Genomic DNA, 524170 nt, shown 5'->3' on the forward strand with positions numbered 1-524170 from the left:
AGGGGACTGTGTTTGCTCAGCAAATGTTAAAAATGTTATTTTTTACTAACTGCAATTTGGCTGAGATGCTAACATTGCTGTCAATAGACTGTCAATGTTCAACTAAGTATTAATATGGCAAAAAGAAGGAAATATTCAGAATGGTCATTCCCTCTAGCAATGAATGGCATCTTTTGTTTGTCAGATTTTTTTTTGTAATATCTACAAGAAAACTTTTCATTTCTTTCAACATACCTTGATGGAAGCTTTGCAGTATATGTATTTAAATGCAATCAATCAGTTCATTCATCAGTTAAAAGCCAAATCGTTAATCAACTAAAACTTTAACTTAATTTATAGCCTTAATTTAAAAATACCCTGAAACCAAGACAAGCAAGAAGCATTTGTATTAAGACAAACAAAAGCACCTTCATCTGATGAATACAAGAAAGCAAACAGTGCCTCATTAATAATCCTTTCAAGGTGATGACTCTACAGCTCATCAGCTAGAGAGAGATGAATAATGCGGCTTTAGCAGAGATGGAACAAAAAATAAATCAAGGTGGAATAAGCAAAATGAGTGAAGTATTATACAAAATTCTGTGTTGTCCTCTTGATAGCCTCTGCGGGAATCACTGAAAGCCCACAGGAGGGCTTCATGCTCTCTAGCATAAATAGATTTTTTAAAGAAAGGATTAAATGAGGCTGAAACACTTCCAGAAAGTACATGTTGGAAGGAGGAAAAGGGGAGATATCTTCACCTATGATGGTTGTGTCCAGAGATGAGCAAACCTATTTGGAAACAATAACAAAAAATTAGAAATTTCCCAAATAGTGGGAAAATTCAAAAGGCATCGTGAACTGATGATGCACTCAATAACACAGGCCCAGCAAAGGTTTGGAGAGGAAGGAGTTTCCACGGATACAGACTACAGTGTTTCTTGAAGGTATTGGACCTGAAAGTAATGAGAACATATCCCAGTAGATATGGGTAGCATCACACCCTTCTGCATGTGCAGAGGCCATGTGCGTGCCGGCACCACGTAGGAGGAGCTGGGAGATATCCCACCTGCGTGTGGCATAACTGGGGGGAGCGTCGGGATGGTGGCAATGGCACCAAGCAGAGGAGGAGCAGGTATGGACCTGCTCTCCTCTGCTTTAAAGGGGCTGCGTAAGCCCTCAATTTTTTTAAATTTAATGTTTTTTAACATTTTATATTTTGCAATAACATGCCCAATTCCCCCCCCCACCCTACTCCAACCCCCCACCCCAAAAGGCCAGCAGAATCGTGTTTCACCACATCCCTAATATCTGCCTACACTGAGAACATCCCTGAAGCATCTAGTTGATCAATAGACAGAATGGTTGTAGTGCATTAGTCAAGTGTATTTATCTCAGCGAAAAGCTGTAACAAAACTTAGAATGCAAGAACAACTGCAATATATATAGAACTGTGAAGTTGCATAAGAAATGGAAAAATAATTGATTTTTTTTTTAAAGAAGGAGAATCTTAACTATTGATCTGTTTTGCAAACAACCTATTACATGAGTAGCTAGAAAATTCTGGTGAGATTGTACTGTCAGCTACCAAAGCAAAACCTTCTACATTTACCATAACTTCTTTGTTGCTATTTGTCAATAAATATTCCTTTTTGTGAAATACTCCAGACGGTGTGAACAAAACTTCTACAAAAGGTTCTCTAAAACAGATCTTGGAACATGTAGTGGCAGATAGGCTACCACCATAACTATACATAAAATTTTTTTAAAATAAAGAATATATTTTGATACATTAATCAAAAGCCTTCAATGGCATTGCAATCAAAGTGTAAAGGCTCGATGAGAACTTTTCCAAAAGGTTTCTTGTTTATTTGTATGTTTAAACCTGACATATCATGGTGCTAGAATGATCCTGGGGGGGAGGGAAGGAAATAAATCATGTACTTTCACTTTAAATTCTTTCTCTGTAGTATAAGCCTGGCAACCTATGATGTACCCCAAGGGAAAGTTGTATGCAGCAAGAAACTAATTTAAACTGATGGCACAAGAAATTTTTTGAACTGTGCTCCACAGCTGCTGGTCACCCCAGCACATCCTCAGCAATCCAGGGTTTTAGAGATTCAGATGAATATCACCCTCACACATCTTAGAGATGCTCCAACAGCACATGGGGACATCCTCAGTGACCTCAAGGGTGTGTGTGTGTGTGTGTGTGTGTGTGTGTGTGTGTGTGTGTGTGTGTGTGTGTCCATCCCAATTGCATGTTTTGGCCAGCATCTCATCCAAACTTTCCCTAAACAAACAAACAAACAAACAAACAAACATTCATACATACATGTTTTGTTCTCCTCCTCTTTGTACTTCAGGACATAGAAACCTACTTACTTAGGTGACCATAGACTTGATGAAGTGAGCTGGCTCACAAAAACCTATGCCACCATAAATCTGTTTTTACAGTGCCACGGGGCTCTTAGTTGCTTTCCCCCCCTGCAATAGACTAATTCAGCTACCATTTCTAGAGTCTGACAATTTGTTATGTCAGTAATTTCTAGGAAATTAATCCATTTGGAGTCCCAACATTTTTCATACCCAGTATTTGGCAAATAAATTATTTCCTGGCATGCATGTATTTGGGTATATTTATAATAAAGGCACTGTTTAAAAATCTAACAAATTAATTCAGTGTACTTCAAAAATGTTAGATTCATCCCATTGAACAATCCTGTATTATCTGGAGATTTTCAAATCAGGCCAATGTTTCCCAGGTGTATAAATAATGTATGTACCATATGTTTGATGAAAGAGTCAGTAAATGAATGTGAATAATGTTTTCTGCCCCTCCTCCAACTGAAATTTGCTATGAGCACAACAGGTCAACTTTTTAAATTAATATAATTGTCACAGGAAGTTGAATTACCTTAGATTAAAAGGCAAAGTACCTGATAATAAATTTTGTGGGTTACATTCACCTTCTACACCTTCTAAGAAAAGAATTGAATGACCACAGCTCTCTCTTAGTTAATTGAGCGCTTGTTGAGCTTTGGGGAGGAAGAAGAAAGATGGAGTATCTTTAAAACAACAGGAACAAAAATCTGAACTGTGAACATATGAAGCTGCCATATACTGAATTACACCATCTAGTCCATCAATCCATCTAGCTCAGTGTTGTTTACACTAACTGGCAGCAGCTCTCCAGGGTTTCATACAGAGGCCTGTGTGTCAAGGTGGCTGTCGTAGCCAGGATCACCTTTGCCCAACTCAGATTAGTTCACCAGATCCTAGATACGAGTACAAATGTAATGAATATTTATATACCACTTTTCAACAATTGTTCCCAAAGCAGGGTGTGTGTGTGTGTGTGTGTGTATTTGTATAATATATATGAATGATGGTCCCCTGTCCCCAAAGGGCTTACATTCTAAAAAAGAAACATAAGAGAGACACCAGCAAAAGCCCCTGGAGGAATGCTGTGCTGGGGACAGACAGGGTCAGTTGCTCTCCCTCTGCTAAATAAAGAGAATCGCCACTTGTGAAAGGTGCCCCTTTGCTCAGTTAGCAGGGGATAACACAGCTCTAGCCATAGTGACACATGCTTTGTTTACATCATGATTGGATTATGGTTATATGCTCCACTTTGTTCAGGCATTTCAGCTGGTCCAGGTACTGTGGCCACTGGCCAAGCTGTTGACTGGAGCTTGTTAATGGGAGCATGTGATGTGACTCTCTTATTATAACAGCACCACCAGCTTCTAATCAATTTCCGGACCCAATTCAAAGTGCTAGTCATGACCTTTAGAGGCCTAAATGTTTTTTTTTTAAAATTATATACCGCCTTTCCAAAATGGCTCAGGGCGGTTTACAGTTAAAACAAACCACCAAAACAGCAAAGAGCTAAACAAAAACAACATAACAACTAACAATTTAAAAACATTTTAAAACAACAATTAAACCATTACAGTAATTAAAACCCCCGAAATCAGGTTTTAAATTTTAAAATAAACCAGATTTTAAAACCCCCAAAATTTAGGATGCTGAGTAAGCTTGGATGAAGAGATGGATTTTCAGGTGTTTTTTGAAAATTGCCAGAGATGGGGAGGATCGTATCTCAGCAGGGAGCACATTCCACAATCTTGGGGCAGCAGCCGAGGAGGCCCGTCTCTGTGTAGCCACCCAATGAGTTGGCGGTAACTGGAGACGGATCTCCTCAGATGACCTCAATGGGCGGTGGGGCTTATAATGAAGAAGACGCTCTCTTAGATACCCAGGGCCTAAGCCGTTTAGGGCATTGTAAGTTATAACTAGCATTTTGTATTTCATCCGGAAACCTATTGGCAGCCAGTGTAACTCCCTCAGTAAAGGAGTAACATGGTCTCTCCGAGATGACCCAGAGACCAATCTGGCTGCCGCATTCTGAACCAGCTGAAGTTTCTGGACTACATACAAAGGCAGCCCCAGATAGAGCACATTACAAAAGTCAAGTCTGGAGGTTACCAACAGATGTACCACAGTTTTGAGGTCATTGATCTCAAGAAACGGGTGCAGCTGGTGTATCAGCTGGAGCTGATAGAAAGCACCCCTGGCCACTGCCTCAACCTGAGAAACCAGGGAGAGGTGTGAATCCAGAAGTACTCCCAGACTGAGAACCTGTTCCTTTTGGGGAAGTGTGATCCCATCTAGAACAGGCAGATCAAAATCGTCTCTGGAGTTCTGACCCTGCACAATAAGTACCTCCGTCTTATCTGGATTCAGCTTCAGTTTATTCTCCCTCATCCAGCCCATTACTGCTTCCAGGAAGGCATTTAGAGAGGATATGCCAGCTCCTGAAGAAGTTGACATGGAGAAGTAGATCCAAGTGTCATCAGCGTACTGGTAACACCTAGCTCCAAATCCCCTGATGATCTCTCTCAGCAGTTTCATGTAGCAAAGCACTGGAGAAAGTACGGAGCCTTGAGGAACGCCATACTTAAGCTCAGATCTTGAAGAGCAACAGTCTCCAATCGACACCATCTGGAATCTATCCGAGAAGTAGGAGCGGAACCACTGTAGAACAGTGCCTCCCACCCCCAACACTCCCAGATGTTCCAGAAGGATACTATGGTCAATAGTATCGAAAGCCGCCAAGAGATCCAAAAGGACCAACAGAGTCACACTTCCTCTGTCAATTGCCAATTGGAGATCATCCATCCATATATATGAGACCAAGATACCTAAAGGATTATCTTCTCCCATACAAACCTACTTGCCCTTTGTTTTGCATCTGGCTGGAATGCAGAACAGTACCTTTACTATAGCTACACCTATACTTTAGAACTCCCTGTCAAGGGAAGCCCATCTTACCCCTTCTTTGATGGCCTTCCATCACCAACACTATTTTTAGCAGGCATTCAGTTTGCCTATTTGTTAATCTTAATCTCCCTGAGTTGTTCATTTTAATCTTCTTGATATATTTTGAAATGTATCTTTGTGTTGTACCTTCTCTATTGTTGTTTTGTGTTTCACCATTGTTTTAATTTATTTTTGTCATTATAAGTGATATTAAACATTTTTTAAATGGAAAAATGGATAGAAATATTTTAAATAAAATAATAGAAAAGGGAACAAAATCTTATAAAACAAACACGTTTATTCCAAATATAACAATACATTATAAAATTCCATAACATGAACTATAAAGCTGTTCCTGAACATGGTGTCATAAGTTTTTGTACATTAATGGCCATTTACTCACATTTTGAATAATTTGTAATACTATATTCAGGACAGGGCCTTCTCTGTTGCTGCCCCCAGACTCTGGAATGCTCTCCCAGTGGCTATTCGCTCCTTGGTCTCCATCACAGCTTTTAGAAAAAGTGTAAAATCTTGGCTTTTTGCCCAGGCATTTATTTGATTCTCTGCTGCTGCTCTTTATAGTTTTTATTGCTTTTATGCTTTTGTTTTAAATTTTTTAATCAGATTTGTTTAATTCCCCCCCCCCCCCCACACACACACTTAATATTTTAATTCTGGCTTTTTTACCATCTTGTGTTAATTTTTTTTTTTTTTTTTTTGCTGTAAACCGCCTTGGGATTGCCTTAATGAAAGGCGGTATATAAATTTAACAATAAATAAATAAATAAATAAATAAATTTTATGGATGCTTTTTACATTGTGATATTTCGAGCAAATTAGCTCACCTGATACAGTCTTGCACCCCAAGCACGTTGTCTGGCCTATTGGATGCCTCTGCCCATTCCATTTGATTAACATAAATCTTCAGTCAATTTGACTTCCAATTAATTCCACTTGGAAAAGATTTTCATTGTGCTTATATATTTGCTTACTGTTTTATTTTTTAGCAAAATATTGTAACAAAGACAGAATACGTGCCTTCTCTTATGAGTGCTTTAGATGCGTTTCTTTGTTCATTACTTGCTTATCTGGAATCATAAATAATCCATGATCTGAGAAATGTCATGAAAATAATTTTCAAGTTAATTAAAGGCTGGGGGAGGAACAATCAGTTGTATGATTCTCTGGAGGCTGCATGAGTCCTGGTGGGATTGCAAATGCGAATGTGTTTGGATAGGATTGCAAGTGCAGGCCATCCATATAAATTTACCTCATCTCATGCCAGCTGACATCTGTCCTAGTTAAGAATTCAGACCATGTTAATAGAAAATTCTCATCTTTTCTCAAGTACAAGCCATCAGGAAATAATCTTTTTGGGACATTCATAGGAGCAATTGATCACATAATTCTCTGAAGCTGTTGTAGCATGGTATATATAAGACCGTGAGCTGTGAGCTAGGAATTTCTCCGTTCAAACATCTCTTCAGTCGTGAACTCAGTATGCTGGAGACAGTGGCAGTCTAAGGGTGTCAGTCCAAAAGCCCCAGCTGTGAAATATGAACCAGTGAATGGTCATATGCATGCCATAGACACTCATGTCCTCCACCAATATGCAGATAATAATACCCATCTTACAGTGTTGTAAACTTACTGAGATAATGTATATGGTGTGCTTTGAACACTTAAAAGTGCTATTTAAATGCTCAGCAGTAGTTTTAAATTGAGCTGTAGATATAAAGGGTATTACATTGTGCATTTTAATCTAATGTATCCATCAGACCTACTGGAGGCATATAGACTAGACTTCCGCTTAATATAAATAAGCATGTGCAGTAATAACTATTGTATTGTGAATTTTGACTGAGGATTCAGTTATGTTTATTAATATTATGATCTGCGACGATCCAGTAGTCAATGCTGGATAAGGAGTTGAGCAGGAATAGTTCAAATCCTTACTCAGTCATTGATAGTAAATATCCTACTTATCTGAATCCAAGACTAGTTTCTCCCCAAGTTCTCTGATGTTAGAAATCAGTGGGATGTCTTAAAATGATTCCTCTTCTTTTGGGGTCAATACAGGTATAGCCTTTTAATAAAGAGGGATAGTCTTAAGTTCAGTGTGGTCTTCAGTTCATGGCCTTGGGGCAAATCAGTATCATTCACCATCAGTTTATCCATCTGGGGATCAAGTGATTTACCTGGCAGGCAAATAATGTTGCCAGGTCCCCACTCAAGAATCCTGCCAGTGCTTTTGCATGTTCTAAGACAGGATGCAGCTCTTCTGCTTACCACTTCATTTCTCTGTTGGTTATCCTTTCCACCTTTCTTCTGTGGAAGGAGGGCAGGAGAGGGTATTGATGAAGGAAGATAGGGAGAAACAGAGGCTGCATCCTAGCTCAGCACCTTGGAGGTGCCATCTGTGGGTGAGGGCCTGACAATCTCAGATGTGAGACTGAGTGAAATATGAGAGGGGGCGGGGAGCAAAACCTGCAATATGTTTCTGAGACTTAGGGACAGGCATTGGCAGTGCTAGCACTGGGCACAAAGGGTATGTGCTCCAAATATCTGGCCAGGTATCTCAGACTTTGTGCCTGCCTCCCCGCTCTGGGCAGGAGGCCGTCCCTCTTCCTCTCTTCACCTTTTCATTTGCAAATGAAGGGAAGGGGAAGGTGGTTGCACTGGGGACCCAACTCTTTAGGTGTGCTCAGCCCTTGGCCTTGTGCCCAGCAGCAACACAGCTGTGTTGGGCTCAGTGAAGAAGAGGATGGTGGAGGCAGCTCAGTAGGAGCAGGAGGTGGGCTCTACCCAAAGCCCTCCAAAACACTGCTTAGAAAAATTGTCACTTTTTAAAAAAAGGTCAATGGGCGGGATACCAAGGCACAGTTAAACAAAAACAAAAATATCCCAAGATGGCAAAGTCGCCACAAGAAGTAATTGCAAAGGATAGGGAAATTTGAAAATAAAGCCAGGGACTTGATCCTAATGGGACTCTAGCAATACCCTCGTGCATTGACCTCTAAATCTTAATAGAAACGATGAAATATTTCCTCCTGTGTGGTTGCCACTCCCACCCCCAATATCTATGCCTTTAATAGCTGCACAATAAGAAAGTCAACAAATGAAACTCCCAGACATGCAGCACTGATTAGGAACGTTTCACCTGCTGAATTTTTACCTCTTGAGCAGCACTGTGGGCAGTCTTGCCTTAAGACAAAACAACATGACTCACATTTCTCCGAGCCTTTTACTTATTTATTAAAGTACGTGTGTGTAAGATTTGACATCTTCACAAATCCCGCCCCACCCTCAAGATTTTTACTAAAAACAAAATCTAAACCGATAACTAAAAGGGGTATAATTTCTGTATTATGGCAGCATTTAAATATCCAAAACAAAAATTATGCTCTTGATGTATGAGTGCAAGTCGCTGTCTAGTCTTTCAAAGCAGCCAGCAAAATCAACCCGTTGGAGTAGGAGTCAGCCATGCAGAGAGCGAGTGGGAAGCAGGGACGTGGGAGTGGGAAGCTTGCGTCGTGTAGCCTTAAATTCACGGCAACATGTCCACCGGCGCTGGCCCGGTCGCGGCTTCTTCTCCTGCAGGTGTCGCTCTCAATCTAATCCGCGCGGCGTGTGGGCGAGCAGCAGTCGAGGCTCACCGCGCGATGTGTGATTGATGTTGTGTGGTAATATGGAGGCGGGGCTAAGCCTAGGCTCGTTTTCTTATGGTAAAGAAGACGCATGTTGTGCGGGGTGCTGATCTCTGGCTTGTCAATTTCTGGCGGTGGTTCTTGGGGGACCCTCAGGATGTGACTGTGTCTTTCGCCTGGCTGGCGGTGCGGATTGTTACTCTTCGTCCGGGTAATACTCTCTGGACCAAGCGACCCTTGCTGAAGGCGGAACATGCTTTAAGCCTGTAAGTTGCTTTTGGTGTGTATATTTATTTCTTTCGTCCTACTTCTTTCCCGGCCAGTATGTCTCTTTCTCCAGTCAGGTGCAGCCCTATGGTCTCTCTAGTTTATCCTCGGCTGTGGTAGCTGTTGCAGGAACTACTTTGAGGGGGGCTCCCTTCCAGAATCACTGGGGGTCACAATGCATAGGGGAATCGCTTGGCGTCTGGGGAGTGTGTCCCTCCCAAGGCTTCAATCAGTGGCATCAAACCGCTGAAATCAGTGGGACTCCTTACTGCTGAGTAAACATAATCACGGTTGGGTGCTCATCTTGTAACTCTAAAAGTCAACGCTAAAGCTAGGAAGGAAAGAGTTGGCATAAATGAAGAAGGATAAACAGCAACATCTGTCGTGGAGTGTGATTTGGTAGAGACGAAACCACTTCCTGTTTGTTGGTAGCCGTAAGAATAGGAGCTTGAGCACCCTGTAACTTGTAAATGTGTCCTGGCATTTCTTTGTTTAAAGCTTCTTTATGGGCTGGGCTAGGGAATACTGCAGAAATTGCTCACGTGTGTTTAAACCTTTCTAGCAAATAGCTAACGTTGGTTGGGTTTAGGGTTTTCTTGTTGGTTGCGTTTAGGGGGCGTGGGAGTGGAAGTAGTCAAAGATATACAGAAGGACCCCACAAAGAAACAGAAACTGTAGGTAGTGAAGTGGCATCCTCACGCATGTATGTATGGAAATGTTTCTGAATACATATTGTGTATTCTTTTTCTCTCTTCCCCGCCACCGCCATGCACTGATTGTGTTGTGAAGCACTGAAGGGGTATTCCTAATTGTGCAAAGAAGTGTGTAAATAGCTTGGTGCAGGGAGAGAGGGATTCCTTTGTTTCTTTGTTCTCTCACTGAACGTTGATAAGAACAACAGAATTGCTATACAAAGAGACATGTGCAGTGTCTTACTACTTCCTACAAAGGAAGGGAAAAGCCCCTAACCTGAATATTAATACCTTTGCTGATTGGACTGTGTCTCTCTGTAGAATGCTTAAGAATTCAGGTCTGGTGTGTTAATTTTCCTCTCCCTTGCCCGAGAGCTTAAGTGGGTTCTTCTCTCATTTTGTGAGCTGCTTTTGAATGTCCTCATGCAAAGTTTCCCTCAGCATCAAGTGAGGGAGACGATGCCTTTTGTTGCTGGGTCTAAGGCGGCTGGGTGGGGTAAGCAAGTGCAGCCCATGTAGGTAGGGCTTGGTATGTATTGTGCTTGCCACATTTTCCTGTATTCAAGCTAGCCTTTTTGGCTCAGTCAGTTGGTTCAACATTCATCTCTGTCTGGTGATGAATGTGCTTAGTTCAGTGAGCAGTGGAGTCTTTGTAGATGTGAAGCTTGAAGCACCCTTCAAGCTTTGGGGCTAGGGCCAGAAGATCATGAGGAAACAGTGTGGCATACTAAGAGAAGCCTCTGGAAACTGGTGCCACTCTGATCTGGGTTATGAACTCAGTAGGTGGTCTTCAGCAAACCTGTCTCAGGCACTAAAACTGCTAGTTTTATTTTGTTGTACCACTTTTCTCACCCAAGGTGGCTCATAAAAATTTATTTAAAATATTTCTATAACATCTTTGAATTAAAATATTCAAGGTAATTCACAGGTCACCAAATAATGGTGGAAGAAAATGTTTTTAACCTGCCCCCAGACTTCTTGGAAGAGCACATTGTATAATTCTGGTGCCACTACAGAAAAAGTCCTATCAGGTAGCAATATTACTTCCAAAAGCAGAATTGGAATAGGGCTTCATTGGCAGATTCTAAAACCTTGAAATGGAGAATCAGGTGAGAGAAGGAACTCCTACCTTCTCCCATGAGCCATTTTTGGAAGGGCGGTATAGAAATCGAATAAATAAATAAATAAATTTTCCTCCTTGGGTACTTGAGGGCCCAGATAGTGGAGGGCTTTAGAGCACTTTGAACTGGACTTGGAAATAAACTGGTAACCAGTGCTGATATTTCAGCTCACACCCACCAATAGAAGAGCAATGCCATTCTGTACCAGCTACAGTTTTTGAACTACCTTAAAGGGCACCTCCATGTAAAGCATATTAATAGTAGTCTAATCTGAAAATCACTAGGGCATGCATGGCAGTAGCCCACATCTGAAACAGACTTGATTTAAAACAGATCTCCTCTTAATTTGTATTTTCAATACTCACTACAGCATGCAGAAGTTAAGAGTAAAGGAGCTTTTAATATTTTATATGAGGATGCCTACAGAACTTGACTACAGTCTGGAGATGTAAAAGGAAAGGTAGAAAACTCATTGCAAACCCCCCAAAAGGAACTGTTGAACATAAGAAGGATGAAACTAATGCTTTTTCCGGCATTGTAAGAAGTAAAATGTTTTATTAAATAGAAGGCTGTGAGTACACTGTGGCATAATACAGTGTCTCCAATTTTAAAAGTGATGAGAAGAAATTGTGCCTAGTCCTGCAAGGTGATAGGAGCAGCCTAGTACTACAGAGTTGTTTGATGAAGAACAGATAATGCAGAAACCTAGTACATATGGGATCGAGACCTATGTGGCCACAGGTGACAGGCTCACTTCCAATTGTTTGTATTTAGATAACTTTAGGGGGCCTGCCTACCATATGTTTTGTCTCATATACTGCATATTTTGTACCAGTGCATTTTCACTGGATGAAAAATCCTAGGCAATACTTCAGATTCCTGTTTTTTGTGCTTTTCACTAGAGGTGTGACTTGGAATGGAACACAAAATGCTTGGGATGTTCTGTTGGAGCGAACGGGGAGCCAGTTGCTCTGATGGAACAACCCCTGTTCCGACGAACGTCCCGGTTGACGTTTTGGAATCCAAAATGGTGGCCAGAATGGGTCAGGACATTCCGGCCAGAATGGGGTCATTCCATTCAGAGATCAGAACTGTCAATGTCCCAAATCAGGACATGCTGCACACCCCTATTTTTCACTGCCATTTTTTTCCACAGCCAGAAAAAAAGCTGCACCAGTTTTAGAGTTCCTCCAGTGAGCAGCTGAATTTATTTTAACAGCAATATTTCAAAATCAGTTAAAACCCTGATCACGATTTGCTATGGTGTTTTGCATAATAAACACAAAGTCCTTTTAAAGTGCCATATAATGTAAAAAGATTGCATCAAGTAACAGAGAAAAGAAACCACTTTATTTTGTGTGAGCTTGTGTGGTACTTGTTGTGTCTCCTTAGTGTTTGTTGGATTGTCTCAGTTCAGCTGTTGTCTTCAACTAGTGTCATGGAACTGATAGGAGGAAAGTGGATGTGGAACAGAAGAGTGTCGGATGATAGGAAAAGCTGGGTGGAGAAGAATGAGTGCTTTGGAGTAAGTGATTGATTGATTAAGTGCCGTCAAGTCAGTGCCAACTCTTCGTGACCACATAGATAGATTCTCTCCAGGATGATCTATCTTCTAACTTGGCCTTTAAAGAATCTCAGTGGTGCATTTATTGCTGTCGTAATCGAGTCCATCCACCTTGCTGCTGGTCATCCTCTTCTTCTTTTTCCTTGAACTTTCCCCACCATTATGGACTTCTCAAGGGAGCTGGATCTTCGCATATTGTGTCTGAAGTATGATAGTTTGAGCCTCGTCATTTGTGCCTCGAGTGAAAATTCTGGATTGATTTGTTCTATGATCCATTTGTTTGTTTTCCTGGCTGTCCATGGTATCCTCAAAAGGCTTCTCTAGCATCAAATTTCCAAAGCATCAATACTTTTTTGTCTTGCTTCTTCAAAGTCCAGCTTTCGCATACAGAGTATAATGGGAAAAACCATTGTCCAAACGATTCTAATCTTTGTAGGTATACATCACAGCATCTAAATATCCTTTCCAAGGCCTTCATTGCAACCCTATCAAGTGCTAGTCTGCGGCGTATTTCTTGACTGCTGGATCCTTTACTGTTGATGGTCGATCCTAAAAGGCAGAAGCTATCCACCAACAGCAACTAAGTAGAAAACCAGAAATAGAAAAATGTAGGAAATTTGATTACAGGGGCAACAGTAGAACTGTATGCAAAAGAACAAGAACACCCCTACTTTTGAGCAAGTCTCTTGGGATAGAATGACATGTTGGGTGTGATACAGCGTCGCTGCTGCACTTCCATGTCAAGTTCTCTTTCTTTTCCCCTCCCCCACCATGCCTGTGATAACTTTAATACTACATGTCATGTCATCCCATTTGGTATTCCCCTGTCTGCCAGCAGTAGCAGATGATGTGTAGGGAATGTACAGCATGACATCCTGATGAGAGGTAAGTGGCCCTACATGTTACAGAAGAGAAGGGGAGCACACAACATGGATGAGCTGTGGAGTTCCCCCCAGGAGAGCACGAAGTGGGTTTAGGACAGCCTATAGGAACAGGAAGATGTACAAATGAGCGATGAAGTAAAATAGTATGGTTAGGATGGGAGTGCTGTAGAAGAAAAAGCAAAAATGGATTTTTGGATACCATGTACAGTAATAAAAACACATTAGCTGCCCAAATATGATAGAAACTCAGAATACATATGAAGTAGAATGGGGTGGTAGAAGCCTGCGGTGACTGGCTGCAGAGTAGGCCTTCAGACTGCAGGTGGGTCATATTTCTCATTGGCCCTCTCAACAGTGGGGTAAAAACTTCCAACAAGTAAAAAAAATTAACACAAGGAGCTGGACTGGGCTCATGTCTTTTTCTCTGATACAGTAGAGTGTTGCTTTTAAGCAGTACTTGATGTGGGAGAGCATTTTAAAATTATTATTATTATTATTATTATTATTATTATTAATTCAGTTTCTATACCGCCCTTCCAAATATAGCTCAGGGCGGTTTACACAGAGAAATAACAAATAAATAAGATAAATAAAATGGATCCTTGTCCCCAAAGGGCTCACAATCTAAAAAGAAACATTAGATAGATACCAGCAACAGTCACTGGAAGTACTGTGCTGGGGGTAGATGACACTTTTTGCTTGCTGTCTGAACTAGGGCTGTCTGTTCCCTCACTTCATTCTGCCATATGCATAGTACAGGCCCAATGTTTGGACTTGCCACATGTGGACCAGGAATGGAAGAGGATCCTGGAGCAATCTGTAGGATTGCACTGTCTACAGAAGGAAGAATTAAGGCAAACACATTAAGTCTATGCTTTATTTACATAGCAGCAGAACACACTACAAATACCTTTTTTCAGGACGTTACTGAATTATAGAGGAAAAGGTAAGGGGTTCCTTAATGAAATATGCAGATCCACCCAATTTTGGTAAAATTATATCCTCCTGCAGCCATCTAAATACTAAGAAGGCTACTGCGCACACACAAACCCTCACACCCCTGTAATTTGGGCATTGCATCCAACACACAGTGCAATCGCATTCCCTGCATGAAGTTACAAAGAAAGGATGTAGATTCCACCTGAGGCTTCCAATAAAGGCAGGTGGTGATTTTGAAGTTTAGAACATTTATTGTGGAGCTTCCTATACTTCTTCGGGGCTCCAAAATTGGAAGTACGTTGTACATCATTTCCCCCACCCCACCCATGGACTCTATCTTGAGCTGAACCCCTGAGTTGAGGGTCAACTCGGAGCCGGTCCAGCATTCATATAGTTTTTAAAAAAAATTCTAACAACTCACTGTCAGGCCCAGGGTAATTTTGTTGCCTCTAGTAAAAAAGGTAAAGTGTGCCATCAAGTTGATTTTGACTCCTGGAGCCCACAGAGCCCTGTGGTTGTCTTTGGTAGAATATAGGAGGGGTTTACCATTGCCGCCTCCTGTGCTATATGAGAGTATGCCTTTCAGCATCGTCCTATATCACTGTTGCCCAATATAGTACCAGCGTGGATTTGAATCAGCAACCTTCTGCTTGTTAGTCGAGCATTTCTCTGCTGTGCCATTAGGTGGCTTGTTGCCCCGGGGGCGGGGAGGTTTACGCAAATAGTCCATGCACGGCGGCCTTCAAAAAGGCTGCTGGGAGAGGGCCAGAATGGCCCAGAAGTGGACCAAAACGACTGGGGGGGGGATGCTGGCAGGGGGAGAGGGAAGCTTCAGAGTCCCCATGCAACTGCGGCAGCACACACACACACCACCACCACCCTGGAGGTGGCAAAATTACCCTCTGCCCACGGTAAGATATATATATATATATATATATATATATATATATATATATATATATATATATAAATAAAACCCTTTTCGAACCCCAGCCCAGCCCAAACTTGAGCTGAATCAGGGAGGGTGGTTTGGGGGTGCACAAAATCAAACATGCCCAGTCCGGTTTGAATCTGGTATAGACTGTTTTGTGCCCACCCCTACCTACATATAGAGACAGAATGGCTAGAAAAGATAAGCCTTGTGGAAGAGGTGGATAATGTTGCATGCATCACCTGGTCAGCCCACCATACAGCACAGAGAAAGAATAAACAGTTTGAAATTGGCATAGTATCACTAATTCCTCTGCTAAGTGAGCAGGCCCATTCAGTAGCTACTGTAAAACATGCTTTGAACAATATATGAGAGACATTTGAACTCTTAAGCCCAGGGTAAATTCCCATCATGGCTGCTGTGCTGACCAACTGTTCTTTGCTGTTGCCAAACAAATCCAGTGGCAACCAGAATCATATGGAGAGGACAACTTTATCACAATGTTTGGAAGGTTACATATTGAAATGGTTGCATTGAGATGAACTGGAAACTTGCTACAAGACAGTGGTTGCGTTGCAGACCTTTTTGAAGCAGGCATAGCAGCATCTGGTACTGCAGATTCATTTTTGACAGCTCATATGTAGCAAAAACACAACAAGTGCATCAGATCACAGCATGCAGTTTGTATAAACTTCTGAACAGAGCACACAGCCAGCATTGTACTGAAGGAACAGACTTTTCCAAAGGCTGTGTCATAGCCTTTGAAACATGGTGTAAGAAACGTAAATGTGAAGGTCCACGATTTCAGTTCTGGAATCTGGTACTTTGTATGGAACTAACAATTCTTGCCCTTATTCACTCATTTAGAGAAGCAAACTTTGTTCTGTACCATGAAGCACTATCTGAATTAATACCATATATTTTTTGCTAACAATATCAACTATCCCCGTTGGCTCCCCATCCACTTGAGAGACATGAATAACCTATGGGTAACTGAGCAATCTCACAAAAGCAACTTTATGGTTCACAAATCTGAGAGAGAATACTCAGTTCTGCCACTTGATCAAGCACACAAGCAGGCAAATAATTATTAAGTGTGATGGAGGAGTAACTGGGATTACTGAGCAGCCATCGGCGATTAGGCAGTGGATGGCTGGATCTGAGGTGAACTGTCTAGTGAATGAACATGAGTTTCAGGTATCAGAGGTTTAAGGAAAAGCAGCAGTCACCCTGAACAGTGTGAACAAGCTCAACAAGTATTCTTTGATTTAGTGAGCTTGCACATTCTTTGTGCAAGCTCACTAATGTGATCCTGGAAATGGGGCAACCTTTTATAGAATCATCAGCAGACCTATTTGTTCTCCATACCAGAGATACTGCAGATCACAGTTGCGCTGACATGATTTTTACACAATATGACAGAGGTACAGAACAGTTCAAGTAATTCATGGTAGTACTAGACAATGAAGATGGAAACTTCTTCTATATTAAGAAAAACTAGTTGTGTTACTTCAAACAGCAGGTTGCTCCACAGGCTGCAATGAAGGAAGATCACAACCTTTTCTCAGATTTCTTTATCTCCTGTCAGTTGGATTTGCAATAACTTTATTATGAAAACCAATCATTTCCAGCTTTACTCTGACAATGGAAAGCTTCATCTTTCCATGAATGGAATGCAATCTCAATAGAAATCATTGAAGCAGATAGAACAGTATTGCAGGATGAACCACCAGCTGATATCATAGTAGATGGGTCAGCACTGGTGAATACCCTGCCAGCACAAACAGGTATAGCTATGCAAAGGATGGGTTGTGTCTTGTCTTCCTTCCACCCAAGGAAGACAAGACACAATATGTATCTGTTAACTAAGGCCACACTTTATTAACTATTTACAGGAAATGCAACCGAGCAGTTACAAATTAACTGGGTGTGCAGGCAACTCCTCCCTTTGTCCAAAGCACCTCTTATGGAGAGCAACTTTAACTCTGCAGGGTGAAACAACCAGGTCAGCCAGAGGCAATCTTTGCTTTGGACCTTGGGGATCTTTTTACTTCCCTTCATTGTGAAAACTGTCCATTTATTCCTGCACTCTGTAGCTGTCCTTCAACCAGTTACTGATCCACACATGAGTCTGTCCCCTTATCCTATGACTGCTAGTTTACTCAAGAGCCTTTGGTGGGGAACTTTATCAAAAGCTTCATAGACTTTATCAAAAGTCTATGAACACTATGTCAATTGGATCACCTTTATCCATATGCCTGTTGACACTCTCAAAGAACTACAAAAGGTTAGCGAGGCAAGACTTGCCCTTGCAGAAGCCATACTGGTTCTCTTTCAGCAAGCCTTTTTCTTCTATATGTTTAACAATTTTGTCCTTAACTATGCTTTCCATCAATTTACCCACCACCGAAGTTAAGTGGATGGGCCTGTAGTTTCCCAGATCCCACCTGGATCCCTTTTTGAAAATTGGAGTTGCACTGGCATTACATATTTTTGCTAGGAAATCAGAAATTTCACATTTGAGTTCCTTCAGAACTCTTAGATGCTATCTGGTCCTGGCGATTTAATTTTTTGTTTTTCAAGACGCTTTAGAACATCTTCCCTTGTCACCTCAAATTGGCCCAGTTCTTCAGCCGCTAAACCTGAAAAACTCAATTCTGGAGAGATTATATGATCAGTATTCTCCACCATGAAGACAGATGCAAAGAACCTATTCAGCTTCTCTGCAATCTCCTTGTTCTCCTCAATAATCCCTTTCACACCCTCATCATCTGAGGGGGCCAACTGCTTCCCTGGCAGGTTTTCTGCTTCTGAAATATTCTGAAATAAATTCTTTTAAAGAAGTTTTGACACTTCTAGCGATATGCTTCTCAAACTCTCCTTTTGCATCGTTTATCGTCTCCTTGCATTTCTTTTGCCAGAGTATGTTCCTTTCTCTTCATTTGGGCAGGACTTCCATTTTCTGAAGGATTGGCATAATGGGCAGGAATAGTATGGGGCCAAACAACTCCATGCAAACCAAACATAGCAAGTCCTGCTGATTGGGGGTGGACAAAACACCAAGGCACATGGAAACTCCTTTGAACAACACTTCCACCTGCTACAGGATGCTGAAAATAACTAACTAAATGTGCCTGCAAAGCTGACTTTAAAGGAAGGTGTAAATGTTTCAAAACTAGTCCCAACTGCACTGGACTGCGTAGCTGCACATGCTTGGATTAAAAAGCTATCCAATGTCTTTCATTTATTTCATGAAACCATATTCATTCTCCCCACCCCTTCTATTACTGTACTTTGTCATGCTCATAAGAAAAGTTGAATTGTATAGTAATATAATCACTAGTATGTAATACTATGATTCAGAGATATTAATTTCATTTCACAAAAAAGTGTTCTGTTGCAAATGATGCTTAGTTCCATAAAATATATTCCATACAATTTTAATGCAATTTGTCTGTAATTAATATTAAAATAATACAATTTTGTATAGGCAATTGCCTATGAATAGGTGCAATTTTTTATTTTTACACGCCCTTCTATTTATTATTTATTATTTAGTCAACATTTATGCCAATTGTCATGCTAGTAAGAAAAAGTAAATGATACCATCCACTATCTGCTCCACTACTCATTCTGACTTCCCAGAGCACTCTCAAATTATGCAGACCACTGGAAGACCAGGCTATACAGAGACGTAGTGTGCCTTGTAAGAACTGAATGTGCTGGATGAGCACATTGGGGTGCTCCCTCTCCCATGACCCTTGGACTTGTGCCCTAGAAAAACTTTATATGGGCTGATCCATTCTCATTTTAAAAAAAAATCATAATTAAAGCTGTTCTTTTGGAATTACAGTTTTGATTTTCATTACTTTTCGTGTATGTGTTTTTAGAATTGCATAAGAACTATAGGGGGGCATTCCAGTTCTTCCCACTATGTCAGCAGTTCTCACTAAACATGAAAGTCCTGAAAGCAAGTGACTTGCAAGAATACAGTGCAGTGTTATAGCCTGCTTTTCTGTATAAAATACTCATGACAGAAACCAAAGGCCTGTGAAAATGAAGGCTGTATTTGACCATCAAATATCAAGCAAGGATGGAACCCTAGTTATGGAACCCAAAGTGTGCCACAGTCTAGGTGCCTGTACAGAAAAGACCCTATCTTTGATGCTTGTCCACTTTACCTCTTAATGGGGACAGGGTAAATGGAGCAGGATTACTAATTAAGTGTTAATCTTAACACTTGAACATATGAAGTTGCCTGATCCTGAGTAAGACCATCTAGCTCACCGCTATCTACTCTGGCTGGTAGTGACCTTCAAAGGTAATGGGCAGAAGATCTTCCAAGCCCTGATACCACATTTTTTTAAAAAAACTAGGGATTCTGTTGACCAGACCTGAGATGTTTGGCATGCAGTCTATATGTTTTGCCACTGATTTGTGGTGCCCATATAGTAATGGTGACCAGATTACTCAATGTGCTGTGCCTTGTGTCTCAATACTTATCCAAGTGAACTTATGAAGAGATCCTATCTGTGCTTCATTGTTCTGGAAAGTAGGATGAAGGGAAGTTAAGAAGACCTCATCTCCTGAGTTACCACAAATGCAAAGGAAGACAAGAATGCCACTTGTAGCTAATTGTCCTCTGTCAACTAAGAGGGAAGCAGTTTCTTCAGTTTGTTTCATGTCCCCCCTAAAATATTCGGGAAGACTATCTCTGTGGCTCTTCTGAGGACATAGGCTGTGCTACCAAATCATTGACTTATGAGAGCCTGCTCTCTAGAGATCTTCTTGAGCATTGCAATTTAGTATTTTTAATTACAGTTATATCTTCCTTTCAGCTGTAAAGACAATAGAGGAAAACTGTTTTTAAGAGGCTAAATGTTAATGCTACTAATGGGTTAAATGCTGCTTTTCTCATCTTCTCCCTCCGTGCTCCTATTAATTTTGAAGCCTTGCTGCTGTGTCTGTCTGCCAGGGACTTTTACACACAGCTGGTTTTACCACAAATTTACTGGGAGGCTGTACTGCGGATGCAAAGTTGTCCCCAAAAAAGACTAATAGTGGAGGTTTTTTTGCCACGGATATAAATCAGGTGACTGTCTGATGCACAGTGAAAACCCCAAATTGTGTGTGAGCAGGGATTTCGGGGTAAATTTAGCTGATATGCATCCTCTCCATTCTGGAGGCGATGCGAGATAAAGGGCTTTCAAAGCCCCGTGTGAAAAACTTCCAGACACAGAAGAAGAAGTGGATATGTTGAGGTTTTCAAGTTTGTCAAACCTAATTGGAAAGCATCACCTTGCAACAATACATCGGTGCATCAAATGGATGCTTTACTTTGTAAATTCTTTTTCACACTAAAGGGGAGCTGAATGATATTGTGCCTGTCTCCAGAGGTAATTTGAGGGATTCTCTTTGTCCCCACGCAATATGATTTTCCTCTTCTTTGCACTCCAATTTGAAGCTTCTGTTCCTGCTCCCCGCACTCAACCTCCCCTCATTGTGAATAATAGATGCTAGTGGGGTAACACGCATCTCAGGGGAAAACCTCTTTTTCCAGGCACTTTTTAAAGAGATGGTTTCTTGGTCTGGCTTTTGCTACCATCTTAAGCACACAAACCTTAAGCAGGGAACAAGGAGTTCCATTTAGAAAAGTGGGGAGGTCTTTGACCATCCGTATTTCAGATCACTTATGATTAGTTTGCACAAGGAACACTTTTGGACAATCCAGTCTTTCTCCATACAAAATAAATAGATCTGTATATAGTGCATATTCCTGACAATGGCACAAACATATTTTCTCTGAAAAAGTAGGGTGTTGCCTCAACTGGGTTGATAAATGTGCTATAGTTGTCATGAGTTATAAATGCTCATGTTCTTAACTGATGCCTCTCTTGCAGTTGACTTTAGATATATCTCAGAGAAGGGCTTGAAACCTCATTGAAGGCACTCTTGCATTTCACAGATGAAAATAGAAGCCTTCTAATCTCTCAACATGGATTCCTGCCTGTATACCTACACTGTGTGTTCTTGGAGACTCTTCTGTGCTATTGTGCTGGTTAACTGGTCATTTTCTTTTTAAACTTTAGAGTGTTTGACCTCACAGTGGTGCTGGTTGCAATTATAAAATTGGTGCAACTCATCAGTGCCTCAACAACTTTGCTCATGCAGTTATTGGAGAATGGAAGGGAATCCTGGGATCAGACTGTAGCTCAGTGCAAGAACATCTTCTTTGTGTGCAGAAGGTTCTAAGTTCACTCCCTGGGATCTCCAGATAGGACTAGGAAAGACCCCTATCTAAAACCCCAAAGAGCCAATGCCAATCAGTAGATGATACACTGTTAGATGGACCAGTGGTTTGACTTTATATAAGGCAGCTTCCTATGTACCTATGGAAACAATTAACCAATATTGTGTGTGGACACAGCAATGATGAAATGCAAGTTTTTTGATTTAAAAATGCAAAAACGATTTGGCATTCTATCTATCAAAACTTCTATTTTAAGTTTTGTCTCATAGATTATTTGTTAAACTTCCAATCCTAGTGGAAAGTGTCTCCTTTTTCAGGCACTTTATGTGCAACTCGATCCTCTCTTGGAGCAATTTCTATTTCTCCTTGTTCTTCACAACCCATATCTCACATATGTAACAAGGGAGCCCTGTCTGAGTTAGCATCTCTCTAGCTAAAGCTTTGGGTGGGTGATTTAGATAAGCAGATCCTAAGGGAGTTCTAGACCTCGCTCACTTTAAAGCCTATTAGCTCTGAGAAGCTCTAAGGCAAAAAACACAAAAACAAAAAACCCACCATCAAAGTAATGCTTCAGGGTGCTCACCACTGTATCTTACTTAATCGTACCATCTCTTAACCTGCACATACCTTGCCAGCTGTGATCTATTTAAAGGACACTTCAGCCATATTAACATACACTCTAATGTCTTAAAAATAAAGAATAGGAATACATTTAAAACAATTTTTATACCAGTAATTGCTGCCCAAGCCACCCCACCCACCGCTATTAATATTAAGACTGGATTCCACCTACTGCTATATGCTGAGCACTGCACAGTGCTGCCTTAGTGTTTGCATGCAGGCACAATAGAGGCACAATCCACCCACCCACTTGGAGATGTATTTTTTAGAGACCCTGGGAGGGAGGGAGCTGAATCCTAAAGAATGACTACTCTCACAACTTGTGTTTAAAGACAGTGATTTACCAGGGACAGACAAAATAGGTGCAGTTGGAACCTATGTATTAAAAGGCAGCTATACTCAAATCCCCACTGGTGCTACATCAGGCAGCAGCGATATAGCAAGATGCTGAAAGGCATCCTCTCATACTGCGTGGGAGGAGGCAATGGTAAACCCCTCCTACCAAAGAAAACCACAAGATTCTGTGGGTGCCGGGGGTCACATTCAACTTGATGGCACACTTTACTTTATACTCAAACACAAAGATAGCTCTGCCATCATATTGCATGGGCAGGAGGGGGGGAGAGGAGAAACTTTGGCCTGGATTGGCTATAACAACAAGGAAGGAGAATCCCATGTGACGAATCTCAATCTACAATAACTGGAAAGCCTGGGGGTATGCCGACTAAGAACTTTCCAGGGAGTCAGACCTTAAATAACTAGCTGGACTGACTGGACTGAATGAGGCAGGCACTTTGGCAAAGCCATAATATTTCCCCTTCCAATGGCCATGTACATGGTTGCCCCTCCATCTTGATGAGGGTGGGGGAATGAAAGGGCAATGAATGATATTTGGATTATCCAGGAAGAATAAACTTAGCTACAGTGTGGGCCTGGTCTCACAGTTTAAAAACAGCTTTTGCTGTTTTGTTTGAAGACGTACCAGAAAACACAGTTGTTTAAATACCACACTTGTTCTGTACTGTTTTCTGTTGAACCGTTTACTTGTTCTCCAGTATTTGCAATAGCAGGCAGTAAAATAGATGGTGCCTGTACACATTTCCATACATATACACTAGAGTTGAGGTGATCTGCCCGTCCCTCTCAGATTTGACATCTAGAGACTTCTGAAGAGGCATATCATGTGTAGTCATTTACACAACATCTGTACACCCATAAAATATTGTGTGGAGAGCCCTAGGACCTCTGACTTATCTGACATAAGACTTGCAAAATATTATGAACTATCCCTGGTAAAGAAGACAATTAAGGGTATACTCTTTCTTTACCAAGAAACACACTAAAACCTGTCCCACCTCATATACCTTAAATGGCATTGGAGTCCTTATGCTCATGGCAAGCTGATTCTGTGTCAATCTGGACTCAAACCCCTGTAGTGAAACTGGTCATATGAGTAGCTTGTCAAAGTTACAGTACAGATGGAATTTTTTTTTTGCAAAAACGTTCTTGAGGTATATTGAGCAGCTGTGTCGAAAAAGACTATGCTTGCAGCAAACGACACAAGATTCATTAATCACAAGTACAACTTGATTCTCCAAACAGACTTGCTTTACAGCACAAGGGTCATGTGAACCAGACCCTCAGTCTACCCTCTATAACTGCTGCTGTTTTGGAACCATTCATTATAGCGATGATGGCAGCACTAGCAGACAGCGGGCTCCAAAAAGGCAATATTTTTTTCCATTGGCTTGCCTGAAGCTGTGTTAGAGCAGATTTATATGCCACAGTACTTAAAACACCATTGCCAGTGCTCTGCCAACACTAGAGCTATCAGCACTGCAAAAGAGCCAGTGTTAATGAGAGTGAGAAATTGCAGAACTCAGACAAGGAGACACTATTCTTGATTTGTATTCGGATGCATCTGTTCTTGAGCTCTTCTCCCCGGATCCCCACTGCTTCTTGTTGTGGTTTGAATCTTGAGGTCTCTTCATACATTACTGGAGCCATGTGGAAGCAGTACATTTTGGCAATATATCAATTGATTTTTGGAGATTTGGTTTCAAATCCATGCTGACTCCACTAGGGATGTGCACAGAACCGCTCGGTGCTCCATTCTAGGAGCACTGAACCGGTTCCATCAACTGGCAATCAAGCTGGTTCGGAGGGTAGTGGGGTTCTTTAAGGGCCAGGGGAGACTCTGCCTATCTCCCAGTCCCTGCCCCACTGCTTTCCCCCCAGTGGCGCTCTCACAAAAAGGAGGTGCATGGGGCTACAGTGTGCCTCTTTGCAGCCCTGGTCATTGTCGCCACACAAATGCTTGGCTAAAGAGATGTGTCTTCAGTTGTTTCCTAAATGTCAACAGGCATGGAGCAGCTCTGATCTCAGCTGGAAATGTGTTCCCCAGCTCTGGGGCAACTACAGAGAAGGCTTACCTCTGAGTTGTCACCAGACGAGCTGGTGGCACTCTCAAATGAACCTCCCCTGAAGATCTTAATAGGTGGTGGGGTTCATAATAAAGAAGGCATTCTCTTAAATACCCTACACCCAAGCCGTTAAGGGCTTTATAGATAATAACCTGCAATTTGTATTTTGCCCAGAAACCTATTGGTAGCCAGTGTAGTTCTCTTTATATGGTCTCTTCAGAATGACTTGGAGACCAATCTGGCAGCAGCACTCTGCACCAATTGCAGTTTCTGGACTAGGTACAAAGGCAGCCCCATGTAGAGTGCATTGCAGTAGTCAAGTCTGGAGGTAATCAATGCATGTGCACCACTGTCTTAAGGTCACTCACTTCCAGGAAAGGGTGCAGTTGGTGGACCAGCTGTAGCTGATGGAATGTACTCCTGGCCACTGCCTCACCTGAGATATCAGAGAGAGGGTTGGGTCCAGAAGTAATCCCAAACTGTGCAGACTTGTTCTTTCCAGGTCAGTGTAACCACATTTAGAACCGGCAGATCTATCCCATTTCCCAGACTGCGGCTTCCTACAATGAGCACCTCTGTCTTGTTTGGATTCAGTCTCTGTTAGTTATCCCTCATCCAGCCCATTACTGCCCCGAGTAATGGAAAGTTATGCCATCACCTGATGAAGCTGACATGGAGAAATAGATTTGGGTGTCATCAATGAACTGATAACACCCTGCACCAAATCCCCTGATGATCTCTCCCAGCAATTTCATGTAGGTATTAAAAAGCATTGGAGACAGAATGGAGCCCTGAGGGACAAACATACAAAAGCTCTCTCTCTTTATAGAGCAACAGACTCCTTCTGGAATCTGCTTGAGAGGTATGAGCAGAACCACTGAAAAGCAATGCCCCCTTTACCCAGTTACCCCAGGCAATCCAGAAGGATACCATGGTTGATGCTATCGAAAGCTGCTGAGAGATCCAAAAGGACCATCAGAGTCACACTCCCTTTGTCAATTCCCTTTTTGGAGATCATCCATCAGGCCAACCAAGGCAGCCTCCACCCCAAAGCCAGTTTGAAATTGGTCTAGATAATCTGTTTCAGTCAAGACTGCCTGGAGTTGAGAAGCCACCACATTCTCAATCACCTTGGCCAACCATGAGAGATTGGAAACAGGCCTATAAATGTTCAGCTCTGTGTGATCAAGAGTGTAGGCTTCTTCAAGAGAGGTCAAATAATTATCTTCTTTAAACAAGGAGGCATCCTACCTTCCCTCAGAGAGGCATTTATGGTCTCAACCAGGTCCTCTCCAACAATATCCCTTCTTGATAATATAAGCCATGTCAGACAAGGGTCAAGAGAGCAGGTGGTAGGATGCACAGTTCCAAGCAGCTTGTTCACATCCTCAGGAATCACAAATGGAAACTTATCCAATTTAACCACACAAGAAGAGTTACTGGATACCCATGCTAAAGACTGCACCAGTTGTAGAATCCAGATCTTGAATCGAGAGATTTTGTCCACAAAAACCCATTAAAAGCAGCTTCACAGCAGCTCCAAAGCCGGAGTGGAAGGGGCACATATAGGTTCCCTCTCCACCCTCAACAATTCCGCTGGGTGCAAACCTGCAGACTCAATACTTGCAGCAAAGAATCACTTCTTTGCCACACGTATTGCCAGAGCATAGATCTTCAATTGTGCTCTGTGCTGTAATCTGTCAGATTTGAGTTGAGTCTTGCTCCATTTATGTTCTAGTCATCTACCTAGCAGCTTCAGCTCCTGTAGTAGTTCTCCTATATACCATGGAGCTACTTTAGAAGTGAGTCGGAGAGGACATTCAGGAGCGATCAAGTCTATCACCCTAGTGAGCTCGTTATGGCTCTCCTTGTAGCATTCAGAGTAATTTCCTAGATGTATATTGTGATGCCCACTGCTACAGTTTTCAAAGTGAAATTTACTAATATATCTTTGAACTCTTGCCTTGCACAGATAATTCCTCCTCAAAAAAACAGAGATGGGAAAAACCCAACATTTGACTGAGTATTTACATTATACTTGGGGCTTAAAGCCAACAGGAAATGGTCTGCGACTGTCATATCTTTGAATGGTTATTTTAGAAATGGATTTTTTCTTTCCATTTTTAAACAGAGCTATAATCTGCAACTTTCTGAAACAGTATGAAAGTTAAGCAGTAACGAAAGGGTTGACTTTCCAGCTTTCTTTCAGAACTTTTTTTTTAAAGCTTATTTCTTAGCAACTGCTCTGATCTTAGCCCCAAACTATAGTTTTAATTTTGCACACATTGAATTGAATTAAGGAAACATCATTGACCTGGGACTATTTATGGTCTCTGAACCTAGTATAACCCAGGCTTCAAAGTAAATGTTGAGCGAAGCCACTTCGAAGTACGCTCATGGCATTGAGGGAAGTGGCCCCTCCCTTCTGGATTCGGCTTTCATTTTTGTAAGTCCACATGGCAGGTGTCAGTGTTTTCTTTCCTAGCCAATGGGAGCAGGCGAGGGGAGAGTTCTCTGCAGAGGTAGATCTGCATTTCTGAAGAGACCATGCCTCTTCTCATGCTAATGATTCTATGTCAATGTCTCTTCCTGTTTGCCCTTGGTGATTTCAGAAAAAGCTTGAAACCAGCATTTTAAAAATCCAGAAATACCTCGAGATAAGCTAGAATTCGCATCACAAAGCCCAACTTGTGTGGAGTGGGTCCAAGGATCTCGTTGCAAGTTTGGGGTAAGTTTGGCTGGTGTGTGAACACACTCTCTCCCAAAGGAGATTTGGGGTGGAAGACCAGTGTGTGAAGCCTCCTTGGGGAAGAAGGGAGGACGCTCCACCTTTTAGCTTGCTCGGCCACAACCCCCTACAGTTTGATATGTCATAGGCTGTGATGGTCCCTGGGCAGATTGAGTTCCACTCAAAAACAAAGAGGGGAAAAACTTGCAATTAGAGATTCCCCTCCCTGCCCCCTCAGTTTTTGTTGGATTGGGACTGAAAACAAGCAGACTCATTTCCTAAAGCATGGGAAATGGCTCCACATATTTCAGATATAACTTTAGAATGTTGGTAGTCCATGGGGGCGGGGGGGTTCATATTTCCCAAGAGCCACTGGGTCATCTTGGGGTAGCTGGATGAGAGGGAAAGACCTCTCTCCTTCCCACATTTGGAGGAGTGCTGCTGCACTGAATGGGTGAATATTGCTTAAAAGGTTTGCGGGAGAGAGTGTTGAGAGGGAATGGGTATTCCTGGGTTTTTGATCTGACTTTAATGCAAGCTGGAGAAGGATTGTGGGCTTCCAGTGCTCTGCTCTTCACTTAGAAGCGGGTCATTACTAGCCCCTTAAGCTATTGTCTTGGCCCAAACCCCAGACACAGTAGGTTTAGCCAGTATCTCGGAATGCAAATTGCAATAATGCTTTTAAAATATTTTTCACAGTTTAAATGAGTGGAACCACACCTTTTTCCAGGCAGTGCAAAATGCAGAGTTGCATAGTACTTCTGCACTTTTCAGTACCTATCTGTTCTCCCCGCCCTTTACTCCATCATTGTGCAGAAATTGCTTCATACATTGTTGGGCACGAGTTGACTGAACTAAGAAGCATGAGAGTGTTTTGGAGGGAAACTCAGTCTTTTTCTTGGAGAGACGTTTGTCTATGGCTGTTTGTGTTTACGTTTCACTTTTTCATGCCCCTCCTGCCATTCAGCCTCTCAAACTACTAAGCAGTTTATACATATTGGCCTGCAGTACAAGTTTGTCAGTGGAGTCCAGTGTCTGAAGGTTTGGTTAACTTGAGGTGCTAGAATGATAAGCGTGAGGAACAGGGTGCATTTTCCTTCACAACCACCCTGTTTTGCTAAACATAAAGAACTCTTTTCTCCTCCTCCTGAAGAGAGAAGTGTTTTGAACCTTGTGACCCCAGAGCACTGGTGGGAAGGTGCTATGCAAGTAGTCAGCAGTGTTACAGTGACTGTCAGGGCAATAGTTGCTCTTTGCAATCAACCATTTTCTGTTGTAAAGCTGTCAAGTTTTACAGGCACAACATAACGACACGAGGCCAGCTTTAGAAAAGGGGATCCAAGGCGATTCACAAGTTTCCAGGCAGTTGTATTTGTTTCTCTGCTGCTGACAGCATTGGCCTTCAAGCAAGAACTGGGTCAATGAACCATCGTAGCCCTAAGGGGTGCTGTGTTGCTGGAACTGCCATTCTATGGCTGCATCAGCACAAACGTGCTTGTCATTTTGTTTCACTGTATTTTTGGGCCAGTGAGAGACTAATCTCCTTTGTGCTGGAGTTCCATGGTATGGATGTGGGAAGCTGGGGTACATACAGGTATATGAAGGGGGCAGGGGGTGTTAACCTCACCTAGAATGTCCTAAAAGAACCTTAGAAAAGTGCACTCCAAATGGAAACAAAGACTTGCATTTTTAAAACTAATACTTCTCTAGCTTCCTTGAGGCATTGTGGAGGTGCCTCAATATCCCCAGAGAGATCCATTTGCCAGTGGGGTAGGCAGAGCATTTATGTATAGGGAGGTGCTCAAACACGATTTAGTGTCCAAATCACAGCACAGTCCCTTTAAATCCAAGGGCTTACATGGCCCCTTTAACATTGAGTACAGCAGGCCCATACCGGCTTCTCTTCCACTCGCTGATAATTCTATTATGACAGCTCTCCCCCAGCTATGATTGCATGCTGGTGGGGCATCTCCCAGCTGCCCCTGCATGATGCTGGCACACAGGGGCATCTGGGAGATGCCCTGCCGGCACACAGTCATAGTAGGGGGAGTGCCATGATTACAGAGGTGGCTGTGAGCAGAGGAGGAGCAGGTATGAGCTTGCTCTCCTCCACGCTAAAGGAGCTGCGTAAGCCCTTGGTTTTAAAGGGATTGTGCTGTGATTCGAACACTGGGTTGCATTTTGAGCACATCCCTTGGTTGGTACATTGGAAGATTTAAATCCACTGGTGTAGGAAAACAGGGAAGCAGAAGTGCATGACACTCCCACATAAAGGACACAAAAGCACTTCAAAGTCTGGCTTAAAACTAGACTTCATTGGTTTTATTTACATATTTTTTCCCCCCAGGATGGTAAAAAATATTGTTTGGTTATCTTCTAAAATCCGTTCAAGTCTACTGTCTAAAGCTATGTTCAGGCCAAGAAGGTTGCCACAGCCTTCATTATGGCCGAGAACTACGGAATGAAAGGATAAAAGAAAAACTAACAAGAAAGCTTATCCTATCACAACTCCTCCCACATGGAACTGACTTTGTATATCTGAATCTGCTTGACACCAGAGTTCTACTTTTAAAATAGAGAAAGCCTGTTCAATTTAGACACAGTTCTGCGCTCTCACTCCCCCTGAGGACATGTACAATAATGATTAATGAATAATCACTGGAACAAGTGGGCAAGAGGCAAGCCAGTCAGGGCAGGTTAGTTTCCATTGACAACTTGAAGCAAGCTTTCCAGTGCTGAGTGATTTAGGTAGAACTAGGAAGGACACAGTAGCTATAACAACTCCCTGGGGTACTCTGACAAGAATGGGGGTGGGTGTGCAGAATCCGAAGGCACTTACAGGACCAGCTGAGCAACAGATAAAGGGATGGGCGAAAGATGTCTTGTTGTCTGAGCAAATGGACTACACAAAGTAATTGGTAAAATGTGTGGCCAATATGTTACACTGTTTTTAATTGCAACAGATGTGGAATTTGTGCATTTTCATGTATGCCTCGCAATAAACTTTAGTGTGCTCAAAAAGTGGAAGGCTAGAAACAAGTTAGCAAAGCAACAGTTTCCTGGAATACTGATTACTCACCCTTTCAACTTTCCCACCTTGACAAAAAATGCAGTATTGCGTGTCACTAATGATTATACTAGCACTAGCCAATAGGTGGCGGTTATAGGTGACAACTATGTTCCACCAACAGCATTATGGGTAGCCGGAGATGTGCTATTCTGGGGTCATGGGGAAGAGTACATTCTCTCAGTAGTAACATATTGTGGCTTGAGTGCAAGTAAACCAGGATACCACAAATCGGAGGCAAGAACTATAAGGTTCAACCATAACAAACTATTAACCGCAATGAATTTATTGGTGGGTGGGGGACATGATATGGAAAGCTCACCTATTTCATAGAACTAGATACCTGGAAAAGCCATTTGTTCATATGAATTGCATTATACAGAGTCTGACTAGTACTTATTTGGTTCATCGAGCTCAGTATTGTCTACTTGCAACTTGAGCTGAATGAACACTGAGCCCTCCAGCTGTTGTCGGAATACAGGTCCCGTCATCTCTGACTATTGCCACTGGGCATGATGGGAGTTGTAGTCCAACAACAGCTAGAAGGTCAGAGTTGTGCAGCTCTAGTCTACATGGTCTATCAAGCTCTTCAGGGTTTCCGATGGGGATCTTCTGGGCGCAAAGCATGTCTTCTGCCATTAAGCTATAGTCCCTCCACTTGTGCTCTGCTACTGAATTATGGCTGTTCTGCCATTAAAAGACAGTCATTCCCAGCACTTCTTGATAAGGGGCAGGCATGTTTAACCTCTCTTCCCCCAACCATTTATTTTGCTGTGTAAACCACACTAAACTTTTTGTTGAAAGGACAAATATAAATAATATCAATGATGATACATTTAAATATGCAAACAAATGTAATGCAAGTCCAGGCAATTAATGGAGATGATGTTAAGGACACTTCAGAGTTTTTACTCACCCTCAAGTATCTTTGAACATACAAAGCTGCATTCTACTGAGTCTATCTCAAAGTATTGTCTACTTTGCAGCAGAACTCCAGGTATTAGATATAGACTTTTGCAGGCCTTCATGGAGATGCCAGGGATTGAACCTGGGACTTCCTGCTTGAAAAGCATGTGCTTTGCCACTGAGCTACAGCCTTCTTTCTGTGACAGGCTAGTAGACCGAAACGGAGTTCAAACAGGGATATGTTTCTAAAAACTGAGTTTGTGGTTTGCAGTTGCTGTTACACCCTTCCTTAATTCTGAGGGCGATGGTGGTATAGTTTTTAAATAACAGGTGCTGACAATGAGTGTCCAATAGCATGATGGAAGTATTCACTTGAATGTATGTGGTGACATACATGCACCATCTGTTTGGGTGCTGCACCCAGATAGTGACGGGAGACTTGGCATTAACTGGAAGCTGCACCTGTCTGCTCTGTGCTGTGACAGTTTCTTCGTTTAAAACTGCAGAATGTGCACTTACTGGCTAACATCTAGACTAACAAAGCACCAGTGCTTCTGAAGAATTAAATAATTCAGGTTCACTGCTTGCGCAGCAGAGAACCTCTCCATCATGGTATTCCATAGTATGGATGTATAGATTCTACATGTTTAAAGTTACAATACCAAGCACACTGGCTGACTAAATTACTCAGTAGTACTATGCAGAGAGTAGTCTAACGAGCTACTAAATCACAATGGACTTCCTTTAGAAAATTTAGTCAGGATGTCAGCCACTTACTTTAGAAGCAAATCTGGTTAGGCCTAGGTTCTAACAATGTGATCTGAGGTATGTTACTTGGAAGTAACCGAGTTCAGTGGGACTTGCGTTCATGTAGGTGTGGATAGGTTCGTGTCTAAATCTGTCTTCTGCTAAAAAAGAGGACATGACATTCTATTTTAATTAAGGCTGAACTCTATAAGCTAAACAGCTGCTACTTTTTTAGCCTTCTTTTCAGTAGGCTTATGAGGTTACTTGGCAATCCGTCCATTTGTCTGTCTGTGTGCATGTCCCCCCTGTCAACTTCACAATGCCTGGAGCAATATGAACCAAATTGGATACAGTTGCAGGGACACATAAGGTTGCCCCAGTGGTGTAGTTTGTGATGATGTCATCTACCCCAATCCGAGATGGTGGATGCATGACTATTTGAAGTTCAAGTGAGTTAACTTGTGGACTGTCTAGCCCATTTGAACCAAATTAGGGACAGTTGTAGTGACAGATAAGGAGACCTCAAATGTGTAATTTGTAATGTCATCCACTCCGATCCAAGATGGTGGATGTGTGAACATTTGAGGCATAAGAGGACTAATTTGTGGATCATCTAAACTATTGGAACCAAATTTAGTCCAGTTAAGAACATAAGAACAGCTCTGCTTGATCAGGCCTAAGCCCCATCTAGTCCAGCATCCTGTTTCATACAGTGGGCTACCAGATACCACTCAAAGCCTACAGGCAGGAGTTGAGGGCATGCCCTCTCTCCTGCTGTTACTCCCCTGCAACTGGTATTCAGAGGCATCCTGCCTTTCAGGCTGGACTATAGCCCTATGACTAGTAGCCATTGATAGACCTCTCCTCCAAGAAGTTATCCAAACCCTCTTAAAGCCACCCAGGTTTTTGGCTATTACCACATCTTGTGGCAGAGAATTCCACAAGTTGATTATGCATTGTATGAAAAAGTACTTCTGTGTTCGTCATAAAATTCCTGGCAATCAGTTTCATGGGATGACCCCTGGTTCTAGTGTTATGTGAGAGGGAGAAGAATTTCTCTCTATCCACCTTCTCCATACCATGCATGATTTTATAGACCTCTATTATGTTTCCCCAGCCCTGCAGTCATCTTTTTTCTGAACTCAATAGCCCCAGGTGTTGTAGCCTTGTCTCCTAAGAAAGGTGCTCTAGGCCCCTGTTCCTCATGGTTGCCCTCTTCTGCACCTTTTCCAGTTCTACAATGTCCTTTTTTAGATGTGGTGACCAGAATTGTATGCAGTACTCCAAGTGTGGCTGCACCACAGTTATGTATAAGGGCATTAGAATATTGTTTTATTTTCAATCCCCTTCCTAATGATCCCTAGCATGGAATTGGCCTTTTCCACAACTGCTGCACATTGAGTCGACAGTAGTAGGGATAGTGAAAGGAAAGTAGGCAGATTAGTTCTTACTATAACTTTTTTTAAACTACACAACTGCCATGTTTTCAAGGCTGGAGAACTAAAAAGGGGCTTTCTTATATTGAAATGACACATTGAGGAGCAGACATAGGCAGTATAGTATCCGAGCAGCAGAGATAAGACCAAGCAACCCTTCCCACCATCTTCTGCTGCACTCTGAAAAAAGAGAAAATGACCTAATACAGGGCCATAGCAAGATTGGAGTGGACCTTGGGATAAAAAGTGAATATGGGTCCCCGGTCCACCTTTTTTGTGGGGGGGGAGGTGGGGGAGAGCAAAGAAAAAACTATCATTCAGTTGATGGGGCCCCTCTCCCTTGGGGGCACGGGGACATTTCCCCCCTGTCCTGCTCAGTTGTAGCTATGCCACTGATATAATGGACAAGTTTACTCTCCATCCTGGTGTGAACATATAGCCAGGACAGAGTGTTCCACTGCTGCTTCCCCAACATATGTGATGCTTGCCAGGAAAGGTAAAAACACTAGTAGAAAAACCATGTCCCATGTTACTATGAGAAAGATTTCTTAGTAACAGAAGTTATATTGAGAAACAACGAAGAGGGCACCCAAACTTTGCCCCTGATGTCTGCTTAGATATTAGCCCATTAGCTCAAGGTCAGCAGTACATATGGCAGAAGAATTTGATTACAATCTATGAGCATTGAGTTGAGTCCATGGTTTCCCAAGAACTATCTACTTTGTATGTTTGACCACAAAAGCTTGGGTAGAGAAGGGTGCAGATGGTGACAAAGTTCTAGGCTTACTGCTTTAAAAGATTTTCTAACTGGGTTTTGCTGCCCTTCTCCCCACCCTAAAGCAAATCAATAACCTGATTTTAACTTACTACTGTCCCTTGGAAAGGACTTTAATCTAGAAAAGAATAATAAATGTAGCTAATAGTCTCTGTAACACTAAAATTACAGTAAATAAAACTGTATGATCATGGAAATCTTGTGACATTCTAAAGATTAAAAAAAGAATGGACATGACACCAGTCCATTTCAGTTCTGTCTGAATTCTACACTAACTAGAAATATGTTGCAAGTTATTGCAGTACAAAGGGCTTGAAGGTCTGTTTTCCTATCTGTGGTCTTGGCACACCATGTGGATTGTTTTGGCTTTGGTGACATGGGGTTCATTCAAAATGAAACTTTGGAAAACATCACTGGTACTATCTTTTGGATATGCACAATTTATGATGATTCACAATGCTATGCTCCCTATTTTGGCAAAAGCTGGACAATATCAAATACTAAGTTGCAACTGGTTTTATATTGGTTTAGCTTTCTTGGCTTTTACTTAAGGAATTCTGGGAGTTGTAGTTAGATTGCTAGTCCTAGAATGTCAGTTCTCAGGATTCTCTGAGCAGATAGAATGATTTGTAAACTAGGTTGTCTGTTTTGTGTGTGCATACAACTTCAATTGTGTTTTGGCAGAAAATGTTTATAGAAAATGTGGGAAAACATTACAAGCTACATTTGACTTCCCCTCTGACCTTTTTCAGCTGGCACTGTGTTTACAGGGCATTATAATTTTCTTCATGCTTAGCATTTCTCTGTTTCTAGCCCTCATATTTGTTTAATAAAACTTGTAACATTTTGGAATTACTGGCACTTCTTGAGGAACCTTCAATCTCCCTCTAACATGCTTGACTTCAAGTCTTTCTAGTGTGTTGGAATTTTGTACGCCTTCAGATATGGGGAGATATTTCTAAAAGCATAGGCAGGTGTGTGTGTGCACACACAAGCTTTTATATTAAACTGTGTTCAAAACAACTCCACGAGACATGTGTCTTTAACATATATACACAGTGTTGGGGGGGTGCATGTGTGTCTTGTTTAGCAATGCAAATAGAAGCAAAATCTGTTCTGTAAGAAATGCTGAATGGACATTATTGTGGACTTTAATTGTACAGGTTTCTCTAACTGAACAGGGATAAAAATTAGAACTTAAACTTCCAACAATATTAATTAGCAGTCCTCTCCTTGCCTGTGCACCACTGCTGCAGCTAGGGTGGATAAACAAATCTTCCTTCCAAGCTCTCTAACATAGGGAGGAACATAGGAAGTTGCCATATACTGAGTCAGGCCATCGGTCTATCTAGAATTGACAGAGGAAGTGTGACTCTGTTGGTCCTTTTGGACCTCTTGGTCCCTTTCGATACTATCGACTATAGCATCATTCTGTAGTGTGTGAGGGGGTTGAGAGTGAGAGACACTGTTCTGCAGGGGTTCCTCTCCTACCTCTCGGGCAGGTTCAAGATGGTGTCTCTTGGAGACTGTTGTTCTTCAAAATCTCATCTTTTGTGTGGTGTCCCTCAGGGCTCCGTATTGTCTCCGACGTTGTTTAACATCTACATGAAACCACTGGGAGAGATCATCAGGAGATTTGGTGCAGGGTGTTATCAGTATGCTGATGGCACCCAAATTGATTTCTCCATGTCAGCATCATCAGGAGAGGGCATAACCTCCCTAAATGCCTGCCTGGAGGCAGTAATGGGGTGGATGAGGGATAACAAACTGAGAGTGAATCCAGATAAGACAGAGGTTCTCATTGTGCGGGGTAGGAACTTGAGAGATGATTTTGAACTGCCTGTTCTGGATGGAGTCACACTTCCCCAGAAGGAACAGGTTCACAGTCTGGGGGTGCTTCTAGATCCAAGTCTCTCTCTGGTGCCCCAGGTTGAGGCAGTGGCCAGAGGTGCCTTCTATCAGCTTCGGCTGATACACCAGCTGCGTCCATTTCTTGAGATAGATGACCTCAAAACAGTGGTACATCTTCTAGTAACCTCCAGACTAGATTACTGTAATGTGCTCTATGTGAGGCTGTCCTTGTTTGTAGTCTGGAAACTACAATTGGTTCAGAATGCGGCAGCCAGGCTGGTCTCTGGGTCATCTCGGAGAGACCATATTACTCCTGTATTGAAGGAGTTACACTGGCTGCTGATATGTTTCTGGACAAAATACAAGGTGTTAGTCATAACCTATAAAGCCCTAAACAGCTTGGGCCCTGGGTATTTAAGAGAACGTCATCTTCATTGTGAACCCCACCACCCACTGAGATAGTCAGGAGAGGTCCCGTCTGCATTTGCCACTGGCTTATCTGGCGGCTACTCAGGGATGGGCCCTCTCCGTTGCTGCCCCGAGGCTTTGGAATGCGCTCCCTAGTGAAATAAGAGCCTCCCCATCTCTGATAATTTTTTAAAAGTCTTTAAAGACGCATCTGTTCACCCAAGCTTTTAAATGATACTGTTTTGATTGTTTTTAATGTTGTTTTAGGATATTGTTTTAAAATTTTTAAATTGTTTTAAATTTCTTGTTTTTGTTTTTAACTAACATTTTGATGTTGTTTTTATCTTGTTGTAAACAGCCCAGAGACGTAAGTTTGGGGTAGTATAAAAATGTGTTAAATAAATAAATATTGTCTACACAGACTGGCAGCAGCTTCTCCAAGGTTGCAGGCAGTAATCCCTCTCAGCCCTATCTCTTCATAACCTTGTGGGTTTCCAAATCCTTGTGTGTAAATCTTTGTAGATATATGATGTACAAACAACCACTTTGTATATAATTGTGCTTTGGCAACGTACTGTATACTTTGGTAGTTTGTTGGTTCAATTAAAAAAATCTTGTCATATCAAAAATAAAATAAAATCTTGTCCTATCTTGGAGAAGCCAGGGTGGGAACTTGGAACCTAGATACTGTTCCCAGAGCGGGTCCATCCCCTGAGGGGAATATCTTACAGGGCTCACACTTCTAGTCTCCCCTTCATATGCAACCAGGCTGGACCCTGCTTACCTAAGGGGACAATTCATGCTTTCCACCACAAGGCCAGCTCTCCTCTCCAGACATACTGTTTTTTTATCTTCCCCAAACCCTACTCCTTATGTTAACAAGGTGGACATATGGAAAAGGTTGCCTGCCACTGACACATCTGCTTTGTCCCCAACAATAAGCATGAAATAGAGCCCTTTCCTGGCATTATCAAGGCTTCTAATGAATGTGTGTGGGGGAGTATTATGGTCTGCTGCTATAAAGTTGCTCACCCTCCAAAGCTGCCTTTCGTGTCCTTGAAAACATACCTGAAAGCATCAAAGTGGTGCTTGGTCTCCTATCAGAAGAGCATTGCTGTGTGTCATTTCTTACTTAGCTTGGGAATACTTAGCGTTGTGTTGGTTTGGTTAGCTTAAAAACGTTCCTCTACACTGAATGTGACCCAGTTAATGGCTGAGTAGGAATACATTTTGCAACAATTCAGTGAAACAATTCTATTTTTACTTGTCTGCCATCAGAATTGACATCTGCTTCCATTCATGCCCTCCCCTGCCAGATCTGCATTGCCTCCCATTTGTGTCCTTCCTCCCCCCACATACCTCTTTTGCTAATGCAAAAAGGGAATTCTACACTTATAACTAATAATTGCTTGGAACAGGATTGTTACCATAGAAACCAGGATGGTGTCTAACTTGGTGACCACTCTACAATTTAAGGATGGGGGGCACATAACTCGATTGTGGATTGCATGTTATCTCTGGAGATGATGAAAGTTGACTTAAACATTTTGAGTTCCAGAGCTGAAGCAGTGCTGTGTTTGAGCCATACAGCGGGACTGTAAAACATGTCAACTTCCAGTAAAACATGTCATCCAGTGATAGGCTTCTAGGCTGCAAATTAGAGTGGGGGATCATATTTGACACACTTGAGCAGTCTAGTAGTGATAGTTACTGTACCTAAGACTCTGTAATTGTTGTGACTCTCCCACTCCACCCCCCAGTCTGGGATAGCATACTTTCTTAGCTTGGCCACTGTTAGGCAATAGAATATTTGAGTGTGATATGCATATAATAATGGGCACTAACACACCTACAGAAAAATAATATACAAATAATATATATGTGGGCTTCCAGTAGCATCTGGTGGGCCACTGTGTGAAACAAGATGCTGGACTTAATGGGCCTTGGGCCTGATCCAGCAGGGCTGCTCTTATGTTCTTAACTGAATTGTTATCAAAGAATACTAATTCAGTCAGCTGCATCGGTTGAATAAGTTGTTATGCATGATATCTCTTGCAAGTCTTTTTAAAATGTGGGGTTATGACTATTGGAAGGATATGTAGGGTTGTCTTGCTGAATTATTTGTACTGTTGACCCTAATGTTAGGTATTGGTTTTGTATTTTGGACTCTTCTGGCAGCTTTGAACTCTCTCTTTGCAATCTCTTATGCTCTGTGCCCGAGACCAACTGTTTGGTCACCCTTGTTCAAAACTGGGTATGGATTCTGCCTTAGTGACTGGGTAATCTTTGGAACTTCTGTGCATTTTGGTTTTTTATAATTATAAATGTAGTTCATTCCTCTGGTCCAGATATTCCCTTTTAACTTGACTGAATGAGTATTCTAAGGTTCTCCCACCTGAAGTGCATCTTGCCAGTGCCTTATTTTCATTCATACAAATATTCTGGCTGTATCCTAAGTTGTTGTTCCATGAACGGAAGGCACCCCATTCATGCAAAGGGAGCCAGGAAGGAGTGACCCTTTCTCAGTCTTTGTGTCTGTCCCCCCTAAAAACTTACTGCTCAGGGATGGAAGGATGCTCCAGAACAGAATGGCTAGCATGTGGCAGAAAGGCACAATGAGGGACTAGAACAGGAAAGGGCAATCACAAAAATACCCCCTCCCCGGCAAATGGAAACACTTCCATTTGCAGAATAGTTTGGAATACAACCCAATAGATTGATCATAGACAAAAGATGTAGTTTGGGGGGGGTGGTGTTTGTGTGTAGGGGTGGCAATAGGGTATAGGAAGTATGACTCAGTATAGTAGTATGACTCAGTATAATAGTATGACTCAGGCCTACTGAGTCAGACCATAGGTCCATCTAGCTCAGTATTGTCTACACAGACTGGCAGCAGCTTTTCCAAGGTTGCAGGCAGGAAACTCTCTCAGCCCTATCTTGGAGATGCCAGGGAGGGAACTTGGAACCTTCTGCTCTTCCAAGAGCTGCTCCATCCCTTGAGGAGAATATTTTACAGTGCTCGCACATCAAGTCTCCCATTCATATTTAACCAGGGTGAACCCTGCTTAGCTAAGGGGACAAGTCATGCTTGCTACCACAAGACCAGCACTCCAAGACATGCAAGAAAATTGTGTTGTAGCTCCCAAATCATTAGCTGGGTAAAGCACATTCAAGGGGTCACCACCACCAACCCATATGTATAATAATTGAATGAATGTTATGATTTTGTTTCAAGTTCAGCTGCTACATAAAATGGTCGCTTTGAGTGGCTGCTTTTTATATTAAAGGTACTAACATTGTGTCAAGTTATCACTACTGTATGTGCTGTGCTATTGTGTAGAGATGTGCACAAAACTGGCTTGGCCTGTTTGCTCCCCCCCCCCCCCAGTTCAGTTTGAATTCAATGCCAATTCAAACCGCTTCTAAAAGGTTCTACATAGGGTATAATGGGAACTTGAACTAGCCCATTATTCCCTAGGTGGAGCTCCTAGGGGTGCAAAACTGGGGTGGGTGGTAGGCACCCAGGGGTGCCTACTACCCACCAAATCCCAAAGCAACCAGACACTCCTGTGATTATTAATGGATTTTTGAAGATTGTTTCAGTCTTTGCACTCCTCCATAGGGAATAGTGGGGATTTGAGGATGCCCCATTCCCCCCTTTGGGGGGTGCCTCGACACCCCAAATTGGGTCTGGGGCACGGCAGGTTGTGCCAGAACTCCCTCGAGACAGCCCTAAGTTGGTGGGGTTCATGGAGTTTTCCAGAAATTTTTCAGTTCTGGCCTCTCTTAACAGGCTATCTCAGAGTGGATTCTCTGGTTTGTATATAATATTATGAAAAGCTCTTCAGAACAGCTGCCTGGGGAGAGTTCTGTCACAATCTGCTGTGCCACCAGACACACTTTGTGGTGCCTAGGCATCCCCCAAAGTGGAGGAATGGGCCAGATGGGCCACCTCAAACCCCTATTGTTCCCTATGGGAGAAATGGGGGGGGGATGCATTTTTAAAAAATCACATAAAATTGCAGGAGTACCCATTGCTTGGGGGTTCAGTGGGTGGTGGGCACACATCCCGGGGTTTGTGCCCCTAGCAGGCCGCAGTACCAACATACAGTGACACAACTAAAAAGACACCCAGCTAAGAACCAAAAAACAACCACAGAAACTGACCTGCTGCTGCTGTGCGTGCACAACTGCAAAGCCAAGGGAAACAAACCAAACAGCACAGACTACACAACAGCCACGCAAACCAACAAGAGACCCATCAAGGTGGCAGTGCAAGGCAGTAAAACCAACCCAGCATCACGCAAACTGCAAAGAAAGAGGGGCAAGGCAAAAACACACCATGGTGAAGGAGAAGAACTTAAGAACATAAGAACAGCCCTGCTGGATCAGGCCCAAGGCCCATCTAGTCCAGCATCTCGTTTCGCACAGTGGCCCACCAGATGTTGCTGGTAGCCACAGGCAGGAGTTGAGGGCATGCCCTCTCTCCTGCTGTTACTCCCCCGCAACTGGTACCCAGAGGCACCCTGCCCCCGAGGCTGGAGGTGGCCTACAGTAGCTGTCAATAGAGCTCTCCTCCATGAAGTTATCCAAACCCCTCTTAAAGCCATCCAGGTTGTTGGCTGTCTCCACATCTCGTGGCAGAGAATTCCACAAGTTGATTATGTGTTGTGTGAAAAAGTACTTCTGTTTGCTGGTCCTAGATTTCCTAGCAATCAATTTCATGGGATGACCCCTAGTTCTAGTGTTATGGGAGAGGGAGAAGAATTTCTCCACACCATGCATGATTTTATAGACGTCTATCATATATCCCTGCAGTCGTCTTTTTTCTAAACTAAATAGCCCCAGGTGTTGTAGCCTAGCCTCATAAGAAAGGTGCTCTAGGCCCTTGATCATCTTGGTTGCCCTCTTCTGCACCTTTTCCAGTTCTACAATGTCCTTTTTTAGATGTGGTGACCAGAATTGTATGCAGTACTCCAGGTGTGGCCGCACCATAGTTTTGTATAAGGGCATTATAATATTAGCAGTTTTATTTTCAGTCCCTTTCCTAATGATCCCTAGCATGGAATTGGCCTTTCTTACAGCTCCCGCACATTGAGTCGACACTTTCAACAAGCTGTCCATCCCAAGATCCCTCTCCTGGTCAATCACCGACAGCTCAGATCCCATCAGCATATACTTGAAATTGGGGTTCTTCGTCCCAATGTGCATCACTTTACACTTGTCAACATTGAACCGCATTTGCCACTTTGTCGCCCACTCACCCAGTTTGGAGAGATCCTTTTGGAGCTCTTCACAATCTGTTATGGATTTCACTACCCGAAAGAGTTTGGACAGGCATTCCAATTTTGGAAGGAAGTCTTCTTCCCTTTTATAGCTTCCTTGACAGTACCCGTTAGCCATGCTGGCATTTTTCTGGACTTAGTGGTACCTTTCCTCTTTTGGGGTATACAGTCTAACTGGGCTTCTAGTATTGTGGTTTTGAAACCCCATGCACTCAGGAGTGAATTGAATCTCCTGATTTTCCCTTTCAGCTTCCTTTTCACCATACTCCTCATTTTAGAGAAGTTTCCTCTTCTGAAATTCAAAATGTCTGTGTTAGACGTCCTTGGTGATTCTCTCCCCACATGTATGCTGAATTTGATGGCACTGTGGCCACTGTTCCCTAAAGGCTTGATAACACTGACATCCCACACCAGATCCTGGGTGCCACTCAGAATTAGGTCCAAGTTCGCCTTCTCTCTGGTTGGTTCCAAGACCAACTCTTCTAGGGCACAGTCATTTAGTGTATCTAGAAATCTGACCTCTTTGTCCTGACCTGACTGTGAATTTACCCAGTCTGTGTGTGGGTAATTGAAGTCACCCATGATTACAGCCCTGCCTCTCCTTGACGCCTCCCTGATTTCCTGCTGCAACTCCAGTCACTGTCTGCATTTTGATCAAGAGGGCAATAGCACGTCCCCAGTAGCATGTTCCCTTTTAGGCCTTGTATAGTCACCCACAGGGTTTCTGTGGAGGACTCCAGTCCACCCAGGTTTTCTAGCTTGTTAGATTCTATGTTAGATTCTAGTATATAGTTCTACTCCACCTCCAAGGTGCTCCTCCCTGTCCTTTCTATAGAGTTTATATCCAGGGATAACAGTGTCCCACTGGTTCTCACTGTTCCACCATGTTTCTGCTATGCCCACTATATCTATTTATGCATTAACTTAAATTAACATCCACAAACCCTTTTTTCCTGCTCTTCTCTTCGGGCATGTGTTTTGCAAAAATACAGCCAGGTCTGCAAAGTAGACTCTCACCACCACAAGCAGCAGACCAGAAGGAAGCCAAGGAAGACTGCAATCAGAGTGATTTTGCTAGGCCAGAGGCTTGGCATTAAGTAGGATTTGAAACTCCCTCTTTTGGGAACCCCCACCTTTGCACTCTCCCTTCCAATATGGTGCCAGTTCTCAAGGACTGGCACCACTCCAGAGCCTTCCAGCGAGCAGACTCATCTGGCCAATCAGGAAAGCATGAGCTCAGCAAAGAAAAATCAAACAAAGCAAGTGACACAAAATGGAGGATAGGACCTAAAATGGCCTCTAGAACCTTCATACTGGCTCAAACAGGTTCAAATTCAACCTAGCTCTGAAAGGTTCTAATTAGGGTATAATGGGGATTCGAATCAGCCCATTATTCCCTATGTGGAGTACTTGGGGGCACAAAACTGGGGTTGGTAGTGGACAGGTATAACCCCCAAATAGCTCCGGGGTACCACAGGTATGGCCTCAACTCCCCCCAGGCAGCCCCATGTTTGTAGGGTTTACTGGGGTTTTTAAAAAATATTTTTAAAAAGAATGTTTCCTTTCATTGCAATGCCTAGGAGTCTCTCTCCATTCATAAGTAGACCTGTGTGTGGCCTTAATTGCTGTGAACTCTGAGTTCTGAGTTCACAGCAATTAGGGTCACTCTCACTGTTGTACTTACAGGTGAAACTTGGAAAATTAGAATATCGTGCAAAAGTCCATTAATTTCAGTAATGCAAATTAAAAGGTGAAACTGATATATGAGACAGACGCATTACATGCGAAGCGAGATAAGTCAAGCCTTAATTTGTTATAATTGTGATGATCATGGCGTACAGCTCATGAAAACCCCAAATCCACAATCCCAGAAAATTAGAATATTACATGGAACCAAGAAGACAAGGATTGTAGAATAGAACAATATCGGACCTCTGAAAAGTATAAGCATGCATATGTATTCAGTACTTGGTTTGGGCCCCTTTTGCAGCAATTACTGCCTCAATGCGGCGTGGCATGGATGCTATCAGCCTGTGGCACTGATGAGGTATTATGGAAGACCAGGATGCTTCATTAGCGGCCTTCAGCAATTCTGCATTGTTTGGTCTCATGTCTCTCATCCTTCTCTTGGCAATGCCCCATAGATTCTCTATGGGGTCAGGTCAGGCGAGTTTGCTGGCCAATCAAGCACAGTACACTGTATACTTTACAGAGGTCCAATATTGTTCTATTCTTCAATCCTTGTCTACTTGGTTCCATATAATATTCTAATTTTCTGAGATTGTGGATTTGGGGTTTTCATGAGCTGTACGCCATGATCATCACAATTATAACAAATTAAGGCTTGGCTTATCTTGCTTTGCATGTAATGCGTCTGTCTCATATATCAGTTTCACCTTTTAATTTGCATTACTGAAATTAATGGACTTTTGCACGATATTCTAATTTTCCAAGTTTCATCTGTATATGAATGGGGAGAGACTCCTGTGCACCAGTGTTTCATCCTACTGTGTGCGTGTAATGTCTACCAATGGAGAGTGAGAGTGACGCCACTGCAGCAGTGGAAGAAGTACAGAATTTAAATTACTTTGATTCTTGTTGCTGAATCTTATGATGAGATCAGGAGGTGAGAGCTGTTCAGCATTTATGTACCAAGCTTATCTTGTGTTGGCTATAGAAACTTTATTAAATTTATTTATTTATTTTATTATTAAAACTTTTATACCGCCCTTCTAAAAGGCTCAGTTTCTTATTTCTAATTTCTTATTCCACATTGAAACAGTGCAGAAGGAGCCAAGTGTATACACTTAACAAAAGTTCAATATTGCTCTTGTCCGAAATGCCCCTGAAAAAAGATTGATATCCCATGATAATCAACATGGAAGAATAGGTCTTGTACCTCATCTGTGCATATGAAAATCACAAGCCCTTTCTATAAACTCTTTCCCTGTGATAGCTTGCCTCTTTCCCTGTCCTGGTACACAAATTTTAAATTGATTAACATATGCCCATCCTATATCAAAGTGTGGAGCTGCTTTTTGATGGAATTGCATGCCTGTGTTGCTAGAAATTGCCACTTTGGGATTTTGCCTGTATGTGTGGTGGTGTTGTACACATTTGAGCAAAACAGGCTTGGCATGATACAGCTATGAATTCATTTTGAGATAAGAATTGGCCTTGACTTTTCCTGCATAATTATTTGGTGGTTCCATGTAGCAGCTGGCATAATGAGGTTCTTGGCATCCCTTTTCTTTTAAAAAGGAATTCAAGCCTATTTTCACCACTAAAGAGGCTGCAAAGCTGTAACGGATTTAGCGCAGCCTTTGTCTCAAAGCAAGCCCATGTGAGGGGAAGAAAAATGCTGACTCATCCTCTCTCATGCTTTCACCCACAAAGACTGCTCCCAAAAGATTTCCTGATAGATAATACGCTGCCACCACACCCACTTATCAAGAGCTTATTCCTGCTCCCCCTGGCTTGGGTGAATGGAAACTCAACTTCTGTTTACTATAGGAAAAGTACACAAAACCTTCACGTGCAGGCTTACACGTGGTGAGAAAACTTGGTAGAGTGGCTGAACAATCAAATTGAGGCGCGTTTGCACCAGAGTAAACTCCTTTCCAGCCCCATTTTCCTGAGTTAAAAATCCACACAAAGAGGCTGGTTAAAATTGCAAAGAACAAAAAAGAAAAATAAACTTTATTCAAAATACTACAAAGTGTTTCCATCTGAGACTTTCCCAGCTTTTAGTTACAGGTAAAAGGAACACTCAGTAGCTGCAATAATACTTCAAAAAGCACCCTCACATGATATTAGGGCAGCACACTTTAAAAATCGTGGTTACCCACTTGCAAAATACATAGATGTAAGAAATTACAAAAAGCACCTTTAAGAGTTTACAGAGACTTTTGCAATGCCCTGTTGGAATGGCTAAGGCTCAACGTTTCTTAGCTTATTTGCATTACAGATAAAACTCCATAGAACAGTTGTAAGGATAGGCAAGGCAAGGCACACAAAAGCAAAAGTAAATTTCTGATGTGAGCTGACTAGCAAATGGTTCCCTAGACTAAATTTCCAGAAGCCAGGAGCCCTGGCTTCCTTCCCCCTTAAACTCACCCCAAACTCCAGGAGAGAATTCAAGGTTCCTGCAATCCTGTCTTCCAAGGATCTGCAGATGTCCTTCCATGAGATAATTTTCCAGGCTAGCTTTTGACTATGAGGCAGCAAAACTCCATTGCTACTCCTCACTAAGCCTTCCACCCGTCCTCTCTCCTCCAGCATAGCTTCTTCTCAACAAAGACACACTTGTCTTCCTGTCACAAGGCCCTCTAGTTCCTGCCCACCATGTGCTAAGTGGCTGATCCATAGAGGTACTGCCTGTCAGTCAGGACAGGGTTCACTTCCAGTTCACTCTTTAGAGGAAAGGAAAGGCTGTTACTGCCTGATCGTTACAGAAGCATATGGACATATGGCTAAATCCAACACCAAGGCAGAGTTTAGCAGGAATTGCAGTGCCATAAGATCTGGAATGTTGGCATCTTGTGCATCTCTTTGCTTTTCCCCACAATGCGCAGAAGAACATATGATGCAAAACAGAACAGAAATACACATTCTTATAGTTGTATATTGGGTATTGGATATAGAACTTAAGTGGTCTTGGCTTCAGGCATGTGCCTTCACATACAAAATCTATGCTTTTTGGAGTAACAAATGATCACCATCAATGGTGAAATTGAGGAGTCTTGTTCTGACTCTCCCAAGCATGTATGTTGTGTTAATAACTTTCAGCTGTAAGTAAGCTGCATCAGTTGAAAGTTGGAAAGCTGTGTCTGTTTCCTGTCTATTATGCACAAGTAAGCACCAGGTGACAAAGTGCATGGGTGAGGTCACTGGTTCTGTTAGTGTTGGGGGGAAAGGGCAATAAACTGTATTTAAGAGTCTTCAGCAAGAGAGAATTATTTCAGACTTTGCATTGTCAGCCAGTAACGAGATGCCATAAAACTGGACCTGAGGGTTTCTGTGGGCCTTCAGGCTGGTCCGGTCTTGTCTTTCTTAGTATCTTGGCCAATATTTATCAGAAGTACTCTTTATTCTGATGTGCAGTGATTAATAGCGTTGACACAACTTAATATACATTTTCCATGTCTGTCTTCTGTTTTAAGCTAGTTATTCATCAACAATACCATAAAATCTGATTCTGAAAAAAGGCTGAGTTCTCTTTGCTCGAAATAAGTGCAGTACTGAAAGCATGTAGCCCTTTTTTAGTCACCACCCCAACGCCTGCTTGGTTATTACCTCTTACAGGCCCAAACGCTAGAGCTACAGTAGCATTGCCCTTTCTATGCAGACAACCTAAATGGGTTAAAATAGTGGCTTGTCTTGAAACGGCCTGGGCTCAGTGTAGAATCTCTTCTTTCCCTATTCAGTGGGGCAGGAGTAAGTGGCTTATCTTGCCCGATCACTGTGTGAATATGGGGAGGGGGAGGTGATCATTGCAGGAGTACCCTGCTTGCCTGCCTGTCCCTTCTCTCCCCTCCCCAGCTGATTGTTGCTGCCTTAAGACCAGGATTCTTGGATATTCTGGATCCAGGTTCCAGATGTACCTCCCTAGTTATGAATCATTGTTAGGGTGCCATCTTTTTTGGAGGTTAGACTATGCTTGCCAATTAGAACATTCTGTGTCCAGCCTGTGTTTATAAAATTAACTGCCACTTGAGAAGTGAACTATTACTAAGACTTTTTTTTTGTAAGCAGATGTTAAACCTTCAAGTGTGATGTAGAGTAGTCTAGTTTGCATTATTCACTGTACTTTTGAGATAATGCCACTGAATTTAGTTTGCTTCAGGGTGGATTTGATTTAAATCAAACTGATTTAATTCACGATTTAAATCACGATTTAAATCACTAGTCAGTAAGGCTTGATTTAAATCATAGTTTTCTACATAAAGACTACTTCTTGCTGGTATAACTTTAATATGCAAGTAGATGAAGATTTTTAGAATAACAACTTTTCATATTAGTTTTTTTATCCCCAGTTTAATAGGTTAATCATTCATATTTGGACAACTTTTCTGTTGTACTTAGGAAGGAGAAAAATAATCATTACCTTAATAATAACAATTTAAATAGATTTATTCAACTGAAACAATAACATTACAGCATATGTTATTTGCTTAAACAAACATCCATGTTTGTTAACTAATTTGGCTAAACAAAATATATATATTTTAAGAAACTTAGACTGTCAGCCCAGCCTACACATGAAAAACTTAAATACTGTCCTCTGTAGCTCACTCGTCATCTTTTTCTTCTTTGTTCATAATCTGGAAAAGAAAAACAAGCTTTCCTGCTTTATCGGGTCCCAAACAATTTCTCAATTTAGAATGAATGAGTCCAAAGGAAGAGAATATTCTTTCAACGCCTGCAGAAAAAGCTACTGCTGTTAAAAGTGAAATCATTACTTGAACAGTCTCTAAATCCAAGTGCTTAAGTGACTTCCACCATTTCACTGGTGTGACTTTCTTTAAAATATCTTCAGCAAACATATATTTCTTGAATGGTTCCCCCTTAGCTTTGAAGTTTATTATAGTTGGCATTACAGATGGATGATTGCTGGATACCCATGTCATACTAACTCCTCTTCCTCAGCACTTAAGTTTTGACCCTGGTACTGGATATTGACAATATTTGCCAAAAAATGAGCTGGAGACAGTACTTGTCCCATTCGTTTTTTAAATGCTTGTAATTTAATTCTGTCCATGTGTAGTTCTGTTTTTAAGTGTTCACTCAGTTCCTTCCAAATTTCAACAGCATCAGCAATAAAACAGCTATTTTTCTGTATTTTGTTTAAAGATTCAGAGATGGGTTTCAGGATGCTCAGCATATGTTCAACATTTCTCTTAAGCCCAATGTTGAGGATTTTGGCCGTGACAGTGCCATCTATTTTATTCCAATTTTGTTCACAAACTGTCATCAGAATAGGCCAGTTCTTGATATACTGCTCAAAACAGTCCACCACAGAGTTCCATCTAACATCTTGTGGGAGCGTTAGCTTGGTTCCACCCATCCTTTTCAGAGCTGCTGCAGCAAAGTGATTGTTACGGAAGTATTTAGCAATTTCAACATTAGTCTTTATTTCTGGAACACTTAAGTCTTTGGCTAAGAGGTGCAGCAAATGAGCACTGCAACCATATGTTATTAGCTTTGTATTCCCTTCCTGCTCTTCTAAATTTCTTCTCATCTTGGATACATTTGCAGCATTGTCTGTGACCAAACTGCGTACTAGACATTTGAATTTTTGTTCACGTGTTATTATAGCTTTTACTGCCACTTCTTGTAAGTATTCTGCTGTGTGTGCATTTCCTGACGTATCAATTGTTTGTGCAAGGAAGACTTTCCCTTCTTCTGTTGTTATACAAGCACATACAATAGGATCATTATGGACATTACTCCACCCATCAATACTTAGGTTAACAATTCTACCCTCCAGAGCTGTTGCACATTGCTCCATTTCTCTGTCATACACTTTATCCAGCAGTTTCCCTGCAACATCTGCTCTGCTGGGTGGACTGTATCCTGGTCTCAGTGACTGAACCATATTAATGAAATGTGGGTTCTCAGTCAGACGGAAAGAAGAGTTCGTTGCATAAACAAACTGGGCAATTTTTTCATCAATTAACTCTTTTTCTAATCTGCTAGTTTTTATCACAAACTTATCTATGGTGGTTCCAGGAGGGAAGGATTTTTTCTTTCTTTTAGGTGATAGTGATATGTGGCTGTGGGTGTCTGATGATGATGCTAATGAAGCACTATCCTGGATGGATAACTCTGAAACTGTAGAACAGGAGGATGGTGATCTTGAAGGTGGATAGTTTCCAGAATCCATGAATTCCCCTAAACAAAAAAGTCAATGCTGTTATTTTATTGTTTATACAATTTCTGCTTATTGTACACAGCACTGCCCCAAAAGGAATATTTGCTTTTCTTCATAACTGTACCAAATGACAGTAACATGCAGTAATAATAAGAAATATAATTTTGCTCAAACATGACAGTTCAAGGCAGTCTTTAGAAATATTATATGATTCAATAAAAATGTTTACCAACCTGAAGATCCTGCCTGTTCAAATGTGTTTCTTTGGTCATCTTCATCACAGCACTTCTCATGATGTTGCCTCATTCGGGCCACCAGGCCTTGCATTTCTTTGTTGCAGCGTTTGCATTTTGCACGTATGCCTGCCTTACCGATAGGTAAAGGAATTTCATTAAAATATTGCCAAACTGGGTCTCTTTTACGGCCTGCTGCCATTATAGGTTTTTTCCTCCAAGGAAAGAATGTGATAAACCTCAGGTCATACACACAAAAAGATCCAAAGACTTGTCTGTCTGTGGCTATGCAGTATTGTGCTCAGAAAGTTTCACTTTCATTTTGTACTGCTTGTCTGCTTGCCCCTCCCTCCTCACAGTTTCACTTTCTTCTTGTGCAGATCTATTCCACTCCAAACAATCAGAAAAATATTGTTTCTATTCTATTTCACTGAACTTCTTGAAACTTAGCACTGAAGGGGTTGATTCTGTATTCATAGGCTTGTAGAACAATAGGATTAAGGTCTTTTTCTCAACTCTGTTCATGTCATAACATTTTTGCTGTGAAGAAGAGGCATGTGATCTCTGCTGAGTCAAATTCAGTTTTGAGAACTGCAAAAGTAAACCAAGCATCTGTGATAATATCTTGTAGGCAGAGAAACTGCCCAATAATCTTACAAAAACCTCTGGAAGAGCATGACATTGTGAATGGATTAATGGAATTTATTTACCAAAAAAATTAAACATATACAGCCTTATTCTACATAATTAAAAAACTAATCTTTATTTCATGATGGAATAACCTTTGGATGGTAATATATTTTCCTCAAAAAGCATTTTATTTAAAAAAAATCCGATTTAAATAAAAAAAATCCGATTTAAATAAAAAAAATCCAATTTTTTTAATTTATTTTTTTTAAATCATTGATTTTTATCCACCCTGGTTTGCTTTTTTCTTTTTTGGACATGATAATGTATTTTGTTCTGTCTTATATTATTTTCCACTTTGACAACTCATTATTTCAGTTGAAAAGCTGCTTATAAACCTTCCAAGTCTATTGGGGGAATGTGTATGTTGTCTCGTAATGGAATAGATCATGTGGAATGCAGGCTTTGTTTGTAACATTGCTTTGAATGCCTTTGAGCAATCAGCGAGCACATAACTTTCTAGTTATGATTATTGTGACATATGAATCATAATTCACAATTTATCAATAAGCAAAGGTAACTGTATAGCAGTGGAGACTTTTGTACCATCTATGTGTGAGAAACCCATCCCAGCCTGATGAAGCAACTGAGGCAGTTATCCAAGAGATGTTTAGCATGACAGCTCAATCAATTATTAAGGTTATCCACTGGATTCTAGTGGAGCTTTGAGAATGGAAAGTGCAGTTCTTGGAGTCATTGCTGCAGTGGCTTGGCACTGATAGATTGAAGCAGTCAGCTTGAAGCAACAAATTACTACATTACCAGAGAGTGAAATGGAAGGAAATTGAGCTTTTTTGTAAATAAAACTTTGACATTGAAGGTGCCAAAGTAGGCGGCATATTGGACTTTTTGATATTGCATTCTACAATAGCATGGTGTTGGTGGCCTGTAGAAAATTAGCTGGTGGTGCAGCGTGTGCGCACACACACTGCCACATTTCCCCCACACAATGATCTTGTGAAGGAAAACCTGTCTGAGAGAATAAATTGTCTGGGGACCGGGGAAGAAAGTAGCTTCTGGGCTGTATATAGTAGGTATAAGGAAATTATGGGAATGTGGAAACACTGGCCTCATAGGGATAATTGAAGGTCTTTCCAAACTGTGAACTTTCATTTAAAAAAAATATTCTAACCCTGAACATCTAATTGTAAAAATGCTTAAAATATATACAAGGTGCTGCACAGAAGATGTATACCCCATCTAATGATCTAAAGACTCATCGTAGGCAGTTTACAATATATTATGTGATCCAATACAAAACTAAGGAAGATGCTGGTAGAGGGGAAATGGTCAAAGTCAGACCCCTAGTTCTCTCTGGTTGCTGCTTTCCTTAGGGTCTCAAGGGTCTCAAGAACCCTCGTTTCATGAAGGGTGATGCCAAGCAGCATCAGATGTAATCAAAAGTCCCTGCCTGTAGACTTACAATCTTTAGAGAGAGAGAGAGAGAGAGAGAGAGAGAGAGAGAGAGAGAGAGAGAGAGAGAAGTAAATTGTATTCTAAGCACACAGTTGTTATGAATGAAACCTGGTCCTACCTTTCAGTCTTTTGGTCAATAAGTGGGATCATCCCTAAGCAATGGGGCAACTTGACAAACCTGGCATTCTAAATATTAATAGAATTAAAATAATATTTTGTTACTTCTATTTGAGCCCATGATAGTCTCCACTGATTTATGTTGATGCATTCTATTTACAGTCTGGTGAATAGGGATGAGAATTGGGTGTTACACAAATGCTATCTTTGTTCAGAATGTCTCTAACATTTGTAATCCCTTGGTTTGGATCCTGTTGACTTGTAATAATACTAACACTTCCCTTGAATACAAGGTGAGCTTAGATTAACATGATCTGAGCCAGAGAAGAACTTCTGCTTTCTACCCACATACCTAGTTGCTGTGTTGGGGATGGAAGTCCCCCACCCTACCTCTGTGCCCTATCTCTGTGGCCACCAGAAAAAGCGCTCTCTTTTCTCCCCACCCCAGTTCTATGGGTCTGACACCTAACAATGTTCTGTATAGCAGGGGCAAGAGAGGGGATGGAGACCCCTCCCACTTTAAGCCTTTCAAGGGGGGCGAAGGGAACTACCACAGCAGTAACACAGTAAGACAATGGGGGGAGGGGAGGGCAGATGTTATGACTGAATTTAGATATCTGGGGGAGCAGCTCTTTGTTTCTTCCTCCTCCAGGATCTCTGCTTCTTCTTATAATTGTCTCATTGAGCCTAGAATAATTAATCCTTGGCTAAAATAGATGCACTGTGTAGTAAAGTGGAGTTTGTATAAACTGGCATGTTGGTGTACAGTTTACACAGATTCCATGCATTTTACTGTACAGTTTACACAAATTCCATGTTGACCATTTGGAATGCATGAGTCTGTTGTAGGCAATTGCTAACATCTGGCACTGCAGGAAACTTGACCCATCAGCTGAATTATATCAAAGTGTTTGTTTCCCCCTCTTCTTTTTCTAGACAGAACACAGACGCCTTCAGTACATTTGGAAGGCTTGTCGCTTCCTTGCAGGGTGCAATTACCAGCCATGTAACAGTGTGGGTGTTTTGTTTAATTATAGCTGAAACCTAGGGAATCTAATAAAATAATTGAGATGTTTCATTTTTCCATGAAGAGAGTAACCAATTTTTATTTAAAAGTTGAGAACTCTTAATATGAAAAGACTTTGAAGGAGACTGTCAGTATCCACCCCATCACATGGACTGTTGACTTGCTTCATTGTGCCTCCCAACCTTCTGTCCTACATAAGTGGGAGGCATAGGTCTCCTCACAGGCAACACAGGTCCTATAGGCAGCACAGGTCGCATCCAAATGATGTCATGCAGCTGTATCTCCAGGAGCTTTTCCAAACTGAGATGGAACACAGTTTTGCAACACTTAGGCTGGTGGGCATGGGGTGGGGGGAGATCATACTAGGGAACCATTTACAGCAACATCAGGATGGCGACAGAAGGTGCTGTTTATACAGCCAATGGCATTATTCAGCTTTGCTTTTGACAATTTGCAGTTACTGCACATTATGTGTCCTTAAAAAGTAGCACTTTGGTGCAGTGCTCAAAACGACTTAACTTTAGGCACCTCCTGCTACAGTAAATCCACCTGTCTGGGAAAGCTCCAGATCACAAGTCCAGCTCAGAACAGTGATGGAACCATGGAAGCACAACATCTGAGAAAGGTGAAAGGTAGCAGCAGCAGAGGGTGGGGTGGATCTGGCAGTGCTCTGGTGTGAATATGCCAGGTTGGGAAAGGCATTTGGAACAAGCTTCTACCTTGCTCCTCTTGGGAGGAGGGATTTATCTCAAGAACCTATGCAATATCTGTCGCTCTGCTTAGGCCAATTGTCATGGCTTGATCAAAAGAAACTGAAAGCCTATGAGGAACAGAACTAGATCTGCTGAAACATAGTGCAGTTCACTAGCTAATATGTTCAGGGTTTCCTTTTTTAATGCCTTGCTGAACTTTGATTATTTATTATTTACTTATTTATTACATTTCTAGACCCAAAGGCTCTGGGCAGTGCGCAACAAGTTTAAAAAACATAAAAACAAACATTTAAAGTACATGGCTTAAAACACTATAAAAACAATTTTATTTATTTATTTATTTGTTACATTTATAAACCACCCCATCCAGAGGCTCTGGGCGGTGTACAACAACTTTTAAAAGACATAAACCCCACAATTAAAACAATGCTAAAAACAATATAAAAGCAATTCAAAATGATTAAAACTATTTAAAACCAATTAAAATACATTTAAAAACAACAACACTTTACAAGCCTTGGAAGGCCAGGCCAAATAAATAGGTTTTTAGGGCTCTCTTAAAGGCCGACAGCGAGCCTAAACTGCGGATATCTGCCGGGAATGCATTCCATAGACCAGGAGCAGCTACAGAAAAGGCCCTGTTCCAAGTCACCACCAGACGTACTGGTGGCAGCTGAAGACGGACCTCTCCAGATGACCTCAACGAGCGATGGGGATCATACAGAAGAAGGCGCTCTCTCAGGTAACCCGGACCGAGGCCGATCAGAGCTTTAAAGGTAATAATCAGCACTTTGTATTTCGCCTGGAAACATATTGGCAGCCAGTGCAGCTGTTTGAAGACAGGCATAATATGGTCTCTCCGGGTTACCCCAGATACCAATCTGGCATCCACATTTTGAACTAACTGAAGTTTCCGAACTACGTACAAAGGCAGCCACTGCAGTACAGCCTCTACTACTGTAGAGTGCATTGCAGTAGTTGAGCCTGGAGGTTACCAGCTGATGCACCACTGTTTTGAGATGGTTCATTTCAAGGAATGGATGCAGCTGTTGAATCAGCCGAAGCTGATAAAAAGCGCTCCTGGCCATAGCCTCCACCTGAGATACCATGGTGAGGTCTGGATCCAAGAGCACTCCCAAGCTGCGTACCTGTTCCTTCTGGGGGAGTGTAACCCCATCCAGCACAGGAAGATCTAACTCATCCCTTAAATGCCAACCCCCCACAATGAGCACCTCCGTCTTGCTTGGATTCAGCTTCAATTTGTTGTCCCTCATCCAGCCCATTACTGCCTGTAGGCAGGCATTTAGGGAGTGAATGCCATTTCCTGATGATGAAGATGAGGAGGATAAGGAGAAATAGATTTGGGTGTCATCAGCATACTGATAACACCCTGCACCAAATCTCCTGATGACCTCACCCAGCAGTTTCATGTAAATATTAAAAATCACCAAGCTCCACCCTCTGAAATCTACTCAAGAGATAGGAGTGGAACCACTGCAAAGCAGTGCCTCCTATCCCCAATTACCCCAGGCGATCCAGAAGGATACCATGGTCAATGGTATCAAACGCCGCCGAGAGATCCAAAAGAACCAACAGAGTCACACTCCCTCTGTCGATTCCCCAGTAAAGGTCATCCATCAGGCTGACCAAGGTAGACTCAACCCCATAGCCCGCTCTAAGTTCCCTATTCCAGGTTCCCACCAGGGCATTGACGGAATCGCTGGCAGGACCAACATCAAAACCCTCAAAGGCCTTTTGGAATCCTACTGGATCCAACAGCCTTCTCGGGCGGACCATCTTAATAGGTCCTCGACCACTGCAGGGCTGGCTTGTTGCTGTGAAACCAACCTTACATAGGAACACATGAAGCTGCCATATACTGAGTCAGACCATTGGTCTATCTAGCTCAGTATTGTCTTCACAGACTGGCAGTGGCTTCTTCAAGGTTGCAGGCAGGAATCTCTCTCAGCCCTATCTTGGAGAAGCCAGGGAGGGAACTTGAAACCTTCTGCCCTTCCCAGAGCAGCTCCATCCCCTGAGGGAATCTCTTACAGTGCTCACACTTCTAGTCTCCCTTTCATATGCAACCAGGGCAGACCTTGCTTAGCTAAGGGTCATGCTTGCTACCACAAGACCAGCTCTCAACCAGGTAGTGGTCCGTCCATGACAATGGGGAAACCACAGGATCCCGCACCCACAGAACGCCCCCCTGATCTGAACAAAAGACCAAATCGAGTGTGTGGCCGGCAACCTGAGTTGGTCCTGAAACTAGTTTGGATAGGCCCATAGTTGTCATGGCCGCTATAAACTCCTGAGCTGCACCAGACAAGTCAGCCTCACAATGGATATTGAAGTCACCCAGAACCAAAAGTCTGGGTGACTCCAACACCAACTCTGAGACCAGCTCCGTCAGCTCAGTGAGGGAGTCGGTTGGGCAGCGGGGTGGACGGTACTTCAACAGAATCTCCAATCTATCCCTAGTTGCCAGCCTTAGAAAGACACACTCAATGCAAGTCAACTGTCGCACAGGGGCCCTGGTAAGTGAAACGGTATCCTTATGGACCACAGCCACCCCACCACCACCACCCTAGCTTGCTTACAACAGAGTAACCTGGTGGAAGAAGCTGACCCCAAACTGGGCCACTAGCCTCCCCCATCCAGGTCTCAGTTATACAAGCCAGGTCGGCTCCCTCATCCATGATCCAGTCATGGATGATTTCAGTCTTATTCTGAACCGACCTGGCATTGCAAAGGAGCAAGACTAGGTTCTGTTGCAAGTTGGAACTGCTCTCCGAGGCCAGAGAGCTGACAGGGCAGCTGGAAGTGGAAACAGTAACTAAATTACTGGTTTCCCTTCCCCTGTAACGGCCAGCTGCTCTGCCAATGCCAATTCTTCTATTCCCCACCACAACAGTAATAGCTGCCCCAGAGCCACTGGACATTTTAAAATAATTCAGAACCATTTAAAACTAATTAAAATACTTCAAAACAATTTTAAAACCTTGGAAGGCCAGGATGAACAAGTAAAACAATGTTTTACTTTGTTTTTATCCTGTTGTAAACCGCCCAGAGACGTAAGTTTTGGGTGCTATAAAAATGTTTGAATGAATGAATAAACAAAAACAAACAAACAAACAAATAAGCAACTGCTTCTTCTAGAGCAGCAAGACCCTGGCTATTATTAATGTATGTTAATAATTTACTAGTAAATGAAGCTTGTATTCTGCAAGCATAGACCAGTGTTTCAAATTCCAGCTGCAAATGGAAGTATACTTTTTGCCAGATCCAAGCCTGACTATAAACACTAGAACTTCCAACATCCTGATTTGTGTTGTGCTGGAATATTAGCTGCTTATACAGTAGACTTTGTTACCCCAAGTTTTCACCGGTGCTAATTGGTTACAATCCATGATCATAGACACTCCTCCGAATCCCAAGAGAAATTTCTGAAATGTTTTCACTTAAGAAACAAACATACATGCTGTAATTTAAAGAAACAAAAAAGTGTGTATTCCAAGCTCAAGCATAGTCTGAGGAGCAAGACAGAAAGTTAACCCAGTGTTGCATGACAGGCATTCACTACCTCCGCCTCCAAGGCGTACTGTGACTTTTCCGTCTGTCCACATCTCTGGCAACCTTCTCCAGGCTCACTGTCTTCCTCCTCTGGTGTTGAAAATACATGAACCATTTCCTCATTCAGTTGGATTGGAGTGATATGTTCCAGCAACTTGGAATAGCCACTGCTCCTAGAGTCAATTAATCAGGGCTGTCATCTACCATGTAGTAAACTTCATATAGCAATAGCAATAGCACTTACATTTATATACCGCTTTATAGCCAGAGCTCTCTAAGCGGTTTACAATGATTTAGCATATTACCCCCAACATTCTGGGTACTCATTTTACCGACCTCGGAAGGATGGAAGGCTGAGTCAACCTTGAGCCCCTGGTCAGGATCGAACTTGTAACCTTCTGGTTACAGGGCAGCAGTTTTACCACTGTGCCACCAGGGGCTCTGGAGTTGCATACTAGGATTATATAAACCTAGAGTGAGGGAACCATAGTGCATAACAGCAATTCTATAATGCTATTAACCAGAGCCAAGCAGAAATGGTGCAGGGAAGGGTTGGGATATTGTTTTGCAAAATCAGTCCAACAAAATGTCTTCCATTTAGCCTGTTGTTTGGAAGAACTGCAAAAGGGGTAAAAGGTCCACCCATTCAAAGTTGGGATAGGAAATAATGTTCCCAATCTGATCTGGATTTGAGATATTGTCATGAAGTCAAATTTGGCTGCATGACATCATTATGTTGCCTATGTGTTTCATTATTAGCTGGGATTATCTTGGAAAGAAGCTCAAATTAAGAACAAATCGGAGAACAGCTGTGAAATTATCACATGTGTGAAAAGGGTAAGCAAAGAGGGATTTAATGAGTGCTCCGCCCTCTTTCTTGTTGCCTTTCCTGTTATGAGTAAAAATTGAGCACAGTCCTATTATCAATCCTTATAATTGATAATACTTGAGACATGTGTTGGGGAAGAGGTTCTCCTGGCAGGTTTCTGTGGGATCTTTCAGTGAATGTCATTATGGTTCAAAGATCTCAAGTGTTGTTTTCTGACCTGGAGTTGCATACTAGGATTATATCAGTCTAATCTAGATCATCAGGTCTTGCAAGAGCACTTGAGATGTTGGTGATGCCATTACTTTTCTGTTTGCAAAAGATTGGCTTCTCATTCTACTGGATTCATTTCTTATGATCTTCATGTTGGGAATTCTCTCTGATAAGAGAAACCCTTTTTCATTATAGCAGAGTGCACAGAGGCACAACACAGAGGAATTTAGTTAGGCATGCATGTATGCTGAGATTAAAGTAACTTGAAGCCAGTTCATAGTTTCAAATCAATATAAGTGGTATTTATTAGAGAATTCCATTCTATATAGGAAAGTGAGGAGATGGGATCTCTAATCTAGCTAGCTAGCTGGATGCAGATGGATTCTGCATCTCTGCACACATGGTGCAGGGGAGAGGAACTTGCATGTTGCAAGGTAGAAGGAAGGAAGAGAAGGGAAGAGGAAGTGCAAAGCATGAGGGAAGGAAGAGTCCCTGAGAGTAGTAATCTACATTCCAAAGGGATAGTGTCAGAGGAGTAGAGAAGGGATGACCAGTGCCTTGATCCTTTAATCCTCTGACTCACTAGTCTGTCCTCCTATGTCATTGAGACAAGTGACAGTGCATAGTCCTTCACTTCCAACACTTCAAAACTTCCAGGCACAGTTAATGGAAAAGAGGAAATATGAGGAGAGTCTTCTTCTCATACATTGGCATAATATCATTCAGTTAGAGCTTAGAAAATGTCACTGTGGTTGTGTGGGTTCCTTGTACAAAAGCAAAGCACTGTGTGAGAATAGAGGAGCCACCTGCTCCTTCTAACTCTTAAACATTATGACCTTGTGATTAAATAGTAATGCCTCTCAGGACATTTCTGGAACCAAACATGAAACCCAAAGCATTCCCTACCTTGAGACTAGCTCAGTGTTGATTACTAGAGTGCAGCCTACCCTCAAGCAGGGTATTTATTTATTTTAGATAGATAAGCATACCGCTTTCTCATCTAGCCATAACGTTTTCCGAGGTGTTGTGCCTAAGATGTGTGTCAAGTGTGACTATAGCAATGATGTGTACGGTAGTGAGGAAGCCAGGGTTGACTGTGGCTGGCTCCTGATCAAATGTACTCTCTGGGTCCTAATTTGCTTCTGTGTAATACCTAAAACAGTTGCTATTGCAGGGCTTGTTCTCCTAGATTATCTTCAAAAGAGTAAGAAAGGGAAATTAAAAAGCTGGGAATGCTGCTTTATTATTATTATTTTTAAAAATAAAAAATAAAAATCTGTATTAGATGGAGCTCTGGACCAGAAGTAGACTGCAGGATGCAGGAAGTGGAATTGAGAGGGGTGGCAGGTGGAGCTGACACTCCCCAAAGTCACTCCCAGACAGGCAGCCACACCTCCATCTCACATTTTATGTCAGTGGTCTCCATATACGGCTCCACAAAAATGACAGAAGGGAACTGTACAAAACACCACTCTAGTTCCAGCCTGATATATGTCTTCTGAATTTTAATATTTTTAATTCACTTTCCACTGCAAAAAGTCCAAGGCAGCTTATAACCAGCATTGATAAGCATTGAGCATCCTAATGCTAACGATAGTAAAATAATAGAGCCATTCAAAATAAAACCTTGCAGATCAGGAGAAAATGAAAGCCTCAGGTGACAGGTAGAAACTTGGGTAAATAGAATGGACTTGAGGAAGATGTTTATATGTGAAATGGCAAAATCAAAGGTTACAAAACAGGTATGTGTTCAAAAACAAAAATAATAAATTTTCAAAAATGATACCATAAAATAATTTACAAATATATTTGAGTAATTGAATATGGAATTGTCATATATAGGCTGGATTCAGATGTAACACCTAACCACAGTTAAAGATGGCCAGGGTATCAATTAGAAACTCCAGATCATGCCACAGACGTTCACCAAACTGCGGCCAGCCAAACTCCAGTTGTGGAAGAGGAGAGCCCTACCCTGCTGCTTGGCCTCTGAGGCCGATCAGGGCACCTTGCCTGCAAGTGCCACAGGTGCAGATGGCCAGGCAGGGGGCTTGTTTTTGCGGCACCTTGGCCATGGTCCCTGGGATCAGGAAAGCAGTCTCTGGAATACCCCTGCTTCCCAGCTTACAACACAGCTCTACCATGGCCTGACACTTGTGAACGGGCATAGTCCACATGGGCTCGGTAGTCATCCTCATTGCAGAGGAAGAATTGCTCCAAAACCTGAAATGATTCTTACCCAACTGGCCCTGCTGATGAGTAAGCTTGAATTGTGTTAAAAACAATCCCCCACTCCCCAGGGGAAGTGGCTGGGCCACCCTTTCTTTGTAAATCCCCCTTAATCCTCCCAGCCCTCTTCCCCTGGGCCAACGTTCATTGCTCCAAAGGCCATCTAGATGTTCCCTTTGTCCTTGCCCAGTGACCCTTCTAGGATGCTGTCAGGTGCACATGTATACGTGGGCAGCTGGGCTGGCAGGGGGCATGGCTTTGTAGCAGCCTGCCCGCAGTCACCAAGACAAGGAAAGCAGTCTTGAGGATAGCCCTCCCCACGGCTCGCCTGCACACAGCAACCTGCCTCTCTTTTGAGTCCCCATGGTATGAGGGAGGTATTAGTGGGAGAAGGGGATGTTTTGCCATCTGTAGTCATATCAGATTTGTCCAGGCAATTCTTCCCTCTCCCCTCTGATTGTTCATCTCATTAGTTGTCTAGGGGTGCTCCCATGGACTTTTCCTCTCATGCCTGGCCAGTGAGACCTGGGTCAGGTGTCTGGATCCTTGAAAAAAGATCTCAGTTTACCCAAGACTGACCCTGTTGACCAGCCTTGATCATGAGAACCACATTTTGTGAGTTTGTAACCCACAGGCTAAGAGGCTGGCCGCCCCTTCCCTAACCTCTCTGTGAAAAAGATAGAACTTGGCTGCTAGGGAATCCCTGCCAGGGGGCTGCCTTTCAAAGTCTGCCAATAGTGCACCCCGCCCCCCCAAGCATTTGCATGGACGGTGCAGACAAGAGGCTGCGGTATGGACACTTAAACCCATTCAAAATTCTGGGTCCAGCCCAGCGTGGCACCATATGCGGATCTCCAGGTACAGGGATTCCTGGGAGTAGAGAGCTCCGGTTTCCAGCTTTCCTGGGATGGCGGTGACACCCATGGGGGACAAGGGCAGGGGTGCACATCTCCACATGGGCTGGCTGGCAGGGGGCACATTTTTGCAGCAGCTTGGCTGTGGTGCCCAAGACATGGAGAGTAGTCTTCAGGGCACCTCTCCTGATGGCTGCCATCCAAAAATCAACCTTGCTCTAGAGCCCCAATGGTCTGACACTCTTGTGAGAGGGCTGTCCATGATCTTAACTTTGATCTTAAGTCCTCTCGTCTGGGCTGATTATTGGGCTCCATCCGCCCAGGAACGAATCTCCCCTATTGGGGTCAGGGGTGCCCCAATATACATCAGTAGGAGGGAATGTTTTGCTGTCAGGCAACAGTAGAGTTCTCGCTTGGCAATTCTCTGCACTCACCTCTGATGGTCCTCTTCATGAGTTGTTTGGGGGTGTCCCTACGACCTGGGACTCTCTTGAGCCATGGCTTTTGGTGCAGGCTCCGATGGTAGAGCATTGCCAGTCCAGCTGCCCAGCCCTGCTCACGAGTGAGCCTCCCAAAAGAGCAGGGGCTGGGCTCCCATTTCCCCAATCTATATATGTAAAAAAAATTAGAACGTTGCTGCTCCTGCTTGTAGCAGCCCCTCAAAGCTGCACAGGAGTACCCCCGCCCTTGAAATATCTGCTCCTGGCCAGAAAGGGAATGCTCTGTGCATGCGGGCTATCCCTGCCATGAGGGGGCTATTTGCCAGGGCATACCTGCTTGCATGGATGGTGTAGGCGCAAGGGTCAGGCTCTGACCTTTAAATCCGTTCAAAGTTCCTGGGCTGCATCCGATGTGGCCCTGTATGCAGATCTCCCAGCATGTGGGTTCCTGGGAGAGGAGAGCCCCCGGACAGTGGGCTTGCCCTTCAGGGCTGTGGGCAATGGCGCGCATCCCCCACATGGGCAAGTGGGTTGGGCACCCTTACAAAGATTTACGGTTCAGGGCTGTTGAAAAGATTAATTTTGGCCATGATAGTCTTACTTAGGAGGGAGGCTTGGTGAATTCTTGAATTAAAAACCTTGATTCCAGGTGGTTTAAATGAGGAGTTAGATCTTGGGGCAATGCTTAAGTGAAGATTATTCTCCTTTAAGTAGCATGACTTCAGGAGTTGGTTAGGCAATGCAGTACAGCTGGGACATTATCAAAGGGGATAAATATGCAGGTGAATGAGCTTACAGTAGGAAGATATTGACAAATGTGCTTCATTAGCTTTGGCTAATCTAAGATGAAAGTATTGGCATGTTTTTCAGTGTTATTTTTGGTCAAGTTCTTTTTAGAAAAATACTGAGCTTCTATTTTAATTTTTCTAGATGATTACCTATTTTTTGAAGAAGTGTTTTTGTAACAGGATTACATTGGATAATATCTAAGTGTACAATGATTACAGTTTTCATAACAGGCTATTTTAATATCATTATTTTTAATAGTCTAATGATTGTATATTTTAACATTTTCCATGTTATTATGTGTCCTAGTTTGCTCTCCGAAGAAAGCTTCAGCCGACATGTGTTGGGCTCCAATAAACCTTTTTACAGCACTGTGGGACTTTTGTCTCTTCATTTGCCAGGGCACAGAGTTTGACACCAGCTTGGTGGCAGTCACCAGGACCGGGACAGCACTCGCCCAAGTGCCCGTCCCTGCAGCTTTTCTGCACAGAGTATCCTCCCTTGGTCCCCTTGGTCTGCCACTCTTGTGAGAGAGAGTTTCATGGGGTAATGGGCTAAGTCTCCAGCGTGATGACGTCCGAGATGAGAAATTATAGGCAGCTTTTCTCATAAGCAAGACTTAGAGAGCAAATATCTCTACCCGGGGAAGGCCCTGGCTGCCCCTTTGCCAACCTATATGTGCAAAAAGTAGAATGTTGCTGCTCTGCCTCTTATACCTGACCCTGGAGCTTCCTCCCACAACAGGCATTTGCTCCCCTCCTGGTGCTGCGATGGGGTGCCCTGCTCATGTGGCCACTTGGAGTGTTTGTGCTTGTGAGCATACATGACTGTTCCTCTTTTCCCAGGGAGCAAAGCACTTAGTGCCCGTCCTGTCATCCCGTGCCCTTGTCCTACCACTTGCCAGGTGGGGGGAGCAAGGGACGGAGTGGGAATCGGAGCTGCCCCCGAGCAACTGCACGGCATGACAGGCTGGCCAGTCCAGGATGGGGCATGGCGACGTTCTGTAGCCTGGCAATGCCCTAGCCACAGAGCTGACAGGAGGGGCATGGCTGATTTTCCTGAGAGGCTTCCAGTGAGAAGTGCCAAAAGCATGGAGCAGCCATGTCCTCAGGCAGGTCTGCACCACCGCCTCTATGATTGCAGTTTGAAAGTCGGCATAAAACCATGGCTATCGCTGCGTCAGAAGATGGATGTAATGCCTTGGTGGCAAGTGGTTGGTGGTGAACCTTGGAGATAACCAAAGGTTCCATTGGAGTTTGGCGAGGGAAACCGGAGTTAGCTTTTGGGCCGTAACCTTGGCAAGGTTTTACTGCAGTTAGCCATTAAGTCTGAATGCAGGCAGAGAGGATGTATTGAAGCTGTGTCTTTTAAAAAAACATGTTCTACAGTATATTGTAATATGGCTAAAACTAAGCTTGATGCAGGCTTAGCCCTGAATAAAAGGCTGAAATTTTCATCACAACTGTCTGTTTTAATTGCAATGGATTTATAGTGCATGCCCATGCACATGCAGAATATGCACATGATTGTCAAAACCAAATATTTGAGTTCCTTCTCCTTAAACTATCCAGGGATGCCTGAATAAGTGGTAAACTGTGATAGTGTTAGATGTAGATCCATTATTCCTGCTTTAATCCTGGTCCTAATACATACAGTAAATCAGAACTACTGCTGCTGCTACCACCCACTGAGCAGAGCAATAGAAACTCTAACCATGAGGAGTAGTTTAAAAGTAAAGGGTGCCGTCAAGTTGATTTCAACTCCTGGCACCTATGGAGCCCTGTGGTTGTCTTTGGTAGAATACAGGAGGAGTTTACCATTGCCTCCTCCCATGCAGTATGAGTAGTTTACTTGGGTTTAAACTGTTTAGAGATCTTCCTGGGTTACCAAGTTCTAACTCTGCCAGTTTCTGACAATCCAGCTTGTGCTTGATTGTTTTTAGACTGCCTGTTACTGGTAAACTTGTACTCAAGTACACAACATTAAAAATAATAATGATATGCAGCATAAAAGCAGAATTAGCAAAGCACATCAAGAGGATAGACAGCATCATAGTTAACTAATATGCAAACATGGATTTGAACATACTTATCTGAAAGAAGAGACCAACTTAGTTGATCTCAGTGTTCTGGCAGGTTTGTAAGAAAGTAGTTAGTCTTCAAGTTACCTTGGTTTTTGTAGTCTTTTAGTAAACTTAGCCAAAAGGACAAATAACGTGTGTGTGTGTGTGTGTGTGTGTGTGCGCGCGCGCGCGCATATGTGCATGCATGCACACACGTAAAATGGCTTCCAGTTTGCAAGCATGTGTCATGCACCACAAAGTCTGTACTTCCTGTGTATAAAAGCACCTGAGAAAAATGCCAAAGTTTGTTCGCTTCATGCTAACCCTAAGCCCTCACACCAAGCTATTCTTTTCCAATGCGAGAGTTTGCCTGCATTTTCCAGGAATGTAATGCATTTTAGGGCTTTGCAAACTGGTTTGAGCTCGAACTGGGTTTGAGTCCAACCAGGCTGGCCCTCTAAAAAGGGGAGCTGGTCTGAGCTCGTGCCCAACTGGGCCCAGTTTGGATCGAACCAGTTCTAGTGATTAAAACCCAGTAAGGATTCCTCTTTACAAACACTGCGGGAACCCTGTGGGGTTGAAAAGGGTGGGTGGGGGGATCGGTGGGTGGTAACCTCACATGTTACAGCGTTACTGGATCCCCCTTTGCAAGCACTAGAACTGGGGTTGAACCAGTTAGGCCCCAGTTTTAGCATGAACCAAACCACCAGCCAGTTCATTAGAACTGGTATGTAGACTGGGCAGTTTGGTTAGAGTTCAGTTTGAACTTGAACCAAGCAGCCCAGAGTGGTACCGTGCATACCCATCATGCATTTTTCTGGGCTTTCCATGTGTGTGCTTTTCCGTGTGTGGCTTTTCCTGTGTGCTTTGAGCAAGGCCTGGAACCCACTTGTGGAAATGGCATATTTCTATCTTTTGTGGTTTCGTCTAAGAGTATCATGTTGGTGAGTGGGGCTCAAGATACATGTATTTGTTGAGGTCTTCCCTCTTCCCCTGCCACCTAATCCAAACTTGTATCTCTTTAACCAAGAAGCATGACTTCTTATTTAACATGCATACAGGATATTTAGTAATGTTGCACTTAAAGAAATAGAAAGCAAAACATTGATACACTTAGGGTAGTACTTCCACTAGATGATACTAGCAGGCATATCTGGTTTACCAGATGAGATTCATAGCAAGAAATGGTAATTCTTGAGTTAAAAATTAAAGTTGCAACCCAGTCCTATTCATCTTTACTTGTGTCACTTTGTTCAACTGAACTTGCTTCCAAGTAACAATGCATGGCCTTAAATTCTCTGTTACATTTGTGTTAAGTAGGTAAAGCATATCTCTTCATGCAATTTAGCAAAATAACTGCACACACGGAAGGAATTAATGTGATGAGAAAAATTGCTATAACTCCAATATTTTCCAATACATTTCTGGGTTCTCTTTTTCATAAACTCTTGTTAGATTCCAAAATTTATTTGGAAATAGTACTACTAGTACTACTACCAATGTTTTAGCCACCTTATGACACAGCGGGGAAATGACTAGTAGGCCAGAGGTTGCCAGTTCGAATCCCCGCTGGTATGTTATCCAGACAATAGGAAACACCTATGTCAGGCAGCAGTGATATAGGAAGATGCTGAAAAGCATCATCTCATACTGTGCAGGAGATGGTTAATGGTAAACTCCTCCTGTATTCTATCAAAGACAACCACAGGGCTCTGTGGTTGCCAGGAGTCGACACTGACTCGACGTCACACTTTACCTTTACCAATGTTTTGTCCAAAGGATGACCATCTATTGTGAGTCTTAGATTCTGATTTATTTTGACATGGCTGACTTTCAACTGCATGTAAAGATGGGGATGAACGGAAATAAAGGCTTAGCAACCCGAGTGGATGCATTATATATTTGGACTAAAGGACAGAGAGAATTGCCATGCATCAGTCTTGTAGAAAACCTGTAAAAATTACAAGTATGTAAGTTCTCACAAATGGATAATTTGTGAGAATTCTGCCTGGATGTATCCCTCCCCAGCCCAGTCTCAAGCTGCAAGACCAAAGCAAAGTGTGAGTGCATTGAGCCTCATTTGTAAAACCAGCACAATATAATAGACTGTACCATATAAGCTTTAAAAGACAACACTTCATGGGCTATTTAGAACACAAGTGAAAACTTAAAGCACTTTAACTCATCTTATACCAGAGGTTTTTGGATAACTGAATAGAGGTATATGCTTGTGACACACACAACAGATTTTTCCTGCTATTTGATAGAATTGATAGAATTGTGAGAGTCTGGCTTTAAAGTGCTGTCTCACAACCTTGTATGATCCCTTTAACATACCTAAAGGATAAGAGGATAGCTTAAGGAACAGAGCTGTGAATGAAACTTAAATTTACTGACTCATAACCAGAGAAGCTCTAGAAGCCTGTACTTGCTAACTAAAAACAGGTTTAAATGGCAAGCAGGGCAAAAGGAAGGCAGCTCTTGCTCCTTCATTTCAGCAGACTTTGCTGCAGCTGTTGTTGTTGTTGTTGTTGTTGTCTTTGCACCAAGCACTGCTTAACTCAATTGCTCTACAATCCTAAGGAACCTTCCCTATCAGTGAACCCCACTGAATAAAATGGGACTCTTTGCATAGGTTGAGCTGTAGTCTGCCAAGTGTAAAGTGATGTGTGCCATAAAATCAATTTTGACTCCTGGTGCCCAGAGAGCCCTGTGGTTTTCTTTGGTAGAATACAGGAGGGGTTTACCATTGCCGCCTCCTGTGCAGTGTGAGATGATGCCTTTCAGCATCTTCCTATATTGCTGCTGCCCGATATAGTACCAGCGGGGATTTGAACTGGCAACCTTCTGCTTGTTCTCCCTATTTCAGTCTGTGGACTAGGGCATTTCCACAGGGGTGTTGCTTAAAAGATTCAGGCCTGGACCCACAGCACCCGTTTGATAATTAAACTCAATCAGCCCCCACTCCCGCTAATAATTACCTATGGTTTTTTTAAGTCTCTAATATTAAAATCCAGAACCTATGAAGTTGGAAAAAGATGAAGCCAGAAGCTGTCTTCCATGCTCTGTGCAGACACTTCCACTGCTACACTTCCTTTTTGGAGGTGGCTGATGAGATCAGGGGCTCTGAACAACTCATTGGGGCCCTGTGCCCCATGGGCCAGCCCCAGTGAGTCCTCGGCTTTTTCATCACAGTCACCATCTTCTTTCTCTCTTGCCCTTGGATTTTTGTTTCTGCCGCCCTTGATACCCAGCCTGAAGAAGAGTTTTAGAACTCAAAATGTTGCTGACTATTCTGTGACCTTTCAGACAAGGGTGGTTCCGGGATGGGGTAAGGGCCTCCTCAGCACACACACACTCCATTTCTGTTTGAGAAATTTAACATGGGACACAGCTTGCCCACCCAGAAATGCAGTTTGCCCCTTCTGTGTCCCCCTCAATTTTTTTTCTGGTGCCACTACTGATTTCAGTTGGTACAAATAACTATATAAGCTCCCTGCACCCACTCTACCTGGCCACCTGCAATGCATTTGAAAAACTTCATACAGTTAAAGAAAATTTACCACTTGTGTTGTGCCAGGATGATAAATGCAGATTTAGATCATGGCATTTTCTGCTTGCTCAGGTTTGCTGGGTCAATCTATTTTAATCCATCTCTCTCTTTATACGGAAGATCAATAAAATGTCAAAAAGACCATTTGCTGGGCCTACTAGCAGCATTTTGGCTGCTAGTTGGTATGGCAGACATGTCTGAGATTATATTAATTATCTTTAGAAAAAGGGAAATATTGGGTAGATTTATTATCTCCTATTTCTCCCATCAGTTTATTGGATAAATTGCTTTCTAGGTCCTTACTGTCCTAGTTTACTGCACTGTATCTAATTTCAAAATGCCTGAGGGGAGTTGGGCTGTGTTGAACAGTGCAAAAAAAAAAAAAAAAAAAAATCCTACCAGTACAATCAGAAAATGGTACCCGGGAGGTAATGAGCTATAGAATGGCTTTTATAGAAACCAATGAGATGTTCCTTTTAACCCTTTGAGTGCAAAAATTGGACATTGTATCTATCCCAGATTAGTTGGTTGTTATGTTAGAGAGGCACATCACACATTTGTTAACTTTTGAGAGAAATAATAATAATAAATAAATAAATAATTCAATTTCTATACCGCCCTTCCAGAAATAGCTCAGGGCGGTTTACACAGAGAAATAACAAACAAACAAATAAGATGGAAATGCTATTTCCAGCATTTATAGCCTTCATGTCAAAATTGTGCTGCGTGTTCGCTAAACTGGTTCTGAAGAGTACATTTTGGATGCTTTAAACAAAAGCAAGGGGAATGTTGGAAAGCACACAACAATCTTATACGAGGTGAGATGATGACAGGTTTCATTTGGGTTCTGGTGTCTTCTTTAAGTGTTTTGGAAATTGCCTCCTTATCGCCACTTCTAATTTATACACACTCTCTTAGCTCATGGTCACACTGGTGACTAAATGATATCATTTGTTGCCTTTTAAAGAGAGCTTACAAAACAGGCTAGCCTAGTATAACTCTCTTGGATACTTAAGCCTCCCCAGTTTTTGTGAGCTGGAGGGAAGACAAGAACAAAGCTCTCCCTCCCACTATAATTAGTAAGATAAAAGCACACTGAGAAGAAGTTTAATTGGAGTGGTTGTGAGAAGAAGGTTTATACTGCTGCTTCCTTAAATGGATTTCCACTCTAATTGTATTTTTGGCTTTGAAACTTCAAGAAACTACAAATGCTGAAAATATTGATCCACAGGGGGAGGATCTGGTTAGATTCAGGGTTTCTACTTATTTAACTGATTGGAGCTCTCAGATCGAGGTGGTCCTTGGAGGCTGCTAAATTAGCTGGGATAATTTATGGGTACAAAGATGTTATTGGGTATGAAGAACAAACTGTTGAGGCATGAGTGCACAGCTTCACTCCTGGTGATCTGCTCCAGATAAGCCAAGGGAGGCATTCAGTTGAACATGGGAAAAATTCTGAAGTGGGTCTGGAGCTTCATCCTGGCATGCCACTGATCTCCATTTCCCTCATCGCACTGCTCATGGAAATGGCAGTGTTTGTGTGAAGAGTGGCAATCCAGGCTGCCGGTCATGAAAGTGCATGCCATCATGGTTATGGTGCTTCTTTCTTCAAACAAATGCCACCATTTCTGTAAGCAGCATGATGGGGGAAACCAGAGATGTGCTGGCCGGGACTTCTGACCTGCTTTGGCGTTAGCTAGCACCAGTGTCCAGCTGAACATCTGAACAGGGCTAACGACACAGAATGAACTCTTTCCTCCTCCAGTAAGGTATAATTTGTGATAACGATCCCATGCCAGGACCTAATATGGATTTTTGCTGGTTATCTTGGAACTAAAAGACAAGAAAAGTTGGGAATAACATAAGAACAACTGTTTTCCAAGGCAAAATGTAGAATTATGGCAGCCATTTTAGTGTTGCCATTGCTCCACTTTTGTTTTGAAAAGTTCCAGGTCTAGTTGTGACCTTGAGGGAAAAGCTGCTATTTCCAAATTCCTGTCTATTAATCCTCAAATGGAACAAGGAGGTAAGAATACTTCACCTTAAAAAAAAAAAAGAGAGGAAAAAAAAGGTATCTTGACTTGCACTGTAAACCTACAAGTCAACTGCGGCCCACTCTTCTTGGTTTGAAGAAAATAAATGGGATGAGAAACTGTATTGGTCAGAATTTATTCAGAGTTAGAATATTGTTATGTTTTCTGAAGCATTGCACTCTGTCCTTCTTGCTAGATTTGTTTCTTTCTATGGAATGTTTTGTGCTGGTACATCTAACCTCCCGTGACTGTCTCACTTCAGCTTCTGCCCAAGCCAGCGACTGCCCGTGAGTCACCATGGCAACCAAACAGCCTCCCCCTCTGATGAAGAAGCACAGCCAAACAGACCTCGTGAGCCGCCTGAAGACACGGAAAATCTTAGGGGTTGGTGGGGAGGATGATGATGGAGAAGTTCATAGGTCAAAGGTAAGAAATACTTTGGAGTGCTCTGGTTATCTTGGCGTTGGGAGTTTGGTATTAAGCCATGGTGGTAAGATGGCAAGATGATTAGGAGACCTTTGCAGAGATGCGTCTCCCACTGGTAGGGATGGTGGTGATAAAGTAGAAGGTTGGCTAGATATCTTTTAGGTTCCACTCCAGTCCTAAGGCAGGTCCCTCCAAGCTGCCTCACCCAAGTGCCTCCATACAGCAAGCACTCTACAGAGTAACCCCAAGTGTGGATATCCTAGTGTGGTGTGCACTATGCAGCCAACAAGAACAAACAAGGCAAATAATGCCAGGAGTGCCTGCAGGTACAAATGTTTTAAAATTTATTCCATGGAAGTAGCCAAATCTGCCTCTCAACGCACTATTGCTAGATGGCTTGAACTGGGAGACAGATTCATTCTTTGCCCCAAATAGATTAATCAGTTAAAACAGCTTTGTAATAAAACTTGAGAGAGAGAGAGAGAGAGAGAGAGAGAGAGAGAGAGAGAGAGAGAGAGAACCTCCGTACAAAGCTTCTTTCGTATTTCAGAGGGTTTCCTCTTGGTGGCAGTGGTGCTGAGTTTATCGTTGTTGCACTTCTGGGGTCAGTGATGGTTTCAGCAGCACTTGAAGAGCTGATAACATTCCCAGCAGGAAGAGGGAGAGGAATGCTCCCAGGTTCCTGCTGGCCACAATTTCTTCCCTTCTAGAATGCACCAGGAAATGACTCTCTGACACTTCTGAAGCTGCTTTTGTGTGCGGGGGTGGGTGGAGTGGGGTTAAAGCCTGCTGCCATTACTCACCTAGACGTAATTCCTTGCTCAGCTCTAACGGAGCTTTTCACACAAGTAAAAAGGATGATGAGGCTGAGTGGACCATATGGGAGGCAAGGCAATGGAAACATACAATTTTGCATGTCTAGTTTTGCTCATTGTTTGGGAGCACTCCAGTTTTATTTCTCTGTTGAACTCAAACCTGCTTTCTAGTTCATTGCACTAGTTTCTCCTCTTCATCCCTGCCCCCCACCATTTCACCAAGAGCTGTTGTGCATCTGAATTAATTGCAAAATCTAGTGAGTACGATGATAAATTCACAACCGTGGGTGGAATTACTAGGCCTATGGGGGTGGCTGGTTAAAGCTGCTGTTCTCACCTCATTAGAGACAAGTCTTTGTAGGTGTAAATGTTTCTGTTCCCTCTAAGAACAGAGAAGCTTGGCTCCTGTGCACTTTCATACATGCTCCTCTTCTTTCAGTAATGCTGCCACACACTATTGCATCTTATTCCCTGTCTTCTGATGTTCTCTCTCTGTAAAACTCTCTCTTTCTCTGGCTATTTCCACATGGGCTGCTTCATTCCACTCTGAAATGTAGAATGTTTTAAGACTATTTGGCAATTTGTAATGTACTTGAATCGTCAGCTAACATATTCCCTAAAGCTGTTGAGGCCTCCATGTGTTGGAATCCAGGGTTTGTTCTTTCACAAGGAATTCCTCTTTTTTTTTTTCCTTTTTTTTTTTTTTTGGTAGTTTGACCCTAAGGATCGGCTGTAAAGGGAAAGGACCACAAAATTGAAGGAAACAAATGGCATAGAACTCAGACATTGCTGATGTTGATTCATTCTTTAATTATTGTGCTCTAACAGGGTCCCAGAGGAAAACTTCTAAGCCAGTGTTCCTTTTTTACTTGTTCTCCTTATTTTTAAAAAATATTTAGAGCATGACATTTTGGTTATAGGAAAACTCAAAATACAGATGACATTTTTGTGTTAAACCCAGTTTTGGGATCTGCCAGAAAAACAGGAAGATACTTGCACCAATGTGTTGGCATGCTTGCGCCTACAGTACATTTTTGAGAGAGCTGCCACAGTTGAGGAAGATGAGTATGGTCCCAAATCTTTTGTTTTCTAATGCAGGTTTCATCACAAGAGGATCACAACATGCAATGTTGTTCTTATACTCTTGCCTCTAGTCATCTTTACTATGAAGGTGGCTGTTTGGTTTTTTATGACTTGGATAAAGCAGGTGTATGGGGACTCTTGGTTCCACATGACTGTAATGTCAATGACTGTGCATGAACATTGCTTGTTAAGCTGTTTTTTTATTAATGGATTTGACCTTTTGTTGTTGAACCCAAGTAGTTGCCTAGCAACTTAATTGTATAATGGTACCAGTTGTTGAGTGACTTTCAAGCTGGTATCTTTTATATGTAGGATATAATTATATGTAGGATACAATCACGATTGTTGGTAGATATGCTGCACTTATTCTGAAATTGGCTCTACCAGTTAGCATGTAAGTGTAGAATCAGGCTTTTATTTATTGTTAATTTTTAATACCGCCTTTCATAATGCATCTCAAGGTGGTTTACAAAAGTTAAAATACAATAAAATGTCATAAAAGTTACATTTAAAATCAATCAAACATTAAAACCATAAAACACCAAGAAATGATTAGAAACAAATGCAAGAAAGCCGAGAAACCTGGCACTCCTAGGAAGTAAAAGTCTGAGCAGGGGCATACCTAGGTCCAAAAGCAGCCCAGACCTGAAGGGCTTCGGAGGCCACACACACAAACAACCCCCGTGAGGCCCATCTTAATTTTAAAAAATTCCTTCTGCCACCTTGCCGCTGTCCCTGTCCCCAGGGAAGGGGCTCCCCAAAGGCCCACTGCTGCCATGCCACTGCCCCATGCTGATATTTGCCAGCTTCACTGCCAGGTGTGGGGGTGAGTGGCGAGTGGAGCAGGTCTTTACCCGTGTGGCGGCAGCAGCAGCCTGTCCGACGGGTGCACCTGCACCGTGTGAATAGGGAACGTCGCATGCTGGTGTGGCAATGGCAGCACCTGTCCAGCGCGCATGCCTGCATACTGTGAATAGGAAACATAGCATGCTGTGACATCACCAGCATGCAACGTTCCCTATTCACACTGTGCAGGTGCACCTGCCAGACAGGCCACTGCTGTGGGGAAGGGGCTCCAAATGATCAGGAGCCTGCTCCGCTTGCTTCTCACCCCACCCCACCCCACCCCACCCCACCCCACCCCCTGGCGGTGGAGATGGTGAATATTGTCACGGGGTAGCAGCATGGAGGTGGGGCAGCGGCGGCCGTGGGGCAGCAAGGCTCTGGGAGACCCCTGATCATTTGGAGTCTCCCCAGGAGGCCATGGACCTAGTCCCCAAGGTCCATGGCTAAATCTGCCTTTGAGCCTGAGTAAGTAAATAAAGTATTTAGTTGTGTTTTAAAAGCAGTCACAATGATCACAGAGCAAATGTTTACTAGGAGAGCATTCCAGAGTCTGGGGGCAACAGCAGTGAAGGCCTTGTCCCGTTTGCACGGCAACCTAATTTCTTTCAACGTAGGCAGATGGAGCAAAAGCCCACCTGGTGATCTTGTTGGGCAGGCAGAAACCCTTGGAAACAGGCAGTCCTTCAGGTATCCAGGGTGCAAGTCATTCAGGGCTTTAAAGGTAATAACTAGCACCTTGAATTAGATCCAGAAACATATTGGTAGCCAGTGCAGCTGTTTCAGAATAGGTGTAATATGCTTTGAGCGAGCGGTTCCAGAGAAAACCCTGGCAGCTATATTCTGCATCAACTGAAGTTTCCGAATATTTTTCAAGGGCAGCCCGACACAGAGCGCATTTCAGTAATCCAGCCACGATGTGACTAAGGCATGGGTAACCGTGGCCAGATCTGTCTTCTTGAGAAAGGGCTGCAACTGGTGCACTAGCTGAAGCTGTGCAAAGGCACCCCTGGCCACTGCCTCCACCTGAGCACCCAAAAGCAGAGCCAGCAACACCCCCAAGCTGTGCACTTGCTCTTTCAAGGGGAGTGCAATCCTATCCAGAGCTGGTTGAATCACCCTAAGCCAATTGGCTTTTTCTCCTGACCAACAGCACCACATGCAGCCATCATTGCCTCCAGCCCCTGGTTCAGGACATCCACTGCTTCCCTAGGAACTGATATCAAGGAAAGGTAGAGTTGAGTGTCATCTGCGTACTGATGATACTTCTGCCGAAACCTCCTGATGACCTCTCCCAGCGGTTTAATGTAGATGTTAAACAGCATGGGAGTCAGTACTGAACCTTGTGGGACCCCAGAGGCCAAGGAGTCGAGCAGAAGTCCCCCAGCACCAGCTTCTGGAACCTTTCCCCAAGAAAGGACTTGAACCATTCCAATGCACTATCCCTGATCCCTATACCTGAGAGGCAGTCCAGAAGGATACCAAGGTTGATGGTATCAAATGCCATTGAGAGGTCCAGCAGAACCTAAAGGCACACACTCCCCCTGTCTAGTTCCTGGTGTAGGTCATCCACCATGGCAACCAATGCAGTTTGTCCCAAACCCAGAGCAAAAGCCAGATTGAAAGGGTCTAGCTCATCGGTATCATCCAAGACCCTTTGCAGCTGCGTAGAAACACACGCTCTATCACCTTGCTTAAAAAGGGAAGGTTAGAAGCAGGCCAATAGTTATCAAATTTGGTAGAATCAAGGGAGGGCTTTTTTCAGTAGTGGTCTTACTACTAAAGGAGGAGCCTGCTTGAGGCTCGATAGCATCTTGCCCTCCCTTTGTGAAGCATTAATTGGCTCCAACCACCTGCCTGCCCCTTCCCTGGCAGATTTTACTAGTCATGAAGGGCAAGGGTCCAGAGCGCATGATGTTGCTCACACATCGCCTGGGATCTTGTCCACTTCCTCAGGCTGCACCAACTGAAAAGAATCCATCACAATCAGACCAGATGGTTGCCGAGTCACATCTCCTGGAAATGCCCAAATGTTGGAGTCCAGATTGGAATGGAAGTGAGCGATTTTATATGTGAAAAGTGACATGCAAACTGGTCACAGCAGGCTGCTGATGGTTCTTCCCCCATCACCTGGGGGCCTGTGTGAAGCAATGATTTTGCCACATGAAACAGCTCCACTGACCTACACTGTGCAGAAGCAATGGAGGCAGAGAGAAAATATGTTTCTTCGCTGCCCCCACCGCCACAAAGTAGTTCCTAAAATGGGCTCTAGCATGTGTTCGGTCAGATTCATTATGAGCCTTCCTCCAGTGTTGATCTAGCTGTTGTCTGAATTGTTTCACCCTAAGCTCCAAAAAGCAGAACTGGCTCCACCAATCCAAAGGGCATTTAGGAGCAACCATGTCAATAGCCCAGGCTATTCCAGAGATTCAATAGAGATTCAATTCCAGAGATTCAATAGTTCTGGACACTGGAAATTCCACATTCCAGAGATTCAATAGTTCTGGACACTGGAAACTCCCCAAGGGCTGTCTGGAAACCGAGAGGATCCATAAGCCTTCAGGGGCAGACCATTCTAATTGGTCCACCACCCTTGCACTGTTCCTTCTAACAGGGATTCCCAGATGTTGTTGACTACAACTCCCAGCATTCCCAGCTGCAGTGGCCTTTGGTTGGGGATGCTGGAGTTGTAGTCAGTAACATCTGGGAATCCCTCTAAGAGGGAACACTGCACCCCTGTAGAGGTTGGTCGAAGCAGTCAAACTAAACCCCACCAGATGATGATCTGTCCATGACAAAGAAGTTATGTCAAACTACCCCACCTGCAGATCTTTCAGTTCCTCGTTGGCAAAAACCAGGTCCAGCATATGTCCCACCTCGTGAGTAGGACCCGATATTAGTTGAGATAGGCCCATCGTTGACATGGTGGCCATGAAGTCTTGAGCCACTCCAACTATGGTGGCCTTAGCGTGGACATAAAAGTCCCCCAAGACAATAAGCCTAGGGGAACCCAACGCCTCCTCCGAAACCACCCCCGCCGGCTCAGGAAGGGAGACTGAGGTGCAGCAGGGTGGTCGGTACACCAACAGAATCCCTATCCTATCTCGTTGACCCTGCTCTCCCAGGCACATGCTAGAACACCACAGATGGATAGAATTAAAAGGCAAGTACAATTAAGAGTACAGGCTCTGTACTAAGAGCAAAGTCCTCTTCACCCCCCAGGCCACTGGGAAGTGGGTTCCTGCATGAATCGGCTGTGTTGCTTGATGAGCAGGGCAGCTTGCAGAGGCACATTGTTATCACCATTCTTGCAGACCACAGGTGTTCCCCAGCAATGCTACCACTTCTCAACCTCAGTCCCTCAGGCTGCAAGCCCCAGGCCAAGAGCCCTTTGGCTCGAGCCCTCCCTTAAGTAGTGTTACCTGCAGTGGGGAGGGGTAGAAGGAGCTCACTGCAGCTTCTAGGTGTCAACAAGCCCAAATAACATGCCAGCCCCTCCCAGCTCAGCTTTCCCCCTTGGAAATAATCCCTGAGAGATGTAACCCTCATGAACGTTTGAAAACAGATTTAGCTATCTTAACTTTTATTACATGTTCCCTAGCAACTTTTTGCCATGACACTTCTAAACAACTCTCTCAAACCATGAAGATTAGGAATGTTTTTGTTTTTTTTAAACACACCCTAGGAGTTGCAGAATTGGAAAATTGCAAAAGCAGCTTTTTGCAAGAAGGTGGGATCACTTTGTTCACTCTGATTTAGAATGTATCCCTAGTTAGAGCTGAATTAAATTTGGCAAAACATTAAACATGGGGAAATAAGCTTGTAATGTGAGGGAGGCTACTTGAGTGGACTTTACTGCACCCATTGTTGTGCACTGAAAGAAACGTCTCCAGAGAGCAACCCTTCCAAGAAGCTGATAGGTAAGACACACTGAATTGAATTGGACTGCCATGTCTGTGTTGGACTGAGTCCACCACATCAAAAAACATTTTCATGTATGAGCCTGAAGAAGAGGCTCACATCACGTCGGATTATGGTTTTGGAGAAAACCCACCTGCACCTAATTCTACTCAGAGAATAACTAATGTTTTTCTAAACCCACCGTGATCACCACAATAACACGATATTAGCCTTGGCCCTCCCTGCAGTCCCCAGAGATAAGCCAAAGAGGAAACTACATTAAGCTTCCCCTGCCAGCATAGGCCTCCTCTGTGTCATTTGCACGTGCCATTCTTTGTTGTTTCCTGCACTTAGCAAACGCTCTTTCTCTCCCCAGCTGGCAGTGTTCCGTTCGAGATGGGCAGGAAGCCACCAAAGACTGTTTAAATCCCTTTTGTTCTCGTTTCCTTAGTCAAGGCTCTCTTTCCTGTTACTTGCACACCCTTACAGTGATGTACCTTGAGAAAGAGACTTAGTTGCTGCTGTAAATCATTTTTAGTATGATCAGTTGCTGAGTTACTGTACATCCTTTCAGTAGGATACAGAATAATTTGCCTTTAACCTTATGATTGCATTTCCTAATTTATTTTTTCTGACAAAGGAAAACATCTTGTCTTTTCCCATAACAAAGACCTAACTGGAGCAATGGGGAAAGTGCTCAGTTGTGTTCTTCCAGTTCCCCACATGTAGGGATAAGCTTTTTCGATCATGCTAATACTATTAAGCCTTCTTGTGAATGCTGTTAGATATAATCCATAATTAACATGAATATTCTAAATTCACAGCAGGGAGTAGCCTATTCATCAAACTCCTTTATTCTGCTAGTTCAAAAACAAAACAAAAACAAAAACCACCTCCTCCTGTGGTCTTTGGTACTGTATCTCCTTGTTTTTTGCACACAAGACTGTAGGACCAAAGTCTGAGTGCTGTTAAATAATCCAGTTGTGGACTGGGTATTCTTCAGGCCCCCTGAGTGGCTTGGCTCACTTGAGTCATCTGCAGCTGTCTGTTCTTCAGTCCTTTGGTGTAGTTCACCCTGCTTGCTCCTGCTCTCTGTTGAACTTCTACAACTCCTTCCATGATGTTTATCTGTAGGGTAGTGTGTGAAGTGTTCTACTCCAAGTGTACAAGGGTACTGCTTGGAGTAGAAAATATGGATCCCCTCCCCTTTTGATTCCTGTTCCCCTAAATGGAATTGTATGCCTATTTTTCCACATCATAACTTCTTTGAATACTGCTGTGTAGCAGTTCTATGAGGAGAGCTTGCAGTCTGCAACCATCAGCTATGCGGTGAGTCAAACATTTCCATGTTTTTTACTTTCTCAGACTTCTGAGAAGCAGCAGAAGCATAGTAGTACTTGCTGTGTATAGTAGGTGGCTATAGCCCGTATTCCACAAGCTTAGAGTCACACAGACAGTGGCTGACATACTGCACAAAGTTATGCGTGTGTTGTAAAGCAGTGTGCATGCAGTTATGCAACTGTGCTCTTGCACAAATGCAGAAATTGTGCAATGGTATGGCCATTATTTATTTTCAGTGTTTCTACAATGTTTGTGTTTGTGCAAGAGCACGGTTCTGCAACAGTATGCACATTACATTACAGTGTAAACAGAGCTTTGCACTGTATGCCTGCCAACCAGTAAGTATTTGAAGTGCCACAATTTCACCCCTGGTTCTTGTAGGCAGGTAATACACTCTCTGCAAATGGAGGGTTGTGTAGCAAGGTGCACCATGTTCTGACTGGGGAGGAGACCTCGCTCATGTGTAAATGCAGGAATCTCTTGCTGTCTCGGTTTCTCTAGAGCAGGCTTCCCCAAACTGCGGCCCTCCAGATGTTGCTGAACCACAACTTCCAGCATACCCAGCCACAAAAAAATGTGTCTAGGGATGCTGGGAGTTGTAGTTCAGCAACATCTGGAGGGCCGCAGTTTGGGGAAGCCTGCTCTAGAGTGTTTCTAGAGGGCCTGCTGAATTGGTCACTTCATTCTTCCATTTGAATTTCAGATTAGTCAAGTCTTGGGCAATGAAATAAAGTTTGCTGTGAGGGAACCATTGGGTCTCAGGTAAGTTTCCAAGCAGAGCCTCTAATTTGGGGTGGGGTGTGTGTGTGGGGGGGGAATAAAACTTGCTGGTGTGGCTTGTGTGTCTAGGAGCCTTACTGCAGCAGATGTTTGTGCTTCCCAGAAAGCCTGGGCAGTCTCTGGATGTGTGCATTTTCTTCCTGTGCAGTGGGAACATCCCTTTCTGTTTGTATCTAAACAGAATAGTTGATACAAACTGTAGGCAGCTATGAGCATTTTTAAAGAACCTTCGCTTGGAGGACCTCCAGGGAGGGTAAGCATCCTGTTTGCCATAAGCAGAGTGACATTTTTGCAGAGCAAACAAAGCTGTGAAGAATAAGGCAAGGCAAAAGGGCATCTGTTAATAGGATGCCTGCTGCCACCTACTGTATGGGTACCTGCTAGCAGCATTCTGCTCTTGCATTAGGAGGCAGCTTTCTACAGTGTCATGATGGTGTCATCCTGGCCGTTTCCACTTGAAGTAGGTGAGCTGGATAGAGAAACTTTGCTAACTAGAAAGCTGCCATGCAAAATATATGTTTAAACAACTCCTCTTCACTTAAGCTGGCTTGTGGCTCCCTTCAAAGAGCTCTCCTAGCTGCCAGCGACCTAACCATGGTCTTCAGTTCTTGTATAGGCAACGTAGGAAGCCTTCATTTTTAGATGAGAGAACCTCTGCTGCTTCCCACCTCCTTTTCCTTCAGAATAATTTATAGCTGGATGATTTTGAGAATGCGGTGAAACTTTAAGAAAAGTCCAGTCATGTCTCTCCGCCCGCACGCCGCTATTTCCCCCTACATCCTTTTTGTTACTAATTTCAAGCAATAGGGATTATTTTATTGGCCAGCCTTGTGGAGACAAAGCTGTAGACAGCTACCTTTTAGATGAAATTGGGGAGAAATTGTTTTTAGGCAATGAAAATATTTTGCATTTTATCTGTCTTGCAGGGTTTGGCAGTTTGTGTCAGCCATCATCTTTTCTGGGGTTGCCATCATGGTAAGTGAGGAAAACCTTCTTGTGCGGAGGCTGGGCTTCTCTGGATTTCAATGTCTCTCTCCCCACATTCCTACTTGACAAACATGCTCATCTCCCCACTGCATTTGTATGCAGCAGCATACAAATGTGTCAGATCGGGAGGAGGTCTTCCTGCCAGAGCCCCACATGCTTCCATTTCTCATAGGAACATAGGAAGCTGCCATATTCTGAGTCAGACCATTAAGTCATCTAGCTCAGTATTGCCTACACTGACTGGCAGCAGCTCTCCAGAGTTTCAGGAGGGAGTCTTTTGAAGCCACACCTGGACATGGCAGGGATTGAACCTGGGGCTTTCTGCATACAAGTGATGCTGTACCACTGAGCTACGGCCCCATCCCCTAAGGGGAATATCTTACAGCAGGCAGTGCTCACGTATAGTCACCCATCCAAATGCAAACCAAGATGAACCCTGCTTAGCAAAGGGGACAGTTCATGCTTGCTGCCGCAAGACGGGCTCTCCACGCCAAAGCTGCATTTGTCACAGCCATACGTGTGCATGCTCTTGTTCTGTCTGGAACCCGGCTCAAACAGTTTATCTCCTGTTTGTTTCTTACTCTTAGGCTCTCACCTTTCCTGATCAGCTCTACGATGCTGTATTTGAAGAAGAGTCCGTCAACAGTAAGACACCCATTCGCCTGTATGGAGGAGCCTTGCTCAGTGAGTAATCTTCTGCAGCCAAGAGGCAGCACAGGCTAGTGGGAATAACTGGGCAAATATGTAGGAGTGGGACTAGATTTACTGGGAGCGAAGGCTGCAAAGCCATGACGCGTCTAGAGAGTAATTTCTGTTGCATGGCACTGAGGGGTACAAATGAAGTGCAAATCTGACATTTGGCATATTTAGGAAAGATGGTGACGGGGGCCAGGGTTTGATGCCTCTAGAAGTGAATGTGGATGGAAGTTGTGGTAAGTGATGTTGGATGAAGCCGCAATCCTGTGACTTTGTGGGTGAAAGCAACTGGTCACTCAAATACTGTACCAAAAGTGTGGGGTAGAGATGGTGGCTAAGGCAAACCTCGGGGGGTGTCACTGTCTGTGCTGAGCGGTGGTCTTGCTGTATGTCTCCGACTAGTTGGAGCAGTCAAATGACGATTTACCCTGCCAGTAAAACTGCCTCATGGAGGCCTTGCCACTTCACTGGCTACTGAAGGCCTGGTTCACGAAACATCAGCATCAGTTCTTAAATGATTCCTGGATTCTAGCGTAGGGATTATTAGTGCCACTCAAATTTCTGTTGAAGCTGGGCACCTAGAAGTCTAGATACCAGGGGGGAGAAGAGTTCTGCACATACAAAACATACGCAGTTTTGTATGTTCAGGGAATCGGGTCTTAAACCATTCAATTCTAGTGGGAAGAAGCCTGGCTCACTGCCTACAACTTATCAGCTATGGGGACAAGCATATATATTCAAAGTAAACAGCACTTGCTACCTCAAAGAGTGCTGTTTGTGCCATGTTCCCACTCCTTTTTCTGGAATGGATTTTGGGCAAAATCAGAGAAAGGAGGCTGTCGGTGTGAGGCCCAGACATAAGCAGTGAGGCAAGGCAATGAATTCTTAAGGCTGGAGAGGATACCAACAGGCTTGAGAATGACTGACTGTGGAGACAATTACAGTTCCATGGGAAAAAATCTGTGTCCTGTAAGCCTGCAGCAGCACTAATGGTGCATACTGGAGGTGCAGCAGTCTGTGGGCCTGTATTCTTGGAAGCCTTGCAAATGGCCCACATGGGCGAGTTGTGTGCTGTAAACTTGGTTTGCTTGCCAGCCGGCCAGCCTACACTCCCCCCCCCCATGTCCTGGCTGCTTCCCCCACTTTCCCTCTCTACACCAATCACTTTTGGAATTTCCCCTCATGCCTCTGGCTGGACAAACAAGTGCCCGTGTATTGTACCCAGGACAGTGTGGCTAATACACAACCACTGCAAGAGGCAGAGACCGTGTGGATGACAGAACAGGCTCTCCTTCCCCAAGAGGGTACTGCAAGATAATGTTGGCTCTACCTCAAGCCTCTTACTCTGGAAATACACAAACAGGCTGCAGCTGCTAGAAGAACGCTAGTGCTGTGCTATGCTGACTTCTCTTATCACTTTGGCTTAGTGATAAGTGACTTCTCTTATCACTAGGGCTACACTTGGTTATTTTGAACCTTTCCCCCTTGATTGCTAGAAAACAAGAATACAGCCTAGGCAAGGTGAGAGGTGGTGGGGTGGGAGAAGTACTGCGCACTTTGGGATGGCAAGCGTTCATTCTGACTGTAGGAACCTGCCTTCCAAGGAGCCGTAAGGCACACGCTAGCATTATTCAGATGCTATACTTTTTGAAGATTGCAGGGCAAGGGGGAAGAAGGATCCTATCGGTAGAGAACTGTGTATCTGTGCATGTGCATATATCTGTGTTATTACAACCTGTATCTTTTGAAAGGCATCTCTTTCTGCCCGACATAGTCTGCATTTATCGTTTTGACTGCAGCCTGGATCTCTCATGCCGCTGCAGCAGCTCTGGTGGGAAAGAGGTCCTGGCATGGCAATGTTTGCTGGGGCTTGTGATGGCTAGATAAGCTAACAGTGGCAAAGTGGGTAGATGCAGACTAGACAGGACCGCCTTGGAGACAGATTGCCTGTCTACAGCAGCAGTCATTGGGCCGCATGATCCCTGAATGGAGGCTGCCACTTTTGACAGATTGGAGGGCTACAAGAAGAATGAGAATTTGCTTTTGGCAACGAATGAGGAATGATTTCCCTGCCCTACTGAAGCAACTGTTCTACCCTCTTTCTCTCTCTCTCTTTCTCCACCTGCCCACCACGCCTCTCCTAAGGTATCTCCCTCATCATGTGGAATGCCCTGTACACAGTGGAGAAGATCATCATCCGCTGGACCCTGCTGACAGAAGCATGTTACTTTGGGGTGCAGTTCTTGGGTAAGGAGGCCTCTTTAGAGAGGTGTAAACAAAAGGAAATGCATGTACCTATTGCTGAAATCTCTTCAGAGAAGGGAGAAAACATATACTTAGGAGAGCGGAGTAATACTGGATCTGGAGTTTTCCCAGGAATGTGAATATTACATAGTGACTGACTGTATTAGGAAGAAGAAAAGGAAACAGAGGGTAGGTATAAATGGAGAGTTTTTACAATGGAGGGAATTAAGAAGTGAGGTCCCCCAGGGATCTGTACTTGGACTGGTGCTTTTTAATTCATTCATAAATGATCTAGAAGTTGGGGTAAGCAGCGAGGTGGCCAAATTTGCAGATGATACCAAACTCTTTTGGGTAGTGAAATCCAAAAGAGACTGTGAGGAGCTCCAAAAGGATATCTTCAAACTGGGTGAGTGGGCGACAAAATGGCAAATGTGGTTCAATGTTGGCAAGTGTAAAGTGATGCATATTGGGATGAAAAAACCCAACCATGAAAAAAGACAACTGTGGGGAGACATTGTAGAGGCCTATAAAATCATGCATGGTATGGAGAAAGTTGACAGAGAGAAATTTTTCTCCCTCTCACATGACACTAGAACCAGGGGTCATCCCATGAAATTGATTGCCAGAAAATTTAGGACCAACAAACGGAAGTTCTTTTTCACACAACACATAATCAACTTGTGGAATTCTCTGCCACAAGATGTGGTGTTGGCTACTAGTTTGGATGGCTTTAAGAGGGGTTTGGATAACTTCATGGAGGAGAGGTCTATCAACGACTATTAGTCGGAGGGCTATAGGCCACCTCCAGCCTCAAAGGCAGGATGCCTCCGAGTACCAGTTGCAGGGGAGTAACAGCAGGAGGGGGGGCATGCCCTCAACTCCTGCTTGTAGGCTTCCAGCGGCATCTGGTGGGCCACTGTGTGAAACAGGATGCTGGACTAGATGGGCCTTGGGCCTAATCCAGCAGGGCTGTTGTTATGTTCTTGTGTGAACATAATGCAGAAGGGGGCTTGACGAGTAGAAAGCTATATAAGAGGCTGGGTACCCCACAGGCTACCTCCAAGTGCCAGACATAACTGGCACTTGTAGAAGGCCCTCACTAATGTGTGTACATGTGTACAGTGTCCATGAACACTTTGCGTTTAACATCTGTTCTGTGCCTCAGAAGAGCTTGAGGCTTCTGTATCATACTCTGTTTTGGTCTTCCAAGCCCCCTTCCTATCTTTCAGCAATTCCAGGCAGCCAGCATTTCTCTCTGGCAGCTTGGGCTAATAGCGTGTGAAGTTCCAGCCATACAACATTGTGTTTACTCACAACAATGTCACAAGGAAATTGTTTTTGATGCATGAAACATATAATGTTCCTGAGAAGGAGTTCCTAAATTTGGAGAATGTTTGTTTCTGAGAATAGTGGAGTGTAGTTCATTCCTTGGCACCTCTTGTCAGAATTTCTTTCTGGAAGAATCCTCTGGGAATCATTGCAATCCCTCACAGGGGGAAAATGATTTTGTCAGTCATTCCCCAAGGGCCACCATCAGATAAAACTATAGGGAGTGCATTTGAGAAATATTTTAGGACTTGCACAGAAGTAATATCTTCCAAGACTTTATTTGCAACCAGAGCAGAGCAAAAAGTGTTGTTGTTAAATCTTAGGTTTCAGCCAAGTGTTGAAAAGCCCATCTGGTGTTTTGTGGTGTTCGGCTGCCCCCGCAAACTTGTTTCTTTCTTTATTCTAAGTCCTGTATGATAAAAGAAAGAGTGCAAAATATGGAAAAACAAAAACACCCTGGCTTTTAAAGTTCAGTCCCTGAGCTAAGCCACAGGATACAAGCAATGGGAGCAAATGATTTGTCAGTCTCTGGACTTCTTTAACTGAAGCTGGCAAAGATTCCTGAGCAGCGTTGATATATAATATAAATATTCCTCCTCTAAAGCCCCTTCCGCCCATGTGATTGGCAACAGCCTTGCCCTAGCCCCACCTCCATCCACAATCTCATGGGCTGGGGCAAACAGATGACCTACAAAGAGACTCTGTCCAAATGCTATTTGCTTATCTGTTCAAAAGGTTCACTCTCATGCATATTTTAAACTCAAAAATAAAACTCAGGAAAATTCAGGTTGACTCTCAACCCATCTTTATTTAAGTAAATTGAAAACCAAAATGCTTTATATAGTCTAGCAAAATACCATAGGTCAGAGCAAAATCTTCAAGTCCTCTGGATATTTTTTCTTTTTAGTTCAGGCATGCACACATTATTCTTGCTAACTATGCAGAGCTACTTGTGTGAAGTGGTGCTGGTGGCCTAATTGTAACCACCCCAGGCCTACCTCCCACCCACAAAGGAGGCGTTTCTCTGCTGCAGTCAGAAGTTGATCAAAACCATGTGGACCCGGCTTTATACAAGCAAATAACTGCGCAGCAGGTGCTGCATGGTTCAGATTCTGCTCAACCGTGTACTGCTTTGTGTTCTTCATTGGAGTTCTACAAGGCAGCATATGCTTTTATTTGATTTTGGAAAATGTATTTTATTTTGCTTCTAGCCTGCTTGCCTTTCTCTTTCAGTTACCACCATCACGCTGGTTGAGAATGGCCAGGTATCGACTGGAGCCACCCTCCTCCTCACCAGCCGGGTCCTCTTTGTACTGATCAGCATTTACTATTATTACCAAGTTGGACGCCGACCCAAGAAAGTTTAATCTCCATGGCTTCTGAAGGGTGGGGGCACAGGGGCTTTTGTCATAAATTTTGCATTCCTTCTGTTAGTTTCTTTTTTTTGTCTTAAAAACAAGCTCCCTCCTCTCTTATGGCATGCATCAATGTATAAATCCAGAGCTGGGGCCACTGCCGGATGAGGCATGGAAGAAGAAGAGAGATCAAAGGCAGCCTATCTGGAGAGGGCAAGAAAACAGAGGCTAGAGATAAGAAAGGCTGTTCGCACTGAGGGAGGTGGGTGGGAGAAGATTACTTTCTTGTAGCTATTTTCCTCTGTAAAATGAGACTGTGGCACACTCTCACACACATACACAATGAATTCAAAAGGGAAAGACTGTGAAGGATCACCGGTGAGGAACATCCCTTTCCTCAGATCATCTTGGCAGTACCATTCTGCCTGATATGGGGCACAGGAAGTGGCAGTACAAAGGTAATATTGCCAATTTTCTGGGATGTTTAGGAGTTGGCACCCTTAATATCTAAGTAGCAATGTCACATACGGAAGTAAGTGGTGGCTCTTTTAATGTTAAGAACTAATTCTGGCTGATTGGTGAAAATATGTGAACTAGCTACAGCTGCCATATTGGGGTTTGGTTTACATTTGGCTTTAAAAGGGGGGGAGGAAGCAACCCCCCCAAAAAAAATCCAGATCTTAACTGTCATCCTTTGCCTCCTCCAAAATAAGATTGTGGATATCACAAGTATTTCATATGTGTAGGTCGACATTCATAAATCTGCTTCCATGTTCTGTCTTATCTGGGGAGGCAGGCACCATGGCTCTAACCTTAGGGCCAGAAGCTATGTGTGCAAATGGGGTATGGGTAGCTTCATGCAGGGAGTTATGTGCTGTTAACCTATATGTTATTGCCTCCCTAGTGTATGGCAGGAGAAAAGCAGAGTGAAGGGCATGAGGGCATCAGAATGTAAGCTAATAAAGAGCTCCCCATTTAACACAGTCCAGTGTGCTGTGACTCATGGAAGGTAGAACAGCGACACATTTATGTAACCTGCTGCAGTATGAGAAATTTCAGGATAATGTTGTGCGTATGTTTAAGCATAACACTGTACCTATTGCCCTAAACCTCCCTACATGATATGAGGGGCTACACAAACACTTAGACTGGCATTATCACTTAACTAGAATAGATCGTATTGAGATCAGTGTATGAGTAAGCTTTGTTTGATTCCTACTGCCTCAAACTTGGTGGTATGATGTAAAAAAGGTTAGTATAGTGTAGAGTAGAATACAGGGATTATTCCTGATGTATAAGGCTGATGCTCCAGGTGGGTCAATGAGTCTTCCCCAACTTCAGTAGGCAAATAGACCAAAGCTTGTGTGGGTCACCCCCCACCCCCAGCTGGGATTCTGTGTAGATGAGTGCAAATATATGGGGGAGGGATTGCTATTGCCAACAAGACCACAAACAGCCTAGGTTGACTGCTTTGCTCCATCTCTCATTCCCCTTCTTCTTTTGCCAAAGGTTATCAGGCTTTGTTCTGTCATTTTCTCTCTTGACAAGGCCATTGAAGAAGAAGTGCTTTGCATCTCCTCCTCCCATAATATCCTAACAGTAGATTTTGTTTCCAGCCATGGAACTGGGACCAAGGGGGTTGTAGATTTGACACATACTTCAGCCCACAAGCCAAGACAAAGACCTGCTGAGATGGACCAGACAGTCGGGTGTGGATGCAACTACTTTGGAGTAAGTGTATATGGCCTCCATTGTGCTGGGATGGAGCAAATCCGTGGAAATCACAATTGCATCAACTAGCTGTGATCACCTTTTCAAATTTGAAGCAAACTCACTGCACCTTGAACAATAAAAATAAATCTTTGGAAAGTTGCAGAAACCTCTTGTGGATGGCTGGAAACATGTATTGGCTCCTGCCTGCAACTGTCCCCCAAAGACTGCCTCCTTTCCCTTATTTTGGCATTTATCAAACATGTGCATGAACCTGGCAATCTGTGTAAGGTGCACAAATGGCTGTGAAGACAACACAACAGATTATTTGAACTGATAAATGTGTTTTTAAAAGTGTAGCCTTTAGCTGCCAAGGATAGTGCCTAGTAGTCCAGTGTGAGACTAAAACCCTCCACAAGAGCAATTTTGGTAATGCTACTTTCAAGTGTCACAGACAGTCCTTGGCCTGTGGAAAAGATGACTTGTACACCATGTGAAATAAAAATGGTTTTCAGCAATTACTGTCTCTGAGCATTTTGTTCTAAGAATGGGAGCTATGGTTAGCAACTCTGAAAGAACCTAAAGCCTAGTTATTGCTTTAAAAGAAACAAAAAAACCCTGCCATCTAGTGACCAAAGCATGAATTATGTCTGTCTGTGGGTTGACTACTAATTCATGACCTTCATGATCTTCAGCATTTCATCTCAACTTTTGCTTCAGTTTCTATTCCAACAAGTCAACAAATTTGCATCCGCCTTCACTGCACTTATGGCAAATAATTTTGACATTCAGCTAACAGAGTGCAACCTGACCTCTTAACTGGGTTATTGCTGAAGGCCTGCTCAGGCTTGCTTTTTGCATTTGTAATTGCAAGATGCATAGGGTAGGTCCATGCAGTAGAAGAGAGGCTATATAGCTCTTTGGCCGACTATATTCTTTAAATAAGTAGGGCCCCTGGTTCATGCTGTGTGTCATCTCTCATTGAAAGGATTGCGTATAGCAGTGCTGTGAGAGGCTGGAGACCTGCAGCTCCTCAAGACAGACAACTCATTGGCCATTGGTGTGAATGGTAATATAGCCCCATGTCTCATGTCTGAGTAATGCTGTCTTTGAAGTGACTGTGTGGTGATCTAACAAATATTTTCTCCACTTTTCTCTGAAATTGAGCAGAGACTGTCGTATGAATTCAGCATTAGAACCATATCTAATTTTATTTGATGCAGAAGGGACTCTGTAGTTTGGTGACCAGGGTTTTTTGTTTTCTTAAACATGCAAAATTCAAACATGAGGGCTTATAGGCAGTTCTCCCTAGAAATGTGCATGGAACCGGCAGGGAGTGGCATGAGGAAGATGCCTTTAAGGGCGAGGAAGGGTGCTCTTATCCCTCCCATTGCATTTCCCCCACCAACACTGCACTTTAAAAGGGTCCAGCAGGGCGGCAGCATACCTCCCTGCTACCCCATTGCCTTGTTGGACCAGAAGTGACCAGCACGTGTGCACACATTGGGTGCATGCACACATCAGCCGCATGCATGCACAAGTCACACACAGGCCTGATGTGCACATGCATGCCCAACATGCGCACAGGGTCTGGGTGCTTCTGGTCACTTATGGTCCGAGGCAATTGGGTAGCAGGGAGGTATGCTGCCGCCCTGCTGGACCCTTTTAAAGTGCAGTGTTGGTGGGGGAAATGCAATGGGAGGGATAAGAGCACCCTTCCTCGCCCTTAAAGGCATCTTCCTCATGCCACTCCCTGCCGGTTCCATGCTGCCCTTAAAAGGCTGGACCCTTTTAAAGTGCAGTGCCGGTGGGGGAAATGTGGTGGGAGGGGTAATAGCACCCTCCCCCGCCCTTAAAGGTATCCCCCCACCTTCGAACCGGCTGAGCCCCCAGTCTTTCGAACCTATTCAGAGGCCTGTAAAAGGGCCTCCAAACAGGTTTGTGCACATCCCTAGTTCTCCCTCTTTAGAAATTAGTTTATAGTAGTATTTATTTCTCACAGCAAATCTGCCAAACTTTACCACTTCACTTCTATTGAAAGGCTAAACCTCGTAATGGTTCTCAAAGATGATCAAACGTTCAGCATCTACAAGACCTGCTGAACTGTAGAGAAGCCACCGAGAACACTGTCATAACTTCTAGTTATGCCCTTTGGCTTAAAATCAAAAGTTCACATTAAAGACAGCTTACAGATGTGTAGTAAAAAGTAAAGCATTTCACATGAGCAGCCCAACTCAGGCTAGGGCTGCCCAGCCTGAGTTGGGCTGCTCATATGGAGTGCCAGGATCGCACCGGATCCTGCGGCTTCCGCCCCTGCTAGCCTGGCTTTAGAGGTGTGAACGTGCCCTCAACTCCAGGTTCAGGATTGTGTGTGTGCTTGGGCTGCAGGCATCCCGAGCACACACAGTTGGGCACCTAGAGCACCCGACTCACAGGGGGATCCACCAATGCACCATGTTCATCACACAGTGCATTATGGCATTCCTGGAGAGTGGGACTAGTTTTCCTGGCCTCCAGCAATCCCTGCTGGCAGGAGCAGCATGGATTGTGGCCGCATCATGTGCTGCTGGTGCACTGAAGAGCTTTTTGCTCATCTGGGGGGAAGGTAGGTTCAACCCTGCCTTCCCCCTGCCTCCCCCCCCCCGTTATGGTCATGAGAAAGACCTTAGTATGTGTCTTTACTGTATAGCTATAAATGGTTCTTACTCTGCTGCCTGTAGGTTCCAAACTTATATTTCAATATGATGGATTCTGCTTATATAGCTGGCTTGGCTTCAATTAAGAATATTAAGGTTGTTTCTAGATCTTTCTCGGTTGTTGAAATCAGTTGATTCTAGCCTTTTCTCCATCAGGATGTTACATCATTCTGTGAAGTTTGATTCTTGCTTTAGAGACATACAAGAAGTTGTGGTGGAGAGAAGTACCTGTCTGCAGCCACTGGGTGGATAACCTGTTTTAGTGGTTGTGTGTGTGGTTTCTTAAAAATCTGAAATGGCCTCATCAGGGCATATCAGCCAGTCAAAGATCATATAGAACAACATGCCAGCAGTGAGGCAAATAACACCCTCTCTTGCTCGGAAGTGGGATGGATGGCTAAGAGAGGGGAAACACTACCCTGTAGCCCATCAACTGAACCAATGCTCACTCACTGCCTGCCATAAATGGCTGGTAGCTTCATTGTCCACAAACACTGTGCAGCATGACTTTTGCCCTGTTCCAGCTCAGCTAGTTGCACATGACTAGCTGTGGTACAATATGGTTCAGTAATATCTGCTGGATGCACAGCCAAATGCTGTCATTCAGACACACCAGTGTGATAGTCAGCTGTGTATCTCCATACTGATTTGTTGTCCAAGAACTAAGTTCAAATCAAACAATCATCTATGTTTTGCTCACCAACAGGAATATTTCCCTTCTTCATCATCTCGTTGCAAAGCTTTCACACCTTTTTTTGCAAAAATGTGGGGGGGGAAGTCATCGGGGGGTGGGGGTCTGTGTGTGAGGGTGAGATCGGCAAGCTAAACCTCTAGTATTTTCCCCACCCTTGCAGCCTTTAGTAATGTCTTCTGTGGTGCATCTGATAGCAGTTTTTGACACCATAACAATCCAGGTCTCTGGCTGTCCCAATGTCTTAGACTGGCAAGGGTTGCTTCTGACAGTGGGCTGATTATGGGGTAGAGACTGCCTTGGTTGGCCTGATGGATGATCTCCAATTGGTAACGGACAGAGAAAGTGTGACTCTGTTGGTCCTTTTGGACCTCTCAGTGGCTTTCGATACTATCAACCATAGTATCCTTCTGGAGCGTCTGAGGGGGTTGAGAGTGGGAAGCACTGCCTTGTGGTGGTTCCACTCCTACCTCTCAGGCAGGTTCCAGATGGTGTCCCTTGGAGACTGCTTTTCTTTAAAATCTGAACTTTTTTATGGTGTGCCTCGGGGCTCCATATTGTCTCTGATGTTGTTTTAACATCTACATGAAACCGCTGGGAGAGATCATCAGGAGATTTGGTGCAGGGTGCTGTCAGTATTCTGACAACACCCAAATCTATTTCTCCATGTCAACCTCATTGGGAGAGGGCATAACCTCCTTAAATGCCTGCCTGGATTCGGTGATGGGCTGGATGAGGGATAACAAACTGAGACTGAATCTGGCTAAGACAGAGGTACTCATTGTGCGGGGTCGGAACTCCAGAGATGATTTTGATCTGCCTGTTCTGGATGGGGTCACACTTCCCCAGAAGGAACAGGTACGCAGTCTAGGGGTGCTTCTGGATCTGAGCTTCTCCCTGATGTCCCAGGTTGAGGCGGTGGCCAGAAGCTTTGATAGAAGCTTCTATCAGCTTCGGCTGATATGCCAGCTATGTCCATTTCTTGAGGTGAATGACCTCAAAACAGTGGTACATCTGCTGGTAACCTCCAGACTGGATTACTGTAATGCGCTCTATGTGGGACTGCCCTTGTATGTAGTCCGGAAACTGCAACTGGTCCAGAATGCAGCAGCCAGGTTGGTCTCTGGGTCATCTCGGAGAGACCATATAACTCCTGTATTGAAGGAGCTACACTGGCTGCCAATATGTTTCCGGGCAAAATACAAGGTGTTGGTTATAACCTATAAAGCCCTAAACAGCTTGGGTCCTGGGTATTTAAGAGGACGTCTTCTTCGTCATGAACCCCACTGCCCAATTAGATTATCTGGAGAGGTCTGTCTGCATTTGCCACCGGCTCGTCTGGTGGCCACTCAAGGATGGGCCTTCTCTGTTCCTGCCCCGAGGCTTTGGAATGTGCTCCCTGTTGAAATAAGAGCCTCGCCAACTCTGACAGCTTTTAAAAGGTCTTTAAAGATGCATCTGTTCACCCAGCCTTTTAATTAATATTGTTTTAATGGTTTTAATGTTGTTTTGTTTTAAAATTTTTAAATTGTGTTTTAAAGTTCTTGTTTATGTTTTCAACTAATGTTTTACTTTGTGCTTTTATTTTGTTGTAAACTGCCCAGAGACGTGAGTTTTGGGTGGTGTTAAAATATGTTAAATAAATAGATAATAAAATAATAAATAAATAAATAAATAAAATAAAGCTGTCCTAAATAATTAATTGCTACCACAGTCATTCATAGGATTGGCAGGGGTGGATTAATCTTTTTGCCGCCCATAGGCAGCCAAAGATTTGCCACCCCAGGGACAAGAGTAGGGGGGCTGGGGGTGGGGTGGGGGTGTGCAGAGGCCCGAAGTCGCTTGCTCTGTGTCATTTGCGAGTTAGCCAGGCTTGAGTGTGGAGCTCTTTCACTGCCCAACCTCAGCTCCTGTAATGATTTAGGAGGCAGGCAGAGCCTCTGCCACTACACAGTGGTATTTTTAAAGGTTTTTTAAAAAAGTTTCCCTCTATCCCAAGATGCTGCTTCCCAAGATTTGCCGCCATAGGCAGTTGCCTATGTGGTAACCCACCATTGAGGATTGGGCTGGAAGAGCTCATTGTAGAGCGTGCTGTCATTCTATTTCTGTGACCATGAGTGAATTTCTGTGACCATGAGTGAACTGTTGGTTGTGTGTTACTCTGAAGGCAAGCAGCAGCTGAGATCACATAGTTCAACAAAAACAGCCCAGCAGTAACCAGGTCTGGTGCTCAAGGGGGCACTGAAAAGCAGCACGGCTACTTGCTTTTTTGCAAACGTGTTCATTCTAGCTTTCCCAGAAGTAGGACTACTCAGCTTCTCTTATTGCTATGCACAGATGTTCAGCACTTTGAATAATCGCAGGTCTGAATATCAATGGCTTATTTCAAAGCCCTTATTACACTTGTACCTGGACCCTCAGACACCTTTTATTTGTTTATATGACTTGAAGCCTAGGGCTGTAACTCAGTGGTAGAGCAGATGCTTTGAATGCAGAAGGTCCAAGCAAGGTTCAATCCCTGGAATCTCCAAGGCTGGCTGGAAAAGACTGAAAGCCTGGAGAACCACTACCAGTCATTATAGACAATATTGACTGCGGAAGAACAATGATTGCCCTCAGTAGTAGGGTAAGGTACTGATACATCAGCATATAGCATTTGAATGTCTGTCTTGGGCGCTTTCCAGATTAGACCCTGCAACGGGGTCACAGCGGATCTCGGAAGTGTGCTTCCACACTTCCTGCATTGTGACACCGCAGGCCCTACGCAGACAGCAGGGTGCCATTCAGATTTCCAATGCCTTGTTTCAAATTTAATCACTGCGATATAGAGCTAGGATGCCGTATATCTGGTGTAAGAAAGTTGCTGTTGGAGGGGGGTTGTTAGTTTCTGTGAGATTGCTTCCTCTGCTGTTTACGTTTCAAATGCAATATGCCTGAAGGGAGGCATTTTGCTGCTGTTGAGCAGCTAGTCTGGAAAGCGCCTAGAAGTAACTTACCCACACTCCTGTTTAATCTGCTTGAATTCCTATTCCACACTCCTCAACATGTTAGCAAGAAGAGAAACTTTAAAATAGGCATAAGCATCCATATGCTTACCATAACTGTGTTAACTTTGATTTTAAGAAAAACTTGGTAGAACTAGCCTCACTGAACGCTCTGATTATGCCGGGTAAAAACAGTTTTGAAATGCTTTTTTAAAATACAGTATTCTTGTGTGGATAACATCCCCTAGTCCTTGTATGCAAGTGCCATTGCAAGAAATGGATGTTGACCATACAAACCAATGCCTGTATGAAGAATGAAAATAGGAAAAGCCACACCATGATATTGTATCCTGTTTTCAATTCTAGACAGAAGACTCTATATGTTTTTGCTTTAAAGTTCACTGTTGCTGTAGGAACACAATTAATCTCTCCTTCAAAGAAATTACTGTTATTCTTCAGAGTGTTTTTTTAAAAAGCACAACCCATGACCAATGTAAAGTACAGCCACTCTACTGTCACAGTATCTTTATTTTTTGTCTTTAAAAAAGAAAAGAAATGCACACACTGTGCAAAATGCTTCAGGTTACTGTTTTGTTTTATATTACAAAAACCCCTTTCAATATAAAAGGCATTACAATAGGAAATACAAGATAAATTAGTTCTAGCTTTCTAATAAAGGGACTTTTAAAATAGATTTAACATTTATTTCAAGAGGCCTGTTTCCCAGGCACTTGCAACAGTGATGAGAACAGACAATGGAAACGACTGGGGAGATGCGGCTTCACAAAAACAATCAGAACTTGGGCACAAATCCAGCCTGAAGTTTCCCTACACGTGAGCCAGTGAAATGCATCTGATGCACTCAGCCACTTGCATCCATTTCAATGGGGCTTGTGCAGGACAATTTCATACTAGATGTTATCCCTCCCCTCTAACTTGTTTGACAAAAGGTGCATCGGTTCTGGCATCATTATTGCAGCACTATAGACTAAGAATCCAAGACTGCCAAATTTGATCCTCAGTCCTGTACTTGGAAGTTCCATTACTCTAACTTGCTCCAAGCAATTGTAGTCAGGACTGTCATCTAAAACCCCAATCCTAAACTCATTGGACGGAAGTAAAATCCTTTGGAATTAATGGATATTCTTCCAAGTATGGTTAGGACTGGAGTAGGAGATTCCGCAGCTCCAACAGCAACTAGAACTTGCAAGGGCCACTATGCTTATCCTGCCCGAAACTCCTGAAAGAACCTGATGCAGAATTGTTCCTTTTACACTATGAGCATGGTACTGAAGTGTGCATGTGCCTGCGCATGCGCATAGACATGCATGTCCTGGGGAGAGCAAGTTTCATTTTGGGAGCCTCGTGTTCAAGAAAATCACATTAAACAACTTCATTACTTCTCTCTTTGTGGTCCCTTCCCCCTGTTTGTCAGATGATTGGACTTTGCAGTTGTCAACTGATGTTTCTATGTTTGCTCCCTTCTCACTCAACCAAGACCTCTGAGGCACTAGCTTCCAACAGGAAGTGTTTAGGTTTCAGCAATAATGCCTTCCAATTTTCTGTGCTGCCAAATAATGCAGTAACCTGCCCTTGGAATTATTACATGTGACTGTTATAAAGAAGCAAGGGTATAGGTGCAAAAGGAGAGGTGAAAACAGAAACGTAACTGACAAAAAGCGCTGAGAGACTGCTAAAGAGAGGATATACATTAGGCAAAGTCATAGTTCATAGGAATGGAGGTTTTTGAAAGAGCAAGATGATACCTGGAACCTGAACTGAAATCCTCTGCAGATGTTTTAAAAACTGGTGATGCTATACTTGTGTACCATATCCATGAGCGTGCACTTTGAATCCCTGCTCCCATGCTGATAATCTAGTGTGGTGGGGGTGGGTGGGTAGGGCTTAACAGTGTTTGTCTGCAGAGGGAGATACTGTAACCATGGCCTGGGGAGGGGACTTTAGAGCATGCTCTCAGGGACACAAGTACAGCACCTCTCTTTTTAAAACGCATGAAGAGGGCTACATATCCCACCACCACCCCCGTTGTCTGCTAGGATTGTCAGCGGAGTTATGCCTAGTTTTCAGAGAAACTCCCATCTCCCTCTCTCCAGGCAGAGGTCCTGCCTGAGATCAATTGCTGAAAGTATTTTGGCAAGCTGTTGTCAGAGTAGATAGTCCTGGGCTAGTATATGGTCTGAGTCAATTTAAGCCAGCTTCACCTGGCCTGTCTCACACTAGCCTATTAGGGAGGTGTGTCACACATTAAACAGCAACAAACCTGGGTTTTCCACAAAGTGTACACTCAGAGAACCACAATGCCTTCCAGGTCTCTGATGAGTATACCTGTATGTAACATTTACATTTTTATGTAATATGAGACAAGGTCCTTTAGCCATACTGGTTTCAGGACACAATAATTATCAGCAGGCATGTGTTGACATCTGTGGCATATGCTCTGCCAGTGCTGTTGCATCTCTCTCTTTTCTGTTTTGTTGCATAACTATGCAGACTCAACTTTAAATGCATCATTAAAAACATACCTTTCTATTGGGAGAGATTGGAAAGCACTACATCAAGATCTTGCATTTGAAGTCATTCATGATGGGTTTTATAAAATTTCCTCACTGCTTGCCTCATCTGCATGTGGAGGTTAACCTCCACACCATTCTTTCCATGATGAACAGTTATCAGTGTGCTTCCTGTATACCTCACCAACTGGCTTTCACAGAGTCATGGCACATGATGTCACCATGTCTTTGTCTTCGGTCAGTAGCTTGCCACTTCTGGCACATCACATTAGGTTCCTTTGTAAATTTGCACCATTGTCTGCCACTTGTTCAAAGTATTACTTTCATTATGGTTTATGGACCCATCAGAATCTCTGGCAAGATGTTATTTTTGCTCTGGAATTTCCTGCTCATCTTGGAGCCTCAGTTCTGCCCTTTATTCCTGTTGATTGAGGTCCATTTTCTCAAGTTGGCTTTGGGCAGTTGAATAGATCACAGATCACAAAGCACTGATAAGTTGCATTTTCAATTAAGAAAAAAGAGATTCTTGGCTGGGTATGTTTCATTTTATTCCACTTTTTTTCTGAGATCTGGAGAAGTGCTAAGTGGAAATTAACAGAAGCAATGGCACAAGGTTCACAACTGAAATTGTGCAAAGGACAACTGCACATGTCTCTCATTGCTTTCACCACCATTTGAGGGATTTCTCCACACAGCTGAAAGGCACACTGAGACATGAAGATAACAAGCTCAACAACTGCTACAAAAGGCCAAACTAGGCCACATAGTTTGCACATAATATGGTGATGACAAAACATTCAGAAGCTTAAAAACCTTTCTCCCTAAGGGACACAGCACCAGCTATTCTAGATGATCACTCTTCTTTTTTTCTTCTTCTTAACATGAGGGAATCAGCAGCAGAACTGCCTTGGTCTTTCCCCTTCTCACAGACTACTAAACAGAAAACCTATGGTGACAAAGTAAGAAAAAGTATGCACTAAATTGCTGCTTTAATCTTGCCCCTCTTCCAGACTTGAAAAGAATGCCCCTCCCCGTTTTCCAACATGGTAGCCTCAGCCGCTTCTGTGGAACTCCAGCAAAGGTATTATTCATTCCCAAGTGATCCAACAAGTGATGGTCAACTGCATATCTTGGACGACTGGTAAATGAGTCAGCACAAAACCCATAAATGTCTCCCTAGTTGCTTAAAACTGACCTGACCTGTATATGTCACAATGCTTTGGACAAATAGTTCCTTAAGATGCTGAATCCAGACCTAGTTTGTAGAATGGGTGATCCTCCTCTCCAAGTTGTGGATCGCTACTGTGATAGAGATGTGAATTCCACACAACATCCTGCTTCAGTGAGGACAATTAACTTATTTTTGCCTTACAGGCTCATTGAGTCTCTAGTGCAACTCACTGTGTGTGGCTTCTGATGAATGACTGCCTTGGGAGAAGGCATCGTAGTGCACAGCACCTCAAAGTTCCAGCCCCTGAAGTACAATCCTTTTGGTCATTCATATATTACAAACCATTTTCCCCACTTTAACCAAAAATAAAGATTATCTTCTGTATTTCCTTTCTTGAAAGCATGTGGTCAGAAAATTCTCAGCTACTCATGGAAACTTTCTATTGGATTCCCCGAAAGAGGCACATGGCAAAGATCATGGCAAATAGCTGTGAAGAAGTCAGAAATAAGACAAGGGTCAGCCATGGTTCTGACAAAATGAAGGAAGCTCTCAAATTATTACAGGCCAAAATTTGTGTCCAAGGTTGCAACAACTACTCTGTTCAACAAAAAAAGCCAATGCAGTTTGTTCCCAAAGTAATCCTCCTTCATGACGTCCATTTTGGATGTTCTCTTCTCTCTCCTGTTACAAGTTTATATGCTTCTAAATGTTTTTTTAAAAAACCCTGATGAAGGGCTACTTTGGTCCAAAGAGTTCTTTATTGAATAAATCTGTCTTTGTACCCTTCCGTGGCCTTACTACATAAAACATTATCTGCAAGACCAGAAAATTACACAAACACAGTTACACAACAGAGGACCATTACCCTTGATTGCGAAACTTTATTTGTGGAATTCTTCAGCCTTGCACAACTGAGCAAATGTTCCATTGCAAGGCAGAATGAGTGCTGCATTGTATGTCAGCCACTATTTAGTACACAGTTTCTTGTATTTCCCATAGTGGCCACAGAAAAACTGTCATGGCTTCTGGGTGAAAAAGAGAACCTATTTGCAAAAAGTCTGAAGGAATCCCTTCCCTGGATAAAAATGGAAAATGTGTTAAGTGTAGGCCTAGTTGCAAGGATGAAACTTGGTAATTAAAAATAGGGGTGTGCACGGAACCGCCAACTGCGGTCCGGCACTGGGTGGGGGGTATCTTTAAGAGTGGCGGGAGGGTTTACTTACCCCTCCCGACGCTTTCCCATTTGGCGCCCGTAATTCTATGAGTAATTGGGGTGGCAGGACACCAGCCGACATCGCCGCCCCCACACGACCGGATTACGGGCCAAATCGGCCCAAACCACTGCCGCCGCCGCCACTGACCACCCACCCAGCCGCCCAACACAAGGCCCGATTTTGGGCCAAAGAAGCCACCCCCACACGGCCAGATCACGGGCCAAATCGGCCCGAACTACAGCCGCGGCCGCCGCCGACCGCCCACCCAGCCACCCGAGTCCCAACCCCAACAAGGCCCGCGTCAGTCGGGCCGATCAGGGCCCTACAACTTGAAGGGAAAGGGGCGGCCTCGCAAACACCTCCCTGCCGCCCCTTTCCCGACATTGCTCTTCAAAACTCCCAGGCGTCCTTTGTGCCCAAAGGCCCAGTTTGGCCCGAGACTTTGCAGAGAGAGGAACTCTGTTTGCGAGCTCCTCTCCTTTGAGTTGTAGGGCCCTGATCGGCCCGACTGACGTGGGCCTTGTTGGGGTTGGGACTTGGGTGGGTGGTTGGCGGCAGCGGCCATGGCTGTAGTTTGGGCCGATTTGGCCCGTGATCCGGCCGTGTGGGGGTGGCTTCTTTGGCCCGAAATCGGGCCTTATGTTGGGCGGCTGGGTGGGTAGTCGTCGTCGGCTGCAGCAGTAGTTTGGGCCGATTTGGCCCATAATCCAGTCACGTGGGGGCGGTGACGTCGGCTGGTGTCCTGCTGCCCCAATTACTCGTAGAATTACGGGCGCTGATCAGGAAAGAGGCGGGAGGGGTAAGTAAACCCTCCCGCGGCTCTTAAAGATACCCCCCCACCCGAACCGGACCGCCCAGGTCCGGACCAGTCTGGAGGCTTTTTAAATGTCCTCCGAACCGGTCCGGGCCCATCCCTAATTACAAATCTTGCTGATTGGATAAAATGCTGTGGATGAAGATATGAAAGTGTCTGAATAATAATGTGGACCTGCAGCTTTATACAGGCAATGAGTAAAGGTATTACATTAAAACACAGATATGTGCTGCTTCCTAAATAAGTAAAAATCAAGTTATCTAAAAAATTACACAAAGTATAACTGCCTAGATGTTGCAAATGCTCTTATCGAGTTTAACACACTTTATATCAGATTTGCACCATTATTTAAGAAATATGTGAAAAAGTATCAGTGAGAAATTTGACTGAAATCAACCCCTCCTTGATATAATCTCTCTTGGTTCCATATCTTAGCTGCCACAACGTGCATTCTAACAGAGCCGCAAGGCTTTGTGTGGGACTGCAGTGATGCTGCAAGATAAGCCCGAACACTTTTAGAACCCGGCAACTGGGGAATCGGCATCACCATATTTATCCCCATTGTCACGAATGGGGATAAATACAGTCATGCTGCTTCTGCAACAGGACCGTTCTGTTAGATATTGTGGTAGCCACTGCCTCCTTGTTACACCAAGGTCAGCTTCAAGCATGTAGCTCTATGCTTAAAGCACCACACCTCTTCACCTCACTTTATCTGTGCCTTTGTTTCCTAGAATACCCCAATTTCTCACCCTGCTCTACTCAGAGTATACTTATGTATTATCTGACTCAGCTGTGTCTTTCTTTCACTTTAGCCTCTGCACCTTTTATCCTTTGACAAAAGCAATTCAATTGGTTATACTTGGAATCTGTTCAGTATTTGATAATCTAGGTGGACACTCTCGTACAATATGGTATCAGTTAATATTGGAAACAAAAATTCAAACAGACTCTACCCTAGTTACTGAACATTTAATTTTCAAAATGAACACATATTTTAAAAGAAAACCATCTGCTCGGATTTCATAATGTCAAATCAACTTCACTCGCAGTCTGATGCATTTATTGCTTATGTCACACCTAACAGCAGAGGGCACTGCAGGATTGTTCTCCCCCTCATCCAGATATAAATACTTTGCAACTTCTGTGGATAATGTATAAAAATTCAGACAGCAGCATGTGTGGGGACCTACCAAAGGCAACTGCGCTTCTTCAATATATGTAATTAGCATACCAACTCATACTTTACCTCGATAGCTAATACACCAATGGCAAGAGCTCCTGCAAGGTACACATACGTCTCAAAGGAGTTCAGTATCACAGTGTAGCAACCCTAGAAAGAAAAACTGTGGTGAAACAATCTTTAATTCAAAGTGTTTTAGGGCTTCCCCACCCCACCCATGACTTAGGAAGACCACAAGTGACAGAGGCCTAGTCAACCATGCCTTTAAGAAGTAGAACCGATTAAAAAGTTCACCGTTGGCAGCATAGGGATACAGAGTTGAACAGCTAAGCAAGAATCCAGAAGCTATGGCAAGGCAGGCAGCACGGGTGTAGCTATAATTGAGTGGATGGGTTCAAAGAACCTGGGCCCCCAGCTCCTGAGGAGCCCCCCAGTTAAACCCTTCTCTATTTTCTTCATTATCTCCCTCACACAGGCCCCCTGTCTCCGAGCTATGCCCTTGGCAGGCAGGAATAGTACTAGAGTCTTTATAGGATGGATGGATGGATGGATGGGAGAAATGGGTGGACAAACACTGCTACAACAAACACCACAAAGGAAGAGGGCTTAGAGGGTTTATTTTATTTCATTTTCAATCCAGCTCAGAAGACGTCACAGTTCTTGAGTTCTAGAACAAGCAGAATCAAACTGGAACAAGTCACGGTCAATTCACAGATGCATTTCTGAGGCAAGACTACACAGATTCATTTTCACATGAGGAGGCATTTTTATGACACTGCTTTCATGTGAATTTCATGACATTCCCCACATTTGAAAGAATATTGTTTTTCAAGTAGTCTCTCTGACATAGAAAAATCTATCCCTTTCAAACTTCGACTACAATTTGCTTATGGATCTAGTATTTAATATCAAGACAGTCTAGAAATCTTGCCACTCATCATAAAATACTGAAATTACAGCCAAATATAAACCCTCAATCCAATGGCCTCTCTTCACCAATTCACCCTAGTTTGGTGGCTTGCCCAACTGCACCAACCAGCTCACTGTCATTTCCCTCCATAATTCCTGGCAGCTCACTCCAAAAGAGCTTTGCTTCACACACTCACAGCCACATCTGCCCACATGATTACTCACTCATCAGTCCTCCTTTCTTCCTTTTCTTGTGGTGGCCCAGAGCAGCAGGATCTTGTACCAACATGGCATTAGGAAGGAACTTTCCCTTCTAGCAACTACTAGCCATTTTGTGGCTCTGATGAACAAAATGGTGGCCAGAAATGACCTCTGTGGTCATTTCCAGCCACCCCACAACCCATGGATACATGAGGTCAATGTGTGTGTTTTCCCCCCTCCCCCAGTGTATATTGAAGTCGGGTGTCTTCTACCTGACCTCTGCGGATACCAAATCTGTGTATAATGAGGTTTCCCTGTATATACATTTCTAAGTCACTTTCCCACCCTAAGGGCACCCGAGGAGGCCAGGAGTAAGAGTAGCCTTGCCTCCAATTATATTTTCACCTATTGTGAGAAAAGCAAAATGTTGCATTCATGCATGGTTTGCATTTGCAAGAGCCATAATATTGACTTGAACCTTAGGTTAATTCTTTCCTGTCCTATGGACCTCTTGGATGGCCTTGGACAAGTCTCCATTCTCTCAGTCTCAATTTTCTATCTGAAAAATGCTAGCAACAATGAATTGTGTTGCAGGATTGCTGAGAGAACAAACATCACAAAGAATGCTGAACATTTTGTCTCATAAACCAGTGCAGGGTAATCCAAAGAAAACATTAACAACAATAAAATATGGAAAGACAGAAGGTCTAGAGAAGGGATGGGACAAATTCTGTATTAGTTTAGGTACATAAATGCGTTTATAAAATAAGGCCCTCCAAGGCAGAAGCATGTGAACTTGCCATCAGTTTAATTTTCACCAGATATGATGAAAATGCAAATGTTGTTTTTTTTTAATGGGGTAACTCTGTATCCCACATTGGCCAGCCTTGACAACCATAACAGAGAGGTACACAGAAGTATTTACTGTTGACGGATCATCAATTAACTCAGGGGTACGTTTGTACCACAGCAGTTTTTTTTATCATGGAGGCAAAACCACTTATGGTAATGACTTGCACTTTGCAAGTTGTTTACTAGTTTGTCTCTGACGATGTCCTAAATGGATAAAATTTTAGAATTAAGAACCAACAATTAATTAATGTTTTGCACTTCTAGGGGTACAGAAATATCCCATGACAGCCAGTAAGGGTTAAATTATACTGTGAAGTCTTATTCAGATTTCATACCTGTTGGTACATGTCCTTTCCCATGAGACAGTCTTCCTCATTGACAAATGCTCCTTTGCGAGACTGGGGATTCCGTTGGCAACATGCTTCAGGAACTTGTTGGAAATGAGGGGCAGATTCAAAATCATCTGGACCATTGACACCACAGCAGCCAAACTAGCATATATGAAAGGCAACCACATGGTTAACACTGTTTTATTGCAGTATAGGAGGCAACAGAGAGAAATGTTTAAAAGGAGGGCAAGAAGATCTATGGGAACCAACTAGGCAATCAGAATTGCTGTAGCAGCTACGTGCATTCTGCAAATGGACACAGATCACACAATTTGGTATTACTGTAAAATTCTGCATCCTTTTAAAAAATAAATGTGTTTTTAGTTTTTCTAGCTGTGTAGGTCAGCTTGAAACTCAGCAGGAATTTCAGCAGGCTCCTAAAGCTGAAAAACTCCTAAAGTTGAAAAGGGGTTCAGTAAACTCCCTGGAGCTAAGAGGGCTGGGTTTAGTTCACTATATAGCTCCTTGCCATGATTAGGAAACAAAATAATTACACAAAATAAGCAGTCATTCACAAATATGTCTAATTAGCATAATTTATATAGATCACATAATTTAGCTTTTTGGGTACAATATTGGGGTTATCTTGGCACAGAGTATACAAAGCCCTGAATATAGGTCCTTATTGAAGATGTGTTTCAATAATAAAAATTGAAGGTAACTCCTATTAAAATGGATCAATTTCCAGGGTAAGTGTGTGTGTGTGTGGGGGGGGGAGACAATGCCTAGATTAAAACATAATGAGAAATATTTGATTGTCTTCATTAGTCTTTCGGATAAAATCCAAAGTGATTTACTTGGCCTCAACCATCAAGCCTGCAGCAGAACTAGGAATAAAGCCTAGATCTCCTGATGCCAATGAAAGCTTCCTTTCTAGGGCTAATAGCAACTTTGGGGAAACAATTTTTAATAGGACCATGGTGCAGTGAGGAAGCATTTTTGCATGTTGCAGTTTTGAACCTGATTGTGCCCCAGCAACCAAACCTTATGTTTAATATAACATATATGATCATATAAATGGCCTCTGCACATGCACCAAGGCCAGGTGAGTGCTGGAACCATACCACTAACACTGCACAGGATGCCAGGTGGAGCATCGCTGCTTGAGGCAGCATGTAGGTGTGGTGGTACTGCTGGTAAGCACCTTCTAATTTACTTTTAAAGGTGCCACTTGCACCTTTAAAAGTGCCACCCTTAGCAGCCACCACTGCCTTCAGACATGGAAAGTTTTATAGAAACGGTCAATGATATGCTGGCTGTTTCCAGTAGCAAGTTGTCCTGAAATGATTAGCTCAGATACTAAATGGGTTTCAGCCAGGTTGGACTCCATGGTATAATCTGTTGGACTCCATGGAATATTTTGTTTTCTACTCCGATCTCTGTTGCCTTATAAAGTCATGTTGGGTAAATACTTCTCTTTACATGACTGCACAAGGCAAACTGTCATCTAGAGATGCTAATACTCACTGTGATCATGACTGAGTTCCAGGTGGAAGAGAAGACATCGGACTCATTGTTCCGCTGATAATGCTTCTTCAGCTCCTTGGTAAAGAACTCTCGGGTCAACTATAACAGAATGAAACCAAAAGCTAAAGGATTCCAGTCAGCACTTCCTATCCAACACACAGACACATGATGGCAAGCAGTGTTTATATACTGCCAACACTATTAGCACTTGATAGATTAATCTTACAAGATAATCTAACATTTGTTGAGTCAGGCACTCCCTGATTAACTATTTTGACATTTTATATCCTTCATAGCTGAATTAGGAAAAAAAGGCAGTGGCACTTGGCATATCCTTGAAGTGTACTACACACAATCCCTCTCTAAAATAGCTTTAGGGAGAAAATTCCAGGAGACTCTCACCACCGTAATGGATTAGGCTGTAATACTACTACTACTACTAGTAGTAGTAGTAGCAGTAGCAGCAGCTGAGCAGCAGCAAAATTGCTTTTCAGTTCAGAGAACTCCACTGTAAGAATTTAATAAGGGGCGTAGCAAGGTTGGAGTGGGCCCAGAGACAAGATTTTAAAATGCCCCCCCCCCCGAAGCTCAGCTCATGAAGTAAAGAAATCTTAAACAAGGCTGAATAGTGGTAACAAAAAGCATAGTGTTTACACACACACACACACACACACACACACACACACACACACACACCCCTATGTGCCACAATAGAACATCATCCTAAATTATTTTTTTAAAGGTTTTGTAAGTTGTGGATGATGCAAGTCATTTAATGGCACTAGTGAAAGACATGCTGTTCTGGTAGCTCCAGGTCTTAACACTCACATCAATTTCGGGCGGTGAATACAACTGAAGGAAGCCTGGGCGGGTGCACGGCTGGGGGAGTAAGTCATGTGACTTGCCTCTGGGGGGACCCCAAAGCAGTGGGCCCCCAGACAACTGTCTCCCCTTGCCCTATTATAGTTATGCCCCTTAAATACCTTAAAGATATTTAAGGTATCTTTGGATAAATAGATTATTATGGACTCTGCACCTCTCTGTTTAAACCCTCTGATGAATTTTCACATATCACCACAAAAAAGAAGATCCTTCTAGATCATGATATGTAAGGCAATTTCCCCCTTGGAACCTTCCAAGTCTTGAATTTTCCCCAAGATCCCAAGTATTAAACAATTAAAAGATTAAGGGAGCACCCAGTGGACTCTGTTGATACTCTCTGTTGACTTCATTGGAGAGGTTCAGATTCTAAAGGAGTTGGTACTCTCATACATTTCATGTCTAACACACAAAAATCACTTTGCCTATTAGATATAAATAGATAGATAAATAGCAAGGGATCTAATTCCAACCTAATTTTAAAAAGTGTTGCTTGCTTGGATTAAATGCGGGAACATGGAAAGGCAGCTACAGAATTATAAATCACCTTCTCTCCCTCCCTGTGTTTTAAAGAGCAAAAAACAAAACCACTACTTAATAAAACCTGATACCATATATTTATTGCATTGCATCTCCAGAGTTAAGATTAACAGTGATTCTTTTACCAAGCTTATGTGTCGCACTGAATGACACAAGCAACTACCTATTAACTCTATATTGTGAATGTCAGTTGCATATAAATATAAAATGGAACTTGATGAAATATCTATACATTGGGTAGTATCTAGTCTTGCTCTTGCGTAAATGCTGTTGTGTTAGCTTAAGGACACAATGTGGTCATTGCGCAAAGAAATTCTGAAAGTTCAGCACACACACACACGCAGACCCAGCAGCAAACACACTTTGGAACAGGAGAGGCTTTTAGACTGGATGGGGGACCACAACCTGCTCCAGACTAGTAGGTGTGCTACTGCAACATTTGCAACCTCTTGCACAAGCCCCTATATGTCCAAATGAGGAACTCCTCACATAATATGTGAGAGGAGAGCTGGTCTTGTGGTAGCAAGCATGACTTGTTCCCTTAGCTAAGCAGGGTCTGCCCTGGTTGCATATGAAAGGGAGACCACATGTGAGCCTTGTAAGATATTCCCCTCAGGGGATGGAGCCGCTCTGGGAAAAGCAGAAGGATCCAAGTTCCCTCCCTGGCTTCTCCAAGATAGGGCTGAGAGAGATTCCTGCCTGCAACCTTGGAGAAGCCGCTGCCAGTCTGTGAAGACAATACTGAGCGAGATAGACCAATGGCCTGACTCAGTGAGGTGAGTCTCACGATCGGTGAGACTCGCCGGAGGGGGTTCTGTAGGGAGAGTGGGTTTGGCCCGCTCTCCCTGCAGACAATCCAGGCTGTAGCCCTGGGTAGCCAGATTGGTCACCCACATGACTGCCAGCTCTGTCACGTAGCTGGCGGGGGCTGTGGGGATTGGTGACCGCATGGTCCCCGGAAGTTCCATGATGTCCCACGCGAGTGAAACCCTCAGGGCCAAGAGGCTTGATTCAGCCTCCTGGCGGGGGTCTCCTTGTGTGTTGCTGCCATGTGGAGCTAAGCTGCGGCAACACACTATCGAAAAGACAGGGTTAGCAGAGCACTCATTCCACTAACCAAAGGGAGGGCTAGTTAAGCAGGTTACCCACTTTGAGGACACTGGGCTCGCCTGTGAGCCCAGTGGTTCTCATGCTCGCCAAAAAGCAGGCTAGGCTCCCTTAGCCCGCTTTTTGGTGACCGTGTGAATGGCAGCTTCCTATGTTCCCATATGTATTCTGATGGGTCTTCTTCCACTAGCCACAGTGCCAGTTTGCAGAGTATGGCAAGTGCAATAAGTCCTTCTGTGAGTGCCAAACCATTGGACCAAGGAGCATTTTGTTTGGCAAGTATCATCTCTATTTAGGTCAATTAGTTCTCTTGTCTCTTGAATGTTTTACATAGTTGTGGTTCCCCCATTCAATCTAAAAGCCTCTGCTGTTCCAAAGTGTGTGTTGCAGGGTGTGCATGTGTGCTGACCTTTCAGAAAACAAGCAACTTTTTCTGAATGCTTGTTGAGAAAATACCGAGTCTGAATTCAGCTGAGTTTGCCCATCAGTAGTTCCCATAAGTGTACTCTCTGCAGCAACTGCCAGAACAAGCCTTCCAGATCCCTCTCATTCATATCAGAAGTACTGCATAATAGCACAACACATTTTAACTCTCTTTCAAAAACACAGCATGCTATTTCTGTAGCGTGAATGGACCTCACAGGTCCACAAAAAGCCTTTTTGCAGAGGGCTTATTAAAGCTACACCTTGAGCAACTTCAGCCTGAAAAGGCTGTGTTACCTTTAAATGGAAATGCTTATTAGTCAGACAGGATGAGGATGTTCCTTGGGGAAATAAAGCAGAACCTTCAGGGACCTCCAGGTTAGGAGGTGCTCCCACATATGCTCAAGCATTGTGTTTCCCTTCCCTTCTTTTGCATAATTTACCCGCCTGGTTCCCATCCTGCGGAGACAGCCGCTCAGACATTTTATTGATGCTTGTCTGTTTCCTAAATGCAGACTTTGAAACTAATATTACAGTTGGTAATAGTCCCAATTGGCTCTTCCTTTGACCAGTTCTGGAACAAAAGAGTCATTTGAATATAAAGTGAAACCTTTATTTTGACAGGCATGATCCCAAAGGAAATGTTGAGGTTTGTATGTGTGAGTTTTATGAGATTTGACCTAAAACAAAGCCCAGTGCAGGGACTGTGCTTATTTAACAGAAAAATAACCTATTGCATTTCACTGGTCTAACATTTTATTTTGTTACAAACATCTGAATGTTAAGGGGGGGAGGAGTTAACAACTTAGCTACACAGTTCACTTTCAGCTTAAAAAGAAATCAATAAAATAAAGCAAGCTAAGATCAGCCAGAGTGTACTACTGACCAAGCATGGTTTGGGCTATGGAGGTCTCTTTGGTGCTGTATCTCCGATGCACAAGCTACCTGGCTCAACAGATGTAGTATTCTGCAGTGGCATCACAAACTCCACATTTACCTGTTTCCGTATACAAATTTGGCATGCTCAAAAAGTGTGCCTGTGAGCTGGAGAAGAACTACTGGGGGCATGGGCCCCTTTTGCTGACTTACCTGGCTCTGGCTGTGGTTATGGCAGGGGGAGAGGTTTCCTCCCTCTCTCCCTTCTTGCGCTTGGTATGCTGCACAGAAACTTCCCAAGTATGAGGGAGTGAGAGGAGCAGAGGAGGAAGAGGAGGAGGAGGAGGGCAGAGAAATAGAGGCCTCCCTCACTGCACTTGCCAAAACCCAGCTGCCTGCCAGTGAAACTCAGCAGCTGAAGCCCCCATGAAAGGGGCTTGGACATTTAAAAAAGGGGGAGGGGATTATTTGTACATTGCTAAATCTCAACGAGACTATGGAGAAGTCTATGGAGAGGAGAGCTGGTCTTGTGGTAGCAAGCATGACTTGTCCCCTTAGCTAAGCAGGGTCTGCCCTGGTTGCATATAAATAGGAGACTAGAAGTGTGAGCCCTGTAAGATATTCCCCTCAGGGGATGGAGCCGCTCTGGGAAGAGCAGAAGGTTCCAAGTTCCCTCCCTGGCTTCTCCAAGATAGGGCTGAAAGAGATTCCTGCCTACAACCTTGGAGAAGCCGCTGCCAGTCTGTGAAGACAATACTGAGCTAGATAGACCAATGGTCTGACTCAGCATATGGCAGCTTCCTATGTTCCTATGAGGAGGGAAATGCAGAGCTTTGGCCAGTCCTAATACAAATTAAATACTGGAGGTTTTGAATACTGATGTACTGTATTTTATTCATGATATTTTCCTATCATAGAGATGCAACTGCTTTTAAAGAGAATGAAATGTCTTCCTTGACATTTGGACAACCAGAGGCACATAGTAGCAAAACTCAGACTAGGGATTCCAACCTCAAACAAACTGCAGGATCTAATTGCTGAAGAAGGGAACCTAGAGTCTGGGGTAGATTATTTGCATGCTGTAGTCCATATTTTCCTCCTGGAGCCTCTTTTGTTTCCATTGAACTGGAAGGCACCAAACATTCAAATTGCTAGGCTTCTCTAGCTCCCACTCCATGTCTTGGAATCACCCTCTCAAAACAGATCTTAAAGAGTTCGAAGTTCTAGGCTTTAAAAGTTGTCTCTGTGCCTACACTTCTTACACAGCAATAAGCTTCCCTCCATCAGTGCAGCTGTGTGATGGTAGAAGGCATCTTGCTGCAATGTAGCTATTACTAGCTTTCTATAAGACAGGAGATGGCACAGTTATGGATCACCTACATGGGGAGAGAGGTTTCTCCCACCAAGAGCTAGCTTGATCTGAGCTAGGAGGAACAGATGCTTCTGTAGCTACAACTTGTACTTTTTGCCGTCTCCTAAGAACTGGATAAGCCACCTAACAGCGCAGAGGGGAAGTAAGTTGCCTAGGGAGCAAGAGGTTGTCAGTTCGAATCCCCGCTGATATGTTTCCCAGACTATGGGAAAAACCTATATTGGGTAGCAGTGATATAGGAAGATGCTGAAAGGCATCATCTCATAATGTGCGGGAGATGTCAATGGTAAACCCCTTCTATATTCTACCAAAGAAAACCACAGGGCTCTGTGGGCATCAGGAGTCAAAACACTGACTCGACGGCACAACTTTACCTTTAAGAACTGTATAAGCATCTATCACTTTCATGGTGCTGTTCGTCCTAATAAAAGACTAATGTGAGCTGGTCGAATACGGCAGTTCCAAAACTCTTGATGCAAATAAGCCTCCAGCTGCTCCTGGATGAGGATGAGCTTAAGTTATGCATCTCTCCCTTCTAAAGAAAAACATGACAACTTGCTAGAGAGAATTGTGCCCACACGGCCCAAGAGAAAGTGGGTTAAACTTGGGCCATAACTAGAGATATGCAACACGATAAATTCAGCTATAGTGTGGGCACAACTCTAGGGTTGAGGCAGCTTCTTTGACAGGCTCCTGCCAACCCCTTTTCTCAAGTGAATATATCCGAGTCAGCATACTATTTCAGGCTCCTCCTCATCACAGCAAGCTGCAACAAGGGAGGTTTCATCTGACCCCCCAACCCCAACCCCGGTACCATGACTTCTAGTTGGCGAAGCAGGCAATGCTCTAAGGATTACCAGCCATTCCCAGCCGACTTTGGTCCCTCTTAGAAGCTCCACCATAGAAATCCCCTTTCCATCTGATTAGTGCCTCTGAATGCACATCAACAAAGTTTCTACATTAAGGCCTCTGTGCCTGCCAGGGGGCTGGACTATCGACAAGCATGGTCTACTAAGCTTAAAACAAAACATCACCAGTGGTACAGTGCAGAGTAAGGTATTTTTTTTGAAAAACACCCTCCAGCCTTGGCCAACCTGAGGTGGCTACTTGGTCTCATGTAACAGCCAGCTAACCTTGCACTGAAATCTGGATGGGTGATGCCACTGCAATAAAGAGGGCATTTGGCAGGCAGGAGTTACTGAAATAGCCAGCGGCTTCTGCCTTCCAACTGGCCCACAGGCCTGAGGCTACATCTGGTCCTGTACTGGCAATATGCTATGTCCTGCCTCTGGGCATTGCCACCTCTGACACCACAATATGAGCCAGAGGGAAATAAGTGGTAATTCAGCAAGCACAGTTCTGCCTCAGCATCCATTTTTCATTTTATTCAGATACAAGGAATATCAATTCTCTTACTTTGAAAACCTCTTTGCTTTTAACACTGCCTTTCACGGCTCCAACTAGACTGTCAGCAATTGTCTGTAGTGGACTCTTCCCCCCACCCGGACTTTCTCCACTCCTAGTCCCACAACACATCCCCCCTGTATTCAAAGGAAGGATTTTCTCTTCTACAACTCCAGTCACTTGAAACCGTATCCTCGCCTCTCTGGTTCACCAGCTATCCATCTCATATCAAACCTCAGCAGAAAACATCTCTTTTCTTCCATGTTGTTCATTCTTAATTTTTTCTTTTCCCTTTGCTATTAATTATTTAACTCCAACTATATTATTTAACCCCGTATAGTGCTGAGAGAGCTCTGGATGCAAGATATTGTGCAAGATAAAGTTGTGCTGCATCATAAGGCAGGCACTAAAGTGTCTTATCAATTACTTCTGTCTCAGAGGATGACAGGCTATGTGGAGAAGAGCATTAGCCATAACACTACCTTTGCAAGCCAAGAAGCTATTAAAAATGTGAGAAGGCAGCATCTACATAGAATAGTGTAGTATTCAAGAGAAAGCATTTTGCAACTTATAAGAATAATATTTTAACCTCCTCTATTACTTCAGCACAACTAATAACCTCATCTTTCAAGCTCTGGCTGCCACTTGCCTCAGTAAGAGTGGACAAAAGCATATTTCATTACAGCCTCACAACCACTCCAACCATTTTTCTCTCATAGCATATTTACTCATCCGTTTCATTCATTTAGCAACAACATGTACCTGACACCAATCCAAGAAAATTGTTTACATGACACAGGGATACTGAGGCTGCTAATTAGGGGCAGACCCTCCTAAATTAGACATTTCACCTCAACCTGGTTTAATCAGCCACAAAATTCCAGGATATTATTGCTATAGCTACAGCCCTTTACTACAGCAGAACACTGCGAGGGCATGCCACTGAAACAACCCTACAATGTGGCCATGGTATAATATGGCACATGGTTCATGACTCCAAGTTGAAAATATAAAAATAGATTAGAAAAAGCTTGTGATTACTCAAAGGGTCTTTTCTTTGTATTACAATACACTTCTGCTTTTAGTTATCTCTAGATTGTGACAGCAATTTAAGGTACATAGGAGGGGAAGACTGAGCATGTAAAGAAATATCAGGGCAGGGCAGTATTTAAAGAGTAATTAAGCATCCTGGTTGATGCGCATTTTGTTGGCCTTAGTTTACACACATTGATGGCAAATAAATAAAAATTCAAAGTATGCTACAACACTGGCACCACATCTAACTATTGTAAATTTAGGTTTTGTTCAAGTACCAGCCAGTAAGGACCTCACAACTTAAAATCAGCAACTGTCAGGGCTGTTTCTACATTTTTACTTGATAATAGAGTACAAAGTTTCTTCATTTTTGGTCAAACTGATCAGAGTTTAAATTAAGGAAATTCCTTTTTCTGAGGTGTGCTTTCAAGAAAAGGAAAGTACCATATGACTGAATACTTCCAAACCAACACTACACTTGCAGTTGTGCAAATTGTGCAACAGCTGCTGGCTGTGCTATTGTCTTCTTCTACCATGATAGCAGACAGAGAGCAGAAAGAAGTTTTCTGAGGCCACTGATGCCCTAATATCAATAAGGTTCTCCTCTAACTTGATCAGTAGTTCAGTGCCAAGTCAGAAATCTGGAAGAATGCAGACCCCCACAACAACAAATAAATCATGACACCAAACAACCTAAGGCAATATCACACTCTGAGGCTGTTCTCACAAGCAGCCTAGCCTGGGCCAGGCTGCTCGTGTGGAACGCTGGGATCCATGTGAGCTTGCACCCAGCCGGGAGTGCTGGGATCCCACTCCTAAGCCTGGCTCTTAGCCGAGGTTAAGGGAGCAAGTGCTCCCTTAACCCAGCTCATATGTCTCCTCGGGAGCCCGAGGAGACACAGAAACAGGTGCCTAGAACACCCATCTGATAGGAGAATCCCCCAAAGGCACTGCACTCATCACACAGTGCCTTGTGGGTACCCAGAGCCCAGGAAATGAGTCCCGCCTTCTGTTGATTCATGCTGCTCCAGGCAGCATGGGTCTTATGTGTGCACGGCTTGCGCAGGCACAAAGAGCAATTGTCTGGGAGAAGGTAGATTGAACCCTGCCTTCCCCCGCATCCGCCTGCCTGGTGGTGTGACTAGCTACTCTGAATTGTGTGGACAGCATATGGCCTATATTTTCTGCTAGTATTTTCAAGAGCACTGCGGAGTATGCTAACTGAACTGCCCCAAACAACAAAAGCAGTTGCTTAGGCAGTCATTTATTTAAGAGAGTCAGTGAAGCACTTCACAGTCTGAGAGGCATGGTCCTACAATCTCTTGCAGTTCTGTGGAAAATGCTTGGCCTCGACATTTAAGAACTATTCCCCAGCCACCACTGTAATATTGAAAAGATCCTGGGTTATACTTCTCAGGTTACTCAGTACAGCTGCTTGGTTGTGGCAGTAAAGTATCACGTCCAACCCTGAATGGAGATATGTGGAAGATCAGAACACAGTTGAAAATGTTGTGGTTCTGAGGTCAGCAGCTGTTAATTGTACTGAATGAGTGCACTGAGTACTTGATGAAAGCTCTATACACATACCTTTAGCCTATCATCTGATTCTCCAGTATAGTCTGCTGAAACTTGCTTAGCAGTACTGTGCAGTGGGTAGTGGATGCAGTACAGGAAAACATATCATGCTTGTATATATAAGTGGGCATTAGGAAAATGGGCATCCCAGAATATCTCATTGTTCTCATGAGAAACCAATACACAGGACTGGAAGCCACAGTCCAGACAGAACATGGTGAAACAGAGTGGTTCCAGATTGGTAAAGGAGTAAGACAAGGCTGTATACTTTCTTCCTCTTTATTCAGTTTATATGCTGAACATATACTGAGAGAAGCTGGATTGGAAGAAGATGAGCGTGGTTTTAAAGTTGGAGGAAGAAACATCAATAACCTGCACTACACTGATGACACCATTCTGATAGCTGAGAATGCGGATGATCTTCAAGCTCTTGTAATGAAAGTCAACGTGCACAGTGAAAAAATGGGACTACAATTAAATGTAAAGAAGACTAAACTAATGACAATGGGTACAGCAACCAAGCCTCAGAATTGACAATGAAGACACTGAAGTGGTGGATAGCTTCTGCCTTTTAGGATCGACTGTCAACAGTAAAGGATCCAACAGTCAAGAAATACACTGCAGACTAGCACTTGGTAGGCTTGCAATGAAGGCCTTGGAAAGGATATTTAGATGCCATGATGTGTCTATACCTACTAAGATTAGAATCGTTTGGACGATGGTTTTCCTCTTTACACTCTATGGATATGAAAGCTGGACTTTGAAGAAGCAAGACGGAAAAAGCATTGATGTTTTTGAACTCTGATGCGGGAGAAGACTTTTGAGGATAGCATGGACAGCCAGGAAAACAAACAAATGGATCCTAGAACAAATCAATCCAGAATTTTCACTCAAGGCACAAATGACCAGGTTCAAACTATCATACTTCGGAAACATTATGTGAAGACCCAGCTCCCTTGAGAAGTCTACAATGCTGGGGAAAGTTGAAGGTAAGAGAGGAAGAGGACGACCAGCAGCAAGGTGGACAGACTCAATTACGACAGCAATGAATGTACCACTGAGAGACCTTAAAGGCCAAGTTGAAGATAGATCATCCTGGAGAGAATCTATATATGTGGTCGCTAAGAGTCAACACTGACTTGACAGTACTTAATCAATCATCAATCAATATACAAGTTGGGGGCATACACACAAGTATAATACAGGGGGCTGTGCATGTGTGTGGTTTTCCTTTGCTGTCTGTGAGGTCTTCTCTTTTGCTATCCTGAAATAATTTAAGGAAGTCAGAAAACAAGGACTGTATTGACCCAACCACAATAAATGCCTAGGAAGCAATCACTATTTATAGAGCAATCGCTGTCACCACAAAGGCACAATTACTCTCTCTCCCTGTCTCTGTTATTTGGAAGGGGGCATCTAAGCTGTTTACAAAGCACTGTTCTTTTCTTTCTGTTCCGTTGTGACCACCAGCTGACAAAGGAGACATTCTTTCTTTCTGACTTTTACACACATATATAGTCATTTTACCATTGATTTTGTAAACCTCTCTTCTTTATTTTACAGCCCTTTTAAAGGGAAACACATCGAAGCTCTTTGGGATAAATTAAAATCACGTTAAATCTTTGTTAACTCTGTTGCAAGGCCTTTCTTTACGTGTTCTCTCATTAATTTCTTATGAATAAAACACGCACTGGAATTAGGGTTGTCAAACTATTAAAAGGCTTATTTTAGTTGATTGGTCTGTTTTCAACAGATTAATTAACTAACTAACCAACTGAAATATTACAGTGTTTCAATACAAGTGATGTTTTATTTGTTTATCATATTTTTATACCTCCTGATATGTACATCTCAAGGCGGTGTACAAAATTTAAAGCACAATACAAAGACCTGAAGATGTATAAGGAAGAGTATGTCTCTTTCTCTAAGTCACAAAAGCAAAACACATATTAAGGGAGGAAAACACAAGAAACAAGGATAGATGTCATTTGTTCCATCTGTATCATACAAGCTTTATAGAAGATCATTTCATCCGGCTGCAATTGCAAAAATGTTTTTACTTCCATTTAGATTAACAGCATTAATCAATAAATTGGCATGATTAAGCAATTACATGATCACAGATTTAAGATATGCTTTAAGATACTGCTTTATCATACTAATTAACTGATTGATGTTTTCAACCCAGATAGTTCTGAATCTATTAAGCCCATAATTAACATTTGTGCTCCAGCATCATCTCAACAGCTTGACCATAATAACTGGTACTTTATTGCCAGAATGCTCAGAATTAGGTGGACTGCCCTTCTTCCCCATGCAGTCCTGAGTCCTGTTGGTGGACTCAGGACTTCTACTTTGCCTTCTACTGATGCCGAGTTCAAGATAGTGACCTTGCACTATCCACTGGCCACTTCCCCACCATGGAGCCAGAGATGCCAGTGCAACTATAAATCCAGCTTTTTCAGCAGGAAGAGTGCAGACCTACACTGTTGAGGGTAAAGAACATGGCAATCAACTTCAAACCACCTGATTTCAGAGTGGACATCACTGTAAGAAAATGTAACAAGATTGTAACAAATATTTGTGGACAAATGATACATTTGGCACAGTGTGCTGAAAAAAGATTTTGAGTGGGCCTCAAGACAAAACACAATACAAATAACCAAGTTTTGGTTTTGCTAATTAGAAGATAAACTTAGCAAGCATGAATGGTTACACAGTTGCAATGTGAGGCCACCCCCAAAGAAAACAAATTGTACTAGTAAGAACGAATCTGCCTACTTTCCTATCACTATCTCTGCAATTGGACTAAATTTGGTCCAAATCAGTAGGCAGTTCACAAGTTAGCCCACTTACATCTCAAATGTTCATATGTCTGCCATCTTGAATTGGGTTGAATGACATCATCACAAACTATGCCGTTGAGGTCTCCCCATGTGTCCCTACAACTGTACCAAATCTGGTTCAAATTGGTCCATTGCAAAGTTGATGGGGGACTCACACACATGGACACACAGACAGAAACACACACGGAATGCCAGGTGATCCCATAAGCCTACTGGAAAGTAGGTTAAAAATGGTTCATCACAGTAAAAAGAAATCTTGGGCTTCCCTTGGAAGTCCTCAGTTGTTTTACTTGAGGAACCACTATATTTGCCTCAAATTTAGTTTTAGGCAAATTTTGGTTACAATCCAATAATGGATGGGAAGAAGCCTCCACTCTTCTCACAACAAATTTTACTAATTTATGGAAACTCTTACTTTCCATAAAGAATTCATCTAAGGAAAAACCTGAAAACTCATTTCAATCTTCACTCTAGGTGGAAATTCCAGCTGCAATTCCAGCTGCAATTGCCAAATTCTAGGTGGCAACTCTAGTCCAGACATTTTCTATCTCTTTCATGAGATTTGAACTGAACAATTCACCCAAAACTGAGTGCAATCAATGACTGTTTACAAACTTGCACTGAGGACCACATCACTTTTTCGTATTAATTTTCTTACTGGGTCAACTCAAGTAACAGCCAGTCTGGAAACACCCTTGCATAGTAAAGGACTTCTGTGATGTTAGCTAAGAGGTTCTAAAAGTCAACACCAGTAGAGTGCTCAGATGAAATCCTCCACAATACCAGTATAATTCTACTCCATGGGTAGAAAGATAGGCAAAGAAATAAATTGCCTCCCCTCTCAAAAATTCTGCTTTTAGAAATGCTGTACAATCAATACTAACCAGCATTTTAAAATTCCTTTTCCCACGAGATCACCAAAGGTTCTCAAACATGGACATAGTAAATTCCCCTAATCTACATTGTAAAGATGGTCACCTTAAGTGGCGCAGTGGGGAAATGCTTGACTAACAAGCAGAAGGCTGCCAGTTTGGATCCCTGCTGGGAAACACCTATATCGGGCAGCAGTGATATAGGAAGATGCTGAAAGGCATCATCTTATACTGTGCAGGAGGAGGCAATGGTAAACCCCTCCTGTATTCTACTAAAGATAACCACAGGGCTCTGTGGGCGCCAGGAGTCAAAATCAACTTGATGACACACTTTACCTTACATTGTAAAGATATCTCAGTACACAATTTCACATCATGATTTAGAAACATGCTGAATCCATTCTTTCAAAATACTTTGTCTAGGACAGAGTGTGAAAAATAATCTCATTTTAATTTCTACATGCAAAATAAAAATAGGTGTGTGTGTGAATTGGTTCACAGCAAAGACAGGAAACATGGCTGATGTCACTCATTCATGATCAAAGAAGGAATTCAAAGCAAAGGGGTAAAATTAAAGACTGTTGAGCCTATAGTGGTGAAGAGTATCCATGCTAGCCCTAAACCTCTGACACATACATACTCCATCTCCAATATGTATAGAATAATAATAATGCCCTACTGTACAGCGACTTGATGGCACTTAATCAATCAATCAGTCACTGTACAGGATTGTTGTAAGGTATACTGCAACAGTGTATGTGAAGGAAAAGTGATAAACACATAATATACTACAAATTATATTATACACTATAAATACACAATATTATGACATCCTCTGAAAACAGAGACATAAGAAGAGCCTTGCTCGATCAGAGCAAAGATGATCAAGTCCAATATTCTGTTTCCAACAGAAGCCAGCCAAATGCCTCTCAGTAGATTACACTACAGCTGACTGCAGCACAAACGCATGCTGGATGGGCTTTCAAGCTTTGCAAGTAGCGCCATTGCATCTGACCATCTACTGCACTTCCTAACTGATGAATAAAAAGCAAGCCCTGTGTTTAAAGCACTGAGTTACACCGTGCAAAAATTCATGTCCACGGCTCATCTTGTAAGGTTCTCTTGCTCAGCCTTCTAGTGCCCGCTTTGTTTTTTGTTCTTTACATGCTATTCTTTTACAGCTCACACAGAAATACTCCAAGATGCAACACTGAGGCTACTGATTTGTGCCAGGAAAACCCAAAGTAAATACAAAGGAAAATATAAAAACAAACTTAAAAAATAAACAGAACACCCCTTTCCCCCTACCAATGGCACAATGAACAAAGGGCAAAGGCAAGAGGGGCCACACAAGGACATGCTATCTTACACAGGCCATGTAAATTGTAAACATGAGCTTTCAGTGATTCCGTCTGCAACAATGGAACGAGCAAAACCAAATATTTGCTGGTGTCCCCCCCTTCTTTTGTTCTTCTGTGCATAGAATTCATGAGAACAACCGCACTCCATAGTTGACCAAGTACCATTTCGAACTACACAAGTGCACATATGCAGCTGAGTTACTTTGGCTGATCAGCTGGTCTTATTTTTCCTTTAACTGGGATTTTTCCTTTAAGGACTACTGAGCTTGCCACCATCCTAACTCCTTCTCAAGGAAACAGAATAAATGAACAAAACCAAAAAACCAATCTTGGCTACTATTTTCTGCTTTTTTCCAGTTCTCCTCCTGTAGTCTTCTGTCCCCTGCTACAATATAATCCTTTTGGTATTGTGATTTGGGTTAAGGCCCTGGGTGGGAGGAGACAATGGTAAACCCCTCCTGTATTCTACCAAAGACAACCACAGGGCTCTGTGGTCACCAGGAGTCTACACCAACTTGATGGCACACTTTACTTTACTGGGGTTTACAAACCCGAACTCTATACAGTTTGAACAGATAACCGGATGTTACTGTTTTGCACTGTTAGCAAATAGGTTAACCACTATTTACTGTACTGAAATGTAATAAGCAGTTGAAATCATGAAATAGGAGAAAAACGCAGCAAGACCTAGTTCCTATGCCCAGAAACCTATTGGCAACCAATGTAGATCTTTTAAGATAGGATTGATATGATCTCTCTGAGATGACCCAGAGACCAACCTGGCTGCCACATTCTGGACCAACTGCAGTTTCCAGACTACATACAAAGGCAGCCTGACATAGAGCACATTGCAGTAATCCAGTCTGGAGATTATCAGCATAATTTTTTTTAAAGTATGTTCCTGCATAAGATGTTAACTCTGCAAACCTCTGGAAGCATGCTATCTCTTTTACACATAAACTATCAACTTGACACAAGTTGTTTTGTTTACATTCAATGGGTGGCTGCACATTCTTCAGACCAGGAATAATTATGGCAATGGTTCAGTGACACCTGAAACAACTGTCTGCTCAGCAGACACATAAACTACGAACTAAAAGACCACCTGAACCAAAATCTGCAGGATCTTAGAGAGCTCCAAACATGTCAACATCATAATACTTACATTTTCTCTAAAGATAAATGCCAGGATTGCAGCTGAGAGCTCTGCCAGGAAGATTAGCAAAATAAACATGAAGAACTGAAAGAGAAAGAGAGAAAGATGGAGGAATCACTTGTATGTACAGCAAAACAGCTGGGTCAGAATTTTTCTAAATAATCAAAAAAAGATAAAAACAAGCTGAGTGAAGCATGTTTCCTCTCCACTCGTACTGAAAATCTACAACTATAGCAGAACAAATTTGCTAAATCCTTAGATCAGAAAAACAACCAAGAGGTGTCAGACTGCAAGAATTAGTGCTTTATGTTATGAACCATGCACACTATTGGTTGCATGGGATATACACTGCTTCACACTTGGCACTAATTCGCTGCTTCCCCCATAAGCCCGATCCCAGTTAGGTGATATTTATGCAGATAGGTGAATTTCAACTATTTCGAGATTCACGGATAACAAGCCCGATCTTGGTGTTGCCTCCCCCACAAGCCCAGGTTCTGTACCTGGGCTTATATCTGGGGTCAAGGGCACGAGCCCTTGAGGTACGGGACCGTGTATATCCTCACAATGACCTCAGAGACAGATGCAGAGATGGATGCCTAGAGTGCCTGTCTCACGGGGGTAGCCCTCAATGTACCACACTTGCGGCACGGTGCATTGTGGGATATCCAGAGGCTGTGACTCATCATCTCAGCCTCTGGAGATCTGTGCAGATTGTCTGGGAACGCTCCCGGTAGCATTTCTTAGATCATCTGGGGGTGGGGGACGTAAATTGGACCCCGCCTTCCCCTCTGCCTGCCCGCCACCCTGTTGTGTGAATAGGCTTATAATACACATTTTTAATATATAAAATAAATAGAGGTGGCCCTCATTACATGTGACTCTGTGTGTACATGTGCCAAAGATAGATTGCCCTCGTTATCTGTGGTCCTGGCACCCCTGGTTTTATGTATCCACAGTTGGCCCATGTATATCCAGCCTTGTTATCCGTGAATCTAAACATAGTTGAAATTCACCTATCCACAGTTCCTAGGTGGCCAGAAATGACCTCCGAGGTCATTTCCAGCCACCATTTTGCTGAGCAAAGCCATTTTGTGGCTCTTAAAAAAAATTGTGATTATTTTCCCCAAGGAAAATCAGCGGAATTGGGGTTTGGGGAACATTGCTGGATAGTTGGAGACCTGGAGAGAAAGGTATGTTACTTTATTGCTCTTATCTATGCCTTAAAAAAGACTTTTTGGCCTTTTTTTTAAGCTTCAGAAACCTAACAACCCCAACCCCACATTCCCATTCACTCAAGATCTCATTAACCGCTATTTTGTTATCCACAGCTGTAGGTGAGAACAGAACCCCCTTGGATAACAACAGCCACCTGTAGTAACAAAGAATATGACACAAATCATAGTAAAATCTATAAACAATGCAAGAAGTTGAGGTCCCAAAATCTTACTGAGCACTAGAAAACAAAAGGTGCAGTTCTGATGTGATTCTAGTCAGTCACAGATTTTGGACTAAGAGTTCACTTTTTTTGCCCTGGGTAAGAATTTTAAGAACATTTAAGAAAAGAAACAAGGCCTTCACACTGCTGATCCATTAATGTTGAATGATCTCTCCTCTGAGGTGTGTAGTTTCCTCCTACCCTTGATGGCTTGAGATGGTGTAAAATGTATCTCTTCCATTTAGCTTTGGGCATGGTTGGGTATCTCTCTTTGTTCTGGGACTTTTAGCCCCACCCCCCACTTTTTAAATCAGCTTTTATACATGTGTGCCACCTTGAGCTTTGAAAAAGCAGCTGGCAATTGTTTTAAATAAAACAATAAATTTTATTATCACTGTGTGATATGTTCCTATTCTTGCATGGGTGTGTGGGTACACATGAGCATGCACACACACACACACACACGTTTTCACAATCCCCCCTGTTTTTTCCATACTTCGACTTCTCTGTTTTCATGTTCCTTAATCACCGGCGGTACTCCTTCCTTCACTTTGGTATCAAGATTTTCTGCCACTCATTGGGTGTCCTTTGGCAAATTACTTTCTCAAACTCATTTTCCTATCTATATAGAGGAATCGTACAGTGAGTGGCCTATCAGGGGTGCTTTGAAGGCAAACTCAGTGAAAATTAGAGCAGGCACTCCCCCCCACCAACTCTTATCTCTTTAGAAACAGGAAGAAGCAGGAAATAGGAATGGAATATAATGGAATTTCTTACGACTGCAGCACACCAGGACTCAATTTAGCCTATAAAATTGCTCTGTAGGCTTGCAAAATGCAAATAACCAACGTGGGCTTTGTTTTCTCAAGTAGCTATTAAAATGGCTTCAGGTTATTCCATAGGCTAGCTTTTTTCCTAAGTTTTACAGGCAGCCTGCAGGGTTTTTGTTTTTGTTTTTAAATGTGAAGTCCAACTGCTAGAACAGCTTTAGGGACTGTGAAGCACAAGACAGACTGATGCTTGATGGAACAGATCAGATTCAACAGCAACATTTCTTATAAAAATATAACATGAAAAATAATCCCTACACAGAAAAACTTGATTTGAGAACCTCCCTTGGGATGTGTCTTTCTCTCTCATCTCTCATCCACACTGTACGCTTGCCTTGCGTTTACACTTGAGCTAAAAGCTTCAGGCATTCATTGTGTATCACTGAGAAAGCTCTCGCAGGAAGCCTCTGGCTCATCTATTTTTGAAAACTTTGTATGAGGACTTGGATTTTAATCAGTCCATAAAAATAACACCTTCTCTCTAACCCAATTACAGTTAACCACCAATCTGTCCAACTTCTTAGAGAAATATGAATAACTTGTCAGTCTTTCCATGACCCACATGATTATATTGCTTTGCATGTTCTCTGCCATAAAATTCCTTTTCTGGAAGAAAATCCCATTCTGGAAGTACTTGTTCATGAGGAGAAAAAAATCTTACATAGCTTTTTTCACCCCAGATATATAGAATAAAATGAGATGAACCTCATTTAGCAAGTAAAGGGTTTAGCATTCACACACACACCCAGGTGCACAGAAAGCAGGCAAATCACTTAGTACAAAGGAATAACGCACATACACAGAGGGAGGGCACAGCAACATTATGCTATTCCATTTCACCCATAGTCCCTTGTTTAATTATATTATAAGGGGGCTCTGCGGTGAACATTATAATAAACCTCAAACCTTCTTGAACCGGATGATACACTTTCACCTCAGGTTCTGATTCCACATGTACTGAGATGCATTATGAGAAAATATGTGGACCTTTACTGTATTGGAGTATTGGTCCTCCAAGGACCTCTTGGAGCCCGATTTATTACCCTGTGGGAGTCATCTTGCCATTGGCTGACAAAAGAGCGTTGCATTATCTGATGCTATTATGAAAAACCGTGAGCCGGGTCTCACGATCCGTGAGACCCGGTTTTGACAAAACTGCGGGCTAAGCCCACTCTCCCCACAGAAGAGCGTGCAGGGAGCCCTGGGCAGCCGGATCGGCCGCCCACACGATGGCCGGCTCCTAGATGGAGCCAGCGGGGGGTGGGGGGAGTGGGGGCCAAGTGGCCCCCGGAAGCCCCAGTATGCCCTGCGCAAGTGCACAGGGCATACTGGGGAGACCCCCGAGCTGGGAGGCTGCTTTTAAGCCTCCCAGCTGGGGGTCTACTCATGAGTAGGCGCAGCATGAAGGCACGCCACAGCTACTCACGATCGTAAAAAGCAGATTTGCAGGAGTGCTCGCTCCACAAACCTACTTTTTACGACGGATTCTCAAGCGGGTTTGCCGCTCCAGAACCACCAGGCTCAGCTGCAAGCCCGGTGGTTCTGACAGTCAACAAAAATCGGGCTAGCCTCTGCTAGCCCAATTTTTGTTGATCGTGAGAAGCACCCCATTGTGAGGCTGTCTGTACACATGAGCACACAAGCCCAGGCTTAAGCAGCCACGCCCGTGATAACTGCCAGGATCCATGTGGATCCTTGCAGTGCTGCAGCACTAAACATAGCACCACAGCCCAACCGTTAGCTGAGGTTAAGGGTGCAAACATGCCCTTAACCCTGCTTTGGGGATTGTACGTAGCTGACACAGAGATGGCAGCCTAGAGCGCCCGTCTCCTGGGTGAATCCAGTAGTGCATTGTAATCGGCATGTGGTGCATTATGGGATTCATGGAGGCTGGGACAATGTGTCCCCGCCTCAAAGTGATCTGCCCTGCTCTGCGCTGCACAGAGCAGGGCTGATCCTCTGAGAAAGCACTCCGCACTCCCACCAGTCAACGAACAATTGGGGGGAAGGCAAGGTTTGGAAAGCTTTCCCCCTGCCTGCCCGGTAGGCTGTGTGAATGGCCCCCGTATGTAAGATTATTGTCAACTGTCCCTACTTGTTGCAGAATGTGATGTGCAAAATAGATGAAGTAGTAAAGGAAATGTGCCCATGCTAAGGCTGTACATAAGATATGGAGTTCTCAAAGAAGCACTGGTGTACCAGGCCTTGAGTGAAGGCACTTTAGAAATAAGGCACATGCATGCACAGTTTCTTCCTGGATTTGTGATAGCATGCTGTATGTTAATTAGTCCACATGTAACAGCTGAACTCTAGAACTTATTTTCTACAAGAGTTCTGTGTTACCCTACATCACATACACATACACACACACACACACACACACACACACAACACACACAGAGCAAGAGATCTCAGAATTTCTAGGTCCTGACAACTTAGTTAAAACACATCTTTCTGGAAAGCAGATTGTCTTCACGGTGACATACATCCAATATATGTTGTTATGGACTGTGTCAGGCCTCTTCTGTTTTTTCTGCTGCTTCTTAATCTGCCTCAGTGTTTTACTTTGAATTGCTGACAGAAAAATCTAATCTAAAAGCCACCTATGGATCCAGTAAGATGGCTACCAATCTCAAAATGTTTAAATGGGCACATTACATCTTACCTCTTTGTTGCTTTACCTAGAAAACTGCTAGGGGTGTGTCCGAACCGGTCCGGAGGCCATTGTAAAGGCCTCCGGACTGTCCAGACCGGTTCGGATCTGGCTGGTTCGGGTCCGGGTGGGTGGGTTCCTTTGAGGGCGGGGAGGGTTTACTTACCCCCCCGCCGCTTGCCCCCGTCCAGCGCGCGTATTTAATGTAATAATTGGGGCAGCAGGATACTTCCCTGCTGCCCCTTGTCCCTCTGCAATGCTGCCAGCCGCTTTGACTCACAGTTTTGAAAAGTTATTACTGCTGCCCAGTGCCAATAATGAAGTCGAAGAAGCCGGCCTCTCCGCCCGCCGCCTCCCAGCAGCCACTGAGAACGGCTCTGCCATGGAGGACGCGCCGCGGCAACCCTCACTTCCGGCTACCATGTGACTTTCCCCTACATACAGAGTGGCTGCATTCTGCCACTCTGTATGCGGGGGAAAGTCGCATGGAATCCGGAAGTGAGGGTTGAATCACTTCCGGATTCCATGCAACTTCCCCCCGCATACAGAGTGGCAGAATGCAGCCACTCTGTATGTGGGGGAAAGTCGCATGGTAGCCAGAAGTGAGGGTTGCCGCGGTGCGTCGGCGCGTCCTCCATGGCAGAGCCGTTCTCAGTGGCTGCTGGGAGGCGGCGGCGGCTCCTGGGGGAGCCGCCGGGCGGAGAGGCCGGCTTCTTCGACTTCATTATTGGCACTGGGCAGCAGTAATAACTTTTCAAAACTGTGAGTCAAAGCGGCTGGCAGCATTGCAGAGGGACAAGGGGCAGCAGGGAAGTATCCTGCTGCCCCAATTATTACATTAAATACGCGCGCTGGACGGGGGCAAGCGGCGGGGGGGTAAGTAAACCCTCCCCGCCCTTAAAGGAACCCACCCCACAGTGCCGGACCACAGCTCTGCAGTTCCGTGCACACCCCTAAAAACTGCAGCATTTACTTCTAGTTAGCCAGAAGTACTACCTATAAACAAGGGTTGAAGGTAATTTATTAGAGGTAGATCAGAGTTTGCCTGAGGTTTAGAATGAATTGTTCTTAGTTCTCAACTGTGCCAAAAAGTAGTTTGCACAGCTCAACAAATCATCACCTGTACTAGTATCATCCAGTCACCCATTCTAACTATGAAGGTGTGTACTAAAGAAAACCAAATACCAGTGTGAGGAAAGGCAGCAATACTTACAAAGAGAAGGAGGCATTTGTTCTCACGGATGGCCCCACAGCAGCCTAGGAAGCCCAGCAGGAAGAGCATTGCTCCCATGGCCAGCACAATGTATGCTCCCATGAAGAGCAGAGGATTAGTTGCCACAATCTCTCGAAATCCTGTGGGGTCCACTATGACCCAAATTCCTACTCCTAGTAGACATGTGCCACCCAGCTGCCATGAACAGGAGAAAAAAAGTGTTAGAATTATGTCTACTTCCCCTTCTTTCCAGAGTTCATCCCCAGCTATAGTTCTAATTAAATGTAATTGCTGCATTTAACTCTCCACAATGCACACTTATTCAAACAGAATAAGTGTGCATAGTGGAGAGTTAAATGCATTTTCCACAAATTTTCCCCACTGGGTTTTAATACTGGGGCTATTTATAGCAGGAAGCTCCCACTGTTTTTAATAGCTGAACTATTCCAGATATTTATTGCCCTTCTCATTTATTGCACAGCCCCGCTCCTTGGTTCTTTGTAAACTTAATCCACTAGCTTACATTCAAAGAGCTGCAAGGAATCGGGGCGGAGGAGACATTACTCGGGAGGGAGCACTGGGACAACACCACAATGGTCAGCCACGAAAATCTCATCTTCTCAAAGCACATTTCATGTTAAGGTGTGAAGAGGGTAGATGTCCCTTAATGTTATGAGGCATTCCATTTTCAATGTTGTCACTTCTCAAAGGATAAACACCTATTTCCAGAATGCTCAGGAGTACTGAATCGCACAAATACATATTAATGGATGCTTTCAGTCAGTTGCTTATTCAAATAGTGATGTCAAAGGAAGCTGAGCTTCAGACATGATGTACTTCCTAGCACAGGGCTTCAACCCTTTACGGTGCTTGTTTGGACTTATTATTGGTATGTTGCCTAAGTTAATAGTACTAGTTTGTTTGAACTCGTAGTGAAAAGCACAGGGAATGATATGTTCTTTGTGTATGTTGCATGTTGGAATAGAATCATCAGCTGCCAGTGACTGGATAAATCCCACACTAGGTCTAGAACCAGATTGCTCAGAGCTACATTCATGAGCCCTGTTAGCTGCTATAGCAACAGTATTCTCCCCCCACACCTCATCATCAGAGCCACACTCCCTGCTGAGTTCAACATTCTGGCATTTTCTGAGAAGTATACTGTATGTTTCAGATACAGTACTGTTCTATATGAACCTTAACAGCTTTTCTATATTTGAGCAGCTCTGACCACTCATAAGCAAAAATATGAAAGACAAAAGTATGTGGGGGGAAATTAGATAATACTTACAAATATGAAGAAATTAAAGACAAACATCAGATACTTCATGCAGCTTAGGCAATCCCCTTCCATGGTTGTAGAAGTTGCACAATCCGATTAATCCTGAAAAACACCAACAGTCTTTATCACACCTTCCTTTCACCTGTGAAGACTCTCTTTTTGAAGACCCTGCGGAATTCATTAAGAACAAAGAGCAAATTTCCAACCTGAATGAGGTAGCATGACATAGGTTAATTGGCGGTAATATCAGTTCTAATTCCCATCCTGTTCGCTCCCTAGTGTGTCAGACCAGAATGAAAAGTTGAGAAAAGGCTATACGACTCACCATCTTCTTTAAATGTTAAGAGCCAGTTTTATTCTTTAATGAATGCATACTCCCTCATCAGAAGGCTCTCCAGTAATAACTAATATCGGCATAGACGATGTAAGAAATTGGAATTGTCCTAAGGAGTTATGCTCACTTCATTTTGACAGATATACATTATCAGAACCATGGTAAAGTGTAAAGTGATGCTGTTTTTAAAAAGTATTTTAGTTGGTTTTAAATAGTTTTAATCATTTTTGAATTGTTTTAATATTGTTTTTAGCATTGTGTTTGAATTGTGGGTTTTATGTCTTTTTAAAAAGTTGTTGTACACCACCCAGAGCCTCTGGATGGAGAGGTTTATAAATGTAACAAACAAACAAACAAACAAACAAACAAACAAACAAACAAATGTGAGGTAAAGGGTTCTTAAGTGATCCCTAGTATTCTCCCTAGGATATCCTCACTGAAATGTTGCTGCTTTAGTGTTAGGTGCAATGTTAGGCCCAGGCAGAAGCAATAACAAATCTAGGTAAGACCTTTCAAAGTAAGAACTTCCCTTCACCATGCTTCAAACCCTGGTTGTCATCTTAAGGCCAAAGAGATCCTTGTGCCACAGGGATCATGCATACATGCTTTCCATTCTAATTCCAAGTATTGTGCAGCAAATGCAAACAGAAATTAGGGACAGCAGCAACTGGAGGAGGATTGGCAAAAAGGTTGGTAAACCTACAACCTTCAAGTTTAGCAGGGATTACACAAGAATGCAAGCTCACAAAACTGCTGCTTTCTAACCTAGAATCTAGTTCTCTCTTTCCTATACTGTACTGATAGGATTAGTTGGGATGGGATAAAGGATTCGATCTCTAGCTCATATGATAATGCTTGCTTGACAGTCTATGGCAGTGTGATTCACTGTAAGGCCAGTGGCAGTCCCCTAGTTGTTTACTGGGTCTGTGCAAACATTTGGGCAAAGCTGAAATATCCTGCCCAGTCCCCTGACACATGTGGAGATGACCATTCCCACCATGCAGTGTTGCATAATGTCCAGTGCCAGTGAGGCTCCTTTAAGGGAAACAGAGCCCTCTTGGGTCTCTGCACCATCTTGGAAGGCATTCATGGAATGCTGGGAAGTGTAGCCCTTCCTAGTGCTTTCCTCCAAGAGCTCAAGTGAGGGCTTGGTCTCTCTTAAAGGGCCCTCCCAACCCTGAGAAAAGAGCAATATTGTGCAGAGGTCAGCACAGTGCGAAATGACTCTCACATTGAAGGTTTAGTGATGATCACTTGTCTACTGTGTTATGATTCAGGCAACGTTAATTAAGGGAGAAGCAGTGTATGTTTGTCATCAAGAATAAATGCAGAGGTATAGCTGTATTTTCGTTCTCTGGCACCTAAAACCCTGGTTCAGAGTAAAAGTATCCTCTGCAAAATACAAAAGAAGTCACAGTTGGTAGCCTAAAGAAAAAACTGCAGTGCAAGTGTTGATTCCAATATAAAACTCTATGCTCACACAAAGGAATCCTGATTGTACACAGGAAAGAACAGAATGTCCAGTCTTCTCCATAGGATGACCATCCCAGAAAAACCACTATGGATAAACCACTATGGTGTATTTGTTGTCCTTATACATTCATCAGTTCAACATACATGGGATTACTGAAAACAGATATAGAGGAATCTTATGACACAAATTCTTCATGGCAATTTCCTGCAGTGAACTTCATATACAGTAATGTAGTAATCTTTCCAACAAGTCAGTCAGTATTGCACTCTCATGTTACAGACAAATGCTAAATTACTTGTCAGTAGTCCCATTAAAATTAATAAGATAAGTTTTTCATGAACAAATTAATTAATTTATTTAATTAATTAATTTCAAAGGGTCTACTAGTGGCTTATGTGTGCACAAAATGGGTTTGCCCAGTTTGGTTTGAGTCTGGACTGGACTGGACATGTTCAGTTTTGTGCCCCTCAACTAGAACCCCAGCTCGGCTCATGTTCGAGCCGGTTTGTGGTTCTAAACAGCAGCCTCTGGGGGGTGCAGCTATGGCCACGGGTGTCTGTCTTCCCCGTCCCCCCGCTGGCCTCCCCCCAGTCTTCTATGGGCCTCTTCAGCACATTTTGGGGAAATTTGAGCCCTCTCCATCGTTGCGGCAGCCATTTTGGAGGCTGCCATGCATGCACCCTGGCCATTTGATTGGCCTAGGTTCAGCCATGAAAATGGCCGGGGCGCATGTGCAGCATCCTCCAAAATGGCCACCATGATGATAGAGAGGGCCGAAACTGCCCAAACCAGCTCATAGAACATTTAGAATCCCAGACTGGCCCTAAACCAGTCGGGGGCGGATTCAGCTTGAGATCAAGCCGAACTAGGCTTGGCATGGCTCAAGGGTGAACCTCAAGCTGGCCCAGTTCAATGGAGAACCAGCTCAACTTGGTACCAGTTCGCACATCCCTAGAAACCAGTTTGCCAAGCCCACCTACTGAATGTGTGGATTAAGTCCAAACTAGGTGCTGAGTGGTAGTTCTATGATTAGAGATTCTCACTTCATTTTCTTTTTCAAAAAGTAGCCATGGCCAAGGGGTGGGGTCTGATTTGGATTGGGACCATGGTGCACGGTTAGGGTGTTCAATCCAATGCCCCTATGCTGATTCTCTGATGCAAATTGTCTCTCTATGCTGTTTGTTAGTGCAGAGGAGAAAATATACAGAAGTACATATGGGTATGTTTGCCCCCTAAGAAAGGCAGCAACCTGTGGGGGTGGCAAACTTCATTGAAAAACTGGCATGGGGCAGATGATCAAACTACTATTACAGTATGTATATGCTACTTTTCAACGAAGTTATGAAAATGGTCTACAAAGAAAAATAAGTAAGTAAATCACTACTATGAATATTTATATACCACTCTTCAACCCAAATTCTCAAAGCGGTTTACATAGGAAAACAAATAATACATAAATAAGACAGCCCCCTGTCCCCAAAGGGCTTAAAGGTAAAGTGTGCCATCAAGTCGATTTTGACTCCTAGCGCCCACAGAGCCCTGTGGTTTTCTTTGGTAGGATACAGGAGGGGTTTACCATTGCCTCCTCCTTCACAGTATGAGATGATGCTTTTCAGCATCTTCCTATATCGTTGCTCCCTGATATAGTACCAGCAGGGATTTGAACTGGCAACCTTCTGCTGGTCAGTCAAGCATTTCCCTGTTGCAACACTTAAGGTGACCTCCCCAAAGGACTTACGGAGGCTCTTCTCATGATTGGTGAGAAGAAGCTGGGGAGGGTTTGCGAGGAGAGGGGCTAAGCCCACTCTCCCTGCAGAAGAGCAGCAAGTCCTGCCTGGGTGGCTACTGCGGCTCCCCACACGACAGCCGGTGGGGGCTGGGGAGTTCAGGGGCTGCGTGGCCCCCAGTAGTTCCAGCATGCCCAGTGCGAGTGTGCAGGACATGCTGGAGAGACCCCCGAACCGGGAGGCTGCTTTTCAGACTCCCAGTCAGGGGTCTCCTTGTGAGTTGCTGCGGCGCGGAGCCGCGCTGTGGCAACTCACGATCCGTCAATCCCAGTTAGCGGAGCGCTCGCTCCACTAACCTGGGCTAAGGGGTGGGCTACTCAAGCGGGCTAGGCGTTTGTATGCCACCAGGCTTGCCTGTGAGCCTGGTGGTTTACACAAGCAGCAAAAATCGGGCTAGGCTCTCCTAGCCCAATTTTTGCTGCTCGTGGGAACAGCCTCACTGTCTAAAAATGAACATAAGGCAGATACCAGCAACAACCACTGGAGGGATGCTGTGCTGGGTTTGGATAGGGCCAATTGCTCTCCCCCTGCTAAATACAATATAAGAGAATCACCTCATTCAAAAGTGTCTCTTTGCTCAGTTAGCAGGGGTACAAGAGGTTCCCTGTTGCAAAAGGGCTCACAATTAAAAACAAAGTAGACCCCAACAACAGCCAGTGGTGGGATGGGTTTGGCTAGAGAGAGCTGCTCTACCCCTGATACATATAACAGAATCACCACTTTGAAAGGTACCTCTTTGCTCATGATACCACCTCAGCGCCTCACCACACACACACACACACACACACACACACACACACCTGCTTTTTGAAAAAGATGTCAGGTATAACATTTGATTTGACCATGAGTTGATATATGAACGAGGGACCTCCAACTCCAGGTCATAGCTCATACTCTTAACCATATTATACCAGCTTTCTGAAGTGCAGGGTTCTTAGAAGTGGTACTGAAAAGACATACAGCACAGGCAATTATTAATCAAATAATGCTTTAGGACAAAATGCATTACAAATATTCAATTCAGACTAATGTGCACACTTGTCTAAGGCAAGGGTATATGCAGATCTGAGCCTCTGAAAATAGGAAACTTCCATAGGGTGGGCTCTTCTCTATGTGTACACACAACATGAGGCAAGGTTATCTGGGTCAAGCAGCAGGCAACTCTCCTGAAGTTGCCAATCATGAGTCAAACAGTACGGCGGTAATTTTTTTTTATTTTTATTTTTGAGAGAGAGAGAGTATGGGGAGAGAGTATACTTTTTTGGAGAGTAAATGCCTAGCCCAAGAGAGGTTGCGCATGAGAACTGCTGGGATCGGGACCGATCCTGGTGGGCTGGTGCCACCTAACCCAATTGTGAAACCCACCTCCTAAACTGCAGCAATCACCACAATGCACCGCACATTCGCATGGTGCACTGTGGGATTTCTGGGAGCCGGGATGACCCGTCCCATCCTTCAACCCTCCATGCTGCCTGGGGCAGCAGAGGATTGACTGGGTGCGCAGTGGAGGAGCGGCCATCTGTGGGGAAGGTAAGTTTAAGCAGCTTTCCCCGCCGCCCGTCTGGTAAACCTCTCACTCAGTCATGATAAAGGGCTCACAATATGAACTATAATTGTTGTGAACTATTTCTGGTCAAGTACCATAATAAAGATTTATCTATCGGTTCAACAGGTGTTTGTGGTTTTGCAGCACTGTTGCTACAAAGTGTATCAGTTTTAGTCAGGACATTGTTTCTTAAAGCTTCGGTTTTTTGTTTTTTTATTTCACCACAAACCTCAGAGATGAGAGAATTCATTTTTAAAATAGATGTGTGTCCATTTGACTTTGTGAAGTATGCTCGTAGCTGGAATCATGAACACAGGCGGCTCACTCCCCTCTAATTCAAGAACTCTGCATTCAATTACATGGTGTATTAGGGGGAAAATACATTTGATCCTGTTCAAAGCAAAACCACAAATTATTTAAGGGTTTGGCTGAGCATTTTTCACAGACTGGGTGATAAATCCTTTCCTTTCACTCTTTCATTGTTTTTCCTAATCCAAAGAACTTGGGGCTGCTGTACATCAGCTCTTCCCTGCGTGACCATGGTAACTGATCTGCTTTAGCCACACTCCTTGATGAAGCCTTTGGCAGGCAGAAGTGTTCCCTGAGGGGGAGGCAGCCTGGTGGTAGGTGGATGATGCCTCAGGTAATCAACCCAGTTCTCTGGATCCTTTTCTTTGCTGCATATCTTCTAACAAGTTTGAAAAACAGATTTGGCTCTTTTGTGGGTGTGTGGGTATGGGGGGGTGGATGTATAATAATAGGGGGAGAACCAGATAAGTAAGGGGGAGTGAGGAGTAGTGGGGACTACAGAGCCAGATAAGTAAGCAAAGAACCACAGATATTCACAACACAAGCATGCCGTTTTGTCTCCGGAAAAAAATCTCTCTTTACTGGAACATAGGAAACTGCCATATACTGAGTCAGACCAGTGGTCTATCTAGCTCAGTATTGTCTTCACAGACTGGCAGCAGCTTCTCCAAGGTTGCAGGCAGGAATCTCTCTCAGCCCTATCTTGGAGAAGCCAGGGAGGGAACTTGGAACCTTCTGCTCTTCCCAGAGTGACTCCATCCCTTGAAGGGAATATCTTACAGTGCTCACAGGTCACGTCTCCCATTCAGATGCAACGAGGGTGGACCCTGCTTAGCTAAGGGGACAAGTCATGCTTGCTACCACAAGACCAGCTCTCCTCTCCTGAAGAATACTGGGAAGAACATGGCAGAGAAGTATAACTGACTGACTCTACAGCACTTTCATATTCCCTGCATGCTGCAGGGGAAAGGCAGGGAAATATAGCTTGCATTTTTCTGCTCCATAAGAGGATTCTTCTCCTCAGTGGTATTCACAGCTTTCCTTATGCTATTATAGAGGTAAGAAACCTTTCCAGTTGTTGAACTACAACACCCATGGAGCTCCTGGCTGCAGCAAGCCCCCTAAAGTAGCCCACCACTTAACCCAGATTTTAGGCGCGAGTACGCCCCAAAACTGGGCTAAGTGATAGTGTGCATGCCGCGGCTGCTTGCAGCTGCAGTGGGCACACAAAGGGGGGAGGGGGCTGCCAGTAATGCACCAAGCAATTTGCGGTGCATTACTGGAGCTCCGGGGACGGGGCGCCACATGGCAGTACTTCCCTGAACCCGACCCCCGGAGCGCCTGAGTGAGGCATGGGAGTGCTGCAGGGAAGCCGGCGCTCATCTGGGTGGGCAGAGCCCACCCAGGGAAGAGTGAGTGCTCATCTGCAGGAAGGGTTGGACAAACCCGCTCTCCCCACAGACCTCCTTTCGGCACTTCTCACTGCTCGTGTGAAGCACCTCACTATGTTCAGCAGAGCCTTTCAGAAATTCTTCCTGATAGTGGGAGACAAAAGCCCCAGATCCCAGACAAATACATATAAGGCATTACATTATCATTACCATGACTGAGAAATGTTTCCATACACAGAGTTCCCAAACGTGTGGCTTGTGAGTCCCACTGGAATGGGCAGTTAGAGTCTTGAAAGAACAGAGAGTTTCAAAGTGTGGAGAGAATGAAGCAGGACAGGAGGTATTTTCAAGTATTATTGGAAGAAGGAAAAAATGAAATTGAGGACAATCATCTTTAGTTGTTCTATTGGTTATATTGAAATTTATTAATCAATTTACTAAAGAGGTGCTTGCAATTAATTGGACAGCATACTTTTAAAAAGTTAATTACTTTTAATACAAGTAATAATATAATTCTAATCAGAGAACAGAAATAGCTCTGTATCTCAGATATGGCGCAAAATACCTCTTCTTTTCTAAGATGGTGCCTGCCACAACACATTTTCTTCAGAATTACTTTATTCATATGCAAACATATGCAGATTTGATTGATCTAACACTCATCTGATTAATTAACTAAGGTTCTTTAATCAGGTGGCAGTCCTATTAAAATTCCTTTAATGCATGCAGTTAGGATACCGTAGTGATGGGGCAATGTAAACAATAGACCAGTTAAACAGATTCACCACCCAGCTGCAGAAAACAAATGGTAATTCAGCAGCTGCCAGACCTAGTGGTGTGTCAGACAATTACATGTGAAGTACTGATGCAGTGACATTTCTCATATTACTTTCTCCTACAATGTGAGCTGCATGTGCACTAAATTTGGGATGTCCATATAGCAATCTTCTTTTGTAAAAAAAGAAAGAGAAGCATGAAGGTTAATAAACTGTGGCCACTGTATACCTTATTTTGTGTTCAGCATTTCTTAATGACTTTCTATCACTGATACATATTGTGTATGTTGTGGGATGCACTCTAGCTCTATTGAGTGCTAAGACTAGTAAAAACAAGATTGCAACACCTTAAAGACTAAAGCTTTATTGGGGATAAACCTTTGTGAACCATAATCCACTTCTCTAGAAGCATGAGATGAACTGGACTCTAGTCAATGAAAGATTATGCTACAATAAATGTGTTAGTCTTTAGGGTGGCATGAGATTCTTTGGTTTTGCTGCAACAGACTGACATGGCTGACCCCTTTGGAAGTTATTCATACTAGCATCACTATCTGGCATCACTAAGTGGAACAAGTAATTGCCTAGGGCATGCTGACGGAGCTGCTGATGGAGCTTCAACAGGTGGATGCTTTCTAGGTTGCCTAAGACATCAGTCACCCCAAGTACTAGTGCTGATATGTGGCTCTCAATGAACTGCCACTGGAGGGTCTGAGGACTACCTGGCTTTATTCATAAAACAACTCTGCAAACCAAGCTAGCAGGAAAATCCTGAGGCTATTCACACGATGGTAGAAAATCGGGCTAGCCATCGTATGAACCACCAGGCTCAGCAGCGATCCCGGTGGTTCTTAAGTGGGTTACCAGCTTAAGTAGCCCAGTGCTTAAACTGGGTTTGCGGAGTGAGTGCTCCGCAAACTTGGTTTTTGCTATTGTGAGTTGCCGTGGTGCAGCTCCGTGCTGCGACAACTCATGAGTAAACCCCCAACCGGGAGGCTCAAAATCAGCTTCCCGGCTCGGGGGTCTCTCCAGCATGCCCTGCATGCTTGCGCAGGGCATGCTGGAACTTCTGGGGGCCGCATGGCCCCCAAACTCCCCAGCCCCTGCCGGCTCCATGACGAAGCCAGCAGTTGTGTGGGCAATCACTGTGGCCGCCCAGAGCAGACTGACTGCTCGCCTGCGGGGAGAGTGGGCTAAGCCTGCTCTCCCCACAAACCCTCCCCAGGCAGCTCCCACTGACCACTCCCACTGCCTCCCTGTATTGCTAAGAAAAGGAAGATACACATGGGTTAGTGTATTTAAATTTCCACACATTCGAAAATAACCCTGTATGTTCAAAACTTCAAATCCGTGACAGTAAGCAACAGTGGTGCAAAGATCCTATTGATGAAGCTAATATACAGAAAGACCTGCTGTCTGTAACAAGCTTACTGCCAAAATAATATGCAAGGATGTGCAATGCATGTGCACACACACACACAAACACACATACACACCACACACACACTTCAAATCTGTTACAGTACCACTGAGTTATTTCCTATAAACCCCAGGCCCAGTCTCACCAATATGTTCCAGAACCTTTGCACATTTAAAGCCTAGGTTCATAGTTGCTTTACATAATGGATGCAAACTAATTAAACAGAGTATAAATAACAAATTTGGCATTCAGCCTTTTGCTAGCCGAGTTTCAGCTCAGCAGACCTGAACTATGGCAGTATTACTCATTACAAAGACTCATTACCAGAGAAATAGCCATGTGTGTTGCCTTTTCTGGCACAGATTGTCTTGTGACACTGTAGAAGCACAGAGTAATAGAATTTTAGAGATGGAAGGGAGGTTTGAAGTCTTTGTTCAATTTCTTGCTCTTTGCAGGAATTTGCTAGAGCATCTCTGACAGATGCTGTCTGACCTCTGCTTGAAAACCCACCGCCTTAATGACCTTGATTGCAGACCTTAATTGCAGACTTTTAAGGCCTTGATTGCAGCATAGGTGGACTGTAGCACACAAAAGCTTATCAATGTGTTAGTCATTTAAAGTGCCATGACTCTTGTTTTTATAAAGGCTTGTGTGGTCTCTCAATTGGAAAAGAAGCCCCTGATATGGCAAAATGTCCTGTCTCCTTCATCCACTGCTATGAGTGCAAGCTGTAATTGTGCTGGATATGATGAAAGTTGTGACTTTTAGTGGAAAAGCATAGAAGATAATTTAAAGAAATTTGGTAAACAACAGTGAGCACTGAAAGAAAGTAAAAGTTGCAAAAGTAATCACTTTCATCTTAACAACTAAAAGCTTTCACTTCACTGAGGACTCTCAGCACATTGCTTTCAATTCTAGGGGTGTGCAAAAAGGTTCAAATCCAAAGCAGTTCGATACTGAACCAGTTTGGTTCGAAGTTCCGGGGTTGAGCCGAACCACCTCCAATTTGGCTCAACCCTGGACCAAACCACCACCATCTCCAGTTTGGGGGTTCATTGAGCCATTTTTTCCAAAAAACACTTCTTCTTCTTTTAACTTGTCCCCTCTGGGGGACTTCTCCGAGGTGGTGGTGTGGTTTTTGCATAAAGGAAGGCCAGCCGGGGGAGGAGGAACCTAATAATTTCATTCTTGCCTTCTATGGGATTTGGCCTTTGGGGGCTTGCCTTCCTCAGAGATATTCCAGACCGATACCCTGGATTTTCAGTTTTGTAAAATGGGGCATTCAATTGGCAAATTCTGGCTAATTGCTCACTAAACCTGCTGCTGCATTCCAGTGATCTGGGCAATGATGATAAAGGCACTGGAATAACTGGCAAATTCAGTCTTTAAAGACACATCTGTTCACCCAGGCTTTAAACTGATACTGTTTTGATTGTATTTAATGTTGTTTTAGAATATTGCTCTAAAATTTTAAAGTTGTTTTTATCTTCTTGTAAACCACCCAGGGACGTAAGTTTTGGGCGGTATAAAATATGTTAAATAAACAAACAAACAAACAAACCATGAAATTTTATTATTTTAGAATTAATATTGAATATAATCAGTAAAATTTAAACATATTTCGCTACCTGTATTTAATTCTGGTTCTACCACACAGATTCCTTCCCCTTCCCCCGTATGCTACGGCTATGGCCCTGCATGAGAAAAAAATGAGAATAAATGTTCTCTAACCCACTAGAGGGGAACACCTTGATGTTTGCTAACTATAATGGCAAAACAATGTATTTATAATTTTCCCCCATGATGCTTCATGTAGAATCACAACACAAGCATGCAACACAAGAGCACTTCAGTGCTCTTGCTGCTGGCTGTTTGTTAGCCCCACCTCTTCTCCAGGACTGGAATATAAGTAACTAAAGGACCATTCAAAAGCTGGCCTGGTTCAATGAATGGATTAACCATTCATCCCTCCTTTCCTCCTAAACAAAATACCAGTCTCATCAAAATATTAACAAAATTTGGAAACAAAACTATGCACATAAAACAAGAACACATATCAAAGTTGGTCCACAGATTTATAACCATCTACTGCCATGTAGGATAGTCCTGCAAATAGCTTGGAGCTTGACGATTCATCCTTTGTGGGTAATGTGAATGACACTGCTCAGGATTACACGGGGCTGCAGATATTGGTGGATCAGGATTGCTGGATGGGATGACATTGTCACTGGGTATGGAGTCTTCATCTGAGCTTGAAGCCTGATGTGTGCTCTGCACTGGTTTGAAGTGAGATACATTTCTTGTGACTGTATGATTACCCCGCTGGGCTGTGATCATGGTACCTTTTATCTACGTTATTTGATACGGTGCAGGATAAAAGAGCAGTGACAGTTTGTTCCAAGGCTGAAGGTTTTTCACTAGAATGAATCAATTAACCTCAAATATCACACTTTCTAGGGAATTTTGTTGGAATATTTGCTAAAGCAGAGACAGTAAAGTTATTGAAAAGGAAGGGAGAAACAAAAGCCACTCTCTGAATTGTAGGAAAGAGTAATTCTCAGTCTCACCTACGCAGCTCTTGAGATGTCTCTTTTGACCTCTAATGGTTTATATGCCCCATGTATCTTTTATTGGCCAAGATAGTCCTATAAGAAAAAGATATTCAATTACTGAGCAAGTCAATAAAACACGATCACATTAGATAAACCATTTATTAACATACACCACCCTGATGAATACACTTAGTCTAATTGCTTGCTTAATTCGGTGTACATTAGCACTAATGAAAAGCTTTTAGCACCTACTGAAGCATCCATTTCCTCATAACCCAGCTCATCAAGCTTTGGGTTAGTTCACATACCTTCAGAGTATAGACCCCAAACCACATTTTGGTATTTTCTGAAGAGTCTCATACAAACCTTAAATCAAAATAGATCTACAAAGACAGCTCAGCTACATACAGTGTATAGTAGTTAGAAAAAGGAGTGTGAGGAATCTTTGATTATGCTGATAATTCACCAACTTGGATAGTTACCAACAAGTCACACAAGGTATGGAGTGGGTAGGAAGTGTCTGGACACAGAGGTTTAGGGGTCAGGGGTAAAAGAAAAAACAAGAAAGATAATGGATACAAGTAAGACATAAAATGGTAAGTGGGTAACTGTGAGAGTGGAGCAGGGACAAGGACTAAAGATTTTTAAGGGGTAAGGTGGGCCCTAGGGTTGGGGTGCTACAGCCAGGAGACAGCTTAGGACAATAGCAACTATATTGACTGCATTGCAATACATGGTAAAGAGAATGGATTGATTTGATTTTCTAGTCAGCTGCTAATCATTTTTCATCCAGTTTCTCAGCTGCACTCAACGTCAGCCTTCACAAAGTAGTACTATACAGTTTCCAAGCCCTAAATGAAAGATTATTTAAATACAATGGTGTGATCATGGATAAGCATACACAGACCCAGTCAATTAAGCTGAGCAACATATATATTTATAACTGCAGAGTGCTTCCTTTGACATGGATTCTAATCCACCACAGGTTCCCTAAGTGGCAATGTCCAAGTTAAGCAGGACTGCCCTTGAAGACTACTGGAAACTTCAGTTGACCCAAAATGCAGCTGTCAGGTTTGATACAGTTGGAACCTGAAGAATCACCTTCCCTCACATGAATCTGCCCAACCTTTTAGAAATATGCATGGGACATTGCTCCCATGGGAGAAGCTCTGGGAGGAACCACAGTCCCCAGGCATCCCCATGCTTGTTCCCACCTCCCCATGCTCACTCTGAGTCTCTCTTGTGTGACTCCCCACCACCCACTTGCATGTTCCTGGTATTATCCTCACTGCCCAGTCTCTCTGTGTCAGTGCTGGGTTGGGATTTAAAGAAAGCGCCCTTCCTCCCACAACTATGCTGAGGCAATTGCCCCATGGTGGGGGGAGGGAATGATAGTACCAGGGCTTCTGGTAGCTCCAACAGTCCAGCCCCAAGATACACTATGTAAACAGCAAATAATATAAAATGTGCATAATCCACCAAAAATGAGTGGGAATGACACAAGAGTAGAGCAACACACGGGCTTGCATATTTCCTTATTAATTTCTCACTCTCATTTGTTTCATCCAGTTTATTAGTAAATTTAATGTGATTGCTCTAAATTAGCACTGCTTCCATGTATTTCTGTTAGGGATGTGCACAAATTGATTTTTTCAATTCGATTTGTGCCCAAATCAAATTACCCCATTTGTATTGTGTCTGAATCTGTTCCTCCAAATCACCTCAGATTCGATTTGGATTTTATTTGGATCAGCTCGGATCACTTATCAAGGTCTGAGGGGAACCAAATTTGGGAGGTGGGTAGGTCCCCATGGGTGCTACCTACCACCCAAATTTCAGGGTAGTGGAGCATTTGGTTGATTTTTAATGATTTTCTTTAGTTTTTACTGATTTTTTATATTTCCACCATAGGAAATAATGGGGATTCGAAGTTGCCCTATCCTAACCCTAACATGGATCTCCAACTTTTTTTTTTTTAAAGTTAAGCTCTAGCCCTTGTAGAAGTGGAGTTATGGAGTGAAATGTGTGGTCATTATTTTTCAAGTGTTTGGTGAATAATAACTTTTCCTCAATGAATCTCTATGAGGGATTTTTTTTTAACATGGACCTGGAAATCTGGGGAAATTAGTAGGAGGAATCCGAATCTTAAATCAATTCAAATCTAATCTGGCACAATTCAATTTGTAACCGAATCTAGCCAATGGATCACAGGGGCAATTTGTTCTGTCTCCAAATCACCCTAGCCAGCTAGTCTGGTACAAATCAATTTGTACCCGAATCTAATTTCTGTTCTAGATCTAAGTAAACATTCAAGTATTTCTGTTCTAGATATTGGAACATACAAGCTTAAAACTTTTCCAGATATTTGAACATAAATGCTTAGAAGGGAAAGCTCATATTCACATTTAGAATGTAGCAATGTTTGTGGATTTTTGAAAAACAGAGTGCATGTGCATTTGTGTGGGTGAGTGACTGAATCCAATTATTTGATGTTTGGGTGAAAAGTGACCACAAAGAGGGTGGTTCGTTCATTTTAAGCATCAAAGGATATCTAAAGTCTTCCAGCAAAGGCATCAGGAATTTATTCTGTGAAAGCCCCATTGAAATGAAAGAAGATTCAAAAGAGTATGCAAATATGTATGCAAAACCCAGCATCTTTTGTTCCCGTTATTTATGTCTTGAAGGTCTGTCCTTGCATTGCTCTTTCACATTTTCCACTCCCTCATTTCATGACTATTGGCTCTTTTCAAGGTTGAAGTATTACTATTATAGAAAAACATTATACACAGACACAATCAGCTGGGTAAATGATTTTACTCTGTTTTTTAAAAGCTGAAAAATAGGGAGAAGTGGTACTGAGGTATTTGAAGTGAAGGTACTGGTGGTGGGTTAAGTTGGAAATAAGCCACAGGTGGAGACTATCAGTGTGCATGAAAAAACATCACACAGTCATATGAAAGGACCCAAAGCTCTTCTGTTGGAAGAAAGGTGAGAACCCAACAGGCAGGACAAGGTGCATTCTGAAATGCTTCTCCAAACAAAGACACTGATTTACTGCTTATTTATTGAACCACTGACCTGAATGTAAAGAGAATGCACTAACTCCTACCATTGATGTGGAGTACTGATTCAGGCATAAAATGGGATGAAGCTGAGACTATGCAAACTACTTGTAGTACAACACTGAAGCATGTATCATCCAATAAATAACCCAGAAAATAACTGGCACAAACAAGCCCTGACTCCGGTCTTCCACAACTTCCCACCAATTTCAATAAGGTTTGTTAAAGAGATGTCCTTTGTACTCTTGTAGAAGTAGGAGCGTGCACACACCTTAGCCTGCCATGTGTTTCTTATGTTGCCTGACCCACTTCTCTCATCTCCTGTTGTTTACACAGCCCAATCTTTATGTTGCAATGTGTAAGTGGCTTAATCTCCTTTCATTTACCACTACATGTCACACCAAGCACAGAAGCAGTTGCTGCTTAAAAGCAGATTTAAATTTTACTTTAGAGATCTAAGTGTTCCATATAAACCTATCATTAGGGAAATAAAGAGACTGATAGGATTCTTGCTCCTGCTGTGCGTGTGTGTGAGAGTGCATATAATTATATTGCTACCAGTCCTCAGAGGCTTGCGTGGGAGGAGAATTTTTGTTTTCTCTTAACTCACAATATTTTGAAGGATTCACTGCACTCCTGAGAGGAAGAAATTTCAATACTTCACCAAGCAGCAGCAGGTGCTGCTTCAGCAGAGAAAATAGGTGTTGTTTGATGATACTGGACAATATCAATGAGTTACTCTTCCTCTGAGACCTCATCTAAGGAGAAGCATTCGCCAAACAGACTTTTTTTGAAATGAAGAACTATGATTTAGTCATTAAGGGAATTAGAGTGAGCACACAACTACTGTGCCTAATTGCGGCTCAATAAGGATGCTTTTCTTAATTACAATTTCAAGTGGAAACACACGATATGACAGGAACTGCCAACGAGGCCTGGCCTCATCCATCTATAACAATTAACCCCAATGCCATTCTCTTTGTTCTAAACCACCATTTGACCCCACTCTTATTCAGACTGTCCCTCAACCCTCCTATTTAATGACAGAAATTCTTGTTTTACCGAGAAAACAAATCTTTCTTTGCTTACTAAACTTCTTTATAATTAATACCTTTGGAAGATTCTAAAGACAATCTCTAGCCTTTCTTAACGGTTAGTGTTTTTTATAATATTGTTATCTGTTATTTTGATTATAGCCAGCTTACTGAAAATAGTGTTTAATTTGTATGTCAAAAACCTCCTTCTTTGTCACTTGTAAAGCTCAATATAAGACTGTAACAATTACAAAGTTGTGTGTATTTCCACAGTGAAAAACCTTTGCTTTAAGATGACCATGCACCATAATGCATGGAAATGGTAAATTAAGGGGCACACTTTATGTTCTGCACCATAAAGCTGTACATACTTTCTACAGTTTTGAATATTATGCACATTTACAAATTAGGTTCTATGGACCTATATTTTGCTTTGGTCTTTCAGCTCAACTGGGAAGCTGCATTCAGGCAGAAATTCTATAGGTGCCGCTTCAACACAAAGGGACATGATGCCCGGGCAAAAACAGCTGTAATCAGGAGAAATTTGCCCCCAATTAAAACAATTTTAAATTTCTGTATCTCAGTCATTTTTCAACAGATGTGCCTGGACATTTAGCCGGATTATGGAACTCCACACATAGATGCTTCATGCAAATTTCAAATACTTTGGACTAATGATCTTTAGAGTATTGGCATTTTGAATTATAAGGGCTAATAATCTGACACATATATCCATTACAAATAATTGAACTGTAATAACTGAATTGTAACTGTGGAACTGTGTCGATTACAACAGCAATGAATGCACCACTGAGAGACCTTAAAGGCTAGGTTGAAGACAGATCATCCTGGAGAGGATCTTTCTATGAGGTCTCTAAGAGTTGACACCAACCTGACAGCACTTAATCAATCAATCATAAACTGTGGAATACTAAACTTTCCATTTGTGAAGCAGCAGGCAAGCCACATTGCCAGTCCACCCCCATTTTCTTTAAAAAGATATGTAAAACTGATTAATAAAAATCTTTTTTATCAACACCCAATGTGTAGAAAGGGATTTTGCTGAGAAGGGAGACTTTGTTGACTGTGACAGTTTGCCCAAATTGTCAAACCCTCTAAATAGTTTCAGAAAAAGATGGAGCTACCAAAGGACCAACCTTATAAGTCATATTGTGGCTGGCGTATAAATAGCTAACTGAGCAGGAACTTTGCAGTATAGAAAAGTCACTGATGTGACAAGACTACATCACTGCATGTAAATCCAATCAGATTGTGAAGTGAACTGTGTAACTACAACTGGTCCTTACAGAGCCCTGGCAAAAGGATAGCATAAGACCAGAGATCTAGATATTACAGTCAATGCAGCTTTTCCTTAGTTGCATTAATGTTAATGCTACTGCAACAGAGGACCCATGGGCCAGTAGGTACAACATTGGCTTCCCTTGGTTCTGTAATGCAAAAGCCAAGGGAACTTATTGCACTGCCTGATGCTATATGTAGGGCTGTCTTTGTATGTAGTTTGGAAACTTCAGTTAGTTCATAATGCAGCAGCCAGTTTGGTCTCTGGGGTATCCTGGAGAGACCACATTATGCCTGTTCTTAAACAGTTGCACTGGCTGCCAATATGTTTGTGGGCAAAGTATAAAGTGCTGAATGGCTTCAAAGCCCTGAATGGCTTCAGTCCGGGTTACCTGAGAGAGTGCCTTTCTCTACAAGATCCCCACTGCTCATTATGATAATCAGGAGGGATCTGTCTTCGAGTGCCACCAGTTCATCTGGTGGTGACATGAGAATGGGCCTTCTCAGTTCTTGCCTCTAGGTTGTGGAATGCACTCTCTATGGATATTTATTTTATTTTGACATATTTGTATACTGCCCATTACCTAAGTCTGTAGGTGGTTTACAGCAATAAACAATATGAGAGGATTATTTTTAAAACATAGGAAAAGTCCTGCTGGACCAGGCCCAAGGCCTATCTAGTCCAGCATCCTGTTTCACAGGCAAGAGCAGGGGCGTAGCAAGGTTGCAGTGGGCCCAGAGATGAGATTTTAAAATGCCCCCCCCTCAAAGTCCAGGGCCTCTGCAAACCCCAGGTCCCCAAGGATTTAAGTCTGATATTTCAAAATAAGTATGCTGCCTGGAAATACATTTCACTGAATACACACACGCACACATCACAATATATAGTGATATACATTGAGTACTATACATCTGTGCTACTTTTAATGCCTAGAACATACTAGAAAGACAAATTATTAAAATGGCCCCCTCGCTGCAGATTAGCAAAGGAGACTTTCAACCATGCAGGGTGAGCCTATGTTTGTTTTCTCAGAATTCTGAACAAATTCAGTCAAGTTTGATTCCAGGAGGTTTTTCACAGGAGGCTTTTAAAGCCCTTTAAGACACATCTCCTCTGGAATGGAGGTGCTGCATTCACATGTTGGCCAGATTTACCCTGAAGTCCCTGCAAGTTATTGGGGAGCAGTTCACACACAAGAAAAATAAAATAAAAGCACCACACATGCTTCACAGTTCTCACTCAGACCTTCTGGGTTGCAAAACAACTTGAACATAAGTGTATTTATAAATGAATGAATGAATAAAATAAATATAATACTGTTTGTTCCAATAGTTTTTGTAATTTTCTGCCATGAAACAAGCCACTTATAGGACTTTTTAGATAGTTTTTTTTTTTTAAGCCAGCAAATTTTCCAAGCTGTTTTAAAATAAATATTCAGAGACTTCTCAGTCCCACCCCCCATATCAAAGCCCTATGGTAAGCAGATCCCTATATATCTGGGGGGGGGGGAAGTAACCACAAAAAGGAGTTCACACTCTACCTGCCAAATGCTGGGCTGGGTTGGACAGGGCAGCAAGGGGTCTTCTGCTGCAGAGAACAGTGGTGGCCACTCTGGCTGCCTCCTCCTTCCTTAGCTTGCTTCCGGCCCTACTGGAGTTCAGGCTTCACAGAGGCCTACACGGAGGCCTCCGTGGAAGCCCCGCCCACCTGCCGATCAGCTGAGAGGCGGGAGAAAAGGAGCTCTTTGCAGCTTGTCTGCTGCTCAATTGCCGGCCAGGAGAACAAGCAGGAGAGACGGCGAACAGGGCAAGTGGCTGAGGGGCCTTGGGGCTGGGCAGGGGGCAATGGGGAGTCACGTGAGGTGCCTCTGGGGGGTCCCTCCAGGCAGTGGGGCCCCTAGACAACTGTCTCGCCTTGCCCAATCGTTGTTACGCGTGTGGGCAAGAGGTATGTGTGTGCCCACTCTCCTACTGTTGCAACTGGTATTTAGAGGCATCTTACCTCTGAGGCTGGAGGTGGCCCACAGCCATCAGACTAGTAGCCATTGATAGACCTCCATGAATCTGTCTAAGTTCCTTTCAAAGCCATCTAAGCTGGTGGCTATCACCACATCCCATGGCAAAGAATTCCACAGATCAATTATGTGCTGTGTGAAAAAGTACTTCCTCTTGTAAGTCCTATATTTCCTGCTTCTCAGTTTCATGGGGTGACCCCTGGTTTTAGTGTTGTGAGAAAAGGAGATAAATTTATCTGTCCACCCTCTCCACTCCATGCATAATTTTATACACCTCGGTCATGTCTCCCTTTAGTAGCTTCTTTTCCAAGTTAACGAGCCCCAGATGCTGTAGCCTAGCCACATAAGGAAGGTGTTCCAGGCCCCTGATCATCTTGGTTGCCCTCTTCTGCTCCTTTTCCAGCTCTACAATATCCTTCTTAAGATATGGTGACCAAAGCTGTGCACAGTACTCCAGATGTGGCCGCACCATAGATTTATACAATCTATACAAATAATATACAAATAAGGGCATTATAATATTAGCAATTTTATTTTCAATCCCCTTCCTAATGATTCCTAGCATGAAATCAGCCTTTTTCACAGCTGCCATGCACTGAGTCAACACTTTCAATGAGCTGTCCACCACGGCCCCAGTGTCTCTCTCCTGATCAGTTACCGACAGCTCAGATCCCATCAGCATATATGTGAAATTGGGTTTTTTTTTGCCCCAATGTGCATCACTTTACACATGCTTACATTGAACCACATTTGCCATTTTGTTGCCCACTCCACCAGTTTGGAAAGAACTTTTTGGAGCTCCTCACAATCTGTTGTGGATTTCACTACCCTAAACAGTTTAGTGTCATCTTCCTTGGAGGACTTCAGGAGAGGCTTAAAGACTCATCTTTTCAGTCTGGCTTTTAATTATATCTAGTTTTAATTTTAAAGATTTTTAATCTGGTTTAAATATTTTAATTTATTTCAATTGTTTTATTATGAGTTTTTGATTTTAATATAAACTGCCTTGAGCCACTTTAGGAAGGGTGGTATGAATCAAATAAATAAATAAAATTTAACTGGCCAACACAGCTTTCTTTGCAAGGTTTCTGGGAGCACATTGAAACCTTGAAATATTAACCTTTCCGTGTTAAAACAGCCCACCAATTAAACAGCGCACCAATCTTCCAGATCTTTCAAAACAACATTAACTTGCATCTACGGTTCTGTCCAGTGCACTCCTCTAAGTGGGGTTTCTGCTCAGCATGTTTTAACCTTGGATGGTTCTTTTCTTGTTATTATTATAAAATGAAGAATTCTGTAAGAAAGAGATCTGTAAAGGCTTGTGTAAAAGAACACTTGGAATTTGCCATCATTTGGAATGAGAGCACTGGAACATATCATTCTGCACAATAAGGGAACACTTAAAGATCTGTAATAAATTATAGCAGTTCTGTAATGGGATGTACCATCTTGGCACTGAGAAAATGCTTTTGCATCTCCAAACCCCTATGGAAACATTAACAATTTTTTTTTGACACGTTGGACTTCTTAGCTTGGTGCAGTTTCTTTCATGAAGAATAGATCTATCAACAGTCGCCACTATAATGGCTAAATGAACTTCAAGCAGGATTCCACAAATACACACACCAGGTCACTAGCAGTTATCATGAATTTAATTTTGGCAACCAGAACTCTCATCATTATAAAGAAGAAGCAAAGCTCAGTGACAATTTTTATTTTGGTCATGTGTGCCATGTGCAAAAGCACTTCCTGAAATTTTGGAGGCAAGCATGGGAAGCCATTTTGTATGAAGTGGTACTAGGTGGAGAACTCAGCCCTTGACCACCTGGGGGGAACTCACTGGCACAGGAAGGAAAGGCAATGAAATTTTATTCTTTTCAGCAGGCAGCCTTAAAGGTTTTCCTAGACTGCTCTTTTGTCTCCCTTCCCCTTCCTACAAATTGTGCACCTCTTTCCACTGAAAGAGTAAGTCAAAGTGTTTCCACTGAAGAGAGAAGTAAATACCTCTGCGTATTTAGAAAGGAGACCAACAAGGAATTATAATGGGTAATCACCTGCAGGAATGATGACTTCACCTTCTGTTTAACTCCTCTCTTCTTTCCTATCTCAAAATCTAGCTTCAGAGCTTCCCATACCATCTTATAAACTGTCCGGCAGTCTTTCAGACATTCCTGAAGTGTCTTTGGGAAGAGCTGTTCTCAGGGAAAATAGTCACAAAGAATATTGTCTGTGTGCTTCTTTTAGACAGGAAGATATAAGACTGTGGTACAAACCAGCTGTATAACTGTTATCAGCCATAAATGTAGCTGCTGACAGGTCTGTCCTTTGGGTGGGGTGAGTAGGGAGATTGACCCCAGCCCCATGCTCCCCCAGGCCCCACAGCCAGGCCCAACCACCCTGCAGTCCCCGTCAACCACCACTCTTCACCCACCCTCCCCGCTCAGTATCCAACGTGCATAGTGCTAAAGAGTTCAATTGCCTCCCTCTCCTTCCAACAAAAAGAGAGGCAACCAAACTTCCCTATACCATACGAGCTGGATACTTAATTAGAGACACACATGCACTTTGATGCTTAATCACAGAGCACGTGGGTCTCTCATTTAGTACCCAGCTTCTGCAGCACTGGGAAATCGGCTTCTCTCCTTGCAGGAAAGAGGTAAACTTCCTAGGGCTGCAGGAGCTGGATACTAAATGAGAGGTGCACATGTGCCCTGTATCAAAGCACATGCAGGCTCTTTAGTATCCCACTCGCACAGAGCTAGCCGCCCCTCTCCATGCTCGAGGAAAGAGGCAAACTTCCCAGCACATTGTGCAAATTAAAGGCCCATGTGCACCCCGATTAGGCATCAGAGCACATGTGCAGCTCTTATTTGGTATCCAGCTCATGTGGCGCTCAGAGGTTTGGTCACCTCTCTTCACTGAATGAGGAGTGAGACAAATTCCTTAGTGCTGGGCTGCTGGATACTCAGCGGGGAAGTGGGGAGGAGTAGCACGTTGGTGGAGTGTGGCTGAGGGGGAATGCTGCTTGCCCCCAGCCCCACCCCCTTCCAGGGATGGCCCTGGTTGCTGAAGTAGCTAGACTGTAAGGGATCAGAAGGGATTTGGCAGGAAGAGCTTACCCTGCACATTTGGCAGGAAGAGCTTACCCTGCTTACCCTGCACATGAGCATCCAGCCTTCCCTTGGTGGCTGGATCAGTTGCCCACATGATTACTGGCTCTGTCACAGAGCTGGTTAGGGTGGAGGGGATCGGGGCCGCCCAGCCCCCGGAAGTCCCAGCATGCCCCACACGGTCGGTGGTCTCCTCGTGTGTCGCCACAGTGCAGCGCTGCACTGTGGTAAATGGGGTCAGCGGAGTGCTCGCTCTGCTAACCTTGTTTAAGGGGAAGGACATTTAGGGAGGTTTGCGGCCGGAAACCACATGGCCCCCATTGCAGCACACAATCAGGAGAAACCAGGCTAGGCTCCCTTAGCCTGGTTTCTCCTGGTTGTGAGAATAGCCTCTGCGGCTTCTTTTAATGTCATATGAAAAAGTCTCACCCAAAGGTTCTGTGCTCATATTTTGCACAGGATGTTCCTATTCAGAACTTTGTCTTCACATTGCCTCTGATAACATGTACTACAGTTAGACAAAAAGGGATGAGTGATTCCTATTCTGCTTATTGTTGATGACATAAAATACCAGATACTGGGGACAAACAGTGGCTGCTTGTGAACTTCCCAGCACACCCACTGTTAGAAGCAAGTACAAGATTGATCCTTGGACTGATAAAGCTTGCCTCTTCTTGGTTTATATAAATTTAAAAAGTATGAGAGACAGACAACTTTGTGTTTTTAAAAAATCTGTTCATAAGGACAAGTTGCATAAAAAATGGAGGAGCTTGTTTTCTCCTCAAAAAGAGAAACCTAGGAGAAATCACCCAGTCTCTATCGTTAGAACAAGGCTATCAGTATTAAAATTACCAGAACAAAAATTACCAAATTATCCTTATATGTTTTGCTGCCTTGAAAAAATCAGCACTCCACAACTAAACTGCACACTAACCAATAACTGATGAGTTCTGCTCTTAATATGCTGAACATTCCTTGGAGTCATTCATGAGGTTGTGAATTGGAATTACAAAAAGCAGTTTTGCAGCCCATCAAGAATTGTCAAGTAAAATGTGGGAAAGTCAAAAGCTATGAATGTTCTTTTCCTATGCCTTTGGAATGTGCTGTGAGAGGTCCTATACAATAGTAAGATGCTAATTTTTATATGTGTACAATGATTATTAATAGCAGTTCATGTCTCCAAATCCAAATTAATTCCATAGATGAAAAGTGATGCTCTTGCCAGGCTAACCAATGTTCTTGGCTTTGATTTTGTTGTCAGAGGCCAGGGATCTGTTATATATCTATGTGGAAGACACTGCATGTTGACTAGAAATACCACATTACCATATAACTTCAAACAGTTACTAATGTATTCCTGGAAATGCCAGAATAAGTTTTCCATTAATGAGAATCAGGGCCTGAATAATATATACATTCTGAACTTCGGAGGCCTGAAGTCAGGATTGAAAATTGAAGATTATTCTACAAATCCCTTTATTGTTCATTTGGAAACTATTTCAGAACATCAGTTTTCCCTCCCCTGCATTTCCCCCCAAGTGTCAGGATTTTTAAAAATTACTATTTTCTCAAGGTAGCAGTAGCAGTAACCATGGCTCTCATCCAGACTAATGTTACATGTGCTGAAAAACGTTTCGTGTGTCCTACGAGGGAGATTTTGCCAACCTCCCATTCCACAATGAGCATGCAAAAATGTTTTTGGTACAAACTATGTTAGTCTGGATTTCAGTCAATATTTATAAGTTGTGCAATTAAAATTAACATCACCATTCATTGTTGATTCACACTTTTAAATAGCTGGGATGTGGACTGAATGAATGAAAAGACAGTTTGATCATTTCCCCTTCTGTGGAAACTGAATGGTTCACCAGACACTCAGCATTGGAAGCCCCATTTCCTCCCAAAATCTTATAGAAGCTATGGTCCAGTCTCCCATCCATGCACTGATCTGAGCCAGATCCAGTTCCACTGGCCTCCAATGTGGAATTGTGTTGTGTGCTTTTAGAACATTCTCTGGGACTCTGATTCACCATTAAAAAAAGTAGATAAAGTGGCATGCAAGATTTAGCTAAGAATTTAAAATTGTGACCTAGGCACATGATGAAGGCCATTCTAATACTTTCCCCACATGACCAGAGAATAAGAAATTCAAATCGCATTAATATAACTCGCAGCATACCTTCTAAAAATAAATAGTGCAAATCAGTCCTGTGGAACACTAGCATCAGGGCCAATAGTGGAGGTAGATGCTTTATAACACAAAAAACAAAATAGATGTAGGGCTCACAGCCCACTCCTCAGCATGCTACCACCTATGCTGACTTATGACAATGTGCATTCTCATGTAGACCTGAAAAGACTGTAGCTTCCTGGCATGCCCCTGCAGAAGGAGGCACCTCTTTAGTTAAATTGAAGGTCCTGGTTCATTAGGAGGAGAGTAGGCTCTCTTAGATTTATTTTTAAAAGTAGATTTAAAACATACCAGGCATTCAGAGTACTGCATACAGTTCTGTTCACCATATCTTAAGAATGACATTGTAGAACTGGAAAGGGTGCAGAAGAGGGCAACCAAGATGATCAGGGGCCTGGAGCACCTTCCTTATGAGGCTAGGCTACAGGATCTGAGGCTCTTTACCTTGGAAAAGAGGCAACTACAGGGAGATATGATAGAGGTATATAAAATTATGCATGGAGCAGAGAGAGTGGACAGAGAGACATTTTTTGTCCTCTCTCACAACACTAGAACCAGGGGTCGTCCCATGAAACTGAAGGCAAGGAAATTCAAGACCAACAAAAGCAAGTACTTTTCCACACAGAACATAATTAATCTATGCAACTCTCTGCCATGGGATGCGGTGATGGTCATCAGCTTGGATGGCTTTAAAAGGGGCTTAGACAAATTAATGGAGGATAGGTCTATCAGTGGCTACAGCCCACCTCCAGCCTCATAGGCAAGATGCCTCTAAATACCAATTTTAGGGGAGCAACAGCAAGAGAGAGTGCATGCCCTCACCTCTTGCCAGTGGGCTTCTCAGAGGCATCTGATGACCACTCTGTGAAATAGGATGCTGGACTAGATAGGCCTTGGGCCTGATCCAGCAGGGCTGTGCTTATGTAGGCTCAGTTCAAATGTTCTGCCAGACCTCAGAATGGATTTCCAAACTTAAAGATCAGGCATGGTTGATCTTACCATGTGAGATTGGGTTGAGAAACGTGTGGCTATTGGACAGAGTAATGAACCATTAATGAGAGTTGAGCATGTATTTCCCCAAACCCCAGCACCCTCTAAGGGCCAGGTTAAAAAGCTGAGCTAGTGGGGATGGAAGCACCGGGATCAGGAGTGATCCCAGAGGGCCACATGAGCAGCCCAACCCAGGTTTAGCTGTCCTAGCCTGGATTGGACTGCTTGTGTGAACAGCCTCAGTCAGTTGGAGAAGAGTAGGGATGTGCACGGAACCGGCTGGCCCGGTTTGGTTCAAGTCCGGACCAGACTTGAACCTAACCAGACCAGTTCAGTCTGGCACCCCTTAGAACCACCACCCCCACCCGGTTCGGTCTGCGGGGGGGGGGGGGTTGTTTGTGATTTATTATTTTAACCTTTAGCCCCTTTGCGGGGCTTCCTCTAGCCCGCGGCGGTGGGGCGGTCAGGAAAGGTTTCCCCTCCCCCTGCCAGCCTCTCTCATCACCGCCGCAGCCCATTTTGCCTGTTTTTTCAGCCTGTTTGGGCCTCCGTATTTTTGCGTGGTGGCCATTTTGCCCACAGCCTTGCATACACAAATGGCCTCTGTGAGGCCTGGTTTTAAAAAATGGCCACCGCGCATGCACAAATGGCAACTACAAGGCCCTGGGCCATGGCAGGCCTCACAGAGGCCATTTGCGCATGCACGGCGGCGGGCAGAATGGCTGGTGCACAAAAATACGGAGGCCCGAATGGGCCAAAAAACCAGGCAAAACAGGCCGTGGAGGAGATGAGCAAAGCCAGTGGGGGGAGGGGGAACCCTCACGGACCCCCCCCCCGCAGCCTAGAGGAAGCCCCCCAAAGAGGCTAAAGGTTAAATTAAAACAAAAAACAAAAACATGGACCCCCCGAACCGTCGGGGGTGGTGGTGGTTTTCCAGTTCAGCCCTGGAATTGTCGAATCAAACTGGTTCGACATAGAACCGAATGCCCCTCAAACTGTCCGCACATCCCTAGAGAAGAGCCAAAGAGGTGCCAGGTGCAACAAGAAAGGACTGTGCAGAGGACCAAGGGTTGTGTGAACAGTGGAATGATACAAATGAACCATCCTGGATGCAGGAAGGATCTCCAGACAATGACCAGGCCTGACCCTGACCAGCAGGGCTATGAGAGACTTCCATGTGTGAACTGAAGGTACTTTCCACCCATCCACCTATATGTGATGGAGGAGGCCTGAACCAGGAAAGATAATCTCATCTTGACCAATATAAAACTAATTGCCAAAGTTGTATCGGGAGGAGAACTTTACCATTGATTGTGCACAGCCTCTCCTTTGTCCTGCTAACACTTGGGCACTACTTGTTCTACTAAGCTGATCACTTAGTTAGACAGGTAGATAAGTATTGCAACTGTGGGGTTGTGAGATGTGAGTGAGTGAATGTATAACCCCTGTGTTATAATTATGTGGCTTTTTGCCTGAGGTTGTTTATTGCTGTTTTTTACTTTGATTATTATCACATGTCATATTTACCAATGCTGAATAAAAGGTACACGAAGAGTGAAACAAACTAAACTTAGGTCTCCACTGTCCATTTCTCTCTATCCCCTTCTGCGATAACAATCCCACTCCTGGGGGGCCCTAGGGAAACACCTCATTGGGTATAACACTATCTGTGGGCATGCCAGGTTTGCCAATTGTATATAGGCTTTTTTGGACTCCACACAAACTGAGTGACACTAGAACCATTAAAAAGCACTGCACATAAAATCAATGTGTTCTTTTTTCTGAAATTGGTATCATCATTGTGAATGCCAAGAAAATTAGTAATGATGGAACACTTAAAAATAAATAAGGTTGATATGCATTTGTAATTGTGATCTAAAGAGAAACAGAGATTGCCAAGAAAGATGGAGACAGAGCTTTGGTATCGGGTTTGTTAATTGTTGGGCTAATAGTTTTAAGTCTTTTAAAATGAAAAATAAATAGCTCTCAATGCATCAAGTATTTACAAAAGCGAAGGATTCTCTGTGTCGTCTTTCTGGCAACTGGTTGTGTTGACAAAAAGGCACACTAGAAAGGCCTGCAATGTTAAAGGCTGGAGCCCATTCTGAATCCTTTCAACAGATGAAAATGCTGCATCCTTGTTAGTTCTAATCGTTGGCAGAGCAAATTCAGTCCCCCAAAGAACAGAAAACTGAAGGCAACCCAAATATTTTCACTGAATTCAATTGCAATAAAAGGTTTTGGACCCTATAGTAAAGGCAAAATGTCTGTTGTGACATATTCTGTGACAGCTGAAATACATCACATCAGCTATGATTAAAGGACAAGAACAGGACAGAATTCTAGTAGTAATATTAGGAATTATATGGAATTGGTATAGTAATCATACATTAAAGCAATGGAAGAACTATCACTTTTATTATCTGATGTATCAAAATTATGGCATTTTAAGACTTACTAAGAGTAAGTCTAAGTAGGAGACAGTAGGGACTTATGCACAACCATTTTGGGTTTGTTAGGAGGGTAGGCAGGTATGTAGCTCATGAGGGCCAAATGAGCGCAGGTGCAGTGAGGGTTAATGAATCCAATGAGCAGACGATCAATACTGGTGCATTGGCCATAGCCGGAATCAGGAGCGGCAAGCCTTGTCCTACCATGTAATGTCCTCTAGCCACTCCCCTGCTATCCTGACATGCAACATGCTGCCAGTAAACTGGAAATTACATCAGCAGCCTCATCATGAGGGGTCAGGAAGGGTCACTTGAGCCACACAACCATGCCATGTATCCTTGGGCAGAACCATAACATCTTGGGATGCCTCAGCCCTACCCTGCAGCATTCTGATTGGTGCTGCCCATAGACGCAGCCCTTAATCCTTTACGTGCACCCTTTGCAGACAAAGAGGTTGTGAACTTCACTCTTAACTCGAACCACCGCTGCTCACAGTGGGAGAGTGGCTGGGATAGTCGACAGCCCTGTTACTGGACAGGCTGTCCACCAGCCCAATCAAAATCCATGCATGCACAATGGCTGGGTGGTAATCAAGAGCCTTTGGTGGGGACCTTTGTCAAAAGCTTGTTGGAAGTCCAAGTATACTATGTCAACCAGAACACCTTTATCCACATGCCTGTTGACACTCTCAAAGAACTCCAAAAGGTTTGTGAGAGAAGACTTGTCCTTGCAGAAGCCATGCTGATTCTCCTTCAACAAGGCCTGTTCTTTTATATTTACTGACTAGGAGGCGGCCCCAAAAGGGAGCAGTACCCACACTCTGGTTAGTTAGGTACCTCGTTGCAAGTCTGATTCACTGTACATCAATAAAGTAGCCCTATTTTACTCCAACCAAACATGTCCTGTCTTCATTCGGATTTGTGGGTGCAGTTTCTTTATCCTCCTTAATAATCCCTTTCATGCCCTCTTCATCTAAGGGTCCAACCGCCTCCCTGGCAGGTTTTCTGCTTCTGATATATTTAAAGACGTTTTATTATTCCCCTTGAAACTTCTAGCTATATACTCTTCAAACTCTCTCTCTGCATCCCTTATTGTATCCTTGAATTACTTTTGCTAAAGTTTATGTTCCTTTCTGTTCTCTTCATTTGGGCAAGACTTTAATTTTCTGAAGGAAGTCTTCTTCCTTTTGATAGCTTCCCTAGCCAACTTGGTGGTACCTTTCCTCCTCCTCGGAATAAATTACAACTGAGCTTCTATTATTCTAGTTTTAAATAAGTTCCATGCTTCCTGGAAAGATTTGACCCTCCTGACTTTCCCTTTCAGCTTCCTGTTAACCAGTCTCATAATTTTTGAGAAGTTTCTTCTTCTGAAGTCCAGCGCATCTGTGTTAGACTTCTTTGGCAATGCTCTACTTGCATATAAGCTGAACTGGATCACACTATGGTCACTGTTCTCCAATAGTTCTACAAGTCTGACATCTGACACCAGGTCCTGGGCACTACTCAGGATTAAGTCCAAGGTCGCTTTCTCTCTGGTTGGTTTCTTTTCTCTAAAGCACATGTCTCGAAATGGATCTATAACATGTCTAGAAATTTCACCTCTCTCCCTCTGGCTCGTAGGCACCACCCATTTGATGTGAGAACCATTAATGGTGCTGTAGACATCAGATAAGCCCAGAGTCACAAACACATGTCCCACTGGAGTGGCATCCCCAATGTTTGTTGAGCAGGATCTCATTAAGGTGAGAATGCCCTCATGGAAAATCAGACATCCGGTGGTCTTCCCAATGGCAAAGAGGCTACTCAGGCCAAGGCAGCTCTCTTTCATGGTCAGCTTGTAAAACATGACAGCAAGGCACTTCTCCACCAGGATGGCCAACCACATGATTGTGTCAAGGCATTGGAGGAATAGTGCAAGCTCCTCCACAAGGTAGTTGTAAGTACCACAGGACACCCTAAAGCTCTTCTGGAAATGGCCATCCACCCATTCTTGGACATTCATGATGTCTAGGAACAGACATTCATGGGAACAAAGCCACATTACCTCCTTCCATGTGGGCACCCACCTCCAACTGGACAGGTATGGTAGCACCAATAGAAGATGGGCAATGCACAGCTGACAGAGCCGACAGCAAAGCTCCTCCAGCTGGTAGGTGCAGAAGTGACAAAACACAAGATGCAGTACTGCTGTGGAGGAGAGGAGGGATGTGACAGCTACCTGTAGGGCCAGCTGCACGTCCATGGCCACATGGTGGCTAATTAAGTTGCTCTTGCAAGTGCATTGACCACATTTATGATCTAAATTTGCATGAGAGCAAATAGAGGGGTGGGGACAGAAGGAAGAGAGACACCTTGTGCTTCAAAACCGCTATCCTGCAGATATAAATACCAGAGACTGTAGGAGAACATGCATACATGTGTATGCAGCTCAGGATTTCAACTGACTGAAAGCGAACACTCAAATGAGTTATTCATTACCATGGCTTGTGAGAGGCCTTGTAATGAGATTAATTTTGCAATGGATACAAAAGATGTCTGGGTAAAAGATTTACAAACAGCCCTTGGAAGCATGATGGATTGGACAGATACCATATAGAATTAAATCAATAGTGGCTGAATGAAACACAAGGCACAGCTATATCTGTTTACATCCAAGCATGGAAGAATCAATGTCACTGTAAACCAAATCCTTAACCTTCTCCACAACTGAAAGAAGAAAACTGTAGTCTTAAAGTAAGCTAATATTGATTCTACTCACCTGGGAAGAATTAGTAAAGTGTGAAATCTTAATCAGCAACAAGATTTGTTGCAGGTAGCCCTAACACTACTCAAAAAGAGTAAGAGGCCTTTCTCAGGAACAGCCAAGACTGGGCTTGGCTACCTGTGATAACCTGTGGGAGCCAACCAGCTGCCGGCAAAATGGCAAAGGCACCCCCCCCCCCCCCCGCAGAGCCCAAGTGCACCCTTAACCATGTTTTTTAAAAAAAAAAAAAAAAATTGTGTGTGTGAGTGTGAGTGCTGTCTGCTTGCAACTAGCGCTGAAGCACTGATGGGCACCCGCCTGTCCCTGGAGAGAACCCCACAATGCACCATGCACTCACACGGTGCATTGTAGGATTTCAGGGGGCCAAGATGGTGCATTCCAGCCTCCTCATTCCCTGGGCCAGCAGTGGACTGTCTGGGCATGCGAATCACATGCCCAGACAGTAGGGATGTGCCCAACTCATTTCAGTGCCTCTTTGAAGAGGCGCCGAAATGATCCGGCTCCTTGCAGCTGAAACGTTTCGGCACGGGTTGCGGGGTCCCTCTAAAAGGAGGCAGGCAGGTCCCACCTGCCCCTTCCTGTGAGCCTCTGCTGCCCCACACCCCACACCTCTGCTGCCCCACACCCCACAGCAGCACTCTGCTGCCCCACACTCTGCTGCCCCACACACTCTGCTGCCCCACACCATGATGGGGCCATCATGGCGCTGTTCTAAGAGAAACATCCCAGTGAAAGCAGCAGCCTGTGCCGCAGTCTCCTTTAAAATGCCCCTCCACAGCGACAGGATGCTTCCCCCAGCATCCCTTGCATGGCGTCAGCCCACATGCTTGGGAAAGCATCCCATCGCCATGGCAGGGTGTTTTAAAGGAGACTGTAGTATGGGGGATGTTTCTTTTAGAACGGCACCATGATGGGGCGGAGGAGGCTTGCAGGAGGGTCAGGTAGGACCTGCCTGCCTCCCTTTAAGGGAATCCTTCCCCACCCCCTGGGATGTGCCTGAAGTATTTTGTGCACATACCTACCAGACAGTCCTCAGTGATCATCTGTGGGGAAGGCTACCCTGGATATATCAGTATATAGAGAAAATATGTAAATAGCTGTGCTGATCTATTGTGGGGGTGGGAATCCAAAAGTCAAATGAAAAGTAATATTGTATTAGGACCAACTAACTTACCATGAAATCGTGAGCATGTTTTCAAGTTATTCAGAAGCCTTCTTCAGGGTAGATGTTAAGTTAAAACAAAGCCAGATCTGAGTAATTGCTAGGTTTTATATTTTATTACATTTTACAGGGGTAATATGCAATTTTGTTTCTTTGTCCTGGGAGCCCTCGCTGAAATGGAAAAAAGTCTCATTCTCTCTCTCCCATTTTGCTTAATAGAGTTTTGGAAAACTCTAATGCTTGCTCACTACTTTGTGATATCTTAGAATACCCTAAGAAATATATTGTCCTACTTTACCTCATCGATACAGATGACTTCCATTATTATACACTTCCATCTCCTCAATTTTGAAAGAGACAATGCAAAAAACTACTTAGACTACAGGAAAAAGATGTGTTCGAAAGCCAACTCAACATGCAAGCCCTTGGTATATAACAAAATGAAAACTTGAAGTCAGTGCTTCCAGTCCGCACCTTGTGTGCTTAGATGTTCCTTGATGGTGACATGAGTTATTAGGACAGAATAGAGATTAGCCTTGATTAATTTAATTTGCTGTCTTCAAGGTATGTCATTTTTTTGCCTCCCCTCCACTCTGCCTAATTTTTAAACTTCCTTCTTTTTTATTTTCAATTTGGTTTTGTTCTAGCTTCATTTGCATCAACTGTAGTAGTAAAGCAAATATGACTTTTCTTTGAAATGTGTGTGTGTGTGTGCGCGCACAAACACAACTGAATGCTCCTGAAAAGACACACAAATGAGGGAGAAAAGAGGGCTTATTCTGGAATGTGTCCGAGTTTCCTCTGTTATTTTCACAGACACCTAATGATCAGCCTAATAGCTTATCTCACTGAAGTCACAATAAGCTTACAAATGAACTTGCTCAGTGCATATTAAAAAGCAAGGGATGCTTCTATTGATTATAGTCTTTGTGGAAAAATCTGTGATCATTGTTTTGTTGCTGCACAATGGCAATTAGGATGTGCTGCTGGGAGCCCATTCAACTGACAGGGGCTGTAGATTTTGGAGCCATTTCGGAATGCCATGGTAACAAATCCGCCTCCACTTTTTGGAGCACAAATCAGCGGGGATCTTTGTGAGCATCAAGGCCAGTTGAGCACACTTCTGTGCTTCTAGGAATTAAGAAATAAAAAGAGGGAGTAATTAAGTTGTTCCTGCCAGACCCTTGACCACATTAATGAAGTAGAATGATGAGCTGTGTACCACAGCTCCATGAATTCAATGCTGAATGTCAAAATGAACATAGGGCTGCTGCTTAGACTCCTCAGGGCTCAGAGAGCCATCTGCTTAATCTGTTGTTTTTTAGCATTATTTTGAATTTTGAAGTGTTTGGGGGATCTGGCAGCAACTTAGGAATCCTTAGGAAGGGGATTGAAAACTAAAATGCTAATATTATTATGGCCTTATAACAATCTATGGTGCAGCCACATTTGGAGTACTGGGTACATTTCCGGTCACCGTATCTTAAGAAGGACATTGTAGAACTGGGAAAAGTGCAGAAGAGGGCAACCAAGATGATCAGGGGCCTGGAACACTTTCCTTACGAGGCAAGGCTACAGCAACTGGGACTTTTTAGTTTGGAAAAGAAGCAACTACGGGAAGACATGATAGAGGTGTATAAAATTATTTATTCATCATTATTTATTTATTCATTCAATTTCAAAGGCTCTAGGTGGTTCACAAAAATAATCACAACAGAAACAGAATAAAACCAACTATTAAACAATTAAAAAGTTTAAAACATTCAAAGATGACAGCAATTTAAAAAATTTAAAACATTATCCATGGAGTAGAGAGAGTGAAATTTTTCTCCCTCTCTCACAGCACTAGAACCAGGGGTCCTCCTGTAAAACTGAAGGCTGGGAAATTTAGGACCGAAAAAAGAAAATACTTTTTCACACAGCACACAATCTATGGAATTCCTTGCCACAGGATGTGGTGACAGCCACTAACTTGGATGGATTTAAATGGGGTTTAGACACATTCATGGAGAACAGGTCTATTATTGGTTACTAGTCTGGTGGCTATAAGCCACTTCATGCCTCAGAGGCAAGATGCTTTGACATACCAGTTGCAGGGGAGCAAGAGCAAGAGAGAGGGCATGCCCTCACCTCTTGACTGTGGGCTTCCCAGAGGAACCTGGTGGGTCACTGTGTGAAACAGGATGCTGGACTGGATGGACCTTGGGCCTTATCCAGCAAAGCTGTTCATATGGGGATGGAGATAGATAGATAGATCTTCTGTAGCTTCTAGCTTTTTACGTGTAACCTTTTAAAAATGTAACTTTTAAATGTGGTTTTAGCTTGCTCTTTAATCTTATTAATTTTATCATTTATTTATATTGTGTCTATTTTATTAATTTTGCGAGCTACCCTGAGCAATTGTGTTCAGGAAGGTGTGGTATAAATATGTAGAATAAATATATAAATAAAATTGGGTTGCGCAGTAGGGCATGATGGGTGCTACCTACCAGCCAACCCAGAAAAGAAATGGACAAGCAATTTAAAAAAGTAACCCTCCTCCCAACACCCCATAGGATTTAGAGGAAGGTTGAAAATTTCTTTAAAAACCACCTAATTGCTCATTTCTTTTGTGGGTTGGGTGGTAGGTATCATGCCCTACCAACGAACCCACTTTGGTGTCCCTAGGAGCTAACCCATGGGGAACAATGGGGTATTTTGAGTTTCCTCCACTCTATGGCTGAATCACTCAAAATGTTTCAAGTTTTGTTCCATCGAAACAACTGTTACGATTGCTGTTTGAACAAAATGTTTTGGCTGTTGGTGTTTTGAGCTCAAAAGAAAATGCAAACTCCTTTTCATGTACATCCCTAGACCTTTTTGCATATTTGGATACATCCCCTTGTGACCGACCAGTTTCTGGATTCTGTGCAAATAAAAACTGCTCTGACAGATATTCTGAAAAGTTCAAAACTAGAAAGGTTAATACATCTATCTGCACATAAAAACACCTAAGTATTCCACAGAAACTGCAAATGGAAAACTGTAAGACTTGTGCTTGAAAACTTACTGGTTTATAAGTTCCAAGCAATCAAGTAGAGTTTACACAGAGCACACTGTGGAAAGTTCTCTCCACAGAATTTCATGGTTGTTCTGATGAGGCTGTGGCACAATGGCAGAGCATCTGCTTTTCATGCAGAAGGTCCCAGGTACAATCTCTGGCATCTCTGGGTACTACTGAGACAGATTCCTGCTTGAAACCTTGGAGATCTGCTGCCAGTCAGTGTAGACAATACTGAACTAGAGGGACAGATGGTCTGACTTGCTATAAGGCAGCTTCCTGTGTTCCTATGGTGTGTCTATTATTTTACTATTATAATCCACCACTAAATCTACTATAAAAGAGGGTGCCAGTAGCTTGGGCCATGTGAAATCTTTTGATAATTTGACCAGTATCTTTGGCAAACCACACAATAACACAGCAGTAGATATATTGTTGCACAGTATCAATGGTTGTTGTGTCTATATATACATATATTGACACAGAGAGAATGGGAAATAAGATGAGTTTGAACTTGTAGTACAAGAAGGTAAATAGAAGTTGATAAAAATAGCTGAGACTTGGACGACTGACTCCCAAGACTGAAATGAAGGAATTGGACAAATCTATTCTTGTCCAAAAAGAAGAGATGTGACAAAAGGGAGGGAAAGTAGAATTATATGTAAAAAATGTGTATATCTGCACAGAAATCCAAGAGAATGAGCATGGTAGCCCAGTGGAGAGCATCTGGGTAAAAATAGAAAAGGAAATAAATACAACATTGTAGCTAGAATCTACTTATTGAGTAGCTCACGAGAGGGAAAGAAGTGCTGAATCATCCCTGCTGAGCTTTCTGGCAAAGGCTACTGCTAAACTCTTCTATATTTCTGGTAGGTTCAAAAATGGCTGCCGCCGCCACCCCTCCTTTCAATAGAGCTTGACCCTCCCTGGGCATGGGGTGGAATACCAGGGAAACTCTCTTTCTCTTGCTAGTGGAAAAGTACACAAAAATCCTCCATGTGCAAGCCTTCATGTGGTGAGAAAACTGGTAGTTTGCTGAACGTCTGAGGATGTGCTTGCACCAGAGTAAGACCCCCTTCCAGCCCCCACTTTCTCCCGAGTTGAAAATCCACTCAGAGAGGCTTGTAAAGGAAATAACAAAAATAAAAACAGTTTTATTCAAATGCTATAGACTGCTTCCGACTGAGGCTCTCAGCTTTTAGTTACAAGGAAAAATACTCAGTAGGTTACAAGAATACTTCAAAAAGCACCCCGAATGGTTTTGGGGAGGCACACTTTAAAAATCAAGGTTACCCATTTGCAAGGAACAGGTATGCAGAAGAATACAAAAGCACCTTTAAAAGCTTACAGAGTCTTTTTCAATGCCCTGACTGGATGGGTGAAGGCTAGTGTTTCTTATTAGTTATGTTACAGGTAATCATTCATAGAACAGTTTCAGGGATATACAAAGCACATACAAAAGAAACAGAAAGTCTAACACAAAATATGACTAAACAAACTTTCCCTAGGCAACTTTCCGAAGCCAAAGCGCTGGCTTCCTTGTCTTGAACTCAGCAAATCCTGGATGAGATTTAAGCCCCTGCAGTTCTATCTTCCAAGAGCTGCAGTCATCTTCCTGCAACTGTCCTCCATGGCAGCATGTGTTCTTTTCTGCACCCCCAGCCAGCTTCTTCTCACAAAGCCTGCTAAGAGGCATATAAGGGGTGAGTCAGGGATGAGAGGCTGCCTTCTGGGGAGTGTCTGGGGCTTCTGGAGAGAGGCGGACAGGGAAACTGACCAACCTGGAAAGGAGGGATAGGGAGATGCTCAACCCCCTCCCTTTTCCTGAGGCCGAAACCACTCAGCTCTTCCAGGTCAGCCTGCAGGTTGAAAGGGGAGTCTGGCTGGACTATATTTTTACTCTGTTTTATATTTGTCATGTTTTGTATTTGTCATGTCACGCTGAACCAGAAGTGAACCCTGTTCTGACTGACAGGCTGGTGAACTCCAAGGGTCAGCCAATCAGCATGCCAGGTGTGTGGGACCTAGATAGCCATTGGGAGGGAGGAGAGGCTCTTTGTGAGAAGAAGCTGGCTGGGGGTGCAGAGAAGAACATATGTGGCTATGTCATGCTTTAAATTGTGTACAAAGCCTAGAGATACACATATGAGGCAGTATATATCTATGATAGATAGATGAATTATTGTTTGATGGAGGTAAAAAATAATAGTAATGGGGGACTTCAATTACCTTGATATCTGCTGGGAGACAACTCCACTAAGCATTGAATACCCAATGATTTTCTGACATGCCTTACTGACAACTTCCCTTTTCCCCTTTGGTGGGGGAAGGAACAAGGGGATCAGTATCCTTAACTTGCTCTTTAGCAATAGAGAAGAGTTGGTAAGTGAGACTGAAGTACTACTACTTCTGCACTTAGGGGAGAAAACTCAAATGCACAGGCATATCATGGAAGGTACCTGGCTTGGCAGTAGCAAATGTGGGGAGGATCTTCAAATTGCAGTTGATCACAAGTTGAACGTGAGTCAGCAATAGTAGGGGTGTGCACAGAACCAGCATGGGCAGTTCGGTTAAAGTTCAAACTCAACTGCCTGGTCTGTGAGCTGGTTCATTAGAACTAGTAGCAGTTTGATTCGAGCTGTTGAGCCGGGTTGAACTAGTTCGACCTGGTTCAATTGCCCTGCTAGTAAAGGGGAATCTGGTAAGTATTCCCCTTTACAAGCAAAGGGGGAATGCCTATTTAAAACTGGGTGTGGGTGGATGGGCAATAAGGCACCTCTCCTGCCCCCCCACAAGTGTCAACTTAGTGTGTGCCAGCTATGAAAAAGGCAAATTCCATGCTAAGGATCATTAGGAAGGGGATTGGAAATAAAAATGCTATTATTATAATGCCCAATTTTGCATAATTTTGGCCCCCTCAACTGTTTTTGGACTACAACTCCCATAATCCCCAGTCACAGTGCCCAATAGCCAGGAATTATGGGAGTTGTAGGCCAACATGATTAACTGTTTTAAATTGTTTTAAATTGTTGCCCTGATTTCCAGGGTTTTTAGCTGTTTAATTGGTTTTATTGTGTTTTAATGGTTTGATTTTAATTGTTAATTTGTTTTTATTGTTTTTATTATGCTGTAAACTGCCCTGAGCCATTTTGGAAGGGTGGTATACAAATCAAATCAATCAATCAATCAATCAATCAATCAATCAATCAAATAAAACATCTGCAGGAGGGCTGAAGTTGAGCAGCCCTGCCTTATACAAATCTATGGTACAGCCACATTTGGAGTATTGCATGCAGTACAAAGGCAGGATGAAGGCATCTCCCAAAGAACCCTCAACCTCCCCTCCCCTGGAGCAATAGAGGGCACACTGAGCATTGGATGCAGAAAGGTCAGAACTGGAACACTCCACTTTGTGAATATGTTCCTAAGAACACTCTGGTCCAAGGTCCATTCATGGGAGACTGACATCATCCGGCTCAACGTGTCCCCCTGGACATTCAGGACACCCTGAATGTAGACTGCTTGAGGTGACACCGCATGCACCACGCACCAGTGCCAAAGATCCATCGACAGGATCAAAAGGCTCCTCGAAGATGTGCTGCCCTGTCGATTGACATAGGTCTTCGCCGTAATTACTGGCAAGAACCCCTTGAGTGCATTGAATATGGTCAGCAACTCTAAGCTGCTGATGTGTTGATGTGTCAAATCCTTTCCCTGGGGGACCAGTGTCTGCTCAGGTGAAACCCAACCCAACCAAGCTCTGATGCGTCTGTAGTAATCACCCAATGAGACCGGGGAGTCCTGAAAGGGGTGCCAAGGCCGCAGTTTCCTGAACCCACTGAGGGGGTGTTTGTTCCAAATGAGCTGGATCCCGAAGGGGGTCGAATATGTCCAAGACCCAGGGCTGGGTCATCCACATCCAAAGGCATGCCAGAGGAAGCACATAAGTAGTGGCTGTCATATGTCTCAACAAACACTGCACCAAGTGCATAGTCTGGGGACCTCTGGCTAGGAACACGGCAGTCAGCCTCGACAGGGTACATATGCGTGCTTCTGGCAGGAAGGCCATCTCCAAGACCATGTCAAAGATCAGCCCAATGACTTGAATTCTGCAGGTCAGTTCCAGCTGGGATTTTGTGAAATTGATCTGGAAACCCAAGCCCTGCAGGGTATCTATGACCATCTCGAGGGCATCCAGAACCACCTGCCTACTGTTTGCCAGGATTACCCAATCATCCAAGTATGGCAGTACTTGTAGGCCATATTCTTACAGGAAAGCCACCACTGGGGCTAGACAAAAATTCTGGGAGCCATCATGAGCCCAAACGGCAGGGCTTTGAACTGGTAGGGGGTCCCCCCTATCTGGAAGCACAGGAAGTGCCGATGCTGAGGGTGTATTGACACATGATAATATGTGTCCATCCACATGTCCTTTTCTAGGATGATCATGATGATTGGTACTGACAGCATCCCGAAACATTTGTACACCAGATGCCGATTCAGAGCCCTGAGGTCTAGGATAGGACGCCGACCTCCGTCTCATTTCGGCACGATGAAGTATCAGGAATAGAAACCAGGACTCTCCGGATTGACGACTCGTTCTACTGCATCTTTGGACAGTAGAGCAGTGACCTCCTGGTCTAACTCTGGAGTGTACTGACCCTGGAAATGGGTGACATCCGACAGAACTCGGGCATAACCTAAGAGTATGATCGTGAGGACCCACTGGTCTGTGGTCACCTCGTCCCATTTTGCCGAAAATGGGGCCAGGCGAGTCCGAAAACTCTCCGAGTCATTGCTTTTTTGGAAAGGGGTTCGGTTGATTCTTTTGAAAAGCTGGTTTGCTAGGTTGTAAGGCTTGATTTGTATCTAGGCTGGAACTTGTTCTTACAAAAGGAACGATCAGACGAAGATCGCTGCTGGAAGGGAGCCTTATGTTGTTGATAAGGCGAACAAGACTTTTGTGGTTTAGGAGCTGGAGAGGAATAGGACATGGGCCTTACCATGCTGCACAGCTTCTGGACCTTTTGAAGCGTGTCATCGGTTTGCTCTGTGAAAAGGCTAGAGCCCTCAAAGGGAAGATCTTCTACACTAGCACGTGCCTCGTAGGTCAGTTAGAGGAACGCAGCCAGGCATGCTGCCTGAGGACCACTTTAGGGTCACTTTAGCTGCACACTCCACCGAATCACTTTAGCCGCACACTCCACTGAGTGTCTGGCCAAATAGAGTTCTTGTTTTGCCACTTGTATAGCTTCCCAAAGGAAAGCCTTGGCTGGATCACGCTTATCCTGCGGAAGCATATCGAAAAAAGGGGCCACCTTCTCCCACAAAAAGTGATTATAATGGGCATTGTAGGCATGATAGTTTGCTACCCTTAAGCGAAGCGCTGAGGCCAAATAGAGCTTTCTCCCAAAGGAGTCCAACTTTCTGCCCTCTATATCACCTGATGCCAACTGGCTATCACCCCTGGTCTTTTGCAAAGACACTTCCACAACAATAGAATTAGGGTTAGGATGATTCTTCAAGAAAGCAGTATCATCCTGCAATTGCACCCTATAAAAGGTTTTCAAGCACCTATTAGGTTGTGAAAGGGTTGCAGGCTTTTTCCAGTGACCCCGTGTGACCCCCCCAAAAAAGCCGAGTTAAGGGGCAAAGCAGTCGCTATCTTGGCCTCTGCATTGATAAGACTGAACAAAGGATCTAACTCTCCTTTATGTTGCATGCCAAGGCTCACCTCTAGGGCAAAAGCCATACGGGTCACATACGCAGAGTACTGTTTATAGTCCTCCGACAGTGAGATGGGTTTTGAGTCTGATTGTATGTCCAATAGAGATGATCCCAGAGAGACATCTTCTGATCCCAGAGAACTAGGATCGCTTTCACAATCTGATTTGGGCGGAGGCAAAGCATCCTGGGCCAGAGCAGTTGATATAGCAGGGGAAGCTGGCTTGCTTCCCACAACTTCCAGTAAAACTATAGAATCGTCGTTTTCAAGTCACAAGAAGTAATACTATCATTAAGTATTACTGTATTACTAAGTATTATTAAGTATTACAGTATTACTAAGTATTACTGCATCTAACAGTAGTCAGACCTCATCTTGAGTACTGTATCCAGTTCTAGATACAGCCCAACTTGTCACACTTTATGACAGCTGTAGATAAGCTGGACTGGTTCAGAGGAGGGTAACAGAGATGGTCAAAGATCTGGGAAACAAGCTCTATGAGAGATGAAAAGACTGAGGAGGGGACATAATAGCATTCTTCAGTTGTTTGAATGACTGTCACATGAATAAGCCAAATACTTGTTCTCTATATCCTAACATGGCATAGCTATGTCTAATGAAATGTTAAAGGAAGATAGATTCAAGATGAACATTAGCCGATATGTCTTAATGGTAAGAACAATTCAACAATGGGACCAGTTACCTAAGATGGTGGTGTAGCCCCTCCAGTGGTACAGCCATCCGTAGGGGATGCTCTAGCTCTAGATTTCCTGCATCAAGCAATGGGTTAGACTAGGTGGTTTACAAGACCCTCCTCCAACTTCATGATTCTATGAGAAACATTGAGAGTAAAGAGAAAATAACAGAATTGTTTTAGAAATAATGGAGGTTGCAGCTGCCCCCTTGAGAAACAGCAGTCTTGATTCTTTCACTCAACAACTAACTAAGCAAATAGTGATTCCTCTTATAGATAAGAATTCTTTGTTTTAAGTTTTGATCCGGAAGCAGCAGGTTCTGAAAGCATAAACGTTATCTGACGTAAAACATCAGAACTTTCCTTTCCTGTTCTGACCATAACAGTATAGATACAATTTACTTCAGCACAAGAAACACATATTCTGATTCACTGTATTATTTGGCCTCAGTATATATGGTTTTCTTCTGTTTCTGACTTGTAGCAGAATCTTTGTTACACATTTGAAGTTCATTACATTCCACAGAAACAATGGAAGGAGTGGTGACTAAATGACAGAATGGTATTTAAGAGAATGCCTTCTTCCATATGAACGCCACACCCTGTTAAGATTTTCAGGGGAGGTTCGTCTGAGGGTGCCGCCAGCTTGTCTGGTGGTGACTCAAAAGAGAGCCTTCTCTGTAGTTGCCCCAGGACTGTGGAATGCACTTCCTGCTGAGATTAGAGCTGCTCCACCCCTATTGGCTTTTAGGAAACAACTAAAGACAAATCTCTTCAGCAAGCTTTTTAGTTAGTTGGTGTGTTTTTAGTGATATTTTAATCTGATTTTTATATGTTCCAACTGATAAATTCTTGCTTTGTTTTATTCTTGGTTAGTTTTATGCTGTAAACCTCTAGAGACTTTGGTAGTGGGCAGCATACACATTTAATAGATAGATAGGTAGATAGATAGATAGATAGATAGATAGATAGATAGATAGATAGATAGAATGGCGATTTGAACTTGGGTCTCCCCGGTCCAAGTCCAGTACTCTAACCACTACACCATGCTGGCTCTCCAGTTGGATTTCTATAGAATCTATAGAAACTATAGATTTCTTCCTGATTTTTGAAGATCCCAATATCTGAACTGATAACTGATCACCATTTTGGCACGGCCATCCTCAGCTGTATTGCAAAACTGGGCCACATGTCACTGAGAAGCATTTCGACTTCTAAGTGCTTCTCCTCACTGCAGCTGAACATGTGTAGGTGACAAAGTTAACTTCCCTTCTGTCAGTATGATGAGACTTGAGTGCACTGGAGAATGAAAAGATGCAATGTTTCTAAGGGGAACCGCACAGCTGGCGAAAGTGGAGCATATTTTTCACTGAGGCTTTCCTGAGTTACAGAAGGTTGGTCATGAGCTTTTCTATCTTTCTAACACGCCAAAGCTTTGGATCTCAACTGATGAAACTCTTGACTTTCCTGCCGACATAATCCATCCTTTTGCTTCCTACTTTTAACAGTACAGTAATTAAATCTATGATATAATAATAGATTCTGTATACTATATTAATTCATATTACTTCTTTTGGGAATACAAACTGCAGCATGTAAAATGTTCTTAATATTTTGTTCTAGGGGAACAATATAACCTCTGCTTTGAGTCTGTAGCAAAGTCAATAAAATACAAGCGAGTCCTAAAAGCTAAGATTAAGAAAATCTATTTTCTTAATTGTTTATAGAGAATGATTCAAAATGCAATCATGACAAGGTTTTACATTTTATACAGGTTAAAAACATTTTAAGTGTTATGCTATAATTTACAGGTAATACAATTTAATTGTACCAAAAATGCTAAGCTATGTGTAATATGAAGCCAAGCCCACTATCCCAACCTACTTAGGAACATCTCTCAAAAGAATAGCAATATTTACCTCTAAGTTATTTTATTCAAATGCATTGATTGTACTTGGAAAAGTACAAATACTGGAGCAAATACCTCCCACATGATCTCACAAAAAGTCTTTGAATCAACCAAACAAACAAAAAGCTGAAGAAAACATATTCATTGATGAGTGTTTATCACCTATAAAGCAGGCCTTGACTTTTTTAAAAAATCTAGGAGTGCGCCCAAAATTTAGGAGCCAGACAATGGACACTTGACAAAATTATCAGACATAGTCACAGACGCTGTGGAAGGGGAGGGTAAATGTGCTTCTCTTTATCCCCTTTACAAGTAACAGAACAGGACTGTCTGGGGTAGATAAAGATTTTAATAATTAATTCTGCCTCTGAATATCCTAGTCTAAATTACACTGTTACATTTCTAGGGACCATGGCTCCCCAGCAGCTGGAATTTGTCAAGCCTTGCCATAAAGTACATTAAAAAAAAAAAAGAGCTCCAGTTTCAAGAAGTACAGCTTGCTTCATTTCTGGTAGACTACCTTGCTTGGATGGGTCATTTGATTCAACTATGAATACACTGGGGGCGGGGGGTGAATTTGGGTTTTCAGACCTTTAGAATTAGTCTTCTAATCATAGTTGTACATGTGGTAATCCGCATATTTGACCTGCACTGGCTCACAATTCATTTCCAGGCCCAGTTCAAAGTACCAGTTAATGCCCTTAAAGCACTTTATCACTTGGGCCAAAGGCAGTTTAGTAATCCCATCCTCTGATGTGAAACTGCCCTCATGTTATTCACATGGTCAAAAACTGTATTCTATCCAGGTTTAGGAGCTGTGTGTGCTCTCAATTTTTGGTTGTGTGGAAGCAAGGTAGGAGGAAAAGCTAAGTAGCTTTTCCTCCTACCTTGCTTCCACACAATCACTTCTACCCAAGTTTTCCTCTTACCTTGCTCCTACACAAGCAAAAATTGGGAGCACACACAGCTCCCAAACCTGGGTAGAACACAGTTTTTGACTGAGTGAATGACCTCGTTAAGTTCTCCAACAGAGGGCTTACTCTGCATCCCAGTACCTGCACAATTGCAGTTTATTTATTTATCATATTTTTCTATCACTTGATATATACTTCTCTAGGTGGTATACAAAATTTAAAAACAATATAAGAATCACAGATTAAAATTTTAAAAACACACAATAAAAGCAATAGCACAAAAGTTATTAAAACAGATTATTAAAATTAATTCCAATTAAAAGTCTGCAAAAATTAAAAGTCTGCAACCTCAAGGTGAGCCTTGAGGGTCTTCCTGAAAACAAACAGAGGAGAAGATGCTCTCATTTTAGCAGGGAGCATATTCCAAAGCCCCAGGGCAGCCACAGAAAAAGCCCGGTCCAGACAAGCCAGCAGCAACCATAACTGGACCTCTCCAGAAGATCATAAAAGGCAGCAGGATTCATGACAAAGAAGGCGCTCTCTTAAAAACCCTGGGTACTAGCCATTAAGGGCTTTATAGGTTATAACCAACACAATGTATTTCACCTGGAAATATACTGGCAGCCAGTGCAGGTCAAGGGGACCAGGGCCTTTTCAGTAACAGTGACTCTTTGGCCCCCACACTTGCTACCTTCTGTCAGGACATGAAGACATTTCTCTTTAAGCAGACATTTGACCTGTCCTGATATTTTGCTGATTTAAAATTCATATTGTGCTGCTGTGTTTTTAAAGATTTTAGTCTTACTGACACTATTTTATTGCTCTTATTGATGGTTGCTTTTATGTTGTCAGCCACTTTTGACACTTCTGTTTACATAGATTTTTATAGATTTTGTAAACAAAATCTATAAAAGTAATTTATTCATTACTAAACTGTCTGGTTGAAATATGTAGAACACAACCTATGTTGTTGTATTATATGCTGGGATTTCTTGCATGATATGCTATCTGTCCAGAGATGTATGTTTAGGACAGACAAAGCAAGAACCACAACGGAAGGCATACATCTTATGTGCCATAATTTCCATGCCTACGCCTATATCTTCCCAGAACTTTTTCAATTAGTGCTAGAAATAACTACTATTACTCAACTTGAAAACTGGCACTCTATGATAATAAACGATTGGTATGAATTAAGTGTCGTCCCAAGTCTCCATATGTTGTCAGTGTTCTGTCCTTCTCAAAGTTTGCTCACATCTTCTCTGAATATTCAATTCCAAGCATCCAACTAAGTTGAGTTTGTGTATCAAGTACAAAGAGCTAGGTTTTAGCAACTTTTGGTTTTGATATAGAGGCTGCTGGTGTAGAAACAAAGCAAAATAAAAATCACACTGTGCACTGCTGATAGTTAATGTTCTGGAATATATAAGGCACAGTTACAGACAAGAGCTACACCTGTATGTCCCACTGCTGGTTTTTTGCACTCAGACAGCAACTGCTCTAGTGTCAAGGGAACTCACTATTTTGTCAAAGGACCAAACTAAACATTACTGAACATCCAGATACCTTTTGTTTTCCAAAAACACCCTTCAGGGGCTCTTAGTTTAGATTGGGGATGCAATGTCGGGGGAAAGGAGGATTAACCCTTTATCTCTCCACCAGGGATTAGTTTATTTATTTTGCTTTTAAAAATATTCATTCATTCATTCATTCATTCATTCATTTATTCATTCATTTGATTTATATACTGCCCTTCCAAAAATGGCTCAGGGTGGTTAGTTGGCTGAGGATGGTTAGGCCAGAGGCACCTATGAAAACTTTCTGAGCAAAATTTGGCGAGGCCACAACATGGAGCGAAGTGCTCAAATACTCCCTATTTGTGTGCCATGGTACCAATCCTGACCAGATGTCTTGTAGTTGCTATTTACATTTAGAGAAGAAAGAAAGAAAGAAAGAAAGAAAGAAAGAAGGAAAGAAGGAAAGAAGGAAAGAAAGAGAGTGAGTGAGTGAGTGAGTTTGTTATTCTGTGTGGTCTGGCCTATTTGCATATTCTAGAATGAATGTAAGTTTTTACACTACCCTATAATCCATATACCATCAAAAGTTATACAGAATTACCAGATGCCATTTTGTCTAAGTGCCTTTGTATTTCTTTCTTTTTACTATAAATATTATCAAAATTTGATTTCTTTAAATGTTCAATTCTGCTGTTTTAAACTATAAACCCATGACAGGTCTTTTCACAGTCTGCTCACCTATGATTGCTCTGTCCATGCACTACTAGAATTTTGCTTTTTGTGCATTACTGGAGTTCTTCTGGTTAATTTTATATGAGAATTATAAGGTGTCCCAATGGACCCATTGAAACAACTGGGTTGGTGGCAAATAACTGAGGTTTATATAGTTTGGGGTCTGTAGAGCTCTAGAAAAGTTTAAAAATAACTCTGTGCCTCCTCATGTTTCCCAAAGCATACACATAGGTTAATATGAGTAATATTAAGAATATTTAAAGACTACTTTACTACCAAAAATGGTTATCAAAGAGCTTACATAATAAAAGATAAGTGGTATCGATCCCCAAAGGGCTCACAATAGAAAAAGAAACAAAAGACAGCTGCAACAGCCACTGGAAGGGACACTGTGTTGGGATTAATATAGGCAGTTTTTCTCCCCACTGCTGATTATGAAAGCCCTACTTTAAAAGGCGATTCTTTGCCCATTTAGCAGAAATGAGGGAATGCTGTCCATACTTTATACATATTTGCTCTAAGAAACACTGGGCTAAAAGGGTGTAATCACAGTAGTGCACGTGCCAAGTGTTCAAGCAGTTGTCAGGCTTGCTGTAAAAAGTGTTTACATAAGGGCAACTTAGTGAATGGTCAGTTCCCACAGAATACCATTTTAAAAACTGAGCAAGTGCAGAAAATAAATTATAGTGCAGAAAGATCATTGTTTTGGTTGGAGAAATTCTAATGTCATTGATTCAAGGAGTGAACGTGAGAATGTAATGGAAGCTGATGTTGGTTTTGCATTGATCAACTAGTACCCAGATTATACAAGCTACAGCCTGAGAGCCTACTAGCTTTGTTTGTACATGCATTTCCAAACATGGAGGTCCCATGTAATTACAACTGACAGTACTGACAACCTAGAATGAAAATTGTGTCCTGCCTCAATTAGACCATGTGCAATGGAAGCACACACACATATTCTCAAGTGCATCAGTTTACATCTCAGGCTAAAGGCATATACAATAGTGTTCTATCATCCTACATAGGTCAAATACTTGTCAGCTCAGTTATCAACAAGCTAACATAACAGTTTTAGATGGATTTTCCTTTCAGTTAATGTGCTTTTTAATTTCAGAAATATATCAGAAAAACAAATTAACCATATTTAAAAGACAGAAATAAAGCACTCTTTCAGTGAATAGGTTGAAATACCACATAAGAAAATACAAATATTTGTTGTATTAAAAGTATCCAACAAATATTTTTCATTGAATAAGCTGACAAGTGCAATAGGCCTCATATAGTGTGCGAGGAAGCAAATACCTGAATCACTGCATGCTTAAATTTAGACACTTAGACTCTCCACACGAGCAGTGTGGAGAGCTGTAAGGGGTTTTTGACTCACATCCTGTGTCTCAGTTGGAAGGCTACTCTGTGAAGAGCAGACACATCTGAGAAGGTGAAACATCTGAGAAGGTGAAACTTTCTAAACATCTAGCCTTTCCCCCTTCAAATAAACTAACAGGAAGAGGGGAGATTTTCAGGGGCTCTTTCTCTTTAAGGGGTAGGTCTCTCTCTCTCTCTCTCTCTCTCTCTCTCTCTCTCTCTCTGTGTGTGTGTTATTTGCTAGGGTTAGAATTTCCCAGGGCTAGGATTTGCTAGGGCTACCACACTCCAGTGTTTACTTTGTCCCTGCCTAGAGCGGGTGGAGTCAGCTAGAGCTGGGAGAGGCCCCACATTCCTTTGACTCACATCCTGTGTCTCAGTTGGAAGGCTATTCTACATAAGAGTTGAAGGCCCGAGAACATAGAGAACAGAGCATAGCAAACAGGGATAGCAAACAGGACGTAGGAGTTTTGCAGGAGTTTAGCGGGAAGTGTGTGAGGGAGCTCCTTCACAAGGAGCCTGGTGGAGAAGAGAATGTAAGTACAAATCCCTCCCTCATATCCCTCATATTCTTGGGAAAGGCTGTTTGGGCAGATAAATAGCTGACCATTACAGCTGAGACCTATCCTTCTAATAAACTATCTAATAAACAGATAATAAACTACTTCTAATAAACTATCTCTAAATACTGTGAACAGCCAACAAAAACAGTATGAAGATAGAAAGTAAGCAGGGGAAGGGGCACTTCCCAGTGTAATGCACAGAGTGCCACACGTATGACTATTTGCCCCATGGGCAGAAGTCATGGGTGTGTGCTCGGTGCAAGGAGCTCCTGGTCCTCAAGGAACAAATTCTTTCCCTTGAGAGCAAGGTGGCAGATCTGGAGAAGCTCAGAGAGACAGAGAGGCATGTGGACGAAACCTTCAGGAATGTGATAGAGGCATCCCACTCCAGGGCTGGTAGCTCCTATGCTGTCAGGGAGAATGAAGGTCTTGGGCAAGAAGGACATTGTTCTGAGGAACAGGAAAATGCTCCTTTAGAAGGGACTCCTTCCATGGATGATGAGCCCATATCCTCTTGCACAGGGGATACTCCTCTGGGGGGTTGGGGCCTCCTTGTGGTGGGTGATTCGATCATTAGAGCTATAGCGAGATGGGTTTGAGACCTGCGCGATGACCGCACAGTGACTTGCCTGCCTGGTGCGAAGGTTGTGGACATCACGCAGCGTCTAGATAAGCTCCTAGGCAGTGCTGGGAAGCAGACAGCTGTCATGGTGCACGTTGACACCAACGATGTGGGGAAATGTAGTCGGGAGGTCCTGGAAGCCAAATTTAGGCTGATGGGTAGTGTATTGAAGTCCAGGACCCCCAAGGTAGCATTCTCAGAAATGCTACCTATTCCACACGCAGGTACAGTGAGACAGGCAGAGCTGAGGGGTTTCAATGCGTGGATGAGACCTTGGTGCCAGGAGAAGGGGTTTAGATTTGTTAGGCACTGGGATACATTATGGGGCCAGCAAGGCCTGTACAAAAGGGATGGGCTGCACTTGGAATCAAGATGGAACCAGACTGCTGGCGCTTAAAATCAAAAAGGTTGCAGAGCAGCTTTTAAAATGACACCTGGGGAACAGCCAATGGGAGCTGGGCAGTATCCCATTTGGCAAAATCCATCCTTTAAAGTGTGAGGGTGTAAAGAATTCAGATAAAACAGAAGGGGACAGAGCAGAGCCACATAAAGAGTAGATGGGAGCATGTGCCAGCAGGTCAAGGAGTCAAAAGAATAGCATAAATCAGGTGAGAGATTCAGCATATAGCTGCTTATCTGCCAATGACAGAAGCCTCCGAACCAAGATGGGTGAGCTGGAGTGCTTGGTTGCTAACACAGAAATAGATATAGTGGGCATAACAGCAACATGGTGGAACAGTGAGAACCAGTGGGACACTGTTATCCCTGGGTATAAACTCTATAGAAAGGACAGGGAGGGGCGCCTTGGAGGAGGGGTAGCACTGTATGTTAAAGAAGGTACAGTATCTAATAAGCTAGAAAACCTAGGTGGACTGGAGTCCTCCACAGAAACCCTGTGGGTGACAATACAAGGCCTGAAAGGGAACATGCTACTGGGGACATGCTATTGCCCTCCGGATCAAAACGCAGACAGTGACTGGGAGTTGCAGCAGGAAAGCAGGGAGGTGTCTAGGAGAGGCAGGGCTGTAATTATGGGTGACTTCAATTACCCACACATAGACTGGGTAAATTCACATTCAGGTCAGGACAAAGAGGTCAAATTTCTAGATACGCTAAATGACTATGCCCTAGAACAGTTGGTCTTGGAACCAACCAGAGAGAAGGTGAACTTGGACCTAATTCTGAGAGGCACCCAGGACCTGGTGCATGATGTCAGTGTCATCGACCCTTTAGGGAACAGTGACCATAGTGCCATCAAATTCAGCATACATGCGGGGAGAGAATCACCAAGGACATCTAACACAGGCATTTTGAATTTCAGAAGAGGAAACTTCTCTAAAATGAGGAGTATGGTGAAAAGAAAGCTGAAAGGGAAAATCAGGAAAGTCACTTCACTCCAGAGTGCATGGAGTTAACACCACAATACGAGAAGCCGAGTTAGATTGTATACCCAAAAGGAGGAAAGGTACCACTAAGTCTAGGAGGATGCCAGCATGGCTAACGGGTACCGTCAAGGAAGCCATAAAAGGGAAGAAGACGTCCTTCCGAAATTTGAAGGCCTGTCCAAATGAAGAGAACAGAAAGGAACACAAACTCTGGCAAAAGAAATGCAAGGCAACAATAAGGGAGGCAAAAAGAGAGTTTGAGGAACATTTAGCCAAAAGTATCAAGGGGAATTAAAAAAACTTCTTTAAATACATCAGAAGCAGGAAACCTGCCAGGGAGACAGTTGGACCATTAGACAATGAGGGAGTGAAAGGGATTATTAAGGAGGATACGGAGGTGGAAGAGAAGCTGAATGAGTTCTTTGCGTCAGTCTTCACAGCAGAGGATACTGAGCATATACCTGTTCCTGAACCAGGCTTTTTAGGATGGAGGCTAGAGAGCTGAGTGAGATAGAAGTGACAAGAGATGATGTTCTAAACTGTCTGGAAAAATTGAAAGCTAACAAATCACCAGGTCCGGATGGCATCCATCCAAGAGTCCTCAAAGAACTCAAATGTGAAATTGCTGACCTCCTTGCTAAAATATATAACTTATTCCTGAAGTCAGGCTCAGTACTAGAGGACTGGAGAGTAGCAAATGTAACACCGATTTTCAAGAAGGGATCCAGGGGTGATCCGGGAAATTACAGGCCGGTTAGACTAATGTCCGTTCCAGGCAAATTGATGGAAAGCATCTTCAAGGATAAAATTGTAAAGCACATAGAAGAACAGGCCCTTCTGGGAGTGAACCAGCATGGCTTCTGCAAAGGTAAATCTTGCCTCACCAACCTTTTGGACTTCTTTGAGAGTGTCAACAAGTGTGTGGATCAAGGTGATCCAGTTGACATAGTATACCCGGACTTCCAAAAGGCTTTTGACAAAGTTCCTTATCAAAGATTCCTGAGGAAACTTATCAGTCATGGGATAAGGGGACAAGTACATGTGTGGATTGCTAACTTGTTGAAAGACAGGAAACAGAGGGTAGGTATAAATGGAGAGTTTTCACAATGGAGAGAAGTGGGGTCCCCCAGGGATCTGTACTGGGACTGGTGCTTTTTAATTTATTCATAAATTATCTAGAAGCAGGGGTAAACAGCAAGGTATCCAAATTTGCAGATGATACCAAACTCTTCCGGGTAGTGAAATCCAAAACAGATTGTGAGGATCTCCAAAAGGATATCTCTGGACTGGGGGAGTGGGCGACAAAATGGCAAATGTGGTTCATTGTTAGCAAGTGTAAGGTGATGCACATTGGGACAAAAAAACCCAACTTCAAGTATATGCTGATGGGATCTGAGCTGTCGGTGACTGACCAGGAAAGAGATCTTGGGGTTGTGGTGGACAGCTCATTGAAAGTGTCGACTCAATGTGCGGCAGCTGTGAAAAAGACCAATTCCATGCTACGGATCATTAGGAAGGGGATTGAAAATAAAATGGCTAATATTATAATGCCCTTATAAAAAACTATGATGCGACCACACTTGGAGTACTGTGTACAATTCTGGCCACCACATCTAAAAAAGGACATTGTAGAACTGGAAAAGGTACAGAAGAGAGCAACCAAGATGATCAGGGGCCTAGAGCACCTTTCTTAAGAGGAAAAACTACAACACCTGGGGCTTTTTAGTTTAGAAAAAAGACGACTGCGGGGAGACATGATAGAGGTCTATAAATTCATGCATGGTGTGGAGAAAGTGGAGAGAGAGAGAAATTCTTTTCCCACTCACACAACACTAGAACCAGGGGTCACTCCATGAAATTGATTGCCAGGAGGTCTAGGACCAACAAACAGAAGTACTTTTTCTCACAACGCGTGATCGACTTGTGGAACTCTCTGCCACAGGATGTGGTGACAGCCAACAATCTGGATGGTTTTAAGAGGGGTTTGGATAACTTCATGGAGGAGAGGTCTATCAATGGCTACTAGTCGGAGGGCTGTGGGCCACCTCCAGCCTCAAAGGCAGGATGCCTCTGAGTACCAGTTGCAGGGGAGTAATGGCAGGATAGAGGGTACCCTCAACTCCTGCCTGTGGCTTCCAGTGGCACCTGGTGAGCCACTGTGTGAAACAGGATGCTGGACTAGATGGGCCTTGCGCCTGATCCAGCAGGGCTGCTCTTTTGTTCTTATGGGTTTCGCGTGGAGAGAGGGCTTGACCCGCTCTCCCCTGGGATAAGCAGGCGGCTAGCCCTGGGCAATTGGATCAGCCACCCAATGATTACCGACTGCATCACAGAGCTGGTTGGGGTGGTGAGGATTAAGGACTTCCTGGCCCCTGGAAGTCCCAGAATGCCCCACATGAGTGTGCGGAGCATTCTGGGGAGCCCCCTGTTGCAGGGAGGCTTGTTGTTGCCTCCCTGTTGGGGGTCTCCTCATGAGTCACCATGCCGCGGAGCCGCGCTGCAGTGACACACGACCATGTATACGGGGTTTGCAGAGCGGGTGCTCCACTAACCTCGTTTAACGGGGGGGGGGATTTAGGAGGGCTGGCTGCTGGGAGCTGCGTGGCTCCTGTTGCAGCACACAACCCGCAGAAACCGGGCTGGGCTCCCTTAGCCCGGTTTCTGTAGGTCCTGAGAATAGCCTCACTATATTTAATATAGACACTATCCACCTAGCTACTTCTTGCAATGGCCTACAAGGAAAACTGCTGTTTGATGTAGACAGTGTCCAATTCATAAACAAAGCAATGTTACACTGAAATGGATGATGAGAAATACTAATATATCTACAAGACTGATTTATAATTAGTCCTGTAGATACTAGCAAACTAAATATTTTTGCTAGGATGGGTTTCAAATAGGCTTCAAAAGAAACACAGTAATACAATGGCCATAAAAAGCATGCATCGTTCTCAGATATATTCATATGGCCAATGCAAGTTCCAGATCAGCCCATCAAAACACCAATCTTCTGTTTTGTGCAATTTCCGGAAAGCAACTGTGTATAACTGAATATATTTTTTCTAACAATGTATAGTGTTACCTCTCCAAGTGCTCAAGGTGGCTAACAGTGGAGAAGAAGAACCATATTTCTAAAGAACACAGAGCAAATATCACCCTCCCTGCCAGGACGTACCACCCAATTATCATATGAACACCTGTTTGCTACAGCATAAGACAATGCGGTTCCACAGTGTGGCTATGAAGAAAGAAGTCAGTCTAGTTTTACTTAACTATTTATTTTGCTAGTAAGCAACTATCCATGCCATATGGCTGGCTACTTTTTAAATTTAGGCTTGGTTTTTGTTTGTTTTTTAAGTTTGCAAAGGCATAGGGAGCTCCTGTTCAAATAAAAGGCATAGGGAGCTCCTTTTCCCCTAGACATCATGTTATATCTGCTCTCATTCTTAGAAAAAGCTACACCTAGATAAATCCTAAAACTATTTCATGTTTCACTTCTGTCTGAAGGTTCTCCCACCCCCACCCCCTTGATCGATTGATTGATTGATTAAGCACCGTCAAATGGGTGTCAACTCTTAGCGACCACATATTCTCTCCAGGATGATCTGTCTTCAACTTGGCCTGTAAGGTCTCTCAGTGGTGCATTCATCGTTGTCATAACTGAGTCCATCCTCCTTGCTGCTGGTCAACCTCTTCTTCTCTTTCCTTTAACCATTCCCAGCATTATGGACTTCTCAAGGGAGCTAGGTTTTTGCATAATGTGTCCAAAGTATGATAGTTTGAGCCTAGTCATGTGTGCCTCGAGTGGAAATTCTGGATTGAATTGTTCTATGATCCATTTGTTTGTTTTCCTGGCTGTCCATGGTATCCTCAAAAGTCTTCTCCAGTACCAAAATGAAAAAGCATCAATACTTCTTCTGTCCTGCTTCTCCAAAGTCCAGCTTTCGCATCCATAGAGTGTCACGGGAAAAACCATTGTCCGAAAGCTAAATATCCTTTCCAAGGCCTTCATTGCAACCCTACCAAGTGCTAGTTTGTGGTGTATTTCTTGACTGCTGGGTCCTTTACTGTTGAAGGTTGATCCTAAAAGGCAGAAGCTATCCACCACTACAACGTCTTCATTATCAATTCTGAGGCTGGTTGCTGTACCTGTTGTCATTAAGTTAATTCTTTTTTACATTTAATCATAGTCCCATTTTTTCACTGTGCTCCTTGATAAGGTTGTGCGTTTTGTTTTGTTTTCTGTTTTGTTTTTGGCCTGAATCTGAAACACCCCCATTTTGTTCTTTGTTCGAAACCAGCCAATCCGAAACACCCCAATTTTGTTCTTTGTTCGAAATGGCAAAATCTGAATCCAAAATGTTTTGTATTTTAAAAAATGGCCCTGGGGCAAAACTAGCGGGTGTGGGTGGTAGTGTCCAGTGGGTGGAAGCTACCATCCAAATTTCAGAGGAATTGGGCAAAGGGTTGATTTTTGGTGAATTTTTGAATTTAAAGATTGTTCACATAGGGAATAATGGAGGTTTCAGCAAAAGTATAGCTTCACATCAGGGTGAAAGGGGTGACCCAGAGCAGTGTAGGGTGGGTGGTAGTGCCCAGTGGGGGCAAGGAAGGAAGCTGCCAGAATTATTTCAAAGGAATCGGGCAGAGGGCTGATTTTAAAGCTTTGATTGAGTTTACGTGTCTTTAAGGTTCTTCCCCATAGGCAATGATGGAGGTTTCAGCAGCCCCATAACTGTACTTGGGGGGCACCGGGGTGGCCCAGAGTGAGTGGTAGTATAGAGCACATACAGTGCCAACCACCCCCATGGGTTACTAACCCATGGGGTACTGGGTTCTGTTGTTTCTGAGATGTTTTGAGTGTAGATTCTCTGGTAGCATATGAAAATGGATTCATGGCTTGCCGTTGAAAATCTCATTTTCTACCAGAGGATCTACACTCAGGACACCTCAGAAACAACAGAACCCAGCACCTCATGGGTTAGCAACCTATGTGCACTACAACACCAGTTTCTCTGGGCCACCCCAGTGCCCCCCAAGTGGAGTTATTGGCTGCTGAAACCTCTGTTATTTCCTATGGTGAAAAATCTTAAAAACGCACAAACTTCAACAAATGACAAATAATCAGCCTTTTGCCCAATTCCTTTGGAATCTGGGTTGTGGCAGCCTGGCAGGCACCCATTGGGGCACTACCACCCAACCCTTCTGCCCTGAATCCATTCCCAGGCTGGCATGCAGTAGCCATAGCAGGCTGGCAGGCTGGGCTCAGGCTGGCAACAAGGCAGGCATAGGCAGTGGCATGGCATCATGGCAATTTGAGGCATGCAATGCTGCAAACTAGTTTTCTCTCTCTCTCTCTCTCTTTTCAATGAGGTAGAAAGTGAAGCCTGCATTCTTCCACAAGGGCATGAGTGGGCTTAGTCTGTGATTGATGACACCCATATTTTATTTTATTGAGGCTATGCTCGGTTGGTTTTTTTTGCAACCTGGAACTTTCACTCCTGCACAGATGATATTGAGCCTTGCCCACTGTATCCAGCAGCCGCATTTTTGCCCTGTTCAGTTATATCTCGACATGTGAAGCTTGCATTCTCCCACAAGGGCATGGGTGGGCTTAGTCTGTGATTGATGACATTCACACTCCATTGAGGCTACGCTTGGTTTGGTTTTAAAAAAAATAAATCTGGAACTTTCACACCTGCATGGACGACATTGAGCCTTGCCTACTTTATCCAGCAGCCCTATTTTTGCCCTGTTCAGTTATATCTCCTCTGGATGTCTTTGATCATCATTGTACATGTTATTATTCATGTTTCATTTTGAATGTCTTTGATTATCATTGTACATGTTATTATTCATGTTCCATTTTGAATTGTTATGTTTGGTTTAATTATTATTTTTTTATCAGTGCTAGAAATCAGAGATTACCTTACTATTGGCCTATTGTATATTAATACATATCTCTATTGTTTGTTTGCTATAAATAATTTTTATACACATTCACCTTAGTCACGGTTGGGTTTTATCCTCACTCTATTTTGCTTGGTTGTATTTCCGTGATCGCCCTTGCTTTTGTTTTGGCAACAAGGCAGGCATAGGCAGTGACATGGCATCATGGCAACTTGAGGCATGCAATGCTGCAAACTAGTTCTCGCTCTCTCGCTCTCTCTCTCTTCAATGAGGCAGAAAGGCAGAATGGTGACTACTAACTTGCTGAATGAATTGAAAACTCCTCCTTGAACTCCCCACCCAACCTTGCCCCTTCTTCGACCCTTCCCCTGGCCAATGTGGGGTCAGTAAAGAGTGGAAAGAGTCAAAAGAGCCAATGGGGAACAAGGAGGGAATCATCAGCAGGTCAGCCCATGCTTTAGGTCACCGATCAGAAGGCTGGGGAATTCAAAGAGATGTCAAACACAAAATGGAGACTGACTCAGAGATCCCCACAAAATGGAGGTCTGAAACAACAAAACATTTTTTAGCCAAAACAGTGATGTTTTGTTTTGTATACAAAACTGTTGGATCTGGAAAACAGGCTGTTTTGGGTACAAAACCCCTACTCCTTGACTTCCACTACTAGAGCTTCAAATGCCTTTTCTGCAAACGAGAACATATTTGGCATGAACATTTGCCAGAGGAGGACTAAAGATTTGTTCCAGGACAAATGGCACAAAATGCAGAATAAAATAGAGATGAGATGTGACAGGAGTACTGGGAGAGATGCATTTTAAAAAACTTACTCTTGAAGATTTACAAAGGTGGATATCTCTAGTATTTATGAAACAAGCAGAAGCATAAAGTGAAGTTTGAGAATGGGAACGGTTATTTTCTTTTTTATAGAGAGAATATTGCCATAAAGAGGTATGTGCTATTAGTAGCTAAACATACACCATGCACAACTTGCAGAAGCCCTGTGTATAATCATTGCTGGGCTTCTCATTTATCTTAAGAGGTTCAACCTTTGGAGCAAAGTGGAAGCTCCCGGTCTTATTTAATGAAAGGTCAGTAAAGGGTGCATTGCTGCTGTATCTACTGTTCAAATAAAAACACCAGAGAATTTTTCAAGTAGCAGCAGTATGACTAATTATTTCTTAATGGAGTCTGATTCAAGAGTACAGTTTGCAATCTACCAAGCAGAAGAGAGGACATGATGACATTAATAAGGGCAACTGAAATTACTGGTGAAATCTTATTTGCTCTTTGATTGTTTCTCAGAATAACACCATTTCATACATGCATGACAGGAAAGACTGAAGTCAAAGTGCATGTGTGACAATTATTATGTGATTATCAGGTGTCAGAGGTGATCAGCTGCTGTGTGTTTGAACTTGAAAGTGAAAACTAGGTTTCTCAGGTCCGATTAACATCCATTGCATCCCTCCCATTTACTTTAATTAGGGTTAAAAGGAGTTACACTCTATAATTAAATGTCAGTGGCCACTGTGTATGTGTACTGATGGAACAACAGATTACATGTTTGCATCTTCAAGGTTAAATAGCCAATGTTTTATAAGTCTTGGTGTGCAATTTTCCTCCACTGGGACTGAAATCAATCTCCAGTGAAATCAGTGGGACTGAAAGGTCCTTTGTTTGGCTAAGCCTTAAACCTGCAATCTGAAACATACTTACTTGGAAGTAATTATATTAAAATTAATAGGAACTTAAATATTTAGGTGTTGGGTTTCCAGCACCACACCAATACTGCCACATTTCTTATTGATCTCCGGCCACACATGCACACACAAACATACACAAAAAAGACTGAACTACAGCTTTGCTAGAGCATATGAAAAATAAGTAATTTTTCAATTAACAAAGAAGGAAGAAAACAAGATTACTGCAACAACTTCCATTACCCTTATTAATGCCATTTACAGCCCCCTTGGCTGAGAGACTCTTGTATTCCCAAATCAGATGCTAACAACAAATCATTAAATCTTTAAATTAGAGCAGCAAAATTATCTGGCTTTGTCTGAACAGCAGTAATAATGCACCTTTTATTAGGCTTCTGGTTCCAGCCTGGAGTTCCACAGCAGTAGTTCATTTAAGAGCATTATCAGACAGCTTCTAGCCAGGGGTCACTTATTAGCTTGAAGTGGGGGAAAGAACCAGAGAGGCAGCTCTCTGTTTCTTTCACCCATATATTCTCCCCCCACCCCCCATCTCTGTGCATTTTTATTCCATCACAACTGAGAATTTCCATGAAGCTTATGTAATTCTGGAGTTGAACAATTTTACAAACTGACTTGAGCTGAGAAAGTATTTCTAATGCCTCAGGGGATGGGATAAATACACTGTTGTTCTCCATATAAGACATAGGTTTTATTTGGGGGGAATCTTATGATGTTGAAAACACTGCCAAATATGATACAACACTATTCACCAGGACTCAACAGTAACTATGAGGGATGAAGTTTATAAGCAGCATGGGGGAAGGGCCCTAAAACTACTACCACCCAGAAAGATATATAGAGAAAGCCTGGGTTAGGCTGAACCAGGAGCAAGGTTGCTCCTGGCACTGCACCCGCATCAGGCCCCACTTTCAAACCTCACTTAGTTCACTTAACCTCAGTTGGCGATCATCTGGGCAATCCGGGTTAAACATCTCCCCCCTGGCCCACCGCAATTTCTGGCAGCAAGCTGGGAGGAAGGAGCAGATAAGCCGAGAATAGCGGCTACTCTAACAAAAGCATCCACTGTGCACGTGCCCTAGGGCACCCTGGGACAGAGGCGTAACTAGGGAAAACGGCGCTCGGGGCAAGCACTGAAATGGCGCCCCCCCACCGTGCCCCCCCTCCGCCCCCCCCAACATACTACATTATACTTAGGTTTTTCCTCACAAGTGCCCGCTGCCAAGCCAGGCCACTGACTGGCTGCCAGGTGCCAGCAAAGCAATGGGGGGGGGCGCAGGCGGCACGGAAGGGACTGCTCGTGGGGAAGGGGGCACCGACGTGCTCCCTTGACTGCTGCAGCGCTGCTGCACTGAGCAGGAAACATTTGTATTAAGAAAAAATTTAATTTTTTTTTTTAAAAAAATGGTCATGGCGGCGGCCCCCACGTGACCAGAAAAGATGGCACCCGGGGCATGTGCCCCCCCTGCCCCCCTATAGTTACGCCTCTGCCCTGGGATGCAGATGGGGGGAAGTCCTCCCACTCCCAGAGTCTCCCTTTGCCACACCACTGCTCTTATGGGCGCATGGTGTGGCTGGAGGGGAGGGCGGTGGCTGCTCACAGCCTGCCCGAGATATTAACTCCACTTGGCCTATCAAAGTGATATACATCACTTGATAACTATCACTTCACTTGTCGATTACATACATATCCATAGGGCCATTTCAGTAATTCATTACCCTATCCAATTGTAACTCTTGTGATACAATTTGATCCAAACAGCCTCCACTAAATGGACTCCATCAGTATGGTTCTATCATCTTAAGGCATGCAGTACAACACACATCAACAGCCAAGTCCAACAAAATATTTTCTATCCACTGAAGAATAAATCTGGAACAATGGAAAAACTTTGTGGATTACGCAACAAACGTCCATGAGCAAGATTACTAATCCTGCAAATCTTTCTGGCAAAATCTCCATGGATATGGTTATTCTGAGGTAAGATTTTCCCACTTCTATTTTTCCACATTTACTGGTTTATGAAAAGATTTATGTCAAAACTAGCACTTGGGATATGGGGTACTTTGTCAGGAACAATTATTTTGCAATAAATAGGCCCAGACTACATTTTACATGCAATTTTTTACTACAAATACTACAGATACATAGTTATGATGAAGATTCGTGTAATGGTAATCCAATGGCTCTTTATTGTCTAAAAAAGCCATTTTGAGTGGGACTAACTGGAATTGGGTAAGTGCTTATTTATTTCCCTGACTATTGTTTCCTCACTCCAGTTCCCACCCCTTTTTGTTCCAGAGGGCAGAGTACACTGCTAGCTCTCTTTCACCAGTCCTGCATACCCAATTTAGTTGTCTACATATTTAAGTTCTGTACATGTCAAGATCACAACACCCAGATCATTGTTCCTGAATAAGCTCTGGAAAAAAACCCCAATCGTTTACTTTTGTGTGAAGCTTACATGGACTCTTGCAAAATTCTTAAGGTATGACTTTGTGTTGCTTTCAGCAAATCTTCCTTTGCAACCCTTGGGGCCTCATAATGTGTGGGATAGCTTTTTGTTTTTGTTTTTAAATCCATGAAGCTATTTTATGGCTTGGTCAGACAGAAAAATCTATGTGTTGTGTTTATCAGGAAAGAAAAGCACATTTTTGCCCATCCTTCTAGGAAAAAATAAGTAAAGACAATGCTTTTTTGAGACAATAAATTGATCTTGATCATTTTTAGGATACAACATTTCTACCTTTAAATAAAAGCAAAATTATGAAATCTTCACTATATTTGCTGAGGTCTGAGTAGAAATTTGCTTTTGCATGAAATTAACAGAAGTCATTGGGTGTAAGTTTTATACACAAAGAGAAAGGCATCCATACAGATTTACTATGACCCTTTTCCCCAGCTAACAAAAGTCCGTTAGAAAACTGCTTCTTGTTCTAAGGTACCATAAAATCATTTAGTTACAGTCAATCAAGCAGAACATAAAAATTTTCTTTTATCCACTAGAGGCTAATGCTTAAGCTGTGTCTTAAATGCAGGAACCATATATTTTCATGGCTCACGTATACTACTCTTCACTTCAGGCTAGTTTGCTGATTTAAAAGGCTTGCGTTGAAGTCAGTAGAATATCACATATCCTCCCCCACTGACTCTTCTAAATGCATATGCCTGGTATTTTTTGAATCGGACATTATAGCAGAAGCAGTTGATCAAACAATGAACCAATAAAATGCCATCTGATGCCAGCCCTTCTGCCTGTTGATTCCCTTTCTTTAGGCCTTGGATGTCAACTACTCTGCATTAAGAATGGGGAACACATTGTTTTCAGTTCAATATTACATACTTTCTGTTTGTTTGTTGTTTGTTTCATCAGTCATTTATTGTTCTGTCATGAATACCACCTATTTTCTTCCATTTTTTCTGTGACAAAGGGGGGCACAGGACATCGTTAGCATGACAGAACCCTTTAAAAAAACAACAAAAAAACTATTTTTAAAACACAGAAGGAGCATCATAACTCCTCCCTGGCAGCTGCCTACTGAAGACTATCATTTTCTTCACAATGCCCTGGACTAGGGCACAGCTTGACAACTCCCAGGTACCAGTTCGTCCTGGCGCCTGGAAATGTAAGCATGTCACCCAAGCCTGGTGATGGACCAATGTGACCAGGAGAACAAAATTATATAAGCAAGTGAGGCAGGCTTTCCTTCTCTCCTCCATCTGGCTTGTCAGTCCTGTCCATCACTATTGAGCCTGATGGCCATGGCCAAGAAGAAGAGGGAACAACCCATTCTCATCTTGCCAGCTCTCTCTCGTCTACAGGTCAGATCAGTTCACATCCTGCTTGAGCCAGTTGGATGTGACCAGGAGGAGGGAGCAAGCAAGGCAGGGTCTGCCTCCCCCCATGGAGTGGAGGGTGCTGCTGGGGGAGGGTAGCAAGTCTGGCCACCCAAGGAGAGAAGGCAGCCTGTTGCCTAAAGTTTGGGGCTGGCTCCTAGAGGCAAAGAAATTTGTCAACGCATGGTCTAGGGCATGGTGGGGTGAAAACACTGAGACCACCAGGAGGTAAGAGAGTAATTACACTTTTTAAATGGTTTAAAGACAAGCTCTGCCATGCTCCAGTGTAAGCTTCCTCCCAATCATGAAAATTAATAGAGCTCCAATACACAAATTGGTCCATGTGCCATTCAGCATATTTGGACCCCATACACATTTGAGTTATGAAGAATGAAATTGCACCAAATGGACCCAATCCAGATCAACTGTCTATTCATCACAAACACATGCGCCCCACTATTTTCCACATGCTTTTATTTTAAGTTTGTGTAGCAGCAGTCTTTGTAATCTGCCAGTCTTTGTAAATGGCACAGGTGTACCCACAGATGGACTCAGGAAGAGACTGTGTATCTCTTTACAATATATTATATTGTAATATGATGTTATAGTGATGTTATAGTGTCTTAAAATGAAAGTGCAAGAGGTGAAATGGCACTGCAATGGTAGATTCGTTCCATGGCCTTTGCATTTTCATAGCTTGTGTAGAGAGCAGTTATCTTAATGGGGCTATAGTTGTCCCTGCTGAGGCATAGGTAGATGATCAGGCATAGCGCTTAAGGTATGATTGCCAGGAGAACTGGTAGGGTGGAGGATCCAAAGGAATATCTATCCAGAGATAAAGTCAACTGTATGCGAGAGTCTGAGTTTTTGGGTTGAAACTCAATGAGTTTGGAATGAAAATGAAGGAAAGGAGGCAAATAGGGGAACTTGTAGACTAGGACAGAGACTGGAATTCAGGAAGGCTAGATGAGGAACAGGCAGGCAGGCTGACAAACACACCCAGAACAAGACCAGGGAGCCAAACTGGCAAGCATTATAGCAGAAGCCAGAAATCATGCCAAAACAGGTCTTTTATTTCATTTGCTGTCAGACCTTTTAATTAATTAATTAATTAATTAATTATATTTTTATACCACCAAAAACAAGTTTCTCAAGGCTGTTTACAAAAAAGTAAAAACACAAAAACCACAGTAAAAACCCAGCAAGCAACTGTTACAATTAGTTTAAAATAATTGTAACAGTTATAGTTGTTTAAAATAGTTCACAATAACAATAACAATGGTAAAACCAACTTATAACTAACTGAAGACTTGATTAGAGCCTCAGGGTGGCTATAGAAAAGGCCCAACTCTGATTTAGGGATGTGCCTGACCCATGGTTTGAAGTGCAGTTGAAGTACTTTTAGAGAAATGAGAAAGGGAACTTTAAGGGAAAGGGGAGCAGGTCCCTGCTCACTGCCGCCCTTCCAGCTTCCTCCTGGGTTGGCACGGATCCCAAAAAGCCTGGTTTGCCATCAGCACACACATGGAATCCGTGCATACGTGAACGCCATGTGTGTGCTGGGCTTTTTGGGATATGTGCTGCCCCAGCTGGCAGGGCCAGCAGAGAGCAGATAAGCGCCTGCTCTCCTTTTCCTTAAAGTTCCCTTTCTCATTTCCCTAAAAGTGTTTGGACCATGCTTCTGACCATGGTTCAGGCACATCCCTACTCTGAGTCACCACCAGACAGGCTGAAGGGAACTGTAGGTAGACCTCTACAAAAGATCTTAATAAGTGGTGAGGGTCCTGAGCAGAAGGCACTCTCTTAAATAAAAATCTTCTATATATTTATTTATCTAAGAAGTACCTGTGGATAATCCTATGCGTGGCAGCTCTTGCAAGAGTTCACAAGCAGCTGCTGATTAGCCATGGAGACGGGAAGAAAATGGTGGTGACGGCACCTGGCTGGGGGAAAAACAGTGGTGGATGCTGGCTGGCGGAAAAAATGGCAGCAGGCGGAAGGAGGCAGTGGAGCAGGGGGAAATGGCAGCCAGCTGCGGAGGCCAAGTGGTGGCCAGGCTGGCTGGCCGCAGAAGGCAAGCAGCGGCCAGGCCAGCTGCGGAAGGCAAGCAGCGGCCAGGCTGGCCGGCCACAGAGGGAGAATGAGCTGGGGGTGGGGGGAGAATGAACTGGGGAGAGAACAAAATGGGGCTGAAGGGGAGGGGGAGACAAGGAGAACTAGCGGTGCAGATGCTCTGCGCCAGGTCAGCTAGTTCAAAGAACTGTTGGTAATTCTTTGAATGTAGTTATCAAGCTGGGCCAGTGTGCTGCTCACAATCCTCTGCTGTCTGTTTGACTCGGCCTTTTTTGCCCACAGGTGCAGCAATACCTTATGCATCTTTGCACAGCCATAATAGCAGTGAAAGAGGCTGTTTTTCAGATAGCTTACAAGGCTCACTCCTGCATCTACTTATGCTAAAACTACTGTAACACAAGTCACTCCCTGTGCTGCTACTGTTTAAGGGGATCTATGGGATCAGTATACTAGAATTTCAAAAACTGACAAATATCCCTTAAAAACATGATCACAAACTTGCCAACATGTCCCTATTTTCTCATTCAGGTGAATAGGAAAATAGGGACATGTCAGCAGATATGTGACCAGAATGCAGAAATGTTGCCCTGTTATCTTATGTTAGATCAAACTTAAAGGCAGGGAATCCTCTAAATATAAAATATTTTGCTTTGATGTCATATTATAGTAGGATATGGAATATGCACTCTGAAAAAGCATTTTGGCAGGTACAGCATCACTGGAGTCAAGGGGCACTATTGGCACAAATGTGATATGAAGCTAAGCTATAATCTGTATGCACTAAGTGTTAACTGATGTATGAAAAAATGCCTTCTATGCCAACATGTTGGCTATAAAAGTATATTTACAATGCAACCAAAATATAACAAAATTATATTCAATAATGCTGAACAGCAGCAATGTTGCAATTAATAATGATCAATTAGTAGCTCAACCCTGAGTCATGAGTTGCACAGAGGGATATACTTCTGTTAACAGTTTATTTCCTTTAAATGTCAAAGGAAATGTATAAATATATACATCTGAAATTTGGGATGATTTTTAAAAATTGAATGGTTCATTGCATTGCATTCTATTGCCAATAGGTTGCCAAGATCATAAAGAGAGAGAGCAGGAACGATCAACCAAGTGGAGGAAAAAGCCAGTCCAAAGAGAACAATTAACTTTATCATAGCCATTACCCTTCACAGTATGGATGCTATTCAATTAAGGAACACATCATGCTGCCCAATTCATTCCTCCAGATTGTAGAGGAAAAAACAAAGAAACATAAATCCATCTCAGTGACACAAAGGATATTTGCAGATAACTTATTAATAGAAAGAATCTGATTGCTCTTAAACAAATTATAACAATAAAATAAAATAAAGAAACACAATATAGGACTTGTTTACATAATCAAAGTTCTGTTCAGATGCCAGTTCACCCTGCAATTCTATCTACAGTAATACTGAAAACAGTCCTTGGGCTCATACATTGTCTCTGCAATCCTTGCCTTGCTCATCACGTTATTGGTCGGAATACAATCATTACCATCTACCCACTGTGAGAAGAGCTGATAAAGACTGGGGGAGGGCGCAATGAAAGAATCAAAGACCCCACTCACCATAGGTAGAATCCTAAACAACATGTAAGTTTTCTGGAAAATTTTGAATTGAAACATTTAAGGAAGACCCAAATCTCTGCTGCCAGGATTCTACCTGTTATGAGTCGTCTTTGGTTCTTCCACTGCTCCCTCTACCACACTTTCTGGAAAGTTTATAAATTCACTTTTCCTCATTTACATAAAATTTGAACTAACTCTTTCACCCCAGAAAATTCTACTATGCAAAAATGATGCCCTAACTAGATTGTGATCATATTAATTTATTATATTATTATTTCTTGTTTACATAGTCAGACAGGTGTTATTGACTGCTTTGTTTTATCCAGACATTGAGTCCTTCCCAAGGACCTGTGATGGCTGAATTTTATTATCAATATCATTGTTGTTGTTATATATATCGTCGTAGAATATAGGCTGTTCCCAGTAAAGTTGCTTTTTGTAGTTGGCTGATGGTGATTTCTGTGGCTCCTGTGGTGTTAAGGTGCTCTTCAAGGTCTTTTGGAACTGCACCTAGGGTGCCAATTACCACTGGGATTATTTTAGTCTTTTTCTACCACAGCCTTTCCATTTCAGTTTGCAGATCTTTGTATTTGGTGATTTTTTCTATTTCTTTTTCTTCTATTCTGCTATCCCCTGGTATTGCTATGTCGATTATTTTAACTTCTTTTTCTTTCTTCTCAACTACAGTTATATCTGGTGTATTGTGTGGCAGATGTTTGTCTGTTTGTAGTCAGAAGTCCCATAATATTTTTGCATCTTCATTTTCTACCACTTTTTGAATTTTATGGTCCTACCAATCTTTGGCTACAGGTAGCTTGTATTTTTTGCAGGTGTTCCAGTGTATCATCCCTGCTACCTTGTCATGCCTTTGTTTGTAGTCAGTCTGTGCGATCTTCTTACAACAGCTGATTAGGTGGTCCACTGTTTCATCTGCTTCTTTACAAAGGCGGCACTTGCTGTTTGTTGTTGACTTTTCTACTTTTGCTCTTATTGCATTTGTTCTTGGTGCCTGTTCTTGTGCAGCCAGTATTAAACCCTCTGTTTCTTTCTTCAAGTTGCCATTCTTAAGCCATTGCCAGGTCTTGGTGATGTCTGATTTTCCACTTATTTTGTGCAAATATTGACCATGCAGGGGCTTCTTTTTACATTTTTCTGCTCGGTTCTGGACTTGTTCTTTCTTGTAGGCCTGCTTTCTTTCATTGGTGTTGAATAGTTTCGCGTTATTGACCATTTGAAGTGCACCTTCTTCACTGTCCTTGATATATTCTTCAAGGCCTCTTTTCTCCTCCTCTACTGTTTGATGGACTTGCAGCATTCCTCTTCCACCTGTGCCGCGAGGGAGGTATAGCCTATCTACATCACTGTGGGGGTGCAGAGCATGATTGATGGTCATGATTTTCCTGGTCTTACGATCTAGCATCTCTAGCCCTGCCTGGGTCCAGTCTATTATTCTTGAAGTGTATCTGATAACAGGTATAGCCCATGTGTTTATGGCTTGTATGGTGTTCCCACCATTGAGTTTGGACTTTAGGATTTTTCTAATTCTCCTGATGTATTCACCTCCAATTTTTCTTTTAACTTCAGTGTGTGCGATGTTATCCACCTGGAGAATTACCAAGTATTTGTAATGTTCTTTCTCTTCCAGGTTCTTGATTTTGCTTCCATTGGGCAGTTCTATTCCTTCTGTTTTTGTTATTTTCCCTCTGTTCATTATTAATGCAGCACACTTCTCTATTACTACTACTACTACTACTACTACTACAAATATTCATATACTGCTTCTCAACAAATGTTCTCAGACCAAAAAAGAAATAAGATGGTTCTCTGTCTCAAAGGGCTAACAATCTAAAAAGAAACATACAGCAGACACCAGTAACAACCACTGGACGGATGCTTGCTGGGGTACAACAGGGTCAGCTACTCCCCCTGCTAAATATAAGAGTCATCACTTTAAAGGAAGTTCGACTTTTTCTCTTTTAGCAGGGGTTGGCATGTCATTTCGCAGAAAACCAAAAACAAAAGACCAATATTTCAATATCCCACACTTTATCTCAAAAGTTTACTTTCAAGTAATTTTGCAAACTTCAAGGACATGCTTTAGTGGCACACTGTGGGCTTCAGAGGGAAGGGGTGAACATTGCTCTGCTCAAATGACAGCACAGTGGTAGTCTGAAATTCGAGCTGCTGCACATGCATGCTACTAGTCCAGATGTCAGCCAATGGATTTTTAAAAATGCAAAAAAAAATTCCAGAGAAAAAATAAAGTATGGGACATTTTTGCAGAAAAGCTTCCACCCTACATCCTGGAGAAAAAATACTGAACAGGCCCCAAGATCCAGAGACTGGGATCCTGAGATGGATGAGGAATGCTAAGGTACTCTAGCCACATCTACTCTTTGACTATTTGGGGTCATTCAGAGGGCAATATGTTTCTCAATGGAGCTATGAACAAACCCACCCAATACAACAACTCTTCTATTGTTCACAGATTCCTCATTTACAGTTGGATGAGAGACAGATGAATCAACAACTCATGATCTTGGCAGGGTTTGTATATTATTTTTAAATTTGATTTAGTTTCTGGATTCAAACCTTCTACATGTAAAAAAATTAGAGGTTGAATGAGTTCAATTGTTATCAAAAGATAGTTGTTAATGTAAAACAGGCCTTTAGTAAATGCTCTGTTATGAGGATTAGTACACAGAGTAGGCAAAGTTCAACCATTTCAAAAGTGAGGCTGTAACTCTGGCCTACAGAGCTCCCACCCTATCTTGGTCCCATTAACAAGCTCTCCTCTTCCCACCCTGCCAGTTAAGTGTTTTTTTAAAAAACAGGTATTGTCAAGCTCACTTGTCTCCTGCTCATGTCTTCAGTGGAACAATGCTAACTTGAAGCACCTCTCCTGCATCACATGTATGGAAGCCTGTGTAGACATGGTATTATGTCATGCTACTGTGCTAAATATTAAATTGGTATGAGGCAAGCCCCTGCTGTTAGCAAGGCAGGACTTCCTCTTCACAATATCAATGTTGATTCTCTATCCTCATGCATATGCTTAACAAGTCTATCTTCAACAGTATCCATCAATGTATCTGCAATTGTTTTATGTCTTATGTATAACAGCATTCTGCGTCATAATTCAGTGGTGTATTTCACAGCTCTGGTACCCATCTTTAATCTGGCAGCTGAAGTTGCCAACATTGTGTTGGCTGAAATTGGGATGCTGGGAGGGGGCTGGGGGGCACACAGGGGTGGGGCTTGTCTTCGGCCTAGGTGGCAGCCACTGCTGGGTACACTTAGTGGTGGTCAATCACCACCACTACCAGGTTGGGTGGGTGGCTGCTGCTGCTGTGCGAGAGCCTCCTAATTAAACAATGTTAAGGTTGTTGGGGGCTCGGGGGACCGCCCCCGTGTTCAGAGGCCTTAAATCAGCCAGATAGGCTTCATTTGGGAGGAAGGTAGGTCGGATAAGGGAGCCTTTGCCGGCACCGCCTTCTCTCTAGTTTTGCCTGTCACCAACGCACGTGCCCAGCCCCTGAACCCCCAAAAGATTTAACATAGTTTAATTGGGAGGCAGGAGAGCTCTTGCAGCCATCCCACTCCACTGCAGCCACTGCGCAGCAGCAATTTTAAAAGTAAAATAAAATAAAATAAAATAAAATAAAAAGTTAAAAGAAGTCAAAAAACAGGAGAAAATTAGTCCCTATCAGGACAAGCATTTCCCTGCAAGAAGTCAGGATATCCTGTGCTGGGCGGGACAGTTGGCAACCCTGCTGGCAGCAGAGATATGGGGTGATTTTTTCTGGGAAAAGTTCAATTTTTAAAATTGCTGCTTGGCTCTTGAAAAACATTTGAGATATAATGAGGGGAAAGAAACTTTTTTTTTTTTAGAAAAGGGAAACTTTTGAGATGTGGTGAAGATATAGTTCTTTAACTGTATAAATAGGTCAAATAACATTCCAGGACACCAGGGAAAAATATATATAGTACTGGGCGGTGGGGGATGCTAATACAAATTTTATGCAAATGAGGGGGAAATTATATAGGAAATTTTTTCAGTTACTAATTTTCCAGAAAACCCCACATCTTTGTTTGGCAGGCTCTCATTCTACAGAGAAAACCTCAAGAAATAACACAAAAAATCACAACATTCTCTAACATACTGACAAGATCCCTGTTCACATGATATGGAGTGCATAAGGAACACGAAGGGGTTGGGTCAAATGTCCTTGGGCCTCTGTGGGTGCCTCATGGGGGGTGCTTTTACCTAATTTCAGGGGTTCAGTCCTTAAAGACCAACCTGGGAGCCAACTTGGGGAACAAGTCTCTCCAAGCTGGCTTTTAAGGGTGGCACTCCCAAAGTTATGGTTGGTAATAAAGACAACCCTCACCGGGAAGGGGGCACTGGGCCAAAGGGTCTCCCATTGGGGTTACCTTTGGCCCCCACCCCCGATTTGTGTGATTTCACAGGAACAGTATTCAATACCTATCCCAGGAGCTGGCATGGAAAGAGGGCCAGAGGGCCACCTGTGGGGGATTACCTTGCCCACACCCTCTCCTGATTTCATGAGTCAGTCTTTAAAAACAACCTCAGGAACCAGTTTGGAGAGCAAATCTCTCCAAGCCAGCTCACAGGCCGGTTTTAAAGGGCTTCACCCCACCCCACCCCCACGAACTGGAAGGCAAAGTTACCCCTGCCAGGCCCTGTGGGTCCTCTGTGGAAATTGCCTTTTTTTCCCCCACGTGGCATTCGGGTGGCATATGGGGACACAGTACTCAAACAGGAGCTGGGGAGCCAGCTTGGAGAGACTACACCCACAAGCAGCCAGTGTAACAGGAATGTTGGAAGTAGAAGGAGATACGGCAGCAGGGATTTCAGTCAGAGTTCTGACCAGTGGGGCTCTCTGCTGTCATTTCTGAAGTCCTTCCAATAGTCCCTGATAGGTGGCATATCTGTCCAACATTCCTTTTGGACCAATGAGAGTTCACCTCACTAATGTGTAATAATATTTGCACAGCAACAAGAGAAAAGGCATGCCAATAATGTTTCCTTTTCCACCATGCCCTTAGAGCTCTTCTCAGCAAAGACATGGGTGCAGGAGAACGTGGTGGTCTTTTTTTCTTGTCTTAGGGGCTGCTCCAACCTTGTTATGCCCCTAGAAGCCTATTATAACAGTTGTGTGTAAGGATAATACACCTTGGCATTTTCCAGATTACACGCGGCAACGTATCTGCTAAGTGCCCCTCCGTATTACCTGTGTTTCCACATCGGTATCGCGGTGTTGTCAGCAGGATGCCATTCATATTTCCCATGCCTTGATTTGAATTTTAATGATGTGTTTTTGCTTTACAATGTTGTAAATGTACTGCAGGAACGTAGCTGTATTTTTCCGGTGTAGGGAGCTATGCCCCACATTTTAAGCGCCATAGCGTGTTGCAGTATGGATGGTATGCACCCAAACCAAACTCCATTGGCCTAAATGGAGCAGGAGAAGAGACAGATAAACATCTTTCAAGGAGAATATGGACAGTCCTGTCTTGAAAACACGTTGCAATGGACAGAAAATATGAATTGCCACCAGCCTACAACGAATCATTGAATAAGGCTTTACTCTCGGTTTTAAACTGTTGCACTATTCCATCACACTTTGCAGTGCTTTACCCACTGCAAATCTCGTAGTCTGAAAAACGCCCATAGGTAACATCCAGAGTTATACTGCACTAGTATAAATGTGTCGCACTAGCATAAGGATGCAGCACATGCTCACTGAGCAAAGAAATGCACCTCTATTCCAGACTAGCACAAGCATATGCATATACATAAATGGAGAATTATTTAAGCAACTTGCATTGTGCTGGTTCCTCTTCTGCTTGTGGCAGTGCAACTTTGCAGTGCATCACAACCACAAAAATAATATTGCTGAATTAGAATCTCTACAGAAATAAGCCATGCACTAAACTTTCCGGAGATTAAGGTGGGATTGCTTCGAGGGCCTGCCTATATATTCTAGAAATTCATGGTAGCAAGACACTCTTGGAAGTACCCCATGGTAGGGTACCAAAGTACTAGAGGCATTTAGGGGATCATGTTGATGATGTTTTGGTGTGTAATTATGATGAGCTGCTGGCACAGAGTCAGCAAATAAACCACCAACTATGACTGCAGGACTTGGTGTTGCAACAGATTAAGGGAAAGCCAGTTAAACTCTGGTTATATAATATATATGCCTTGGAATTCAGCTGATGTGTTCCTGTTAGTGTATAATTCAGTGTAAACACGATTCATTCAGTGACCAAAATGAAACCAAGCAATTCTCTCAACATCTATCCTCCCAGGGCTGAAAATTAAATTTAACTTCCTTTTACAACTGGAAATATGAAGTTCATCTTAATAATATTGCTGCCTGATATACTATCCTACAAGCAGGAAGGCACCTAGCTCTAATCATGTTTATATTCTACTACCACTAAGTTAATTCACCAGCACTACCTAAACAATTATGAGGGTAACAGAGTCCTACTGCCTGCCAAACGAACAAAGCAACAAAAATGTCTGTATGAAGTGATGTGGGTGGAAATAACAATTGTGTCACTGAGGAGCACCATAAACCTAGCAGTCCCTTCTCAGTAGAAGTGTAGGCTCTCTTTTCAGTTTCATAAAACAAACCTTGACAAACCACTTGGGATCAGCAAGTTTTATCTTTGCTGTCTTGTGTCAGGAGGAACAGTGGCTTTTTAAATCCAAAGCAGAAGCATGAAGCTATTGTATTACTTTAATGCTCTTCCAATAATGGTGTTGGAACAACGCTTATGCCAGGTGGGGGGGGGGGGAGTATACCATTTAAAGCAGAGATTTCCAAATTACTTTTGAGAAGGGTTTCAGTGTCATAAACCTCTAAATACCAGTTGCAGGGGAGCAACAGCAGGAGCTTTCCCAGATAGCAGGCTTTACCACAGGTTTTCTGTGAGGCTTTACTGCAAGTTCGAAGTTGCCCCAAAAAAACCAATTCAAGAAGTGGATTTTTAAAACTCTGGATATAAATCAGGCTACACTCTAACGTGCAATGAAAAACCCAAATTGTGTGTGAAATGCTCCCTGATAGCTCGCAGGAACTTCAGAGTAGATTTGGCCGATGTGAATGCACACCCTCCATTCCAGAAGAGATGCAAACTAAAAGCTGGTTGTGGAAAAGCTTCCAGGAGAGAGGACATGCCATCATCACTTGCCTGTGGGCTTCTCAGAGACATCTGGTGGGTCACTGTGTAAAGCAGGATGCTGGACTAGATAGGTTCTGGGCCTGACTAGCAGGGCCGTTCTTATGTTCTGACCATTCTAAGAATTGGGGCAAATACATCATCATTCCACACTGAGACTGAACTCTGGCCCCCTGCCAGTTCATCCCACTCTTCAACAAATAGCCATTTAGCAGGTGATTGCCCACAAAAAAGCCCTTTGATGGCTGATCAGATTGGTTATGTAAGGCATGTTATGGTATTGTGATCAGTTTTAAAAATAGATATTATGTCTAAAAAATACCATTTACATTAATATACATTAAAAAATCCCAAACATTTAATTATTAGATTGTGAGTCCTTCAGCAACAGAAATGTTAGCATTTGGAAAAGCTACTATGAGTTGCTCTGAGCCCACAAGATAGAGTGGGATATAAAGCGAATTTCTTTAATGTAATGAATGGATTAATGAATGAAACCCTTTTCTCCAAAAATGTCAGGAAAGCATAACCCCTGGACCTAAGGTGTCTGTAATGAATGAGTTCAATTCCACAACAGAAATACACAGTCCTTGAGCAGGCTAGCCAGATAGTATGCCCAGTTTTTCAACAAAACATTTTGCCATCCATGTGACTAGATATAGAAAGTTGCACTGAACAAATGTGTTAATAAGAACATAAGAACAGCCCTGCTGGATCAGGCCCAAGGCCCATCTAGTCCAGAATCCCAATTCACACAGTGGCCCACCAGATGCCACTCAAAGCCTACCGGCAGAAGTTGAGGGCATGCCTTCCTTCCTGCCACTACTCCCCTGCAACTGGTACTCAGAGGCATCCTGCCTTTGAGGCTGGAGGTGGCCTATAGCCCTCTAACTATTAGCCAATGATAGACCTCTCCTCCATGAAGTTATCCAAACCCTTCTTAAAGCCATCCAGGTTGTTGGCTGTCACCACATCTCATAGCAGAGAATTCCACAAGCTGATTATGCGTTTTGTGAAAAAGTTCTTCCGTTTGTTGGTCCTAGATTTCCTGGAAATCAATTTCATGGAATGACTCCTGGTTCTAGTGTCATGTCAGAGGGAGAAGAATTTCTCTCTATCCACTTACTCCACACCATGCATGATTTTATAGACCTCTATCATGTCTCCACTCGGTTGTCTTTTTTCTAAACTAAAAAGCCCAGGTGTTGTAGCCTAGCCTCATAAGAAAGGTACTCTAGGCCCCTGATCATCTTGGTTGCCCTCTTCTGCACCTTTTCCAGTTCTACAATGTCCTTTTTTAAAGATGTGGTGACCAGAATTGTACGCAGTACTCCAGGTGTGGCCGCACCATAGTTTTGTATAAGGACATCATAATATTAGCCGTTTTATTTTCAATCCCTTTTCTAATGATCCCTAGAATGGAATTGGCCTTTTCCACAGCTGCCGCACATTGAATCGACACTTTCAACGAGCTGTCCACTATGACCCCAAGATCCTTCTCCTGGTCATCGACAGCTCAGATCCCATATCCAACAGCTTAGATCCCACCAGCGCATACTTGAAGTTGGGGTTTTTTATCCCAATGTGCATCACTTTACACTTTCCAACAACAAACTGCATTTGCCACTTTGTTGTCCACTCCCCCTATTTAGAGAGATCCTTTTGGAGATCCTCACAATCCGTTCTGGATTTCATTACCAATAAGAGTTTGGTGTCATCTGCAAATTTGGCCACCTCGCTGCTTACCCCTACACTTCTAGATCATTTATGAATAAATTAAAAAGCACTGGTCCCAGTACACATCCCTGGTGAACCCCACTTCTTACTTCTCTCCATTGTGAAAACTTTCCATTTATAACTACCCTCGGTTTCCTGTCTTTCAACCAGTTAACAAACCACACATGTACTTGTCTCCTTATCCCATGACTGCTAAGTTTCCTTAGGAGTCTTTGATGAGGAACTTTATCATATACTGATGAAGTTCTGTCAAAATAACTTTTGGGGCAATTCATTTGTTACATGAAATAGCACTACTGTTATAAGGATATTGTCTTTTCCTAGAATTCAAACTCCTGTGTTTTGTCGCTAGGATATGTTTTTCTTTTCTCAACTAATGCCTCCAAAAACCTATATTGAATGTGAGGTGCTGAGTGGGTTACATGTTTAACTTCTCCACGGGAGAGGATGTACCCCTATCCTCACAGCACCTGCTTGCAGGGTAGATCTATCTGACCTAGCAGAAAATTCATTTCTTGTATGACATTTTATAATGGTGCCTCTCTAAGCAACTCAGCCTCATATTTCTAGCATTGTGCCAGAACAGAAGAGAATGGTAGAGAGATGAAAATCTTCCTAGCTCCATGGGCCAAAAATGAGCTATCAGCATTTAAAAACAAAAGTATACAGAGAGGTTCTACACATGATCTCTGTGTAGAGCCTGCAGGGCTGCTGCGGGGAGAGTGGGCTTAGCCCGCTCCCCGCACAGACGATCAAACCTCAAACCCTGGGTGGCCAGATTGGCCACCCACACAACTACCGGCACTGTCATGGAGCTGGTAGGGGCTGTGCGGATCAGAGACTGCCTGGCCCCCAGAAGTCTCAGGATGCCTCAAGCGTGCAGGGCATTCTGGATAGACCCCCAAGGCTGGGAGGCCACCTGCAGCCTCCTGGTCGGGAGTCTACTCATGTTTCAGCGGCACATGACCAAAAAACCAAGGAGCACTCACTCTGTTAACCTTGTTTAAGGGGGCATCACTTAGCCCGCTTTGTCGTGATCGTGGGAATAGCTTCAATATCTTCCATTTATACAGCTCTGACAGGTTCTTTGCTACTGCAACTCTTCTTATGCTGCTATAGTTAGAGTCCTTCCTCAGATATACTATATAAATTTAATAGTCATTTATAGTGCATCCACAACTTTATTTAATCTTAAACTAAATTTACTAAATGAAGCCATTAACAGAAAGCAAGAAAGCCTCTTCCAATGATGGAACTAGATTAGATCAGACTAAACCTCCAGGTTATTTTATGCATCAATCGCTTACTGTCAACTGCTATTGCATGCCCATGAAGTGGAAAGACTGCTTTCATGTCTAAGTGGAAAACATTATGCTTTAAATATTCAGCAAGTATGTTACTCCTTGCATTGTTCTGACAGTATCTCAGACTGAGGGTGATTCTCAAGCTGTGGGCTGGTGCCAGATTGACCGCACTCATGAGCAAGCTTGCTTTTCAGCAATTAGGGTGGCTGCTGGCAACAGCAGGAGCTTCGGAAATGGCATTTGAAATAAAAGGCTTAATGTGAAGATAGACTGATGTCTGGGTTTAAAGATGGAGACAAGTGTTTCTCCTCACAGGGATCTTTCAAACACAGCACGGAGCGGCAGAGACACCCATTTATTTTGAAGAGCTGGTATGGGGAGGAGGATGGAGAGTTAATAATTACTGCACAAAAGGAAATCCCAAGCTTAAAAGCTACATCAGGTGGATTTTATGCTCCCACTTGAAGGTGAATTTCACTTAAATCAGTTACAAATAGTTCTTGCATACATCGCTTGGGGGTGGGAGTGGGGCAGCCTCAAAAGCAAGCCCCCTTAGCCCACCGTATCCAGGCAACAGCTGTACTGAACGGCTTGCGAAACATTCTCAGTGTCCTTTAGGAAGAGCTAGTCTAGAGGAGGTCTTTCTGTATCCCTGAAGGAAGGGGATTGTTTGCCAGATATAAAGTAGAGAAATAGTACAAGACCTTCAACTCTCTAGTACAGACTATGGCCTTCCCCTCCTCAAACTATCAAATATTTCATGGATGTTACTGTAAGACATCTACATTTAAAAAACACACGCAATTTAATACATGCTAAAAGTCAGCTTTAGTACAACATGGGAGTCAACCAAGAACTTCACAGAGACTTCACTAAAAGTCCCTGTCAAGTAAACTAAAAATGTAAAATGCTCTCTTCTGTTTTAGTTTTCCATTCCCTTTCCAAGGCATCATAGAAATATTATTTTTAATATATAATTTTAACTGTTAATTACTTTCGAAAGCAACATGCACTATATTAATAATGTGCAGAGACCCTTATGACACAAACATATGCTTCTTCAGTTGCCGCAGTTCAGAGCAGGCTGCATTGGGATATGACTGGCAAGAAGCATTTGTTTCTTTCCTCCATTGCTGGGGTCATGCATCCTTCATACATCATATAGCAGCTGAGCTTGATATAGCTGATCTGTCTACAAAAAGCTAATTACATGTCCAGATTGCTATTATATTATTATATTCTGGAGACATCTAATTTTAAAAGAACAATATTAAGCCTTTTAAAAAACATATTTATAGCACAAGTTGACTTGCAGTAAAAAGCTTTTCAGAATTAATTTACATGGGCAACATCATTGAAATCAAAGAGACAAGTTAGTCATGATTAACTTAAAGGTAAAGTTGTGCTGTCGAGTCGGTGTCGACTCCTGGCAGGCACAGAGCCATGTGGTTTTCTTTGGTAGAATACAGGAGAAGTTTACCATTGCCATCTCCTTCACAGAATGAGATGATGCCTTTCAGCACCTTCCTATATCGCTGCTGCCCGATATAGGTGTTTCCCATAGTCTGGGAAAGATACCAGCTGGGAGTCAAACTGGCAACATTCTGCCTGTTAATCAAGCATTTCCCTGGGAAACATACCAGCGGGGATTCGAAACAGCAACCTCTTGCTCCCTAGGCACGTTACTTCCCCGCTTTGCCATTACATGGCTCATGATTAATTTAAGTCCTATTAACTTCAATGGGACTTAGTCATGACCAATTAAGGCTGCATGTTGCTCCATATTTTAAAACTCAAAGTGCCAAAACTCACAATGTTCAGCCTGAATTGATATTGAAAAGCTAGACAATTACTTTAATTCTATTTTAGTGTAAAGCATCATTTTGACTTCCCCAATTAAGAAAAACAAATACTACAATGCCAAAATGAAGTTATTGCCTCTGTTTGTTTTGACAGGAAATATAACTTTTCAGAAGATTCTTTTTCACAGACAGTTTGGTTGCTACTTTTTTGAGATTCAAAGCAGGGAAGACTTTGACAATTCTAAAAACTTCCTTGAGTCGTCTGTTTTCTTTTTAAATCACCTCTAATGAATAAAACAAGCATGTTTATCACTCTGACACCACATTCTGACATAAAACAGCATTTAATAGATCGTCCCACTTTCTCAGGATTTTACTACTATTCACTTTCTTTCTATTCAAATCCTTCAGATTTTGATACTAACGCATTTTAACAGATTCTGAGGCACGTCACATGACACATGTGAAGCGCCTGATGAGGTTCTGTGAGGAAAGCTGACTTTGACCACTCTCCCCACAGATGAACAGCCGCTTGTAGCTGGGAGGCTGGATCTGCCGCCCATCTGGCTGCCGGCTCCGTCATGAAGCCAGCGGGGGCTGCAGGAATTGGGGGCCGTGTGGCCCCCAGAAGTTCCAGGATGCCCCACACACACGAGTGTGTGGGGCATCCTGTAGAGACCCCCGAGCCGAGGAGGCTGCTTGCAGCCTCCTGCTCAGGTGTCTACTAGTGTGATGCTGCATGCCGCGGTGACACAGAAGCAGAAAAACAAGGTTAACGGAGTGATCACTCCATTAACCTCATCTAAGGGGAGGGGAATTTAATGAGGCTAGCTGCCGGGAGCCACATGGCTCCCGTTGCAGCACACCATCTCCCCAAAGTGGGCTGGGCTCCCTTAGCGCGCTTTTGGGGAACCGTGGGAATAGCCTCACTGTCTTAAATATCTTTAAACATTTACCATCTATTGGACCACACTGGATGAAATCCAGATTAGGATTTGCACCTGAAGAGCTTTAGTTAAATTACTGCTGAAAGAGCTGTCAATTTGATTTGAAATATCTGCCAATTATTGATTCAAAATCGAATTGAATATATAATTTCAAGCATTTCAAGAAGGACAGAGGGAAAGAGACAGTGGCTGACATCATGGCAAATGAAGCACCAGTGCTTTGTGAAAAGTGCTGGTGCTTTTGCACTGCAGACTAGCAGTGCTCCACTGGTCATGCAGGCTGTGGCAGCTCTCAGGCACCCACTTTTGGGTCACAGGAAATGCTTCCGGGGGCAGGGGAGATCAGCAAAAATTGCCTCCCCATGCAAGTGAGCACACCGCCTTAGACTGGAAGGCAGCAGCAGTGGGCATGAAGCAGCAGCGCTTCATTGATCGACTGATTGATTAATTGATACATTAAGTGCCGTCAAGTTGGTGTTGACTCAGCAACCACATAGATAGATTCTCTCCAGGTTGATCTGTCTTCAACCTGGCCTTTAAGATCTCTCAGTAGTGCATTCATTGCTTTTGTAATCAAGTCCATCTACTTTGTTGCTGGTCATCCTCTTCTTCTCTTTCCTTCAACTTTCCCCAGCATTATGGACTTCTCAAGGGAGCTGGATCTTCTCATAATGTCTCCCAAGTAGAATAGTTTGAGCCTGGTCATTTGTGCCTCAAGTGAAAATTCTGGATTGATTTGTTCTAGGATCCATTTGTTTGTTTTCCTGGTTGTCCATGGTATCCTCATAAGTCTTCTCCAGCACCAAAGTTCAAAAATGTCAACACTTTCTCATTAGCTGACTACAAAGCTCTATGGAGAAGAAAGTAATAATTGCCATCTTACAGTACAAAATAATTACTGCGCATCTTAAAAGTCAGCATCTTCCATACTTCTTTGATCAAGACAGAGGAATATGACAATCACTGACTTATTCTTAGCATATGGGTAAAGAATACAGGAAGAGTGGTAACATATCAGATTCAGAAGTGGCAATGTGAGCCACATGGAGAAGTGCAAAACTTTACTTTTAGAGTTAACATAATGGTATGCTAGTATTTGAAAAAGCAGGTGTGAATGTACCCTATGCCAAACAAGCTTAAGATCAAAGCCAAGTTCTGTAAAGTATGCAGAAGCGAGACCAGTTCAAAACAATCAAACACAGATCAAGCCTATATTTTACAAACAAAATACTTCCCCAGCAAAGATACCTTGATGATTCCTTTCATGAGTAGTTGCCAAACACTTGAAAGCATATTTGGCAAGATTGTTATAACTTCTGCCACACCATTCATAATTTTACAAAATTCCTTCACGTCCTTCCCAGTTGTATTTTTTCTAAACTAAAAAGCCCCAAGCCCCTGAAAGCCCTTGATCGTTTGGGTTCCTTTCTGAGCATGTCCCAGCTCTATAATGGAGCAACCAGAACTGTACATGTACTCCAAATGCTGTTGCACCATATTTTAAATATCAAATTATTTCCTCCTTTCCTTCTTCCTATAAATCAGGCTAACTGTCCCCTCCCAAAAAAAACCTGAAGCAGGGGCTCTAAGTGTGTGTGTGTGTGTGTGTGTGTGTGTGTGTGTGTGTGTGTGTACTTTTTCATCCAACATCCTTATGTGATCTTACCTCCAGGAATATGGATTGATTCTCTGATAAAGAAGGATAAAGGCAAAATAAGAAAGTTAATGAATGATATCATTAAAAGAGATCTTAAACACAGAGGTTTTCAGAGCCTTCAAGGCTGGGCTTTTTGTTTTTTTTTTGTTTTAAATCTCATCTGGAAAGAAAATCTTACACTCCTCTCCCTAGGACACCAGAGCCATTAAAGGAAAGAAGAGGAAAAAATTACCAAAGACAACATTTAATGAGTACTGTAAGCACTTGAGATCTAATTGCATGAGTGGGATTTGAGGGCTTTTGGTAATAATTCACAAGATCTGGGTCTCACTGGACACAGTAACAGAGGAACAAGACCAGCAGCAAGGAAGCAAATTTATTTATAACCTTGAATTTGAAAATAAATGAGAGTAAAGGACCAGCAACAAAACATTGTAAGTCATACAGGTCCTACTTCACCATCTTATGCACACAAGCTCTCTGTCATTGTGCAAGTGAATTTTCCCCTATACAAAAAACAGCAAACTCATAGCACTGTCACAGCAGGGAGAATAACATCTTGTAAATCAGGTCTAAAAGAAAGGAGTAATTACCGTATCTCAAAAGGAATTATTAATTAAATAATGATATCTTTCAATCTCATACTGGCTAGAGAAAAGCTAGTAAACAGTGACAATTATTACCATTTCATCAATTCCAGCAGTTCTCCAGTTCAGGAGGAAGCCAGGAGGAAAATAAATGTGAAACTCACAAACATTTGTACAGACATTTTCATACATCATGTAGGACATATAGGACACATCTCCACAGTAAAAATATAGATGCAAAGTTTGGCAACAAGTTGAGCATTACTACATGCAAGGAAGGGAGCACGCAAAGAAATCAGTCTTTGCTAATCCATGTCTTATCATGTTTGCAAAAATGTAAAATTATCCTTTCCATACATTCATGGTATATACAAATAGAAGGGCTTTTGCTTGACCAAAAATCACTGTTTTTGTACATACCACAAATGTTATGAAAGCATAATTTTGCATTTTACTATTTGCATTTTATATAATTCTGCAAGACCAGTGTTTGAGCTGGTTGGGGGGAGGGGATTACTTTAAGGCACAGGGAGGGCGTCCTTACCTCCCCCATCACATATTCCCCACGGGCGCTGCTGTCAAAATCACTGGTGTGGGGTGGCTATATACCCTCTTGCCGCCCCAGTCAGCGTAATACCGGAGTGGCTGGCGTGCATCGCACACTGGCCACTTCTGGTATTATACTGACAGAAGAAGCAAGAGGGTATATAACCGCCCCACACCAGTGATTTTGACAGCAGCGCCGGTGGGGGGAAACACGGCAGGGGAAGTAAGGACACCCTACCTGCACCTTAAAGCAAACTCCTTCACTATCCCAGGAGTGCACGGAACCAGCTTCGTGCTCATCCCTACTTACTTAAACATGGACCTCTCACAGGTTCCAGACCCATGCACTGAGTTCTGAAGAAACCCATCGTCTGCTTGAGCTATTTTTTGCAGCATTATCACTTTAAAGTGATAATGAAAATATACAGGGAAGTCAGTGCTACCCAGCAGGTGATGATGCAAAAATAGTTGTTATATTTTATTTTATTTATTTAGTCAGTCAGTTTATTCCATTGTATACTGCCCCAGACTTCCATTACTGGGCCGTTTACAGCAACATAAAACAAATTAAAACAGAAATTAAAACCCTAAAACAATTTAAAACCACAAGTTTTAAACCCAAGTTAAAAAAACCTGGGTGAATAAATGTGTCTTTAGAGACTTTTTAAGAATTGTCAGAGATGGGGAGGTTCTTCGGCAAGAAGCACATTCTAGAGTCTTGGGAGTGGGGGGGGGGGGCAAGCAAAGAAGCCCCATCCCTGAATGTTTGTTTGTTTGTTGTTTGTTTCCTTATTAAACTTCTATACCGCCCAAACTTCCGTCTCTGGGCGGTTAACATAAAAACAATTAAAACACATATAAATGTTAAAACAATTTAAAAATAGCCATAAAATTAGAAACAGACAATTTTTAAAAGCTGGGAAAGCTTGGGTGAAAAGATGGGTTTCCAGGTGCTTTTCAAGACGAACTGGTGGCAACTGCCGACAAATCTCTCCCGATGATTTCAATGGGTGATGGGACTCATAGTGAAGAAAACATTCCCTTTATACAATACAATGTAATGTACAACACAATAATTATTGTTCTCTTAAATAAATAGTGAAAAGAAGGTGCTCTCCATGTGGTTGGAGTGCTGAAACTCACAAGAAAGGGTGACAGGTTTCTTCAGAACCTGTCACAGGTGTCTGGAGGCCCCTCTAAGGGGTGTGCACACATGCATGCACTCACAAGTTTTTGGATGTCTGCTCAGTTCAATTTAGATCCTGCACAGGTTGAATCAGGAAGGCCCCATTCTGAATGCAGGTGCGCACACACTGCCTTGGTACTGCCGCCCAGAACACAACTCATTCCGCGCAGAGATGAAAAAAATTAGAGGGACCACTGGTCTGGTGTCTGAGAGAGCCTGTTCTGTCCTTAAGTAAGGTGGGAGCTTGAAAAGCTGGAGCTTTATGGAATAAACCATCATCTGGAAAAGGTCCTAGTCTCATTTGCCTCATCCAACCCCAACCCATCCACTTGGTCCAAGTCTGTTAATATCCAGCCCTCAATATTCACAACTTATTTGTAGTTGAAGTTGTAGTTTCAAGATTGTTCATCTGAACCTGTGAGACCAGATACCAGTTTAGCTATCCGGACAGACATACAGACCAACATGTGCTGAGGCCAGATTAGCACTCACCATACAAAATTTTCACTATTAATTTAACAAACGGCTGGTATATTTTCAACTATATGATGAAAAGCAATATTCCTTTTGTCCATATTAGTGATATTATCAAAGTTAATATTATTAATTTATTATTTTAAGGTTGTATATAGCCTGCCTTTCCATTGTGCATAGCAGTGCTCAAGACAGTTTACAATGAAAACAGTTGATTGTACAAAAGCAATCTAAAACCAACCGGGGGGGAGGGCTGCTTGGGAAACCACACTCCAGGAATCAACGAAGCCCAAAAGGCTTATAGAAATAAAATAGTTTTACTTGGCACTGAAATGCTGCTGAATTCTGTCACTGCAAAGACATGCCAAAGTGCAGCCACAAACAGAAAGCCGAATTCTCATAAACAATAAATATGATGGTTCAGATGAACAACAGCCCTGCAGCAGTCCTACATGTGATAATGTTGGGCCACGGGCACAAATACCCCACCCGATGTCACTCAAGGACATGTCAATCTAATTGTGACACTTCCTTTAATTACATGTGAGGGGTGATAATCCAAATTACCTCTCTACAGGTGTTACAAAACCCTGCTTAAACAAAGTTTTGGAGTGCATGTAGCTGGGCGATTCAGATGATCACCCCTCACATGTGATTAAAGGAAATGTTGCGATTGCGTTGGCACATCTGTGAGTGACACTGGAGCAGGCACAGTCATGCCAGAGGCCCAAACATTATTGCATGCAGGGCTGCTGTGGGGACATTGTTTATCAGAACCAGCCCAGTGGCAAACCTATTTCTGAGTTGTGCTCAGAAATTTTCAGACTAGAGGTGCAGGCTCCCATGACTAAATGTTCCTCCATAAAAAATGCTTGCCATATATAAAACTAAAGGCCAAACAACATGTGAGACTTAAAGCATTATTAGTCCTGGTAGGCTTAGGTTATTTTTGTCAAAAACAGCCAGATAAGCATGCAGAGGTGTGTGTGTGGGGGGGGTTGAATTCCACCCCCACATGGTCCCAGTCCTCAGAGGAGTCAATCTGGCTACTGTTTACACTAGAATAAAGTTCCCACTTCAGCTCATATGATCTGGCCACTATTGATTAAAGAAAACTAGGCCCATTGGGTTTAATACACTTCACATGTCAAGTGTCGTTTGGCCCTAGCATGTCAGAGAGAATAGCCAAATTCAGATATATTGTGAAATCAGAGTTTAAAATGAGGCAGAGGTTGGAACTCCGTTATGTCCTAATGTGTGCAACACCAGTTTAGAGCCCAAAGCGACTTGTGGGTTGCCTTGCCAAACTCCAATTTGAACCTTTGGTTTGCAGCAAGGTTCGCAGGTTCACCACCAAAACCAGAAGTTTGGCCGCCAAAGCATTAAGTCTGAATGCAGATTATTATTATTATTCATTCGATTTCTATACCGCCCTTCCAAAAATGGCTCAGGGAGGTTTACACAGAGTAATAATAAGTAAATAAGATAAGATGGCTCCCTGACCCCAAAGGGCTCACAATCTAAAAAGAAACATAAAATAGACACCAGCAACAGTCACTGGAGGTACTGTGCTGGGGGTGGATAGGGCCAGTTACTCTCCCCCTGCTAAATAAAGAGAATCACCACATTAGAAGGTGCCTCTTTGCCAAGTTAGCAGGGGTTGGCACCATAACCACAGTTCTGTGCAGTTTCTGGAACCACAACCAGAGGCAGAACTACAGATCCATCCGGGACTGCTCCCACTCCATGCATATGGCACTTCTTGCTGGCCGCCTCTCTAAGCACTTGCCCCACCCCTCCTGTCTCAGATCCAACAAAGCAGTTGCCTGGCAACAAGGATGCCACCAGGACCCATCCCAAGCTTGTCAGCCAGTCAAGCAGCAAAATCACATCCCCTCTTCCCACTCTGTCCCTTGCTCCCCCATCCTGGCAAGCAGGAGGGCAAGAGGATGGGATGACAGGATGGGCACTAAGTGCTTTGCTCCCCGAGAAGGAAGCAACAGTGATGCATGTTCACAAGCACAAACACTCTGCAATGTGATTTACGGTTTGAAATTGAACCTGCGGGTTTGTCAACCTCCAGTTTCACGTTGTGTAAGAATGTGGCCCATGAATCTAGCCTAGCCAAGTTTTGTGCTATTTGAGTTCTATGTTATATTACCACATTGTGCTTCTTATTAGTACATTACACTACATATCTTCATAATTTACTTCTTCATGATATGCCATTTTATTATGTGTCAGGAATGTAAGGAGGAATGTGAACTCCCACCCAAAACCTTAAGAGGTACAATCCTGAAATTAGTTTACCACCTCCTCTGATGTTGGAATTAGATCAACATAAAACATGACTTGACACATTGATGGATACAGACACCACTTCCCAGCAGTGATTCAAATGAGGTGGTTACTGAAAAATATACTGCAGTGCTTATGTGAACACGGCCAGGAATTAGCAACTGTATACATGGACCAGGTCATACATTACTTCTTGTATAGTCCTGTGTTGAGTGAATTGCTAGCAGCTTCAAATGCTTCTGAGCAGGCCTGAAGTATATTTTACTTATTAGGAGATTCCCAGTGTTCTTAGTTCTCTTGCTAAAGACAACAAACTAGCTGCAGACATATAAAATATCTTATGTAAGACACATACTAAACATTAACCATGCACAATCTGAATTAATTGTGATCCTCCTCTGAGAATAAGAACTTCAGATTTCCAGACTTCTGTGCATTTATGTTCTGCATAATTTAGAAGTGTGTGTGTGTGTGTGTGTGTGTGTATGATTTATGTCGACTAGTGAATTCTGACTGCAATTTCTTGAAGCCAGACTGTGGTCCCAATTAGTTCTATGGAGGTTTAAGCTCTTACTAAGGAGCTACTAGTCAAGGACTAAACCTGGGAGGGAGCAGCAGGTGGGGGCTGGGGGCATTTAAGGAGATTTGGCAATTGATGTGTATTTTTTTAAAAAAAATCTATACTCAGAGCCAACTCAGCTGGTGGGCCAATAACTCACAGTAAATCTACAGTTTAGTTGTAAAGTAAAGCCTTTTACAGATGGAAATGACAGGGTCTACTCTGATTTTTGGTTGTTTCTTTGAGTGATTATGTGCGCCGATTATGTATAACTGATTTCTTCAGAATGAATTTTAACTGGATTTTATTTCAGCTTAACATTTAGTTCAGGTTTGTTTTGTTCTTTAAACCAAAACCTCCAACCTCATAACTGCACAGAATCCAATGTTAAAAAAAGATTAAGCTTACAATAGATTACATTTTTTTTAAAAAACACCTCTGGATAAAACCATAATCAGCCCAACTATAAAGTTACTAGATCTCCCCACAATGGTATATTTATGTTGAGGGTTGCAGCTGGAGATCTTTACACTTTTTTTTACAATTCACCAGACTAGGAAGCGAAGGTGGGGGGACCACAGTAGTTTGAAGACACCAAACCTATGGGTCATGAAGGAATAAAGATAGGTCTAACAGTGGTTATTAGTCAAGATTGTTAGAAATCAAATCTCCATGTGCAGACACAATATAACTGTATTTATCCCAAGCTGGGATGAAATAACAATAGTTGGCCATCATTCTGATTGTGGGCATCTGATTGGTTACTGTCAAATAAATATTACAGGACTAGATGGGACTTGGATATGATACAGAATGGCAATTTAAAAACAAACACTGTATTGCAATTTTGTTTACTACAATCTATTACAAATCAGACTGACAAATTTCAACTTATTTGTAACACTGCTATCCCCTCCAACTCCCCTGATTATCTTCTCGTGACAAGTGTCTCTGATATTTGCAGTAATTGGATTTGGACAGAGTTGCAGTTGAGGGCAAGGAAACAAAATTATATACTTAAAATACCGAATTGGTTCTGGTATTGCATCACAGGTGATTACTGCCGGTAGCAGAATGTGCATGAAATCAATTCATCTCAATATACAAAAGCATATTACTACCCATCTGCAATGAAGAATTTTAATTCCTCTGGTTTGCTCCCTTGGATGTGTCTATATATGATTAACAACACAGACCATCATCAGTGGAGCTCACATGTACATAAGAATTGGAGGGAGGTATCACATGCTTTGTAAGGATGTGTGGATCAATTTGGGTACAAAACTATTTGTACCCAAATCTACCTGTTTGGGCGATTTGTGGACAAAACAAATCACCCCTGTGCTAGCTGGACAGATTCAGGTCCAAAACAAATCACCCATATTTCGGACCTAAAAAATTCGTAGATTCAGACCTCCATTTTGTGGCGATCTCTCTTGTTGTCTCCATTTTGTGTCAGGAAAGGTTTTTGAAAATCCTGCCCTCCCAAGCTTCAGATGGATGACTTACAGTGTGCAACAATTGGCTGGTGATTCCCCCTGGTTCCAGATTGGCTCATTTCCATTCAAATATTGTGTTTCCAGGGGTAACTAAGCCCGCATTGGCTAGGGGAAGGGTCAAAGAAGGGACAAGGGTGGGGGGGGAGTTCAAGGGTGGGATTTTCAAATGTACTTAAGGAGGCAGGCAACCACCCTGATGCCTAGTGGGAGGAGAGAAAGAGAGAGTGTGTGCCAGAGGAGCTTTGCTTTGCCTTGCTTGCCTGCTGCCTGGAGTGGATTGTCTGCTTTTTGTTCCTGCTTTCTTGATTGAGGAAAGGAGAAGAAATTGTTTTTTATCCCCTTCGTGCTGCTGAGAGCATCACTGCCTGTGCCCACTGTCTGTGCTAATTGATTTGGGTACAAAATGATTTGTACCTGAACCTACCTGTTTCAGGAGATTTGTGGACAAAAAAACCTCACCCCTGTGCTAGCTGGCCAGATTTGGACCCAAAACAAATCGGGAGTAATTTGATTTGGGTACAAATCAAAATCAAAAAATCAATTCATGGACATCCCTAATGCTTTGTTTGCATGTACAACATGACAGCCCCTGGGAGCTATTCAGACATGGCTTCATGCTCCAGGTTATTGGAAGGGTGAATCTGCTCCGCAGCACATTTGGAACTGTTTAATTCACAGCATTAAATGGACTGTTGGCATTTCCTTGGCTCCTCTCCACATTCCTGTGGATCTTTATCTGTGTGCGTTCCCACAGTTTGCTCTTGGGTTTTTTCTCCCACCAATCACATCCCAGAGGAGGCACGAGACACCATTATTTTTTTAGTTTGACAGCCAGCCGGATTTCCACAAAATTGACTAGCCAAAACAACAGGATGCTTAACCTGAACCTGCAGAATCTGACCAAAATCTTCATTTATTTTTATAATGAACTTGCCTTTGTAACTGCCTTCATCACCTCATGTTCCCCCTAACCCCACCCTAGACCATTTAAGAGGCAGGGAAGTTGAAATCATTGTAGAAATCATTGCTTTCTCTCTGTGATGGAAAAATGCAGTCTCATGAAATCAGCTCAGACAGAAAGGGCTCAGGTTACATTGAACCTATAGTCTCCATTGTTAAGCTTCCAACAACATCTCCATATGTTAAGCCTACCTAGGTTCCTATGGTGACCAGGCTTCAATAAGAGGAAGCTGAACTTGAAAGCTCCACAGAATCTCACCAATCCACCACAAACTCTCCTCCCATCCATAGTGCTTGCAAATGCAAATCATTCAAAGAGCAGACCAGACCAAGCTGTCAAACTCTCCTTCCTAACACTTGTCCCAGAAATCCACCCAGCAAACATTAAAAGAAAAGAAAAGAAAGTAAGTGCTAAGTTTTTTTGGGGGGGGAGACTGAATTATCAGCAATGGTCCTTCCACACATCACAGATAAACACCGGGGCATACTTGAAGCCTTGGATTCCCACCTCCCCAAAGCCACTGGGGAAAAAGTTTCAGCGGCTTTTCAGTGGCTTTTCTCCCCCCAGCGGCATTTTTTTTTAACATAATTCAGGCTAAGCCAGAATGTGCAGCCATAATTCGGGGGGAAACAGATTTGCATCTGAACTGGTCCCTGATAGCCTGCAGAAATTTTGTGGTAAATACAGTTGATATGTGAACTGGCACCCTCCAATCCGGAGGAGATTCGAACTAACAGCCATGTGTGTAAAAGCTTCTGGCATCTTCACATAAATGGAAGTGCCCTGAAGCACAAGTTTAAATTATCTGCAAAAAGGACCTCATGGATGATACAAAATGGCTTTTTTTTCTGGTGCGGGTGATGGTGGTGGTTTAATTCTGAAGGTACAGTTATTAAAATATTCAAAGAATAAACATTCTTGGTTTAATCCTATGCATCTAGTCTACCTTCTCGACTGCTTCCTCAGCCCTCTTCAGATGTTATATAAAAGACATGGAGGGGGAAGCAGCATGGCTAACCTCGACAGGTTCATAATGTGTAAAAAGTCCTCACACATACAACTGTACATAGAAGACTCTCCCCACACAATCAGGAACTTTACACAATCAGCAACATGAGTATATGACGGTCAGGCATACACAATTCTGCCCCCATACAGTCATATAATGTTCAAATAGGGTTCTTATTTCAAAAACACAAAAAGATTGAAGGCCTCTCAGCCTATGGCACAGTTGTGTACCAAATTAATGATGACCTACTCTATTCTCAGGAAAGCACTCTGAAAGGAAGACTCTGAATCAGTTGTCAGGGATATGGGGCAACGGACAGAAGTCAAGAAGTTCTGTTTTTGTTTGTCACTATGATATCCTTGGCCATGGAGATTCTTTCCATGAGCGTTTTTCTTTTGCCACATCACCATTCATCTTCTACCTTCTTCCATTTTACTTGTTAAGAAAAGGTAAGAGAAAAACAATGTGAAAGCTTCAGTTGCTTAATTTCAAATTGTATCAAAAAGCTTGCACACTTTCTTTTAAAAATATTTTCATACACTTTTTAAATTATAAAAAGGAGCAATGGAAAAAATCTTCATGCAGTTGCTATCATCATAATTCAGCTTTACAAATGAGAATAGAGGCACAGAATAATAAAATTAGTTTATTGTAGGTCACAAGATCTTTAAGAAAACTGGCTGGCATCCTATATGAGGCATGTGTCTGAGGCTCTGGAGGAAGCACCGGGAGCCCATGCACAACTCCTCCAACCATCCTGCATGCACACTACATCAGAGGGCTCACACTTCTGAACACTGCTCTCACTCTGGAAGCATTTGCAAGCATAGAAACATGACTAAGGGTCAACAACATGCTTCTGATTTTGCAGAGAACTTCCGGAGCACAAGCATTGCTTGTGTTAGCGCTCTGCTGCAACAGCACACATGTAGGAGGATTGCGGGGGAGGGGAGTTGTATGTAAGCTCCCAGCACTTCCCCACATATCCTCTTTACACACATGCTTTGTCAGTCAGGATGTCAGCCACTGAAAACAAAGAGCTTGAGCACTAACTCTTATTCAGTACTGGGCAGCATACTCATAATTGGACTCTTCATATGAGCAAAACATAAGAACAGATCTGATGGATCAGGCCCAAGGCCAATACAGTCCAGCATCCTGCTTTATACAGTGGTCCCACAGGCAAGAGATGAAGGCATGCCCTCTCTCCTGCTGTTCCTCCCTTGCAACTGGTATTCAGAGGCAAGCCCCTGAGCCTAGAGGTAGCTTATTGCTATCAAGACTAGTAGCCACTGATACTATACAAACATTTCCATGAATTGGTCTAAGTCCCTTTTAAAGCTATCCAAGCTGGTGACCATCACCACATTCTGTGGCAGAGAATTCCATAGATGAATTATGCGCTATGTGAAAAAGTACTTCCTTTTGTTGGTCCTAAATTTTCTGGCAATTGGTTTCATGGGATGACCCCCAGTTCTAATGTCGTGTGAGAGAGAGAAAATTCTCAGTATCCATCTGTAGTAATCAGTCACTGACCAGCCCCTCCTCTCCCCTAAAGAGTAAGCTGGAAGTGAATCCTGTCCTGACTGAAAGGCTAGTGAACTCCAGAGCTCAGCCAATCCACACACCAGATGGATGGGACCTAGAGAATAATGAAGAGGAAGAGAAGGTCCCTTGGTGGGAAGAGGCTAGTCTGGAGGTGAGAGAAGCATGGGCGGAAAGGCCTAGTGAGGAGCAATGGAGTTTTATTCCCTCATGGTCAAAAGTTATCCTGGAGATTTCTCTCATGGAAGGGCCTCTGCAGATCCTTGAGAGACAGGATTGCAGGAAGCTTGATTCTCATCAGACGGTGGGTGTGTTTTCAAGGAAAAGGGGATTCACCCTTGGGGACAGTTTGTTAGTCAGATTTTGCATTAGAACGTTTCTAAACAGACAGTTTATTACAGAGAAAGCCATAAGACTCCTTTGTGTTTTTTTAAAATCCAAAATAAATTCAAATAAATACAAAACTGCATGGTAGGGGTTTCAAGATCAAAGGTGTCCCTAATACACCACACATCTACATAGATACAGGATGAGAACTGTTATACTAACATTTTCCCTAGGTTGCATCCAAGCAACACAGTATCGATATTCACATGAGCAGCCCAACCCAGGCTAGAGCAGCCCAACCTGGGTTAGGCTGCTCATGTGAACTACTGGAAATGCTCCTAATCCCAATGCTGCCACCCCTGCTAGCCTGGCTTCTTGAACTGCCATTTAGCCATGGTTAAACAAACCTGAGTTTCATTTAAACCTTGACAGGCGATCATGTGAGCAATTGCCGGGAGTGAAAGGGCTTCCCCCTCTGCCCACCACCATTTCTGGCAGCAAGCTAGGGGGAAGGAGCACACCGAGCATAGCCGTGGCACTCTGGGATGTGGGTGGGAAGTCCCCCCACTCCCAGCTCCTGCTGCGCCACCACTTGTGTGGGCATGGGGCATGGAGGAGGGGAGGGCAGCCGCTGCTCATCTGCAGAGGAAGGCAGGCAAGCTCCTGTCTTCGTGTCTTGTATGACCTCAATATGGAGAAAAGATGATCTACCAAATTTCCAGTAATATATAATGGAAAATACAACAGCTAATTATCACTATTGACTGAAGCTCAAGTAACATTTATTCAATTTATTTATTTAACACATTTATATAACACCTGTATAAAATCTTGGGGCACTTTACAATTTAAACAAACAGCAACCTAAAAATCATATAGAACAGATTAAAATTACCATAAATAAAACTTCAAAACATCGTATCTGATAGGTACAAGGCCCAACACACAAATCATTTAAACTGGGGTAACTGGACTGAAGACAATGTGATACTTCTGAGTTCAACAGAGGTAAATTTTTAGAAGTAAGCACTCTGCTTTATAAGTCTTATTTCTAAAGACCAATTTGTCTGTGTCTCTGGAATGACCCATATTTTTATACATATACAAATTCTTGCTTTGCAATCCCTGAGAAATCTCTAGACAAGAGACACGCTAAATCGTAGATGTAACTGAGACAAGTTCACCTCTCACTTGAAGTGTTTAAAGCTCACAAAAGAACAAGACAGCAGGCTGCGCAGCTCTCAAAATAAGAAATCCAATGCCTTTATTATCTTTCGTGAGCAACATCAGCTCTGAAGCTTGCCCCAGGATTCCACACCTTGATGAAAGATGCCTCTACTCTTCCTTCTGTCACTTTTTGCAAGCTTATTTTTGCTTGTCAAACAGGATCTAATCATACATAAAAGGCATTTAACAACAACTGCAACATTATATTTTACTAAGGACATCCTATCTGTTCTTTTTTTTTTTTTTAAGATACATGAGCTCCCAGTTCCTTAGCAGAAAGCACATAACCAGAATTCACCATGAAAATGCAATGATGGTGCTAAAGCAGGAGGCTGTGGCACTTCCAGGCAATAAATGAGGCATCCAGAGAGGAACTCATAGCCAACCGCAAAAAAAAAAGTGTAGTTGTATCATTACTAAAAAAAATCAGCTTCTTGCTCCATATGTGTCCGAATTATATTTGGTTTCAAAACTACAATAAACAGAGCTGAAGCAGAATTTAATTTTGTCAACAGATGATTCACTATTGAAAGCACCTGGGAAACGGCAAAAACACCCCCAAAACTGTGGGCATATAGTTGAAACATTCCTGTGAAGAGGGACAAACCCATTATAAAAGAAAAGAGAAAACCATGTGAAGACAGAAATCCTAGTTAAACCCCATACTCTGCCATACGTATTGCTATGTGCTGACCAAGTAGATCCATCCTCCAGCACTGTCTTGCTTTGCCTCTCACCTTGCTTCTTCCATCCATTCTGCCTATTACAGGTGAGACTTGTTTGGGAGCTCACCTATATTGCATTGTTCCATGACATCATTCCCCAACAAAATGGAATTGTACTACTTTGGTATGGTGGGAACTGCAACTGAATAGTTGCCTGTGAAATGTGAAATGTGTAATAATTCTAAAAAGAAAAAAAATTGTTGCAAGGGATGTGCACCGAAGGGATGCAAGGGATGTGCGCCGAAGGGATGCAAGGGATGTGTAGGGATGTGCACCGAACCAGGCAGGGATGGTTCAACAGTGGGAGGGTGCATCTTTAAGGGTGGGGGAGGGTGCACTTACTACTCCCGCCACATTTCAACCGCCAGCGCTCCGTTTTGTTAAAGCCCCTAAGGGTGGCAGCATACTTCCCTTCTCCCAGAATACTTCACGTCTCCCAGAAGTGACCGGAAGTAACAGACACACCTGTGTGTGCTGGGCATGGGCACATTGCAGGCAGGAGAGCACTCAGCGTGCGTGGGGTGTACACATACCCATTACTTCTACTCACTTCCAGGAGATGCGGCAACAGGGAGGCAGGGAGGTACACTGCCGCCCCAAGGGGCTTTAACAAAATGGAGCACTGGCAGGAGAAATGCGGCGGGAGGGGTAAGTGCACCCTCCCCACCCTTAAAGATGCACACACACACCCACTACCAAACTGGCGGAACTGCCCGCTGATCAAACTGGTATGAAGGCCCATAAAGGGCCTCCGAACCGGTTCCGTGTACATCCCTAAAGTAAAAACAACTCCATGGAGAAGAATTAAACTATTTCCATTTCAGGTCAGCCTTTTTGACCCAGAGTAAATGACTGAATTGTAAAGGACATTTTAAAAGCAAGTTAGAACCATCAGTTACAAAGATGGGCAAAAGCCTTGTGAACCAACATGAAAATTTCAGCTGTATTACAGCAACACTGTATAAGAGCCCCCAGATTTTGCACTAGGCATGCCTGGATGGTTGCTCACATCCACAGCAATAATTTTCCTTAGCTTAGGAATTATTGATTTTAAAATGAGGAAAATTCAAGTAAATAGGGTGACAGTCACACACAAAACAAATATCCTGATATAGCATTAATTCACCCAGTGCATCAATAGATTAGTAGAGTTGAAGATATCAGTCTAGAAAGGTGCAATCAACATAAAACCTCTGTAACACTGAAAATGTGCTGCTTCTGCTTATCCAGTAAACATACATGTGATTTATTCTAAGACCTAGTCCATAGATATAGCAGAATGAGGTGGCAACAAGGTAGTTGATTCCTGAGATGGTAGAATGCATTGTATAACTTCAATCAGTAAGCTGATATGATATTTTTGAACTGTCCTCTCCATGAAAGAGTCTCCTAAGCTATCTGCAAGTGGAAAACTTGTAGAGAAGGGTTTAGGATTTAGAATGTGTCTCCTAGGTATAGCAAGAGTGCTCATGACATCTCACTTCCCCTTCCATTTCCTAGTCTAGTTTCATGTCAGATTCCAACAGATTAAAAACATACAGACGATGGACTGTTGGATGCAACACAGAACCATAGTTAAGTCTAGTTCCGTGCAACATCCTTGAGGCTTGGGAGTGAGCCCCTCCCCTCGAATACTCGCACAAGCATCTACTTCTGATTTAAGTTACAATAAACCAAGATTGGTCATGATGTCTAAATTGGCCAGTCTCAGTTCACTCTAACCTATTTACTCAAAATAAACTGCAATCTATTCTCAGCATTTTAAGTGAGATACAAATTGCAGTTTATTTCCACTAACTAGGTTTGAATAAACTGAGATTAGTCAGTTTGGATGTCACAACTAATCTTGATTTATTAGAACCTAAATGGGAAGTATATGTTCATGCAAACATGGCAGAGCTTCAGAGAATATGTGCAGAACCAGGCTTAACTGTGGCTCCATGTTATATTCAGATCAGCCCATATGAGACCAGACTAAGAAGTGAAAGGGGAAGTGAGATGACATGAACCCTTTAAAAAAATTTTTTAACATTTATATCTCGCTATTCCTCCATGGAAAGTGCACATGGTTTTCAGGGCTGAATGGGGATTTGAACTCAGGTGTCCTCGGTCTCAGTCCAACACTCTAACCACTGCCGCAAAATGAGATGGTGGAATCCTGAGCTGGTTGATTGAAATGGAAAGTATATGATCACACAGACATGGGAATGGAGAGCGTGCACTCCAGATCCACAGGCTTAATTGTATTGTTGTGTTCTGTTTGAACCAGCCCTATAACTGCATTATAGTAGTTTTATAATGCCAGCCCTATAACTGTATTATATATTAGTTTTAGTTTCACATAGCAGTGTTTAGTAAAGGATTAAATAATTGATTTAGAACTATTAATGCCTATGTGTTGACCCCATTAGCTACTGCCTAAAACCCCACCTCACCACTTTGAATGTGCAAGTCCTTAGCCTCAATTGATTTATCCGTGTTCTTTTCTGAGTGAGGAGAGACCCCCTAAGTCCTTCTCAGCCTTTCAAATTGTTTCTTTTCAACTAGACAACCATCCACAGTGAAAATGTCACTGAATTTAGTGATTTCAAGTATCTGTTCAAACACTTCAGCAGCCTGGCTTCAAAGAGAAGTGAAGTGGCAGAGACACCTAGGAGGGGCTGATCCCATACTGGTAGAGCAAACTCCCGCATCTCCAGTCGAGAGTGTGTGGAGTGTTCAGACAATTAGGCAGCCAAAATCAATATCAGGTACCAGACTGCACCACTTATGAGCGTCTGCCTCAAAGGGCAGATTAAGAAGAAGCAGGGTTGGGAGATAGTTCTTTGTCACTTAAAAAGATTTATTTATTTTTTATAAATTGCTTGGCTTCTTTTGTTTGAAAAAAATATTTAGCCATGTCTGCTCTATTCTATACTGGCCATCTTGAATAGCATGGTAGAAAATTCCTGTCTGCCAAAATCTACCGCTACAGAAAATTTCATTGACTTCAGTATGTCAGATTTGGGCCAGGGATGGGGTGGGGTGGGGGGGATGATGGAAAGATGCATATTAGGTTATTCTATTTATCTTGTTATTTGCTGATCATCTTGATGCAAGCCCTTTTTAAAAAAGGATGGATCTTTTCCAGATAGAAGCACTGTGTCAGAAAGTTGACTGTGAAAGCTTTTTTACTTGCTTTTCATAAAGCACCGGAGCCATAATGGTTTCTATTACCTAGGGCTTATCCAAGCAAAATTATTCACTTATAAAACTTTAATTTTTTCCAAGGCCACATGGGGGTACTTTTATCATCTGTAAGAGATTTTTTTAGATGCCCCAAAATCCCTGCAGCCAGGAATAAATGGGGACCGCAAAACCCCTCACATTAACAGAGACTGTGGGCTCTTTTGATGGTCCTGGCTGTCAAGAATCCCAAGACCCAAGAAGACACGAGGAGAATGAAGAGATTATATTTTAATCAAAACAGATTTATTTTCCTACCAAAATTCGGATGAATTGCAGTAGCAAGCACAACACCTCTCTCTTCCTTACAGCAATTAAACAATATTAAGCTGACACCCCCCAAAATTGTCAGAACTTTCTCTCACTCTTTTGTGGCTCATTCAATTCCCCTGAGCTTACCAAAAGGAAACTGGTGTTTCCTCCTTTGCAAGATGTTGGGTGTGTCAAGTTAATCGATCGATCCTTTCTCTCCTTCCTCTATCCTCTTCACCTTCTACCTCCACCGAAAACCCCCTCTATCCCCAGATTAGGGTTTTAAGTACCCTCATTCATCCCACCTACGTATCAATAGTGATTGGATAAAGAAGAGGTCTTGACCATCCATGACCTTCAGTTAAACCTGTTCCTTTTGACATTTAATATTATTGGCTAGAAAATATGTGAAAGAGGAATAAGGCATGGGCCAAACGACCCCCTTTCAAGCGAAACATCGAGCCTTGACGCACTTTCGTTCTGAGACATCGAAAAATGAGGAAGTTTGCCTGAGCTGACAGGCTGACTTTCTCTAATTTTAGACAAAAGCTTTAAATGGGGGCTGCTCTTGATGGAACGGAAGATTGCTGGAATAGGGAGTTTGACATGGTCAAGGATGTCTAATTTGGACGTATTATGGGAGGCTTGGGATGGTCCCAAAGTGGGAGTATGTCCTGAACTGTGAAAAGGATGTCTAATTTTGAGCACAATGCGGAGGATCTGGGACTTTACCTATATGACAGCATTGCTTATGGGTTCATGCTGAGATTAAGGCCTAAACTGCATCAAGCAAACAGACTCATGTCAAGCATTTATCTAATACAATATGGCTAACCTATCTATGCACTTATTCAATATAAAAGCGACCCGACTAGGCCTTTCACATCGTTTATTAAAGGTTCCTAATTTTAACAAAATAAAGGCACTTTTAATATCTCACAAGACTTAGAATTTCAGAGCTGGAAGGTACCTTGGAGATCTTCATCCCTGACAGATGGTTGTCCAGCCTTTGTTTGAAAGCCACTAGAGACGGCATCACTGAGGCAAGGCAGATTGTTCCACAGAGCTCTGGGCATGGGGGAAGTAAGTCATTAACATGTATCTATAAAATAAAAAATATCATGCTTCTATGACCATGTGTGTTTGTGTGTAGCCTTCTGTTGAATGGGGAATGAGTTGAATTATTTTTTGGCCTTTAAGGGTCGATGTAGGGGAGAAAGACTGAGGGACAGGATTCTAGGAGTAGATGTCTAGTGAAGGGGAGTTTATCAAGTGTTTCAGACAAGAAGATCTGAGTGGAGGAAGAAGACAATGGTAGATTTCTGCTATTGACCTGCTATTGTAGGGGCAAGCACTTAGACTGAGGCCTAAAATCACAGACAAGCTTAGGATGTGCTTCATTATCCATCTTGTGGAATACAAACCCATGAGATTCCTTAGAACATAAGAACAGCACTGCTGGATCAGGCCCAAGGCCCACTATTTTGTTGTAAACCGCCCAAAGACGTAAGTTTGGGGCAGTATAAAAATATGTTAAACAAACAAACATTTAAAAAAAAAAAAATCTAGTCCAGCATCCTGTTTCACACAGTGGCCCACTAGATTCCACTCAAAGCCTATAGGCAGAAGTTGAGGGCATGCCCTCTCTTCTACTGTTACTGCAACTGGTATTCAGAGGCATCCTGCCTCCAACTAGTAGCCATTGATAGACTTCTCCTCCATGAAGTTATCCAAACCCCTCTTAAAGCCATACAGGTTGTTGGCTGTCACCACATCTTGTGGCAGAAAATGCTACAAATTGATTATGCATTGTGTGAAAAAGTACCTCTGTTTGCTGGTCCTAAATTTCCTGGCGATCAACTTCATGGGATGACCCCTGGTTCTAGTGTTAGGTGAGAGGGAGGACAATTTCTCTCTATCCACACCATGCATTCTCTCTATCCACACCATGCATAATTTTATAGACCTCTATCATGTCTACCCGCAGTCATTTTTTTTCTAAACTAAATAGCCCCAGGTGTTGTAGCCTTGCCTCATCAGAAAGGTGCTCCAGGCCCCTGATAATCTTAGTCGCGCTCTCATGCACCTTTTCCAGTTATACAATGAAGTTATACAACTTCTTTAGATGTGGTGACCAGAATTGTACCGAGTACTCCAAGTGTGGCCATACCATAATTTTGTATACGGGCATTATAATATTAGCTGTCTTATTTTCAATCCCTTCCTAATGATCCCTAGCATGGAATTGGCCTTTTACACATCTGACACTTTCAACAAGCTGTCCAACTCGACCCCAAGATCCCTCTCCTGGTCAGTCACTGACAACTCAGATCCCACCAGCGTATACATGAAGCTGGGATTTTTCATCCCAATGTGCATCACTTTACACTTGCCAACACTGAACTGCATTTGGCATTTTGTCGCCCACTCCCCCAGTTTGGAGAGAACCTTTTGGAGCTCCTCATAATCTGTTTTGGATTTCACTACCCTAAATAGTTTGGCGTCATCTGTAAATTTGGCCACCTCGCTGCTTACCCCTACTTCTAGATCATTTATGAATAAATTAAAAAGCTCCAGTCTGAGTACAGATCCCTGAGGGACCCCACTTCTTCCTTCTTTCCACTGTGAAAACTCTACCTACCCTCTGTTTCCTGTCCTTCAACCAGTTACCAATCCACACATGTATTTGTCCCCTTATCTCATGACAGCTAAGTTTTTTCAAGGGTCTTTGATGAGGAACTTTGTCAAAGGCTTTTTGGAAGTCCAAGTATATTATGTCAAATGGATCACCTTTATCCACACACCTGTTGACACTCTCAAAGAACTCCAAAAGTTTTGTGAAGCAAGATTTACCTTTGCTGGTTCTCCACCAGCAGGGCCTGTTCTTCTATGTGCTTTACAATTTTTATGCTTGAGAATGCTTTCCATCAATTTTCCTGGAACAGATGTCAAGCTAATTGGCCTGTAATTTCCCAGATAACCCCTGGATCCCTTTTTGAAAATCGGTGTTAGATTGGCTACTTTCCAGTCCTCCGGTACAGAGCCTGATTGTAGGAATCCTCTATAATAAAAGGCTTAGGTGTGATCCTGTGTCTCTGCGCCCGTGTCTTTCTTGGCTGTTCTGGGCATGCGCGGAGCGCATGCCCAGAACGTCCGAGAAAGATACGGCCGCAGAGACACGGCGTCCATGTTGGAGGAGGAGAAGTGGCAGCTGAGGAGAAGCAGCCGCCGCAAAGCCGGGCAGGGGGAAGAGGCGGCGGGGGAAGCTGGCTGAGGCGGTGGCGGAGCCGTGGCTGAGGCCTGGCTGCGCCACCGAAGCTGGGCGGGGGAAGAGGCGGTGGGGGAAGCCAGCCGAGGCGGCGGCGGAGCCGTGGCCAAGGCCTGGCGGTGCCGCCGAAGCCAGGCAGGGGGGAAGAGGACCCCCCCACCTGAAACCACCGCAGAGGAAGAGGAAGAGGCAGAGGAAGAAGCCGGGCGAGGCGGCGGCGGCTGCCACAGCCGACAGACGGGGTGAGGAGGCGGTGGGGGAAGCCAGAAAGGGGAGGCTGGCGGTGGCGGGGGGCCCTTGCCCGGCCGGGGAGACTGGCCGCGGCATGGAGGCTGGCGGCAGCGGAAGGGGAAATGGCGGCAGGGGGCCTGGAGCGCACAACTCTCCTAGCGCCCGTTAATTTAATGGGCCTAAAATAACTAGTGAGTTATATATTTTTGCAAGGAGGTCAGCAATTTCATATTTGAGCTCTTTAAGGACTCTTGGAAGGATGCCGTCTGGCCCTGGTGAGCTGTTAGTTTTTAATTTTTCCAGCATCTCTTGTTACTTCTATCTGACTCAGTTCTTTAGCCTCTGTCCTCAAAATCCTGGTTCAGGAACAGGTATATGCTCAGTATCATCTGCCATGAAGACAGATGTGAAGAACTCATTTAGCTTCTCTGCAACCTCCATATGCTCCTTAATAAACCTTTCCTCATTGCCTATTGGTCCAACAGGCTCCCTGGCTGGTTTCCTGCTTCTGATGTATTTAAAGAAGTTTTTGTTATTCTCCTTGATGCTTTTAGCTAAATGTTCCTCAAACTCTCTCTTTGCATCCCTTATTGTCACCTTGCATTTCTTTTGCTGGAATTTGTGTTCCTTTCTGTTCTCCTCATTTGGGCAGGCCTTCCAATTTCAAAAGGAGGTGGTCTTCTCTTTTATAGCTTCCTTGACTTTACCTGTTAACCATGCTGGCATCCTCCTGGACCTTTCCTCCTTTTTCGTATACATTCTAACTGGGCTTCTAGTATTGTGGTGTTGAGTTAACTCCATGCATTCTGGAGTGCAGTGACTCTCTTGATTTTCCCCTTTCAGTTTTCTTTTCACCATACTCCTCATTTTGGAGAAGTTTCCTCTTCTGAAATTCAAAGTGTCCATGTTAGATTTTTTTTATTTTTTATTTTGGTGATTCTCTTCCCGCATGTATGCTGAATTTGATTGCACTATGGTCACTGTTTGCTAAAGAGTCGATGACACTGACATCATGCACCAGGTCCTGGGTGCCATTCAAGATTAAGTCCAAGGTCTTCTCTCTCGTTGGTTCCATGACCAACTGTTCTAGGGCACAGTTATTCAGCGTACCTAGAAATTTGATCTCTTTGTCATTACCTGACAAATCACCCATAATTACAGCCCTGCCTCTCCTTGATGCCTTCCTGATTTCCTCCTGCAACTCCCAGTCACTGTCAGCCTTTTGATCCAGAGGACGATAGCATGTCCCCAGTAGCACATTTCCTTCTAGGCCTTGTATTGTCACCCACAGGGTTTCTGTGGAGGACTCCAGTACACGTAGGTTTTCTACCTTGTTACATTCTATCCCTTCTTTAACATATAGTGCTACTTTAACATATAGTGCTACAAATCGCCCCTCCCTATCCTTTCTATAGAGTTTATATCCAGGAATAACAGTATCCCACTGGTCCTCAATGATCCACCATGTTTCTGTTATGCCCACTATATCTATTTGGTTGTTAGCAACCAAGCACGCCAGCTCTCTGGCATCGGCATATAAGCACCTATACGCCAAATCTCTTACCTGGTGTATACTATCTTTCTTTTGGCTCGTTGATCTCTTTGACCAGCTAGCACATCCTTCTGTCTGCTCTTTATGTGGTTCTGCTTTTTCCCTTCTGTTTTATCTCAATCTTTTACACTCTCATAGCTTAAGGGATGGCATTTGCTGAACCAGATACTGCCCAGCTCCTGTCAGCTATTCCTCAGGCATCATTTTAAAAGCTGCTCTGCAACCTTTTTGATTTTAAGCACCAGCAGTCTGGTTCCATCTTGGTTAAAGTGCAGCCCATCCCTTTTGTACAGGCTTTGCTGGCCCCAAAACGTATCCCACTCAGTGCCTAACAAATCTAAACCCTTCCTCCTGGCACCAACGTCTCATCCACACATTGAGACCCCTCAGCTCTGCCTGTCTCACTGAACCTGTGTGTGGAACAGCTAGCATTTCTAAGAATGCTACCTTGGGGGTCCTGGACTTCAATATGCTACCTATCAGCCTAATTTGTCTTCTCTTGAAATTGTAAGCTTTCATCCTCATGAAAAACGTAAGGGAAAGGTCAGTGTGTGTGTGCATGCACGCGTGCATTAATACACGTGTGAGTTCAAAACGAAACACAAAGTGTTCGAAACAGTTCATTTCATTGCAACAGCAGCCAAACCATATGTTTCAATGACTCGAAATGTTTCACGTTTTTCAACCATAGGGAACACTGGGGAATTAAAAACATCCCATTGTCCCACAGGTAGCTCCTAGAGACATCAAAGTAGAATGGGTATTGGGGCATGATGGGTGCTACCTACCACCGAACCCACAAATGAAATGGGCAAGCAAACAATTTAAAAACACACACACACACACACACTTCCTCAAAAACCCCATTGGATCCCGGCCTGATTAAGGCGGTCTTAGTTTGAACCAGACCGCCCCAATTCTAAAAACCAGCTCACGGGCCAGCTTGGTAAGTATACTTGTAAATGAGATTCTGGCTAGGATTCCCCTTTACAAATAAAGGTGATTCCCTAGCCTAAGAAGTGGGGACAGTGAAAAGGGAATCCTTTCTCTTTAGTTTCGAACATCGGATGTGGTGGTGTTGAAATCAATGGTGACATCAGAGGTGGCTGCAGGGGCTCCTCCACCCCCACCCACCACTTTCCGGAATCCAAAATGATAGGCCAGGCTGACTGCAGCCCAGTTCAGGCCACAGTATAAGGACTCTGCCTCCCGGTGCCCTTAAACACATTTTGAAACTCCCTCCCTTGCCCTCCACCCTCCCTGCCAATGGGGGCACAGTTGCCCATGACGACACTTGATTTGTATGGTAACAAACCAACCAAGAAGCAAGGCGATGGCAAGTCAATCGGAAGCCAGTGACAGAAAACCAATGAGCAAGGGAAAAACAGGCCTCCAAAATGGCCCTTGAAACACTCGAAATGTTTCGATCCAAATCAATCACTTTATTTGGAGCTTGAAACATTCAATCATTCATTCGATTTCTATACTGCCCTTCCAAAAATGGCTCAGGGCGGTTTACACAGAGAAATAATAAATAAATAAGAAGATGGATCCCTGTCCCCAAAGGGCTCACAATCTAAAAGAAACATAAGACAGACACCAGCAACAGTCACTGGAGGTACTGTGCTGGGGGTGGATAGAGCCAGTAACTTTCCCCCTGCTAAATAAAGAGAATCACCACATTAAAAGGTGCCTCTTTGCCAAGTTAGCAGGGGTAACAGGCCCTTTATTTTAAGGGCTTTCTGTTTTGTATTCAAAACATTCGAGATGGACATTTCAAACTCAAAACCTTTCGAGCTTGAAACATTTTGCACATCCCTAGACCCTGGAACTTACCTATGTAACAGTGCTTTAATTATTGTTATAACACTAATCCCCAGCTTTAGTTGTTTCCATCACTTATCATATGCTCAGATGCACATGTAACCAAATGGACTATGTGCATGTGTGGAGGTCACAAAAATGGGCTCCACATGTGCACAGAGGCCTGAATCAGGCTGCCAGAAGCCCAGCCTACTGTGGAGGAAGTCAGCAGGGGCAGGGAGGCCTCCGCCACCGCCCCTTCCCCTGCGGCCAGCACTGCAGCCATAGCCCACTCTACACTTAGGGAAGACCCCTGATCGCCCTTTACTGGTGGGAGCCAGCAGAAGCCATAACCCGACCTCGCCAGAAGATCATAACAGGTGGCAGGGTTCATGACAAAGATGGTGCTCTCTTAAAAACCCAGGCCCAAGCCATTAAAGGCTTTATAGGTAATAACCAACACTTTGTATTTCGCACAGAAACATATTGGCAGCCAGTGCAGTTCTTTTAAAATTGGTATTATGTGCTCCCTTCTTGTTGTCCTGGAGACCAATCTCGCTGCCACATTCTGTACCAAATGTAGTTTCCAGACTACATAAAAAGGCAGCCCCACATTGAGTTTATCACAGTAGTCAAGCCTGAAGGTTACCAGCATATGCACCCCTGTTTTAAAGTTATTTACCTCCAGAAATGGACATGGCTAACATATTAGCCAAAGCTGATAAAAAGTGCTCCTGGCCACTGATTCAACCAGGGAGAGCTTTGGGTCCAGGAGCACTCCCAAGCTACATACCTGATCATTCAGAGGGAGTGTAACCCCATCCAGAACAAGCAGATCTAAACCATATCTCGGGTCCTGACCTCCCCCCCCCCCCCCACAGTTAGTACCTCCGTCTTATTTGGATTCAACTTGCGTTTCTTATCCCTCTTCCAACCCATTACCGCCTCCAGGCAGGCATTTAGGGAAGATATGCAATTTCCGGATTAGTTCAATATGGAGAAGTAGATCTGAGTATCAGCACCAAACACCTTGCACCAAACCTCCTGATGATCTCTCCCAGTAGTTTCATGTAGATGTTAAAGAACATTGGAGACAGTATGGAGCCTTGTGGAACTCCACACTTTAGTTATTGCTTTGCATCATCCAAAAATGCTTGGAGTTGAGAGGACACCACCCATTCAATCACCTTGCCCAACCTAAGAAGATTCTAAACAGGTCTGTAATTAGCTGAGGGATCCAATGCAGGTTTCTTCAAAAGTAGTCTAATATTAGCCTCCTTAAAACAAGGAGGCATCCTGCCCTCCCTCATTTATAATATTTACCAGACCCTCTGTGATAATGTGATTACCAAATGAGATAAGTCAAGTTGGCACAGGTCAAGAGAACAGGTTGTAGGACGCACAGTCCGAAGCAGTTTGTCCACTTCCTCAGGAGTCACAAACTGAAAATGATCCAATCTAATCCCATAAGAGGAGTTGCTGGACACCTCCACAGTAGACTCTGCAGTAACTGTGGAATCCAGCTCAGCCTAGATTTGAGAGATTTTATCTGCCAAAAAAGTCATTAAAAATGTCACAGAGAGTGACTGATTGTCCCAAGTTTAAATTCAAGGGGGAGGGGTACATACAAGTATGAGTACATACTTGTATGTACTAGGGGTACATACAAGTCACAATCCTAAACAACTCAGCTGGTTGTGAATTTGTGAATGCAATGCAGAGAGAAAAGAACCACTTTTTTGCTGCCCGCACTGCTAGAGCATAGATCTTCAAATGTGCCTGATCAGATTTGCGCTGAGTCTTCCTCCACTTGCACTCTAGTAATCTACCTTGCCACTTCAGCTGCCGTAGGGACACTATGTCATGTGGTAACACGAATCCCCTGCTTTTGTTGTTGCCATTAGCCTATGTAAGTAGTGTGTTGGAGCATGGAAGACCTAGCCAAATTGTGTTTTCATGGCTATGATTTTGTAAAAGGTAAAGTGTGCCACCGAGTCAGTGTCAACTTCTGGCAACCACAGAGCCCTGTGGTTGTTTGGTAGAATACAGGAGGGTTTACCATTGCCAGTGCCTTTTAGCATCTTTGCTATATCACTGCTGCCTGATACAGCTTTTTCCCATAGTGTGGGAAACATACCAGCAGAGATTTGAACTAGCAACTTCTGGCTCAAGTCAGATCAAGTTAAATCAAGTCATTTTCCTGCTGCGCCATTAGGGTTTTGTCATCCAGTACAATATCTCAGACTGGACATCAGATCTCATGCCCTCATGGCATGAACGTCATGGGCCACCATTTATTATTATTCTAGCTCATTTGGAGTTGCCATGCTCGTACCTACCCTATAACCAAAGGGTGGGGTTTTTTGCCTTTAATGGAAAGCACACACACACACACACAACTCTTTTGAGGACATTTGAAACTACATGCTTTATAATATTAGTGAGACCTCAAAAGTTCATGGTCTCTTTAGCAGATAATTCAGCAGGATGGATTTTAAAAAACAAACCAACTTCTGAGTGGTTCATTTTTATGTGCTCAGCTACCTCTTTTTGCCAAGTCCTGTCATTAAATACTGCCAGAGGCCACACCAGTCACCTAAAGGCAGGCCTGAAGCCAAAAAATGAATGAACACTAAGAGATTTTTCAGCAGTGTCAAAAAAAGATGTGAAGGCCTGAACTTCAAAACAACCATTTTAGATAAAAGTGAAACTAAAGTGGAAGGTTATACTCCTTCTCAACTAGAGATAAAACTGTTCCAGCATCTCCAGTGTGTGAAGCCACAAGATGCCACTTTGTTCAGTATCTAGTGATACTGTCTTTTTGAGGCAGACTCAGGTTTGTGTGGTCAAGAAATGGTTAATAGGGTCTGCAAGCTGCTCTAATTACAAACTGCAAACAGCACAATTACTCTTGTTGACTGTGGAATGCAGGCTGGGGCCTCTCTGATATCTCCAGATAGCAGGGCGCTAGCTATGACACCTTCAAGGACACGTTTGGAAAAGGGAGTGAAATAGTTTGGCTGTATGGAGGGAGGAGGAGGGGATGGAATGCTCAATAAGAGCCCCTGGTGGCGCAGTGGTAAAACTGCCGCCCTGTAACCAGAAGGTTATAAGTTCGATCCTGACCAGGGGCTCAAGGTTGACTCAGCCTTACATCCTTCCGAGGTCGGTAAAATGAGTACCCAGAATGTTGGGGGCAATATGCTAAATCATTGTAAACCGCTTAGAGAGCTCCGGATATAGAGCGGTATATAAATGTAAGTGCTATTGCTAGTGCTAATTATATTTAGAGGAATATTGTCTAATTGTAATAATTGTAATAATTGTAAAATGATGATTAAGTGATGCTAACCAATGAGGATTGTATCCACTGAATGTAATTAAGAGGAGTATAAGAGCTGAAGCCAGAATGTAACCCGGGCTCAGCTTTTCGGAAATTATTCCACTGAGTCTATTTGCTAGCAATCAATTCTGCTTTTTCTCAACTGCTGGTGTCAATCTCTCACTTTGAACCCAGAGGATTCTGCTACATTTTCTCTAGATTTGAGGCTGTACTGGTACATATTAATTCTATAATTTAATGTTCATACTGTTAATACTTGAGCACTTAACCATTTGTGATTTCAATATAAGATTTTTAAAGCAGAGAAAAGTGTTGTAGCCACCCTCTCAGTTTAAAATGGCAGTGTTCATGCATTTGTTAATGAGAACAAATGCCTACATTTATCTACAGATAAAGGATGCAAGGGAAAACCCAAGGGGAAAAAACAGGGAAAAAATAATACAGGCACAATTTTTGTGATTAAATTTCCATGCAAAATTATCAAGGGTGGAGAAACAAGAACAGAAAAGAGAGAGAAAAACAGTGGGTAGCAACCAGATAAATATTGGGTAAATGTTGTTGTGCTAGCATAAAGATGCAATGCATGATCATTGTGTGAAGAAATTCACCTCTATTCCAGACTAGTTCTTGTATTACTGCAACTTCTTGCACAAGTCCATCTATATGCATTCCTTTCCAACATGCAATCAGGTGCTTTCTCTTCTGCTACTGGTAGAACAACTTTGTGCAGCACCACAACAACCGTCCTTCCATTATCAAAATAATGAATGCATATGAAGCTGACGAGTTTTCCAAATGATCAGCTACACTGAAGATTTTTAGAATTCTGCTACAAACTAGCAGCATGTGTGTGACATCTCATCCAACAGCCAGCATAGTGTAGTGGTTAGAGTGTTGGACTAGGACCAGGAAGACCTGAGTTCGAATCCCCATTCAACCATGAAACTTACTGGGTGACTCTGGGCCAGTCATGTATCTCTCAACCTAACCCACCTCACAGGGTTGTTGTGAGGATACAAATAAGCATGTATATCACTCTGAGCTCCTCAGAGGAAGAGTGGGATATAAATGTAATAAATAAATGTACAATAGTTGAAAGGAGTGGAGGGGGGGAGATATCCAGTGTAGTTGTTGTTGCACTTAGAATTTGTCCTCCAGGGCAGGAGAGGAGTTTGGAAGGGCTGTGGGAAGCTTTGGAGGCCAAACCAGCTCCAAATCAAATTGGCCTGATTCAGTCTGAATCAAACCACCATGCAGTTTGGATCATATCAGGGCCAAATTGAGACTTAATTGGGTCAAATCAGTTCAGAACAGTTTAGCTTCTGAAGCTCCCCACCCCCACCCCACAATGCCAGAAATCTTTGAGAAGACTACAGTTCCCAAGAAACCTTTCTCAGGACTAGGGTTTTAAAAAACAAAGCAAAAACTTGAACTGAAACAGAAGTCACACATCACAGCCACTGTCTCCACATCATTGGGAGCGTCTCACCACTCCTGCTGTCTGGTAAGTACAGTGGTAAGCCTGGGAGAAGAGTGAGACACTTAAGGTAGGCACCAAATCAAATCTTTTCCACACCCCTAGAGTTTAATTTAATTAGTTTAGAAATTATATATACCCCTTTTCAACAAGTAGTTTACATCGCAGAGAAATAAATGGTTTCCATTTACCAAAAGGTTATAAGTAAAGATTCCCTTTACTTACAATCTTAAAAAAAAAAGATACATAAGAGATATAGCAATAGCTATTGAAAAAATGTGCTAAGCTGAAATGAATAGGGGCAGTTGCTCTACCTCTGCTAAATATTAGAGAGCCACCACTTGTCTCTTTGCCCAATTAGCAGGCTTTAATGAGTCCTTTCATTAAAAACAAACTTTATATGCTATGAAAGAGTATACATCCAAAGTCCAAAATGACAAGGTCTACTCTTTTCTCTGAAGAGATTATTGCAATCAGTATCAGTTGAGACCTGCATGAAAGACTGATTTATGACAATAAAAAATCTTGACACAACTGCCCATTTCTGTTACTTGTCCTGGCAGAAGCTCTTTCCATACTCCAAGTATATATTCTGTGGGGAGGGAGAGGAAGGGTCTCTGCAATGGGAATTCTCTGATATTTAATCAGGATTGATGCAGCAACCAAGATCATTTTCAGTTTCAGAAATAATATATGGGTTTTCCACTGCAAATTCACTCATGGGACACACGACTGGTGTACCATCTAAAGCCATTTCAGCATTTCAAGAAATGATAGGACTTCCTACCCCAATGTGAATTGTTTGATGTCTATTTAGGTCTGCTTTTCTAAAAAATCTCCTTCCATACTCCAGGAATATACAGCCTCCAGTGCCAGGAAATGTGACCACTGGCTGGTTTTGGGCTTCCATAGTGGGGGAAAACACAATTGAGAAAGTTAGTGGGGAAAACAGCTGAATAAAACCTAAAGGAATTCCATATTACAGTATAATATGCAAACAGCAGCATGGCTATACCTCAAGGCTATTTTCTCTGCAGCCACTGGCAGGCAAGGAGATTCAAGAGGTTGTGAAGGGCTGGGCAAGGAAGCACTACAACAGAGTGGCAAATCATGCAACCAGCAGCCCTGTGTGTTGCACCTATTGCTGGACCTAAACATTTTGGATTTTAGGTAAAGAACTGAACATCTGAATATCCCCTACATTAAAAAAAAAAAAAAACTTCATTCAAAACTAATGACAGGAAGAACCTGTGCTAAGGCAACACTTTATCCCAACTATGTTAGTGTATTTGCTAGGATTCTTTTGTTTAATATGGAAAAGCATCCAACCCTCCAACTTCAGTCCAGTAATAAGGTGTGCACGGATTGTTTGTTGCAGCTCAGTCCTAATTCAGTGCGGATCGGTCCTAATGCGAATGAGTTTGGTTGAACTGATTGGCTAGGCTGGTAAGTTCGACGAACCAGCTTGAACCGGTTTAAAGAGGTTCATAATCGAAACACGGTGGTCCGGTTCGTGATAAAACCGGTTCCGCACATCCCTGTCCAGTAACACATTAATCATGTGGAGATAGATTAGAGAGATTAATTGGACCCATTGTTTCTAAGAACTGGAACACATAGAGAAACACAGAAAAGACTGCACAGAAATATCTGTATTTACCTGAATCCAAGGCTAGGATTTTTTTCCAAGTTCTTTCATGTTAGAAATCAAGAGGTCATTTTAAATTCAAAGTTCTCTTCCCTTTGGGTAAATGTGTATAACCTGTACTTAGCCTTTATTTCTAAGGGGCTCATCTTAAATTCAGACTCGCCTTGTATTCAGGTAAATACAGTATGTGCAGAGCACCTTTCCCTCACTTCTGAGCAATTGTAGCCTGCCTCCATTCATTTGAGATTAGGCAAAGGATTCTATATTAGAAGGCATAACTTTCAGGAGATGAGAGCTTCAGCACTTCTCTTTCTTAAACCTTTCTTTCTTAAAGGAAGAGGGCACTGAGGACTACTTGGGAAGGACAGTAGGAGAAAGGGATTGAGAGAGAGAAAAACAGTGGAACTGTGAATCGTTACTCTGAATCTTATTTAGATTTTGTAATGTAACTATTAAGCTTCAGAATTTTTGTGAAGGTATAGTGAAACATACCAAGAACTACAATGCTTTAACCCATTATTAACTGCTATTGCAGGAATCCAGAGTTTAGAGAAGTTGTCACATTAATTGTATTTGATTGTGAAACAGTCTACAAACAAAAAAGATAACTCAAATCATTTCAAATAAGTCTGGGGAATACACAGAGGACACACTTCTGCAGTTCCTTGGGAGGCTAGTGGTTTGGTATGGATGACTTCCATCTTTCTAAACAGAGAGTACATTAAAAGATCCAAACCGAAATGCATACAAATAGCGACAAAAGGCTTGTTTAGGAAAAGCCAGGGGAAGCTTTCAGCCTAAAGAATCATATGAAATAAATACAGCTGTTAGTATATACTATATGCTAGTATTATGCTAGTGTTTTAATTTAATTATTTTTAAATCAGATTCATTTTTATATTTTTTTCGCTCAATATTGTAATGTGACTTTTTTATAATCTTGTTTTTAAATTTTATTGTGAGCCGCCTTGGGATTTTCTTAATGAAAGGTGGGGTATAAATTTAACAATAAATAAAACGAATGAATGAACAAAAAAACAAATAGACAGACAAACAAATAAATATCACAACATGAACCCTAAAGTGCCCCCTAGGATCAGAAGCACAAGTTGAGTTGCTTTCCCTTACCTTCGGCTTGTGTGGCAACTAAAGCTTTAAGTGATATATTTGTTCTTTTCCAGAAGTCAAGCTGAAGAAAGTGTGCATTGATCAGAAGGTTGCTACTTCAGCAAACCACAATCACTGACCTATAAGCAAAAAGTGAAAAGGAAAAAAAAATACCTGGATGTTAAAAGCCAGAAGAAAATTTAGGTCTTAACTGAAGTTCTTCATTTGTAGGTGCCATAACACCAATCTTTTCTCCAAAATGCAAATGTTGACATTTTAACAGAAAGAAGCATTTTGACATATTTATTTCCCTAAAAACCCATCAACATAACAGTTTTTGGGCCCCAAATGAGCCTGGGCATGTAAGATAGATTGAAACAACAGAAGCCACGGCAGTGCTGAGAAAGTATCCTAAAAGATACTAAATTTTGTTTTGATTGTAAACTGCCCTGAGCCACTTTCGAAGGGCGGTATAAAAATCAAACAAATAATAATAATAAATAAAAATACATACAACAGAAGAAGAGAGCTAGTGATGAAACTGGAGAGAGGGAGCTTAAAAAGAAAAGCTGGGATATGGTGGTGCTATTTTTGAGTCTATAGGCAAGATAATGAAAAAAGCTATACTGGGAACAAAAAAGGTCAGAATAATAAAGATGCACTAGAAAGAAAATTACAGGGCTCTGTGTACACCAGGAGTGGAAATCGATTTGACAGCACACTTTACCTTTAGATCATTTTAAGCTTTTGGGGGGGGGGGGTCAGCAGTAACCCAGGGCACTGGAAGTATCTATCTATCTATCTATCTATTAATTCTCTCAAACGGGCCATGTGTGGGGATGTGGCAGAAAGGAGATGATTGGCTGACAGAGGGTGAGGAGGCAATTGGCAGACAGAGTTCGCAAGCAGAAGCACCTGACTGGGCAGTGGAGATTCCATATGCAGATAGGGAGAAGGAGCCTGTGAGAGCAGAAGCACATGGTGATCGGGCAGTGGGGATTCCATATGCAGATAGGGAGGAGCCTGTGGCACTGTGGTAATGGGGAAGGGAGGATTCCCTATGCAGATAAGGAGGAGGAGCCTGTGATGGTTAAGGTCAGTTGGAATGCAACTGTTGCTGGTCGGAAGATGTTCTTGATTGTAGAGGAGAGGAATCCATATATAGAATAATAATAATAATAATAATAATAACCCTCAGTGAGGCACTACCTTGGAGTGGTTGTGGGGCTTCTGTGCTCTGAGGAAGGTGAGAGCTATGCCAGAGGTCCAACCATACTGGACAGGTCTCACCAGAGGAGCCAGACAAAGAGTGCCTCTCCCATCAACAATATGGTGAGACGTAACTTTAATAAATCTATACCGGATCGGTCGTCGCCCGGGTTAACAAGGACTGCGCCAGGTGCTATTGTCCCTGGACATCTGGTGGCAAGTGGGCAACAGGACTCAGGATCTTCAGTTGAGCAACCAGGGCTGAAGACAGCAAAGTTACTGGAAGAAACGTCGCTTAACCGAAAAAAATATACGAAAAATGCCAACAAGGAAATAATGATCTGCTATTACAAGTCTAGTCCAACTAGAAGAGGTTATTTTAAAAGAATGTACCAGATTTGGAAAGAGAAGCATCAAGATACAGAAATAACAGAACAAAGGTTAGCAGACCAGAGATGATACATAATAAGAAATAAAGTATTCACAGGAGTTGAGCTGGAAGAACTGCAAAAAGCAACACAGGCTCAAGATATGGAAGAAGAATTACCACCAATCGAAGAAGTTGCTCAGGCGCAGGTGGAGGAGGTGTTGGAAATAGAGGATGCCACTGTTACTGAACTGTTTCAAAATCAAAACCAGGCAACCACCCCTTTGCCTTCACCTCAAAAACCCAAATGCCGTTTAACAGAAAAGCAACAAGAACTAAAGCAAAAAATAACTGAGCACATGAACCAAGCAACCACCAGGGTTCGACTTCCAGCTCTAAAAACAGTGGCCAAAAAACAACTTGCTCAGGCATTAAAAGATGTCAATGCTGCACTTGCAGAGATAACAACCAAGAATTTGCAAGAAACAAACCAACCAATCTACAGTGCAGCAACTATAACAACACAAGAGCTCGGATATAAGATCAGTGGACCTGTCAAAAAAGAAAGCAGTACATCACCTAAATGGAAGATTAGATTAGAAAATAAAATCTCCAGGCTTAGATCAGATGCTAGTAAATTGAAAGATATGAAAGACAAGAAGCTGAAGAATGAAAGCACCAAACAGTATCTGATCCAAAAATACCACCTAGATTCAAGGAAAATTAGAGAAGTCCTGGAAATCATAAAGCAGCAAATAACAGCAGTGTCAAAGAAGCTTAGCAGGTATGAAGCCAGAATTACACAACACAGGCAGAATCTCCAATTCCAGTTGAATCAGAGACGTTTCTACCAAAGCATAGAAGGAGAAACTGCAAGAAACCTAGAAACACCAAATAAAGAAGAAACAGTGCAATTCTGGGGGAAGTTATGGGACAATCCAATAGATTATAATAAAAAAGCAGGCTGGATGAAAGAGGTCAAAAAATGTAACCAACAAATGCAAGATCTAATAATAACACCAGAATTAATAAGTGAAAGAGCAAAGAAAATTAAAAATTGGACTGCGCCAAGCGACGATGAACTGCATGGCTTTTGGCTTAAACACCTAACAAGCCTTCATAAACAATTATCAAAACAGTTCAATCACACTTTGCAAGGAGGTGATATTGAACAATGGCTAACAACTGGGAAAACTCATCTCATAATGAAAGACCCAGCAAAAGGTGCAGTCCCAAGTAATTATAGACCGATAACCTGCCTGCCAACCATGTTCAAATTATTAACTGGAATAATAGCAGATGAAGTCATGCAACACTTATTAACTAACAAACAGCTTCCAGTTGAACAGAAAGGAAATTGCCCAAACACCAGAGACACAAAAGACCAGCTGCTGATTGACAAAATGCTTTTAGAAAATTGCAAGAGAAGAAAAACCAATCTAAGTGTTGCATGGATTAACTACAAGAAAGCCTTCGACTCATTACCTCACACATGGATACTAAAATGTTTAGAAACAACTGGTGTCAGCAAAAACATTCAGATATTTATTAAGAAAGCAATGAGCATGTGGAGTACACAGTTAACAATCAATGGCGTGACACTTGGACAGGTTAGCATTAGAAGAGGCATTTTCCAAGGGAACTCACTATCCCCTCTGTTGTTTGTAATCGCCATGACCCCACTTTCACAAATACTAAGCAAAACAGGCCTCGGATACCAAACATACAAAACATCAAGTAAAATCAACCATCTGCTGTACATGGACGATCTGAAGTTGTATGGAAAGCTCCAGTCAGAAATCAAATCACTGCTAAACACTGTCCGTATATTCAGTAGCGATATAGCAATGGAGTTTGGACTAGACATGTGTGCTGCATTAATAATCAACAGAGGGAAAATAAGAAAAACAGAAGGAATAGAACTGCCCAATGGAATCAAGATCAAGAACCTGGAAGAGAAAGAACATTACAAATAATTGGGCATTCTCCAGGCTGATAACATTGCACACACTGAAGTTAAACGAAAAATTGGAAATGAATACATCAGGAGAGTTAGAAAAATCCTCAAGTCCAAACTCAATGGCGGGAACACCATACAAGCCATAAACAGCTGGGCTATACCTGTTATCAGATACACTGCAGGAATAATAGACTGGACCCAGGCAGAACTAGAGACGCTGGATCGTAAGACCAGGAAAATCATGACCTTCAATCATGCTCTGCACCCCCGCAGTGATGTAGATAGGCTATACCTCCTTCGCAGCTCAGGTGGAAGAGGAATGTTGCAAGTCCATCAAACAGTAGAGGAGGAGAAAAGAGGCCTTGAAGAATATATAAGGGACAGTGAAGAAGATGCACTTCAAATGGTCAAGAACGAGAAACTATTCAACACCAATGAAAAAAAGCAGGCCTACAAGAAAGAACAAATCAAGAACCAAGCAGAAAAATGGAAAAATAAGCCCCTGCATGGTCAATATTTGCACAATATAACTGGAAAAATCAGACATCACCAAGAACTGGCAATGGCTTAAGGATGGCAACTTGAAGAAAGAAACAGAGGGTTTAATACTGGCTGCACAAGAACAGGCACTAAGAACAAATGCAATAAGAGCAAAAGTAGAAAAATCAACCACAAACAGCAAGTGCCGCCTTTGTAAAGAAGCAGATGAAACAGTGGACCACCTAATCAGCTGTTGTAAAAAGATTGCACAGACTGACTACAAACAAAGGCATGACAAGGTAGCAGGGATGATACACTGGAACATCTGCAAAAAATACAAGCTACCTGTAGCCAAACATAGGTGGGAACATAAAATTGAAAAAGTTGAAGAAAATGAAGATGTAAAAATATTATGGGATTTCCAACTACAAACACACAAACATCTGCCACACAGTACACCAGATATAACTGTAGTCGAGAAGAAAGAAAAACAAGTCAGAATAATAGACACAGCAATACCAGGTGATAGTGGAATAGAAGAAAAAGAAATAGAAAAAATCACCAAATACAAAGACCTACAAATTGAAATTGAAAGGCTGTGGCAGAAGAAGACCAAAATAATCCCAGTGGTAATTGGCGCCCTGGGTGCAGTTCCAAAAGACCTTGAAGAGCACCTCAACACTATAGGGGCCACAGAAATCACCATCAGCCAATTACAAAAAGCAGCTTTACTGGGAATAGCCTATATACTGCGACGATATCTATAACAACAACAACAACAACACTGACAATAAAATTCAGCCATCCCAGGTCCTTGGGAAGGACTCGATGTCTGGATAAAACAAACCAGTCAATAGCACCTGTCTGACTGTGTAAATAAGAAATAATAATTCTATTTCTATACTGCCCTTCCAAAAATGGCTCAGGGCGGTTTACATAGAGAAAAAATAAATCAATAAGATGGATCCCTGTCCCCAAAGGGCTCACTATCTAAAAGAAACACTAGACAGACACCAGCAACAGTCACTGGAAGTACTGTGCTGGGGGTGGATAGGGCCAGTTACTCTCCCCCTGCTCAATAAAGAGAGAATCACGACGGTAAAAGGTGCCTCTTTGCCAAGTTATCAGGATATAAAAAGATAGCAGGCAGGAGTCTGCGAAGAGAGGGATCGTGAGGGAGGAAAGAGCCCTTTCAGGAGAAGGAGAATGCTGTTGTGTGAATTAGATGAGGAAATAAGATGAACAAAATCTGTTAACTCAGGGAGGGAGGGAGGGAGAAAAAACATGAAGGGAGGGGGAAGAAAGAGTGGGGAAGAGCAAGTGGAGGAGAGAGAAAGAGAAAAAGAAGGGAAGAGGAAGAGAGACAGAAGGAAGGGCAAGGGACAGGCCTGAGCCTATCAGCAGCCTGAGGGGAATGAGCGGCCATGGCAGCACTAGCAGCAAGGAAGGGCCCAGTCAACCACTGCTGCTGTTTGGGGCTACTGAGGCCATTGGCGGAGGGAGGCAGGCAGGCAAGGAATGGGCCCAGGCCTGTCAGCAGCCTGAGGAGAATGAGATGCCATGTTGGTGGCAGCAACGATGAATGGTCGCTGCTGCTGCTCCTGGGGGGAGGAGCAGGGCTCGGGTGAGGAGGTCTCTGGGGATAGGGGGCTGCAGCTTGGCCAATAGGCGGCAGCAATGAATTAGCATTGAAGCAAGCTGTCAAGTGATAATCTGATGCTGGAGACTAAGAAATTAGATCCCTATTGCATGTGCTTGTTATATAAGTTTTGTTTTCCTCCATAAACATAACACTTCATCCTTTTCCAGATGTGTGATAGTTCAGAACATCCAAATGGAAACTACATGAACAAATCAGAGTGAATAATTTAAAAAAATATATCAGATTTTTATAATTTACCTTGGATTGTTCTATTTTAAAAGTGTAAATAAAATACTAAATTTTTAATTTAAAAATTGACATGGTTAAAATTAAATCTCATTGCAAACAGCTCTTGCTTCTGGAAAGTTCTGGGTTTTTAGTTTCTAAGAGGACTAAAGTCACATGTGCAAAAGTAGGATTGCTGTTCTTGATGGGGCTGGGCTAAGGGAGATCCACTACATATTACGCTTGTTCACATGACCAAAATCCCTGGAAGCTAGGGAGAGCTGGGGGCGGGGGGAAGACAAGAGTATACCGATCTTTCCCCACATGAGAATGGGTATGTCCACACTCTGCTGTGCTGCATGCCCACACAATTGGCATGGCAGAGATGTTCTGAAGGGGATTTGCCTCTTTGAGTATCAACTATTGTCATTAAAACAAACATTTGTGGCTTGGCAGATATCCAGAACAACACAAAACAGGGCAAAGGATCTACTGGAATTAACCTACTACCAGAACTGTGCAGAAGGGTGGTGGGATTTTTTGCATTCCATCGTGGTTTCCACATCTTTTTATTTAAGAAGGAATAGTGCTTTCTATATAACTGTCCATAATATACGTCTCTTTTAACTGATCCACTATTACAATTAGGGTCACTAATGGAACTTTCAAAACAGCAAGTGCTGTTCAGAGTTATATATCTTCTTTTATACTCACGGTGTTTTCATTCTGGCCAATAAAACATTGCTCTTTACTATTTCCCTGCCATTGTGCAATCAGCTTCTAGCAATTCTTTGGATACATTCTCCCTGCCGCCCTATCAGTATTCTCCTAGAAAGGAGATCAGGAGCAGGACTTTGGTTCTCATATACCCTGCCTGATTCCTCACACCTCTGCTTTATTTTCCAAAGTCAAGGGAGATTCCATGTTCAAATAACTGTGATGCCTCCCAGTTCAATCATACACATCTCCCAGTGGTGAAAGATCAGGAGTACACAAGACCACACAATCTTTCTTCAGGGAAAACCTGTACAGAGAACTGAATAGTGCTTAAACAGGCCCTCAATTACACAGGCTCCAAGCGATAAACAGTAGGGATGTGCACGAACCGAGGTTCATGCACTGGTTCCGCACTGAACCAGTCCAGATGAGGTCTGAACCAGTTTGGCACCGCAGGGAGGGGGAGGGTGCACAGGATCTTTAAGAAAAAGGAGAGCAGGTCCTTACCTGCTCTCTGCCACCACATGCAGCTTCCTACTGTGGTGGCACTTGTCTCAAGTACCCCACATGGCGCCAATACGCAATCACCTGCTCTGCTTTTTCTTATAGATCCTGTTCTCCCTCCCTATGGCGCTGAACAAGTTTGGACCTCATCCATATCAGTTCAGTGCCGAACCAGTGCATGAACCTCAGTTAGTGCACATCTCTATATACAAGTCTCTAAGGAGTACCCGTGGCTAATCCTGTGTGTGGTAGCTCTCGTGAGAGTTCATGAGCAGAAGCACCATGATGACTGGGCAGTGGAGATTCTATATGCAGATACGGAGGAGGAGTCTGTGATGGTTAAGGTCAGTTGGAATGCAACTGTTACTGGTCGAAAGTTGTTCTTGACTGTAGAATAGAGGAATCTATACAGTAGATAGATATAGATATAGATATAGATATAGATATAGATATAGATATATAAAAGGATAGTGGGAGGGGTCTGTGAAGAGAGGGTCGTGAGTGAGGAAAGAAACCCTTCAGGTGAAGGAGGCTGCCATTGTGTGAGTTAGATGAGGAAACAAGATGAACAAGATCTGTTAACTAAGGAAGGGAGAGAGAAAGAGAAAGAGAAAGAGAGAAGGGAGGGGAAGAAAGACAGGGGAAGAGCGAGTGGAGGAGAGAGAAAGAGAGAAAAAGGGTGGGGAAGAGAGAAAGAAGGAAGAACGAGGGACGGGCCCAAGCCTGTCAGCAGCCTGAGGGGAACGAGTGGCAATGGCGGCGTCAGCAGCAAGGAAGGCCTCTGTGAACCACTGCTGCTGTTTGGGGCTACTGAGGCCATTGGTAGACGGAGGCAGGCAGGCAAGAGACAGGCCTGGGACTGTCAGCAGCCTGAGGGGAATCAGTGGCCATGGTGGTGGCGGCAGTGAGGAAGGGCCTGGTCAATTGCTGCTGCTCCTGCTGTACCTGTGGGGAGGAGCAGGAGCGGGGCTTGGGTGAGGAGGTCTTTGGGTATAGGAGGATGCAGCTTGGCCGACAGGCACCACAATGCTGCAGTCACAACCCAGAAGAGTGAAGGGGATGAATGGAGTAAAGGGATGGAGGAGTGACCAAGAGGGGTGAGGGGATGGAAGCAATGGGATGGTGGAGGAGCAGGAATGTGGCTCAGGTGAGAGTGGAGATATCTCTGAGGTGAGAGGGGCTGTGGCAGGGGTGAGGAGAGCAATCAACTACTAGTGCGCAGATGCTCTGCACGGGTTAAGCTAGTTCCTAATAAAATAAGTAAACAGAAACAACTGATGGAAATTATAGGTCTAAGAATACAAGCTTTAAGCAGATCAATCAGAAATTACCTTCAAGTTTATTATGGACTTGAGCTCTGAGAATAATGATACAAAGATGAATGTTCTAAGTAAACAGGGTCCCAGAGGAAATACTCAAATAATGATTGCTCATTTGCATGTCCTAATTCATTCATTCACATGAAAGAAAACTGAGGGAAATATCTTTAAAGAGTTTGGAGGGGAATAAAAGATCTTTTTAATATATATATCTCTCTCACACACTTACCAACTGTGAAGGTTGAGGCACACATGCTATTAGACCAGAAAGGTAGGGATGTGCAAAAATCAATTTTTTTCAATTTGATTTGTGCCCAAATTGAATCATCCTTGATTTGTTTTGTGTCCGAATCTGTCGCCCCAAATCACCCCAGATTCGATTTGGGTTTGATTTTATTTGGATCAATTCAGACCACTTATAAAGGTCTGAGGGGCACCAATTTTGGGTGGTGGGTAGGTCCCCATGGGGGCCACCAACCACCCAGATTTCAAGGCAGTGGGGCACTTGGTTGATTTTTAATGATTTTGTTTTTACTGATTTTGTATATTTCCATCATATGAAATAATGGGGATTCAAAGTCACCCATTCTAATCCTAACATGTCCCTAACCCTTTCATTTTTTAAAAAAGGCTAAGCTCTAGCCCTTGTAGAAGTGGAGTTATGAAGCAAAATGTGTGGGCACTATTTTTCAAGTGTTTGGATTCTTTGGCGTATAATAACTTTTCCTCATAATGAATCCCTATGAGGATTCATTGCACACCTTCATTTCTTATATTCATTTTGATTGTCATTGGACAGTGCCAACTGTAAACCATGTGTCAACTACACACACACACCCACACACACTGGGGTACTCAAGTGTATTTTTTCGGAATTTTTGAAGTGTTCTTTGATTCTTTCAGGTCTTCATTGCACACCTTCATTTCTTCTGATCATTTTGACCCCACTGCTTTGCAGGTGGGGGTGGGGTATTAGTGACATCCCATGTGCCAACGACTCCCCAACCCACCAAGCCACTGAGTACTCAGTTTATAATTTTTAATTTTTGAGGTGTTTAGACTCTTTGGTGTCTAATGAATGCTCATAGAGATTTATTATTAGGAAAGGTTACTAGACACCAAAGAGTCCAAACACTTGAAAAAAAATCCTAGAACATAGTACCCCACTGCCTTGCAGGTGGGAGGTGGATGTAGTTGGCACATGGCAATTGACAGCTGGCACTGTCCAAAAACAGTCAAAATGAATAGAAGAAATGAAGGTGTATGATGAATCCTCATAGGGATTCATTATGAGGAAAAGTTATTATACACGAAAGAATCCAAACACTTGAAAAATAGTGCCCACACATTTTGCTCCATAACTCCACTTCTACAGTGTAACTTTTTTAAAAAAAATCTCGAACTGATTCGAATCGAATCAGACACAATTCAATTTGGACCCAAAACTAGCCAATGGACCACAGGGTCGATTTGTTCTGTCTCCAAATCACCCGAATCAAGTAGATTCGGGTACAAATCGATTTGTAGCCAAATCAATTCACACATCCCTACTGAATGGAAATCTACAAGGAATGGACGGAAGTGTTACCATTTCAGATTTCATTGCTAGGGAGAATTATATTTCAACTGAAGGTGACAAGATACAGCATGGTCCAAACGTCCTAGACACATCCAAGGTTTCACAAAAGCTATGCATTTTAAGCATAGTTATTGTAGTGTGTGTGTGTGTGTGTACATACATTAGGATAAATAGTTTTTTAAGCCAAACCCTTCAAAATGATTGAGATTGTGATCTTAGGATGGGATCCACCCCACACATTTTTGCTGACCTTAGTCAAGCCGAACTTCATGGTAGCTAGGATCATTATGTGTAGTCCTATGCATCTTGACTTAGAATGTCCCATTGTGTTCAGTGGGGATAGCTCTGAGCCAAGTGTACATACAATTTCTATGCACAGTTATACGGGAACTCAGTAGATTTTCTTCTGTGGAGACATACAAAAGATTGCACTGCATCTTCTCATGCAGTGAGGAACAAACCCTTTTCCCGCTTCCATAGTTCCATGCCTCCTTTCCCCACTCCAAAAGCAGAGAAGGGAGCTGATAAGGGTCTTCAGCTGCTATTCAGCCACAGTGCTTGGGCTACTTCAGCCAAGTGGCAGTTGAACAGGCATGCTCCCAAGCCTCCCCTTGTTTTGAAACAGATAAGTATCCTCACCTGCGGCTCCTGATCTGAGCATTAGACAAATGGGCACACACTGTGCCTCCTTTCCACTGCTTCAAAGCAAGGAATGGAGGTAGGGAGCATCCTCGCCTAGGACTCCTTGGCTGAGCTGCAGTTGAATGGGCATGCTCCATGTTTCCCCGCTTCTGATTTGAAGCAGGCAAGTCTGGCATGGGTTCCTCAATTGTTTCTCAGCTGTCCAGGGCATGTGGCTGACTGGCAACCAAAGTGGGGAGCCTTGGGTAAGCCAGCATGGTGGAGATGCAACACAATTTTGGCTTGGAGACCAAGACCAGCCAAAAATTGTAGATTGCTAGTGATCAAGATCACAGCTGAAAAACCGGTCCCCACCCCCACTGTGGTTGTGAAAAATACAAGTAGCACAAGTGTCTGAACAGGCTTGAGGAGGGACAAATTATTTGGGTGGTACAGATGTGTTTCATCATACATATGAATATGCCCCTGGTGCATAATAAAAGTTTGCTTATGACTTGGGAAGATAACAAAGCAAAGCTACTTTGAGAAGGAGACCTCACCTAGGAGTAAGCTGGCTGATCTTCATTCGTTATAGAATTTGTCCAGGGGACAATTACCTTGCCTTTAGCATTAACAGATTAAGGCTGCAATCCTATGCACATCTATGCACATCAGTTGGAAAGCCACCACAAGTATTAGGCATATATAATTAATTTGAGTGTGTGTGTGTGTGTGTGTGTGTGTGTGTGTGTGTGTGTGTGGTGACAAGAAAAGAAAAATCTACCACACCTATCAAAGAGGCTATGCAGTCAATGTGATGTTAGAAAGGCTTCCCTCATGTAAAGCTAATAAACCGAGTCCTGGCCATTCTCTAGCAAACACACAAAAAAAGGTGCTTCCAAGCATGGCCTCCACAGCAGCACTCCTCTCCAGGGGCCCTAGAACCTTTGATATAAAGTTGAAGAAAGTCTCTTGAACAGAAGTAAAACACAACTCCTTGCCCATAAAAGATCTTATTTAACAAGAACAGTTAATTAAATAGCTAGAATCCTACAGGCTTCAACAAGAATTATGTTTCTATCAGGCTAGTAATGAGGAGAAAAGGAAACTTCACACAGATGCTTAACAACTTTGTACCAATCTCAATGGCATTCCAGATTTAATGTACAGCTTGATTTTCTTCTCCAGGTAGATATAGCACACTAGGAGACAAAAGTGGTGATGAGCTGTAGACTCAAAACCTACATAGTTCAAAATGGAACAGATGCTAACAAAATACTTATTCCACAGGAAAATAAGGCTCACAGAAAACTCTGAGAGACTATAGACTGCATTAAAATATCTTAATTCAAGAAGTCTGTTTTCCCCCATGGCTCATGGAGAGAAACTGCTTGGTTGGAAATGGTGGGGTTACTGCTAAAACAGCTCTCTTGCTCTCAAAGTCCAGGAGGTTCCAATGTGGATGTCTGCGCAGATGCAAATACCCATCAGTATGATGCACACAGAGGAACTGCACAGTTTTCAAGATACAACACAAAGTCTGTAGTACTTTTCTCACATAGAGATTTCATGATTAGCTCTGAGTTGTCCCATATTCTGAAGGCCCAAAAATAGAGTACTTGAAGAATCATGTACAATAGCTGGAAAATTCTTCCATGCTACAGAGATTTAAATAGTCCCATAATCTCCATGACACACATGCTTTTTCCCATTTTGGTGAGGAATGATGGAAGAAAGTAAAAAAGAAATGTGTGGGGTTTTGAGGGGTTTTTGTAATTGTGTATATGCAGCTTTGAAATGGGAATTGCAATTAGAAAATGCAGATGAGAGATTCTGTTGCATCAGCATGTGATTGTGCAAGTCTTGGATGGAAGGAGCTGAGTTCCTAAATAATGGGACCACACTTCAGCCTTCTCTGGGAGCAGCAGAAGCCCTCCCCCCACCCACACACAAAATTATCCAGAAGACCATTCTAGCAAGAATAGTTGGCAAGAAAAACTAAATTGATGATATTTCCCACAGCACAGAGACAAATCCTTACACATTAAAATCTATATTTCAGGGACACATGCTACATCAAAAATTTTAATTTGAAGGATATGTTGTGTTGCAAGACAACACAAGAAGACAAACCCATAATTGACACTGCGCATGTGCCTTTGTCTCAAAAGAACTGTTACAAGATGCTGAAGTGGTAGATACCCATGGAGCTGGAATACTGGTAGCCCCTGAAGAATATCTACATTCTAAATGGAAGATGAAAGTGAAGTTCAATGGTCAGGGTGGGGATGGGTTATATTGGCGGAAAGGCACAAAGGATAGGTGAATTGCCCAGAAAAAATGGTGTGGGGGGGGGGAATAGCACAATTGGGAAATCAATGGTCAAATCAGTTGTCAATCCCCACAGGGTAAGACTCTGAAAAAGTCAGATGGGTAGTCCACTGACAAATTCAGGTCAGGCTGAAGTCAAGGTCCAGAGCAGTGGGTAGAGATCAGAGAGGGCAGAGCAGATAGGATCCAAAATGCAGCAGTTTAGGGGAAGGGAAGCGAAAGGAAAGGAAGGTGAGGAAACAGAATGTTTATGGAGATTCATGTGAGAAGTGGTAGAACCAAACCTGAAAGAAGTGAATAAAGAAGGGAGGCTGGCCTCTCTTTGGTTCCAGGTGGGGTAAGAAATGCGGTCCTACACTGTGTTGTATGCAGCAACATGCCTAGCATTTGATGAGTAATTTGGGTATGTAAAGGTTGTCTGTTCTATACAAGCCACCACCCCAGGGCGTTCTACCCTGTCCAGTGACAGGTCCAGGCCTGCTAGACTTCCAGGTAACCTGGGTGTTCTGAATTCTAAGATCTCTTGCTTCCCAAGTTTCTCTATGGTTGTAGTGAAGGGCTGCCCAGCTTTGGCTCTCTGGCTGGTTTTCGACTGCAGCTCCCATCATCCCAGCCACAGTGGAAAATAGGGATGATGGGAGTTGTAGTCCAGCTTCTGCGGGAGGGCCCAAGCTGTGGAGCCCTGAATAGTGGAAGGGAAGGTTCTAATATTAGTTGCACTTGTTGAAATATACATTCTGAACTGCAGGGCTAGCTGATGATTATGGAAATCCTACGAGGACAAGAATGATAGTCAGATCTCCCTCCACCACCCATTCAGTGCTTTTGTTTGTTATTTCTCTGTGTAAACCGCCCTGAGCCATTTTTGGAAGGGCGGTATAGAAATCAAATTATTTTATTATTATTATTATTATTATTGCTGCCAGCTATAGCTCTACTGCCTCCCCAAAGCACCTGGCTGAGCTACTAAGTTGCAGCACCCTCTGATCTAGGTACCAGGTCAATAGTACCCTCTGCCCAAGAGCTGCTCCACAGAACTAAGGCAAATGCTGACAGGTAGGCCTGTGCAAAGATTTGGCTTTGATGTATACAACCCAAATCATCTGCACTTTTTCCCACATGGAGGCAGCCACTCCCCCCACTTACCTCCATACAAAGAGGTCCATACACAGCAACTGGAAGGGCTGGAAAGGACTACATTTCCCAGCATTCCATGCAGTTTCCATGATGTCACCAGGGCTTCTCTTCCCTTTAAAGACCTCCAAGATGCTCTGCATGGACTGCTCTGTGCAGAGGTGAGGGAAGCAGCTGCGTCTGAGTGGGACCAGGGGTGAGGTGCAACTGATTCAGCTTTGACATCTCTAAGCTGAATCTTTGCACAGGTCTAATGACTTGTTCCTTGATTCGAACTTCCTGGTGCCTCCTCCCATCAGTCCAGAGCTTCCAAAAAGCAGTATGTGTTTACTGGCCCTATCCACCCCGAGCACAGTATCTCCAGTGACACTTGCTGGTTTCTGTCTTATGTTTCTTTTTGGATTGTGATCCCTTTGGGGACACAGATACATCTTATTTATTATTTCTCTGTGTAAACCGCCCTGAGCCAATTTTGGAAGGGCAGTATAGAAATTGAATGAATGAATGAATGAATGAATGAATGAATATATATATATATATATATATATATATATATATATATATATATACACACACACACAGAAGATCCTCCAAGAACAGAGGGGGAAAAGGAGTACAGTAGTCTTGCACTGAGAATTAAAAAGTAGGTACAAGTATCTAGAACCCTGAGTAGTTTACAGCTGATGGTGAACCTCTTAATACCTCAGCGAGTGCCCATCTGTCAAGAAGAGGGAGAGCAGCGAATAGGAAGTTAGTTCTGCACAGAGAACTGAATAAAGTATCTTCCTTTCTCCCCTTTCCTTTCTCCTGCCCTGCATTTTCTTCAAATTTTCTATTTGATATGCATCATGGTCTATATAATTAATTAGAAATGCTCAAAAGTCCAATCACAAATTCTTTGAAAAGGGCAGATATGAAAGATTCCCATCTTCCAGGCAGAAGTCTCCCCAGATAATCCATTTTTCTCATGTCACATCAACAAGACTGTGTATGACAAGCACTTCCAATATTCAATACAGTGCTTGATACACTTAATTGCAGGACATTAATGCTGACCTGCCCAATTAAAACTCTGTTGTGGCACATGTCTTCCTGAAGCAGATGTTTCATATATTACCTGCATGTTATCAATCAACACGGTTAATACTCCTAGCATATGAGATAATTATTTTGCAATTACATTGCAACAAATGATATTTCTTGCAAAAGGTTCCACTAATTATCCAGGATTGCCAAAGGGTAAGGATAATGGGATATTTTTCCTCAATCGCTGCCTCTCATTAATCCCAACACCCTTCCAGCCCCAAAGCTGGGAAGGGGGAGGGGACAAATTGACAGCACTTCCAGAGTAACAGAATTATGCTATATGAAGAGGCAGGTTCCATAACAGAGTCTCTGTATTACTAATGGCAAACTTACAGATGATTTTGCATAATATTTTCTCAAAAATTATTGCCATTTCCATTTTTCACCATTCTAAGCTGTATAAACTACACAAACTATTTTCTTTGCTATAACCCCTTTCTTTTAGATGCACTTCCTTTTCACTTTCTGGTACGCCAAAATTCCTGCATGCTTATACTACTCATGCATGATTTCTAGGGCTGCAGACTAGAACTGAATTGGCAGATTAATTAACTAAACCTTTAACTGATTAATCAGTGGGTGCTAATTTGTTAGGACTGCTAATTAAGGGTACACTTTTTTGAGTACAGATTTGAAACTCTGTAATTAAGCTACAGATTATCTTTTTTAAATTATTGTTATCAAGTTTATATTCCATACACAGAAACAGAAATATATAGCCAAAAAAGTACCTATGTATCTCACAGCATATAAAATGCAAAGTATTACTCTTTCAGGATTGGGAAGAAACAAACAATTGCACTATTTGTCAATCTCTTCTTTCTCTGATAATGTCCTGTGCCACCCAAAAGCTATGTCTCTAGGGTCAAGCAGCCCTCAGGGACATATTTTAGGGTGGAAAGAAACCATATACATAGGGACAGGTATATAAACCATGTATATGACCTATAGACAAGTTACACAGCATAGATTATTATCATATTGCCAAAAAAATCATGGTATCCAAAAAAAGCCATACAAACAAATTTCTTACACATCCATGATAATTTTCACAATGGACAATTGTATGGACATATTGACAATGAAAAAGCACACAATGGCAAAGAAAGAGTCCCAAGAGTGTAACTGAAGAGTCAGAAGGTGATCAAAAGTTCCATTAGATGTATAATGGATCAAACATTTCCTGTAATGTATCACAGGATCAGTTCTTATATTTACTCAGTCTTGCTATTGCTCCAAAAGATCCATTCTTGCTGTTATTCATTGTGAACTCTCAACAGATATCCTAGGCAAGCAGGTATCTAGGTAGTTTGTAGCCTGTTTCCTCCTGCTCTAAGCAGGGCTTCATCAGGAGAAGTTTTTAGCAATTTGTCTTAGTGGCTCATTCTACAAAGAATCAAAAAACTACCATAATACAGTGATCCCTTCACTATTAAAATACTTTCAAGACAATTGTTATCTGAACTCAAAGAGAGAAAGGGCTTACTTACTTTGTTACACCTTACTTTAGATAACTTTCATTATTGGCTCTTTTCCAGTAGTTTCTCATTGGAACTCTACTGATACAAGGTCATTCTAAAAAGCAACTCATGCAATGCTGCTTAATATACCCTTCAAGCTCCCTCAGCCTTATACATTTCCGTTAATTATCCAATCCAATTAGTCATATAAATACTTCAGATTGCAGGTACTAACACACATGTGCAGAGAACACCAACATCAAAGCATCACAAGAAAAAAGACATTACCTATTCTATTACAGATAAAGGTTCAGAAGTCTACAAGAATCTGCAAAATGTGTAAATGTTCCATTATTTACAAACTTAAGTAACACCAAAACACATCTACATTTATCTCCACTTGTTGTTAGTCTTACAAGTAACTGGCCAGGTCATCAACCTGATTTAAACCCAATGGTTCTAAAGTTTTAAGTTGGTATATGAAAAAAGCTTCCTTTTTTTCAGGAGAACAGTTTTAATATCCAAGTAGGAGAATTCTTTAGATTTGTATTTGTAAATGACAAAATATTCAAAGTCACTAGGGGCATGTCCAGCCTGTATGAAATGGCTAACCATAGGGCATTCAAAATTTCGGTTCCTTATACGGGTGTGGTGTTGCAAGACACGAGCCTTAACTGTTCTGGTCGACATCCCAACATACCTGAGAGAACATGGGCATTGTATTATATAAATGATATTTTTTGTTGCACAATTTGCAAAAAGGTCCAAAGCATATCTTTTGCCCGTATTGTTGTTTCTATATTCTGTAGTCTGTAGTGCCATGGGGCATGCTAAACAATGACCGCACTTAAAGAAACCTTTGGGTTCAACAACATCCCTCCATCTTTTAAGCTGGAACTTTTTTGAAGGGCTATTGGAGGGAGATTACTACAACCTGGTAAACCTGATAGTAGTCTCCAATGTCGTCTAATGCTGGTTTTGATTTTATAGCTCAAAGATGAAAACTGCATGGACCATGTCACTCGAGATTTATTTTTGTTGACATGTGATGTTGTCCCTAGTAAAGACTGCCTATCATGATGCTGTGACCTACGTCTGGCTTTTTGTATGACTTGAGTAGGATAACCCCACATATTTTTAGGGTGGCACTTCCAGGAGAAAGGGAAATCAGCGAAACCCCACCCATGCTGTGGTGGTCAGGAAGTCTTCTGCAGGAGGCACATTTCTTCCTACAGCACATGTGCAGTCTTAATCAGGGTGTCAGCCCCTATTCCTTTTCATTACTGGGTCACCAAGATTCACACATAGTTAACAGATTGTTAACCAATTAATTATGACCTCTTTGACACTGAATTTGAGATAGCCTAGCAGCATTATTTGGGGATCACCCAATAATGCCCTTGACTATCAAATTTACAGTTTTCCAAAAACCTCTTTAAATCACAAGTCCACCATATTTGTCCAAAACTAGCATTCAGTTGTTTACACTTCCAATATCTTGATCACTCTTTTCCAAAGTATATTTTCCTTCATTTTGAAGGGATATAATATACCAAAAGCACAGCATTTTATTTTAAAATGCTCTTAAATTCACAACAACCATATTATTGTTTGTTCCTAAGCATGTATTACCAGAAATAAGTCAATGGGGCTATTCTTACAATCACAAAAACTGGGCTAGGAAAATCCAAGCCCGATTTTTGTGATCAGAAGAACCACCAGGCTCGCAGCCGAGCCCGGTGGTTCTGGAGGGGCTAACCTGCTCCTGTAGCCCACCCCTTAGCCCGGGTTTGTGGAGTGAGCGCTCTGGGTCTGCGCCTAGTAGACCCCCGGCCGGGAGGCTTAAAAGCAGCCTCCTGGCTCGGGGGTCTCCCCAGTATGCTTGTGAGCGGGGAGAGTGGGCTTAGCCCGCTCTTCACACTCATGACCCGGTCCAATATGTGCTTGATTGACAGAAAAGCCTTTTTGGATCAACCATGTCAAGTTGTGGAATATCCTTAGGAAAATGGGCATCCCAGAACATCTCATTGTTCACATGAGAAACCTATACACAGGACTGGAAGCCACAGTCCAGACGGAACATGGTGAAACAGACTGGTTCCAGATCGGCAAAGAAGTAAGACAAAGCTGTATACTTTCTCCTTCTTTATTCAATGTATATGCTGAACATAAACTGAGAGAAGCTGGATTGGAAAAAGATGAGAGTGGTTTTAAAGTTGGAGGAAGAAACATCAATAACCTGCGCTACATGGATGAAACCACTCTGATAGCTGAGAATGTGGATGATCTGCAAGCTCTAGTAATGAAAGTCAAAGAGCACATTGAAAAAATGGGACTACAATTAAATGTAAAGAAGACTAAACTAATGACAACGGGTAGGGCAACCAGCCTTAGAACTGGTAATGAAGACATTGAAGTGGTGGATAGCTTCTGCCTTTTAGGATCGTCTGTCAACAGTAAAAGATTCAGCAGTCAAGAAATACGCCACAGACTAGCACTTGCATTGCTACAGGGTAGCAATGAAGGCCTTGAAAAGGATATTTAGATGCAATGACATTTCTACACCTACAAAGATTAGAATCGTTCCGAGCATAGTTTTTCTATGGCTGCAAAAGGTGGACTTGAAGAAGCAAGATAGAAAAAGCATTGATGCTTTTGAATTCTGGTGCTGGAGAAGACCTTTGAGGATACTATGGACAGCCAGGAAAACAAACAAATGGATCATAGAACAAATCAATCCAGAATTTTCACTTGAGGCACAAATGACCAGGCTCAAACTATCATACTTCGGACACACTATGAGAAGATCCAGCTCCCTTGAGAAGTCCATAATGCTGGGGAAAGTTGAAGGAAAGAGAAGAAGAGGATGACCAGCAGCAAGGTGGATGGACTCAATTACTACAGCAATGAATGCACCACTGTGAGACCTTAAAGGCCAAATTGAAGACAGATCAGCTTGGAGAGAGTCTATCTATGTGGTTGCTAAAAGTTGACACTGACTTGAAGACACTCAATCAATCAATCAATCAATCATGTATTGACAAGATCCTATTAGAAAAAATTCATTTTAAAAGCCTTTTCCCACTTCTGTTTATAGGTATCACTAGTGGGTTGTAATCCTGGTAACACCCTGTAGACTTTAGACAGTAACCGCTTTTGAGGAACAAACCACTAGTGTCAATTCCAAGTTCCAAATGGATGGGAAAATATCCTATTTCTTTCCAATTAATGATTTCTGACCTGCAAATATCGAAAGAAAGGAGGCATCTAACTTATGTTAAATAACTGTAAGTAATAAACATCCTATACTCTAATGCCCAAGGTTCAAAAATACTGTTATAATTTGTATTAGAAAAGGGTAATCTATAGATTATTCAAAGAGATAGGGGATAGTCCAAGAATTAATAATTACTTTTAGGATGGCAGTTCTAATTTGGCTTCTTTACACTTGAGTAAATCACATGTTTTCTCACACCATACCCATGCACTTAAAGGGACCTACTCCAATTTGTTCTATTTTCCAGTACCTACTGGGAAGATTATTACAAAGCCACTGACAGAATAATGTTAGTAAAAGTGACATGAAGGTCATTCCTAATTTTTGGCACTGCAAGGCTTCCTTTCTCAGTCATTTGCTGCGAAATCTCACCTTAATTAAAGATGTACTAACTTTAAACTTGTTAGTACAAGATTTGATTAGATTCAACTTTTTCTGCAAAATATATTGTGATAAAACTGAGCACAGGAAAATTAATTTAGTAATAATGTTCATTTTTACCACTGGATAAGTTCCTGCCTGCCTGCCTGAAGTAATGGCATAATTTTCCAAAATGCCTACCTGCCTGCATGCAGTAATGGGCTGAATGAGGGAGAACAAACTGAAGCTGGAGGTATTTAATGTGGGGGCTTGTTACTCAGGAGATAGGTTAGAGCTGCCTGTTCTGGAAGTGGGGGGGGGGGGTCACACTTCCTCAGAAGGAACAAGCACATAGTCTGGGAATACTTCTTGACCCAGGCCTCTTTGGTTTCTCAAGTTGAGGCAGTGGCTGGGGTGCTTTTTATCTATGTGAGCTGAAATGCCAGCTATGGCCACTTTTGGACAAGAACAACCTAAAAACAGTGGTACACTTGCTGGTAAGCTCCAGAACTGACATCTGCAATGTGCTTTATGTAGGGCTGCCTTTATATGTAGTCTGGAAACTTCAATTGGTACAAAATGTGGCAGCCAGGCTGGTCTCCGGGGCAAGCGCCCTGAACCATTTTTGGAAAGGTAGTATATAAATCAAATAAATACATACATAATAAATATACTGGAAGGGATTACATTATTCCTATTTTAAAAGCATTACACTGGCTCCCCATATGTTTCCGGGCAAAATATAAAGTGATGGTGATTACCTATAAAGCCCTAAATGGCTTGGGCCCAGGGTATTTAAGAGAATGCCTTCTCCTTCAGGACCCCCACCGCTTATTAAGATTTTGGGAGAGGTCTGCCTGCGGCTGTTCCCAGCTCATCTGGTGGCGACTCAGAGCTGGGCCTTTTCTATACAAATGAAATCCCTATTGTTGTAAGAGCCTCCCCACTTCTAGCATTTCTAGTGCTCAAGACACATTTATTTCATCAAGTCTTTGATAAGTTGTGCGTTAGCATATTGTTGTTTTGCTGTTTTCAATTTTTAACTGTTTTAATATGTGGTTTTAATTTTGGGTTTATTGTTTATTTTGTAAATCACGAGACATTGATATGAGGAGGTATAGAAATGGAAGGAAGGAAGGAAGGAAGGAAGGAAGGAAGGAAGGAAGGAAGGAAGGAAGGAAGGAAGGAAGTCCATTCTTTAAGATTTCACTGAATGTCCTTGATTAGTGGGTCCAAATTATTATCCATCAATTTAGGCTAATCTATCAATATCAAATTTAAAAAGTACCCTGATCTTTCAGTTTTATTTTTCATTTTTATTTTCCAGTTTATTTTTCATGATTGTAAAAACCATTTCAGTATTTTCAACATGAAAATTTGGTGCCACTCTAATTTTTAGCTGCAATTTTGGTTCTTAGGTTTTACTCTTATTTTCAATGAAAATGAAAATGTTAATGAAGGCCTTTTCTTCTAACAAAGAGAGGTAGCTGATTGATACAGATTTGTTTAAATCTAATTTATCAAGCAGCTAACTGGTTAAGAGACAGATGTTTCATCATTAACAAGAAAAATCTATCAGTGAATAGCTCTAATATTTCCTTGTAACTTTTTCTCCCTCTTCTCTGCTGTTCTCAGGGCAAGTGCTGAATATTCCTTGGTATGGAAAAGCAGAACAATGAAATGCTCATATTTACATCTGTCCCTCTTATTTGTTCCCATAATTTTGGTGCTATATAGTGTTCATTTCCCTCTGTCCTCTTGCTCTTCTCCTCCTCCTCATTCTCATAACTTACTTACTTCTCAAATACCACATAGCAGATTCCTCATTAATATATGAAGCATCTTAAAACTTTCAGGGAAGGCTTTCCTTTTGTTCCTCCATTAAAAAAAGAGGAGGGGGATTCTAAGCTGCATTGTAGGTGCTTAAATCAGGATTCTGAACAAGAACAGCTAGGCAGTTCAAGGAATCAGACTAAAAGATCTGTATTATTATATGCAAGAGATTGAGTGCTCCTCCCAATTCCATGTAGGCCTCTCCTGGAGCTCCCACAATTTCATGAGTGGCTTGGGCACTGCATGAAGCTGCATTTGGAAGTGGATCTTGGAAATTCCACATGCACTCTGTGCCATGTCACCCTCTGCATTGAGTCATGAATATCTAAGAGGAGAGGGGGTGTCACACACAGAACCATAGTTAACTCTTTGTTCTGCATGAGATCCCCCATGCCTGAGGGCCCCCCCCATTTTTCAGGCCACAGAACCCACAATAATTTAAAATTTCACTCCAGGGGAGTGCAGCGTTGATCCCCATATCCCAAGCATGGCACACTGTGCCATGCATGACTCACTGAGAATGTGAGCTGTTAGCTGTTTGTTACTTCAAACCCCACACTAATAAAGATCCATACTTCAACAGCTCAGTTCTCAGCATATCAGGTGAACGGACACACTGTGACTAAGCTAAAAGCAACCTTGGAGCTGGTCAAGTTCATTCTGCAGGCCAGTCACCCACAATCAACACATCTCTTGCTTGGATTTTTATCAGATGTCCTGGGCACAAGCTTCCTGGGTACACATGTATTCTGTCCATCCAAGCCAGACACAGATGACAGTGCTTCCCTTTGTGAATGTGGTTGTATCTCTGGGGGCTATGTCTGGCTTGTTGTGTCTCATAGTGCCCACACAGGTCAACCCCTTGCTCAAGATAGCCTTTGCCAGCTACATAATTGAAAATTTTTATCCCTCACCACAATTCTCTGAGTGCGCATTCAGATGAATGTTGCCCTGCACAACAAACAAGAGCATCAGGTCTGTGGCAAGAACACCCCTGCCCTGATGTCACTGGTGGGTGCGCCAATGCACTCTTGCCATAACCTTTAATCACATGAGAGGGATGCTCAGCTGAATCACCCATCTACACACGCTTCAACAAGGTTTTGAAGTGCGCCAATGCACTCTTGCCATAACCTTTAATCACATGAGAGGGATACTCAGCTGAATCACCCATCTACACACGCTTCAACAAGGTTTTGAAGTGCACGTAGAGGGGTGATTCACCTGAAACAGCCCCAATAGTTGTTTCATGGCTGTACACATTGCTGCACAACTTACAGTCTTACTTGACTTTATTGCAGTCCTCCAGCTTGCTTCCCAGGGTCAACATCTCCTGTCAGTGGGTAGGTTGTTTTTGCATCACAGCACCACCATATTTTCAAACTGTACTTCTTTGGCTTGCTTGGCATACAGTATGTTGCCAGGACAGCACCTTAGAAACCTAACAGTAGGGGTGTGCACAAAACCGGCTATCCTGGTTCGGTTTGAGGCTGAACCGGCCTTGGATTGGGCCAGTTCAATTTCACCCCCCGTGAACACACACATCAGTTCAGTTTGGCTTGGGGTGGGGGGTGGGTTTCATGATAGATATAGATATAGATGTGTGTGTGTGTGTGTGTGTGTGTATAAATTTTTGTATTTTCCAGGGGACTTCTCCGAGGCCGCAGAGGTGTGTGTGTGTCAGTGTGTGTCCCCACTCCCACCACTGGCCCAGACCATTCAGGGGCCCATTGCGCATGCATGGCAGCTTCCAAAATGGCTGCCATGATGGGGGCAAGGCCCAGAAAGGCCTGAAGATCACCCAAGCCAGGTGCTAAGGAAGGCCGGCAGGGGGAGAGAGAACATCCGCTGACACCCCACTCCCATGGCCTTGGAATAGTCCCCTGGAGGGGTAAGTACAAAAAATAAAATAAAATAAAATAAAATAAAATATAAAAAATATTTGCATCCCCCCGAACAACCAGAGGGTTTGGTCCAATGCCAAACTCAATGGGGGGGGAGGGGTTCAGCTCGACACTGACATTGGAATCGAACCCATTCGCACATCACTACCTAACAGCTGTTCATCAACTGCTGGTCAGACACAGGAATGTAGCTATGATAGGCTCCCACACAAACAAGTTCCCGAATCCTCTAATGGTTGCCAGCTTGGCAATCACTCTTCCCTCCTATCATGTGGCTTTGTCATTGAACCTTAAATTACTTGTGATGTCCTCAAATCATCTCAGCTGCATTGTGGTACAGAAACAGAAGGGCCCCAAATGTACTGCCCACAGTTCCTGAAGTACTTTATGTTTAGCATGAAACACATCAGCCAGTACTAGCAGGCTAAGTTATGTCTTCAGTTCTTTTCGGTCAAGGTGCTCTCATCAGAACATTGCTACCTACTGAGTGAGACCATTGGTCCATCTAGAGCAGCATTATCTACTCTGACTGGCAGTGGCTCTCCAGGACTTCAGGCAATATCTGGAGTCTCCCCCGACCCTCACTGTAGGGGAGGGAGTTGCTTCACTCACTGTCTCTTCCTGCTAGACTAAACTTCTCTTGGTCTGGCCTCTCACCAGAGGACCCCAACCGCATCTCACCACTGTGCAGTGAGCAAGTAATAGGCTGGTTGTGGACCATCTTTTGTCATTTATGCTTCTAATGTAACCCATTATCTCAGCACCTTTACTGGCAGGTGAATGAGGTTCATCAGACTGTTCAGTGCCACACATTCCACCTCTAGAACTACTTGTTCTCTCCATCTTGTTGCAAGTTCCAACCCCACCTCTCACCCCTTTGGGGCTGTATCCCACTAGGATAAATAGGGAAAGACTAGATGTATGTAAATGGTTGATCAACTGATGGCAGGCCTACTGAAGCTGACATGTTGTTGTGGTAGCTGCTGCTGCTGTGATCCTTTTTGCTTTGTTCTAGTGGCTAAAATCCCTGCTTCTGCGAGGGCAGATGCTTCCAAATACTTTACTTATTCCAAATACTAGGTCTGACATTGTGGGAGAGATTGGTTTTATCTTTCCTAACTTGAGAGAGAAGAAGTGCCTCAGACTGGTTTTGAGACATGCTCAACTATCACAATCAAGGGAAACATAACTGAAGTTTCCAAAGGGAAACAGGGTGTTCCTCTCCATCCCTAAGGGCTTAACACAGGGATGAGATCGATACCTCCACACCATAGAATGCCCATTCATTTCTGGAATGGTTTTTCTCCCAATTGACTTATAATGGGAATGGGATAGAAACTATAGAAAACCCATTCATTTCTGGGGTGGTTTTCCACCCTGTGTCAATTTTTTTTTAATAACATAAATATCATAAGTGGTTAGGGGCCATACCTGTGGATATTAGGGATGTGCGGATCGGTCCGGAGGTTCAGTCCAGAGGTCCAGGATCGAACCAAACCCCATCCCGGTTCTGTCTGGACTGGAACCGAACCTACAGACAAGTCTGCAGAACATTCAATTTTTTTTAATTTTTAAAATTAAAAAAAGTACCTATAGCACCTTTGGGGGGCTTCCTATAGGCCGCAGGGAGAGTGTCCGCGAAGGTTCCCCCTCCCCCCCACTGGCCTCTGAAATCACCACCATGGCCAGGTAAAATGAATCTTTTCAGCCCTTTCGGCCCTCTGTAACTGCGCGGCAGTGGCCAAAATGGCCACCACGTGCAGCTACAGAGGCCCGAACGGGCCAAAAAGATTCATTTTACCTGGACGCAGCAATTTCAGAGGCTGGTGGGGAAGGGGGAATCTTCGCGGCCCCCCACCCCCGTGAACTACAGGGAGCCACCCGAAGGGGCTACAGGTATTATTTTTAATTTTAAAAAATCTAAAAATTGCGGACCCCTCCCCCCCAATGGGACTGAGCGGGGTTCGATGGGGACCGGACTTAACTTGGCTGATCTGGTTCAAGTCTAGTCCAGACTCGAACCGAACTGGGCTATCCAGTTCCGTACACACCCCTAGTGGATCTATCGTGTACCAGAGGGCAGGTAAGAGTTTGACAACAAGAGCATAGCTGGGACTGCAGTGATTTGCTTGTTTATTCACCTTTATGCAGCTGGGGTTGGAAATCCACCACAAAATCCAGATGAGGATTAATATTTTAGTGAGAACCCAAACAAAAATATCTATCCTGAATGTTTGCTCTTTAGAGATAGTGAAGAGAAAACTAAAAAAATGTAAGGGAACTTTCTAATCTTGCATCTCCCCTCACTCCTGCTCCATAATGCAAAGTTTACTCTACAAAGTTTATCTCTTTAGTTCCTATCTCCTAGAAATATTCTTTGCGCAAACAAACCGTAGCTTAAATTCAACCACACAAAGTATCTCTTTAAGATGCATTTCTTTTATTTGAAAGTAAACTATGGAGTAATAATTTTGAAAGACTTATATACTTAATGATATTTGAAGAAAGGCTTCGCTAACCACAAGTAAGCCTAAAGCTATCAGCAAGCATTTATAGAAATCTGTCCCATTATCCTCTAGAAATGAAGAGTCAAAGCTCGTGAAACTCTTGCCCAATCCCTTGGATGCAATCTAAACTCTCAAGACCACAATAAACACAGCTATTCCATAGTGTGTGTCTTGGCATTTTCATCATTCCAAACATCTAGGACTTGGCTCACCGCCACCACAAAAGGGTTCACAGCTTCAGACTAATGTATTTTGTGGTCAGTGCATGAAACGAGAATGCCAAGTGGAAAGGGAAATCGTCTTCTAAGGCACCACATAAAATAAATATCCCTGTGTTATTCTACTAGTAAACCTTAATCTTAGCAATCATACTATTCCACCTACTTACCTCTTCATCATGTTCTGGCTTCCCAGTGGTCATTCCAACCAGAGTTTTCTCCTTTAAGAACCTGAAATAGTCCTGAGATGTCCTGGGGTGGCTTGTTTTGTTTTTGCCAAAGCAACAAATCTAATAAAACTGTGCTTTTGTTTCATGCCTATTTATTAAAGACAAACTCTGCATAAGGTTTTATAGCTAAGATGAAGTAATTTTATTTCCCTAATTTTCACAACAATGATACCCTATGAATTTGACAAGGAGCCAGTTTTGAGGGCAACATTACCATCTTTTGTCTTGCTTTTTTAATAAGAAGTTTTAATTTCTTAAAGACTAAATTTATGACTGAACACTTCAACACTCTGCTTTCTTTTTTCCAGAAGATTGGGGACCCACAGTGCAGGGGAAAACTTTACATATCTGATTGTTGTGCCATTAAGCCAAAATAGAAATACCTCAAGATTCTGGGATTGCATTTACAATTTTTGAATGTTTATGCCTGGCATTTCTGGAACTTTGCAGTTTGGGAAAGGGATCCTCATAAAAACAAGGCATCTATATATGTTCTACATAAGCTGTGTTCTCACAATTGCAAGGATCCTGATTTAAAAATTAATCAGGATCAGCAAGCACTACAGAGGTGCTTGTGAGAACGCAGAATTTCAGAGCAATCCTGGTCAAAGGAACATTTAAATCCTGGTCAAACCACGCTATTTAACTGGAACAGTTTGTCCAGGATTACTCTGAAAATCTGCGTTCTCAAAATCAGCTCTGCAGGGCTCTCTGATCCCAATTAAGCTTTTAACTAGGATCCTTGTGATAGTGAGAATGCAGCCATAATTATATGCCGCTCTTTTGTTTTCAAAACTATCAGAGCAGTTAAAAATTGAAACACTAAAAACAACAGTAAAAATGCATAAAAACAATTCCAAAAGAACAAGAGAACAAAAGAAAGCAAAACACTAAAACCAGAAACATTCTTAAAAGCTGTCAGTTAACACCAGCTTAGACAACATGCTACAAGGCCTGAGCAAATTAAAGGTCTTCATCCAGCAGCAGAACAGAGCAGCAATATGCCCTAATCAGCAATGGTCTTTTACTAATAATTCCCTCCAACAAATCTGTCATAACTTTATACGAACATAAGAACAGCCCTGCAGGATCAGGCACAAGGCCTATCTAGTCCAGCATCCTGTTTCACACAGTAGCCCACCAGATGCCTCAGGGGAGCCCACAGGCAGTTGCTGTTGCTCCCCTGCAACTAGTATTGAGAGGCATCGTGCTTCTGAGGCTGGAGATGACCCACAGCCACCAGACTAGTAGCCATTGATAGACCGGTTCTCCATGAATCTGTCTAAGCCCCTTTTAAAACCATCCAAGCTGGTGGCCATCACCAGATTGCATGGCAAGGAATTCCATAGATTAATTGTTCTCTGTGTGAAAAAGTACTTCCTCTTGTTGGACCTAAATTTTCCAACCTTCAGTTTCATGGGGTGCAGTGTTGTGAGAGAGGGATCCACCCTCTCCACTCCATGCATAATTTTATATACCTCAATTATGTCTCCCCTTAGTTGCCTCTTTTCCAAGATAAAGAGACCGAGATGCTATAGTCTAGCCTCATAAGGAAGGTGCTCCAGGCCCCTGATCATCTTGGTTGCCCTCTTCTGCACCTTTTCCAGTTCTACAATATCCCTCTTAAGATATGGTGACCAAAGCTGAATGCAGTGCTCCAGATGTGGCCGCACCATAGATTTGTATAATGGCATTACAATATTAGCATTTTTATTTTCAATCCTCTTCCTAATGATTCCTAGCATGAAACTAGCTTTTTTCACAGCTGCTGTGCACTGAGATGACACTTTCAATTAGATGTCCACCACAACCCCAAGATCTCTGTCCTGGTCAGTCACCAACAGCTCAGAGCCAATCAACGTATATGTGAAGTTGGTGGTTTTTGCCCAATGTGCATCACTTTACACTTGCTTACATTGAACCACATTTGCCATTTTGTTGCCCACTCACCTAGTTTGGAGCGATCTTTTTGGAGCTCCTCACAATCCGTTGTGGATTTCACTACCCTAAATAGTTTAGTGTCATCTGCAAATTTGGCCACTTCGCTGGTCACCCCAGCTTCTAGATCTTTTATGAACAAGTTAAAAACAATGGTTCCAGTACCAATCCCTGGGGACCCCAATTCCTCCCTCTCTCCATTGTGAAAACTGCCCATTTATACCTACCCTCTGTTTCCTGTCCTTCAACCAGTTACCAATCCACACATGAACCTGTCCCTTTATTCCATGACTGCTAAGTTTACTCAAGCTCCCCTTTGGTGGGGAACTTTATCAAAACCATTTTAGAAGTCCAAGGATACTATGTCAACCAGATCACATCCACATTCCTTTTGACAATTTCAAAGAACTCCAAAAGGTTAGTGAGGCAAGATTCACCTTTGCAAAAGCCATGTTGGTTCTCCTTCAACAAGGCCTTTTCTTCTATAAGTTTCACAATTTTGTCCTTAAGTATGCTTTCCATCAATTTACCCAGCACTGAAGTTAAGCTGACTGGCCTGTAATTTTCCAGATCCCCCCTGGATCCCTTTTTGAAAATTGGAGTCACATTGGCTACATTTCCTGTCCTTCAACCTGTCCTCCTGTCTTTCAACCTGTCCTCCAGTACAGATCCTGACTGCAGGGACAAGTTATATATTTTTGCTAGGAGATCGGCAATTTCACATTTGAGTTCCTTCAGAACTCTTGGGTGGATACCATCTGGCCCTGGTGATTTGTTAATTTTTAGCTTTTCAAGACAGTTTAGAACATCTTCCCTTGTCACCTCAAATTGGCCCAGTTCCTCAGCTGCTAAACCTGAAAAGCTCAATTCTAGAGAGGGTATATGGTCAGTATCCTCCGCCATGAAGACAGATGCAAAGAACTCATTCAGCTTCTCTGCAGTCGCCTTACCCTCCTTAATAATCCCTTTCTCCCCTCATCATCTAAGGGTCTAACTGCCTCCCTGGAAGGTTTTCTACTTCTGATATATTTAAAGAAGTTTTTGTTATTCTCCTTGAGACTTCTAGTTACACTCTCTTTGCATCCCTAATTGTGTCCTTGCATTTCTTTTGCCAGAGTTTATGTTCCTTCCTGTTCTCTTCATTTGGGCAGGACTTTCATTTTCTGAAGGAAGTCTTCTTTCCTTTTATAGCTTCCATGATTCTACTTGTTAGCCATGCTGAACTTGGTGGTACCTCTCCTCCTTCTTGGTATACATTCCAACTGTGCTTCTAGTACTGTGGTTTTAAAGAAGTTCCATGCTTTCTGGAGTGATTTGACCCTCCTGACTTTCTCTTTCAACTTCCTTCTTACCAAACCCCTCATTTTTGAGAAGTTTCCTCTTCTGAAGTCTAGCGCATCTGTGTTGGACTTCCTTGACAATTCTCCACTGGCATACATGCTGAATTGGAACACACTATGGTCACTGTTACCCAATGGTTCTGCAAATCTGACATCTCGCACCAGGACCTGGGCACCACTCAGGATTAAATTCAAAATCGCTATATCTCTGGTTGGTTCTGCAACTAACTGTTCTAAGGCACAGTCACTTATGGTAACACATCTAGAAATTTGTCCTCTCTGTCATTATCTGAGAGCCAAGAGCCCTTTACACTGAGCACTAGGGATGTGTAAATTGATTTGGGTACAAATTGATTTGTACCCGAATCTAGCTGATTTGGGTGATTTGGAGACAAAACAAATAACCCCTGTGGTCCATTGGCTAGATTCGGGTACAAATTGAATCACGCCTGCTTTGATTCAAATCTATTTGAGAGTCGGATCCATCCTGTTAATTTCCCCAGATTCCCCAGACTGCAGTTTTTGCTCCATAATGCCACTTCTACAAGGGCTACAGCTTAGCATAGCTTTTCTTTTTTAATTAAAGCTGGGGATCCCTGTTAGGGTTCGGATATGGCACCTTTGAATCCCCATTGTTTTCTATGGTGGAAATGTTCAAAATAAGTAAAAACTAAAGAAAATAATTTTAAAAAATCAACCTACTGCCTTAAAATTTGGGTGGTAGGTGGCACCCATGAGGATGTACCCACCACCCAAATTTGGTGCCCCTAGGACCTTGTTAAGTGGTAACTGGTCTAAATCCAAATTGAATCAAAGCAAATACAAATTGAATCTGGGGTGATTTGGTGGGGGTAGATCTGGATACAAAACAAATCAGGGGTGATTTGTTTTGGGCACAAATCAAATCAAAAAAATCAATTTGTGCACATCCCTACCGAGGGCACACCCACAACCTCTTCCCCCCAGGCAGTTAGTCATACATGTGACACTCTGTGCAACACACTGGGATGCACTCCCTCCCCTGCTGGAATTCTACCTTCACAATTAGTTTTATTGGCTATTTAGAGTATATGGGGTTTGAAGCTAAGTACTGGGTACAGTTGTCAGCTAATTAATGGTCTTTAGTTTTGTCTTCCAAGGAAATACCAACGGTTGGGTAGTACTCACCTTATTCTTGCACTGGGTGTCTCCCCTGTGATGAAGGGGCACTACTTGTGTGCCTCCCCACAGTGTTTCCTGTGAATCTCCCGTGAAACTCCTTCATTATCTGTTTGCAAATTCCTGTTAGCAAAGTTCCTGGGAGCAAAGCTCTTCTGGTCCCAGCCTTGTATTCAACACCAGCAGTCAAACTGACTCAGCTCAGGAATGTGAGCCCACCCACAAGCTGGGGCCCTCACCTGGAATGAATCCCCCACTCAGACTTCTCCTCTGCCAAAGACACAACACTTCCAGCCAGCCAGAAATCAAATCCTAGGAGATTCCCAGCCCTAACAGACTTAGCTTCTCCTTCCCCTCTTGTTTTCTTGGTTGGTTGGTTGGTTGGTTGGCTAGTTACTTATTTTCCTTGCTGTGTTCCCTTGCTTGATTTCTTCTTTAGGAGAGAAAAACAAGCTTGTTGCTTCCTCTCTCTTCAAGACCAGCAAGCAACTGCCTCTCAGGAATGCTGCGTCCTCTTTCCTCAACACCAGCAGTCACAAGTAGAATTCACCATCAAGATTATTCTTTGAACCATTTCATATTGCTAATCCATCTGAGAGATGAACTAACCAAAATCTGAAGACAGAAATAATTTTAAATTTTAAAACTGTAAATGGTATCAAAATTCATTAAATCACTATAAATTTCACCTCATATTGCAAACAGCACATAGAGTGCTGCATGCTAAGACAAAGCGGTATTTAAATCATTATGTATCAGGAAGAACTCCCCCTTCCCCATACAACATAGCACAACTAAAATAGCTCTGTTATATTATCACTTCGGTAGTAAAGGCTTTCTGCTAATAAATGAAATAGATGGTTGATGGTAGTACAGGCTTTCTCTAATAGATGAAAGTACTGGATACTGATAGAGAAAGGACGACAGTTTGATGACTTAATGGTCTGATCTACTGTGACAATATCTAAGTTCTGAAAATATTAGCAGTCACTGATATTAATAAACAAACATTTTAAAGTGATGTTAATATTCAGCTCTAGGACTTGGAATTGAGGAAAAGTGGATGGATACTTCCTATATCTCAAGTTCAACACAGACAAAAGTGCTATGAAACTCCATATTGAACATAACAAGCATTTTCTGACATTTAATAATAATTCTTCGATTTCTATACCGCCCTTCCAAAAATGGCTCAGGGCGGTTTACACAGAGAAATAATAAATAAATAAGATGGCTCCCTGTCCCCAAAGGGCTCACAGTCTAAAAAGAAACATAAGATAGAAACCAGCATTGTGCTGGGGGTAGATAGGGCCAATTACTCTCCCCCTGCTAAATAAAGAAAATCACCACGTTAAAAGGTGCCTCTTTGCCAAGTTAGCAGGGGTTAGCATTTAGTTTCTCAGGTATTATGATCCGGGTTTTGTTTTGGTTTTGTTTGGGGGTTTTTTGCATAGAGGAGAACCTATAAAAGATTTAATACAAATGTGTTAACTAGTTCTACTTGGACCAGGGAACATTTGTAGTGAGAAAAAGAAATAACTATACATTGAGACCCACTGAAATAGGCAGAGGCACTCTTAGCCCTGGAAGTCGGGACCGAAGTCCAGGGCCTCCACAGCCCAAGGGGCCTCCAAATCTTTAGTCTGTCCTGGGTGATGTGGTCGCCCAGCCGGGCACGATGATGCTTAATTTGCAGGGGGAAGGGGGCTCCAAAGGCCTTTAGGTCCAGGCTTCAAAATCTTCTAGGTGCACCTCTGGAAATAGGATAGGGCATACAGTGGTCCCTCGACTTACGAAGTACTCGACATCTGAAGATTTCGACATACGAACGACAAAAAATACCGGAAGTCATTGCCGGTTTAGATGCAGCTTCCTCGACCTACGAATTTTTAGATGCGGTTTCCTCGACCTACGAATGTTTCTGGACCTCCGTGGATGCGCTTTTCGACTTACGAAAATTCCGACCTACGAACGTGCGTTCGGAACTGATTATCTTCGTAAGTCGAGGGACCACTGTACAAAGCAGTATAGCCTATCCTATTGCAGTGGACTTCACTGTATAATCCCCACTTTTATGACCTTGCTTACATCTAAATACTGTCAGGGAAGAATGGCAGTTCAGTCCCCAAACAGCAAAGTAAAACCAGTTTGTGGAGAAAGCAGCAAAGCAAGAGGTCTTGAGACAGTTCTTTAGTATTGAAGAACTACAAGGATTGATTTAAAGAAAATGTTACAAACAAATGTGAAAAGCCCTGCAGCTTAATTTCAGCTGTAGCTCATGGCTGAAGAGAGAGACCAAAACAAATACCCATCTCTGGAGAAACAAAATGGAGACTAACACTAGAAGAATAAAGAGGGCAGGAGTCGAGCACTTTTATCCATGACCCTAACCCCCTCAGTGGTCACTATGAGACACTGCAGCTGAGAGCTGCTGCTATCAGGGTCCTAACTTCAACAAAATAGTCACCCACCAGTAACAATTTGCCACTGGTGGCAATGACTTAGGCAAACTAGAAATTCATGCATCCCAATGAGATTGGTGTAATGAAAGAACAATGAATACACGAATATTTCTCTGTACATATTTCTAAAGTTAATTATTTTTCCTGATGTCTGAAGAAGAAACTTGTGAGCAAAAAATGCATTTAATGCCTGGATTAAATTTCAAAGGCAGCTATTAAGATTTTACCCAACTGTATTGAGACAATAACCATCGCTTGTACTATGGAGTAGTAAGGTTCCCAAGTCATCATGAAAGCAAAAAATTGTGTGACAACAGATCTAAGACATTGATGAAAGAAGTAGTACTTCCTGTTTCCCACCCCTTAGAGCTCCCATCATTGCTTTGGCATGGCAGTAGCTGTGCCATCCACCTGATCCTGCTGTTCATTTGAACAAGCAGCAATTGGCTTGGGGGATCATCACCCTGAGTATGTGGAATGAATAAAGCCCTATTCACACATGGTCTTCAATGCACACACAGTCTGTGTACAGTGAATAACATACAGTTATTCACACATTATGTTCAATGCATATAGTACATTTCCTATTTGTAACCTGCATTTGAAGGGGCTTGTACACAGGTTTATGTGTGAAGTGTACACATGTACAGTCACTCACAAACAAACATGTACAAGTGCAGACATGCACATACAACATTATGAGGCTGGGCTCGTGTGTCTCCTCAGGCTGCATGCAGTTCGAGGAGACACAGAGACGGGCACCTAGAGCCTAGACACTGTTCGGCCTCTGGAGCTCTGTGCTGTGTGGCACAGCATATATCATCTGGGACTGCACTCCGTGCTCCCAGCAGCATGTTTGTGCTTCTCTGGGGGGAAGGTTAGTTTGAGCAGCCTTCCTCCCACCCCCTGCCCACCCCGCCCGGTCATGGGAATGGCCCAATGAATGAATAGGGCTGTATAAAGACCATTACAGGAATAACTGTTTGACATTTTGTTAAAATCATTCTATTCTAGACATCCTGTTTCTAAAAGACAAAAAGAATTTTGCAACAAACCAGTTTTCCACAAGACTGAAAGTTTCTGGTTTCTCAAGGCAGAAGCTGGAGATACTTCAAGCAAGATTATAACCTCATTGGCTTGGCTTTGTTTGGCTCATGATTTCCTTTGTTTTCTTAATGTTTCAGCCTTGCAAGTGATTCCTGTGTTTTGTTTTTATTCAGAAGGCTTTGGCTTCCCTGACTTGACTGAAATTACAGCTTCTTTTTGTGCAGTGGGCGGCCGGGGGGTGGGGGGGATTGAGCACCACAAATCTACTGAGTAAATATGAGCTTAATTTATGAGAACAAGTCTTGCAAGAAAGGTCGCTGGGCTGCTACTTTTAAAGATGTAGTTAGCAGACGTCCATTAACGCAATAATGTTAATGCTGGGAAGGTCTACCCTTATTTCCTGTCTAGTAGTTCCACCCAGAACAGAAATGTCATGTCTTTAAAGTTTTGCCATCAGTTATAATTCTGGGGAGCTTTGATAAGACAGAAAAAGAAGCCAGACATAGATATAGTAACCTCTCATTCTAATTAATGAATTTTAAGCACGATTAGTTAAGTAGCAGCAGCATTTCTGTTAGACCCGGAATATGACTTTACTTATAAAACCTGTGTTTGAGGTAACTTTATAGCTATTGAGCACCATCCAGTTACTAAACCTTAAATTATCTAAGATAAATTATCTCCGCCTCACCTCACCCCCAATCAACCACAGATTCCTTTACCTGTGATAACCAGGAAAATAAGAAAGAAAAGCTTTGGGAAGGATGGATTACTCAACACTTCACAAGTACAGAAATTTCGAATAATGAAGTGTGTGAACAAGGCTAATGCCTCTGGAACTGAAAAGGAAAGTAATTGAAAAAGACTGGAGTGCCTCAAATATATACTGCACTGACAATGCAAAACCCAATGATTTGGAAAGCACTCTGACATGGTCACGCTAGTTAAGACTAATCATATTACACTGCATGCTTAGCTGCACATTTAGGATATGCTTTTCTCTTCCTGTTGGGGTCACCAATCAAAGGTGACCCAGACACTGGCTGTCTCCTTTGAGGTTTTATTTAAAAAGAAACCCTTGGACAAAAGAGGGACATCATCTCACACTGATGTCTAGATGACTTCCCACACTCACGGCATAAAATCAGAAGACTCAAAGAGACACAAATCTGCTTTTTTCCAATATTTAACCCTAGCAATTAAACTGTTTTCCTTTTGCAGCCAGTCAGATGTCTTGAGTTCCCAACTTTTAACTTCTTTTTTCACTCAGGGTTTGCAACTCAGCTGCTGTCTAACATCCAGCTGGAAGCACTCCACAGACTTTCCCTTCAGAACTTTCCAACAGGGCTGTCTAGTCAGCCCCAAGGGTACTGTCAGAACATTTTCAGCCTTGCCCAAAAGCAGAATGTGTTGTCTTCTCCTGAAAGTATTCCCAGCTAAAATATGCTCAGGAAATAATTTAATTTCTCATGTAACGTTTTAACATCCTCATTACATTGATGGTGAAACTGAAACATACATGATTTATAAAATATAACCAAGACGACAATTAACAGGCCACCATAAAGGAGAAATTCCAAAGTTGCTCCAACGTTTTTTGAACAAGTACAAATGACTGAATGGGAAATTATCTGGTTCTTTGGGGCTCTCTACATGTCCTAGTTCACAAAATCCCTTTGCTCTCCTCATATTCTTTAGTAGGGAGTTTGGAATACCAATTCTAGATTTTCAAAGCACCATGTGTCAACTCCCCCCCCCCCCCCACACACACACTGCGGTACTCAGTTTATTTTTTAGGTATTTTTGAAGTGTTTAGATTCTTTGGTGTCTTCATTACACACCTTCATTTGTTCTGTTCTTTTTGACCCCACTACTTTGCAGGCGGGGGTGGGGAATTAATGGCATCCCATGTTCCAACTTCCCCACAACCCACAAGCCACTGGGTACTCAGTTTATATTTTAGGAATTTTTGAGGTTTTTAGACTCTTTGGTGTTTAATGAATCCTCATAGGGATTCATTATGAGGAAGGTTATTAGACACCAAAGAGCCTAAACACTTGAAAAATATCCTAGAACATAAACTGAGTAGTACCCCACTGCCTTGCGTGTGGGAGTGGGATGTAGTAGACACATGGCACATGGCAGTTGACAGTTGGCACTATCGAAAAGACAGTCAAAATGAATAGAAGACATGAAGGTGTGTAATGAATCATCATAGGGATTTATTGAGGGAAAGTTATTATACACCAAAGAATCCAAACACTTGAAAATAGTGACCACACATTTTGCTCCATAACTCCACTTCTACAAGGGCTAGAGCTTAGCTTTCAAAAAAAAAATTAAAGCTCGGAATCTGGGGGAATTAACAGGATGGATCCGAATCTCGAATCGATTCGAATAGAATCAGCCATGAGTCGATTTGTACCTGAATCTAGCCAATGGGCCACAGGAGTTATTTGTTTTGTCTCCAAATCACCCAAATCAGCTAGATTTGGGTAGAAATCAATTTGCACCAGAATCAATTTGCACATCCCTACTGAAGGCCAAGAAACTTAGGACCAACAAAAGGAAGTACTATTTCACACTGTGTATAATCATGGAGGACAAATCTATCAATGACTACTAGTCTGGTGGCTATAAGCCACCTCCAACCTCAGAGGCAAGATGCCACTAAATACCAGTTGCAGGGGAGCAATGGCAGGAGAGGGGGCATGACCTCACCTCTTGCCTCTGCGCTTCCCAGAGGCATCTGGTGGCCACTGTGTGAAACTGGATGGTGGACTAGATAGGCCTTGAGCCTAATTCAGCTGGGCTGATCTTATGTTCCCAAGACATTGACATTCCTACCTCATGTAACTCTGGGGAGATTCCTCTCAGTGACATTATCTTCTTTATTCTGCCCATAGCAAACTGAGATCCCCAGCCAAACTGCCTTGCCACTTGAGCCATGTTCAGATGAATGTAGAATAAATGGGCATGAGTGGTGAGGTGGCATCACAGCAGCAATCTCTGCCCCCATCTATATGTTTCTTAGAATATTTGAGCAAAGAACCTGTGTGCATCCAGATGTTGCTGGGGGCAAAGCATGACGCCACCACTACCCACACACACATTAACATCTGAAGGACTTTGCTAAATCGGGCACTCTCTCTCAGTGGACCATCAGGTGGTCTGTGCAGTCATAGCCTATGGATAGCTGAATATAAATGTAAAGCATATTTTTAAAAATGCATCAGAGAAATAGAAAAGAGATTTAGAAACAACCAGTTCCTCACTTCACTCCCCGGATTACTCTGCACAGTGGAAATGTGAAGATGCTAATACGACTCTGTTAGTGAATTCCCTGTTGGCCTTTTTAAGAAAGCAAAATGAATAATGAAAACATACGAGCTCCTTTCATTAGTGACACTGAGCTCTCACGTCCTGCCTGGTTTTTAAATATCAAAAATGGGCTGTCTGATCCTTCCTTTTGTGCAGAATGATTGGTGCTTCTGTATAACTCCCTGAAGATACAATGGGGCACCTAATGCATTTATTATGTCATGGTCACTATCATACATTCTTTTCAAAATGTGATAATCCCCCTCCACATGGTATTGAATTTCCCAGTAGGTTCTGTTGCAGTCAGGTTAATAACCTTTATATTATGTAGACAGAGAGAAAGATTAACTGGGATTGTACTTAATCCAAGTGTGCAGTATTCTTTCTACTTCAGACTTTATTCTCTTGTGGATTCTTTCAGTCTTCTTTTGCTACTGGATGATTAAACAAAATTGACAACTCCCAACAGACCAGAGTGCCTATATGTTTCCCTCAAACTATGTGTTGATGTGCATTCCTTGCTTTTTAGGTAGAATTAAAACACGGAACGTACTATCCAGTCTCACTGAATGTATTTTCCCATTGTCAATATATTCTAGTTATCTCCAAAGCTTTTAAATTCACATTTTGCTGCTGAAATAGTCTGCTAAAATTAGTTGCAAGTGCCTTCTTGTGGTTTATTGAACTTTTAAGAGATTTATGACTCCTGCCCCTGCATTTCTATCTTTTTTACTTCATTTGTTACCAACCAACCTTATATTTGCCTTCATCTTCTTCAAGCAAAGTGTCTCTCTTGCTTCTTCCTCTTGGATCAGTAAACAGAACCCAAGCTCCCTGCTAAACTGCTAGATCCTCAAAACAACTATTCCTCCATCTGAAGACAGTGAGGTCACTCACACAATCAAAAACTGTGTTCTACCCAGTTTGGGGAGCTGTGTGTGCTCCCAATTTTCAGTTGTGTGGAAGCACAGTAATAGAACTGTTTGTGGGCAAGGTAGGAGGGAAACCTGGGTAGTTTTTCCTCCTACCTTGCTTCCACACAACTGAAAATTTGGAGCACCAACAGCTCCCAAACCTGGGTAGAACACAGTGAGGCCATTCACATGGTGGGCAGCCGGGGGGAAGGCTTCACAAAACTTGTCTTCCCCCCACCCCCAGACGAGCATCCTGACCTTGGTGGGAGTACACTCTGCACTCCCACATGATCCCCACTGCTCCATGCAGCATGCAGCGGGTGGATTGATCTAAGGCCGGGACTTGTTATTCTGACCTCTGGGTATCCCACAGTGCACTGCATACTGACCACAATAACTGGGGGATTCCCCCAGGGGACGGGGGCTCTAGGCACCCATCTCTGTGGCAGCACGAGTTGGAAGCAACTCACACTGACACATGATCTTGGCAGCAGGATTAAGAGTGCATCTGCACCCTTAACCTTGGCTAAGAGCCAGGTTTGGCACTGCAGCACTGCTGGGATCCATGCGGATCCTGGGGATTCTCACGGGCAGCCAAACCCAGGCTTGGCACCCTAAGCCTGGGCTTGACTGCTCGCGAGAACAGCCTCAGTTTTTGATTGTGTGAATGACCTCATTCTCAAATAGTTGGGAGATATTATATTATTCAATCAATGAACCTTTTTGTGCACTGAAGTGTGTGTGTGTGTTTATGTGCATGTGTACTTCACAACCCAAACAATCAAAGCTTTCATTTTGTTCAAAGCATTTCGTTTACAAACTGTCACAACTAGGAATCAACAAATAAATCAAGATGGCCTACACACACGGAATAAAGAACTAATGACTCTACTTGATGAATTTCATTGTTACTGTATATATTAGGTGTCAATAAATCAACTGTAAATAATTTATTAAATTGAATAATGTTGGCATAATCTGTGCAATTTGCACAATATGTTTTGCTACTGGAGAAGGCACAAAATTAAATTGTTTTTATGTTGTGGAATGTGGGCTTTTGATGTTCAGCAAAATAAAGTCCTTATAGCTATTTAAAAACCATAGATTATTGTGCATTCACTCAGAGCTATTTTATAGTGACAGTGAAACAACTTTTCAGACATTACGAGTATGAACATGTATACAGCCAAGTCCTACTGTGTTTTGGTGGAACTTTCTTTACACATGTATACATGTTCTGATACTGTGAATGATGAATTTAAAAGGAAGATCGCATTGTATGTCATCTGATAAATAGACACTCCAGCAGAGTTTAGGAATCAGACATTGGTTATCAATGAATATTGTGCTGCTCCTTTTCCCACTGTTCAATCTTGTTAAACACATTCTGCAAAACCACCTCATGTCTGACTGCAACATTTCTAGTTCCAAATGCTGGCAGCAAGGGCAGACCTTGCTCACCACAGACCAAAATCAATTTAACATAGAAAAGCTCCTGACAGAAGGAGCGGGGCCTGAAATTCTAGACTGCTTTTGTCTAACAAGTTTTCACAAAACAGCATCTAAAAACCTGCTTTTAATCATGAATATGCAAGAGCAGGGAAAGAAGCAACATACCAAAAGCCACCTGGTATAGCATTGATAACAGATACACTGCTCTTCTCGGGATCAGATCAGCTTAAAAAAAAAATTCAATACCGTATTTGCTTAAATGAAACACAATTAGGCTTAACTAAACTTTGTACAATTATGTTTTTTTGTGACCAAAGGCAAAGGCCTTGACTGCTTTTGTACTTTTTAGTTACTAGACAAGGAAGAACAAATGAAAATCTGGCATAAATATTCTATCACAATTATCATGATGTCACGAGAGGGAGGGAAGGTTTGAACAACCTTGTAAATAAAGGTTCAGGCATGGTCAAATTCTCAATCTGATTCATCCCTTCTGCAGAATATTGTTCCTCACTACACTCCAGTGATATGTAGGTCTACTGTCTCACACCACATCCATGGAACATCCATAAGTCCCATTAGTTTCTGGAATATATTGCACTAGTCCTAGTTTTAATAATTACGGGCTTCTTCTATGGTACTTCTTACTCTCATGTATGTACCTGCCTGTGCAGATTTAAAACAAAGGGCTGGACATAGTGGAAGAAGTACTCCTAGATTCAGTAGCTAGCTGAGATCAACAGAGAGCTTCTGTTCTCTGCCCTGTTTCTGAAGAGGTAGATCCCCACACAGGCTTTATATGCAGACCTGGAGCTCTGAACATTCTGCACATTTCCCACATAATAAAAAGTAAATGTGCATGTTTGTCTAACAAAGGCTGGAAGATACATCCTCTAAAACCATTCATTCTGGGGAGTTCCAGAACAGAGCGCATAGAAAAAGAGAATTTCTAAGGCATCAATGATTGAAACTGTTAACCGCATTGTCACAAGCCTCACTGCATCATGGGTAAAGGAAAGGATTTTTGAGCTCTTTCCCCACAGTGTGTATCTATTCTATATCCTCTTCTGCCCTTTAAAAAAAAAAAATTACCATTGCTATCTACAGCATATGAAATTGGAGAAAAGGCCATTTGCTCTTGCAGTTATTTACAGGCTTGGTTGCAAATCAGACAAACATTTTAGCATCTGAACTGACTCCAGAAAGCCTACTCAGTACCTAACATAGAGCACTGCTTTATTGGATGGTAGGAAAGGAAAAGAAAAGCTGAAGCTCCAGAGAATAAAACCCTCCTGACACATTTCCATTTCTAGATATTTTCCTCTCCTTTTCTACAAGGAGACATTCTCAGATGTAGACCAAACAATCTACATTTAAAAATTTGATAAGAAATTCCCTACTGCTTAGAGGTACCAAAGCTCATAAATGTCAAAGCTATTACTGCCAGCAGGGTTGAGATTAATTACTCAGTCATGTACCCTACCACAGTGAAGAATTATTCTCCTGAGGTCTCCCTCAACAAGACTGCATTAAAAGAATGAAAGGGCATCCCTCACACACAAACACCACTTTACTCCCTACAGCAGCATAACATTTGTACCTCAACAGACCCATGGAATACAGAATAGGGAAGCTAAGACAGAAATATTTTGCTTCAGAATTTCAATCATGGGGGGAAACATGCACTCTCATATATAGGCCACATTCATATGCACATCTAAACCATGATTTTGATTATCAGAACAAGCTGTGTGAGCATACATGTCCATTCTTCCCTCATGTGCAGGGCAAAGTGCAGTATTTCCTGCTTTGCTCAAGACAGTTTATCATGATGTCAGACTTACCTCTCTCTTCAAATCAGAATCAAAGTTCAGTACAGTTCAGTTTATTACAATCTTTGATCAGCTAAAAAGATTTCAGCTCAGACCCAGATGAAAAGAACCTTGAGTAAATATTAAGAATATAAGAACAGCCCTGCTGGATCAGGCCCAAGGCCCATCTAGTCCAGCATCCTGTTTCACCTAGTGGACCACCAGATGCCACTCAAAGCCTACAGGCAGGAGTTGAGGGCATGCCATCCCTCCTGCTGTTACTCTCCTGCAACTGGTACTCAGAGGCATCCTGCCTCTGAGGCTGGAGGTGGCCTATAGCCCTCCAACTAGTAGCTGTTGATAGACCTCCATGAAGTTATCCAAACCCCTCTTAATGCCATCCAGGTTGTTGGCTGTCACCACATCTTGTGGCAGAGAACTCCACAAGTTGATTACACGTTGTGTGAAAAAGTACTTCCATTTGTTGGTCCTAAATTCCCTGGCAATCAATTTCATGGGATGACCCCTGGTTCTAGAGTTATATGAGAGGAAATTTCTCTCTCTCCACTTTCTCCACACCATGCATGATTTTATAGACCTCTATCATGTCTCCCAACAGTCGTCTTTTTTCTAAACTAAAGAGCCCCAGGTGCTGTAGTTTTGCCTCATAAGGAAGGTACTCTAGGCCCCTGTTCATCTTAGTTGCCCTCTTCTGCACCTTTTCCAGTTATACAAAGTCCTCCTTTGGGTGTGGTGACCAGAATTGTATGCAGTACTCCGAGTGTGGCCACACTATAGTTTTGTATAAGGGCATTATAATATTAGCAATTATATTTTCAGTCCCCTTCCTAATGATCCCTAGCATGGAATTGGCCTTTTACACAGCTGCTGCACATTGAGTCGACACTTTCAACGAGCTGTCCACCACAACCCCAAGATCCCTCTCCTTGTCAGTCTCGGACAGCTTATATCCCATCAGCGTGTACTTGAAGTTGGAGTTTTTCATTCAAATAGGCATCACTTTACACTTGCCAACATTGAACTGCATTTGCCATTTTGTTGCCCACTCACCCAGTTTGGAGAGATCCTTTTGGAGCTCCTCACAATCCATTTTGGATTTCACTACCTGAAAGAGTTTGGTATCATCTGAAAATTTTGCAACTTCGCTGCTTACTCCAACTTCTAGATCATTTATGTATAAATTAAAAAGCACCAGTCCCAGTACAGATCCATGGGTGACCCCACTTCTTACTTCCCTCCATTGTGAAAACTCTCCACCCTAAGGTCAACTATCATCTGCAGTATATAATCTAGCAGATTTCTAGAGGCTACAAAGTAATCATTTGTGCTACCTTCCCTCCCACCCCAGTATGTGAACTCCCCAGCCAAATCACCTTCCAATGACCCATTTAATATAAAGTCAAGCCTGTTAACTGACTGCATCAGGCACGAGCCTGCGTAATTAATAATCAGATCCCTGGAGATATGCTGCTCTAAGGGTATATCCTTGATCTCCTGATACATACATGAAGTGTATTTGGCAGAAAGAGCCTCATTGTTGGAACCAATATGGGCATTACAATCACCACCCCAAATTACTAGAGCTTCTGGAAAAGAAAAAATAAGTTGTCTCAAACACTCCTCAATTTCAGCCCAATACAAGCTAATTTTTTGCTTTCGGATCTGGGGGGGAATATACACAGTAACAAGCATCAGTGAATAGGATCGCAACAGTATAAGACAAGCTAAAAGAGAGTGGAATGAGGTGTATAGCTTAACACAATTGGCTTGAAGTCTTGTAGTAATACTGATGGATAACCCCCCTCCGGGTCTCCCTCTTCCATGGCCAGCAGTAACATAAGATGAAAAGGAGACATAACCATCTAGGTCAATCTCTCTGAGGGCCAAGGTCTCTTGCAAAAGGATGATGTCAACATTTCTTTAGTACTCCATGGTAGAAAGGCTAATTTCTTTGGCATGCCAACCAGCTATATTCCATGTTGTCAAACGGATATTAGAGAGTCTATTACTCGGTCAGTCTTTAGGAGATTTACAAGTGACCTCCCAAGGTGTTATATCCATACTAGAGCCACCAGCATTCAGAATAGGTGAAACATCAGATGAAGCTTTGTTTGGTTCTACCATTTTGGATGCAGCAGGAGACTCATTTATAGCAGGCTGACTTGAGGATGATGTGCTATCAGAGGAAAGGAACTGAGAATTTTCTCCGATATTCTGTTCAAAAGTGGTCTGAGGCTAATTATCCTGTTTTCCAGAATATCCTGGCTGTATTTTGAGTTGGGCTGCCAGATTACATACAGAGGTTGCCAAACCCACATCCATTAAGTTGGGCTGCCAGATTACATACAGAGGTTACCAAACCCATATCCGACAAGGCCAAAGTCTGGGCATGGGAATGCAAACATCTAAGAGAGCACCTTCTTCTATCTAAGAGAGCGCCTTCTTTTACATGATCCCAACCGCACCTTAAGATCATATGAGGAGGTCCGTCTCCAGTTGCCACCAGTTCGTCTGGTGGCGACGCAGAGGCAGGCCTTCTCTATAGCTGCTCCTGGGCTGTGGAATGCACTCCTGGCAGAAATTCATAATTTGAGATCACTGCATTCCTTCAGGAGAGCCCTTAAAACCTACCTATTTGGCCTGGCCTTCCAGGGTTTTAAATGATTAACTGTTTTAAATTGTTTTAAATTGCTGCCCTGATTGTCAGGGCTTTTAGCTGTTTTATTGGTTTTATTGTGTTTTAATAGTTTGATTTTAATTGTTGATTTGTTTTAATTGTTTTTATCATGCTGTGAACCGCCCTGAGCCATTTTGGAAGGGTGGTATATAAATCTAATAAATAAATAAACAAACAAACAAACAGTCACATTGCAAGGAGCATGTCTGTGGAATGACTTCCTGGTAGCAAGCCTCCTGGATCTCTTGAGCCACAGATCTAGAATAAACTAGGTCCTGCAGTCTGTGACCAGAGGGTGCACTATATAAGATGTGATTCTCTACTTCATAATCTTGGCAAGCTTATATTGATGAAACTATGTTGCCAAGTGCACAAGCATTCTTGTGGGGTATATCCTCAGATGTCGAGGGGTGAAGGATCAATTCATTAGCATAATTTATTTGTTATTTCTCTGTGTAAACTGCCCTGAGCCATTTTTGGAAGGGTGGTATAGAAATAGAATAAATAATAAATAATTATGCTGAAAAACAGGAGGGTTCCTCTTCCCTGTGTTGTTTGAAGCTCCAGAATTCAATTATATTTTGTTTTGCTATTTAGTTGGTAGCTGAAGTTGTTTTACTAACAAGGGGAAGATAATTATCTGACTGAGGAGCTCAGCACAAAGGTAGCTGCTACTGTGACACCATCTTGGCTCCTCAGAGCATAGGTTGCAATCCTAGTTTGGGTGGGATTGTCCACACCAGAAGTCACTGGTTCAGACATTACAGCAATCTGATTTGTACGAAAGTAAGGACCTGAACCCCACAGGAGAGGAGGAAGGGAAGGGAAGAGGGAGGAAGCACATGTGCACACAGCTTGTCCCTGATCTTCAAAACCATAGAGGATCTTCTGAATGCAGCCACAGAAAATGCATAGCTCGGAATGGAGGGTGTCTGTTCACACATCAGCCGGATTCAAGCCAAAGTCCATGCAAGATATTGGGAGCACTTCACACACAATTCATGTTTTTCATTGTGCATTAGAGCCTAGCCCAATTTAAGTCCAGGATTTTTTTAAAAAATCCATTTTTTGCATCGTTGGGGGGGGGGGCAAATTTGAACTTGCAGTAACGCCTCACAGTAAAGCCTGCTATGTGGGAAAGATCCCTGAGATGCAACTGGCACCGTGTCTGTCCATTTTTAAGTGCAGGATGTAGACTCTTCTGTTTAGAGATACTTTCTGAAATGAGCTTTGATCTGTTGACTCTGTAAATGATTTTATTGGCTATCTGCAACATCACTATATTCTGTATGCATTGCTATATTCTGGCTAGATGAGACTCTATCTTAATTTTCATTGGTGCTTTTATCTTTTTATTGTATGTGATGTTTTACTGTTTTTGATTTTGTTGTTGTTGTTGTCGTTTGCTGCCATGAATTCCCACGTAGGAAAAAGGCAGGATACAATATTTTAAGTAAGCATGCATGCACATATGAATGGCCAAAAATGGAAGGGGAATATTTGCTTCTATAAATAATAAACACCTCCACTTGTATCAGTGGAGTGTATACCTCCACTGCTTCTTATATAAAATGAAGCAGAAACAATGAGAGTGAAAAGCATCAGGCCACAAACAACTATTTTAAGTGAACACAATCTGAACTGGATAGCTAACTCCTCTCTGTATGCATTTGGCATTTTATTGACTGATATAAGGAGAGGGAAGGAGAGGAATATAAGGAAAGGGAAGAATCCACGGGGGGGGAGGGGAATTCTAAGGCTACACGTTTCTATTAAAATGATCCCAGGTTAGTGGTGTGCACAAAAACCAGAAAGCTCAGTTTGGCTTGAATCCAAATGGACTCGAGCTGAACTGGGTCAGGTCCAGTTTTGTGCACACTCAAACCAGGCCCGGTTCTGTATGAACCAAGCCCATTGGTGGGGATGGTTTCAAAGCTAGACAGATGAAGCGGAATCCCCTTTACCAGTAAATGAGAAGCAGGGCCCAGGGGGCTTAGCTAAAGAGAGTTGTAGCGGGAGGGGAGTTAAATTTTACCTCAAAGTTGCCGGTGCTGGGGGCTGCAGAGATGGCTGCGGCAGTGACTAACCCCACCCCACCAGAGCAGGCAGGTTCTGTTCAGGCCCATTTCGGGCTTCAGCGTGTGTATGGAGAGTCAATAAAATGGTCCCCAGGCATGCATAGAGGCCATTTTATTAACCTCCATGCACACACAGAGGCCTGAACTGGGCCTGAACCAGACCTTCCTGCTCTGGTGGGATTGGTGGGGGAGAGTCCCCGGCACCACCACTGCCACCACAGCCGGTGGCAACCTTAAGGTTAAATTTAACTCCCCTCCCACCCAAACTCTCTTCAACTAAGCCTCCTGATCTCCCCCCCCCCCCGCGCTTTACTGATAAAGGAGAATTCTTACTGGTATGTTCCGAGTTGGTTTGAGCCAAACTAGGCCCATTTTGGCTCCAATTCGGGCTGAACTGGGCCCAGCTTGACCCAAACTCTGTCAAGCCGGCTCACACACCTCTACCTCAGGTGCATACCTATATGTCAGATGGCTGCAACAAAAGTATGAGATCTATTTGCAGTGCAATATCTCTTCTCATAATTAACACTGCATACTCATACCTGGTACCTCTTCAGCCATTTTGTATCCCATTTTCTGATTTGTACTGTCAGGTAGCAAGACTTATAGATGAAATAAACTCTTACAAGAAACAAACCTCTAAGCTGATAGATTCTGAAGGAAACAAGCCAGTATCTCCTGTGTTGGAGACACCCTAACCCCAACATTCAACCCAGAGCTACCCAGAATTATATGGAACCCATGCCTGTGTCTGATTCCATTTTCTTAAGGAATCAATTAATGCCTGAACTCAAGGTGAACTGACACCAGGGTGGATTTGATTTAAATCAAACTGATTTAAATCACGATTTAAATCACGATTTAAATCACTAGCAGGGTGGATAAAAATTAAAAAAATCCAATTTAAATCAAAAAAATCTGATTTTTTTAAATTTAAATCGGATTTTTTGATTTTTATCCACCCTGCTAGTGATTTAAATCGTGATTTAAATTGTGATTTAAATCAGTTTGATTTAAATCAAATTCACCCTGACTGACACCCAGGTCTCATGACTGCCTCTGCTAACTGCTCTGTGAAGGAAGAGGCAATCCACCACTGTATTGTGAAATGGTTACTCAAAAGAAACACCAAGGCCAGGCTGAGGCTATCCAAATGCTAAAATTTAACTTACTAACATATAATGTCTGTGGTGAGGAGCTGAGCTCCATTTCCTCTTGCAAGAAGTCTATGTTAATCCTTGTCAATGATTGCCCAAAGGGGATAACCAATTGCTGACTATAGAAATTCTACTCTAGGTAGATGCACACAAAGAAAACATCTATAGATTTAATTCTTCTTTTATTAACACCTTTTAACACCTTCTGGGACCAGGCACCAGAAATCTGGGGACAAGAGAAGATGCCCATTTGCAGCTCAGAGATGCAGATTTGCTTTGGGCAAAATAGAACTCCCCCTCCCCAAGATAGCAGCTAACAGAAGATGGGATTCAGATCTCCCTGGACTGAGCTAATATCTGAATAATTAAAATACATTATCCAGGGGGTAACAGCAAATTGTCACCTTTTTGGAACCCAGGAAGGATGAGGACATTTTGAATAGACTCTATGGAGATCAAAGGAAGATACAACTATAAGAATGAGGCTTACTGGGCAGAAAGCAAGCAATCTTTGCCTAACAAGCAATACTTGATCATGAGCGATCCCAGAGTTTGCTGCTGAAGCCGCAGGCTAAAAGCAGGAACTCTTTCCATGGACAGGAATGGTCTGTGACTTCTGCTGCACAGTCCAGACTACCCAGCCATGGTGCCCCACTTCGCTCTGAGCAACTGCCCCCAGCCTGCTTGAAGCTTGCACCCCAGGCTCCTGTTCTCCAGCACCCGCGTTTCTCCTCCATCTGAAGCCTGCATCACTCTCAAGTTCCAGCAATGAACGATTCCTTTGAAGCCTTCTTCATGAACCTGGCGAGATTTCTATTCAATGCACAGCCTAGCCTGCTCCCCATTTCCCTCCTCCCTACTAATCACTGCCACCCCGTTCCTAAGCCTTCCCTTCCTCCTTTTCTTTCTAAATACTTTATTAGGATTTGTTAGACAGCTATAACTATTGATTGCACACACCTATGATAGCTAGGCACACTGCATTACAACATGAATCAGAGACATGTTTAATTTAGATGACCTGTTTGAATTTTATCCTGATGAGCAACTTTGTATAACAAAGCCCACTGAATTATTTAGGAGTGTTTTGGCCTTCTTTCTACCTTTGTGCCCAGACTATACATGGTCACCGTATAAAAGAACTGGTCACTTTGTGACACTGGTGAAGCCAGTCTAATTTCATATGCTAGCTCCTGAGCATATCTAGTATACAAATCAGGCTTGGCTCACAACACCTGCCTCACCCCCGCCCCCACCCCCACCACAAATAAAAGTTTACATACTCTGATAAAAAACATAGTAGGTCGCCTTAGTAAAATCCTTTGGTTTTTACCTCCTGGTTTGTACTATGAAAAGGAACATAAGCACTGTGGAAAGGATGCACAAAATTATAAATGCTTTCTATTGAAATCCAATCCAATCATGCTGTCTGAAAATAACAAAAATGTCCTCAAGCTGTTTTATAGGGATTATAGGAATCCATTCCAGGGATTGGCATTTAAGGTATGGAAGCTAGCATAGAAAATTCAGTGAAGACCATGTTCCAGATGCATTTCACCTTCCACAGACTGCTGAGGTCTTAACCTGTAACAAACTTCAGCAACAATTTTGTTTTTGTAAGACTTTGTTTTCCACAGATGTTGACAGTAGATAGGTTTGCCACCAGCAGATAAAACTGTACTAATTGAACAAACTGCTTTGGTAACAAAATAAATCCACTTTCCATTGTTGCTTTCCAATATTGCCTGGGTTTATGTAAATCCTTGCCAGCAGCTATGTCTTTTATACAACACCCTGGCATTTAAAAAAAACAACTGAAGAATTTCAGGGGGGATGGATACTATGAGATGTGTCTACAAAAATTAAATTTATTAAAGTAAGTAAAAACTGGGTAAGTAAAGAATGTGCTAAGCAATTTAAAGAACGAAGCAATGACAAAGGAGACTATTGGGTCTACTACAACCCTAACTGAGTTGAGTTCAACAAAAGCTGACACTAATGCAGTTAAGTTGCTGAAGTCTTAAGAGATCTGGAAAGCAAACATCACCACACTAACCAGTGGAACACTGAGTTCAGAAGAAATACAATTTTATGCTTAAAACCTTTTGGGCGGTACACAAATATGATAGACAGACAGACAGCTGAAATCAAGTCAACCTGACCTCTGTTCACATGTGTGTGGTGGGAAGAGAACAGCACCAAAAAGCCAGAAAGAAACAGCACCTTCAAGGGGGCGGGGGGGGGGATGAAACTGATTTTGGAAATAGTTAATATTTGCTCCGCAAATAAAACTACTCTTTTGAGAGGGTAACTTGGAAAACAAAACAAAAAAATAATGTGATCTCTATGTAAACAGGATTCATTATCATTGACTAAAGAGTATGAGTAGTTGGTATTTCGGCTTCCATTTTATTCCTTCCTTTCAATCTAAAAGACATCTAGGGAAAATACTGACTCACATAATGACACGTGTCTTCCCGTACAGAGTACATATTCTGCTGTTATTCACAGGTAAAGTCACTCAGTGATGTCTACTGCTCTTCTATTACTTTCAGCCCAATGCTGAGGACATTTACTTCAAAAGGCTTTACCTCCTAGTAAGTATGCTTGGAACTGCAATCTGAGCTTTTTTACCCACTGAAGATGCCAAGGGATAGCATTTTTCACACAGGGCTTTTAAGCTTGCATCTCCTCCAGAATAGAGGGTGTGCATTCACATATCAGCCAGATTTACCCCAAAGTCCCTGCAAGCTTTCGGGGAACACTTCACACACAATTCAGGTTTTTCATTGTGCATTAGAATGTATCCCTATTTATATCCAGGGTAAAAAAATGCCAATATTTGCATCATTTGGGGGGGCAACTTCAAACTTGCACTAACCTCATGGTAATGTCTCTTCTGTGGAAAATGCCGAGGAGTCTCTTACAAAATCTACAATTTCTATCTAACTGCTAGAAGCTTTAGAAATTGCAATGGTATTTTCATCTGGTCTCCAAAGGTCTCTTACTGGAAAAAAAATCCTAGAGATTTCCTACACATAGCTTCCAGCTCTCAGGATAAATGTTGAGTGAAACCACTTCGAATTATATTCATGGCATGAGGGAAGCAGCCCCTCCCCTATGCTCTCTGGTTTTCCTTTTGTGCAGGTTCACATTGCATGCCACCGTGTTTTCCTTCTAGCCAATGGGGAGGGAGGGAAGAGTGTGTGTGAACACAATGGGGAGGAACACAATGTTGCCTTCCAAAACCCGTGTCATAGACTGGGAGCATTTGTATACTCTAACAGATTTCTTCCCTTTTTCCCCACACATGCATGGCGTGCTTTACATCAGTTTGTTGGTAAAACCTCTTTTTTAACCAGCGAAAACCTTTAGCAAGCAGATTAATATTGTTCCAAAAGTCAAATTGAGAATACACATGGGGTTTAGTAACTACAACTTTCAAAGAGTTTGCTTCATGAAAACTGTTTTTTCCACTCTTTGCACCTAGGCAAGGCACCTCTTATAGTAATGACTCACTTATAGTGTTAATGACTCTATGTCAGTGCCTCTCTCTATTTGCCCCAGCATTTTAAGAAAACCTCACTTAAAACCAGGATTTCAAAAACCTGGAGATACATTGAGATAAGCTAGAATTTGGAAGAGAAAACCCAATTTGTGTGTGGGGTGCTTGCAGAGATCTTGAATGGACTTCAGGGTAAGTTTGGCCAGTGTGTGAAGGCAAACACTTTCTTCCAAAGGAGATTCACGGTAACAGCCCTGTGTGGAAACACTCCTAGTCTGAGTTGTTTGACACCAAATGATATTCAATGCAGCAGATACAAGAAACACAGGTTATCCCCGGTTATGTGTTATCTAGAGCTGCTCTTGTGGTAACAAGCATGACTTGTCCCCTTCGCTAAGCAGGGTCCATCCTGGTTGCATACAAATGGGAGATTACATGTGTAAGATCTGTAGGATATTCCACTTGAGGGATGGAGCTGCTCTGGGAAGAGCATCTAGGTTCCAAGTTCCCTCCCTGGCATCTCCCTCGCTGGCATCTCCAAGATAGGGTGAGATAGAGAGAGATTCCTGCCGGAAACCTTGGAGAAGTTACATACCGAGCTTGATGGACCAGTGGTCTGACTCAATATATGGCAGCTTCCTATGTATGGAAATATATCATTTCAGGAAACTCATTACTGCAGTTTCCCTTATCCTGTGGGCTACCCAACCCCCTTTCATAAGGGATATCAACCCTTGATTGTCCTATTGTTACATTTATCAGGGCACTTTCCAGATTACACACTGTTCAGCAGTAAAATGCTTCGGCTTGGAAGCATTCTGAAAACCTAAATAGCTTACGCAACCTACCTACGATAGGAAAATACAGCTATTTTTTGTGTGTGACACACATGCAACGTTGTAGGAATAAAACACAAGGATAAAATCTGAAAGCAAGCATTGGAAATGTTAATGGCACCTTGTTGACAGCTCAGGGACTGTGATGTCGAAACACAGGCAATATGGAAGCACACTTAACAGTAGTGATACTGTTGTAGCGTGTAATCTGGAAAGAGCCCAGAATTCTTTTTAACATAATAAATTGCCTCAACCACCTACCTATCTATATAATTCTCTAAGGCATACCCGTGGCTAATCCCACGTGTGGCAGCTCTCGTGAGAGTTCGTGAGCAGAAGCACCATGGTGATTGGGCAGTGGAGATTCCATATGCAGACAGGGAGGAGGAGCCTGTAATGGTTAAGGTCAGTTGGAATGCAACTGTTAGTGGCTGGAAGATGTTTTTGACTGTAGAGGAGAAAGATCTATCTATCTGTCTATTTCTCTAAGGCATACACGTCGCTAATTGTAAAACGCCCAGAGATGCAAGTTTTGGGCAGTATAGATATGTAATAAATAAATAATAAAAATATAATCCCATGAGTGGCAGCTCTCGCGAGAGTTTGCGAGTGAGCTGCCGGCAGGGAGGGAGGAAAGCAGTGGCAGTGGACAGGCGGGAAACAAAACGGCAGCGGGGAGGATCGCGGTGGCGGGTGGGGAAGAAAACAGTGGCGGACGGGAAATGGCGGCGGCAGGTGGGGCGAAGTGGCAGGTGGGGCGAAGCGACGGTGACTAGAGGTGCAGATGCTCTGCGCCCAGCCAAGCTAGTTATATATATTTCTACAAGCACCCAACACTTGGAATCACTTTTGGAGGGGGGGCAGTCTCTTGGAGGAGGCCAAGATTTGCCAGTCATTTTTTCTATCATACAACAGTAGAGAAAACAGTAGCAAATCTTCACTTCATTCCTACCATATCGCAGGCTCGGACTGGCCCACAGGGCAACAGGGCATATTCCCAGTGCGCCCCAGCTGCGCGGTGCCCCTGCGCCCTAACTCCCACCCTTAATTACCTATTCTGCTCAAAACCCGGTGCCCTCCCCACATACATTCCACCGCCCTCTCAGTGCCCCCAGTCCGGCCCTGGAGGCCTATTACTACCTATTGAGGCCTTTCACATGACCTCTGGTGGCCACTGAGAAGGAAGGCAGATGCTCATCGCACTCCACTTCAACCTCCACTCTGCCTCACCATGCACCCACACGAGCAGCAGTGTGGTGATGGCAGGATCTGGGAGCAGCTGCTGCACTCAGGTAGGCCCTCCCCCCACCTCCAGCTGGGTTTGCTGCCAGAAATGGTGGCAGGCCGGTGGGGCCCGTTTAACACGGCAGCAGTCACCCAGCCAGTCACCAGCTGAAGTTAAGCAAACCATAGGTTCGCTTAACATCAGCTAAATGCCAGGTTAAAAACTCAGGCTTGGATAGGGGCAGCGCCGGGATTGGGATCAAACCTGGTGCTTCACGTGCACAGCCTAGCCCAGACTGGGCCGCCCTGGCCTGGGCTATGCTGTGTGTGGGAACAGCCTCATTGTTTCACTCCCAATGGATCTTGTTCTGTTTCAGCTTCTACTTCTTTTCTAAGCATATAACACAAGAGAACTTTGGTTTCTGTTTATGAACCTGCCTCTTGTCAACATTTTGTACAAGATGATGAACTTTACTTGAAGTAAGAATGTGACACACTTGAGGATGTCAGGACCCATAACTAATTGGGATGTTCAAGAACCATAACTAATTCAGGAATAATTCCTTGCTTGTAGATTCTAGAACACAGGTATCTTACTGGTTCAATATTACATACATATATATTTTTAAGTCACATACATATGCACAATACAGATAAATACAATAAAAACCAAGGCAAATACTAAGGAAATTCTTTCTCCAAAGAGATTACAATCAAAAGCTCTGATTATTTTGATATGATATACACAATTATTGGGGTTATTTCTGTAGTGGATGCTACAGGCAGTGACAAGCATGTGCAGAAAGAAAACAGAGTTATCAGAGATACCCAAAGGAAGACAAACTGTAGTGCAGTGTTTATCTACTTTATCCAGACTTTTCCTGAAGGGTTTTGTCTAAAGCAATTTGGGATGTGAGGTGGCTATAGGATAAATATAATCTTTATAGTTACTTTTAGTTTTCATTGGAAGTTTTAAATCTTTGTTTACCATAAATGTGCCTAGCAACTATACAGTGTGTGCACAGAAAATACCAGAATAGAGCTGGAAACACATTTGGTGTCTGAGCAACAACAGATAAATGCAGGTAATGTGAATTACCTTGGCACAAAGAAGTTTGAATGCACAAATGCAGAGCAGAAAGAGGAGGAGGAGGAGGAGAAATTTAAAAACAAGGTCCCAGTTAATTGTGATGATGATTTCTCAGTAAGTAATCAATAAAAATATAGGATGGGCATCTGAAACAGCATGAGTGATAATGAGGGCTGAGCCTAATGCTGCCCAGCTGCATATTCCCACAACATGGAGGAATGGACTCAATTTTCCTGATTCTAATTGACAAAGACAAGTCAAGGCAGTTTTGCCTGTCTAGTGTGAACAAAGGGCAGACCAAGACCTAGCAGTAGCTGTTTTATTTAATAAGCAAGTTAATAAGAACTCAACTGTAGCATAGACAGCACAGCAAGCCAAAATGCAAGAAATAGGAAATGAGCTCCAGGAACATATAGATGGGTCAGGTTAGTATGGCAAGGTTTCTCGATCTGATATCAAATTTAATTAAAAGCCCCCCCTGCAAAAAAACACCCCATAAATTAGATCTTATATATATGAGGGGAAACTCCCATTTCTTTTCCTTACCAAGAGATAGACCGACAGGAGTCAAAGCAGAAGTTTGTACCTTCTCCCGAAATGCTTTGTATCTCCTTTTGAAGGTTTATTTTACATTTTGAAAACCAAGCATTTTCCCCTCTTACCCAGACTACTTCTTCAGTACTGAGAAACCAGACAAACTCATAACTACAGTTGCAATCTTGAGGAGTGCACAATAGGACAAGCTGACTGAAGATGGATTCAGTACCAGACAGCTGTTAAGCCATTGCCCACAGCTGTTTGTCTTTCTTTTGCCACTATGGTTCACTTGCAATGTGGCCACTAAATACACACTGTATATAGTTATACAGTTATACACCAACAGTTATGTTACACTAATCTGGGATTTATTTTAGCTATATGAAGAGACACACTCTACAAAAACCATGGAGCTACTCAGTGAATAGTAGAATAGGATGTGATACTGACACAAAATGCATCTCGCTAAACCTACTGTGTGTGTATAGGTCAGAGCACTTGCTAAGGCCTTGGGCTTTTAATTTTGCTAATTCTTCTGGACTTCTGCCAGGAGTGCAGAGTATCCTCCATCCCTTGAAACAGAAGGGAATTTTGTTTTGTTTTGTTTACTAGAGCACTTAGAAGACAGAAATGAGCAATGCAAAAGCCACCTGCTTCTTCAGCCTCTGATGAAAATATGAATTTGTGTAACTCGGTTCAGATCACAGCTTGCTAGCAATATGCTAACACCCTATTCTTTGCAGGGTTTCCACAGATAATATAAAAATGTAAGACAAATACTTCCATCTCTGCAGTTCAAATAGAAATAATTAACTAGCCTTTTTGTAACTTGAATTAATGTAACGAATTATTTGAAAAGCAAGATCAAATCCCCAATTAAAATAATTTGGAGAGCACAATTGCACCTGTTGTGTAGCAATGTAATGTATTATTGCAAAAGTGCAGAGAAACTTCTGTCAGCATCAAATCCCCAGCAAAGGATACTTTGTACAAAGCAAACGCAAACAGACACCTCTCTAACTTGTTAGACAGTGAGGCTGCATCTTGGAAAGTCCTGACACAACTCACATATTCTCAGTTTCAAGTTCTTTTAAAAGGAATTCAAAATTCTTAGTAATGCAGGGGAAAGAGTGAGTATTGATGAGCAGCAGATCTCCTTTGCTTTATAACTGAGATTGAAAATAGGCCCTATTTCAAACTGGTGAGGCTTCTAAGCTCCATAGGGCTCAGCACCAGTATTCCCTCTAACAGGGATTCCTAGATGTTCTTGACTACAACTCCCATAACCCCCCAGCAAAAGCCATTGCAGCTGGGGATTCTGGGAGTTGTAGTCAACAACATCTGGGAATCCTTGTTAGAAGGAACACTGCTCAGCATTTACATTTTTTAATTTACAGCTAGGGATGTGCACAGAACCGCCAACTGCGGTCCAGCACTGGGGTGGGGGGTACCTTTAAGAGCGGTGGGAGGGTTTACTTACCCCTCCCGCCGCTTTCTCGCTCTGTTGCCGTAATGTTCAAAGTAATTGGGGCGGCAGGATACCTCCCTTCCGCCCCTTCCCCGACGTTGCTGGGAAAACCTCCCAGGAGTCCTTTGCACGCGCACACGCACGTCACAGAGTCGTGAAGCACGCACTCATCTCTGTGACGTGCGCGTGCGCACAAAGGACTCCTGGGAGGTTTTCCCAGCAATATCGGGGAAGGGGCGGCAGGGAGGTATCCTGCCGCCCCAATTACTTTGAACATTATGGCAACAGAGCGGGAAAGCGGTGGGAGGGGTAAGTAAACCCTCTCGTCGCTCTTAAAGGTACCCCCCACCCCAAACCGAACCACCCAGGTCCGGACCGGTCCGGAGGCCTTTTCAATGGCCTCCGGACCGGTCCGGGCCCATCCCTATTTACAGCCCTTCTCTTGAAAATATAACAAATCTCTGTAAGTACAGGCGGAAATGTAATTGTGACATACAAAGTGGCCCCAATAATTAAGATCGCTGTGCACCTTACAACATGAGGAAAGAATGTTTAACTTGTATTTTCTCCACATACACCACTTGCGTAATGTGAAAATTAGGGTATGAAATCTTCCCTGAATAGAGATGCATGAGCACCATATGTGAGAGAAGCTACAAATCCCAACACAGGACATATGCTCACTTCAGGCACTACAACAGATGCATAATTCATGCTAACTTTCTCCACAACTAACGTTTGTTCCTTAAAACCTGGTCTTTTCCCAACAATGAGGTTGTACTCACGACCAAAACAAGGGCAGGGAGGGTGCGCAGGGCAGTGGGGAGGCAGGGTTAACCTAAGGACAGCCCTGCCGGATCAGGCCCAAGGCCTAAGTAGTCCAGCATCCTTTCTCACACAGTGGCCCACCAGATCCCTCTGGAGAGCCCACAGGCAACAGGTATGTGCATGCCCTCTCTCCTGCTGCTGATCCCCTACAACTGGTATTCAGAGGTATTGTGTCTCTGAGGCTAGAGGTGGCCAACGGCCACCAAACTAGTAGCCATTGATAGACCTGTCCTCTGTGAATCTGCCTAAGCCCCTTTTAAAGCCTTCCAAGCTGGTGGCCATCACCACATCCCATGGCAAAGAATTCCATAGATTAAATATACTCTGTGTGAAACAGTACTTCCTCTTGTCAGTCCTAAACTTCCTGACCTTCAGTTTCATGACCCCTGGTTCCAGTGCTGTGTGTGTGAGCTGAGGGAAAAATTTCTCTCTGTTCACCCTCTCCACTCCATGTATAATTTTATACATGTCTCCCCATAGTCACCTCTTTTCCAAGGTAAAGAGCCCCAGATGCTGTAGCCTGGCCTCATAGGAAAGGTGCTCCAGGCCGCTGGTCATTCTGGTTGCCCTCTTCTGCACTTTTTCCAGTTCTACGATATCCTTCTTAAAATACGATGACCAAAGCTGTATGCAGTACTCCAGATGTGGCCGCACCATAGATTTGTATAAGGGTATTATAATATTAGCAGTTTTATTTTCAATCCTCTTCCTAATGACTCCTGGCATGGAATTAGCCTTTTTCACACTGAGCCACGCACTGAGTTGACACTTTCAATGAGCTGTTCACCATAACCCCAAGATCTCTCTCCTGGTCAGTCACCGACAGCTCAGACCCCATTAGCGTATATGTGAAGTTGGGTCCCCCCCCCCCCAATATGAATCACTTTACACTTGGTTACACTAAACTGCATTTGCCATTTTGTCGCCCACTCCCCTAGTTTGGAGAGATCCTTTTGGGGCTCCTCACAATCTGTTTTGGATTTCACTACCCTAAATAGTTTAGTGTCATCTGCAAATCTGGCCACTTAGCTGCTCACCCCAACTTCTAGAATGTTTATGAACAAGTTAAATAGCACTGGTTCCAGTACCGATCCCTGGGGGACCCCACTTCCTACTTTGTGAAAACTGTCCACTTATCCCTACCCTCTGTTTCCTGTCCTTCAACCAGTTACCGATCTACACATGTTAAGTTACCCTTATCCCATGACTGCTAAGTTTACTTAAGAGCATTTGGTGGGGAACTTGTCAAAAGGTTGAGCCCACCTTCTCCACTCCCCACAAGACATGCATGGCACTCCTCTTCAGCATGCCAACACAATCCATGCTGCTCACAGCAATGTGGATCACTAGAGGCTGGGAAAACGAGTCCTGGCCTCCAGGTATCCCATAATATACCACGCGATGAGCACAGTGCATTAGCTAATTCCCCTGCGATTGGCAGGAATCCATGATTGGTGGATTCTCCTGACTATGTACACTCAGGCTGCCCGTGCCTTCTCCCTGGCTAAAGGCTAGGGTTAAAGGTAGGGCTAGCAAGGGCAGAAGCACTGGGATTGGGAGCAATTTATCTATCTATCTATTAAATTTGTACACCACCCCAAACTTTCATCTCTGGGCAGTTAACAATAACATAAAACCAGTTTAAAACATATACAAAAAACTTAAAAACAATTTAAAAATTTAAATCCCAGCATTCTACATGAGCAGCCCAACCCAGGCTGTGTTGTCCTAGCCTAGGTTGGGCTGCTCGTGTGAATAGCCTTAATATGTTGTCCAAAATATCCCCATATGCAGGATATTTACCATGAGCACCAACCACCATTTATTTAGGTATTCAAGAAATTTATTCTGCATTTGTTTTTAATTTACACTGAAAATCATGGCAAACTCCTGAAAACTGTTATAACCTGTAACAGATAAACAGAAACTTGCTAACAATACATTGCTGCCTTAGTAACGTTTATTATTACTCTGTATTTTTGATGACACACTGAAATGTTTGACAGTAGTAGATCTTGTCAAAACATTATGTCTAATAAAACTCCCACACACTGAGTGTTTACAATACACCAGCAACAGTTTTATCTCCAAGACTGGCACATTAATGTCTTATGAAAGATTATTCCAGTTGCCAAAATCCTTTCAGGAGTGCACACTCAATTTTTGTTTCAGAGCCCTGGCTATTTCAGGGGCTCCCACTGACTTTTATTCTGGGATCAGCCAGTCAATAGTGGACCAAGGCCTCGGGCACATCTGAGGCAGGCACCAAATGCTGCCTCCCCACCCCACACACCACCCCTCTCTTCTGTTGTTTGGAGCAGCTGCAACAGCTGTTGACATTTCACTAGATGCACACACAAATTAGGGGTGTGCAATTCGATTTGCCATCAAATTGATTTGGGTTGAATTGGGATGATTCACACATTCAACCCTGATTTGAATTGCCCTCAAAACAGAGGATCCAATTCAAGGCCAAGGAGAACTAACCCCGACTTGACCTGAAATGATTTGGGTGATTCAAACACCATTTTGAGGCCCATTTTGCTGGGGAAACAGTCCTCAAAATGGCATTTTCTGGGAATAGCTGGTATACTAATTGGGTTTTGGTAGGTAGACCAGCCATCTGCTCTGGACTTCGAGCATCAGCCCACCTTGGACAACAGGTCCACCTGTCCTCTGAAGAGAGCTGACACACTATGTTTGAAGCTGAGGGCTGGTCTACCCGCTAATCCCAATTGGTAGACCAGCTCTCCCTGGAGAAAAAGGACAATTTTGAGGCCAATTTCCCCAGCAAAATGGGCCTCAAACTGGCACATGAATCAACCAAATGGATTCAGGTGATTTGGGGCCGATTTGTCAAGGCAGCTGGCCAACAATTCAAGGGGTGTGTGATTCAATTCAACAGCAAATTGAAGAATAGATTTTGATCCGCACACACCCCTAACACAAATACACGCAAACGCCCATAGCCACCTTCTATTCCTCTGCAGCAGCAGCAGCAGCAGCACTTTCTGTATTCAAACTCAATGCACATCTTCCTACCGACCTCCTCCTTCCTTCCTCTCGCTACCTTCTCTTCCTTCTGAAAAGTAGAAAAGGAAATGGCACAAGGGCAGTAAAGTACAGGAGGTGCTCTATAGAGATGAAAAGGACATTAGAGTAGAGTATCAGACAATCTATGGAGTTTCTCCTGTACTTTACTGCCCTTTCATTTTTTCCGCTTCCTATTTTTCATTACTAACCTGGTGAGGGAAGAAGCAAAATGCAAGCCAGGCTAGGAGGTGGTGACAAAGGAACATCTCAGGGTAGCCCAAAAATCTATCAGATTTCTGCCACCACCATCTTACTTTCCCTCATGAAAGGCCCATCCCCACACTCAGCTCTTCTCTATTCATTTCAAGACCCATTCAGAAAGCCCGAATTCATTCTCCCCTCCATTTCCATTTTAAAAAATTACATTTATTTCTTCTTTAAGGTGCAGTTTTCACCATCAACTGCCACCTGTGTTGTCAGCTGCAGCAGCTCCAAGGCACAGTCACCCTCCTGGCAGGCACTCTCCTGAATCCCGTAAGTGCCCTGGGATGCCGTGTTGTCCCAAGGCAGTACGGCTAAAGGCTGTTGCCATGATGGCCATCAGCACAGCAACACAAGTATAACAGCACAGACAACAAACACTATAGCTAAAGAAAATCATCTTGATCAAAACACACACACCAATGGGCAATGCATGTGATTCAACAAACTCTGGCTGACATTCAGAGCAAGGATCGTCCAGTGCAGCGAGAAAGCAGTCCAACAAAATTACCCAGTCCCACTGATGCAGTGAAGAAGCAGCATTTTTATACCCCTCAGGGGATGCAACTGTCAGAGATTTATTTTGGGGTGGCATATAGGACTTTCTGGGTAAAGGGAGGGCATCAAAATTTGCCAGTTCCCTGCAGCACCGGTGCAGTTCTAGGAAGTTCTGCTAGGCTGCGGTCTCACTACACCCGTGTATTCTTGCTCTGAATGTCAGCCCCCTGTTCATACCCATTCAGGTGCTGTGAATGGTTATTTCACAGCACAATTCATTTCAGAATGAATTGAATGGGCCCTATTTGGTTCAGGTTCTATGTATTCTGAATAGAAATGCACACCCTTATACCTTTATCTTGAGCAGGAGTCGCCCTTTTGTCCTAAGCCACTGGAAGGCTTTCTGGTGCTCTGCTCTCTCTTGCCCTTTACCTCCAGGAAGTGGTTATGTTATAATTGCAAGATGATTATTTCATGAACTATTCAAATAATGAACTATTGTGCTTTGGAGACAACAAAAATAAAGTCTTTTTTCAGTGACAGAACAACACTTTATATCAATTTCTATGAAAGCTGAGGAAAGGCACTTTTACATGAACCCCCTGAGAATGTATGTCTATCAGTGTTAAGATTATTGGCTGACAGGAGGGCATGGGCATTTATCTTGATCAGCATGCACTCACTAAATGGAGAAAAACCATATGGAATTCATAGATACAGACAAGAGTTTCTGTTTGAGTCCTTCAATCCAGATAGGTTGCTGTTTCCCAGTCCAGCTCTGAATTAAGATACATGTGCTAGAAAAATGAATAATCACTGCTCTTTCTACTGGCCCTGTAAATTGCCTCAAATGAGGAAATTCTTGCCAGTGCTTTAAAAAGCCCACATACATAACCTCATAGTAAAAGGCACCCTCTCCTTCCAGTCTTAAGAGTGCCCACTAATTAAAACACAAAGCAGCCAGGGCCATGGGATTAATAGACATGGCTTTCTCTTTTCAAGTCTTGCCTGCTGACATATCTCCTCATTCCTTCTCTACTTTCCTTTAAAAAAAAAAAAGCTTGCTTATCTTGCAGTGTGGGGTTGCCGTGGAAACCACATCCCCCTGTGAAATGCTCTGTCATAACATTTCAGTACTGTATGGCTTAAAGACACAGTATCCTCTACTTTGAGGACGTGGAATCAGTCTCAGTCTGTGCAGATGGGTAGACTGTGCAGATGGGTAGACTGTGCAGATGTTAGTTGGAACCACTAACAGAGCAGAAAGAAAAGACAGGGATGGGATCAAAAATTCAGTATCCATCAACTCTGCAGAAAGCTTTGCGGCTTTTCTTGATCGATACCGAGCAGCACCAAGAAATGGTCTTTTCAGCTCACAACAGACCTGCAGTTTGGCTCATAAAAGGGAGAAAGGGGAACAACATACCCAAATACTGAACTAGCGGAAAGTTTCATTTCAGACCTCTCTTCTTGAAAGTTCTAGTTCTTTGGCCCTTACTAAGGATAGGGAGGAAGTAATATGTAGCCATAAGTAATCACAATGAAAAGAGGCTTCCAATAGTCTGCTCCTTAAATAGGGGGAGGGCTTCCCGGCTTTAATCACTAAGAGTCCAGATGGAAGTTCTCCAGGCTCTTTGAATGACAGAATGTGTCGGTTATTAATTAAACATATGAAGCAATTAGTTCAAACCTTTATGGTAAAACATCACTACAGCTGTGCAACATTTGGAATGAAAAACATATCAAGGTATAATTCACCTCACATGTTACAGAAAATTATCAGCAGCAGCAATAATGCAGCAGCAAGTTCTTATGCCTTAGAAAGGTTGGAAAAGGAGAACAGCCCACTATGTACACTAGATCTAGTGATGAAAAGGGAAATAGCTTCATGTGTGTTTCCCTGCAACCTATTAACATAGGAAACAGCTTGTCCTGCCTAGCTCAGCATGTCTACACTAGGGGTTCCCAACCAGTGGTACTCTAGATCAGTGTTTCCCAATGTTTTTGGAGTGATGGACCGCTACATTATTCATACAGTTTCCTGGACCAGCAGTTAGTAATGGGGTCAGTCCCCTTGCCCCCACCCCCACCCACCCCAAAAAACCCAATTTCAGGCAGTTCTCTGGAGTTCATTTCCAGGCAGCCCTCTCTGCTGGATAATGTTCATTTCAAGGAAGTGAAATGAATGTTATCCAGCAGCAAGGGCTGCCTGGAAATAAGCTCCGGAGAGCTCCTGGTGGTCCCAGCCGGCCCAAAATTGGATTTTTTTTGGGGGGGAGGGGTGATTTTTATTAGTGATGCCTCACGAATCGGTACAGGTCCACAGACTAGTGGTTGAGAAACACTGCTCTAGATGTTGCTGAACTACAACTCCCATCATCAGGGAGAAGTCCCGCCCTGCTGTTGTCACCTCCTCCTGCCAGGCGCACATGGTTACGGCACCATTTGTCTGAAGCCATAAGGAGTCAATCTGCCGTTATCTCCTCTCCCTCAATCTATATACCAAGGCAACCCCTATTATGAACCTTAGCAGGGGCCCACCCAAGTTGGAGGGGACCCATGCAGGACCCTTTGCCAAAGGCCCTCTGAAAGCTGGAGCCAGTCCTGACAGGCAATTATGCAAGAGTAGCTGTACAGGTCCCAGCAGGGGCCTTCTTCAGATAGTACAAGACCAAGGAGCACTCATACTTACCACAGCAAAAGTGGGGAGGAAGTCCCACCTCCTCCCACTGGGTGCACATGGTTACGATGCCATTTGTCTGAAGCCAGAGACATCATAAGCATCTCCACCAGTGATTCCATGAGCTGCACAGAATTGCCGGGGAATACACTTCTGGATCCTCCCCCTTCAGACAAATGGTGTCATAACCATGCGTGCCCAGCAGGAGGATGTGACAGCAGCAGGATGAAACTTCCTCTCTGCTTTTGCCATTGTAAGCATGAGTGCCACTCATCTGAAGAGTGCTGTGATCACAGCCGTATCAAGGGTATGAACAAAGGATTATTTGCCCGAAGGTCAATATGAGATCTGGTGTGTTGATTGGGATATGGCTGTAAGCGAAAGTCAATACAGATGCAGAGTTAGTTGCAAGCCAGGATCTGAGCCAAAAAAATCAGTCTGAATGGAAACTGAGAGCTAAGGAAGTATGCTATATGTAAGGGGAGTGGCCAAGATGGTGACAAGCTAGCAGCTCCACTCCAGAAAATGAGTGTCATTGATTAAGTAATCATCTCTTAAAGCCTGCTCCCTTTTGCTGATCAGTTTGAGGTTATCTCCCAATTTGACAGTGGCCACTTTCCAATTTCTCTACGACTAAAGTCCTTCACCCAGCAGCCCCACATTGAGGACTTATACCAACCCTGCATTCTACCAGTGGGAAGAGCTTGCCGTGCCAAATGTCCACCCACCTAGATAGATAGATAGATAGATAGAGACAGACAGACTTTATTTGATAGTCTTTGACCAGTATAGAAGCAAGGCGGGGGGAGGGGGAAGCACAAAATCAGGTCCATACAATAATATAGCAACAATAACTTTATGAATATACAATAGTATAGTAAATTACTCCAGTAGATTACTCATTAGATGATGTCGTATAGTCATTACTATGACACAAAACCTAGTCACATTATGAGTAATGTGGGCTTGATGGTAGACAAAGCAATAACTGAACTACTTACCTCAGAACACTTCCAGCACATTCAGCTCTCCCTGACTACTGCAGAACCCTCTGAAACAACCTTAGAGAATTATAGTAATCTAGTGCAAGAACTACACAAGCACCTACTTAACAAAAACAACACTCACCCAAAACAGAACCTGCACCACTCTAAACGACTGTTTGACAACTGCGTTAATGTCAAAAAAAGTGCTCATCACCAACTACCATAAAACCAATACAAGATCAGTGTCTGTGTAGGACCTCCTCAAGCAGAAAAGAGAATATAAACAGCTACTTAAATGCAAGAAAAGAGATACTATGAAACCCACCTGGTCACACCTCATCCAGGCAGTCAGATCCAATTAAGACCTGGGAAGGCCCCTGGAGATGACCTAATCACCCTAGAGCTAATTTAAAAAACTCAGTGTGTTGGGCAACTATTCTGGCCTCACTATTGATATTCATCGACAAGCATGGCCATATTCCTAAGGACTGCGGGCTACTACTATTACTACTATTAATACTGAAATTTATATACCACTCTTCAACCACAGTTCTCAAAGAGGTTTACATAGAAAAATAAATAAGACATAAATTAGATGGTCCCCTGTCCCCAAAGAGTTCACAGTCTAAAAAGAAACATAAGGCAGATACCAGCAACAGCCACTGCAGGGATGCTGTGCTGGGGTTGGATAGGGCCAGTTGCTCTATAATATAAGAGCATCACCACTTTAAAGGGTGTCTCTCTGCTCAGTTAGCAGAGGATAGGGTTAGGCTAGCGTATATTGTCCCCATATTTTAAAAAACGCAGAAAGGATGACCCAACAAACTACAGACTCATCAGCCTGCTCAGCACAGTCAGTAAGCTCTGTGCTAGACATCTATACTGGAAACGAAGGGACTGACTAGAACAAGAAAACCTCCTTGCAGAGGAGCAGGCCAACTTTAGGATGGGACAATCCACCACTGACCAGTGTCTAGTTCTACAACATCTAATTGAGAAATATTCCACACACACTACAACCTCTCTCTACACAGCTTTTATAGACCTTACAGCTGTATTTGATTCCATCTCACAAGTCAAACTGTGGGGAAAACTGGAAGTCTCCTCAACTGACCTGCACCTGCTATACATCATCCGTATCCTACACGATGATACATCCCTCAATGTAAGCTGCAAACCCCCAAAGGTATCAAGTGCCGTTCCAACCCCTAAGCGCATGAAACAAGGCTGTATTCTTCCCCCCGCACCCAAGCTTGCAGAGAAACACATCTCTACTCTGCTCCACACAGACGATGCAGCAATTCTCTCTTGGATCCCATAAGTCTCAGAAGAGCTCTGAGAGCTCTTGTCCAATACTACAAGGAAGACCAGTTGGAAATTAACTATCACAAAACCAAAATTATAGCCTTCACCAAAAGACCCAAGACATACTCCTGGCGTATAAATGGGAACAAAATCAAACAGGTTTCATGCTTTAAATACCTGGGGGTGGTCTTCTATGCCTCTTGCACCAGAAAAGTTCACAGCACTCATGCTGCCCCAAATGCCCAAGGGAGCGCCACTGCCATCCTAAAATTCTTCTGACCAAGAGGAGGCCACTACATACCTGCAGCCCTTAAATTGTTTGAAGCCAAGTCACAGGCACAACTCCTTTGTGACGCTCAACTGGGTCCCATTGGAGCTTCAAATTTGTCCAAATTTGTAAGAGTAGTTCTTCAAGTAGTTCTCTAATGCTAGCCTACATCTAGAGGCAGGTCTGGTGAAAGTGGAGGCCAGCGTTTGGATGGTCATACTCATCTACTGGTTAAGATGAGCATCCTCCCACTGAGTCTAACCCCACCTAACACTACAGAACAATTGTCAATCTACCTAGAAACGAACACTGCTGACAAAAATGTCATACCCTCCCCTCTTATTTTCCATGGGCTACGAACAAGCAATACAATGTATAATGGACTTAGAGTGCCAAACCAATTTAGGCAGGGTCCCAAACTTCCTTATCAATGGAAGCCTAAGAGATATAAGAACTCCTCTGTGTACCTCACACAGCTGGAAGCCCCCAAACACAGAAGAACCTTCACCTTGGCCCATTGTGCTCTTCCCTTGGCTGTGCTAGAAGGCAGATAAAGGAAGACCCCCTTCTCAAAACACCTGTGCCCCTTCTCAGAATGCCTGTGATTCTGGGCAAGTTGAAACAATAGAGCATGTCTCTATTGCCCATTATACCGGGATATTTGTATTGCATTATTCTGTTATTAATTGAGACCTCAGGTCATCTAGCCAATCCTACGTCTCTCTCCTGCTCTCTGACTCCGTTATAACACATAGTGTTGCCAAATTTTGTGCAGCAGTGTGTAAAATTTGTCAGCTTCTGACTAGGGATGTGCACAGAACCAGTGGGGTGAGGGTGGGATAACTTTAAGGGTGAGGGAGGGTGCACTTACCCCTCCCTCTGCTTTCCCCCCACCAGCACTTGCTGGAAAGCCAATGTGCGCCTCTGATGTGTGCACGCGCATGAGCTACTTCCACATACTTCCAGTCTGAAGAGAGGACAGGGTGACAGGGAGGTACACTGCTGCCTCCCTAGACAGGTCTTCCATCACGCGCTGGTGGGGGGGAAGTGGTGGGAGGTGTAAGTGCACCCCCCAGCCTTAAAGTTATCCCATCCCCACCATCAAATTCTTCGAACCAGTGAATGTTCAAACCTGTTTGGAGGCCCATAATAAGACATCCCTAGTCCTGACCAACAGCAATAACTAAGCAGTCCCGACACAGCATGTGTTCACAACAGTTTATCCTTTTTAGCATATTTTACTGTCTTAGTTTTAACTCCATAGTGTTTTATAGTTCATACTGAGTAAAATTTTAAGCTTTTAAAGCTTTTCCATTAATTTTACCCATTTTAACTGTAGCTTTAAGATAGTTTACTGCAGCTTTAGTAGCTGTATAGGAGTGTATAGCTTATAGCTTCTCTACTGTCTTCACAGTTCTGGGCATAACCTGCTTTAATGCTGCCTTTTAATGTAATCTACTTTATGATAGTTACATACCGTAATAAAGATTGATACTATATGTATGGTAGCATTATGTATAAATGTTTGAATTTATGTAGAATTTTTTTAGAATTTTTTTTTCTTATCTATTGTACCACAAAACCTCATGGCTGACATGGTGAGGAAAGTTATTGCCCTTTGAGTAATCTTCCCCAACTTGTCAGCCAACCTTTATAGAGCATCGTAATATTTATGAACTGTGCTTCTTCAAGATGAGACCTATTTACATCCTACCCTGACGCCCTCACTTTCTGAAATACAGCAGAGCTATAACTTAACTACCCAATCCTATACAAGTATACTCAGAAGTAAGTCCCATTGAGTACAGTGGGTGGCTTACTCCCAGGCAAGTGTGCTCATTTGCTAATTAAATAAATTAGTTAATTAAATAAATGGTGTGCTGGCCTCAGCCACTGCTGGGTAAACTGTGCCGTCTGAAGATCAGATAAACTTATGTGCACATGCACACACGGGAAAAAGAGAAAAGCTCTCTGAGTTGGGTGATAGGGGATAATCAGAAGCCAAACGTTTACAAGAGATCTTCTCTAATGATGGGGGTGGGAGGAAGAGCATAAACAAAAATAGACATATAATTTGCTCTGCCTCCCTTCCTCTACCCACTTCTTTAAAGAACTGTGTTGTTTACCCTTGTCTTTTTCTTATGATTAAACATTAATGGGTTGTTGTGTGCAAGCATGTGCATGGAGGAGTATTTTTGAATCACAAAATGCGGAGATTTAACTAAGCAACAACATTTTCTTGTTCTTGTTCTTGAATGGTTGTCTGATATATTTGGGGGGTGGGTTTCAGGGGGTGGGGGTTTGCTCTTGGGTCAGCTCAGCTGCCTGAATGGCTTACATTGTAAAAGCTGAGGATGGTGCTGGTCTTTGTGAGAGGAGAAGTGATTACTTAACCCATTCCTGCTCCCAGTGCTGGTGATATTTAAAGAAGGAAAATGTAAACATATGTGTGGGGATATGGAGATATAGATAGATAGATAGATATAGATATAGATATAGATATAGATAGATAGATAGATAGATAGATAGATAGATAGATGCATACATACACACACACACACGAGAATTAGCACCTGTTTCTGCTATTTTGCTTTCTTTGATAGCTATAAGTGTGATACCAACCTGTCCTTGGTTCCTCCCCACTGAGTTGAACTCAGGGAGGCTAACTTCTGAGTAAACCTATACAGAACAATGTGCTTTTTATATTTTGTGTTTTGTAAATTATTGGCAAGCACATAATTACAACAATTTTTACAGCATAAATTGATTTTAGCATGCTTTAATTACTTTCAGAGTAATATCCTATTAATGCTTATGGTTTATATAATTTTTATTATTATTAAGCATAATACAAATCGGTTATATCAAAAAGCCATGCTGTAAATAGTACAATAAACCATTACAAGCAGTACAATACAAAAAACTAACACACTGTATATTAGAAAAAGGCTAACTAAAAATATTTAAAAGACCATTTGTATTTGCTGAGTGCTTATGGGACTATCCACATTAAAGGCTTTTCATGCTGCTTACGTATTGCTTTTCCACAATCAGCTATAAGCACAATTGTAATTAGAGGTGGGGAAATAACTTTTTCTTCTTTTTTTGCATTTACATTTAACATTGTTCCATCCACACCAATGGATCAGTTTGATGGGTGGTTCTATGCACCCCTATCCCATATAAAGACAAACAACAAACAATGAATATTTATATATGCAGAAGAGGCAAAATTCTGTGGGCTTTCCTAAGCACTTTTTAATTGCATTTCAGTGCTCTAGATATAGCACCTTAGTGGTATATCAATATCCCTCTGTTCACCACAGTGCTGTTTAGTGTAGCACAGTTAATTGAATTACTACCATTTCCGCTTTTCCCTAGCTATGTACTTAAATAAATCAATAGCCCAGTGACAGATTGGAGTTGATTCTGAATCTTTTGTTCACCTCAGATGCTCAGGAGGTCTAAGAAGTATTACAGCCATCCTTATTTCAAGTTTTAACTGCCCTGAGCCATTTTGGAAGGGCGGTATACAAATCAAATAAATAATAATAATAATATAATAAGTCATACGGGAATATAATGGTATAAATGTATTTAAAATAGTACAAAGCAAATTTTTAGAAGTTAAAGGATTGTCACTTGGATGTCCTCTGGTAATGGCAATGGAAAGGCCAAGAGTGTAACGGCACCAGTTATGACAGTAAATGGGTGAAAGCCACAGATGGAAGTGTGGTTATAGGCTCAGTGCCGACACACATCACTGGACACTCCAACACAGATGGTGGAATAGCTGCACTAAAAACAATCCACAAAAGAAGTGACCGCAGTGTAATACTGTCTGTTGCAGAGATCTACCACAAATCCGTTCCGGGAAGCTGGGGGATAAAATAAACACAGGGAAATCACTGGACAACATTTAAAAAACAACAACAATGTCATGTTGGAATACTCCATGGTAGATCAGGTGAGAGGATGTGGGCGGGGAAGTGGTGTGGCTGTGGTCTACAAGAATACCATCTCGCTTACCAAGATCCCTGTCGGGAATTGGCCTATACTGAATGTATGTACCTAAGCCAAATGATAAACTGGGATTTCTGTTGGTGTACTGATTGCCTGGCTGCCCAACAGAGTCCCTAACTAGCTGACAGATCTGGTTGTAGAGTTGGCACTGGAGTCACACACATACTGTTGGTAATGGGGGACTTCAATGTTCATTTGGGGACCAGGTTGTCCAGAGCAGCTCAGGTATTCATAGAAGACATGACAACAATGGGCCTATCCCAAGTGGTCCCGGGACCAATGAATGATGCTGGTCACACACTCAATTTGGTATTTTGCTCTGATCAGAATGGTGGTCCCAGGGTGAGGAGTCCTGCTATTTCCCCATTGTCATGGATGAACCACCATCTGGTTAAGGGTGGGATTGACAGTCACAACCCACCTCTGCAGGGGTGCAGGACCTATTAGGCTGGTCTGCTCAAGAAGGTTATTGGATCCAATGGGATTCTAAGAAGACTTAGAAGGCTTTCAAGTTGGTTCTGCTGATGATTCTGTCAATGCTTTGGTGCAAACATGAAACAATGAACTCACTAGAACAGTTGACACAATCGCTCCTAAGAGTCATCTCCAATGGGCTTCAAAATAAGCACCATGGTATTTGGAAGAATTATGGGAGCTGAAGCAGCCAGGTAGACAACTAGAATGCAAGTGATGACTCAAAGCGAATCCAATAGATTGCAACACATAGCACATTTGAAGATCTATGCTCTGGCAATATGGATGGCAAAGCAGCAGTTCTTTTCTGTCCACATTGCTTCTGCAAGTTCACATCCAGCAGAGTTATCTAGGGTTGTGAGAGGCTAGTACATGCCCCTCCCCTTGGAACTCAAATTTGGAACTTTCAATCACCCACTGTGATGTTTTAAATGACATTTTTGCAGATAAAATCTCTATTTGTGCAAACTGGATTCCACATTTATTGCAGAGTCTACTAGCGAGGTGTCCAGCAACTCCAGATCACACTGGATCACTTTCAATTTGTGACTCCTGAGGATGTGGACAAGTTGCTTCAGAGTGTATGTCCTACAACCTTTTATCTTGACCCTTGCCCAACTTGGCTCATTTCATCTGCCAATAGTACTATCAGAGAGGTTCAATAAATATTATAAATGCTTCTCTGAGGGAAGGCAGGATGCCCCCTTGCCATAAAGAGGCTATTATTAGACCTTAATTACAGAAACCTGCACTGGATACCTCAGAGTTAGCCAATTACAGACCTGTTTCCAACTGGCAGGGCAAGGTGATTGCGAGAGTGGTGGCCTCTCAGCTCCAGGCAGTCTTTGAAGAAACAGTTTATCTAGACCCATTTCAAACTGGTTTTCAGGCAGGTTATGGGGTGGAGACTGCCTAGGTCAGCCTAATGGATGATTTCCAATTGAGTATTGACAGAGGGAGTGTGACTCTGCCACTACTTTTGGACTTTTCGGTGGCTTTCAATACCATTGACTATGGTATCCTTCTGGGTTACTTGAGGGACCTGGGATTACATGGCACTGTTTTACAGTGGTTCCGTTCCTACTTCTCCAGAAGATTCCAGATGGTGTTACTTGGAGACTTGCTCTGCAAATCGGGAATTTCCACAAGGCTCCATACAGTCTCCAATGCTTTTGAACATCTACAGGAGGATCATCAGGAGGTTTGGTGCAGGGTATTCTCAATATGCTGATAGCATAACTTCCCGAAATGCCTGCCTGGAGGTGATAATGGGCTGGATAAGGGATAATACTGAATTGATTCCAAATAAGACGGAGGTACTGACTGTGGAGGGTCAGAACTCAAAACATGGTTTCGATCTGCCTGTTGGGTTCCACTGCCCCAGAAAGAACAAGTACATAGTTTGGGAGTGCTCCTGGATCCAAAACTCTCTCTGGTCTCTCAGGCAGAGGCAATGACCAAGGGTACTTTTCATCAGCTTCGGCTGATAAGTCAGCTATGCCCATTTCTGGAGGAGAATGACCCTGAAACAGTGGTACATATGATGGTAACCTCCAGGCTTGACTACTGTAATGTTCTGTACATGGGGCTGCCTTTGCACGTAGTCTGGAAACTACAGTTGATGCAGAATGCAGCACCCAGACTGGTCTCTGGGATAACCTGAAGAGGCCATATAACACAGATCTTAAAAGAACTGCACTGGCTGCCAATATGTTTCTGAGCGAAATACAAAGTGTTGGTTATTACCTATAAAGCCCTGAATGGCTTGAGTCCATGGTATTTAAGAGAGCATCTCCTTTGTCATGAACCCTCCTGCCTATTAAGATCATCTGGGGAGGGCTGGTTACGACTATCATTGGCTTGTTTGGTGGCTACTTGGGACTGGGCCTTCTCTGTGGCTGCCCTGGGCTCTGGAATACACTCTCTGTTAAAATCAGAGTTTCCCTTTCTCTGGCTGTTTTTAAAAAGACCCTTAAGAGGCACCTGTTTTCTCAGGTTTTCAGTTAATTTTAATTGATTTTAATTGATTTTATATCATAATTGTTTTAATCATTTTATCATGTTTTATTTTTTATTTTAACTTATGTATGCTGCCTAGGAATGCACATGTCAGGAGGTACAGAAATATGAGAAATAATAAATAAATAACAATAAATAAATTTGTATAAATAAATTTGGATCTTGGCCCACCAGAAGCAGCTGTTGGGCCTCTATGTGAAACAGGATGCTGGACTAGATGGGCCTTGGGCCTGATCCAGCAGGGCTGTTCTTAAGAAGTGAGTGAACCATGGTAGCCATAACAGAATAAAGGGTTAGTATGGATGCCTCCCTACATCTGATATTTCAATGATAATAAAAACATTCCAGCTTTCTACAGAATAAGTTACTGTGTTGAGCCTTCCTTTGCTTCTTTGAAGCAAATAAAATGGGTAAGCTTTATCAAACAAAGAGCATTCTATAATTGAATTCCATAATTCTATTAAGTGTTCTATAATTTTGCTTTGATCAATTACTAGTTCTTCTTAGATTTCTTTCTTTTGTTATTAGTGTATGATAGCGATAAAGTCATTTTAACAATACTGAATACAACAGCTTATAGTTGACTTATTTGCCTATTAAATAAAATGTTATAATGAACTTGAAAAGTAGGCAAGATTAATCATGTCTTGACTTCCCTTGAGCCCCTCCCCTAATTAAAAACTCAGATAGGTTTTGTCCCCACTCCAAGTCACTGAAAGCCAGAGTCTATTAATAGCCAGTCCCAGTAAGCAACCAATGAGCTTACTTGGGATGGAACTATGCTTAGATCAGAGTAATTCTATGCTTTTACTTTATGTGGACCCTTCCAGACTGCAATAAACTGTGGGTTTTCCCACAAATTACTGGCACAATCTGGCAATACTCACAGTCTAACAGGCTTTCACTTTCCTTATTCCGCTTTCCTATTCTATGGTTACATGTCATGTAGGGAGCTCTTGCAATTTTGGCAGCGCCACCTGCTGGTCAGCTCTTGCATTCAGTAATTAACCCACCCTTTTTCATATTATTTTTGTGGGGACTGTGGGTTAATCAATGAATGCTAGAGTTAGACTGTAGATAGCACCGCCAAAACTGCACATAAGGCCAGAGAATAAGAATGGGGAGAGAAAGAGAGCAAAAGCCTGTAAAACTACTGCATGTACAGCCAGTCAGATTGTGCTGGCAACCTGTGGGAAAGCAATTTATTGCAGTCCAGAAGAGCTCTCTGACTTGGAAACCAGAAGGCCCCTGCTTCTAATCCCAGCCAATCCTGACCATTTTTTTTCTTCCTGAAAGCAACTGACATGTAACAGACTTCTACAATCTGCTTCTATTACAGGCGGCAGAAAAAGGAAGAACTAGGAGAGTTGTACAAAGAAATAAACATATTATGTTGGAGTTAGAAACAGCAGGCATACCCAGAATTAGAGAAGTAGCTACTCATCACCAACTTCAGATAGGTGTAATCTACAGGCTTCCAAATTCCCACACCTCAGAACAACAAATAATCCTTAAATATGCAGGATATGCAGAGCCTCCTAGGGATAAGTAATCATTATTCTTGCAACTCGGAGGGTATTTACATCAGAGGAGTTTCAAAGTGAAGCTTAGGGAAGCTACACAATGGGATCTGCTTAGTGTCACATGGAATGGTGTGAAAAGAGTTTTACAGCATTCCAAATAAGCTTTCATACTTCTAGAATTGTGAAATTTAAGAGGCAAGAAACTAATCCATAAGCAGCACCAGACCATATAAAGATTGGACAACAATCTGTAAATAACGTAGGTCCGAAGGTGTCTAAACCATTGACATAATCTGTTTTTATTTAAAGGTAACATTCTGAGCATATCTGACAGAAGTGGTGTTATATAATTGGGTGCTTTTGAGATTTGAACTTCTCATTAGACTTTTTATGGGACAAGCTATATTTGTATTTATAGATGTAAGAAGGTTTCAAAAATAATTAGTGATTTGCCATGGGCTATGATTTCACAAATATGCTAGTAAATCTATGTTACTTCTACAAAAGAAAGAGTAAGGAGGAAATATTGTGGTTGGCATCCTAGCAAAACACTTGAGGAAGGATGTTGCCTTAGCGCAAAGCTGTTGCAATAGCTATTTGCTCTAAGTCTGGAGTGTGTGTCCCAGACTACTGTTGTGCTACCACAGGGCTGCTCAACTTTGGCTCTCCTACAGATGTTGGCCTACAACTCCCATAATCCCTGGCTATTGGCCACTGTGGCTGGGAATTATGGGAGTTGTAGTCCAAAAACCAGCTTGGGGGTGGGGGGAAAGTTCAGCAGGCCTGAGCTACTGCAAGCATGCTTGTGTAGCAGTGTACACCTGCAGCACTTCTCATTTGTTTTAAATGGAACTGTTGTGCAATTGCCCAAATCCCAGGGTTTTTTTAAAGCAAGCATGTGATCATCTTGAGTTAAAACAACTTTGCTCATTACACAGGCGCTTTGTCGGATGGGATATCAGACAATGTGGCAGCGGGGAGTAGTTCTGAAGAAACTTGAAAGACAGGAAACAGTATGAATGATTATTGGACATTTCTAAAATACATGTCAATGGAACAGAAGAGCTGGAAATCTGTTTTTTTAAGGAGGAAATAAAATATAGTATTTTACTGGAATATGGGGAAAGCAGATTAAACTGTCCAATCCAAAGGTGTAGCTAGGGGAGAGGGGGCCTGTGTCTAACCGCCCCCCCCCCCCCCGGTGGCACATGCAGCCTCTGCACACCCCCAGCAGCATGCACGCCCCCTGTTCCAACCACCTACTGCCGGTCCTGCCACCCACCTGCTGGGAGCCGCCTGCTCCTGCAGCTTCCAGCGAGGTCCATAAGCAGAGAGCACTGGTAAGCGGCAGTGATGGCAAGCAGGTAGATGAGGAGAGGGAAAAGGTGGATTAATTAATGCTACTGCAAATAGGTGGCGGAGGTGGGTGGGCAGATGGATGGTGATGGCAGTAGGTGGGCAGCAGCAGGTGGAGTGGCTGGCCATAGGGAGCAGTGGGGAAACAAGCAAAGGGCTCCCAGGCGGCTCATGTTCCAAGGACATCTTGGGATGCTGGTAGCTCCAGCCCTGAAATCAACTACTAAATTCAGTGGGTAGTTTTGGACAACTTACTTTCTCTCTCAGTCTAATTTACTGTGTAGAGAAATCACTATGCTGAATGTTTTGAAAAAGAGGGATAGTTATATACTAGATTTTTTTTAAAAAAAAAAACACCTTTCCCCCCCAAAATATGTTAAATCTGTTAGCTTACAAATATATGTCTGAGATATAATTTTATGGTAGAGTTTTCGGTTTGTCTTTTATAGCGGGCTAATAACAAAAGGGCCAACACTCAGGCTAATGAAGCACTAGTGCAGGGAAGCTGAACTGGTGATACAGTGGAGGGCACAGTTTTAATCAGTATCCCCTTCATTCTGAAGCAAACTGTGATTCTCAAAACTATGTCTCTGAAGGTCATGCAACCGGGATATGTTTTCAGAAGTCACAGTGGGCTTCTGAGAACAATTATTATGGGGTTGGGATTGCCAATAAATAAAGTTATTTTTGTTGTTGGTGTTGTTGTTGATGATGATGATGATGATGTTGAGAGACTGCCCCTCCCCAGAGCACCAGTGCTACATTAACACCACTAGCACTTTGTTAATCTGGATGTCAGCCAATATTTCCCATCCAACTGTTCTGCTATCTCATTGATTAGCCAAGCATAGCTCAGTAACATATCATATCATCTTTGAAGCATGAGTCACCAGACTATATCAGGGACAGAAGAGCTGCAATATTCAATCAACTAAGAGGTAACTACACCCAAACAGAAATATGGATCTTAATACCTCTAATACAATAGGATGTTGTTGCTAAGCAAGCCCCTTATATATGGTATCATTGCTCTAGAGCTTTAATTTCCTGGGGGCAGCTAGCAGGATATCACGGCATTCTGTGATGTGTTGAAAGTCTGCTTTTATTCTTCATCTGAGCTTTCATTAATGCATTTTGCAGTCTCTAGTTGTTCCTGATGCATCACACTATTTACAATGGGTTATCACCTTTAGAGGTCATAACCAGAGAGACACCCCACACATCAGCCACTGTGGAAGTAATACACATGTCTCATTTGACTGCTATACTGCTGCCAAAAAATAATAAAGTGGCACATTGGTTAGATTTCCAGTTCAGTGCTTTTTCTTACCTCATGTACTTCTATTAAATGTTGACAGTGTAAATACGACATCATAAAACTGAAGGGCAGAATTTAACATCTACCAAACGTGCAGCTCACTGCTATCTGCATGTGATAGGAGGTCCATAGGGTAAGCCCAGGTGGTCCATAGAAAATCTGTTGCACTGAATTCAATTTGCTTCCTGGTAAACCTTAATAAAGTTCTTGAAAACAACTACCATGAGTACTTACTTTTCCCTTCTAATTTGTACTGTAGCCTTATGAAAATATATTATATATGAAAATATATTATATAAATGGGGCAGGGGACCATGGGTAAAACTTGAAGATCTAGAAGCTGCATAGGTACAAAAAAGTTAGAATCTCTGTCCTGTAGGACATGCCATATAAGACATTGGGGAGTCCTTATGCTCCTTCCCTGCCAGCTCAGGACTGGCACTCAGCAACACACCCAAATGTGCTTGAATGGGCAGAACCTCCACAACTCTCACAGAGGGAATCAATGACCACATCACAAGCACAAGCCAATCTTGCGAGGAACACAAGTAGCCTGCATGCTAGGGCCCAGAAGGAGAGAGGCCATTATATCTCTCTACCACAGATATGGATGGTAGGCCTGTGTACGAACATAAATGCCAGGATTGAGTCTGACCCAATCCAATCTGACCCCATGAATATCGGTTTGGGGTCCTTTGGTTCTGGATGGGGTTGCACTCCCCCTGAAGGAGCAAGAGTGCAGCTTGGAGATATTGCTAGACCCAGCTCTGCTTTTGGAAGCTCAGGTGGAGGCGGTGGCCAGGGGTGCCTTTGCACAGCTTCAGCTAGTGTGCCAGCTGCAATCCTTTTTCAAGAAGCAGATCTGGCCACAGTTACCCATGCCTTAGTCACATTACAGCTGGATTACTGTAATGCGCTTTATGTGCGGCTGCCCTTGAAGAATATTTGGAAACTGCCACTAGTGCAAAATGCGGCAGCTAGGATTTTATCCAGAGCTGCCATTGGAATGACACCCTTTTTGAAAGAGCTACTTTGGCAGCCTATTTGTTTCCGGGTCCAATTCAAGGTACTAGTTTTTACTTTAAAGCCCTTAATGGTTTGGGCCCCGGATAGCTAAAGGACCACCTGCTTCCAAGGCTTTCTGACTACTTGACAAGGTCATCAGAGGGGGCTCTGCTCCATGTGCCGACAATTAAGGAGGCTTGGCTGTCATACATGTGGGACAAGGCCTTCTCAGTTATTGCCCCCAGACTTTGGAATGCTCTCCTTGTAGGCATTAACTCCTCAGTCTTCATCACAATTTTTAGAAAGCAAATGAAATCTTGGCTTTTTACCCAGGCTTTCATATGAGTGTTTTTTCTTGCTGCTCAATACTTAATGATCTCATTGTGTATGTTTTTAAAACTTTTAGATAGGTATTTTTAAATTCCAAATTAGTATATTTATTCTGTAACAGTTTTATAGTTTTATATTGTTTTAAATGTTTTGTAAACCGCCTTGAGATTGTTTTAATGGAAGGCGGTACAAAAATATAAAAATAAATAAATAAATTTGGACCCTTCTGAATTTTGGAGTTGAGTTTGGGATCAGGTCAGGGTCGGAGTCAGACAAACCTTTAAAAAAAATTAAAGTAACTGTGGATACTCACTGAACCCAGAAGAATTGTACCAGAGAGTTGCATAGGAAGTGGTGCAATTTTTTTGCACCAGAAAACTGCAGGGTAAACTCGGAAATAGGCTGCTTGTTTGAGAGTTAAAAATGGGCTAAAAAACATTTTCTAAAAACTTCTTTAAAAACTGAGATATGCATGGGCAGGCAGGTGGGCAGATAGAGAGCAGAATTTTTTTCCTCTCTCCAGATGCGATCGCTTGAGAGAGAGAGAGAGAGCTTTTCTTCAGAAAGCTCTGAAATTTTCTGAAGGTGCAAAGAAGTCCAATCCAAACAGGGGTATGGAAGTTTGTGTTCAGACTTTCCCAAAACCCTTCAATTTGGATAAAATTGGACCATGTCCAATTTTACTGAGTCAAATTTGCACAGCCCTAATGGATGTACCTTGCATTCAAAGAAGTGGCCAAATGTACTATAGTGGCATTCAGCTTAACGCACACCCAACTGAGAACTGGAGGGAAGGTCTAAATAATACCGTGTGGCTATTACCTCCCATACACATACCTATGTGAGCTTTGGGAAACCAAGACTCATACAATGAGTAACCTCACTAGCAAGTTTATGACTTAAACTAAGATTTCAACACTGGCTATGCAAGCCCAATATTCTGGTACAATGCTGGCTCTGTTTAAGCAACAGTTTGTTTTTTTAAAAAAACATGCAACATAAAATAGTGCCAATAAAAAGGCAGCATTCTCCATTTTGTCCATCATGAGACAAGGTTTGATCTGTCATTCTATTCAACTTTAGATATCTCAAATGATTATAAGAAGAATAAAGATCTCCACTTACCCAGATTTTGATTCAATTTAGGAAGACATTTCTTTGAAAATACGCAATATGGGCTGGTACATGATGCAGAAAAGCAGAGTTCTTGCAGCTCTAAAAAAAAAAAAAAATCTGCATTGGCCTAATACAATATTTCACTTGTGTACCTTCACAGAGAAGGAATGCTCATTAGCTGAATCAAAGGATGAAAACCGATTTCAGTAAAATGATCCAAACTGAAGACATGACACCTGGCTTTTTAGTGCACATTTAAAAGGTTAAAAGATAAGTAAATCATTTCCCTCTCCTTCCTCTTTGTCTTTTATTTGTAACCTTACAACTGTTGCATCTTTCTTTTGAATTAGAAGCAGGCTCTGCAAATCAATCTCAGCTACAGCGCCTCAGCAAATTATTATTTAGCAAGACTGATGGCTTCTACCACCACTGCAACTTGGCGATTCATCCTCAGCAGAATGGTTCACAGAAAGATGAAAAGCATTTGATGGTCTTGAAATCTCTTGCTGCTTTGGCTGAAAGAATCTTCTGCAGCCAGGAAAAAACAGAGACTCACACTTTCCTCAGATCACTGCTGACAGAGGAATGCCTCACAAATGTCACATTCCTCCCAAATACACTGAGGGAGACCCAGCTGACACTTTAGTCCTGACAAGTCTTTGATAACCCTTCTGTTCACTCACTAATAAAGTCTGGTAAATCTCTGTACAGGAGCTGGCAGAAGCAGCAAACACAATTGTAAACTACTAAAATTCTGCTGTTGGAGCTGCAAAACAGAGCCAGTTCAACAAATAATTGATGTTGAATAACATTAAATTATTTGCAGGGTAGCTGATTATTAAAAGGCGATGGATACAAAAATAGATAACATCATCATCCAGATAAATCGTTAGTTAATCAATAGCGATACAGCATATAACATTAATACAAAGTAAGCATCACAGAAAATAGATGCAATTATCCAGGGAAGAGAATTCAGAATTGCTACAGCAGCAGAAGTATAGAAGTATAATTTACAAGAGTTGATTTTTAAATAGCCATTGTGAATAAAGTGGAGGCAGGCCTTTGATATATCAGCTGGTTCACAGAAAGAATGAGTGTTACACTTTCAGCTGGATAATGATGCTATTTTAATATACATGCATTTCTAATGGAACAGAGAGCACAGAAGAACATTAAGAATCAACAGCTGCCAAAAATACCTTTTTGAAAATGCAGACATCAACTCATAAACTACTAATAGGAAGGGTGGAAAGTGACTTAAAGAACAGCTACAGTTGGAAAGTATTAATATTTAAATGGCCTACTACAGAAGAACTGTAATATGGAAAATTCACCACTCTGGGATCAACACTGAGATAGTGTGTGATAATCAGCAAGTTACATATTTATTTTAAGATTCATGGATTTATTTAAAAATTAACATCCTGCCTCTTCAGAGGCTCCCAAATACATGAAGTGACCCAATATTGTCAGAAAGCACAAACTTCAGAAATGACAGCTACCTGACCTCAATAAAACTTTCAGCATCGATTGCATGGCTTCCCAAGATGTCCTTATGTGGAGATAGGAGCGTAAGCACATGGCAGTGTACACAGAGGCACAATCCCTGCAAGGGGTGGGGGAACTACAGCTACACTAGCTGTGAAACTCTTGGTTCTTTTTTGAGTATGTTAGCTGACTTTAGGCCAGAGGGAGAAGTATCTTAGGCCAAAAGCTGGCTGTAGGGGACCTGTGAGAGAATGCCAAGACACTCGTCATTTGAAAATTCCTCCCTTAGCCTTGGACACTGCCATATCCAGCACTTACAAGTTGTACACTGTTGAAGCATCCAAGTATGTTTCAGACTCAATTTGGCTCTAAGAGGAGGAAATCTCACATAAAACCTGCTAATATATTTATTCTTCTTGGGCTAGAAAAATAAAGCAGTGTTCATTTGTGCCAGTGTGAGAAGACTGGCACTCAAACCTATGGTCTGTTTCTGGGTAGAAAACATAGGTCCAGATTGAAAAAGCAAGGGCAATTTTCAGAAGTTCATAAATAAGCAGCAGAAGTAGTTATATCACGCTTTCCTGGCTGATTTCATCTCTGATTTAGTCACAAGCCAACATTTCTGCTCTCTAAGGAGGAAAATGAAAATAAAACTTCTGAAACATATGCAAATAACTGCATACTAAGAGCTAACCTAGATGCAATGTGCATATACCTGTGCCTTAAAATGTTGGTCATTGCCAAGCTAGAAAGATGCTTGGGTGTGGGGGTACAAAATCAGTGGGTGGCAGAATGATGTGGAATCCTTCCTCTGCCTATCACTAATCCCCATGTAACCTACTGTCTCCAGCTGCTTTTCCAAAAGCCAGACTTCCAGATCCAGAAGTGTGCTTAGTAAGAGAAAACCAGTCTGGGTGGAGAGGCTGAGGGTAGAAAGTGGTAGACAGATGAAAAGTATGAGCATCCCTCTCTCCTGCACACTTCTCCACTCTAAATTATACCTCTTTGACAGCAATTTGTCTTCTAATACATAGGTCTACCATCATCACATCTTGTTCACCCTAAGGTTGCAGTTCTTTATGTACTTACTTAGTACTTATCACACAAAACTGAGGGTCAAACTACATGCTCCAGCAACTACACAATTTGTGCTTGTGTGTGAATGCAGTATTGTATGCCTAGCAGCAGCTGTGGAAGACTCTGATCCAGACTGACACTATAGCACAGGAGGTGGGGAGGGACTGTTAACCCTTTCCTCCATGGTCCTAGGCCAAATCAGATCCCCTGCAACTATTTACCCCACCCCACCCCAAGGAGGAGTTCCCACTGGTACTAGGAAGACCTCTTTTAAAAGAGGGATATAAGAGGGATTAAACTGCTAACTGGGCAAAGAAGCAACTTGTAAAGTGGCAACTCTACATGTACAAATGTCTTCAAATGTAAACTGGTACATTTAGCAGAGGGAGAGCAAGTGGTCCTATCCAGCCTCAGCAGAGCATCTTTTCAATGGCGGTTGCTGGTATCTACTTTGTATTTAAGACTGCAAGTCTTTTTGGGACAAGGAATCATCTTGTTTCTTTTTCTATGTAAACCTTTGAGAACCTTGGGGCGAGGGCTGAAAAGTGGTATATAAATATTTAAGGGGTATACAAATATTCATAATGATAGTAATAATAATACAGGTGGCCTTTGTTATCCATGGACTCTGTATCCACAGTTTTGTGTATTTGCAGTTGGGTCTTAGAGACCCAGTTTCATTATCTGTGGGTAGAAAATAGTAATGCGGGAGCATATACGATGACTTGGAAACCTGTGGGATTTTTGTGATGAAAGAAAACCACTTATGGAATTATCTTCAGAATACCTCTAAAAACCAGAAAAAACCATGGTGGCAGTCTGAGAATCTGCTTTTTTTAATAATCCCTTATTAAAGAAGAAAGTTAATTTTTTAGGTATTTTACAATGCAAAAGCAATATTCATATCTGTTAAACCAACAGACAAAGTAATTAAACACAGGCAATGTTTTAACACCCTTTATAAGATAAAAATGAAATTCAACATTATCAGAGATTTGGAAAAGGAGTTGCGTGTTGTGGAAACCAGCTGAACCCCAACTGATCATGACATTTTCCTAGTGAAGGGTTTGAAGTTGTTTTTGACATGTACAGGTTTGTTTTAGTATTTTTATTTATTTATTGTTACATTTATATACCGCCTTTCATTAAAACAATTCCAAGGTGTTTTGCAAGTATAGTTTTCAATGTGGCTTTTTTGTGTGTTTCAGATCCTCAGAGCCACTTAAATATTGTTGAAACTGTTGTTCATTGATTAACAATGGAAGGTGTTTCCCATCCTGAAGTTCATGGAGCTAAATTAGCAAGATACGACAATAACTACTCACTTAGTTATTAAGGGACCAAACACAAGCCTATCCACACACACACACAAAAAGACTGTGAAGTCAACCAGCATGCCATGAGTTTAGCTCAGACTACAGTGTGTTTGTTTCTATCCCAGGACCAGGTCCAAAACAGGAAATCACAGACCACTCATGAAATGCCTCAATAACAGAGAATTGCAATAGCAGTTCACCAAGCTTTTCAATATGTTGCATCAGCTTGCTTTGTGTGTTGACTATAACAGGATTTTCAGACTTGAGGCACAGATAGGTACAACTATTGTAGAAAGAATACTGGTCAATGATGACATCAATCTGCCTCCTGGTATAGTTGAAAAGATTCATATTCTTTGCAACAGACAATGTTGATTTCGCTGAAGATATGCCCACTGGTAAACGAACCTTTCATGGAACAGCAATGGCTGTATATCAGAAATGTGAGGCTGAAGATGAGGCACCAATAACTGAGCTAACAGGGAGAACACAAAATCGCTCCCAGAAACCCCCAAGTACAATAACTAAACTTTCAGATTGTCACAAACCATAAGCAAAACCAACAAGTCCAGTATACACCTCATTCAATATAAAAGAACTCTCTCAACAACAATTACTAGAATCCTGCCTTGCAGACATTACCTGGCTTATGGGATGATCAGTGGTTAGACCTCACAAACTGAATATAAGGAGCATTCCTTGTACAGGCGAAAACAGTGGAGTAGCTGATGAAGCTAATGATGAAGATAAAGTAATGGACACTAGCAAATGCAACATTCCCACGTGGACTGGATACAACTCACTGTTAGGATATGGATTCCCAAAAACATGAGTTGGTACACCACCATTAATTGCAGCACCTGTTGAAGACATTACTGACTATACTCATGCAGGCACAGGGTATCAATGCAAAAGTCATAGGTCCTGACCGTAAAACAGTTATCACACTAGACATGGGTCTCTACAAGCAGGCAAAGCAGCTCCAAATGGCTCAAAAGGATTTGGATAATATTGTACTCCGACCTGGAGAACTACATAAAGTGATGGCCCAGCTACGTGCTATTAGGGCCTATATTGAAAACAGTGGACTTGACCAGGCAGCAACTGGTGACAGCTTACCACATCACAGATACAACAAACATAGCAAAACAAACAATGAAGTGGCTTCTTTCACATGTGAAAACAAAGATGGAACTAACACATTACATGTCAAAGAAGATACTTGAAAAAGCACGTACAAATGGTAAAAAGGTGGCAGTGGCATGGGGAATTCACATGACTGCAGAATGCAGTTCACATGAATGCAGAGCTACACACAGAGATATGAGCCATCTCCATAGTAATCAGAAGAAGCGGATACAAAGCTTTTGCTTCATGCTGCTGATGCAACAAACAAGGAACATTCACTCACCAGACACTGATGTTTTTGTGCTAGCTCTTCAACGGTACCCAGAATTATGCACTGACACAAATTTTGTTACAGGAAAAAGAGACTTGTACTGCACTACTCCTCTGCTGCCCATATATGATGCTCTTGGACCCAGCAAGATTTCTGCTTTGCCTGACTTACATGCTATCAGTGGAGCAGACAATACTGGAAGTTTTGCACGGAAAGGCAAACTAAGTTTCGGGAAAGCTTTCAGGAATGCCAATGATCATATTATAAGTGCACATGCAAGCCTAGGGAAGGATTTACTCCCCAAGGATAGTACATTTGCTGCCCTTGAGGAATGTATATGTCGACTTTACTTGCTGCGTACACATATCTCACAGGTTGATAGGTTGTGGTTGGCTATTCACCAAGAAACAAGCCCAATCTAAGAGCCTTCCTCCTACAAAAGATGTATTACACTCTGCAATACTATGGGCACACCATCAAGCAATCATTTGGAATAATGATACAATCATGACGTGTGTGTGATCCCATCTCCTGAAAAATATGGTTTTGAAAATGGAAGGCGATGGCTGGATACCAATAATGACCGATCAACTCCCAGCTCCAAAGGCTGTACTTCAATTTGTGAGGTATGGATGCACTACCCAGATGCCAGGGAGAAAGATGCAGCTGTCGTAAAACAGGGTTGATCTGCTGTGATGTGTTCCTGTGCATCTCAAAATACACAAAACCAAAAGGATGCTTGTGACAACATGATGGAGAATGAAGATCCAGAGGAAGAGAAGCGAGAGGAAGACAACAAGGAGGATCTCTAGAAATAAGCAAATTAATACATATAATAATGTGATGCACCAAAGTGCCAAAAAAAAACCCCAACCCCCCTTTTAAAAATTAATTATGATTTTTTTTTCATTTGCTGTAATATTCATTAGGTGTAAAAGGAAAGATTGTGCCTTCGATTTGGTGTCGACTCCAAGCGACCACAGAGCCATGTGGTTTTCTAGGTGTAAGGTAGTTAAAAGAAAAAAAACCTTATGCAAAACTAGTAGTAAAAGTCACTTATGCAAAATGTTTATTATCTATTCATTAACAAATTTCACAGATCAGCACAACAGTCAGAGAAGATTCTCAGACTGCCAAAATGTTTTTTTCTTATTCTTTGGGTTATTTTGAAGAGAACTGTGTAGGTGGTTTACTTTTATCACAAAACTCCCACGGCATTGTGCATGCTCCTGTACTATAGGTGAAATTCTCCTATCCACAGTGGGTGGATAGGAGAATTCTATGTGAGGAGAACTCACTCACAGTGTGAGTGGCCAGAAATGACCTGGAAATAACTTCTTATGTTATTTCTAGTCACCATAGTACATGTGTTCACACACACACACTCACACACATCCGTTGCAGTCCCAATCCAGCACATGTTCCGCAGCAACTACTGTTTACCTACTTCCATATTCTACTTGATCTGAGGCTCGGCAAATTGCTGTCCCTTGTAGTATAGCAGGTTTTTAAGGCTTTAGGCCCTGGTCAATCCGCATCCTGTGACATCAATGGCCACTTTAATCAGGAATAGTATAAGCTTCTTGCTTAAGGTGAACCTTGCCTCAGTATCAATGTCTCCTTGTGCCTGGTATGCTTCCTTGGTCTGTCTGCTCAGGTTCTTTGAGTTCTGGCAAGTCCCGACTTCTGGTTACCAGTACACCCCTCATTCCTGACAGTCTGCTTAGTTTGACCACTGGCATGTTTCGGACTTGGTTTAATCCCTGATCCCTGACTGGTTGCCTGGGACTCCTGCCCCTGCTGAGCCACCAAGTGACTGCTGACCATGACTCATCCCTGACTACCGATGAGCAAATTGATTCAAGTTTAATCTATTCGAGCTCGAATTGGGCCAATTTGAGTTATTCAATCTGAATTGAATCACCCTTGGTCTGTTTGTGAGATGCTGTTGTAGCGAAAAATGGACAGTGGCAGCTCTGCTGTGTGAGAGGGGTGTGTGTGTGTAATATTCCTTGGTGATTGCTGTGATGAGCTGCATGTCTGGCCTTGAAACTAACTTGTGCATCACTCATTGTTCTGGTCTGCTCTGCAATCTGCATTGCAAAGTGTACAGGTGGACCTAATTATATGTGGAGGTTTCCTTCCCGCAGATTACCGCGGGTAATAAAAACATGGATAATGTGGCATGAAATCTATGGGATTGTGGGAGTTAGGTTCCTAGACAAAAAAGAAAACACCAAAACACACACACACAAAACGACCCCATGAAAAAAGGCCAAATAAAGTGCCCTACTGTGCTCCACAGGTATCCATGGCATCCAGCAATGCCCCACAAATGCCTCCAAAAGTCCCAAATGGTCCCAGAAAGTCCCAAAAAGTCATGTTGGTTTTAACCATTTCACATTAGCATATAAGGCTGGGTGTCTATCTGACACTCCCGGATAAGCAAAACCACAAATAACGGTTCCGCTTATAATGAGTTTAGAATCTGCTTACAATGAGGTTTGCCTGTACTCAGTCAAAATGTGGCTGAAGAAGACATTGTTCTAGTTGAACCTATGACTACGTTTGCTGGCTACTAAGGGTGCTGCTGTGGCAGCTACTGCGATGCTTTAGTAAGGAGTCATAATTGTGTGTGAGAGAGCAACTCATGCCAATGATGTTACTGTAGCACAAGCACTGGGGCTGGCAGTGGATTCTGGCCAGTTATTCTTTTTTGTCCATTTTTGGACTGTGTGTTTAGCAAAATGTGGTGTTCTGTGTTGGGAGGTACTGTGCTCTTCTGTTCTGTAGTGTTTTTCAAGGCCGGGTCGCAAAATTTGTGCACTCTGCTTGTTTCAACCATAAAGAACAATGGGGAACTCGAAACATCCCATTGTTCCCCATAGGTAGGTCCTAGGGACACCAAAGTGGGCTTGGTGGTAGGGCATGATGGGTGCTGCCTACCAACCCAACCCACAAAAGAAATGGACAAGTGGGCAATTTTAAATAAATTTTTAACCTTTTCCCCTACCCCCCATATGATCTGATGGCGTTTTGGGATGGTTTTTTTGGAAAGGTTAAAAAATTGTTAAAAATTGTTAACTTGCCAATTTCTTTTGTGGGTTGGGTGGTAGGTAGTACCCATCATTCCCTACCACTCAGACCACTTTGGTGTCCCTAGAACCTACCCATGGGGGACAATGGGGTGATTCGAGCTCCCCATTGTTCCCTATAGCCAAATCACTCAAATAACTTAAATCAATTTGAATGGATCTGCCAAAACAGCCAACAATGGCCACTGTTTTGACAAACTGATTCAAGTATTTTGTAATTCAATTTGAACTTGAATCTAATCACAAAATTCTGCTTGTGCAGATCTCTAGCGCTGACACATGCATGCAACTGTTTGCAATGCATACATAACATGCAATTTGACTTCAAATCAACTTGTTTGTTGATTCCAAGTCAATGCGCGGCAGCTGTGGAAAAGTCTAATTCCATGCTACGAATTATTAGGAAGGGGATTGAAAACAAAAATGCTAATATTATTACACCCTTATACAAATCTATGGTGCAGCCACTTCTGGAGTACTGTGTACAGCAGGCATCCCCAAACTGCGGCCCTCCAGATGTTGCTGAACTACAACTCCCAGCATCCCTAGACACATTTTTTTGTGGCTGGGTATGCTGGAAGTTGTAGTTCAGCAACATCTGGAGGGCCGCAGTTTGGGGATGCCTGGTGTACAGCTTTGGTCACCATAGCGTAAGAAGGATACTGTAGAACTGGAAAAGGTGCAGAAGAGGGCAATGAAGATGATCAGGGGGCTGGAGCACCTCCCTTATGAGGCTAGGCTACAACATCTGGGGATCTTTAATTGGAAAAGAGGTGACTAAGGGAGCACATGATTGAAGTGTATAAAATTATGTATGGAGTGGAGAGGGAGGACAGAGAGAAATTTTTCTCCCTCTCTCATAACACTAGAACCAGGAGTCTACCCATGAAAATGAAGGTCACAGTGCATAATTAATGTATGGAATTCTTTGCTATGGGATGTGGTGATGGCCACCAGCTTGGATGGCTTTAAAAGGGGCTTAGACAAATTTATGGTGGACAGGTCTATCAATGGCTACTAGTCTGGTGGTTGTGGGCCATCTTCAGCCTCAGAGGCACAATACTTCTCAATACCAGTTGCAGGGGAGCAACAGCAGGAGAGAGAGCGTGCACATACCTCTTGCCTGTGGGCTCCCCAGAGGGATCTGGTGGGCCAATATGTGAGACAGGATGCTGGACTACTTAGGCCTTGGGCATGATCCAGCAGGGCTGTTCTTATGTATAGGGCAGGTCTGTATATGATACTTCATTTTTAATTTCAAAGTACAGAGAGAAAGTGTTCTGCAGATGAATTCTAAGCATGGTGTAGTGGAGAGCCAGCGTGGTGTAGTGGTTAGAGTTCTGGACTAGGACCAGGGAGACCTGAGTTCAAATCCCCATTCAGCCATGATTCTAGCTGGGTGACTCTGGGCCAGTCACTTCTCTCTCAGCCTAACCTACTTCACAGGGTTGTTGTGAGGAGAAACTCAAGTATGTAGTACACCGCTCTTGGCTCCTTGGAGGAAGAGCGGGATATAAATGTAAAAATAATAAGAATAATAATAAGAATAAGAATAAGAAGAAGAAGAAGAAGAAGAAGAAGAAGAAGAAGAAGAAGAAGAAGAAGCTTAGCAGAGAAGAAGAAGAAGAAGAAGAAGCTTAGCAGAGAAGAAGAAGAAGAAGAAGCTTAGCAGAGAAGAAGAAGAAGAGGAGGAGGAGGAGGAGGAGGAGGAAAAGAAAAGAAGATAGAAAAGAAGAAGAAGAAGAAGAAGAAGAAGAAGAAGAAGAAGAAGAAGAAGAAGAAGAAGAAGCAGCTGCTTAGCAGAGCAACCATGATAATTCACCACAATTGTTTTGTGTGATGAATTGACAACTTTTCATCAGGATTCTCATGACTGACCAAGAATATCCACTTAGTAATACTGACCATGCTCCAGAATGTGTAAGTAGAAAGATTTTCTAGAGTGCTGGACTAGGACCGGGGAGACCCGAGTTCAAATCCCCATTCAGCCATGATACTAGCTGGGTGACTCTGGGCCAGTCACTTCTCTCTCAGCCTAAACTACTTCACAGGGTTGTTGTGAAGAGAAACTTAAGTATGTAGTACATTAAGTATGTAGTACACTGCTCTGGGCTCCTTGGAGGAAGAGCGGGGTATAAATGCAAATAACAACAACAACAACAACGGTTTGGAAACTTAATCTGATTCAAATACAGCCATGAGAATGTTAATCACAACAACAATGGTTTGGAAACTTAATCTGATTCAAATACAGCCATGAGAATGTTAATCGGGGCATCTGAAGTGGACTGCATTTGGTTAGTATCTAAAGATCTTCACTGGCTGCCAGTTTGTTTCCAGGAAAAAATACAAAGTGCTAATTCAAACCTTTCAAGTCCTAAGGAGTTTAGGACCAGGATATCTGACAGGCCACGCACTTCCATATAAGCTATTGGCCCAACTCATGTGATCTCACCCGTTTGATGTAGAGAGGCGCTTCACACGATGAGTGTGAAGCACCAGATGGGGTTTGTGCGGGGAGAGCGGGCTTAGCTTCATTGCTAGGCAGTGCCGTAAATCTGTTAGCTCGGCTAACCCAACAGGATTTACAACTCCCTTCAGCACTCCCCCTGTGAGTTAACACAAAGTAGCAGCGAAGCTGCATGAAGGAAAACAAAAAGGCTCACAAAGAAAAATAGTAAATGAATCAAGTCCCCTGAACTGAACTTGGTACCCCGCTCTAACAATAACTGAGTAATAACTGAAATGAAAACAACAGAGCAAGGAAGGAAAAAGAACAAAGGACACCAGAGCAAGGAATTAACGGAACAAGAACACAGAGCAGGAAAGAACAGAACAAGGGCAAACTGAAACTTGGAAAAGTTGAGAATTCAAAATAGAACACGGTCCGCGGTCAGCAAAAGTTGCTAACAGCATAGGTGGAAATCACAGACTGCTTGATATATGGCTCAAGAGAACCAGCAGCCAATCAGGCTTCCCTGAGTCAGCACTTCTGCTCACTCCATTAACCTCTTTAAGGGGAGGGGGAATTAGGCAGGCTAGCCGCCTTGGAACCACCGGGCTCGCCTGTGAGCCCAGTGGTTCCAACGATCAGCAGAAAGTGGACTAGGCTCCCTTAGCCCGCTTTCTACTGGTCGTGGGAATAGCTCCAGAGTCTTCTAAGAAGTAATGGCTTAGTTACAAAATTCCCTTCCTCTCTTTGTTCATCATAATTTTTTTAACCTTTTAGACTCCAGATGAAGACAATAGCTGCACATTTCATGATTAATGGCTTTTAAATTATTTTTATTGCTCTGATGATGATTTTAAGCTGTTCATATCTGCTGCTGACTGACATCTTGCTTAGCATTTGATTGACGTAGGTGAACAGCCTCATTAAGTGTGAACAGCCTCATTATGTAGCCAAAGTTAAGTAATTATTACAGTTTTACCTAGTTATATTTTGCTTTTAAAAAAATAAAAAAAATTCAGTCTTTAGATGAGTCTGGATATACGGACAAGTTTCTTTCCACTACTAAAAAAACAGCTATCTAAGGTCATAAGTGAAATTCCTTCCTGCACAGCTCCCCCAAACCCTTTAACTATAGATGTGAGGAATTGAACCTGTGACTTTGAATAAATAAATCATGTGCTGTACCACTGAGCTATGGACTTTTCTCAAGTGTCTGGAAGTTATGCTACTGGAACATAAGTTTCAATAGCTTTTATTTCCAGATGCCCTGCATACACCCATGCTCCTGGATAATGTCACCAAAAGAACAGATGCATCAGCATTTCTTGTTGGGGTGCTCTTATGGGTTGGGCCAAGGACCACAATTAATAAAAGAAAAACTTTCTATAGTTCAAAGTGTCTAAAATTGTGTCTTTTGGTCTGAAGGAAACACTGACCTTTCAGTGTTTCACAAATACTAACACTCATATTGAATTTCATGAGCAACATTAAAATCAAGCCTAATAATAAACAAAGGTTGACTATAAGAAAAGAAAAATAAGCATTAAACGCCAATCTTGAATATTTTCTGGGAGGGAAGTCCAGGAAGACAGCAAGGTGCATTTTCTTCTTACAGCAGTGTGACTACCTGGTGAATTAATATTTATCATGTGCTTTACATATCTTGTTGAAGAAGACTATTCCTATTAAAAATACATTTTAAAAAACAAGTACAACATAAAAGACTGGCTACCACAGTCCAGTTTCACTTGTCTGAACAAACAGCATATATTTATTTAGTTAGAAACTTTCATTTACGGAGCTTTATTTATTTATTTAGACAAGGGATTTCTGGAATCCATTCGGATTAGTCACTCAGTAGCATCCCTGGCATTTTGAAATTTGGTTCATTAGTATCAGACTTATACCGACTGTTTGATGCCTACAGTAAACATTTGTGCAGAAGGAGGGTAAACGACTTAGCAGAGCAGGAGCCAGGGTGCTCCCTCTTATTTATTTACAAGCTTATGTCTTGCTAATCATCGTTCAAGCATCAGATCATTTCAGACAGCAAATGCTTTCAGACCCTGAAACAAAACGGTTGTAAAGTTTGGTGAGCAAAAAAGAACCACACACAATGACACATACAGGCATACACACTAAGAGTTTCTAAGCATCAATATGCAATATATATAAATAAATATTATTGGTGAGGATATGTTTTACCATCAGAGTTGGCATCACAGGTGGCCCTGGTTGGGCATTTGACCAGGGCCCAAGGTCCATCAGAAAGCCTGGCCAATCAGCAAAGGCCACAGTGCCCACCTTAGCATGGTGGCAGTCATACTGTAAGCCTTTTGGCTGTGAAGCTCTTGCCACCACCACTCCTTTGCTCTCCATCAGCAAATGGACTGGAGACATGGCAGTGGCTCCTGTTCCTTCCTCCTCCACAAGATGAGAGGGAGAGGAACTGCAGTCAGCACTGGGGGTTGCAGGGAGGACCTAGAGCAACTTGAGTTGCCACCACTGAATAGGACAACCATTTCTAATTCCCCACCAGCAAATGGGGGCGATCAGCAACAGTTTCTGCCATGTAGTTTCTCCCATTACATGCATCCCAAACCCCATTTGCCAACAGGGCATCAGTGAATGAGGGGGCATCTTCCTTGGAGACAACAGCTCTAGCTCTTCCCTCACCCTCATTTGCCAATGGCCAGGCTGGGAGGTGAAGCTGACACCTGCCCACATGCCAGGGCAAACACACACCTGATGGCTCTATACTCTTTTTAGGTCTTTACTAACCACAGTATCCTACTGAAGCTCCTTGAAGAAGTAAAAATCAGATCACCAAGGAAAGCCCCCTGTGAGCATGTACAAGAGTGCCTTTCATGCAGCATTAGAGAACAAAAAATATCTAATAAACATCTCAAGTTTTCAATTTCTGTCTCCAATGGTTTTTTTTTTAATTTATTTGATATTTCTGGCTTGTAGCAATACTGTCATGAAGTAGCTTTGAGCAGCTGCAGGTCTGTTTCTAAGAGTAGGTTTCTAAGAGTAAGAACATAAGAACTGCCCTGCTGGATCAGGCCCAAGGTCTATCTAGTCCAGCATCCTGTTTTACACAGTGGCCCACCAGATCCCTCTGAGGCAAGAGCTGAGGGCATACCTTCTCTTCTGCTGTTGTTCCCCTGCAACTGGTATTGAGAGGCATCTTGCCTCTGAGGCTGGAGCTGGCCTATAGCCACCAGACTAGTAGCCATTGATAGACTTGTCCTCCATCAATTTATCTAAACCCCTTCAAAAGCCATCCAAGCTAGTAGCCATCACCACATCCCATGACAAAGAATTCCATAGATTAATTATGCACTGTGGGTTGGGGCACCAGCCCTAAGGGAGTACAAAATAGAAGACCGTTGATAAGAGGCCTGGAACCAGCAGTGGCCTAGTTACTGCAGCCACCAGAACCTTCCTTCTTAGACCCACTGAGCTGGTGCATGCTGTTTCTGCCTTTATCCTTTCCCCCCCCCACTCCATCCCACAGCGGGCCATGTTGCTGCCCTCGCTTCCCACTCCATGTGGGTGCCACTGCTGCTGTTGCAACAGCCAGCTTGCTTCCCCACAGTCTCCTTGTCTTTCTTTCTTCTCGAAGAGGAAAGTACTGCTGCTCCTTTGTGCACGTATCCCCTGTTATCTTTACCCTAACCACAGTTGTATGAGTAGGAAGAAACAGAAAAGGAGAGAGCACAGCAAATTGCAGCCTTGTCATGCTTTCAAGCACAAGGCAAAGGAAACTGCTTGGAGCACCCATTCCAGGCCCAGGCAGCAGCAAGTGAGGTGAGAGCATCTGCCACTTGATCACCTCCTCTGTCTGTTCCCAGAGCAGAAAGAGGAGCTCACAGGAGGAGCCCTGGGCCACCCTCGCCTTCTTCACTCCTGTGAGGACATCTGTCAGCTCCCACCAGCCAGGAGGGAAACAGATAATTCTGTCTGCACCCCTCAACCCAATGGAAGCTCATCTTGCTCAGATGCAGATGCTCCCCCTTCCCTCCTCCACCCACTCTGGAAATGGCACTGAGTAACTGTACATCTCAAACCCGTTAAGCAATTCAAACCCTTGTGAAATTCCATGGAGCTACTCAAAAAAGCAATATGAAAGTTGCAACTACTGTCCAATATTAATTAGGGATGCAGGGAAAAGTTTTTTCCTTACATTCTACTCTACTTTCCTTAAGTTGCTATCTCAATCTCATCAGAGCAATCTATTCTTACCGAAATTCAAGGGAAATTATTATGTGCACTTACCATACAATAAATCAGATGCAACTACTGTCGACGTAGAGGTATTATCTGAAGTATTTCAAGGGATGTAAATGTTTTCCCCCTCTCAAATTAGTTTACAGATGTTGCAGTCCTATGTAGCACCTGACTATGTCTTTGAAGTCTATGATTTCAACAGTGAGAAGCACTTTCCTAGGTAAAGTATCTTCAGGGAACCTTGTGGGGTGGGGAATACAAAACAACATCTAGATCCTTATCTCAAGCTAGGTGTGTAATTAAAAAAAATAAAGCAGTAGTTACAATGAACATTCAGGGGTATTTTATCATATATGCATGCATGCATATACATAGCCCATCCCCTTAAGGGATCTTTGAGATTTGTACCTAAAGGATCCTTTCCATATCAAACTTAAGAAGCTCATTTGCAAAGCTAAGCAGAAATAGGCCAAGTCTTAAATGGAAACGCAAGGAAGGGAAAGCAAAAAGAGCTATTGCAGAACCAATTGACAACACACATTAAAATAAGGAGTTATGAAGGAGGAAAAGAATTGGAAGCAGCCAACTCAAACTGGCAGATAGGTACTTAATGATGTATTAAGTACTAATTTGTACTTAAATACAATTTAGATAAAAGTAATTTACAGTCTTCCTTCCCCATACTACCTTCCACATAGGCAAAGGTTCTGCCAACTACAGCATACCAGAAGGTTTCTTCCTCACTTGAGTTGCAATCCTAGTCACAGAAAGACTGCTTAAATTTGAAAGAAACCAATGTGATTTAAACAGCCTTGGTCTCTTGTTACAAGAATTTCAAATGGGGCTGTGTTCTCACAACTGCTTTTCTGCCCACCCCACCCCCACCCCCACCACCCGAGATTAGTCAGATTGGCAGGTGAGCCCAGCAAATGATCAATATCACTGCCGGGTTGCTTGGTGCAGAGCCCATATGATCCTGGCTAGTGGCTCCAGGCGAGTGGATTGCAGGTGCCATTAGCCTCCAGGCAGCCCTCCATGGAATCCTGGCGGCCCTCATGTGGCCCTCACATTGGAAAGCCTTTGTCAGATCACCATCCATGCCCCCATTGACTCCAAAGACAGAGTGGGCGGCCACAGCAGCTCCAAACACACTCAGCTGCCTTTAGCAAAGCCCAGAGCACTTCCGAACCAATCAGCAAGTCCATGGAGGTGAAGGAGCATTCCGAAGGGGCAGCAGGCACCGTAATCTCTTCCATGCCACACAGCACTTAAGCCAGGTCACAACCTGGGGCACCCCTCCAGAACAAGGGCACCCTTGGGAAGTGGGGGCAGGATCCACATTTCCAAGCCATCCCAGCTCCAGTCCTCACCATTAACATGTTGCACAAGGATGCACACATCTCCCCTGCTGCCCCACCCCAAATGGGCAGTTGGCATCCCACAGCTGTGGTCTCATGGCCAATACACCTTGCCAACTGTCGCAAGGGTGGACAGCCCTCTCCACCAGTACCTGCCAGTGGAGTGTGTTGCTGCTGTTCCTCTGTTGCTAGCCATGGCATGTTGTGCTGTAACTTGAAGGGGCAGGAATGTGAGTGGTGGGGCAAATGTGGTTGGGGCATACAAGTATGGATGATGTGGTATACTGCTAGCCAGAATGCCAGGCAAAGTGGGAAGCCACTTCAGGGGAGAAACGAGGGTGAGGGCTGGACATTTTGTACAGCTATTTGTATAAAGGGAGGCATTCAATAGTGGGGCTTCTTTTAATTAGTTTTAAGTTGTTTTAGAATTGGGTTGAAGTTGTCGTAATGTGTGTAGGTCTGTCTGGAAATGCAGAGGCAGGGAGCACCTTCGCTGAATGTAGGGCAGCTATCCCGGTGGCGGTGGGAAATAGAAGAAGTAACGTTGGCAGGTCAGTAGGCCATTCCAAGGGAAGGGTGGTCAGAAACGTAATAGCTGTCTCCCCTCCCAGCTGTCCTGTCAGCTCTTTGACCTCAAGGAGCACTGCCAACAGTCCACAAAGCCTTACCTTGCTCCTCTGCAATGCCAGGTTGGTCCAAAATAAATCAGAATTCATCCATGATTTGATTATGGATGAAGGGGCCGACCTGGTGTGTATCACCCAGACTTGGTTGGGGGAAGCTAGTGGTCCAGTCCAGGGTGGATTTGATTTAAATCAAACTGATTTAAATCATGATTTAAATCACGATTTAAATCACTAGCAGGGTGGATAAAAATAAAAAAAATCCAATTTAAATCAAAAAAATCCAATTTAAATAAAAAAATCGAATTTTTTTTATTTAAATCGGATTTTTTTGATTTAAATCGGATTTTTTTTATTTTTATCCACCCTGCTAGTGATTTAAATCGTGATTTAAATCGTGATTTAAATCAGTTTGATTTAAATCAAATCCACCCTGGTCCAGTCTGGCCCCAGCTTCTTCCTCCAGGATATTCTGTAGAGGAGTGGGTGAGGGAATGTGGGCGGGGAGGTGGAGTGGCTGTGGTCTATAAGGATAACATCTCCCTTACCAGGGTCACTGTTGGGGTATCAGACCATACTGAATGTGTGTACTTGAGTTTGGGACCAGGGATAGATTGGGACTTCTGTTGGTGTACCGATTGCCCCGCTGCCCAATGGAATCCCTTACTGAGCTCACGGGCTTGGTCATGGAACTTGCATTGGAGCCTCCCAGACTTTTGGTCCTGGGGGACTTCAATGTTCATTTCAGGACCAATTTGTCCAGGGCAGCTCAGGAGTTCATAGCGGCCATGACAACTATGGGCCTATGTGGTCTCTGGACCGACGCATACTGCAGGTCACACACTTGATCTGGTCTTTTACTCAGATCAGGGTGGTGTTCCGTGGGTGGGGACACCTACGATCTCCTCGATATCATGGACGGACCACCATCTGGTTAAGGTTGGATTTACAACCACCTACCACCTCCGCAGGGTGAGGGGCCTATTAGAATGTTTTGCCCAAAGAGGTTATTGGATCTGGTAGGATTCCAAGAAGCCTTGGAGATATTTAATGTTGGCTCTGCCAGTGATCCTGTTGATGGCCTGGTTGAGAACTGGAACTTGCTCACCAGGGCAGTAGACACAATTGCTCCTAAGGGTCCCCTCCGACCTGCTTCAAAACAGGCCCCTTGGTATACGTAAGATCTACGGGGGCTGAAGCGGCAATGTAAGCAACTGGAGCACAAGTGGAGAAACACTCGACTCGAATCTGACAGATTATGTCATAGAGCACATTTAAAGATCTATGCTCAGGCGATACGCACGGCAAAGAAGCGGTTCTTTTCTGCCCGTATTGCTTCTGCGAACTAACGTTCAGTGGAGTTGTTCAGGGTTGTGAGGGGACTAGTATCTGCCCCACCACCACCTTGAACCAGAATTTGGAGTCATCGGTTATCCGCTGTAATGTGTTTAAAGAATTTTTCGCAGATAAAATCTCTCGGATTCGGGCCGACTTAGACAGAGACTCCACAATTAATTCGATGTCTGAACTGGAGGTGTCCGACAACTCCTCTTATGTGGTTCAACTGGATCAGTTTCAGTTTGTGACTCCTGAGGATGTGGACAAGCTGCTTGGAGCAGTGACGCCTACCACTTGTTCTCTTGACCTTGTCCAACATGGCTTGTTCTATCTAGCAGGGAGGCTGTTGTAGGAGGCCTGGGGGGGGGGATCATAAATGCTTCTCTGAGGGAGGGCAGGCAATCATTAGACCTCTTTTAAAGAAGCCTACATTAGATCCCTCAAAGTTGAGCAACTATAGGCCTGTTTCCAATCTCCCATGGCTGGGCAAGGTAATTGAGAGGGTGGTGGCCTCTCAGCTCCAGGCGGTCTTGGAGGAAACTGATTATCTAGACCCATTTCAAACTGGCTTCCAGGCAGGCTATGGGGTGGAGACTGCCTTGGTCGGCCTGATGGATGATCTCCAGTTGGGAATTGGCAGAGGAAGTGTGACTCTGTTGGTCCTTTTGGACCTCTCGGCGGCTTTCGATACTATCGACCATAGTACCCTTCTGGAATGTCTGAGGGTGTTGGGGGTGGGAGGCACTGTTTTACAGTGGTTCCGCTCCTACCTCTCGGACAGATTCCAGATGGTGTCGATTGGAGACTGTTGCTCTTCAAAATCTGAGCTTAAGTATGGTGTCCCTCAAGGCTCCGTACTCTCTCCAATGCTTTTCAACATCTACATGAAACCGCTGGTAGAGATCATCAGGGGATTTGGAGCAGGATGTTATCAGTATGCTGATGACACCCAGATATATTTCTCCATGGCATATGTTCCCTGAATGCCTGCCTGGAGGCAGTAATGGGCTGGATGAGGGAGAATAAACTGAAGCTGAATCCAGATAAGACGGAGGTACTTAATGTGCGGGGTCAGAACTCCAGAGACTATTTTGATCTATTTGTTCTAGATGGGGTCACACTTCCTCAAAAGGAACAGGTTCGCAGCCTGGGAGTACTTCTGGATCCACACCTCTCCCTGGTTTCTCAGGTTGAGATGGTCACCAGGGGTGCTTTCTATCAGCTTCGGCTGATACACCAGCTGCGCCTGTTTCTCAAGATCAATGACCTCAAAACAGTGGTACATTTGTTGGTAACCTCCAGACTGGACTTCTGTAATGTGCTCTACGTGGGGCTGCCTTTGTACGTAGTCCAGAAACTTCAGTTGGTTCAGAATATGGCAGCCAGGTTGGTCTCTGGGCCATCTTGGAGAGACAACATTACTCCCTTGTTGATTGAGCCACACTGGCTGCCAATAGGTTTCTGGGCAGAATACAAAGTGCTAGTTATAACTTATAAAGCCCTAAACGGCTTAGGCCCTGGGTATTTAAGAGAACGTCTTCTTCGTTAAGTGCCCCACAACCCACTGAGGTCTCTTGAGGAGGTCCATCTCCAGTTACTGCCAGCTCGTCTGGTGGTCACACAGAGACGGACCTTCTCGATTGCTGCCTCAAGATTGTGGAATCCACTCCCTGCTGAGATACGATCCTCCCCATCTCTGACAATTTTTTAAAAACGTCTGAAGACCCAACTCTTCACTCAAGCTTTTTCAGCTTTTTAAATTTGTAGGTTTTAATTTTATGCAGTTTTAAAATTATTAAACTGTTTTAACCTTTTATATATTTTTTTGTTTTTATGTCATTGTGAACTGTCCAGAGACGAAAGTTTGGGCGGTATATAAGTTAAATAAATAATAAATAAATAATAATAATGATGCAGCCAAAAGTGTTCTGACTGAGTGGCCATGGAGTGTAGGTGGGAAGCTAGAGTGTCAGTGGGTGTGGTTCACCCGCAAGCATCTATGGGGGGAATGCAGATAGCTGGGATATACGCGGGGCATGAGTTCTCATGATCAGTGGATCTTGATAAGGGTGTCCAGGCTGGTTAACTCCATAGCTAGGATTCCTGCTGCATGCGGGTTTTCACAATCACACTAATTTCAGCCAACCGGAATTTAACCAGGATTAATACGGTCATGAGGATGCAGTCTGAGTATACAAAATCATAGGGAGCCATGTTGATTCATTATTTTTAAAAAATCCAAAAGCCACATTTCTGTTTTTATATTTTAGCTTAATATTTTAATTGTGTAATTTTTATAGTTTTGTTTTAATTTTTCTATGTGAACTGCCTTGGGATTGTTTTTAATTAAAGGCAGTATATTAATTAATTAATTAATTAGATACTTGTGTTAGGATCTATCAAAATGACAACAATGATAAGCAAGCTTTCAAGCTCTCCAGAACCCTTCATCAGGCTGGATGTTAATCAAAGTAGGAAAATACTACTTTGGGCATGGTATAATAGTCCTGAAAATCTAACCATCACTGCCACCTCTAATGTGATTATCTGGTGATATGCCACTCTGTTGTTTTAGAGGTTGTTTTATAATCTGTTATTACATTACAGGTTATTGTAACCTGTAAGTTTTTTATAAAGGTTTTTTATAAAGATATAAGAGTTTTTAAATAAACATAAGATGTATTTTTTTAAAAAAAATTAACCCTGCTCCAAAGAGGATTGCTTCATAAAGGCAATTAAGAGACTGAAGTTTCCTCCATATCTCTCTCTCAGATCCTTTTGCTTTTTAAGAGGAACAATGCAGTCTCCACACTTTGGGATACAGATGTTTTCTTTGGAGAGAAGTGGCCTGCTGCAATCAGGATAAAGATTACCATTTAAACAACATGTGTACTGCTATGCTGTGGGAAGCAGAACAGCTTTATCAGGACAGAAGCAAGCTTGCTCCAGACTATACCTAGGACCACTGATTGCCTCTTCTGCCTTGTGTGCTTGCTTGTCAGGAGCAATTAGCAAGAAAACAGACTTCCAGACACAGAATCCTAGGAACAAGCATATTTGTCAATCAATCCACGCCCAAGTATAATGTTTATGGGACATACCCCTAAATTCATATCTACAATGTGTAATGCACTCAGTGATTACTATGTGAAATACACTATCATTTTAGGGTGACTTCATAGTTGCTGTAGAGAAAGCAAGGCTTATGGGAAAGCCCTCATGGCATTTCCCCCTATGCCCTCCCTGCTTTGAGCCTTCATGAGATCAAAGCAGACAGATCACTGTCTCCATATATCTCACACCTCCTGATCCACTAAAGAAAGTTTTGCACTGGGAAATGAGTTTCTCACTTGGACTGCCAATATCCTGGACCACGATGGGGTGTCTTCCTCAAATCAAAGACTCTTAGGACACTTTTATTAACCCAAGCTTTTTAACTAGAACCATGGTTTTAAACTGTTTTAATGTTTTGTTTTCTATTTTAATTTGTTTTATGTTTGTTGTAAGCCACCCAGATACGTGAGTTAGGGGTGGTGTAAAAATATAACAAACAAAACAGAACAAAAACAAATCTTCTATTCTGTCTGACCTGGCAGATGCTGTAGGCTCCAAGTCTCAGTAGGGAATCTCCGCTTTCCATTGGATAAGCAGCTGTCAACCCGGCCCACATGACTGGAGAAAAAGACTCTCCCCGCTCTCCTCTCTTCCCCAGTCAGGGTGCTTAAAAAGTTTAGCACTGATTTTACCAGAGTTTCTCACTCTGCATGGTCAGCTGTTTACCACTGGGCTAAACCATATACTTGGAATTAGATTCTGCTTTTAAGTACATCTCTTAGAACAGTGTTAGCAGTTAGCCCAAACAGTTTGTTTTATTTTCTAATGCCTCTGCTCTTTCCTCTGCCAATCCAATTCCTTATTCCTTCCAATTCAGTAAACAACTTTTTATAAAAGAAACACAGCACGGAATATGTGCGTTTGGACAGGGGCGTAGCTAGGGAAGAGGGGGGCCGTGTTCATCCCTCTCTCTGGTGGCCCCCCAGAGTGAGGGAGACAATGAAGAAAATAGGGAGGGATGGAGCTGGAGGGCCCTTAGGAGCTGGGGGCCCGTGTTCTTTGAACCCTTTCGCTCAATTATAGCTAGGCCCCTGCGTTTGGAAGCTCTGGGAGTGTCACGCTTTCACCTGCCTGTCAGCCAGTCATTCTACCAGGGAAGCGATAGTCAAGAGTTAGGGTAAGACTTTGCTCTGCGCAGACAGGGAGATCAGGAGGGCCAAAGACCCCCACCCCTCAAACCAGATTATTATGGAATTTTTAACACAGGGCTTTTAAAGCCCTTTAGCTCACATCTCTGGAATGGAGGGTGTGCGTTCACATATCGGCCAGATATACTCCGAAATCCCTGCGAGCTATTGGGGAGCACTTCACACTCAATTTGGGTTTTTCACTGCACGTTGGAGTGCAGCCCAATTTATATCCAGGGTAAAACAAAAATCCACTTTGCATCGGGTTTATGGGATAATATTGAATTCGCAGTAAAGCCTCACAGAAAACTTGCGGTAAAGCCTGCTATTTAGCGAACTCCCATGGGGCACAATCCCTCCTTGTTGTGTCCAAAGTAGAGTGGGGAAAGGTGTGGTGGTGGCTACCTATAAAATCCACAAGAATTACTGGGGGCAGAAGTGCTAGCTGCTTCTCAAATCTTCCTCACAGTTGCCATCACACCAGGGGAAAACCACAGATGTTTTGCCCAGTGGTAACAGTGTGAATAGTTGTAGCATATATGACTTTTGTCAGGTGCTGGCCACCAAGTGTATACAGCAATGATCCTTTCTGAGACCTGGTGGTACCAGTTTGTTTCCAGGCTAAAGTCGAGGTGCTGATTTGGGTCACTAAAGCCCTGCACAGCCAGGATACCTTAGCATCTTCTCCCATATATAGCCACTATGAGCTGAGATCAGTGGGACAGATGCTGCTTAACCCAATGGCTCTGAGCGCCATCACTATCTGAAGTAAGGCTTCAAAGGGTTTAATTTGGTGGGGTACCTGGCTTATAGCCACCTAATGGCTCAGCAGGGAAATGGCTTGACTAACAAGCCAGAGGTTGCTGGTTCGAATCCTCGCTGGTACATATATCGGGCAGCAGTGATATAGGAAGATGCTGAAAGACATCATCTCATGCTGCGCGGGAAGAGGCAATGGTAAACCCCTCCTGTATTCTACCAAAGAAAACCGCAGGGCTCTGTGGGCACCAGGAGTCGACACCGACTCAGCAGAACACTTTACTTTATTTACATGTAGATTTGGATGTTTATCAGTAAAAATGAAACAGAGTAAAAAAAGATTAACTCTCTATTGATGTAGTCCAGCTATAACAGCCAAACACTTACACTGAGATGAGCACATTTCCTTCAGGATGAATATTTTGCTACATTGTAGAATGGTAAATTTATGTGTGCTTATCTGCAAGACTGATACAACATATTGCTTCATTTAGTTATATGAGGCTTTTTATTTGCATTATCCAACTATTAGTCATAAAATTCACTAAAAATACTATGACAAAATCATAGCCCCTGCCTACATTAAAAATGATAGCATTGCTCATGTTTTATAGTAGTGTCTCTTAGGATTTGCACAGTTCTCAGAACTGGAGGCTTAATATCACAGGCTGTTCCTAAAACATCTCTCAGAGTTTTTATTCCATCTTCCTACTGCTATATTCAAATAGCACCTCATTGCTCATGAGTAGTGAAAATTCTTAAAGCTATTAACAAACTAAATTTTTAAACAACCCAGAAAAAATTCTGCCAAATCCATCCATGAATTATATACACAGTGGGCCATGCCCTGTCAATTTCTTAATGGGTATATGCTACAACACACTCTAGATTACAGGATTTTAGAATATAAGTCATTGAAATATAATTCTAGTTAATCGAGATTGCAGCTCAAAAGGCATTCCAGAGCCATGAGAAATGCCCAACTGTGCACAACTCAAAAATTAACCACTCCTGAGGAGGAACTCTTAGATAAACAAGTCTGCATCCTTTCAATCAGCCAAACAAATCTATTGTGTACTGGTGCTAAGGCTGATCACTAGTCTCCTTCCTTTCTTTCACTCAGACCACAGAGCTCTTCAAATTTCCCTGCCTATCTGGTTCTTGCAGCTAATTTCCTTACATGGGGGGGGGGGCGGAAGAATAAAAGATAAGGGATTAGATAGGTTTCCAGAACCTTAATCATCAGCTTCAAATAGGCCCCTTCTCTTTTTTCCTCTACTGCTGTGGCCTTCAATCAACAAACTTCCGAGACAAAGCCTTGCTTGATCCACCTCTGCTGAATCCTATTTAATTGGACACAGTTGGCACTTGCCTGTTCACAGCGAACAAAGAGTGGATGCTGGCAGTGTAAGATGCAGAAAGAGACACACACTGGAGGCATAATAGAAGAAGCTGCTGCCTTTCAAATCTTAATCAAGTCATATTATTTATTTACCAGGAGAGTGACAGTAGAGGAGAGCTCTACCTCCAATTCTCAATTCCCACTCACAACACCATTTCACATCTTAGCAGGAAGACCTGGCTACACTAAGCTTAGAGCAATGCTGCAGAGCATACAGGCTGGGTATTTTCTCCTCTGCTCACACCTGGCTTGGGGAAGCACTCCAAGCTCAGCATCCCTATGTTGCATTCTGCAACTTTTGGAATGCTAATTGAGGCTAAACAAGGGCAGGATTGGAAGGATCCCCATCAGGACCAGAGAGACAACAACAAAGGAGCAGCTTACACCTACAGAAAGTGCAGAGGCACCCTAATTTATGCTGAACAACCTTAGGCTCTCAACAGGGCTTGATATGTTTTTTTTAAAGACTAAAATGGAAGTTGCCAATTAAGAGGACATACGAAAAGGGCTATGGGAGGAATAAAATATCTGGAGCAGCTCAGGAGTTCATCATAGAGGCCATGACAACTTTTGGCCTATCCCAACTGGTAACACCTTCAATTTGGTTTTTTGCTCAAATCAGAGTGGTGTTCCATGAGTGGGGACTTCTAGAGTGTCTCCATTGTCATGGATGGACCACCATCTGGTTAAGTTTGGTTTCATGGCCACAACACACCTCTGCAGGGGTGCAGGACCTATTAGGATGGTCCGCCTGAGAAGGCTATTTGATCCCATAGGATTCCAAGAGGACTTGGAAGGTTTTAGAGTTGGTCCTACTGGCAATTCTGTTGATGTGCTAGTGGAGACTTGGAACAGGGAACTTACCAGGGCTGTAGACACAATTGCCCCTAAGCATCCTCTCTATTCCATGTCAAAATTGGCCCCATGGTATACAGAACAGCTACAGGAGCTGAAGCAGCAAGGGAGAAGGCTGGAGTGCATGTGGAGAACTTGACTCAAATCTGACAAGAGATGACAAGGCCCATTTAAAGGCTTATACTGTGGCAATGCATGCATCAAAGAAGCAATTCTATTCTGCACATATTGCATCCACAAGCTCAAGTCCAGCAGAAATGATCAGAATTGTGAGGGGATTGACTAAAGTCCCCTCTTCTCTAAACCTGAATTTGGAGTCGTCATCTTCCTGCTGTGATGTTTTAAATAACTTTTTTGTGGATAAAATCTCTCAGATTTGAGCTAACTTGCTCTATCGTTACTGCAGAGTCAATGGCAGGGGTGTCCAGTAACTCCTCTTGTTTGATAATAATGGATCCATTTCAATTTGTGACTCCTGAGGATGTGGACAAGCTTCTAAAGAACATAAGAACAACCCTGCTAAATCAGGCCCAAGGCCCATTTAGTCCAGCATCCTGTTTCACACAGTAGCCCAGCAGATGCCACTGGGAGCCTACGGGCAGGAGTTGAGGGCATGCCCTCCCTCCTTCTATTACTCCCCTGCAACTGGTACTCAGAGAGATCCTGCCTTTGAGGCTGGAGGTGGCCTATAGCCCTCTGACTAGTAGCTGTTGATAGACCTCTCCTCCATCAAGTTATCCAAACCCCTCTTAAAGCCATCCAGATTGTTTGGCTGTCACCACATCTTGTGACAGAGAATTCCACAAGTTGATTATGCTTTGTGTGAACAAATACTGGTCCTAAATTTCACGGAAATCAATTTCATGGGAAGACCCCTGGTTCTAGTGTTGTGGAGAGGGAGAAGAATTTCTCTCTATCCACTTTCTCCATACCTTGCATGATTTTATAGACCTCTATCATGTCTCCCTGCAGTTGTCTTTTTTCTAAACTAAATAGCCCCAGGTGTTGTAGCCTTGCCTCATTAGAAAGGTGCTCTAGGCCCCTGATCATCATGGTTGCCCTCTTCTGCACCTTTTCCAGTTCTACAATGTCCTTTTTTAGATGTGGTGATCAGAATTGTATGCAGTACTCCAGGTGTGGCTGCACCATCGTTTGTATAAGGGTATTATAATATTAGCTGTTTTATTTTCAATCCTTCCTAATGATCCTTACCATGGAATTGGCCTTTTCCACAGCTGCCGCACATTGAGTTGACACTTTCAACGAGCTGTCCACCACGACCCCAAGATCCCTCTCCTGGTCAGTCACTGACAGCTCAGATCCCATCAATGTATACTTGAAGATGGGTTTTTTTGTCCCAATGTGCATCATTTTACACTTGCCTACATTGAATTGCATTTGCCATTTGGTTGCCCACTCCCCAATTTGGAGAGATCCTTTTGGAGCTCCTCACAATCTGTTTTGGATTTCACTATGCAAAAGAGTTTGGTATCATCTGCAAATTTGGCCACCTCGCTGCTTACCCCTACTTCTAGATCACTGATGAGACTTGTCAGCTCATCAGTGGTGAGTGACCCCAGCCCCAGGTGGGCAGGTGTCCCAGGTGAGCAGGACAACCAGCACCCACACATTTCTCCTCAGCAGAGGTCTCGTTTCCACTGTCATTTTTGAAAAGGTAAGAAATAGCAGGAATACTTTCTGAGCAGTAGGAGAGGACTCTCACTGTTTCTTAGCATCTCAATATTCCAGTGCAAATGACCCTAACCCTGCAGGACCCAAAAAGCCAAAGGCCACGTATGTACAGTAATATAAAATGTGTGTTTAAGTATGTGCAGGGCACTTTCCTACTGGTCATTTAAGCAGATTAGACTTAGTCAAATTGCTTCTTACTTCTCTCCACCACCACCACCCCACCACCACCACCCCCACACCCTGCAGTGCAGCTGAATTGCCAAAGCCATTACCAGTTGGATCAGTACCAAACTGATAGCCAAGCTGTATATGATTGAGGGAGTAGTACTGATTTATTTCACTAATCCCCATTAGACACCCCAGGGCACTAAGGTCACCAGTCAGAGAGGCTTCAGGATCCTAAACAACCAAGTATTCACTGTCCTGATGCAACGATTTCTCTGTGTTTGTAGTTTATCAATTTGCAGAATGTAATGCGTGCATTTCTAAAAATAATCACAGGCACTAAGCTCCAACAAACTACAGTGGAAAAATTACTGTCAAGCATGCATCAGACCTCAAAACCTAGATGAATTTCATACATTAAACAACTTAAAAGGCTACTTGTAAAGTATTGCATTTTCAAAGGCTGTGGGGTTAAAATCCCTCAGTATCAAAATTCAATTTCTTATAGGTTTTGAAAATGCTAACTGCATTGAGCGAAATGATGCCCGCCTGCAACCCTTGAGAAGATTAGGTTATTACCAGCCAACTATGAGAAACTTAAATCCAGTATTAATCCTAATTCCCATTGAGTCAAATCTGCATTGTGCAGGGAAAACCAGGCACATATGAATTTCTCCTGCAATCACATGTATGCAATGATCCATGTCATAAATGCTAGATGCTAAACCCCTTGCATATGTGAGAAATAAATCCTGACTGTGGCTGCTAGTTGGGAACAAACGGTAGCAATCCTAACTTTGAGAAAGATGTAGCAGAACAAAGAATTAAAAAATAGTAACTTCTGTTTAAAAACATAAATAATGGGGAGACAATCATGCTTTGGGAAAAGGTGGTGAATTAAGGTAAACTGCGACCTATTGAGATAATCAGGGGAGACCTGGTTGTGGTTGCCACGAGCTCGTTTGGTGGCAACTCAAAACTGGGCCCTCTCTAGGATTGTTCCAGAACCTTGGGATGCACTCCCAAACAAAATTAGAGCTCCCTCTAATTTAAGAAAGACCTGAAAACATACCTGTCTAATCAGGCCTTTAGTCCATATGTTTTAATTTTAAAGTTTACTGTTACTTATTTTTAAGCTGTTTTAGCTGACACAATGTTTTAAATTGTTGACTGTATTTTAAATGTGTAAACCACCCAGCGATTTGTATATTGGGTGCTATAAAAATGTGCAAAAGAAACAAGCTGCTATGGCCAGTATCTAGTCTGCTCCAGAACAGCCTAACTCTTTCATGCAGTAGTTATCATACTCACATTGGGATGTTATGACAATACTAGAAAGCTCTACATTTATATTCTCTAATATCTGAAGAGGTGCAACCAAGCTCTCAGTTATTGAACAAAGTAATTATCTGTCTGCCAACTTGAACTGGGTTGGATGACATTGTCACAATCTACGCCATTGAGGTATCCCTATTTGTCTCTAAAGCTGTAGCAAATTTGGTTCAAATCGGTTAAGCAGTTCACACGTTAGCCCACTTGCACCTCCAATGTTTACGGTCCGCCATCTTGAATCGGTGTGGATTACAGCATCACAAACTATGCCACTGAGGTGTCCCTGTGTGTCACTCACTGCAACTGTACCCAATTTGGTTCAAATGGGTTAGACAGTCCACAAATTGGCTTGCACCTCAGACGTTCACACGACCACCATCTTGGATCAGGGTGATCATCACAAACTATGCCGCTGAGGTGTTGCTATGTGTCCCTGCAGCTGTGCCTGATTTGGTTCATATTGGTCCAGGCATTGCAAAGTTGATAGCGGGGGGCACACGGATACACACAAACACACACACACTCACACTCACACTCACACACACACACACACACACACACTGCCGAGTGACCCAAGGTTAGGAATGCTTGTTCTATATGTATGACTGGGAGAAAAACGACAACCCTGATTGACAGGGAACTTTGCAAACCTTTTCAACTGCAGCTACTGAATCAAGACCATCACTTTATCCTTTATGTAACTCATTCCCAGGATCTATGTGGCAACAAATCTGATCACCACATTATTCCAAGATAGGTGTTTTCATTGCTGCACTGCTGGTGACTGCAACCTACTTGGCCTCCAGAGTTCAAGCCAGGGGCGTAGCATCCAACAAGCAGGGGCAACTGTCCCCAGGCCTGGATGATCAGGGGACTCCATAAGGCTCTCCCTGGCTTAGGGTGCTACCTTGCCCCTTCCCACACCCAGCCGGCAAGAAAGGTGCTCGCCAGCTGGGAGTGTGAAGCATGCCACTCTCTCCTCTCCAGCTCTCTGGAAGAGGGAGGGACCCTATTCCAGGCATTGGTCCTGTCCATGCATCTGACATCAGTTGCAGGGGGTGGGCCAATGCCAAGAGACCCAGCAGAGTTTTATTTTGGCAGCGAGATTGGGTGGGCTGGGCAGGAAGGACTAGCAGTGGTTCTTCCTGCCTGCCCAGCAGCAGCAACCATGCTGGGCTCGGCCATGCACAGCTGCAGCAGCTGCAGCTGCAGCAGCAGGCAAGCACTGGATGGGCTGCTAGCTGCTGCACAGTGGTTGTGGGCAAGCGACGCCTGAAGAGCAGGCTGTTCAGCTGGCTACAGAGTGGCTGAATTGGTGCCGGAAGAGTCTGACCATGCCGATGGGGGGGGCGGGAGGAGGGGTTCCCTCAATGTTAGTACAGTAGCTAATTGCCCTGCCCCCTTGCAGCTGATGTCAGATGCAGGGGGTGTGGCTTGGGGCACACATGCACTTTGCGCATGTGATGGAAAAACAGGGGGGGCTGGTTGCAATTTGACCCCCGGCTGCCTACACCAGTGGAAAACCACAAAACGTAGATGATTGGAACAGCTAAAAATGAAATTAGCTGGTAACAGCATTCACTCTAATAGCGATTCCCAGATGTTGTTCACTACAACTCCCAGCATTCCCAACTGCCATGGCCTTTCAATGGGGATTCTGGGAGTTGTAGTCAACAAATCAAGGAATGCCTGTTAGAGGGAACACTGGCTGGTAGTCGTTTAAAACTACTGTTTATTGTTAAGAAATTTTTATTAAAATGCTTATTGGAAGATGCAATGGTGACTGTAACCCTCCAGTCTGCAATTCAGTGACTCAGAAAGTCCTACAGAGACAAAACAAAATAATAATAATAAAAGGCATGTTTAAAGGTAAGGAGAAAAAGCTCCATTATCCTAACATATCTCAAAAGGATGACAATCTCAGATGCTTATTACTACCACAATCTTACTGTTGTCACCTTGGAGAGAATCAAAGTACGCAGTTCTCTATGAAGAGCAATATAATAAGATCCCTAAATAATAATAATAATAATAATAATAATAATAATAATAATGCCCCCAGTGAGGCACTACCTTGGCGTGGTTGTGGGGCTTGCGTGCTCTGAGGAAGGTGAGAGCTATGCCAGAGGTCCAACCATACTGGAAAGGTCTCACCAGAGGAGCCAGACAAAGAGTGCCTCTCCCATCAACAATATGGTGAGACGTAACTTTAATAAATCTATACCGGATCGGTCGTCGCCTGGGTCAACAAGGACCGTGCCAGGTGCTGGAGTCCCTGGACATCTGGTGGCAAGTGCGCAACAGGACTCAGAATCTTCAGTTGAGCAACCAGGGCTGAAGACAGCAAAGTTACTGGAAGAAACATCGCTTAACCGGGAAAAAAATACGAAAAATGCCAACAAGGAAATAATGATCTGCTATTACAAGTCTAGTCCAACTAGAAAAGGTTATTTAAAAAGAATGTACCAAATATGGAAAGAGAAGCATCCAGATACAGAAATAACAGAACAAAGGCTAGCAGACCAGAGAAGATTCATAATAAGAAATAAAGTATTCACAGGAGTTGAGCTGGAAGAACTGCAAAGAGCAACACAGGCTCAAGATATGGAAGAAGAATTACCACCAACTGAAGCAGTTGCTCAGGCGCAGGTGGAGGAGGTGTTGGAAATAGAGGATGCCACTGTTGCTGAACTGTTTCAAAATCTAAACCAGGCAACCTCCCCTTTGCCTTCACCTCAAAAACCCAAATGCCGTTTAACAGAAAAGCAACAAGAACTAAAGCAAAAAATAACTGAGCACATGAACCAAGCAACCACCAGGGTTCGACTTCCAGCTCTAAAAACAGTGGCCAAAAAACAACTTGCTCAGGCATTAAAAGATGTCAGTGCTGCACTTGCAGAAATAACAACCAAGAATTTGCAAGAAACAAACCAACTAATCTACAGTGCAGCAACAATAACAACACAAGAGCTCGGATATAAGATCAATGGACCTGTCAAAAAAGAAAGTAGTACATCACCTAAATGGAAGATTAGATTAGAAAATAAAATCTCCAGGCTTAGATCAGATACTAGTAAATTAAAAGATATGAAAGACAAGAAGCTGAAAAATGAAAACACCAAACAGTATCTGATCCAAAAATACCACCTAGATTCAAGGAAAATTAGAGAAGTCCTGGAAATAACAAAGCAGCAAATAACAGCAGTGTCAAAGAAGATTAGCAGATATGAAGTCAGAACTACACAAAACAGGCAGAATCTCCAATTCCAGTCGAATCAGAGACGTTTCTACCAAAGCATAGAAGGAGAAACTGCAAGAAACGTAGAAACACCAAATAAAGAAGAAACAGTGCAATTCTGGCGGAAATTATGGGACAATCCAATAGATTATAATAAAAAAGCAGGCTGGAAAAAAAAGCAGGTCAAAAAATGTAACCTACAAATGCAAGATCTAATAATAACACCAAAATTAATAAGCGAAAGAGCAAAGAAAATTAAAAATTGGACTGCACCGGGCAACGATGAACTACATGGCTTTTGGCTTAAACACCTAACAAGCCTTCACAAACAACTATCAAAACAGTTCAATCACATTTTGCAAGGAGGTTTTACTGAACAATGCCTAACAACTGGGAAAACTCATCTCATCATGAAAGACCCAGCAAAAGGTGCAGTTCCAAGTAATTATAGACCGATAACCTGTCTGCCAACCATGTTCAAATTATTAACTGGAATAATAGCAGATGAAGTGATGCAACACTTATTAACTAAGCAACAGCTTCCAGTTGAACAGAAAGGAAATTGCCCGAACACCAGAGGCACAAAAGACCAGCTGCTGATTGACAAAATGATTTTAGAAGAAAAACAAATCTAAGTGTTGCATGGATTGACTACAAGAAAGCCTTCGATTCATTGCCTCATACATGGATACTAAAATGTTTAGAAACAACTGGTGTCAGCAAAAACATTCAGATATTTATAAAAAAAGCAATGGGCATGTGGAGTACACAGTTAACAATCAATGGCGAGACACTTGGACAGGTTAGCATTAGAAGAGGCATTTTCCAATGGGACTCACTATCCCCTCTGTTGTTTGTAATCGCCATGACCCCACTTTCACAAATACTAAACAAAACAGGCCTCGGATACCAAACATACCAAACATCAAGTAAAATCAACCATCTGCTGTACATGGACGATCTGAAGTTGTATGGGAAGTCCCAGTCAGAAATCGAATCACTGCTAAACACTGTCCGTATATTCAGTAGCGATATAGCAGTGGAGTATGGACTAGACAAGTGTGCTGCATTAATAATGAACAGAGGGAAAATAAGAAAAACAGAAGGAATAGAACTGCCCAATGGAATCAAGATCAAGAACCTGGAAGAGAAAGAACATTACAAATACTTGGGCATTCTCCAGGCTGTTAACATCGCACACACTGAAGTTAAAAGAAAAATTGGAAGTGAATACATCAGGAGAGTTAGAAAAATCCTTAAGTCCAAACTCAATGGCGGGAACACCATACAAGCCATAAACACTTGGGCTATACCTGTTATCAGATACACTGCAGGAATAACAGACTGGACCCAGTAAGAGCTAGAGACGCTACATCGTAAGACCAGGAAAATCATGACCATCAATCATGCTCTGCACCCCCGCAGTGATGTAGATAGGCTATACCTCCCTCACAGCTCAGGTGGAAGAGGAATGCTGCAAGTCCATCAAACAGTAGAAGAGGAGAAAAGAGGCCTTGAAGAATATATCAATGACAGTGAAGAAGATGCACTTCAAATGGTCAATAATGCGAAACTATTCAACACCAATGAAACAAAGCAGGCCTACAAGAAAGAACAAGTCAAGAACCGAGCAGAAAAATGGAAAAATAAGCCACTGCATGGTCAATATTTGCACAATATAAGTGAAAAATCAGACATCACCATGACCTGGCAATGGCTTAAGAATGGAAACAGAGGGTTTAATAAAGAAACAGAGGGTTTAATACTGGCTGCACAAGAACAGGCACTAAGAACAAATGCAATAAGAGCAAAAGTAGAAAAGTCCACAACAAACAGCAAGTGCCGCCTTTGTAAAGAAGCAGATGAAACAGTGGACCACCTAATCAGCTCTTGTAAAAAGATCGCACAGACTGACTACAAAGAAAGGCATGACAAAGTAGCAGGGATGATACACTGGAACATCTGCAAAAAATACATGCTACCTGTAGACAAAAATTGGTGGGACCATCAAATTGAAAAAGTTGAAAAAAATGAAGATGTAAAAATATTATGGGACTTCCAACTACAAACAGACAAACATCTACCACACAATACACCAGATAGAACTGTAGTCGAGAAGAAAGAAAAACAAGTCAAAATAATCGACATAGCAATACCAGGGGATAGCAGAATCGAAGAAAAAGAAATAGAGAAAAATCACAAAATACAAAGACCTACAAATTGAAATTGAAAGGCTGTGGCAGAAAAAGACCCAAATAATCCCAGTGGTAATTGACGCCCTAGGTACAATTCCAAACCAACTTGAAGAGCACCTCAACACCATAGGGGCCACAGAAATCACCATCAGCCAATTACAAAAAGCAGCTTTACTGGGAACAGCCTATATTCTGCGACGATATCTATAATAACAGCAACAACATTGACAATAAAATTCTGGCATCCCAGGTCCTTGGGAAGGACTCAATGTCTGGATAAAACAAACCAGTCAATAACACCTGTCTGACTGTGTAAAATAATAATATAAATAATAATAATAATAATAATAATAATAATAATAATAATAATAATAATAATAATAATACAGTACCTCCAAAGAACCAAAGGCAGATTTTTTTAAAAAAAGATAACAAGTATAAGCTGATCCAGAAGGGTTAACAAATAATAAATAGGTAGAAGGCAAACGTGTTAGGTCAGCAGTCAGTTGCATAGCAGCCAGTTGCATTGGATATGTATTGCTTTGGTAGTCTTACTCTAGGACAGATAAATGTTTTCACACTTCCAGATGAATAGGGATTGGAGAGGTGCAAGCTTTGCCAATCAACTGTCGGCTGCAGTCATTGTTCAGCAAGTGTTTCAGCTTTTTACGTGTCTACAAAGATCTGGGACACCAGCTGAAGCTGAAGCTTCTAAGCAGTCTTCTAGTGGAGCCCATCATAAAAATCTTGGCCATAGTCTGTCCTTGAAGTATAGTTAACAGTGGCTAGACTTTATTGTCTAGGAAAGAAGGCAACCAATGTTTCAGATATATTAAGGATATTGGTGTGTGCATGTTCACACCATGCATATGAATGAGAGTGCCCATATTGTTCCAGATTACCCCTAAACGGCATTCTTCATCACAGAGAGCATTGTAGAACGTGTACAAACCTATTGTAAATGAGTGAAGAACTTAACCATGCTATTATGAACATTTCAAAGGTTACAATAACTTGGGAAACCATTTAATATGCAGTAGGCTAGTAATATATTCATGTGCCATAAAACTTCCTATGGCCAGGTAACGACATGACAAAGCAACAGACAGGGCAGCAACAATAGGACTGCACAGTGTGAGTGTGTGTGAATGCCTTCTCCCTAAAACTAGGATTGAATTCATCCATCCACCCATGTTCATTGCTTTTTGTACTTCATGAATATAACAACAGGAGCCTCTCATATATAGACAGCTTCATGATGTGTACAAATGCAATAATATCTTCCCAACATTACACCATTAAATTAAATGTTTACAAAACTCTGAACATATTAAGAAATAAGAGAGAGCCTATTAAAGGTTAAGGCAGCAGAACCATTAGCATTTTGATAGCTTTCCACAACACATAACAAGTCTTTAAAATTCATTGCCCTAAGATTAATCCTTCTTGTACAGCATTTCCTCCTAAGCTTGAGGCAACTATCAAACTTTCTATTCTTTAATACCTTGATTTTAAAAATGCTGCAGGAAGTTGCTAGAATTGAAAGATTCAAGTCACTCAGAAGTTGGATTCTACAACTCTGGACAGAAAGCGGGCCTTTTGCTAGCATGAACACTCTCTCCATAAGTAGGGCTTCATTAATAAACAACAGTCTGATCATCTTCAGGCACTGTAAATTCCTTGAAGAGAATCTGGTTTCCATAGACAGAACTTCATATTTAGACATTCATGAGCCCCCAGAGTGTCTATTATTGACTTGAAAGTAAAGTTGCAGATTTACTGTGCTCATCATATTTGGGGTGGGGGGTGGAACGGGGATGACAGGTTCCAGAAGTCACATTGTGAAAAATAGAAAGGATAACAATTAGAAAGCATACTTGTCATTACTATGCCTTATGTCGGGATTAAAATAGTTTTAGATGCAATTTTATGCTGAACTCATTAGCCTTACTTCCAAGTAAACTTGTGCACACATAACTTGGCTGCACGTGGTTGATTGTTGCAATGGCATAATGCTCTACAAATTGGTGAGATTTCTTTCACAACCTCTCTACACACAGCAGCCATCAAATGAAAAAGGAAAGATAATGTATGATCTTTTAAGGGAAGAGACTATAACAAGCTAAGACAGAGCAAAACAAAGGACTGATAATTCTCATACCTCATATTTATTAACATACTAAATATGTCATTGCCCCAATTCTAAAATATTATCTCTTTATTACCCACCCACTACGTTATTATTTATATCCAGGAATATTTATATGCAGTGCAGCAACACATACTGTTACAGCCACTGGAATGAATATACTTACAACTGACATTTTCTTATATCAAACAAAATTTGGTAACCATCTACCAGTAATCAAAAACCCTAACCCCTGTTTTAGGGCTCCCCCCAGCTTTTTATTATTGGGGGGGGGGGTTGAGTGGGTGGGTGAGGCCAAGTCACCTGCCCTACTCCCAGTGTCTGCTCAGCCTGACTGCATCTGAGAGCTGCACCTTCCAGACTCCAGCAGAAGACGCCAGAAGGTAAGCCCCTCCCCTGCTGGTCAGGTTAGAGTTCTTTAAATAGGGCCTAGTTTGGGGGAGGGAGGATCAGGTACTAGGCAGAACTTAGGATAGGAGGGTTGGGTTAGGAGAGGCCACAGAATCCCCTTTCCCTTCCCTTAGATTTACCCCATTGTTGCTCGCTCCCCTCCAAGCCCCCCCTCCCCAAAGAAAGCCTGATTCTTTATTTCAGGGATTTTAATTCTACAATGCTATAGAATAGACCACCACCACACACCCTTTTTAAATACCCACATTAAAGGCACTTCTTCTCCCCACAACAGAATTAGGGCTTGAATTTTTTTAAAAATGAATTTTAAAAATTCACCCTGGGAGGGCACAAGGCAGAGATAGGAGCAGAGTGGCAGTCAGAGGGAGGGGGTGATGCTGGTCATGGTGGGTGACAGCAAGAGGGGCCTCCTCCCTGAGTTATCCCCACTGCTGTGGCTCCATGCAGGCTCGCCTTTCAAAAGGAGGGTGGTCCTGAAGCACAGCCGCCAGTGGTGACTGAGCTAGAATCAGGGGAGACGCTCTTCCTGTGGTAGCAGAGGAGGAGGTGATTGTGTTGGCTGCTAGCCCAGCCAGATCAGTCTCACCATCCTCCCCTATCCCGCATGGCAGTGCAACCCCACTGGTCCAAAGAGGCAAAATGATTAAAAGGTACCCTATAATGCATAAAGGTATTTATAAATTGAAAAATACATACATAATAAATGTACAGCTCATAGGTACCAGGCCCTGATACTAGGAAACCAATCATATATATTGACTGCATAACTCAAGCCCCTAAGACTTTTGTATATACCATCCCAAATTTCATAACAGGTAAATGTAGTTCATATCAATGCATCCTGCATGTGATGAAGTTTACCACCTGACTACTAAGCCTCCACAACTCTTCCGATGCACTACATCACCTCAGTACCATACTCATGGACTCTTCCTGGAAGTTCTGCTCCTAGAACAGCTCTTTGCTCATCAAAAATTAGACTTGGCTGATTAAAAACACTCCATCACAGCCCCTCCGTCAAGAATTGTTGCGTCTGCAGCAATGCTTTGATTAAACAAGTAAGTGAATAAGAGGCAGTGTCAGATATTAATGCTGGATACTGAGAATGCATCATCTTAGCAACATAAAGCAATACAATGACTCCTGTGCTCCTATATGGGAAACGAAACTCTAAAAAAAACCTGTTAACTTGCCCCTAAAGTTAACCTAATGGTTAAGAACCCATGAAAAACAAAGAAAATAGTGAACAAGAAATAACCAAAACAGCTGAAATAACCAAATAGCTAAAAGATTAACTCCTGTGCTTCTATCTACTAAGGAGGGTGAGGCAGCAGAAGAGCAAAAACCCAAAAATCAAAAGAGCAAAAAGAATAGACCATCCTCACCCAAGTGCTGAACAATGCCCAGTGCATTTCAATTACAGACACACCCCGAGTTACAAACATGCATCCATAACATATTACATTAAAGAAGTCACCAGCTTAGAACTGCCAACCTGCACCTAAAAACAAGTAATCATTCTTAGAAACTATATGCATGCATAGGTTTTCTTCACTGGCAACAGGTCTTCATATGTCTTATTCTGATACAACTCACTCAAAGGCACATGAAAACTCTTTGTTCCTGAGAAATGTCTATTGTCTAAACATGTTAGGCATTCTTCATTCAAAAAAAATTAACACTTTCCATTTCTAGTTGATGATGAGCTTTACACTTTTGGTTTTTTGGTGCCACAACCTTCTATCCTTAGCAGACAGGAATCGATTAACTCTTGTGCATTTAACTGCCTTTCCTCACTGGATGAGAATAACTGCACAATTTGTATCTTTGGAATTGAGCTTCGCCTGATGAGAAGCAAAAAAGATTTGGAAGCCTGCCCAAAACTCACACAGCAAGTGCACTGCACAGTCAAGAATGAGGCTTGCCATCATTGCCATCTCTTTATTTCAGGTGTAACACCTGAATCCTCTCTATGGTGTTCAACATATTAGCAGCACACTTAATCTTCAGCTTTAATAAAGGCTGAAAGTATTTTTCCAGCAGACAATACAAATCTGTGTCAAAGTTGAACAATGCTATCTTATTCAAAATTGCTTTGGGGACATATTTTCTGTCTGTGGCTGGTTGCTTGGCTGGATTAAGGTGACTGCTGAGGTGATGAACTAACTACTGACCCATCTCAGACCAGGCTCCCACCTAGCATGTAACTACAATCACTTCTGAAGCGTTTGTAGTAGCAATGCCTGATATTCAGCTCTGTGGTGGACCACTTATGACTGTTTTACCACCTCAACATTCTGTTTAGAAAGGAAAATTCTATGGATGTAAAATAAATGGCTATGAACTTGGGATTTCTGTGTAAGAGAGATTTCTATGGATAAGACAAACAGTTGCTACATCACAAGTGATGCACCTTCCAAAACATTGACTCTGATGAGGTTCTCAGTTTTCTAGGGGCAGGATGTGGCCATTCTGATGCCTACCAGACTGCTTGCCTAGCTGTACTATGCCATTTCATTACTATGCTACACTTTGATTTATGTCCAGGGATTTATATCTAGCAACAAATGCCGCTAATAAATTGAATCCTCTTTAGAATGCATTTAGAGAGTTATTGGAAGAGCCAGAAGATTACTGTATCATCAGCTCACAATTGATGCATCTGTTTCACCTTCTCCTTACTAAGCAATTCAAAGTCTAGACAGATTCTAGTTTTACCTCAAGTCATAATTCCTCACTGTAAAAAGAGTGCCAGGAAAACAGATAGAAGACTAGAAAATCAACATTTTCCTCTTCTATATAGTTGGGGAATGCTCAAATGTATATTCATATATTATATGTGTATCCCCTGGATAACATCCAGATTAGTACTCCCAGGAGCAGAACTCTTAAGCAAGGGGTGGTGGATTTTTGATGATTCCCCCTCTTTTCTGCAGCCCCAAATGCGCCATCAAAATCTTCTCCTGGAAAAACCCCAACCCTCAGGGGAGGATTTTGGGAGGCACAAGGGGCTGCAAAGGGAAGATGGGATTGGTAAAATCCCTCTCTTGTGCAAATGGAAGAGTTCTGCTCATGGAACTACTAGTCTGTATGCTATCCCCTTCTCTTTTCATAGACAAGCTCAGAATGGCATACACCAGGCTCCAAGGAAGTCTCCAATCCTGGCATAGACAAAGTTGCTAAACATTCACAATTGGCTGGATTCCAAAATAATGGGAAATCATGGTAGTTACAAAAATGAGCCCAAAAGAGCCATGGCTTCACACTCTCCTCTGCCCTCACACAGTCCTGTGTTTTGTTTGAATTTAGGCAACTGTGGTGCCTAGGAAGGCTAGTGGTGGACCCCGGACAGGATGTAAGGGTGGGCACTGCTGCCCCTTTCTGCCACCATGCACTGTGCCGCCACCACACTACCCTACACTGGCCATGCCTCTTACGCCTGTGTCAGCACACCAATGCCAGGGGGAATTACTGCTGCTGGGCACAGACACATGGGCCATCCACCTGGCAAGCACTTTCTTCACTGGTCCAGATGCTTCTTTCTTCTCCCTCACAAGCTGAAACAGAAAAATTCCTACTTGGCCCCAAAAAGGCAACTGGATAACCCTCACTGAAACAGGATGGGTGGGCTCAGTTGTTGCCCCAGAACAACTGAGCCTGAGTGAAGGGAGCCAGACACTTATGAAGCTACTCCCCCACTCCCATTGGCCAGCCATCATCACATGCTGGGGGAAACAAAATGGTGGCCACTGTGCCCATCGATGGGGCCGGGTGCACAACTCTGCCCCGCACTTTACTACAAAGTGCAGCAGCAGGGAGCGATCTTATTTCCAATCTTGCATATTCTCCACATCTCCTGAATCTCAAGTAAAGATCTCATACACAGTAAAGATCTTATGGTTTATTTTTCAATCCAAATAGGATCCTCCCCGCCAATTGAACTCAGCATGCACCGGTCAAACTGTTCATTCTTCTCAGCCACCAGGTGCAGAAATTGCCAGCGTATACACCACAAACAGGTTTCTCAGTCTGAAACATGCACTGGAGATTGTCTTCATGGCCACTAACTTACAGGATCTATTTTCCATACAAATAGTTGTTCTATGTGGGCGGGGGGCGGGGATACAAAAATGAACCAAAGAGTGGTTTTGTGAATAAGTATTGAAGAGAAGAGAAGAAAAATAGAAAAGAAGACTGAGAGAGTAGTTCTGAAAGCAAAAACACACTATCTGTGGTTTATATATACTTTGCTACATATAAAGAGGGATCACTGTTACTTAACTTAATTACATAGCAACAGCTTGAAATACTTTGTCTTTAAAAGGGCTGTTTTGTTTTAGCTCATATAATCTGCAATTTAAAACCACCAGGCACATTTTTGTTCATTCTTCCAAAAAGGGGTGTGTGGAATTTTGATCCATGCACAGCTCAAGTCAATGCCCAGTGTGCATAGCAAAGATTTAGATTTATTGCAAGCTACCTGTGAAAAGATTCATCTGAGCCAACAAAAACATTTAGTGCCTGTAGGACTGGCATATAAACTAGGGATTAGGACTTCACTGATATGATGATTCCACATAATATTTATTTATTCGATTTTTATATCGCCCTTCCAAAATGGCTCAGGGCAGTTTACAATTAAAACAAAACCATTACAATCAGTTAACAAAACAAAAATTATAAAACAGTATAAAACAACAATTAACAATTAAAACATCATAAAACAGTAATTAAACAATCACAACAATTTTAAAAAACCCTGAAAACCAGGTTACAACACTAAAACCAATTACAACTATTTAAAAATCCTGGAAGGTGAGGCCAAAGAGATAGGTTTTAAAGGCTCTCCTGAAGAAGAGAATTCTCCAGTAAAGAATTCAAATTACGGATTTATGCCAGGACTGCATTGCACAGCCCAGGAGCAGCTACAGAGAACACCCGCCTCTGAGTCGCCACCAGACGAACCAGTGGGTAACTGGAGATGGACCACCTCAGATGACCTTAATGTGCAGTGGGGATCATGCAGAAGAAGGAAGTCTCTAAGATAACTCGGACCTAAGCTGTTCAGGGCTTTAAAGGTAATGACCAGCACTTTGTATTTTGCCCAGAAACATATTAGCAGCCAGTGTAACTGTTTCAAAACAGGCATTATATTGTCTCTCCAGGTTGCACCAGAGACCAATCTGGCTGACGCATTCTGAACTAAATGAAGTTTCCTGACTATGTACAAAGGCAGCCCCACGTAGAGCGCATTGCAATAGTCAAGCCGGGATGTTACCAGCTGGTGCACCACTGTTTTGAGGTCATACTCTTCAAGGAATGGGCGCAGCTTTCGAATCAGCTGAAGCTGATAGAAAGCACTCCTGACCATGGCCTCCACCTGAGATACCAGGGTGAGGCCTGGGTCCAGGAGTACTCCTAAGCTGCGCACCTGCTCCTTCTGGGGGGAGTGTAACCCCATCCAGCACAGGAAGATTAACTCACCCCTCAGATTCTGAGCCCCCACAATAAGCACCTCCGTCTTGATTGGATTCAGCCTCAATCTGTTATCCCTCATCGAGCCCATTACTGCCTGTAGGCAGGCATTTAGAGAATGAGTGCCATTTTCTGAAGATGAAAAGGAGAAGTAGATTTGGGTGTCATCAGCATACTGATAACACCCAGCACCAAAACTCCTGATGAACTCACCCAGGGGTTTCATGTAGATATTAAAAAGCATTGGTGACAGAATGAAGCCCTGAGGGACTCCATATAACAGCTCCTGTTTTGAGGAGCAACTGTCACCAAGCTCCACCATCTGGAATCTACCCGAGATATAGGAACGGAACCACTGCAAAGCAGTGCCTCCTATCCCCAGCCAATCCAGAAGGATACCATGGTCGATGGTATCGAATGCCGCCGAGAGATCCAGAAGAACCAGCAGAGTCACACTTCCTCTGTCGATTCCCCGGTAAAGGTCATCCATCAGGCCTAGCAAGGCTGTCTCAACCCCATAGCCAGCTCTAAAGCCAGTTTGAAATGGGTCTAGATAATCATTTTCCTCCAAGACTGCCTGGAGCTGGTCAGCCACCACCCTCTCAAAAACCTTGCCCAACCAAGGGAGATTGGAGATTGGCCTGTAATTATCCATCGCTATGGGGGTCCAGGGAAGGCCTCTTTAAGAGTGGTCTAACCATTGCCTCCTTCATACAAGGAGGCACCCTACCCTCCCTCAATGATGCATTTATGATATTAACTAGGCCACCTCCAACAATCTCCCTGCTAGACAGAAGCAGCCAAGTTGAGGAAGGATCCAGAAAACAGGTGGTAGGCCGCAGTGCCCCAAGCACATCCTCAGGAGTCACAGATTGAAACTGATCCAATCTAATACTGCAAAAGGGATCTCTTGACACCTCCTCCATAGACCTTGCAGAAATAGTGGAGTCCAAGTTGGCCCAAATACAGGAGATCTTGTTCACAAAGAACCCATTAAAAGCATCACAGCAGAATGACCTCGGGGACTGATTTGATGAAGTAGAAGGAGCAGAGACTAAACTCCTCACAACTCGGGATAGCTCCGCCGAGCGTGAACCTACAGCTGCAATGCACGCAGACCAAAATCTCTTTTTCGCTGCATGCACCGCCACCACATAAGTCTTCAAATGGATCACATGCTGCATCCCGTCAGATGTGAACCGAGTTCTCCACTTGCGCTCTAGTTGCCTACCCAACCACTTCAGCCCCCGCAACTCCTCAGCATATCAAGGGGCCATTCTTGAAGCAGGTCGGAAGGGACAATTAGGAGCAATCATGTCTACTGCCCTGACGAGTTCCCTGTTCCAGGTTCCCACCAGGGCATCAACAGAATCACCGGCCACACCAATATCAACATTCTCCAAGGCCTTTTGAAATCCTACTGGGTCCAGCAGCCTTTTTGGAAGGACCATCCTAATAGGTCCACCATGATGATGATATGTTAGCACAGCATAAAGGTTGTGCCATGGAGTCAATGTCAACTCCTGGCAGCCACAGAGCCATGTAGTTTTCTTGGGAGAATACAGGAGTGATTTTCTATTGCCTTCTCCCGTGTAATATGAGATTATGCCTTTCAGCACCGTCCTTTATCGCTGCTGCCTGATATAGGATACCTGGGATTAAACTGTAGGATAAAGCCTCTTTGGTGAACCATGAGAGATACTCTTACTGCTCAAGGACTTCTGCTGGTTCCTGCTCTTCCTAAATCAGACTTTGGAGAACAAGAAGTAAAACCATTCTCCCCACCCCATGTTGCAAAAGTGCCAGAGGAAGACTTCACAGAGCCGTAGGGAAAGACTTCAGAGTTTAACCCAATCTGTCAATAAGTGTAGCAACAAATCCTATTTTATCCTGCCTTAACACAAAGTCTCAAGTTGAGTTACAACATACAACCATGTGCATCTGCAGAGGCCAGAACTGGGCCGCTGCCAGCATGCGCTGCTGGGGGAGAGCACCGGCAGGGCTTAGAGGAGCTGCCACTGCACTGCCACTGCTGCAGAAGCTGGCAAGGTGTCCTCTCGCCCTCGCCCCCACCCCACCCCCACCCCGGGCTGCCCTTTTCAAGGACTCTCCTACGCATTTGCTTGTAAAGCAAAATCATCACCGGATTCCCCTTTACAAGCATAGCCCTCGAACTGAGCCCGGTCCGGTTCAAACTTGGACCAGCTGCCTTTTGGGGTGGCCAGTCCAGTTCAAATTTGAACTGGTCGAACTGGGCCAGTTCAAATAGAACTCGGTTTGGTTTGAACCATTCAGCACTTTAAACTTCGTTTTACAGACTCTCAACCAACATCTATGGCCCAGTCACAAACATCATCAGCTGTCCAGATAAATTGGGCTACACTTAAGCAGTTCTCTATGGAAAGTCCTGAAAGGAAATAAGAGCAGAAAATCCACCAGCCTTTCCTACTCTCAAACACAGGAAGTATGTGTTCCTGTCCTTCCTCAAAACACAGGAAGTGCTTCATGAAAATTCATACAGCCCACTTCACACTTCCATATTAGGTTCTGAAGGCATGCTCTTCTTCCCCCTTCTCATCCCAAATTAAGAGAGTCTTTAACATCAGCAATACTCTGCAACTCAGAAAGCACACTGCCTTACATACTTGGAAGATTTCTGTATCTTTTTTGGCATTGTGTCACACAGTGTTGCTTCCAGCACCAAAAATGTCAGGAAGCAAATGCTAAGACTGCAAAGCATCATTTCTGGGGGCCCCCACCATGAATCCCTCCCAGTAACTCATCTAAGAATCACAGAACCATTAGAATCAAGATACTATTGCAATGATCTTGAATATATTTGATCTGGAAAGTTTCCTAGGGTACTGCCGAGTCTCCTAGGGTACGGTCTCCCCTTTTCTGGGGTGGCACCAGAGGCACGTCAAATTTTCAGAGGGCCTCCTGCCCACCACCTTGTAAAGTCCCTCCACCTGCCAAGGCCCCCTTAACTCCCCCCCCACAACAGCTGTGCAATCTGTGCTGATGCCAGCCCGCTTGGCGCAGGCCAGCCCCTGTCTTGCCACTCTTGCTATCTCCCCCTCTCCCTTCCTCCCACTCCTGCAGCTGCCATCACCAGCACCACTCCTTCCCTGCCAGTTTGGGCAGCAGTAAGTGGCTGAAGGAGCCCTTTTCTCTCACCTGAGAGTGAGAGGAAAGAATTGCTATTACGTAGCAAGTGAGGTAATTCAGACTCTGATGTGCCTTAAGCATAGCCTTCTAAGTATTTGAGCTTCCTGCCCATGAAGTCTAGTTTTCAACATTCTACCTGCACTCGTCTACTTGCACTCATCTACCTGCACTCATCCACTAACCAGGCCAGGTTTTAATGCCCTGTTCTTAAAGACTGTTCTTATTTTTTAGTGATTTTTTGTTTGCTTCTGACACAAGTTCTGTGGCCTTCTTAGTTTTTAACTATTCAATATTCTGAAGGGTTTTGTTGTTTTAACTGTATCTTCCAATGCTTTGTAACTCACTTGGAACAGTGGAAAGTTGTTATAAAATATAATACATACAGTACTGATGAGCAAAACTATTAACTCCTAGCTAGCAGTTTGGATGCATTTTCTCCTCTTGCTAGATGCTCAATCCTTCCTGCTAACAGTTCAGAATCAACTCTCCAGTTTTCTCTGGAGTCCAAGCCCTGCTTCATCTACTTGATAAAAGTAACAATTTTAGGGTAGATTCAGACGACAAAGAACCACATAGCAACTGCTTATACATAGCGAGTCACTTATTTGTGGGAAATGGCCAAGTGATGAAACTAAGCTTCCTATCTATCTATCTATCTATTTATTTATTTATGCTACCTGGCATTTCCACATACCTGGCAAAATCAGCTCCATGTACAGCCAGCCATTCCTAATCACCTGTGTACACTCAGATGTTGTGCAAAAAAAAAAGTGGAAACAATGTATTTATCTAAACTCACCCTATATTTGAAGCAGATAATTCAACTACCTCAACCCAGGAACTAGCTACAGAACCAAGCTTTGACACAGGGGCAAACAGGAAGAGGAATTGTGTGTCACAGTTTATTCCTGATTGGTAGAAGGGTTTGCCTTATTGTATGCTCCCTTGCCTCCAAAAGCTCCCTACACACTGAAAACTAGCTCAACAAGGAGTATTCTAGACTAGTCTTCTCCTTGACATGCTACTTTACCATGGTTTTTTTTAAAAAATGGGGTTACAATTCAGATTTCTAAACCCCAACTGTGCTTTGAAGGAAGGCTGTACCATGTGAGTTCTTTACATGGATGATAGCGTTTACTCTTACTTCTGTCAGGAATCTCACAATTCACAAAACCTTCGCAATGCAATAAGCCTAGTACTGGGGGGGGGGGGGGCAAAATTATCTCAGTGAAGTGTGAGGTTCTTGTTGAGACCAGCACTTCAGAGCATGCAATTCCCATTTTGGTTCACCTGCAAGGGTGAAGTCACCACTGAGTAGACAGGTTCAAAGAACACAGCTGCATGCCACAGAAGGGCCATGCAAGCCCTCTGCAGTTCATTCCCAGCCAATGTTTGCCAGCAAGTTCATGTACCCAGCCAACAGACATGCAAGCCCTCTGGAGACCTGACCACGCCCCTTTTGTGCATGATGTCAAGTGCATCTAGGTGTGGCCTGGTCACTGGAGGGCCCGTGTGAATCCTCCAGAGCTAGTACATTTGTTTCCCTTCTTCTCCCTCCAGCGAGAAGAGAAAAGGAAACAAATGTACCCAGCCACCAGGCTGGGAATGTGCTCAAGACGGCTCATGTGGGCCCTCCAGCGACATCATGCACAAGAGGCATAACTGGCACACGTGGCATGTGCACACAGTGGGGCCATCGGGGATGGTGCAGAACTCGGGTCTCCGTTCCCTGGCTCCCGCACTGTTCACCTGCACTGGCTTCCAGTTAGTTTCCAGGTGCAATTCAAGGTGCTGATTATCACCTTTAAAGTCTGGGATTTGGGGGATGGCCATCTACTCAGAAGGCCCCAGGTCTGTGTTCCTGTGCCTTTAGAAGCTCAATTGGCAAAGATGCAGGACAAGGCCTTTTCAGTAGCACTGCCCAGATTACTTCCCTGGGAGGTTCACCTGACCACTTGGTTTTCCAACAGCTGGCTAATTTCCAGGGATGATTATTTTGTTCCCCAGTGTGGATTTTGATGCTCTCTTGCTAATGTCTGTGTTATTATTGCTGTGCTTGATTAATAGTTTTTAATTTTCTTTCATTTTGTTAGTTTCAATTGATTCTATGAGCCATTGCTTGTTAGGGCTGAAAAGCGGGTATAAGTACTATACAAAACAAATACTTATTATTTGCGGTATGAAGTAAACAAACAAAATACATAGCAACATGGGTAAATAGCCAGATCATTGTGTGCATGCAGTGATTTCAAAGAGCCACCACACAATGTAGTATGGCAGCTCACCACAGCATAATTTCAGAGTCTGCTCCAAGCCTAGTATATCAAGTTTCTGTTGATCCTGTCCCAGAATGGAGATATAATTATTGCTTGTCTCATCTGTCTATTACTACAGTGTCACAATCACAGGATTAGAGCACTGAATACAGGATAAACAGCAGCAGTCACAGGATTACAGCATTGAATAAGCAGAGGTGGGGAACCTTGGCCCTCCAGCCGCTGTCAAACTACAACTCCCATTATTGTGGCTGGGGATGGTGGGAGTTGTAGTTCAAAAACAGCTGGAGGGCCAAGGTTCCCCACCCCTGGAATAAAGGACACACAGAGGCAAAGGGTGAATTTAAATAGAAAGGAGACTGTTAGATTTTTAACAAAGAATTGTTACTATTTATTGAGGTCATTCACACAATCAAAAACTGTGTTCTACCCAGGTTTGGGAGCTGTGTGCGCTCCCAATTTTTAGTTGCACAGAAGCAAGGTAGGAGGAAACCCTGGGTAGATTTTCTTCCTTCCACACAATCACTTCTACCCAGTTTTTCCTCTTATCTTGCTTCCACACAACCAAAAATTGGGAGCACACACTCCCAAACCGGGGTAGTACACAGTTTTTGATTATGTGAGTGACCTCATTATTTGTCAAGGGTTGAGATTGACAAGGCTCCATCCTGAGTCAAGGAGAAGCAAGCAAGGACACTAAAATAAAGAATTTCACTCATGAACTATCTATATGAGTGAGGGAGAGAATGGGGCTGTATGGGAAAGACTGCAAAGAACCAAACACTTCTGCAACAAGGTCAAAGTATACAAAAGTCTACGAGTGTCATTAAGAACTAAAATAAAGTTGCTTGTCTTGACTGAATAAAATCTTTCACTGCAGCTATATGTATTCTTTGAGATCAGGCACAAGGAAACTATTTTTGCTATATTTATTTGTTCCCTCTCATCTCAATAATGCTTCTAAAATGATCAGGCACAAGGAAACCATTTTTTGGTCTATGTATTTGTTCCCTCTCATCTCAATAATGCTTCAGAAATGGTCCAACAAGTGAGTGTTCAAAATATGAAGCCTTGAAAGCTTCTGATCCTTGCACTACTGTGAGGAAAACTCTTAATCCTTTCAGCCTCTGACAATCTGTTGCTTCTTAATCTCTTCAGATTCTATTACTCACAATTGGCAGGCCAACTTGAAAGTAGAAGTATCATCTTTAATTGGGAAAATACTTCATAGCACACTTACAGTCACCATCCATCTGGAAAACATTTTTCTAAGGCTATGCATTTGGAATAAGGTACATGTTGTTTGCAATAGTTTGTGTCATGATTATTACACATATATCACTTTTAAACAAAAAAAAAGTTCTCAAAGCAGTTTATATAGCAAAATGAGTAACATAGTTTCCGCTCCTGAAGAGGATCACAAGCTAACAAAACAAAACAAAAAAGGGAGACACCAGCAATAGCTGCTGGACAAGATGCTTTACTGGGGTTGAACAAGGACAGTTGCTCTTTCTCTGCTGAATATGAGCGTTCTTACAAATTCAAACAGCGATCATCTACCAGGGCCTTAAATAAACCCAAAACAATTCATCAGTATCACCCAACATAAGAAGAGAATTAAGAAAATTAATTTTGAGCCTTTAATTTTAAATACTGTAGTCAAGAATGTGGGTCTGCCAAAATATTAACAGACATATGCACAAGCAGTTAAATTGAATTAATTGAATTTAAGCAGAGCTGGCAGTTTTTTTCAGAGAGCTGAACATTTTCTATTATTATTATTTAAGGGATCACTGTTCATGGTGTGTATGCTCATCTCACTTTTGCCTTTGGTGAGCAGGTTTCAAATCCACACAAACGTGTTTGATGTTCAGAGACAGGCATCTATAAATCCACTTAAGAACGTAAGAACATAAGAATAGCCCTGCTGGATCAGGCCCAAGGCCCATCTAGTCCAGCATCCTGTTTCACACAGTGGCTCACCAGATGCCGCTGGAAGCCACAGGCAGGAGTTGAGGGCATGCCCTCCCTCCTGCTATTACTCCCCTGCAACTGGTACTCAGAGAGATCCTGCCTTTGAGGCTGGAGGTGGCCTATAGCCCTCTGACTAGTAGCTGTTTATAGACCTCTACTCCATCAAGTTATCCAAACCCCTCTTAAAGCCATCCAGATTGTTTGGCTGTCACCACATCTTGTGACAGAGAATTCCACAAGTTGATTATGCTTTGTGTGAACAAATACTTCCGTTTGCTGGTCCTAAATTTCACGGCAATCAATTTCATGGGAAGACCCCTGGTTCTAGTGTTATGGGAGAGGGAGAAGAATTTCTCTCTATCCACTTTCTCCATACCTTGCATGATTTTATAGACCTCTATCATGTCTCCCCGCAGTCGTCTTTTTTCTAAACTAATTAATCCCATGGGTTGTAGCCTTGCCTCATAAGAAAGGTGCTCTAGGCCCCTGATCATTTTGGTTGCCCTCTTCTGTACCTTTTCCAGTTCTACAATGTCCTTTTTTAGATGTGGTGACCAGAATTGTATGCAGTACTCCAGGTGTGGCTGCACCATCATTTTGTATAAGGGCATTATAATATTAGCTGTTTTATTTTCAATCCTTCCTAATGATCCCTACCATGGAATTGGCCTTTTCCACAGCTGCCACACACTGAGTTAACACTTTCAATGAGTTGTCCACCACGACCCCAAGATCCCTCTCCTGGTCAGTCACTGACAGCTCAGATCCCATCAATGTATACAATGCATAAAGATGGGGTTTTTTGTCCCAATGTGCATCACTTTACACTTGCCTACATTGAATTGCATTTGCCATTTGGTTGCCCACTCACCCAGTTTGGAGAGATCCTTTTGGAGTTCCTCACAATCTGTTTTGGATTTCACTATGCAAAAGAGTTTGGTATCATCTGCAGATTTAGCCACCTCGCTGCTTACCCCTACTTCTAGATCACTGATGAGACTTGTCAGCTCATCAGTGGTGAGTGACCCCAGCCCCAGGTGGGCAGGTGTCCCAGGTGAGCAGGACAACCAGCACCCATACATTTATCCTCAGCAGAGGTCTCGTTGCCATTTTTGAAAAGGTAAGAAACAGCAGGAATCCTTTCTGAGCAGTAGGAGTGGACTCTCACTGTTTCTTAGCATCTCAATATTCCAATGCAAATGGCAGAAGATCTGTTTCTCTCCTAAGACCTCTGCATGTTCCAGAAAAGGATCTGAAGGAAGAAAGGGAATTGGGGGTGACCACAAATCATTATGGCTAGTGATCTAAGCCTAAATTTGTGGATACCTGATCAGAGCCAATAATGTGACAAAAAAAGTGTGGAACCTCTACATAAAGCAAAACCTCCCATGTATGTACATTTACATTTAACAACATGATTAAACCATGCAGGACTCTTTCCATTTTTTATACCAGGAAGTCCAGTCCTGATCCAGACTTTAGCAGGAGGTAGGGATGTTATACTTTGCTGTCTGAAGGTTGTTGTGTGATGTTGTTTGAAAGAAAGAAAAAATAGTCCTGTAGTTATTTATTGGGTTTTTGTAGAACCCCATATATAAATTTCTGGGCAGTTTACAATTTTAAAACACAAAAAATTAAAACTTTAAATCAATTAAAACATTTAAAATTTAGATTAAAATAAGTTTAAAATTTTACCTTTAATACTAAGAACTAAACACCTAACTAAACAGGTATGTTTTCAATTTTTTATTTAAAGCATAAACAAATTAAATTAAAACAATTTTTATTTAAAGCATAAATAAAGGAGAGGCTCTTATTTTACCAGCATGTGCACCACTGTTTAACAAATCTTTATCTCCAAAAATGGATGCAGTTGGTGTATCAGTTGAAGCTGATAAAAATAACTCCTGGCCAACCACTCCAGTCCTCAACCTGAGCAACCAGAGAAAGGTTTGGGTCCAGAAGTACTCCCACACTACATACCTGCTCTTTTCTGTGGAGTGTAACCCCATCCAGAACAGACAGATCTAAACCACTTCCCAAGTTCTCACCTTTGTAATGATGTTATTAACATCATGTGTAGTTTAGTCCTCAAACAATTTCCAACTCTTTCAAAAGCTGTCTATCTCCAGCCGTTCACACATTAGCTTGTCTCTTTTTGCAATGAGAGCTGTCTATAACAGCAGAAATATCAAACTAAGTTCTGGCTCTGTGTACATGTCTATCCATACATGGATATATATTTGGATCATGATTTTTATCTTTCTGGTTCTCTAATGAAGGTATAAACTACATTCTATACAATGTATCATAGTTATATTTGTATTTTGGAAATGCTATGTGAGAACTAGAATGCTTTGCTCCTCCCACAGGTACGCAGTCAACCAGATGATCTAGAAAGTTGGATACTGTCCTTGGGTTCCAAGGAATCCATGTAACCACAAGTGCCTTATTACAACTCAGAATAAGGAATTGACATTAAGGTGGCCATATCAATTTTGTTCAAATGTAGAAAGTGTCTGCCTAAACAGGGACAATGCTCTTAACTGATTCAGTTGAGAAATTGATTTAATAAGTCAATACAATTTTCTTGCATTGACAAGATCTAAAAGGAAAAGTACACTCCAATTTCTTTTTAACATATAAAGGCCTCTAGTTCAAGGAAGGATACAGTGATGCTTTGTTGGATAACAATTTGCTAGGAGATCTTTCACACTATACTCAAAGCAAAATAATAACAATTTTTTTAAAAGTTTATTAATCTGATCAATAGACCTTTGCATAAACTCATAAAAATAATGAATATATGGCACCAATCAATATATAGCAAAGAAATACTGGGTGATCAATAGACCTTTGCATAAACTCAAAAAAATAATGTATATATGGCACCAAGCAATATATAGCAAAGAAATACTGGGTGGTCACCAGTTATTGACCCAGAATAATTTTACCTCAAATCCTCATAGATATAACAACAAAAAAGATGTGTTCTCTGTTAAAGACTTATCATCAGAGAGTAATCAAATGATCTACTCAAGTACATTGTAATTAGTGAGTCAATTAACCTTTTCTGTTAATTTCTGTGAAACTGGGGAAAAAGCAACACAGGTCTCAGTGATTTGATTTCATCTGATTCACAAGGGCATACTCTATCCAAATAATATTTCCCACTGAATCTCCTGTCTGACTATGCTGACAATAGCACACTAAAATCTAGGGCAGGTAAATGCCTTCCTGTATTTGGGAATACATAAATCCTGTAAATATTTCCATTGAAAACCACACAATCAGCTGAACTAGAATACAAAGCAAAGCTCAAGGAGTGACAGGTATTATGTGCATTTCCCTTGTTCCAAAATTTGTGCAATGTAATGTTTCCCAGACTATGGGAAACACCTATATCAGGCAGCAGCGATATAGGAAGATGCTGAAAGGCATCATCTCATACTGCGCAGGAGATGATGATGATGATGATGATGATTACATTTATATCCCACTCTTCCTCCAAGGAGCCCAGAGCAGTGTACTACATACTTGAGTTTCTCTTTCACAACAACCCTGTGAAGTAGGTTAGGCTGAGAGAGAAGTGACTGGCCCAGAGTCACCCAGCTAGTTTCATGGCTGAATGGGGATTTGAACTCAGGTCTCCCCGGTCCTAGTCCAGCACTCTAACCACTACACCACGCTGGCTCTTGGCAGAGATGGCAATGGTAAACCCTTCCTGTGTTCTACCAAAGAAAACCACATGGTTCTGTGGTTGCCAGGAGTTGACACCGACTCAACAGCAAACTTTACCTTTTTACTGCAATTTTCACAGTACAAATGGAGTGAACTCTTATTTATAATATATTATATATCCCTATGTGTTCTCAAAGTGGCTAATGTAAAAAGGTTAATATTAAACATCATAAAACATAAAATCTAACTACTTACAGGAGTACATATTAAATTGCAGCAACAGTCAGCAATTTAAAATTTTTACTTCCAATTCCAATTTATTCCAATTTATTCTGCAGAATAAAACATTTTCACCAATTTCTGAAACGAGACAAAGGATATAGGAAAACAGGCTTCCCAAGGAAAAACATTTCACAACATCAGGACATCTACAGGGAGACTGTTCCTTGTATATTATTCCATTCACACCCTCCAATTGCAAGAGCAATAACAAAAGTAGTGCCTTACCACACAGCCATTTGCTCAAGACTTGGTGCACAAATCTCTTGACAATACACACATTTGCTGACAAGGCTCCTCCTCCTCCTCACAGCCTTAGCATGCAAGCACAGTGCCCTGATGCTTGCATGCAGTACAATGACAAAGACCTGACCCAACTGATATTTTATTGCCCTCCTTGAAAAGGCACACCCATGTAGGAAACTAATTTCCATCACCAAATCCATTCTTCCCCTTATTTTCTCCTTGCAAATATGTCTCTGAGTACTGTTCCCTCCAAGGCTGCATTTTTGTCGCCAGTTTATGCAAGAGGTTTCACTTTGCAGAAAACTACACTGTTTGTCAACATTCTATTGCTATTCTAAAGGTTCCACAGTTGCTCAACCAATGGGAAGGGAGGAGCCAATGAAGATAGAAAGGCTATCAAAAGCTTGAATTGAGGAAAACTTTAAGATGCTCAGTTTATATCTAAATAAGACAAGGTATAAAGAGATGCAATTATTTGCTTGCTATAGCAAGTCCTGACATATGACAGAATCAGACCTCCATGAAACTCTTTCTAACACCTCGATTTTCCACTAGACTTACACTTAAAATCTGCCCAGTCTGCAGATGAAGTGGCACTATGCCCAGTTTTAAGTAGGGCAATATTGATCACATTGCTACACATAACATTTTTACAGTCATGGTTCATCCACTGGATTTAACATTGCCCTTCTCACTCCCCACACTTTTGAGAGTTATTATGGAAACAACTACTGTATTTAATTTTCTTTTACAAAAAAAAGATTTAGTGTTGGATGGTTAAATGCCAAGGAAATTTTAGAAGTAGTAGTAAAGAAACTATAGTATATGACTATACCTACATTATATTCTTTGTTGAAATCATTCTAAACTTACAGAATGGCAGCATGCCAGTTCAGAGTATCCCAGTGTCAGCTGTAATACAAGTGTTTTGTGGCAAGGAGCAGAAGTGAAATGTGCTGTCGGCTTTCTAATCTATGTGCATATTGGTTATTTTCCCTAGATGAATATAACCAACCAGATTCATCATGCTAGCTCTTAAATGACTGAAGCCTTTTGGCAAATTCACACAGAGGATAAGAGATCCCCACCTCTAACTCAGCAGAATCAGACTCTCAAAAACAAGGCAATCTACCATAAAAAACTAAATTACTTTGGTACCAATCCAATAGAGCCAAGCGAGGAACAGAAATGAAGCACCCACTCAGTGAACAAAGCGCTCCCGGCTGGGAGAGGGGTGGGTGATAGGCAGCACATGCATGCTCCAATGCTGGCCACACCCCATGCATTGAAAAGCTTCTGATGCTGGCACAAGGGCCAGCACTGGATCACTTAAGCACCACCAGTCGCTTTCTCCCAGCCGGTGAGCTGTTCATTTGCCAGCTGGGTGCCCTGAAGGGTGAGGGGATCCACTCCTAGGTGGCTCCCAGGCACCAGTGGACCAAGAACATTTCTGTGTCTCACAGTTCAATGGTGAATAAGCGAATGAGGTTCAGATCCTCAGATTTCTCTTGAAGAGCATTAGTAATAATTAAAGATATAGAACAAAATGTGAAGCAAGTTATAATGCAATACGGGCTCACCAATTCTAGATCATGTTAGAAAGTTTTGACACCCTGTTTTCTGGGGAAATATTTATTAACTGAATTCATAAAACAGTTGAGCTAACACCAAAATGCTCATATACTCCTAAAATTGAAGACAAGAGGCACTAACATGGATACTGTAAAACTGTGAACTAGTTCCAAGTTAAAATGCAAATGTTTACTCTTTAGCACAAATGTTCAAGATGGAGTGAAGAAACTACCAAGGTTCTTTAACAATCCATCCTGGCACCCATTTCATTAAATATTTTGTTGGGTTTTATAAGCAGGAGTCTGGGATGAAATTGCCAAGAAGACTAAGGGCCAAAGTAGACGGCACATGGCAGACATATGTGATAGTCTCCTGACTGTCTTTTCCACTGTGTGTCAAAAAGCGGCTTTGGGGGACAATTCTGATGAGGAAAGGAATGACTAGCAGCTATTCATCTTGTACTGACTGGCGCCTCCCACGGCTGCTTTTCATTAAATAATAATAATAAAAATAATAATAAAAAGCTGGGAAACTATGCATCTACCTAGTCTGCCCTGAAAATTGAAGGCATTCATTAGCGACCCAAATTGTGACTGGAAATGATAGGATACATGGTATGGCCTCACCGAGTGAGTTATAGAGAGAAGATGGTCTGTAATAATACAAAGTGTAGGGCCATGCACTTGAGGACCAATCAAAAACGTCTACTGGAGCACTCCTATGAATCACAGTTTGGGTGAGAACCATCAATCAATGAGACATCAATCAGACATCAATCAGACACAAGAAATGAAATTCTCTATCTAACATATGTGGTCTTTCTGGTAGGGAAAGAACATATTCACAACTATTATACAATGCATCTATGAACACTTAACACACTCACCGACATCCAGATTAACAAGCACATGCAGTGGAATGCTTATCCACTACAGGAGAAGTTATTTTCATTTATCTCCCCACTGTATCCGAATGTGACTCTTGAAAATATGCCTATATGTCACATAGCCCTTTCCCCCCCAAAACATAACAGAGGGAAGGGGAGATCAGCAAAAAACACCCAACCCCCATAGTACATGCCACATGTTCACTACATGTACATTTTGTTAGTCTGGATGTCAGCCCATGTGTAGCGTTTCAGTCATTCCTGTTGAAAAGGAAAAAATTAAACGCATGATAAAACAACTGAAAAGAATGAAGACTAGAGTGAGAAAAAGAATGGAGAGTCTTTCACAGAGCAAGTAGACTGAATGAAATAAGCTAAGGAAAAAAGGAAACATGAGAATTTGGAATTGAACTATTGAGGTTCTCCACTGCATCTACAAAAGAGATGGAACTAACCAAGCACGGAGACTAAACAGGATACAGTAATAAAACAATAATTAGACCACACTCTCCATTTGTTTAACATACTATAATAATTGTCATGTTACACCAAGGTTAGATGATCGTCATTTAAATCTAAACATAAAGGTTTGTAAATACCACAAATGATCTGCAGCTCATTTAAGTGAGTTAATCAAAAATTGATATTTTTTGTCTCCAAAATATTGCAAAAGCCAGTGCTCTTTGACCAAAAGCCAGACAAAAACTATCAATTAGCCTACAAGTTTCCTATGAAAACTGGGCTCCCAGTCTAAAACATTACTAGCACATGCACAAAGCATGTCATGCACGTACTGGGTGGGGTGGGGGGAGGCGGAAAGCAGGCACTTTAAGAGGAAGAAAGCAGGTCTTACCAGCTCCTCCATGGCCCCACTGCTGCCCCCCGCCACCCCAGCGTGGCACTGTCAGGATTAAATGCCCTGCCGCAGGGCTGCTCCCAGCAGCACATGGGGCATCATCATCATGGCAACAGCGTCTGAGCATACATGGACACCATCTTGAATGGTCAGCATGGCGCTGCTGACTACTCAATATGGCATCTGTGCATGCTCTGATGACATTTTCGTTATGACACTCCATGCACTGCTGGGAGCAGCCCTACAAGGGGGCAGCCCTGCAGCCCTGCACTGGGGTGGGGGGCAGCAGAAGGGCCATGGAGGAGCAGGTAAGACCTGCCTCCCTCCTCTTACTCGCTCACCCCTGCCAAAATAATTTGGTGCAGGAAGCTCGCAGCATTTTGGCACCTTGAAATAGAGGCTCTGAAATGCTTTGCACAAATCTCTAACAACTACATTTTGAATGTGGCAACATCAATCAACATCTATCCCTCTCTCTGTTTAAGTTCTCTGTAAATACTCTTTGTTATAATACTGAAGCATCTACCTACAGAGAGACCACCTGCCCTATAAGTGTTTATAGTCCAAATGCATCTCTGCCCATTTTCCTACAACAGATTGAGAAAAGACAGAACAAGCAATAATTAAATAAAACAGACAAATCTGCTGATTTATTTTGAAAATGGATCTTCTTGGGGGAATGATCTTTATTTGAGACAAATCTGTTACCTATTTATCAGCTTAAACTCATTATCTGCACATATGGGTGTGTGTGTGTGTTTAAATTGGGCAAGTAGTTGCTGGTGAAATGTCATCCTTTTTAAGTGCCAGAACTGGGAGGAGAGGAAGGGAGGATAGTGCATGTTTTGTTTTTAATGGCATCATATGAAGGGCTACCACAAGGCAAGTTATACTATTAGAACTATGGAAGAATCCTGTCTTATGCAAGAAAGAGAGATGAATACTTAAACACTGGGCCAAGGGATGAAGGGAAAGAAGAGATTCATTTACCAAAAGAAAGTCATGCAGTACATTCTTCCAAGTTTGCATTCTGTTGCACCATGCCATTTAGGCATGACAGGTTACAGACATGAGAATCACTTATGTACACACATTAAGATAATAATACATGAATAACACACAGATATCTTATATGCAGCCACATTAATAACATAGGGCCCTTCCAGACAGCAAAAAGCTTACACAACATGAAAAGTGTGCAAGCAAGCTGCAAGTGAGAGCTTATGCATCCTCCACACACTCCCGCAGTTTGGGGTCTTCTTTGCCAGAGGGATCTCACAGGTCATTTAGATGCCCTGCAGGGACTTCACATGATTTCCGCAGCACCACCTGCAAACCAACTCTTGCTTTCAGTGAATAACCCAACCCCTTTTTATTAGTACTTTTCTAGCAAAGAAGAGGGTTATTCACAAAAAGGAAAAGCTGGCCAGCAAATGGTGCTGCAGAAATTATGCAAGGTCCCTGCATAAGATGCTGAGATCGGAACAACCCATGAGATCCCACTGGAAAGAGTAAACCCAAGCCTGTGAGAGGTGTGTGGCGGATGAGCAAGCTCTCTCTTCCTAGCACAGCTTTTTGCCATCTGGAAGGACTCCTAAAATAAATTCCAGTGTTCCACAACCTGGTTCTACTATGTACCAGAAATGCAAACATTCATTGTTCATGTAGAGATAAAAGTGATGTTGACATATGCAATTCACAAACACCAAAGTATGACATGGATTTAGTTTCCATATCCCAAATATACATCCTGAAAAACCTTAACTCAGCTGCTAGGTTGAAACAGGCTAGCTCTGGCAGGACAAAGGGCCCAGAAGCTCACTAAGGAAGAGCTACGATGGAAAGCCAGAGTGCCAGCTTTTCTTGATGCATTCACAGTAAATTGGCAGGCCTTAACGACAGAAATAAGCTACAAAATACGAATCCAACCATCCTCATCTGTTACCAGGACCAGTTCCATGAAAAAAGCTTATTTTAAATCCATCTCAGTTATCTACTGACCTATTATAGTAGCTGGACAAGAAAAAAAACAACACTATTGATCTTATGCAATTACAATTCAGCAGCTGAGGCAAGACCAAACGTTTGTTGTATGTAGGATGTTAAATGTTACTATCCAAACTGTTTGATGAAGTGGCCTAAAAAAAAAATCAGCAAATTGAAATAACAGTGACAGATGCTGCTCTTGTTGTAAGCTGTGCCATTCCTTTTATAGCTATATTTTCAGCCCCTAAAGTGGAGGTAAAGCAGAGTGTGCATTAAATGTTTTCAACTAAATACACACAGATTCAGAACTTGGCAGAAAAATTAGGACTCATCAGCAGTTTTACAAGAACACTTATATTATTCTTTTCCTTCTCCCCACCCCAAAAACTATAGCACTAAACAAGCCAAAAAATGATATCATCCTGGGACAAAGATGTTGACTTTAAAAAACACAGTCAGTATTTTCAGAGCAGATGAAATGAATGGTAGGTAGTGCAGGGATCTTATACAGGTGGCCCTCATTACTCATACTCCCAGAACCTGTGATTTTGTGTATCGCGCTATATCCACAGTTTAAAAAATATTTATTATTTGTTTATTTAACACATGTATATATCACCTACTACCTGCTCCTTTTTGTTGTTTTGTTTGTTTGTTTGTTGGGGGGGCGGTTGTCATTGTTTGCTCCATTTTGCTCCACATCTGTGCTCTTTTTGCAGCATGGAGCCATGTTGTGGCTCTTTAAAAAAAAGAAATCCCCCAAAGAGTTCCCCCACCCAAAAAAATCTCAAAAATGTGTAGGATTTGCAGGGGTGGGGTTTTGGGGGGGGGGATCTTCTGCTTTTTTGGACCTTTTTTAAGCTCAAGAAACATAACCTCCCAGTTCCCATTGACTCAAGGTTTCATTATTTGCAGTTTATTTTCGTCATTCATGCCTGTAGGCGAGAACGGAACCCAACAAATAACAAGGGCTACCTGTACAGGTGGCCCTCATTATATGCAGGGGTTCCATTCTAGTCTACACAACCATGGATAAATGGCTCTTTTTTGGATCCATCCTGCAAAATGGTGGCTGGAAATGACGTCAGAAGTCATTTCCGGCCACCCAGGAACCACAGATAGGCAAATTCTGACTGTTTTTTAATCTGCAGATAACAAGGTTGGGTCTACACTGCCTGACCGTGGATATGTGAAACCGTGGGTACCAGGACAGCAGATAATGAGGGCCAACTGTATTGGTATATTTTATTCTGCCTCTGATAAAACGACTCCCATATTTTCAATTTCATCCCCGCCCCCCACAAACTGCTCCCTTTCTAGATTATTTTTGGTGGCCCTTCTGAAATATTTATTTTAGTCAGTTGTGTTCCTTGTAATGTGATTCAGTGATGTATTTTCAGTTGTGGCACCAAACACCCAGGGAGGCTCAGCTGACTCCCTAGCTTTCTATCTTCAGTTGCCTGGCCAAGATCTTGGTTTTCAAAGAAGCTTTTGGGTCTGCTGCATTGGTTTTATGTTTCTGCTGTATATGTTTCTGTATTGCCATTGTGTGGTTGTTTTCATTTGACCTGTTTTTTATAAGCAACTACAAGAGTTACTTGTTAAGAGAGCAGGACACACATTTTAAAAATAAAATAAATGTCTTGATAAGTAATGTCACTCCAGTATGGTATCATATTGGCTGTGAACGGACTTACTGTTTGATTTCCGGAAGTTCAGAAATGTTATGCATCATTACATCAATTCATCTGGTATACAGAATATGACTGGTTGGTTGTACAGATTCACATGACCTTATTTAAAGAACTCATGGATACAGGAGAAAACAGCAGTGACTCTTCCCTCCTCACCCATAACAGGGGCCTTTTATCCTCTTTTCTTAATAGTTTGTAAATACTAAAGGAAGATTTGTCACAAGTCAATTGACAAAGAAGAAAATCCCATTTGAAGAAGTATATTTTGACATAACATTCAACCCAGTCTCATATTTTTAAAATTTATACAGAATAAAGGGGTTTTTAGAAATTTGAAAGGGAGTGCTGAACTTACAGTGGTTGTTATGATTATTAAAGTGGCAGTCTCCCCATCTATAGAGGAAAGAAATTCCATCAAAATTATAAGTTTCATTGTACAGACAGACTGGAATGTCTTAGAAAACCAAAATGTCTTCCTCTCCCTTCTTCACCCACTTCATTTCTACTAAATAGCTGTTTCATTTTATAGTAATTGTGTTGTACAGTACATCAGCAGTGTCCAAAATAAACAGCACTTCAGCTACAATAAATGCTGAAATATTAACTGCCTTCCAGGGAACATCAAACATTTAAATAATTATCAAGAGAACAAATGTACTCAGAGGAAAATCAAGTAGAAAGTAGATCTGCATCTATGGTTTCCAGCACAAGGAATTAAAAATTGCTATACCAGGGCAATTTTGGTATAGTCCTTATGAAATTTTTAAATGACTCATTAGCTCACATGCCCTATGCAGACATCATGCGTAACCATGATTTGTTTTTCTTAACCATAGGTCTGGTTCAGATATCACATAAACCACAGCTAAAGTTTTGTTTTGTGTGACATTGCCAAGCCTCAAGGGTATGTGCTCACTTTCCCTCTACTTATGCAAGCATCCAAGAAATTCTACTTCAAATTTAGGATGAAAGCAACCAAGATTAGTTCTGGTATCTAAACTGATTATTCCAATCAATTTCCCTAAAATAAATCTAAATCTGAACTCAAGGTTTAAAGTGGGTTTCAGATCTAAGTTTATTTTAGGGAAGTTGGTTCGAATAAACCAAGATTGGTTACAGTTCACTGAGGCCCGAAATGGGCCACAAACAGCCTGGGCTGTCATTTGGGAGAGCAGCAGGAGGGTGGAAGGAGCCCCCACCGCCACCTCCGCCATTGCGGCCAATGCCACCATCCCAACGCACTGCGGCTTGATTTTGAAAGGTAAAATCCTTGCCAGATTCCCCTTTGCAAGTATAGTTGTTGAGTCCCTGGAGCTGGCTCAACTGTAGAACTAGACCAGGCTGGGCTTGATTGAGCCCAAGCTGCCTGGGGCAGCTCGAATCCAGTCTAGATTCAAGCCAAACCTGGCAAGCTGGTTTTGTGCACAATCCTAGTTAGGACCAGTGTTCTCTCTAATTTTTTTCATCTGTGTGCGGAATAAGTTTTGTTCTGGGCGGCAGTATCAAGGCAGTGTGTGCTAAGTTAATTTTAGATCCCGCTCCGGTTGAATCAGGAATCAGAGTGAGGCCTTCCTGATTCAACCGGAGCGAGATCTAAAATTAACTGAGGACACATCAAAAAAGTGTGAGTACACGCACATGCGCAGGCCTTAGAGGGAACACTGGTCAGGACATCCTTCATGATGTCTGGAAGGGCATGCTCTGGGTGCAGTCCTGTCCTGCTCACGAACTGGGACTTTTGTTCATCTGAACTGGCACATTAATAAGTACATCTACAAGAGGAACATATAAAACAACTATAAAACTAGGAACATTGGAAGCTGCTATATATCGGATCAGACCATTGCCGGAGGTCCGGCGGTCCAGATGGGTGGGGGACTGTTACTTTAAGCGGAGGGTGGTAGTACTTCCCCCCCCCGCCGCCGCTCTTCCCCCTCCGGTGCTGGTCTTTTGAAAAATCTTCTTGGGGCGGCAGAGTTCCTCCCTGCCGCCCCTGCCCCCGTCGTTGTTTGTAAAGGCTTAAAAGAGACGAGCGCTAGCGGCGTGCATGAGCCCTCCTCGGCGCGCACACTCATCTCTGACGCTGCCACGCGCGCTGTGACGTATGCGGCGCGTGTGCTGTGACGTATGCGGTGTGTGCGCGGCAGCCTCAGAGACGAGCGCGCGCGCCGAGGAGGGCGCATGCGCGCCGCTAGTGCTCATCTCTTTTAAGCCTTTACAAACAACGACGGGGGCAGGGGCGGCAGGGAGGAACTCTGCCGCCCCAAGAAGATTTTTCAAAAGACCAGCGCCGGAGGGGGAAGAGCGGCAGGGGGGTAAGTACTACCACCCCCCTGCTTAAAGTAACAGTCCCCCCCGTGCCGGACTGGGGGAGCACCGGACCATGCACACCCCTACAAGTTCTGCATGAAAACATGCAGATGCTCTTTCCAGAGTGGCCCCATCCCCTGAGGGGAATATCTTACAGTGCTGACATGTAATCTCCCATTCAAATGCAACCAAGGAAGACCCTGCTTAGCAAAGGAGACAAATCATGCTACCACAAGACCAGCTCTCTTCAACCAACAATTTGCCATATACAGAAAAAGTGATCAATCTAGTAAACTAATTTGTTGTATTAGGAAACTAAACCACAGCTTTGGAAATTTTCATGGGTCAACTTTCATTTTCATGGAAAATTTTGTTAATTTCATGGAAATTTTTGGAAATTTTCATGGGTCAACTTTCATTTTCACTTTCAAGGAAAGATATCCTAGACTAAGACAGGACTTGACAAATCCTAGGTGCCAGGGAGCCAAGACATCTAGAAATGTAACAGTGTTACCTAGACAAGGATATTTCACTGTAGACTATTTAATAAAATATTTATTTGTCCTGGGCAGCCCTATTTCTGTTTGAAGTATGTTCTGTTTGAAGTATGTTACTTATAAGGGGACAAAGAGAAGTCCATTTACCTTCCCACCATAATATCTGTCACTAAGTCTGGTAATTCTCCTAAGGGTCTGTTTTGCTCCAGATGTTTTCGGCTGGCTCCCAGATTCAAAGAAAAGTTCTCAAGGCCTGGACTAAGAGCACTGCAGAGACATTTCAGGCCAACTTATCTTTTAAAAACCTCTAAGAGTAGAAATTCTAATCTTACAATGAATGTGCAATGGATCAAGAATTTTGCAGAAATTTCCTACAAATCTTACAATTTTCTTATGATATAATGGACCCAATACTTATAAAATCACACAACAAAACAGATCTCAAATGTGCAGAAATAGCACTGTGTGGACCTTGCTAGACTATATAGCATTACACCACAGGTGAATATTGACTGGGGGAGCATTCTAACTTTAAAAAGAAACCTTGAACTTCTTTCTACATGAGAAGCTAGCATATCACAGAGAGGTTAGTGTTGAGGATGCAGGGAGCTGTTTTGTTTTAGGTTTTTTGGTGGCGGGGCGGGAGGAGCAGTGTGTTCCCTCTAAGGCGTGCCCATGTGCGTGCACTCACACATTTTTTGATGTCCGCTCAGTTAATTTTAGGTCCTGCTCAGGTTGAATCAGGAAGGCCCTGATTCTGAATACATTGTGCACACTGTATTGATACTTCCGCCCAGAACAAAATTCATCCCGCACACAGATGAAAAAAATTAGAGAGAACACTGGGGGGGGGGGTTACACGGGGGAATATTCAAAAGCATGATCCAACACCTGCAGTCTTAAGTGGTACAACAAAGTTAAGGGTTACACCATGCACTGACTTGCTGTGCTGTATTAAGGTGGGCAGTTCAGAACTGCCTGCACTGCTATGGGTGTTTAACGAACACACCTGTGGTGCTGTGCATCGGGCCTCTTCTGCTACTACTTACTCTTGCACAATTTCATACGACAATGCTACTTGCATTGGGATTAATGCAATGTTCCCTGTTGTGTAGCACCATATGTTTATTACGCACCTGCAGTCATGTGGGCAGTTTTGAAGCACCTGCATTGTGCTGTGCAGCATGTAAACCACTATTTCTGTACGTGTGAATCAGTTCTCAGGCAGAATATTTAATACAACCCAACGAAGAAGGTTCTACACTCCAAGGCAAACTATTCAATTGCCCAACTAATCTTAAAAAGAATTTTCCAAATGTTTAATCATTGCCAGTCCTCCTAATCGCAGCAACAGAACTGTTTTAGCGTACTATAGTATGACTAATACAAAAATATGCATTAAAAGAGATTAATTTTTAAGAATTGGAAAGAGAACAAAATATTAAAAGGAGGAACATATTTTATTGAGAACTACAGTTAATACTACAAATATCAAGTTGTAATAAACTGTGCAAGAGTAGTAATTTTCTGTACATTTTACTGAAGTAAAGCATTAGCAGCTGGGGACCGTACTAAAACAATGGTTTGGGTTGCAAGATCCATGTAGAGCAGAAAGAAGATATTCTCAAGTGATTATTACAGTTATTTCTTGGCACATTAACAAAGGGTAAATGACATGTTTGGAATGTGATTCATATCAGAAGTATAGGCAGTTCTGCCACCTGCATTATTTATTTGTTTGTTTATTTATTTATTTTCATATTTCTATAATGCCTGACATGTGCATTCCTAGGTGGTGTACGTAAGTTAAAATACAACCAATATAAAAACAGGATGAAATGATTTTTAAAATTATGATATAAAACCAATTAAAATTAAAAGCCTGAGAAAAGTTTCTATTATTATTTTAATATTATTATTAAGAATTATCATTATTAATTATTATTATTAATTATTATTAATTATTATTATTATTAATTATTATTAGTTTCAAAGATTATTAGAAAAGTTTCTATTATTAGAAACTTTACAGCCTACAGTGTGCCCAGAATTAAGAGGGTGACCAAATCTGCCACCCTCCTGGTAACTCTATAAGGAAAGAATATATTGAAAGAATATATCTATAAGGATAAGAATATATCCCCTACCATTACTGACAAAACAACAAAGCTGTATACTGCAGGATCGGATCGGATTATTAAAGGCAGCAACCACATAGTTGAAGACCAAATACAGAACTGGTGTGAATTTGGCTCCATGTGCAATAGTAGGGCAGAAGATCACCCACTGAGATGCTCATCTTGAGGAAATGTTTTACTACCCTCTGCAAGTTTAGCTTGGCTTTGTTTATCCAAAACCTCTAAACATGTTTTGTTTTCTGTTGGGGACATGGGGACAACAAAATACCTGGCAACTGGGGAAAGGTACATTCAGAAGACACCTTGAACATTCTAGCAATACCACGTCCAAGACACTTCACTCTCCTCTATGCAAAATAACAAAGAATGGATCACTATTATTAGTAATTTGAAAACACTTTATTTGCTGGGGGAAAGGACAGTAGTACATTTCTCCCTACTTTCCAACCAACACAGCATCTCACTGATGGGCGGATGGCGGAGAGATACTCTACCAGCTTCACTGGGGAAAATAACAGGGTTGGGACAGGCAATGGGAAGAGATGCTGTTCTTGACTTACAGAAAAGAAAGATCAGAATGAGTTCAAGGGAGTGCCTATCGATCCTCAGAATGGACACAGGCAGAGGGAGAAGCAATATAGATGCTGCCGGCAAAGCAGGACTTCGGATGGACCAGCACCGACCTTCATATCTGGGGAAGTTCTGAGGAATGAGAAGAGCCACATCCTGCCGGGGAGCGGGGGGTGGGTTTAAGCTAAATATGGGGAGGGAAACTGTCCAGAGGGAACTTACTGGACCCAGAGAGTAACAAGACATCTGATGGAGAAGCAGAACTCAAAAGAGAACCTCTACAGGGTGACATAGAGAATGGGAAGCACCTCACTCACTGGAGGGCTATTACAAGCCTGCGGACCGGGACGCTCTCACACGCACCAGCCCACAAGTGTAGTAGACGAAGTTTTCCAGAGAAAGGGGGAAACGGCGCCCCAATTGTTGGCGTCGGCGTGACCGACCCACCCCGCACCCTACCCCGCGCGCGCCCCGTGCATGCACGCCTGGGAGAAGAACCTGGCAGGGAAGCCGCGGCGTCCTCCCTCACGCGCCGGGAACAAGCCCCCCGAGCGAGCACAGCAGAAGCGCCCCTAAGTTTGGGGTGGCCATTCGCGCTAGGCGGACTCGGAGGGATCCTGGGCTCGCAGAGGGAGGGCAGAGGCACTCCGCCTCCCAAAGTAGCGTGGAAGGCCCAGAGACCTCCGAGGTGCAGGAGACCCCCGGTGCGCGTTTCGCTTAACGGAGAGCCGGCACTGCCGTGTGAAGGCTGCCTCGGCGGGGGGAAGCTTTTCCTGGGAAGGCGAGCGAGCGAGTCCCAGCGGTGGCCACGGGGAGCAAAGGGGGCGAGGCGGCGCGCAAGCGCGAGCCCGGGCTTACCCTCGGAGCAGTGGGGGGCAGCCCAACCGCTTCGCCTCCTCCCACAGCAGCTGCGGGAACTTTCCGAGGAGCCGAATGAAAGCGGCGGCAGCAGGAGCAGCGCCTCAGTAGCCGGCGCCCAAGTTGCCGAGCTGCGCTGCTGACGGCTCGAGCTTCGTTGCAGCAGCCGCTGGCTTGGCGCTCCCAGGCTGCGTGTGCAGATCCCGCTCGCCCAGCGGCTTGGGAATGAGAGCCGGAGTCGCCAGCTGCAGCCAGCTCCACCTCCCTCTCCCACCGCCCGCCCCCACGCGCCCCCCACCCCCCCGCGACCCGACGTAGCGCCTTCCTTTCGTTGCATTGTTCCCGGCATTCACTCACTGTGCAGACGCGTCCTGTCCTTGGTGGGTATATCTCTTGACGCCTGTCCTTGTTGCTGGAATGCCATCGCCTCGCTCTCGGCTGCTCTCGCTCTCCCTACTCGCCAGCCACCCGCCCTTGGGCAACCAGTTGCTCCCCGCTCCCCACCCTTGAGGACCTTCTGGAGAGGATTGTTCAGTTTCTGCCCTGCCCAGCTTTTGATCTCGGCGAGCTCAGAAAACTTTTAATCCTTCTTCGACATACATTAAGCGGCAGTTAGAAAAAGGGTGACGGCTGCGGGGTGTGGGGGACAGGGGACATGCACACCGTCGTGGCACCTTGCAGACTATCAGGAGATGAACTTTTCACTCCAGCCCGAAGGGCAGAGAGGCTCCCTCTCTTTTTCTTATGGGGATTGTCAGCAGAGGCACTCTTACTCCTGGACTTCGGGGCCAAAGCCCAGGGCCTCCACAGCCCCTGGGGGCCCCCAAATCCTCTTTAGTCTGTTTTGGGTAGTGTGGTGGTCACTACCCAAGCATGATGATGCTTAATTTGCAGGGGAGGGAGGGGGGCTCCAAAGGCCTTTAGGTCCAGGCTCCAAAATTACCCAGGTGCACCTCTGATTGTCAGATCAGACGTTCCTTCTTCTTCTAAGAAACGTATCATGAAATCGAGTTCTCCGGTTCTATAGCAAGTAATGGACATTCCTCATTCTAGAGAGGTAGCTGGGGTTAGTCTAGATGCAACAAAATCAAACAAGAGTCTCTTGGGGGACATGAAGGCACACACGTTTGTTGCAGCATAGGATTTTGTTGGCCAGATGATGCAGAGATTGCTAAGATATATCATGGGTTCAGCTATGGACATGTTCTCATGTTACCTTGGGTTACATTTTTGGCACTCGTATTGTGTTTCTGTGTGTGCAATGTGAGAACTTGACACAAGGCCAGTGTGCCAGACCACACTCGGCTGTGAAACAAATGCTAATGGAAGAAGAAGAAGAAGAAGAAGAAGAAGAAGAAGAAGAAGAAGAAGAAGAAGTTGTTACAAATCAAAGTTTCCTGTCAGCCCCAAGTCCTCATCTCAGTCTCCTGTCAGCCCCAAATTTCAGATACCTTGAAGAGACCATTGAGTCTCTGCATGATTAATTGGGGACAGGGTGATGCTGTAATATCATTACATCAGATGGGATTGAATCTCATCGATGCATTCTTGAGCCTGGTTCCCATCTATCTCAACACAGAGACATCATAACATTGCATACATTCAGAGATGCCATGCCTAGAACAGTGACTCCTGGATAAACACGCAAGTGGGCGTAGACTCCTCTAAGGGCAGGTAGTCCTTAATCTTGCATGTTTTAAAAGTAGAACACTGTGAGTAGATGTGTAACATTTGCCTGCAATTCTAATGCAGAAAGAAATAACCAAAACATGTCTCAGCCATTGCTAGGAACATAGTTCTCCTAGCCTGAAATCAGTGGCAGCTTTAAGGAGAGGCAGAGTTGGCACTTGCCTACAGTGGCAAAAAAATTGAGGAGTGACAAATGTTCCCGCTCCTCAGATTTTACTGCCCCTCTTTGGAGGCAGCAATGGCTGCAGCGAGGGTGGGGGAGGTAAGGGGAATGTTCCCCCCATTTACTTTTTAAATGCCACTGTGTGGTATTTAAATGCCACTGCGAGGGATGGGGTGGCAGCAGCTGCAACGGGGAAAGTGGTGGTGGGACAAAGGGAAGATTCCTTCTTTTAGTAACACCTGCTGTGTGGCTGGATGGGGTGGTGAGAGACAGCCAGATCCCCTCCTCCCTCCAAAATAACTGCACACTCCATCTGCAGTCTGTTAGGGGCCTTTCTCTGGAGAAAGGGCATTGCTACAAGGTGGAACCTTCTCTCTCTCTCCTGGAGGAAGAGAAAGGGAAATACATGTTTTCAGTCTGAAAAGGACAGTGGGGGGCTCTCCAGAGCGTGGACAGGGAGAGTTCACTCATGGCTCTTCTGGAGCCCGAACCACGCCCCCGTGTGCGTAACGTCACGTGCACAAGGCATAACTAAAGGGGCTGCCAAGCGGGGCTGGATACAGGCCTCCTTTTGGCTGGCTCCGTGCTTGGGCTCACCCCTTCCATACTCTGCACCTTTTGTTACTATAGTTCTATTCACACTTTACTCTGTTACTATAGCTCTATTCACACGTACATTTTGTGCATAGTGTGGTATATGTATATTGGGTAAATAACTGTATGCATATACAGTTACTTACATGTTACATTCACCACATGTACGGTAGTACATTTCCTATCTGTACCCTGCATTCAACAGACCTCTGCATTCAAGCAGGCATCTGTACCCCTGTATTCAAACAGACCTTTCTCCAGGTTCACTTTTTAAATGAATGTAAGTACAGCTATTTACCCAAACACATATACATGTGTATAGAATCTGCACACACATATAATATAATATCTAAATAGAACTCATGTGTTCTTGGACCCATATTGCCTGATACACATATGCACCTATTTGCATGCCCAAGGCTAACACACCAACTCAGGTTTTCTGAGGAATTCTTTTATCTTGAAGCTGGAGGAATTGCCTGAATGATGGAGAAACTCTTTCTGTTCTGCAGCCAACTCTACTAGATGTGAAGCAAGCCCTTCCATCTAGCAGAATGGGCCCACATTGCACCCAACCCAGCAGTGGTGAAAAACTTCAGATCAGGTCTGGACAGCAAAGCATCATCTTAGAATTAGGGTTGTGCATGGAACCATGACAGGGAGGCTCGAAGGCGGTAGAGGGCTCCCTTTAAGAGTCAGGGAGGGTGCACTTACCCCTCCTGCCACTTTCCCCCTGCTGGCATCCATGTTTCTTAATACCCATCAGGACGGCAGCAACCCTGCCTCCCCGATGCCCTCGTCTTCTGGATATGATGCCACCCCGATGGGCATTAAGAAACACAGACACCGGTGGGTGGGGGGGAAGCAGCGGGGGGGGAGTGCACACTCCCCCACTCTTAAAGGGAGACCCTGCCACCTTCGAACCGGAGGAACTGCCGGTTCTTGAAATCCATTCAGCGGTTCTGTGGACATCCCTACTTAGAATACCCCAGATGGGAAAATAAATGTGAGAGCCAAGGACTTTTCAAAGAGAAAGAAAGAAGAACAGTTTTTATCCCTCTCCTAGTCTGCTGAGTCTGAATTTGTACATTACAATGAGAAAATTGGTGTTTTATTAGAGATGATAGTGATTAAGGAAACTGAATGGGTGGATCAGTGCTATTTGGAAGGAGAAGAAAGGTAGCAGGCTCTAGCGTGCTAACTTCAATTCATGGCTGGCAGTTGCTCTGATTGCATTAGGGTGTGGTCGGTTGGTTCACTGTAATCACTCCTTTGTTTCAGGCTTGTGGGGACAGGTCAGCTTCATCTAAAATGCAAGAGACCTGGATGCAATCTCCTCTTTTTCAGACTCAAAACATAATACCCCTGACTGTGTGACCACTTTGCTTGCCTACAATGAAGGCAGACCCTCAAAGAACGAGCCTTGGTTCACACAACCAAGACTTGGGTTCAGATGAAAGCTAAATTCCCCAAATGGGAGGTGCTGCCAAGCAGGAGACATAAACATCAAGGAAAACAACATAAAGTAAATTAAGATAAAAATTAAAACCTTAAAACAATTTAAAACCACAATCAAATTTTAAAAGTTTGTTTGAAAAGAGGGCCTTTAAGGACTTTTTAAAAGTTGTCAGATATGAGGAGGCAGTCTTATTTTTGCAGGGAGTGCATTCCAGAATCTCAGGGCAGTGACAGAGAAGGCCCATCCCTGCGAAGCTGCCAGATAAGCCAATGGTAACTGCTCACGAATCTCTCTGGATGATCTCAATGGGCAGTGGGGCTCATGGAGAAGAAGATGTTCTCCTAAATACCCAGGGCCTATGCTTAGGACTTTATAGGTTATAACCAGCACCTTGTATTTTGCCCAGAAACATATTAGTAGCCAGTGTAGTTCTTTCAGTATGGGAGTAATATGGTCGTTCCAAAATTACCCAGAGACGAACCTGTTCGTTGCATTCTGTACCAACTGCAGTTTCCAAACTACATACAAAGGCAGCTTCACACACAGCACATTGTAGTAGTTAAGTCTGAGGGTTACCAGTAAGACATATGTACTACTGTTCTTCTGAGATCATTTTTCTCAAGAAACAGACACAGCTGGCATATCTGCCAAAGCTGATAGAAAACATCTCTGGATACCGCCTCAGCCTGGGATACCAGGGAGAGGTTTGGATCCAGAAGCACTCCCAGACTGCATACCTGTTCCTTCTGGGGATTTGCAGGACCAGATTAACATAGTAGCAAATGTAGCATTTGCTACGGGCCCCGCGTTTTCTAGGGCCCCGCACGCCTGGCTTGAACGTCTGCCCCTTCTTTCTGCTCTCTTTTTATTTATTTTATTTATTTTATTTTTGCATTTTTATACTGCCTTTCATTAAAAGATAGCCCCAAGGCAGTTTACAAAAGTTAAAAACATACAATAAAAACATCATGCTAAAAGTATAAAAACATATAAAAACAGGCATAAAACAATACAACAGATAAAAACACCCAGAAGCAGCAGTAAAAACGATTATGTAAAAGCCTGGGTAAAAAGCCAAGTCTTTACAAGCTTTCTAAAAGCCGTGATGGAGTCTATTTGGTGCTCTCTGCTGACTCTCCTCATTGCCTGCTGCTGCCCATTCTCATCTCCTGTCCGAACGGGAGACGAGAATGGGCAGCAGCAGGCAGTGAGGAGAGTCCCTCCTGAGTTGGCTGCATCGGCGCCACCACCTCATCCTAATTGACTGCCTTGCCTTTGTTTGCCCACATCACTTCTCGTGGCTGGGGCTGTGCAGGCAGCCTGCCCCACGCGGCGCACCCTCTTCCTCATGCCTGCGACACACGCCTGGCTTGAACATCTGCCTTCTGTATTTGGTGCTCTGCCTCTGCGTGCTGACTCTCCTCATTGCTTGCTACTGCCCATTCTCGTCTCCTGTCGGGAGATGAGAATGGGCAGCGGCAGGCAGTGAGGAGAGTCGCAGTCTCTCCCGAGTTGGCCACAGTGGCGCCACTGAGTGACGGTGACCGCCTGATTGACTCTAATTGGCTGCCTGCCTTGATTTCGCCCATGTGCTTCTCATGGCTGGGGCTGATAAGTATGCAGGCAGTTACCCTTTGGAGCGCGCACTCCCTGCTCATGCCTGCAACACCACCTGCCCACGGCACTGGCACATACTCCTCCTATATTCAACGATGCACTCACCGCACACTTGCTTGTGATTGCACCCATCGCCGCTCCCTCCGTGGGTGCTTCTTGCATGCGTGCACGACACCTGTGACCAGTGACATGCACCACACTTTATGCTCAAGAAGAGCGTGTCTACCCACCACCGCCATTCCCGTAGGGTGCGCTGCTGCTGAACCCACTAACCACCACCCCGCACCAAATCCAAAGAGCTGGGGCTGCTGCTGCCAGGTGGGCCAGGTATGTGTGGAATGGGGGAAAGAGTGTGCTGAGTGAGAAGTGGGCTCAGGCTCTCAGCCCTCCAGCTCCTGCTGTGACTCCTGTCTCTCTGCACTACAGATTGAACACAAAAGTGTGTGTGTGTGGGGGGGGTGTTTTGCAAAGTTTGTTGACTGGCTGGCTCAGCTGAGTGGAGGCATGGGGCGGTTGGGGGGGGCACTAGGCAAATGAAAAAATTGAATTACTTTACTATGCAAGTTAATAATTTATGTTTCAATTTTTATGTGCATTTTTTAAATTTGGGGCCCCTTCATAACATATGCTACAGGCCCCACACTAGCTTAATCCGGCCCTGGGGATTTGTGTGACCTCATCCAAAACTTGCAGATCAAAACGGTCTCCCGTGTTCCGGCTCTGCACAATAAGTACCTCCGTCCCATTTGGATTCAGTCTCAGTTAGTTATCCATCATCCAGCCCATCACTGCCACCAGGCAGGCATTTAAGGAGGTTATGCCTTCTCCCGATAATGCTGAAATAGAGAGATAGATTTGGGTGTCATGGGCATAGTAATAACAACCTGCACCAAATCTCTTGATGATCTCTCCCAGTGGTTTCATGTAGATGTTAAAAAGCATTGGAGACAGTATGGAGCCCTGAGGGATGCCATATGTTCCCACATGTTCTGACCTAGCACCTCAACATCTGCCCCAAACTCACTTATCAATATATGTGATGGACAGGCCCACCTCATTATGTCTACGCACATACATTGATTGATTGATTGATTGATTGATTGATTCAGTGGCTGTCAACTTAACCATTTTGGAATTTACTGCCATGCTACACTAGCTTCTCCAACCTAGTGGGCAGCATAGGGCAAAGATTAATCTGGAAAAACAGGCCTGACACAGAGGTCTGTGATAGATGGAAGGGTGAGGAGGCAGGGTACAATGTATCTCTGGCACATTTAGCTCCATTTTCCACCCTCCAGAAGCCAGCTCCTGAGTTTGTGGGGGTGGTTCCTTCCAAACCCAGCTCCTGGAGAGTGTGGGATTGTCAAACCTCCCCAAAAGCCATGCAAGCAATGAAAATCATCCGGACAAGCCTTGAAAGACAATCGGGGATATACCCAGTAGTGGCCAGTGAGGGTGCCGGAGGAGGGGCGGCGAGAGGCACCTTTAAGAGTAAAAGAATAGGTCCTTACCTCCACCCTCGCTGCAACTGAACACTGCTCAGATAAGCAACATGCTGTCCAGCACCCCCTGAGGCGGGGGCTTGCCCCCACCACTCACTTGGCACTGGGTGGGGGATCAGCTCCGTGGAAGCCAGGTGAGTGGTGGAGGTGACCCCCCACCACCGGGGGTGCTGGGCGACACACTGCTTCTCTGAGAGTGGAGATAAGCACCAATTCTTTTAAATGTGCCTCTCCACCGGCACCCTCACTGGCCGCTACTGGATATACCACAAACAATATGAACATTGCAGGATGTGAAATTTCCTATAAATAATGAGCAGCATCCTGACTAGTTGTCAGTAATGACAAATCACCACTGAAATCGGTGAGATAATTTAGTTACTAACCAAAGTCCTATTAATTTGAATGGGACTAAGCCATGACTAACTTCATCTGGATGCCACCCAATGAAATTAAGATATATTTTCTGGAGAGCAGTGAGGGTTTTGTTCAAGATAGGGACTACACATTCTGCCACTGTAAGTGGGGAAAGCAGCTGTGCAAAGACCCTTTCACTGGTACTTTTGCAGGCAATGCCATGATCTGCAAAAACATAATTTCAGAAAAAGCCAAAAGAACTAGAACACATGGTGAGAATTAGAGGCTTTGCTAGAACGGGGCACAGGGTAATTTAAAATGTAGGTTCAAATTAGGGACACTTGACAGGCATGGGCAGTGCAACTCCACACTAACCTTACTTTTGCAGATTCAATCTGGCATCTGGATGCCACTGAAATGGGGAGGAAGGGGGGAGGGAATCAAGAGCATAAGCTCAAGCTCATTCATCATATAACACCCCTCCCCACACCCACAAAAAGTCTGCACACACTGATTAATAAGAAAAACTTAGAGTTTCCAGATTCTCTCTGCTGTGGAGTGTATTATTTAGTACTCTGCTTACAGGAATGTACAATAATGTTTGGCTTCCCATAAAAATCTGTGGGTATTATCAATCACCATGCCAAGCAGTGTGGGAGGAAAAAACCAAAAGGTGATGGGAAGAGGGCTACAAGTTGCAGATCAGTCAATGACTACATATCACTGTGGCTGACAGATTTTGGAGCCAGGAGGGATAACTATGAACATACAGCACTAGCCCAGAGGTTACGTTTGTGAAAATAAAACAGTCCAGCAAATTTCCCCACCATTCTGACCGCCCTCTTCCATCACCAACTGAGGCTGTTCTCATACGCAGCCTAACCCAGGCTAGAAATGCCCAGCCCATGTCAGGCTGCACATGAGACCCTGAAGGCCTGATCCCGGTGAGCCACCAGGCCAGCACCCCCTAACCCCATTGTGAAACCCACCTCTTAAACGAGGTGAAGGGATCAAGTGCTCCCTTAACCCCGTTTACCTGACCGTGTGGCAGCACCAGCTGCTTTCAGCTGGCACTGCAACACTGACGGGTGCCTGCTCATCACTGGGGGGGGGGGGATTTCCACAATACAATGTGCACAATGCAGAGTGCATGTTGCATTGTGGGAATCTGCCCCAGCAACAGGCGGGTGCCCATCAGTATTGCAGCACCAGCTGAAAGCATCCCAGCCCCTGTGCCTCCATGCTGTCAGGGGCAGTGGTGGAGCATCTGAGCATGTGATCTGCGTGCCCAGCACCACAGGACAATAATCTGTGGGCAAGGTAAGCTTTGCCAGACCTCTTCCCCATCCGCCCTCATGCTTGATCATGAGAAAGGCCCCACTGTGTGGTATGCAACATCCTCAAAGTCACAGCCAGCCCAGTGGGCCACATTGGTGTAGACCATGCTCGCCCATTGCCTAACACACATGATCATGCATTACAATGGCATTATCACAAGATAATTTCCTGCACTGGCACTGCTGAAAAACACACTCCACATCTGCTGGATGAGTCAACATTCAATGGTTATGCAGCCATGAATGTCTAGATATTTTATAGGCAGGGGATGGGAAGCAATGAGGGTAGGAGGAAGAGTCTTTGTGATTTCTGAATCTCCAAGAAGGCTTCAACAGTACACCCAAGAAATAAGAATGCTACCTCTCCTCCTGCCCCCATGAAGTCGCTCACCAATTCCTTCCTGCCTGAGGTTCAGAATGTAAAAGGACAGGGTGTAAAAGAATCCCAGTCTTGTAGATCATTTCTTGTATGCAGGATCCACTAAATGCATACTGAATTCAGAGGAAGAAAGTGAAGATGCATTGGCCTTGGTTATCCCTAGGTGTGTCCCACAGATGGTGACAATGGCCTGGCCCCCTTGACATTGGTTCCTCAGCCACAAGCAGCATCAAGCAAGACCCAAGTTTCACAAACTTCAATTCCTGTGCAAATAGAATCAAACTGGGCTGGCTTCAAAGGGCAGAATGATTGGGCATTTACTGGGGCCTCCAGACTATCAAAGGATCCATCATCCCACCAACGCTATCATTCTGACCTTAAATGGAACACCCAAGTAGGTCATAGGCAGCATGAAAATTCTCAGTTTGCATGGCCCACCACTTCTTGCTTAAGGAGGCCAACCCAAGCCCCCCCCCCCCAAATCCTGAGGCCTGTACTGGGATGGCCTCCATGAAGTGCATAGCTAAAGGGGTGGAGTCAGCTTTTTAAATTTAAGTCTTCCATTTTGCCTTCAATTGGAACAGAAACTCAGTGACAGCTCCTGAATTCTAGTGCTCTCCCAGGCCTCCCTCCTGTGATTTTATGCTTATTCTTGAACAGCAATCCTGTACCCCATTCCTGCTCGCAGAGCAGCCTTTTTAAATCAGAGCCTCAAATTGTTGGTGAGGACTCTTTTATCTGGCCCTTAAAGAGGATCCTGCCATTTTCTTATTGGTTGCTCTCATTTTCCAAGTGGGAGAAAAGGGTAGCTCAGTAGTAGCACATTTGCTTTGCATGCAGCAGGTCTCAGTTCAGTCCCAATCATGCCCTGGTGGTGAGTGCGTTGTTCGCCTTGAGAGAGCGAAAGGAAGCACCCAGCCAGTAAATAAAGCACTTTGCCAGTTGGGAGAGGGCTTTTTTGTGCGCCATTGCCAACCAGGCCCTCTAGCACAATGTGCCAAAAGCATGCCTTGTCATGCCAGGAGGTGTGGCTGGCAGGCAGGGTACAGATGTGCCACCTATTGCCCTCTCCCGTCTAATGAATGCAGTGCTTTGGAGACTAAATGCTGCACTGCTTCCATCCTTTCCGCTGGCAGGCAGTGGTGACAGGGTCTCCCTTCCTTACATCTTGTCACAGGCCTACCTCCAACCTTGCTATGGCCCTGCAGTGTGGGCAGCACTGAGCTAGATGGACCACCAGTCTGATTCAGTAGAAGGCATCTTTATATGTTCATGTGTCTGTTGGAAGATTGTCATTTTACCACCATTTCAATAACTGGGTGCTTGGTTCTCTTCTCCTCTCCTTTAGTATTAAAGGCAGGTATCAATCTCTTCCTTACCTTGGAAAACAGCCTCTTATCCTGCACTCTACTTCCTGGCTGACTCTTGCTGATTCTAGAGGAGGAGAAAGCTCAACCTCATGAAATATTACCTCTAGCCACTCCAGGGACACCAAAATGTGTGATTCCTGTGGTTGCTAGAAGACAGACAGGTGTTTCATTTCCATTCTTGGGAGACAAGATGTTGTTTAGAAGCTGAAGCGTAATGAAAATGGGGGCGACAGGGGTAATTGTACACCCTACAGGTCCGGTGTGGGGACAGTGGTCACTTTTCTTTAAGGGGTGAACTGACCTTGGATTCTACCATATATTTACTTTCAGAATCTGCAGTTCAAAAATATATTACTGTGAAAATGGCCAAATATTAACATGTGATCATTAAGATAAGGCCATTGATGCTAGATAAGTATTGATCTGTTCTGTTTATGTATATAGTCTTCTCACTTTTTAAATGATAGTCATATTACATGAACAACTTCCACTCATCTAATTTATTAATCCTTGTCAGCAAACAATCTTTCCAAACCATAACTATTCAGGCTTGTAGATGAATTATCTTAGGGATGAATTTTATCACAAAATTGACAAGATATTTTCTTAGTGTCTGAGTCCTCCCTCTGACCTCTTCTCCCTTAGTTTGTACCCACCACTGCCTGTGGACAGGAATGGTTGTCATAACATTACTCTTTCTCCTTTTTGAACTTCTCTTGTATCTTTAGATTCAGCTATCCTCTTTTTATTTCCCTTTTATATTATTTCCTATCTTTCTAAAGGAATAAATATCAAGTGACCGAACAGCAGACTAACTTGGCACTAGTTCCTTTTTCTGCACTTGTACTTAACACAGATCAGTGCCTAGGCAGATGGGCAGAAAGAAACACCCAGGGTGCTGTTTACTGGAACCTAAATGCTTGTCTTTTTCCAGATAGACGCAGTGAGATCCAGAGCAATCTGTGCTCTTTGGAAATAAAATATGTTAATTTGTTGCATTAATGTATGCTGTGACTTTTCATGAAGCATATAAAAAAACCAACCTTCTTAAAAATTGAGCCCAGCATTTCAAATGAAAGTGTCTTAAACTGGGAACCTAAACCCATATTAAAGCAACACTTTAGTGACCTAATTTTCAAAGTGCCAACAGCTCCGTCTGTAGTTGCACTGATTAGTAATCTACACAGTTTATCCAGATCCTGGCAGAGAGATCAGAGACACTGGGAAATCAGAGTGAAGTGTGCATGATGTACAAGTTGCAGGGAGGCTGTTAAAACTTCATGCTATTACATTTATAATTAAACCTTGATGTAGTCTGCCTGCCTCTTGCTCTGTTTCCCCAGGATCAGTTGGAGAGACATTAAAAAGCTTATATGCCTTATGTGTGTGCTAGATTATATGATAGACACACACAGACAAGGCTGAATGTTTTTAGTGCTATAGATACAGTAATTCTCACATTCACTTCTTCTCAGCATTGGCTGACATCCTGACTAAATTAGTTAACAAAGTCTCGCTGAAATTAATAAGACAAATTAGTAATGACTAACCTGTGCTATTAATTTCAAAGGGACATCCATCAAGTAATCTAATCAGGATGTCAGCTATTGTTTCTCGATTTTTTTTTTTTGATTCTATATTTGGATTCTTCAGATATTCAACTTTTTATTTCAAAAATAAAAATAGTGCTCCCAATGACAGAGTCAGGGATGGAACCAGACAAGTTGGGAATTGAGGATGGGCAAAGTGTGAGAGGTCAGAGGTGACATCTGGTGAATTCAAAGTGGGGATCAATAGCAAAACATTTTCATCAGTCCACGTCTGAATTTTTTATTTCTGATTATGACTATCTGTCAATATTAGGTTGTACTGCTTGGACCAGTGAAATGGCTGATTGGCAATGTTAGCTTTTGCAGCAAGAATCCTTTAAACTGGCATTACTGCAGGAATGACTAGACTGCCTGGGTGTTGCACATATTTCAAATTATCAGCACCTGTGTTTCGCTGAAGCAAACAATGACATCTTTCCACTAGCAAAAATTGCCCCCAGGGACTTGGTTGTGAGTCAACACATGGATTAATGTGGGAGGAGCCTCCCGTTTGCCTCCAGCTGGCTAGTCAGTATGCTGGTGGTAAACCCTCTCTACAGTTGTGGACATCTGCAAGAGCATCATGTGAGGACTAGGTGTTATCAACAATTTACAGTAATTTCACAATTTATAATACATTGAAAAAGATGCATGTATTTCTATGTGTTTGTGAGAAAATATCGTCCTTACATTTTCATTTTCCTTTGTTTTGCATTTGGGAACTAGCACAATGAAACTAGCAAAACAGAGGAATTGCTGTTCCATCATAAACACCAATAGAGCATTTGAAACCCAAACAAGGGGAACAATATAGCATTATAAGGAAAGCATAATACATAATCTCTAGTAATTTTCTAGTAAAGAAGCACTATTTATTATTCACCTAATAAAGAAGCACTATTTTCCACGAAGATAATAACTTATGGCTCTCTCTCTCTCTCTCTCTCTCTCTCTCTCTCTCCTATTGAACTTATAGGATGGTTCACAATGTAATACCATCTATTCTTTTATGCAAAATCTCTGGAGGGCCATTGCATGGGACAACACCAGCATTAATACTTGGATCTCCTGCCAGTTCTCAGATCCTGCAAAATATTACAGGAGAGCCAGAAATTCAGTTAGAACATGTCCTTTTTGGACAGGTCTTTGCCTTCTTCCCCAGTTTCTACATTATATATAGGGATTGCGGAAGGTGGGGTTGTTCTCTGCTGAAAAATCTTCTGGGCCATGTTTACTCCTCTCTGCCAATGTTCACATTGGTCCACACAACACACAAATACACAGCTTCCTCTCCATCCACCTGACTTTCTTGACTTTAACCTTGACATCATGTTCTGTAGCCCATGGTGTATTTTGTGTTTTAAATGAATCCAAACATTTTTAAAATATATATATTTTTGTTAGATTACAAACATTGCTTGTCTGCTCTGTCTTTAAAAATATCTGCTGTGTTCTGAACTGGAAGCTTTTCCCCACTAGGAAATGCATGAACAATTGTCAGTGGTCACAGAACCTACCAGTGTAACACCAGTGTTAAAGCTCTTTTTGGCTGAAGCCTCACCAAGCCAGGAAACTGGAACTTAAGGCTGATTTCTAAAAAGACATGTCATGTGATCAGTAATGATGTGTAATGTCACAAATTGGCCTGGCTTACAATGTGCCCTCCATGCACCCACAATTTGTCTTGGTCTTTGAAACCCCAATGAAGTGGGAGGATGGAGTGCCTGGCACCAGCAAAGATGTCTTGTAGGATACCTGCAACTGGAGTAGGGGAACAACTTGCCCACCCTAGTCTGCCATGTTGAAAGAATCACGGTAATGTTTCGAATCAAGGTTTGTGAAAGGTATGCCTTGTCCTGAAAAGCTAAGACAGAACAGCAGTGAGTGAGATCAGCATCCCCATTTTGCAGCTGTACAGGTAGTGTGTGGTACATGCCTCCCAGGCCTTCTCAAGTGCAATGAAGTTCCATTACTATAACACTCTCCTCCCTTTTGTATACTTATGATTCATTACAATTGACATCATAAAACTATAGAAGGCAACAACACATCTTGTTTTAGTTGACATTTGGAATATTAGTATAATTTCTGTCCTATCACATGTCATAAAAAGGTTTGTTTCTTTTAAGCTGTTAGGATCTACCTCTCGTTGAGAGTCTTCAAGCTAGATAGATAACACTTCATTAGACAATTTAGAATTTTCACGGGTCTTTTGGACAGCAAACAGCATTCAAGATAAGCTCATGCTCTGTTACCCACAGGGAAAATGAGGACTGTTGGGGTGAAAAGAAACCTGTTGAAAAACTTCACTTCTCATAAAAGCAGTGAGATTGCCCCCCAACAATGTCAATACAGTCATTTGTACTGGTGCAGATCCTTAAGCACTTGCTGAGAAGTAGGGAGATTTCCAGCAGGAAGCAACTCAAAGGCACCTTTGACCTTATAGAACAGTCAATCACAATATGGCAAACTGAAATACAAGCACCATGTTTGCACTATCAGTTCAGAAAAGCTAGCCAGATATGCTTCCCTACATCCTTTGCATCCTCATAGCCAACATTTCTTCACATGCTCTAACAAGATACAGTTCAGATGAAGCCCTGGCACACACAGAGTGGCAGGCAAGTGAGGCAACACCTGCAAGTGGTGGGGGAGAGGCGGGATACCTAAACTTGCTGCATCCAGATGCAGGCACCACTTGAGGCCATCACCTCACCTTGCCACACTAGGGAGCCACCCCTGGAGTGCACTAGTGCCAAGATACTGTGCTAGCTAACTGAGACTAGTTGGGACTAATAGCTAGTTGGGAGCTTGCATTCCAGACTAGCGTTGCATTGGTGCAACACAATGCACAAATCCAGCCTATGGCACACATCCTGTTGTGAATCCCCTTCCTCGGTCCATGTATGTTGCAGGGAATGATGCAAAGCTATTTGATATATTTGTTGTGCAAGGAGACCAAGATTGCAAGGGACTGCACAACTTTGAGCATCCACTCAGCTACGCAACCTATTACATAGGAGAAGGTGTGTGTGTGTGTGTGTGTGTGTGTGTGAGAGAGAGAGAGAGAGAGAGAGAGAGAGAGAGAGATTATAGTCAGACAGTAAGCTTCTGGGCAGGGATTTTTTAAATATTTAATTTCTGAGCAACGTTTAGGAATTTTAGGCATAATAGTAATAATACAGTTGGCATCTTTCCAGATGCAGGGAATGAAGATGACTTCCAAACACCCCTGAAATGTTTTAATCCTAAAACAAACACCAAATTCAAAAAATGTTCAGAAAGGACAATACTGCAATTTTTGTGGCAAAATAAGATAATGTAGTAAAATATGCACATTGAAGCAAAAGCCACAAGAGGGAACAAGAAAGACAAATTTCAGGTCGATCAAATAAGCCAAGAACTGAATACTTAAGAAAATTGTGCTTTTACAATAAAGACAAAAACTGAAGCATATTCTCAAAGGTGCAGACAACCTAAAATACTTATTTAAACTGAAATAATATATTAAAATTAATGGATGAATGAATAATTGTTTGTGGGTACAGGATCACTAACAACTTTCCAGATGAAGCAACCTATGGTTGCCCAAAGGACCATCCAGCAACTGACAACCACTACAGTATACACATATCTATCTATCTATCTATCTATCTATCTATCTATCTATCTATCTATCTATCAAATTTGTACACCACCCAAACTTTGATCTCTGGGTGGTTAACAATGGGTCCAAGGAGAAGGGACACATTAAAAGCAAATTTATCACTATGGAAAACCTAAAACTTAAAGGCAAATTTATTACTATGGTAAAACCTAAAACTGCAGAGAATATTTCAACCTTCTAAATTTAGGATTCAAAGCAATTAATCTGTACATTGTAGAGACTAGTGATAAGGTAAACAAACATATTAAAAACAAACAAAGAATATGCAGCCATATTACAAGGACTTGTGAAAGTCCAATATGTAAGCATTAAAATCCACATTGATGACAAAGTAAAGCCAGTCATACAGGCACATACAGTTCCAAATGAGAAATAAGTGGAAGGCTTAAACTGACTAGAGACTCTGGACATCACAGAGTAGGGTGATAAATCAACACTAGATTTCAAAAGTTTCAGATTTATTACTATATCCTCTACTTATATTAGCTTAAGGTAATACAATAGAATCCGTTTTAGTGTTTCAGCAGCAGCAGAGTTATTCTAAAATGTCATTAGTGAATCATTGTCAAAGGTTGCACGATTGGAAAAGTTCAGTGATGAAGATATGAATACAACAAGGAATAACCAGAATTCTATGACTATTATTAATAGCCAATAGCCAGTGTGCAGACTAAGGAAGTGGCAGTAGTTCCCACCTTATACAACATGGGCACTTGCTCATGGGGAGGGAGGGAATAAGACTGGCTAGGCCTATCATGCACAGAGCAGGCCAGAACCCATGATGAGGCCACCCCATTATCACCTATGTCTTGCCTGCCACCATGGAAACCTCACCAGCTGCCCTCCTTTTCTTCCTTGCCCTCACTCCCCTCTCCTTTTCTTGCAGCCCTCACTCCCCCTCCCCCCTTCATTTGTGGTCATGCCTACCGCAGCACGAGACAAGCCACCCCCTCCATCCTCCTCCCACACTCGCTATATTTGTAAATGAAGGGGATGACATGGAAAAGGAAGTGTGGAAGCAAAAACAGGACTTTCTTCTCAGATTCTTTCTTTTAAAATATAGTAAGCATGGAGGAATAGAATTGTTGTCCCGCCACTGCTCTCCTCCTCCTCCTCTTCCTCATGCCACTGCCATTGCCAGCAAACAGGAGGAGGGCAATGGCAAGTGGGATGAGGAGGAGGGCAGTGGCAGAGTTGGCTCTCTCAGGTACTCAAAGGTCTTGAACTTGCACTGGGCATGGATACCAATGCAGAGGGTGAGGGTTAGGGTTAGTGTGCTCAGTTAAAAGTTTAGACTGAATGCCTCTGCAGCCATGGCCCAACCCTTCAGATCGTTTGCCTGCCACACAGGTTGCCTTGTTCCTTTTCCTATTAAACTGTTTTGGGAGCTTTTTGTGGGTTCAAAAATGGTATCATCATCATCTCTGGCATGTATGTGCTGATGAAGCTGCCTCATATTGGGTCAGAACATCGGTTCATCTAGGTCAGCATTGTCTTCACTGACTGGAAGTGGCTCTCCAGGGTTTCAAATGGTATCTTTCCCACTTCTAAAAGGGATTGAAACAGTGACTGAAACACCTGAATGCAAAGTATGTGCTGTACCTTCCTCACATTGTAGAAGATATAGAGCCCATTCATATGACCAAGAATTGGAGGGGAGGAGGCAGCAAACCCAGCTAGTACTTCCCATGAGAACCCACAGGAAGCCCTCCAACTCAGTCCACACACACATGTGGGTAACCCAGAGCCTGCACCTGGGTTTTTACCAAGGTAGGATGAAAAAAAAAGGAGTTGTTCTAACTCAATGTTTGCTCATGTGTCAATACATTGCTTTCTCTGCTGCTCCCGGGAGCTGGCCACTGTGTTTGTCATAGAGTGCTACAGGTAGAAAGGCCAAGAAGAGGAAGCTGCTGGTGCACTGAGGGCTGGCTATCTACAGGGAGTGCCATGTATTTTGGATTACTTCCTATCTTTGGAGGACCCAGTTCCCTTTTTCCATAATGGAGACCATGGTTGCGGTGATTGGGTGATGGTTCCACAAACCCAAATGGAGGGTCTGCTCATCTGTGGGGATCGGGATAAGAGCTTTTCCCTCCCAGAAACCACCACCACCACCCCGATGATTTTGTGAAAGAGCTTATAGACCTTCATGATAGTTATTATGTGCCACATTTTTTCCTATCAAGTTTAACACCTGGAAAGTCTAGTTTGGGGTGATAGGAAGATTGGGAAAACACCAGCTATCTTATCCAATATATTCCAAAGTTTGTATCCCTTCTGTAATGCGTCTGGGTTGAGCTGTAACACATCTGGGTTGGAGATGAATCCCTCAAGGCTGCAGGACAGGAAAATTCAGGGGATCACCTATCAGTTTTGATATCTGACACAGTGTGACTCTAGAGATTTTGTCACCTTCCGTATGTTGCATTTATCAGTTGCTACAGTTACTTTCAACTTCCATCTGGAAACCAGAGCAACCTTCACTGCTTTCGTAGATTCATGACTAGCATAGACACCATGGGTGGGAAGTGAGTTGAATGGGTGCAGTAGTGGGAGGCCTCAGGCCAATGGTGGCTTAGTAAAACCACTCTGTGCAAACTGCAGATCTTACTTCACTCTACTGCAGATAACTCTTTGGTTGATTCTTCAGCTGATTTTTGCTTATACTATTGACAGGATATTCACATATACAATGAATACAATGAATATTCATATACCACTTTTCAACTAGCGTTCCCAAAGAGGTTTACAAACAGAAATAAAGAAATATGACATATATATATATATATATATATATATATATATATATATATATATACACACACACACACACACACACACATATATATGGAAATAATATTTTATTTTTAGTTTAAACACTTATATGTTGCTTTTCTAAAACAAAAATTTCAAAGTAGCTAACATTGTATACAATCAACAACAATAAAATAAAAATGCCTTCAAAAATTAACAAACCAACAACAAGAAGCTGGGAGGATCAAGAAGCTGGAAGGAAAGGGAAGGTTTTGCAACCTTTCCTAAAAGAAAGCAAACACACACACACACACACACTCAGCTCTAAGGGAAGGACATTCCATAGCATTGCCTCCTAGTCATATGCAACCCAATGGCCACACACCTCACTTAGACAGGTGCAATAATTTGGGGATTCTGTTAGAAATCAAGGATAGTTCCTAATCCTACAGAGCTTGAACGTTATGTGTTCAACCTGATGTGAACCTTATGTGTTATGTGGTTATTCACTCAGAACAGCCTGGATTGTCAACCACAAAGGGTGGAGGATACTCCTTGTAACTAAAGACAAGAAGAATGTAATAAAAATCAATTGTAGTCTGATATTCAATTATGTAACAAACCATTGGAATAGCAAGAACAGCATATTTCCATTTAATAAGCAAAAGGCTTTGTGTTCCTGCTGAGACCCTGGAGGGGGGTAGAAGGATCCTGGGGCTGCATCCCTGCAGCACTACACTGGTGCTTATAAGACACATGTGTAAGGCTTTGTAGGCTGAAAACATCAATTTGAATTGAGCTCAGAAACAAATTAGCAGCCAGGGCACCTGACAACCTCTTGCTTCCTGATGTTTCATAGGAAGGAGACACACCACTTTGTACTAGCTGAAGCTTCTAAGTAATTGTCAAGGAGAGATCTGTGCAGAGCATGCTAGCCAGGGGCGTAACTACTATTAGGCAAGGGGAGGCGGCTGCCTGGGGGCCCCCATGCCTCGAGCCCCCCCCCAGAGGCAAGTCACATGTGAAGTGTGTGTGTGTGTGTGTGTGTGTGTGTGTGTGTGTGTGTGTGTGTATCAGCGAGGGGCCCGTTTAAAAATTTTGTCTCTGGGCCCACTCCAGCCTTGTTACGCCCCTGATGCTAGCCCTCAAACTTGGAACTTACAAACACATGGAGCAGCATAGTGAAAGCTCCTAATTCTTCAGCAGGGACTCAGCCTACGCAGAAAATACAGTTGGCAAAAACAGCTCTAGACATCACAGCTCCCTGCATAGCAAAGATGGTCCAAGATGACACCAAGGCTAACCAGTGATACCTGCACTGATTAGCCTTGGTGTCATCTTGGATTCATAGGGTAAGAACCATCCAACTAATCACAGCCATATCGAACCCCTCCATATCACAAGGGCTCTCCACTGTAGCACTTCTTACTTGTCTGGATTCCGTTTCAGTTTGTTCAACCTAATCCATTTGATATCTGGATCAAGCACTGTGTTGTGTCTAGAAACAAAGGGTACAAATTGCAGAGTGTAGCATTTTCAGTGAGAAGACAGCCATAGTGTGAACCAAACAAGTGAAATCCCATCAGTATTTCATAAACTGGCCATCCAAATTCTTACATGATTCATCAGCATCATTATAAGCTGCCACAATCTTGCAAGAAAATAGCCTAGCCGTGCTGATTTCTTCTTCTTCTTCAAGTGACCCAGGCTGCATCAGAAAAGAATAAAATAACTGCTTTGCTACATCAAACTAAGTTTGGGCTATTCCAGCATTCTGTTTCCAGCAGCAGTCAGCCTGAAGTCTTTGGATGCTCACAAGCAGGATAACAGAAAAAATAATGGGAATAATATCTCTCTATTCAGATAGATATGCTGGGACAGTCACTATGAAAATGAAACAAAAATTCTACATGAATGGTAAATAGTAAGGTAGAATGCAAATAACAGGAGAACAGACCATGTTACTCTGCAAAGATGCAAGAGCTGTAGTAGATGGCAAAGCCCTCTCTGCTGAGAGAAATGCTAGTCCCCAACTGTAAAGGCTCCATTGTGTTATAGGGAAGTCTCCAAGGAGAGAATGAACTCCTCATCACATTGCATCCAAGTGCAACAGGCAAGGAGACGCCTACCACTTTGCTCCGATTTGGCTAAAGTGCAGCCTCTGTGTGACTCACTAAAGAGCCTTCACCCTTCATCAGTCAGGAAAAGCAGAGCTTTCTGTGCAGTGGGGCCTGCAGAGAAAGGAGGGAGGTAAGCTATTAAGAGGAAACCCTAATGGCCCCTTGAGAGAAGTAGCAGTGAGGGTGAAAGAGGAGGAGGGGAGAGCAAGGACAATGTGGGAGTGGGGGGGATATACACAGTATATGTTAAAAAACCAACAACACCTGAATTTTATTCCCAGGGGACAGCATGAGATTTAATACAAAACATTACACAGCTGCTTTGCTGCATGAGATTAACTTTGTGCAACAGGATAAATAAAGATATATTCCCAGTCCAAGTTCCTGAAATGTTCTGGCCCCAGGCAGTCGGAAGAATGGGCATGGAATATAGAATCGGCAGGGAGAGGAGCAGGAGATGCTTTTAAGCACTAGGCAAGTCACCAACCCAGAGCTACTTTCTAAGACAAATCTTCTTCAACATGTCTCAATGAATAATTAACATCTAGCTGCAGCGATCAGTGACACATCTACATCCCCCCATAGACCAGATCAGAGAGATCTTAAATTAATACATCTACAACGTAAAAATTAGTTGACACTCTTGCTCATCTTTGAAAGCAAGCAACAGATTGTGAGCTCGCTAGGTTTTGCTAATCTGCATTCAGATGTCTGGGCAAGTCTCTGTTTTATGGAGGATGTTTGTATGTGGGAGGGTGGCCCACTTCTGTAGCTGTAGTTTGGAATTTCTCCCAGTTGTACACATGAAGTTTTGACTTCTTAGAGCATGCAAGAATGCTTCCAGGAATTCAGACAGGAGACTGTGTTAAAGTGGCGGGGGTGGGGGAGCAATTGCAGTCAAGTGTTTTGAATTTCAGAAGTGAAAACTTGTTCTAATCAGAAGTGTACATCAGCCCAAATGGATGTAGTGCAAGAGAAGCATTTCAGAAGAAGAGAAAGGACCCAATGTCCAAACTAACACTGTGGTGGCAGAAGAACATTTTGCACCACACAATTTATTTTTTACATTTTATATCCTGCTCTTCCTCCAAGGAGCTCAGAGCGGTGTACTTAGGTTTCTCCTCACAACAACCCTGTGAAGTAGGCTAGGCTGAGAGAGAGGTGACTGGCCCAGAGTCACCCAGCTAGTTTCATGGCTGAATGGGGATTTGAACTCAGGTCTCCCCGGTCCTAGTCCAGCACTATAGCCACTGCACCATGCTGACTCCTTGACAGAGGAGTGATTTTTCATATTTTCTCTTTCCCTCTGCAGCTTCCCACCTTCCAAACATATATCCCTGATGGGAGTCTAAGGAATATATTTTTAGGAGGCATAGGTAGTTGCAGGGGATCACCAAAAATCATCTCTGTCCTTGTGTGACTGAGAAAACTCTTCTGCCATTGCAACATTAGTATGGATATCAGCCAGTTTCTTTAATTTGTGGGTATCTTCTTTGGGCTGTTTTACACCATATTTAGGTGTAAAAATAAGACCTGAGCTACACATTACTTGGAATTGAATGCTATCACTAGAGAGGATGAGGCTCAGCTACTTCAGATGTCCCCTTCCAGGATGTCAAATTATTACATGTTCTTACTTTGCACGGAAAACCCACCATACAGTGGTATGTATCATATACCATCCCTGAAATTCAGTGGTTTCTTGCTTCCTTTGCAAGACAAACTCAATCACATCAAGAAGGTGTTTTGCAACTGCATGGCAGCCCAATTGCCCTGAATCCTGATGAAATGTTGATAGAATATGGCATCTATCCCAATGGACATCCATCCATAAGTAAGTCTTGCATACATAGCAGAACTGACCTGTGAACAATTGGGCCCATTTTGCAATGCAAAGGATGAATGACCCATGATGATCTTAGCCAAAAAGAGACACTAAACTCAGGGAAGTGCAAGGAATGATATAAAACTAGCTTCGATACCTTTGGTTGACACTTATGTCTATGGATGAACTGTTTATCCATTCCTGCTTTTCTTCCCAAAGCATAAAGGCTGGGGATGGATGTGAGATTTTCCAGTGAGCTATAATTTGATATCAGAGCTGCATCAGGCAGGGGGGATAATCTTGCCACTTTCAGCCCCAGAACCTGTCAAAGCAATCATGGATTTCTATTATGGGGAGATAATTAGGGACTCCCCATGGTGCCTCATACTGCTTTCCTTTTGTAGGGCAACACATCAAGTTTGCTGTATGCTATCCATGTAGGCAAAGCTGGCCTTGCCCGAAGCTAAAGGAGATTGCTAAAATAGAGGTTACTGGGGCAGATAAAACATCCTCCTGCAGAACGCATGTAGTACTGCAGATGTTGCCCTTGCATTTAGCCTGTAGCAATTTCCAGCAGACAAATGAAGGGATTTCTCTATTGATTTTTGAACTAATGAGCACAGCTTTTGCCTCCATGCCTGGTATTCATGTTCTCGCTCTATAGTATCCAGCCTGTTGAGCACTCTTCTCTTGTGTCTTCCATCTGTGCTAATGTTTTCTATAGTTCATTTGAAAACAAACCAATTGCCATGTTGGAGGAAATGAAAGATTTATCTAGTCCTGTACTCTGACTCCAACAGTGGCTAAATACAGAACTTTCCCTAGATTCTAATCAACTAAAAATGTTCTCATTGAGAAATGAATTGACAGAGATCTCTAGGATGGGGAACATCATCCAGAGATTCAGGGGAGTATAGACCCCCACAGAGGTGGGGGGAGATGAAGGGAAAACTGTGGCCAAATAGATACTCCTGGGAAGTTCACCAACATGGTATATATTGACTCTGATGGAAGTTTTGCTCCTAGTTCTTAGGACTAGTTCTTAGGACTTAAAGATATATATTTTTAAAAAATTAAAGCCACCTATGGAGTGGGCATCACAAGATCCTATTCCAACAAATTCCAGAAGTTATTTCTGCATTTCATGTACAAGTACTTGTTTGAAAACGGAAATATCCGGGGGTTTTTAGGATCACCGCTATCTGCCTGCTAGTTGATATACTTAAAGAACTCTAATGAGGCAAGACTTCCTTTTGTAGAAGTTGTGTTGATTTTTCCTCAGCAAGGCTTATTCTCCTATATGCTGAACAATGTTAGCCTAAATAATGCTTTCCACAATTCTACTTGGGACTGTTACATTATAGGGATGTGCATTAGAACTAGCGGCGGTTCAGTTCGAGCTGTCAAACTGGGTTGAACCAGTTCTAACCAGGTTGAGGGGGCGGGTAAGAGGGCACTTAGCCGCCTCTCGTAAGGTGGTGGCTGTGGCAGTTGTGGCAGCGGCTCCCCAGTGGAGGCAGGGAGCCGCTGCCACAGCTGCCACCACAAGAGCCAGTAAGGTTCCCTCTTGCCTGCCCCCATGAACTTATTTTTTTAAAATATGCCATCCCCCTTTGTTTGTAAAGGGGAATCCTTACTGGATTCTCCTTTATAAGCAGGGCAATCAAGCCGGTTGAACCGAGCCAAACCAGTTCAATCTGAAATGGACCTGGTTGGATTCAAACTAGGATTGCCCGCCTCTTTTTGTGGGCCAGTCCGGTTCAAGCTTGAACAGGTCGAACCAGGCCGGTTCGAATTGAAGCAGGTTCTATTTGAACTGGTTCTGCACACCCCTACTACACTGGTCACTTTCCAGTTCTGGAGGAAGGAGTCTAATATTAGTGATGCATTATTTAATTTAATAGTTCATCTCCTCAGTGCTCATGCTTTTTAAGAACTGTTAGGTGAATGCCATCTGGCCATGTTTATTTTTTAATTTGTCATTTCTGAAGAGGAACAGAACTGTTGCAGAATGCCTGGGGTCTGCAAGGAGAACAACAATAACAGTGTGCCTCTCCAAGCACCCCCACCTGCTGAGCAACACATCATGGTGCATTCAGGAATCCACTTCCCAGGGGCCGGGGTGTGTGTGTGTAAAGGGGATTTTGCTTTTGGTTGAACTTGGAGTAGCTTTCTTTTCCTGTGAGGACAGTCTTTGTCTTTGTCCTGTCAACTAAGCCTTGCTTTTAAAAATTCTGTCCACTTGTGTTGTTTAACATGTTCCTAGGAGAGTGGGGAACTAGGGAAAGTCTGGGGGCAGTTATTACTTGGGCAGCAGGCAGAGGGATATAGAGTGGTGGGAGTTGGGCAGGCCGTTACAGGGGAAACAGTCTAGGCAACTGAGGCCTATTCATTTTTCTGGCTCTTCTCCGAATCCTGCAGCTCCAGGGAGTTCTGGGAACACTCCCTGAAGGATTAGGGTTCTGCTGTTGAATGCCAGGTCAGTAAATGCAAAACATCTCTCATCCATGATTTAATTATGGATGATAATGCTGACTTTGTATGTGTGACTGAGACCTTAGTCACGTCATGGCTGGATTACTGCAATGTGCTTTATGTGGGGCTGCCCTTGAAGAATATTCAGAAACTTCTGTTGGTGCAGAATGCAGCTGCCAAGGTGCTCTCTGGAAGTGCTCACTGGGATCATATCACATGTAAATTGAAAGAGCTTCACTGGCTGCCAATTTGTTTCCAGATCCAATTCAAGGTGATGGTTATTATCTTTAAAGCCCTTGAGCCCTAGATACCTGAAGGACTGAGTGCTCCCAACGGTTCCTGCCTGCTCATCAGAGGGGCCTTTGCTCCATGTGCTGACATTGAGAGAGGCTAAATTGTCATGCACATGGGACAGGGTCTTCTCTGTTGTTGCCCCAGGCTCTGGAATGCTCTCCCAGTGAATGTCTGTTCTTTGACATCTGTGGCTGCTTTTTAAAAACAACGAAAGACCTTTTTATTTGTCCAGGCTTTTACCCCTTAGAGGCTGACAGGCCACTCAGCACTCCTGTTCTGTTGTCTTTTTTATGGTGGTTGTTTTTTTGGTGGGTTCCCCCCCGCCGCCCTGTTTTAAGGTTTTAAATGATTTTCATGGAATATTATTGTATTTCAACTTTTGTAAACCACCTTGGGATACTTTATGAAAGGTGGTATAAAATTGATCAATCAATTAATCAAATTTTTTTTTACATCTTTGTCAACTACCAGTTTAAGGCTTGTTTGTTGCTGGAGCGGTTTCCTGTTTTGAATGTACTTAGACATTTTGCAACATTACTTATTATTTATAAAGAGCCAAAAGTTCTTAACTGAACTTTCCTGATCCAAAAGCAGGAACTTGAGGGAAGGTACAATGTTTCACAAAGTCTGTCCGCTCATTCGCCTGTTTTGCTGTCACCACCTGTTCATGGGCCAGGTGGAGGCAGTGCTGCTGGGTGCCATTTTTGCCTTTGTTTTGTTACCAACACATTACTGGAGTGATTTAACTGAATAATTATTCCATACAGTCAATAACATATGGGTATGCAATGACATCTGGAGCCAAACCAGAATGAGGACCATGCTTCCTGCCTTCAGTCTTATGATTTGTGGGTAAAAATAAAGGAAAAAAATTAAATGGCTTCTGCAGTGATCACCACAGTCACCTAGACCACTGCTAAAAGAGCTAAACTCCGCAGGGCTTCTTAAGGAATTATTTTTAAAAATGTTGACTCACTATTAGTTTTAATGTTATCTTTTGCATTTTTCCATCCTTTTTTGGCTTGCCTTACAGAATATTTTTGTTTGTTTACATGAGACTGTCCTCGCTTTTGTTTTCAGTCTGGCAACACTTCCATAAGAACATAAGAAGCGTTTTGCTGCTGGATGAGGAAAGGGTTCTAGTTAGTCCAGGAAACTGTTTCTAGTTGTGGCCAACCAGATGCTTCTGAGAAGTCCACAGCAGGGAATGAAGTCCACAACCTTCCACTCTTTCTGGTCTTTTCTCCTTTCCAGCACCGTGGTTCAACCATGGTGACATTCTTTTGGGTTTGTATGTGAATTTTCTAATTTTGTTTGTGCCCACTCTGAAGACTCTGCACAACAACATGCAAACAGGCAACATTAAAAATTACATTTCATTAATAATTAAAAACAGTTTAAAAAACAACAGCACTAAAGTAACTACCAAAGAACAGAAAAATGAACTACAGGGCAAAAGCCTGGCGAAAAAGGCTTCCTTACAAATCTTCAGTAGCAATTTGAAGATTGGTAAGGAAGGGGCTAGCCGGATCTGTAGGGGGAGAGAGTTCCAAAGGAGCGGGGCAGCAACCAAAAAGGCCCTTTCACGGGTCCTAGAGCCCTGAACATCTCGGAAATCAGGGACCGACAAGAGGGCCATCTGAGATTATCTAACCGGATGGGATGTAACTGGATGGGAGAGGCGGGTCTGAAGGTAGACAGGTGCTAGGCCCCGCAAGGCTTTGAAGGTCAGAACCAGGACCTTAAATTGTGCTTGGAAGTGAATAGTGCAATGACTGTAGGAAAGGTATTACCTTGTCATATTTTCTGGCACCCATGAGTAGGCGAGCAGCTGCATTCTGGACCCGCTGCCGCTTCCCGATCGTTCTCAAAGGTAACCCTAGATAGAGAGTGTTACAATAGTCTAAACGGGAGATAACAAGGGCATGACTAACTGTCATTAATGCCTGCCGATCAAGGTAAGGGTGTAATTGGCGAACCAGATGAAGCTGGGCAAAAGCACTTCTGGCCGTAGCTTCCACTTGCTGCTCAAGCAGGAGGTGAGAGTCCAAAAGGACCCCCAAATCATGAACAAGCTCTTTTGAGGGCAGCACCACCCCATCTAAAGCAATGTTCACATCCAGCTGTTGGCCGTTACGAGGGCTGAATAAAAGTAATTCAGTCTTAGTGGGATTCAGTCTGAGCTTGTTTTGATTCATTCAGACCTTAATAGTTTCCAGGCATATTAAATCCTGGCTTTTTACCCAGGCTTTTATATGATTGTCTCTGTTGCTGCTCTTTGTATTTTGTACTGTTTTTATGCTTGTGTTAAATTTTTAATCAGATTTATTTATATATTTTTTTGCTTATATTTTAATTGTGTCATTTTTATAATCTTGTTTTAAATTCTGCTGTAAACTGCCTTGGGATTATTTTAATGAAAGGTGGTATATAAATTTAACAATAAATAAATAAATAAATGTTAATAAACTTCCTCTATCTTCACTCTTAGCAAGGACAGCAAGACGATATGCTCTGTAAAGTGCACAATTAGAGTTTTGCAATGTTTTGGACCCCAAATAAAGTCCAGATAACAGCAGGCTGATTTGACCCAAGTCAAGCCATAGTCCAATTCAGGTCAGAATCAGGCTGGATAGGCCTGCTTTGATTCAGACTGACTTGTGAATTTGGAGGAGTGTTTTTAAACTTTGTCTCAGTTTCCAATGGACAGCTTCTTTCTCCAATCTGGCAGCTCTTTCAGCATTCAGAAGTCAAGCCTCAAACAAGTGTGGCTGCACAAAAACTATTCTCTGGGTGGCTTCATGTCTGCAAGTTTCATCAAGATCTGCCAGAAATGAAACTATTCTATGCATTCCCACGCCACACACACTTTAAGAAGCAAGCAGCATCCACTCTAATCTATTAAATTATCAGACTTCAAAACCATAATTTTAAAGTATGGTTGCATAAAAACCACTGGAACTCTTTCTTTATGCCCCCACAGTAGATGAACACGCCTGCAAGTTTAATCAAGATCTTCCAAAAAATGAAGAATTGTAGGTGGTTTAATGAATTACATGTTTGTTCATGGCTGAAGTTTTTGTCCTTTCATAGCAAAAGTCTACTTGGAGCCTGGTACAGCTACAGAAATTCATGTGGTAATCATTGCATGATAGAGCATCAGAATGTAGCTTACAATAGCAGCTCCATTGGGCAAAAAGCAGCTTTAGCGGGCAGGGCCCTGATCAGAACTGGCACTGCCATAAGACCAACCCCCCTTCCCCTTCCTCCCCCCATATTCCCTGGCACACATTATGCAAGACAATGCAAGTGTCTTCAATTGGCCAGCACTGCTGCATAAGTGAAAGCCAGCCTCAGTGGTATTGTGCAAGAGCTCAGTTACGCAACTACTTAAATCAGCACACACGCACTTGCGCAGTGTGATATACAACAGAAGCAATGGAAGTAGCACTGCACAAGTCTGGGCACACTATTTTAAGTAGTTGCATAACTGTGCTCTTGCACAGTACCACTGAGGCTGGCTTTCATGTGTGAACACTGGCATTGCCTTGCACACCATGTGGTCCCCTGTCCAGTTAGGGGGCCTGCAGCTGCTCTTTGTAGCCACACACACACATTCACACACTACACAGGGTCAAATGACTTATTTAGTTTGACCCTAATGCAGAATTCAGAAGCTTCCACTTAGCCAATACAAGTTCAGTGTTTTTCCTCGTCAACACGTCTAGTCTCTAGCCATTTTGTTTGTGGGGAAATGTATTGGCCATTTCTGCTAAAGGCTTCAGAGCCAGGACTTTGAGACATCTGGTGGGATAACCTCTGAATTGAGAGCATTTCCACTTTTTGATGCCACTGTGCTAAGAATGCACTGTTCTCTCATACAACACAGCAAGTGGAGCTAGGTGAGGGAGGATGAACAAATGAGATCCTTAGTTCACCGTACCAGGTTCCTGGATGACTACATTCTCTCTGTGACTGCCTTCTTGGTCCATTCCTGTAACATGTGGTAAGCTAGCCCTGCCTATTGCCAAGAGGTCACTATGCCACCTGCTGACATGGGGTGACGTGCAGCCTTGCACAAACACATATGGAAGAAATTATAGAGGAGATGGAGTTGGGAATTCAAGCAGAACCCCCTGAGCCAAAGCAGCCTGAAGTCCCAGAGACCTGATTGCTGCAGACTCCAGCTCAGTGCAGTATACAAACAATGAATCAGTGATTCATAGCTTCCTTATAGCTAATACGTCATTATCTTTATGGGAATGGGGAATATGGGGACAAAAGGCCATTTTGTATATCAATCAGCAGCTCATAAGGGGCAAGAATAAATTGTCTTCCCCATCACTTTAATAAGAAACTTTCTTCAAGTTAGCCTGAATAGATTGCAGAGCTTTTATTTGCTAGCTTATTTCTGTTGGTGTATCTGCAAAATATATCCTGAAGAAAGGGGCCATAGATTACAGAATAATAGATTTTTAGAGTTGGAAGGAAGTTTGGAGGAGTTCTGGCCCACCCACTGACCCTGCTCAGTGCTAGAATTGGCTATAGCAATGCTAGCCAATTCTTGCACCCCACAGAAGAATGATATTTAACTTATGCTGGTCCCTCACATGACTGAACTGCAAAGAGGAGCAAAAGTATGGCCAATGTGGACAGCATAGACTGACTGGAGTAATACTTTTTTGGGGTCCTCCCAGCCCTATTCAAGGGAAACCATTCTGCAGAGAACATTAGTTGAAGGGCACCATAAGGACATATAAGTAGATCAATCAAACAAACACACACACACACACACACACCCCACAGTCTCCATCCTGATGGTTGTTCCCTTCTGTTCCCAGTTTTCTTTGCTGAAGTCACTATTCTCTCAGGTGCCACTGCCAAAGCAGCCTGTGGGGGATATCCTTAGGCAAGAATGTCAGTCATAAGGAAGTTAAGCCAGGATCCTGGAAGTGTCTTTAATTATTATTGCATTTTAATGGAACTGGAAATGGGCATCTCGTGACGCTTTACCCAAAGGTAAAAACCATAGAAACACAGTTAAAAGCAACAATTAAAACAGTTAAAACAGTTTAAGATAACAGTAACAACTACCAACATACAGCTAACCAAAGGCTCACTGGCATAACTAGGTGAGAGTGAGCCTGTGTTTGCCCCCTCCCCAGTGGTCTCGTGGGTAGATTGCATGCACACACACACACACACCCTTGCCCTGTTTGTGGTAGTGGTGTGCACTTTGCACATGGACCGCCCTGATCATTGGTGGCCCTGCTGCCACCACCCCAACCACCATCTGAGCACTGGGCAGTCTCCCAGGTGGTGGTGGTGGGGATGCCTGTCGCTCCTGCCCACACTGCTCGTGCTGCCCACCACACCACTCCGACTCCGCATCCAGCTGGCTCCCGGGCGTTGGAACAGAGGAAAGCACCAAACAGGAGCTTCTTCCTTCTGCCCAGCCTGGAACTGGGTACAAATGAAGGATATGCTTGGGCTAATAAAGTTTATGGGGAAGTATTTGATTAGTTCCCAGAATGTTGGGGGGCAATATGCTAAATCATTGTAAACCACTTAGAGAGCTTCCAGCTATAGAGCGGTATATAAATGTAAGTGCTATTGCTATTGCTATTGCTATTGTTCACATGATTAATCTCATCCACATGGCTTGTTTGGAATCATTAGTCATGATCTTGAACAAGGCAGTCTCATTTACAGATGTCACCAAAGAATTCAGTTGATAAGAATCCAGAGAGGACTGGGTCCAATAGGATCTCTGACAGAATAACTGAGCACCAGAATTGAATATGTCATTCTATGTAAATAGGTGCAAAGTGGTGAGACAAAATGTCCTAATGTCACACTGGTGAGGTCTAAATTTGTTCCAAGAATGAGAAGGGGGGAAAGGTTTTGGATTATGTCATGATAGAAAACTCACTAAGAACAGCGTGGAAAGCATGGATAGGCAGAAATTATGTTCTCAGGAGAGAGAAAATATTTTCTGTCCATTCATATTAATAATAAAAAGTTGGAATTGTCCAGTGAAACCAACTGCCAGTAGGTTCAGAACAAAGGAGCAATTTCTTTGTGCAATGCATAATAATAATAATAATAATAATAATAATAATAATAATACAGACTGACTACAAACAAAGGCATGACAAAGTAGCAGGGATGATACACTGGAACATCTGCAAAAAAAAACAAGATACCTGTAGCCAAAAATTGGTGGGACCATCAAATTGAAAAAGTTGAAGAAAATGAAGATGTAAAAATATTATGGAACTTCCGAATACAAACAGACAAACATCTACCACACAATACACCAGATATCACTGTAGTCGAGAAGAAAGAAAAACAAGACAAAATAATTGACATAGCAATACCAGGGGATAGCAGAATAGAAGAGAAAGAAATAGAAAAAATCACCAAATACAAAGATCTACAAATTGAAATGGAAAGGCTGTGGCAGAAAAAGACCCAAATAATCCCAGTGGTAATTGGTGCCCTGGGTGCAGTTCCAAAAGACCTTGAAGAGCACCTCAACACCACAGGGGCCACAGAAATCACCATCAGCCAATTACAAAAAGCAGCTTTACTGGGAACAGCCTATATTTTGCAACGATATCTATAATAACCAACAGTATTGATGATAAAATTCAGCCATCCCAGGTCCTTGGGAAGGACTTGATGTCTGGATAAAACAAACTAGTCAATAACACCTGTCTGACTGTGTAAACAAGAGAGAAGAAATAATAATAATAATAATAATAATAATAATAATAATAATGATGATGATGCTGATGATGAAAATAATAATAATACGGTTTCTATACTGCCCTTCCAAAAATGGCTCAGGGTGGTTTACATAGAGAAATAATAAATAAATAAATAAATAAATAAATAAATAAGTAAGTAAGTAAGTAAGAAAGATTGATCCCTGTCCCCAAAGGGCTCACAGTCTAAAAGAAACATAAGATAGACATCAGCAACAGTCACTGGAAGTACTGTGCTGGGGGTGGATAGCGTCAGTTACTCTCCCCCTGCTAAATAAAGAGAATCACCATGGTAAAAGGTGCCTCTTTGCCAAGTTAGCAGAGGGTTTATGGACTTCATGCCATAAGATGCAATCATGGCCCCTCCCTTAAAGGTTTTTAAAGCTGTTAGATTAATGGAAGTTAAAGTTATCAGTTAATATTAGCCAAGATAAACCATAGAGGAACCTCTGTGACAAAAAAACAGTATAGCTCGAATTCCCAGATTCTGGGGGCAAACACAGAGGCTGGTCATCTCCATTTTGCTCTGCTTGTGATCTAGAGGCATTGGGCTGACCATTGAGGAAGACACAGTCTATGGCGCTGTAAACCACTGATATGTGAGCTAGAATGGCAGTTCTTATGGTCTTGTGCTAAGATCCCCCAAAATAGACACAATCCAGCCAAAATGAAGTTTTACATCTTGTTTCTTTCAGTGAGAGCTATTCAATCTATCTTCTCTAAAATGGACAGGATTTAAATGTGTAACATATAAATGGGTGTCTTCTTCCTCGATTGTGCCAATGTTTTGTTCCTGTTATTTAGTTAGGAGAAAATGTTACAAAGGTAGACACTATAACTATTATTGCTATTAGATGGAAAGTCTTGATTAGCATTTTTTTTAATATTTAGTGCTCTAAATTTATCACTTTGTCCCCATACCAGCTCTGTGAGCTATGTACTGGCATTTCCACTTGCCAGATGGAAAACCAAAATTTTATTTATAGTAATGTGCTCACAACCACTTAGTGGTGCTAATCAGGTATTTTAGAAGCTATGATTTCTTGTCTGTTGCTAACATTCTGCCTAGAGGACCACACTGACTTTCATGGCATAGCCATTTGGCTGTCTGTTAAGAAATTACACTTCATTTTTCAACACATCCATTCACCATAGCACACACAAACTTTGGGATCTTTGGTTCAGCTGGTCTCCCCTAGCATACAGATTGATGAGAAATATTTACAGGGCTTCCTGGTGATGTCATCTATGTGGCTGATTTCTCACTTTGGGCATGAGGTGTTTTTACAGGGGGAAATACCTGCTACTTCTTGAGTTGCTAACTACACACTTCACTGTCCAACCAAGACTGCAGAATGCTTCTGTCAAAACCTTCTCACTGTTAAGCTAATTTATTGTCTTACAATTAAATACTCAGTTGGTTCTTCACCTCTATGCCTTTTACCAGCAGTTAAAGATATTCTTGTTTTCTTTAGCATTTCCAGTTCCCTGCTAAGTTAGAAAAATTTAGAAAACAGAGAGATTGTTCTCAAGGATATTGTTTAGCCCCTGCCCCCCCCCTCAAGTGTAATAATGATAAGCTGCTAAAGGGAAAAAATTAAAATAGAACAATGCTCAGGAAGGAACAGGGAATCAAGGCATTGTTAAGCTTTCTCCTGTTCCTAGGCAAAGGTATATTGAACATAAGAACAGCCCTGCTGTATCAGGCCCAAAGGCTATCTAGTCCAGCATCCTGTTTCACACAGTGGCCCTTGTAGATCCTGCACTCCAAGATACAGGTCTCTTTCTATACTGTGCAAGACTGAAAAGATCAGCATGACCTCCTTACATTTTTCTCCTGCCCTTCTCCAAGAAGCTCAGAGTGGTGTACATGGTGGACTGGTCCCTCTTCCTAGGAGAGCTGGTCTTGTGGTTGCAAGCATGACTTGTCCCCTTAGCTAAGCAGGGTCCACCCTGGTTACATATGAATGGAAGACTTGATGTGTGTGCACTGTAAGATCTCCCCTTTAGGGGATGGAGCTGCTCTGGGAAGAGCAAAAGGTTCCAAGTTCCCTCCCTGGCATCTCCAAGATAGGGCTGAGAGAGATTCCTGCCTGCAGCCTTGAAGAAGCCACTGCCAGTCTGTGCAGACAATACTGAGTTAGATGGACCTATGGTCTGACTCAGTATATGACAGCTTCTTATGTTCCTATGTAACAGCTCTGTAATAGAATAAAATGAGAGTGTATGACTGACTCAGGCTCAGCCAGTGAACTTTATGGGTGAGTGGTGGCTTGAACCTGAGTCTCCCTAGTCTTAGAAGAACAATCCAGCTATTTCATCACAGCAGCCCTTCATTGCTACACTCTTTCCAGATGTGCGACAAGATGCGGTGACAGCCAACAACCTGAATGGCTTTAAGAGGGGTTTGGATAACTCCATGGAGGAGAGGTCTACCAACGGCTACTAGTCAGAGCGCTATAGGCCACCTGCAGCCTCAAAGGCAGGATGCCTCTAGGTTCCAGTTGCAGGGGAGTAACCGCAGGAGAGAGGGCATACCCTCAACTCCTGTCTGTAGGCTTCCAGCGGCATCTGGTGGTTCACTGTGTGAAACAGGATGCTGGACTAGATGGGCCTTGAGCCTGATCCAGCAGGGCTGTTCTTATGTTTAAGGGCTTCACTGACCTGATGCCAGCCTATGGAAAGAAACCATTAGGTCTGGAAAGCAGTGAGAAGAGGCACATTGTAGCACCACAGACAGCTCCATAGGACAGGTTGATCTGATATCAGTAGCAAATTGAGCATGCAAATATCTCTGAGCTCAGGTTCTCCTCCTGAAGTCTACCTCCCTGTCTGGAGAGCAGAACTAGTGGGGGTTCTGCATCCTCAGGGTCACACTCTACTCTGAGACATGCGTCTTCTGTCATTTTGTTATGACAAAATCAGAAAATTATATGCACACATTTATAGGAGAAGTAGCTAAGTGGCTATGAAGAGCAGGAAGAGGAGTGACATGCCTACCTCTTCCTCTTTGCTGTTTAGCTAGAGAATCATATCATAACCTACTTGCCTCAAGTGAAATAATATTGAGTGCTTACATCAGCAGATAGGAGGGGCACTTCTTGAGGCGGGGAAAGCAGACAAAATGGATTGGTGTAGCCTGTAGTTCATGAAGCTGTATTCTGCTAGTGAGAATTTTCAGAAAAGCAGGGTACTAAAAGATGGAGGAGCTAGAAAGGCACCATGAAGCTCAACAGCAATAGCTTCTCCCTGGTCTCTGAAATGAATTCATTTCCTTTGTTCAACTATATCGTCGCTTTCTATCCTGATAAGTTTCCTAGAGGCCCTTTTGTGTGGTAGTCTTCTGGAATGATGAGTCACAAATAAGGCTGTGAAGAACCTATGCCATATTTGTATGCATTTAATCTACTAAGTCTCCATTTTGATGCCTCAAGACTAATTTCAAACAGCCTCACTCAGACTTTGTGTACACATATAGTTCTCATAGGTGTCTGTCACCTGGCAAACAGTTCCCCACTATTAAGTATTCTTAAGCAATGTTTGTTTTTTGTTTTGTTTGTTTGTTTCAGAGGCTTTCCCCATTCCTTCTTTGCCCAGGGCTATGTCTGCCTTCCTGGAAACTCAGGGTTTGATGGCCCAGTGCTTAATAACCAAGCAATTTTATTTCCTTTTCTTGTCTCCCCACTTCTAAGAACAATGTTTTCTTCCTGGAGCTTCTCTTAGTTAGCTCAATTCTGGAGAGAAAGAAACTCATAGGGCAGGCTTAAGTCCAAAGTCTATTGGGGAGATTCTTTTTTTCCTTGGATCCACGTCTGTTCTGAAAGGATAAGGAGGGCTTTACAGCCATATTTCTTGGGAAGATGGACGCATTTATTTGTTCTATTTATATACTGCCCTATATGGAATCTCTGGGTGGTTTACCATTTAAACAAACAGCAACTAAAACCTTAAAAATCATAAATGGATTAAAATTACCATAAAAACAAACCTTAAAACTTTAAAACATCATCAATTAAAAGCACAATAAAATAGGTGTGTTTTCAGAAGTCCTTTAAAACAACCAGAGATGAGGAGATTCTGATTTCATCTAGGAGTGTGTTCCAAAGCCCCGGGGCCACCCTAGGAAAGGTCAGGTTTGGGGTCTCCACCAAGCGGGCCGGTGTCAACCACAACTGGACCTCCACCAATGATTTTAAAAGGCACTGGGGTTCATGAAGAAGCAGCATTCTCTTAAATACCCTGGGCCCAAACCATTCAGGGCTAACCTCTGCTAACTTGGCAAAGAGGCAGCTTTTAACATGGTGATTCTCTTTATTTAGCAGCGGGAGAGTAACTGGCCCTATTCACCCCTAGCATAGTACCTCCAGTGACTGCTGCTGGTGTCTATCATATTTTTTTTTAGATTGTGAGCCTTTTGGGGACAGGGTTCCATCTTATTTGTTTGTTTATTTGTTTGTTATTTCTCTGTGTAAACCACCCTGAGCCATTTTTGGAAGGGCAGTATAGAAATCGAATGAATGAATGAATGAATGAATGAATGAATGAATGAATGAATGAATGAATATAGGTAATAACCAGCATGTTATTGGCAAGAGCCAGCATGGTGTAGTGGTTAGAGTGCTGGACTAGGACTGGAGACACGAGTTCAAATCCCCATTCAGCCATGAAACTAGCTGGGTTACTCTGGGCCAGTCACTTCTCTTTCAGCCTAACCTACTTCACAGGGTTGTTGTGAGGAGAAACATATGTATGTAGTACATCGCTCTGTGCTCCTTGGAGGAAGAGCGGGTATTTTCCCTGGAAACTAATTGGCAGCCAGTATAGATCTTTGAAAACAGGAAAAATATGGTCTCTGCAGGTGACTCTGGAGACCAACCTGGCTGCCGCGTTCTGTGCCAAGTACATACAATGGCAATCCAACATAGAGCAAATTGCAGTAGTCAAGCTTGGATATTACCAGCATATGCACCACTGCTTTAAGGTTGTTTAACTCAATAGATGCTTATAGCCCCAGCACAGTACTTCCAGTGACTGTTGCTGGTGTCTATCTTATGTTTCTTTTTAGATTGTGAGCCCTTTGGGGACAGGGATCCATCCCCTCCCTCCTTCTCTCTCTCCCTCCCTCCCTCCCTCCCTCAACTGCTTTGGAAACTTTTGTTGAAAAGCAGTGTATAAATATTTGCCTGCACATCCTCAGCAGCCCCAGCATGGAACATTCAGGCCATGTGAGACTCTGTTGGACAGTATTGGCCTTAAGGACAACTAAAGAGTCAGTGCTAGACAGCTTTTGATATTCTCTCCTGTGAATGCTTTTGTTTGCCCTTTTCCCAGGTTTATATGGTAATATTCAGGAGAAGAAAATGACTGAGAAATGTACTGAAGACAGAGATATATCTAGGGAAAATAGCACCTAGGGCAAGCACTGAAATTGTGCCCCCTGTCCAAACATTTGACACCCATCTTTCAGACAACTTTACCATAATGTCAGCTGAAATATACAAGTCAAGCTCATTAATCTTTTAATATTATAAAATTTATTTAGCAGTGGACGTAGCCAGACCAAAAAATGCTGGAAAACTACAAGTTTCAGTATGCTGGGGCTCATGAAATACCCAAATACTATGTGGAGGTGTACTTGGAAAACTAAACAGAAGTGCCTGTCTAATTCTCTACTATGCATTGTAGCATCACTGTTACATAAGTTTTAAAAATAAATGGAGAATTTGGCTTTTCCCAGATACTCTGAAAATCATTAAAGGATATGCAGAGTAAACTGTGTCACTGCTTGGAATATATTCTAGTCTTTCAGAAAGACAGTTAAAATGAGAGAAAGAGAGCAAGAAACTCCCAGTGGGCCTTAATATTAAGGATTTCACACTGATTCAAAGACAAACTCACCATTAATAGCCATATTATTAAGACATCACATTTAACTCACTTATCACAAGAAGCAAAGTAAGAGCAAATGAATACAATCCTAGCTCATAAGCTTCAACTCAGTATTCACAAGCCCTGATTCTCTATACATAGTGCCAATCTGAATATGTGTACAGTGACTTATATTATATTTTAAAAAGTTTTTAACCTGTAGCCCCTTCAGGGGGCTTCCTAAAGGCCATGGGGGATCTGCAAAGGTTTCCTCTCCCCCCGTTGGCCTCTAGGGCCTTGCAGGGACCATTTGAGCATGTGCGGTGGCCATTTTTCTTTTTCTTTTTTTTAAAAATGGCTGCTGAAAACAAAATGGCCACCATGCATGCTCAAATGGCCTCTGCAAAGCCTGGCATGGCCTTGGGCCTCACAGAGGCCTTTTGAGCATGTGCAGTGGCCATTTTGTTTTTGGCAGTCATTTTTTTAAAAAAATAATTTTAAAAAATGGCGCCCCCCTTTAAGTGGCACCCGGGGCACATGCCCTGCCTGCCCAGCCCTAGGTATGTCCCTGCCTGAAGATACTTTAGTACACTGGCATAGCCAGGGGAACAGAACCCTGTGTTTGTCCATCCCCTGCCAGGCCAGTGTGCCAATGTTCCAGTGACACTCCTTTGTGTGTGATGTCACACACAAGGGGGCATGGCTAGAGCCTAAAGGGCCTGTGAGAGGCCTGAGGACCTCAACACCAGCCAGCGTTTGCTGGTTTGGTGCATTTTTACCCTTTATCTGAGGGGAAAAGTGAGGGAGAGAATGGATTAACAAAAACCATGTATCCAGCCAGCAAATGCTGGCTGGGTATAATCTCTTGAGGGTTCATGTGGGCCCTCTGGGGCTCTAGCCACATCCTCTTGTGCATGACATCACATGCAAGGAGGTATGCCCAGAGCCCCAGAGGGCCCACACGAACCCTCTGGAGTTAATTTTCCAGCCAGTATGGATTTTGTTACCATTCTTGGTTTTGTTACCATTCTTCCAGTCTTCTATTATGAGGAATATCCTCCACCCTTTGTGGTTGACAATAGAGACAGCTCTTCTGGGTGAATAACCACATGAGGTTCAAGCTCTGTAGGATTAGGAAACTATCATTGACTTCTTGTAACAGAAGCCCCCAAATTATTGCATCTGTCTAAGTGGGGTGTGTGGTCATTGGGGTTTGCATGGCTATGGGGTATGGCTGTTGGGGTGGATGTTGGCTAGGGAGGCTGTCATGGAGAGCACATGCACATCTGAATTTGTGACTGATTGTAAGTAATGCATTACTGGCTCTCAGAAGTAGCATACATAGGTGTCATATACCAACCTAAGCAAATGAATCATAGGCCACATTTTGTCAGTAAGAAGGAAACACTGATCGCTGAAGGGAGAGAAGGGAAAAAACATGTACTCAGCCAGCAAACACCGGGTGGGAAATGAGTACTGGGGGCAGGAGAGCCAAGGCAGGCGGCTCCCAGGAGCTGGGCGGCCCGGGTTCTGAGAAACCCATCCATTCAATTATAGCTCCGCCCTTGCTTAAGTGCATAGTAGTATCAAGTGCAGAAAGAACAGAAGAAATCTATGATTTCTGAGAAATTATCTGTTACCTCCTCTGAGCACAAATACTGCATTATCTTATTGATCTTAAGCTTAATAATTGTTCCTGTCCACATCCTGTGCAATTGAAACTGATGCTGGTTTTCTCTGAGGAAAATGGTTCATCTCCCCCTTATCATAAATCCTTGTCAATGACAACTTGAGTTGCACCTAGGCTATCAGAGTCTGCTTTTCACTCCCTCTCACCTACAGAAGTGTCATTTCCTGGTGAAAATGAGACAGCATGTCAGGAATAAAACAAATAAGCTAGAGTATAGAAATAAATAGCACTTCATTCACTGGCAGGTGTAATAGTGCTCTTGCACCAAATCCTGCTGGTTTATAACAGGCATATATTTCCCTTTTAATGACCAAAAAAAAGGCCTATGGTTAATTTGCTTAGCTTGCTATATAGCACCTTATGGGGGAACCCTGGGAGACAGGACAGAGATTATGTTCAATTATGTAACAAACTGTTGGACTAGCAAGAGCAGTATATTTCCATTTAGAAAGCCAAGGTCTTTGCAGCCCTGCTGAGACACTGGAGGGAGGGGAAAGAATGGGGACTGGGTTTCCACGCATCCTTGCAGCATTGCACCATTGTTTATAATGCAAAAATGTTTTTAAAATTTGACATTTTGTTTAAAGTGTCAAGGGCAACAAAGCAAAACACCAGTCTAAGAAGTGAGTCCAGAATACTTCTACATTCTGCTCTTCTCTACTGATGTTTTCTATCTCCAACCTCTGATTTCCTCACTTAGCTTGGAAGAAAACATTGCATCTTCATTTCTCATCACAGCAAAACAAAGAACCTCAAGTAGTTAATAATCCAAGTAAGGTGGCACCTCCTTGACAAGAGGCATCAGGCTGAATCAACTAGTATCCCTCCCCCCACCTCACTTCACAACTATACTCACTGCGGTTTTATTGCTGGAAATACTTATCACTTACAAGAGTTGCCTACAACAACAGACTTAATAAGGGCACTTTGGAACTTACCCATCACCTATTGAAGATTACTGCTATGAATCATTTTCATGTCAAATATATGATTACATGGAGCTGCTGTCCATAGGATTGTCTAGATGAGACCAAAAGGCATGAACCAAGCACACATGCGTATCCAATTTTTAAAAAAATTATTTTTAACAGTCATCCTGTATCTGGAAATAATGATCCATGTTTTTGTCTTTAGTTTGTTGCAGCTTGGTAAGAAATGTGTAGCACCTGTTTAAATGTTCATCAGATTCAAAGCTGGGATCAAAATTTTGAGACTTTTTCCTCTCATCAAAGCAGACTTTATATTTTATATGCATTTCCAGTTGGCCTTTTATTTTAAAACCCCAAAAGAAAAGTGCAGTAGCCCAAAGTGCATAGCCCAATACCTGGAAATAGAAAATATTTTAAATTGTTCTAACAAAACATCTATTCTATAACAACAACTATTCATATACTGCTTTTCAACAAACGTTTCCAAAGAGGTTTACATAGAGAAATAATAAATAAACTAGCCGACCCCACACAGAGCATCTGTGCACTCTTTGGGGCCGGCAGTTACCTCTCCCACCCCCTTCTGCCCCAGTCTCTGCTTCCGGGCCCAGCCGCCTCTCCTCCCTACCACCACTTCTGCCACCTCCCTTTCTTTCCCCCCTCCTGGACCTTGCCTCCACGGCCGGGCTGGGCCCACCACATCCGGCCTCCATGGCCAGGCCGCCACCACGGCAACCAATCCTCCTGGGTGCGCCTCAGCCAATCAGGTGCATCCACCTCCCAGCCAACCAGCTGGGCACTGGGATGCACATTTCAAGGCACACCCAGGAGAATTATATATATAGATAAGATCGATCCCCAAAGGGCTCACAGTCTCAAATGAAACATAAGACACCAGCAACTGCCACAGGAGGGATACAGTACAGGGGTGGATAGGGCCGGTTGCTCTCCCCCAACTAAATAAAGAAAATCACCATGTTAAAAAGGTGCCCCTTTGCCAAGTTAAGAACATATGGAATGGATAAATTATATTTTATTTTTGTAAGCGATTCATAATTCATGCTAGCTGTATTTTTTTCACTTCAAAAAACATTGTCTAAGCATCAAGAATGCAGCCATGAGCAAGGACTTACCTGCAGACCTTTAATGAATACACCATAGAATTAGGCGACTATTCATCTATGTCATACATTCTAAAGGTATTTCATTACATACAACTTTATTAGGGAAAGAAGTGAGTTATATCATCAATATTCAACAAACTCCAGAAGGAGGAAAACCTAGGTAGCTTTTCCTTCTACCTTACTTTCACACAATCACTTCTATCCTAGTTTTCCTCTTACCTTGCTTCCGCACAACCAAAAATTGGGAGCACACACAACTCCCAAACTCGGGTAGAACTCTCTCTCTCTCTCTTTATTAAGTCCCAGAACAGCAAGAAGTGTTTCTTGTGTATTCTATCACAAGCTTCCAGAAATACATTCTGAAACATACAAAGGAATGGAGGGCCAGAGCTGAAAAATTAAATTTAAAAAGGGCAGTGGTTTTAAGATCCATACTTTATTGCCTATTTCTCATCTCCCTAATCTAAAATAAATGGTATTTAAAAGCACATTTGATAAAGCAAAGGGTTAAGGAAGCCCATGAGCTAGCCTGAAACTCAGAAACAGCTAGGCTCTGTACAAATTATCCTAGCCAAAGTCACCATCTGCTGCTCCAGTGGGTGGAGGTGTACAGCCACACAGCCTTCTGGGCTCCAAGCCATTGCAAGTATTTATCCAAATTTGAAAGTGAACACCTGCCAGAGAGAATAAATCAGAGGAACCTGCCTTGCATTTAGTAGATTTCTTGGTCCAATTGTCTCAGTAACTAGTAAAAAAGCAACCTAATTTAGCCAAATAGCATGACCAACATCCAGTGCATCTAGATGAGCATTGACAAAAGGCCATATAATTTACAGTTTAAGGACAAAAGGCCAGAGAGACTTGTTATGGCCAGGAGTTCTTCACATTGCCAGAATAATTCCCTAGTTAAGGGGTGATATGTATTGCCATGAGGGACCCAGGTTCAAGGTCTATCACTTCTGATGAGCCTTACTGTACAAACAAAATGAACAATCTTTGGAGATAAATATTTTGATGAATAATTTCTGATGGAGGACACAGAGTGAGACAAAGCCTTCACCTTCCCAGGGATTATCTGTAATTGCTATATTTAGAATAAGCTGGAATTGAAAGTAGACTCATTATCTGAAAATATTTACAGCACAGGATGAGTCATTCAACTTTACTAAGACTTAATTACTATTTTGATTGCTCCAGAATTATAGGGCTGATCCTGCTGTATCTACCCCATTACTCTAAAACAATATCAATAATTTCAGCAACAGATCTGCTGATTTTTCTTCTTGTTCAACACTTGGCCAGTAATCCAGACTCTCTTTTTGTCTGTGCAATGGTTTCTGGAAAACAGGATGGCACTATGCCAAGGCCCAGAAAAAAACATTGTCTGCAAGAGACTGACTGCAAGAGACCAAAAGCTGTGCAGTGCTTGTGGAGTGATCCTTGGCTATTTATTGGGCTGAACTGCCAAGGCAAGCTAAATCTGTAGGAAAGGTCTCATTTTGAAAATAATCTGCAGTTACTTGGAAGATGCATCACCATTAATTGATGATATCCCATGCCAACTCTAATTTAATTGGGATAGTCTGTTATCTGTAACTTGGATCCAAGGAACTGTACATGTAAGGAAGGTTAGATAAGGCAACTTCTCCACCTCTTCCTCCCCAAAGCAGTCTCCTGTGCCCTCCAAAAAGCCTATCCTAAGAGTAGGGAGCATCCTCTGGAGGGGGGAATTTCTGGAAATCATTAGCAAAATCCTGAACATGTGCACAGACCAATCGTTTCCTTTTGAAGACCTGGAGTTTGTTTACTATATATTGAAAAGAGACAGAGACAAAGCATATGTCCTTTTTCACTTTCATGAGAGAAGTTCTACCTTTGTATGCTGGAAAGATGTTCCTGCACAATATATTGACCACCCATTTTTCGCATGTGTGATATATCTTGATATCCAGGATATCAGTTGAAATAGAGCCTTCCTATTTCTCTTGGGAATGTTAATGCATGACAGTTGGAGACCTTAGAGTAATTTAAAGAGAAGAACAGTTTCTCATTATTAGAAATTTCTCTCTGTTTCGTTTCAGTAACCTGTTGAGGTTAGGATACCATGCAGCCTTTATCTGACATCTGTTGTACACCATGCCATGGCAAGCAGTTTGGATTCTGATCCTAACAAGGAGGTATCATCAGATGGATTGGAAGGATCAGTACTGGACTCAGGCCCAGGGCCTAAATCCACGTTGGATCCTGAGCCTGCCCACCCCGGAACAGGAACTCCTGAGTCTATACCTCCTGACCTTGATTTTCCTCCTCGCCAAACCAGGGATTTTGTTTTGCCTGGTGCCTGCATGCCAGTGCGGACAGTAGGCCAGAAGGAAGATGATGAAGAGGAGGACTAGTTCAAGTCTCTAGGCCAGAGGGCTGCCCCTTTAAGGCTCTCCATTCTGCAGGCTACAAAGTTCTGAGCTGATGAAGAATAGTCTGGGTGGCATTAAAGTACTCAGTCAGGCTCTGGGCCTTGCTTGAGGAAGTTGTGCTGTCCATTGCTATGCAACTCCAGCCTGCCTTGTTGCCTTCCAGGTGCCCCATTATGCCCTGTGGGTTCCCACTCATGGACAGGGCAGCACATCATTATTTAATATGACAACATAGTTGCTTTGGACAGCATAAGACAGTGATCTTCGCTGTTTTTCAAACAGGGACTACTTTGGCAAAATACATTCCGTGTCCGAGCCATTTCCCACTGTGTTGAACTCCGCTCAGTACTGGACTTTTCTCAGTGCTGGGAAGACCCTTTAAGAGAGAGACAGAGAGAGCCCTCTCTTAACTGCTCTAGGAGGAAAGCACTGGTATGGGGAGAACGACACTTCCCAGCACTCTGTGCATGTCTTTTAACAATGTGCAGGGGCTCAAGAAAGCTCCCCCACCCGGTGCTAGGCAAAGTGAAGCTCTACATGATGGAAATTGTTGCCTCTGCATGGTGCCAGAGGGACTGTGCAGAATATTCAGCTTTGGCTTAGCTGCACACAAGCTAAAGAAACAGTTAGGAGCTGCACTTCGGGTTAATGCCCCGGGCATTACAGTGAATAACACTGGCAAAAGATGGTGTAGTTTCAAAAAATGATAGCACTAATTCACAGTGGAAGTGTTCCAATATATTTCAGCAATTACTCTTGATTCAAGAACAAAGTCCTTTCTCAGTACAGTAGGAGCACAGGAAGCTGCCATATACTGAGTCAGACCATTGGTCCATCTAGCTCAGTAATGTCTACACAGACTGACAGTGGCTTCTCTAAGGTTTCCGACAGGAATCTCTCTGAGGCCTGTCTTGGAGATGCCAGAGAGGGAACTTGGAACCTCAGATGCTCTTCCCAGGGCGGCCCCATCCCCTGAGGGGAATACCTTACAGTGCTCACAAATGTAGTCTCTCATTCATATGCAACCAGAGTGAATCCTGCTTAGCAAAGGGGACAAGTCATGCTTGCTACCACAAGACCAGCTCTCTTCCTTTGCAGGTATTGTAAACCGAGGCTTGTAGTACCTGCACGCCTTGGTTCTACAGTCTAACAAGCAGCTGGCTACTGGAGTCACGGATACTCACATAATTGACACTTACATAACTGCAATGATAGTGTTGAAGATGTGTGCAGGCCTCACCTAGCAAAACATCAGAAGCCAGAGGGGTGGCTGAATATGAGATGTAGTGGGAAAGGGTGTGGCTTCACCACCATGAAGAACTCCTTGGCTGGCAGAATTAAGCTCTCTCAGCACAAAATCCCATCACAAAGTATATATTACAGTCTATATTTTCACGGCCTACTGAGGCATGACAAGCCACAAAGCCTGACAGGATGGATGGAAAGGAGATGTCAGACAAAGATCTGGCATAGATGTGGCATGCATGTGTACCACTTGACTATTTTGCTTACATGGCTAAAATTCCTAAATTCAATTCTGAACACCACAGCTGGTTCAAATTGAAAGCAGACTCTAGAGTTTGTGGCTTCTCTAATTTCTTTAGCTAGTTATAAGCTTTACTTGCTCTCTCCTGTCTTTTACATTGAAGTTTATCTTCTGCAGTGCTGCTTTTCTCTTAAATTATACAGTGTGTTACTCCATAGGTTGCTGGGAAATAGCCTGCCCCTAACTGTAGCTATGCTAATGCAGACAGACTGAAAGGATCTTTGTGACTATGGGAGTTATTCAGATCTGAGGCATTCTGCTACATGCATGTCATTGTGCATTTAGCTTCATCCCAAGAGTGACTGTTAATAAAATATAACAAGAAGATTAAGAACTAGGACAAAACTTGTATCCATCTTTCCGTCTGCAGCATCCGGAGCAATACTGTGACGCCAGATGCTTTTTGAATTCTCCATTTGCATATAGAGATTTTCTCAGTCTCCATTTAAAAACCGTTGCTTATCAGGATCTTGAAAACCTCATTTTATAGAGTTTCTGGAGGCCTGGAACAAACAGGGATGGCCCTTCCCTTCATGACCTTCTTTGTGAGCCTCCCAAGCCAGGCTGCAGTAGATGGACTCCATGTATCATTCTATTCAGTTAGAGCGTCTCCTCTCTTTGAAATGTCTCTTGACATGGGATGTGCAAGGCAAAAGGAGGAAAACAATTTTTTTCCCCTTTGCATTGCCAAGAGAGAGAAAAGCAAGAGACAGGCCTTCATGAAAAGATGAATACTCCATCACAAAATGGAATTTAAAGAGAAATTTGCAAGCATTCCCTTTTGAATTAAGCACTCATCACAATAAGAAACTTGGAAAATATTTTGGGGGATTAAAGCAAGAAACCAGTTTTTAGCACCTTCTACCACTCTGAATGCTGTCAAAGCATATCAAGTAACAGCACAAATGTGCAGATAGCACCTATGCATGGTTCGACCACTACTGCAAGCAAACCTGGAACAGCCCAGGACGGGAGAAATGTGCAAAGACGAACTCTGCTTGCTGATACAATCTTAAAAGGAAAAGAGTTAAGGTTCAGCTCAGCTTGTTGTAATTCCTCTCCACAATGCCTTGGGATCATGTATACTGTGTTATTAATAGAAATTCACCTTCTATGGTGTCTCAGAGGCTGCTTCCTCCTATTCTTCAGATGTTTAATTTCAAGGCAGCAAACCTCTGGTTTAAGAGAGTATCATTTGCTCCCACATTTGTTGTTATCTTTCCTTCCACTAAATGTCCTGCCAAGATTTAAAGTCGGAAAAATCCGGAAATCTCTTTGTATCTTTGTGACTGCTGATTTTTTAAACAAATGGAGACATGCACAATGGAACATAATAGACTGGTCTCCTTCAGAGAATGGGAGTCTGTTCATTCTGGGAGACAGAATGGCTAAATTAGGGTTGCCCAAAGAGACTGCTTAGACCTCTAAATGCTCCATGACACTAAAGCAAGGCCCAGTCACTGCACCAGCCATCCCGCACCTCCAGCTGTTCCCTTACCCATCCTCCTTTCCTCTTGACTGAGGGTGCAGGGTCAGGCCCAATTCTTCTGCTCGGGTTACTCCATTTCATGCCATTCCCAATAATGTAAGAATTTAGGAACAATGTGAAAGGCACAAAATCACATAGTATTAACTAAGCTCCTCCAATCTAGCCTTGGAGGACATTCGTATAGTTCCTTCTCAGGGATCCTACTCATTCCATGTAGTTTCTATATTTTATGTTATCGGGAGTGGTGAGGGAAGGAGCTGCAGTGGATCAACAACCATCCTGTTTCTCTAATATGACCTTAGGAGTCATGTTGGACACAGCAGCTAAGAGAGGAGTATGGCTAACAGAGGAACAGGATAAGAGACACACTGCAACCTCACTTGGTGGTTTAAAGGTGTGGGCAACATGTGCTACTACTATGAATATTTATATTCCGCTTTTCAAAAAAAAGTTCTCAGAGTGGTTTACATAGAATAATAAATAAGACGGTTCCCTGTCTCAAAAGGGTTCACAGTCTAAAAAGACACTAGCAGCCGCCGCCACTGGAGAGATGCTGTGCTGGGGCTGGTTAGGGCCAGTTGCTCTCCCCCTGCTAAATACAAGAGAATCACCACGTTTAAAAAAAGGTGCCCCTTTGCTCAGTTAGCATCTCCAGGCAAAGATGACCTGAGCCAAAATGTATGTTCCTGTCTGTACATGTAACTAGATTTACGAAGAACTGACCTTCTCTGCTGAAGTTTAATGCCACATCTGGAAAACCGGATAGAATAAACTAGACAATATATTTTTTGCAAAACTTCACACATGGTATGCAGAGCCTTTTTAAGACTCTGAGGGGCCCAAGGGCAGAACGTGCATCTGAGGGCATCACCCCTTTTTCTCACTGCATCTCAGTTTGAATATAATATCTTCAAAAACCATCCTTATTGGCATCAGAATTAACAGTATGTTAAGATCTTATTATGGAAAGACAAGGACCTGAATATTTACAGAACATTGATGGAAAATATGAAGCTTCAGCACAAGCCTATCTAAAGTCAATGCGCTATTTTGCATTATCTGCATTTTTGCAAATCTTAGAAAATGGAGACACATTTTTGGAATTGGCTGTCACATTCTGTTTCAAGGGAAATCAGTTTGTTGCTGTGTAACATAAATGGAATGAAACTCCACCCATAGGCAAAGCAGCAAGAAAACTACTGGAACCCAAGGGGTCCAAAAAAGATTAACTGGAAGAACCAGCATAGATACTGTTTGGTCTTCTTGAGAGGCCTGCTTGAATCTTGCCAGTTCTGCTCCCAGTTCAGCACAGGCAGAAGCAGTTGCTTGTTAATAAGATACCAAGAAGGATCTTCCAGAGAGGAAGCTGTGTTGCAGCAAATACAGCAAAGAGTTTTGTGCCACCTTATGTACTAATAGATTTGCTGTGGCAGAAGCTTTCATGAACTAAAGGCCACTTCAGCCGGAACTGAGGCTGTCCGAAATAATTGTAGCCAGAGTCAATTGCAGAATTATAATCTCTCAGAATCTCTAGCCTGGCTTTTAAAAAACATCGCACAGCAAAAGTGTGGGGTTGGAGGGAAGGACCAGGGTTGGGTTTTTTGTTGCTAAATTATTGGAATAGTTGACTCCACTTGATTTGAAGGGAGACAATACTGGCTTCAAGTGAGACAAGCCTTCTCCAGCAAGAGAGTGAGGACAAGTGTCAGACAGCATCACTCTTCCTCTTAACTGGCTAATGCTCAGGTTTAGCCTGCCTTTTGCCTGACTGGCAGTCTCAACAGTGAGGGAAATGTCACTGGGCATCAGCCAGCTAGTCACGAATAGGATGGTTTGCAAGGGCTTGGATCTTCTCTGCTCCGTTTTAAAGGGTTGTGTAAGACTCGGTTTTAAAGGGATGTTCCAGCAATTTGGATGCCAAATCACGTTTCAAGCACATCCCTAGCGTGCGTGTGAAGGGTGGGGGAGAGGGAACTGGCAAATTATGAAATACAGATGCATTGCTGATGTTGTATGAATATATGAGGTGATTGTAGTAGGTATATCTGAATAAAAAAGTGTTTCTGAACCAGGGGAATGCACATGTACAAGGGTGTGTGTGTGTGTGTGTTAAAGTGTCTGTATGTGCAAAGAGTGTGTGAAATTATTTGCACAGGATTGCTCTGGCCTGCCCAATAGTGTATTTATTTTTCACTGTATCCTTACTGTTCTTCTGCAGGAAGGACACAGTGGAGGGGAGGAGAAGAAGGGCTAGGAGACAGGGGCCCATCTTCACTTCTTGTCCCAGGGCGCACACCAACCTTGTCATGCCCCTGCTATCAGCCAAGCTAGGAGAAGGCAATGACTTAATGGGCCATATGTTGCTTAAATGTGCAGGTCAAACAAAAGGACCACCATTGTCCATGGAAGTCAATAACCCAGTAAATGGAGTGTGTGGGGAAACTCAAAATACTAAAATAACTCTTGATCCTGGAGTTATATTTTAATTGATTAGTTTTTCTGCCTTGAATGAAAAGGATCAATCTGATCATTTAAAATACTGAGCCATACTTTGGATGGGGCCCCCTCCATGTATTGGGCCCAGGGACAATTGCCACCCTTGGCCCATTACCCCTTTGACCCCACCCCCATTCCCAGGCCTTGATAGTATGGTATGGCCAAAACTGGTCCTTCTTTCAAGGTCTAGAGCAGGGCTGCTCAACTTCAGCCCTCCTGCAGATGTTGGCCTACAACTCCCATAATCCCTGGCTATTGGAAATTGTGGCTGGGGATTATGGCCGCTGTAGTCCAAAAACAACTGGGGGCCTAAGTTAAACAGGCCTGATCTAGGGAGTGGTGTGTTGTTCTCACTGTGTCTATACACTGTGTCTATACCCTACCGTGCGTATCTGATGAAGTAGGCTATTGCCTGTTATGGCTCATGTAAATGCCTGTTATAGCTCAGTAAAGCAGCCAGTCCTTGCTAAAATGCTTCTTGTCTTCTGCCTTGTACTAGTCACACTGAAAAAGCACATTTTTTCAAGTTTAAATAATTCTTGTTCTGCTTCTAGAATTACAAGCATACAAGCTCAGCGAATGTACTTATAAGGCCAAGTGCAGCAAGTTTGCTTAGGCACAGGAAAAATATTAGAGGAAGCTTCAGCAGCACAGCCCAAGTGTATAAAAGCATGCCAAATGGAATGACAAATTTATCTGTGGTTGTCTTTTTGCTGATAGAGGAACGGCTACCCTCTACCCATTCCTCGCCCCAAGTGGCAGATAGCCAAGCTTGTCTGCCTTTAAAAAGCTTGTCTGCCTCTGTAGGCCTCTGTACTCCAAAGGGATTGGCCCCCTTATACATATATTTTAACCATGCCATTGCTTTTACAGTCAAAATCTTTTTTTAAGTAGTCGAGAGCTCCTTTTCTAATGCAGGGAGTGATTGTGAGTACAGAACCAGTAGGTGGTAGTTGTGCTGCATTAATGTGGGGGTAAAATAGGAGGATTATATATCAAACTCATCTTCCCCCCTTATCAACATGACCCAGCCACTTTTGAGACGTCTTTCCATGCCTTGCTTTTGTTCATGATTAGATAAAGTCACATATTGGACCAACAACAGTTTTTGGTTCTTTTTTGCCCACTCCCTCCAGTATAGGGGCAAACACACCACAGTTGTGTGTAATAGAACCCAAAACACCTCTTCTCTATGCAGCCCTTGGAGTGGGCCATTTGCATCCAAGAGGTTGCAGGGAGGGAGATGGTACCTGCCCTTCCCCATACCAGTCACTTTCCCCTTGAAACTTCCCCTAGCAGCTTTCAGTGGTATAGAGTTCCAGAGTCATGAGGTAAGCATGGGCCTACAGCACTGGCTGTGGGGGAGTGACTGGTAGGGAAACTGCCAACGACACTCAGCCCTGCTGTCCCTTTCCCAATGCAAACCTTCTCCCAAGAGCATTTTGCAAGGGAAAATGGCCCTTCAGCACCAGTATAAGATAGAGAGTCTCTTCTCACAATCTGTGAGAATGGGTCCGGAGTGGGTTGTGGGAAAGGGGTGGGTTAAACCTACCTTCCCCACAGATGATTCACCATGTGCCCAAATGATTCACCATGTGCCCAAGCAGCGGGGAGGGTCGGGGGCTGGGATGTGTCATCCCGGCCCCTGGAAATACCATGATGTTCTACATGAGTGCACTGAGCCAGAGGTGCTCTTACCCCTGGACTTCGGGACCGAAGTCCAGGGCTTTCACACCCCTTGGGGCCTCCAGATCCTCCTTAGTCTGTCCTGGGCGGCGCTGGGGGGGAGTGGAGAAAGAAATATGTGGGATGGGAATATGTGGAGAGGAGAGCTAGTCTTGTGGTAGCAAGCATGACTTGTCCCCTTAGCTAAGCAGGGTCTGCCCTGGTTGCATATGAAAGGGAGACTTGATGTGTGAGCACTGCAAGATCTTCCCCTCAGGGGATGGAGCCGCTCTGGGAAGAGCAGAAGGTTCCAAGTTCCCTCCCTGGCTTCTCCAAGATAGGGCTGAGAGAGATTCCTGCCTTTGGGAAGCCGCTGCCAGTCTGTGAAGACAATACTGAGCTAGATAGACCAATGTTGGTCCGACTCAGTATATGGCAGCTTCCTATGTTCCTATGTTGTGTGTTGAAATATTTCTGCTATCCTGTTTTATATTCTTACATTCTTGTGAGTTGAGTTGCTGTTTGTGCCCTCTAGAACCCACGTGTTAAAAATACTATGGGGCTATCCTCACGATCAAAGAAAATGGGGCTAGCCTCCACTAGCCCAATTTTCTTTGATCGTGAGAACCACTGGGCTCGGCTGCGAGCACAGTGGTTCTAGAGCGGGTAACCCGCTCAAGATCCCCTGCCCTAAAACCAGGTTTGTGGAGCAAGCGCTCCGCAAACCTGGTTTTGAAGACCGTGAGTAGCCGCGCTGTGGCTCCATGCCGTGCCTACTCACGAGGAGACACACGGAGGGGAGGCAAAAAGCCACCTCCCAGCTCCGGAGGTCTCGCCAGCATGCCCTGTGCGCTCGTGCAGGGCATTCTGGAGCTTGTGGGGGCCAATCGGCCCCCACTCCGCCCAGCCCCCACCAGCTCCATCAATCGTGTGGGTGGCCGATCCGGCCGCCCAGGGCTCCCTCTCCACTCGCTTAGCTCACTCTTCCGGCTCACTGCCCCAAACCGGGTCTCACTGATCGTGAGACCCGGTCCTGTGTGTCACGGTGTGTGAGGGGGGGCTCCAAAGAAGGGGGGACCTCAAAAGGCTTTAATTCAAGGCTCCAAAATTACCTAGGTGCACCTCTGCATGGAGCCACCAGGATCGGCCTGATCCCTGTGGTTCACACACAAGTGCAAAACCAGACTGGGCTCCCTTAGTCCGGGTTTGCACACGTTTGTGAGTAGCCTCATCATTTTTCTCTTAGCCACTCTTTAACAGTCAATATGCCATTTTAAATTTACATATATTTTTACTACAAAAAGAGCAATAGTGGTGTTTTGTTTTTTACTCCTCCAGCGGAAGCAGAGTTTGTTATAGAACTTGCTTCACCAAATGTTTATGATGATTGGGTTTTCTGATCAGTTAAGCAAAAACAAAATAAGGCTACAATTACATGGGAGCAAGAGGGTTCCTCTAAGAGGAGCATTATTAGCTTTACTACAAACATAAATTTTTTTTAAAAAACCCACAGCGCCTACCATGAGCTTCCTCTTGAATACTTAATGACATGGTCCTCAGGACCTTTTTCTAGGGCCATGTGATATTATGCTATGACATGGTCAGTCAATGAGCTTTAGGGGGTTATCTGTGTGTAACTACCATAGATGAACAAGACAAGAAGCTGCATCCTTTGTGGAGCAGCAGAGCTTGTTTGTTTCCTTCATTTCTCCCCGTGACACTTGTGTTTATCTTTTTAAAAACAATCATTTCAGCAAATTCCAAGGCCTTGAATGCTGCAGTCTTTCCCAGAAACCAGTACATAAGAACATAAGAACATAAAAACAGCCCTGCTTGATCAGGCCCACGGCCCATCCAGTCCAGCATCCTGTTTCATACAGTGGCCCACCAGATGTTGCTGGGAGCTTACAGGCAGGAGTTGAAGCCAAGCCCTCTCTCCTGCTGTTACTCCCCTGCAACTGGTATTCAGAGGCAACCTGCCTTTGAGGCTGGAGGTGGCCTATAGCCCTCTGACTAGTAGCCGTTGATCGACCTCTCCTCCATGAAGTCACCCAAACTCCTCTTAAAGCCATCCTGGTTGCTGGTTTTTCACCACATCTTGTAGCAGAGAATTCCACAAGTTGATTATGCATTGTGTGGAAAAGTACCTCCATTTGCTGGTCCTGAATTTCCTGGCACTCAGTTTCATGGGATGACCCCTGGTTCTAGTGTTATGTGAGAAAGAGAAGAATTTCTCTCTATCCACTTTCTCCACACAATGCATGATTTTATAGATCTCTATTATGTCTCCCCACCGTCATCTTTTCTCTAAACTAAATAGCCCCAGGGGGTAATAAACTAAATAGCCCCAGGGGTTGTAGCCTTGCCTTATAAGGAAGGTGCTCTAATTATATGTTGTATAATATACTATATTAATTAATAAAACTAGTACAAATATACTATATATATATATATACACACACACACACACACACACACACACTACTATATACAACATACAAATATACAATCTTTAGAACACAACACGCACACACACACCCCTTTGTAAATACAGGGCATAAACAACTGCTGCAACTGGCTAACAAACAACTGGCTAACAAACAACTGGATAAACAACTGGATAACAGATTCTGTAGAACAGTTCTCTGTAGAACTTGCTAGGACAAGGTACTGATTCCCCCATGTACAGGGACTCCTTGTGCTATGCCTTCCAAGGATATTTAGACATCTTCCCACCAGTTCCAGAATTCTGTACCCTCCAGCCCCTGACCCATGGGCCCACCAGAACCTGACAGTTTCGTAAGCACCACGGGGAATCCAGCCCAAATGTGATGGTGTTTACCTGGCTCCGAGACTTAACTATTTATTGAGTGAAAGTAGGACTGGCACTTCCGTTGACTATCTTTATACGGAACTAAGGCACATACTCTGGTCATCAACATTAAAAAAAGATGCTATGACAGCTACAAATTCTTGTACAACACCTTTGTTGGCCCAGTTCTTTGTACCCCAACACTACTTCTGGTTCCACACATCGTCAAACCTCTACTGGCTGAATTTCTGGGCAGCAGAATGAATTTCTTACTGGGCTCTGCCTTTCAATTATCGATTCAGGGAAAACTTTGTGAATCTCCCCATTTGCACTTTATGTACAAATTCTCTGCATATGATAATAGATGGCTACTTTTGGTATTCCTACATTTCGGTGACTAATCAAATCCTCATTGGTAACCTTTGCACAGAGATTTCACTGCTCCAATCCTTCCTTCGTGTTTCATCAGTTACTTGAGTGAAGTTCAACTTTCTTCCCTAAGGGACCTCTTTCCACATTAATCAGTGTCATAATGTGTGTGTATGCAGTCATAGTTAACAGTTCAATCCCATGTATGTGTACTCAGAAGTAAATTCCACTGAGTTCAATGGGATACTCCCTGGGAAATGTGCACAGGACTGCAACCTACACTAATTAACTATATTTGAGTTAAGAAACATAGAAAATTAATGTATTCAAAGCTTCCATGGAACACAGATTGTTAGCAACGTGAAAACTCCACAAAGCATTACAGATTATGAAACAAACAGGACAATACATTTTAAAAGCAGGCTTTTAAAATAATTAGACACAGAGAATTGGTACATCAACAACTATTAGTCATGATAGCTAAATGGAATCTCCATATCTGGAGGCAGTATGCCTCTGAGTGCCAGATGCTAGTAACAAATAACAGGGAACTGTTATTACTGTCACAATGCTTGCCTGGAGAAATGACTCTGAGTCTGACCCTGAGAAGGCAGAACCAGCACTAGGTCCAGTCACAGGTCTTGTCACTGGGCCATAGCCCAAAAGAGCCCCAGAACCTGAACCTTCCAAAAGCTGGCCCCTCCCTCACCATTGCACTCCCTGACACCCCAGAAGCTCAGAAGGAGGAGACAGTACAGAGGAGGAAGAATGCCAGGCTCCAGAAGGCTGCCCCTTTAAGGCTTCTACTCTCCAGACAGGCAGCTCAGGAGAGGCAGCCTAGCCTGAGCACAACAATATTAAAGTACTCAATCTACCTCTGAATGCTGTCGGATCACCTTTCTGCCTTGGAGTTGTCCGTGGTGCTGCAGCCTAATTCACCTTGCTGTCTTCCAGACTTCATGGGCTCTTGTGCATAGGATGGAACAGATCACTTTCATGCCCTGCTTGCAGATTTACTGAGGTTACTGGCCAGCCACTCTTGGAAACAGTATGCTGGACTAGATAGACCCTTGGTTTAATCCTGCAGGACTTTTATGTTCTTAAATAAACCCAAGATACTAAACCAAACTACTGAAATCCAAATTTTACGCAATGAGGCTATTCACATGAGCATGCAAAACCAGGTTAAGGGAGCCCAGCCCAGTTTTGCACGCTCAATTGGGCCCGATCCCGGCAGCTACATGGCGGTAAACCCACCTACAGGTGAAACTCGGAAAATTAGAATATCGTGCAAAAGTCCATTAATTTCAGTAATGCAAATTAAAAGGTGAAACTGATATATGAGACAGACGCATTACATGCAAAGCGAGATAAGTCAAGCCTTAATTTGTTATAATTGTGATGATCATGGCGTACAGCTCATGAAAACCCCAAATCCACAATCCCAGAAAATTAGAATATTACATGGAACCAAGAAGACAAGGATTGTAGAATAGAACAATATCAGACCTCTGAAAAGTATACAGTGTACTGTGCTTGATTGGCCAGCAAACTCGCCTGACCTGACCCCATAGAGAATCTATGGGGCATTGCCGAGAGAAGGATGAGAGACATGAGACCAAACAATGCAGAATTGCTGAAGGCCGCTAATGAAGCATCCTGGTCTTCCATAATACCTCATCAGTGCCACAGGCTGATAGCATCCATGCCACGCCGCATTGAGGCAGTAATTGCTGCAAAGGGGGCCCAAACCAAGTACTGAATACATATGCATGCTTATACTTTTCAGAGGTCCGATATTGTTCTATTCTACAATCCTTGTCTTCTTGGTTCCATGTAATATTCTAATTTTCTGGGATTGTGGATTTGGGGTTTTCATGAGCTGTACGCCATGATCATCACAATTATAACAAATTAAGGCTTGACTTATCTCGCTTTGCATGTAATGCGTCTGTCTCATATATCAGTTTCACCTTTTAATTTGCATTACTGAAATTAATGGACTTTTGCACGATATTCTAATTTTCCGAGTTTCACCTGTAAGTAGCCTCCCAATTAAACAAGGTTAAGGGAGTGAGCGCTCCCTTGCCCTCATTTTTCAGATCGTGTGTCAACAGCGGCTGCTTCGGGGGCAGGGCGGCACACAGCAGTACATCCTGGCACTCCAACCCCAGGAGTTGCAGCAGGAGCCACGGCTTGTCTGGGCGGGCAATGCTTGCCTGGAGAAATGAATATCTATTGAATATCCATAATGGAAAGGTTTGAAAAATGATGGGTTCTGAATCTTAATGTTCAGAGCCTATGGATATGTAGCTCACCTTGGCTTTTGCTTCAAAGTGACATAAAGACGGAAACACAAAATACTTGGAAGTGGATACATTGGAATAGATTGCTTCCTTGCATGATTACTAAGAGCCTGCAATCAAGGATAGCCCCACAAAACAGCTGGTAACAAGAAACTCATCTTAATGAATGCATTGGCATAACTTTGACATATGTGAAAGATAAGCCAGAGAAATAGTCTTGCCATGTTCAGCTGCCTGGACCTCGAATTGAGATGTAGAAATGTAGAATTTCCCCATGACTTCTCAATGACCATGGGCAAGCAATGTTACTCACAGAAAAGATGATTAAGAGCACAGATTCATCACTGATGGCACCCTTCCAGCAAACTGTTATCAAGACTCTGCTTCTTCACACAGCTAATTACACCATGTCCAGATGACAAGGAAGGAGAGGAAAGCAGGGAAAAGACAGCCAGCATACCAGGAAATTCACAAAAGCATATGCTTGCTATGCAAAGGAAACAGTCTATACTGGCCTCACTTCTGAAAGAACCAAATACCTTTGTTGCAGGAATGTGCGATTCGATTCATGTGCAATTCAATTCACACCAAATGGGGGTGATTCGCAGAATTGACCATGAATCAAATTGCCCCTTAAATAAAGGGGCTGATAAAAGGAAGAATCAAATCAGCCTCAAAATCAATTCATACAATTCAAGCAGCCATTTTGGCGGGCTTTCCCCCTCCCTGATTAATTTTCTGGTACTGGCTTCCAATTGGCTTGAGATCTCCTTGTTTCTTGGTTGGCTTGTTATCATAAAAATCAAGTGTTGGCATGGGCAACTGTGCCCCCAATGGCTGGGGGGAGGGAGGAACACGTTTGGAGGGAATTTCAAAATGTTTATTCAGAGGGGCTGCAAAGCAGAGAGAGAGAGCCCTTATAAAGAAGAGGATATGTCAAGAGTTAGACTGGAGAAAGGAAAGCGGAAGGAAGATTTGGTTTTGTATGGGTTTTCCCCCCCTCAGCACTGAGTATATTTATTTTATTTATTTATTGAACGTATTTGGATCCAATAACCTTTTTGGATGGGCCATTCTAATAGGTCTCTCACCCCTACAGAGGTGGGGCGCAACTGTGAGTCTAACCTTAACTGGATGGTGGTCCGTCCATGACAATGGGGAAATCACAGGAATCCCCACCCACGTAACACTACCCTGATCAGAGTGAAAGATCAGATCAAGTGTGTGACCAGAAAAATGTGTCGGTCCAGAGACCACTTGGGATAGGCCCATGGTTATCATGGCCGCTATGATCTCCTGAGCTGCACCAGACAACCTGGTCCCGAAGTGGATATTGAAGTCCCCCAACACCAAACCCAAAACCAAGTTCGCGAGCTCAGTTAGGGACTCTGTTGGGCAGTGGGGTGATAGGTACACCAACAGAAGTCCCAATCTATCCTTGATCCCCAAACGTAGGTACACACATTCAATATGATCAGACACTCTGATAGGGATTCTGGTAAGGGAGATATTATCCTTAAAGACCACAGCTACTCCACCTCCCCGCCCACACTCCCTTACCTGCTATATCCTGTGCTATTGCTGCTATAACTGTTTTGCTGGATCTCAGATTGACAAAGAGGAAACAAAAAAGGAGGGAATTTCAAAATATATTCAAAGGGACTGGGGAGCCAGAGAGAGAATTACATCAGGAGAGGAGGAAGGTATCAAGGAAGGTTTGATTTTGTGGTTTTCTTTTCTCAGCACTGAGTATAATGCTGTGCTATTTATTGCTGCCATAATTATCTGGTGGTGGTTGCTTTTGCTGGATGTCTGACAAAGGCAGAACTTGGGTGCCTTCCTTCTTTGAGTTGTCATTTTACTTTGATCTGTTTGTGAGAAATGGACTGTGGCAGCTCAGAGCTCTCTCTCTCTCTCTCTCTCTCTCTCTCTCTCTGATATTTCTTGGTGATAGCTGTGATGAGCTCTGTGTCTGGCCTTGAGACTAACTTGTGCTTTACTCACTCTGGTCTGCTTTGCAATCTGCATTGCAAGGTGTACTCACTCAGTCAAAATGTGGCTGACGACATTGTTGCTATAGTTGAGCTTATGGCTATGCTTTCTGACTGCTAAGAGGCTGCTATGGCAGCTGTTGCAATGCTGAAGTAAGGAGTCACAATTTTGTGTGTGAGAGCAACTTGTGCCAGTGATTCTACTGCAGCACAGACACCGTAGCTGGAAGTGGATTCTGGGTCACTGATTCTTTTCTGAACATCTTTGGACTTTGTGTTTGGGGAAATATGGTGTTCAGTTATGTGTTGGTAGGACTGTGTGCTTCTCTTCTGGAGTGGTTTTTTGGGGTGGGGGTAAGGCAAGGTTGCAAATGTATGCACTGTTTGTTTCACCCGTAGGGAACAAAAGGGAATTCAAATCACCCCATTGTTCCCCATGGGTAAGTCCTAGGGACACCAAAGTAGGTTGGGTGTTAGGACAAGACCCTACCTACCTGCCTACTATCCATCCAACCAACCAACCCACAAAACAATCGGACAATCAGGCAATTTTAAATAAAATCTTCAAATTATTATCTGGGTCAGTAGATCAATGACCTAGTGACCCAGACAATTAAAAAAAATCATTCAAAACATTTTAAAAAGTTTTGTGGGTTGGGTGGGCGGTAGGTAGGTCCATGCCCTAACACCCAACCCACTTTGGTGTCCATAAGACCTACCCATGGGAAACAATGGGGTGATCTGAGTTCCCCATTGTTCCCTATGGGCAATTTGTGATTTTCTTTTTGGTGTGAATTTATTTATTTATTTATTTATTTATTTGTGAATTTCTGATTCAATTTGTTGAACTGGCCAGCTTTAGCCTGCTGGTCTGATGAAACGATTTGATTTTTTGCTATTCAATTCAAGGTCAAATCAAATTAAATCACAAAAAACCAATTTGTGTAACTTCTACTTTGTTGATTAGATTCCATTATTGTTCCTAAAGCCTGATTCTAATGCAGACTACACTCTCCATCATGCAGCATCTCTCAAATACACAGCTTTTGGAGAGGCCAAAGGGTACTAAAACTCCCACCATTGGTAGTGGGAGTTTTAAAATTTTTCTTTACTTAAAAATAATGCTGAGTATATGAAAGGCAGGAGACTTGATGTGTTTGGCTTTGATTGTTACAGTTTAGACAAATGGGCAAAAGCAGAGAATGCTGTTCTGTTTCCAGTTGCTGCTGTTCTCTTTCCAGCTGGGACCCCAAACCAATTGACAATTTCTAGTTAGTACAGATCCCCAAGCATGATGTACATGTGCCTTTGTGAAGTCTGGACTCTGGATGGTGTAGAATGTAGTGCATATCCCTTCAAAATACTGAGAAGACATATCCAACACTATACAGGCCATTGCTTCTGAATATTTTGAAAAACAGCATGCTACTCTTTCAGATTTACTACATCAGGTTTACTACAGATAACTGTACCTTAGGATAACATATAATGTGAGAATTGGCCCACTCTCTAACCCTGAACAATTTTGAACTGGGTATACCAATATGATAGAAATGTCATTTTGGTGAGGGAGAATGTGCTAGATTTTCGTTGTGGTATGGAACTCTTAAAAACTGAACAAAAAATAATAGACCTATGGGTACAGGGGAGACATTCGGGATCAGCAAATATGAATATATGTTAATAATTTATATCCCAGTTTTTAACTCAGTTTGCATTGCAGATTTCAAAGATATAAATAAACAGTGAATTGAAAACAAACCTAAATAATAAACACAATGGCAGTAAAATAGAAAAGCAGCTTTAAAAAAATGATAGAAAGAAATGAAAGCAGCCGGGCAGCTGAAATGCAACCACTGCTGTTCACTAAATGAAGTGCCTAAAACTCAGGATAGTATGGTCCAGGTACATTTCCTTGAAGAGGGAATACCACCGTTGAGATGAGGACAGAAAAGGCCCTATCTCCAGCTGCACTTGTCTAAAGACTGAAGGTGATGAAGGGCACCCAGAGGAGGACATTAAGGGCACCTTGTCTCATTAATGAGACACGGTGATTCTTAAGATAAAATACAATATTTTCATAAACTTAAGGCACACCGGCCTGCTTCCACACTAAAGGCATACCTTGCACCAGGGGTGGCTCAAACATGAGGCAGGGTGAAGCAGTCATCTGGGGCATGGTCAGGAGGAAATGCGCAGGAGACAGCAAGTGCTGGTCAACACAGGAACCACCCCAGAGGCTTCTCTTCTGCCCACTGTCACTGCCCTTCCTCACCTTTGGGATGTGCCTCATCCCGGGAGAAGGTATGCCTCTTCTTTTCTATCTTCGCCCATGAAGTGAGCTAGGAACACCCCTCCACTACTGCCAGGCATGGTGGCATAGTCTGGAGAGTGCTTGTGTGCTACCGCTGCTGCCTTGGCAGCATGGCCTGAAAATACTACACCTGCAGAAAGGAGAGTGTCGTCTTTTACCTCAGGAAGCAAAATGTCCTGGACTGTCCCTACTTGGCACCTTCTGATGCCTTGCTTTTCAGCAATCAGCTGGAATAAGAATTAAAATTGTGATCCCACATGACACTTTAATATAACACTGTATTTCCTATGAAACGTCCCACAGCTTGGCCCATCCTAGCCAAGTTTATACTATATGCTTATCCAGGAGTAACTCCCATTCAGAAAAGGTTAGATGTTCATTCTTGTCCTTTTCTTTTAAAGTAGTTTGAATTTAATTAATTAGCTGTAATTAGACATGCTAGGACAGTGGTCTTCACTATTTTTCATGTGGGGACAACTATGGCAAAAACCCTCAATGTGAGAACCATTTCCCACTATGCTGACCTCTACACAGAACTACACATTTCTCAATACTGGGAGAGCCCTCTCGAGTTCTAGCGGAAAAGCCCTGAGAAAGGCTACACTTTCCAGCACTACACACACACCTTCAAAGATGGTGCAGGCATAGGACCATGAAGCAATGAGAGGACAATTGTCCCCTGGCCGCCAGGGTCTGGGGGAGCATTCAAGGCTCCCACCCGACCATGTCACCCCCTTACCCCTCCCACACCCAGCCAGCAAATGAAGTGCTTATTGGCTGGGAATGTGAGGCACGCCCCTCTCCTCTCCAGCCAGTGTTTCACTGAAACGCTGGCTGTGCTGGAGGGGAAAGCCCAGCCAGCCAGCATTTCAATGAAATGCTGACTGGGGCAGGATGGGAGAGGGTCCAAATGGACCATCTCCCAGATATTGGCTCCACCCCTGTGGCTGACATCAGATGCAAGGGGGTGGAGCCAATGCCAAGAATGGGGCATGTCAGAGTTTCACTTCCCCAGTCAGCGGTTCATGGAATCATTGACAGGAAGCTCCTTTCTCTGTTTCCTTGAGAAGGCAGGGAAAGGAGCTCTCTGTCAGCAATTCCACAAATGGTTGACTCGGGAAGGGAAGCTCTGCTGGGGCTGACAGGCCCTGTTCCCACCATTGGTCCTGCCCCCTTGCTTCTGATATCAGATGAAGGGGGCATGGCTGGGGGGGTGCATGCAATTATAAAACCTAGGGTGTGGGGGAGCTTCCTATGGCTTGTCCTCTGGCTGTGGCGAAGCTCCCTATGCCCCTGGGTGCAGGAGCTCAAGAGGACCTAATTTCCTTTAAAGGAGGCCCGCCCCCCAGCACAGGGCAAAGTGCAGCACTGCAGGATGAGAATGATCGTTTCTGTATGGTGCCAGGGGAACTTTGCAGGGAATTCAGCTCTGGCCATAACTTCACAGAGGCCCAATAAACGATTAGTCACAGGGATGCACTTATGGTTGATGGGAGTTGACTGGCCCCCAGGCCTTACAGTGAAGAACACAGTGCTAGGAAATGGCATAACTGGCTCTTTGCTGGACAGAGGACTTTAGTTAGTGGTTAGCTCTTTGCAGCCAGAGCACTTTCACATTACTTAAAAAAAATGTAATTATGATCTTGAAAACGTCTCAGTAGCACTTTGCCAGTCCATGCTGGACAGGTTGATGGTTCATACTGCTTTTTAATTTTAAAAAGGTCACCGCAAATTAGGCCTGAAAACAGAATAGCACCAAAAAAACTGGAATGCAATAGTTTCACAATGACATCAAGTTGATTTCCCAGAAACCTGAGTGAATGAATTATGTCCATTCCAGATTAGCGTGAAAGCAACCTAGAACAGGATTAATATGTCTTTGTACAGTTTTTTTTAAAAAAAATTCCATATTAATTAGTTTTAGTCCAAATTATTCCCCAAACCCTTTAATTGTTTAGATTATCTAGAATGTGATTCCTTGAGAAAAGAAATGTGTTATTTTGTTACAATTATGGTTGCCCCTGCTGAGCCCATAGGAGAGGACAGGCTATACATATAAATAAGGAAAAAATAGGCTGGAGAGGAATGTATGGGAGAGTGCAGAGCTTTTTGGTCCAGCTCATAGAAATAGAATTTCAGGAGAGATGACAAGGACCAGGTGATACAGAAAGGTGTGAAGGTTATTGAGCATGGGCAACAGATACAGTATTTCTTCAGATAGGAGCATCTATTTTTGCAAAGAAAGATAATGAAGTTCATTGTAGTACAAAACAGTGGTAAACATTATTTTAACTGTTTCAGCTTTGACGCCACAATCCAACACTGAGTTAAGCACTGATTTCAACAGGTCTTGATTGCATTTTTCCTTTTCCTCACATAATGGAACAGGTTTTTTAAAAGCATCAGGAGATTATTTTGGATTCCTTTGACCAGCCACTCTCAATAGCAGGTTAAGCAATTCACTTATTTGGCTGGCCAGCCAAACCACAAACCTGCTCTGATATTTTGAGACACAGCCCAGTTTCTTATGGCTTCTCTCCCCTGTTGCTTGATCATGATTGAGAGAAGGTGGATAGTATTAACTGACCCCCTCTGACCTTCACAGCACACCAGCTGGAACAAAAGCCATACCAGGAAGTGTGAGGCAGAAGGCCCAGCAAGGAAAACTCTGGCAATGCAAAAGGATGTTCATACAGAGTTCAGCCAGTATAGCCCTCTGGCTCAAACTGTCATTCTCTCTGTCTGTAGTATTATTCCTGACAGATGGTGGTCCGACTCTACCTGGACAATCTCAAAAGGCAGGTGTTCCATTGCAGAACAGTCTAGCAGGATTTCCCCCTAACATTTCACCTACACAAGGGTTTTAAAGAAGAGAGGAAAGCTAATATGGGGAAAATAGAAAATGTGTCAGGAGGGAAGAAGACGTTCACGTCTTCCCCAGCACAGACTGCAAGCACCGAGTACCAAGCTGAAAAATCTGGCTATGCATGGGGAGTCTCTTTGTATCTCCACTTATTTGCATTTGGTTATTAAAGACCTTACATATTGTGTGATTCACACAACATCTGTGTACATGGCTGGGTGCATTTTTAAAAGCCTCAGTTGCGCTGTGACCTGGCAAACAAGTTGCTTGAATGACAGTAAGGAACAGCAAGCTTGTAAAGCATCACAAAGCTCCCAAGGGCAGGTTGCATGCTGGTGTGAAAAACTGCAGTTTGTGCTTGCAACAAACAAGTCGAGTGACATATGTATTTGCTGTTGCTCAATACACACAGGGCACACACAACACATTCCAGTGGCTGTGTGAATTGGCTCTGTGCCTTATTGCTTGAGAAGTAACACTGGGAGGTGGGACATGTGTTTTGATTACTGCCTTCTGACGTGCTGTTTTCTTTCAGTGGTCAAAGTTTATTTGTATAGTGTTCATAAAGTGTAACTAATGTTTATATGTTATATGCAGTGCCTTTATGGAAAACATATGTTGTGCCAGTTTTTTGACTTACAAGATTGAAGAACAAATTGCTCATATCTGAAGACACCTAAGAACAATAGAAAATGGTGACAAATTGTGACAATGCTGTATCTTTAGTCCTTTTCTGCACAACTTAGTCCACATTCATAAATTCTGGAAAAGGAATAGCAAGTTAAGAGGCACCTCAGCACCCTTTAGGGGCAAACTGTAGGTCCCGTTCATATATACTCCCAACCCATGAGGTCTGGGGTGTGTGAGTCAAAAAATTGTGGGCAGGTCAAGTCAAGTGGGCCACAGGGATAATAATGATTAAAAGTGTTGTTTTTTAAGACCTGTCTAGTAAGCCCTGCACTCTTATCCATTCATACATGCTCTCCAGTAGTGTGCAAAATGGGGAACTGACACGCACTCCAATGTAAATGTGTGTGAAAGGAGAGAGTGCTCATGGCACATGGAGTACTCATAACAGGGCATGGGGATGCCTCCATGCCCTGATTAGAGTCCTACTCCTGATTAGAGATGTGCAAATTGACTCAAGCTCGAAATGGGCCATTTCTAGTGTTGTATGTATGTATGTATGTATGTATTCGATTTTTATACCGCCCTTCCAAAATGGCTCAGGGCGGTTTACAATTAAAACAAAACCATTCAAATCAGTTAACAACAAAAACAAAAATTATAAAACAGTATAAAAAAACAATCAACAATTAAAACATCATAAAACAGCAATTAAACAATCACAACATTAAAAAAAAACCCTGAAAACCAGGTTACAACATTAAAACCAATTACAACTATTTAAAAACCCTGGAAGACCAGGCCAAACAGAAAGTTCAAAATTGAGCTTGAAACAAAACACCCTTAAAATGAAGGGCCTGTTTTGAGCTCGAAATGAAACAGCTCCGTTTCAACTTGAAATGTTTCGAGTGTTTCGATTGTTTTTCTGGGGAGAGCTGGTCTACCAGTTGGGGTCGGTGGATAGACCAATCCTCCAAGGCAGGCTGATGCACTAAGTTTGGGGTGGAGGGTTGGTCTAGCTGCCTTTTGTGGTGAGTAGACCAGCCCTCCACCCTGGATGTAGTACATCAGCTCGTCTCGGAGGACTGGTCTAATGGGAGAGCTGGTCTACTGGGAGAGCTGGTCTACCAATTGGGGTCAGTGGATAGACCAATTCTCTGAGACAGGCTGATGCACTAATTCTGGGCAGAGAGCTGGTCTACCTGCCTCACGCAGTGTGCAGACCAGCCCTCCACCCCAGACTTAGCTTGCCGGCCCACCTTGGAGGACTGGTCTAATGGGAGAGCTGGTCTACCAATTGAGAAGGGCAGATAGACCAGTCCTTCAAGGTGGGCCAACACACTAAGTCCAGAGCTGAGGGCTGGTCCACCCGCTGACCCCAATTGGTAGACCAGCTCTCCCCAGAAAAACAGGGCTGTTTTTTCTGTGGAGAGCTGGTCTACTGATTTGGGTCAATAAGTAAACCAGCCCTCCACAGAAAAAACAGCCCTTGGCACATTGGTCTGCCTTGGAGGACTGGTCTACCTGCCAACCCCAACTGGAAGACCAGCTCTTCCTGGGAAAATAGGCCTCAAAATGGCGCTCTAAGCACTAGAAACATTTTTGTGGCTGATTCATTGAATCAACAGGCTTTGGCTGAACTGATGAATCAATTTGAGAATTTTGTGATTCATTTCGAGCTCGAAATGAATAGCAAAATATATTTCATACACATCCCCACTCCTGATGACATCATCAAGAGCATGATAGGACCTAGCTTGGAATGGGCTTGAAGGTAAAATTATTTCATCTTGTGTATCCATTGAAAACTCACCAAACTAAGTAGTTCCTTCAGAATTGCTAGGGGGAGAAACCCACCCATCTCTAATAAGAATGCCTGCAGTATATTATTATTATTACAAATATTTATATATTGTTTTTCAACAGAAACATTTGTGAAACTACTGCATTTACAATTGCAAAACAATTTACATAGGAAAAGAAACAAAATGGCTCCTTCTCCCAAAAGGTCTCAAAGTCTATAACGAAACATGCTGCAGACACCAGCATCAAGCACTGGAGTAATGTAGTACTGGGGTTGGAGAGGGACAGTAGGGATGTGCAATCAGGTTTGATGTCAAACAGGTTTGATGGTCCAACGTTGAACCAAACCCACCCACCCCCAGTTCAGTTCATTATTGAACTGAATCCTCCCCCCTTTTTGCCTGGCCATTTGAGGGGTTTATGATTTTAAAAAAAATTACTCACCCCCTCCAGGGGGCTTCTCCAGGTCATGACCCGGCCATGCAGAGGCCCATTGGGCATGCATGGCACCTCCAAAATGGCCACTGCCATGGGGATGAGGCCCAGAATGGGCCAAAGAACCAGGTGATTTGACACATAATGGAGACCAGAGGAGGGAGGGGGGACCTCTGGAGACCCCCCACAGCCTCAAAGATGCCCCCGGGGTGAGTAATTTTTTAAAAAATCACAATACACACACCCCAACCAGACCAGGGGGGTTTTCAGCGGGTGGCAAAACCAAACATGCCCGGTCCAGTTCGAGTCCACTCTGGACTCAAACCGAACTGGGCAACCCAGTTTTGTGCACATCCCTAAGGGAGAGTTGCCCTCCCCCCTGCCAAATATAAGAGATTCAGCACTCGAAACGGTGTCTCTTTGCTTAATTAGCCAGGTGATATGTAGCTTTAATATTACAAAATATATGATGAAGTGCAGCCACAACACCATAACGTGAACAATAACATGCAGGAGCTAAACTGAATCAAACACTTGAGGAAACAGTAAATCATGAGAGTACACATAGAACTAGATCTTTTTCAATTCTGCCAATATATTTCCCATTGCTTGGAGCAGGGGGGAAATTGCACTGGTGACAGAATCAGACTCTTCTCACGATCAGTGAGATGAACCTGGATGGGGTTTGCAGGGAGAGCGGGCTAAGCCTGCTCTCCCTGCAGACGAGCAGTCAGTCTGCTCCGGGCGGCCGAACCAGCCACCCACAGGAATGCCGGCTCCGTTACGGAGCCGGTGGGGGCTGGGGGGATTGGGGGCCGCGTGGCCCCTGGAAGCTCCAGCATGCTCTGCGTGAGCACGCAGGACATGCTGGACATGCTCCTGAGCCAGGAGGCTGCTTTTAAGCCTCCCGGTAGGAGGTTTGCTCATGAGTTGCCGCACCATGGAGCCGTGCTGCAGCAACTCACGATCGTAGAGCCTGGGTTAGCGGAGCCCTTGCTCCGCTAACCTGGGTGTAGGGGAGGGTTACTTAAGCGGGTTAACTGCTTGGAGGCCACTGGGCTCTCCTGTGAGCCCAGTGGTTCTCACGGTCATGCGGAATTGGGCTAGGCTCTCCTAGCCCGATTTCGCCTGATCATGGGAATAGCCTCCATGTCTCCCGTAGATTCTTCATGTGACTAAATGCATGTATTGAATTGACAATATTATATAGATATGAACATGTGTTCTAAAACTGATGACAAGCCACAATACTATTGGCAGCCAACCCCACCCCCCACCGCCACACACATATAAACACCAAAACCCAGATGAACAGCTACCAAATATAAATCCATGAGATAATCTAGTGGCAACTAATAACTGAATAAGCTTGCATCCCAAGGGTATGTAATGCACTGGTGCATCACAAATCTTAATCCATGGTAGTTGTGAGTGATGGTTTATTCATCTTGCCACTTTTTATGTGGCAATTCATTATTTGGTGAATTCACATGGATTTGACTTATTCCCACACATGCGCCACATTTGAAATATGCCTGCTAGTTTAACTCACTTTTCAAAGACTTTCCAGAAGTGGGTTTCCATAATATTGACATGTATTTGGGGTATTCAGAAAGTCAAATTAGACTCGTGACATCTTCATCACAGAAGTACCAAATGTGAACTGGCCAAGAGAGTAATTTTACACAACTGAGATATAATATTCAGGTGAGAACAGGAGACATGGAACAGTCAAATCATAAGAATTTTCAGCTTACCATTATCTCAGCTTATTTCTTAACTATGATTGGCAAAGACTAGAGGTTTTTGTGAATCTCCTAATTTCTTTCCTACTTGTGTCATAGATGACACACATATTCACACACAGTGAATGGTGTAGTGGAAATGTGTTCTTTATACATGGCATGTATAAGTAGTTTCCTTGGCCCAGTTTGTTTCAAATGAAGGGTTAGGAAATTAGAAGAGGGAGATGGAAACTAGATATGGAGGAACCGATAATTTGTAAATCTGAAACTCAGAACTTGTTTCAATAGAAATACTTAAATATTAGCTAAGGATGGATGTACTGAGAGATCTATAGAGGATCATGGACTCAAACGTCTGTAAGTCCAATTAAAAAGGGACAATACTGGGGTATGCAAAAAGGAGAGTCAGGCAACTGCTAGCTCCATTTGCAGCTATACAGGCAGGAAGCTGGCTGTGAAGACAGGCAGGGGCAGGTGAGAAAAACAAGCAGGATGGCTAGAGTTCGAAGGTAATTGGCTTGGCAAGCATGTGACGGATGAGCTATTATGCCATTAAATAAAAAGCAAAGAGATAGGATTTTGTTTACAAAAAGCAACAGAACAAAGCATTTTATTTGGCACCAGGAGCGGCTGGAAAAAGGGCCCTGAGAGAGAGAGTGTGAATGCCTCAGCTGCATTAACCATTGCTGAGGAAGCAAGAGGGAGTGAAACAACACACGAGGCTTTATTACTCCTGCTTATGTGCTACATTTATTCCACGCAGACTTATTCGGTCTGTCTTAAAGAGAAATGAAAAGGCAGTATAGCTGATTTGTTAAGACAAGGAAGAGGAAAAGAAATGCTGACAGACTAATCCTTTGAGGTCACTTTTGCTACCATGGCTGGCCTGTGCTGGAGAAAAAGCAGCCTCCTACTGTTCAGAGGTGGGTTAACCATTATGCCAAGTGTCATACAAAACAGGGCATGGATGGGTCCCTGCTTTGGTTTAATTGTATGGAAAGTTTCAATGTGAAAACGAAAGTGCACTCCCCTGCCCCAGCGCTGCACTAAGCTTCTTCAAAATTTCCTGCCACTCAGAATCTAGTGGTTATTCTATCATTACAAAACAAGTTGTTCTGGTAAGAACTTATCTGCCTACTTTCCTTTCACTATAATCTTAAGTGATAATTACCTTAAGGGACTTTCCTTAAGGAAAGTTGGCTAACAAGGTCATAGGAGTTGAGTAAAAATGGGAGATAAAAAATAAAAAAATAAACATTAGCTCTCATAAAATACACCCCTCGTTCCAGCAATATTACATTTCAGCAAAGTGCAACAAAAATATTCACCCACTCAAAGCGAGGGCACAAAACATTGCTGGAACTCTGCTTTTGCTTTGTGACATATCGTATCCAGTTTTGATTGACTATCTGGTGTTTTCAGGAAGTAAGGGCAATGTTTCCTGTGCTTATTCTGATTTTGTGGATTTCCTGCATGACAACATGACATCAGCACACAGAATCATCAATCTGGAGGGGGAATGAGAGGCCATCTAATTCATCCTTTATATAGGAGATCCAGAGCCAGCACATCTCTAACTGATGGCTCTCCAGCCCTTCTGAACTCCAGCAAGTAAGAGTATCATCTCTCCACATAATTGCTTGCATTGTCAAACTACTATTAATATATTTTCCCTAATGTTTTTAGGGATCAAAAAGTCTTTGTCCTGATGTATGTTACAGTCCTTCAGGTATCTGAAGAGTGCCATCATGCCCTCAACCCAGCCTTTTCTTCTCCAGGGGTAAACACACACACTAGGCTAAACATAACCAGTTTATTTACTCTGTCCTCATGCGGCTTGCTTTCCAGCCCCTGACCATCTCCGTTACTTTTCTCTGAATCTGTTCCAGTTTGACTACATTTTTAATGTGTGTTGCCCAGAACGGGACACAGTAGTCCAAATGAGGTCTGACTACTGTGGAGAACTATCACTTTCCCTCTGTGTCTGGATATTTCCCTCAATATCCTTGCGTTTCTCTCTAAATTTAGATATACTATACTCTTCTATCAAAGGTCCTGACAAATAAAAAATCAGGAGCCAAAAATGAAGGGTTCAGAGGGTGAAAAGTTTAATGACTCCTCATTAGCTTTTTTACATGCTGTTCAACCACCTGTTTGCAGCTGCTTCTTTCCCTAATCTCTAACTTCAGTACCATTTTCAAAAATCAGTTACATCCTGTTAGCAGTTCTGGAGAACAGCTGTACCACAATACTGAAGACAGGCTAATATTTTTCTAGTCTTCAGGAAGTGAGAAAAGTAGAATCTGGGAAACTACAGACCAGTACGTTGGGATTTATGTGTATACTAGTGGTTTTCTAGCCCGTTGGTTAACGGGCGCTAGTGGAGCTCTGCGCTCCAGACGTTCGCCGCCATTCCCTCTCCCGCCACCCCCCGGTGCCCGGGGCTCCGGCCGGGCCCGCCACCCACCATGGCTCCGGCCTGGCCCACCGCTGCCCGGGCCCACCGCTGCATTGTTTTGTTTTCCGCCTCGTCCGGCGGCCATCCTGGGCGGCCAGAAGCGGCCACCCCGAAGAAGCCGGGTAAGCGGCGGCACGGCCAGGCCTCGGGCATGGCTCTGCCGCCTCCTCGGCCGCGCCGCCTCACCGCTTCTGGCCGCCCAAGATGGCCGCCGGGTGCTGGCGGTCCTGCCTCCCTGGTTCCTTCTGGCCATGCGCTTCGCGCATGCCCAGAAGAGGCCAGGGAGGCACGGACACACGCTTGGTGTCCGTCCACGGACGGACACCAAGCCTTTTATTAGATAGGATACACTGTCTCTGTTCTTGCCACTGATGTATTGTATGTATATCTGTGTATAGGCTTGGGGTAGAGTTTAGAATGTTAGTGTCAATCTTCAGTTCTGTAGACTGATTGGTCAGTTTGTATTTCTTACTGGACACTTGAGACTGTTATTTTTCTGTTAGGATGATCTTTCACTCAGAGTAGGACTGTTGTTTATGAACTGGTAACAGTTAAGTAATAAACCTTAGTAATTTTGTTCAATAAACTTAACAAGCCTCAGTTTCCGCTCTGTTACACTCCGCTACAAATACCATTTAAAATACTAGAACAAATTATAAGCATCTTGATAACAATGCAATGACTGGTAGAAACTAACATGGATTTGTCAAACATAAATCCTGCCTGACTAATCTTTCTGTGGGGGGGGGGGCGAAGGGGGGCGGGGGGTTACTAGTTTAGTGGATTATGGGAATGCTACGGACATAATTTATCTTTATTTCGGCAAAGTGAATGACAAAGAAGGAGTGGGGGAATAAACACTGCAGATTATACTGAACTGAGAGAGGCAACTATCACTTTAAAAGACAGGAATGGAAAACAAGGCTGAAACTAACAAAATGAAATCCAGTAAAGACAAATGCAAGATGCTAAGTTCTGTACAGTACTTAGGCAAAATAAACAAACCACACATACAGGTAGGATGCGGGATACCTAGTGGCAGTTGGTCACAAGGTGAACAGGAATCAATAGTGTGATGTAGCCACAAAAAAGGTTAATGCAATTTTAGTCTACATTAACAGAACAATAGATTTCTAATCATAAGAATAAGGGATTTTCCTAACAACCTCCAGTGCAATTATCCACTTTGCTTTCTCATAGCAGCACTGTGTTTGAAAGAAGACCTAGTAGGTCAAGTTCTCAGAGGTTCCCGTTGGCTAGTGGCTATCAAGTTTGCTCTGTTCTAGTCTTCCAAAAGCAGATATCACAGCTTGATTGTGTGTAATTTCCTTATTGTTAACTTGCAAGCATTATGGCTTCAAAGTGCTCTTACTGAACACTCCCTAAGCAAATTTCTCCAAGCTGCCAAGCTTTCCTACCAAGAAAGATACATAGTTGAGCTTTCTATGACTATTCTATTTATCCTGCAGAAGGTAAACGTAAAGTCCAAGTAAGGCGATACCTCAAAGTCGGATTGACAAGGTTATAAAATACTGCTGAGTTTTAGTTCACACTTTCCTGTTTTTGAGAAGAGGAAAATGGATGAAAAGAAGCCAGAAAGTGCCTTTGATGATGGGTTATGCTGATAACAGACCATCTGGGCTCACTTTTAGGACAGGTGGTAAGGGAGAGTCATGTTGACCTTGTTCAAGGCCCTTTGATCTCTCAGTCCACCCAGCATTGATAGATTAGCAAAGGGAGCAAAGTGTAGAAGCCAGAGGTCACCAATTAACCCCAAAATACTGAAGTTATATTCTGCATGTGATTGAGTTGTTTAGGGACATGAAGAAGTAAGTTTGAGCAGGTATATAGAGCTCTGAACACCACAGCATTGTATGTTTTCTACTGCTATCTGGAAACAGAAATGTAGCAAAAACAACATACTGAGGTCATTCACACAATCAAAAACTGAGGCTGTTCTCACGTGCACCCTAACAGGCTAGGGAAGCCTGTCCTGGGTTAGGCTGTGCTTGAGAACCACCGGGATCAGGCCTGATTCTGGTGGGGCAGTGCCACCCAGCCCAACTTTTAAACCTGGCTTTTAGTCAGGGTTAAAGACCTGAGCAAGCCTTAACCCAGGCTCTGGGATCGTGTGTTCGCTGAGGCTGTGCTCAGCCATAGCGGATTCAGAGATGGAAGCCTAGAGCACCCATCACCTCGGGTACCAGGCATGTCTTGCAGTGCATTGTGGGATATCCAGAGGCTGGGACATATCATCCCGGCCTCTGGAGTTCCATGCTGCATGGTGCAGTGCAGATCATCTGGGAGTGCAATCTGCTCTCCCGGCAGTATTGCCTTGCTCATTCGGGCTGAAGGTGAGTTAGAACAGCTGCCCCCCTGCCTGGCGCCCCCTCGTTGTGTGAATGGCCCCATTGTGTTCTACCCAGGTTTGGAAGCTGTGAGTGCTCCCAATTTTTGTTTGTGTGGAAGCGAGGTAGGAGGAAAGCCTGAGTAGCTTTTCCTCCTACCTTGCTTCCACACAATCACTTCTACCCAGGTTTTCCTCTTACCTTGCTTCCACACAACTGAAAATTGGGAGCACACACAGCACCCATACCTGGGTAGAACATGGTTTTTTATTTTGTGAATAACTTATAGACTTTCTAATTAGTAGAAAACTGGGCTGACCTTCCCACCCCTTTTTTGTTGGTTTGTTTGTTAATTTTGGAATGCATCTGTCACTCTTCAACACAGGTTGAACTTCCTAGGAAAGCAGCAGGGTAGCTAAAAATGAATTTCCATTGTATGTGGCTATATTTTTTTCAGAACTATAGTCTTCCCATATTAGTATAGGTTTTCCATGATTTTCTCTCAAACACCGCTGAATGCTAGAAATCTGTTGGAATTCCCTGAATAGAATTTTTCTTGGGTGCTTTTAGCTGTGTGATTTGGAGTGCTTTCTTTGAAAGCTTCATTTTTTCGTCTGTGGACATAGAGCTGATGTGACTTGCCAAAAAGCTCCAGTTTTGTCTCATCTGTCCAAAGGACATTCTCCCATAAGCATTGTGGCTTGTCAATATGCATTTTAGCAAATTCCAGTCTGGCTTTTTAATGACAAAACTGGAGCTTTTTGGCAAGTCACATCAGCTCTATGTCCACAGACGAAAAAATGAAGCTTTCAAAGAAAAGAACACCATACTTACTGTGAAACATGGAGGAGGCTCAGTTATGTTTTTGGGCTGCTCTGCCTTGAGTCTGTGCAGGGACCAATGAAATCTCAAGACTATCAAGACATTCTGGAGCGAAATGTACTGCCCAGTGTCAGAAAGCTCTGTCTCAGTCGCAGGTCATGGATCCTCCAACAGGATAATGACCCAAAAGATACAAGAATGGCTAAGAACAAAACATTGGACTATTCTGAAGTGGCCTTCTATGAGCCCTGATTTAAATCCTATCGAACATCTATGGAAAGAACTGAAACATGCAGTCTGGAGAAGGCACCCTTCAAACCTCACACAGCTGGAGCAGTTTGCTCAGGAAGAGTGGGGCAAACTACCTGTTAACAGGTGCAGAAGTCTCATTGAGAGCTACAGGAATTGCTTGTTTGCAGTGATTGCCTCTAAAGGTTGTGCAACAAAATATTAGGTCAAGGGTGCCATCATTTTTGCCCATGCCATTTTTATTTGTGTTATTATTTGAAATACTCTGTTGCATCAAAACTCTAAAGCAAAGTCTGATTTTTGTTAAATGCGGAATAAACAATGATGGGTGCCAATTACTTTTGTCAGTTTCAAGTTATTTCTGAGACAATTGTGGGTTCCTTTTTTCGTGGAGGGGTACCAACACATTTGTCCACGTGTGTAAATTAAGAATTTAGGACAGGAATAGTTTTAGCATTAGATCTATTAGATCTAATGTTAGATCTATTGTGGTTGCAGCTCACGGAATTGCCATTCAACATGCTTAGGGCAACTGCCCCTTCAGACAAGTCACACTATAAGCATGGGTGTGAGAGGGAGATTGACAGTGCGGCAGCAGGACTTCCTCCCCACTTTGGCTCTCGTGAGTGCCCGCAGTGCTCATAACATCTGGAGAGGGCTTCGTTGTACAACTGTTCAACATAATGTCTGAATAGGGCTTTTATTGTAGAGCTAAATGTGCTGAACAGGAGTCAATCCCCATGCGGAATTTAAGTACCCCTTAAATAATATTTTACTTTTACTTTAAGTTCCCCTAAATACTGTTGTTCCAGGAAAAGCACTGAGGGTACCTTTACGTTGCCGTTGTGTGTTTATGTTGCTAAGAGGGCTGTGCATTTCCAGGGTATCAATCTTTCTCTTTCAGAAGCGCCATATTAACGAAGGAAGGGAAAACTCAGAGGCAATGGGGAGACTGAAGAGATGGGCTACTTTTCATTAATAGACTCACACAAATAGGGTTTATTTTCTTAAGTAAGTAAATAAATAAATAATTTAAAAGGCCAAGCCCTCATACTTATAGATACACTGTTCTTTAAAATAACAAAAAACACCACCACTGTTCTTTTAAACACACAAACACACACACTCACAGGGGCGTATCTAGGGTAGGGCAGGCAGGGCACGTGCCCCAGGCGCCACTTGAAGGGGGGCCATTTTGTAAAATTAAAAAAAAAATTTAAATGGCTGCTGAAAACAAAATGGCCACTGTGCATGCTCAAATGGCCTCTGTGAGGCCCTAGGTCATGCCAGGCCTTGCAGAGGTCATTTGAGCATGCGCGGTGGCCATTTTGTTTTCAGTGGCTTTAAAAAAAAGATTATTTTAAAAAATGGCCACCACACATGCTCAAATGGTCCCTGAGAGGCCCTAGAGGCCAGTGGGATGAGGGGGAACCTTTGCAAACCCCTCCAGCCTTTAGGAAGCCCCCCAAAGGGGCTACAGGTAAAAATAAATAAATAATATAATATAATATAAGATGCTGTACAGATATTCAGATTGGCACTATGTACAGAGAATCAGGGCTTGTGAATACTGAGCTGAAGCTTATGAGCTAGGATTGTATTCATTTGCTCTTACTTTACTTCTTGTGATAAGTGAGTTAAATGTGATGTCTTAATAATATGGCTATTAATGGTGAGTTTGTCTTTGAATCAGTGTGAAATCCTTAATATTAAGGCCCACTGGGAGTTTCTTGCTCTCTTTCTCTCATTTTAACTGTCTTTCTGAAAGACTAGAATATATTCCAAGCCGTGACACAGTTTACTCTGCATATCCTTTAATGATTTTCAGAGTATCTGGGAAAAGTCAAATTCTCCATTTATTTTTAAAACTTATGTAATGGTGATGCTACAATGCATAGTAGAGAATTAGACAGGCACCTCTGTTTAGTTTTCCAAGTACACCTCCACATAGTATTTGGGTATTTCATGAGCCCCAGCATACTGAAATTTGTAGTTTTCCAGCATTTTTTGGTCTGGCTACGTCCACTGCTAAATAGTTTTTGAAATATGAAAAGATTAAGGAGCTTGACTTGTATTTTTGAGCTGATATGATGGTCAAGTTATCTGAAAGAGGGGTGTCAGATGCTTGGACAGGGGGTGCAATTTCAGTGTTTGCCCTAGGCGCTATTTTCTCTAGATACGCCTCTGCCATTTGAATTTCCTTAAAATGTCAGTACTTTCCCCACACCTTTTCCAATGCATATCTTGTCAGACACTTGCGAATGGCAACCCAATTAGCTCTCTGTGTAAAACAGACCCTTGAGGGAAACTGTGAGGCGCTTCACACGACTGGTAAGAAGTGCCGAAGGGGGTTCTGCAGGGAGAGTGGGCAACATGCCGCCCAGCACCCCCTGTGGCAACGGATCATCTCCACTAGTTACCTGGCCTCTGTGGAGCTGGGCCCCCACTGTTGGCCGGGTGAGTGGCAGAGACAATCCCCTGCTGCAGGGGGTGCTGGGCAGTGCGCTGCTGCATTTAGGTGCTGCAGTAGTGGAGGTAAGGTAAGCAGTGAAGGTAAGATAAGGTAAGGTAGTGGAGGTAAGTTTAATTTACATTTAAAGTACCTCTTACCACTCCCACCACCCCAGTGGCACCTGCACTGGCTGCTATTGGTACTGGGTACCAGTGAGAATGGCTAAAGGGAAGCCTTTCTTGACAAATGTAAATAAGCGACTGACTGAAAAATAAAGGTTGGCAATTGTTTCATAAAATGTTTCACCATTCACCTTTGATCATAACATACTTGAATTCTAAATCAGACACTGGGAGTCAAGATAATAGTTCTAATAATGGAGAATGGAGTGAATTCTCTCTCTCTCTCTCTCTCTCTCTCTCTCTCTCTCTCTCTCTCCAAAAGAGGGTTGAAAAAGAATTAATAGTATTGGTAAAAAATTTAGGTGATGAGGTGTCACAATGTTCATTTTTATACCTAGAAGTTTTCTCTCGTTTCTTTTGTCCCCAAATGGGATGGTTTTTCTACTGGAAACATATCAAAGTCTGAAGATTTAGCCCTATTCAGACATTACACATGTTTGTGTGAATGACTGTACCTGTGTTCATTTTAAAAGTGTGGTACAGGACCACACTTTTATAAGGCTATAAGGAAGTTTGCTCATACTCTGCTTGGGAAGCAATGGGACTGACATAATTCGAGAGTTACAGAGGATTGTAAATAACAACAATTCCATGGTACAGACAGGAAGTGTATTTCTGTACCTGCATTCAGCATAACATGTGAATGACTGTACCTGTGTACAGATCTGTACCTGTGTCTGTACAATTATTGTATGAGTGTTGAACATAACATGTGAATGGGCCTTTTGTGGCCATCTAAACTAGCAGCTTGTGTAAGCTTTGTCATTGTGATTTCTGAAATGCCTAGTATGATGGTCAAGTTCCTAGAGCCTTCAGAGTCTGGTGGTATATAAATTAAATAAAAATAAATTTATAAGTAAGTGCTTTCTCAACATACTGCATGTGATACCCAGGTGTTTGCCATCTATAATATATTATGTTGTTGACCTTGCATGGTGGCAGGATGCAGTTCAAATCTCTGTCTGAATTTTCTCCAGTATTCGGAAAGGTTTCCAGACATTTGAAGAGAATGGGGAGGTTGTAAGAGCTCCATTTTTACCTTTCACTTCAGAGTCTTGTAAGCAGGCCTCAGGCTTTCTTGTGGGGTTCCTGGAGCCTTCTGTTCCCAGTGTTCTGCAGAGTGGTGGAAAACAGACTGTTGCTGTGTCTTTCTTGTTCATCACTTGACACCATGTAACAATTTGGGTTCCACATAAAGACAAGAACTTGAACAAGAAAAGAACTCTTCTTTATTGCAGAGAGAATATAACTAAACGGTGGACTAGCTCAAAAATTACAATAACCATTACAGGAATAACAGGGATATTCTGCTTAAAGCAATGGCTCTCAAACTGTGGAGTGAGACTCCCAAAAATTGCCTATGACATTCCAAGGAGGGATAAGATTTTGAGGAGTTCCTCTCCTATCAACCAAGACTGGGAATGTGTTGATATCCCTGGGCAAATGATCCCATTTGTTTTATTGTATTCCTATTGCCTCATCATTCCACCCCGATTTGGGAAGAAGGAAGAACAGCAATCCCTGCTACTTTTAGGAGGCCCCTCCTGTATTCTACCAAATTAAAACCACAAAGATCTGTGATCGCCAGGAGTTGACATCGACTCGATGGCACACTTTATCTTTTACTTTTATTTTTAGGCGAATATGCTGTTCTAATAGCTCTGTTGGCTACTACAATCCATAGATCCTCATATGCAGCCACAGCAGGCTGTATATATAACTGCTCCCAAGCTCTGTGGAAACAGAGCTCATCATCACAGTAGTGGATTATTAAAGAATGTTTGTAGAAAACTAGGAAATAAGGAATTTGGAATTTTATCATTTCTGGATTCTAGTCAGTTTTTAAGAATGCCACATGATCCCCTTTTCTTTGCATTAGCTTTAGAATGTAAATACAGACATTCTGAATTTACAAGCATTTCTAGAGTATTTGGGGGAAGCTTGTGCATTGTCTGAGAAGTAAAGCGAAAAAGCAGGCCAGAACCTAGGGTGTAGAATGCCCCTTGATAGCTTCAATCTTCACCTCACATAAAACCTTCCTAAGTCCAATCTTGCACTTTTGTGCTGAGAAATCTTAATAATGAATCTTAACACTGAAGCTCTCAGTAGATCCATAGTACTTTATAAATTATCAATTGCAGCTGATTCCTATCCCACCAGGAGTGTCACTGCAGCCAGCATCTTGCTTGGCTGTAATGGAATCATAACATCAACGCAATTTCAATTAGTCATGTACATTATAACATGCCCAAGGGGGTGACAGGAGGCTATAACAGTGGCAGTTACTGAGCTCTGCCTCTGTTCTACAATTTCCTTTCCATGTGGATTCTCAACAGTCAAAGCATGAATATGTTTTGGACAGGCACATGGAACTAAAGAAGTGGGGGATCGATGACCTAGATATAGGAGGTGGTGGGACAGGAGAAGCCGCAGGCTCCACCTTCCCTGCTGCTAGAGCATGCCTGTCTAGGGCATGCAAATATCAGCCCAGAGCTGGTTCTAGCAGCCCTGTAGGATACCGGATTTCCCCCAGATGGGTAATGGGATAGTCATGGCCAATTCTTGCTGTCTTCTGAGACATCCAAGTGCATTGGAACCATTTTCACTGCTTTTCTTAACTTAGCTATAGAATATGATATTTTGTGTCATGGATTCCATCCCTCTAAGGCATGCACATTTGCACATGCTCACATATTTTCTGATGTCCGCTCAGTTCATTTTAGATCCCGCTCAGGTTGAATCAGGAAGGCCCCACTCTGAATGCAGGTGCGCGCACACTGCCTTGATACTGCCGCCCAGGACAAAACTCATTCCGCACACAGATGAACAAAATGATAGAGAACACTGCTCCTGGCCCTCCTTGTTGCCTCTTTACAAGCATGAATCAAGCTGAAGTTGTGTTGTATTAAAAGAACTTGCCCGCCTCATCCCGTCTCCAGTTTCCTGCTGGAGCCCTAGTAAACAAAATACAAAATAGGGTGTATTGCTGATCCAAAAAGGAATGTAGATGCCAAGAAAGACCAGAACAAGAAACTAATGTAATAATAGGCTGCCAAAAATTCAAAATGTACCTGAAAATTGGTATATTAATATAATTTACAAGTTCTACATAGAACAACTACACACATTTAAAATCATAACATAAAAACATCCCTGTGAAGACAATATTTATTTATTTAACATATTTTTATACCACCCAAAACTTACAACAGGAAAGTTAAAACTTAGTTAAAACAAATAAATGACAACAGAGAAATTAAAACATTGGTTAAAATAAATGACAGCAAGGAGTTAACACATTACAACAATTTAAAATTTTAAAACAATATCTTAAAACTATGTTAAAACTATTAAAACGGTATTTAATTAAAAGCCTGGGTTTACAGATGTGTCTTTAAAGATTTTTTTTTAAACTGTCAGAGATGGGGAGGCTCTTATTTCAGCAGGGAATGCATTCCAAAGCTTCAGGGCAGCAGCAGAGAAGGCCCGTCCCCGAGTAGCCACCAGACAAGCCGATGGCAACTGCAGATAGACCTCTCCTGATGATCTTAATGGGCGGTGGGGTTCACAATGAAGAAGACGTTCTCTTAAATACCCAGGGCCCAAGCCGTTTAGGGCTTTATAGGTTATAACCAGCACCTTGTATTTTGCCTGGAAACTTATTGGCAGCCAGTGTAGCTTTTTCAATACAGGAGTAATATGGTCTCTCCGAGATGACCCAGAGACCAACCTGGCTGCTGCATTCTGAACCAGCTGTAATTTCCAGACTATATACAAAGGCAGTCCCACATAGAGCACATTGCAGTAATTCAGTCTAATATAATACAAAATCACATAAAGGAATATATAAAAATGACCCTGAATAGTCAAAGTAGGCTCACAGTGAGCAAAAATCCTTATGAAGACCGAATGCCTTTCCACCAAACAACAAATATTTATATATCATTTTGCAACAAAAGTTTCCAAAGCTGTTTACATAGAGAAATAATAAATAAATAAACAAGATGGCTCCCTGTCCCCAAAGGGCTCACAATCTAAAAAGAAACATAAGACAGACACCAGCTACAGTCACTGGAGGTACTGTGCTGGGAGTGGGTAGGGCAGTTACTCTCTCTCTGCTAAATAAAGAGAATCACCACTTTAAAAGGTGCCTCTTTGTCCAGTTAGCAGGGGTTAAGAAGTCTTTTCAAAGTGTAAGAGTCCTTTTCAGTGGGTCATTCCAATGGGTCAGATGCATTTTGACGTATGAGGAAGACATACAGTAATCCCTCGACCTACGAACTACTCAACTTACGTTGTTTTCGAGTTACGAGCAACAAAAAGACTGGAAGTAGTTGCTTACCAGAAGTAGTTGCTTACTCGACCTATGAATGTTTAGATGCGGCTTCCTCGAATTACGAGTGCTTTAAGACTTCCGTGGTGCGCTCCTCGACTTACAAAAATTTCGACCTCCGAACATGCGTTCGGAATGGATTATTTACGTAAGTCGAGGGACCACTGTATATCGAAACGTGTCTGACCCATTGGAAATGACCCACTGAAAAGGACTCTTACACTTTGAAAAGACTTATTATTTGGTGGAAAGGCTTTTGGTCGTCATGCGGATTTTAGATCACTGTGAGCCTACTTTGACTATTCAGGGACATTTTTATATATTCCCTTATGTGATTTTGTATTATAATGTCTGCACATGAATGTTTTTATGGTGTTATTTTAAATGTGTGTAGTTGTTCTATGTAGAACTTGTACATTATCTTAATATACCCATTTTCAGGTACATTCTGAATTTTTGGCAGCCTATTATTACATTAATTTCTTGTTCTGGCCTTTTTTTGGCAGCTCCTGCTGGAGCCCTCCTTGCTGTTCACCTTGATACAGTTTTCTCCCTTAACTATGGTAAACTATCAAGTCTCCTCCCAGGCATTCTCTGATCATCCAAGTGGAACATAGACTTGAACCATCTTCAGGCCACGAACTCCAGCTCTGCCATTTTGTAGCAGCGCTTGGAACACAGCTGTGGTTCACACAGGCCTGCTATACAACTGAGGGAACTAAAGTCATGTTGATCACATTTGGTATGCAATGATGCAATGAAAACAGAATTTTCTACCTAGATACATCTTCCCACACATAATTTACTGCCCCAGACTCTCCCACCTACATTGATTTGCATGCCAAGCATATTTGTGTAATTTCCACATCCATCTACTGAATATGATTCCAAATCACTCTGAGAGTTTTTCATTGGGAAAACCTTGGAAAGGCCTTACATGGACTAATAATCCATCTGCCTCAGAGCTGTCAGCACCAGGGATGGGCAGAAGATACATAGGGACATAGGAAGCTTCCTTGTACCAAATCACACCATTGCTTCACCTAGCTCAGTACTGTCTACACTGACTGGCAAGGCTGTCCTTAGAGAGCTCTGGCGGGGTGAGGGGCCCAGGGCAAATCAGTAAGTGCGGGGGGCCCTTCCGATTAATTCTAAGGGGGGGTTAAAGAGTGGGGCCTGGAGCGGTCGCCCTGCTTGCCATGCCCTAAGGACAGCCCTGATGACTGGCAACAGTTCTCCAAGGTTTCAGGCAGGAATCCTTTCCCAGTCCTACCTGGAGATGTCAGGGACTGAATCTGAGTTGGAAGGCTATAGGCCACCTCCAGCCTCAAAGGCAGGATGCCTCTGAGTACCAGTTGCAGGGGAGTAGCAGCAGGAGAGAGGGCATGCCCTCAACTCCTGCCTGTGGCTTCCAGCGGCATCTGGTGGGCCACTGTGTGAAACAGGATGCTAGACTAGATGGGCCTTGGGCCTGATCCAGCAGGGCTGTTCTTATGAGACCTTCTTCATGCAAAACAGCTACTCTACCACTGCGCCATGGTCCCACCTATGGTAGACTGGGATCTGCTGATAGAACTCTGCAGTAGATCAGCAAGTGTTTGTGATCTCCAGTATCCTAACAATAATAAAATTTGTAAGTTGGAAAAAATCTCTGCTTTGACTGGCCTTGTGGTAATTGTTTACTTCTCAACCTTAGTGTAAAGATCTGTACAGTACAAATAGTAGCTGCTTGCCTTTGACAAAGTCTTTGTGCAACTCTGTTGGCTCTATTAGGGTTTTGTGTTAGATGCTTTGAGTAACTCAGAGGGAAATTTGTATTTGCTGGGATAATGCAAGTTATCCAAATGTACTATATGACTTATGGAGTGCAGTGAGTAATTGGCTCTGCCCCCTGAATCAACATTTTGCGCCTGGCTCCTCACTGTGCCTTTATTTTGTTTGTGGTTCCAGTTGGTGGACTTTGGAATTCAAACAGAAGATAAAGTAGACCCCACAAGCCTAAAGTCTGCCCACCTCTGATTTAAACTGACTAGCAGCACCTCTCCAGTATTTCAGAGAAGGGTGTTTCCCAGGCCTACTTAGGGATGCCAGGGATAGAACTGAGGACATTCTGCATCCAAAGCATGCACTTGACCACTGAAGCTGGAGTGAACCAAATATGACTCAAGACTATACTTTCTAATATGGGGGAAGGAGGACTGCCAACATGAAGGCCTAATTAAAGAGGCCTTTTGCGGTTTCTCCAGAACTGCCCAATTAGACCTTGCACCAGAACATGATGAGCTAATTTTGAATCCTAGGGAAAAGTAGCTCCCCCTGCCCCTGCCTGCCCTGCACACGCATTGTTCACAAAAGCAGCTCATAATTAGTGGCCCAAATATGATGCAAGTGGAGGGAGATTCACACATCACTACTAATTATTCACAGGCTATTAGTGAAACATTTGTTAAACATTTGACACTATAATCCATATAATCACATATATGGGTCAGTAAGCATTCATTGCCCTACACTGACTACACTGTATGGAATAAAATACTATGAACCTCTACATATTTGCTTTACATTTTGAGCATCAGCCTTTCTGATGAAGGGCACATGCCCTGGGTCCTGTAGTAGTGGTTGTAGATTCTTTTCAATCTTGTTGTTCTGCACAGGACAATGACAATAAAGATCTATCTATCTATCTATCTATCTATCTGAATGCAGAGTGGGACTGGTTCATTTTCTTGCCACTGCTCAATATTTAAGAGAGAACATCTCTTTCTAAAGTACTATTTACAAGAGTCCTCACCATGTTCTTTAAATCTATTAAATCCAAAAGAGAAAGCAATCCACTATTATATTACTTTAAATGAATCTTTACTTAACTATGAATCCAGGTAGGAGAGGCTGAGTCTGTTCTCACATGCAGTCTAACCGAGGCTAGGGATGCCAGCCTGATTTAAGCTGCAGGTGAGAACTGCTAGGATCAGGCCCAATCCCAGCAGGCAAGCACCACCTAGCCTGGCTTTTTTACCTGGATGCTAGCTGAGGTTTAGGGAGCAAGCACTTCCTAAAACTGGGCTACTTGCTCATGTGTGAGCCAGGCTGCTTTCAACCCAGCTTCACACAGAGACGGGCATCTAGAGTGCCTATTTCATGGAGTCAGAGGCGTATCCAGGGTGGGGCAGCCAGGGCACATGCCCTAGGCGCAACTTGAAGGGGGTGCAGTGTCATGCCCCCCACAAAAGCCCCACCACAGTTTCTAATTTTTAAAAAAATTTCCAGCAGGCCTGGTGCCCGCTGCTGGTGGTGGTGGCCGGTGTCTCAGGCTCTGGGGCGCCTGGGTGGCGGCAGACCTGGCACCTGCACACACACCCCCGTGACTTGTGTAGGCACAGCAGTGCACTTGTGAGTCGCAAGATCTCTGGGTGGCAGGGGCGGCTCCAGCAGGTGGGCTGCTCTCCCATTGGCTGGCGGAAAGAGCGCACGCTCCTCCGGTCATTCAATCTCAGCACTGCACATTCCTCCTGCAGCACAAGACCACCTGGTGGGTGTTGGGGGACTGGGAGAGAGACTAGCAACTGTTGGCTGTTCATGTGCAGCGTGCTGTTTGCTGCTGTGTGTGCTGTGCTGTGCTTTGCTGGTGGCTGCTGTTCATTCCAATTTGCTGCCCCGCCACGCTGTGCTTTGTGCAGACTAAAGTAAGGTAAAGATGAAACTTGGGGTGTGGGGGGGGCATTGGGAGAGCAAGCAGCCAGGGTGGGACAGAGACCTGCTGCTGCTGGGGCGGGGCGGAGGGGGGGCGCAACATCGTCCCCCAGTCCAATCCCTCCCTTTGTCGTTTTTTGCAAGAAAGGGAATCTAATCTCCTTTTAGCACTAATAACAGCTCAAGTTGCATTGGCGGAGAGATCCAACTTGGGCAACTGGAAGCTAGGAAGGTGGGGGGGCACCTTCCATTTGGAATCGTCCTTTGGAGGAGGCGAAGGGACTGCGCACTCTGGATGCCAGCAATAGGAGTCTCCTTCCCCCACCCTCCCTTTCCCTCTCCAGCCATCCAACTCCCCAGCCAAGGTGGAGGCGGCAAGGGGGACAGCAGAGAGGATCTTAGACAGCAAGAAAGCACAAGGTGCTGGCAGAAATACCGGGCAGATGTCCTCCACTTCATGTGGGGCTGCCTGTGCCTGGCCTGCCATCCCCTCCCCTCTAACCCTGCCCTAACTGTCCTGCAACTTGGCGCCTAGGCTGTTGTCCAGTCCCAGGGAGGGGATAGGTGGCTCTGATTAAAGCCGCCTTGTTCCGTTTGCGCGGGCTGCGCTCCCAGTTTTGGAGGAGGAGGACTGGAAGGGGCCGCCATCCAAGTAGCTTTTGCTTGCTCTCTCCTGCAGGCTTTTGCCCTCTGCCGATCTTTGCACTTTCCCTCTCCCTGAAAGTCAAAAGGACCAGGAAGTACAGGCAGCCCAATCCCACCACCCTATATCTCGTTCTGAAAAGCCAAGAGCCACGTACACCCTAAAAAGGCATCTAGGGCTCTGGTGTGTACTGTACCAGGATCCAGCTGCCAGACGCTCATAAGAGAGCCAAGGGAGCAGCTCCAAAGGGTGCAAAGCGCTTATAGTGAGCACCCCAGATGGAACCAGAGAAGCCTCAGCCTAATCAGTGGAGTGCCCGTGATACCCTAGAACCGCTCTGCAGGATGCTCCCGGCTCCAAGCCACCCAGCCTCCTGTGTCTCCTTTCTCCCCAAGTGCCAGCGGGCAGGAGCCCTACTCTGCCCTTCGGCTCCCTATTTCCCTTCCTTCTTCCCGCTGCCATCCTCTGCTCACCGCACATTTGGCGCTGCTTTCAAACCCATAGCGTGCAGCAGCAATTGGACAGGTGCACAAAGAAAGCGTGCAGCCTTTGAGCCTAATGTTGGAGGCAGAAATTACCAGCCAATGTTTAGACTGTTCTTTCTTTCTTTCTTTCTTGGCTGCACAGGCAATTATTGTATCTTGTGTGTGCTACTGTATGAGCAGTGGGTGCAGGTGCAGTCCATCCACAGCATCATCCCCCTTTGCCTAACAGAAAGCAGGAAAGATGCATGGAAGGGAAAAGGAGAATCAATAGAAAAGGAGACAGACAGGAAGGGAAGGAGAGGGGGAAATGAGCCAGAGGGAAAGCAGAGATACCTTGCAAAGGAAGAAAGAAAGAAAGAAAGAAAGAAAGAAAGAAAGAAAGAAAGAAAGAAAGAAAGAAAGAAAGAAAGAGGGAGGGAGGGTAAGCTAGGGACTAATACTGCTTTTGTAAAAGGGTATTCAGGTTGAAAGGCAACTGTGTTCATCTTTATTTTCTGTTTCTTTTTTAACAACCTACTTCCCTATTACAAGAACATGATTTCCACTGAACAATATCTATTTTTTTGCACTTCATGAAAGATGTCTTTCATTAGAATAAACCATGCACAGTGTCAGTAGCTTATAGAAGGCAGAGGTGCCAGTGAGCAGGTCAGTCTGGAAGTCCCACACTCCCACCTGGAACTACTGTGCATATTTACATACCACTTTTCAACCAAAGTTTCCAAAGCGTTTTACACAGAAAAACAAACAAAAAGAGGGCTCTTCTGTGTCCCAAAGCATTCCCAGTCTTAAAAACAAAAGCACAAGATAGCATCCTTCCCGTGGCTTGTTGGTGTCTGTGTTGGTGCTGGATGGGGGTCAGTTGCTCTCCCATTGCTAAATATAAAGAGAATCGCCACTTTCAAAAGTGCTTCTTTGCTCATTTAGCAGCCGAAACTCCTGCTCATGAATCCCACCACCTGTTTGTGTGTGAGAAGCTGTGGCTTCTTAGCAGGCATGGAAATTAACTTTGTACCTCTCAATTTAGCTGCATCTCTCAGATCAGAGTCTTGAAACTGACCATAAGTCTTCAGGGTTGAGCCCTAGAGAACCTTGTAATCAAGAAGTTTGAAATCTGGCAGATTTGTTAGTTGACATGCATCCTCTGCTAACTAATGCTTTGTGACTAGGAAAGTCTCTTGCCTGTTTCTATAGTCTCTAGGAACTCCCCAGAGTTCCTTGCTACCTTTTAAGCTTGCAGAAAACTTTGTTTTCAAATACTGTATCTCAATATCTTTTATCTCCACAAATATTTTTGATCTCCTTTCCCCAGAGTTCGAATCAATTTATGTAAACATTTCCTCATTGCTTTTGCTTTCTCTTCACTGGTTTACCTTTTCCTTTTTTAAAAAATTCAGAAAACATTGCCTTCTTCGCAGTTGGATTCAGCAAATCTGATTCTTTGTGTAGTATGAGTTCATTGCATTTCATTTAGAGTTAGTTCCATTGAATTGTCTAATGGTGTAGTTCTTATCAGTGCTTTTGGTGAAGATAAACCATTTCATATACGGGAAGTCCTCATAGATAAAAAATATGGAAAGAAAGGTGATTGTTTATATACAAGACAACTACACTAAATAATTTTAGGAGGACATTGATAATATTACCAAGGATAGGGTCACGAGCTTGACTTGTATTTTGAGCTGATATTATGGTAAAGTTATCTGAAAGATGGGTGACAGATGTTTGGAGGGGTGCAATTCAGTGCTTGCCCTAGGCTCCTACATACGCCTCTGCTAGATAACGCCTCTGCTTGGAGGAATCTCTGTGCTGCATGAAACAGGGCTGTTCATATGGGGCTGCTCATACTTTGCACTCCCACTGAGCAACACACGATCATCTGGGGGGAATGCAAGGTCTGAAAAGCCTTCCCCCCCCACTCGCCTGCCCAATAAGTCATTTGAATGGCCCCACTGTATAGTCAATGCGATGGCAGAGCAACCGAGACAGAAAACTGTCAACATTTTGAAAAATCAGAAAATATGAGGAAGGTACTTTCTCTAAACATTGTGCCCCCTGAGTTATCATCAAGAATGAACCTAGTCTGGAGAATGAATACTTTTATATACAAGTACATGCACATGGATCAGTGTGACCCCTCAGACAATTGACCAATTGCAGACTCTAGGCAGGAGGACTAGATTCATAATTTATGTTACTATGCAGCAATTTGCTTCCCTATATCTGTCAACTGACAATGAAGAACGTTTGTTAGGATGGCACACAAATATCTGAATGAACACTTTGGGAAAATGTGGAATTTGGCTCTGTCTTTTGTAGGACTGTATAATTTACAACAATGATTATTAGCAAAATTATGTATATACTGCTTCTCTACAAAAAGTTCTCAAAGTGGATTACACAGAAAAAGAAATTATGGTTACCTGTCCCAAAAGGGCTCACAATTAAAAAGAAACTCAAGATAGACACCTGCAACAGCCACTGGTGGGACACTGTTGGAGTTGAATAGGGACGGTTGCTCTGCTCATGACAAATATAAGATAGACACCACTTTGAAAAATGTCTCCTTGCCACATTAGCATGCTTACTTGTTTGCAGGCACTTACCAATATAAATGGAGTTATTCCATTTGAACTCAGCATGGGAATAAGACAGGGATGCCTAATTTCCTAGGTCCTGTTTAGAGGTTCAATGGAACCTCTAGCAACATCTTCAAGAGTAGACTCTGGGTTCTCAAATTTTCAATATAAAAAAGTCATTCACATGACTGTTGTGTGTGGGGCTGGGAAGGGTGAGGGTAAGGCAGGATTGCACCTACCTTCCCCTCAAATGACCTCCTTTCCCTCCCTGCCACGCCACTTGGGTGCCCACACAATCACCGCTGCAGCAAACAGTGCGGTGATCTGGAGGCCAGGAGAAGTGAAGCCTGGTCTCCACTAATCCTGCTGCTCATGTGGTGCATTGTGGGAACTCTAGAGGTTTGGTCACTCCTTCTCCGGCCTCTATGGTCAAAATGGCTGTCAGCAGAAAACCTATGCTCAGTGCTGGGACTGAGCACTTTTCACGATCAGCTCTACCCAGGTAGAGCTCCACTGGTCTGGATAGAGCTGGGTGTGAGAACAACCTCAGAGACAGAATGCATACATTAGGATGAGATACAGATGGCATGATTTTCTACATTTTTCACCCAGAAACCTCGTTGTCAGTTTAGTTGCAGCTCTGGGACCTATTTGACAACTGGACCTATATGTGTGCATGGTGTGTTAGAAATGATTAATACAGATCTTTAGTTTTTCTCATCCTATTCTATTTTATTTCAATTTCATATAATAGTTCCTGTGTGTATACACACACACACACACACACACCTGTATTGATATCCACTTTTAAAGACCCTCTTATCTGAGTTTGGACTGTATATTTGTTCAATGATTGTAATAAACTGAACTGAACCGGACCAATAGTCAAATCATTTTTGGCCAGAGAATGAATTTTAGAAAGTCTGAGATTTTAAACATTTTGATGCTGGACAGTACCAAGGGCTGCCTAATTCTGAGGTATGGATTTAAACCGGGATGCAACAGAATTAAGGTATCTTGGCATCAAACTTGCTTCATACTCTAATATTTTATACAGAAGAAGCTATATTTTTATTTAACATATTTTTATACCACCCCAAACATACATCTCTATATCCCTCTGACAGAAAAAACCCTGAAGTGTTTAGATAAGGGACAAAACTGAAGCACTCCCAGTAGAGCCTCAAGACAACAGTGAATATGGTGGTATTCAGTAGTCCCTCTAATTTTTTTCATCTCTGGAATGAGTTTTGTTCTGGACGACAGTATCAAGGCACTGTGTGCGCACATGCATTCAGAGTGGGGCCTTCCTATTTCAACCTGAGTGGGATCTAAAATTAACTGAGCGGACATCAGACAACTTGTGAGCGCGCACAAGTGCGCACAACTTAGAGGTAACAGTGGTGGTATTGCCCTGATTTTAATTTTATTTTACACATTCCACTGCAAGTTACATCACAGAGGCTGAAAGAATGGAAAAACCTAATTTCAGAATTTCAGAACAAAAAGCTTTGACAAGAAACTGAGGAGGCACTGTTTGTGGGAAACCATGAATCCATGGAGGAGCTGTTCACATGGCTGCTGTGATTTGCAAAATTACAGGGCTAAAAAGAAAGAAAGAAAGGATCCCACACAATTGCACAAATGGTGCCCCTGACCCCCTGCCTAAGAATGCTGCTGGGCCACAATGCCAATGGCAGTTCCACATACTCCTGGGATTCACAGGGGTGCTACTGTTGGTTCTGAACAAGGCCAGAGTGCACAGGAAAAACAGTATTCCTTTTGGGTATCACAAGCAACAAAGAAAACTGAAGGAAGTGCACATGTGCATGATGGAAAATTCCACTAGATCTAAAGCTCTCAGTGCCTAACCTCAAACATTTTCTAGGCTATTAATTTAACCCCCACCCCCTGGTCCCACCCAATTAACCTCAAGGCTCAAAGAGGGCTGAGGTTGTCACCTCATTTCCGAAGCAGCTTGTGGAGAAAAACAGCTGGATGTATCCAGCTGTTTTTTAAAATGAAGGAAATGGCCAATTAAAGGGAAACCTGCCGCTTTTTATTTAAAAAAAAAGAAAGTGGGGGGAGGTACAAGGGATGAGAAAGAGAGAGGTAATAGAGATGGGAAAGGGTCTTTTGGAGGAAGTGTTTTTAAACAAACATTTGTTTTATGGGAGTAAGAGTAAGCAAACTTGTCTAGAGTGAGGCTGTCTCTTGGGGGAGGAGGTGGGGGAAGTGAATTAAAAAAATGGGAGGGGCTGACCAAACCGGTCACATATGGACATTGTAAGGCTTGCAAGAAGCTGCCTATTAAGTACTTAAATGGCAAAGATAGCGGATTAGCAGCCCAAAGTGCTTGACTCCTTGGACTGAAAACCTGTGTGTGAATTTCACACAGAGTGGAGTCAGCATCTTTCAGAGCAGAGGTTTTTTGTTTGTTTGTTTGTTTGTTTGTTTAAAACATTGGGGTGGGCGGGGGGTTGCCATTTCTGTCAGTTTGGCTCCATCAAAGAGTGTTACCACTGTCCTTCTACTCTATCTTGTAGCTCTGATCAAAGCTTGTTTTGTTGTCAGAACTGTACATTACACCAGCAAGCTCATTGAGCAAATATGTATCTGCCAGTTACTATGAATCTAGGGGCAGGGGGTGCATTTGCAAAGTCAGATCAGCAGGCAGAGATGTGCCTTTCTATGAGCACCAGTTGTCCCTGTTAATGGTCTCCTGGCCACTTTCCTTCAGCAGCAGTACGAATATATGATGCTGCCTCATACAGAGTCCGACCATTAGTCCTAGCTGTCTGTTCTAGCTGTCATTGGCTTTCTAGGGTGTTGGGCAGAGGTGCTTCCACATACTCCTACTTGGAATTATTTAACCGAAGACGCCAAGGACTGAAGCTGGGAACCCTCTACATTCAAAGCATGCAGTTATCACTGAGCTATGACCCTTGCCTTCAAGCTAAGCTTCTTCCAGCCTCAGAGTCTGGCTAGGGGTAGAGGGTAGGGATGTGCATGGAACCAGTTCAGAGGCCCTTTATGGGCTTCTGAACCAGTTCGAACGGCTGGCAGTTTCGCCAGTTCGAAGGCGGGGGTACTGCTTTAAGGGCGGGGAAAGGTGCACTTACCCTTCCCTCTGCTTTTCTCCCGCTGGTGCTCTGTTTTTCCAAAGTCCATTGGGCTGGAAGTGTACCACCCTGCCGCCCTGTTGCTGCCTTTACTGGAAGTAACTATGTATCCAACGCACCTGCACACACCGGGCATGTGCACACACATGCCCAGCACGTGCAGGCATGTTGGATACTTCCGGTAAAGGGTTGGAAAAATGATGCACCAGTGGAGGGAAAGCAGAGGGAGGTGTAAATGCACCCTCCACCACCCTTAAAGCAGTACCCTCCCGCGCCTTCGAGCCTCATCCACCAGGTTCCATGCACAACCCTAGTGTGTGTGTGTGTGGGGGGGTAACCTATAAAAATGACTGTGGGACATATTCAGTATGGAAAAGAGACCAACTTCCCACTTCTACCTATTAGGGGTGTGTGTGAATCAGATTCTGCAATTTGACTCTCACTCAAATCGAATCACAGAATCATTGAATTGATTCATTGAAAACAACCATCTTTGCTGGCTGTCTCGACCAGTCACCCTTGAATCGCCTAAATCAATTCTGGTTGTTTGAGTGCCACTTTGAGGCCTGTTTTCCTAGAAAAATGGACCTCAAAATGTCATTTTGGGGGGGAGAGCTGGTCTACCAAATGGGTTCAGCGGAGGGACCAGCCCTCCTCTTCTGACTTGGCATGTCTGCTCACCTTGGAGGACTGGTTTACTGGGTAGACCAGTCCTCTAAGGCAGGCAGATACACTAAGTCTGGAGTGAAGGGATGATCTACCCACCAACCCCAACTCGGGGAAATGGGCCTTGAAATGTCTTTGTCTTTTCAGGGAAAGCTGGACTACCAGTTGGGGTCAGTGAGTAGACCAGCCCTTTGTGTGGGACCCTTTATTTACTCTAAGTCCTCTAGCACTGCACAGCCCAACAACAAGACAGCCCCAGGAAAACGGACACAGACACCAGCTGGTTTTAGTCAGTCAATGATTCATGTTTATTATAGTCAGTTAAACAACAAGCTAGCTCCTAATTCACACACACACACACACACACACACACACACACACACACACACACACACTCATACTCATACTCACCAGCCCCACTCCAAAGATAATCAGTCTTTGAAAGGGGTGTTGGAAGAAGCGTGGAGGCCTCACTCTGGGTGGTGATGCTTCTCAGAGATCTTCTGGTTTCCTGCCTGACTTATAAAGGGATGTTTCCACTCCGGCTGGTACATCTGCAGTCCACTTCTATTTCCATGATCACAAGATGTACTCATCTTATCTTTTTGTTCTATTCCCAGTTCTTTCTCCTTTACAATGTCTTTGGCAGTTCTCCCCAGTTTTCACCAATTCTTCAGGCCTTTGGCATCTTTCCCAACATTGTTCGTGTTAGAGAGAGAGTGGGGCTGGGGCACACTTGATGTTGCTCACTCATGCATTCTTCCATACATACTGTTTGTAAGTACTACCTAAGTTTCTTAATTTGTCAAGATCACATGGCTCATAGGGTTACAGAAATGAGCTATTACAAATTAGTATATTGTTTCTTATCTTCTAGATCATTATAAACTTGCGAGTTAGCCAAGTATTTTATGCATCATTACTATCACAAGGCTAGCATAATTCTACATTTGCTCTGGACTTATAGTGTCTGCCTGTCTAGACCAGTCCTCCAAAGTGGGCAGACGCACTAAGTCTAGAGTGGAGGGCTGATCTACCCAATGACCCGCAATTTGTAGACTAGAAAAACAGTGACATTTTTAGGACCATTTCCCAAGCAAAATGAGCCTCAAAATGGCACTTGAATCACCCAATTTGATTCCAGTCAAATTGGGGTGATTCTCTTCAACCCGAAATTTGGCTCTCTATTTTGAAAGTGATTCAATTCAAGCGAATTGCCTCCGATTTAACCCAAATTAATTTGAGGTTGAACTGAAATGCACATCCCTACTACCTACTTATTCTCTCTCTTCAAATGTACCCTTGAATAAGCATTGTAATGGGCACATGAGGTTGGTTGAAATTATCCTCAAGGGTAATTTCACCTTGCTACATTCAAATGCTAACATGCTATGTTAAAATTGCCTTGAAGCTTCTTGTGCCACCTGTGTGCATGTGCAAATGTTCATGCAGGACAAAAACTGACAGAAGAGGAATATTATGAAGGAATTCTATGGGTAAGTGTTTTGGTAACACTAAATGCTGTAGCATTGTTGAAACTAAGCAAATCTCATCAGGAGACCACTGGAAGCTGCTATCTAATAATGTACATGAAACAATTTTTGCTAATGAATTTGAGTTCAAATCGAATCAGCCTGATTCAATTTGAACTAAATCTGCTGCCCTTGAATCAGGGTAGATTTGATTTGGATTTGATTTGATTTTAATGGGCTAGAGGGCGGCAAGATGGGTTAGGTGGCAGGGTACTATGAGTGCTGCCTACCACCCAAACTGCAAAGCAACTGGGCAAGTGGTTGATTTTCTTAAAGGTATATTTTAATTTTAAATGATTTTGTATTTTTTTCTGCCATAGGGAATAATGGGGATTTAAAGTGAACCCATTATTTCCCATGGGTAGTGCCTAGATGCTAGAAAGCGGGTATGGGGGTGGAGCGCCATGGGTGCCAACTACCACCCAAGCTGCAAGGCAGTGGGGCACCCTAGATATTTTTAGGGAATGTTTATGTATTTTAGGATCTCTGGCATTTTAACCTTTTCTCATAATGAATCCCTATGAAGAAGTAATGTAGCATCTGAGAATCTAATTGAATTGTATAGACTCTCCGATGTTACATTACTTCTACACAGGGATTCATTATGAGAAAATGAAATGTTAGTTAACACTAGATAATCTAAAATATATTAAAATTCCCAAAATATCACCCGAATACTCCACTGCCTTGCAGCTTGGGTGGTGGTTGGCACCCATACCTCCCTACCCCCACACCCACTCTGGAGTACTTAGGCACTACCCGCGGCTGCTTCGAATCCCCATTATTCCCAGTGGCAGAAAAATACAAAATCACTTACAACAACAAAAAATCCTAAACCAGAGTGGTAGAAAAGCTCAGAGGGACATGATGAACTGGCAGTGACTAAGGGAAACTTGAATCTTGAATCAATTCAAATTGAATCTGGGGAGATTCGATTTGAGTTCTATTTTGGCCAGGGGTGCCAGGGCAGATTCATTTCGAATTGATTTGACCTCTAAACAATTTCCACATCCCTACTGCTATGTAAGGAAGAGTCCAATGTAAACATTTAAAAAACTGTTTTAATGTCATATGTGAAACTACCCTGAGACTATCCAGAAACTAATCTCAGTCTATCACATGATGGCTGATCTATCATGGCTTTGAGGGTCAACCGTGGTATTTATTATAAACATTGGCTGACGTACTGCATACTGCACAACATTCTATGTGCTTTTAGCAAAATATGCACACAGTTGCACAAATGGGGTTGTGCAATGAATGGCCATTACTTCCATTGGCCATCCATTGCATGACTGCATTTGTGTGCACATTTGTTTAAAGACACAAAGAACATTGTGCAGTACATCAGCCATTGCTTCCAAAATAAGGCATCTGATCTGGGAAAATAAATCCAGAGGAATAAGGGGACATACGCTTATAATCTCAATCTCTCTCTCTCTCTCTCTCTCTCTCTCTCTCACACACACACACACACACACACCCCAAACTTAATCAGCACAGGATCACTAAGGTAGTATCCAGTGCAGTCTGTGGTTGAAATGCAACGAATAATATAGGCCACAGCAGAGATTATTTACCAAGATATTAAACAAGGGAAGCTTTAGCTGTGGAAGTATAGCTCATTGTTTTTAAATGGAGAAGGGACAAATAATAGCTACTATTTTCTTATGGGGTCTAAACAGTTCCCTGAAAATATTGTGTTGGCTTTGATCTTTCCAAATTCAAGCTGCATTCTGTCAGGTTCAAAAAGGAAAGGTACAGGCATTACCAGTATCTCATACACATATTATGAGTCTTTGTTCACATTTGGAGAATCTTTTTTGTTGGTCTCTTCCTTTTAGCTACATATGGGATGGTAGTGCCTGGAACAAACAGAGTCTGTGTTCACCAGACGTCAGAAACAGAAGGCATAATGGGACTGCTGCAGAAGAAAAGGGAAAAGAGAAAGAAAGGAAAGATTGTGCCATCAAGTCGATGTTGACTCCTGGCGACCACAGAGCCATGTGGTTTTACCATTGCCTGTCTCCCGTGCAGTATGAGATGATGCCTTTGCCGTTGTCACTGAAGTGAGCACCTGCCTCCAGCACCTTCCTATATCATTATTGCCTGATAGAGGTGACTACAAACATATATTTACTAGGGCCAGTCTGGGAAGCACACTAGCGGGGATTCGAACTAACAGCTCCCTAGGCAAGCTGCTTCCCTGCTGCACCACCACAGCTTATCAAAAAGGCATATCAAAATACTCAGACAACAGGGATGAAAGTAGAGGGTGAACAAACTTGCTTCTTGCCTTTAAGGAGGTATATTCAACTTCACATATGGTTGTAGTCATAAGCACAACCATTTGGTCTTTACTTCACAACTCTTTACTACTTTTACTGCTAGGAAGTACCACAGTGGGAACCATTCCATTTCAAGGGCCAATTTACACATGAAAAGCCTTGCTTATTTTCTCCACATAAACTTCTACACTGAAGAGAGAATACCTCTTTACTTTGCCCTTGGCAACCATTCCCAGGAAGTAAAGCCTTGTCCCTTAGGGACAATGTTGCAGTGTGGGCAAAACATTCTCTCCATGGAACATAGGAATATAAGAACATTGGAAGCTGCCATATATTGAGTCAGACTGTTGGTCTATCTAGCTCAGTATTGTCTTCACAGACTGTCAGTGGCTTCTCCAAGGTTGCAGGCAGGAATCTCTCTCAGTACTAGGGAACTGGAACATTCCCCTTCTCGTAATCAGGTTAGTAAACCTGTATGTCATTTATGCAATGCTCCTGCATAGGAATAGGGAGGGAAGATGCGATCAAGAGGTTCACGTAGATAAGACAGTAAATTTCTTCTGGAAAAGTTTGTATGGTTATGTGCGAAAAGACAAGTGCATCTCTTCTAAACAGCAATGGGACAAATTGTGGAAATGAACGTTGGATGCAACCCACCCACCCACCCCGATTACCTGATGTGCCTTGCAATCTCCCTCCCCCGCCTGCCGAGTTACAGTACTGCGTGCATATACTTTATAACCCTGTGGGTTACCAAATCCTTGTTTGTAAATCTTTGTAGATATATGATGTACAAACCACCACTTTGTATATAATTGTGCTTTGGAAATGTACTGTATGCTTTGGTAGTTTGTTGGTTCAATAAAAAAATCTTGTCCTATTTTTTTTAAAAAAAAATCTTGTCCTATCTTGGAGAAGCCTAGGAGGGAACTTGGAACCTTCTGCTCTTCCCAGAGCAGCTCCATCCCCTGAGGGGAATATCTTACAGTGCTCACCCTGCTTAGCTAAGGGGAAAAGACATGCTTGCTACCACAAGACCAGCTCTCCTCTCCATGTCTTCAGCTGGGTGGCTTAGTCCCCTATTATAGGGTTCCACTGGGGCTTGAGCTGACACACACAATGCCTACAATATATGCACATATATATAAGCTCCTGGTTTTCCTGGATGAAACTAATTACCTTGATACCTTTCAGTCCGTTGTCCAGTCCAGCTTGGGGACTAAAGCTGCCATGATTGTCCTAATAGATGACCTATACTAGAAGAAAAGGGGGGAGTGCAACCCCATGGATTATTTTGGCTCTCTCCGTGTTCAGTACCACTAACAATGGTGTCCTGAACTGCTACACTAGGCTCAGGGCTATTGTATTTGGACAGCTCCTTTCCAAAGGATGTTATAAAACAATGTTATAAAATAGGTAAGTAACAACAACTAGAGGCTTAAGAGTCCAAATAAAAATAACACCTCCTGGGGGCAGTGCCAACTGTTAGATGGAACTTACGGGATGACCACTCTGCCTCACCACCACTGTCTTATGAAGTGCCAGAGGACTCTATCTTGTTCTCCATCCTTTATAACATCTACAGGATCAACCTATTGGATGAAGTTACTTGGAGATTTGGACTAAAGTGTCCTCAGTATGCTGGTAACCCTCCCTCCCTCCCTCCCATCCCTCAATGCAGTAACCCTTTAAGAACCATATAGCAGAGGTAAAGTCTACCAGCCAGACACATGCACATCTTGCATGTTCTTTGTAATGTGGGAATACCCACGTGTCATACTCTAGTCAAACCTCTACTTTGTATTCAATAAAAAATATTTTTATTTGGACTCTTAAGCCTGTAGTGGCCGTGACTTCCTTATTTTATAACATTGTTTTATAACTTTGTTTACAAGGCCTCACAAGGGTTCCAAGAGCACCCCTCATAAGAGGAGGCGGTAGATAGGGTGTTCCTTTTGGTTCTGGAAGTGACTGAGGGTTCTTAGCAGAGCAAGAACACAAGTGTAATACTGGCCCACTTCAGGAGAGCCTCAGCAGTAGATGTTGCTGGGAAGGGATTGAACCAGTGATACTTCTGGTGCAGTGGAATGACATAGCCTATGCCAATTACCACACCCACCTCTATCCTGTTGCTACTCTGAAAGCTTCTGTTCAGGATTCCCTCCCATCTGTCATCTTTGCTGCGACCCCTATTACTGACTCTGGAATCCTGAGGTTTTTTTAAAATAGTGCTTAAGTTTTTCTCAGTGCTCATGGACTGAGGCCCCTGATCTTGCACTCCAGAAACCCTGCACCCTGTTGCTTTGAAATCTGCCTTGCTGCCACAAGCCTCATTTGGAATTCTTGGACCATGTGCTCATCTAGCTCTCCAGATGCCCTCAGAAACCCTTGTTGAGGTCTAGCCAAGCAACCTAAGAGGCTTCTCTAGGCAGGTAAAGGCCTTACTGTAGCACAGAACTTGCTGGTCCCCCACAGAATAGTGGGGACTCCACTACCCTCTTCTCCTCAGCTTATTTTCCTTACAAGCTCTTGGCTCTTGCAATCACGCGTTCCCCCTCCCTCTTCTCCTCCCTCACTGAAACGGCTTTCAACCTCATTTTCAAATCCATTGTTCATTGCCTGATTATTGAATTTAGTTTCATCTAATGAAAAATTTTCTTTGGAAACGTCTGGCCTCTTGACTGTGTTGGCCTCCATGAAATACTCTGCTCTGGTGCTCTATGATCCAAGCAAAAAAATCACAGTTATGCACACTGCTCTTGCTGATTTGGCTCCCGGTGCTAGCAGTCTGAGCATGTCCCGTCACATGCCACCCCCTCCTGACAGGAGAGGTTTATCCAGCATCGAAGTAATTTCCAGTACCAGAGTAGAATGCATTAGGTGTACCTGCACACACATGTGTAAGATACATGGGTAACAATATCTTGCAAAAACAGGTTATTCCAGAAAGCCTTTGGTGGAGGTCTGGCTGATGGTTCAATTCTGCAATGTTTTGCTCTAAGTTTCTAGTATTTAGCTTTTTTCTTATTGCTAAATATATTGGACTGATCAGCAGCAGCTGCTGCTGCTTTTAATGTTATTCACTGTATTCTATATTGTTGCTTGTTTTGCAGTTGTTTTATTATAAACTGATTTCATTCTTTTTAAGAAAAGAGGGACAGTCATTTTAAAACAAATAGAGGAATATTAACAGGCCCTCCTACATGCACCACCTGAGTTTGCTAGTATGAAACTTTGCAGATAAAAACTTCATTTTAAAAAGGCAAAAGAATTATGTCCATGAAGCTCAGGAGAAAGAGCTGAAAGGAGACAAGTGAAACACTAGTAAAATTCCGCCTTACTGTTGAGAGGAGGAGTCTTTTTTGAATTTTCTTAGAGATTTCTTTTCTTTGCAGCTGCTGATTGGAAGGGGAGGAAAAAACAACCCAGCACACTCAGCAAGTATTACCCCCTAAGGGGATAAAAATATTCTGGAATTACCGAGCTGGAAATCACAGTTATAATAAAGTGGAAATGATCCCTTCGGGTGAGACAGGCCAGCTGTGTCATTACAAGGCCTGGGCTGAATCCTCAGAGAGACCATTATACCATCAGCCGAGCAATTACAAGGGCTCTAACTGCACATGCCATAATCACAATGCTTAACTGGGCCTCGCTCTGCCTGATAGTCTGAGCTGCAACCTTAAAAAAGCACGGCATGAACAAACGTCTAGCCTCCCGCATTTGACAAAGGAAAAGAGCTACAGTTCATGATCATTTTACTTTTTCACTTCCTAGGTTACATTAGGAAGAATGACCATGAGGAAGCCATTCCTGGGAGACCTGGCTGCATGCCTCAGCTTCTGTGTGCACGTGTGTCTGTATGTATGTGTGTGTGTGTGTGTATATATATATATATATATATATATATATATATATATATATATATAATATTAAACTTCTAAATATACATTGACTAGCTATTCATTTAAATCGTTGCAGCATAGTATTTTCCAACCAGTAAATGTTTCAAAATGTAGGCTTATGAGATCACCCGGCATTCTGTGTGTGTGTGTGTGTGTGTGTGCGAGTCCCCTGCTATCAACTTCGCAACAACTGGACCAATATGAACCAAATCGGGTACAGTTGTAGGAACACACAGGCGTAGTTTGTGATGATGTCATCCACCCTGATCCAAGATGGTGGATGGGTAAACTTTTGAGGCGCAAGTGGGCTAACTTGTGAACTGCTCAACCAATTTGAACCAAATTTGCTACAGCTGCAGGGACACATAGGGATGCCCAAATGGCATAGTGAGTGATGATGTCATCCACTCCAGTTCAAGTTGGCGGCCGTGTGAACATCTGAGGAGCAAGCGGGCTAATCTGTGGACTGCTTAAACAATTTAAACCAAATTGCATACAGTTACAGTGAGTGACACACAGGGACACCTCAATGACATAGTTTGTGATGATGTCATCCACCCCGATCCAAGATGGTGGATGTATGAACATTTGAGGTGCAAGAGATCTAACTTGTGGACCTTGATTTGAACCAAATTTAGTCCAGTTGTGGAGACAGTGAAAGGAAAGTAGGTTGATTAGTTCTTACTAGAACAACTTGTATTTGTATTGTATTTGTCAAGCTGAAGCCATTGTGCATTATGCACTCTAGTGCCCATTGTATGATGAGCTAAGAGGGAATGTTTTGCCCCACCCATTGTCCTTACATATATATTCTTTTCACCTTATGCAAGAATGGATATTCTTTTCACCTTCTTTGGACAATACTTCGATTAACCACCTCTGAATCCCATAGGGGAGGACTGTGTGCATGCACATCTCCCCACACTTAGTGCAGCATAGTTCCACTATATAATCTTGTGGGGGGCATGTGGACTGTTCAGACCACCCATCACATGGTATTTAAATATTATTTAAATGCAGTGAGGGACGGTTCAGACAAAACCACCCCCACACAATCATTTATTAGAGTATACCACAGTGTTCTTTATTGTAAGGCCTGAAGGCCAGTGCACTCCCACCACCACCCAAACTCTAAATGTGGCTTTCTGACTAATTGTTTATTTGGTCTTTGTGAAGCTGAATACTCTGCACAATCACCCTGGCACCATGTGGAGGTGGCCATGCTGTGCAAATGCCGTGCATTTTCCCCAGCATGGGGGACCGGAAGTGGGGGAGGGATACCCTTTAAGGGAAATCGAGCCCTCTTGAGCCTCTGCACCATCTTGGAAGGCATGCACGGAGCTTTTAAGAGAGGGCTCAGTTTCTCTTAAGGGCCTCACACAGCACTGAGAAAAGTGCAGTACTGTATGATCAGCACGATGGGAAACGGCTCTCACATTGAACATGTTTTGCCAAAGCGACCCTCACTTTAAAAATACAGAAGATCACTGGCATATTATCGGGTCCTCTCACCCTCCAATTCAGACGAGTCCAGCAGGCATATTGCACAAACTGGCCCCCTTGGTATACTTATATGCTATCCCATATACAGGGAGCCCCTTTTTTGTTATGGCAGCAAACATTCAGGCAAAATCTCCAAACAAGGTAGCTGTTAATTGCACAGATGATCTCTTGGTCCAATGCATTTAATTGATTATCTGCTCTACTAGACATAGCACACATTCAAAGAATTTACTGACATCCCAAATACTCAAATACCAAAACCAACATGAAAATAGATTGTTGCTTATCTCGTTGCAAGCACAGCTGTCACGAGTGTGTGAGATGGGGAACTCACAAAAACAAGCACCCTGCTTGTGAGCAGGATCAAGGCATGCTCCCAAACTGGTTACAGCAGGCAAGAAGCTCTGCGCCTGCTTCAGGGTACCACCACTGCTTCCTTTTTCCCTGCTTCCAGACCCAAATACTTATCTTTGGGTCTGGGGAAGGTGGAGGCAGGAGAAGGAGCTTCAAGAGCCTGATCAGAGCATACTTTGTCATTTCAGGGGGCAGGCTCCTCCCTGACTAAAGTGATGCAAATAGCATCAGTGTCCCACTAGGATTCTGGGACTGGTAGCTCCAGTTTCAGCCCTGGTGGGAAACTGCAGTGCCCTGGAGCGCCATCTACTGCCACCACCCTCTGCAACTCTGTGCAGCTAGCTTCCTTCACTGCAAAATGGCTTTTGGGGAGGGAGGAGGAAGCGGACTGGCAGTCTCTCTTTGTGCAGTTGGGCTGATCTCTCTCTCTCTCTCTCTCTCTCTCTCTCTCTATCCCTCTCTGGGTTTGTCTAAGTGTGTTTACTTCATCGTAGTGGGAATGAATGAGGGTAGCAGTGCGGCACACTTTAGAAATGTATTGAAATGAATTATTCGAGGAAGAGAAGATAGTGATTTGCTCAATCTATGTGATCCTCTGTGATTTCCATGTTTGTTTGTTTGTTTTTAAAACATGAAAAGACCAGATGTGTAAATCCCTGTATAACTGGGAAAGGGGGGAAGAGAAGAAAAATAAAACAGCAAACACATGGGGACAACCTTTTTGTTTTGGTCAGAGGCCAGCCTGCTGCTCTGAAACACACAGTATCAGCAGTTTCAGGCCGAATAAGCCCTATCTGCAAGCACCAATGCAGTAGCTTACTTCTCACTCCATGTTACTGGGACTATAGTTTTTTTCTTGTATGCTTTGTGCCCTTTTAAAAGGGTCCTTATCTCTCATTCCCCATCTCATCTACAAGTCTTGCTTTCCTTCCTCCGCGGCTGGTGTGCTGGTCCCCTCCCACCATATGATATGGCAGCTTCCATGCTGTTTGGCTTGGCATGGAAGGGGCTTCTGCTCTGCATGCAAGGGAAGGGCCAAAGAGTTGCTGATTCATCACAGCTGTTTAAACAACCCACTCACCTCTCCTTTTCTTTTGGAAGGTGAAGTCAGCCACTCAAGGCTGGTCACTTGCTTTCCTTGCATCCGAGGACTGCAGCATCAGCTACAATGAATTGCTTGGTAACCCTTTCCCCAGCCAAGGTCTTCCTCCACAAAGCATCCATTATGAGCGACACAGAGTTCAGGAGCAGCATAGGGCAACTTGCCCTCCGGCCTCAGTGTGATGGCCACCAAGCCAGACTAAGTCTTAAAGTGCATCTTAAAAACCCATACCAATTAAATGGCCAAATTAAGGTCATTATCTAGCAATAAAGAACACACACAAGCTGCCTTATTGTCTAGGAAAAAGAGGATTTTAAAAGACTACTGACCAAAATGAAATTCCTATAACAGGCTACCCAGTCATCCTGGAGATCTCAAGGGATCACTTATAGGTCCTACCCGGAAAACTGTGATAGTTGGCATTTTTGCTTCCTGATGGAGTTTGTTAAAGGCAGGATTCGTCCAGACTCATCATTTCATTGCTCCCTTTAGTCCCTCATGGGGCTTTAATTCTCATATTATGAAGAGACAAAATTTGTTATATTTAGTTGCTAGATGCTGCGCTACAGGAACCTTTGGGTGAATCGTGCAACAAATGAATTATGTAAAATAGCAAATGTGGTCATACCTGTTTGCCTCTCTTCTTTTGCTTCATTTAGAAACCTAGACCCCCATGCATGCAACCAGTATGGTTGATTTGCTAGATCAATGAACAGGAAAATAGATGCTAGGCAGACTGAACCTTTTGAAATTTTGCCCAAGACGTTTTTGTGCTAAGAACTATACACTAGCCAAATTTATTTTTAAAAAATCAGGTTAAAATGGCTTAAATATAAACATTTTTGTTTGAAATAAACATTTTGGTTTGGAATGCAACTTTCACTCATTTGCAAGCAATTTTCCCACATCTATAGCATGCCTTCATTTTCTCTCTCTGCTGGTTTATATAAATTTAGGCTACTTGTAGGTGTGCAGCTCCTCATGGTGTGATGAAGACCCGTTATATATTATGAATGAAGTTACAAGGTACAGACATTCCTAGTTTAATCATTTATATATCAAGCACTGACACCATCAGACACTCAATTGTTATATTATTTTTAAAGTGTTTTTTTAAAAGTAGAATAGATCCAGAAGATTTCATTTGCAATTGGTTATTTTGCAATTTGTCTGAGTTGCTCTATATATTCACTGCACTAATGAAAAGTTCAAAATACTAATGCACTAATGAGTTCAAAATACACAGTGAGTCAAGAGTTCAAAATACACAATGTTAGCTGGCAGTGGCTAGATGTCTCAATGGACGGTTTACACAGATAAAGATTCCTTGACCCAAAATGACCCTATTTAAATACCAAAAATGTTGGAGATGGCGTTCCAGTGCATTGACCTTTTTCACCAACTATCCTAATGACCACTAGGGGCATTGGGAGGGGAGGCAGTGAGTGATGGTCTCCTTGCCTGTCCCTGCTTGCTTTTACCCTGCCTTTACTTCTCAGGTACTTCCCGTAGTGAGTTAGTCCTCTTCCTTTTCTCTTAGAGAGCAGATGGAAACATCTCTCCCTCCCTACCTATCCATTATGTAGCTGATAGATAGGATAGGTCTTTCCTATTTCAAATGTACTTCATCAATCAATCAATTTAGCTTAGATTGTACAACAATCTCCATGTGTGTTCTTTAAATAACTGCAACAACTAAACTCTGAACTCTACTCTGTAACTGGAGTGCATAGCTTCTTTAGGCGCTTTGCAAAATAATCACAAACCCCAACAAAAACCACCTTCCTTAGACTAGTGTAAAGAAAAATGTGTCAAAATTACTGCTTGGTGATGGTGGCCATCTTGTATTTCTGTTGAGCAAAATTTCTCTCACATTTTTGGAAGAGTTATGCTGGTCCTATTTTTTTTTTTTTACTCTCTAAAGCAGGAGTTGGCAACCTTTCAGAAATGGTGTGCCAAGTATTCATTTATACACAGTTCCGTGTACCAGAAATATAGTTTAACATTTAGACAGACATTTCCAAATTTCCAGTCTTCCTTCCTACCAAAGCATACTTCAGAGTCATTCTCTCTCACATTTGCTTTAACTCTCTGACGCTTGCATTGAAATGCACATTAAGTAAAGTCGGCACTCTATACATGCCCCTGAGGCAATTTATATCCATTCTGGTTCTCCCTTTGCCTCCATTTGGGACAGGAGTCCTGCCCCTCCACTTGTAGTGGCAATCAGAGTCACTGCCATGGGGCACAACTCCAGGAGGAATGCCATGCCTCACACTAGCTGCCTCCCAGCTTGGATGGAGAATAGCCCTCCTTCAGACCTTACAGTCCATCTGCCTCCCAGTGAATCAGTGGCAAGTGAGCCTAGCCCTGCCAAGCCTCCTTACAGGCAGCAGGTGCATGGAGGGCCACCCTGCCTCATAGGTTTCCTTCATTGTGGCTGCAATAATCAGCCAGGTCTTATTGCTCCCTGCCACTCCCACAGCAGCAGGGACTGGTCCACACTGGGTGGCTGACACCGTCATAGTTAGAGAAGACTACGAGGCAGGGTGGTCCTTCCCTGTCTGCTCACCAATGATTAGCTGTGAGGCAGGCCGGGCTGGCCTACCGCCCAGTAGACTTGCCTCACTGTGGCTGTGTCAGCTGACCAGATCACTCCCTGATCGGATCACTCCCTGCTACCATGAGCACAGCAGAGAGCAATCCACTATGGCTGGTCTGCATGGCCACAAGGAGGGAAACCTACAGTGTGGCATAGTCCGGCTGCTGCTGCCAAGCAGCTGCAAGGCAGCCCACTGGGGCTGGGCTCACTCATTGTTGATCACCTGAGCTGTAAGGTCTGAAGAGGGCTATTCTCCATCCAAACTGGAAGGTGGATAATGCGAGTGCCACTCAAAAACCACTTCATGTGTCAGTTTTGGCATGTGAGCCAAGGGTTGCTGATGCCTGCTCTAAAATTCAAAACAGCTGTCAGGACTTTGTTCCTGTAAAATGGCAATAGAATCCAATTTTGCTTCAACTAATAAGGCTGCTAGTCACAGCCACCCAAACTGAGAACTAAAATGGAGTCTGCTTTTCCCTGCTTACCATTCCAAGTAGGGTTGCCAGGTCCAGATGGTGAAAAAAGTCAACACTGATCACCAAAAAAGTGGAAATAGAGGATGCTTTTCACCAACAAAGTCTCCACTTTGCATAAAATGTGCATATGTTTATTGCTATTATACATTTTTATTTATTTTTATTTTTATTTTTACATTTATATCCCGCTTCTTCCTCCAAGGAGCTCAGAGCGGTGTACATGGTTATGTTTATCCTCACAACAACCCTGTGAGGTAGGTTAGGCTGAGAGATACATGACTGGCCCAGAGTCACCCAGTGAGTTTTGTGGTTGAATGGGGATTCGAACTTGCGTCTTCCAGGTCCTAGTCCAACACTCTAACCACTAGGCTATGCTGGCTCTCATATGCATATTTTGATATTCTGCATATTTGGATAAAAATTGGATAATTTGAGAATAAATACAGTTCTCCACTGTGAAGCTGATGACCAGGTGAGCTGTATTTCTGCTCAGTCTGCTGTCTAGGTGCTAAGAAGCTCTTGCTTCTTAACTGTAAATTCATCTGGTTAGGTTTACCACCCCTCCACACACACACAGAGTCCTCTGTCATCCTCCCCATGGGTCACTCAGCCAGCTCTCCCCAGCCAGCAACCTCGCCTCTTGGCAAGATAGCCAGCTAGCAGGGTTAGGGTAGCAGGGTCAGCCAGCAATGCATGCACAGTCTCCCACCCACTCGCTGTTCTCTGCGACTACAAACATTTATAGACTGCTTTTCAACAGAAGGTTTCACAGTGGTTTTCAAAGAAAAATTAATTAGATACTTCCCTGTCCCCAAAGGGCTCCCAGTCTAAAAAGAAACACAAGGTAACACCAGCATCAGCCACTGAAGGAATGCTGTGCTGGGGTTGGAAAGGGCCAGTTGCTCTCCCCATGATAATATAGAAGAGACTCACCACTAAAAGGTGCCTTTTCCCTCAGTTTTACTGTGTAAAACAGTTCTACTCAGTTAGCAGGGGTAATGGCTAACTGAATAAAGTTAGTTAGCTAACGGCTAACTTCTCACTGCCTACACATGAAGGAAGCAAGCTGCTCCTGCTGGGCCCACCTATCCATGTCCCTGCATCATGTGGGTCTGCAACCTGCCACTGAAGTAGAACCTCCCCTCTGGCTTCCCCATTGGACGGATAGTCAGTAGGGAGGGGAAAGAGACAGAGGAGGAGGAGAGCAAAGTGTTGTGAGCGAATAAAATGTTCCAGCTACTCCCCAGAATTTCGGACACTACAACACATGCCCCCCCCCAAAAGTTGTTTGGTCCCCAAAATAGTCTCTATTCCTCTATTTTCCTAATACCAAATAAATAAATAAATAAATAAATAAATAAATAAATAAATAAATAAAATTTCAATTGGTCTCCAAAATCGTCGCATGTCCTCTATAAAAGTCCCTAGCTGGCAACCCTAATTCCATGAGTTCCCTTTTCAGCTTATTAAAGAGGCACTAACATAGTAACAGTAAGGCTTTTCAGGCATTCCAAATGGAGATAATATCAGGAGGTGAGGGCATCTCAATGGCAAGCTCTGCCCCATGCATACGGCCCTTCTAAAGGCATCCTAATGAACACACAAGTCAGGGAAGATCCTTCCACCAAAACGCCACGCACCCACTCACACGTGCTCATTATCCCTGTTTGGAATGGGGACTAATCATAATTCAGTGTGGCTATCTCTTCCACAACAATCTGTAGGCAGCTTCTTACCATGCGAGTCAGCTATTTTTTTACCAAATGAACACACTTTGCGTGTGTAGCAAATAAATAAATAAATCCCCCTCGGGAGCTGCTGACACAATGGCTTGCTGCTGCTTGCAGCTGATGCATTTCAGGTGGCCACTACATCACATTGTTTCCATCAGGTCTTTGTTCAAATGCATAAGGAAGGCTATGCAACTCCTACAGTCTCACTAGCACAATATATCTGACCAATATATTATACCAAATAATATCATGAATAAAACATTTGTTACCATGAGCCACCGCATATTAACCCAAACCCCCAGGTGTGGTTTGTAAATCAAAAGTAGAGCCAAGATACATTCCAGACAGAGGTACTCTTACCCCTGGGCTGAAGTTCAGGGCCTCCACACCCCCTGGGGCCCCCCAAATCCTCTTTAGTCATCCTCGGCAGTGTGTTTTGTGCCCTCAAGAACCTATGTGCTAAAAAATTATGCTTATCTTGCAGTGGGGGGAGGGGGGCTTCCCAAGGCCTTTTGGTCCAGGCTCCAAAATTACCTAGGTGCACCTCTGATTCCAGAACAGAATCCATAACTATTGTGCTTTATCTGCATTTAAAGGTAAGGAAGAAAAAATTGCCATCTTCGGCCAAGGAGAGAAGCTATTAGGCTCCATTTTCCCATGGAGCCTAGAAAACAGGAAAGACACTGCCCAGAGGGAATGCATTAGCTGTGTCTCCTGGGACTGATCACATTATGCCAAGGCCATCACTAATTTTGTTGTCTTTCTTTAAGTGATACTTTGGCAGAGCCTGGTCTTTCTATCTTGGGAAAAAGGAGGAAAAAAGTGTCATCAGAACCAGGAAGGAAGAGGCCTCACCCTCATAAATATCAATAATGGAAGCAAGATTTGACTGCCAAGGGACCACTTCATAAGTTGCAAACCCTAACCTTGAGCCAAGTCCCTTGGCAGGAGATATCAGAGAACCTACAACTGCGTACAAATGTACATTATTTGTGTGGTCAAGTCACTATGGAAGCATAGCCACTATGCTTGTCTTCAGAAGACAACAATGTTGTCTTCAGAAGAAGAATTACTTTTCTAAGGCTCAGCTCAGAAAAATCAGTTCTGCCTGTTGGCTGACTGCATAGTGCTGATTGGCTGGCACTTGTAAGGTCAGAAACCTACCATACCCTGAACTTCAGAGCAGTTTTGCAACTTTTAAAAAAATGATTTTTGTTTTTCTCTGAAACTAAAGCAACAAGTATACAAATGAATAAATGTTAAAAGTACTGATTAAGAAGGTGGACATCCTACTTGGAGTGTGCAGTGGAGTGTAAAACAGACCACTTAATCAGTATTTGAATTGCAAATAAATACATCTGTCCAAGGAAGGCAGAATACATCTGTCCAAGATAAATACATCTGTCCAAGGAAGAGGCTGGAGAGAAAAAATGCCATGGCAAGTTCTCTTTAAAGGTTCATTTTATATATTCTACATAACAATGAGTGAAAAGGAATATTTCTAAAGCCAAAATCCTCATGAGCACAGCTTTGAAGATTAATGTTAAAAATGTTGGAATCCAGGACAAGAGCATTTTATTAGCACAAATGTGAAAATCTGGTGTGTGCACGCAAGCATTTGTGTGGCTCCCCAAACTCATTATTCTGACAAAAAGATAGTTACTCTTGCTAAGTTATGGTCATAACTCCTTCCCGCCATTGTGAAAGAGATCCATCAATCTTCCCCTTGACCAAATCTCTTGCAGCTTCATAAGTTAGTGTCTGACAATAAAAAAGCAATCACATAGAGGTAAAAACATCTTTAACTGAGAACTTAAGAAGATACCTTTATTGGACAAACTAAGCCCTAAAAACACTTGAAGTGGACTGAAAATTCTTCATTTAGCTTAGGTGTTCAGATCAGAACTGTAAAGCAAACAAATAAGAAAGGCGACAAATCCAATTTGTTCTTTAGAGCAGGGATCCTCAACGTTGGGACCCCAGATGTTCTTAGTCTTCAACTCCCATAATCCCCAGCCAAAGGCCACTGGGCCTGGGGATTATGGGAGTTGAAGTCCAAGAACATCTGGGGGCCCAATGTGGAGGATCCCTGCTTTGGAGGGTTGTTGTGAGAAGAAAACGCAAGGATGTAGTACACCGCTCTGGGCTCCTTGGAGCAAAAGTGGGATATAAATGTAATAATAATAATAATGATGATGATGATGATGATGATGATGATGTAATGTAGTGATTAATAATAAGTGATGTAGATAGGCTATACCTCCCTTGCAGCTCAGGTGGAAGAGGAATGCTGCAAGTCCATCAAACAGTAGAGGAGGAGAAAAGAGGCCTTGAAGAATATATAAAGGACAGTGAAGAAGATGCACTTCAAATGGTCAATAACAAGAAGCTATTCAACACCAATGAAACCAAGCAGGCCTACAAGAAAGAACAAGTCAAGAACCGAGCAGAAAAATGGAAAAATAAGCCCCTGCATGGTCAATATTTGCACAAAATAAGTGGAAAATCAGACATCACCAAGACCTGGCAATGGCTTAAGAATGGCAACTTGAAGAAAGAAACAGAGGGTTTAATACTGGCTGCACAAGAACAGGCACTAAGAACAAATGCAATAAGAGCAAAAGTAGAAAAATCAACAACAAACAGCAAGTGCCACCTTTGTAAAGAAGCAAATGAAACAGTGGACCACCTAATCAGCTGTTGTAAAAAGATTGCACAGACTGACTACAAAGAAAGGCATAACAAGGTAGCAGGGATGCTACACTGGAACATCTGCAAAAAATACAAGCTACCTGTAGCCAAAAACTGGTGGGACCATAACACTGAAAAAGTGGTAGAAAATGAAGATGTAAAAATATTATGGGACTTCCGACTACAAACAGACAAACATCTACCACACAATACACCAGATATAACTGTAGTTGAGAAGAAAGAAAAACAAGTCAAAATAATCGACATAGCAATACCAGGGGATAGCAGAATAGAAGAAAAAGAAATAGAAAAAAATCACCAAATACAAAGATCTACAAATTGATATTGAAAGGCTGTGGCAGAAGAAGACCAAAATAATCCCAGTGGTAATTGGCACCCTGAGTGCAGTTCCAAAAGACCTTGAAGAGCACCTCAACACCATAGGGGTCACAGAAATCACCATCAGCCAATTACAAAAAGCAACTTTACTGGAAACAGCCTATATTCTGCGACAGTATCTATAACAACAGCAACAACATTGACAATAAAATTCAGCCATCACAGGTCCTTGGGAAGGACTCAATGTCTGGATAAAACAAACCAGTCAATAACACCTGTCTGTGTAAATAAAATAATAATAATAATAATTCAGAGAAGGTAACCTGCTTTTTTTGCAACTAACAAAAGTTTGCTTAGCTTGCTGTGGTTACTTTTTATACCTCATAATAGATAGCTGCTCCTGAGATATAAACACATGTGTTATGAAACATGTGATTGCCTGCACTGCACCCTTGTCCTCTGTTGATGGAACTGCCTCGGGGATGATTCACCCAAAGACCCCCAGTTTGGATGAATGTGGGGAATTTAGCTCAAAAGGGGAGGCAGTTCCAAGCTGTTTTAATTTGTGCAAGCATCTGAACTGAAGAAAACCAGCTTGGAAGAGCAGTTTTAATTAACAAAAAGGAGTTTATTGATAGAAAAATAATAAAAGCAATAAACTAAGTTACTAGGTGGTCCTAACGTAAAAGCAAAACAAATATTTTTTAAAATAGACTATTATAAGGCGCATTTAATCTAAAGTTCCAGACTGCGTGTAAATTCCCAGGTGGGCGAGAGAGAGAGACAAAGAAAGGGGGAAGGGGGAAAGTTTGAATCAAAGTGATAGACTGGGATCCTGAGAGCCAGACAACTGCTATACTGTACCTGTCTCTAGGAAATGGGTCTTAGAGCAGCAGGAGACTCATGTCCTTCAGGGACAGCAAGGTGAAAGGCAGGAGGGTTGCAGAAGTCAGTGAAAGGAAGGATGCCCATGAGATAAGTGTCTTGGTGGACCCAGCTCCCTACGCCTGCTAGGGACGCTGGCTGGAAGGGCACACGGACCAATCCAGGCAGTGATTTCGCTTGGTTGGCCCCAATGGAGAGGGGCCAACATTACCAAGGTGATCTGCTGGAGTTCTTGTTGCAATGGAGTCCCCAGTGTGATAGAGAGGGGAACACAAAGCTTGCTTGTTGCAGTCTGCTGGAGTCCCAAGTGTAAAACATAAGGGAGCACACTGGGTCATGAAGTTAGTGGTATTATATCCCAAAATGTGCCTTGGGGGGACTTGTCTTTTTTCATACTTTGCTGAATAGGGTAGCCTATACAGGCTTCTTGGAATGCATTGTGTCTGACCATCCTTCCTGGGTGGGAAGGTGTGTGAATCGCCTATTGTATGCAAGGCTGACTGTAATGAAAACTAGACTATGCAGGTGTATCAAAATAGTATCATGTGCTGGGACTGACTCCCAATAATTTCATCAAAATTTCATCAAAATTCAAAGTTACTTCACTGACTCATATCTATTGTGAGGGAGTCTGTTGCTGCACTTGTCTTATCTGCCTTCCCTTCCTGGCCTAATTTCTTCATTAGCATCAGATGTAATCTCTCTTGCAAGAGGATGAGGGGAGTTTTAGAGTTCTAAGTCCAAAATGACCTCAAATACCAGATAACTTTCAATAGCTAGTTCTGGAGTTTGCTTAGCTGGGCCCCCACATAGGGAGAGGGTGTGTGAAGCTAATCCCATTTGCAATTTGTGTTACTTGCAGCCCAAATCTAGGGGTGACCAGTCCACTGCCAACTAAGCAACTTGTCTCCAGGTATAACATAAACTGGGAGCTCACATTGTGGTGCAGCTCCTGAGCATAGCAAAAGTGCAATCTCCAAGTCTGGAGACGTAGCTGTAAACAGGGAGGCTTCTGGGAGCCAGGCAGAATAAGCTCAGCTAGTTATACCTCCCTAAGGAGCACCCCTGCTGGAAGATCTAAGCACAGCCCATAGTGTGTTTCATAGATTATAGTACTTTGGTGTGGGTGGGTGTGTTGAAGCTCATGACATACAATGGCATGTTTTTGCTTTTTCTAAGTACATGGATCAGGCAGATGGCTCCAGCACACAAACACAAAAATCCTAGCCTGTTGAGCCACAGTTTATTCCATGCTCAAGCCAGAAGCAGCCTTATGTCCACTGAAATCAGTGTGCTTAAGCCTCCTTAACAGAGCTGGATTTTTAGGAATTTCCCCCTACATCTCCAATATCATTTCAGTCCCAAAGAACTGAAATGTTTTCTATGTAACATAAAAAACAGATATGAAAAAAACAAATATCTTTTCTGTTACCAAAGCTAGAGATATACTATACGTTTGGAAAATAATGCTCAGCTACGTGAGTGTCGTCTTTATGAGTCAAATCAGGTCCAATAAAATTGCATTAACTAATCAGTTGAAGTTCCATCTCTCATGCTGTTCTGGCCTTTTTCCTATGTTGTAAAATTCACTTTGTGCACAGCTGCATTTGTCATCCTCTAGAATTATAAACAAAGTTGAAAAGGAGGATAATTATATGATGATCCTAAAAAGGCAATAAAAATCCAAAGGAGATTCATTAATTAATTGGAATGAAAATATAATGCTTTAAAGAGTTGCATAAGTTTAAAAAAAAACAATCAACCAACAAAAACAAAAACCACCCATTCACAAACCTATACATATTCAAGCTCTCTAACACTTTATTTTTGTTTGAGAAGAATATCTTTCATGGCGTTGTTCTTGTATTGGCATTAGCTTTGCTCACTGAGCAAAGAGGCACCTTTTTAATGTGGTGATTCTCTTTATTTAGCAGGGGAAGAGCAACTAGCGCTATCCATCCCCAGCACAGCATCCCTCCAGTGACTGTTGCTGGTGTCTTTCTTATGTTTCTTTTTAGATTGTGAGCCCTTTGGGGACAGGGAGCCATTTTAATTAATTAATCAATCAATCAATTAATTAATTAATTTCTGTATGTAAACGACTTTGGGAACTTTGGTTGAAAAGCGGTATATAAGTATCGATTGTATTGTATTGTACCTTGTTTATCAATACACAATTGTACATTGTTGGGCTGCTGATTCTGATCTCTGATTACTTAGTAGGTACCCATGTCATGGTAGTGTCATCACCAATACCTCATTTAAGAACAGAACATGATTCAGATGCAGCAGGAGGCATTGCTTGGGCCTTCTAACATGCAGTAGCTAAGGCTTATCGCATCCCAATGATAGGCGCTTGCGGTATGACAAATCTATACAGGTCGGTGATTTTGTACTTAAATTCCAATAATCTGCTATAATGAACATCTGAATTATACAATCAAAAGAAAATAATGACAATTATGAAAATTAACATAGGATCTGTTCAATTTGCATACTGGCTGCACAATTTAGGATTGTTTCTCAGAAGTCTACATTTTTTAAAACAATATAAAATCTAGTTAAGCCAAGCTGTATTAGTCTGATACATGCTTCAAAGTCTTCAGGCTCTAATTCATTTATTGATATGACCCTCTCATGGGGTTAATCAGCAAATTGCCATTGGTCTCCACAATTGCAATGGAAACTAAATTCTTGGGCCATACAGTGTGACCAATCAAATAACATTGTGGTAGGTCAAAATCTGACGGGCAGGCTGTAATGTCTTTTAATAGAACACTGTTATAAGAGAGTAATCCTCTAATGGTAGAAATACTCTGAGCAGAAAAATTGTAATCAAAACATGCATATCCACCATACCAGAGACATGAATAAGAAAGCAATGTAAAAACCGAAAAGGGCAATACATATTGACAAGTGTAATCTGCATGGAGTTCTTTCCAGATCAGATATATTATTACATCATTGTAATATAGCTACAACAATATGGCAATAAATGGCCATAACAATTATTGGCAAATAACTGTTTTTGGCAAAATGTTATTGGCAAATAACTGGCAAAAATGGCAAATGTGGTTCAGTGTAAGCAAATGTAAAGCGATGCATATTGGCGGGGCGGGGGGGAATCCAACTTCACATATACACTGATGGGCTGAGCAGTTAGTGACTGGCCAGGAGAGAGATCTTGGGGATGAGTGGACAGCTTATTGAAAATGTCCTCAGTGCATGGCAACAGTAAAAAACAAAAAAGAAAAGGCCAATTCCATGACAGGGATCATTAGGAAGGGGACCGAAAATAAAAATGCTAATATTATGATATGCTTATACAAATCTATGGTGCAGTCACATTTGGAGTACTGTGTGCAGTTCTGGTCCATATCTTAAGAAGCACATTGTAGAACTTCAAAAAGTGGGCAACCAAGATGATTAGGGGCCTTGAGCAACTTCCTTATGAGGCAAGGCTACAGCATCTGGAGCTTTTTAGTTTGGAAAAGAGTAAACTACGGGGAGACCTGATTGAGGTGTATAAAAATGGCATAGAAAGAGTGCACAGGGATAAATTTCTATCCCTCTCTCAGAACAGTAGAACCAGGGGTCATCCCATGAAACAGAAAGCCAGAAAATTTAGGACTGACAGAAGGAAGTACGTTTTCACACAGCGCATAATTAATCTATGGAAGCTGGTGGCCACCAGCTGATGGCCACCAGCTTGGATGGCTTTAAAAGGAGCTTAGACAAATACATGAAGGGCAAGCCTATCAATGGCTATTAGTCTGGTGGCTATAGGCCACCTCTGGACACAGAGGCAAGATGCCTCTGAATACCAGTTGCAGGGGAGTAACAGCAAGAGAGAGGGCATGCCCTCAGCTCTTGCCTGTGGGATTCTCAGAGGTATCTGGTGGGCCACTGTGTGTAGCATGATGCTGGACTGGATAGGCCTTGGGCCTGATCCAGCAGGGCTGTTTTTTATGTTCTTAACAGCAACTGAATGCCGTATTGTTGAACCAATACATACAGTTGTGTCCAACTGTGCACCAGCTAAACTGGAATAATTATGGTGGAGTAGATAACATATTTATTTATTTATTTATTTATTTGATTTTTACATTTCTATCCCGCTCTTCCTCCAAGGAGCCCAGAGCGGTGTACTACATACTTGAGTTTCTCCTCACAACAACCCTGTGAAGTAGATTAGGCTGAGAGAGAAGTGACTGGCCCAGAGCCACCCAGCAAGTATCATGGCTGAATGGGGATATTTGAACTCAGGTCTCCCTGGTCCTAGTCCAACACTCTAACCACTATACCACGCTGGATTCCAAAATAATTTTCATAGCCTTGATTTGATAAAATATTTGTAAAGTCATGGCTAGCAACTGCACATGGAGCTGCTGGCCTCTTTTTGGTAGAGAAAATATACCGTCATCCCTTGCCAACCGCAGTTTCCCCAGTCATGGTTTTGAGTATCCATGACTTGGAAATTGTGACAGGTTTTGCCAACTGCGACCCAAATATCTGTGATTTGGCAAGATTTCTTGGTAATTGGGGTGTGTGGTTTTGGGGGGGTTGGGGTGATTTTCAGGGATTCAGGGCTGATCTCTTTGGGTTTGGGGTGATTTCTGGGGGTTCCCCCTCTTGCTAACTATTGTTGATTTAAAGGGATTCAGGGTGATTTTGGGGTCTTTTTTCTTTATTTTGGGGTCTTTTTATGACCGTGATTCCCCCAACCCCATTTCCAGTATATTTCAATTGATCGCCAACTGTGAGGTTTTCCTGGAATGGAACCCTAGCAGTTGGTGAGAGATGACTGTATTTCTAGCTTACAAAAACTAGATTGCATAGACAAGGGTCTCTACTGACGCCAGAAACCCATCATTTACCTCTAGAAATAAGGCATTTTTTGGTGAATGTCAGATTTGAAAAACACCCTCTGACTGGCTTGGTTTCTTTCCCTTAATCCTGACATGGAGAGGGAAAGCGAGTTGGAAGCCGAGCTCTTTGCACAGGAAACAGGCCAACAGCTGCTGGGTCTGCAGGAAATGAAATCATATGACAGAACCAAGAAGCTATGTGTGAGATCCTCCTGCCCATAAACAGGAAGCACAGACCACCCAAAACCTGGCCATCACTAACATTTTGGCAGACCCTGTCTGAATAATTTCACAGAATTTCTGAGTGGGAGGGGACCTTGTAAGTCATTTAGTCCCCCTTCTTCAAGAAGGAAACGCAGAGCTAGCGCATCCCCAGATGGTTCTCCAGGCTCTGCTTGAAGGCCTTCAAGTAAGAGAGAGTCCCCCATTTCATCGGTAGTGGGGAAGTTTCCATAGTCAAATGTTTCTCCGAATGTTCAACCAAAATCTACCATTCTGTGACTTAAGCCTTTGAGATCTAATCCTGTCCCCAGCAGCTAACAAGTATTTGCTCTCTTTAGTATTTGAAGAGTGCTGTCATGTTCCTGCTCAGTCTCCTCTTCTCCAGCTTAAACATAAGCCAGTTCCTTCCCCACATGGTTCATCATGCAAATTTTTTTCTGGCAACCATCTTTGTTGCCGTCTTCTGAACCTGTTCCAATTTGTCTGCATCCTTCTTAAAGTGTCCATCCAGAACCAAACACCAGCCTCCAGATGATGTCTGATTAATGTGGAATAAGATGGTACTATTACTTCTCAAGACTTTGAACCTATGGTGATTCTAAACTCACATTAGCCTTTTCTTTTTGCAGTTTCGTCACACTGCTGATTATGTGCCAGCTGTAACTGACTGCACTCCTGGGATCTTTTTCACATGTACTACTGCCAAACTAGGAATCCTCCATCTTATATCTGTACGTTTGATTTTTTGCTAAAGTGCAGAACTTTGAATTTGTCTCTGCTGAATTTCATTTTATTAGTTTCAGCCTAGTTTTCCATTCTGTCAAAGTCATTTTGAAATTTACAACTGTCTTCTAAGGCATTAGCTATCCTTTCCCAGACAGTTTTGTGTCATCTTCAAATTTTGGTGATGAGAGAACATTGCACAGAGAAGATACTACAAGGCAAGTGTACAAGTAGTATGTTGGTGGGCCCAATGTTCCTGCTAGTGGATCACTGATATCTGTAACACTCTGGGATGTCTTTTGATGAAACATGCTTAGTTCTCACTTAATCACCCCTTAAACATCTACTGGCAATCAAAAGCTGGCTAAAGAGAGCAATGGTTTGATTCTGTAACCCTATTCACATTATGTTCAACACATGTACAATCTGTGTACAGTCAGTGGGGAGGAGAGCTGGGGGAGGACAGCTGGTCTTGTGGTGGCAAGCATGAATTGTCCCCTAATCAGGGTCCACCCTGGTTTGCATATGAATGAGAGACTACATGTGTGAATACTGTAAGATATTCCCCGTAGGAGATGGGGCCACTCTGGGAAGAGCATCTGTATGCTTGTATTCAGAAAGTCCCAAGTTCCCTTCCTGGCATCTCCAAGATAGGGCTGAGGGGGACTCCTGCCTGCAGCCTTGGACATGCCGCTGCCAGTCTGTGCAGACAGTACTGAGCTAGATGGACAAATGGTCTGACTCGGTATAAGGCAGCTTCCTATGTTCCAGTGTATGCAAGTACAGATTATTTTCATGTTACCTTCAACAGATGTACAACGGTATATTTTCTATCTGTGCTCTGAATTTTAGGGGTCCTGTGCCCATTTTCACTTTCAAAATGAACACATGCTGTTAATGGAACTGCTCCAGGGTGACTGGGCGAACACCCTTAAATGCGTTCGGGCTAAATGCGTTGTGTGGGGAATTAGCGAGCTAGGGTGGAGCAGTCCCACATCAGAATAATTTAGTATTAGTATTAGTCCCATGTATTTAGTATTAGTCCCATGTCAGAATAATAATTTAGGGAATTAGCGAGCTAGGGTGGAGCAGTCCCACGTCAGAATAATTTAGCCCCCTCAGATGACCAGAATAAGGTCTGTTCCTGGGAAAATGAATTGACAGAGAGGTTGAAGTTCAAAATAAAGTAAGGTTTTATTTGGGGTTCAGGGGTATAGCGGAATAAGAGAGTTGATTAATAGCAATAGCAATAGCACTTACATTTATATACCGCTCTATAGCTGGAAGCTCTCTAAGCGGTTTACAATGATTTAGCATATTGCCCCCAACATTCTGGGTACTCATTTTACCGACCTCAGAAGGATGGAAGGCTGAGTCAACCTTGAGCCCTTGGTCAGGATTGAACTTGCAACCTTCTGGTTACAGGGCAGCAGTTTTACCACTGCGCCACCAGGGGCTCTTTCTGATTAAAGCAATGTTACTATTAAAAATACATTACAAAGATTAACCAGATACTTGCAAAGAGGCAATTTAGCTTCGAGGTCAAATTAAGTGACTTCCAGGCTCACTAGAGAAAAGAAGGCTTTAGAGAAACAGGTTTTTGGATTTAAGAAAGAGAGAAGGGGAGGGAGAGCCCAGAGTGGTGCAGTGATTATCATACAACCTCATCCTTCCTTCAGTGGCAATTGGACCCTTATGGCTCAGGCACAACCAAAGGACCTCTTTCCTCAGGGATGGAAACCAGGCAGCAGTGGAGAACCGAAAGCAGCTCAGGGGTTAGGCAGAGAGGGTAAACCCAAAAGGTGTCTGTTTTCGTGCAGCCAGATTCTCGTAGCAGTGAGGCGAGCTGGGTAGATCAGGCCAGCGAGGAAGGCTGATCTGGAGGCTGAGAACATGAATGGCACAAAGAGCAAGACACGGCCTGGTGTTGTTTGTTTGTTTGTTTGTTTGTTTATTGTTAAATTTATATACCACCTTTTATTAAAACAATCCCAAGGCGGTTTACAGCAAAATTTAAAAATAAGATTATAAAAATGATACAGTTAAAATATTAAGCTAAAAATATGAGACAAATCTGATTTAGAAATTTAAGACACAAGTATAAAAACAATACAAAATACAAAGTATAAGGAGCAGCAGCAGAGACAATAATATAAAAGCCTGGGTAAAAAGCCAAGATTTAACATGCTTTCTAAAAACTGTGATGGAAACTGAGGAGCGAATAACGCTGGGAGAGCATTCCAGAGTCTTGGGGGAGCAGCAGAGAAGGCCCTATCCTGCGTGCATACCAACTGAGCCTCCCTCATTGTTGGCACCTGGAGCAGAGCCCCCTCAGATGACCTCGTCAAGCGGGCAGCAACCCTTGGGAGCAGGCGGTCCCTCAGGTATCCTGGGCCCAAACCATTAAGGGCTTTAAAAGTCAAAACCATCACCTTGAATTGGACCCAGAAACAACCTGGCAGCCAGTGCAACTCTTTCAAAATGGGCATGATGTGCTCTCATAAGGCAGCTCCAGATAAAACCCTAGCTGTCGCATTTTGCACTATCTGCAGTTTCCAGATATTCTTCAAGGGTAGCCGCAGGTAGAGCGCATTACAGTAATCCAGCCGTGACGTGATTAAGGCATGGGTAACCATGGCCAGATCTGCCTTCTCAAGAAAGGGATGCAGCTGGTGCACCAGCCGAAGCCGTGCAAAGGCACCCCGGGCCACCGCCTCCACCTGAGCTTCCAAAAGAAGAGGTCCAGTAATACAAGCTGTGTACTTGCTCCTTCAAGGGGAGGGCAACCTCATCCAGAACCGGTAAAATCTCCTCATCCCAATTGGCTCTCCTACTGACCAACATTATCTCTGTCTTGTCTGGATTCAATCTCAGTTTATTAGCCCTTGGATCAGGTGACAAGGAGAGATAAAGCTGAGTGTCATCCGCATATTGCTGACAACTCAGTCCAAGTCCCCGGATGATCTCTCCCAAGCAGTTTCATGTAGATGTTAAACAGCATGGGGGACAAGAACGAACCCTGAGGGACCCCACAGGCCAATGGCCACGGAGCCAAGCAGTTGTCCCCCAGCACCACCTTCTGGATCCTCCCCCCAAGAAAGGACCAGAACCAGATATCAAGCAAATATCAAGTCTATCGCCCATACAGTGGGTGACTCCACAGTGTAGAAACCAAATGAAGCACACTGGTTCAGGAAACTGGGACCAGTAATGGCCAAAAATGGGTCCTGAGGCGATATATCAGCCACTCCTCTTTCTTGTGGAGGGAAATTCCGGTGTATCTCAAAAGGATCCATTATCTTCGTTTGCTGTTCTTGAGTACACAATGGCATGAATGGACAAGAACAACCTGTATGTAAATGGACTGAACAGAAGTGCAAGGTCCTTTCAGGTCGAAAGGACCCAGTAAACCAATCAATAATTTTAATGAGCAAACCTCTGAGTTCCTATTGCCTGCATAGCTCTTTTGTGATGGGGAAGGGAGTTGCGTTCACAGTGCCTTATCTGACTTTCCTGCTGAGGTTATTAGTGCTAGCTTATTAGAGGCAGCCACAGAAGAGGCAGGAAGTAAAAGGTCACTCTTTAGCAAAAAGACTTTGAAAGTGAAGTTAACTTGCAAGCTAACTCAAATCTGCTTAGAATGTCCTAATACAGGGAAAGGTGCAAGGCTAATCCCCTTTCAATTCACTTGGCAGCTGTTGAACCTGGGGGCAATCGTCCCACTGCCTGCAAAATGACCTGTCCCTAATATGTCAACAAATGTGGTGCTCACAATCCCATGAGACTCCTGAGCATGTTAAGAGTAGGAACTACAAGCCTGTAGTCCCAGATATAGCAGAGAGGCTTCTGGGAGCCTTCAGAATGGCAGTGCTGGCAACAATGTACAATCGTACAACAATGTCTGGATACAATGTCTGGTATAAAGCAGCTTCACATTTCACACTACAGCTGATCATCATACAACTTTTTCATTTTAGGCTATTTTAGCCACAGTGCCTAATTGTGATGATGCTGCCACTCTCATACTAGGTTGGCACCCTTCAGAAACTAGAAATAGCAACCATTCAAGAATTAACACCCCAAAGAACTGAGATGTGCAGGTCAGGATGCACTTGGCTTTGTAAGTGCCAGGAGGGTTTTTATAGGCGTTCACAGGGTTCCATTATCACACATACATTTGTTTAAATGCATTCATCTCTTAGCCAGCACAGACTTCACTTGTGGTTTTGCACATTCAGTTTGCGGAAGTCTTGTCAACAAGAACATTTCTCCCAGCCACAAATCTGTGTTTTTTGTTTGTTTGCTCATAGCATTTCTTACAAACAACACATCCTCCAGGGCAGTAAGAAAGACCCAAATGGATGCTCAAATAGGAACATTATCCCAAGTGCAATCACGTATACTTCAGCAGAATGGAAAGCTGACGTTAGCAGCAGCTGGGCCAAGGGCTCATTGTGCTTAGTGAATAAAATCTAGTGCATCTTTTGGTAAGGGGAAACCCTCAGCATCCAAGGAAGAATCACCCCACCATCTGCTGCATTGGAAGAGCTTTGCTTGAGAAGCACTTCAGACTCTAATGTAATTGATTGAGTGACCCACTTTAAAGGTGGTTTCTAGGGATGTGCAGAATATTTCACCGTCGGGCTATTTCGAGCTCAAAACAGAACACCCTTCAAATGAATGGCCTGTTTTGAGCTCGGAATGGACCCTGTTCCAAGTCAGAATATTCCAAGTGCCATTTTGAAGGGCTGTTTTACCTTTAATTCAGTAGATGCATCCAGCAGTACCCTGTATAGACTGCTGACATTAGCACCCACGCAGAACGAAATTGGTCAGTCACCAACCCCTCCTTGCATCTATCACCACTTCCCAATGTCTGCTGGTACGGATATGGGACATCAGCAGCCAGGTACTATCTCCAATCCTACCTCACTAGCCACATTTGCTGAATTAAAGGCAAAAACAATTCTGAAGGTTGCCACTCTAGCAACCCTACAACTGAAAGCAAATGACCACCTGAACCACAAGCTTTTAGCAAGTTTGTCTCCAATAAAGACATACTAGGTCAGTCTGAAATCAGACACTCTGCTTTAACTGGTTTTTTCTAATGACAGTGGGGACGCCAGGATGTTTAGACAAGATCTCCAATTTCCTCCACCTCTTTAGAAATGTATGCCAGGGATAGCAAGAGGTTTTTGCTTACCCTCCTTCTCTAACTGTTGCTCAGAGGATGGTAGGGATGTGTGGGCCACTGGTTTTGCTGATTTGGTTCAGGGTTCAAACCAGGTCTTGCCAGGTTCAACCACTGAACCAGACCAAAGTGGTTCACAGGCTGGTCTGGGTATATACTTGTAAAGGGGAATTTGGCTAGGATTCCCCTTTACAAGTAAAGAGGGATATTCCCTATTCCTAAATCCGGGTGGGGGTGGGCGAGAGAAAGGTGCCTTATTCCAGTTCACAGTGGAGGTGGTGGAGACACTGGTGGCAGGGAGCAATGCCAGGGGCTCCTCCAAGCCCCTGCCAGCCTTCCAATTGACAGCCAGGGTCAGCTGTGGCCTGGGTCAGGCCTCCATGCGTGTGCAGACAGGTTTGTTTAGAATAGATTCATTTAGATTTAGTAATTAGCTGTTTCCTCCTCATGCTGCTTCCCTTTGCATAAGCAGCATCTCCTGCTTGTCCTGTTTTTATCTCAGATAACTTTGCTGACAATAAATAATGCCCTAGAGCATGTGGTTTTCAATGCCTGAGCTAGAAAAACAGGAAAATATATAGGGTTTTAATCAGACAGGAAGAGATAGCTCTGTGTGTGTGTGTGAGAGAGAGAGAGAGAGAGTGTGTGTGTGTGGTACAGTTACCAGGCAACCTTTATTTGATGACACTTGCTTTATTTTAAAACTAGTGTTTTTAAGCCCATTAAATAACGGGCGCTAGTGGAGATGTGCGCTCCGGGCCCCCCGCCGCCATTTCCCCTCCCGCCGCCGTCAGTCTCCAGGCCGCGGCCGGTCTCCCCGGCCGGGGAAGGGCCCCAAGGTCTCCCAGCCGCCCGGCTTCAGTGGCGCTGCCAGGCCTCGACGGCGGCTCTGCCACCGCCTTGGCTAGCTTCCCCCGCTGCCTCCTCCCCCTGCACAGCTTCGGCAGCGCAGCCAGGCCTCGGCCATGGCTCCGGCTCCGGCACCGCCTCGGCCGCGCCTCGGCCAGTTTCCCCCGCCACCTCTTCCCTGGCTTCGCCTCTTCCCTGGCTTCCTCTTCCCTGGCTTTCCGGCTTCTGGAAGCTTCTGGCCGCCCAACATGGCCGCCTGGTGTCGGTGGTTGTGTCTCCCTCGGTCTGTTCTGGGCATGCGCTCTGCGCATGCCCAGAATGGCCGAGGGAGGCACGGACAGACGCTTGGTTGTCCATGGACGGACACCAAGCCTTTTATTAGAGAGGATGATCTTACTCCATACTATCATTTATCCACATAATATAACTGCAGTACAACAGTATTCTGTCTGAGTCTCTATTAACAGTATACATAGCCTCAAAAATTCAAGCCCAACAATGGTACTTAACTACTGTGGTTAGCACCTCCCTTCCCCTCACCAGTGCGCTCAGGGGCGTAGCAAGGTTGGAGTGGGCCCAGAGACAAGATTTTAAAATGCCCCCCACCACCGAAGCTCAGCTCATGAAGTAAAAAAATCTTAAATGAGGCTGAATAGTGGTAACAAAAAGCATAGTAAAATTTAGAATTTATATAAAACCTATGTGCCACAATAGAACATCATTCTAATTTTTTTTAAAAAAGATTTTGTAAATTGTGGACATCATTTAATGGTACTAGAGAAAGACATGCTGTTCTGGTAGCTCCAGGTCTTAACACTCATATCAATTTCAGAGGATGAATACAACTGCAGGAAGCCCGGGCGGGTGCTTGGCTGGGGGAGTCAGTCATGTGACTTGCCTCTGAGGGGGCCCCCAAGGCAGTGGGGCCCCCAGACAACTGTCTCCCCTTGCCCTATTATAGTTACACCCCTGAGTGCGCTTTCCAGATTGGACCCTGCAACGGGGTCACATCGTATCTCAGAAGTGTGCTTCCACACTTCCTGTGTTGTGATACTGTAGTCCCTACGTGGACAGCAGGGTGCCATTCAGATTTCCAATGCCTTGTTTCGAATTTAATCGCTGCGATATAGAGCTAGGATGCCGTATATCTGGTGTAAGAAAGTTGCTGTTTTGTCGGGTTGTTAGTTTCCACGAGACTGCTCCCCCTGCTGTTTACATTTCAAATGCAACTTGCCTGAAAGGAGGCATTTTGCCGCTGTTGAGTCTGGAAAGCGCCCAGCAGGGCACTTATGCCTTTAATTTAGCTAGTGAAGCATTACCTAGAATGCAGATGGAATGGATTATTGAACAATGTATACCCTACCTTTCTTCTAAAAGAAACCTAAGGCAGCTTAGAGAAGTTAACACATTTTAACATAAAACACATTTTTTTAAAGTGTTGGATAAAAAAAAGGGAGAACAAGAACAGTTAACAAAATTGGGGGAAGCTTTCTAAAAAAAAAAAAAAAAAGGAGGGGGGACGAGGAGGGACTTGACCTCCTTTAGTGGGACAGCCACCAAAAAAGGCCATCTCATATTGCTACCCAATGCATCTCTGAGGGAAGAAACACACACGAGGGCCTCTTGAGATATCCTTTGGGGCAGGCTGATTACTGAGGGAGAATGTGGACCTTTAAGTACCTAGGTCTCATGATGAGCTTTACCTTTGATTGCTGACTATTTTAAAGATATTAAAAAGCTAAGCGGTCATGCTGTCAGAAACAAAACATACTATCTACCAAGTTCTCAGAGTAAGGATGTGCACCAGGGGTGTACTGGAAGGGAACCACATAGGAATGGAGCGCTGGTACTTCTTGGCTTCCCTGGCTGTCAGGGTGGGCATGGCCATGGGGTCTATCATGCAGAGCACCTGCACTTCTGAATTTGAAACTACACCCCTGATGTGTACGACATGCAATTCAGACGCCTAACTGCAGCACATCCCTTTAACATAGAGAAGAGTGGTCCATACCTGTTCCTCTGCTGCTCATGGCCACTTCCTTAATTGTGCCACACACATACACCCCGCCCCGCCAGCTGTCATTGCACACAGTGGTGCTCTCCCCCGGCTGCCCCACTTGACACCGGCACGCACGTGCACGGTGGCCATTTGTGTGACCAGCAACCATGCTGACCACATAAATGGCCATCGTGTGTGCAGAGGCCAGGTGAGTGCCAGTGTCACACAGGGGCAGCTGTTGGACAGCACTGCTGGTGTGTGATGATAGCTGGGGAGGCGTCATGATTAAGGAAGTGGAGGGGCAGGTATTGACCTGCTCTCCTCCATGTTAAAGGGGATGAGTAATCCCTCCATGTTAGAGGGATGTGCTGCAGTTTGGTGTCCAAATTCCGTTTGGTCCAAATCCCTATCTCAGAGATGTAGCACCTTCCTAGTTATCAGTAATCAGAGCCCCAGTCATTGACCAGAATGACTGGCTGTTCCTGAGAGTCTGCAGTGTTTTGATTCAGTGGCATACTTGATTAAGATTGCCAACTTTTAACTTAGCAAGTTATGGACTATTCAGCTATTCACCACATTTGAGGGGCAAAACAAAAAGAACATCAAAAGGCTCACTGCACCAAATGTAGTGTGAGTGGCTGGTCACATTAAAATAAAAGCAAAATAACTAGATACAGGGTTGGAAAACATACTAATTTTAAAGCACCTTATTATCCCAAACAGAGCAGGAATTGCAAAACAAAAACATAGACATAAAACCAATAACTAGATTTCCTTTTTTAAAAACAACATGGTAACACATTTTAAAAAAATGTTTAAAGTATATTTGCTGTTATTCTTTGATGTTTTCTCACATGTACTTTTGAAACTAATTGGGCAGGAGTAATTCTATGTGATTTTTTTGCCTTCTCAGTTTGAATTTTGTAAAATGACAACATGTGTAACTAAAAAGCAAGAGTTAGTTCAGATGCACAGCTCCGTCTTCACATAACATAAAGACAAAAATTCTATAAGGGATTCTTAAGTATTATGAAAACAGTTCTCAAGGTGTGAATGATCCAAAACAAAGTGGCCACTCTATCCTCAAATGTCAAGGAGAAAGTCATTCAGCTCTGCCCTTCTTTCTTCAGCAGTCCTCCCAGTCTATAGGCTATGTGTGCTGTAGTCAAGCTAGTGTCTTGGCTGCCACTTAGTGGATTTAGCCCAGTCACTTGGTAGATTTGGCCTCTTCTTCTCTCACCAGCTGGTCATAGATATCAAATGGTTGCTCTTCCTGCCAAAATATTTGAATACTGATCTTAACAAGCCCCCCTCCCAGTTATCACAGCTGAAGCAGCCGCCAAATTATGCCGGAGCCACAATGGTAGGATTGGGCTGCTTCTTTAGCTGATAATTGGAATTACTGAATCAGTATCAGCAGCATTTGCAAAGGCAACCAGAACCAGGAGTGCAAGAGAGAACCTGAATTTGGCCAGCTGATCAACCTGAATGAAAAATCCAGAACTCCCTGCCCCATTATTTCCAAGAGACTTGATTTTTCACTGGGAGTCTCCACCCAAAAACAGGGTATGTAAAGCTTCTGAAGCAAATTACTTAGATTTAATTTAGAAAACAGAGAAAGAAAGGAGTGTTGATGTCACATTTATTCTTCACCTAGGACTGAGCAAAATTTTATTGGAACATGAAATAGCTGAAAAAGAATAAATGAAAAACAGAAAAGGATCATGAGAGTAAGATGTGCAAATGAACAAGACATGCTGGTAAGAACTAATCTGCCTGCTTGCCTTATCATTATCGCTACAACTGGACTAAATTTGGTCCAAATCTGTTGGGCAGTTCACAGGCCAGCCCACTTGCACCTCAAACGTTTACACATCTGCCATCTTGAATTGGGGTGGATGATATCATCACAAACTATGCCTTGGAAGGTGTCTCTATGTGTCCCTACAATTGTACAAATTTGATCCAAATCAGTTCTCACTTCCAGCTCAAACATTTATGCATGTGCCTTCTTGTATTGGGGTGGATGACATCATCACAAACTATGCCATTGAGGTATCCCTTTGTGTCACTCACTACAACTGCACAAAACCTGTTCCAAATCCTAGGCAGTCCACAAGTTAGGCCACTTGCGCCTCAAACATTAATGCATTTGCCATCCTGAACTGGGGTGGATGACATCATTACAAACTATGCCACTGAGGTGTTCCTATGTGTCCCTACAGCTGTAGCAAATTTGGTGCAAATTGCTTAGGTGTTTCATAAGTAAGCCCAGTTACACCTCAAACATGCATGGGTCCGCTGTCTTGATTGGGGTGGATGACATCATCACAAAGTACACCGTTGAGGTGTCCCTACAACTGTTCCAAATTTGCTTCATATCGATTTAGATAGTCCACAAGTTAGCCCACTTGCGCCTCAAATGTTTATCTTGAACTAAGGTGGATGACATCACAAAATATACCATTGAGGCGTCTTATGTTTAAGCATCCACCATCTTGAACTGGGGTAGATAACATAATCACAAACTATGCCATTGAGGCATCTCTATGTGTCCCTTACAGCTGTAGCAAATTTGGATTCCATACTGGGCCAGGCAGAGTTGGTAGGGACACCCACACCCACACTGTTGGGTGATCTCATAAGCTTACTTCCCTTAAGGAAAGTAGACTAATAAAAGCAGCAGCAACAGCTCATTTTTCCAAGAAAGTAAGGCCTAACCACAAGTTCCCAAGCAAATGCCTGCATTCGACATATGAGACCTAAGAATATTCTTTCTTCAAAACTACAGGTAGTTCTACAGTCATATAAAGCAGGGGAGGAATCTATGAAATGTAGATGTTAAGGGCCTAGTTTATTTAAATGTAGGGCCCAGTTAAGGGCCTAGTGGGTTGCCAGATTTGTATTTTTTTTAAGCCAAATTCTGGGTTACAGCTTTTGTTTCACACAAGTATGCCCCTCAGGTTCTGGCAACAGCCTGGTTTATGAAATGTAGATGCTAAGGGCCTCAGCTCTCCTAAGAGATCTTCTTCCCCAACAGACGTTTCCCACAAGTAAAAGAGTACGTGCCAAAATAATATACTGTCATTTTAATGTGACCATCTGGTGTCATTTGGCTTATGCTCTCACAGCTGTTTACTTCCCCAACCCGTTAAGTCCTAAAAGGTCCCATTTTAACTCCCAGAGCCTTGGCTATCCACATCCCACCCTCACCTTCCTGTCACAACCAGAAGTTTCTTTCTTATAAATTTCACTCTGCACCAAGACAAATGGATAACAACAACATTATTTAAGGTAAATGCACTTTATATCAAACTAGTACATGCTGCTTTTGACACAATTCAAACTGAGAATGATGTAGTGGTGCCAACTTTATTTTCTGGCAGGGCTCATAGGAGCATAGGAAGCTGCCTTCTACTGAGTTAGACCATTGGTCCATCTAGCTCAGTATTGTCTACAGTACAAAGAGTCAGACTTCTCCCAGATTACAGGCAGAAGTCTCTCTCAGCCTTATCTGGACGGAATAAGTGCCCTCATACTAGGGAATTGGAATGTTCCCCTTCTTGTAATCAGGTTAGTAAACCTGTATGTCATTAATGCAACGCTCCTGGATAGGAATAGGGAGGGAAGACGTGACCAAGAGGTTCACGTAGATGAGATCTTCTGGAAAAGTTTGTATGGTTATATGCAAAAAGACAAGCGTATCTCTTCTAAACAGCAATGGGACAGATTGTGGAAATGGACATTGGATGTACACCCCCCCCCCCGATTACCTGATGTGCCTTGTTATCCCCCCACCTCGAGTTACAGTACTGCCTGCATATACTTTATAACCCTGTGGGTTACCAAATCCTTGTTTGTACATCTTTGTAGATATATGATGTACAAACTGTTGGAAAATCTCTGTGGTAAGAGAATCCCTTTTTCATTATAGCAGAGTGCACAGAGGCACAACACAGAGGAATTTGCTTAAGCATGTGTCTATGCTGAGAGTAAAGTAACTTGGAGCCAATTCTTAGTTTCAAATCAATATATAAGGCATTTATTAAGGAACTCCATTCTAGATAGGAAAGTGAGGAGTTAGGATCTCTAATCTATCTATCTAGCTGGATGCAGATGGATTCTGCATCTTCTCTGCACACATGGTGCAGGGAGAGGAGCTTGCATGTTGCAAGGTAGAAGGACAGGTAGGGAAGAGAGAGAGGAAGGAAGTTAATCCCTAAGAGTACCAATCTACATTTCAAAGGGATGGTGTCAAAGCAGTGGAGAAGGGGTGACCAATGTCTTGACCCTCTAGCCCTCTGACTCACTAGTCTGTCCTCCACTGTCTGAGACAAGAGACAGCACAAAGTCCTTTAACTTCCAACACAAACAACCACTTCCTATATAATTGTGCTTTGGTAACGTACTGTATGCTTTGGTAGTTTGTTGGTTCAATAAAAAAATCTTGTCCTATCTGGAGATGCCAGGTAGGGAACCAGGAACCTTCGGCATGCAAGTATGCAATACACTTCCCAGAGCAGCCCCATCCCCTAAGGGGAATTTCTTAAAGTGCTCAAATGCAATCACCCATTGAAATGCAAACCAGGGCAGACCTCACTTAGCAAAGGGGACAAGTTCTGCTTGCTACCATGACTGACCAGCTCTCCTCCTTCCATGCTGCTAACAAGCAGAAATTCAACTAATGAAGGTTTTCCCATGATGGAGGTGGGAATGAGAAAACCATCACCAAATGGATTCTCATGCAGCTGTTAAATGGCATGTCAGACAAAGCTGGACTCCCCTCAACACGTGTACATGCACTGATGGAAGACTGCAGTATCACAAGATTGATTGACTGATGTTTCCAGTGAAGAAAAGAGTACAAAGACAAAATAGCTCCACAACACCTTGCCTGAAAACAGGTGGTGGTACCTGATTGGAACACCTAACGCTCCCCACCCCACCTCGTTTTAAAGCAGCTGTGAGGGGCTTTCATTCAGGACTGAAGTAGTGTTGATGGGGTGAGCATTAACCTTTTCACAGGCTGTTTGTTTAAATCATCCCCCAGAAAATGCTGTTAGGTCTACAGCAGGAAAAGAGACAGGCATGATACAAGAACCTGCTTTTTCTCCCTAATAGCAGCTTCCAGGGAATTATTTTGGCCAAAGAAATGGTGTGTGCGGAGGGAAGGTCTGCACCCCTCTTTCCTCAGCACCCCTGCTCCAATCAGAACCATAATCCTTCCCCACAGCTGTATTAAAGTGAACAAGTCAGAAGGCAGTGCTAGACATGAGGAGGGTCCCTGCAGCATGGAACCACCAAATGCATGCAGACACAGCGAGCCTCTACAGACAGGGCTTCCCAGCGTTCCTGGATTATTATTATTATTATTTCTTGTTTACACAGTCAGCCAGGTGTTATTGACTGGTTTGTTTTATCCAGACATCGAGTCCTTCTCAAGGACCTGGGATGGCTGAATTTTATTGTCAATTGTTATAGATATCGTCGCAGAATATAGGCTGTTCCCAGTAAAGCTGCTTTTTGTAATTGGCTGATGGTGATTTCTGTGGCCCCTATGGTGTTGAGGTGCTCTTCAAGGTCTTTTGGAACTGCACCTAGGGCGCCAATTACCACTGGGATTACTTTGGTCTTTTTCTGCCACAGCCTTTCCATTTCAATTTGTAGATCTTTGTATTTGGTGACTTTTTTCTATTTCTTTTTCTTCTATTCTGCTATCCCCTGGTATTGCTGTCGATTATTTTAACTTGTTTTTCTTTCTTCTCGACTACAGTTATATCTGGTGTATTGTCTGTTTGTAGTCGGAAGTCCCATAATATTTTTATATCTTCATTTTCTACCACTTTTTCAATTTTATGGTCCCACCAATTTTTGGCTACAGGTAGCTTGTATTTTTTGCAGATGTCCCAGTGTATCATCCCTGCTACCTTGTCATGCCTTTGTTTATAGTCAGTCTGTGCGATCTTTTTACAACAGTTGATTAGGTGGTCCACTGTTTCATCTGCTTCTTTACAAAGGTGGCACTTGCTGTTGACTTTTCTACTTTTGCTCTTATTGCATTTGTTCTTAGTGCCTGTTCTTGCGCAGCCAGTATTAAACCCTCTGTTTCTTTCTTCAGGTTGCCATTCTTAAGCCATTGCCAGGTCTTGGTGATGTCTGATTTTCCACTTACACTGTGCAAATATAGACCATGCAATGGCTTATTTTGTTCATTTTTCTGCTCAGTTCTTGGCTTGTTCTTTCCTGTAGGCCTGCTTTGTTTCATTGGTGTTGATAGTTTCTCATTCTTGACCATTTATTTATTTTTATTTATTTATTTAGCACATTTTTATACCGCCCTAACCCAAGGTCTCAGGGCGGTTCATTTGAAGTGCATCTTCTTCACTGTCCTTGATATATTCTTCAAAGCCTCTTTTCTCCTCCTCTACTGTTTGATGGACTTGCAGCATTCCTCTTCCACCTGAGCTGCGAGGGAGCTATAGCCTATCGACATCACTGTGGGGGTGCAGAGCATGATTGATGGTCATGATTTTCCTGGTCTTACGATCTAGCGTCTCTAGCTCTGCCTGGGTCCAGTCTATTATTCCTGCAGTGTATCTGATAACAGGTATAGCCCAGGTGTTTATGGCTTGTATGGTGTTCCCGCCATTGAGTTTGGACTTGAGGATTTTTCTAACTCTCCTGATGTATTCACTTCCAATTTTTCTTTTAACTTCAGTGTGTGCAATGTTATCAGCCTGGAGAATGCCCAAGTATTTGTAATGTTCTTTCTCGTCCAGGTTCTTGATCTTGCTTCCATTGGGCAGTTCTATTCCTTCTGTTTTTCTTATTTTTCCTCTATTCATTATCATTATCATTATTATTATCATTATTATTATTATTATTTATTCGATTTCTATACCACCCTTCCAAAAATGGCTCAGGGCAGTTTACAAAGAGAAATAATAAATAAATAAGATGGATCCCTGTCCCCAAAGGGCTCATAATCTCAAAAACCTATCCAGCCAGTGAAGGCACTTTGAGTTAGACTTGCAGCATTAGGGAAGCAGCCCCTCCCCTCTCTGCTCAGAGTTTTCTTTTGCGTCTCACAAGCAGCTACTTCCATGTTTTGCTTGTTTATGGCCAGTGGCCACACCTCCTGGTCTTGTGGTAGCAAGCATGACTTGTCCCCATAGCTAAGCAGGGTTTGCCCTGGTTGCATATGAATGGGAGACTTGATGTGTGAGTACTGCAAGATATTCCCCTCAGGGGATGAAGCCACTCTGGGAAGAGCAGAAGGTTTCAAGTTCCCTCCCTGGCCCCTCCAAGATAGGGCTGAGAGAGATTCCTGCCTGCAACCTTGGAGAAGGTGCTGCCAGTCTGTGAAGACAATACTGAGATAGATAGACCAATGGTCTGACTCAGTATATGGCAGTTTCCTATGTTCCTCCCTTTCCCCCAAGGGTTTAGGTCTGTAATTAAAACACTCTCTGTGATCTGGCTCTGTTGAAGTCCACACACACCCACCCCTGGCTTAGTCATCAACTTTGGCTTTCAATCCCGCCCCCCCAATAACCCTAACACACACATATACACAGGTCCCCAGCATACGTCAGCCTTCCTGCAGTACCTCCTCGGCTTTGGCTGCCCCCTTCTAGCTATGTGCTCCTCGAACTCTCTTTTTGCATCCCTTATTGTGTCCTTGCATTTCTTTTGGCAGAGTTTATGTTCCTTCCTGTGCTCTTCATTGGGGCAGGACTTCCATTTTGTGAACAAGTCTTCCTGCCTTTTATAGCTTGCAGTCCCACTGAGGAGATTCTATGATAGCAAGGAAGTGCTGTTTTTCTGCAAGGAAAGCCCCCTGCAGACTGCAAATTCTCTCTCCTTCCTGGATCTCCCCACTCCAACAACGTTCAATGAGCATAAAAAAACCCACTCTTTGCCTCCGGACAGCTCTCTACAGTATTTGCACTTCATAGGCGTGACTTGCTCTTTTCATATTAATGTCAAGACTTACATCAGCGCCGGCTTCAATTTATCTCCAAAAACTCTGGGGTAAAATAGGATTTTAAAAACTCACATATAAATCGGGATAACATGAAATCCAGAAGAAAAAGCCCGATTTGTGTGTAGGTTGTTTCCAAAAACATCGATCTGACCTCTGTGAGAATCCGGCTTCAGTGAGAACAAACACCCTCCCTTCTGGAGGAGATCCGGGGTAAAGCCCCTGTGTGAAAAAGCTCAGTGTTTGTGGCCAGCAACAAGCACACTCGGGCATGGGATATGGCTAGCCAGCATTTAGCCCCTCACATGTAGGCTCACCATAGAGAAAACACCACTGGAACAAGGCTAGGATCAGCACAGGCTGTACATGTATAGTTGGAATTTGTAGGCACCACAAATCACTCTTTCACCACCCCATGCAGTGGTCTTTACCCCCACTAAGGAACAACTGTGGAATCTGATGGTGATCATCACAATGATAATAATAAATAGCACAAGACTTGGACAGACATGATCAGCTAGGGAAGTGGGGCCCATCTGGCCAAAGCACAGTTTGGCCAGAACTATCTAAGGGTCCACCAATGCTTATATTACAAAGGAAGGAGTGGTCTGGTTATTAGCTTCTCACAGAGTAGAATGTATATAATTTTGCTGTGCAGGCAGGCTGATAGACCCTGGGCAAATGGTCATGCTACATGGAAAAATTGCATTCATCACACACCTTTGAGCTCCACACCTGCTCCCAATTTCCTAGGCCCTGAGCAACTTCAAATAAGCTCCATTTCTTGTAAAGCAGCTCCCAGTAAATCATACTGGCTTTACACCCCCAAGAATGAACAATATTGCTCCCTCCTGTGCTAGAAAGGTGCTTGATCTAACCTCATGCAGCAAATAAGAAAGCTAGAGATCACTCTCTTCCAAGTAAGAGACCTGTTATTAGCAATTACAGCTCATGGTATAGTATAGTTTGATGTTGTATACAGCAAAGCTATTCTTGTTGTGAGAGGTTCTAAGGTTTCAAACTGCACAGTTGTGTGCTTGTGCTTTGTTATTTGCAACTGTCACAGAAGAAGTCACTAGGATTTTTCGAAAAGTATAGCAAACATATTTTCTATGCTTTAGAAAATATAATTGTCTCCAATAACCAGCTGTGTTGTTATAGGCAACCAAGGTGATAAACACATTGCTCCAGTATGATTACAGAAGTTTTAGTTGTTTCCTTGAAGATAGTATTGCAATCTGTGTTTGCTGCCAGGGCTTTTGTACCTTTAAAAGCCAAACAGGCCAAAATTCCACAGGTGGAGGTTGCATGTTCATACCGGAAAGTTTCGTGTACCGGCTATGTAACTATTAAAAAACACCAATTCCTGCTGGAACAAAGAGTCAGCAATCCTAGTAGGAGGAACCCCATATAATAATTATTTGGTATGGCAAGACGCCAGATTTCACATGTTTATAGCACCCAAAGCTCATGTTACTCTCTGCTTAGCTCCAAGTAAATTTTAAAGAGGGTCAGTGCAATGCAGTGGGTGGAGGGCTGAACTTGAACCAGAGTTCAATATATCTGCTTGGCCATAAATAGAAAAGCTTCCCAAGTGGCACTGGGCAAGTCCATGTCTCTAGCCTTACTTATAGAATTATTCCAAAACCAAAAGTTGATAACTTACACTCTGGATCCTTGGACAACTTTCACATTTGTTAAGTCATCTCTTCACTCCCCAGTTCTTCCCCAAGTCTTGTGTGCTACTAAGACTTCACTGTTTGGGTTGCCACCTTTTGTACTGGTCTTGATCCAGTGCCTTTAATAGCAACCTGGTACACAGATAACGAAGCAGATAAAGCTTTTTCTGGGAAGGAGATAAAATAACCAGGCAGGAGCATGTTTAACTTCTGATTGCCAGGTGCTGCTGCTAAAGGCAGATGAGCAGGGCTAATAAGAACATGGCAACCCTACAACATCTGCAAGGCAGGAAATATTTCAAATGAGGGATGACCCTCCTGTTGAGGTCATTGAACAAGGTGAGGTCCCACCAGACTCTCTGCTTTGGCTCATTCTGCTCTGTTTTCTGAGTCCTGTCTTTCCCCTCAGCTGTGTTCCTTTTTCATACTCACCTGTTTCTCCATCAGCACCTTCGTAAAGCAGCGAGCTTGCCAAGTTCTAACAAAGGCTTCATTTCAGCCTGCAGTCACAATTCTCAACATGCACCTGGTGAAGGAGGACTTTTGACTTGTAACATTAGGCCAGTTGTGAAAAGGTCTCAGCAGAAAAGGGAAACATTGGGAGGGAGGATAATGAGCCCACCATTTATGCTAAATGAGAACACAAGTATAAACTGCACTTGGAAAAGAAGTTTCTCCAGGAAAGCTGTACAGTCTTGGAAAAACAATCAAATGCAGTCCCAAGGGAGTGAGGGGAAACTGATCAACTGGGCGCTTTCCAGATTAGACCCCGCAATAGGGTCATGACGTATCTGTGAACTGTGTTTCCGCACTTCCTGTGTTGTGACACCTCAGTCTCTACGCTATCAGCAGGGTGCAATTCACATTTCTGATGCCTTGTTTGGGATTAATTGCTGCATTTTATTGCTATAACGTTGTATGCCCAGTGTTAAAAGGTTGCTGTGTTTTGTGAGTTTTTGTGTGACTGCTCCCTCTGCTGGCCGCTTTGTGCAATAGCCTGCCTTTACGTTTTGTAGGTGATTTGCCTGAACCAAAGCATTTTGCCACTATTGGGCCGGTAATCTGGAAAGCGCCCTGGTGAGCAAAGACAGCCAAGTGAGAACCACCTGCCAGACCCAATTTTAATAGGAGGAATCAGCAGCATTACCCATGAACAGGACAACTGCCTGCCATAGCTAATTAGCTATTTCACAGCACTGAAATTGGAGGTGCCATTTCTGGCAGGGTTTCTATGCCTTTACCCTCTATGTGACTAACTCAGTTTATGAATCTTTCTCTGATATAGAGAAAAAGTAACAGGGGGAAAGCTTTGCTTCTTGAATACCCATGAGGCAGCTATTAAAGGCTTAAGTGCCCTGTGAGAGAGGGAAAACAAGATGGCAAACCAAATGGAAACATATTGAAATTTTACAAATGTGTTATATTCCCAGTCAGTTCAATGTGGCATTCACAGCAAGTTCTGAATAGCATAAGCAGCATTACAAATGAAATTGTTCATATGAGTCTCTGAGACAATTACATTTTTCACTCTAGATCCTTAAAGTCATCCAGTATGGTTGATAGCTGCTCCTGCTTCTCCTGGCTATTGTCCCATTAATTAACCACTTCCTGAATTAGGCCAGGAAGAACCTAGTTCATGAAGAGACTTACACACACACAGGCGTTCTTTCCCACAGACCTTGGGGATCTGGTCCAGGGCCTCCTATTTCTGGGAGAGCCTCCAAAGGTTCGGGGGGGGGGCCCACATAGGCCTGTTGACACTCCACATCCACCCTGCCGCTGCCCCAGATCTAAGCCGTTTTCATCGCCATGTGTGTGCCCGGAGGGTGGGGGGTGAGCCGAACAAGTCTTCCCCGTGGTGGCAGCAGTGGGCAGAGCAGCTAGTGCATTCTAAGCAGTTGTTATCCCAAAGGATCTTTCTGATCCATTCCACACACACACACCCCGCTGGACTGTCACCCATAGAAACTGAGAGAAAGGGAGAAGCGTGTCCGTGAGCATACTGGAAGCGTGCAAGCATACTGGGAGCTGAGGGAAGGCCACACCCACATCTTCAAGTTTGGCTGGTGTGTGTGTGTGTGTGTGTGTGTGTGTGTGTATACGCACTCATGCAAGCACCTTGAGAGAAAGAGGGTTTTTTTAAATGAGAAGCCCAGAACATCGATGGCAAGAAAGTTAGCTGTCTGTGTGCCTCTCCTGCGGGGCTGTATTTGTGAGGACACTACTAAAGGCTCATTTCTTTAATGCTCTTTCTCTGCAGGAGCAGCCCTTTCTTATGCGCCTATCTTTCCTGGGGGGGGGGGCTTTTGCATCTCTTTCTGCTGCCACCAGCTTCCCCATGGTGTCAAAGGGAACAGTGCGAGGGTGGGGGGGAGGAGACAGGAGAATGTCATTCTTTTCACAGCGTAGGGCAGCGTAGATGGTAGACGCCGTTGGTGGCATTACTTGCCAACTCATATCCCACCAATTGGGAAGCCAAAGAAAGGCGGGAGAAAAGGGAAGCGGGTAGAGGAGATACATGCACGTGCTTCCCCTCCCCTGGTTTCTATGGGTGACAGTGCGGGTAACATAGGAACATAGGAAGCTGCCATATACTGAGTCAGACCATTGGTCTATCTAGCTCCGTCTTGTCTTCACAGACAGGCAGCGGCCTCTCCAAGGTTGCAGGCAGGAGTCTCTCTCAGCCCTATCTTGGAGATGTCAGGG

General features: G+C 43.0%; 2 protein-coding genes across 14 annotated transcripts; one reads left to right on the plus strand and one right to left on the minus strand.

The window, feature by feature from the left end:
* Positions 1–8885: 8885 nt before the first annotated feature.
* TP53I11 (tumor protein p53 inducible protein 11) lies at positions 8886–88511 on the plus strand. Of its 4 annotated transcripts, XM_053263607.1 has the most exons (8): positions 8886–9220; positions 27259–27374; positions 70747–70910; positions 79596–79654; positions 80599–80647; positions 81247–81343; positions 83501–83602; positions 86162–88511. In XM_053263607.1, exons 3-8 carry the CDS (start codon positions 70782–70784, stop codon positions 86293–86295), a joined length of 570 nt encoding a protein of 189 aa, XP_053119582.1. In that variant the 5' UTR covers positions 8886–9220; positions 27259–27374; positions 70747–70781; the 3' UTR covers positions 86296–88511. The 4 variants fall into 4 exon arrangements, with proteins under 4 accessions (XP_053119582.1, XP_053119587.1, XP_053119576.1 ...); XM_053263612.1 differs by lacking the exon at positions 27259–27374 and having other exon boundaries at positions 8886–9234; XM_053263601.1 differs by lacking the exon at positions 27259–27374 and having other exon boundaries at positions 8891–9220.
* Positions 85178–386520, minus strand: TSPAN18 (tetraspanin 18). 10 transcript variants are annotated; one of them, XM_053263521.1, is made up of 12 exons: positions 386061–386315; positions 318783–318872; positions 238773–238891; positions 169095–169221; positions 139562–139639; positions 127967–128059; positions 126676–126870; positions 120551–120625; positions 105096–105194; positions 103575–103730; positions 101344–101427; positions 94875–98553 (listed from the first exon to the last, which is right to left on the minus strand). In XM_053263521.1, exons 6-12 carry the CDS (start codon positions 128027–128029, stop codon positions 98506–98508), a joined length of 720 nt encoding a protein of 239 aa, XP_053119496.1. In that variant the 5' UTR covers positions 128030–128059; positions 139562–139639; positions 169095–169221; positions 238773–238891; positions 318783–318872; positions 386061–386315; the 3' UTR covers positions 94875–98505. The 10 variants fall into 10 exon arrangements, with proteins under 10 accessions (XP_053119565.1, XP_053119496.1, XP_053119486.1 ...); XM_053263590.1 differs by lacking the exons at positions 94875–98553; positions 169095–169221 and adding an exon at positions 85178–85337; XM_053263511.1 differs by lacking the exons at positions 169095–169221; positions 386061–386315 and adding an exon at positions 386418–386520.
* Positions 386521–524170: the final 137650 nt, after the last annotated feature.

The sequence above is a fragment of the Hemicordylus capensis genome, chromosome 1, assembly GCF_027244095.1.
Source record: "Hemicordylus capensis ecotype Gifberg chromosome 1, rHemCap1.1.pri, whole genome shotgun sequence".
NCBI classification, from domain to species: domain Eukaryota; kingdom Metazoa; phylum Chordata; class Lepidosauria; order Squamata; family Cordylidae; genus Hemicordylus; species Hemicordylus capensis.

Bases quoted from the DNA above. Each gene is read 5' to 3' on its own strand.
- TP53I11 (XM_053263612.1), top strand. From the start codon at position 70,782: ATGGCAACCAAACAGCCTCCCCCTCTGATGAAGAAGCACAGCCAAACA. The intron at 70,911-79,595 runs GTAAGAAATACT...TTTGAATTTCAG, and splicing joins GAGAAGTTCATAGGTCAAAG to ATTAGTCAAGTCTTGGGCAA. The intron at 81,344-83,500 runs GTGAGTAATCTT...GCCTCTCCTAAG, and splicing joins GTATGGAGGAGCCTTGCTCA to GTATCTCCCTCATCATGTGG.
- TSPAN18 (XM_053263511.1), bottom strand. From the start codon at position 128,029: ATGGAAGGGGATTGCCTAAGCTGCATGAAGTATCTGATGTTTGTCTTT. The intron at 120,626-126,675 runs GTAAGTATTGCT...TTTCTCTTTCAG, and splicing joins ACAAATGCCTCCTTCTCTTT to TTCTTCATGTTTATTTTGCT. The intron at 101,428-103,574 runs GTATGAAATCTG...TTTTCTTTCTAG, and splicing joins GAAAGGACATGTACCAACAG to GGTTGCTACACTGTGATACT.